This window comes from Falco cherrug, chromosome 3 (assembly GCF_023634085.1).
Source record: "Falco cherrug isolate bFalChe1 chromosome 3, bFalChe1.pri, whole genome shotgun sequence".
In the NCBI taxonomy this organism is placed as follows: domain Eukaryota; kingdom Metazoa; phylum Chordata; class Aves; order Falconiformes; family Falconidae; genus Falco; species Falco cherrug.
The window spans coordinates 28286475-28790092 of record NC_073699.1 but is presented as its reverse complement, the minus strand read 5'-3'; the positions used below and the strand labels follow the sequence as shown (position 1 = coordinate 28790092).

General features: G+C 44.4%; 7 protein-coding genes and 1 long non-coding RNA gene across 34 annotated transcripts; 2 read left to right on the top strand and 6 right to left on the bottom strand.

Annotated features, from left to right (window-relative positions):
- Window positions 1–3897: 3897 nt before the first annotated feature.
- On the bottom strand, window positions 3898–64651 carry NCALD (neurocalcin delta). Of its 6 annotated transcripts, none has more exons than XM_055704780.1 (5): window positions 64469–64651; window positions 31977–32095; window positions 21425–21821; window positions 14474–14579; window positions 3898–14179 (listed from the first exon to the last, which is right to left on the bottom strand). In XM_055704780.1, exons 3-5 carry the CDS (start codon window positions 21800–21802, stop codon window positions 14082–14084), a joined length of 582 nt encoding a protein of 193 aa, XP_055560755.1. In that variant the 5' UTR covers window positions 21803–21821; window positions 31977–32095; window positions 64469–64651; the 3' UTR covers window positions 3898–14081. The 6 variants fall into 6 exon arrangements, with proteins under 6 accessions (XP_055560755.1, XP_055560756.1, XP_027659693.1 ...); XM_055704781.1 differs by having other exon boundaries at window positions 31977–32092; XM_027803892.2 differs by having other exon boundaries at window positions 64497–64651.
- Window positions 64652–127093: 62442 nt separating this feature from the next.
- On the bottom strand, window positions 127094–181823 carry LOC129735746 (uncharacterized). Of its 2 annotated transcripts, XR_008731590.1 has the most exons (4): window positions 181688–181823; window positions 181508–181568; window positions 144089–144161; window positions 127094–127631 (listed from the first exon to the last, which is right to left on the bottom strand). It is a non-coding gene; the product is annotated as an uncharacterized LOC129735746 (long non-coding RNA). The 2 variants fall into 2 exon arrangements; XR_008731589.1 differs by lacking the exons at window positions 127094–127631; window positions 144089–144161 and adding an exon at window positions 158281–158503.
- Window positions 181824–225718: 43895 nt separating this feature from the next.
- Window positions 225719–244278, bottom strand: RRM2B (ribonucleotide reductase regulatory TP53 inducible subunit M2B). The gene is made up of 9 exons (XM_055706343.1): window positions 244146–244278; window positions 239440–239595; window positions 237747–237863; window positions 236651–236784; window positions 235508–235602; window positions 233000–233133; window positions 229721–229825; window positions 228499–228612; window positions 225719–228018 (listed from the first exon to the last, which is right to left on the bottom strand). The coding sequence occupies exons 1-9, from the start codon at window positions 244197–244199 to the stop codon at window positions 227866–227868; spliced, it is 1062 nt and encodes a 353-aa protein (XP_055562318.1). The 5' UTR covers window positions 244200–244278; the 3' UTR covers window positions 225719–227865.
- Window positions 244279–251170: 6892 nt separating this feature from the next.
- Window positions 251171–340525, bottom strand: UBR5 (ubiquitin protein ligase E3 component n-recognin 5). Of its 13 annotated transcripts, none has more exons than XM_055706323.1 (60): window positions 340185–340525; window positions 320859–320903; window positions 320277–320358; window positions 320018–320094; window positions 319098–319217; window positions 315816–316005; window positions 313519–313678; window positions 306652–306801; window positions 304460–304671; window positions 299796–299912; window positions 299606–299716; window positions 298653–298807; window positions 296617–296734; window positions 295574–295758; window positions 294672–294781; window positions 293003–293115; window positions 287769–287912; window positions 287563–287674; window positions 287203–287357; window positions 286107–286304; window positions 284767–284977; window positions 284092–284136; window positions 280680–280806; window positions 279034–279185; window positions 278558–278653; window positions 277998–278121; window positions 277570–277667; window positions 276556–276704; window positions 276047–276138; window positions 274951–275097; window positions 274737–274855; window positions 274530–274656; window positions 274300–274429; window positions 273911–274071; window positions 273127–273366; window positions 272778–272901; window positions 271935–272046; window positions 270690–270821; window positions 269545–269806; window positions 268926–269190; window positions 266522–266733; window positions 265871–266101; window positions 263955–264028; window positions 263197–263369; window positions 262984–263097; window positions 262206–262426; window positions 261486–261606; window positions 261267–261374; window positions 260765–261008; window positions 260097–260208; window positions 259414–259558; window positions 258953–259083; window positions 258620–258680; window positions 258128–258303; window positions 257636–257720; window positions 256175–256330; window positions 255670–255783; window positions 254149–254293; window positions 253498–253583; window positions 251171–252360 (listed from the first exon to the last, which is right to left on the bottom strand). In XM_055706323.1, the coding sequence occupies exons 1-60, from the start codon at window positions 340244–340246 to the stop codon at window positions 252148–252150; spliced, it is 8451 nt and encodes a 2816-aa protein (XP_055562298.1). In that variant the 5' UTR covers window positions 340247–340525; the 3' UTR covers window positions 251171–252147. The 13 variants fall into 13 exon arrangements, with proteins under 13 accessions (XP_055562298.1, XP_055562301.1, XP_055562300.1 ...); XM_055706326.1 differs by having other exon boundaries at window positions 259414–259549; XM_055706325.1 differs by having other exon boundaries at window positions 261276–261374.
- Window positions 340526–340550: 25 nt separating this feature from the next.
- On the top strand, window positions 340551–503350 carry ATP6V1C1 (ATPase H+ transporting V1 subunit C1). Of its 4 annotated transcripts, none has more exons than XM_055706341.1 (14): window positions 340551–340566; window positions 480042–480074; window positions 485391–485573; window positions 488000–488067; window positions 489240–489325; window positions 490303–490397; window positions 495085–495176; window positions 496272–496370; window positions 497869–497937; window positions 499319–499411; window positions 499500–499593; window positions 500095–500192; window positions 501396–501522; window positions 502736–503350. In XM_055706341.1, the coding sequence occupies exons 3-14, from the start codon at window positions 485442–485444 to the stop codon at window positions 502829–502831; spliced, it is 1149 nt and encodes a 382-aa protein (XP_055562316.1). In that variant the 5' UTR covers window positions 340551–340566; window positions 480042–480074; window positions 485391–485441; the 3' UTR covers window positions 502832–503350. The 4 variants fall into 4 exon arrangements, with proteins under 4 accessions (XP_055562316.1, XP_055562315.1, XP_055562317.1 ...); XM_055706342.1 differs by lacking the exon at window positions 340551–340566 and adding an exon at window positions 481258–481403 and having other exon boundaries at window positions 480056–480074; XM_055706340.1 differs by lacking the exon at window positions 340551–340566 and having other exon boundaries at window positions 479965–480074.
- ODF1 (outer dense fiber of sperm tails 1) lies at window positions 365614–368382 on the top strand. Its single transcript, XM_005431835.3, has 2 exons — window positions 365614–365855; window positions 368070–368382. Exons 1-2 carry the CDS (start codon window positions 365614–365616, stop codon window positions 368380–368382), a joined length of 555 nt encoding a protein of 184 aa, XP_005431892.2.
- On the bottom strand, window positions 394738–419076 carry KLF10 (KLF transcription factor 10). Of its 3 annotated transcripts, none has more exons than XM_005431821.4 (4): window positions 418638–419076; window positions 398123–398362; window positions 397143–398019; window positions 394738–396226 (listed from the first exon to the last, which is right to left on the bottom strand). In XM_005431821.4, exons 2-4 carry the CDS (start codon window positions 398351–398353, stop codon window positions 395967–395969), a joined length of 1368 nt encoding a protein of 455 aa, XP_005431878.1. In that variant the 5' UTR covers window positions 398354–398362; window positions 418638–419076; the 3' UTR covers window positions 394738–395966. The 3 variants fall into 3 exon arrangements, with proteins under 3 accessions (XP_005431878.1, XP_055562312.1, XP_055562313.1); XM_055706337.1 differs by lacking the exon at window positions 418638–419076 and adding an exon at window positions 400320–400597; XM_055706338.1 differs by lacking the exon at window positions 418638–419076 and adding an exon at window positions 400155–400272.
- AZIN1 (antizyme inhibitor 1) lies at window positions 421901–447883 on the bottom strand. Of its 4 annotated transcripts, none has more exons than XM_055703430.1 (12): window positions 447571–447883; window positions 441595–441732; window positions 434928–435125; window positions 432692–432865; window positions 432233–432405; window positions 428577–428711; window positions 426586–426667; window positions 425502–425576; window positions 424248–424413; window positions 423558–423676; window positions 423175–423389; window positions 421901–422573 (listed from the first exon to the last, which is right to left on the bottom strand). In XM_055703430.1, the coding sequence occupies exons 3-12, from the start codon at window positions 435027–435029 to the stop codon at window positions 422462–422464; spliced, it is 1353 nt and encodes a 450-aa protein (XP_055559405.1). In that variant the 5' UTR covers window positions 435030–435125; window positions 441595–441732; window positions 447571–447883; the 3' UTR covers window positions 421901–422461. The 4 variants fall into 4 exon arrangements, with proteins under 4 accessions (XP_055559405.1, XP_055559406.1, NP_001278586.1 ...); XM_055703431.1 differs by lacking the exon at window positions 447571–447883 and adding an exon at window positions 443268–443497; NM_001291657.1 differs by lacking the exon at window positions 447571–447883 and having other exon boundaries at window positions 441595–441745.
- Window positions 503351–503618: the final 268 nt, after the last annotated feature.

Below are 503618 nucleotides of genomic sequence, written 5' to 3'. Positions count from 1 at the left end.
AGATAATACCAGTGTGTACAGATACCCGAAGGCAGGGTGCAAAAAGGACAGAGCCAGGCCCTTTTCAGTGGTGCCCAGTGACAGGACCAGAGGCAATGGGCACACACTGAAATGCAGGAGGTTCCCTCTGAACATCAGGAAACACTTTTTTACGTGAGGTGACCAAGCACTGGCACAGGTTGCCCAGGGAGGTTGTCAAGTCACCATTCTTGGAGATATTTAAAAGCTGCTGGACACAGTCCTGGGCAACCAGTTCGAGGTGGCCCTGCTTGAGCAAGGGGTTGGACCAGATGACCTCCAGAGGGCTTTTCCAAGCTCAACACTTCTGTGATTGTGTGACATGGGGTGTCCTGGGAACCCAGCTGGAAGCACTGGCACTAACATCTTTGTGAGTCCAGGGCACCTGGGGTGAGATCCTTTCCGCACCTGCTCCAGCTGTGCCTTGCATGCACCAGAGCACTGAAGCATACCTGGCCATGCATCTTGCAGTAAAACATTTTCACCAACCATTTTATTCTCCACCATTTGACTTATCCTTTCAAACAAGAATCCAGGAGATGAGAACATCTAAGTAAGTGGGAAATCGCTTGGGAACACATTTGCCTCAGTGAAAGGAGGCTGCCCAAGGAGCGGTGGGGCAGCCTTGTCTTACTACAGCATGGAGAAGTTCAGCGCTCCTGCCGAGGGCAAGTCCTGAGTGGGACAAGCTGCCATGCAAGAGCCAGCCCCTGAGACCTCTCTTGTGTCAAGCAGAGACCACGCCTGGGCAATGAGGAAGGAAGTGAATTCACCTGAAATGTCTTGGCTAGCAGAATGTAGACTTCGAGAGCCCAGCTTCCTCCAGCCCTTCCCCATCCCCTTCCTCGCAAAACTCCTCCAGTTGTGTCTAGCTCTAAGAGTCTTTTCACAGCCATCAAAGGGTTTAAAAAAAGGCTTTCCCCGCGTGCTTGGCATTTTCTAATAATTTTGAAAAGTATTTGTCACCTGTTTGTTATACAGCAGGAGAGCCAGGTGCTGAGCACTCCATAGCTTGGTGACTATGAGTGACTAACCAAGAGCAGAAGAGGTCTTCCCAGATCCACTGAAAACCACAGAGACCTGTACCCCTACCACCACATGCTGTTTGCCCTGATGATGGTCTTCAGTGCAGCCTGTGTTCCACCACCAGCCTGTCTGCAGTCAGCACCATACAGCAGAAACCAAAAGTTGTATGTATAAAATAATGCTCCGTGTGTGTGTGTGTAGATATATATTTAATGGCAATTGTGGGACTGGCTGCAGCTTGCTGGTGCTGGTGAGCTCGCAGCCCAAGGTGCTGCCCCTGCCACTGTGGCTCCCCAGTCCAGCAGGTTTTGAGGAGTTTCTTGGGGGCTTTTCCAGGCCCCAGGAATGCTATCTGGATGAGGAGTGTGGGGTCAGCCAGGACTAGCTCCCGTGGGGGTCTTTAAAGTAATCACTTTTCCTGGGCACTGCCTGTGATGGATGTTTAACTGTGTTTTGTAGGAAGCCATTTTACTGAGTGGCTTTTAAAATGTGCATGCTTCAACAGCCGAGGGGGTGGAAGCGCCCTGTCTGCGAGGCCGTGGAGGAACAAGGAAAAGCATGTCAGCTAATGGGAACTGCTGCACCCACAGCGTGCTCAAAGGCTGGGCTGTTTCTGGTGTGGCCGAGAGCTTACAGAATCACAAATCACAGAGTGGCTGGGGTCGAAGGGACCTCTGGAGATCAGCTGGTCCAACCCCCTGCTCAGGCAGGCTCACTCAGAGCAGGTTGCACAGGATCACATCCAGGCGGGTTTGAATGTCTCCAGAGAAGGAGACCCCACACCCTCTCTGGGCAGCCTGTCCCAGTGCTGTCACCCTCAGAGCAAAGAGGTTTTTCCTCCTGTTCAGGTGGAACCTCCTGTGTTGCAGTTTGTGCCCGTTGCCCCTTATCCTGTCACTGGGCACCACTGAAAAGAGCCTGCCCTGTCCTCCTGACACTCGTCCTTCAGGTGTTTGTATGCATTGATAAGATCCCTTCTCAGTCTTCCCTTCCCCAGGCTGAACAGGCCCAGCTCCCTCAGCCTTTCCTCATCAGGGAGATGATCCAGTCCCCTCACCATCTTCATAGCCCCCCGCTGGGCCCTCTCCAGTAGTTCCCTGGCTCTCCTGAACTGGGGAGCCCAGAACTGGACGCAGCACTCAGATGTGGCCTCACCAGGGCAGAGCAGAGGGGGAGGATCACCTCCCTCAACCTGCTGGTCACTCTTCTAATGCACCGCAGGATCCCTTTGGCCTTCTTGGCCATGAGGACACACTGCTGGCCCATGGGCAACTTGCTGTCCTCCAGAACTCCCAGGTCTTTCTCCACGGAGCTGCCTCCCAGAAGGTCAGCTCCAGCCTGTGCTGGTGCGTGGAGTTTTTCCTCCTCAGGTGCAGGACTTTACACTTGCCTTTGTGGAACTTCAATAGCAGGGTGATTCACGAAGGTCTTTTAAGAAAAACTGAGCAGCTTCTAGGAGAGGGAAGCAAAACAGCCCTCCTCTAGCTCTTGACTGCATCTTTAGGTGACTCAATAGGACAGCAAAGCTGTGCTTTTCAACACCTTCCCAAGCTCTCGGCTCAATTTGCGCTGCTGAAACCAGTGCTAGGATCCAGAGCGTGCTCTTTCCCAGACAGGGCCATATCCAGGGCTCACAAGTCAATCAGCCTCAGGGTCACAGCTCCCCTCCTCCCCGAGGTGGTGGGAGGGACAGTCCCTGGCTGCTGGGGTGCCACAGGTGCCGGAGTGCCTGGCGGTGGCCATCACCTGAAGCCAGGCTCTGCCTGGAGTCAGTACACATCCCTGCCTGGGCACAGAAGCCCTGGCCTCTGCACAGTGAGATATGGGCCAGCAAAGGTGGCAAGTGGAGGGTTTTAGCATCCCTATGCAAATAAGCAGCTCATTACAGCCCTGCCTTTTTTACACCTTAATGCTAAATCATATTATGGCCCTAATGGAGTGGTGAGGAGAATGTATATCACAGAGTCTGGCACGCTGGAAGCTGGTGTCACAGAGCTGGTTTGGAGGTGCTCTGAGCACACAGGGTACTTGGATGATAGAACTGATGCTCTACCCAGGCTCCAGCCTGCTTCAAGCCTGTATTAATGTGCAGCTCCACAAGTAGGCTGGGTGTTTTTTTTCACTCTCGAGGAAATAGGCACTGGTTTCAGTTACCTTCCAGCAGGATTTAAACTACTTTTATCACCCTGGTGCTAATCCCAGCTCCACATTTAACCTAGGTAAAAGTTTGAGGAGCTTAAGAAGCATGCACAGGGGTACGAGCCAGCCACCGCCAGAGCCCAGCAGAGGCTGGCAGGAGCCCCTGCTGCTCCATGAGCCATGCCTTGGAGCCACTAACCACAGCTACCACACTCTGCGGTCCCTCCCCACATCCTGACAGCACTGACGATGTGCTAGTCGTTCGGGGATAAAAAAAAAATGCCCTAAACCTGGAGAGGGATTTATCTATGGCAGGGAAAGCTCCCATCAGCCAGCTAAGCTGGCCTTTGCCACTCTGGAGCAGCAGGGCACTCAGCCTTGTGATGCCCTCCCTTTGCTTTGATAAACCGCTCGGTGTTATCTCGCCCCATAAAGTCACTGCTGACTTTAGTGGCTGGAGGAAAAACTGTATTAGCAGTGGAGAGCCCAGCTGTCTGCAATGTGCCAGCGCAGTGCCCACACACGGCTTAAGCCCTTGCTAAGCCCTCCAAAGTGGCTTGCCTGGCTGCTGCCTCTTTGCCTTTGGTGGTGAGCAGGCTGGGGCTGAGGACAGCAGGCAAAGGCTTCTCCAAGGTCTGCCCTCCACACCGTGGGGCTACCTGAGGCTTTAAGGCTCCGCTGTGAAGGGAGTAACAGCACGCGGCACATCACAGCTAGCTGCAGCAGAATGTTTATTAGTAGGAAAGAACATTCAGGGGATTTCAGTAGGAGAATTTGTTTGAACCATTGGTATCCACCATACATTGGTTTTCATCAAGATTGATCAAGGTTACATATTTATATAAGAAAACAAAATAATTCATATTTAGGTGCGATCAGTAATTCCAGTATGAAAAAGCACCATGTCACAAAACAGTTTACAATACAAAAGTCTTCAAAATCTAACATTTAAAAACAATATTTGTTCAACGGTAATAACAATACAGTAAAAAAATTCTTATTTCCCTTCAAACAATACTGCTTATATATTTTGGCACTGAAAAAGAAACTATCACAAATGCGCCTTTTTAACCACACAATGCTGTTTTGTGAGTGTCTATATAACAAGGGAAACCATGCTTTTAAAGTCAGTCATTTTTCCAGGTGCAGTTTATACTGCTTTCTCCGTTAAAAAGAAAAAAAAACCTAAAAGACAAAAAACTCCTAAGCTGCAGCATGTCTTGTATTTTGGCCCAGGACACAATCTGGAGAAGCATCTCTCTCAGACTCAATTTGTTGAGTAAGTCAGCACTGCCTGAAAGGCCGGATCCAAGCCCCTCTTCACTCTCCAAACCCAACAAGAAACGTAGACCTAAGCCCCCCCAAACGGTCCTGTCTTTTAGGGACTGACCCCAAGTTCTTGCTGTATTAAGCAGCCCAATAAGATTTTGACCCCAAACTTGCCGCTCAGGGTCTCCTTTTCCTTAATTGCTTCATTCCTCCAAGTTTTAGTTAATTAATTTTGAAGTCATTTGCACAAATGGTCTTAAAATATGAACCCATCGGTTTTGTCATGGTATAGCCAGCAGTCCCAAGGAACGCTGAGTGTGCATGCAGTGAGCTCAGGGGTAAGGAAGCCTGACCAGGGGCCAGCCGTGTGCCCCGCGTTAGGGGACCCTGCTCCCAAGTCTCCTCCTGGGGCTGGGACTGACACACAGCGGGAGTGGGAAGCTTGAGTCTGAGAGAGGGAAAGACAGAAAACTAGACTTTTCAGGAAGAATTACTTTCCACTCACAACTGACCCCTATTAAAACAAGAATGCAGGTATTGTGCTCCGGGTGAAACGCCGGTGCCTATGTGCAGCTATGACGGCCCTTGAAAAAGACTGATTCTAGTGAACATGCAGTCCTTGGTGCTATCTCTAAAAGCTGAACAATAACCAAAAGAAAAAAAATCATTTTAAATAGTTTTTACATCTTACATCAAAGATGTCACTACAAAAACACAATAGTATCACACACTAATTAGAACAGTCTTAAAAATGCAAACCAATGCTGGTAAGACTCCCGTACATTCTGCATATCATATATACAGAAGAGAACAGCTTCTCAAGAAGAGAGGACAGCTGCAGAGAGATAATCTTCTGGGTTTTTTCTGAGTACATTGCATAATACAAATACATCATCAGCATAAGAAAACTTTACTCTGACACTAAGAGCTCGAAAAAGGTCCTAACTGGAAGTTAATAGCAGGGGGAATGGTGCACGTGCTGGGGGGCGCAAAACACAGACACAACCCTCCGCCAAATTCTCTGTTTCCTCTGATGGCCCGATCGATCGTCTACTTCCATGCTACTGGGTAGGTTTAACACGTCGCTCTGCAAAGCTCCCAAAGCCTGCAACAGCACAGGGCCAAATCCCCAGGGCAGCAGCGCACCTCCCGGCAGCCTTTCCATGGGGCTTTGCCTGGCTGAGAACTGTCTGGAGACTCAGAATATCACCAGATGAGCTTACAATAGAACTGGGGAGAAAAATCAGCACACCACGATAGCTACAGGCAACTACACACAAGACACTAGCAATTCTAGACAGTCATAAGAAAAATATGTGGACCAAATTCATTTAATTCATAGTCATCCCTCTCCTTTCTGACTTGTAAAAATCTTCCTCAGGATATGCAAATTTGCTTACAAAGCATTCATCTAGAGAGGTACCTAATTTTGCCAAGACACAGGATATGCTGAACTCCGTGCTGCTGCAGTTAGTCTGCCTGCGCTAACTTGTTTAAGGTTAGATTTGGTATCCCTACTGTATGCTGCAATGTAGAACCAGTCTGATTCAGAGATGAGAAAGTTCTCCCTGTGGAATGGTCGTGGACTTAAACGGGAACTGGACACTTGGATCCGTTCAGCTTTTGGCCATGGTTTAGCTCAATTTCTTAGTGTCTACATCAAAAATATCTGCCCAAATTTACACAAAAAAATTGTCACGGTTTGACCCCAGCTGGCCACTAAGCCCCACACAGCTGCTCCCTCACTCCCCCACCAGTGGGATGGGGAAGAAAATCAGAAGAGTAAAAGTGAGAAAGGTCTTTTCCAACCTAAAAGGTTCTATCATTCTATGAAAACTTGTGGATTAAGATAAAGACCATTTAATAAGTAAAGCAAAAGCCGCAAGCAAAGCAAAACAAGGAATGCATTCACCCCTCCCCAGGGGCAGGCAGGTGTTCGGCCACCCCCAGGAGAGCAGGGCTCCATCACACATGGCGGTTACAGGGGAAGACAAACACCATCACACCGAACGTCCCCCCCTTCCTCCTTCTTCCCCCAGCTCTATATGCTGAGCACGGTGTCATGGTACGGGATATCCCTTTGGTCAGTTGGGGTCAGCTGTCCCGGCTGTGTCCCCTCCCAGCTCCTTGTGCCCCCAGCCCACTCGCTGGTGGGGTGGGGTGAGGAGCAGAAAAGCCCTTGGCTCTGGGTAAGCCCTGCTTAGCAGCAACGAAACCATCCCTGTGTTATCAGCACTGTTCCCAGCACAAATCCAAAACAGCCCATACACGCTGCTGTGAAGAAAATTAAACTGCGTCCCAGCCTAAACCAGCACAAAAATGTATAATTATTTACTTTTGCATCCATCACATCATTCACTTAGCAATACTTAAAAATCCAAAGCATCAAGTACCTGTGTCAGAAGAGGCTGATATTGGTCACCTTGGGTTCAAGAGAGAAACAGAACTGAATATACAAATGTTAACTACAAGACTGCTCAGACAGAATTGAAGTGAGCAAGTGGAAGAGACAAGCATATTGAAATGCAGTTCGATCTGTGTCCTTGCAGCAAACGTGCAGACAAAAAGAATCCCTCACATATAACGAAGCACTTCAGTTTTACTAGGCACGGTGAGCCCACCTCGGCAGCAATTGCTCAGGCAGCTCTGCTCTTGTGATCATCAGGACTTTTACTAGCATGAGTTAAACGACTGGCAGGGCTGAATCTAAGAGGATCCAAAAAAAAAAAAAATCAATCACAAATGCAACTAAAACACAAATAAGGAAATTAAACACAAAATACCAAAGAAACTTGATCTTGTAGAGCAGTCATGACTAACATGGAGCACAACATCCTTAGTAAGCTTCCTTAGATCCTTATCAGATTCAAACTCTGTTTTTGTTTTTTCTTTTTCTCACAGATACTAATAAAAACTATTTGGTTGCCCTGGAGATGGGAATAAACTAATAACAGGACATAAAAAGGTGGTGGTGGTGGCAAGGAACTGCAAGTTCTCCCCTGAACAACTGCCTAGGACCCATTAATCTTCCCTCTGAGTGCAGCCAATTAACAGCACAAACGAAGCTTAGAATTTAAGAGGATTTTCTCAGGTGGGTTTACTAATTACCATCATCCCATTCAGTGGGGGAACATGAGGCCATCCCTGAATACCACTGAAACCCCTGTCCCCAGGGAGGAGAAAACCAGAGGTCACACCCTTGACACGTGCTTTTGACAGATGGCAGGAAGAATCTCTGCCTGACATTGCTGCGCCAAGATTATCTTTTGGTCCTCAGCATCTGGGTGCTCCAGGCGGCATCGGGCACCGCACACTGAATGGTGACGCACAGGAAGATGCTGCTTCTGCCTGGAAGAAATTAGCTCTCTGTGGAACCGACCATGGGAGCGGAGGGTGAGCACTGGTCAGGTTCAGTCTGTGGTGCAGTCAACAAAGACATACATGATAATGAAAACCACATTGTTCCAGAGGTTCGCTGTGTTCTTGAAATGTTTAATACTGCCATTACTTAATAATAGGAAATAAATAGTGCAGCTGGCAAGGTACACACAGGAGGGCCGAAGGCTGGGAACCAGATCAGAAGCTGTTCCATTTAAGTGCATTGAGCCTGGCTCCTCCAGATCTCAAGGGCTGGCGTTTGTTATTCCTTCACACAGCGGCTAAGGAGGGCAACCAGGAGGTGGGCGCAAAGCCTCAGAGAGCCAGACACCCTGACTGCCTCTTTGGGAAGGTGAGAACACCCTTGCTATAAGGTCAGGGCAAGAGGGGAAGATCTGAGACATTTTTCAGCTGCACAGTAAGGGAACACTACAGAGAGGGTGGCCGTTGTGTGCTCTGAGATCTGGGAAGCACTCAGCAGGCTGAGTAAGCTCAGATGCCATCTCTGTGGTGGGACACAGCATCCCCAGCCCCAGCACACAGTGACACGGGGATGAAGCGAAGCAGCCCAGGAGGTCCTATGGGCTGGGCTGGTGCAGAGGAAATATTCTGTGCTGACTATTGATTGCTAAGGGGCGTTTACCTTGTGAATTCAGACCCTGATCTAAAGGCAGTGATGCCTCTTACAGTTTTTCATTTCTCTAGTCTTTTCACATTTTTCACTACAGCCCAAGCTCTTTTTTGCCTTGTTTATTGTGCATTACTCATCAATTTACACACAATAGCTTAGTCCCAACTATACATACTACAATAACACGACCTGTGGGAGCAATGAGGAAATCAAATCTGTACATTGCAAAAAGCCCCTTACATCTGGCCTTTCCAGCTGTTACTTCTTAAGATATGGAGAGTGTATCTGAAAAGCTTTATATGTTATCCTGTGAAAATCCCCACCCCTGAAACAGTATGGATGATCTGGAAGCAACAGCAGCAAAAGCTGGGCTGGAATAAGGGATGCTGCCAAGACATCCATGGTAGCCAGGGATGGTTTCTGCAAGGGGTGAAGAGATTGACTTTGCATCTGAACAATCATTCTACTGCTCGGAATGCCAGAGGCACCTAACGGCTTCTGCAGCCCCTTAATGATAGTCCCGATTTCCCATGTCACTGCTTTCCATCTGCATCCCAGTTTACCAACCCTGCTGCTTCTTCCCTCCATCTGCTTAAAACACAACTGTTCTTCTCACTTTCCTCAGCCTGCAAAATGGCACCTGGGCCACAGTCAGACGGAGCTTTCCCTTCTTGTCTGCCATGACCAGGAAGAGAGCTCCTGCGGGTAACGTTTTGCCCTCAGTTACACTTAGGAAATGCCTGATGCTCCTCCAGGGAGCTGTTTGTTTGACGTCTAGCTGGGGCATGGCAAACAGCTCTGTTGCTTACAGGCAAGAAAGAGCAGAGTTATTCTACCTCTGCAGCTGCATGTTCATGCTGAAGGTATTTAAAAGTGCGTTTCGTCAGTGCCTCTGACTGAATATGCAGCAGACAGAGCTGCTCAGCTAGGAGGTGCCATTTCTGGTCTAGCCCTATCTCAGAGCACATCACACCATGAGCCTGACATATCACTGCTTTGTATCTTATCTGCCTACTGCACAGGCAATGGAAAACTCCGCATGCAGCTCTACGTGTTGCTCGGCTGTCTGGCGCTTGCCAAGTCCCTCTGCATTTCTAAGCACAAGTTCTGCCTGTGATACCAAGGAAACTGACTTCCCCCACTTTAAGACTCCTACGTGAGACACCGCCTGGTAAGACAGAGAGCAAAGAATGCATCCAAATGCTTGTGCAAAGGGCAGGTGAAAAATTTTTCTCCACCAGTCTTGCACCAGTTACCTGACACCTAACTCCTGAGCCCCTGGACCGCCTCACCAGGAAACGGAGGGAGCACCACAAGAAAGAAAAAAGGAGGTGCTGGCAGTGGTGGGTGTTCAGGAGGTCTTGTCCAGCTCTCCCCTTTGCTCGTTTCACTTGGTGCTTGCACACTAGGCTTCAAAAGGGAATGCTTTTGAAGGATGACTCCTTTATCCTGACTGTGCTATATTGCTATCATGTTGCATCTTCACCGGTGCTGCTAAAAAAAACAAACAAAAAAAGAGTGCTTTAAAAGAAGGGAGACAGCTGAGCTTAGGGCATGTTCTGAGTCTGGAGATTCCCTCCCCACTGCCATGTGTCCCCAGGGACTTGCCAGTTGTCACCGTGTTCCCCGGTTCACATGTACTGAGACATGTACAGCCACAGCCAAGTTATCATCTTGGCTTAGTCTGCGGATTAGGGCTCAACATTGAGTTACCACAGTTCACCTAGTTTCCATGAGTCAGCCGAACCGAGGTTTCTGCCCATGCGTGTGCTTCCAGCCCACAGCAAATGCAAGGTAATGTGTCTTAGCTTGGTCTGCAGTGAAAGAAAATTAAGCTAAGCCACATTATTGCACCGGTTTGCCACCAGTGAAGAAAGCACACGCTGAAAAGCCCTGGGGCTCAGCCTCCGGGAGCAGTTATTAAACCATGGGGACTCGGTCACATGTGACCACTTAGTGTACTAGACTGCGATACTTCTGCACATAGACCTCATGCAGCTACAGAAGTTACAGAATTCTGGCTAACTGTTTTTAGCAGTAGTGTCTAGAAAAAGTGGAGGACATGCTTTATAACAGAGCATAACAAAGGACAAAATGCCCCGACAATAAGCCAAAAATCCTGCAAACTCCTAAGAACAGCAAGAGAAGAAGCACAGTTTTGTGTACCTCAGGAGTACTCACTGCTGTGAACTCACAGGGCTTCAAATAACGCTGAAACATAGATAGTCCCTCTCAAACCTTTGCTCACAAAACCACATGCATGCTGGTTTTATAAGCATTATGTCCCTTTTCCCTTCCCAAAGCACCCTAAAACAAAGACAGGCTGCTGCAGACTGCGCAAGCCATAGTACTCACTTCCCATCTTCTGGTCTGGCAAGCTGACTGGGAATGCCAGATAAACGGGACTGGCATTTTCCATGGATTCAGTCTACATGTGGGATGTACTCATTAATTCACTTGGACAACATGCGAGTGAATGTTACCTCTTTCACATGCATCTAAGACTGGAGAATGCATCTACGAAATTGAGGTGATGTGACACAGTATGTGCTGTCTGCCATCCTTCATGTAGGGAAATACTGCTAACTGATGGCTTGAAAGTGTCTGACTTGATGTGCTATTTTTTACAGGATAGGTCATTTTGTCTTCAAAAGGTTTACGAAGGAGTTACGATCGCAAATGTGAACGGCAGCAAAGCAGAAAATTCCAATCCGAGGCGCAGCACACCACTGCTGTCCTGCTGCACTGCGCTTTGCGGCTGTTCCTATCACAGCTCCAGCTACGGATCACTTTTAAAATACAAGGAGAGGCAGAGAAAGAAAGGGATAGTTAGTAATTTAAAACAATACCAATCATCAGCGGTAGTCAGGTAAAGGAATAACCTTAGTTCAGTCTGTAAATGTTTATACAATAATCTTATCTCCAGCTATGTCCTCTGGAGCATAGGCTAATTCTTATTCTTTCCAGATTTTGTGAACTGTTGGAAGAATTGCATCTCCGCTGGCCAGGGGTCATATCACGGGCTATGTTTTCAAACATGCGTTGTACAGTATTAACACGTGAAGCAAGTCTGGCCCCAAAGCCCCAAAACTACTGAGCGAAAACAGCGAGATTAGGTTCTGGGCCAGAAATACCTTAGAAAACTAAAAAGAGATGGAATGCAGTCACTTAAATAAAAGGCAATGTTTTAAAAGTTGCAGTCACATGCAGAACATGGAACTGCAGAAGGTATCCAAGTTCACTTTCAGTAGATGCCAGCTTCTGTAGGGCTGGGCTGCTCTGGGTCTAGGTGCCTGCACTGAGCTGGTAGGTTACAAGTTTGGCCGGGTTTTTCGAGCATCGCTGAGCCCTGCCTGTGCAGTGGTGGTGACGGAGCACCCAGGAGCAGCTGGGGCAGTGGGACTGGACTGGTGCTCAAGAGGGAACATGGCTTTCAATATACATGAGGTGACAGATATGGGAGAGAGGGCCAGCAGCTCCCCAGGTAAAGGAAAAAATGACCTTGGAGAAGGTAGACACAGGCTCTCCTTCAAAGAGATGCCCAGGATGTCTATGAAGATCAGGGAGAAAGAGATAGGGAACATTTCCATCAACTGGAGGAACTGGTGCAAGATTTGCCAGCGATGCTTGTAACAGCTGAAAGTGCTGGGTATCGAAATCTGTTTGTGCCTCTGGTTGGGCCTCTTTTGCTTTCTTATTTTCCCACACACATCTCTGCTCAGTATTTTGATTAATATAATGGGAATATATCATCAACTGGATTTCTTGATCATTTGAGACAAAGGCGTGTGCCTGAAGACATTTATTGAGTGCAATTAGCCACTCATAATAATTATAGTACAACTGATTAGCAATGTTAATTTCAATTTATTTTTATTTTATTTTAATATGCTCTGCACTTCACACCTGGCAAAGCAAATGGCATGGAAAAATTAAGTCTAGGATTTTTTTCTCTCAGTTATTGTACATGCTAGCTAGTACTCATAAAAAAAATATTCATACTCGGCTACTTATTCATGACTTCTAATTAGTACTTAGCTAATCATCATCTGCAAAACAGACTTATTTTACTTAGTTTATTTTAAATTAAGGCTACTGGGGATTAGCATCTACAAGGTCACTTGACAAAATGCCAACCTTGCCTGTCAGACAAAGGTTACTCTAATGAGCTCATGAATTCCCAATGCCATGCACTGCCTACATGGGTACCTCTCCAACAGGATCACAGAGCAGACTTTAGCTAATGACAGATTAATGCCAATTTAGTCAGCATAATGCCTCCTGTGGCTAAAGCTTTTCCATTGCAGCAGCACTTGTAAAGTCCCTAAGAAATCCCACGTATGTGTACTAGCTTTGCATACAGCAACTCTGACCAAAGGATAAAGTTTTGCAGCAGCAAATTTCAGAATTCCTGCATCTAGGTGAAAAGATAAACATTCAACATTTCTCTCAAGAACTGATCTTTTTTTTGTTTTAATTTTTATATATATAAATATACCATAAAGCGTACCATTTCCTCATTTCAGTACAGATTTTTCGAACTTTACTAAAATAAATGAAATATAAATGCTACAATTCTATGTCTAAAACAAGTTTTGATGACAGCCTTCCCCTTAGAGCAGGCCCAGAAACTCTGTTAGCTATGTGGAGAGAGACAAAACACCCCCAAAACTTCATATTATGCAAGAGCATTCAGAACAGCAGATGAGCCTCAGCTGCAGCTGCTTGCAGGTGTCCGTGAGTTCCTCACGTGAATGCCCACTCTCCTTAGTAGAAACTGCTTTATTACTACTAACCTGAAAATTTCACATTCAACATGTATCTCCCTTAAATTCATTGTCAAGACCCAGTTTTCCATATCTGTGTCTGCCTTTGCTGAGCCCAAACAGTAAGAGGTATTGTCAGTTGTGGATCTGGGGATCAGGATTGCAAACTGCTGAATTTTCAGATAAAGCCATGTGAAATCAACTACTGTAAACCTAGTAAAAAATGTCGAACTTTGTTTTTTCCCTTCTGCTTCACAACCTGGAAATTGTTCACAGCATTGAAACAATGAGGCATAGGAGCAGAGGTGCAGCGACACAGCCCGCACACGTTTTGCTCTTCTGTACTTTTTCCCGATCCTGTCTTTGACCTTAATTGGTGTCTCCTGGACAGGGGAGGAGGTTCCAGGTGAATCCTACCCCACCCATCACGACCCCTTTGGTTCAACCTCTACTGCACCTTCAGGTCCTGTGGGTGAATACTTAACTACTAAAGCAGCAATCTAAAATCTGTCAGTGTGTCATGCTGCCAAGGGTTTTGTTGTTGGTTTACTCCTTCTCAACACGTACTTTCCAAAACAGACATGTTAAAAAAAAAACAACAAAAAACCCAACCCCAAAACAAAATCTTTTAAACAGTGATAACACCACAATATCTGTTTAAAACAGTATTGCCTGCGCTCTGGACAAATTGTTAAGAGCAATTCAGCATTCTTATAATTAATCCACAACAAAAGAAGCTATAAGATGCCACAAATGAAGGCATAATTGGCCATACAGAGGCAACACTACCATGAATGTTGTTTGGCAAGGAAAAAAAAAAAAAAGCAGATACATAATTCATCCAAAGAACAGATTCAGAACTGCCCAGCGCTGCTGGGATCACACTGCAGGAGACGGACTATGGACGGATCACTCTTGGCGCCTCGGATGAACTCTTCCAGAGAGAGCTTTCCTAGAAAAGAAACATGTTTGCTTAGTGCACATGGTGGTCACAGCACACCTGCCAAGCCTCTGGACAAGCATGGAGGAAGGAAGCGGAGGGACCCCAAGGAAAATCCCTGGGAAAGCAACCCTGCAAGGCAAAGCCCTGCCTGCCTGCACCCCGCGGGCTGTGGGTGGTGGTGGCTTTGCCTGGGTGGCTGAAGGAGGAGTGGTGGGTTTGAGGGGTTGCCCTGTGTGGGCAGGACACCCCAAGCACCCAACATGAGGGCAGAGGAGGCTGCTCCAGTGTCTGGAGGATGCCTACCATCACGGTTGGTGTCCATCTGGCGGAAGATCTTCTCTGTCCTCTTCTCTGGTGTCGACTCATCTTCCGGCATCTTCATTACAGAAGAAACCATCTTATAGATTGCCTGTGTGATACGACAAGAGCAAAGAGCTGGTAAGAAACACATTAGCTTAATGCAGGGGTATGACAGAAATAGGCAGAAAATATCCTAGAACATCGGCTCTGGATGCTGAAGGTGGATGGGTGGCACCAGTACATGCAGCTGTCCTCTTCAGAGGGATGCTCTTTTGAAATACTGTGCTGCCTTATTTAGTCATGGCCAAACACAATCTGGGTTTGGACCGAGGTCGTATTTTTCCTTATCACAACAGTCTTCAGATGAATTTATCGCTTGTACAGCATGTTAGGCACTGGAGGCTTCCAGTGCCTGGGGGAACAATAAGACCACTGAGGTCTTGTCCTGCACTGTGGTGTGTCTCCATGCTTCAGCCACCCAGGCTCCATCCTCATCACCCCTGTCCCCTCACCCTGCCTTTGCTTTCCCCCACCTCCTTTCTTGCTTTTCTCCTTGCCTTGGTCAGCATCCTGCCTGCAGGGTGGGCAGTGACTCGCTCCCTGCATTTGACGTGTCTCACAGATAATGAAGACTTGACCGGCAAGGAGGTGGCCTTTTCCTTGAGGGTTGGTGTGTGTACACTGCTGAAAACCTCATTCACAATTCGTTCCACAGAGAACAGATGTTCTGGTCCCACACGGCACTGGTGCCACCCATAGCTATTCCCTACACTGACAAATCCATTAGTCACATATGGTACTAGCCACCCCTAAAAGAAGGGTGATGTTAATTTTAAAACAAGGATGAGTAGTTGTCTCTGAACTGGTTATCTGAACATTGCCTGCAAATGTGAGCATGCCGTACCAGTAAACAAGTGGTTTTTGTGTTAGATATCTTTACAGCGCCACACAGCTGGGAGAACAGCAGCAGGCAGAGAGCTACAGGGTGGTGGCCTCCAGGGACCCTCCCGGAGACCTCCAGGAGAGGCAGCACATCCCAGCCCACGGCAGCGCTGCCCTGGTCCGACCAACTCCTTCTGCTTCCCACTGCAGTTCATTGGCCTCTGGCTGATGGGTGCTGCACTGGGCAGTCACTTTGCCCCCCAGTCCTGGCCTGTAGATGTGAATTGCTTTCTTCCACAGATTGGAATTCTTGTTTCCCAACCAACACAGTGTCTGCAGTGGTCAGTTGTTAACTTAGTACAGGCATGATGGCTTTAGCTATTTGTTCTCTACTTTCTCCTGCTCTGGGAAGGGAGGTCCTTGGCGCAAAGCCAGGATTGCTCGCTGGATCTCCCCTCTCCCCTTTTCCCATTCATGAAGGCACTCCGCCGAGCACGCTCCCATCATCCGGCCCAGGGTCCCCAAGGGCTGGCTGCAGGAATGTAACAGCAGAGATTCACCAGCTGGAGGATGCCACTAAGCAGCACAGACATTTTACACTCACACAAGGAAGCAACCACCCACTTGGCCATTTTGCTGGCTTCTCCTCCACCAGCAGCTCACCTTTCACATCTCCTGGCCTTTAAATAACTTTAAACAAGTTACATCCTGAGAAAGGCATTTGTCTGTTTAATTAATTGTTCATCGATTATGCTCAGTGCAGTCAGACATCTGCTCCCTCAGTTATATCGCCAGCACTGTGGCCGTGGATTTTCTGCTCTGCCCTCCCATAAGCCTGTAATGCTGGCTATGGATCCAAGCAGCGGAACAGAGGAGACTGTTTCAGGATGAACAGCTGCTGGCTGAATGGAAAAGTGGTGGGCTTTAATCATTGACTTCATCGTCATCATCATTTGCACTGCGGGAACACCCAAAGGCTCCCAAGAGAATTAGGGTGCCAGGGTATTGGGCAGAGCCTCTGTATAGCCAGGGATGCTGTCCACACAATGATGATCATCTGATAACCAGGAGAACAGAAGAATGGATGAACATCCAAGCACGTGAGCATAGGGGGAAGGAGGCAATAGGGGAAGGAAAAAAAGGAGAGGGTGGGCAGTAGGAATTTACACCTTCCTCATCCTCATCAGCATGCAAGTCTTGCAGGGGTCAAAGCAGAGATGAAGCTTATAAATCTGCCAGTGTTTAAGCATCTTAAGCTGTCTGGCTTTTGTCAGGGGTAGGAAGAGAGGCTGAGGGGTCATTCACTCCGGGTGAGAGGACGGCAAAGCAGAGAATCTGTATTGAAAGTGTGGGAGGAATGCCCCAGACCGGGACTGCAGGCATGTTTACCCTGATCAAAGTAACCATAGTAAGAATATGCAGATTTTAGGACAAAAAAAAAAAAAAAAAGCAAGCACTTCAGGATGACTTCATCCTACAGGGTCCTTTTCACAGAGGCATGCGAAGGGAATAACAGATGAGATATTCTAGGAAAGCCAGATGGGAATAACATAGTAAGCATTCCTTTCATGCTGAAAATGGTTACTCTGGACAAATTCTTATGGCCTTACTCAGAAGTTCAGTGGGAAGTTTTCCTAAAGTAAAAGCCAGCTAAAGCTGATTAAGAGTCTTGAGGCTTGCCCCATATTAATGCAATGCAGCTACACAGAGCTCTTTATTGCATGTTTGAAAGAGCAAGCTTTGAAAGGAAGCTGGTTTCGTGCGCTAATTACATGGAGCTGGGCTGTACTAACCCCGGGCTCCAACCTGGGACCAAAAGGCTGCAGGAGCTCCACTCCACGTGGAGTATGGCTCCTTGGCCTCGCAACACTTGGCCTGAAAGCCATTGGTGGCATTCAGCAGGAGAAGGTTTGGAGGTTGTTATCTATCAGCAGCTGCCTGAGTCAGGGCAGCTTTTGCAGGTGGACTTCTGATAGAAGGGCTCCTTACAGCTCCATGGTGTCCCTGAATGCCACCAAAAAGTTGTGCCTCCAGAGCCCTGTGTGCATCACTGGAGCAAGCTCAGGCTCCAGCTTCATCTGAACCGGCTGGTTCCCTGCTGAGCTCTCCTCTTTGATTTTCCACCTGGATGTGGATGAGCAGCAATGGGTGATTTAGGGCAGATCTCACCCCTTTGCCCATTTGCATAGGTTTTGCCCCCAGTCGCTGGCTGCCACTGCTGCACTGGGATCAGAAACCCTGGGGGGGGCTGCACTTCCCTGCTATACTTGGCAAAGTGTCAAAGAGCTCCTTACGGTGATGGCAGCAATGACAGCACAAATTTTCAGTCAATGCTTTTTACTCTGTTGAAATAAATTTTGACAGCTAAATGTCTCATGAAGTGAATAATTGGCCTGAAAAAATTGCTTTCCTCTCAGTCTCATGGGGATTTTTGACACTGTCTTCACTGAGAGCCCTATCAGCTTCTGCTTCTTCCCATATCAGCTTGTGTTTCTTTCTGGCTTACAAATAAACTAGCCCAGCAAGCGAAACGTGTGTCCCTTGTTCGTATTAAACTGAAAGTGTTATTCTTGTTTCTCAGCTCACTATTCTTAATATGCCTTATGACTCCATATGGTGAAAAATGTATCCTTAGAACAAGGTTTCCATCTCTTATTTGAACTCTTATTTTAAGAGACTCTCACCAAATATGTCCCATTCCAGCAAGGGGAACAAACAAGGCTCTTCTAGCTGGTCTGCAGCTATTTTTGGGTGGTCTGGGCTATTTAGATTATAGGTAAACATATGGGAGACATGAAAAGCATTTCTAGGGGAGAAGAATCTGAGAGGATCTGTGGTGAGGTCTGTTAAGAGGAAAGACTATGAAACATCTTCCCACAGTACTCTGCAGATGTGCTGTGCCCGGTAGGTGTAGCAGCATCCCATGGACCTCCTTGCATTAGGTTCTGCAATCGTCAGCCCACCACTAAAGTCCTTCAAGTTATGTGATCCTCCAAACTGTGCAGCCAGCTCCATGTGGATGGCTCATGTGTGTCTCTAAGCGAGGCTTTTGGGGTGCTTGTCTAGGGGAGGGTCATGGGCAGGCATGGTGAGTCTGTGTTAGGCTGTGTGCACATGGTTAACAGAGCTTAAGGGAGTGCAAGGGCTTTGCCCTCTAGTCTACTGCTTTGCAGAGAGAACTGGCTTCAAAAAGCTGTTGTGGGCCATTCACATGCGTCTCCTTGGCAGCTAGCCAGTGACTAGGTGCTCCTGTGGGCCATGAGCCATCTTAGCCAGTGGGTCCGCTGTTTCAGTGCTGCTGCTGCTGTCACCGTTACTGCAAACACCTTGTTGCCACTGTCGAGCAAGAGTGCGATACCTGCATCGCCTGCGGTGGTGATGGGTTAGGCCAGAGCATGAGAAAGGAAATGCAAGTAACCACCAGCACAGCAGTGAAAAACACTACAGAGGGAGGACTTTCAAAGCACAAAGAACAGGCTGAAAAGGAAGAAAAGCGTGCCTTGCCCCTATATTATTTAAGATACAGTAATCCCACAGTAACACAGACAGTATTTTTCTGTAAGACTAAGACTTGTAGATTGATGGTGTTTCTTTTAGCATTCACTTTGATGTATTGTCTCATGCAAAAATCCCAATGAAAACATAATAAATCCTGCTATATCAATATGCTAATGTATGCTAGATACGAGACTTGTAATAGGTTCCTCTGAGACATGTATCAGAGATATAACAGAGTTCTGTTTTTCACTATCAGAAAGATTGTGATGGCTGAGGGCCCCCAGGAAGACATTTGATACAGAATCCTGTCTTTCCATATTAAAAAATAATCATCTTTTATAAATGAAAGTGATAGTTGTTAGCTGTTTTTTTTTGTAAGTCTAATCACTCTACATCAAAGGAACCCCTCAATAAAGCAAGAAAATGTGCTCTCCTACTTCAGTTTCACATACCATCCGAACATGCTTCCAGAGACTATGCAACAAATCCTACCCTTGTGATACAGGGAGATCACTGTGATCATAAAAAACTGGAAGAAGAGAACAGGGTGAGATCTACAAGCATGTTGCGTTATGGGAAGCTCCATCACAGAAAGGGCAGCTTTCCTGATTGGAAAACCTGCTGGTGATTCATGGCATAGAAGGGACTGTTGCTCAGGCTTACTGGGCTGTTTAAGGTCTTAATTGCTTTTTATGTGGCCCCTAAAAATGTGAGGTGAGAGTAAATGAGACAAAGCATTGCTCAGTTGAGTTCCAGGTGCAATCTGAAAGGAAGATAGAGCCAAACCTCCCAAGCAGGGCAGTAGGAGGGCTGGAGTGCCAGGCTGAGGGCTTTGTGCAGTCAAAGTGTTGGTCTGGGTTGGATGTACAAACTGACAAAATGTCACCCTACACTGATCCCTAAGCTGTTGTTTCACTTGATGATGGCATCATGGTTGTAAAGGACAATGCTCGATTTGGTACCAATATGAATATGAGGAGGAGGTGGAGCCTTTCAGCCTCTAAACATGCTGGTGAGTGGATCTGGGATAACAGGAAAAAGCTGCCAGCTTTGCTGATCCTCGCTTGGCTTGCTACGGAGAATCCAGCCACCGACATTTTCATTAAATTTGATACGAACGCATCTGTGGCCTTGTTCTCCCTGTTTGTAAATCTTCTGGTCTGGGGAGTTTGTGCTGCTGTTCAGTGCTGAGGCTTTCCAGGGCTACAGGAGAGCAGCAAGGGGTCCTGCGGTCCCTGGGGCCTCTCCTCCTCCTGGAGAGCAGGCATCCACTCAGGTTTGCTTTGTACTTTGTTAGTTCTTTTGGGATTCTCTGTGTTTTCTCATAAGGAGAAATGGTGCTAGAAAAACAATAATTGACAGCCTGTTTACCCTACCCAGTGGAGAGGAAGATGTGTAAGGAACAGAGTATGTTCTAATGCAGATATTCCATGGGGTTTGTCATGGCACAGAAACGAATGCAACCCTGCTCTTTAGTGCAGATACAGAACCCCAGGGTAGGGGGATGCCACAACAACCCTACATTTACAGCTGAGCTTTGTATCTGGTCATGCTGAAGCAGGGCCAGGGCTGGTGTTAGCTGCTGCTCCGAGGACACGGGAAGAGCCCCGGTCAAAAGGCAAAGGCACCACGTGTCAGGCTGACTCCATACACACAGTTTGCCATTACAGCCTGTAGTTTGTGTGTTGTCCCTTTCCCTTGATTTCCAGCACAAATATGTCTGAATAATACAGTACATAGCCAGCACTTCAAGATTTCCAGCGAAAGAAAGGATCTTGATAACAGACTTTTTTTTTTCTCTTTTTTTTCTTTTAAACAGCTCTGCGTTATACAGTTTCAAGCTGTGTAAATATACTACTATGTCAAGAAATGTTTTAAAGCTTTCAGTAGAGTGATGTGCCTTAAGGGTAAAAACATGTTAGAGGAAGCCAAAGTGAGGTGGGACTCCTACTAACACCACAAGAAAACACATCCAAAGAAGCCATGTATGGAATCATTGTCTACCCAGATAAGGTTTGTCTGTACTAGCAACTTAATATGACAACAGCTAGTATGATAGTAAGTATGCAGACCTGACTGGAATTAGGCAGGCAGACCCCTTTTAAAATATGTGAGCTGGTTCTTCATAACAGCACAATTTCAAAGTAAATGTGTTTCTTATTGTGGAGGAAGCCTGCCTTCCTTTAAAGTACACTACCTGGTTTATATAAGATGCCTATTTGGTCCAACTGTAATTAATTGTAATTAATTGACTGTGATTTCCCAGAGGACAGAATCACATTTATCTGCAGGTTAGTTGCTATGCTCCAGCCCAACAGAACTTCCAAGGGAGAACTTCCCATGAGACATGTTGCTCAGGAAAAACTCGCAATGGCTATCAAATACTGTAGTTCGAATTGTGACACAATCTTTGCCAAATGAAACAACATTTTATATTCAAGCAGTTATACAGAGAACCAAGATCATAAACACCCAAACGCTGCCAGATTTTTTCATTCGTTGTCTCATTGCAATATTGCTTCACAATTTGCTTGGAAGGAGGGAGGCTGAGGGGTGCCTCTGAGCAGCACATACCTGCACGATTTCCAGCATCTCTGACTTACTGATGTAGCCGTTCCCATCGAGGTCGTACATGCTGAATGCCCACTTCAGCTTTTGCTCCAGTTTACCTCTCGACGTTACACTCAAGGCTATGATGAATTCTCTGAAATCTATTGTTCCATCTCCATTGGCGTCAAAAGTGCGGAATACATGTTCCGCAAACTTAGAAGCGTCCCCATAAGGGAAAAAGTTCCCATATATTTTTTTAAACTCCTCCATAGATAAATGTCCACTTGGACAGTCTCTCAAGAAGCCTTTGTACCACTCCTGGATCTCGTGTTCTGTAAAGTCTGTACTTTCTAGCAAATCTTGCATGACTTCAGGGCGTAGTTTGCTGTTTTGCTTTCCCATATTGGCGTCAAAATGTTACCTGCAGGGGAAAACCAAACACATATGAATTATTATTATTTATTATTATTATCTGTTAGCTTAGAGGCTGTAGAAAAACAGTATGCTTGACTCTGAGTTTACTAATGAGAGTTCACTCTCGGGAATCAATTGAAACTGGACAGTGCCCACCACTAGGAGTATACTCTGAAAAAACTAACAAGGCCTAATCTACATGTTGATTATATTGTCTTTTTGCAGCCTGGAGAACTGTAATTACATTGAATTTATTGCCGTTTGCCTTTGAAATCATGAGGTAAGCAATGGATGTTGCAAGGTGTAGCTGACAGCAGCTGTGTGTTGCAGCACACTCTCCATCCCGGTCAACCAGTTGTCTCAAGGACCTGACCTGAATGAGATGGATTTCTTTTTTTTTTTTTACCTCTGGTGGAAACCAGGTTGCTACAATGGTCTAGGTTCACTTGGTCTTGCTCCAAAATGGGATCAAGGTGCATCTGCAGTGTACACTGAAAACAGGAACTCCAAAGCCCTTCTAGATACATCTTTATAGCCAGAATCAAACAAAGCAACCCAGAAGCTGCCTCTCTTGTTTGGCATGGACCAATTCCTATATTAGTTCAAAATGCAGATGAAATCTGAAAAGATTTTATGAAAGGTGGATTCCCCTACCCCAAACTATCGCCGTGTTTTTTAATTCTCCCTGCAGCCAGAAATCAGATCTATTGCTAAGTAATAGTAATGTGGGTGGTCACAGCTCTTTGAAAAAAATCTCTTTAAATAAAAAGAGGAGAAAACAAAAGTACCCAGACAACAAAATTGGAAATTCGTTTCCCTTAAATTAACCATTAAGAAATGTTATTGGACACAGCTGCTGTTATAACACCTTAATTATATTTTATTTAAGGCAAGTTGCTACAGATTACACTGTGCAGCAGATCTACTAATGATTGATGCCCTTTGGGGTTTAAGATTTGGAGCCTGAGTGTGTTGGCTGCAAAAGGCAGCAGCATCAGCTTTACTGGAAGCTTTAGCATTATACCTGAACTGTGGGAAGCTGTTCTGTATCGACAAAAACCTGCCTGAGAATGTATCTTGCGAATGACAGTCACAACTAAAATCTGATGTATGGATAGCTTAAGTAGAATTGCAAAACAATCTATACAAGACTTCCACACTCTTGTCAGAATGGAGTCTCTGGGCCACAGAGATGGATTTATGAGTAGTGCCTGGAGTGGCTAATGAGCATTCAATAAAATGCTTTTTCTAGACCAAAGTAATACTTTTTAAAAATGAAGAATAATACAATATTGTATAAAAATGAAGAATAATACATGTCAGAAGCAGCTAGTGAGAAATGTACCACCATTTGAAGCTAATCTACTGTCTCTTTGGCATTGGGAGGAAGAAACTGAGGTCCCTCCAGGTGATGCCAATTGTTTCCTGTAGTAAGAAGCTCCCCTTCTCCCCAAGGTGAATTTGAACTCCCCAAGGCAGCTAGAGGAGCCACTCCTTAATCTCCTGTGTTCTTGGATGGAATAACCAAAAAGATTTACTTTTCAAGGGTCAAATGGTGAGATCCATCCTAGATCTATCTGTGTCTCCGCAGGATCCACTGATGGATGTCTAGTAACTAGATGTCTGGTCTAAACCCACCGCCCACACAGCTGATGGAGAATAGGCTCCCCTGTTCACAGAGGGGAGGTTGGAAGGGGTGAGGAGTCCTGCCCAGTGCGACCCCCTCCACCTCCTGACCATTGCAGGGGTCTGGGTGACTAGCTTCATCCAAACAATGTCTTTTCCTCCAAAGTGTCTCCAAAACACTTGGAAAGTGGAAGATGCCACCTCAAGCTAATTTTTTCTATTGCCTTTCCTCCTTTCCTCCCAATCCAAACATACTGTACAGTTTTCAAGTAAACCAAGCTCCAAATACCCTGAAATTAGCCAAAAAGTCCCTGTTTTATAGGCCTGGTCTGACAGCTGCTGAGGCAGCTGAAGGTTGCGTTGCCTTCAGTGGGTGTTGGATGGGGTCCATTATAAACAACCTGGGAATTAGTCGAGTGAACAGATTACGTCAGGGCAGCCAGACAGATTTGTGTCAGGCAAAACAACATGAGCAGGGTCGGCCAGCGGGATGGAAAAGCAACTGGACAAGTGAAGTGGCCAGGCTTAGTTTAAGAGTGGCACCAGTTTAATACAAAACAAACCAGTAAAACCCCCAGAGCAGGCAGCAGCCACCCACACCCATGGTCAGCAGCTATTCCACAGCCCAAGGGCTGCACACTTTTCAGAGCATTAGTGTAGAAAGGGAAGATATGTGACTGATGTGCAAAGCGGCTGCGGTAGGAGCGAGCTGGCATTAGCGATATAAGCGCTTGCTGCTTTTTAGTATCTCAAACACTCGAGAGCGCAAAACTTGGCTTGCATGCTGCTGGTCCAGAATCTTGTGAAAAATCAAGTAGTGAGATAACACACAGGCAGTGGCCTTCAAGAGGCAGCCAAAAAGAATGTGTTTCAGCCCCCAAAATGATGCCTTTATAGTTGCACATGGCTGCAGGTGCAACATTTTTTACCGAATAATAAAAAATTCAGAATAGCTGGAGGTAGGTAGGAGCAAAACATCACAACCAGAAAAACCTGTGTTCTCCAGGCAGAAAGGGAGAGCTAACCATATGTGACTTGCAGCAAGGGGCTGGAAGTCACAGCTGCTGTGACGCCAGGCAACACAGTCAAAACCAGTCAGATTATTTCTGAGTCCACTTGTGATGAATTTGTATCATGTTCCTTGCCCTCCAGATTGTTCCTTATTAATAGGTGGTGTTCTAGGAGCCATAACAATGGGATTTATTGTGCCCATTCTATCAACAGCAGATCAAAATGCTTTTGCAGCCCAAGTACAGAAAATCCTTGAAGACACTTGAAGATCCTTATAATCATTTTATACACTGCTGCCTGCCTCTTCAGGATAGATTAGATTATGGGCAAAGTACAGTCTGCTAAGGGAATGTCAGCTAACAATGACAGCAATACATGCACAGAATAAAACAAAATTGGATCTGATTTTAGGCATTTTTTCACACTTTATCACCTCTGTAGATTTCAAATTTTTAATAAATGATTGAATGTTGAAATTCAGCAAGTAAATAGTTAACGGCAATCGCAGTGGCAAAGTAAAATATTGACAATACTGAGAAATGGATGTTGTAGGTATACAAAACAAAGACAAATTAAGCTTTTAATGATTATGCTTAGTTGCATTTCTACAATTTCTTCCTCTGATACAATGGCGTTAGGCATAATATGTATGAATGACTTTCTATCTGACGTACAAAAATATTAAGGTCTTAATCTGAAGGCAATATTGTTTGGTAAAAGAATATGATGTGTTTATGGCTTGAAGGACTGATACCATTTCAGCCAACAACCACAGAAGACCTGAAAGGAAAGCATTGCTGCGGTGTGGTTGCTATGGAAAGAATATCTGTTCACTGATTATTGTATGAAATGCACAAGCCCTGCTCCATAAAGTAAACACTTGAACTTGCTCTAATCAGGTCTAGGTGCTAAGTTTTTAAGACCAGACTGCAGACAGCTGTTTGACAGACAACGGGCTGTGACAATTCAGCATCTAAGAGAATAAATAAATGAAACAGCAACTGACACCACACTGGCTGACTTTCCCTGCAGTGCAATATATTGTTTGCAGACAGGACATCAATGCTGTTACAGCCTTCTCCTCAAACAGGGAGAACTGACCCAACAGAAAGGCAATGAACACTTATTCTGTCATGTGTCTCTTGTTAGCGGTTTGCTGCTGCTCATTTGCTCGATCTGAAACTTTGGGATAAGGCGAACATAACTGCCTGTTTAAGCAACAGCCTTGCAGGAGCTGGGATGCTGCAGCAGCTAAGAGGGTGCAGCTGACCCATTGCTGTGTGAATGCAATGCAAGCATCAAAACATATTTCCTTAAAAGAAATCAAATTCATTTTTTCTGTTGGGGGTTCGCTATAATAAGCAAGTGCTAGCAACACATTTCTAAGAACGCTCTCACTCTTCAAACTTTACACCCATCATAAAAAGACAACCCTTTTTTTCTTTTCTTTCTTCTTTATTTTTTTTGTGATTGAGCTCAATCTGCCAAAGACAACAAGACATCTTAATTTTAATTCTGATTTAGGTTTTATTCTGAAAGAAAGTCCACTGCTGAGAAAAAGTATAATGAGAAAGGGGCACTTGTTCAGAGAACTGTTGTTCTAAAAATGGAGAATTTAGAATATTGGGTATTTCATAGCTAACAGGGTACAAAGCACCTGAAAGGTGTAAATAACCAGTCTGAAGAGAAGTCCTGCCTGATATATTTCCAGTGGGGATAGCAAGACAAATCACACCATAGGTTTGGCTACAGAGACCAACTGTGTAAAAATAAAGGCAGAAAACTTTTCAGAAAGAAACAATGAAAGCTCTATTTTGTGATTTCAGTGCTATTCCACAATTTCAAATTACAAAGCACTAGATTAAAAAGACCTTGAGCTTTAGGGAGCAATCTGTCAGTGGTAAAGAGGTAACACTGGACAATGCAAGAAGCCTTTTACGTGGCTGGTTTATACGGTCCTAAAGCCACAGGGTGTGCACAGAGGTAATTCTGGGGCACAGGTGGAGAAAGTTTCAGCAACACAGCACTGAAGTGAGCAGGACACTTCTCCAGCGCAGCTGAGAGGCAGCTGGATGACGGACATACCAGTACCAGCTTATTTGACTAGCATTATGGCTGTGTAATATTACAGAAACCAGGGATGAACCACCTCATTATTGTTTGTCTTCAGAAACTGCTGTTTCTTGGTTTCTTACACACGCGGTCTGACCTGTTTCCAAGAAATAATCCACTTATGGGGGCAATGCTGTCTTTAACATTTCTAACACATAATTTGAGAATTTCCCTGAGACTAGCAACCATGGGATTTCAATCTCTGCCAAGCAGCTGAAGTTCCTGATGACCGCTGGAAAGAACCAAAGGCTGAGCAGGACAACAGCATCACTCTAAACCAGCGCTGCTACCTGACAGCTGGGAGAAAGCAGCGCTCCAGCATGAGTCAGCCCCCCCGTGGCAATGCCTAATGACTTGCCTGCAGGACAAGTACTTTCTGCAGACCCGGTGGTTCTTCATCGTGTTACCGCTGTCATTTTTCCTCCAGAGTAACTATTGATTGTTACTAAAAACCTGGACATGTGACAAGTGGACTCATACACACCATCTATCTCTCAAGATTTCCACACATCTGGATATGGCAGGGATCTCACTTTCTTTCCTGTCCTACCCACCAGCAGTCATCCTCTGTCACTCATACCAGCCCCCGCAGTGCAGCATGTTGGGCTCCGGCAAGCTGAATTCTCCTGCCGTCACTTTCTGCCACTCCTTCCAGTTGCTTCTCTGCCTGTCCTTGTGCAACTCTGCCCTGCCACAGGCTCAAAGAAGGGGTGCTGCTCTGTCCTGGTTGACCAAACCTCTGGTTGACCAAACCTTGTGGCGTGGCATCTCCTGACCCTGTGGTAAGGGGGAGATGTCAGGGGCAGACTGCAGTGCATCTCAGAGCATGGGACTTCAGCTGGGGATGTGTCCCCAGGGCTTCCAGGCCAAAACTATGCCCTGTTCTCAGCACTTCAAAGAGTTAGAACTATTCTCTCCCTCCTCTGCCAGCTGCTCTCATTGTTTGGTAGAGCTTCAGATCCCAGATGCCGGTTCACCAATTACAGCATGTGGCAGTCTCTGCAAGTTCTGCTGTAATTTGCGATCCAATGCATGCACATTTCCAGACGCACCTCTGGTTCCACCTTGTCCACGCCCTTACAGAATGGGGGAAGGTATGTGCATTTACAAAATTCAAGGCCTTCTGGTATAAAAGTCAAGTTTCCTTCATAAGGTCGGTCATTCCGTCAGGCTGTAATACTGCTAACTGCTGTAACTAACTATGTAATGAGATGGTTCAAAGCAGCAGCTATCTCAAATGACACATTCTCTTCCCATCTGGGTAGGCTGTTTCCCTGTGGCTGGAACACCGGTGTTGACATGGCCCAATCATGAATCATGAATCAAAACCCAACAGTAAATGTGGGCAATGCACTGTCTGTCATCTTGTAGCTCTCCAGTGCGACTCAGGTGAGCAAGGCAGGAAAGTCTGTTTGGTGATCTCTGATGTGCCCCAACCCTGTAATCGTTCACTGAGCTGCCGATGTGCAGGTCAGGCAGAGTGCTCTTCTTTCACATCGCTCTCATTTCTCATGTTCACAACCTCAGAGACACCTCCAGTGCTGCTCTCCACGTTCCCATTGGAAATTTCAGTGCCAGTGCAGGATCCCACTTGTGGGACACAGTGCTTTTGGTTAGAGCAGCAGCAGCACTGGGCAGAATAACTTCTTGGATTTTAGCCTCACGTCATGAAGCACAAGTGCTACCTAGTCAAGGGAGTTTTTCTTTTCGGTCTCAGAGAAAAACTACCCTGCTGGCTCTTGGAAGCAACCACTTTGTTTCCTTCTGGCCATTTCTAGTTTGTTTTCACATGTTCATTTGAGTAACCGGTGTGGCAATGCTTGCCAAGAAAGGCTTTTGTTTAATTTTTTTAAAAGCAGTGTCTTGAAACATATTTTTGAAAGAAAACCAAACTTATTAAAAATCACAGAGGGACTTAGCAAAAAAAATAAACATATGCAGAATAAAATTTTGAGCTTTGCCATCCTCAGTTTATCTGCTTATATTGGCAAACAGCAAAAAATGGATAGAATTCATGAGCAAAATTCATTAAAAAAATCTGACATTCTCTTATCCATATTCACAAGGAACACAAGATTTGCAGTGCAGTATAACAAGTACCCAATGCCTGAAACACATACTATGGAGTAAAATTTCTGGCTAAAACTATAGCTGACATTAAAGAAGAAAAAGTGAAGAAACGAAGGGGGGAAAAACAGAGGAAAGGCTGTGGATGGGATCATCATTCAGTGTTTATGATTTATTTGTCAATAGAAGTAACAGGGGACACATGTATCATCCAGCTACCCATTGGTACTTCATTACCTGTTCATCACAATAAATTTCACTCATTTTGTGTGGGTCTCTTGGTTTGATTCCAGGTTCCTGACGTTTTCACCGCTGCAAGTCACTGTTTTGTTTTGTGTCACCTTCCTGCTCCTCCAGCCCCATTACTGGGGACCCTTCCCCTACAAATGGTGCTCCTAATCGCTCCTTTGACAGCATTTGTTCTGTCAAAGCCCCCCAGGAGAAACTCAAGACAAGAAATAAAAGTAAAGCCTTTATAGCTCTGTGTTTTAGTTGAGGTGGGCAGTCCAAGCAGGAGCAGCTGCAGAGAGTTCACGTGTTTCAAACTTGGAGGCGCTTACAGATATTGAACATCAAAAGCCCAGGCTCTTATACCTTCAGGTCTGCCCTGGCAGAGAAATGCTACAGCTGCTCCACATCATCTCCTGTTTCTCTTTACCGTGATCCCTTTGTGCATTCTAGCAATGAGGGCTGGTGTGGGGGTGGAGGGGGGAGAAGGAGCAGAAAGGTAGTGCCCCTGTCAATAAATGCTGGTACCTTATTATCAGGGTCTTCAGCATCAGTGGGTTAGCTAGATAGCACCTAGTGCTTATCGCGTTACTCTCAGCAATGCCCACAGTCTTGGCTGGAATTTTGAGACCAGTAAGCAGTGTTTTGGCCCTAAGCAGGGACAGCGGTGACGCCCTCACACCCCCTCACTTCTGCATTGCCTCCAGCATCACTGCGGCTTCCAGAGAAGGTCCCTGTTTCCACAACTTTTCCTGTAAGGCTGAGTGTGTGGTACAAGAAAAATGACCAGATGTGAGTATTTCTAGTATTGAGAGCTGGGGCAAAAAAGCACACTGTGTGGATTTGCACAGCATGGCGTGTTGTGCAGCAATTCCTCTCGCATTCACAGCTGGTCACTCTCTCCATCTTAAAGCCTTGCTTTTAGGACTCAGAGCTGGCCTGTGAAACTGCTCCTAGCTGAAACTCGGCATACATCTACCCAGAGGAGCGGCTGTGCATTTGCTCATGTAATGGATCCATTTGCTCCACCTCCACCCATCAGATTTTGATTGAGCCAGGACATTAACCAGGTCTGTTCTTAATCTACTGGTGATCAGCGACCTGCTGCTGCTGCTGCTGCTGCTGCTGCATGGGGAGCCTGGCTGTTACACAGGGGAGGTAACACAAAATCTCTGCTGCTTCAGAGTGTACCTAAGCACCTTCAGGAAGGTTTTCTGCTCAGTTAAGGTGTAACCTCTATCCTCATTCAGGGGTAGACAGGCACTGAGGACAGCCAGCAAAGGGACTACTGGAGCTCCGTATAAAGCAATCAGCGTTCCCAGATCCTACAGTGACCAACCAAGGTGTAAGTGGGTGTCATGGGGGGCCCTGTGCTCCCCTGTGCGCATGAGGGGTGTCTGGCCCTCTAGCCTTTCTCTGTGCCCTGGGCTTTGCCTGGAGTGTTTTGGGCAGCAGTGCGGAGGACCACCACCCTATGAGCAGTGTGAAAAATGATGCAGTAAGTGTTGGTCAGTCATCCCCCAGGGCTGACCAGCAAAGGCTTCACCCACCCAGAACAACTTGAAAGTAACAAGCTTGTTTTCCCTGCTTAATGAGACATAAGGAAATGAAAAAGACAACAGAAACCAGACAAAAGGGGGGAAAATCACACAGATTTGGTTAAGCCCTCTTCCCACACTCCCAAGGGCTCTCACTAATTTCATTTCTTTCTCATTCTTTAAGTACTCACTACAATAAAAATCATACTGGTAGTCATGTGCTTTTTTTGGTTCATAGTCACTAATTTGTGAAGAGCTGAGAAACAACAGTTTACCACAGGCTCGGTAAGAAAAAATTGTTTATTAATCCTGGGTAGAATCATCTAAGGTCTTTAAAATAACTAACTCTGTCTTGGCAGACTTCAGATGACTCTTTTGGGAATTGGATATGTATTTATATATTTGATTTCTTCAAACTCTATGGAAATAGTATTTTTGTAGAAGTATGTTTGCCTTTGCCTAATTTTATATGATAAAGGGCAAGAGAGACTTTGCTAGCAGAGTGCATTAGGACATCTGCCCTCAGGAGGCTGCTTTTCCAGATTTTACTGCGTGCAACTGTTTCACTAAGCACAGGACATTCGCAGTATTTATAAACATGGGTGTTAAGCTAACAGCAGGGGAGTTGGCAAAATCTCCCAGCCCATTCCAGCTGGAGGTGACTTTATCTAGCAGCATACTTTCAAAAGGAGACTGTATACCAAAATCCAAATGATGGACACGTTTTCTGCAGTTATTGTGTCTCCTATAATGAAAGCAACTTTTGAACCTAAAACATCTTTAACAATCTCTTTCTGGACCATATATCCTAAAATGTACAAGGTCACATTTTTCAGGTGTTCAGCACCCACAATTAAATGCGGGCTTCTCGAAGAAACACATCTTCCATTTGGGCACCTGTATAATAGGCAGCTTCTCAAAAAGCATCTGTATCCAGTAAACTGAGACCTCCCAGAAAATAAGACCACTTTTTTTTTTGGTACCTAACGGGGGCCTAAGTGCTTTAGAAAAGCCAGCCTTCCTACACACCTGTGTCACTGCAATTTGTCTTTATCCTGATACATCTCCAGCCATGTCAAACCTGGTTTATTCCCTTTTCTTCTGAAGTGCTTCTCTCTTTTGTGTAAGGCACTCACCGGTAGAAACATAATCTTCCCCAATGCACCCAAGCGCACCAGTCATGGAACTCATCTAGCAGCAACTTTATCAGGTTTCTAATCTGTCCTACATCTTGTTCGGTCCTTTTGTGTAACCATATATGCAACACCTTGGTGGAGGGTAGTGGAAACTGATGCAGAAAGCTACTGTTGCACAAAGTAACACAAGAAGCTGATGTGAATTCATGATCTTGATTTTTTTTAATCTTTGTAGATAAATAGCATGTGACTTCCAAAGAGTGACATTACTCTACCCTTAAAAAAATTGTTAACAGATGGTCTCCTATCCCACAGCAGAGACTTGGTGTTGACAGATAAAATGAAAGCATGATATTGGAAAAAAACAGAGTCATTAACTGGCAAACTAGATATTTTTAAAGATGTTCTTGTGATGGGGAAAGGAACGATGGTGAAGGTTCCTACCTGGAGAGTAACTGTGAGTCTTTGTTCCGTACTGGTGAAATTTAATGGAACTTTCTCTGGGAAAGTAGGCAACAGGAGGGTGGGAGTGGGAGGTTCTGGCAGCCAGGACCAGAATTCTGCTGGGAAGATGGAAACAAGATGCACTAAGATAATGTCAGAGTTTACAAATTCATAAATATGATGGCCCATGCCAGGGATGACTTGTCCAGCACCTAGCATTGTCAAGTGAGCCTGAACATGCGGGGCCTAACATAAAAGGTGACATGGATGACTACAGGAATTTTGCAGGGCTTGTAGGAATCTTTTACAGCAGCTTTCAAAGAAGCTTCTAAACTGCAGATCAAGCACTGATTTTCTCTTTGTGCATGTCTTACTTCTCAGATTTTTTACATCCTTGAACTTGCAAGAAGAGTCTGTGAATGACTACCCCTGGAAGAACAGCACTGGGTGAATATTTTTTAGTAGAACCCATTTCCATCAGCTAATGCAGCTTAGCTGATACCAAAATGTTTTGTGGAAATGTGCCACATTCAGGAAAACAGATTCTGGGAAAACGTCAGAATTTATCATTTCAACTTTATCTTTTCCTTTTAACAAAGCAAGACGTTTCAGTGTGACTTTATCTTTTTAATAATTTTGTTTTGGCATTTATGTGAGTTGTTAATTTTAGCACTACAATGGTTTTGACATTATTGAGAAAACAATTCATTGCCAATCAAGTGAAATAACTCATTGTTTCCAGATCATTTTTAATATCCCACCAGGAAATTTTGATGTTTTGTTCCAATTTGCAGTGAAAATAAATATAAATGCCAAAATTTCCTTTGGAAAGGGAATTTCAGATTCTAACCAGCTCTAATCAACAACAAAGCCATCTGTTTTGTATTAATGACTTAGGGCAGAATGTAACGCTGAGAACAGGGTGATATTCTACTGTTCAGCATTGCTCATGGAAGTCAATGACATACAGCAAGTTTCTAGCTCCTAGTTGTCTAGGGAAGTTTGAGGCTAGCCACTTCTATTTTATTCTCCATGCTGTCTTGCCAAATTCATGCAATTTGTCATTCAAACCCAAGATTTTCCTGTGAAAGTATAAGAAAACATGCTCCCAGTGACATATGGCACAGCCTACAGCCTCTACAACTGAAGGGAACTTGTAATTCCCAAATTACAGTGCAGTAAACTACTTTCATTTTACAAAGGTTTTAGACTGAAAATTTAAATAAAATATTTGTTTCATGATAAATGTCTGATTTTGAACATTAGTAAGAAGATTAATCTATTTTTTTTTCAAAAGATAACTTCATCCAGATGTATCATGATTTGAATTCTATTTGAGAAGTCCTATTGACATGAAGCACTTCAGCACCAATGAAATAAAACAACATTTTAATTCTAGTTCAAGGCAATGTCTCTGTTATCTTTTTTATAAATTTCTTTATAAAGTTTTTTAAGCTCTATCTTCACAGATATATTCTTCATGCTGCAGATGAGGTACAGGAACACCATATAATTGCCTCCAAGCTGCTCCAGCAATCCAGTCTGCTTGCTGGGCTCAGCCACGGACTGCAGTTCAGGCACTTTGCTTTGCCCCTTTAAAAGTTTCCCGTGGGCAAGAATGTGGTTACCTTTGGTGACGATGGCATCTCCTTTTTTTCCTAACAATCTGGTGACTACCCAAGCCACCTCAGGATACCTGCTTCCCCCCACTCTACCTGGGCAGCTGACCTAGAAGGGCTGGATCTTGGGGTGTGCAACCGGCCCTCAATGAGCAGATGCTGCTTTCTGTTCCCTCCGAGCATCATTTGTGTACTAACCTGATGGGAAAATTAGCTTGGATATGATCTATGAGGTTACTGAAAGAAGATTTTGATTTGTATTCATTTCAAAAGTCAGAATGACATCCAGTCCGGACAGCCCACTGTGAAAAACAGACCCGTGTTTTACCCAGCTGCTGTTTCATACACATATCAGTGTGCTGCCTGATTTTAGAAATTACTCAACAGGAATGAATTTGGGAGTTTGAGCAACATGGTAAAGGTCGCTAAGAAAACTCCCTTAAGAGGCATAGAAAAACATTTTACAAATTAAGTGCAAAAATAATTTGCTGTGCTTCTCTGTCCGTCTCTCACACACACATATAAACAAATACTTGCATGATCTTTATGTTCTTACTATTATTTGTTATCAATAAGCAAAACCCTAGCAGTTCTCAATATTAAGTGTAGGTAGTAGCCACTCATAAACAATACTGTTTTACAAAGGAACCTTTGTGATGGCATCCATCATATGGTCATAATACAGATTGTAGTAAAAAAAAATAAAAATTGTTTGCAAGAATTCAACAAAATGTTCAAAGCATTACACAAACTGCAGTGAGAAATACTGTATAAAATCTAGGACTGAATCTAGACTGAAAAATCTGAATTACGGGTTTGAAAACTTTTCTGCCATTACTGAAGATTTTCTGTAAATTCAACTAAGATTAACTCCTCCACAAATGAATGGGTTAACAGCACTTCTGGCTCCACTATTAACATCCTCTGAGGAAGTAAACAAAGTTCATCAGATAACTGTTTTCAGATGAACTATTTTTTTCTCATGTGAAGAACAAACAATTTGTATTATTGTAGAAAAGTAGAAGTGGCAGAACCAGAAAATTTCTTTCCAAAGTTTGACTTTAGGAAAATCAGATTTTGTCCAACATGGAATAAAATACCACTTTTCACCACTTCCTAGTGACTGTAAATAAATAGAAATGCTGATACTATTACAATTTTAGGCCGGTTTACTTTTGCCTCTTTGGTGTTCTCAAGATGTCAGCTTCTCTGAGATTTCTTGTATGCAACGTTTAGTGCCTCTCCCCATTTTTCACTTTCTATGAAATTTATTTTTTCTGTTACTGTATAAAACTTTGTTCTTTCTTTGACATGTTATTTATTTTTCCCTTATCTCTTACTTTTCACTACTATTTCTTAGCTCCCTAGAACAAACCCCATTTTTCATACTTTTTCTATTATATTTGAAGAAGCCCATTCATATAATTTCTCTTAATTTTTTCTCTGTTTCCTCCATATTTCTGTTCCTACTATGAGTGCTTCCAAGGATTGGCATTTCCTGCACTGTACAATGTGCTGAAGCAGTATCCTGACAATGAGATCTATTATGACTGAAGTAGCAGGGTTTGGAAACCTTGGAAGGAGATCCATCTAAGGGCTTAATTTCTCTGTCTCTCTAATTAAATCATCCAAAAGAAATAGATGGGGAAGACTTATTCTGTATCTAATTCCTAGCAAATTATTACCATTTCATCCACCATACTTTTGCCTTGCTGCTTTTGCCTTAATGGTAGAGTACCGGCGCTGCCATTATTAAGGGCAGTTTCTGAAAGAGCAGCAGCGTCACCAGCATTTGATTAGAAATTCAGATTTTGATGATCTGATTCTTTTTCCTGGGAAACAATACTTTTCAGAAATGGAAAGGAGTGGAAACGTACGTGAATGGTTGAGATGCTGACTCTAATCAGAATTTTATGCCTGTGGCTAATGGAGGATTCACCAGTTACATGATGGCAAACATTTCAGATCCATTCAGCAATGGTATGCTTTTATGTAATCATAATCGCACGGATAGAAATCTCTATCTGTGGCATTATTTGTTCCAGTTTCTTTTCTTGCACAGTATGCTCCATATACCCCATTCTTTCTACAGTAACCTTAACCCCTTACATTCTCAGTATTGTGCCTTATAAAAATAAAAGCCTTGTACTTGAAATGTCTCCCTCTCACTGCTTGTTACATATAGCTTTTAAGATGTCCTTAACTTCGGCTGACAATTCTTTCTTCCACATCATCTTCACCAATAACTTCTGTCCTAGCGCAGTCCCTGGACACTCCACGCTTTCTCTCACTTTATGCATCAAATATTTCTTAATTCTTGCCTCTGTTACCAATGTGATGAAAACCAGTGAAGCTCCACTGCTTAGAAACAGGATGAACACTGAAGAATCAGCCCACTGTTTATAAAGTGCCATATAAAATCACCACACAAATCATTTATTCAATAATAAAAGCACATCCTGTTCCACCAAACATGTCTCACATCTTAATGTTCTAATAAATTCACTGTACAGTCACTTAAATCAGAGAACTGCCAAAGGAATTCACTCCTGTGAATAACCAAAGGAATCCTCCAAGAAGGATTAAGAAATTGATAACTATGCAAATATATATATATATAATATATATATATATATAAAAAACTTCTAAATTTTCTGCTTGCTTTCTCTTTATTAAAAGGATGTTCCCTACGAGGAACTTAGTACTTTTTCACGAATGTTCTAGAAAAGGGACCCATTCATGAAGAAACATTACGTATTTCATTGCAAAGTGCTCTAAAAAGTATCACTCGGCTAAATTAAAATAAGGATGTTTTCACATTAGTCTCCGCAGGATGATAAAACAGTCACTTATTAACAGTTTACCACCCAGCACTTAGTAAGATCCATTTGATCTCAACCTAATTGAAAGATGTTGCTATTATCATATCATGAACACAGTTCAAACCCACACATCATTCATTCAGCTGTAATCAGATGGGAGCTGGTTTCAGTGATCTCATACTAATCTGTGAAACTTCCTATCACCGTATTTTGTAATTCCTCTGATTTTTAAAAGGCTGGCAGTAAAGTTGGTTTTGGAGTTGGTTTTGAGGCACTCAAATAAAAATAATAATAAAAAAGAGAATAAAAAAGAAAAACACCACACAGCAACTTTGGGAGAAGGCCAGAATTTTCTTGGAAGTTTCCTTGATGAAGGAGTGGGATAGAGCAATATCCTTGATTTTGGCAGCAAACCTTTCTTCTGGTAACTTCATTAAAAAGCCATTCCATTTATGAGTTATCAGCAAAGAGCTGGCATTTCTGAGTGTGACTGATGGTCCTCCCTGTGCTGACAAAATTAGAAACATCAATAATTCTTAGATTAATTGCTTAGAAAATTTCCAAGAGGCAAACATTTCCTTATTTTTAGACCCTTGTTTTCTGCTGTAGTCAAAGCAGTAGAGGCCAAAGTTCAACTACATGTACTTCACTTAAATGATGGGATCCCTGTACTCTGAATTTTATATGTGCGCAGAAATAAGTGTGCATCAGTGCTACGTGGGCGGGAGCATCCTCTGGTAAGCCCCCAACCCCTAGTCCCTGAACAAGTCCTGATTTCTCTCACAGAGACCCGAGAGCAATCTTCTTGCCCATATATCTATCCATCCTTCCAAAGGAACTTGGGCCATGGACATACTAGGGCCTCTAACAGGGACTACTGGGTACCAGGAACATGAGCACAAGGAGGACAGTCCCCATGTTGCTGGGTCAGCCAAAATGACATTTCGCATGAGGGTACTGAGCGGTAAAAAACCTGTATTGCCCAAGAGGTGAGGAGCCACACTGGCAGTGACATAGTCTGCTGGAGTCCTGCCACAACAGTCATTGCAGCCACCTCAAGCACAAAGCTGGAAGCTGGTGAGCTGCTATCAAATAACAGAAGTCTCATCACTTAGATTTTCCCTGTTGCTTATGCAGGGGAAAAAAAGGCCTTTCCATACAAGTTTTGTGTACCCTTCTTCACCCACTGCTTAGATACGCACCTGGAAATCCAATGATGGGTTTCCTTTCTGGCTGGAGGTCTATGTTAGTGCTCCTACCACCTTACCTACCACCCCTTACCTCAACAGCACAAAGCATGTCCTCACCCTCTTTTGCACATGATATGGACAGTAAATACTGCAGAACTGCATGAGAACAGTTAAAAACCACTGCTAAGAAGGTGTATTTGTGAATAAATGTCTTCACGAATCTTACATTTGACCACATAATGAGGTAAACATAAATGGAGTTTCACAGGTACCTTAGCAGGTCCAACAAAGCAGTGAGCCCCAAGCTAAGCTCAGGAGAGAAACAGATTGCCTGTAAATTAATTGTTGTTAATGAACTGCAAGCATGACAGAAAAGGGTAATTAGCACGTTTGGAGCGGAGCGAAGGGATATTAGTGGAGGGGAGGTGGTCATTAACCTCCATGGGGCAGGACAGGCAGTTAGCACCTGAAAAGCAGCAGGTTAGTAGAAGTGTGGTGAGAGGCATACTGTGGTGGGCCATGAACTGTGCCAGACCTGAGACCCTGGTCAGTATTAGACACCTCAGGCTTTTTTTAAAGTTTCTATATGGGCCTTCTTTTCAGGATCAGGGCTGTGCAGCCAGTATTAGAGTGGCCATTATACAAGGAACATTTTCCTAATCATGATTATACATCTCTATACTTCTGAGTTGTCCCTGTGAGCTCATTCTGACTTGCAGACCTTATGCAGTCTCATCTTCCTCATTTTAAAGGAGGCAGAAGATGCATTAGAAGATCTGTATCGTATGTGGTGACAAACAGGTCTGGAACCCAGTGATTTTGAAGACCCTGGGTGGCTTTGGCAAAGCCTGATTTCACCTGATGGTTCTTGGGACAACTGACTTCTGCTGATAAACTGGGTGAGGTTGCAGGCTACTTGAAACCAAGTGGGAGACCTCAGAAAAAAACTTACTTCCAGGTGTGACATCATTCCAGCCCAGACTGTAATCTATTTTTTCCATGTAGATGCCAGCCTGTAACACTCACCAGTATACGCCAAAGGTACATTTTGTTTTTTCACAGTATATATACATAATACATATGTATGTGTGTGTGTATATATATATATATATATAAACAGATCTAATAAAAATATTATCTCCCTTACAAATCTCTTATATTCTTAAACCATCATGGTGCCACCTGTTTTACGCTATATGGGCAGGTAATCCATGCACATGTGTTCACTTAGCTAATTCTTGATTGATGACAATGAAGTATAGCATGAAGAAATGAGAAGGCAACTCCTGAATGCTGTAACAGATCTAAACACCTCACAGCCAAGCAGATGCTCAGTTTTGTCAGCATCTTATCTGCTACGGGGTTCGAGTTGTTCATTGATGCAGACATGCAGGGAATTTTGTTCCTCCTGCCCCAGGGCAGCAGGCAGAACTAGACTGGCGAGTCAAAACACGTAGCAACAACTTGAGGACGTACCTCCAAATGCCCTCTGCACCAGGTGGCACGTGGGGCCTTACACTGAGCAGAGTATGTGCTGCCCAGCTCCCCTTGGAATCACAAACATGGACATCCTAGTATTTTACATATTTCACCTAGAATCTAATTTTACTCTTTATGAAATAAATACCAGTCCTTTTAGGCAAGGCTTTAAAGTGGGCCCAAAGTAAGTAAGGATGCTCAGGAACGATTGGGCAGCTCAGCTTTGTCATTAAATTGTTTGTTCTTCAGATATTTAAGGTGCTGAAACAAATCAACCTTTGTATGCAGTAGCTGGACTGGAGAAATGATGACAGGAGCTACGTTTTGGAGAACAAAAAACCCCTGCTTTTGACAGAGGTTTGATACAATGCTGGGATGGTTCCGCCTCTCATTTCTGAGAGTCATTCTATGGATATCTGCTGAATTACCAACATACTAATGGTCACAGAGATGAAAGAACAGTTTGTTTAAATTTATAGTATCGCACTGCATTACATGTACACACATTATACACAAAGCACAGACTGTTTTTTCCAATACCATTGCCAGATCTAACGCCCAAATGAATGGATGCAATAATGGACAAAAATATCATCACTGCTTTCAACAGTATGTTGCTCCCTAAAAAATGGAACACATGAACTTTGAAAGTAGGCTCAAACGAAAAAGCATTACTTTCTTGATTTTTTTTCTGCAGAAGTCTACCTCAGCAGATTACTACTCTTGTCTCCATTGAATGGCTGCTTGGGAAATCATATTTTTCATCTGGGAGTTCTGCAGCTCTTATATGTTCCAAACCCACTTATTTACAAAGCTAGCTGATAACAAAAACATATTTAATTAAAATGTGACTGAAAAATATGTAGACTATCTCATTCACTGAGGAAACTATGGCTCCTCAATGAGATCTTCTAGAAACACACTGACACCCTACTGAAACGTGCATTGTACTCACCACGGAACAAGGATGTCCGGGTGCATCTTATTGTTTCTGAGAAAGACACATAGATTGGATTGTTCAAAATAGAAAGCTCTCCAGATATTTCTTGAGATATTCACAGAGCCATACTCAAGTAAATGGGCAAAGTTGCACTTGACAGGACAGTAATGTGGGTCCCCTTGTATGGCTCACACACAGAAACACCCAGACTATTTGGGGGGGGTGGGGGTGGGGGGTGGGGGGGGTGGTGGTGCAGGGGAGGTTCCACCAGTCTGCAAGTAAAGACTCTCTCTAGGTTTGAGAAGCACTGAATAAAAGGTTCAGGGGTGCACAGCTTTTGAATTACAAGTAAATGCCACCTCTCCAGAGTGATCTTGCTCATTCATAAAGGGATCTCCTCTTGAATTTCTGCAACTAGTTTCCAAGGCGTGTCACAAAAATGAAGCATAAAGGAAAGGCACATCTCACTGCATTAATATATATGCTCTGATTACATGAAAATAGGTGCGAGATAGAGGAGTTGAGAGGTGAAATCACAGATCACCTAAATTTCAGCTTTTCCAACTACTTGACTTTGAAAATCAACTTTTGTCTTTTCATGTAATATATGTATATGTACATGTATGAATGATATATATACACACACAATATATGTGTATATATTTGTGTGCATATGTGTATATATATATATAACATTAGCTTAAATAATATAGAAAGATGGTCACACTTTCAAGAAGATAAAACAAGAGACCCCTGATTAGATTACCAGATAGGTTAGTATGAACCAGTGTGGGGAGCAGGTTGCAGGGTTGGGATGCTGGACTGAACTGTGAATGCCTTGAGGAGACAACTAAATGGGTCCTTCGGATCTGCTAGATGGGACAGATTTGAGGTCAGCCATCAGAGCTGCTTTACACGGAACTGACTGCACGTTCGTGTGACCTTGGCGCTGCAAGTCTGTTGAGCTCCTGCAGTGAGAGATGTGCTCAGTCGTGCATGGAGCGTGAAGCAGATGTTGGAAGTTGGGCACTTGCTTCTCTTCTGTGACTGCAAACTAAAAATGTGCCTTAAGTAAGAGATTGCCTAAAAATTCAGCTGCCCACCGCAGGGACCCTCCCCTGCTTTCTCTCCTGCTCCAGGGAGATTGTGTTTCTGCTCTGTGGAGGTAATTATTTCTGTCCTACACTAACTCAGCCAGGCTAGGTAGCTCGGTATTAAGTTTTCACGGTGTTCTGTAAGATAAGTCCGTAGAATTGTACTACTGCTGCAGAAGAACCAGTTCCTAAAGCCCAAAGCTCAAGCCGTCTATCAGCTGGACTCATTGCCATAAGGGAAATGACACTGCCTCTGAGAAACAGGTGAATGGGAAAAAGTGTAGGAAAATGAGAGTTTTGGGTAGTAGTGTACTGTAGGCATGTAATAATGAGAGGGGACATGTAATTTCATAGACCACATAGACAAAAGCAGCTTTTGCAGCAACAAAACGGATTGCAACTTAGTGAAATAATGGCATAACCAAAAATAAAGGCAAAAATGTGACAGCTAAGCTTCACATGGTCAAAGAAGAGACTGCTGGGCAGCTAGCCTGCTCCCCACCACTGCTGAGAGGGACATCTGTTGTCGGTCAGTTATTCCCCTGCCCGCCCAGAGACAGCTGTGCGGTGGAGATGCTGTAAGCACTACGTGGTAGCAAGGATGGTGAGAAGCTGCTATACACTGACCACATCTCTCACTGTGGGACTTTCTGCAGTCATTGACCCTGACCTAAAATCCTTCTTTTGGCATTTCTGTTTCCATTTGGGGTTTCAGTGAGAATCCCATGCTGGGTCTCCTTCCATAGCCTGCGCTCTGCTGTTGAGGGAAAGGCAGCAGTGTCCTTTGCCCTGGTTTGCAAAATCTCTAAATCAGTGTTCATTAGCATAATTGCTGCTGAGATTATGGTCAGCTTAGTACATGAATAGCTTCAAGTTAGCAGCAATACTAGCTAGAGCAAACTCCAACACCAAGAGGAGCGAGGCAACAACAGTAAAACAATGAAATCTCATAACTCATCAAAAAGGTGATACCTAGCACCTCCAAGTCAAGAAAACACTAAAGAGGGAGTTAAACAGCATTGGATTAGAGCAACTGTCTTTAGCAGAGAATGGGAGAGCAGCCTGAATATGCAGATCTAAATTCACATCTTGGGAGCCACTCCTCTAGGGCATTCACCTTCCCAACACTTCAGTCCATCAGGGAAGGATTTTGTGAAGAGTTCAGGCACAATGCAGCAAGACACAGACCCAAATAAGTTTAGACACTGCAAGTCCGAGCGAGATGAGAAGTAGGGTACCTCCATCCAAACAAGCTCAAGCCAAACAGCCAGAAGTCCCCACTCAGCAGCCATTTGTCCCTGGAAGCATGCAGAAACCAGAGGCTGCCTTCTTATCACATTTCTCAGCATAACCCAAGTTACCTACCAGTCTCAGTAGGACTCAGCACCTACCTCATATGTGCGCTTTCTTATGATTCAGAAACTAGTTGCTCCTTGGACCTGAGAGAGTCTAGTGGGGAGGCACACACAGGGACATGCCAAGGCTCTCAGGACATGCTGGGGTCATCACCATTTAGAGACAGAATGCTGAACTTAGGCAACCCTATATTTGGTTTTCTCTGTCCAGAAAGCTTTAATGAACGGATCTATACTGTGACACATGTGGTAACACTGCCTAAGACGAACAGACCAAGAACAGTCCATGAGTCCACTGCAGTCCTGTTGACTGAGCAATCTCCTAGGAATTACTGTCTCTTCACAAACCAGAAGTGCCACGATGTGGTGGAGAAGAAGCTTCTTGTGAGGTCTCATGTTTTAATAAATCCTAGAGGCTTGCCTGCACAGTGGGGATGCTGAGAGCGTACCTGCAGTCACAGCAGCTGGGCAGCTACCAGGGGCTCCTGCAGGGCCTGTGCAGGGATCTGCTGGTGATGTACAAGTATACGGAGAGAAGGGCCCTGGCTCAACACTGTTTTGGGTGGAAAACAGAGGTTTCGAAGGACGTGCTCAGTCCTTTGGGGCTGTTGGTGACCAGGACAAAACCTGGAAGCTCCTGGTCTAATTTCTACAGCATGATTTTCATCTAACTCTGACTGCTGCTAATACCAGTCTAATATTCAGCCTTTAAGCTGTCAAAAAAAAAATGGTTTCCTCACCTCTATTTAGAAGTTGTAGACAAAGTGCACGCTGGCATATATTAATTAACTTCTGCTGTTTTTCTCTAGGAAAATGATAAACAATAAAAATTCATTTTTTTTACTGAAGATTTATAAAATGTCAGCTGTAACTCATTGAACGGAATAAGAAGAATGTAATTAAACATCTTCTTTCTAACTCCTATTAATGACTCTAGAAAAGCCAGAAAATTCTGAAGGTTGTGGCCATGGTAACAGACACTAGCTTAGGAAAAAGGAAATATCTACAGTTATAATTCAACATAAAGATTTCTCATCTCTTTCCCAGAGCTGGAAGTTTACAATCAAAACCGTGACGTGTGTGCTGGTCCCTCTATTATGATTCCTTCCTGTGCATGTGAGACATTTATTATGAGAAACTGCCATGTATAAGAACATGGTGTGGCTCAAGTGCTACATTCACTCTTATCTGAAGGAAGAAAAACTGCTCTTTTTTTGGCAAGGGGCTGGAGCAATTGCTGGTAAATGCTTTTGTGGAAAATGACAATGTAGCATGATGGAAGCGGGCCAGATCTTCCCCTATGATGCAGCTGTCTCTCTCCCTTAGGTCAGTGAAGCAGTAGCTGTTTACACCAGAGCAAAGCCCAGCAGCTGCAAGCAGCATTTCTGGAGGATCCCAAAGAACTGAGCCTGGACACCTCCAGCTTAGCTGAGAGAGAACTGATGAGACTTCTCAAAAACACCTGCCCTCATCAAACCCTGCTCACTGCCCTACTGCCTCAGGTGTATCCTCAAACACTGCCCTGCCCAGGGGCTGTGGCTTGGATAATCCACTCCACCTTGCATCCTACCAGTCACTGCAGCTCCTTAGGCACATGCAAATGGAGAAAAAGGTCATTAGTCAAATGAAGCACAACAAAATAAAAATCACAGCAGAACAGGCAGGACAAGCTGAGGCAGAGGTGGTGGAGGTTAGCATGGATGTGCTGTGCACAGAGTTGATGACCACCTCCAGGAGTTGTGCAGGATGACTGAAACCGCTTGCTCCAAGAGCCAGGAGTGAAGGAAAGGGCTTCTCTAAGTGCAGTGGTTTACGTACTTGCGTGACAACTCGTTCAAACAGGAGCTTGTAAGCAATGTGCATATTGGCCAAAGAGCCCAGGCAAAAAGCATTTTTCCACGCAACTGCCTAATATCAATCTTGGTTCATAAAAAAATTGCAAACACTCCTCTTTGAAATTGCACATGGTGAAATGCCTAGGAGGTCTGAGAATAAGCAGGTGAAGGAGAGCCTGGGGAGCAGGTCCTGGTGAACCCCACTGAAATCACCAACCAGTATTTTTGAAGGCTTCCTGAAAACTTTGTGTGAGGTTCACATCTAGAACTGGGGTGGACCCCAGCTGCTGGCTGGAGGCCGGTTGTGAAGCTGGTGCAATTACATAGGGTACAGTAGCTTTCTGTACAGGCAACAATTATGGACAGGGCAGGAGTGCCTGAAAACATTACATTTTTGATGTGATTTTCCTTTGAACTGCAGTGCACTGGAAGCACTGAGACAGCACAAACAGCACTAATTTATTTGGATTTTGGTAATAAAGGAGCAGTGTGTATTTTTTCCCAGGGTGTTCTAACAAGATGCCACCATCACCTTACTGCAGATGTTTTTAGCACACCATTTGCAGCATCATACATTTAGACCTTCATAAAGGAAAACAACATAACCCACACAAGGATGTCTTTTTGTGCTGATTATGTCCTTAATGATGTTAAACTAGCACATACTGAGCACACTGCTAGAGCCTGCAATGTAAATACTGCCTTTTCAGACACAAAGACAACCAAATGTTAGGGAAAGTTTGGTGTCGCTTGCAGACTCATCTGGCATGGCCAAGAGAAATAAAGCTACTGCCACCAACATTACATGGGCTTCATGCCTGTGGTTTCTAACAATGCCATACTTGCAGCCTGGCCAGAAAAATTTAATACAGTTAAGTTGCAAAAGAAACTCTGGTCCCACTAGCAACGCAAGGCAGCTCAATCATGAGTGAAAATCAATGACCTGTTAAGACCTGTGATGCCTTGGAGGGCAGGGGGCACAAAACACCGGACTGCCTCCTTGCCCAGCTGCCCCATGCACATGCAGCCACCTCTCTCCCTAGGCACTGGCAACACCATGGTAGAGCCATTTTAATTTCTGAGGCTGCAGAGATGGGTAAGTTCACCAGTTCCTCTGCTGAGGTCCAAGCTGCCACCCAGCTTGAAATGTCAAGCTCTTGGGGTTTCCTTACTGGCTGCAATACTTGTCCCTATATTGCTGCCACAGGAGGCCTGCAGGTATTGAGCAATGCCCAGACACCATCCAATCTTGTGTGATGCCCAGTGCATTCAGCCATCCCTCACACTGAAAAACACACAAAGCCCTGAGATGTCTGCCCAGCACTGCTGTGCCACAGGCTTCTTTCTCCCTCCTCCTTCTGGTGCCTCTTTTGGCTCCTGAGCTGCAATAGCCTGCAGGAATCAGCATCTCCTGTGCCACCAGTACTCAGAGGGTGTCCCTGTTTCCAGACCAGTAAGGTCTGGGGGCTGTGCTGTGCTGGCTGTGCTCGCTGCTATCTAAAACTCATGGGGAGAGAAGGGCAGCGAGGAACCACTGCAGAAGTGGGGAGAGGGGGCAAGGGGAGGCAGGTCTCCTGGTTCAGGACAGCACTCCTTATTTTGCTCAAAGGGCTTCTCCAAGCCCTGCTCCATATGACCTTTCACGTGAGCTGTGAAGAGTGACAGCAGATGCTGGTACCCAGAGGGAGGGAAGTTTTAGTGCTGCTCTATTTCCTTCCCTGGAAGATTTGCTTGAGAAGGAGGAGGCTGGAGGCACGGAGCAGCTACCTGAGGGAGGGCTTTCTTGCTGGCTCCTCCGAAGCGTTGGAAATCAAACGGAGTGGAGCCTCACTTCACTGGAGCTTTTATCTTTTAAAATTAGGTTAGCAAATTTATTGCTACAGTAGCTTAATCTCAGAGTGCGTTATCTGTACACATGATGGACTGGAATATGAACTAATTCTGTCAATAAAGTGACTGCCTGCATCTTGATTGCCAGATACAAAGAATTCACTCTTCCCTTTGACATGCTAAGCAGCTGCAGGCTGGTACAGTCCCCTCCCTATGTTTTTGGCTTGGATGCTTCCTACATGCAACTTTTCTCAGCAACAGACGATTCTCCAGGAGGGGAGGAGGGCAGAGGAGAGGGGGAGAAATCTGGCTCCGGGCACCTGGCTGCACACTGTGACTCTGCACTAGCCTGTGTAGTGGCTTGGGGTCTGCAGCTCCCAGGGATGTCTCTGACTGATATCATGAACTCCGTATGTGTTGGGGACCCATCTGTCTGGCCCTGCTCATCTTCAGCCTGTGCCCTGTACTGACAGGAAAGGCAGAGAACAGCAAAAGTGTTCCCTCTGCTGGGTTCAGATCAGCAGGGAGCTTCCTTGGTGGAAGGCATCCTCCACTGGAAATTCACAGCCAGAGCCCCCAGTGCTGCCTAAATAGAGCAAGGAGGCTGGACTGGGTCAGAGCACATGTGCAGGTCGGTACACACTAAATACTTTGAATCTAGAAACAACCTTTTCCAAGTTATATCCTTTAACAGAAGCTCAGGAGGTTACTAGTTTAATATCAAACTCCCCCCATTACTTACCAACAGAAAGCAGGGGGCATCTAACTCCAGATTCAGAAACCTAAATTTAGCTGTGTCCATACAAACTGTGGAAATCTAGTCAATACCATATCTGAAGCCTAGACAGTGACTAAGGAAACTCCAAATTCATGGGCTGATTTCAGGCAGAAATAGAAATATTAGAGGCTAGTTTCACAAAATTGCTTGAGGAGAACACGGTCTCCATTTGTTCAACATCCAGTGTCAAATTCAATTATATCATTTGTTGTGGTTGCGGAGTCCCTTCATTTTAGCAAAAAGAGCTGGAAAATGCAACCTCATGCCAAATTAAAGCCTTTTCTGCCTGATTGCTCAGCAGACAAATCCTCAAATCAATTATTCTTGGAGCTGCAGCTGAATAACTGTCAACCAAGTGGATAAGATGAAGTCCGGAGCATCATGGGGGTAGCTGGTCCTTGGCTTTACAACGTTTCAGATGCAGGCACAAGGTGAAGGCTTGTCAGCCAGCCCTCAGTATGCAAAGGTGAAAGCTTATTCTTCAGATCAGAGAATACTCTAATGTTAATAAAAAAGCTAAATTATGATGCAGAGAACAGGCTTAACTAGACTGATTTGATATTTCTGATGGCTTTTTCCTCATCTTTTTAAAGGGAAGATCATTCACTTCTCATTTATGCAACACACTCAGAAGAACTAGCTGATAACATTGAGAGATCTCCAAAGTCTGAATGGGTTCAGGGGAGGGAGGGCAAGGACTGCTTTTCCTGTCACCAAAAGGCCAGCCAAATATTCAGTAACTTCTCCTCTCTTGCTTTTTTTGAGCCTAAAAGAGAAGTAGCTCTGTTCTTTGGTTTGTGGGATGTCACCACCAACTCCTCCAAAAGTCTCTAAACTCTTTGGCATAAAGAAGAACAGAAGACAGTCAGATCTTTGTGAGGAATGGCAGGGAGATGTTGAGGGAGAAGTCTTGCAGTCTTAATTGAAGAACTAGCAGGAATGTTGTTTTAGGACTACAAGATGTTTATAGTCTCACCCATTTTGAATGTAGAGGTTACAAATATCATTTTTGCTATTCCTCTGCAGGCCAAAATCTGAGGAACACAGGCCAGAGCACAAAAGAATTTTCACCCCATTCCAAATTCCCATAAAAAAGTGTACTGAGCCTGAATAATGAGTTTAGTCATTTGAATCATGAATTTGGCTTCATAACCCGCTGGGAGACTGAAGCAGAGCAAAACACGTCTGCTAACACCCCGTCTTGAGCACCACAATTGGCAAGTCCTGCTGAAGAGAGATCTCAGGCTGAAGTTGTAGAAATGTTAGAGGTTAGAACTGAACTTTCTTGGCAGAACTGGCCTTATATGGAAGCTCCATAGAAAGCCTGCCTGCCCTGGCTTTCAAACCAGCGCATAAGCTTCCATTTCTAACGATATATAGATGCAGGTAGAAAGGTTAATGCAAAACCACTTAGGTAAAATAGAAGTAAATCATTCCTGCTGGGGGATGTGCCGGACAGGGTCAGACAGATGTTTCCTCTGTAAGTATCACAGGTTGAAATGAAAGCGGAGGTCTCGGGTGTAAGGTGGTTGCAATAGGTCTCTTTGAAGATGAGTCTCGGGATGGATCTTTTTTAACATTTCCATTAATAGTCATGATGTGTAATCTCAAAGCACTGCAGCTGCTGATGGCGCCAAGGTGAGGGGCGCTGTTGGCTGGATAGCTAGGCTACTGCACAAGCGGAATGGAATGGGTTTAGTACCAGAACAGTGCAATGGGATGGAACTCCTTATTACAAAGTGCCATTTCTGAGGGACCAGTAGGAAGAATTGATGCTTTTAACTAGAAATGATGGAGCGGGAGGGTTTTATATAACCGTAAGGTAACTGGAAAACACCAGTGTGATACGACCTGCAGGAGACAAATGACGCTTCCTAATGAACCCGCTGAGACTGATCTGGTGAGCCCAGGGAGGGAGAGGTATCGTTGCTGTCAGTGACAACACAGCAGGTTGTACAAGGCTTTGGAGATATGAGGGCTCACCTGGATTACTGTAGTACGTGGCCAGGAAAGCGTGCTCAGGAGAAGGGATTTTGGCCCGCAGTGGCTGCAGAGCAGGGTTCTTAAGCCAAATAAGGGAATGGAAAGCCTGTGCTCTCAGAGGAGACCAGAGGCACTCAGCTGTTTAGCCTAGCTAAAGAAAGGCCAAGAGGGGATATGGTTGTAGTCTATAAATACATCAGAGTGGGTAAACACTAGGGAAGGAGAAACACTATTTAAACTGAAGGACAATGCTGGCACAGGAACAAATGGGTGTAAACTAGCCATGAATAAATTTTGACTGGGAATGAGAAGCAAATCTCTAACCACTGGAGCAGAGAAGCCTGTGGAACAGCCTTCTCTGAGGATCGCAAGATAAATGGCCTTAGCGCATGGAGTTTGAAAAATCCATGCATAGGGTCTATGTGATGTAGACACCTGCAGTGGACTGGGTGAGTCAGGAGGTTCTCTGGAAGAGAAATGGCATCCTAGAAACCAAGCTTGCTTCTTATAGTGGGCAGAGTGTCTTTCTGACACAAAGGATCACCAAGAGGAGAGCCAAAGGCAGTAACATGAAATAAACGTGTTTACAATATCTCTGCCTTCCTCTGCAGTGTGTAACCTCCCACCACCACACATCAGTAATGCAGAGCAGCAGAAATGTGCACGGAGGGTTATACAAGCAGACAAGTGAATGCCAGGATGCAGCAGACAGGTCAGGAGAGCAGCAGACAAGTCAGGAGAGCTGGCCAGCTCTGTCAATTCAAGTATCAGAGATACACTGGGAGCAGCAATATGATTATTGCAAAAAAAAAAAAATAAATTGAAAATTAAAGAGCTTCTTAAATTAAGATTTACAAGTAACCTCAATAAAATTCACAGCTGGTTAGGCTTAACCTTGGAGTCAAGAGGATTAGCAGAATATGAATATGAAGTAGTAAGTTTTCTATTTTCTTTGAAAATTAATCGTGTGCCCAGTTTCTTTTCAGTATTGATAGAACAATTCATGTTTTCCACAAAGTTTTTCCTCCTTAATGCAATCCCTTTGTCTCCTATAGGGAACACAATAACTGATTAATACCATATAGCTTTTCCACCTGAAGACCTCTGACCACTTTACAGAGATTACTGGGTGACAGCTGCATTTCAGTGTTGACTGAACCGATGCACAGTAAGAGGGAGGAAAGGATTTCTGTATGGCCTTTCATATCAGCTGGTCCTGTGCTCCTGGGCCAAGCGGGGCCATTTTTTAAGGTTTCTGGGTTGGCAGGGACTCATGGGGAGACCAGCACAGGACGGTCTCTCATCAGGCACTGCCCGACCCTACCAGGGCACAGCAGCTGTTGGCGCTTACATCTCTCATTGTCCATCCTTCTTGTTCAGCAGCATGCCCAAGACTGTCTTGGTTGTGACAGGGGGTGGGGGCACCTTGCCCCGTGCTCCCCTCCTGGCCACACCATAAGAGACATGGAGGAACCCCTCCACTTATTACCTTCACGCAGCACTGCCCTAAGTGCACGGGGCTGCTCCCATGGCCACGGGTGCACAGGCACTGCTTCATTGCTCAGGCTCTGCATCCCCGCATCCCTGCGCTCCCCATCCCACATCCCCATCATTGCAACTTGTATCACCCTGTTGCTGGGTCTCCTTTCCTCGCTAGCCTCAGCACACCCATTCCTCCACAGGGAGAAATAGGGCCTTTAGATATTCATGGCTGGAAAGCACTTCATGTAACAAAATAACATCATATTCGCCCTTTGATGTGTCTTCTCTATGTTTCAAATGCTATAAATGACAATTCTAAGGAGGGCTGCTCCTGCAGTAAGTAACACAGATCCTTTGAATGCTGCAGGGTGCGGGAGACATTTGATTCTGCTGTTTAACTATCATCAGGTGCTCACAGGCAAAATGTCAAGAAGTTAACCTGTATGAAAGTGGTCAACTGGCCACTTCACAGGGAAGAACGCAGGTGGAAGGGAGCTGTTGCTCTAAGATACCACCTTGAACCAAGTTTCCTGTTTTCCTGTGAAAATTGTCTACCCACGATTTGAAATAGCAGTAAAGTACAAAACAGTAGTGAATGACACCAAGGCACTTCACTTTGTAAAACAAAAACTAGCTACACATGGGTCTGCAAGTGGAGAGGAACACCACGGTCCTCTGCTATCTGGTGAGCTTCCAAAGGGCAGCACCAAGTGCAGTGAAACTGCTTTGAGGTGAGACAGAAAGATCAACAGCCCATCATCTGAAGTCTCTGCCCACATTTTGGCTATCTCATGAGCTTCCTAAAATAGCTGAAAACAAATGCCAGAACACCTAACAAATGCATCTGATGCCAATTTCTCTTGGGGGCTGTGCAATATAGTTAACCACTGCTCCCATTAAAAACACCAAACCTAATTAGTTTATGTAACTGCATTAGATGGAGAAGGTGCATGTTGCTGATAGTTGCTTAGTGGGAACACAGCGTAGATCTTCCTTTTGTCCGCTTATAATTAAAGCAATCTTTTTGTATATTAGATTCAGTGGCTTATAATGAAATGCAATAAAGATTGCTGGAGTAAATCACATTTTTCTTAATATGTTTAAATAATTTTATGGAGTCTTTTATTGATTGGAGGAGGAGCAGTTTCAGGAATAATGTGCTTAAACAGACGTGACAAACCACCCAATTACCCAGCACTTCTCAAGGCTAACGCCTGAAATAACAAGCACATCACACAACGGTACCACTTCCATTTGTGCCAGACGCCTGAGAGGCAGCGATCATAAACCTCTGCAATGGGTAGGGTGGGGGATTTCAGCAATAACTGGGAGAAAACCTGTCACTGTATTGTCTGCATGGACAAATTTAGCATGCTGTGAAATCTTCATCAAATTTACCCACCAGCAAAATTAGATAACCAACTTTAAGTAGTAAGGAATAGGGAGTTATGTCCAATTGAGCAGTGGCAATTTGGACAACACTGATTCTTCAGTGGGAAGATTGAAACAAAACGCAAAACATGATACAGAACAAGTAATGCAAACACTGATGAAACACACAGGTGGTTGAATAGGCTTTTATTACCAGAAGAAACAACTGTGCTTTAAAACAGGATCACATTTTGGTTGAAAAATGAACAAAATCAGGGAATTGTACATTAGAGCCAGGTGCTTAATGGAACTAGAAACTTAAGAGAGTTTTTGCTTTTATCTGATGGTGCTTGGAAGAAACACTTGTGTTCAGTTTTGTGAAAGAAATGTTTCCTATTGTTGAGCTTTCCTTTAGAAAGACGTATTTCTGTTTCACCGGATAGAGCAGTTGTGTAGCTATAAATGCATGGCAGGCTGTGCAGGACAGATCTTTAACTACACCTAGCCTTCCATGAGTTCACTGGCAGACAATTGGTCCAGGTTAATAAGGATTAAAACATATCAAATGATTCTGAAAAAATGCCTTAATGCTAGCCTTCCTAACCCCCCTGTTTTATCTGGAGCAATATGAGCACAGCAACTTTTGTTTGTAAGTGAAAGGGTAAACTTTACACTTCCATGCAGTCATGCCCATGTCCTGCTTTACTAAAAACTGGGGTCCTGCTTTACTAAACCCTGCTGTTCAGAAGATTCACACCAATATCCTTGTGCTCTGTAGGGCTGCGATGCAAAGCTGCAAATAATATCAGAGTGCCACACTATGGCTTACATGAAAGGGCCTGCCAAGGCATCATAGTCATGGTCATGTTTGTCTGACTGGGATGGCCACTAACACAAAATGATTTGCCTGGGGGTTACAAGTGAGTCTGTGGAGAAGTATAGATTAAGACCCCCACCCTGAAGAGTCCCAGAGTGACAGATTTTTGCCCTCTACCAAATGACGTAGCCTACCTCTGCTCGGTATCTGATAAATGAACTGCATTTCCAGCATGCAGCAAGGTGGAAGGCAAGTGCCATCCCGCTGGCTGCATGGCCAGCAACAGCCCCAGGGACAGAAGGCTACTGCACCAGAACAGAGGCACAGGCAGCTGGATCTGAGCGAGAAATCCAGGGAAAGTGGAAAACACTCCATGTCTAACAGAGGAAGTAATAAAAACAATCAGTCAAACCTGCCTGCAAAGCTGCAGGCAAGGAGATAGGCAAATGCTCCCCTGGCTCTCTTGAACTCCACTGACATGTTCCGAGGCCAAAACCGTGAAGGTTGAATTCAACAAACACAGAAGCACTGGGAGAAACTGCATTCAGAAATCTCCTTTGCTTTTTTACCTCTTTCAACCCTGGAATTTTACGAAGAGAGCACCTGGATATCGCTTCCCTCTTGCAGAGCGGAACATGAAATACGTGACAGCGCCGCACGGCAGGCACAGGCTGGGGGGCTGTGGCAGCCAGGGAGCTGCCGTGCCATTACGCAGCGTGCAGTGCTCACTTCAGGCAAGGGAGGGTTTAGAAAATGGGTATTAGGCACAACAAAGCATTAGAAAAGTGGATCATGCTGGTTTCTCATTGAGAAGGTTAATACAGGTGATAACAATTTACTAATTCTGGAGAAACTGAGGAGCAGAGAGGTGCGGTATTGGACATCCACCTCTGCAATGTTCACGTCTTTAAAATAAAAGGATTAGAAGCTAGAAAAGGATTAAAACTGAACCAGGCAGGGTGAAGTGTGTCTGCCAAGGATCGATTAAAAATCAGCGTCAAACCCACACATGGGGGAAAGAAACCCCTGTATAGAGTCAGGTCAGCAATGTATGTGATAATGTCCCTCTATACAGACAGCTGAGTAAAGAGCCTGTTTCTCTATAGACCAAAGGTTTTTCTTTATCCTTGCTTCTAGCCACGTTCCTCACTTCCTTTGCTTCGGTCCTATTAAAAACCCACCGCTTTGTTTGACAGACTGGAGCTGCCAGCCTTTTCGTCATGCTCCAGCAGGCTGGCTTCCTGCTGGTGGCCATGGTGAGAGCTTGCAGCTCACCAGCTCTCCCCAGCCTCGGGCTTCAGAAAAAAACACGTTTCTACTATCAAGGTTCTTTTTTCCAAGGATTCCCACCCAGTTATGCACAATGACATTTACCACATCACCTGTGACTGAAGCAAATGCATCTGGGTGCATTCCCCAGCATGGGGGCTGACTGGCATAGCCATTCCCTCATCCATGAGACCGGAATTTGTATCCTCCTGAAGAGTAGTCGTGTGCCACCTGCCTCATGGGACGCCCCAGTGGCACATGCTAAGTCCTAGACTGGGCTTGGGCACCAGCTGGGAGGATATGAATTGTCTGGGAGCAAAACTGGGATAGGGACTGCTCCAGGCAGAAAGATTTCGATCTCTGAGCTCTGCTGCTGGGGATGCTCCCTGCTTCTTGTAATACAGACACAGCCAGTGTCCATAGCACAGCCACAGGCATTACCTCAGGAAACTGAATAGTTTCTCACCTACTTGTATGTTAATGCTAAAATAAGAAATATCAAGGTTTGGGGGAAGTAAGCTGTTACATACTGGAAAGGGGTATTGAGAGAGGGTGATGAATTAGACTCAAGGCCTAAATCATTGGGACACATCCTGCAAGTGGCTGCAGGCTCTGTGAAGCAGGAAGGGCCAGGGGAGGTGGGAATGGTGGGGTGCTGGGGGATGATGCCTGCCAGGTGCTGGTGCTGTCCAGTGACACAAGCAAGCAAGGGCCAGGGCATCTCCATCGCAGCTCTGCACGAAGGCTTCTGCCTGATTTTGGCAGCCCTCTGCTCACAGCAACGCAGAGCCCAGAGCCTTGCTCCCGTGCTGCGGGTACGTGGGTCCTGCTCTCCACTGCAACAGACGCTGCTCTTCACATATGTGTCAGTGGCACCCCTGAATGTCAGCCCCAGTGGGGCTCAGCCCTTGTACCCTTAAATACCAACCTCGGTAGTCTTGACCCTTGCACGCCAAATGTCAGCCCCGTGGGCTCAGCCTCTGCCTGCACACAGCAAGCCCATTGTTGGGGATATTCCAGACCCCAGAGCGGAGAGAGGGCTCTGGTGCGGCTGGTCCAGCTCCCCAGCACCCCATGTTTAGCAGCAGCATCTGTCCAAGCAGCATGAGAAGCACCTGGGTCCGGCCACCACCTCACACAATGCTTTTCACTATGACTCTGGGGATTTCCACCCGGAGGTGTAGGCACTGCTGACTCCCATGGGGCAGAGCTGGGGGGTCCTGTGTGCTGAAACTCCCCCATGCAGAGTGGGGCAGCTCCTCTTCATCTCCCCACGAGGGCCGTGGAAGGGATAGCTGGTCTCCAGCCAGGGCAGTGAGGATGGCATGCTCCTCCCATTCAGCATGTCAGTGTCGGTCAGCCACACCAGAGGTGAACTGCTGGGATGTGGTGACAGCAAGTTGCTGCTCTAAGCATTTAATTTTTAATTCTTCTCAGGGCTTCTTTTCCACTGCCCCTGGTCCCGTGTTCCACACCACCCCACCCCCCCCCCCCCCCTTCAAGGGAAGGCTGCTGGCACCCATTTCTGGAGCTCACCGTGTTTGGCTGCATGCCTGACCATCAGGGACAAGAGAGGAGCGTCCCTGGCCAGCCCAGCTGGGTGCTTCCAGGAGCAACTTGGGAGCAGCCGCTTTCCCAGGTCATCATTTAAGGACAGGACACCTGAGTCAGCCTGAGGGCTGGGTCTGCATCCCCAAGCAGTGGGATCTGCCTGCACCACCAGGCCTGGGGCCAAGCTGTCTTGGGCTTATTTTCCCCTCCTTCTCCTTCAAAGGAGTATCCACCAGCAAGACAAACTTTTGGTCAAGTTGGGCTACAAAGACCTTGGATGGCAGGAGCACACTGCCTGCTAGGGCACCTTCCCACCGTGCTGGCCATAAGCACATCCCCCGTGTAGCTGGAAGCCTTTCAGGTATGTTCAGGCTTCCCCTTTGAAAGAAGAACAATAAACATTTCTCTGCAAGAGCAGCAGCAAGCTGCACAAACCCAAAGCTTGTCCCCAAGAAGCACCACTGAGGGCTGTCAGGAAGGAATCATCACGTTCATAGAAAGGAGGCAAAATTGCCTGGAATACTGGGAATTGCCACTTGCCTAGTAGTCTGGCATTAGGGGCAGCTTGGAGCCCCCTCGGTGCAGACACAAGACCGTGTGCAGCTGTCCGGCTCCAGCTGCAGATCCCTTCCTCTCCTCGCTCAAGCCATTCCTCTGCTTAAAAACGTTATTTTGGGAAAGAAATGAATAGTAGGAGCAGCACTGGAAAAGCACGGGGAATTCAGCAAACAAAAGAAAAGCTGCTATTTTCAAAAATGCCTCAAACTGGTAACTGTGGCTTGTTTTAACCCCTTCTCTCCCAGCTGCCTCTCCACTGCCCTGCCTGGAGTGCCATCTGCAAGTGTGGTGGGAGCCACGCGTAGGGAAGGTGTGTTTTACTACAGGCTCTCAGTACGGTAGCAACACCTCAGTGAACTAATAACTGAACAGATGGTAAACTAATAGTGAAATACACTTCAATTTTTAATCAGATACTTTGAATTAAGTGAGGTGGGGGTTTCTGCAAGGGTCCCTGTGTCTAATAAAAACAGCAAAAGTCAGGCAAGCAGTCACCCTACTTAGGGCTTCTGTCACATTTTCTCATAGAATCAGAATCATTTCGGTTGGAAAAGACCTTTAAGATCACCCAGTCCAACTTTCACCTAGCATCTCTGAGATAATTGCGGTTTTCTAATTAGGGCAGCACAAACATGATGTGGATGTGGTGAGTGGGGGGGGGTCTAACCCTGCACAGCAGCTCACTGCCTGTGGTTCGCAGAGAAAAGGCCATCACTGCTGCAAGAAAAGAAACTGAATCTGCCAAGACTGCAGATCCAGGTAAACATTATAAACTGATCTTACCAAAATCACCAAGACCCCCATGGAGGTGATGTGGAGTATGTTATACTGTTGTTTCATCAGCTCTCATTTATCCTTGCCACCAGTGTGACCAGGTCTGCAAGGTGTCTTTGCAGCTCAGGTCAGCACTGTCACGGCTCTCTTGGCTGTGGCATCCTGCACCAAAGGAAGGAACAGGTAACATCTAGGCCACCATTGCAGGCAGCTCTGCAGGTCCTCCTGACAAAAGCAACAAGCCACCTTCCCTCATGGGCTAAAACCTAGCAGAAGAGAGGCAAAATAAGAAAATTGGTGGAGCCACTGCCTTGATGATGCTGGAAGAAGAATGATTAAAGTCTGAGCTTGTGTTTCCAGTTCCTAAAGCGACACTGCTCTGCTTGAGTGCTGCTGTGTGTGTTGGCTGGGAATCTCACGGATGCCATGGAGCCAGCGGTAGGGACGGGGGCTGCTCTCTCACGGGCAATCTTGATTTCTGAATTGTCATAAAAGAGTTCATTTTGTTTCTGGAAGATGACTCCAAACACTGTTCCCTGGATTTTCCCTTCCAAGAGAAGTATGAGAAAATAAAAATCTATTTTTTGTTCAGAAAGAGAAGCGTTCCTCTTTTCACTGCCCCTGACCTTCCCAAACCCCAGCACTTCTGCCTTTCACTGAGCTTTGCTTCTCAGCTTTTACCTTAGCAGGGACAAGGGAGACTTCCTTGGCAGGAGTCACTCAGCTCCTTCATCAGACTCTGATGCTAGAGGTAAAGCAAAATGTAGACAGTCTTTGTGCAGAAGTGTCCGCTACCCAGCAGCTCTTCAATAACTCAGAGACCAAACAGTCCCCTACAGACCTCAGAGCTGTAAGTGGTTTAACATGATGTGCTGTCAAACATTACATGCCTTGCAACTCACGCTGGGGATTTTGATTAAGGAAATGCTCCAAAGAAGCAAGGAAGAACTGCAAATTCTGATAATGTTCTCAGTTTTTAGTAGTAATGTAATTGAAAGTGAATGGTGAAGTGAAATAATTGAAAGCGAAATCTGTGTGCTGTGTCAAATCAAGCAAGAGGAGACCCTGGTTAGGCTGAAAGAGTGTCCTTAGCCAGCCATAATTTTGCATTCTTCTTGTTCTCATCAGCTGTGAAATAAGTCTACAAAAATGCAGGCTACCCTTCAGATGAGACTGTTTTAGTAGGGTCAGAACGACTTTATGTGAAAAACCTCGCGCAAGATAAACAGCTCTGAATAGGATGCTTGACAGACAGGTCCAAAGGAAAACAGACAGTGTTTCTGCGGACATATAATTGCTCTAATTGGACCTGGGCTTGCTAAAATGGTGAAGTTAAAGAGGACTCTGCAATCATGCTGCCATTCTGCGCAAAAGAATACTGTTGTGATAGGAAGCATATAGCAGTTGTGGAAATAATAAACGGCTTTGTGCTTGCTTCCCCCTGGTATCTTGGATTTGCCATTAGGAACACACACACAATATAAGCAGAATATTTTCTTTAGAGTTAAAGGTTCTCAGAGCTGAATTCCTTCATGGCTGAAGTCTCTTTGAGTATTATTCAGTTGAAGTTAGACACTTCAAATGACCTGGATCCATTGTGTTTTTGCAGTCCTGGAGGAGACACAGAAAGTCTGTGTGAGGCATAATCAGGGAATCTGCCTGCTCTAGGTGTGAGGGAATTTAGCGAGGAAAGAAGCTGACTTTGACCTTCTTCAGCTTTAACTTGTCTTCTCTGGAGTGAAAGCCTGTAAACTACCTGATCTGCTCATCTTCATAAAACCTTCATACACCTAATCTTGGGTCTCTCCAAAACCTGATCTCTTCTATAATATGAGAAAAACCACGAAGCTCTTAAAGGCAGAATCTATGTCCTCCAGTAGCACGTACTGTGCAAGGGTTGACTGCGCAGTGTTTCTGCATCCCTATTTTGAACCCAGCATCCAGCAGAGGAAGCAGCCCTTTTAGCCACCCATACATCAGACGGCAGCAGAACGACAAAGCATCACTGTTAATGTAGGAAGCATTTAGCTTTCCTGACCCCTTCAGGCAGCTCTGTTTGACAGGAGTGTTGGCTGGCCCGTACGGCAGATGCCCAGGGACACTGGGCAGTGCTGCCAGAGGTCCCTGATGGGGCAAACCCAGCAGTGCAGGAACAGTGAAAGCAGAACGGCCAAGCAGCAGCAAGCCTGCCCCAGCCTCATCCTGCTATCCCCTGGTCACTTTGTCCTGTCCAGGGCTCTCCTTTGCCCACTTGCCCCATCCCACCCGGTCCATCGTGCCCCTGCAGCAGGCCAGCCCAGCTCTGACCCACTTCCAAGGCCCCGTTCTCTCAGTGGTGAAACTCAGTACACTAAGAGGCTTTGTGACAAATGTGGCAGGCATAAACCTGTCTCAAAGCTTTGCAGCCCCAGTGTGCACCTGCTTCCATGCACAAAGCCAGCTGAAACACTGCTGCTCCTCTGGAGTTCCTAAGTAAATGTGCAAAAATATGGGTGTGATGCTCAGGAGCTGCCCACCTGCAAACGGCACTCACAGAGGACTCCCCAAACAAGGCCACTTATCCAGAAAGAGCCAACCTGGCTTATTGCACCCTCCCTGACAAAAATACCTTCTTGGGTCATCTGCAGCAGCACCCTGCAGCTCCTGCCCTTTGCTCACATTGCAAATACCAGACCTAGGTTGCAAGACATGCATCACCTGAAATGTGAGCAATGGGGCAGACATCCTTCCCTGCACCCAGAGAAAGTGCCAGGGTGTGGGTGGGTGCAGGAAGGTGGCCCTGGGCAGGTACAAAAATGGTCTTGCTTCTCAGAGCACACTGCGGGTGACAGTGTCCCCAAGTCACTAAGAACCATGTCACCAGCCAGCCTCTTTATCCATGCAGTCTTGGGTTCAAAGTCAACACTTCTCCTGCCCTGCCCTGACTGGAGGAGTGCTGTGACTGTCTCTCAGCAGGAATGTGAGAGATGTATGGGGACATCAAAGCATCAAACATGGCCCACACTCAGCTTCTGCCCCCTCCCGATGCCAGCTTTGCTTTGTGCATCAGAGGCTTTGCTCCATGTACGGGCCTATCCAACATCCCAACAAGATGGTGGGAAAAACTGGCCACGGATGAAGCTCTTCAAAATAGCGTCTCACACAAAAATAGACAGGGTTTATCAACACAAACCCAACTAAAAAGAGAGGATGTCTTAATTTCCAGCTAATGTGTCTATGATAAGCCAAAGATTGTAACAAAAATAGTAAAAAGAGTAAGGATGGACATTGGTGAGATTTATGCAGCTAAAACTCTGCACAACACTGTGAACATGTCCAGCAAAAAGTCTTGAATTACAATACAAGAGAAATGGAGCTAAATGGAGACCTCATCCTCTGCTCTCTCCTGTGAGAGGAGGTATTGCTGGGAATTCCGGGCACTGAGCAAATTAAAACCAGCATTTCAGCCCAAACTACAAGCTTCTCGGCTTTTTTGTGTATAAATCAGATCCTTACATTATGTCAGTGTCATTTTGTGGCTGAAAGCAATTCAGCAACTATCAGCACAGCCAGACTGAAATTCAGCAGAACAGGATCTGAGCACTTCAGCTCTTAATGATTAGATGTTTCTGTGGAAATGAATCTTACAAAAAAATGAAGTTCAGCAGAAAGCTGACAGCGTGTAGAGACCGCAGAAGGGAGAGGAACTCTACAACTCGGCCTTTACATTTTCCACCTATAGGATTTCAACATTTGTTGAAGTTGTAGTGAGGGCAGCTTCTTCACAGTGCTCCCTCTGGGAAATATCACATTCAGCAATTCCTGAATTACAGTTTCTAATTATATTTTCATACTGTAATGCTGTCTGAAATGCAAATTTGATGACAGAATAATTCAATACATGTAAAATAATTACAAAATTACTGTTTCTGAAACCTCAGCTCATACTCCCTGCTATTTAAGAAGATAAATTTAACAGCAGCAAAAGTACAGCCAAAACATAGTCTATTTTTTTAACTGTTATCTGACTATAAGTCTTCACAGATTCTGGCTCACCATGGAAGATTATTTCTAAAATATGACTACCAAAAACATTCCAGAGTTAGGATTTTTGTTACTTTAGCTTGGAACCAACAATCAGGTCAACTTTTTTTTTTTTTTTTTTTTTTTTTTACATTCAGAGTACCATATGCATGGCATCTGCATTTAATTGGAAAAGCAACTGTTGATTAAAATGTCAAATCTCTACTGCAGCTCAGCTATCGTTTAAACCAGTTGTTGCTAATGTTGATGATGCAGGACATTAACACAACGTAATGATTTTTAGCAGGGTAGAAATGAACTTCTGCAATATGTAATTTAAGAGCCTGAAACTCCATACTGCTATGTCAGTTCCCAATGTCTGATGATTCCTGCCCCCATACAAGGGATTTTATTACCCCCTGAATTATTATCTTTAGTGCAACTAGGACCTTTAAAAAGATGTCAGAAACCTCATTCTGTTTGAAAAATGCAGGAAGGAGTCAGTGCTCTGCGTTGCAAGGTTTTTTTTAGGTTGTATTATGCTGATAGCCTAAATTTAGACTGTCATTGCCCATCAACTCAACCAGATCAAGGTAGAGTGTGTTATTATTACTAGGCTAGAGGCACCCACAGCTCGCGTCTGGTTTTAATTTCCTTGGCTGTATCCAGCTGTGTGAAAAGTGACTCAAGGAGATCGCAGTCCTGGTTTTAGCCAAGGTCTCTCCTAAGGTGATGTGCTCTGGTTCCTCAGGACCTGCTGGTCTGCTCGCCCTTCTCCATGGACAAGGAGGTTGTTGGAAGAGATCATCTCCTCCTCACGTGCATGCAAGGGGGTGTCTTTGCAAATGATATGAAGGCTGATGGGAAGTATGAGGGTCAATCTGGCCTTCCCAGAAGAAGGTGGAGTGTCACCAAGCCTGTGTACATGTCATTTTTTTCTCTCTTTTAAGTCAGAGGATTTCAAGTCCAAGTAAGCTGGCAGTCTCATGGCTGTGGCATTGGGCAGAAGATGAGGGATGGGCTGCAGCCACCTTCCCCCTCTCTCAGCAATAGGAAGAAACCTACAGGCTGTTTGTTCTTTTGTCATGGTGGCTGAAACCATGGTGGGGCAGAGGTGGTGGGATGCTTAGCATTACATTGCCTGGCAACTTCGCACACTCCCAAGGTAAAATCCAAGTGTTTGTTGAAAGGGTTTGCTGCAGAGCTGACCAGCAAAATTGAGAGCATGAAATCACTAAGCAAAGGCATGCAGCCCCGAGACAACCCTCACACACTGTCCCCTGCCCTTCCCTTGAGGAAGAACCTCTGCTTTTTCCTCCAGTCGCAGACTCTGGCATTGCCCGTGACCTGCCTGCCTGCCTGCATCTTGGCCATCCCCACCTCCAGGGCTCCAAGTAGCCCGGGCCAATGGGAAGCTCAAATCCCCCAAAGACTCGGCTGGAGGAGACAGAGCTGGTCACTCTGCCAAGCAGGACACATCCTTGTGCAACCTCAGTGGCACTCACCAACTTCCCCAGTAATACTGCCCCTCAGACCTCTTGCCACAATATGTCCAGGACCCTTCTGGTAAAACATGAAGCAGTTTATTGTTCTCCTCTCTCACGTCAAGTTAGTGCTTTTTGAAGACTTGCTCAGTATCACTAAAGCGAGATATATCCATCCTAGCTAGACATGATGAACCTATTTTTAAAATACTGCTAATTAATAGCTCTTGAGCAGAAGTGGCATCAATTATTTTTCCCCTTGCAGGTGTTTTCAAGGCATCGAACTCACCAGGACACTGTATTCAAGCCTAAATAAATGAGATGAAGCCCCAGCCCTCACCAGGCATCACTGCCACACTGACGACTCAAGTCAAACCTGGCAAGTGACTGCAGTTAGACATGGAGCCAAACCCTCCAGACGTGAAGGTGAATGACTGTTCTTGACTGGCAGATGCTGCTTAGTGCAAATCTGTCCCCTTACTCCATGCCCCCATAGAGTAAGCTGGTGAACCAGCAGATCTTGGAGGACAGTGAGTCGCATTGACTGCTTCCCCCTGCCCTCCTCTCCTACCCCACTGCTCAGACACTAGGGAGACTCACATGCAGGTGGGGGACCACAGCCGAAACACGTCTCCCCATGCCATCCAAGAAGCAGCTGTGCCCAGCTCAGCCTGAGACGCCAAGAGCCCACTCCCCACAGAAAGACTGCACTTGGGGTGCTAACACCTCCGCACCGAAGCCGAGAGGCTCCTGTAAACCTTGATGAGGAGCCAGCCAAGTTTCTCATGCACTGATGCATTGGCATCAGGTGAAGGATTTAACAAAGAAAATCTAAAATATTTCAGCCCCGCCCCCCCAATTGATATTTTAGGTACAAGAGTTAAATTGGAAAGAACAGATGAGATAACACCAAATGAAATGGTTTAGAGGGTTCAAATGCATTTATCCTTGTTGCTCTGTTAAGAATGCCAATTAAGCCACAACTTTCCTTACAGAAGTGCTTTCAGTTTTAATCTCTGCCTTGGCTCCCTTTCTGAAACAATTACTTCTGCTGCATTTGGTAACATTAGAATAATTTTTATAGATTTTTTTAAACTTTTATTGCTCCATGTTTCAAATTGTTTTGTAGCCTCATGATTGTTTCAGAGTGGCAGCTGCTTTAGAAAACCATTACCATTATCAATAAACCTTTTGAACTTTGGGAGGAAGGGAATCGGAGTATTTAATTAGAGAAGATAAGAATGATCTAGCATACTTTTCCAGGAAACAACAGACACGATGCTTCAGCTGTAATTTGTTCTTAAAACAAATCTATATGTTCCCACACAAACAAACTCAGTCTGTAGCACTAAACTTCTTGAGCCCTGCGATCTTCTTCCCCACAACAGCCCCCTTGGAGTAAGTGCAATACAGAAACAGACCCCAATCCCCTCTTGTTTTTACAAAAGACCCAAATAGCATTTCATTTTTCATTTACTGTGGTGCTGTTCATGCTGCAGTTCTTTTTTTAGCTATTCTGACTGCTCTCAACCTACAACAGAAAAAAAAAAAAGGCAAAAACCAAGCCATGTGTGTGCATGTGAGAAAAAGGGTAAAAGCCTGTGTTACAGCGATGTTGCTCTCTTGGCATATTTCAGATAATTTTTCAGGAAGCTCTTGATCCTTTCCTCTGTAAACACTATACAGTCAAGAGTGCTGTGTGCCCCAGGAGAGGGACCAAAAGCCTGTGGAGTGTGCAGGCTACAGGGACTCCGTGTGAACAAAGATGATTTAAAGATTCAAACTTTGGGAGTTGGATTTCAAGCTGTTCCTAGCTGCATCAGCTTCTGGCTTCTCCCTCACTGCACATGTTGGGCAAAAAAACGCCTGAATTGGGCAGCATTAAAAAACTCCAAGTCCCAACAGAAGTATAAAGCTGTAGAGATGCCCAAATCAACACAATACCTAAACATAATTTCTTTTAACTCCCGAATGCATTAGCCTAAGATTGCTCATGTTCATTTATATTCCTAAAGTGTCAGATGAGAACAATATCATTTTATTCTCTTTTCATGGATCATTAATCCAAATTTAACTCTGCTTTGCAGTCTGCACACAGAATTAGTAACTGGAAGCTGCTTTGCATTTATCTGATAGTGCCGGGCTTGTTCATCAAGGCAAACTTCCAGCCAAAACAAACAAGTGAAAAAAATATCAGTCGCGATAAGCCGCTTTCTATTCTATTTCTTTTAAAGGATGAAAAAAAAAAAAAAATAATACCTGACGAGAACATAAAGCAAACGGTTACCTCACACTGCAGAAATGCAAGTTTTTAATAGTCCATGCTCTGGCAGCCCCTGAGAAACAGCAGCGGCGGTGGCGGCGGGGATAAATCCAGCATCCACTGGGTTCTCACAAGGCTTTGACTGCGCGGCCGAAACCGCAGGCTCTGCCTCCAGCTGACGTCAAGGCGGCTGTCACATGGCCAGGCGCAAGCCCAGGGAGCACTGGTTGTCCTGGCAACCCCAGCACTGCTCTGAAATTATTTCAATAGGTCATCTGTCATACTGCGCGCACATTGGAACCATCACGGGCGCCCGGACAACCCAAACACCAAGGGCTGGCTAGAGCTGGCTGTGCCGAGGGGTTGGTCCCATCGCCGACGCTCTTTTAACCCTGTCCCCATAAGAAAAAGCACCTCCCTCTTCCTCTTCCTCCTGCATCCTCAGCTTCCAGCAGAAAAAAATCCCCTTACACACCTGGCTTGCTCAAGCAAAAGGGCAAAGGCACTGCCTTCTGCATGTACTGGGGCACCTCGGCGATGCGTAGCCAGGCGCTGCACCGCCTCGCTAAAATTAGGGTCTTTCAAAATGACACACAGCCGAGATTTTATTCATAGCCACCGAGATTCACATTTGGTTGCCAGCATCAGCAGTCCTCGCCAAGGCAAGGAGGGGCGGCAGCCACGCGGGGCTGCAGGCTGGACCCCAGAGGTGTCCGGCCAGCTCAGCCTTGCGTCCCTGAGCCTCGGCCACCGGCCCTGCTCGCCTGCCTGCGATACTTCTCCTGCTGCTCCCAGCAGAATGTCCTGGGAATGGGGACGAAGCAGTGCCTGCCTCCGCCAGGCTCCAGCTCTCACTTCTGCAGCCTTATCCTGCAGGCAGAGACACAACACCAGTGTCTCAGGTTTCCTTGTAACTCTAGCTAAAATCCACTCCTTCCCCCAAATTTCCTTTTTTTTCCTCTCTGCACAGCATCTTACCAGAGCCCACAGCACCTGCATGCACCAGGGGCAGGACACGGGAGAGGCCGGGAGCAGGGAGAGACTTTCACCTGCAAGAAGCAGGGAGGAAAGGCAAAGTGTTAGCAACCAGAAAAATACTCCTGTGCTCATCTGAGTCAGTGCTGGTGACTGGTGCACTAACTGGCACCCAGGATATGAAATATCAGGAGCCAACACCAATAGATGGTGAAAGTGGAAGCAGATGTAAAGCCGTATGGGATCTGCAAATGCAAACACCAGGGCATCCTCAGCTGAAGCCTTTGCAACAGACAAAAGAGAAAATATTAAAAATGAAAAGACAACCTGGGATGGGGCATAAAGTGGTGCTGGGGAGGGCTTCCCCCCATCCAGGGCAGAGGGAGGATGGTGGGGATGCGGGAGTGGCTGGCAGTGGGGGGACCACTGAGCCCCATCACCCTTCCCTACATCCTTCTCCCAAGTGCAAGAGCACCAGGAGCTTGGGATTTTTAGCTCAACATTAACAACAGCCAACGTTGGTTTATGAAGCATTTAGTGAGACATGCATCTCTCTCTCCAGCACAGCTTATAACCCACCTTTCCAGCACTGCTGCCATGCTGGAGATTCTCGGGCAGTTCATACTAGGGGCAAAACCCTCTGGGATGGTGAGCTGCCCCCCAGGCCTCAGTGCAAGGCAGTGAAGAGGGCTCAATGAGTTATTACAATAGAACAAGGCAGCCCCCGCTGTCTAAAATTCTTGCCTTAAAAAGAAAATATTTACAAGTAGCCAAGAAACCTGTGACCATTTAACAGAGCAAGAATAATGATGAATTCTAAAAACCCCACTGATTACTACATGTGTTACATATAATCACACATATTAATCCAGTATAGAAGGCTGAAACTTCATGTCAACACCCACCAACAGACTCTCACTGTCATATACAGAAGTATTTTTTCACTTAATGGCAACGTCTGCACAATACAATGGGAAGTTTGGGATTGCAGTTTAAAACGACACCCCTCAACACTGCGCAGTGCGTTGCTTTCTGTCAGTCTGTCAAAGCTGTGTGCACCTGGGGGAGATTTTAAGGGGTTCAATTCTTTGAAAGTCCCTTTCACAAAAGCAGACAATAAAACATGTGTGTTTTAATGCTCACAAAACATTTCAATAGCGGTTTTGCTGATGCCCTAAAGGGCTGGCGGAGGCGGCCGGGCAGGGTCCCCTGGAGCTCCCCACAGCAGCCACCCGGGGACCTGCGCCTGCTCTGCTCCCACCGAAGCCTGGTTCTCCACACCTACAGACACACGGGTGTGCAGAGCACCTCTGTCCTCCAGCATAAAAATAACCCTTTCACTCGCCTTTACGGGTTATTTCTGCTGCAGGGTGAGAGCCCAGGGGAGTTACTAAAACATGCACGGTGTTTATAAGGATGTATTAATTATATGTTTTGAAGGTTATAATTTTCAGCCAGTTGAAAGATGCTAAGCAAAGAAAAAATCTAAGACCAATGCTCTCAAAAACATATGATAATAGCAGCCTAAAGCCTGCTGTTCCCAGGGCTCAGCAGAGGTCTTGCTGCATCTCCCTGCTGGAGATGACACCTTCACAGGGAGATTTTCTGAATTTCTGACTGAAATCTCTACTTCTGCCCAGCACTTGCTGTAACCCCCAAAGCCTTCCAGCACTTGGGGTAAGGGAGACCTTATGCCACACAGACACAGAAATGCAAGCAACAGCACCCGTCCCTCAGAGAGCCAAAGAATCCTGCCAAAAGTGGCAGAAAAGCCTATATTCCCTGTATTAGTTTAACCTTTCTACAATAAAACACAAAACGTCAAAGCAGTCTCTTCTGTAGTGTCAATCAACCAAGTGAGCACAAAGCAATGAGACATGGGCACTGACTGGAAAAATACATAAAAGATACTTAAAGGCTGAAGCCTGCTGAAAAACAAATGCACTGCTTCCACCTGGGACCATGGTACAAAGGCTCAGACTCCTTCTCCTGCTACATGGACACAGTGCTTCATGGGGAAAGGTCTCTGTCCTGCATTTGGGACCTCCTCCTTCCCTTCCACTCCTCCAGCCCGGGGCAGGCACTGCCAGGGGACATGAGCTGGCTCCCTCACCCTTAGCGTGATGGACAGCCTGCCAAAGCTTCACCGACTGCAGTAACATGTGTTCTATATATCGTAGTGTACACCTAGATACCTCTAATACCTAAAGCCACCTATAACACACGCGTGTTGGGACCTGTGTAATAACTTACACATAAAGATAGTGCTGCAAGGTGGGACACAATCCAGTTTTCCCTTCCGTACTTCTTTTGGCTCTGTGGAGCTAACAATAGATAACATTTGTTTGCCCATAAAATGGAAGACATGCAGGGAGCAGAAACCCTATATGGGTTGATCTTTGAACCCACAAAAGACTAGATCTTGCCTGGTGTCAATCCCCGCTCTCGGAAAGGAGCCACATCCATGTAAGCAGCTGAGAATCCACTCTTGGATTTCCTCTTACCAAAACCACACTTAGCAAAGTGTTTCAGCTTGAAGTTTTCCCTCAAACATCCATGAATTTTTACTGTTTTTAAAAATAAAAGGAAAAAGAAAAAAGCAAGTAGGCATGATTTTACTGTTTCATATATATATATAAAAACCAAACCACATGGGTTTTACTGGCCTCTGCAGCTTGCTCTTTCAAAAGGTGGCTAATGTTTCCACTGGCATCAGTTACACAGATAAAAAAGAGACAGAAACAAAGCTCAGCAAAATGTTGTCATGTTGACTTTTGCTCTTGTAGAAAAACAGGTGGAAAAAACCCACAGGAAAAGATATTTGAATTTTGATACAGCTGACATGGCACTACCAGCACAGGGGGGGTTGAAATAAAAACAAGAAGAGAAAGTAGTTCAGCCCACCACGTTCACTGACAGCGGCCCAGTGAAAGAATTATTGTTCAAGTCAAATCAGGTGGAAGATGGTTTCCTAGGAATGCAGCACTGTAAGAAAATCCTACGCTCTCCATATATCTGTCACAGCTCTTTAATGCCACTAATTCCTACTCCCAGGGAGGCTGAATGATTCCCCTTTCAGAAGCAAAAACTCGGGGTTCCTGTAGAGCACCAGTGGCTTTGTGGATTTCCCCAGCACCCTTCCTAGCAGTGAGAAGAGCCACTGGACTGGAACACTGGGAGGGTGTGAGCGTCGGCAGTGAGGACCCATTCCTAAACGCAGATTTCTGATGGGTGCTGCTGAGGGGTGGTGGCAGACTCCTGCACCATGAGTTGCCTTTTTGGTGATATATTCTATAGAAAGGATCATTTGGTCTCTAACAATTTTTCTGGCATTTGAGCCTACATAATGCCATCACCTATCCTTAGGCAGTATTGCACTGATTTTTCTTCCTCCTGAGATATGCAATAGCTTCTCACATGGTCTCTTAAAACTTTTGCTTGCACCTGCCTCCCCATGGGCGCTGATCAATTTTGGGGTGGGTGTATCCCTCCTGCATCTCCTCCCCTATGCTGATGTAATGGAATCACAAATCACAGAGTGGCTGGGGTCGAAGGGACCTCTGGAGATCAGCTGGTCCAACCCCCTGCTCAGGCAGGCTCACTCAGAGCAGGTTGCACAGGATCACATCCAGGCGGGTTTGAATGTCTCCAGAGAAGGAGACCCCACACCCTCTCTGGGCAGCCTGTCCCAGTGCTGTCACCCTCAGAGCAAAGAGGTTTTTCCTCCTGTTCAGGTGGAACCTCCTGTGTTGCAGTTTGTGCCCGTTGCCCCTTATCCTGTCACTGGGCACCACTGAAAAGAGCCTGCCCTGTCCTCCTGACACTCGTCCTTCAGGTATTTGTATGCATTGATAAGATCCCTTCTCAGTCTTCCCTTCCCCAGGCTAAACAGGCCAAGCTCTCTCAGTCCTCTGATCATCTTTGCAGCCCTCCGCTGGACCCTCTCCAGTAGTTCCCTCTCTCTCCTGAACTGGGGAGCCCAGAACTGGAAGTCATACTCCAGATGTGGCCTCACCAGGGCAGAGTAGAGGGGGAGGATAACCTTGACCTGCTGGCCCTGATGTCCCCCCATCCTCTCTTTTCTGTGCCTGTTCTCTTGGATTTCCCTTTCAATGCCCTTGTTCTTGCTCTGCACTGCTTGCTGGTTAGACAGGAAAAGCACCCAGAACCATGAGTAAGATCAAACTTGCTTTCTGTCACCTTGCCCATCTTCCAGGACTACATCTACTCCAGTAGCTAAAAGGAGACAGGGCCCATTCCTGGCCCAGAGACTTGGTGTCAAAGCACTTCTGGAGCCTGCAGTACTGAGCCTTTCCCCCAGGAGGGTTGCCTCATCTCTTCCCACCCCTCTGGAAGGACCTCAAACCTGTGCTGTCCCCCAGCCCACAGCCAGGAAAGCAAAAGGAGCTGAGGTTAGCTACCACGTCAAACAGCCTCTGAGCAGTAGCAAGGGTCCTGGATGGGAACCCTCCTTGCAGGGATCCCACCTCACTGGCACTGATGCAGCAGGAGACCAGTTCAAAAACTTAAGGGAGCAGATGAAAACTGAGATACACTTAGCTGGAAAAAAATCCCAGCACTGAGCAATCACGATCAGTACCTCCTAAGGGACCAGCCAGAAGACTGAATTTGCTGCTGAATGTGGATGCTTTCCACTAATTGATGCACTTGAGTTGTGTGCACTTATCTGGGGGCCAAACTGAAAGAAAACAGAGAAAAGTCATTTGGATCAAACAAGAATTGATTACTTGGCAACATGCAGAGGAAAAAAAAATGCACTTTGGATCAAAGAAAGTGTTCAGGGCACTTTTCAAACAAGCCAAGGATATCTGGAAACAAAGGTCTTCATCTGCAGTGGGACTTCAGCAAAGACCAGTGTGGGCAGGAGAGGTCACTGTCACTTGTCCTGCTGGCAGTCACCCTCCCTCCTCCTTCGGGACTACTCAGCCAGGAAGAACAGCCCACTCCCCTCCTTTCAAACTCTGCTATTTGTACGTTTTAACCTACCCTGGCTCATTGGGACCGAATATGCTGATTGCTTCTGATGCCTAAGAGCAGCACTTTCTGGAGAATAATTGATTTACCAATTTCCCCCCCAGACTGAAATATTTCAGGTAGCAAATTACCCCCTGAGCCCTCTTGCTAGGATCTCTGTGGTCTCACAATAACATTTTCTAATTGTCTGGCTCTTTTGTGTCTCCTCCTTGCTGTGTGGAAGTCACATCTGAGCTGCAGAGATATTAAGATCCTGACCCAAAGTCATCTAAGCACATGGATAACCTTACGCTGGCTGGGATGTTACACATGTGCTTAAGTATTTGCTGGATGAAAGCCCAAGCGCCTGACAGCATCGTGGAAACCAACCGTGCACACAGTGATAGCGAGTGCAGGAAAACAAAGAAACAAGATAGAAATACCCTTTTGCTCCCAAAGAAGTCTTTCTCCAATAAGGAGAAAGGAACAGAAATCAGTAACAGGAATTCAGTCATCTGTGTTTTAGTCCCACCTATATTAAAAAGGAACATTTCCAGTTTTTCAAAATCTCTTTGCAGGGTTTATCATACTTGGCAAATTTCAAATGTTTTTTCTTTTTTCTTTTTTTTTTTCTTTTCCTGTGCTTCTACTCCCTCTTTTTCTTCCCCCTATGCTTGAGCTGCTGCTATCCACTTCTGTGTAGCTTATCTTATCTGAGTAGCTGCTAGTATTTAATTTGTAATAACAAATCACCAGCCTGCAACCTCACATGGAAATACTATATCACACTCCTGTTAAATATATCAGTGTGTGAATAGCCTGATTTATTAAAAAATGAATTTCAGCACACCTTTGACATTGTGTTTCACTGCCCACACTCAGGAATGAAAGCATGATGTTATCCTTCTTTCATGAAGACACTGCGGTCCCAGCACTTCCCAAGGCTCCGAGGTGCTCGGAGGCAGGTCAGCTCTTGGCACTGGGACCTTTTTCCTCTGCAGAGGACTGTGGTGTTTGGCATCCCACTCCCGGGAGCCTGGCTGGTGCTTGTGTGTACACCCCTGCAAAGGCGGCTGCTTCCTGCACCCTGTCCCCAAAAGAAACTGGTGGAGGGGTGGTCTTCAGGCTGTGCTGGTCACTGTCTGCCCCCTCCTTGTCCAGCCCCAGCGTGCCACCCAGATGTTATCTGGCCACCGGGAAGATCTCACCTAGGTTGAATTTGGACACAGTAAACTGACTGTTTCAATTCCTTGTCAGTCCTGATCAGGACATCTCTGTGTCCCTCTCAGTCACCCAGTGCCTCCCCAGCAGCTAATCTCCGCTCCTCAGCGTTAGATGGGTAAAGTCTGAATCGCGAGGCTTTGCCTGGCTTTTTGTCAGTGTGCAGGCAGGGTTTGGAGCAGACCAAAAAAGTTGGCTCGGAAGCAAGCCCTGGAGTTTTGCTCTTGGGAGGGGAACTCACTGTCCTTGCACACATCGTTATATGGCATATCTGGCAGACACTTCCTTAACTTCTTCCTCCACAGATAATAAAGAAAGGTTTCCTAGTGTCAGTAGCTGCTGAAAAGATAGGAATGAAAGCATTTTTGGCATCCGTTTTCTGGCTTAACACCAGGCATCTTTGCCCTTTCCTTGACAACACGCACTTTCCCCCTTTCTCCGTTTGATACCCAAGAGGTAAATGGTGATAAATTTGTCATACATTTCCTAAACACAGAAGTAGGATAGGAGCAGGAGAGGGTATCATGCTGGGATGCAGAGGTCCCCTGCTACTTCAGCACCATCTCTGCCCAAGGACCCAGCCGTGCCTGAGCATTGATTCCAGCAGCAGCAGCCAACTGCATCCCTTTGACATCCCACTTCTCACTTTCACCTTTTCCAGCACCAGCAGAGTCTCTCTGGCCCTTGAGCCAGCAGTGCCAGTGCCTGCTTGTGTCCCTGACCTTACTCTGAGAAGGACAGACACGTGGATGCTGGTTAGTCACATACCTCCAGTGCAAGTTCACAGCACTTGCGCAAAGCCAAGCACATGAGTTTTCCCACCACAGGCTGTGCAGCCCTGGCATTGCCTGGCAGGGCAACCAGAGGTGTGCATGAAGCAGCAGGAGCTGTTACTGCGCTGACAGGCATCTGTAGCAGCAACAAAACCAAAAGTCGTCAATCTCCAGGGAAAGAAGACCAAAACAGACCCTCTCCAGTTGTGTTCCACTTCTCCCCCACAGATGAGAAACATGGAGTCTTTTAGGATCCTGGACACTAAGCCAAATGCTTTAGACCTTTCCAGGCTCCAGCTGGTGCTTTGTGTCTCTCCTGAGTGCTCTTCCCTGAAACTAGACCTGGCCTTACAGCTTGCTCTCCCAGCACGCTGGTTTGCAAAAGGGATGGCTGCACGTAAGGCAATGGCGTGGCTGAATCCCACCCACCAAACAAGCAGGCACGCGCTGGCTGTGCTCTGACCCTAGCAGTGGTTTATGTAAACCTGAATGTAAAGGTGGACTCCCACAGATCAACCCAATCTATCAGTCTTTCTGCTGACTTATTTGACTCTGTGGGTATGCACACATAATGTTTTGCATGCAAGTACGAGCTCACTCTGCCCCTGGTTTCAACTGGCTGGAAGCCGCATGACTATGGTTTACATGGAAAAAAACCCCACCAAAACCAGGCAAGGAAGGTAACCACACTTAACCACTTAATGCAATGTTTGGTTGCTGTAGAGGACGTGTAAGATAAAGCCATCAACTGCCTGGCAAAACCATGTAGAAATACCCTAAGAATAAATGAAAGCAAGCTAGGAACAACCAGATTCTGTAAGATCCAGGTACCAGTATCTGCTGCATTTACTGCTCTCATCTGTCTTTAATAGGATCCAAGAACTACGTCATCCATCCTTCGAGTGAAGGGCCTCGTTGCATGAAGTACCTTGCTATCCTTTGTACAGTGATGACCCTATCCAGCCACAACAGATGTCCCTGGACTCCTTGTAGCAAGTGAAAACTAAGGCTGTTTTCCCACATGGGATAATGCAAGTCACCCATCTCTGCTAAATCCCAGCAACAAAACCTGGCAAACCAAACCAAACCGGAGCAAACATGAAGCTGTCACCATAATAAGAGGGACACAGCTTCAGTGAGCGGGATGACCAGCCAGGGCCAGGTGCTGTGGATCCAGCCCTTGCCTCCGTTGCCTCATCAGCGTGGGAAAGAGCAGCATTTTCCAGTTCACATACCCTGAGTTTTTTTCTTCGGGGGGTGAATGCCACCCAGCTGTTTGAGGATGGCTCCTAGGCTATAAATGCATTAACTTTGTAAGAAGATACAAAGAGAAGGTGAATACGGACAGATGCAAGACCCCATGCTCCTGACCCACTGAGTCTGAGCTTTGCTGCCACCCAGTCCTCCTCAGCCACCCCCTCTCAGGTGGTCACAGATCCTCTATGGGACTGAGTGACACCTGCTTGCGACAGCCTGCACCTCCCTTGCCCTGCTCCTTCCCTGCCCTGCTCCCTGGAGCCTTACCATGTGGCCAGAGAGCAAGAGCCCTGCACTCTCCTCTTGTGTAAGGTGTTACAGCTGTGTATTTTATCTGCTTCAGGAAGATTCAAGTAGGAGAGTGATATTTTCTTAATACTGAATTCGATGAACTGTTAACCGAAAAGTGGTGACAAAGAGACTGAAAAGTTTGAAATGTGTCGAGTAAAGGCTGCCCCAAAACAGTGTTAGCTTTGTAAACAAAACTCACCCAAGTAGTTAAGTGCTGTGAGCCAGCCCAGTAAGACAAGAAAAGAAGACAGAGGAGTTCTTACGGAGAGAGGGTAACATCCAAATTAATGATGATCTAGAATGGTCCCAAAACAAATTTAATCCTTCATCTCAGTTTGTGGTAAGAGACGACAATGAGCAGAAGGGCAAAGACAAGGCATGTAATTAGACTAAGAATATGGGGATGAAAATTACCAAGCCTGAAATGGAATGAAATTTGAAGAGTTTCAATGTGCTTGAATCGAAAGACCAGGTGATCTGTATCTAAGAATCACAGAACAATGAAAGAGCTGGCAAATGAAATTATAAGTCTGGCAGCAGGTATTTCTAACAAATATTTCTAATTTGTGGCAATTCAGGCTGTCTCTAATAAAAGGACTGTAAGTAATACAATTACATGCCCCTTTATCCGGTCTATGTAGCATGTAAAGCATAAAGCAAAAAATGGAGGGAAGAACAAACACAGAAGACGACAATACAGGCCCATACCTTTATCAAACAGTTATGTCCAGCTTAGCTATTTTTCATAAAAGGATTTTACTGGTCAAAGGAAATGAGATTTGCTCAGACTGAGCTAAACCACCCAACATGGCACAATACGATAAATTATTATGGAAATGGTGCAAGATAGCACAAGAATCATAAGGTGAGGAGGAACTGGCTAGTGGGTAACACCTTGTGGAGCCTGGAGGTGTCTGGCAAGTGGACACTGGCAGAGGTCCTCAAGGACCAGGCTTGGGAGTGCTCTAATTTAATGTAGCGCAAAAAGCAATATTTTGCTGGTGATATCTAGTGATGAAAACATGGCCAACGTGGGAGAAGGTCACACTTCCAGAGAAGAGCTAAATGGACAGAAAAACTTGAATTAGGAAGGGATGGAGATGCCTGGGGTATGGGAAGCTTATTGGGCTGGAGGCAACAAAGCCAGTTCTTAGCACCATTCCCTTCAGCTTTGGTCAGAGTGGCTGAGGTAAAAAAATTTTTCCAGAAAGGCATGAGGGTCTGGAGCAGTGGCTGTCATTGGTCCCAAATGCATCCTGCTTGTCCCACAGGCACTGCCCTGAAGATGCAAGGAAGGTGATGACACATCTCCCCCTTCACCCTACTGCTGAATTGGTTAGACTGGGACTCAAAACTTTCCTTTCCAAGATAAGCTAAGTGTTTGGCAAAGAGCGTTGATTCCTTAAAACTACAGTCCATGATAAAGGGGAGAAACAGTTCAAGCATTTGACTTCTCTTAACTGTCTGCATATTTGTCTCTTCTGAACTGTTTTACCAAAAGACACTTCTGTCCTGGAAAAAGGCAGAAGTCATTCCTAAAAGGCAAAAGCAGCAAGTTCCACTATGCTGGTAATTAGTCACCGTTTTAAACTGTTGTCATGCAACATTTCATAACTAGGCAATGCAAAAACAAAAACAATATAAAATGAGCTGGATTTATCTCCTGGAAATTCTGCGTTGGAAAATGTGTTGGATGAGGGTGATTTCCATGTTGCCAAGGGGCGAATTTTATTGGATTTTAAGGTCTTTGGTAGATTAGCAACAATAAACACGGAGAACCTAAAGCAATGAAGTGAGGGGTACACAGTAAATGGCACCTATGTGACAGAGAAAGTCAGGGCCACCCTGACACTGACAGGTAGGGTCTAGATCAAGGTAGCTGGTCAAAAGAAGGGGGGTAGTTCAAAATGAAGGGGAAAAAGTCATTGCCTTGCCTTACCATGATTATTGCCTTACCATGATCTTTGATATTTAAAACAGCCAGTAAAGCAGATAAGCCATTAGAAATGCATCTCAAAAATGAAAATAATGCTAGTCGAGGCAACAGTGAAAGCTTCTAGGATAAGTAGGAACGGATTCCCACTACTGCTTGAAATAAATCCATTTTGCTACAAAAGGAGGCAAAGCAAATGGGAGGGGGGGAAAGATATCTATTTTTTTCTCCCTACGGTGCCAAAGCACACTCACTATTACCTGATCACTGAAAATGTCTTATCTCCAGGAGCCAAGAGTGAACCCCGGTTTTATCTAGAATCACATCTTATGCCCCTATGCTCCCCACCACAGTGACTGCAGACCTGCTCCGTGTCCTGTATGACTCTTCAATACAAGGGTCCTGAGTCTCCCCCACATCTGCAAAATCAGCTCCAAAACCCTTCCAGTTCTTCCCTGCTGTTTCTGAGCTGCCTCCATGGGGCACCCAGCTTGTCCCTAGGACCCACAGGCCAGCCATGCTCTGTCTTTGCTCCCTTGCTACTCCACGTTGACAGTTTTGGACATGTTAGCTGAACCAGAAATGATGCTGGTAGCAATGTGGACTTCATCACACACTGCATGGCTGGTTGAACAGTATGTCTTAACTGATTAAACTCCATAAAGAGGGCCTGAAGTCTTTCTCTGTGTCCTTGGGTGGGAGATTGTTGATTTTGGTTTGCTTTGATAAGCTACAGGTTTTCACAAAATAGGGAGAAACTTGTTCTCCTTGAAATTTCTACCCTTCTGCCAGTCTGACTGGATTTGGGCAATGGTTTCAAAAGCTACTTGGGGGAGACAGTAAGATGATGGGGAGACAAGAGATGAATACATCCTCAGAGAGAAAGCATGTTGAAAGAAATCTCATTTGAACTGGCAAATAGGGCAAAAGGAGCAATCTTCCATTCCTGCTAATATACAGTACAGCAGATCCTGGACGTGGTTCCCAGCCTGGTGTATTACCATCGCAGAAGGTAACTAAGCAAGCCATGCTCCTTTCCTGCAGCCTTACTCGTGCTAGGAGTCCTGCTAGAGCTCACATAATCCAAAGGTTCTGTGAAACAAGTCAGAAGGTGTCAAAATTATTGAAACTTGCAAGCTGGCAAGAAAAAAATGAATCTTCCAGTGAGCTACAGCATTTTCAGCACCAGGGTAACACAAGAAAGGCAGAGGCTTTTAGAAGAGTCCTCTACATCCTGGAGGATTTTGCATGTTGGGAAAGCTATTGGCCTAATTTTCTCCCCTGTCTGTGCACAGCAACTTCAGAGCCTGTTAATAACTGTTGTGGTGGATTGACCTAAAGAAGTTAACACCACCCCAGTCAGACCCAGTACAACCACACTGGAAATGCAACCAGCACCGCTGGGGCACACAGCCTGCTGCATGTCCCTGGGCTGTCCTCTGGCACAAATCATACTCCCAGGGAGTAGAGTACCTCAAACCCCTATCAAGCATGGAGAAATATTTCCCATGTTGTCTGGAGCACTCTTCAAGGTGAAGCCCCGAAGTTTCAGGTGGTTTTGCTGCAATCAAGAAGAGCTACAGGACCTTGGCATCCTGCACAAGCTGGTTGTCCAACCTTCTTTCTCCAAAAGAGGCAATGTAAATGGAAAGGTTGGTTGTCGTTTTTACAGCTTTCCATGTAAATGATCGTTCTCAGTCTGGTATCTACTTCCATGTCCAGCTCAAGTCTCTCTTCTCAGGGGGTTTTGCTGTGCAAAGATCTCCTGGGCAACATGTGTGTGGAGCTTGTGCTGAGGTGCCAGATCCTGCTCCATCCTTTTAGTCTTGAAGTTAAAGCTTAGCGCTTCCTGCTACTTTCTCTCCAAATAATGTACAACCCAATGTAATTGGGTCAGAATACAGGTAACAGATCTGCAAACCTGCTGAGATGGACCTCATGGCTCTCTGCTCCCTGTTCATCCTCTACCCTGGCACTGCAAGCCAGCGTTCCTGGACAGGAGCCCAGCTGAATCCACACCAGCACTAGGACTGGGGTTGGAGGGCATTCCTGCTCGTCATGTGTGCACTGGGGTTGGTTCATGCTGCATGCTACTGAGCAGGAGGACTAGTGACACTCCAGAAATCAGGGCTTACAGAATAAAACTGTGTCAGAAGTCTGGAAAAATCTAGTATTTCACTATAACGAAAGCTGTCTCTGTTTCTGGCTCTGTTACTCAGCCAGAAAAAAAAAAAAAAAAAGAAAAAAAAAAAAAGAGTAAATACATCATCTGCAGTTCTTTCCTACTTACGTGGGTGTAAGCAAAGAGTAACCCTGCTCAGATCACTGGAGGTTCCCTGAACTACTGAAGAGCAGCCAGATCCAGGACAGGCTCAAGTTGCATCACACAGAGCCAGGGCTGAACGGGACTAAAAACAGTGGAGTTTGGGCAGCCTGAAGGTCCCTCCTCCCTCCACATCGTTATGATACAAATGACTTTTACCACGGAGCAGGGGAGAATGCACCGAAGCATTAAATAGAGTAGTATTTTCATAAGTGGTACCACCAGAGACCCTGTTACAGAAATGCAAGGTAGTTTTAGTATGGCTCCTACCTTCTGCCAGAGCCTTCAATGTGCAGAGTTAATTCCTTCTCTTACTGGGCTTTCCTGTCCAGTGATGTTTGTCCAGACATAATCAATAGCAGGATGAAAGGCTGGGGGACAGGAACACAGCTGTTGTGGAGGTGACACTGCACACATTGCATATCTGAAGAGATTCATGCCAGTACAACCCTGAGAAAGCATCTCAAGAAACCAGAGAAAAATGTTGCTCCATCTAAATACTCTTTACATCTGCAGTAGTTCAGGGTACAGAGTTACAGCTGCAAGTCAGATCCTGATTTCAGTAAATGAATCCTATCAGAGGCTAGTAGTAAAATCTCAGGGATATTTACGAGACAGTGTTTAAGAACAACCCTGAAACATTTGGAAATGATGTCTTTTCAGACACATGCTACTTAGTTCACCATAGCTAGAGACAGATCTTGGACCAAGAAGGGTGGAAATGTATCCAGAGTGGGACTGTTAAAGGTGTTTCAGCCCAGCTCCACTGTGCTGACGTACTTCACCAGTTCAGGAGACCAGGGTTTATTTTCAGCATATGTGAGTCCAGCACCGCAGACATGATGGATGTGCCAGGACAGGCAAGTTTGGCATCCCCCTCCCAGTGGCCTCGCTCCCTGCTGAAAGTTTACTTATGCTTCAAAGCATTGGGTGTCTATACATTTCTGTCTCTAACCCTCCCACCCTGCCTTTTAAAACCCTGCCTAGACAGAGCATTACTATTCTTTTGAGAGCTGATCAATGAGAATCCACCCTTGAGCAGTACTTGCCAGGAGGAAAACGTGCCAGCAGCTGTCATAGGAGCAAGAGGGCAGGGAGTATGAGAAATAATAACCCACACACTTGTAGCCTGGGCAGCCCGGGGGCACGTGGGGCACAAGTGCTCAGCACCCACCATCATTGCAAACAGTGATGGGAAATGATGGTCTTTGTGGGTCCCCCTGCCCAGGTATCTGAAGAAGCCTGTTCCTTCAGAGGCTGGTACCCAAATATGATGGACAGCTTACTGCACCCCAGGGAGGTCTGACAGCCCAGACCAACCTCTGTGTAAAAGGCCTCCTGCGCAGCCTTTTAGCTGCTTTGCAGAACAGCAAGTCCTCTTTAAATGCAAAATGTCAAGATTTCAGCTAAATTCTAAGAACATTTTCTAAATTAGTATTGACTCAATAACTATCAGAAGCAGGGATGCACTGCCAGTATCACCTGTCTTTGGAGATAGGGAACCATGCTGTGGCTTGAGTGCTGGGAGGTGGGATGCCCTGGATGGGCAGCCAGGAGGAGAAGGATGAAAAAGAGGATGATGATGGTGCACATTTGCCAAGGAAAGCCCTGCTTCAGCAGGGATGGTGGCATCAAAGAGAGTGCCTGGCTCAGGGTGATTTCCAAAAGCTGGCTCAAGACCTGGCTGTAGTTTTCTTCTCACCCAGCCTGCGTTGGCACTAAAAAGCACCTCTGGTATGTTCAGGCACTGACATGATGATTTGAGAGCCTAGTTTCACACATTTGCAACCTTTCAGGAGACACATGCTACTGCCTGTGCCTGTTCACAGGTCTGTCCGTGCTGCCAGCAGCGGCTCAGGAGAGCTGTCCCCAGCCACCTCCCCTAATCTGCTGCCTGAGCACTTAATCGCTGATTTACAGGAGTGTTTGGGAGGTGAGTGGCAGGAGCCTTTACAAAGGTTTTCCAGCCCCTGTCAGCTGCCCTGCAAGGTTGCCTGGCCTCATGTCTGCTTATTTTATATTGTTTTGCTGGTTGGGAACAGTCTCTGCTGAAGCAGTGAGGACCAAACATCTTAATTACTCTGAAGTGAGAAGCTGGGGAACTGGATGGCAGTGAAGAACGTGGTGCCAGGGGTCTGCCCTGAGCTGCTCCCCTTTTATACAAGGAGCCAGGGACACAACCAGCCCCACACCTCAGGATAATGAGAGTCAGAGCAGCTTAAAAAATCTTGCAAGTGTCAGTGCTATTGCACTGTAATTCCTATCCAACAGTCCCTGCAGCCAGCGTCAGCCTTTCCACTGACATTAAAAGTTGTTGGATAAGGGCCTGAGTGACTAATAAGTACAATATTTGAAATAGAGGCGTGGGGCATATTTGTAAGAATATGAAAAAAACCCTATTCAATCTCTTTTCAGTAATTAACTTTAAAATATGTCTCTTGTCACTAAGTGTTTTGCAAACGTGCTGAGTCTGGAAGCAGAGAACCAAAACTGTCCCATTTCTGAGCCAGAAAAGCTTATCTGAACACAGGTGGGGTGTGCAGAGAAAGAAGAGCAAGTGTTTCTGCAAATAAATTCACATAAAAAGGAATCAATTGACGTGAATGCAGCAGAGGCTGTACAAAGAGAACTTGTAATGAGAAATCCTATTAAAAAATCCTGAATTTGGCATCCCTTCAGTCTGGAACCAGCATAACTCAGGTGGGATTTTTTTTCATGATCTTCAAGTGTCAGGCTCACCAGTAATGGTCTGAAATTATTTTTAACTATGTGAGTGTATGGGTATATAACTATATATAAGATATGCTTAATCATGACCCCTAAGGCCCAGATCCTGTGCAACATGCCTCAGCCCCTGCTACAGTCACAGAGGGGAGACAGGCACCTGCAGAGAGCCATTTGTCCCTTCCGAGTGCAGTTAAAGGCATTTTGACTTCACCTGTGTCCCATATATGTCACAAAACTTAAAGAAACCAGTATAAGGTCACCAGGGTCTTCAGAGTGACAGCCTGTCCCCTTGCAATAAGTGTGAGCATCCGTTTACTGCTGAGGAGCAAATGGAGGGATCTGGTGACTGTGGGGGAGATGAAGGCTGGGACGAAGGAGGCATCATCTCTGAATTGCTGGGGCCCAGCAGGATGCCTGAGACTGGGGATGTCCCAGGAGATAGGGTGTCCTCCCAAATGGCACTTGCACAGAGTAGCAAGGAGGTCAGCAGGGGAAAAGCTGAGGGGTCCTGCAGGCTTGGCAGAAGGACACTCACTCGAGCAGGATGCCACAGCACCCAGTGAAGGAACCATAGGCTGCCAGTCATTGGCTTGCCTTTGCACTGGACTTCATGCTTCACAAGGAAATTGTGATTTCACTAATCAGTGTGTTTTCATAAAAGATCATAGAATACAACTGCATTTTCACCAGGTCTTTATGACTGAGCCGGCACCACATCTTTTGTATTCAAGAACCCTCCCCATGTTGTTTCTGCACTGATGCTACAGTCTGAAAAGCAGCTGGGGACCATTTTTAGGACCCTGACTTACACCATGAGCACTCCTGCAGCCTCAGGCTACCAGCAGTATCTTCACCAGCCAGTGGAGACCTATGAACCTGTCACAAAAATATGAGATTACTATAACACAGTGTGAAGCTGCCTTAGCACATCGGGAATGAAAGCTCTAGCTCTCACTTCCAAACCCTCATATATAGTTTTCAATTCTGGAACTTGCTGCTCTTGCATTTCCTAGATGTTGTACTTGTACTTCATTCGTCTGAGCAGGCAAAGGAAGGAGGGAGATGAATGCAAATTTGCTCCTGGTTTTTTCATGAGCTTGGTGGTGAGATTAAACTAAGAGTTTTAATGTGCTGGTCAACAAGCAGGCAGACTTCTGCAAATAGACAATTTGAAGTATTTGCATGATCTGCGAGTAGTTAAAGATCAACTGGGCATAAAATATATAAATTATTGTAATGTTTAGTTAATATATATTTTATATAGTTCCTGGTCTCGGTGCTGAGGGTTCATTAAGTCCCAGGCACCAGTTCTCCCAGGTCCTTGAGCTGCTCCTGCACCAGCAGAGCTGTGCAAGAGCTGGGCAAAGTAGAGCAGGCCCAGGGGAGGAAAGCAGTTGTCCCCATGTGGTGGGAGAGCTCCTGAGCCAAGAGGTTTCAGCATCTGTATCCTCTCAGACAGAAAGGGACTGAACTGGACAGGCACAAAGGAAAGTGCCAGGACCTCCACTTTCTGCAAGAACTCAACCTCTGCCCACTTTTGTGGAGTGGCTCTGTGCAAAAGTGCAGGGCTGATATCTTTCACGGAGAAGGGCCCATTGTCTCTGGGCACAGGAGAGCTGTTTGGTGGGGGTCCACAGAGGTTCACAAGGCCTCTGGCAATGCAAGTTCACCTGAGACACTAGGCAATGCAAATGCAAAAAAACTCAGGTGCTGGTGGACCTCAAACATCTTACAGACTTAGGTCCTCAAAATAGCTCTTAGGCTGCCTAAGTTGTGGATTTGTGTGCCCACTTTCCAGCTAGGGACTACCTGAAGTGCCTAATTCCTTCCATAGGTTCAGACCTTGGCTTTAATAACTGAAAACCAGCCCTAGAGACAGTAAGGAAGCAAGTGCTAGCAAGGCAAGGACCGAGGCTGCTTGCTACATGGTCCAGGGCTCTCCCTGTATCCAGGGAGAATCCACCAATCCTCAGTTCGTCACTCCTACATGTCCCTAAAGCACACAAACCCAGACCATGGCATCATGCTATAGGTACTTCCCTACCCAGAAAGTCAGCCTTCTTCCTTCACCCAGATTCATCCTTGTCTCTTGGAGGAGCTACTTCACAGTGGTTCCTCACTTCTTGCCTTTCTGGGAGATTCCTGGTTGTAGGCACCCAACAGATGCTAAAAGAGATGAGGAAACATACCTGTGAGTTGCAATTTGAGTTAAGATAGACAACAAATATTGTAACACACCCACATCTATTAGGTGTCAACAGCTCACCTCTCATGGTGTCTGTTATGGGTTGAAGGTTCTCCTGCTTGTCTCAGCTACACTGGGCACCAGTTGTTGTAGTCAGACTTCAACCCAGTTGGCCTCACATGGGACACCAATTGCTGCAGCACAAACTAGTAGGCTACAACAAGGCTTTTACCATCAGAGTCTATTGCCCATGTTGTTTCTCCTTCCTCCAGAGACCAGACCAGACCAGACCAGACCAGACCAGACCAGACCAGACCAGACCAGACCAGACCAGACCAGACCAGACCAGACCAGACCAGACCAGACCAGACCAGACCAGACCTCCACCATCCAACCCCCTTCTCCTGCCACCCTCAGTGCTATTTAACTACTTAGTGGAACAAGCTACAGCTGCACAACATCCATGTCAATCAACCCACTGCCTCTGAGGCAAGGCCACAGCTGCATGTTATCAATGCTAACCAACCCACTGCCTTCATTCCTCTACATCTGTGGAAGAGCTAAAGCAGATCAGACCCGTGTTATCCTTCCAAGAGACTTTTCAGAGGACAGAGAAGAGTGTTTATATCTGTCCCTTAGTCTTACTCTGTGGTGGAACAAAATTCCTCTTCCCAGAGCTATTTCTCTTGCACCTGAAGGGTAGGAGGTCACTCTTAGGAGGCAGCTGATGTCCTCTTCTATCATCAGTGTGAAGAGCTATGGGCTCTATGCAAACCTGAGGTCTGGCACACTGTCCTGTCTGGCTAGAGGACATTGTCAGAAGAGAGGTTTCCCATTGTATTTTCATTTTTTGCTAATCAGCAGTGTTATAGAGAAAAAGACTCAAATGAGATTGATACTTCACTAGTTTGAGTGGCATTAAATACAAGTGCACACTATTCATAGGAGAGATGCATGGTCAGCTGAACGACTTTTTGAGTGCATGTGACCCAATGTCATGGTTTAAGCCCAGACAGCAACTAAGCCACACAGAGTGGCTCTGTCATTCTGCCCCGGTGGGATGGGGAAGAGAATCAGAAAGGTACAAGTGAGAAAACTCCTGGGTTCAGATAAAGACAGTTTCATAGTTAAAGCAAAAGTTGCACACACAAGCAAAACAAAACAAGGGATTCATTCACCACTCTGCACCAGCAGACAGGTGTTCAGCCCAGGAGAGCAGGGCTCCATCACACGTAACGGTTACTTGGGAAGACAAACACTGTCACTATGAACATCCCCTCTTCCTTCTTCTTCCCCCAGCTCTATATGCTGAGCACGGTGTCATGGTACGGGATATCCCTTTGGTCAGTTGGGGTCAGCTGTCCCGGCTGTGTCCCCTCCCAGCTCCTTGTGCCCCCAGCCCACTCACTGGTGGGGTGGGGTGAGGAGCAGAAAAGCCCTTGGCTCTGGGTAAGCCCTGCTTAGCAGCAACGAAACCATCCCTGTGTTATCAGCACTGTTTTCAACACAAATCTGAAACACAGCCCATACACGCTGTTGTGAAGTATATTAACTCAATCCCAGCCCAAACCAGCACACCCATACACAGCTCTTACTAATGGACTACATAAAACCACAAAAATAGGCAAAAGTATCTAGTTTTTAATTGTCACACCTCAACATCCACCTGTAAGTGTCATAAAAGTGTCTTGGATTTTCTTCAGGAGGAGTCACTGTGCATTCACCTGTTGTGCTGCAAACTTCACAAAGATTTCCCTCAGCATCACGCCAAGGGTTTGCTCTGAAGAGGTCTGCAATGCCCTCAAGTGACCGGCTGGATTTCCCATCATTAGAGCTCTAGTGATCCTGATAGAGACTGCTGGAAGAAGGCAAGGGATGGTGGCATGCTGTCAGAGGGGGGCTGCAGAACAAAGCCCACACGTTGGGCAAGAGGTCAAGAACCCAAAATGTCCGACAACAGAAATGCAAAGCAGCCACCAGCCAAACAGTAGTATTGCTGACAGGAGCCTGCTGCAAAAAGAAGTTGGAGAAAAGAAGAAATGAGCTCATCCAGAAGTGAACCCTGAGTGAATGTTGTTCCCCAGAAACTTCAGCTGTGGGTTTTGGTGGGAGAGACGATATAAAGAAGTGCATGGCTGCCATAGTGCATCCTCATTCTGCTTTTTTAGCTGGCATGCAAGGAGGAAACCTCATATGCAAGGTCTCCAGTGGGTTTCTTCCCTTTGCCGAAATAGTTAAGCTTCACCTGCCTAACTTCATGGGCTGGACGTGGGAGACTGGATATATCTGCTTTTCCACCACCTCAACACAAACCAGGGGAAAAAACGCCACCAGCTTTGTGCGGGCACAAACCAGGGGTGAAGCAGAGCTCCCTGATGAGCCCAGGTCACTGTGCCAGGAGGGACAGAAAAGGGAGAAAGGCCTTTTGCAGTGACACAGGCCACATGCTTTACATGTGAAGAATGTCACATCTGTCTTCCCCTGGCGTACCAGGAGGTGGAGGGGGGGCGGGGGGGGGGGGGGGGGGGGCGGGGAGTGCCAACATCAGCCGTGCTTTGAAAGACTCTGTAGCATGAAAGCACTTTGTCTGAGCAGCCTGAGTGAGGGGGCTGAGGGCTGGTGGGTGGGAGCCCGGGCTGAAAGCAAAAGGAACCTTTCACTTGCCAGCCGTAACCAGCAGCTCAGCCGGAGCGAGGGCTGGGTGGAAGGGGAGGAGGAGGAATGCTAAGTCCTGACAAAGCAAATATCACCATATGTGCCTTCCATGTAAAAACAGAAATGTAAACAGAGCCCTTTCCAAAATAAACACCTGCAAAATAAACACAGAAGGGTAATATATTAAACAAAAATAAGCACTGAGGTACAGGGGAATGTCTCAGCAGCCAGCCACCAGCCCAAGGCCACCAGAAACACCCATCTTCCCCCTTCCTGCATCTTCTCCTCTAAATAAAGCTGCTCTCAAAAACACTTATGGACTGAAGGGGCACGATGTCCCTGCGCAGCCATGGGGGCATGGACCCCATCCTGGCTGGGAGCGCAGCCGCTGCTGGGGCTGGGGCACAGAGAGAAATACACCCTGCAATGAGAACAGGGGTCTCACAACAGAAAGGACAAGTCAGACACGCTCCATCACCACCCCTGCAGAAGTTAATTAAACCAGAAGCTCTCTGCCCTGGGTGCCTCTTTGCCCCCACGGCCCTGCTTGCCCTGCCAGGGCTGCCGTGTGCCTTGGGGCATATTGGCATGTCCAGGGAAAGTGCTCGTCCTCTCTGGGATGATCTGGGTATGAATGCAGGCCACCGCAGGGGCACGCCAGACCTGGGCAGCAGGCCAGCTCCCATTGCCTCTCTGTGCTCTGCAGAGGCCGACAAACAAGGCTTTATTAGTTTTTGTCCTCCAGCACAATGTTGGTCCTATTCTGCAGACTTTGTCACAGCAATGATCCAAACCAGACCCTCTTCTTTCCACTCTTTCATGACTTTTTCAGCATGTGCTTCATGCTGCAGTGGAGTTTGCCCTCTCTGAGGACAGAGAGCAGTGTGCCGCCTGCTCCCCCTGCCTCTTACAACACTGCATCCCAGTCCCAATCCAGAGATGCAGCTCAGCCTCTGCATTGCCCTCCATCCCCTTGTGCTCCCTCAGGGTCACAGCATGGGGTGAGAAATTCTCTCCATGGTCCCTAACTGTATGAAGTTTGCATGGGAAGGTTTTGGTAGCTGGGGGGCTACAAGTCTGGCTTCTGTGAGAAGATTCCAGAAGCTTCCTCTGTGTCTGACAGAGCCAAAGCCAGCCGGCTCCGAGACAGACCCACTGCTGGCCAAAACCAAGCCCATCAGTGACGGTGGTAGCAGCTCTGGGATAACATAGTTAAGAAGGAGAAAAAAATTGTGCAACAGCAGTTTCAGTGGGAGAGAGGAGTGAGAAAGTCCTGCAGCCCCTCAAGCCAGTGCAGGAGGGGCAGGAGGGGCTTCAGGTACAGCAGAGCTTCCCCCCAGCCCGTGGTGCAGCCCCCGGTGCGGCAGGCTGGTGACACAGGGAGGTCCATGCTGGAGCAGATCCCCACGTGCAGCCCGTGCAGGACCCCACGCCGGAGCAGGTGGGTGCCCGAAGGCGGCTGTGAGCCCATGGGCAGCCCACGCTGGAGCAGCTCCTGGCAGGACCTGTGGCCCCATGGCGAGGAGCCCGGGCTGGGGCAGGGCTGCTGGCCGGGCTGTGACCCCGCGGGGACCCACGCTGGAGCCGGCTGTGCCTGAGGGGCTGCGCCCGTGGGGGGACCCAGCTGGGGCAGTTCGTGAAGAACTGCGGCCCAAGGGAAGGACTCGCATTGGGGAAGGCCATGGAGAGATGTGTCCGTGGGAGGGACCCAGGCGGGAGCAGGGCAGGGTGTGAGGAGCCTCCCCCTGAGGAGGAAGGAGCAGCAGAGGCAGCTGTGATGAACTGACCACAGCCCCATTCCCCGTCCCTCTCTGCTGCTGGGGTAGAGAGTTCAGGAGTAAGTTAAGCCCAGAAAGAAGGAAGGCGTGGGGGAAGGTGTTTTTTTAAGATTTGTTTTTATTTCTCATTATCCTACTCTGATTTGATCGGTAATAAATTATTTTTTCCCCAAGTCAAGTCTGTTTTGCCCATGATGGTAATTGCTGAGTGATCTCCCTGCCCTTATCTCCACCCACAAGCTTTGTATTGTATTTTCTCTCCCCTGTTCAGCTTAGGAGGGAAATGATAGAGCAGCTTTGCCAGGCACCTAGCATCCAGGCAGGGTCAATGTACCATACTGACCTACAAGCCAGCATCCAGAACACATGCCTAAAGGATGTTCTGGGACCGTGCCTCTGGTCGGTACAGTGGTGGGGCTTGCATCGTCTTCACCTCTCAGCTCAAACATCAGCTGGTGAATGGATGCTCCAGACTCATTAATCTGCCAGCCTAGGAATCCTCACAGAACCCACGAAGGTGGGAGTACCAGGTAATCGAGTCTGCAAGTTTAATTTACTGAGCTGTCATTAGCACTAATTATTTTTCCACCACTTCCCTCCATAGTGGCATCTCCTTCAGGGATCCAGTTTTGCAGTGAAGCTGAGCCCTAGCCCAGCGCCGGCCACGCAATGTACACATCTCTCTGTTTACTGTTTCCTAGCAGTCACCTATTATTTTTCACTCCCCGGGTCTGTCAAGCTCCTTGGAACAGACCAGTCCAGTCCTGAGCACATCTGAACAGCACCTCGCACAGGGAGAGCCTGGTTGCCAGAGGGGATTTTTCTGCCTTGCAGCTATGTCCCATAAATGACAGGCAATTCAGCTCTTGCTTCTCATGCATTGAGGGTCTCTAATGAAGGAGTAGGAGCTCCATGGTGAAGTATGCTAGATTTCACCAAATCAGCTGAGAACAAAGCACCGTAACCGTTCTTCTTTCTTTGGGTAAACCTGAGACTGCAGCAGATGGCGGATAAAGAGGCTGTTTTGTGTTACTGTTTATATTACAGAATTTATATCTTGGGCAGAGTCTGTGTGAATACTTGTGAGATTAGCCACAGACACCAGGACTAGGGACAACATCTCCAGTGGCTTTTGGAAAGCCGAGCTCTCCGTATCCTGTATCTGCCGTATATCTAGTGGACTGACCTCTTTAAAAAGAAGCTTTAGAGAAGATGCTATTAAAAAAGGAAGAATTTACTTTATCATCACAGAAATACATACTAAATCTCAGTGTTTCCTAACCCTTAAAGTATTTATGGTTTATGCTTAAACACTCCCACTGTAAATCACTATGCAAGAAGTTTCCTTTTCATGGCAACCTCTTCAATTCCATACTCATTTGGCACACGAACCACAAAGGCCTGCCAACCTGCTTCTTCTTTTCATATCTCCTGGCTATTTAACAACAGTAACTCATGTTAATGAGGTTTACATTTGCTCATTCCCTTAAAAAGTAACACATAGCTCATTCAGATAGGGCCCTCATCGCTGTGCAGATGCTTCAAAGTTCAGATGCAGAATGAATAAGCTCGTACTGATGGCTTTGTCACCTCTGCAAATGTGCTTGTCTTTGGATGGCTTGTCTTCCTCTGTGCACCAGGAAAGAAGAAAACTTCTCCTCTTAACAAAAAATAAATGAATATAGACCAAGAGACACAAGAGTAACAGTAGAAGGCACAAGAATAACAGTAGAAGGGGTCTGGGTTTGCTCACCATGGACATACAGGGAGTGTCACTCACTTGCTAATGTGTATTGTGGCAGATCCTCTACTAAAATCATTTGACATGGAGTATTTTAAAATGAAATGTACAAACACCAAATACAGCCTGTTAAGAGAGGTTATTCCCCGTTACATAATGGCACATACTGTGCCTCATCATGGCTGAGCTCAAAGCTGGTCTTTGAAGAGGATTCTTGAGCAGCTAGTCTGTATTATGAAAAAATATGACTTTAATATTCAAACAAATTTAATACTTGAAATTCCCTCATTTGTTTAACTTTGATGCATGGATTACTGAATTAAAGCCATTACCAAAACTGGTTCCATGTTAAGCTAATTTATATGCAGGAAATGTCCCCCTCTTGCTCTGAGACAGGTGAAGTTGATACAGCTTTATTTGCTATTATCGTGTTCTAAAAGCTTAAGATTAATTCTCTAAATCAAACATTGCAATCAACTTCCCTTCGATGGCTCATCTTCTCTCATTTTGCAGAAACCAAAGCTTTGTATACCTGGAAACAAATGTCAAATGGTGCTTGCTGCTCTAGCCAGATGGAGCTATTGGCATTAGCATGGTTGAATAAACTTAGTGTGATTAAAATGAATATTTTTCCCAATCTACATTGCGTACTGCAGGTGCACTGCTCAATTTATTATGTAAAATTATTCAATTTAATTAAGGACAGGAGAGTGCAATACAAAAGTAACAATAGCTTTCCTGCAATTAAGCAAGAGGGATTTTCCCTTTCTGGGGCAAAAGCCACATACCATGGGTCTGTCCCAGCCAGGACGTGTTTGCTTTCTCAGTCACTGGCTCCTATGAAGCTGCTTTCACCAGCGTTATCCCGTGCAGTTCCTGGACTCCCCTGCGGCACCCACAGCCCGTCCATCCCCGGGAAGGGCTGGGGCTACTGCCCAAACCCCACAGCCATGCAGGGACTTTGTGGTGAAAACCAGGAGGCAGGACAGATTTGGAAACACCTGCTTATTTAATGGATTGTCCTCCTTGCTTTTAAACTGCAGACAAAATGCCCTCTAAGGAAGAGGTTTTGTCTCAGGCTGCTATGAAAGGGCTTTACTGTCCAGAGGGCGGACAGGTCATCTGCCAGCTCATGTGCCATGGCATCACCAGGACTGTAGGTTTGTCTGTCAACGGAGATAAACAAAAATTTTGCAAAAAAGGTATGAAGTAAAATGAAAGGCACTGCTGGTACTGTACTCTAGTAAAAGAAGAAAAATCTCAAGCCCATTCATTGAAAGGCACTCACCTGGGCAACTCAATGCCCCAGGATGCTGGAGTATGCCAGAGCCATGTGGGATTCAAAGAGAGCCAGGCACTGATGTACAGACAAGGACATTTTCTCATTCTCCACTCAACTGAGTTCCAAAAATGCAGAGTATATTCCTCACGCTCCTTGTCACAAGTCAAGTTGCTTCAGTAAAGAAGAATTTGATTTAGGAGCTGGCTTTCCTATTATCATCCCTTACAGAAATCTTTTTTTTTTCATCTGGAAATTGTCATTGTTGGAGATAGGTTCTGAGTTAAAAATACTGAGAGTCTGAATCCATCATGCAATGCCTATCTGCCAACAGTGCTTGTGCCTGCTCTAAATACAGATGAGCTGCATGTTGTCTATTAATAATGGACACTGTAAAAAGGCATCGGTAGGAACCTAAATTCAGCATCTTTTGCATTGGTGTGTTTCTGCTGCAGAGTTTCTGGTTTTCATTTCCTCAGGGTTTTTGAACAGTAGTATCAGATAATATGTCATCTGTTTACTGGAATGGGAACTGAGTGTAAATATTAAGAAATCTGATAAACAATACTGTAAATTCAGAGCTCAGCAAGTAGGCATCTGAAAGCACACCCCAGCTCTTCAGGAAAGGTTGACACTCACCCACGGAAATTAGGACATTTGTACTCAGGCTTCATCTGTCCATGCAGCTTAAAGAGAGGAGAGGGGTGAAACAGCTTTTGTGTCTGAAGTTATGACTTAAATATTCTTTGAGGACACTGAGATACACCATGGCTGAGCAGTTGCAGAAGAGACTGAAACTGTTTGAATTCTTGTGGTGCCCTTTGGCCTTGTGTTTGGGTGTTCGAGTGTGTGTATGACTGCAACAGGATAAAAATGTCAGTGTGAGCTTCTGGATAAACCTTTGCTTGGCCTTCTTTCCTGTTCACTGCCATCCAAACTTAAAGGGGCAGTAGGGAGGGTCTGAGGTTTGGCTCTACCAGGCGACTTGCAGCCCAGCAAGAGGTGTTTGATAGCAACACCGTGATGGCACCGGTGTGAACCTGAGCAGCCATACTGGGCGTACAACCAGCAGAACTGCAGTGCTACAGCAGCCTTCTGACACCTCCCGAGCAGAGGAGCTTGGTGCCTATTTATTCAGTGCATGCATTGAGCTTAGCGGGAGCTCTGGCTTTTGAGAAGGAGTTTCTTCCTCTTCCTCAAAGTCAAACGTACTTTTCCCTTTCTGCTCCATGTCCCAAAGCAACATCATCTCCTGCTGCTTCATAAGCCCCAGACCACCTCAGCTTTCTGTTATGTTCATCCTTTCCCACTGCTCCCACAGCCCACAATGACCTGCAAGAATGACCTACCTCTGCTCTCCAGCTCCTTGCTTCCCTGTTCTGAGAGTGCTGCTGGCCACAGTGTCCCAGTTCTTCCCAAATTATAGGGTTTAATTTGCAATGCTTGCTGTTTGTAAGTTCTTCTTCAATGCTAAAGATTTGCTGGGTTGTCCAGTGTTCCTTCAGGCTTGGTGCTGGGGAGTGCAGTGTGAGACCCTTGCTCTCCAATTTAGCTTCACATTGATGCCTCACAGCCCTGTATCACTGATCTCTAGGACAAGCCTTACAGCAAGGAAGGTTGGTTTTACCAATTACGTAAGTCTGCCTTTCCTTGAAAACAAGGAAATTATTGCTAAGACTTCCTTCATCCATAGTAATCTTCACATACCTATCTGGGAAAACAGGGAGGTTTGTCACTGTCACAAGTGGTGGGAGGCTGCAGCTGGAGCATCTGTCTCAGGCTGCAACACATGGGAAAAGCAGAAGACGCCTCAGCTCCCTCATGAGTCCTGCACCGACAAGGTCTGGAAGAGACCTGGTGGCCAGCACACGGGGGCAGAGGGACTGCACAGACCCCTGGAGCAGCAGCATTTAAACCAATACTGAAACGCCAACTACAGCATCCCAAAGCACAAGGTCATCCTTCAACATTCACAGACAAGCAACCATCTGAACAGCTGGGGCTCTGCACCCATTACTGTTTAGAGGGAAGCATCTGCCATCGGGCAGAAAAACATGCAATGCTTCCCTGGTTCCTCCCAAGCAGGTAAAGGCTTAGTGGCATGCCTGGGTGAAAGGGCTACTTGTTACAAGAACAAAAGTTTCATATGGAAATGTGACTTTAAATCAAGGTCGTTTAAATACAACTTCCCAAATGAAGAAAATATCCCTTCTTCTGGGGATTTATTGGTGGGTACCAGAACAACAAAGAACAATGTCTGTGTCATGGGATGGAAGGAGCAGCATTCATGAACTAGAAGCTAGGGTAAATAAAAGAGGCCACTTCTGCTAGCCAAGGAGTTTGAATTAGAGGGCAGAAAGTGGGTCTTCCTTTTCCCTAATTAATTTGCCTGTGCTTTTGTTTCTATCCTGCTTAGCTGACAAGAAGTGACTGGCAGATGCCCATACTCCAGAGCATCCCATGAGAGCCTGCAGAGAGTGTGAGCTTCACCTTGGAGCCCTTGCACCATAATGTTGTGATGTTTCTATTATGGGAGCTGAAAGCTTCTGTTTTGGATAAACAGGCTTAAACCTGTGAGCACTGAATGTGCCAGCAATAGGCCTAGGACTGAATGCCCCCACCCATGGCGGGAACCATAAATATAATTTCACAGGCTGAAACATGTGGTCCTTAGGACAGAGAGCAACATGCAGGGTCAGAAAAAATTACACATAGGGCTCAGGATTTTTTATTTTTATCAGAAAAGCTGGAATTCATACAAACGAGATGTCATCATCATTCTGACACTATTCTATTGAGCTGGCATTAATGACAAAACTGGCAATGCATTGTATGTTCTTGAGCAATGACAAATGCCCTGTGGAAATTAACTGAAGTACTGAAAGCAAAATAATAGCTGAAAAAAATCTTCCCTTTTGGCTTTTGGTAGCAGAAAGCATGAACTAAACTGCTTATGCAAATCTGAAGTCAGTTGCAGGCTAAAAGAATTAATTAGAATGCAAAGTAGTGTAATTCTGTCCTAATTCTGGGAGAAAGTATCAAACACATGTTTAAACGTCATTCTCCAGCCATTAATTACCTCCACTTAACAAACCCCTCACAATAAGCTGTACGATGAGGTGTCGCTTGCCTGCCTGCCGAGATGCTGTGTGTCATGGACTGCAGTCGCAGGCAGGTACTGCTTGCAGTGCTGGGGAGCTCTTTAGTTACACAGGAGCTGTTTGGCAGCCCTGTCTGCTGAAGCATCTATTTAAGGTCTTTCTTGGATGTGTGAATAACTGTAAAGGAAAGATAATTGAATGATGAAGTCTGCTCTAAGGTGTGGAGGGAAAGACTTTAGCCTCTTCTCTAGCCCATTTCTTCAGTGCTGGTGGTGGCAGCTCCTGACCTGAGAGTAATTGCAGTTTATCTCCATTTCTCCCACCATGGTTGAGTGCAGGAAAGATGGGACAAACGGCAGCTTGGACCCAGCTGGGGAACTGAGCTTGCTTTTTGCTTGCAAAACCTGTCAGTATAACAGTGCTGGGGAACAGGCTAGGTTGGGTGGATCTTCTCCAGGATTTGCAGATTCACAGGGTGCCGCTGGTGTCCTGCATGTGGCAAGTGGAAGGAACTAGTGGGAGAGAAGCAGCCCCAGCCCCAGCCAGCTCCAGGGGGTTGCCCACTCTTCAACCTGTTTGAACAGTCCTTGGGAGGAGACTGACTTGCTGGCTGGGGCTTGAGAGGACTGAGAGTCTGTTGCAGAGCCAGCAGGGATGGTGGGGAGTCCATAAACACCTCTCTCTGCTTATTTGAAAGTAAATTACCCTACAAAAGGGAGATTGCCCAGAGTCACTTTCACGCTCTCCCGGCTGATTTGCTATGCTTTAGGAGTGAAACGCTCTCCAGTCTTGAAACTGAGCTTTTGATAACTACCAAATATCTGTGAAGCATTTGTTCAAGATCAGGTTAGCCTACTGAGCAGTGCCGGGCGTGAAAGTATTTGAAGAAGAATGGAAAGGATCAGATCACGCCTCGCCTCAGAAGTTATTTTTAAATGGTTATTTCAGCACAGTAAAGGGTTAGGGAACATGTGTTCTCCACTGTCAGAAGGCATTGAATTTGCCAGTATATGGGAGATAAAATTACTGGTGTTTGCTCTGGAATAGTAAACGCCATCCTTAATGGTCATAGAAGTAATTTTTCTGCTTCCTAGTTAGCTGGGATTGATGTTATTAAATTACATCACATTTAAAGCATTTATAGATTCTCAAAATTACATTACATTTTTTACTCAGCTGAATTACAGCCTTGTGTCGTATAAAAGAGAACTGACCCATATTGATTACAAAAAAGGAGGAAAGGTTTTATTAAAGAGCTGAATGGGCTTTTTGTTAGTTTGCTTCACTCTGGCAAACAGAGAAATTAAATAATTCCATTCCGACAGCACTTACCCAGCTCAGCAGGTGGATCTGTACTCCCCTATCAGTATGCTGAGAGGTTTTTTGGCAGTTTAGCAGAGATACAAACACTATAGCTCAGATCTCTAAGTGGACGTGAACTGTCACTGTTGGGCTGAAATCTGTTTTCTCCTTGACAGACAAGTAGCTGCAGGGTTCATCCTTTGCAGTGCATTAACTGGACATCATTCAAGCTTTCTTTTGGTACTTTTGAGGCAGTTTCAGGAATCTTCTTAGGAGTCATGTGGAGATGGTGGGGGCAGTTCATAGCTCCACGTTTCTGCTTAATGGGATTGTGCAGGAAGGAGTGAAGACCATTTCCCTCCCTCCACAAAATCCCAGTAGGTAAGATGGGGCTGTCACTCACTGCAGTTCTTGACACTGAAGATGGCTATGGCTTTACAAAACACAGTGGCCGTACTCCCCAGGGAAGATCCCACCCATAAGGATGTGATTTTTATGACCTGCCTGGTGAGGGATGAAATTACCCTTTAAGCACAAGGCACTGTAGCGGTGAAGAATCTCACACTTAAATTGACCCAACTCATCCCCCTGGCCACCTAGATGTGGAGAATCAGCCTCGAGGAGTAAGTGGTGGAAGGAGTCTGGCATGCCTGGGCCAGTTTCAAGGCTAGGCTTACATATTTTCATTAAGTTACTCATTCTTTGGATGCAATAAGTACAGAGTCCTGGAAACAGGTCATGACACCACTGGGTGCCAATGGAAGAGCTTTTCATCAGGTGCTTTATCTGAGGCTTCTGGGATCACTGTGTATCTGGGGCAGTGCCCAGCAAAGACCAGAGAGTCACTGTCGCTGGTCCCAGTGAGCACCACCCCAAGCTTCCTGGCACACACATGGACCTCAGTCTCTTTCCAGCACAGGTTTCTCACTGGGTTTGGGCTTTCCTTGTTACTAGGTAGGGAGAAGGGTGAAAAAGATAAGATGCACTGGGGATAATGGAGGAATGGGCTAGGGGAGAGAGGACACAAACAGCTTTCGGTGACCCTGCCCATAACCTGGCACCTTGCGTCAGCAGACCGTTGGGTGTGTTTCTTGTTTTTGCCTAGCTCATTTGGCATTACCTCTGCTCCCTAAATTGTAGTTTCTGTTGGACAACTGAGATTCCTAAATGAATTAGAGCTTGAGTCATGACACAAGGCTTTACAACCCCATCTGCATGTGCCAAAAAACTTGCCCCAAAAGTCATCCATGGTATAACTCCACTCTGGAGCTTTTCTACTCCCATTTGAAGCAGGTACTATGTAAATAAAGGTGGAGGTAAAAATACTTTTGGCATCCAAAGATCTGAGCCTAACTTGGCCTTCTGTAGCCATCCATAAGAGGGAGCTCAATCACGTTGTGTCAGGACAGCTCGGAGCGTGGCTCCCCGGTCCCCCTTCCCACGCCAGGGCCAGAGGCAGCTTCATACCTGCCATCACAGCTGCAGCGAGGCTGGAGACGCAGATAAGCAACCATCGGTCTGACACATCCCGAGTAGAAACCGACAAATTAAACTGACTCTGCTAGGCAGTGTATTGAACAGAACAATTACACAAGAGAAAGTCACTGGTTCCTCCAGGAAGTCTTCAACATGCACATGGAAGTCCAAAGGAAAGGTGGTGTCTCTCTTTGTACTCAAGAAAAGGAAGAAAACACAGGCATCTACAACTTGCAGCAACACCCTGGCTCTGGGGTAGGAGCAGAGTCCCAGCACTGGCCCCCCACCACCTCCCTCGGCTCCCCGTGCAGGACAGCAGGCATCCCCGTGCCCCCTTCTGCTGGGGGGTGCTGCCCATGGGGCTCTTCCCACCCAGGTCTATCAACACACCCCAGTGCAGCCTGTTCAAAGACAAGCTGGCCTTGTGCCGGGTATTGCCAGGGGCTCTTCCAACACCTGCAATTTTTTGCCTGTGCAAATAAAAAAGAAAGACAGAGAAAGACAGCAAGACAGAAAGAAAAAGAAAGAAAGAAAGAGAGAAGGAAAGAAAGAAAGAAAGAAAGAAAGAAAGAAAGAAAGAAAGAAAGAAAGAAAGAAAGAAAGAAAGAAAGAAAGAAAGAAAGAAAGAAAGAGAAAGAAAGAAAGAAAGAAAGAAAGAAAGAAAGAAAGAAAGAAAGAAAGAAAGAAAGAAAAAGAGAGAAAGAGAGAAAGAGAGAAAGAAAGAAAGAAAGAAAGGAAGGAAGAAAGAAAGAAAGAAAAAGAGAAAGAAAGAAAGGAAGGAAGAAAGAAAGAAAGAAAAAGAGAAAGAAAGAAAGAGAGGAGCATCTGTAATGCTTGGTTTGCAGAGATGCCTGATGCTGCTCTGTGAGGACTGCTGGAAAAATTCTCTTAGGGCGAAGCTCCATGGATGACATGCCAGGGTTTTAAAACATCCTCCTGAGCCTGCAGCCCTTAGCACCAGTGTGGGTGTAGGAAGGATGGGACTGTCAGTCTGAGGTAGGGGTAACAGAAAAGGCTCGGCAGAGAGAGAAGCCACAAGGCTCAAGAGAAGGCTTAAGTTAATGAAGATGTTGCTATTTAAAGTCAGCAGTGAAGACAATCCCTGGCAGAGGATTTATTTGTATCGGGTCAAGCTAAGATTGGGATGAGGCACACCAGGCACTTTGCTTTTTCTTCTACCGTCGTCAGCCTGCCTCAGGGCGACCTGTCCTTGGCCCCAGCCACCAGTGTGCTGCCTGCTCCCACCCACCTACTGCCACCTTTGCCTTGTTTTTTTGAAGTCACACCTTGCACCGAATAGCTCCTGCAACCAGGAATTCATGCAGTTAAAATAAAAAGGTTGTCCTCTGGCTTGGCACAGCCTCATATATTAAGGAGGAAAATGCCTCTGCTGCCTTGAGGCCCCCCAGGAGAGGTATTGAGCACCCGCACTGTGCCAGGCACAGGCAACCCACAACACAGGCAGCACAAACAGCAGAGCCCCTCCATCCCCCACCCCACACAGGGCTCCTGCAGCAAGGGATGCCTGTCCTGCCCTCCACCCAGGGCCAGCAGCACTGCCCTGGGTGCAGACTTAGAGCTAGCCATGACACTTTAGGATAGGATAGGATAGGATAGGATAGGATAGGATAGGATAGGATAGGATAGGATAGGATAGGGTAGGATAGGATAGGGTAGGATAGGATAGGATAGGATAGGATAGGATAGGATAGGGTAGGGTAGGATAGGGTAGGATAGGATAGCGTAGGATAGGGTAGGGTAGGGTAGGGTAGGATAGGGTAGGATAGGATAGGGTAGGGTAGGGTAGGATAGGGTAGGATAGGATAGGGTAGGATAGGGTAGGGTAGGATAGGGTAGGGTAGGATAGGGTAGGGTAGGGTAGGATAGGATAGGATAGGATAGGATAGGATAGGATAGGATAGGATAGGATAGGATAGGATAGGATAGGATAGGATAGGATAGGGTAGGATAGGATAGGATAGGGTAGGATAGGATAGGGTAGGATAGGATAGGATAGGATAGGATAGGATAGGGTAGGATAGGGTAGGATAGGATAGGGTAGGGTAGGATAGGGTAGGATAGGGTAGGATAGGATAGGATAGGGTAGGGTAGGATAGGATAGGGTAGGGTAGGATAGGATAGGATAGGATAGGATAGGGTAGGGTAGGATAGGATAGGGTAGGGTAGGGTAGGATAGGGTAGGATAGGATAGGGTAGGATAGGATAGGATAGGATAGGATAGGATAGGATAGGATAGGATAGGATAGGATAGGATAGGATAGGATAGGATAGGATAGGGTAGGATAGGATAGGGTAGGATAGGATAGGATAGGGTAGGATAGGATAGGATAGGGTAGGATAGGATAGGATAGGATAGGATAGGATAGGATAGGATAGGATAGGATAGGATAGGATAGGATAGGATAGGGTAGGATAGGATAGGATAGGGTAGGATAGGGTAGGATAGGATAGGGTAGGATAGGGTAAGATAGGGTAGGATAGGGTAGGATAGGATAGGGTAGGATAGGATAGGGTAGGATAGGGTAAGATAGGGTAGGATAGGGTAGGATAGGATAGGGTAGGATAGGATAGGGTAGGATAGGATAGGGTAGGATAGGGTAGGATAGGATAGGGTAGGATAGGGTAGGATAGGGTAGGATAGGGTAGGATAGGGTAGGATAGGATAGGATAGAGCAGAATTACACAGTAATGGAACTTTAAAAAATTACAAAAATTACAAAAATTACAAAAATTACAGCGCTACAGGGGTCAGGTCAAGATCCAGGCTACACACAGAAGTCTGAACCCACAGTTAGGCTTTCCATGCCAAGTGAAAAACTGTTAATAGTAATTAGGAAAACTTATATCCTGCTCAGATGAGGCAGCCAGTCAGTGACAGGGATCATTTTAAAATCTCTTAAGTCTTTGCTGTAACTCACCAATAGCTAAGTAAGCCTCTCTCTCCGTGGGTGGATCACCTTGGAGAGAGGTTTAAGGAGAGGGCTGTCGAGATGCTGGGGGCAGGGAGAGCTCTCCCCTGCCCACCCCTCAGCAGCAGCTTAACCAGAGGCTGATGCTAACTGAGTGTCCTTCCCTCTGCTCTGAAGAGCTGAACCAACACCACCTCCCACCTGCAAACAAAACCCCAGGGCAGCATGGGCTTGGGTGGTAGAGCTCTTTTTTCTTGCCCAGGCTTACCTTACAAAACTAAAATACTGTAAAATCCATAAAATACTTAATAGGTTATAAAAGTTCACTCACTAAGTCCAGGTGGGATTGCTAAACGCTTCTCAGGGATGAAAACTCTATTTGGCCTGAAAGCCAAGAGAGCAGCAGAACCACTGCAAGGAGAACAGCTGCAAACCACACATAGACCTTTGTGGGGGGAGATCCCCAGGACCGCCCTGCTTGTGGGTGAGAGATGGAGCATAACAACAAGCAAGCAGCAAGAAACTTATTAGGATTTAAACAGGCTGCCGAGCAGGTTTAACAGGAGGGACAGGAGAATGGAGGAAGGGACTTCTGCTGCCCCCATGTCCTCATGATGCATAGCAGCGTGGGTGCAGATCATGTGCCCAAGTCCTGGGGTGTTATTTGACTGCTCAGGGTGGGATCAGACCCCTTTCCTCCATAGATCAGGGCTGGAAATGCCTGTATTATCCCATGCCCCTAGATTGCCTTCGTCTGTGCCCCAGAGATTTCCAGGAGACAACTGGGATGCCAAGGAATAGAGCCAGGTGACAAGGCACACAGGGCTGTGTTTTTAAGAGATACACGTTCCCATAGAGATACTGGCCTGCAGCATCAGGGACACCAACACCATTACAAGAGGAGCTCAAGGAAAGCTTAATTATGTGGGTTTTTTTCTCTTTTAGATCTGTGTTACTAGGCCACTGAGGAATCCCCACTAGACTTGATAGCTGTGACGATCCCCCAGGCTTTCTGTGTGGAGAGTTCCTGAAATATCTCCAATTTCTCATCTATTTCTAATTCCCCTGGCAGAACCCATGTATGATTTAACGTTGCCAGGTAATGCACAGCACCTATGCTAAGAACCCGAGAGGTGACTAAATCAATTTGCAAACAAAAAGAGCTATCCTGGATCTCAGCCCAAATGCTGAGGAATTCCTAGAGATAAGTGCAAGGTTGAACAGAAGCTTAAACGTAGGAGAGTCAGAAAAGCAAAGAAAAATGAGCTGAAATCAGAGGCGGGGGGGGAAGAGACAAGGACTTAGCAATGACTTTGCTGTGATGGATGTCCAGCAAAGCCACTGCTCCACTGACTTCCCCGGAGCCCATCGGTCCTTTCCATGGGGACCCCTTTCTCCCCAACATCCCACTAAGACAGGGCACCACCCATGCCTTCCTCCTTGCTCCAGTGGCCAGGTGGTTTGATTTTACTCTGAGGAGTGAGATATGGACTATGAGCTTCTGGCTGAGCATTTCCATACCCAGCCAAGCTGAGCAGCTGGTTCAAGGGAGTAGGAAGCAGTGTGGGTGGATGCCTGAGGTGCGGCTGTCATCGAGTGACATGGCTGGTAATAACAAGAGTCCTCCCTTCTGATTCCCCCAACAGCTTTTAGTTCTCCTGGGCCTCCCACCCGCATCTGATGCAGCCATTGCTTGGCATGCCACACAGCACACCAGGCAGTGCTGCCTGACTCCCCCTCGCCAGGACCAGGGGCTGCAGCTTACTTGATGCTGCTTTTTTGGCGAGTTGGTTCATGGTTCATGAGCCTGCACAGCACTCCCAGCATGAAGAGGAGACAAAAACAAGTGAGAGAAGCAGGCTATGATATTGCATGGCCAAATAGTTATGAGGCTTAAGGAAACTCAATTACAAGTCCCTGTGGTACCCATACCAAAGCAAGTATTGAAGACCAGGGTTGAGGTGAGGCTTGTGTTGCCCGTCCAGCACAGCATCTCTGTGCACCAGCAGCAGGGACACAGGCAGAGGTCTGCCACCTCCCCAGGCAGAGCCTTTATCCCTGACATAAAAAAAGCCAGCTGGATGGAAAAACTGAAAGCTTATTTCCAAAAAAGGTGACCAGCATCAGTTTATGGACAAGCAAGGGAGGAGAAATGCTCTCCAGTGCTCTTGTTGAGGCTGTGCCTTCTGGTGAAGAAACCCACATGAGGTTTTCTCTCCCTCAGGGTAGTGCCTTCATCATGGCACTGCTGAAGCGTCTTCCTCCTTGGGTCTTGTACACCTCCCATCCCTTCCTGCTGAGGAGCAGGTCCTGCTGCAGCCTGCAGACAGGCGATGTGCTCCCCTCCGCCAGGCTGCAGTTAGGGGTGCAGAGGAGCTCCTGTCCCAAGCAGTGCACCCAGGTGTCCCACCGACAGAGCTGTGGGTGTGAGGGTGATGCATGGCAGTGGCTGTGGCTGCAGGGCCAGGGGATGAGACAAGCTACTGTGGAGGCAAGGCATGAGAAAGCAGAACATGCAAATGGCTGGTCTGTCCCAAGGAAGAGTGAAGGTTGCTATGACTGGAGCCAAAGTCCAAGTCTGTTGTTGCCTATGAAGCCATTCAGGGTGACCCTGTCCTCCCCCAGGCCCCGCGGGAAGCAGGGTGGGACTCGCCAGTACCTGGGCAGGAGGAGCATTGCATCTTGCTCTGTCTCTGACTCACCAGCTTCTGTGCCAAAATATCATCACACACTCCTCCTCCCGCCCCCTCCGACATCTGCACCGCATTGGAACCTCATGCATGTGGTTGTAGGATGGGAGAGCTGGGCCCAGTGCAGGGCAGGTGTAAAATGCAGGGCCAAGGTCTACTCCCTGTTTCTGAGAAGGAGAGAGAACATGGGAGCGGCTAGGCGGTGACCAGAGGGGCAGCAGGACGGGCACCCAGCTCCCAGCATCACCACCACATCACAGGGACAGGAAAGCCACACGTGTGTGCTTGTTCCTCTCTCCCCTATTTGCATTTAGCTGCAGTCTATATTTGGAGATAACTGATGCGATGTTAAAAATAAAACTATGCTTCAAAAGACAGCTTTAAGCTATATAAAGGAATTTTTACATTGGTATTAGACTGTGTTCTCTTGCATTTGTGTGTCAATTGCCAAGAAATACAATACGAGACTGTAATTTATATAGCAATATATTCAAAGTTCATGTAGCTGTTAGCACTGAGGGATGCCCAAAAATTCAGGACCAACTTCTGTTGGCTTCAGATTAGAAGAGTGATTCATTCTAGAAACAAATCTCCAATACAAGACGAAACCTGTCAAAACCTGTCATGTGTCTGATTTCCTGGAGCCATAGAATGTGTGTGGGCCAGCACAGCAACCGGGGGGGTTTGGGGTGGGGGTACAAAGTAATAACCAAATCTCTCTGTATGTGCATCAAAAACATCCTGATATTCCAACACAAACCATACACACTGTCGTGTCTTATCAAGCTCCATCATCTTCAGAAATATCCCCTCAAATGAGATTTTACGTACATTTCTGGGTTATATTTTTAGAATATCAAAGGAGAAATCCCTCCTAATTTACTCAGTCTTACCTGGAAGATGAAAATGGGATGGTGAGTTTAAGGCAAGCAAACCCATCCCAAACCCAAACCCAGCATCTAAATGATATTTGATACATTTTGTTGTTTTAACGTTACCTAAGCAGGAGTTGTTCTAAACTTTCCTGAATAAAGCAGAAATACACAAAATATTTCAAAAATTAAAGCTTTTTGTTACTGCTTGCTTTTTATGCTCTCATACCCCCTTTTTTCCCTCCTGGATTTTGAAGAAGCTGTAGGAGACAGGTATGGTCCCAAAGGTAACGAGATTTCACTAACATGAGTTTTTAAGCCAAATGCGACTTTGCCAGTACATAAGAACCCTATACTGGGGCAGAGCAGAGATGCCTCCAACTCACTATCCCATCTCCACAGTAACCAGAAGGAGATGCTGAGGGTAAAATTAAAAGGTTCAGATAATCAGCGAGCCCTGAATCCTGTGGGACAGCTCTCCAGCTTCCAGCAACCAGCAGGACAGTTTTTCTGACCTATGGATTACATCTGGCCCATTTTGTCAAATGACTATCTATGCACCTTTCCTGCATGTATTTCTCTGAACATCTGCTAAATGTAGTATCAGACGGTCTCTGGAAGACCCTGTGGCACTGGGATCTTTGGCTTAAATGAGGGTATGAAAGAAAAATATTTTTGTTTTTTTGCTTTTAATTTGCTGCCCATGAAAATTTGACTTGAGTTTTAGGGGAGAGTGATCCCTTCCCATCCATTTCCTTCATGTAGTTCACCAGAGGATCATGTAGCATCGTATGGCCCCCTGTCACCCCATTTCCAAGCTGATGAGCCTGGATCATCTCAGTCCCTCCTCACATAGATGTCATTTCATGCCCGCAACACAATTACCTCTGACTCCACATAAGCCTGAAACAAACTCCCTCACGGAGCAGAGGGCTCGATGCGTACTCACTGTGAAGGTAAGCCCTTACACCCTATACCCTGCCATCTGATCCAGACCTGCCTAGTTGCGCTATAAGGTACTGCAGGATAAGCTGGGTTATGCTTGCAGTTGGGACTGATCAAGATAATTAAGCCATTTACGTGATTAGCGTGCCTGTTGCTGATGTGATTTCTTCTCTTTCGTGTGGAGCATTTAAGGAGCACTGCAGGATGCCATGGGGAGATAATGGCTGAGCTGGGATGCTCAGGCCAGTACTAAAATCTCAGAAGTGCAGTTCAGGAGAGCTAGGGTTTTGGTCATTGCTCAGCCATGGGGCCCATGATCATGGTGGCTCAGAGGAGATGGGCTTGCTACTTTGGTCCAAGGGTGTCACCTTCCCTGGCAGCACTGGAAGCAGGGGCTGCTCAGACCTGGGGGAGACAGGTATTTTAGAACAGTTACTGTGAAAAATGGAGCAGACTGCTCTGCACAGCTCTGTCTGGGGGTGCATGTGGACCTTCAGAGTGGTAGCACAGTGTGACAGTGGCTGGTGCTTTGAGTGGGTTTGTGATGACTGAGAAATTACCCAGATGTAATAACATACTATTGAGCTATGCAGATGTGAACAAATAAAATATTTTTAAAAGTTTTTGAAATAAAGTTTTACAGTACCATATTCTTAAAGACACCTTTTTCAAGCATTCAATGCTTGGCCATTTATTAACACATACTGTTAGTATTAACAAATATTATGGTTTAGAACAGTGAATTTTTAAAAGGAGACTATTGTCTCCATCAATTCATGCTTTTTTTCCCCTTTTTTTTGTTTTCCCCACAGCTAAAGTACTTTCTAAAGTGTTTGGTTCATAAAAGGCAAAGCTCCTTTAAACAATTGTGAAAGCCCTAAGATCTACACTTTTAAGAAGTCCCGGCACTGTTACGGCCCCCTTCATGCACGGCTGTGGGAAGCCATTGATGAACAAGGGAGGTGGAAGAGGGCCAACTGCAGAGCCCATCTGGTTTGGGGGTTGCAGTCCCACTGCCCCACCGTGTGACACGGGAGGACATGTTATGGTCGATGCTAACAGAGGAGGAGAGGTGCAGCTGCCTTGTAGCTTGCACACACATGCCTCTCCTTCCCACTGCCCTCTACATCTATGCTGAGCTAATACATCTGGAACGGTAAGCAGCCAAAATCTTAACTGAAGGCTTTGTGAGCCAGATGCTGCTGCCTTGCAGAGCAGGCGTCTGTGGGCAAGGGGCCAGCCTGCTGCTGAGGGCTGGCAGGAAGCGATGGGCAGTTCTCAAAATGTATCATGGGAGGGGTGCATCTGGATGACCCCTTGCTATCTCTGTTGGTATCAACACTGCGCTTAGGAGAACTAACCACTGCTCTAAGTAATCTACTGGCACAAAAGCCCAGTTCATATGCTTTAATGTTTGACCTTAAATATAAAAAAAAGATAGATAGAAACAGGGAATCAACCCAAAAGTGTTGGTTGACCGAACAGGGAGTGCTGTCTCCTCTCCACATCCCAGCCACTTTCCTGTCCTAAGCTGGTTGCAGGTGTCAGAGTGAAAAAGGTTGCTCAGAAAGGCTTCAGGGATAAGAAAGAAGTATTCTGGACACCTGTGAGGAGCTTCTTCCAGCACAAGCAACATATAAGTGCTTGCAGCAAAACTGAAAATGTGAATGATGGTGGGAGAGAGGGTGGGAGGTGATCCTGCTGGGGCAGGCACTGATGTTTTGACAGTAAATGAGAGATGATGCCTGGGAAAGGAATGGAATATCAATGTAAGAGAGGAGGGAAACGGATGGTGTGGTGGATAGAGAGAGCTGGCATGTTCAAAACAGCGAGCTAGAAAAACAAGCTTCATAGCAGGATCTGGGTGGATATTGGTAGGGCAATAACCTTGCAATAATTGAGACATTTGAAAATCCAGATAACAGTTTTAGGAGGGAGAATAGACAGACAGAAATGTGGAGTAGTTGCACCAAAAGAATCTGAAAGATGTGGGCATCACCTGGATGTGAGGACCTGCAGAGACGTCCAACCTGAAGACGATGCCCAGACTACAAGTGCAAGGATGAAGATGTTTGCCCAGTACTGGAGGAAGATGCTGCTTAAGGGGAAGACAAAGATCTCTGCTTTAGGCATCCTGTATTTGTGTTAATGGCTAGAGGAGAGATACTCTTAAAATTAGAACCAGCAGATTTGAAGCAGAAATGCAGATTTATGTATGTATCAGCCAAGGAAAAAAAATCCCAGGGCCACATTCATACAAGAGATGTCACTCAGCACTAGTCCCTGGAGTCGCTGTATCTCCAGAAACCACACAGGGGCAAGGCCACCTTCCAAACAAGCGTCACCCTGGCAGACAGCAACCAGGTGCACCAGAACCCGAGTATCCAAATGCACCATGCTGAGGGAGGCAGTCTACATCGGTCACACATCAGGAGCAAGAATATGACCATGCCCGTTGTTTCCAGAACCCCTCCTCTAAACAGCACAGACAGAGCTTGTGAATCTGGGGACAGAAAAGCTCAAGGAGCCAGATTTTGGGATTACATAACCATCAGCATGAAGAAAGTTCCTTTTCCAAGGCTCTGTTCCACCTCCATAGAGAACAAAGGGGAATGGGAGATGTATTAGATGGTACAGCCAACTCAGAAGATGCTGATGTGGGGAAAACCCTACAGCAGAATCACAGAGTCAAACTGCTAAGAGCCTGCAGGAAAATATTTCCTTTCTGGACTTCACTTCCCATTGAGATGAAAGATGCACTTCTTTCTAGACTAGGCTCTAGCCACTTTTTTGATTCACAAACTGTGATACAGATTGTGCATGCATTATTTCTTGGGGATGCAGGAATGTAATTGTCTGCATGTAAAACAAATAAGAAAATGAAGCATTTTTAGGCACCTTCCAAGCACAACCCCACTACCTAATGAAGCTAACCTTGGTAACACACTCTGATTTACCGGTAACTGACTTAACTGGCTTACTGGCCTGGCTTCATGCTAACCATGCATGATTAGTTGTTTTCCAGTAGTACCCGCAAGGCAAGAGAACACCCTGCCCTCCTCAGTCTATAGGTAAGCTTCACACAGGCATGCTCTTGTCTCCCAGGGCAGGTAAGGAAGCACAGGAAGTTCAACGAAAGAACCTCACCAAATTCATTCAGATAGTTGCACAGGGAGAGGGTTTGGGGAGGGGGCTAGAAGAAGGGTAAAATGATCCAGAGCAAGGCAGAAATCCCTTTACAAGTGAGACTTTCTCCCCTTCTGTCTTCCAAATTCAGATGGTGCAAGACACAGCCAGCCGAACCCAACAGATGTAAGTCTGTTTGCAAAGGCAAAGTGGTGGTGCAGCCCTGGACTGATGGCTGGGTTTTACACAGAAACACTCAGTGGCACATCTGGTACTCGTAACGGGAACCACCTGCTTTCAAGCCTCCTGAATAATGATTGCTTTGCTCTGTATTAGCTGGTCTCATATATACAAACATTTGAGTGGTTTCCTAGAAGATGAACAAGCCTTCTTCCCTCCTGTTATAGCTTCAGAACTATTCTTGTTTCAAAGGAGCCAGATAAAATATGATAAAACCAAGGAGCATAAGTATATTTGGAGCACAAACATCTCTTGTCATGACTTCAGTGGCTTATTTGTGTACTAACGTATGTGGCCCCCAGCCCCTTGGATTGTCAATTCCACCCCAGCCACAGACTCATGGGCAGACCCTGGAGAGCTGTGGCACCTCCTCTTCCCAGAGTCATTAAGCTGAAAAACCTTGAATATCTTCTGTGGCAGGCACCAATCACTCAGAGCAACAACCTAAACACTTCAGTCCCACTAGTGAAAAGCCAAATGCAGTCTACCCTATTCCCACAAAAGCTTCTCAGAAAAGTGGAGTAGCATACGATCCAAAATAATTAACCTAGTAAGCAGAAATTCTTGAACCTCCCCCCAAAACCTGGGTTGCAACAGTTATCCTTCAAAACCAGGCAAACTGCAATGTGTTCTCCTAGCTGTGCCTGTCATCCTGATATATTACAAATTCTATTTACTGTAAGGTTTGCATGATTGTTCCATAAAAATATCGATTTATAGCACAACATGCAAGGAATGATAAAAAATATTTCATTACGAAGGGTCATTCAGCAGAGCTCAAGCTGATAGAAATTTTGGCTGATGCATTTCAGCTGAGAATATTTTAGTAATTTGACCTTCCCATAGCATCGTTCATCAACATTTTTATCTATTCGTCCCTCACTTCTGCATTTTGGTAACTTAACAGGATATACAAGAAGGTCTTTAAGATATATATCAATACCAAATAGTGACAAACATCTTCAGAAGAATTTAGTACTGCAGGACTGTCGCAGCATATCTTTGGAGCAGTGCTGACTGTGATTGTTTCCTGAACACACACTACCTTGCAAAAGAATTCTGCACTTCCAAGACTATTCTAGTCAAGCAGACCTGGACACCGACTGGGAAGGGCACACTGATAAGGGGTTCTCCTCTGCCCTTGCATGGGGACCACATACAGGTTGCAGAAATGCAACTGATTTTTAATTGAACCTTTTTCAAACCTCTTTGTGACTGTTCCCCCAGTCACATCCATCACCCCTGCCACACCCATACACACACCTCGCCAGCTACCTCCATCCTATCCAGTGTTGAATGGTAAAGGAAGTACTTGTCTTTACTGTAGTGTTTTGTTTCTGGTCTTGTGCAGATATTTTTAAAGTGTTCCTACACACAGTCCAATATTTTATCAGCAATGTTTTATCTGGCACAGAAAATTCAGAGAAGTGTCTTGGAGGCATCATGGAGCCACCGTAACTGAAGCTGGAAGAAGAATGTTATTGAGCAGAAAATCCTCTTGTATCATTTCATGTGCCTAATTCCTCTTGAATATTCACAAGTGACTTCCCTTTTCTACGTAATCGTACATTTTATCAGTCTTCACCATGACTGCACAGTTATCTACATCTTGAAGAATTAACTGGGTGCCACAGCATATTTTCAAGTATTTATACATATTCACAACATATTTTCCAAGTATTTATACATATTCATGAGGCTCCTCCTGAAGGCTCACAGTTAGGCTGCATTTGTATTTTGCTCTACAGCTGACATCCAATCTCTCTCACAGGTTGCCCAAGTACATTTGATATTGTTAACACTACCCAAAATTCTCATTACGAGGTGCCACAGTGAGATGTTCAGAAGAATGGCATCTCTTGTCTGTTCAGGATGCAGATTCCTGTTCTGGATGTTACAGGCTGAATACTTTTTTTTTCTGGAGGGAAAATAAACCAAGCTGCTCCTGCTATTTTGACAAAAACAAGACTATGCAAAACCTGGTTTTCAGCCTTAAAATTTCTAGTAATTTTTCCTGTAAGACTCCTGCCTCTCCTGCCCTTCTGGCTGGATGTGTGACCCACCTGGAGGTGCCAATCCCAACCCCATCGGCTCTGGGCTGCCTCCCCATGCAAAGCTAAAAACCCAGGCTGCCTGAAAAACCACACTGGCATGTCCTGAGGAAAAGCTGCAAGGTCTCAACAGCTAAAGCTTTCCTGGGAGCCTGGGAGTGAAATGTAATTACCCATTTTCATCAGGCAAGCTGCTGTCCTGCACCTGAGTTTATTAACAGGCCAGAATATCTGATCTAGGGATGGAAACGAAATGCTACCAAACATCAAAGGGGAGAAAGAGAAAATGTGCCCAGCTGGCCCACCGCTTCCCAAGACCCTTCATTGTCCCTGATGAGCCTTTTGCAACCAATTTTACACATGCTGTCCCAAAGGGCAGTCTGAGATGCAGGCTGCTTGTGCAGCAAGGCAAATATTTTGTACAAATTTTTAAAAACTTTCCTGGCCACAGAAGTTTTGGGCGATTCAGTGGAGTCACCAGGCACGGCTGAGGCCCCTGGTGCAGGCGGGGCAGAGCCCAGGAGCCTGGCGGGTGGTACCACTGGGAGCTCTGGAAACCGCCCCTGCAGCCCTGCCTGTAGCATCCTCCCTGTCCCTTGTGGCTTGGCAGTTAAAAAGAAACATGAGGCAAAAAAGTCAGAGTAAAAAACTGGCCATTTAGGTCAGTATTTAACCTCAGGTAGGTGGTTAGCCCTTCCCACCTCCCCACCCTTCTCTTTTTTTAAAGAGTTAAATCTGGACCCTGATAAATATTCATATTTTCTTCACTACCAGAAATGCTCCTGAGGCTCAGGCTGTGCATTTTATTACCTGAACCTGTTAGCCTTAGTGTGGTTTATAACTGTAACAAGGCTAATGGACCATGTAGCTAAAATAGTTATTGCTCCCCCCTGGAGCCGAAAAGACCATTTTGGAAGTGTGAATGGCTTTGGATTTATCAGGAAAGGCTTCTTAGAGCTTTTTTCCTTGCCAGGACAGTGGCAGGAGCTGGCTGCCTAAGGGGGCCTTAGATCAGCTGCACAAAGGTATCTTGATGTCAGAATCCAGACCAGTGAAAGAGAACAAACACAAAAATTGACTAGTAAATACCTTTAAGATGGCTGGCACACTTTTATAAACTTAGGGGGAAAACCCCAGAATATTTAAAATCATCAGCCAGAACTCCAAGACTCCTTAGCAAAACGGAGGCACTCTTGGAGGCTCAGATATTCAGTCACCCAGCCGCTACATCATCTGAACAACTGTGAGGGTATTTGGATTTCTTTATTTTATTTTGTTAGTGCTATTATGATTTAATGACCTAGTGAAATTCACTTAACAGAGGCCTTTGGTTATCACAGATTCACAGAGTGATTTTCTTCATCAGAAATGGAAACTTCCAAGCAGTCAAACAATACCAGAGATAAAGAGCATATACAACCAAAAAATTAGGCACGGAAAAAACTCAGTAGCAAAAGCCTTCCTACCTGACATTATCCAAAACCCTGGGTGCTAAGATTTTGGTTAGTAGCACAGTGGACTAATTACATATAGCTTTGGTAGCGCATACATTATTCACATTATCAGGCACAGAATGAGCATTAAAAAAGCACTGCTAAATGAATTTCCTTCCCAAGACGAAATAAGCAGTTGGCTCAGGGGACCAGGTGATACAGAGAATTATCAGAGTTTTGAAAAAAGGAGAAAACAGTGCTGTAGCAGGGAAGCAGAAAAATCAAACAGATCAAAGTATTTACCAGCTACCTTAATTTAAGTATGAAACAAAAGAGCCACAGCAGCAGCCATGCAAAGCATTGCACAGGCCTCATGGATGTCTATTTAACACTGGGAGAGCAGTGCCTGGTAGGGAAGGGTTCCTCTGGGCAGAGCCTGGCTTGGTCCATCACACACATCTCGCCAGGGCTGGTGCTGGTGTTTAAGAGAGGGGACGGAGATACGAGCAGACAGTAGCTGGGGGAACTTGTGTTTGTGTTAAGCTGCACACTCCCCTGTAGCCTCTAGTAATACCACTCATGGCAAGCCAAGCAGAGGGGATCACCTCCATCCCTCAGGACATGTCCCATCCCACCAGGCTGATGTCCATCCCGCAGGGTGCTCCTGGAGTGGATGAACCTCACTGCTGGAAGATCAGCCTTATGAGTCAGAGACAATGTCTCTTACCAGACCCATAAGAGTCATTTGACTCTTGTTTTTTAATGCATTGGTTTTTCAGCCCATGGTGGCAAGGCAAGAAAAGTTCTTCTTTCCCACCTTGTATTCAGTCAAAGGGTTTGCACCAGGAAAATGTAAAAACCTCCTTGTGGTTATGGGATGTCTCAAGGGAGCTGTCTTTTCTTTGGATGGGAGAAGCCATTCACATCAGATTCAAAATGAGGAGCAAACTTCAGCTTTGACCATGCAGAGCAGCCCTTCATCAACACACCTCCTTGAAGTGAGAATACACCTGAGAACAAAGCCATGGTACCTTCCAGGCACAAGCATGTCCTTAACCCATGTGCTCCTCCAGGAGTCTCTGTGTCACCTCTTGCTCTCTTTTTTTGACTGTAAACAGACAAGAGACATCATTTAATCTTATGCCCAAGTGGTTTCTGGTGGTATTGAGTACAACCACAGAGAGGCTGGGGAACCTCTACCCCCAAGCCAGGGAGCCCATGATTTCCTTTCACACACCCTATGGCTATGTTGTCTATATTCTGTATTTTGCGTTATTCCTGGATGTTGCTGGGTAGGTAGCACACATGCCCTCAGGGGAATTTGAAAGCCTGTTTGACCCTCAGCAGAGGACAGGTTCCCCGCCACTGCGTGTGCTCTCTTGGGTACCCTAGATGGGAATCCCATTTCCTGAGCACTCCTGCTCAGCACCCACTCAGAGGCAAAGCCCATGAGAAGCTGGTTTGGCAGGAGCGCTGGTGCTTTCTGGGGGAGGAGGACCTGCTCTTTTGTCTGTCAAGCAAACAGAGAACAAAGGATGTGAAGGATGAGGCCAACGTTTGCAATTACAAAATGGGAGGAAGGAAAGGATCAGATTTCCCATCATATTGATTTCCCAAGGGCATCACAAGCTGGCCTATCTTTCTCCTAGATTTTTGGCTTCTCTGTCCCACACTGCTGCATTCAGTCTGCAGCTCTATGCTTCACATCAATAGGAGGAAACAAGCCACAAGCAAGGGAGCAGAGGGAATGGTATTCAAAAATTGCACGTTCCCTTGCCATAAAGGCACTCCAAAGCATTTCTACATGTGCATCCACACCTGAACATTTTTCTGTCCCCTGCCTCCCACCTTCTCTCGTGGGCATTTATTTCTGCAGAGAAGGCTGACAGCTTTTAAAGGAACAGCTAATGGGCTCAGACACAAGTGGATGCTGTATGAGGAAGGGCACTCATCTCTGCTGTATCAGATCAAAACACTTCTGCTAGCTGTTGCATAATACATAAAATTGGTCATAAAAGAAACACAAGATCACAATGAACTCAGGAGCTTGAGTTGTTGACTCTACTTGAATTGACTAAACATCTAATTGATTTGCTGCTTATGCAAGAGGTGAGCACAACCCCCAGCCCCACCACCTGAGAAGCAATACACCGAGCTCTGCTGCTGGCACCAGGTAACAAATGGCACGGAGACCCGCCTGGCTGCCACCCATGGCTCGGGCTCACCCAGCCTCCACCCCAGCCTGGAAGCAAATGAGGGATCTACTTTTACAAGGAAAAATTCAAGAGGCTTTAAAGGTTACTGAAACATGTTTTTGACCCCCACCCACATAGCCTGGATTTTTTGGTTACTCTTAAAGTAAAGGCCACACCAAACAAAAGTTTCACAAACCAAGTTTAAATTTTCTGAAGCCTCTTCCCCCGTGCTCTGCAGCCTTGTGGCCATTTTACTGAGGTGTATTTGCTTCAAAATGTGCTTCAGTTATTCCTTAAGGGAGTAAGAGTCATCCCCCAAATGTACCTCTGAACTCCACAAAAAAACCCCTGTGGTCTCCCATTAAAAAATGCCCTCAGCTGCCATAGCTGGTGAGTTTGGGTGAGAAAAACCAGGTTTGGTCACAGCTGGCCCTTGGCTCAAGCCTGCAGCCCTGCGCCTCGCTCTCCGTGGCTCGGCAGGCACAAGGGGCTCCATTCCCTGCCTGCGTAATGCTGCTGAAGTCAGATAAACCAGCTCAGCTTCTCATAAAAAAGAGCATAACACCATTTCCTGAGTTTGTAGTTCTAAGAGAAAGGAAAGAAAAAATGTATCGGGCCCCAGACAACACACACAGCGGAGTTCCACTTTGTCTGGAAACGATACAAAATTCACATGCAAAGCGTAAGGGGGACACAAAAGGCCTGGTCAGCCCCTGCGCACTTGCAACAAAGAGCTCCCCTCCGAGCCTATATAAACACCATATGCACCGCTGGGTTGGAGAAATCCTAGGGACAGTTATGGCTGGATAAGAAGTGCTGGGCCAGAAGATAATCCAAGAGAGAGCGAGACAAGCCGGCACGTTAGACAAAGGCCAGCACAGTCCTTGTAACAATCTGCCACGCGGCATGGCACAGCGCACCCTGCGAGGAGCTTTGCTCAGTTGCTAAAGGCAAAACGTGAACAAAAGATTAATTGAGCCTTAAATAACAGCTCTTGGTGGAGAGTCGAATCTCTGTGCCTTGAAGAGCGGTGCACTCGAGTCTGTCAGTTCCCCTGACAAACACCAGAGACACCCAAAGATGCAGGAGGTGAGCAGGATCTGTTAACCTTTTGGAGAAAAAATAAGTATTGGAACAGCATGGTTTAAAAGGTAAATACTCAAAAAAGAGAGGGTATCTGAGGTGTGCACAGAGTACCCAAGTATGCACTCTACTCATCTGACAACAGCAGGGCCAAAAACCAAACAAAGCTACACCGAGCCTCTGATGTGGTCCCTGTCAGGTTCAGCTTTGCCAAGACGCTATGAGAGACCTGGAGAAGGCTGCGAAGAGCCTGTCCCCACCGAGAGCATGCCCTGCGCTTAACCTTCTGTAATTCATGGACTGCAAGGTTAGAAATAATGTTTTTTTACGGCTGCCAAGGTATTATTTCAGAGCTCTCCATGGGTCTGGCACTTTGTCTTGAAGAGCTACACAACACAGACTCCAAGGTTGTGATTTAATTTCTTACTGTATTAAAAGCAGGATGAGACTGTGGCATGGGCTAACAGGAGGGCAGCCTCTGGGGAAAGGCTGGATTAAGACCCTGCTGCTGTTCAGAAGCAAACAAGTTGTTGCTAATGGCTTGTACTCCATGAGTCCAGGGCTACTCGGGGGCATGTCACACACAGGGCAGAGCAGCCGTGGTCCGATTTGGTTGCTGACTGCTCTTTGTCATCCTGAGTTACAGGGAAAGTATGACGTGTTATAAATGGAGGCCTCAACAGCACAGATATTTCTCAAGTGCCTCAACTTTCCAGATGAGATACATATGTATTGTCTCTCAGCTTGTCTCTACACGGCTTCTCACCTTGTCTGCTCCACACAACTTAGTTTTCATGGACAAGCTATTGGAAGCCTGATACACGGGGGCCGATGGTTGCACTACCTCCTGCATCTTGGACTGCATCCTACATGGTGTAGCCATGCTCTTGCTCTCCAGGCTACCAGAAGAGATAGAAATCCTAGTGACAGTGGGGACTACTGCTCAGAGACTAGCCATGGGCTGACTGTGATGTGCAGGGCACTGGTCCTGAGAGACTAGAGGTAGACTGCTGGAAAATAGGAGCTCTGTAAATAAGATACCACTAGAGGAGTAGAAAATCCTTTGGATGAAAAACTCTGCTGTCCTTGAGACCTACAGCAAACCAAACCTAGAACTGTAGAGCCCAGCATGTAGATCTGGAGTGGGCAGTTGCAACAGTTTGGGAGCTTTGCAGGTAGTGGGGGCCAGGTTGGAGACAGGCTTAGATGCCGCTGCCTCCCAAGAGCTATGCTTGTTATTACAAAAAACGCTCTAAATCCCTGGGACTCTGGAGGGTGGTGATGGCTTCAAGTGAGTAGGTTTTCCCCAGCCACCTGAAGATGATGCACATTCTCACTCCTTGTCTTCCACATGGTTACCTAATTTTCTGAGGACAGAGGTCAACCAGACGACTTCAGGGATCACAGGACCACAAGAAACTCATACACATCAATGCAGACTCATCTAGGAAGTTACAAGACCCTTGAAAACTATTCCTACTTTCACTTATAGCTTAGCAAGGTCTGAGTAAGATTTTCCTGCAGCAAGAAGATTCCCAAAGTTTCTTCTAAACCAGTTGAAGGATCACAGCTGAAAGTATCTTTGGACAGTTGAAGGGAAAATTGCTTATAGTTGTGGCCTTCAGATTTCAGAAGGTGGCTTTAAAATGGTAAAAGATATGGAAAATATGGAAAAGGGATGAAAACAGGTCTCTCCAAGATCAAAACTACTAGTAATTCTTGCACTACCGGCAGGAGACTGGCTCTCCAGCTCTTCAAAGATAAGCCATGCTCAAAGCTGCAGAAAGGAGAAGCACACAATGAGTTTTTGCAACTGAGGCCCTGGATGATGAAGTGTCTGGTCATGGTGAATCAGAAGGCATCAAAACTGCTGGATGCATCTACGGTGTTTACCTGCCATGGGACAAAAGCAAGGTTAAGCCAGGAGGTCCTGGGTTATGTGGCTCCAGTTCCCCACAAGCCAGTAACACAACAAAACAGTTACTGTCCTATTACTGGTTGCAGCATTGAAGTTTTAACCTACTTTAAACTCAGTCCTGGGATGCACTAGACACATAAACTTTCACCAACTCCGTGTGAGACATTGCTCTGTGTGCTACACTTGGAATAACTTTCTGTAGCATCTCCTACCCAAATCCTACATCTGTGTTGTGGGACACACAGAGTGAGTATGGAGGTAATCTTCAAAACTAACTCATGCTTATCCTGCTTTTCCAGACATATTGCCATTTACTTCACATGAATTTGCAAGCTTTGACAACAGCACTTCCCAGCCTGGGTGGTCAGTGGAGCTGCAGTGCTACGGCTGCGGGTCAAGCCCTTCACTCCCTCAGACCCTTTTACTCCAGCTAGCGCTGTCAGAGGCACAAGATTTACATTTTGCTAGGGACCTGCTGTGTTTACGCTTTCCAAGTGGCTTATGGGTTTACGGCAGGTTACCAAGTAACTCAAGTGCGGGACAAATTTCAGAGCTGAAGGTCACTGGCAGTGCAGAGCACTTCAAAGTCAATCCGTGCTGACCAGCGCCTTCACTCTGAACAGGGTACACTTACTTTTGATGTGGGTTTAATGTGAAGTACTGGACTGCTAACCTTATAAACTTGGAATTTTGAAATTCCTAAACTACTTCTGTGAACATAATTTGCTTTTTAACTCAGACTGAGATCAACAAGGTAAAAAGTTTGAATCTTGCATCACCAGTTTTATTGCTAGAAAAAATAATCTCCAAAAATGCATAGTTTTTTTCAGCTGTAGAGTTCTCAGGCGATTTTGGTGAAATTCACTAAGTCATTCATCATGAGCTTAACACAGAAAAAAAAACCCAAAAATCGAATAAAAGGTATGTATTTCCAGCATATAACCTTGATCTTTTGAAAAATTTCTGCTGTGACCAGAGAATGAAAATCCATAATCTTAAGAGGTTTTTCAGTCAAAGTATCTGGATATTGTAGTGGCAGAATTCCCTGAATCTGAAGATGTTTTTTCTGAGATTATACTGAGAGAACACAAGACTGAGAGTAGACCTACAAATGAGGAGGATAGGGCCATGCTAAAATGAGAGCCCAGAGACTTTGCAGTGCCTTTTCCTTAAATCTGAGTCACAATGAGCAAGCCTCTGACAGTGCTCGCTATGAAGTACAGTTTTACTAAAACAAAAAATGAAAATATATGTGCCTCTTCCTATGATGAATTATTCAGCTCCTCCAGAAAAAAGGAGAAAAAGAAAAAAGAAGAAAATAACCAGGAAACACATAGATGTTGTCCATAAAATGCAAGAATAAATCTAATAACTTCTGGAATTTCTATGGAAATATTTTTTAAAATATGAATCAACACAGGAAGTGTGGCCTCCGTTCACATGAAATGAATGTACCCAAAAAGGACACCAAAGGTGCCCGTGCAGCTGCAGTGCAGTGAGCTGCAGCCATCCATTGTGCAGTTGCTGGCCAGAGGGAACTTCCCATTTATCTAATTGTGTGCAGTGCTGTTCAGTCATCACATGCGACCCTAATAGTCATTTGTGTAGTTATGAGCATATTTTGTATATGTACTTCTGTAAGTGGACCTCTGGTCTTCATTTATCTGACCTGCTCTCTCTGAACAAAGTATAGTGTGTCTGCAAGAGGGGAACCGTGATCTCAAAACACAAACAGGCCCAGTTCATCTTGTGCACTATCAGAGAGAAAAATATTCTAAACTGATAATAAATTCCCTGACTTTAAACACCTTTCATTTTCAGTAGCTTATAAACAAGACAGAGACATCTACATTTTACTGTGTTAATGCGGACGGCTTGGATGCTTTTATCCTCAACTGGAATGTCCCAGATAGTTATTTCTGATGATCATCACTTTAAAGTACAGGATTATACATCCCTCCCTTGGTACAAATGTATTTTATATAGAGGTTGATGCTTTCTCCACTATTATGACAACATTTAATTCAAATGTAGTTGGAACACAGCAGGAAAATATACTACTTCAAAATTCAACTCCTACTACAGAAGAACCAGATAAGAAATTCAGCTTATCTTTCGATTAAAGCAGATCAGAAAGAACAGTCAGTATATGAGCATTAATATGTATGAACCTCAGCAGCATTTCTGTAGATGAAAGCTGTATTCTGCTCACGAGGCACTGCTGGATGGGAGTGTTTTTGAAGTGGTGTAAGCAAACCCCCTGTGGCTGGGTGGTGGCTGGGACACACTCAGTCCTGCCTCTTCCACCAGTAATGCTCTGGGGCAGCCACCCTGACAAGAGGAATGGGTTTGGTGGTGGGCTAAGGTCATGCCTACCCCAGCTGCTGCCCTGCCCCTTCCTCCTGTGTGCCCTGCAGAGGCAGTGTCTCTCTGCTCACATCCATCAGCTTGTGAGCTCCCAAGGGCAGAAAGCTTCTGCCCTGCTGGGCTGTACAGAGCTGAGCACCATCACGTGCCTGCCACCTTCAACCCATCCCTTAACTTCCAGCTTAAAGTGTTAAATTTCCTCAGACCTGACATTCACCTTTTAAAGGCTTCAGAAACTATTTTTTCCAGTTTGTCAGAATTGCTTGGCCATGAGTAAAAAACACAAAAACACCCCACAATGGATGATCTTGAGGTGATGCCTCAGGAGTGAAGGTGGAGAGGAGTTTCCCAGGTCTTGCCAAAAGCTGGCCTGGCCTCTGACACTCTGGACTGAAAACACAGAAAGAGGCCAAATGATATTTTGTGAAAATATGCAAGTCCTCAGGAGATGAGACAAATAATCTTTTATAATAGATTCAGAAACACAGCTTCTCTGAAGAAATGGTGAAGAGAGTCCTCATTCTGAAGAGTGAGGCATAAAAGATAGCTTCTTGGAGGTCCATTTCAGTCACATCAATGAAAGCAAGTTAAATATAGCTTCAGAGATGGCTGCTGTACTCCAGCCCATCAGATCAGCTGTGGAAACCCTGTGTGGCCTCCCTTCCATCCTCTCAGAGCTGATGTTTACAATGAATAAAATACATAATTAGGCAAGCAGTTGGCAAAAGCCATGATTTATCATATTAAGCAATTAAGCAGCACTGGACTGATTTGGCTGCAGCTCTGAAAAATCTGCGTAATGAAACAGTGCCACTTGACATTAAAGATGAATTTCCCTCAGGTCTAATTTCAGCTGCCATTCATGGAGAGACAAGATTTCTTGGAGCAGCCGAGCTGGGAACCTGGGCTGCACAGGCGCACACCATTGCTGCCCATCCCCGCCAGCTGCTGTGGCCGCTGCAGGGCTGTGCCAGCCCGGAGCCAGCGCCTGGGCACTGCCCGCAGGGGCAAAGCAGCTCGTTCCTGTGCTGTGTTTGGAGAACTGGGCCACCAGCCCGGCTCAATGATTTTGGGGAACTTAGGGAGGTCCCTGCGCACTCACCACTTCTCTGCGATGGGTGATGTCCCTTACCAGGATCACTGCCTGCTGGTGTGCCTTCTCACCGTACCCCTCAGCACCCAAGGCGCTGGGGCAGGTGCTTGCATGGGTTTGGGGCAGTCAGGGAAGAGGGGAGGGTGGACAGGGCCATGGGCTCTGCTGGCCCAGCAGATCTGGCCTGGTGGATTAGCTTGGGCTCAGCAACAGCCACCTCAAACCTGCACAGCCGTTCTCTGTCTCTGCATCTTGGTACACAGGCATCATGTTTTTAGCTACCAGAGGTGAGACTGATCCCACCTTAAACTGGGTCTGAAATCATCTTCTCCAGTTTAGAAAAACAAAAGGACACTAGCTAAGATGATGAAGCACACAAACCATCATAGTAATGCATTTGTTGTTTGCTTTTTCTCTTTGTTCCATTAGTGAACACCAGCATTTAACTCTAATGGAGTCATTTTGCCTCTCTCCATGTCCCTTCATGATTTCAGAGCAGAGAGAAAGAAATCAAAGCAAAACCGCAAAGCTGCATGCCCATCATGCACACACTTATGAGTGCTGCCAACAATTTCTCTTTTAAAAGATCCCAGCTTTGATGTCTAACATCCTCTAGTTAAAAAATGATACACTAAATGTAACTTTCTTCTCATTTATGCTGTTTAATTCCAGCCAGTTTGGATAACTGAGGTATTTCGGTTAGTTCTGTTCTCTGCCTCCCCACACTAACACAACAGTGCTTTGTTTGCGGTCTTCAGTGTTGCAAGCAAAATGTTCAGATAAACTTTTCATGCCTGGAATTGTTAAATGGTTGAGATGCCCTCTGTGCACAAGAGAGCTTGAAAAACATGATAAAACCAAAGTGTATCATTATTTTAATCAATAACTAACTGGTAATAGCAGGAATTTTTAAAAGTTACTGTTTATTTCGAAGGTCTGACTTGAGGTGCTGTAATGAGCGTTGAATTACAGGAACCGTATCATCATTTTGGCAAGGGGGTTTCATGTGACAGCTTTGGGTTCATGTGACAGTACTGGGTTCAGCTCCACAATCACTCTTCACATTCCCTGGTCATTACTCCTCAGATGACATGCTGAGGAGACGGAGGATCCCCTGTGTTTTGCCTGCAGCAGGTACACACTGTCAATACTGCTATTATCCCTACCTACACAGCCAGAAAGGATTTTTTGTGCTGTCAGCAATCTGCACATCAAAACATGCTCAGTGCAGAACAAGAATTAATGAGCTACCTCCTTTGTGCAATTTTATCAAAGATCAACAGACCTGGGTGTATGAAAGGACTCTGTGTAACTAAAGGCAGCAATGGAAAATTTCAGATTATGTGAAATATCATGAAAGGAATTGTTTTTTTAAACAACGCTTCTGCTGTATGGGTTTTTCTCTTCCAAGCCTTTCAGGGTTCTGAGGCAACGCAACAAGCGTCTTGCTGCCTAGCCAACATAAAATCTCCATTTTAATCTCCATTTTTACTGGTTTTCCCCTTAAAAAAAGAATAAGATGAAGGCCACCCCAGAAAAACACACCCAGAAGCTATCATATTTGCCTTCAAACTCCTTCTCAAACTTCAGCTTTCTTCCATGTTTCCAAATCATGCCATGCCTAGTCACTGATACACCCAAAGTAAACATGCTATTTGTCCTTCCTCTTCTTTTCCCCTGTCATTACCACTATTTCCATGTTAGAAATAGGTCTGCTGCCCAACGTGCTGGGTGTCTGATCAACAGGTTTTTTGGGCAGAGGTGCCACTGGATATGGACATGTAGGGTGGGTTAACCACCGTGGGACTGCCTGACCCATGTCTTAAAACTACATCTTACACTGTTTTGCTTCTCTGTTCACCCGGGTGTGCTTCCCACATGTTCCTTTCCTTGGGTGCTCAAGGATAAGGAGAAGAGGGATGAACAGTTCTCGTTCACCCAGTGATGCTGCATGCTTGGCAGCCTTCATGGGAGCAAGCAGACACCCAGGTTGTGTTCATGCTCCCCCGACACCTACCAAGCTATGAGGGAAAGGTGGAGAAAGCCATGACAGGGAGAAACATGTTCCAGTGGAGTCTCAATCTTTGAACTGATTTTGTTGCAGCAAAGGTTAGAAAGTGCCTTTTTTTAAATAAGAAAAAAGACATAATGATTCTGCAGTATTTGTATAGCTCTAAGACAGGTCAAAGGCTCTTCTCAAGACAAAACCAATGCTGTGCTGATGAAAATGCTGATTTATAGCCTAAAAAGGAATGTCAGCAAATTCAGAGCCCTCAGACCTCCTTGAACTTATTCCAAGAAACAGGAGCCAAGGCTCAACCTAAGAAGAAATAGTCACATCTCTGTACTACTTGATCATACAAGATTCAAAAATAATTTCTTCTTTGGAAGGATATGATCTTATCTTGTTACTTCCGCTTTACAGATTGAGTCCTCCTTAGAGCAGGTCTGGAAGCTGGCTGATGAACACCATTTCCCTGTAGCTACAAGAAACCCTTTCCTCCATGTGTCTCATCACAGTAGGCAAATCTTCTGCCTGGGATGGGAGACTAAATAAAAGCTTGAGGCTGGTGCCTCTGGAAGGATGTTCAGTTTACGGCACTGATGTTTTGCTGCCATGGCTTTCCAAGCCAGCTTGTGGGGTGTAAGGTGCACCCACAGGAGGAGTGGTGCATCTCTGGCAGAGTTGCCCAAAGGGCAGGCACAAAGCCTTCAGACATCCTGACACCTTGCCTGCATCTAGTCAATATAGCAATATATATACCGATGATGGAACACAACTTTCATTCCCTGAGCAGATGTAACTCTGTTGGCAAAACTGCAGCACGAGTATGGCCAAAGGATGAAGTTGTTATCTGCAGACCCACGCTCACAAGCACACTACAAGAGCTTTTGTCTCTCTGAGACATGCAGGCAAATGCCTACTGCTTGCAAGTTATTTTCCTTGTGACCATCCCTGCAATCTCACCCCTGAAATATAAAACTTCTCCTCTTACAACAAATGCTTCCAAGGCCCTAACAGATCTTTTACACACAGTGGTGTGACTCCATGGATTTACGTAGGGTAAACCAGAGTTCTAAATAAACTCCCCCCCCCTCTCAGCAAGCTCTCACTCCTGTTAGGAGTAAACTACCTTCCATGGCACACACAGCTGATGTTTCTGCTCCTCTGTGGTGCTAGGTCTACACTTACTGGAATTTACCATGGTCCTAAGATTACAAACCCCTGCAGCTCCATGGTGCTGTACCAGGACTCCCTCTGGCCTGGCATCCATGATCTCCCTCTTTCTGCACACTGGTTCCAGCCCCTTTTTCTGCCTTGGCATAACCCTTGCTCCTAGCTCATGAGGGATCATAATCCTTTCCATTGAAGCCAAACAGGTTTTCTGCCCTAAGCAACCCAGATATCATTGCTTCCTTCCCTCCCATCCCAGGGCGTGCTGGGGATGCATTTTAGGAAACTTCTATGGGAAAATACTCACCTGAATCTGTGCATTAAACCCACAGTCATAGCAGTTCGCTTTCATCCTCATGCATCGTCATCATGAAGAGCTAATTATGATCACTGTGTATCTAAAAGGAGGAAACCTCAGAGTACTGTCTTTTTCTTGCAGAATAATAAAGTGTGTGTGTGTGTCTCCTTTATTTCAGTTACCTGCCATGCTCCTGGTCCATTTGCAGTTTTCTGGTTCTGTTTCCCATATGTTAGCGATCAGCTTTGCTGTTACATCCAAGCTAACAGTTTTGCTGTTAAGCCTTGAGATCTTGTAGGTTCAAGTGGTGAACCAGGACACGCTGGTAAAGGTATTTGTTAAACAAGCCTTCTCAGCAATTTGTTTGAAAACAGAAGATCAGACGTGTAATGAAGTAGCAAATTATCATTTTAAACATATTGTTACCTCCATCTGGCCTGAGGATTAGCCAATACGTAGGGTCTTGCTAGGTTGTTTCCACTACAATGGATCATAAGAGTAAAGCATCTCCTTGGTGCAGCAATGTTTATTTATCACACAAAACATACACAGAGTCTTGTTTCCCTGAACACAGAGAGCAAACAGGAGCAGGTCCTTGCTCAGCAGCCCAAGCCTGCCTTTCCAGTAAGCACTGTGCCCAGAAGAAGCTCTGTCTCTTGGCTTGCTCCCAGTTGCTTGCTCCTAGGTCTCTTACTATAGCCTTTCAGTGACTCCATAACAAATACATTCCTCTGGAAAGTTGGAGAGTTATTTTTAACCCCCCTCACACACAGCTGTAATCAATCCATTGCCCAACCCCACATTCGCCAGGGCCTCTGGGGAAACCCTCCGCCCACACGACTTGGCTTCTGCTCAAGCCTCATAGGCATGGCCAGGTGCTGTGCTTTAATTACACAGAGGTACGTTAATTGTGGCTGCCACTTAGCCAACATGAATGCTACCATTTGCCTGGGCTTCTAGCAGAGAAAGAGATGCAGCGTGTGCATTACAGCAATGATGAACACCTTGCAGTACGAGGTGCAGACCGGCCACCTGCTGTGACTACTTCAAGTGGACCTGTCCTTCCGCAAGGAGTGTGTAAGGAGAGCTCAGGCTTTCTCAGCTATCTCCTCCCAAAGTATATATCCATATTCAGCTCAGTTGCAGCCGGGCCATCCTACTGGTGGCCCAGCAGCGGCAGCCAGCCTTGTAGGGGTTTCTGTCACCTCCTGATGTACTTATGCCTGCCTCTGTCCTTAGCCCTACGCTTGCACACCTGTGCCACTCTGCAGACCCATTGCATCAACCTGCAGGGCTATGAAAGCTGGACAGCCTGGGTCACAGCTCAATAGATCCAGATGAGCCCTTATGTAGTTCTATTCCTGCAAGTCACACTTAGGAAATGCAATGGTGAGAGACTCTGCTGGAGCCTTTTCTTGGCTATTTTCACTGTGCAACACTCCGAGCAAATTAAAACTTTGAAACAAATTCGTAATTGAGAGTCTTGAAAGTCCCCGAGAAGACAGGGTGTTCAAGAAGATACGGAAGACACTGGTGCCAGGAAAAATCAGTAAGGAAACACTAAGAGACTTTTGTAGCCCTGCATGGGAAAGCTGTGGGTCTCTCTCACAGTGGGAGCAGAAGGTGTGCAGGGGCTGAAACACTTCTTCAGCAGCATCCCAGAGGAAAGCATCAAAGGTACTGACCTTTTCACTCACTACAACTTTAATATCTGACTGTAAACATTTATGGAAAGAAACCAGTTGGCAAGAAAGAAGGAGCTGTGGTCATTTGGACCCTGGTCAGGGCTGCAAAAGGCATTTCAGCCCGGAGCAGACAACACCAAAGCTGCTGAATGTGCTTGTCCACAGTCCAATAAACGAGGAGTCCAAATCTCCAATTTTTAACTTCTTCAGAAGGAAATCCTTGTGCCTTCAGCAGAGAGGCTCAAAAAAAATGGGCACCGTCCCTTCTACAGGGCAGATCCTTAGCAGGCATTTCCCCCCTCCTTCTCCACTGCCCTGGTCTCTGCCCTGCCACGGCAGCAGACCAGCAGGCAGCTTGCCTGTGCAGGGCTGGCCCTATGCACAGCCCAGTCTAGAGCCAACCTGAGCACGCTTGCGGGGCTGCAGCAGTGTGGGAGAGAGGAAACCTAGCTGGGAATGGGGAGCAAAGCCACCAGCCCCTGGCTGAGCAGCTTTAGTAAGCAGTTTGTGGCTGTCCAGATATAGTACAGGCAGCACTGGCAACACCAGAGGCTCAGCTACAGCCAAATAAAAATAAACTCCCAAATTCTGTTCTTTAAACCCCAGAAGGACTGAAATTATACTGTCTCTCCACCAGCCTCCCCAGGGCAGCCCTGCTGGTCCCCCATACCTGCAGTGGAAGTGACGGAGGGGCTGCCAGAAGAAAGGGAGCTTGTTTCCAGTCCTGAAGATACTCTACCTCCCTTTCCAAGCAGAGATCCCACTGATAGGCAGAGGATTAGCTGCTGGCTGGGTTACTCATCAAGTGAGCATTTCCAGCCCCAAAATGCATGCTGTGCCTTTAGAGCATGGGAGGAGGGCGGTGGGCTCCCCACTGCCCCGTGATGGGGCAGGCTGCACTTCCTCTACTCTCCGAAGCACCAGATGCATTCGGGTAGGTTATTAATGCATTTTATAGGCCTTTAAAATTTGTTATGGAGCAGAAAATGGTTTTCAGGGAAAAGTAAACACACCCTGTGCTTTCTCACCAATTAAAGCTGATGAGCCACAGCAGCTCAGCCAAGATATAACAATACAATGAAAACAAGGCAAAACATTTCAAAGTGCAAGTGGTCAGATCAACAAAAATGTGTTTTCCCACATAACAGAAGAAAAATAAATAAAATGCTGGTCATCGGAGCTATAGAAGGAAACAAATCTCTAAAGACAGAGGGGAAGTGGCAGTAGTAAAATACAAATCCATAAGCAGCTGCTTTGCAACAGAACATCCAGGTCTAAGAGAGGGGCACATCGCCTACAAAGGCAGCAGTCAGAGAACTGATCCCTTCTCTGCAGCAGACCGTTGCAAGGCACGTGCCAAAAATAGCCAAGCTCTATATTTTAATACTAAACAGGTATGCTCAGAGCCAATGGGAATTTCTCCGCTGTGGCAAGCAGCTTTCATACAAACAAGAATTGCTGCCTGCAGTAGCAGATAGCTTCACAAAAGATTTTATAAGTAAAACTGTGCAAAACTAAAGCCAGAGGAAAACATCAGTGAAAAGATCCCAGTGCAAGAGACCCCAGACTATGCAAGTCCATGACAAATGCAAGAGAAGAGTCAAATTATATATCCAAGTGATTCAAAGTAAAAAATACACCTAAAGGCCGGTCTCAGGGGTATATGTGACGTGTGATGATCTTGCTGGGTCTCAGACAGGAACCAAAATATCAAGACAGATAAGGCTGGGCTGTGCAATGCCCAGCACTGGAACAACCCAGGATTTCCATCCAAAGCCACTGAAGTCCCAGAGAGGAAGGCATTTCCATTCTGTGTGCTAGGGTGTTTCACAGTCCTCTCTCTGATTTTGCACAGATGGAAGCTCTAGTGAAGCCAAGAGAGAAGCAGCAGCGGGAGAGGAGACAGCATCTCCCCCACCTCCACCAACAGGAATCACTGCTCTTACCAATGTTCAATTTCTTCCAGTGCAAAATGAAAAGAAAATCCTTTCTAATTCTGGATTCAGCAAGGCATAATGAGCATAGGCAGTCAGAGCTGAGGATTGAAATCAACCCCTAAAAGTGCAAACATTCAAACAATCCTGTTTTGGGCAACCACTGGGGAAAGAAAAATCAAGAGTCTGCTGCAGAGCAGCCCTGGTACACTTTGAGACCCAAACACCCCAAAGGCACAGGAGGGAAGGGAGCAATGCTTCCGAGATGGCGTCTGTTGGGTGCTGTGAGCCTGCACTGGCAGTGCCACCTCCAGCCGCGCACAGCAGGGAGCACCAGGCTCGGCACAGCAGCTCACAACCAGCACAGTGTCTTATACAGCCACAGAAAGAAGAGGATTGCAAGCCTGCTTTTGAAAAGAAGGAATAAGTGCTGTATAAAGATGGGGTTTCATGGCAACATAAGATTTCTCGGTGCTGGTACCTTGCCTCGCCAGCCTTGGGCTGGTGCTTTGGAAGTGCAGAGCAAGCAGAAGCTGCAGCTCTCTGTGAGGAACATCTAGCAATTAAAGGCTAACCACAAGGAAAAGCAATCCCAAACAGACTCTCTGTAGAGAAAATTTAAGAATACTAATTTTAATATTGATTTTTTATAATGTGGTGTTCCTAGAGATGTGACTCCAATCCTGGCCCAGCAATTTAAAGAGATTATTGTCAGGTGATTCAGCCGCCAAACCTATGTAGTCTCTAATTAAACATTCTTTTAAACTCTTTTTTTAAAGCTCTTTTAAACATTCAGTCTTTGGTTTCTCACCAGGATTTACACCAATAATAGAATAAGGAAAACACACAGTGTTATTTCTCCATACCTCCTGTGTCTTCCTCTGCCAAAGCAGGCAAACAAGCCCTGTTCCTCCAGCCACACAGGGGATGAGGGGAAGGCAGGTGAGGATGAGCAGCAGCCAGATGCCACGTTGAGTGTCAGCGGTGCAAGTCCCAGCAGGACCACATGGGGTTGGAAGAGGCTGATCCAGCTCAGCTGCCTTCGGACACAGCTTCAGGTGCAGGCAGGGCAGCAGGACCAAGCTCCTGCTGCTGTGCCTGCGAGGATGCCGGCAGGGATGGGTCTCAAGTACCTGCTAGGCAAAACCCCATGTGACTGATTTGCAAGTGACTGTATGTGAATAGTCTCAGAGAGTCAACAGGCCATCTCTGCAGCTCCAGCCCATAACAGTGCCAAAGAGAAAGTCCATTTTTTAAATTAATACACCACCCCTATCCCTCCAAATATTAATCACGGCATGGATGCCCCTAAATCTCCATTAATCACTGCTAATGCTTAGAAAATAATGAGTAAAATCCAAGAGGCTGTTTATCCTCTTCCATTTTAGGAGGTCACTCCTCCTTTCTATTCCCCACCAACTTTTTAAAATGTGTACTGAATTGCTTTACAGTTCCGAAGTCATTTCAGTACAGATACTCTTCCTCCTACCGCTGTGAACCCATCACACTGCTCTGTGACCACAGCTGCCGCGAGGAAATAAACCTTGACAACATCTCAGCAAAGGAGCATTTGGAAGCTTTTAAGGAGCAGCAGTGCCTGCGGCAGAGCAGCCTTTCCCACTGCCATTGACAGATGGAGGTGGAATAGGCTTTCTTAGTCTCTTTTTAGAGAACAGATGCAACGGCAGCAACAATCCACAGACAAAATCCCAAATGTCTTGCCTAGTTTCTACCCCAGCTCCCACCAGGCAAACTCCTCGTAAAGGAAGATCCCAGCTCAGCCCCAGCCACCGTCACGCCAGTGCCCTACCGAGACCTGTTTGCTGCCCTCCTTAACATCTGGCTTACTTGCTGTGCTGGTCTGGTCACTCCTTCATGTCGTCTTATCCAGCAACAGCCCTGGCCAGCCCGTTTCCCAGAAGAGCTTTATGGCAGTTGTGGGGACAGCACTTCACCCCTGCCAACACCCTCCCATGGGATGTCAGCTCTTACCCCATCTGCAAGGCTTCTTGCTCTTCTGTTGTGTGGAAGCCTTGAAAACAAAGACCGGAGAGGGAACTGTGCCAATGTGGCACAGGCAAGGCCACATACAAAGAAAAGTTACTTTTTTCTTCTCCTTTTCAATCAAAGTCAGAGTTATTGTCAACAGTAACAGAAGACATTTCAGGCAGAAATGGGATTTGTTAAAATTTACTAACATCTCCATGTGTGTCCTTTCATACACATTAACGGCTCACCCTTCTTGCACCCTTTCTGTACTCTTGACGTTTGCTGTACCTGCAGGCTAATTCTCTGCTGGCTGACTAAAACATCTTTGTTAGCTGCAAATCTACAAACTTTCAGTATCCTGGAATATATTCTTGTATTCTGATACAAGGTTAACAGAAGGTTTTTTACATATATATATTGTATACATATATTATTAGTTGTATATGTTTATTACTTTTTATTTGATATATATAAATATATCAAATCTGGTTTATAATTTTCTTTCTTACCACTCCCCTTCATAAAAGAAAAGCTTAGCAGTCCCTTTGGGCTCATTGTTACCCATCACTTATTTGCATCCTTTCCAAGCAGGGCTGAGCAGACTTGAGCACTGCCAGGTTGCTGTAGCACACTTCCAGGTGAGTGCCCACATTCCTCCTCCGCTTTTCCTTCTGCAAACGTGCTGGTTGCCTTTTGGATTGTGCAGCAGCAGCAGCAGCAAAGCCAAACCTGTCCTGAGCCACGCAGTGGGATGGCCAGAGATCTCTCCTCCCCAGCACCCTTCTCCCCAGCAGCACCTATAATTTAGCTTCTAGAAATGGATGTAAGTATTTCACATTTATTCCCTAAATAGGGCAAACAGGGATTGACCATCCCGTCTTCAACTCAGCAGTAAGCCACTTTAGTGCATTTACTGACAGCTAAAAATAGACCGCCCATACTCAGCTTCCTCCACTGAGTCACCAGCAGTTCTCGGACCAATCCACAGTTGTACAGCAGATGGTTGGGCTCCAGTTCAGAAGGTACGGGGAGTTTAACTCCAACCGTTGGCACGCTCGCAGAGCTCATCCTTTGCCTTACAAGGCTGCACTCCTGGGGAAATGATGGGCAGCAGCCTGTCTTACTAACGGGGACGTCAAGCATCAGGGGGACACCTCCGTGGGCTTTGCATTACCTGCAAGGCAGATAAAAGCAACTCTTCAGGCCCTTGGGGTCTTTTCACTGAAACAGAGCCTACAGTGAAAAAAAGTCTGCACAGTCCCAAGGAAGAGGGGGGGATATCCCAGACAGAAGAGAGGGCATTTCCCAGGCTCAGCTTGGGGACTCCCACTGGAGCGCAGCCAGCTTTCATACAAGGCATCTATAAGGAAAGACAGCCACTGCTCTCTAAAGAGCTAAACAGAGAGACCTCCAGTGCTGCTGAGAAGACAAGAGGAGGCAGAACCGTGGCTTCAACCCCTACCTGAGCGGCTGGCTCTCCAGCAGCCAGCAGCCCTACTGATGGGGAGGGTGCCTGTGGGGATGGGTGCTGCAGAAATCATGCTGTGCCTCAGCCAGACTTCTAACCTGGCACCCGTCAGCTGCCCTTAGCTGGGGTGACTTGGTGATGTGGCCAGGTTTGGCAAAACGAGGTGCCAGTGTGGCTCTGCGACCAAGCGGCAGCTCTTGCTGCGTCGCACAGCCCTGCACCAGCACCAGGGATCTCCACAGCATGTGTAAAGCCCAGGACAGGCCCAAAGCAGCACTCTGCTTTCTTTCAAACAGCTGATAAACCAAAATGATGTCCCCTCCCTGCCAGACGCTGTGCCACTGGCTGTCTTCCCGGCACCTCCTCTGGCAAGCAGAGGCTGAGACCCAACCTGGGGGGCCAGGGGGTCCTGGACAGCAGCAGACTGCCCTGGTGCCATGCTCACATAACACATCTACAACCCCTTCTTAAAATAAAAGCTAATTAAATTTCTCTGATGAGACAGCAAGTTTTACTGGCTGGAACAAGAGACAGGACTTCTGGCTTCCTTTTCAGGATCACCCAAAATGAGTCATTTTCCCAGCTTTCTTTCAGCTTAAGAATGATTCTTTATGTATTTGTTTGTCTAAAGTCTGTTTTGATTTTTTTTTTTTAATTAAAAGAGCATAAGCATAATTTCACTGAAAAAAATTCTCATTTTAAATATTCCAGGCTGGTTTCAGCTTGAAAGCAAGAAGGTGGGTGTGGGGATGTCTAAAAAATTATTTATATTGGGTAACTGTTGCTAGCTGTTTCTGCTAGGCTGTTCAATAAATCAGTTAGCCATAGGCTGCTATTTCCAGATGGCATTACCCTATTTTAAAAAGGTCTGGGTTCAGAAAATTGAAACCTGGGCTGGGATGTGCGGCGGCTCGGTTGGGTTTGAAGCAGGTGTCTTCAGACCCAGCACTCGCGGACCAACATCTCCGTCCATCAGCAGGCATTACAGGAGAGAGGTACCTGGCATGGGGATGCTTTTACACCAGGCATTGGGACAGTGGTCAGGATAAGCAGACAGGGTTAAAAGTCATGTAGGACCCTTTCTTTCTTAACAGGGTGTTTAAGCAGCCAAAGCCCTGTTGAAATCCTAATGAAGTGACCTGGAAAGCTAGCACCCTGACAGACAACCCCAGCTTGGTTTTCAGCCGGGACCACCATGAGCACAAGGAGAGGAGACACCCTTGGGGCTTCATCCTGGGTCTGTAGGTCTGATGGAGCGAAGCTTCGTGGCCAGCATCACAAAGCATAACCCTCACAGCAGGCAGCTGTAGGAAAGCAGTCACGTAGCAATCACCCTGCAAGGCAAAGCTTTCGATGGTGCACCAAAGTGTAGGAAAGTAATGTGCTGCAAAAACTGATGGCTGACCTGGCGGGGGTGGCAGGGGGGCCCTGTGCTGCACCAGGCTTCAGGAGAGCTCCCAGGAGCCCTCCTCCCACCCCAACCCTTCCACTCGCTGGAAACCTTGACTGCTCCACGGCACCCAGGGGCTAAAACACCCCTCAGGGTCACTGGGGTGGAAGAAGGGAGGAAACGCAGGGAGTCCAACATGTTACTGCAGGATGGAGCAGGGATGCTGCACCCAAGTGACTAAGCTATGTCCCAGGACATGATGGGGGATGCTGGCCCCACCCCTAGCTCCCCCAGGAAGCTCCCCACTTTCACTGTAGTACAAACTGGTCATTCGTCAGGGCCACGGCATGAGTGGACTATGGGGAAAGTCCTGTCCTCAGGGCAGAAAGCATGTGAGGTAATTGCTTGTCTCACATGCTGCTGTAAAATCTGGGATAAGGTGGTGCCCAGAAGACTTTTCCAGAGACTGGAACAGGGTGGTCAGACCCACAGCCCTGCTCCAGGCTGTGGAATAGATCTAACCCCCCATCCACTTGTTTTGATTTTTCCACAACCCGCAGCCTGGCAGAGAGGAGCAGATCTTGAGAAATCTTGAGAATAGGCAGGATTTCAGAAGGAAATCTGATTTCCCTCGAGTTTACTGCTTCTCCCACCTGGCTGGGCTTGTCTTCTCAGCAGCCAGCAGCAGTTACCGTATGCACCGTACACTCCTCTCATTTCCTAGCTATACCGGGAGCAGCTGTAGTAGGAGGTTCAAATAATTGTTTTTACAAGAGCCACTTTCCGCGGAGCCTTTCGAAGGTCGTGCTGATTAATTCCTCTTGAGCAAGCAAAGCACCATGTAATTATTGCAAATGTCACCTAGTGAAAAATCACTTCTAGTCAATCGTCTCAGCCTGGAGATAACTGCTGCAGCTTTTTGCTAATGCAACAAGTCAAACAGAAGTGATGAGGGGTCTCGTATGTCTCCCATCAAGACTCCTATATCCCTCCAAACACAGTAAATGAGTTAAATAACATTCATGAGAAGGCAGTCTATAGATGCCCTGCTCAGCAGGACCTGCATGCTGGTGGATCATGCAGAAGCCTGCTCCCGCTATGGGTGTTCACATAAGGCAAAGCAGGTTGTTAATATTTTAATTCAAAGTGCAAACAGATCCTATAGACCTCAGCTGCTGTGGACCGGATGACTCAGCGACAGCACAGATTCGGCTCTGCCAGGAGAGTCGGGCACAGGAACGTGACTGGCCCAGGCCAGGCAGCCCCAGCAGCACACGGCTTCTCTGTGTTATTAGAATCCTTAGCCAAAAGCAGGTGGTATATGGCATTAATGGTATTTATGGTGCTTAACAGTTTTTGATGTAGAACTCTGATTCTATTGAATCCTAATTTGTGATGCTCGCAAATCTTTGGGGCAAAATGTTTCACATTTAATTAATGCTTGAAGACAATGTGTTTGCTCTTTTTAAAAGATAAACAAAGCTTAAGAGCAAAGATGATTCAATAATAACAGCAATTAATATATTTAATAAACTGAGGGAACACAAAGATATCACACAAAAAAAAAAATAATCTGGTTATCTGTTCCAAGCATTGTATCCTAAAAAATAGAAGTTATGATATGAAAATAAATTTTGTTGAAAATGAGCACTTAGCATACCATAATGATGAGCACCATATAAACATCTCAACTGGAGAACATCCTGGTTCCAAGAGCAACTGTTTGGATGTGAGTGAGACATGGTGCCAGGCTCATATTTAGGACAGAGCCAGGGAGACCATACTGCCGTACATATACAACTGTCAGGCATCTAGCAGGGCTGAAATGCATAGCAGAAACACACGAAGCAAATTTACCTGCTTGCATGTGTGTCTTGTCAGAAATATTGCCAGAATTAATAAGAACACTTGACTAGAGAAAAAGGTATTAGTGGCATCTGCAGTTAAAACCTTTGAGGGCTTCACAGGGAGGAAAGAGAGGAAAGGGCACTGGTGGTGTACTGTGCCATTCAACCAAGGGCATGCACCCCAAAACAGGTTGCTGCCATAACATATATACCAATTTAACAAATAGAACAGGAATTTATCCCTTTTGTTTGTTTGTTTGTTTGTTTGTTTGTTTAATTTCAGCATTAGCAGCTGCCGTCTAAGGAACACTAAGGAAGTGTTCTCTTGTCTGTGCTTTGAGTGAAGTGGACACAAGTAGGAAGGATCCTTCTGCAGCAGTGCTGGAGGGAAATTACTTCGTACAGATTTCCTCTTCCTAAGTCTACACAATGATCTGGTCCACTTATTGAAGATGTCAAGGGAAACGTTCACAGATGTTGGAAAATACAGGCCCAAGCACCAGTCTCTCACAGTAGGATAGCATCAGAAATAAATGCCCTGGCACCCACATGCTGACTCACAGCTAGACTGGTGTCCTTTGCAAATTGCTTTAATGCAAAGTTCCATCATCATCAACAATTTTATGTGATCTGAGAACAAAATGAGATATGTTAAAAAAAAGCCATCCACAGGATGACTTGATGGCCATAGAAATCTCCTTGTCAGAACCTAACTTATAATGGAAATAAATTCAAGATTTTTACCTACAGCAAAAAAAATGCAGGGCTTGTGGACCAGCCCCTGTGAGGTTACAGGATCTGTGACCTGGTTTGTTACTGGGACCAACAGATCTGTCTCAAGACATGTAGAAACCAAAAAAATCATTAAGAAAGTTCTCTGATATTTTCTAGCTTGCAAAGATAAATCAATGGAGCAAGGTTTCAGCATCATGTCCAATCCAGCCTAGTCTAGAAGCTATCTTCCTCACAAATCAATATGTACATCACTTGGCAAATGCTACAGGTTGCACATGCTGGGTTCCTAATGGCACGGAGCTGAAATACAGTAGGAGACCTTGGTTTGACTCCAGGCATCCATGAAAAGTATTTCTCACGTCCTGTGTTACCTTCTGCTTGTTCCTGTTCTCCATGGCCCAGAAGAAGACAGAGTGATGTCTGTCGGACATGCTGCTGGTGGTTGCACAGCCTGGCTGGGACCTGGGCACTCCCATGGGGGATGTTCAGGGAGCCTCCTGGTGAGAAAGATCATGCTCAGCCCTATCCTCATCAGAAAACCATTTCAGAAAACTTTCTCTATTTCTCTTCCAACCTTAGGTCTCAGAAATGACTGTTCACAGTGCACAGCTGGGATCTTGCAATACCACAAAAAGCACATTCTGACACCAACCACTGACGTGACCTAAATCTGGTGCTGGATTTCCCCGTGGAGAGGAGAAGGGCTGAGCTGGAAGTTGCTGCTGTCCGCTTGCTGGGCAGGAAGAGGGGTCCTCTCTCCCCCAGCACGGCTGCGCATCTTCCCCCTGCCAGCACAAGTTGCTGTGGGGAGATACAGCAGTACTGTAAAGGGTGCTGGGGGCCCCAGCCAGGCTATTTTTAGATCAAAGAAAGCCAGAAATCTGGTATTTATCAGATTGAAAGCACCTTCAACTCTGCAATATGCAACTTTAGTGTTTGAAATTATAAGAGTTTAACAGGGCCCTTGAGGATTTCAACATTTGTCTGGAAAGTATTTGGCAAGTCTTGGACCAGCAACATAATTCTCTCAACATATCCCAAAGCTCTGACAAGATACACCTTTATCCCAAATTCATTATGTTTAGAGCAGCGTCCAGTACTTGGTCACATTAACCTCTACTATATTTGCAATTTCTGCTTAAAAATGAAGACCACTGTTTCACCTGTTCTATTTTCCAAAATGAGATCCTGATACCGATTTTCCTGCTGAATCAGGACCCACACTGTGCATGCTAAATTGTCCAAATCAAAAGAGTCCCCTAACTGATAAATTACATGTTTTCAAATAAATCTTTCAACAATAGCTGAGCTGGTTTAAAATGTTTGCTTTTGACTGGGTAGCATTTTGTCTCTATTAACAATTTGATGACCGTGTAACTGAAGAAATATTCCACTGAAGGCTACAAACATGTAAAGCCTCAGCAGAGGATTCATTGTACATTACTCTGGGAGAGGTAATAAATCTCATTTAAGAGCATCAGAGCTTGACAATAATTTAAAATGGCCAGGAGAGAACTACCAGTTGCTATTGCACTCATTAGTCTCTTCTCCCCTGGAAAAGATAGAAGTCTAAAGATGTCATCAAACATGAAATCTGATTTTCATCCCAGCCTTCATCCAACCTCCTTATACACATCCTTGCTTCAGATTACATTTTTTGCAAGTATCTTTTTTGGTCTGCGGGATTTCATTCCTACAGCTGCAAATTCTCACTGTCACCCACGAATCAGATCATCTTCTACATTATTTCTAAATCCATGTTATTAAAAAAATTCTTCCTAAAACAATATATGTTTTTTTAAGCATATCATTTGCCCCAGAGCATTGCAGGTTTAGTTTTTTAAGCTGAGTTATTGCTTCTGAGTTGACAGGCATAAAGACTTCACCTAGCTAGCAACCAGCTCTTCAATTATAGGCTTTCAATTTCTTTTGAGATAGGGGTGAGCAGTCCGTAAGATGGAAATGAAAGGTACTGACTGCAGGCAGCTGGAAGAACGGAAACAAAAGGGCATCTTCCCCTTTGCCTGCTCATTTACATCACACCACAGGTTACACTTCCTCTGTACTGCAAACAAGCAAATGCTCCATCTCCCCATGCTGTCCCTCGGTCACCCCAAGGATGCTCCCTCTGCAGACACAAGCACTGGGGTATGCCAAGTAAGAGATCTTACAAAGGTTCCCTGGAAAATCCCACCAGGACTTGTGTCTTACATCTTTTTAAGATCTGGACATCTCACCTAGCCAGCCCTTGTCTGTAACATGTTTCCAGAAAGGCTTTCAGTCCTACTGGTGGCAGAAATCACAGAGGACCTATTCCTGCTCCCCAGCCATAACTCCCCAATCTATAAGACTTGTAAAACGTCTTTGGGGTCAAAAGAGAGCAGTGTAAAAAACCTGTGACCTGAGCTGGGAAGCCAGCAGAGCCCTGGATGTGTTACTTAGGTCTTCCAGTCATCGGCTACTAACAGAAAAGGTCCCAGCCCTGAGGAAAGTGCACGAGAGGAGTTGGATTTTGCCAATCCATTAAGGCGCTGCTGCGGTGGGCATTGGGGGAGCAGTGCACAGCTTCACAGAAGCTTTGGTCACACCTCAGCCCCGAGCTGCAGCCTCTGTGGTGGCCCAGCAGCACACCGGGGACACTAGGTTAGGTCCTCAGAGGGCACCAGGGGAGGAACAGGGGCATCTCAGCTGCAGGGCTTGGTCACCACAAGGGCGGTGGCGGAGAAGAGCAAGGCAGAAGCAGGACAGGAGAAAGCCTTAGGAAGGAGCAGCACCCTCTGGGTTTCTTACTTTGCACCCCCTCAGGTTTCTTTTGTCATTATGTGAACGTGGTGGGGATTGAAACCTCCTGCAGTCCCAGGCAGGCACTGCTCATAGCACAGCTGGGCTGACAGCTGGGCTCTGAGACCCAAAAGGGAAACATTTCAGAAACCGATTATAAGCAAAGGTTGCTATGATAGCTTCAGTTCCAGTGTCAATGCTGCATGACACTCCAGCAGTCCGCCAACAGCACAGCCAGTACACAGCAGCTACGTTGTGTTTGGGAAGTAAGCTCAGTTCTGGTGATGGGTACTGCTATTAAAGTGCCATTAAGGAACTGAAGATCTTTATTTTTTACCGTCCCCTAACAGCTTTTTGACCCAAAGCCGAGGATGATGACAATGCAAAGAGCAAGTGAGCGCTGAGGCAGGTGGATGTTGCAGTGGGACATGGGGGGCAATGCCTCAGCTCTAAAGTCTGGTCAGCACAAGAAGAAATGGCAGGGTTGTACCAGGAAATCTCCAGGATCCCTCTGAAAATAAGGACTTGATTGAGTAGAAACAGCTTAGAAAGTGTAAGCAACTCAGCCAAAAAGAAAAAAGAAAACAAAACAAAACATTACGAACACGCTTTAATTAATACAACTTATTTCCCCTAAACATAGTCTTTCCAGCAGGAACCTCTTCCTGCTCTTACCCTACACAGCCTATTCTGTAATTTACCATACAGCTTTAGAGAATGTTGCAAACAACCTACATTAACTATGCAACAGCACTTGTCCATTTTGTTTCCTTTTGCTAGCCACAGGTACTCTTGCTCTCTCTCCTCTGGCATTCGCTCTTAGAAGCAGGTACAAAAGAGACTATTGCCCTTCCTCACTGCCTCTAATACAATAATTGGATAAATTAGGAATGCGTGGATGAGCAAGGCTGGACTGAGCATGCAGCCTAGGAAGCTGACAAGTGATCAAAAAGAAACAAAGGTGAGAACATGCACAGCCCTGAGAACAAGCCCTCAAGCACTCTAATGATCCCTCCTTCTTGGGAAAAAAGGCCTGTTTTTTCCCTTGCTGGGTTTAATGCGCTATTCAGCACCCTTAGGGACAGTAGAAGGAATCAGTAGTGCATTCAGAGCTCTTGTGTCTACGCAGAGAAAGAAGACATCTGTCTTCAGTGCTGCATCTTCCCAGTATCCTCTGACACAATCTGCATCTTTGCCACTTTCTGGTGGTGGGCATTTGGGTAGATGCCTTGATGACAACCCGTAACTGCCACAGCCATATCTACATTTGTTTCTGGTTGGATGCAGTACCGAAGTTTTCCAAACCCCACCACACAAAACTGCAGTGGGATATAGTCATAGGGAAACAGGGGAGAAAAAAAGAAACAATAAAAAAAAACCCTCTCTCTCTCTCTCTCTCTTCTGGCATTCACTCTTAGAAGCAGGTACAAAAGAGGCTATTGCCCTTCCTCACTGCCTCTAATACAATAATTGGATAAAGTAGAAATGCGTGGATGAGCAAGGCTGGACCTTGCAGCGTTTCTCAGATGGACATCTCACCTGAATGCTCCTCTTACCTCATCCCGGCAAATGAACACATCCTTTTGGCTGAAATTTTCCAAATCGCTAAACTGCTATCTGTGCTGGCAGACTTTCCAGTCTGATTTGATAATGACATTTTTAATCTACATTAGGAAATACATCTCTCCTACTCACCCTCACACCCTGGCACTGCTGTGGGTAATTGCCCACATCAAGCAGAGTAACTGCAGATCCAGTGCACTGGTGATGGCCTGTTCACAACGCGGGTGGGCAAAAGGAGGTGTCAAAGTGGCTGGGTGCTCCCTGGTACCTGAAGACTCAAAGCTGACACCTTCCTGTCACCTGGATGCAATTACTTCCCTCCCCCAGCACACAAGGAAGCGGGAAGGGAGAGGTGAGTGAGGAGTGAAACAGGACGTGGGTCTGCTGCTGCTGCTGGGGCAGAACCAGGGAGTAACAACTCGGCTCAGTATCTGTACCTTCTGTTCTCTCCTTTGGAGGGTACAGCGCACACTGGCTTGGGTGTGAAGGACAGGATGAGGAGCAGTAGTGTTTTTTCTGGACGTCCTAGAAGAAAAATCAGTGTGCTGGTCTGACCCCCTGCTTGCCATCTCCTGCACCTCCTCCAGGATTAGCGCCTTCCTCTGGCACTGCATCGTGGCTAGGAAGGGAAGGGAAAAGCAGCTTCTCCTCCTTCATTTCAGGGCACTGGGGTGCCCAAGGCAGCACATACTTGATCACTGCCCAGCCTCAGAGTTAGGCAAGTGTCCAACACACTTGGGAAATCCCAGCTGCTTCAGCTGCTGGAATGGGAGTGTGTACCCAGACTTGCCTTCATGTGAGTCCTTGTCCTGGGACAGGCAGAAAGCTGCTCCCTGACACATGGTGGGATGGCAGAGATGGAAACCCTGCTCCCAGGCCGAAGACCTAGGAACCACTCAGAGAAAGACCTTCCAGCGTTTCTCAGATGGACATCTCACCTGAATGCTCCTCTTACCTCATCCTTGCAAATGAACACATCCTTTTGTCTGAAATTTTCCAGATTTCCTCAGCCTGAGGAAGACACCTGGTATGCAAAATGCTGGCCACAACAGTTGAATATGGGCAAAGTCAAAAGAAAGAGAAACTATGATGCTTTAATGGAAAATGTTAGACAACTTTAACAACCACACAGTAGTCCCAGCTATGCTGCTCTCTGGTTCAGGTTGTGAACCCGCAGGTCAAGCCAGCGTATAGGTGTGTTTCTAAACAGCCGCAGAGATTACTGATATGAATTTGTCAGTTTTGCCCTAGGACTGCAGCAGGTTACTCTTGTGCAGTATACGTGTGGCTGGATCTACAAGGAGGAATGCAATTACAGAGATTTTATCCCACTTACCTACTGGCAAGGCTTTGTGCCTTATTAAGACTCCTGAATGTAAAACCCAGGCTTTCTGTTCCCTGGGCTGTTGCTCTACCCATTGAATCCACTGGCAAATGACAGATGTGTTTAACTTCATCCGGTTCTCCCCAGCGGGCTTAACCAGCACTCAGCTGCCACCTACCCAACAGGTACAAACACCTACCCAAACAGGAACAAAACCTCAGGTGGGAGAGGTGCCCATCTCCCCAGCATGGGAACTCCTGGGTCAGCACGGACATCTTCAGGTGTGCACCCTGGGGACCCAAGGATGCCTCAGGGAAGGGTTTGTGGAGGGAGCAGACTGTGAGAGCAGGAGGTGAGATCACTCTCCGCAGCTGGCATGCCAAGTCTCAGCTATGCTAGGATTTAAGCCATCTGTATCCTACCCACAAGCAACCAAAGTGCCAAGTCCTTGGGCTTCTCAGCTGATCTTGGAGCTCTCCGGTGGATGCGGCAGTGCAAGCCCTCATTTGGTGCAAGCGGGGTACCAGTTCCGCAGCAGTCACACAGATGTAGGTCAGATACAAGGCCTGACTGATTTTATTGACACGCACTGGAGACTGAAGTGAATGCTGCTAAGCCAGCTTAAGAAATCAGACCTAAGCCTCTGTTAGTCATCCCCGCAGCCTGCAGCAAGCTCCCAGCAGTGCAAACTTTGCTGGGCTCTGCTAACCCCGCTACACAGCAGGCAGGGGCAAGCTGCGGCCCCCAGCACCTGGCACAGAACCCAGCCTTTAGCACATATTGTACAACAGCGATCCACCGTGAAACAGTCCGGCGAAGAAACCTGCTCTGGGCTTTCAGAGCCCACTGCTGGGTACTGAGCACAGAGACAGCAAGAAGTGAGGGCATTTGGCACGGTGAGAGAAGAGTCCCAAAGCAAGGCTCATTTGAAAAATAAAATTAAAATTGAAAAATAAATTCAAATTGGTCCCAAAATATGCACCCAAGAAGGAATGCTCCTACCCATGGGGTGTCCTTCATCAGGGACCTCTTCCCATAGTAAAGCTCCTCAGAAGCAACGTGCCTTGTGCTCACTCACTGCCGCTGGATGTTTCACAGGGTCCAGGAGGGGAAAGTCCAGCTACTTCAAATGCGCATTACAAAGAAGAAAAATACATTGCTAGATCGCAGTGGGGCTTATAAGCCTGAGTTTGCATTCCTAGAGTACTTCAGCTTTAGTAACCCTTTGGAGTACAATTGAATTTAACTCCCTGTAGTAAAGACATGCCATCCATCACCTTGGGGTTTCATATTTGTGAAGCCCCCATCCATTTGGATTAGATTACTACCAGAAAAAGATCAAGAATCCACTTAGCAGATGGTTTCACAAGAGAAAATGTAAACAAATTCTGCAATCCAATATGAAGTAGTACTAGTGTCCAGGCACTGCCAATATTTCACTCCCTATGTAAAAAGTAGTGGGCTGATATTATCTATAAAGGAAGTCAAATGAGCTGATACAAATTAAAGCTTTTTAAAGAAACAGGAAGCCTATCACATCTATACTTACAGTCTAGACTAAGCCCAATCTTTTAACCATTTAGGATACCAGGAAAATTGTAAGTTGGTATATAAGCACTTAATCGAATGACAGCAGTTCTAATATAGTGAAATAATGCTCTCATGACCAAAACCACAGATATTATATAAAAAAAACAATTTATCCACTGACTTCTCATTGCAGATCGGGCTAGAGATTTTCTTTTCATCATATGCGTGTTCCAGACCCCAGATAAGGACATGGACTGTGCTCAACTGTCAGAAAGTTTGACTCGGGGAAGAGAACACTAGGTTTGGACACATAAGAGGGACATATCATTCCCAAAACATTTGTGTGACCTTGAATAAAACACACTTATTTTCTCCTCTTTTTGGCCAGGCTGCCTTTAGCCTGCATGGAATGGCCTGGCTCATACCAGGGCAGTTGTACAACAGCCAGCATGGTTCAGTTCTGATGCAATCAGTCATTCAATATTAAATCAAATAGTTACCAGGTAATTATTAAATCAATTATTCAGATTAAAAAAAAAGTATCCTGCAATATTCCGAGCGTCTTAAGCTCACTTTCAGAGGAAATGGTTGCTCAGCATCCTGCACTTGCATCATGGAAGAAGGAAACCCCCTCACAACAATGTCCTGTGTCACACAAGTGCCACCGAACACTGATTGTCACTTTCACTTGCCATCTGGCACACACGACACAGGTGACTTGGCAGAGATATGTAAGAGCAAGGCAAAGCACTCAAAGCCTGTGGCCAGCCTGCAGCAATAGCCAGTTGCGGCACGGTGTGATGTAGGACGCTCCCAGTCTTCAGAAATCATGCAGGGCACCGAGCTCCGTGGCAGAGGTATTCATTAGCCACATACAGGAACCCCCAGATCTGCCGTGCTGGGCTGTATCTAGTTTTTCTATCTTATGCCAAACACACACAATAAAAACTGCTTAGAGCATGAGGTTAGGAAAGTATTTGAACGATGGGCCCTGAACCCCAGATCTGACACTTGCCCAGATGTTACTGGCATGTGGAGGTGCTGCTTTGCTGCAGGGCTGAAAGGGCTGCAGGCGCTTTGCTAGCTTGGCTCAGGGTGGTACACCGCCTGCTCGCCAGTGTGCAGTGTGGCAGCATCCCCACCAGCGGGGCGCTTCACCTTCATATTATGGCTGTGTTTGGCTCTCGCACGTTAAGAGTCCCGATACACCTGCTGCTGATGAAAGAGACAGCACTGCCAAAACATCCTCTGTCCATGGACTGCTCTCAAAATGGTCAGAAGGGGAGCACAGGCTTTCCTAACTTGGGGTAAACCTATCCCTGCAATGCAGAGCCTCCATCCAAAATGCAGTCCTCAGCTGCACTTTTTGTAGTTGTCCCAGCCAGCCCCAGCACCCAGGGCTCCGGGCACCATTGGCTTGGCCACGTGAAAGGGAAAGAAGGCACACTGCTATGGCATGTCAAACACTCGTGTGAACAGGATTACAGAGTAGCATTGCCCAAAACACCAGGACATTGGCGGTATGGGACCTCCAGGAGTTCCCAGGGGATCCCCCCACCATGAGGGTGCTGCTGAGTGCAGGGTTCCTCACACAGCACCTTGCAGCACCACTGCCCTTCACTCTCCTGTATCCCTCATCCCCAGCAGCTCTGAGCCAGTGGGAGACAACTGGAGTGAGAGCTGCTGAGCTGGGCACCACGGAAAGGGTGAGGGCACTCGTGTGGGGTCCCCAGGGGAGTCTCAGGGGCAGCTTGTGCAAATCCCAGATAGGGGGTGGTAGGAGATATCATGTCCTTTGAGCCACCCACCCTGGATCAAGAACAAGTGGTTCCTGAGCCAGATTAGAGCTGCTGGAAAGGTCAGCGCTGGCAGCAAGGGCAGGTGGCTCCCCTGGCCCCTGGCAGCAGCCACAAGCAGGTTTTTCTCAAGGAAATGTGGCATTTGGAGGGAGCAGCTAGAGGCTAGACTTGCAAAACTTAAAATCATTGCCCCAGGGGACACCTTCTGGAAAGTGTAACAGCTGGATTTCAGAGGGTAGATGGTGCTTAGCTAGGGCATGCCATTTTTTCAAATTATAAACCTGGAGTTCACCAAAACATCTCCTTCTGCAACCTCACTCCTTAACATTGCCCTTAAAGTAAGTAGGTCAGCCATGGCAGGTTTTCAAGGAAGGCTCAGATGGAGCCATTTGGTTGCGTTATAAACACCGGCACGCACTAGCCTTCCTCTGGTGCATTAGTCATTCAGAGATGCCAGCGGCCACCCACTTCACACACTCCAATAGGAGAATTCAGATTACTACTGGCACAAGTGCTGGCACATCTCTCTCTGGAAATGGGGCTGCCTGGCCAGCAGCACGTCATCCCTCCCAGAGGTGATGCCCTGGCCTCACAGACGGGGCTGCCCCTTGGCAATGGGCAGGAGCAGAAGGTTTTGTGTGTGGCTGTGGGCTGCACAGGGCGGTTGGGTTTGGGCTCCTTGCTTGCACTCAGCTGTCCTCCCCATCCCTGGGTGCACAGGAGGGAGCAAGTACACAGGCAGATACATGGGCATCGGGGCTCCCCAGCCTGTGGCAGCCGCAGTGCTGTGGTGTGGCACTGCCTGGGCAGCAGGCACAGACTCCACATGGCAGACTGGCCTCTGGATGGGACACATGAGTGCTCGAGTGCCAATGTGACAGGCTGCCAGGTGAGGGGTCCCACCAACCATTTGTCCAGTGAGAAGGCCCAGCACCTCTTTCCCTGCAGCATCCTCCACCCCTGGAAAACATAGGAAACAGGCCAACAACCTCATACTGATGGTTTTCTGGGCAAAGACTTGCTGGGTGATGTACAGATTTTTCTCGCCAAGGAATGTTTCAGCAGTTCAGGCTGTAGCTGTGACTGCAATGTTGTCTAAAAATTCGTTTTTGTACCTCTTCTAATCACTCAACAAATCAAATATCGGTATTTAATACTGCTTACCTCAAGGTCTGCTGCCACAAGCACCTGCACAGGTAATCGTCGTGTTTGTGGTCCAAAATGATCTGGAGAACTTCTGTGAGAAAGACAAGGGAGGAGTGGATAGGTAAGTCATTGTTTCAGCAACAGATATCTATAGCCTCTTAATGTTCAGCCAGTGTGCTTTATTTCAGTAAACAAAACATACCTTGCCCACCAAACAAACAAAACTAGACCACAGAGATGCTCCTCCAGCAGCCTGAGCTTTCTGCACATTCCTCTCACTCAGTTTTGTCACCAGAAATACATCTAAATCACAGCTCTGGCTCTGACAGCCCACAGACATTTCCTTCCTTCCTTATTTATTGAGGTGAGAGTAGGGAGCTTGACATCTGCAGCCACACTGGAGTTTTGCGTCTAGCCTCGTCACCACTGGCTACTATGTCAGACCACCGCAACTGCTCATGGACCCTCCGCTCCAGCAGCAGCAGGTTTTATTGCCACTAGCTCATAATTTCAGGGAGCAGTTTCAAAGCTGGCACCCAAGACACCTGACAAGGAGTGCTGAGACTCATACCAATAACTGAATATTTTAAATGAGCTTTTGGAACACAGTTGACCATATGTAGTCTCAGGCCGTGTAGAAGGAACTGAAAACACTTTTCACCTGGGAAGCTACAGGTTTGTTTTCTCCATTGCTCTCATTCCTCCTTTCCCCTCACTTCCCATTTTAGTGAGGCCAGTGCACCTCTGTGCAACTGCATCTTTCATAAGCAAAGTCAAAATGTGTGTCAGAACATTCAAACACCGTTGCATAGACATAATAATGTTATTCTGTCACCATACTTTTGTCAAACCGGAGGAATCTGTGCATTAGACAAACAATTGATTTCAAATGTTATTTGAAGGATGAGCAAGAAAAGCTTTTCTTGAACCATAAAGACTTATATTAACTTATACCAGTCCTATAAATGTATTAGAATTCAGTGCACATCACCAAGCTAAGAAAATAATATTGCATCTCTATGGCAACCTGCAACGAACAGCATATTGACCACCTCTGAAGACACAGGGAGTTGCATTATTCTTGCATTACGATGGTTTCTACTTAGAGCATGCCTTGTGCTTACATCTCTTTAGGATTTAAAAAAAAAACCAACAACCCAAAGGTAATTGTGAATCACCAACCTTCCAGCCAAATGCTTGATGCAGGAAGCATTAATTTTATCTCCTGTAGCTCCTGCTTTGCACAGGAACTGTAACTTCATTCATGCCGTCAACATTTCTCAGCGTAATTTCCAAGGAAAACACAAAGTCAAAGATGCTATATACAGTCATGATGAAAGGACGAAAATAAGGCCAACTGCTTCTCTTCCCCTTTCATCTTTGATCATTTACACTGTTCACGTCTCCTCAGCTGTTACAACACTGCACCATCACATTAGATGTTCCTTTATTCCTCAGCGTTTAGCTTAAGGAAAGGGAGAAAGTGTGCATTTCAAAAAGGAGATGGGTCTGGTACAAACTAGAAAAAACACAGAGGACACTGTAAAGAAAAAAGGTTGCGGAGCATGAGTGAGGCACAAGGAGAAGGTGTGGAGAAATGTGCCTGCTCTGCCTAGTGAAAGGCAGCAAGCAGAAAGGAGAGCAGGCAGAGAGCAACACGCTGGGAAAGGCAGATAGCCATCACACAGCAGTGGAAATCCATCTCCTATGGATTTCCATCTCCTAATTTCAGAAGCTTCGCAGCAGGCTGACAGTGAAGTGCTCAGTGATTCACTAATAATAACGCCTTTCAATATTATTGGGACTCTTTGGCCAGACACGATGACAGTGCTCACTCTGCCTGGTTGTGAAAATGAAGCTCCGTTTTCTCCAGCTCTTTGCACATGCACCTCAACAAAGCTTCGAGCTTTAGGGCATAAGCCCCCGCCAAGTAATGGCAGCTAGAAAGACTCATTCTTGAACAGATTATTACATTTCTGACTATTTCATGGTTTTCCTTCATTTCTCAGAGGAGTTTCAGCCCAGGAGAGATGGTGCTGGAAGAGAAGGACTGTAATTTGTGCGTATGGCATAGTGCCTCCCCTTTCCTGTCCCAGTTTCTCCATAGGAAATTTCAGTGGCTTCTGACCACATTTAAAATAAGTTATGCTACAGAATGCTTCCCAGCAAAATTAAGAGGCAAAGAGCAGGAAAAGGGATTTTTAAAAAAACATCTGGCAATGCTGAAGAAGGATTACATGCAGTATAACTATGTGCCTTCAAATCCAGAGGAGTGATGCAGTCCTTGCTGCTGTGTGCAGCCAAGCAGATCCCAGCCGAGGCCGCTGGAGCTGCCTGCAGCAGGCAGGCTGGCCGTGCTCACAGCCGTGCTGCGAGGCAAGAGAAGAGAAAAGCGTTCTGCACTAAAATTCAGGGAAACTTCTGCTCTATATCAGTTTGATTTGATAGTTGATTTAGCTTTCTCATTTGTGCTCATCCAGCACTGAGTGGCTGGATTTTGTATTTCATGTTCTCAGACAGCAGATGACCTACTTTCCTTGCCTTATTATTTCTGGTTTAGGCAGCTTGCCTCCCCGGGGGCAGAGGAGGAGCGCTGGTGGTGTGTTCGTGGAGGATATACAGCTGGGACTCAGTTGGTGACTGATTGGGAGAGGAAAGGGGTAGAGCTTTCAGTACAGTTTCATGAGAGGTGAAGATGTATTCAGCCTGTGATGCTGCACCCTGCAGTGGGAAAGTCTGTTTACAGAGGGGTTTAAAACAGAGACGAGTAAATACTGGAGAAGAGTAAATAAACTGCCTGGCAGAGATGGGGTGGAGGAGAAGGTGTGAAGGGTGGGAGGAGCTGGGAGATGGTGGTTCGAGAGTGGGTGGCCAGGAGGAAGGTGCACCGGCTGGGCAGGCACTCCGAGAGCCCCTCGTTGCTTATGAGGAGTGGGTGCACAGTGAGAGGCTGTCTTTGGAGAAAGGATGGAAGGAAGGATGTCAGCAAATGTATGAAATGCACGGGGAAGAGGAGGGAATAAGAAAAAAAAAAAAAAGGGTCAATATGCCTGAAAAACTGTATTTTTGCAGGTGGGTAGCTCAAGGTGTTGGCAGGTGGGTAGCTGAAGTGCCCCTCCCACGCAAATGAGCAATCCCTGTGCTTGAAGGCCTGTTTTAGCTGAGACCCTGTTGCATGAGAGCAAGCCTTCATCCTGGCTGAATGTGAGATGCAGTCAAAATCATCTTGTGGGGTCCAATCACCAAACCACGGAACCCCCATGAAAAGACAGGTCACACACAGGCAGGTGAGAAATGTCGTAGGCACAGGGAGGGTTTCCATGGTCAAAAAGCAGTATCAGGAGGTGAGGCAGATGCAGGAGAGGACTTGGGAACATACCTCAGAGAAAAAACAAAGTAAAGAAGCTTTCTGGCTGAAGAGATACCCTTGGGCAGGAGCAGGACCTGGAAGCAATAAAGCTGATCTCTGTTTCAGCCTCTGTTCCTACTCCATTTAGAAAAAAAACCAGTCCATGTGTACATTCTTTGTAAGTAACAGAGTTTACATCAAATGCTTATATCCATCATTTTAATTGCCTGATAGAGCAGAGCACAAATAGCAGCTAACTTCACTGGCCAAAGCGAACAATAAGTTATTCTTCTCTTTCTTAATGCATCTGCACAACCTCCCTCTGCAGCCCTTTGGGCAGTCTGGGGAAAGGCTCTGGCTGCTGGTGTAACTGCAGCAAGAAGCTTGCAGCCAGCCCCAGGGCCAGGCAGGTATGTGGGGGAGGGAAGGGATGGTCTTGCCTTGCGGCTGCAAAAGCCCACAACCTGCGGGAACCTGCATGTCCCCTGATGGCTGCCAGCTCCTTTCCTGCGTTTTTCATATTTGCACATCGAAATGTGTCATCATTAACAAGATTTGATGAAAACCATTCCATTTAACACAGCATCTGGAAGTAATGAAACATCTCCCTGCAAAGGTCTGGTTTGAAACTCCAGCTTTACCTTTTCCAATACAGCTAGAGGAAGGGACTGAAAAATTACATGAGTAATAATAATTAAAAGCGCCTGAGCCTAATCCCTCCTTCCACAGGCAGGTTGGTAGGCCCTGACACAAGACAGTGCTTAAATATGTTATATATTATCTCACACCTTTTCTGTACAACTTCTTGTGCAGTATGAGAGCTGATCACAGCTGTTAGGAAAATACACAATAATGATGTACCTAGTAATGGCAAAACCACAACTGAACATTTTCCCTCCACTTGGAAGTGGCTTCTCTAGTTCTCAAAGCAAGAAATCCAATTACATTATTGCTGGAGAGCAGGGAGAGGGAGGACACCTATGGCAAGAGAAAGGGTAAATGGCTCTTTCCATGTCATCTGCTGAGCAGATGGAAAACACAAAATTTCCCACCACTGAAGTGGAAAGGCAAGAGGTGTGGTGGGTTTCTACGTTATAACTTATATTATTTCACACTAATCAGCCCTATATGACCAACAGTGAAGATATTTCATGAGTGAATTGATCATTTATGACCCTTCAACACCAGGGAGGCACTGGCGCAGCTCATTGGAAAGCTCATCACAAGCTGCAGTCTCCGGAGACCAATAAACACTTTGGCAAAATTCAAGATCAGAAGACATTTCACAGAATTGACAGGCAGAGAAAATGTCAGCAGCTTCTCACCTACCCAGAAACGTGTCACAAATAGTCAGTTTCATGTCTTAATTACTGATGAGGGGTCCAAAATGTATTAAGGGATTCTGTATTTCTGCCCACTAGAGGAAAACTACCCCATAAGAAACCAGAGGATGCATCTTTAGGCTAAGCACAATTGCAAAGAAGCCATTTAACTTAGAATTCACACAGGAGTGAGTGTGGCTGCTTGCTGTTTATCATCCTGCAAGGAACTGCTGTCTGTTACCCTGAGCTACAAGAATAGACCGATGCGTATTAAATTAACATCAAACGAAGAGCCAAGCCATACAAGCCTTCATCAAAGGAATAAAGCAGACGTGTAATTGTGTACTCAAAATGCGGTAGGTTTCTGCTCGCTCACCGCCACCCTACAGTGGCTCGATCAGATGCTCTCTGCTCACGTATCCAGCCCAGAAGACACCAGCACAGGGGGGATCCTACCCAGCCTCCTTCTCACGTCCAGATTTCTCCCTCAAAAAGAATCAATACAACCCTTGTGGCATCTGCACTGTCATTTGCCGCTTGCATTCCTCGTGATGCTTTATCAGTAGGAATAATTAGCTTGAACACTGAAAGCTCCTCAGCGGGACTAAAGGGACAACCCCATGCCTCTTAGCACAGAGCAGCAGCTCATTACCTTGCATGAATTCCCCATAAAATGTGGACACATATACAGCATATGGCCTTGTTATGTTTTCCTCTGCAAAGAGATAGTAAAAAAAGTCTATTTTTGTTGATTGTTTTCTCATATAAATTGGATTGGAAGTAGGAATATTTTTTTAAATGGACTGTGTATTCTGCATCTGTGCTTCATGTGTTAAAGAGAAAATCCAATAATTTCAGTGTAATTGTTTTATTTACACCACTTTAACCAGAAAATAAGTGGCTACAATAATCTTCTGAGTAAGAAATTATGCAGTTCACACCAGGAGGGTAATCAGCAGTGAAAAAAGTAATATTTTCCTGACAAAGCTGGAAATTCATGAAAGATGGGCAAGAAGTCAAATATTGAAATTACCTCAAAGCACTTCACATGACAAATTAACAATGTTTTATTCATCCTCCCCTTCATCTTTTCCCTTCAAACAAGTGCAGGTCAGGTGATTAACTTGCACTCAAAAGCCTGGCCCCAGAAACAGAAGGTCCTTCCCTCTGACCCAGCCCAGCACTTGGAGATCTCAGGGGTGCATATCGGTTCTCTCATAGGGTTTGAAGGAGCAAAATCACTGAAGGAGCTCAATGAGAGGGGAACCTGAATGACAGCTGTATCTCCTAATGGAATTTGATAAAAGAAGGGTTCGATTGGACACCGTATAATGACATTTCATCTAATTAACATGCTCTGGAGGAAGCAAGCATGGCCAGAGCAGCACTGTCAGATACCCATAACAGCAGTGGCAAGCTCTCAACCCAGCCCTTCATTTCCGTACTGCCTGCAGAGCCAGTGCAGAGGATGGCTACATCACTTTTCAAATTACCTTTTGAAAAAGCCGCTAAGTAGGTGCTGACATGCAAGGGCAATGCTACAGACCCTTCTGGCAATTTCAGAATGGCACCTGAGCATTTCCTGGGATGCACCAAAGGGAATTCAATCTGGGCAAATCCCAGGAACCAGGCTACCTGAGAATAACACCATGACCATGTCACTCCCCTAACCAGCCACTAGCTGGGATGGGCCAAAACCTGGCAGGGAGGATGCTCACAGTCAAGTAGCACAGACGACTGCATCTCAGGTGCAACCAGAAGAGCATTCTGCCACCAAAACAGTTGTCAGCACTGAGGAACCAGGGGGCTTCACATGCTGGATCCAGCCTCAGGAGAACACCACTGAGTCCCCAGGCACAGTATCTGCTCAGAAACAACTGGTCCAGGCACACAAGACTGGTACCTTGTGGTACCTTTACACAAGGTGAGTGAGCGTGTGTTGCTCCCACTTACTTGGGGGTGGCAGGGCAGCTCCACACCTACACTGCATAGATGCTGCATAAAGCTAGAGCTTCTCCTAGTGGATCTGCAGGCATCCAGGGCAGTACTTACTCAGCCAGGTTGAAGCTGAGTGTCCCTCTGAAAGCCCAGGCCACACCACAGCTCTGAAGCCAGCCTTTCATCAGCACATCTGCCTCATAAACAAATATTTGACTTAATACAGAGGGATAAGGAGTATTCTTTTCTGGGTCTTTTTTGCTAGAAATGTTAGCTACCTGGGAAAGACCTGTGCAATGAGACAGAGATTAACTAAAATAACCCATATTTAATCATGTCCACACAGCAAGAGGCCTTCTGTTAAGAAGGTCAGAAACCCACAGCTGCCCATAGGGCTGGAGGAAAGGGCAAAAAAGGGACACTGTGACCTCCTGTGGTACCTGTGCCAAATGTCCTCCACTGCAAGAGGGCAATTCTTCAAAAGCAACAGTCGTCTGAGTGCCACTGCTAAGTCTCTGGCATGAGGTGAGCATCACCCCACGGGTGGGAAGATGCAACGGCCAGGCCAACACAGAGGCACCAGCACAAGGTGGTACATGATTCTTGGGCGCTGGTGTTTTCCACTGCCTTTCTCGAGGAAGTCTGATGGCTTTGCTTTATTTTCAGCTTTCAGATAACAGCTCCTGATGAGAAGCAAGAGAAATCAATACAAGTTGTTCAATGGCACCTCTGGAGTAGCTGTAAAACTAATTCAGCAATATTATGACCCTGATAATCCACCTTCTCTGAAGTGGAATGGGTTATATCCAACACTTTAGTGACTTCAGGCATTTCCTTAGTACAACAAAGAACGGTACTGAAGAACAGAGCTAGCTGAGGGATGTATATACTGCCAGTGCCTCAACAGCTATAAAAAGGTTTCCATCTGCTTTGTTAAAATAAGGTTGTTTACTCAAAACGCCTTTGAAAGAGAGACAAGGAGTAGCACAAATTGCACTAGAAAAGGAGGACTGCTATTTATAATAAATCTGGACCGAATAAGGTGATGATAAATGGTGATGTTTACACTGGAACCACGCAGACAGGTGGGACTGTAGTGGTTTGGATGTCCCTGCAAAGAGCAGCCTTCAGGCCAGAATTTGCTTTTGCCCACAGTGCCAGCACAGACTTCAGTGTTCATCCCACCCAGCAGAGCCTTGCTTATTTGAAGATAAATTTTGTGACTTGTGGGGAGTGGAGATACTTACTGTAAGTAAAAATAGCAAACTGGCCAGCTGCCAAAGATCACAAAGACCACAGCCAAAGCTGGCTGTGATGCAGCTCGAGCGCTTTTCAAAAGCCCATCCTCAGCAGAGAGCATGCTCCTGAGAGTGTGGCAGATCAGGCACAGAATACACTGGCCTATCACATAGGAATGTTATTTAGGCAGCTATGGGAGAGCAACAAGTTTTGCTTTTTGCAGGGACATGCATTTTAAAGATGAGATGCTGTGTTCAAGTGTATCGCAGGCAAAGCATGCAGCTTCAGTTTCACAAAGGCTTCCCACAGGACTCTGCTGAGAGCTTCACTCCCTCAGCAATATCTGCATCATTGACATCACACCTGGCCTCAGGGTGTGCCTAGCACAACCCCAGCACAGCCCAGCACACTGCTGTTGTGCACCAGCTGCACAACATCTGAATGAGGCTCAGAGATGTTATGGCTGCCCAGAGCAGTTCAAAGGAAAGATGTATGTGTAAGCAAGGCCCAGTAAGGCAACCACAGACCCTAGAAAAACCTAAACTTTTTTTTGTTCGTTTGTTTTATTATTCAATGATAGGATATCGAAATTATGCCCTAGACAAGACCTGGAAGGAGGGCAGACAGTGACTGTGGGAACTAAGGCTGTACATGGATAATTTGTGGGGACAGCCTAAGGAAAGCTGCAGTGCTGAGAGGTTGCACAGACACAGGTTGCCACCCCTAATCAACCAGTCTGCATTTTCAAGGCTACCTTTGCAATGAAAGTGGGTTAACATTGATTTTTTTCAGATGACAGGTCTTCCCAAATCAGGGAAACCCTGCAAGGCTTGAAACCAGTCCCCTGCTGAAGTCCTTGGCTGAAGACTAGGTTGGGTCAGCCAGTGCAGGGTCACTTAGATGGTCAAAACACACAGTACCAAAGAGAACGAGCTCTGCTGTGCAGCAGCCTTGTTCCCCACCACCCCGGGGCTGAGCATGGAAAACAAGGTGTTAACAGCTAAAGATTCCAGTGGGTACTCAGTGAACCTGTCAAAAATACCTCCGCACCCTAGTCTCCACCTGTGTGAGGTGTGTAGAAACTTACGGGGGTTTCATATTCATACGTCTAGACACCACAATGTGTTTTTAAAACTGGCTCATGGCCATGCTGCAATTAATATCCCTATTAGTGCAATGGCAAAGCAATGCATACCAACAGAGCCCCAACAGCTCTGCACAGCTCTCAGACAGGAGGTAGCACTGCAGCATGTATTCTAAGGTGGAAGATCACCAAATCTGCAAAGCCAGCAACCCTGTCCTTGGGAATGCTCAACAAAGGGCTCTTGAGTAGAACCCAGGAAAGTATCTGAGATAAAAAAGCTTGAAAAATGTTCTGAAGTGTCTTTGCTGATTCACTCCTACATTTGCCATTCTGCATATTCAACTTGTTTTATGCTTAGGCAAAATAAATTAATCAGTAGGGCTGCAAAGAAAACATTGCTAATTGAAAGATAAATACACTCCAGAGAAACCTCCTCCAGGAAAGAGCTGACAAAATAGGAAATAGCAGGATAGGAGTAATACATCACTCAAAGAATAAAAATAACAGAAACATCAACAGTGCTGTAATAAAAACAAATGTATCCAAACATTAAGTGAACCACACAACCAACCAGTCAGAAATCATTTTTTCATCTTTTTAGGGGAAAAAATGTGTAAGTACTCAATATCTACCTGCAGGGAAGCAAATTCAATTCTGACCTAATTTTAGCAGACAAGCATGATACATATCACATTTCAGATCTGCAAGAGTTAAATCCATGAAAAACTGAGTTAGTGGCAATTACAAAAAGTGAGAGATTCACTGCAAGGTGATTTCTTTCATCTCCTCTCTCCCCTGTTCTCCTCCAAACAGGAACCTACCAGCTTAGGTTTATTTTTTCCAGAGACTGATACTTTCATTTCTAGGCTTTAAATCATGTCAGTGGGTTTTTGCACATGGCTCACCAGCTAATAGACCTATTCACACAGATGAAAGATATTGTTAAATATTTTGCTGACTTGCGATTATTATGTGGGGTCAATGGGGCAAAGCACCCAGTTTCACCTCCCTCCACACTTTCCAGGGCAGCAGACATGAACGTAATGGCTTTTTTAGGAAAATAATTGCTCTGACACAGCCAGGACACCTTCAGACCTGTGGTGCTTTCTTTGCACAGTTCTGATGCTGTACAGGAGGAGCTGTGATCCCCTATGAGGCTCTCAGCAGCACGCCCATGGGCAAGGGTCCTTGATAAGACAGTAATTGGAGAGGGGGGTTCAGCACCTATTCAAGAAGTGTTGTTTTAAACCGTATCTGAAATAACATATGACAAACATTGAACACACTGCATTTTTCACCAGTCAGCTACAATGGAGATGAGCTGGAATAGGGTTCTTTGCCAATTTTTGAGTTTCCACCACCTGCTACAGAAACAGAAAGTTTGTTCATAAAACATCTGTGAGAGAAAACTCAGCTTGGAGTCAGAGGAGTCTTCTTTCCTTACCAGCACTGCTGTAACTATGGCTATGGGATGTATTCACACTTCAGAAAGAGCATCCACTCCTGCAATAGGAGTAAATGTGCAAATAAACCAAAATGTAATTTAAAAAAAGTTTGGATGAGGAAATGAGAGTGACCCATTAGACTAATGACTGATTACAGCATCTAAAGCTCACAGAGGCTGGCAGATGTAAAACCACAGTACTCAGCAGCGCTTGCCAGTGTGCACTGTTTAAAAGTCATGCAGGATGTGGTCACCTTTCCGTGTGCTCAGCTACAGAGTGTTACAAACCCCAAGAATTTATTTCTGTTGAAAGAAAGACACTCAATGAAGCAGACACAGAGTTAAAATTGTGTGCTGTTAATCATAAACATGTAAACATTTTCAGTTACAATACCCTTCATTTCTCCTCCTCTCTTCACAGACAGACGCATGTATCCGTACACACATTTACATGTAGGAGAGAGCAAGTATGTGATGCAATCACATAGTGTATGGTACCACATGGGAAAATATATGCATAGTTAGTGTGTAGCTATATGAATTACTTGAAATTTAGAAACAAAGTGTATGACTGAAAGGGACCAAGTCAGCAAGTCTACTTCTTGCACTGCAGCTAAGATAATTACAGGATGCTTGCCAAAACCCTTCTTACATCTTATAACGGCTCAGGGCTGCTTGCTCTAATAGTTACCCGTGTCTCTTTAAGTGATACCCTATTTTATTTACAGCAGCTCATACACAGATGTTCTTGGGCCAGCCTTGTCCTTTCCCAAGTAACTGTTGTTCACTGTCCTCCCTGACCTCACTCTCCTTCCAGTTCTTACTTGAGCTATGGGACCGAAACAGCCCCTGGTATTTCAGACCAGCTCTCAAAGGGCTCAGTGCACCAGCATTAATATGTCCTTATTTCTACTGAAGAGATCAGAGAGGCTCACTTTTGCTGTCTAGCGATTACTTCACCCTGTTGCTCACCTCGGTCTGGGGCCAGCCAGAATATTCGAGTCTTCGTCATCTGGATGCTCATCCATCTGCTCTAGATGTGCATGCCCTGCATGCACATATCTATCTCCCATGCAGTACAGAAGCATTTTGCACTGGGTCTGTGCAAGATCACTGTGTATCTGAGCCAACTTTTCCATTTGACACAACAGTTTAAGAATGGGGGGCATGCATAGGCTCTGTCCACCTCAATTGTATCCCACACATGGGTTTCCTCTGGCTGCATGCAGTTGGTGAAAAAGGCATCCTCGCACCCCTGCATACATCGAGCACCTCCATGGTGAGTCGGCAGCAGCTCATCTCCCACTTAACTTGTTTCAGACTGGAACTCAATGCTTCTGGGGACACAAAGCCCCCAGCAAGGTGTGGGTAGGTTATATCCCCAAACCAAAGCACTCAGTCTCATTTCAAATTAAATTTTAAACTAACAAGACAGGCAAGGTATCGCAATACTGAATGCAACAAATTTAGCATGGAGATCAGTAACCAATTAACCAAAATGGGATCTTTCCCTCTGCATCCCCTAAGACCTTGCACAGCTCAGCACCCATGAACAAGGATCGCTCCTGTGCAAGGCTCACCACCACCTCGTGTGTCCACCGTGAGAGAAATTGCGACATTTGTTTGTGTGTTTTCTCCCTCTCTCAACTTCAGAAAAGCAGCTGGACGTTTTAAAATTCTCACAGATGACATGAATCCAAAATGATCATTTAGTTGCTTGGTTTTCTTGTTCCTGAGGTGGAAAATCATTTCCTTTGCAGACAATTCACGATTAAGGGTGAACTTTGTTACTACCACCAAGCAGTGCCCGTGGCCTCATACCCTCGTGCTGCCCTGCAGGCTGGCACCTCTGGCCACTTCACATCTCCCACCCACCTGAGCAGGACCATGCAAGTGTCAAAGGATATCCCCCCCAAAAAATGAGAACAGAAATAGCATTTATTTTTCATAATTATAATAAAGATGGTCCTAACTAGAGAGATCTTCAATCTAACTTTGCAAATAGAAATATTGTTTTAAATACCATTAACGGCATAGTAATAGCCATATTGCAGAGCTACTTCTACATTGGGGATGCAGACAGCAGTTTTGGTTAACATTTATGCTGAAACATTAACTTACAGTAAAATGATCCTCCTTCTGCCTGTTTGTATATTGGCTAACTAATAAATATCCTCTTTGTTTCCTTCTGTCTGTTATATGCTGATAGTTTTGTTAGCTTCCTTCATCTCTTTGTTTATAAAATGAATAAAAAGCAATTAGCCAATTCAGGAGTGACTGAAAGTCCTGCTTTGAGAAAGTAATTTCTTGAACTTGACTTTGTGGAAAACAACTCAGCTGAAGAGGAGATGTTGTGAGGAAGCTGGATGGGGTTCTACCAAAGGCTACTTTGATGCTTCTGAAAATTACTGCAAACAAAGAAAAATTAGTTTCTCGGGTTTTGTAAGCGCTTTCAGATCTCAGTTTTTGATAACAAGAATACTTCTAAAAACTGAAGCGGATGCTGTCAGTTCCTTGGCAGCACAGGGCTGGAAAAGCAGCCACCCACAGCACCAATGCCGGCCGCTGGGCTGCGACCCACCTCCCCTGGCCCCACTGGCAGCCTCGCTCCCTCGCCTCGGCTGCTGTGGATGGGTGGGCTGGTGGGCCGGGAAGCACCTGTTTCTCTGCCAAGTGTTGTCTGAGGTAGACAGCCAGCCTGGAGGTACCCAAGGTGGGGTGGGAGTGAGCCTACCCTGGAGCCTGCATCACCCCCAAACGCACACCGCGAGGCTGGTCTCACCGCCAGCCAAGCGAGAAGGAGCTCCGTAACCTGACAGAAGATGCACTCACTGCGGTCAGTGAAATTCTTCTGAGGCTTTGTTCCCCTGCTGGGAAGAGGCACCATTTTTACCTAATAGATCTACTTTATCCTGCTGTTTTCTCCCTGAGCTCAGCCCAGATTCCAGTGAAAACAGCAGTAAGATATGCTCTTATCCCTACGAGCAGGATGCTCTACACTGTCGTACAAACCATCTGGCTTCACTGACACTGTGCTGCTCAGCAGCTATTTTCAGAGACAAAAAAAGTAAGACAAATTTACAGAGGCCTACAAACATAGGTCTAGTTTACAAAAAAATATGAACCCCAAACTGCTGTTCTTTTCTGATAGGTGCTGCTTGCTATAAGAAATAGATGCCATTTCTTCAGGCATGAGTAAAAAAGTGAAAATTCAGGCTTGCAGCTCTTTTCATCAGCAGGTTTCCAACACACCCATAGGGCTGACCACACACTGTCACTTGCTTTTAAAACACTACATGTTAGAGCTTCTCTTTTCCCCATCATGAGCTCCTGGCATGAGATTTCCCCCTGCTTTTCATCTTCTGATTTACAGTATGGTCTCAGAGAAATATGCTTTTACTGGCCTGTTTTGACAAGACAAATTAGTCATTCCTGCAGTCATTCTGCATTTCTGCAAATCAGTTGGCAAACCTTGGGATAGATGACACCCAGGGTAAGCACCTGGGCAGCACATGGTGGGGCCATGGGCACTTGTGCTGAAACACTGCAGTCTTCATAACCCTCCTGCAGCTGCACTAGCTGAACTGCAAACACCAGAGCCAGAGTGCTTGTGCTTTGTGCTCTGCCCCTCTCTCTGATTTGTGTGCATTCATCTCCAGTTGCCCTCCTCTTCAGAAACAAGGTCAAAATCAACACAACTGGAGAACTACCAGCAGAACCAAATGCAGTTTTTCTCTACCCTCATCCCTCATCCCTTATCCACTTTATGCCCCTACTCAAATGACACTTGATGTTGTATTATTATTAATTATCAGGCTGGTTTATTTAGAAAAGGTTGTCTATAAATAAAAAGTAAAGATAGGGAAAAAGAATTACATCTTTGGGTTGTTAAAGCAAATTTTATTGTCTCAGCTTTAAACCTTCCAGGTATCTTCTTTCTGGCTTTGTTCACTCAATAGGTACAAAACAGGTTTCTGTTTGACTTTGGAACTTATTTTCACTTGTAGAACAGAAGCCCAATTCCAAACTGGTACTGGTACTGAGGTAGTGAGTAGGCCTTAAAAAAAAAAGAGTGAAAAGGATTATGAAACTCTACAAATCTTACAAATCTTTCCCAGTTTTCTGTAACACATACGAGGAGCAATTTAAAGCCTGCCTAAACTGAACAGTTGGTCCATTCCACTAATTTAAGGAAAGCAAGGCAGCAATCTGAAAAAGGGCATCATAGAATTTAACAGTCACAGGGACTGGTAAAAATGGTATTCTACTGAAGCCATTATCAACTGCTCTTTCTACAATTACATTTCAACCTTCGTGCATAAAATGTGTTGTAAAATGCAGAAGAGGGAAGAGCATATACTTCTGATATATACATAAGTATATAGCATTTTGTCTATAAGCAGAGAAATCTTTTCCTAGCAGAATAAATTACAAGATTGTTTAATTGCTATAAAAATCAAATAATATATAGCAATAATTGTGTACAGCCACCCAGGAAGCACAGATACAGAGCAAAGTAAAACTGCCTAAAAACATTCAGGAGCTGTTGGTGTCACAGCCTACAAAATGCCATTTCACTTAATGCACTACAGTCTACAGCATTAATTACCGAGCTCTGCTTGGGAAAAGTCTTGCAAGAATATAAATTGCTTTTTCTTTTTGCCTACCACAAGAAACAAATAACCCTTATCAAAGATCATTCATTCCCTGTCACACGGCTACAATGACTGCTAATAAAAAGTAGCAACCGAAATCAAACAATGGAAACTAAGAAAGAATAAATTAGAAGATGTCATGAGGCTTTCCAAAGGAGCTTTTAGCCAAGTCTGGGATCACTCCTATTATGTGTGCTAGGTCAAGAGAGTCTAAGCTTGATGATATTTCAGCAAAGGCATCTGCGGAGCTTCTCTGTTGTGGGCACGCTGGGGTCCCTGTTCAGCCCCCATCCTGCAGCAGAGCTACGGGTGGGCTAGGCAGGTGGTGTGAGGGCAGCAGGCAGCCAGCACCGGGGCTGCCCACGTAGGCAGGGGGTCAGGGCAGGGGTGAGAAAAGCCCTTTCGGGGGACTTGAAGCACCACAACTGTATTTCTGAAATGCTCCAAGCCTCACACTGCATTTTAATAAAAATTACTTGCTTCTTTAAACAAAAACAAGCACAGAAATCTGCTACACCAACACTTTCCTCCTAACTTCAGAAGATGTATGCTGGCATAAGCTCAGACTTCTTTCTATTAAACTGCAGATATTTCATCTCAAAATAAAAGAGTTACGCAACCACATTTTGTACCCCTGTTCAGGACCAACTGCTAGACCGACTCCTGTATTACACAGGAACAAGATGTTCTGTCAAAACTATTAATACCAAGTCTTTCAGGAAAAGGTGGACTATTTTGGCAGCAAATTCTCATTTCCAGTGGAGAACAGTCCAAAAGGAAGTAAAAAACCCGGCCTCCGAACACAAAACAAGGAGCACTTGTAAACAGTCGAGACATATTTCCATGCTATGGAGTATGAACCTGGGGCATTTTTAAAGTTTTTCCTTCCTTCCTTCATGTATAATCTTATAAATAGTAGTCAATTAAAAGCTTAAAACAAACAACGTATGTCTTTTTGAAAAATGTTCTGTACTTAACAATAGCCAAGATCTGGGTGTTTTATAAGCGAAGCAAGCTTCATTACAGCAATCGGCAGGCACCAAGGTTGCTCCTGCGTCTCCCAGGGAGCCGGGACCCCCCTGGCCCCTCCCCGGCCAGTGCCCAGGTACCTGGCCCTGCTGCACCAGCAAACCCACACTTGTGGTACATCCGTACCAACTGCCAGCACCAGCCTCTGGGCTCCAAATCAGTGATTTCTCAGGAGCTGAGCTCGAGCTGGATGTGGGGGATAAGGTGGTATATTGGAAAAAGGGACACTGTCTGAGGTAACACCACCAGAAACATTTTTCTGAGCAGTTTAAGGCTCCACCATGCTTTAGCCATCTAGGCTATGGATTGAATTGAATGAGCTTTTTCAATGAACAGAAGCTTTTATGAACTAAACTGAGCAGGATGCACGTGAAGCAACCAGAAGTGTTCAGCAGAGTATAAATACAGGTGACTATGTCCACATCCTACTGTTGGATTTGCAGCTCAGCATATTCTATCCCAGCAGCCCCATGCAAAGACCCAATCTAAATGCTTGTGAATGCCAGCAAAAACTCCAAGGAAGCCATCACTAAGGCAACATGAACAACCTCACTACCCCAAAACCATCAAAACAGCCGAGCACCCTCACCCCCACAACATATTTTCCTTCGTTTCCGCTGTGTAGCTGCCCACCAGAAGCACAGTTAACTCAGCAGCTCTGAAGAGCCCAAGGTCACAAAGTAGCTCATTGAAGTCACTTTACATTTTATGTTGTCTTATTTCAAATTTGCACTACTGCCTTTAAAAACAGGAAATCTTCTACTGGTTAAAAATATCTCTATCTCATCTAATTTTGAAGAGGCTTTGACCTTCCTTGCTGAGAAACTGAAGGAGGGGTCTTTTTTGCTTTTTCTTTTAATTTAATAAAAACCACCCAACTGGAACAAATGCTTTTTATTGGAACGTTAGGACCCTAGAAACATAGCATTATGTCATGTTGCCCATTACACCTTTCAATTTCCCCATCAAATTACCAATATTATATGATCATCCAGAGTCTATGAAACATGTAGATGTGTGAATTCACATGCACGCCGCAGCCCTGCTGAGCAGTATGTGCTGATGGTACCACTCCGGTTTTATTTTATTTCTGGACAGTACAACGGAGCTGTGTTTTCATCAGGTCCTGGCTGCTCCAGTAATGTCAGTAGTACTAATTTTCAGAAGTCCCAGTGATACAAAAGGGAAAAGGGGAAAGAAGGGATGCAAAAAGGCAACTTATGAATCTTAAGGAAGTTCACCCATGAAGGCACAACATTACGGGGAAACGCGGTCACAACCCTCCTGCTGCTACTATGCCTTATGGAGCCCATTTCATCGAGCAGAATGTTCTTACAGACAACAAACAAACATAAAAAGTTATGAAACAAACCTGATGAAGTATAAAAACAGTCTTTCACATCATTTCTTACTTGCGGAGCAGCACACAGCCTCCTCCTGTACCTCTGAGGATTCACCACCTCCCACAGGCCTCCCATAAGTGGCAGGCACAGCACAGCCCTCTCCAGTGCAGATTGTGGCAAACAGCTGGGGACAGAGGCTCAGGAGAAGAGAAATTCAGAGAGGAGAACTTCATTAATTCTCCTTTCCAAGAAAGAAAGTCACAAACCAGACCCACAGATTGCCAGGGCTGCTGGATTTGCTATTCAGATCAGAAACAGTCTGGCTTTTCTTGGCAAAGCAAGTCCCGTTAGCCACTTTTCAGTGGGGCAGGTAAATTGGAAATGCATGACAAGCAGATCTGCATGTCAAAAGAGAAGTTAGGACCACCTACGGTTATCTTCTACCTGATGGTGTTCTTATATCATACACTATACATACCATAGTGCATACTACAGGTATAAATTTAGTTCTGGCTTTACAACCAATGAAAAGACCCTGCTTGCTAGCGCTGATTTGACAACATCAATTTTTAGTGCTCCCATTTCCAGCTGATACCTTGCGTAGCGCTTTTCCACGGTGCCATGCTTAGCGCGTTGCCAGGACACCACAGGGAAATTGGCTGCAAATGTACATGCTCCTCCAGCACCACATCTCAGCATCCTTCCACCAGCGGGAAACCTTACATATTCATTAGACCCGAAAACCATTAATTCCAGCACATGAGTACCACAGGCTTTGAAAAAAATGAATCTTCTAAAGTCTCAGTATTTAGCAAATGCTTCTCACTAGTTGATTATCTCTTCATCAAACAAAAGCTCTACTCATGCTGTTGACAATCATAATATTTAGTGAAACAGAAGAGAGTTGTAACTGATCAAGTCTTGTTCCATGGGTGGGTGTAAAAGCAATTGGTTTAATTCATTTTGGAGGTCACAGAACCATAGCATTAAAGCTCATTTTGCAACATTTATATAATTGTGTTGTTTGAAAACCACCTTCTCCTTTTAATCTTTCAAGATTTGCTTTAGCTGTTTACAATCCCAACCAGCATGCTGCTGTGGCAGCATGGCAGCAGTGCCTGCACAGCATCAGCACACCAGGGCTGGGGCAGAGCAGCGCACTGCCTAGCACCTTCCAGCACCTCTGAGGGGGCTGCCCAGGGGTGCACAAAAGGACCTGCTCCCTGAACCCCACCAGGGATGCTGAGGAGGGTCTCTCAGCACAGGACAAGGGAAAACACATGCCAAGGAGCTTGCCAGGACAGTGTTTGTCTACATCTGCTCTTTCTCCCAGCAGTGGCCAAGATGGGACCTCTCCAGGATCAGGGCACGACCTGTCAAACATCACTTTGGCTCTTAAGAAGCTCTACTATTTCATCCCCACAGCATTAAACCGCCCGTTCCCATCTCCCAGCATTGGTGACCAGCAGTCAAAGCCTGTACCAGCTCTCTTCTCCTATCTTGCTGGCTTTCTGGCTTAGATGTACCCATCCTTCCCTCCCTTTCCCTGTCCCACTCTCATTCCTGCTCCTCATCCTCTCCTTCTTCTTTACCTCCTCTAACCCATCCCAGCTCCTCATCTCCTTTGCCAGTGTCATTTTCCAGCCCCCTAAGCATCCCTGCAATGTCTGTCTTAACACTTTCATGGTCTGGCCTCTCCACTGTGTGGGTGCAGGAGAGAAATCAGAGGCACCAAGGCTGATATTCATGGCTGGGGACAGGAGAGCAGGAGAGTGGGAGAGAAGAGGGCAGGGATGAGGTTTGAAAATAAAATATCTGGAATCAGCAGCAGCCACAGAAGCTGCTGTTGAAGAGGAGGCTGCCGACCTCCTACACTTACCCCTTGTGCTGCTTTGTCAAGGCAAACCCTAAGGGACCACAGCCAGCTCGCACACCCACCAATGAAACTGCACTGCAAGGCAGGTGCAAGGCATGCAAGTGGTGACACCAATGTGCCTGGTACACATTCTGAAGTGGGAAATGCCTTCTCTTCCATCACCTGCTGTCCCTCCCTCCTTTGCCAACAGCAGTCAGCACCTGAAACCTCCTTGCAGGGGCTGGATATGTACTGGCACTTCACCTCATGCCCTACGCTGCTGCATGGATGGTGTTTGCACATGGCTGTAGATCTCCATCCACTGCAATGACAAGTAAAGCTAGGGATGGATTTCACACTGGGGAGGGGAAGAAAAAGAGGGGGATAATATGTGCATGAAGCATATGCTGCAGTGCCATGTCAAGTGACAAGCCAGGTACTGGATGTCTAGAGAAAATGCAGGCACTGAAATCACGAAGCAGCGTGGCTCAGCGAACAAGCTTCCACCCACTTCCAGCAGCCAGCGTTAGGAATGAGCATTTGGATTTCTGCCACCTTTATCCTTTACTTTCCATTTTAAATTTTGCCCTTTTACAAGTCATCCTTCAAATAAATTCATTCAGAATGGTGCAATAGGATGTCACGGTTTACTTGTGGCTAGGGACGTGCAGTCTGGATGGCAGACAACATGCCAGGGAACGCCGGCTCACCCACTGAGCAGTGTAACTCTGCTGCAGCCCTCATTCATGTAGCACACGGGTTTCCCTGCTCCAGCCCAAGCTGTCTTCTCCTTGGCTGGGGAAAGCCAGCCAGCTAAAGGACGTTGGTGTCACAGCCTTCAGCTTCCATACAACACACTCATCAAATATGAAGCAGCACTGCGTTATCACTTACCACACTTTGTCAGTGTGCTTGGTACATATCACAACAGAAAATCAGGAGGGGTGCTGATGCGCTAGAATGCAGCCTATGACCATGCAGGGTTTTAAAACCATATGTACATGGGCTTATACACACACGGAGTTTCTCATTCAACACACCATCTTCTATAGTCTTTGTGCCTCCTATGTTGTGCCTCTGGCACCATGAGTTTGCACAGAGCTCACACTCATGCCTGGCCCATCTTCACCGTTGGTGCTTTGGGGTGGGAAAGGCAGGGAAATACAGCACAGCAAGTGACCTGTTGCAGTTTGTTTCTTTGGTGGCTGGCAGGAGAGGAAACACGCACCAGGCACTCCCTCCCTCTCTAGCCAAGGAACTGGGACTAACTCCAGCCCCTGAAGATGCAGCTAAAGCCAGTGATCAGAGAAGCTCTTAGTCTTTTTACAGAAACCAGCCCTTTTGCAGCCACTCCTGACTCCCAGAATCACTGATGCTGGTGGGCATTTCTGGAGGTCTCTACTCCATCCCCCTGAGCCATCAAGCAGATTCAGCCAGAGCATGTTGCCTTGGACAATGTCCAGCTGGGTTTGGGGTTTGCCAAGGATGGAGACCCCACAACCTCCCTGGACAGTTGGTGCCAGTGCTTGACCACCCTCACAGCAAATCCCCCACGAGCTTGTCTGCACCTCCCAAGTATGAGGTACCCAGAACCAAATGGTGATCACTCTGGGAGCCCACTGATGCGGTGTTTTATCCAATTCATAAAATGTCAACTTTTAACCGGAGGTAAAAATGTCCACCTTTCCTTCAAATCAGGAATTCTGAGAAAGCCCTCACAAGCTACCTGGGAGCCAGCCAGCACTGTGAGCGGCTGTGCTGTGACAGCCTGAGCAAAGCAGCTGCCTGCCACACACAGGTGTTGGAAGCACACCATAACATGCTCAGTCTCAAAGCCAAACCCCCTGGAAGCCCTGCAAGATAGGCTCAGCAGTTCTGAGGGGTTTAGGAGACCATCTTCAGAACACTTCAGAACACCAGCCGTATCCTGGGCTGCGTCAAAAGCAGCGTGGCCAGCAGGGCAAGGGAGGCGATTCTGCCCCTCCACTCCACTCTGGTGAGACCCCCCTGCAGCGCTGTGTCCAGCTCTGGAGCCTTCAGCACAGGGAAGACATGGGCCTGTTGGTGGACCTGTTTGAGCTGGTCCAGAGGAGGGACACAGAAACGATCAGAGGGGTGGAACACCTCTTCTATGAGGACAGGCTGAGAGCATCAGGGTTGTTCAGCCTGGAGAAGAGAAGGTTCCAGGGGTCCTTACTGCAGCCTTTCAGTACTTAAAGAGGGCTTACAAGAAAGATGGGGGCAGAGTTTTTAGCAAGACCTATTGTGACAGGACAAGGGGTAATGGTTTGAAACAGAAGGAGGGTAGATTCAGACTAGATATAAGGAATATTTTTTTTTTTAATCATGAGGGTGATGAAGCACTGGACCAGATTGCCCAGAGAGGTGGTAGGTGTCCCATCCCCAGAAACATTCAAGATGAGGCTGGACAGGGCTCTAAGCAACCTGATCTAGTTGATCTAGTCTCTGCCCATGACAGGGGGGTTGGACTGGATGACCTCTAAAGGTCCCTTCCAACCCAAACTATTGTATGACTCTATGATCGGAAAGAGCCAGAGGCCATGCCTAGCTAGAGGCGGTACTCCAGGCTTTCTCTCCTGCAGCTGCAGGCCACGGAAGAAACAAGGTTTCTTGCCTCTGGGCAGGCTACACATACTAGTGCCTCAGGAACCTGCTTGAGCCCTGCCACATCTCACTGCAGGGAACACAGGAGGAGTGTTTAGGGATGAGTGCATGCCCACCATTCTGGTCCTACGCATGGAACCCGGACACACAGCAACTGCCAGGGGAGGCGGACCAGGAAAGATGCAGTGGCCTCCCAAGCAAATTATCCTGATTTAGGCAAAGCTCTCTCAGAACTTGTCTTAATTTTATCTGATGTTTATCAAACCAAAAGTACTGAGTGAAATAATTCATATTCAGCTAGCTGGCAGTGTCCAAGGAAGGTCTGATACCCAAGGTAGGGTCCGTTCACCCACACATGCACAAAAGGCATCTCACAGCCCTGCAGAGAAAGTGTACTTGTTCCCATATGATGGATGTGTGTGTATACATATATACACGTGTATATATATAAAGCAAAAAATCATGTTGGATTTTTGTCAGCATTAGTTTGCAGACTCTTGATGCCCCTGCAAGGAGGTGTTTGGTGAATTACTCATTTCTAAGTTTCCTCCCTCTCCCAGAATAAGCATTTCAAACTGCCAGATGCCAGTTTACTGTTTTCAGACATGAATCCTGTTCAATTTTTGGCCCACCTTTTAATCTTTTTATTATTCTGTTAGTAAGAGAATGCAATACCTACTGATTATCATGTGAAAGTTTGACTTCATAATATTTGAAATGTTTGGGTTTCGTTACAATTAAAGATGCAGAGGAAGAAGAAACCCCAGTCCCTTTGGCCATTCTTTGTGGCTTGATTCACTGCTGTTAATCACTACGCATTGTTTACAATTTCTCAGCCAATTTCCAATCAACAAGAAACTGCAAACTGCTCATACAAAAGCCAGTCTGAATTACTTCTGCAAGCGAGATTTCCCCAGATGGCCAGTCAAGCTCTGTTCTTATATAACCTGGCTGGTGGATTTGTCCTGAAGATGAATTTGAACAAGTGAATCAAACTCCAGAGACTGACGAATGCCCACAGTCCGGCATCGCTGGGCACAGGGTGGGCTGCCAAGGCCTTGATAGAACACACACGTGCGGGCAGCTGCCTGTGCTGTCTGTGCCTGGTTAGTGGGGCCACTGCTGCTGCTCGCTGCACCAAAGGTGGCACCTTGTCTTCTTTTGGTCACTCTCTGTCCGAGCAGGCAGCTGCAGTGGCCCTCACAGAGCCCATGAACAGTTGTGCTGCTGACAGCTCAGGAGAGGAGGGCAACAGGTGCTTCCCTGTGTGCCCAGGGTGCTGGCTGTCTTCCCCACTGCCAAAAATCCACAACCCCAAACCCAGATGCTCGCCTGTGCTAGAATCTGCTCTGAATAAAACTGGTCTGGACTCTGCTGCTGCTCACATTTCTCCCTACTGTGCCTGTTGCCTATCACAACATTTGACTTGCAACGGAGAGTAGAGCCAGCATATCAGCATGACTTTTCAAGATCATTCTTCCTCTTAGAAGATGAAGATCCATGAAATCATGGAAGATCCAGCATTGCTCATGAGGCTGTAGTTCATAACACTGTTGTTCCCATGGGTTGGATGCTACCAGACACGTTTTCAGAGCTGTCTTTTCCAGGACTCTTTTATTTTTCTGGCTAATTTTTCAGAGTCTTTGTTCTGCCCTAATCTCCTACCCCCTCCCAGACAAAGGCACACCAGCTCCACGTCCATATTACAGACCTGCCCATGAAGGGGCCAACTGTACCACCCTTCCCATTCTGAAGCAGCCTTCAAGCAAGGTATATTGTTGGTCCCTCTCATCCTTCTCCATCACCATTTATGGCTCACCTTTACCTGAACATGTTTGGGAAAGCCTCAGTAGCATGATGGTTTACAGCTGGAAGGTATTTAAATGTTCCTTTGCCTATGCCACACCTGCTATGCCCACTGCAGCATATTTACTAGTGTTTTGTATTGATTCCAGATTTGCCTGTTGTAGACGTGATAAGTTTACCAATATTAATTCATGCCACTTCTGGTCACCATTAACCTAGCTCATATCTTCAGGAACTTTCTAAAGTTAATTTACAGGCAGGAAGCAGGTAACAACTTCATAATGCATATAACAATATTTAGGAGCCACTCATGAATTAAGACCAAGTGCACAGCTTAATCCAACTAGATTGAAACCAGCTTCCTCAAAAATGAAGCCTTGAGATCTCTTAAAGTCAGCAGTGAGTTTGGCAGAGCTGGTCATAACACATCTTCCTCAATAGCCTCAAATCTATTTACAAAATGGTTAATTCAGTTCTAGAGCATTTCCTCAAAGGTAAATATTATCTCTATCATAGAGATTATAAAGTTTTAATGAAGCCTCTCAGTCACAAAGGGAATATATGGGACACAGATTAAGTAATTAACCTGAGATCACGAAACTCATGGCACTTTATTCAACTATAAAACCATTCTTTCCTGTTAATAAATGATCAAGTCTACTTTGGATGCATTACTAATTGTTAGTGAAAAATATCTCCTAGCAAGCCCTAGAATCTTTCATCATCTCTCTTTCTATCTTGGAGTGTTTTATTTCTTTTTTCCTGTTTTTTGTATACAGTGCCAAAGTACTACGGCACTGTTCTACTGTTAAATTCCCTTTTCCCTTACTTGGAAAATAATTTATATGTTTCTCCACCACTCCTTGATGGACTTTGGCATTAATAGCATCACCTTCAGCTGATTTATTTTTTTTTTCCCTCCTTCTCTGTTAAAGGCAGGGACCACAGCAATTTCAAAAGCTTGCATTTCAGTACCATTTAAGCAAACAATGTAAATACAGAGTAACTACACAGTACGGTCATAAGCAAGAGCCAAATTTGCCCAGTTTTAGGAACTCCAGCAACAAATGAGAAACAAAAATACCTTTGTCATACAGTATCAGTAATACTCCGCTATTTGGGCACTCAAGAGACCAATGTGTTACAGTCCAGTTAGAGCGTATAGAAAGACTTCAATAAAAACAACTATAAAGGGAATTAAGGGTAGGAGAGAAAAAAACAGAAGCATCACTCACCCCAAAAGGCTGAGTGTCAGAACATTTCATTTCAGCATTTCTAGAATCTAATGACCAATTTTATTAATTACAAAGCCGACTTGACTTGATTCAAAATGGTAATTTCTGCTTAAAATTTTACTTCTAAATTATGGAAAGGGAATAAGTTATTTAAAATGGAAACAAATACTTTAATTTAGATTGAGCGATGTAGTTCATATCAGTCCAAAGTGATCTCTTTCAGGTTTTTCTTCTGCTGAAAAGTAATAAAAAGAAAAAATAATTCTCTCTACATTGGAAAGGAATTACATTTTCCGGATTGCAGCATTTTGGTTTTCATTGGGGTGAGGTGGAAGGCAGCAGCTCCAAAACCATAAATCCATTACTGACTAAAATGCTCAGGTCCCCAGACACCTTGCACCTCTTTCTTTTGTTTCAGGGAGGCCCTTCATGTTGCCTCAAGACAGATTATTTATTTCTTTCTTACCCTTTTGCAAAGGTTGATCCTCTCAGCCCAGCTGCAGCAACAACCCCAGAGGTAGCAGCAATACCTCCAGGCAGCACAACCACCCAACAGGCAGCCCAGCACACCTAGCAAATTTATGATTCTTCTCCAGAGCCTGTGGGATCAGGCTGTCACACAAGTCTTGCATCCAGCCGCAAGTCACTCACTGCTTCAGTTTGAAGAAAACACAGGTGAGGAGGGACATTGTAGTCAAGTCCAACCCAGTTAGCTTCACATAAAACACCAGTTGCTGCAGCACAAACAAACTAGTAGGCTGCAACAAGACTTTTACCATCAGCCAGATTCTACTACCTATGCTATTTCTCCTTCCTCCAGAGACAAGACCACACCACTCCTCCACCATCCAACCCCCACCCTCAGTGCTATTTACTTAGTGGAACGAGCTACAGCTGCACATCATCCATGTCAATCAACCCACTGCCTTTGAGGCAAGGCCACAGCTGCATGTTATCAATGCTAACCAACCCACTGCCTTCAGTCCTCTACAGAGGGAGGAGAGCCCCCTGGATCTCCTCCTGCTGAGCACCACCCCTCACCACCTCAGTGGTCTGGGGGTCTGGGAGCTTCAGGCAAATCCTCCACAGAGTCACTGCTTTCTTCCTTGGCAAACAGTTTATTTCCACTTTTCTGCCCATGGTTTTTCCTTTCCTTCTCCCTCTCAGCCCAGATTTTTCTCTCCTATAAAATCCAGCTACCTCCAGACCTATCCCTGATCCCATCCTTCCACCAGTTGACTTTCCCCAAAGCTCGGGTTTTTAGTTTTGCTTTTCAAGTTTGCCTATGGCAATAGACATTTCTTTTCCCAGAGGGCAGAGGGACAGAGGCTTGTGCTCCAGTGGAGTGTAAGAGGGTAAAACCTACAGGTGCAAGAGTGTCTGCTAACACCCTGTGTGGGTTTCAGTTCTTGCATAAGCAAAACCAGAGACACAGCAGGACTCTGCAGCTGTGTCCACTCCCCGAAACGGGGTCTGGCTGCCTGTGCCCACAGGCAGCTCTGGTGTGTGGTGCAGCTGTAACCTGGGATCAGCCGTGGGGAAGGAGATGCATGAGAAGGGGCTGCAATGAGCCCTCTCGGGGCCTCCACCCCTCACCTGGGAGATGCTTTTCAGCTCAGGCTCTCAACCTTGGTCCCTGCCTGAGCCATGCCACTGCCTCTCCAGGTCCTTCTCTGACCTGAGTCCATAGGCTCAGCTCTCCATCTGCCTTGACCCCAGCCAAACCCTCAGCCCTGCCTCCGCCCAGGCAAGCCTCTATAAAATCTAAAATTCCTACACCAGTCGTGCCAAATTAAGACCTATAGACAAGTCTCCATGGTAACTGTATGTAAAACAATTATTAGAGATACCTCTAGCCATGCTTCTATACCTAGAAGCAGCAGTTTGCTTCTCTCACATTTAATCCAATCACTAGCAGATTAATAATATGCAAAAGAAAGAAAAAAATCATTGGAAAGGCTGTAAATGCAAACATCCTTCCAGAAAAAATAGCATGGAGGGAGAAATCACACCACCGGTGTGTGTATTTTTATGAAAATATGCAAGCTTGGAGCAACTCTTAGCCCCATGTATTTTTTTAAAAGATGCACTCGTTACTTATCATTACATAACTCACAATTAGAGGAAAAGTGCTTCCAAAGTCTAATTCCTTCCTTGCATAAGTGACCTATTTCAATCAGTTTATTTACTTGTTGAAAGAGTACCTGTCATCTTAGCACATTTCCTATTGCCCTTTTCTTACAGGAAGCTAAGGATCATGCATGTTTTTCTAAATTAACATGCTGTAATCTGCTAGCTTTTCAAAAAATCATATACTACATTAGGCCTTATTAGATAAGAAATTTGTTTTCCTCCCACCGCATTCATCCTGCCAACGAACATCAAGGGACTGCAGCATCCCTGACACTCAGTGATAAATCAGGGTTAGACATAAGGAAAGTGATATTCCACTGAAACTGCACAAGGAAGTTTAACCCAGGAGCATCTCATTACTCAGAGCAGACATAGCCCAGGATACTGGGATATAATGTCCTGATTAAAGACAATTTGGGACCTCGGTACCAATTTCCATTTAATGCTACCCAATAACAAGATCCATGAGGTATGTAGCAAGAGACAAATAATCTTCCTGTAGGGTACAGCAACTGGTTTAGCTTGGTAATTAAATTATTTCCTATGTATTGTTTGGCGGAATGTTTTGGGATACTTGAAGGGCAAATAGCTCTACTTGAAGTGCGCTCTCATTGTTTACAAGGCACTTTCCTAAGTATTGGAAAGCAGTGAACAAACATTGACAAATAAAACCCCAATAGAAACCCAAAGAAGGTTGTTATGCTGGGGAGGCATCTGAAATGCAGAAAAAAGTTAAGATTATTTCTGATGGGTTTGGGGGTTTGGGGTGTTTGGTTGTGTTTCTTTTTTTAATTAAATGGCTGTAATTCTGGGAATCAATCTTAAAAAAATTACATTAACCTCCAAGGCTGTGAAACCCACCCACAACCACTGGCTTCAACTGGATTTTTGTTCAATGGTAGCTCCAGATTTCATGGCTGTTCTTGACACTATGAATCATAGGCACAGAGGATCTGCATTTCTGAAAACCATATCATGTCATCTGACATCCAACAGCTGGAATTCAGGGGTAATTTTGAAAAGCCAACCCTAGACAACCTGCAGAAGGTCACGCAGGAGCGCAGTGGCAGGAACTGGGGGCCCTGGGTGGCAGGCAATGCTCACAGGTCATTCTCGACAGCCCAGGGCATGAAAACACAGGCACACAAGGACATGATGGAAATATGACTGCATAGGAGCTCCCACACAAATGCAAAGTGTGTGCTTCCACTGACCCACAAATAACTTCTTGAAGTCACTCTTCTAACCAAGGTAAAGAAATGGGAAAATGCACTGATGTTGTTACTAACCTCTGCTGGTACACTTGCAAACATACATTTTCACTTGCAAAATACATTGTTTACGTCATAAAAAGCACTCCTTTAATGAAGCACTTTCTTAATATATCTCCTTGTACTGACATGTTACTTTAAGCTCTCTTGTTTCCTCACTTTAATTACTTCCGCTTAAGGAGCTTTGCTTGCAGAAATTCTGTTGGACCCCTTGACTACAATATTAGTGAACTCAAAGTCTGTGGTTCATAGCTGCACTGTCTTTGGGTATTGAAGCAGCGTGTTAGTGTCACTGCTGTTTGCAGCAACAAACACACGACATCATCTCTACAGCACTAGAAGTATTTCTCTATCCCTGCTTATATCAGCTCCTCTCTTCCATCCACTTGCCCTCTGCCCTCCCCTTCACATCATTGCTCTACAGCTCAGCTCCTCTTCTGCTAAAGCATCTCTCTACAGATCTCTTCCTCTCATGAGAACAGTTATCCCTGGCAGCACCTTAAAGGTCTGGCTCTAAGTCAGGCACCTCCATGGAGTGTGGTGTAAGATGTAGTGACAAAAAGCAGCAAGATAAATAATTGGAAGCATTTCTTTGATTGCTTCACTGCTAGCACAGCTACGATTTTTCTGCTGCAGTATTACACACTTGCATTTCTGAAAACTCATCTGTGTATGTGCCTGCAAAACCTAACCTGTGCCCATACTCCTTCACACCCCTCGGTGTGGGAACTAATGGCAGAGTGTATGAGAGGAACCATGGCAAAACTGAGAGTCTGGGCATGTGGTACCAGACTGCACCAAAACTGAGAGGCACCGCTGCTCCTGCAGTGTCAGTGCCTTCAGCCCAATTCCCACCCGTCTGCAGCACCCCCTCTCTTCCCACATTTTTTTATTCTGCCCCAATGAGCACAGATTCATTTGTGGGGGCAGTGGGGAAGAAGACCCAGAGAGGACCTTCTGCTCTGTCCTCCCCAGAAGTGCACCAGGGCAAAGCAGAGCTGCTGGGCAGGAAGGACCAGTAGGTTTGAAGGTCTCAAGAGGACAGTGGATGAGGTACACTGCTGCCATGGTCCTGCAGCCTTTGAGTAAGGGTTGACGGAGGGAGGTAGTCCCAGCATCTCCAAAACCATCTTGCATTGCATCCTCCGTTCCAGAAGTAGGCAGAAGCACAGAACAGCAAGAAGCAGTTTGGAAGTGGGGAGAGAAGGGAGGACAGAAAAGATCCCTGTCACTTTTCCACCGTTGAGGTTTAACCCCAGCTGGCAACTAAGTACCACACAGCTGCTTCCTCACTCCCCGCAGATACCCTAGTGGGATGGGGAGGAGAATCGGAAAAAAGGCAAAACTTGTGAGCTAAGAAAATTTAATAATTAAAATAAAATATAATAATAATAACAACAGTAATAATTATAATAACAGCAACAATAATAATAATAATGAAAAGAAGAGAGGAAAAGAGAGGAATAAAATCCAATGGGGAAAAAAAACCCCAAGTGATGCCAAATACAGTTGCTTACCACCCCCTGACCGATGCCCAGCTGGCCCCCCAGCAGCCACCAGCAGCTTCCAGTCAACTCCCGCCAGATTATACACTGAGAATGATGTTCTGTGGTATGGAACATCCCTGTGGCTAGTTTGGGTCAGCTGTCCTGGCTCTGCTCCCTCCTGGCTTCTGGTGCACCCGCTCACTGGCAGAGCATGGGGAACGGAAAAGTCCTTGATGCAGAGCAAGCACTACTCAGCAACAACTGAAACACCAGGGTGTTATCAACATTGTTCTCATACTAAATCCAAAACACAGCACTGCACCAGCTACTAGGAAGAAAATTAACTCTGTCCCAGCCAAGGGCAGGACATCCAACACATACCTGTAACCCTATTGAACTTCCTAATCCAAATGCTTTCACCAAACGGAGGAACTTGTTGGTGTAACAGTACCTTTCTCTTTTTCTCCTGTTTCTTTTTTTTCCCTTTCTCCTCACATCACTATCCTTAACGACCTGAAGGCTTTCTAACACTCGTGAATGCAAATCCCACCACTTGGCCCAACCAGTGGACTACCCCCAGCTGAGGAACTCCAGCTGCTGCATCTTTTCACAGAGGTGTCCTTCCTAGGATGCATTTCAAGTACATGGCATCTCATTGTTCTGTAAATACTGCAATGGCCATTTTAAATGAAAAAGAAGAGGGAAAAGGCTGCAGTATAATTAGAGAGAGATACCACCAACCAAGGAGCACTGATAATAGGGAAGGGTGCCATGTATCAGATTCAGATTATGACCCTCACTACACTGGAGAGCTGATATTTTTCTGTTTGCCCTAGTTCTGCATGTTAAACTGTTTCAATGCGGAGCAAACTGTTCTCCTAAATTATATGATCCTCTGCAAAATTCAAAAACCTAAGAAAATCAGGAAAAAAGACCCTCATCAAAGAGTTCAATGATGTGTCAAAAGCATTTTTAAAAAATAAATAAAACTGGCAGTTCTGTGGAGAATTATTTATTATTTCTAACATTCACCCTTCTGCTGGTTCTATCACCAAGTGCAGATACAGGTAGATATTTAAGAGGAAATTGGCTCCCATTTTATGACGGAACAGCAGCCATTAAAATTTTTCAGTTATGTTTTAATCCACAAAATGCACAGGCTTCTGTTTCACCAGTTATAATGCCACAAAGCTGTAATTAATATATGCCAACTGTATATTTGCAAAGGTATAGCCAATGCAGAGAAATGTATGTAAGTCACAAAATCTGGACAGAGCATTTTCATTCTTATCAGTAGTTAATTAAACATAAATCAAGCCATTAAAAGAACTGCCAGCCCATTCTACCCTGGCCATGTTCTGTTTCTTTTTAAATATTTGAAAGGCAACATTCTCCTTAAAAGACTTATTTTAGAAATAAAAGCCAAACTAATTTCTTAGCTGTCTTGACATGTTGATGACAGCTCCATAAACCTGTGTAATTATAGAAAATTGAGTTCTGATGTTTGATCCTGAACATACCACTGCAAAGAAGTATTATGGAACAGTTTTTGAAAGCTCAGTTGCAGTGGCTGGTGGACACGTATTCATCATGCTTTTGCTTCACAAGCCACCACAAATCAAACCTGAGGATATTCCCTGGGGGCATCATTCAGAGGAGCAGTCCAGACCACCCCCTTGTGGAATGACCCTTCAAGGTGCACACACACGTGTGCCATTGCACGCGGGCAGATCTGAGTTTATAGCCTGTGCACTTCCATGGCTGCCAGCAACAGGTTGGTGCCACAACACACGGTAAGAGCTGGAGAAGTACTGCTCTCATTGGGTATATAACACAGCCCAGTGCATCCCAGTAAACACAGGCAAGTGCATAAAATGTGAGTTGATCTCCAATTTGGGCAAACCTCTGTTTTGATGAAAATGAAATTGATATGAATAGTTTACTGTTCTGGAGATGTATAAAATGATAGCCTTTTTTCCCATAGCGTTTAGGAAAATCTAATCTCTTTCAATACAAGAAATCAGGGAGTTAATTGAACCCATCCTTCACTCCACAGTGAAAGTTATAACAGACCTTAATGTTAAATAAATGTACTGAGAATAGCCAATCTTTGACTTTGGACAGCATTCCTCCTGTAATTTAATTGTGTCCTAACGTAATCAGGTTACTTTCTGTCTCTTACTGAGACTTTAAGGACAACAAGCACCCCTTCAGTAGCAGGGTTGCAGTGCTGGATCTATTTCACTCACAGAAATAGGCAAAATCCCATTTTGGCTGACAGTGATGGGGTGTCTAACCTTTCTCCTCCTCCTCCGCATGCCGAGAGCACTGCCAGGGCTGTGCCAGTGCTGCCTGCAGCTGCCTGGGGCCGGTGGACAGCACTGCTGAGGTCAGTGTTATTTCTGGGGTCCGCCCTCAGACGCTGGAGAAAGTCAATTCCACCCAACTCTCCTTCAGAAGCATCTTCTGGAGAGCAAGTTCACAGCATGCAGCATTGAAAAGATGGTGTACAGGAGAGCCACTGCAGTGCCAAAATGTTACAGACTGACTTGCTAAGTAGATGTGAAAGATCTCTGCCAGGAGATTTAGATCTTCAGAGACTGTCCTAAAATGAACTTGAGAGAATCTTCTACAGTACTTTAATACTAACAGGATTTATACGTTTATTTAAAAAAACCCTTCCGCATGAAAAATCCCCAGTGCTTTAGTGACTGCATGTCAAGAAACCATCCTCCAGCTCCTAGGTCTCAGCCTCATCGCTGAGAAAAGAGTTTTGCAGGGATCCAGATAATAATCCCAGCACAAAATGGGGTTGTTTTACTTTTTTCCATGGGAACAATAAGGGGAGAAAGAAAAAGTATTTGAGAAGGAGAGGACGAGTACTGGAAAGCAACAATAGATGCCATTTTAAGCAGAATTCAAAGGAATAAATAACATAAACACTAAGCAGATTACCTATGTTGGTAGAGATAGATGAGGTATGTTTATAGGAACACAGAAAATGGAATATGCCATCGTAAGAATGTTTTTTCCTTGGGTGTTAAAAATAGTGACTGTAAGTACAGCCTCTTCGTGGCAACAGGAACTGTATATGCTCAGCATTCCTGACAATCCAACAGACACGCAGAACCCTCAACAGCACAGATCTTTTCCATCATACTTTTCTACTCCATCTGCCCTTCCTTCCCCCACCACGGATATTTGGTGACGTATTTTATGGCACAGAAGAGCCCAAACATCCCCCTAGCAGAGACCAGGCTTTCCTTTGGCCCCATCTCACAGTTCCCATCCCCAGCACTGCCAGCTCCTGCAGGGCTACCCCAGTTTGCAAACAGAGGCAGGGGCTCCCAGGCAGCTATAAGCCACCACAGCCATTTTATATTGTCCTGTAGATGCCTGCAGAGCATCTCTCAAGCCTTACAAATATAATCACGCTCCTACAGAATGCAATGGCTTCTAAAATGTTCAGTGGGCTCCCAGTGTAAATACCTTCACCTTGGGTTGCACACGCACTGCCGTGCACCACGCTGTATTTATAGCAGTACAGGGGTGAGAGAGCCCTGACACACACCATTTCTCCAAAACACCATTGATCAAGGAAGGATAGAGATTTTTTTTTTACTTCCCCCCCCCCCCCCCCCCCGCCCCCCCTAAAAGATAAGTGAATCCTTTGCTCCACCGGTTATGGCTATTCCTATTTCTCAAGTAGCCATCATACCTTCACCGTGAACTTCACCACATCCAGCTTCCTTGTGTCTGCCACTGCTCAGGTCATCCTCGTGTCAGTCGTGGCCAGTCCAGGTTTGGGACTGAACATACCACTTCTCTACAGACACAGTCCACATGAATCCTATTTATAAAAGGCATCAGGGATTCCAAAGAAACCAACAACATCTCTGCTTCAACACAGATTTCCTCTTTTAATAGAGACTGAACAGAACCTCTCTTTCTCAGAGGCCAGTAGCGGACACAACGGTAAAAAAATCTACCTTTGTCAAGGAAAGAAAGGTCACCAGTCCAGACCTGCACCCCTGGAAGAAGTGCCAGGCACAAAGACCAACTGCCATATGATTATGATAAGCCCCAGCGTCTCCTTCAAAACTGTTTTACATGAACAAGTAAAAGAAATACAGTATAGTTGGGAAGGAAGGGATAGGGCAAAGAAAAACAAACAGGTAAAAAAAGGTTTTAAAGAAGAGAAGAAGGTGGCAGCTTCCATTGTCAGTTCAAAGCTTCCCTCTAAGACTATTTGCCTACCTTATGTAAAAGGCATCTGAAAAAGTTCAAGTTTCCACAATGATCCCTACAGGTATAATTCTTGCCTAGCTGCAGAAGCAGTTTAAAGCTTCTTTCAGTCTGTTCATTTCCCTGAACTAGATCCAGATTAAAAGCAATCCCTCTAAAGAAAAAGAAAACCCAAGTACCTGTTAAATCTATTCCCTCCAATAAATATCCATATCTGTATCAGGTGTCCTCAGCTTCTATAATCCCTGTACCTCTGCCTGCCATTCAATAATTTTTTTAAATAGTAACTTCCTAAGAGATTAAATGAAGATTAATCCTTTGGCCTGTACTCCTCTGTGCAGAAATGATACATTTCTGATGCTCTCTTGAGGGTGAACGGAGGTCGAACCAATTGTAACTGATCCTCTGCACGTTTAAATCATACAAAGACTCTTCTTTCATATTTGCTAATTGCACCTGCTGATACCCTGTGTAAGTCACCTGAAGAAAAGCTACCAAATGCTTTAAATCTATTGAACCAGGCAGCCTTGTCTCACTGCACAGGATGGTTTCCAGTGATGTGCAATGCAGCAGCTGCAGGTAAGCAGCAGCATATCACACTGCACCTGCCCAGGGACCATCCAGGCAGAGATGCTGCCTTTGCTCCTGCTTAGCACCTAGCAGTAATCTGTCTGGCTATAAAAATTCCTCAGCTTATTCTGCAGAGGCCTTTTTACCTAGTCTGTTGGCTAACCTTCTAAAAAAAAAGGCCATGGTGGAGCTGGTAATAACTTGGAACAGCTTTTTAACCGCAAAAAACATTGTAGAAATTAAACAATTTAGGCTCCTTTAAAAATTCCACGTTCTTCCATGGTAAGCATTCTTATATTTATTATTCTTGTATTTGAATGTGATACTTGATTATTTGAAATTGCCTGAACAAAACCGATGCCAGAATAGTTCAGCTCAGTGTTCTTTTCTCACAAATAAATAGTATTTAGATATTTGCTGCTTCATTCACCCAGTGGATCCAGGAGTCTGTAAACAACAAATTATTTTAGAACACTGCACAACTGCTATTATTTTGTCTCATTGGTCCGCATACCAGTTAAATTGTCCTTATCCCGAGCAGCAAGCTTTAAAAACTTGGGCTGCTGTGTACTCAAAAATATAGAGATTTTTTTTAATTAGCCGTGACATACCCAGCAGTGTCTGTCTGCTGGCATGGAGCAAGCTGCCTAGCAACAATGCAAAAAAATCCTCCAATAACCCCCACTGGATCACAAAGAGTCTGTTAAAAATGGTAATCTCTCTCATAGAAAAGTAGAGATGGTTTCAATTAAGGGCAGCAATTCTCAACTTGTTATTTATACGCAGTGAGCTAAAATAACATTCATAAAGTATAAATACAATGTGAAAAGGCCATGCATAATTACTTAAAACTTTAATTTGCAGTACGTAACTTGCTATTCCATCTGTAAGCCTTTTGTTTTGTTTAATGGCAAAAACATTCCAGCTAGGTCAGACCTACACTGGAGTTTATACAGCGTAGAAATCTCAGCAAATAGGGCTGGAACAGGCTCAAGGAGTCATTAGTCCATCCCTAAGCATCAAGTCAGAATAATTTATATCTAAACCATTCCAGATCAATAAGACTTTACTTGTTTCACAAAACCTCTAAGTCCAAACAGTAGACAATCTCCCTTGGCACTCCGCTCAGTTGCCTGGCTCTCCCAACAATTAGAAAACATTGGGAATTCTCTAACCTAAACCTCCCTTGCTCCAATCCTGCTTGTTGTAACGGAGCAGCCATAAAGAACAATAAACATTTTTTTAGCAATTTCTGACGTACTTGAAAATGGCTACCATGTGTCAGTCTTCTGTTGAGTAAACAACTCCAGCTTTTCTCAGGCTTTCCTTATATAGCTCATACATTGTTACTGAATTGCTTCCTATCTCTTCTGGATTATTTCTCCCACTCCTTACACTCCCTTTTGCCTTGCATATTGAGTAAACACATGCTCTCAGTCCAAGTCAGCAGTGATAGCTCTAGGTCTGCGGCCATCCCTTCCCCAGGCACTGCAGGACCCAGGTGACCTTTCTCTTTCTTTTCCTATCCTTTTCTGGCTTCACCTGGCTCTTGTGGATGATGCTGTTCATGTCACTGAGCAGTGACCACCACTGGCCTTGCTACAGAAAACTTGGAACTAGACAGAGGTGCACACGCGAAGTTGACCCTCCCCTTGTGCCAAGACCCCATTTCACCCCAGCAAAGGGCAAACGTGAGGCTGGAGGCAATAAGCCCCTGGGCGGGCTCTCGCCTCCAGCCCTGCAGCCCCACCTGGTCAGGCAACAAAATGTGCCCAAACCAACAGCATTGCGGCTGGCTTTACATGCACTCTGGCCAGCTTATCCTCTGGGTAACAGAGCATCGCTTCTTTGCAGGTGGAGCCCTGGGCTCCAGATAGGACATGACCCTCCCACCTCGGCCCAACACAAAGCACCAGGAGACCATGATGGCCCTTGGCTGCCCTTGGCAGTGACGGCTATGGGCAGGAGCACCCAAGAGCCTTACAGCTTATCCCACCTTGATCATAAGGGAAAATCCACCATCTCTCTTTCAAACTAATTTTGCTTTCCCCAAAGGAATAACTCATTAAAGAATCACAATTGAAAGCCTTTAGGGATTGCATCCTTGCAAAACAAAGTCCCTAGTCCTTTCTCAGGAACAATGAATTGTGCTTTTTTTGATGAAACAATAAAAGGACTCAGAGTCATCCAGTGGATTAGCACAAACATTTATCCTAACTTGGCAGAGATACAAGCAATGAGGAAAAGAGTCCAAGAAAGGAATAAATAATAGATAACCTCAGTACCTGGGGTCAAAACACTGGGAAAACATTCCCTACACAACACAAGCTGTGAAATCCCATCTTTTGAAATATATACTTCCAAATTCAGAATGAAATGCCAAAGGAGCAACTTTGCTTTTGACCAGATGTTTGCATTTTGTTGATATTTTTAACAATTACCTGACAACACTTAATCCAGTGCTTTGAAAAGGGGTATCACTATGTGAAGTTTTTCTATTGGTATAATTATGAGTAGACTTCACTGCAGAGTTTGGTAAATTAGGGTCCTCCTAGCTCATACACAGCATGTGCATAGCTACTCTGCAGCTGTAAAGTCTGCATTATCACATGAGAAGTTAACTTTTTTATATATATCCTGATTTATCAGGGGTTCTTCTGAAACATGCAGGATACACATACATATATATTATTTTTTATAATTTTTTGTCACATTAAGTAGTCAGTTTTCACCCCCAAAAAATTCTACTAGAATTTTCACTTTTCAGCAGTTTTCCTTTTTGGTTATTAAAGTGACTGATTTCTTACCTTATTAGTTTTTATTCCTCTGTTCTTCTTGCTGGGAGTGGAGTTTTGACTGTGGCTGGCTCTAGAAGCAATGAAAAAATGTGATCATCCTCAAAGGTCTCAGTCAATTGCTCTGCGACTCACACTAATCAATCAAGTCCAAACCTTTAAATTTGACTACAAAAGGCAAATCTTTCCTACCTGTCCCTCTCACTTCTCCTCTTCAGACAACTACATCTTGGTGTGTTAACTTTCAGCCTGTTCCTGCTAGTTTCTCTGTATTAACCAAAGTGGGTATTTTGGTTTTTTAAGACAGCTTAAGCAATGGGTTGCAGACACAGTTCTTGTGTCTGCATATTTATTACGGCAAGGGGAAGCTGTATACTCAGGGGCATTCCTTTTGTTGCTGGCAACATAATAACATTTGCTTAATTGTGTTTTATTAATGTTAATATACCCAGAGGCTCAGACTCTGCCTGCACATTTTTGTAAATTGAATTAAAGGAAAAATGAATCAGAGTTAAAAGACAGCTGATTAATTTTATTCACTTGCTTAAGGGGGTTTAAGCCAAATGGTCTCCACATCTATTTTTCTTTAGAGAACAGACTTCATAGCCACAGGGCTAAGAGAAACTTGTCAGTAAGCCATTTTCATTGTCATGTGTCAAGGAGAGCTATTTAAAGCATTAAAAGGAGTGGACATTAGAGAGAGGTGCTCACCCCCTGCTCTGTACAAATGGCAAGGTTGTACAGACACGGTCTCTCCTGCCTGCTGCCGAGATCAGAGGGTTTTCATAAAGCATTTTCTAATGAAGCTTTCAGAACAGCCCCCAGAGCCTGCTGCTTGAGACAGGCAAGGACACCGGCACAGCACAAACCTGCTAAAAAGGGACATTTCGATCCACAGAAAATCCAACTTATTAGCAGGTCTACCTCAACACATACTGTAATTTAAAGGCCATTATTGCACTATTTAATAGGCTTTCAGCTAGTCACAGTAGAAATCAGTTCTTGAGACAGATTTCTCATTTGGAAATAAACATAATTCGTTAGAGAAGCCTCCTCTGGATATGTATTTGTACAAAGCCTGGGCTGAAATGTCAGTGTGAATGCAGCGCTGTTCAGTAGGAAACTCTATTTACCAGTTATTCAGAAGAGTTTGGTCTGAAGAGACTGTATATACAAATGTGTTAGGCATTTCTGACAACCCTCCTTTGAGTGATTTCTTCATGACTTCTTATTCTAAACTGGAAATTTGTAAAAGATAGCAAGGCAAAAGTCTCAAAGGATGTTTAAAATGTATGCAGAAGTGGATGGCTCAAGCCCCTCCACGTTAGCAGAAGGCACAGCAGACGTCCCTCATCATGACTGGCACATCATGTCAGGATCAGGATCTGAACATTGTCCATCTGTTTTGTCAGCCAGGGACCTGGGAAGGAAAAAGCCTAGTCTGTAAGGAAAGGATTTCCACTCTTCCAGATCCCATCACCGTGGGATGGGCTGTAGAAGACTCCCAGTCAGCATAGACCATCTCCAGCCACATGGCCACGGCCAATTCTCTCTGCAAGTACCACTCAGGTGACCTTGCACAGCTAATGACATATGGATAAAGAAAATGACCCAGGAGGAGGAAATGTAGAATTTCTGAGAGTAAAGGAAATTATTATTTGGCTCACCAAATAACCGTTGACCCTTTTTGCAGGCTTTTTCACATCCTGTGTTCCAGACAAACAAGACGTATGTACCACCAGATCTTACACATGCATGCACTTGGCAAATCCCATGTTGCATCCCAGCCTGCAAGGTACCTTCATGTGCCACAGGCATGAGCAAAGCTGTCCACCAAGTCAACAGCCACATCAGAATGTGAGAAATTTGTGGCATGGCCCTATAGCTAAGGGTGGCAAGATCCTCCCTTTTGGTCTCCTTTGTGCATATGTCACCAAGACACCATCCTGCTGGAGTTTTTCACACCACTTGGAGATTCTTGGTGCCTATCAAGCCCTCAAATAAAATCTGTGGCCACTCGTGTGACATGGGCTTTCACACCATCCTGGCCATCTGCACCGTACCATGGGCATCTCACACATCCAGAAGTATGTGATGTCAGCCAAACTGCAGCCCAGGGCACTTCATTTCAGGCCCCTGCAAGCTTTGCCTCCTATCTTTCACTGTTGTATCTCTATTGCAAAGGCAATGTTTGACTTTATGAGAGTGATCTCCACCAGCACAAGCATGGGTCAGGGTTGTTCGACAAAACTGTTTGGTTTTCAGGGGTACTCTGACATTTCACCAAGGCTTTGTTTTCCTTTTGTTGTGAATGGAAACTAAAATGCAGGAATAACAGGCTCTGAATGAAAGAAAAATACATCTGTCACTCATGTTCCTCTCCTTGCAGGATGGAAAACCCTCAGAGCCCGTCGCTGCTGGGTGGGGAGCAGTCCTTCTCCCATCTGCCTCCCAGGTTGCTGCACCCAGCTGTGTGGAGACCTCCTGGGGCCACCCTGCACTTACAGGGCGTGCAGGGCTCTGAACACCCACAGAAATGTGTGGGATTTTGGGGTGGCTTGTGCATCCACATGCTTCTCTGAGGAGGCACAAATGGGTTTTAATATTCTTCCACGCTGCAGGCTGGAGGAGGCAGGTATGGAAGGGGAGAAGGAGCACTCTGCAGAGGTCCCCTCCTTTCAGCAGTTTACTTTATGCCCATTGTCGCTAATGCAGTTGTTTTCCTCCAGAATCTAGGATGCAGAATAAAGACTTACGAGGATAAAAATCCCATTTTCAAAGCTATGGCAGAGGCAGTCACTTTTCAGAGAACTCTCTGCACTGCAGAGACAGTTCTGGGCAAGCCAGCTACCCTCTGGGGCTTCTAGCTGGTGGGCCACGTGGAGCTAGGCTGTAAGGAGACACTGCTCCTTTGATCCCAGTGAGGGATGCTCTCCCTTGCACTCCAGCTGAGCTTGGTCCACAGTGCCCCAAGCCCCGCAGCAGCCCACCAGCAGTATGAGAGAACTTCCCAGGCCCTGCTGGAGACCCCTGAGGATGCATTCATGGGGGGGCCTCACTTCTGATCTTGCCCTGTCAGAAGGAGAGAAATAGCTGTCATTTAAAAATAGAAATAAAGTTTCTACAAGGCCAGGGCACACATCTCCCATTTGCTTGTTTAAATTACTTCCAGCTGAAGAGGCAGTCCCCCCCGACAGCTCTTGAGTGATAGGAACTTCATGCTGAGAAGGCCATGTGAGCTTTGGCAGTGTTCAAAAAGATGCTTTAAAACTAACACAGATCTACTGTCTCATAGGAACAGCCTGAGGCGCTCCCTTTGCAAAGGGAAAAATGTGTCGTGACAGGGCTACCGTACACGTTTACAATACTAATGCTGCTCAAAGAGAGCGCAAAGCATATGCATGCGTATGAGGAATCCGATTCATCTGCCAAGTACTGCCATAATCTTCATCGGATCACATGTTGATCAGCCAGTTGCGGTCTTCAGAAGGGACTATCCCATACGTTAGAGATGCTGCGTACAGCAAAGGCTGGCAAAATCAAAACAATCAGTGAAACAACTGCCTTCCTAAATTTACATTAACTGAACTGCAGTCTTAACAGTAATTTTTCCAGCTTCACCAGACCACACTGTTTGCAGTCGAATGCTGCCGAGCTCTGATCCAGAGACACCTTGCTCATCCAGTACCTTCAGTCCAATGCATTGTTGCATCATTAGAAGAATCTGAGAAATAGGGGAGATCCAGCTTTAGAAGCGCACATCTGTGTAGCACACTAGCAGCACCTCTATCCTTAATAAAATTTCAAGAATGTGTCCTTGAGGCCCGCAAGAACTACAAAAGGAGTTCAAGTTTCCTTCAGCTAATGTACCAAGGTGTACATATGATCTGGGAGATTATTGATACAGTAACTTTCATCTGCACATCACGTTAATAACCCACCATAACATGTGATCTCAGAAATCCCCTGAGAAAAAAAATTCAGTCTGCTCTGGGTAGCACCTCATCCACTTTCGATATTGTACGACAATAATAGTCTGAAAACACATTTTACACAGTTATTTTTAAGACTAAGTCTCAACAATTAGGTTTTACTTTTATCAGCAAGCCCTAGGCTTTAGTAAAATATTATCATCCTTAGTAAGTAGCTGTGTACGCACTTATTTTACCAGTTCAATTATGCCAGTTACTAAGATAAAATGAATATAGTTACTGAGAAAACATATTTAGATTTTCAATTTTTTGCAGGGTCAAGAAACCTTCTCAATGTTCTTATGAATAAGCCATTGATTTTATTGACTACAACATATTTTGATAGCTTTCATCCACAAACTGGTAAGAAAGATTTTTAGACATCAGGAACAGTTCTCCTAAACTAACAGTTTTGCTAAATGTCAGAGAGAGCATAATTGTCACTGGAAAACAGCTCTTCAAAAGCGACACCACATTATTAGCTCTCACACTGACCTGTACTGGTTGTTGGATGAAAATTCCTCTCACACTGAAATACCCTTGACCCTGTGCAAGGGTGGTAGGCAACATGAAACTAGACTAGTTCTTCTACCTATGTTTCACCATTTGCTTGGATACAAAATCCTCTGTTATCAGTTTCCCTGAAAATCACTCTTAGCAGTAGATTAATGTTGTGGGAAAGTAAAGAATTAATTTACTTACTTCAGTTTGAAGACTGACAAAACATTTTCTAGGGTTGGAAACACATGTATTCATCTGCAGGACTTCCTCATTTTCCCCCAGGCCTACGCACCTTTCACTCTTTAGGCAAGACCCTCATCTTAGAGTGGTCACAGCTTCAGGAGACACCCTGATGTACCAGTTTTCCCCCTGGGTTTCTGGCTAGGTTCAAGCCTTTCCCACTCCCCTGAGAATTTCTTGTGATGCAATAACAACTCAATGCACCATCAGCATTACCTACTTTAAATTATTCTTTCCAGTGTTCAGTGTTACTGGCAGCCTCCTCCTGTCTTCAACTATTGCTCTCTGTTCAGCATGCAAAGATGGAGCCACCACTTGGCCAGAAAATAAAAATTTCTAATAACTGTTCCAACACATCACTTTACACAAGTTATCCATCCATTGTGAGGAAACACTCCTTGCCCTTTGTCACAGTTGGGTCCAAAATTGTGGGCGCCCTGTTGCATTTCATTCAGCCGTAAGCACTGGCAATCGCAGCTCACACAAAAAACATGCAGAAGAATGATGCCAATGATTCATTACCAGTAAGAAAAAGAGCCCAAGCAGGCTGCTGGCCAAAGAGCAGGGAGCAGGGAGCACAGATTGGAGAGGCAGCCCCTACTCCTGCTGCTGAGGGCTGTACAAGTGAACCTCATCATCTGTGGTGCACATCATCAGACACAAAGTAAGATCACTGCTCAGCATCGCACAGCTAAGGTGGGGTGCAGCTGGGAACAGAGGCTAGACCTCTCAGCATGCCATATCTGTGCTACCAACCTGGTTTACGTCACAGATTAGCCAAACGCTTACTGCTCTCTGTACGTTACCGGCCCACTGTACGGTTTGGCATTCAAAAAAAGAACAGCGTATCAATGGTGTGAGGACAAAACCACATTATATATATCTGCCAGTTATAAAGATCCATCTTGTGAAATGTTGGATGTCCGTAATTTGCACAATATTCAACTGGATCCATGGAAGTTCAGCATCTCCCTTTAAGGAAGTAATAAACCATGAAATAAATATGTAAGTAGACAAACACAATGTGTTAGCTGGTGTCCCAGCTGCTGGTGTCCCACTTAATGCCAGATGATGTTCTGAATCTATTCCCCAGTTCTAGTACAGTAACATGCATGTGCTGCAGAATGCTGCATGTCAAAGTGGGAATTCGGGCCTTTTACCAAACCAGGGTGCTTTTTCCAAACATTGTCTGAAAAAATCAGATTCCATTATAAGGACAGGAACTGCAGGAAGAAAGCATTTTCATTGATGGCTTGTTTACATATAGGATTTTCTCCATGAGATGTGCTCAGGTAAAAAAAAATAATTGTGCTTCTGTAGTAACTATTGTGTAAGAAATAGTTTCTTGAACGGATTCTTAAAGAGAGGTGTAAAAGCACAAATGGAGATAACTAACACCACAGCTCTGAGACATGAAGCCGTTAACCCCAGCGGGGCACTGAGTGCTGCCCAAAGTCATCATCGTTAACTATTTCATTGTCAGCCACTGGATGAAACACAAAGGGAGTGAAATATCATTTTGGTGTCAAAAATAGATGATGTTTGAGAAAGTGAACCACAGTGTGTTACCAGATGCTTGGAGCTGAAACTCAGTTGAGAGGGGAGCACAGACCCTGAGAAGTCCAGCAGTATGCACGTTCTGCTGTCTTGAACTGCAAGAAGCATGCTGAGTTCAGGGAATCTGAGAAGGTGCTTCTGCTCGTTTTCACAGCTCAAATTACCTCTGTGATTTAACACATACTGCACGGTACAGGTGTGTCACCAAGTGCCACTTCAGCCAGAGTTAAAACTTGGACCATGAAAGAGTTTATTTCTCACTACATACTAAATTTCTCCAGTTAAAAGCTTATAAGAAAATTTATAGGTCTTTGGCTCCAAGAAAAGCTACAGATATGATACATACAAACCCTTCCTGACTGCAGCACTCTGATTCCTGTGAACTCCTGTCCATCATTAAGGAATAAAAAGCCCCCAGACTACAGTTTTCACAATTCTTTATTGATTTAATAGGAGAAATAAATGGTTTTGGTAGGTGCCTTAGGAAGAAGAGCTGAATGATGATGGAGTGACAGCTCTGTGGATTAACAAGAAAGTCACCCAAAGGAGAATTGAAATAAGTTATTGAATGCATTGCCCTTTGCTCCTTCCTATCATCTTTCAGTTCTGATCAAGTGTTGCACAGAAGAGCATCCCTAACGTTCATAATCTAAATTTGATTGTTGAGTACATGCATCAAATTGATTCTGCTGTACAGAAAAGAAAGCAACGGCCTCCAGGCAGGCTTCCCGCTGGGGTATAAATGGAGCTCAGCTGCATCCTGGTTTGTCTCGGTGTCACAGGGCAAGTGGAGAGGTGGCACATCACCACCACCCCCACGCACAGACTCCTGCCATCCCTGCTCTGAGGGAGCGACCCTGACAGTCAGGCAAGATGCTCTGTTCTTCCCAGAAACACTTTTCACGTTTCCTGCCAGCTGGACACCGTGCCATATGAACGGGCTGTAGAGGTTGAACTAGTCACCACCTGTAGAGTCTTCTGTCGCTTAAAAATAACACATGCTCAGGCAGAAATTGCTCTTCAGCTTCCTGGGGTGTAATTTTCTTCTGCTTGAACTATGTATTCAGACAGGTATAATTCTGATCAGAGTCTCAATTTTAGGTAAGCTATTCATCAGGTTCCTTCTCTAATTCCTTTTCTTACACTTCAGTGAGGAACAGTGATTTGATTTTTTTTCCCATGTTATGTCTATTAATAATATTTTCCTCTCAACCTCTCTACGCCATGATCACATACACATGCTTTGCAAAAGCCTGGTAACAGGACATCTATTCTCTGCCATGGGGACACACTACCAAACAGAAAAGGAAGCTTTCCCTTGCATTTCCAGTTTTGCACTAAAAACCTTCAAAAAACATTCAGAAATAATCATTTTCCTTTTCTCTTTTGTGTTCAGCAGTGTCAAAACAACAACTATATGTGTGGGGCAGTGGAGCTTTGTGACAGCAAACAGGCAGAAAATAGTATTGGGGGCCCTTTAAACTGAAAAGCCCCATCCCCATCAGGACTGTTTTGAGAGTCTCTTGGCAGGTACTGTAGCTTAAAATACTCCGTATAGGAAGATGTCAATTAACTTTTCAAAAAAGATACAGCCTTGCAGGCACTCTTTGTCATTGCCAGCCAAGGATGGCTCCCTGCATGGCCTGGGGGACTGCAGGCAAGGAAGCAAGCTGCCTGCAAGTGCTCAGGAGTGCCAGAGCAAAGGCAGGGAGCCAGGCGGTTGGCATTCCCCACAGCCAGAGCACATCTCTCCTGGCTGCTCCACCCTGCTGTGTGACACTGGGAGGCACCAGAGCAGAGATCAAACCAGTGGATGCTTCTCAATCCACTGGTCTTGAGATGTGGGAAAAGCATGAGGGAGTGGGAGGTAGGAGAAAGATGGGAAAGAAGAGAGGGACTGATGACTTCATTTCTTCTTTCTCCAGATACGTTCTTTACAAACAGGAGTGGGGAAGCAGAAGTGCAACAGCAGCAAACACCTTAGAGACCTCGGTGCTGAGTGAAGTTAAATTGTCAAGAAAACAGGGAAATGAGGAAAACTAGGTGGCTGGGAAGGTATAGCTGGGAAGCAGAAGAAAAGAGATGTTTGGTGTGAAGACAGAGGGGTTTGTGACACTGAGCACTGCCTGTCCCACAGCTGCCTGGGCTCTGGCTTCTGTTACACCCAGGGATGTAGTTGTGCATGGTACCAGACTGGAGGCCGTGAGAGACAGACCTTGTTGGTTTATTTCACATTTAATGGGGAGGTGGGGGGTGGGGGTGGTGGTGATGGTGTGATCCTTTTTTTTTTTAGAAATATGTTCCTCCAGCACAGGAAAACAAAGAATTTGTCAGAGCTCTGGGCCAGCGAGTAGCTGAGCTTTGCTGTTAGCTCTGCTTTCTGCGTTCCTGCCTACAGCTGTTAGTGCTACGCTGCTGTTACGTTACTCATACACTGGCAGGTGCAGAGGCTGAACATGGAAATAGAGAAGCTAGGAAAGAAAATTATTTTCAAGGTGGCTTCAAAAATATTTTTATCATTCTCATATAGAAACTTCCTCATCATTGGAAAGAAAGAATCACATTTTAGAAAACAGTAAGGTACAGTTCAGAGGTCCATACACAGATACTTAGATAATATGCAGCATAACTTATTTTAGAATCCAGCCAGTATCTACTCTAGGAAATAACAGCTGAATACAAAAGTTATGTGTGACTGGATACAATCACTACCTATAGGCAGCCATTGATATTTTTAGTAGTAACTAATGAAAGTCTACCCTTGATGCTATCACATTGAACAGTGTTCTTACCTAGCCTCAGAGGCACGAGGACCGCAGCTGTCAGGATGCTGCCAAGGCAATTTGCTTGATGCAGAGTGAATGTTACACGCCTGCGTGCACAAGCACACATGCACCCAGAAGAGCTCGCTGGGAACCCAGGCTTAGATGCAATTAGGAACAGGAGCGAGTTTGCTTGAAATATATTTATTTTGATTAAAGGCTTTCAGTTTTAACATATCTCCATTTCTTTTTTTATCATATGATCTCACAGATCACGCTACTGGTCCATCTAGTCCATTAGCCTTTCTCCAGTAAGAGGTCAACATCAGACATGATCTCTCAAAGGGCCGGTTAGGGATACCCTGTCAAAAGGGGCACTGCCAGAGCTGCAGCAGCCACTACAAGGACAAGAAATGCAAGAGCCTAGAATGAATTACATGCAGGTACCTTCATGCACACGTGTCAAAACAGGGCAGCATTTACTATGATTTCATAACAGCTATTCAAGGAAATAGTCCAAGCTTCATCTAAGAAGAAAACAAGAGAGCAAAGGGATACACTGGGACTTTTCTCCTCCTTTCCACTTCCCTCCTGCTCTATTCTGAACACTGTACATAAACCTGCATAAACAAACTACACTTTTCATCAGCAATGCAATGCTACAAACACACAACCATATTGGGACCTGCGTGTCTCATCATTTTTTTGCATTGCTCCATTCCTGTTCATGAAGGTTGGGTGCAGTTTGCCTCTCCTCGTGACCTGTTTTTCCATGCACTCTGACTATGCCCTTCTAGCACAACTCACAGTTGAAAAGTTCCATTTGTTCCCACAGAAATTTCTCCAGCCTTTTAAATCATTTTCACCATCTCCATTGCCAACACTTGAAAGTTTTTGGTGTATTTTTTCACAAGGATTACCAGAACTGAAAGAAGTATTCCAGATCAAGGTTTTCCATTAATTTATGGGTTGGTATGGTAATCTGGAGATTTTTGTTCACTCTTCAGCCCAGCATTTTGCTTACTTTTTAATATATCTTTTTTTCTTTCTTCATTAAGAGCTAGATCAGATCCAGTCCTATTAGTGGGACTATTTATAAACTACAGAAGTGACTTGGTAATTCCTACTGATTTGTAGTCCTACCTATGTGCCTGCCCCCTCTCATGGTCTGTAACTTCTGGGACAGTAGTATTTCACCTATCCAAAGCCTAAGCTAGCACACCATTGCCTACCCCTTCATGACTGTTATTGTTGAGATGGAGTGGAGGTAAGAAGCCACAATAATCTTTTTTGGGACAGTCAAACTGTCAGATTGTCCTTCCTCCCAGGAGAAGTCCTACATCTATTTGCCCTACCTTCTCCTTTCAGCAGAATACCACAGTCAGCCATGAACACCCAAACCCTGAACACAAAAATGACAAACTCAGCAGTGTAAGTGATTTATAGCTAGTTTCTGTTACCTTCAGAAGACAGGACAGGTCGCATTTGGAGTGCAGCCTCTTTCACTGCCTCCTGCAGCTGCTTCTGCTTAAGAAATTTTGTGAGGAAACACTCCTTGTATGGACTTTGTCATCCCATGCTGATTTTGTGGTGTTAAGGTATTACAGTGATGGGCACCTCAGAAATAAATCAAAAATTATTATTTCAGAGTAAGAAATTATAGAAAGACTATTAAACCAACTGCTGAAAGTACCGCACGACAAAAGCATTTCTACTAACAGCTCTTTTCTGCACTGCAGTTCACGCGCTATGGTGACTGCACTTCTCCCCCTTCTCCAGGCTGTCCTACGGACTCGGGAGTTGCTGGCTACGCCTCAGCACCTTAAGTAATGAGTTGGGCAGCTGAACACCCCTTGACTGTACCGGTAACTCCTACTCAGTTGAGGCAGAGGGTGGCACTGCCTGTGCTGGAACTCCTGTTGACTGGTCAAAGGAGGGAAGAAGAATGGAAATAATCAGTTATTCCCTGACAGCCCTGGAATGTTCCTCCTACCAGATCATTGTCCGAGTGGTAACCGAGTGGAACAATATGTTGTTCCTGGAATTTTTGGGAAAATTAATATCTCAGGTTGCAGTTGGGATAAAAATTTACTGATGACTAAGGCCTTCATCTCACAGTCTTATAAGCAGAGGTCCTTAAGTGAGACCCTTTTGAGCTCTTCTTGGACCACAGTGGGCTGCGACCAGCATCTCCCTCTGAGTGGGATATCACTCAGGGCTCGCAGACCACCAAGCCTTGGATACTAGGGGGACCATCAAGGAAAGCTGATGATGGGTCCTGGGCTGATTCCTCTGCTCCTCAAGGCTCAACCCTTCACCCACTGAGGAATGCAAAAGCATAAGATGCATTTCACTGAACTCAAGAGCAAACTTTTAGCAGGTATACCTTTGCTGCAATATATACTGCAGGCTCGAAGTAGTTAGGTTAGTTATATAATTTTGTGATTTAAAGCAAATGGATTTGCTGCTAAAATCTTACAAAATGTGAATAAACTTTCTTTTTTTCTCTCTGTCTCTCTCTACCCTTCAGATCTAATCTGTTGTCCAAGTCTGAGACTGGGAACAGATCCAGCTGCATCTAAACTGTGTGAGAGTTTAGAAAACAAGGGGGTCTATTCTGAACCTCATGACTCAGCAGAAGGGTCTCCCTTATTCTTTACTCCACTTTTTATATCACCCCCTTTATAAACTGTTGACCAAGACTGAGACTAAGATTGGATCCAGCCACACCTAAACCCTGTGAGAGTTTAGAAAGCAAGGGGGTCTACTCTAAACCTCATGACTCAACGGGAGGATCTCTTTTACCCTTTCATACCCTTTGATCTTATTAAACTGTTTCTACCTCTATTCTAATTTGATTTCAACTTGATTTATCTCTGTGCATTTACTCCATGTGATAAGTAATAGAGTGAAACTTGCCATCAAATCTTGTGTAGTCACATTCCCACATATTCCTATTAAATCTGCTTCACTTCAAGTCTTTGGTGGTAATTCTTTAGGAGACTGGACCCAACCACTCTTTTTGTGACACTTGCACACTGGAGGGAGAAGTTTCATGTTGAAAGACATGGCAAATTGATCAAGATAAGAGCACTGAAATGAAATTGCCTTCAAAGTTACAATTTTTTGAAAACCTACCTATACTAACAAAGACTTCTGAGCAATAGGAAAGACACATAAAAAGTGCATTATAAACATTTAGAAAGTATATTACTTTTCTTCTGTTAAAATGTTGCTAGAAACTGAAAAATAAAATAACCTTTAATAATTCAGCTTTCAATTTGCCAGATTTTAGAACACAAAATATCATAAACATGGTGATCTTTGCAGATACAGGCAAGTTAACACTAAACCATCAAAATTAGTAGATATTTCTCTTTAATAACATTTTTGCTTAACTGATGTTTTGGTGGGATTTGCAGGTAATGTTTTGTGCTATAAGATGCCCACTAATTACTAAGGGCCTAAGCCTTCTCCAAAATAATCAGCAAGATCCAGAGACCAGCAAGAAGACTTGGAGTGCCATTTTCATATGTCAGAAAATAATCCCATGTGTCTGGGAGTTCAGTAACCTGCAGCTACCTCTGGGAGGGAGGATTTGATATATAAAGATATTGAGATATAAAACTTGTAGAAATCCTGAAGTGCTTCACCTTCCTTTAGAGACTATACTGGGAAGATCTGAGCTGTCAAGGTAAAATTTGAAACTTTTCCTACATTTAAATTGGAGCAGACAGGACTTGCAACATCAGGAATATTGAGATGCTGGGATTCCAGCACAAATGAAGAAACTCCAGGTGTTTTTGCTAGGAAATCACTAGAAGGAATTATTGCAGCTTTATGAAATTTTATAGTAAAGCTGAAAATATTTCTTATGTTATTGAGCAACTTTGGTAAAGTGATAAATGCCTTGAAAACTTATTAAAGTGATGGCACTTTTGACTTCTTAGTATGTCTCAGGATCACTTCATACTTTAGCCTAAAAATACAAAGTAGCTTTCGCAAAAAACAGCTGGAGCAATACCAAAGACAGTTCCTATAGCAAGAGTTCAGTCAAAGATTTGATGGAAAACAGTGGGAACAGGTGAAATCTCATATTCAAATCTACCATTATTTCCTCGGAACAAACAGATCTAAAAGCTCTGTATCAAGTAGCAGATAGTAGCAGTTATAATCAGGAAAAAAAATTATCTCAAAACCACCTGCTTCTACTAAGATGTTAAAAAATCAAATGCATACACCAGTCTGGATTAGCCACACACCACTAGGGACTGGGTTGAAATACTAACGAAGACAGCATCCCCTGGCTTTGATTTAGGTAGCCCTTTCAAGTTTAAAGCCAGTCTATCCACAGGTTTTAGTAAGAACTACTGCCGCATGCCAAAATTACCAGTTTCCTTGTCTTCACCGTTACCAGCCACCTTCACTGCGGTGCAGAAACAAGAAACCCTGTTTCAGTGGCAGGCCGAATTCATGAGCAGATTGAAATATTCTTGTAGATCCTGCTTCTAGATTTGCCCAGAAGCCAATGAACATTTTCTGGTGAGCTCTGCAGTTTCCTATCAGCAGTTGAGTTCTACTGAAATTCCCACCAAGGCTTCCTGTGCACTCCATCTGAAACTGTGACCAGAAGGGAAAAGACCACAAGGCACTGACACAGGTTTATATGAAACAACTTTTCATCTTTAACAGTCAGGATAAGGTATAAGAAAGATCTTCAAAGTGTAGAGGTCAAGACAGGTAGGGAAAAAGTCAAGAAAACCAGGAATAGGAGGAAGAAGCTACCCTGCACAGCAGGCAGACCAGTTTGCAGGTGTCTTCCTCAGAGGAACACACATCTCCAAGACATCTTCATGGGCCTCAAACTGTGCTGCTGAATATTTCTGCATGTCTCCAGTAGAAATATCTTGCTGCTTGACTTCTCTCTCCAAATGCATCCAACATGCTGTCCAGTAAAACTGTGACTTACTGGCTTTTTTATATAAACAACATCAGAGTTATGCTTTCATTTTTCTGTTTGTCTGAAGAGCCCAGAGCAGCCTATTCTCTCCTGCAGGTGGGACCCCTCCCAAGCCATCCTCCACCATTCTTCCTCCCTGCATCCTCCATCCGCCTCCCACAGCCTCTTCTCCCCCCTCAGTCTGTCTCTTGGCAGTAAATCATTCACCATGTCGACCCATGAAACCACCTTGTAAAGGGTGAGCAGAGCTGGCAGTACTGCCATACTGGAAGAAGTGCTGATTAGTGCCATCACCTCCTGCGGACAGCAGTGGAGACGCTGGAAGAAGTGGTGCTGCCGTGCACTGGTGTGGGGCATCGGGCGCTTTGTTTCCCGATTTTTGAACTTTCTGATGTGGTGCCCTGAGCAGCCCCTGCAGCGGGGAAAGTGGCTGACGGTCCACAAGCTACCACACGCACACAGAGAGACAGAGCTTTCATTATGTTGCAGTAGGATGTTTCTATAAAACCAATGGTCAACGACCGGTTCCCTAAAATGCACCAGAGGAGATGCACATGGGAACTGGTTGAGCAAGCGTGGCAGGGGCAGCCAGTAACAGATCACCCAACGTGTGAAAACCAGGACAACAGCAACCAAAAAACCCCAAAGAACAAGCAGATGAAGGAAAGAGGAGACCAAAAACCCCAAAGAACAAGCAGATGAAGGAAAGAGGAGAACACCAAGAAACTGAGTGAAATGAAAGACACCAAGGCAAAAAAACCAAATGTTAATCTACTAGAGGAAGGTTAGGAGAAAAAGAGGAGACAATACATGACTAGAAGAGGTTGACAACAAATTGCCAGGGACAAACAGAAAAGAGTAGAAAGACTGAGGGATAGGGAGCAAGGAAGAACGTAGGAGAAAGTAATGAGTGGGCGAGTGTGTGGTGCAAAGAGAAAACAGCCTGAATATAGTAACCAAGGACCAAAACAATGTGAGAATTGGTGCTCCAGCTGGGATAATCTCAGCTCTGCCAGAGACTGGATGAACTGCTGGGGGGGGAGGGAGAGTAGGGGGAAAAAAAAAAAAAAGTAATATAGACAAGTTGGTCTTATTCTGTCTCAGGGCATTGTAGCCTTGAGAAACATTTCCAAGCAAAAATTATGTGGAGTGTAGGAGAGGAATATCTTACATTTACAAAATCATGACACATGCTGTGAGCCAGGCAGTACAATAAGCAGCTTATCTGAGTAGACATCAGCCTGTTTAACATCTGTGCTTCGCTGGTACTTTAGATCCCAATGAAAATGGGAACTGAGTCTGTACTGGCCAATGCAGTGCAAAACACTCTGATTTCATTAACTGCTGCTTTTTCAGTTGCCCAACAGCATTGAGCCTCCAGCAAGTATAATCTTCCTCACAGAGAGATTCAAGGAAATGCACCAACTCAACAGAAATTACAGTCCAGGTGCCCTGAATCTGGGGGCTGCTCCAGCAGTTAAATTGCAGTGTTTGGCAGCTCCTCAAAACAGCTAGAGTTTAGTATGTCTTCCATGGCATGAAAATCTCTCACAGTAGAAAAGTTTTGTGGACACAGGAGAACCTTGAAAAATGTTAGCACCTAATATTAGACACAGCACAACTGCATCCCAAGACAACGAGTGAGGATCAGGAAGCCAGCCAGGAGGTTGGCCTGTTCCAAGAGCAATATGTAGGCAAGGGTCTTTTCCATCAATCTCCACCCTGGTCCATATCACACTTGTTCCTCAATATCAAACACGTCTTCCATGCAGTGGATGGAAGGGGTCCATAGCTGCATGACCAAGTGGTGGGTGCGAAGCTGAGGTTTGGTGACAAGGCCAGGTAGCCAGGCAAGTAGCAGGACTGGGCAGCAGGGAGGGGGATGTCAGGGCATGGGCTGTGGGGCAGTGGCAAGAATCTGGCCATGATGCTGCACCTTCAGAGCCCAGCATGTCACATGCTAGTAGTGATTTCCAAAAAACGTGTCTGTGGCAGAGGATGGTTTGGTCTTGCTTGATCTTTGCAGCTCTCCCTTTGGACCAGGGCACAGTGGGCCACTGCATGAGGGCAGAGCCTGATAATGCCAACAGGAGTTCTGGCATTTGCAGTGGTGCCAGTGGGAAACAAGTCTGGATATTGGTCTGTTACAGACCTCTGCTACACCAGTTCTTGGCCTAGGAAGGCTACCTGTTTCTGCTGACCCCCACGGAGGATATGCTGGAGTTGCCCTGTGTTAGGAGCTGTATTTTCAGAGCTCTGGGTCTTCCAGGCAGATGAGACAGGCCTGCACATCTTGTTTGCTTATCAAATGCATTACCCAAGAGTTACTCATCAGGGTGTGGATTTCAGATAATTTTTTTGCAAGATCTGATGGCTCCAAGTTATTTATGTGAAGTTCTGTCTGTGTCAGCTGTACTGTGTCTTTTTCTTTTTTCTTCTTTTCCCTATCCAATCCCCGAGATGGATGTATCTGCCTCAGAGCAGTGAGCAGGGCTGTTTTTTCCCACAGCACTCTTGTTGTTACATGCACAACAGAGTCCGAAGAGAATAGACATCTCTAGAAGACATATCCTAAGTCAAGCTCTCCTCAATCTACAGCAGCTCAGATAGTAAGCTGCTGATGATCAGTCCAATCAGCCATGGCCAATAGGAAGACTTCAAACGGGAAAAGGTGCAAGAAAAAGGCTACCAGAATTGTCAGAGGAGATTAAGAGAGGTGTCCTTGCTCAGCCTAACTGAGTAAAAGCTTGAGAGTTGACAGGATAGCTTTTTATAAATATCCCCGGAGGAAGGGGAATACCAGAGAATGAAAAAAACTACTGAAACTGGAAGACAGCTTTGGCAGAAGAAAAAATGGTTATAAATTGGCCACAAATACATCTAGGTTGGAAACTGTGTTATTAACCAGTGGAGAGTTGAGGATCTGGGACCAGCAAGACTGTGAGCAGCGGCCTGAGGCAAAGCACCTAATCTCACGGCCCGCATGGTTAGGAATACCCCTTCTGTCCTTAATCCATCCCAACAATTTAAATGCAAGGAAATCAGGAGGGGGAAGATGAAGCTCTCCCTCTAAGTCAGCTGGGGAAAAAAGCAACAATCTTCAAACAATATAAATTAATCTCTGATAAATGGCATGCACTGACAGCTCCTCTGTCACAAGGCAGAACTGAAGGAGGCTGTGACCATCTGCTCTTCATGCCCATGGGAGCATGAAAAGGCATGAGATGCAGACGTTTCCCCAGTGGGCACTGCTGTACAAAAAAAACCAGCCTGAGCCACATGAGATGGTCAGGCATCTTCCACGCACATTCAAAGCAAAACAGAAACAGCTCTGGAAAATCTGCATGTGAAGTGGAAGGCAGTTAACTCTCCTTTTATTCACAGTGCAAAGTCTCTGAAACAGAAAACAGCTGTGAGACACCCACAATAACCCTGGCAGACACGGCTGTCATTTGCCAAGTTGCACACAGGTTAGCACAGCGTGGCCACACCACTGCGATGAGCCCTTGAGTCGGCCAGAACCTCAGGACACACTGCCTCACCTGCGCTTTAAAACAGGCACACCAAAATGCCTCTGACATCTGGCAGGATGACTCAACATGAAACAAAATAATAAACTAGAACCAGGCAAACAGTTGCTGTCTGTAAACAAAAACCAACAACAAACAAACCCCCATAATCGCTGTAAGTAAGATGGTTGAGTAAGACCAGAATACAGATCTCCCCCAGCCCATTCTGGCCTCAATGAGGAAGTACCCTGTTTCCTGACCATCAGCTTTTTAGTCCACACGGTCCCCTAAGAAGGTCCCCTCCTATTCATCATCTCAGAGGCCAAACTGTGGGTCTGTTCTTCCCCCAAGTCCCCCAGTCCATCCACATGCTTTGGGTCCCCTGTTCACTGGCTCTCCCTCCTCCTCTCTACCCCATTGTAAACTCCCCATGCTACTCCCAGCTGAGCCACCACTTCCCATCCCCAGGCATGGAAACTTGACCTATTCAACCAGGTTGCGGTAAATAGACACTCCTCTCTGCTGCCCTGCCATGCCTTTTTTAATAAAACGTGTGGTACACGGTGTCCACAGGTAGGTATGAACATTCCTAACCTGTTTGTCACTCATTTACTAACACAAGAACTTCTCCCTCAGGCACATACTCTTCCTAAATCAAAGCAACTGAAAGGATAATGTCAAATAATATGACTGCAGATCCATAACTTGTTTGGCATCTGTAGTGCTTAAATATTTTTTTCACATTTACATTCATAATTTAAGAATTGACTATTCTTGCAAAGTCTTTTTTTCACCCAAGAATAATAATCTTACATGAAGATACTCATTACTGCTTCCAATCCTTCTGCCAACTGCTCTTGAACTTGCCTTCATCCTTTGTAAATATTTGAAGGGCAGCTATCTCTTTGTAAACAAAACACTAGGCTTTCCCTGTTTGCCTTGGCTAGGGTAACTGTGTTTATGAATGTAGCTAAATTTTGCTTTATGATTATAAAACACCCTCAATATTCATCTTGCTGCTAATAAAACACTTTTTTTTTTTTACTGGGAAGCACAACAGAAAGACAATGACAAAAGCTCCAAAGTAGCATCCTTTCATGGAATCAGAGAATCATAGAACCATGTAGGCTGGAAAAGACATTTAAGATCATCAGGTCCAACCATTAACCTGGCACTGCCAAGTCCTCCACTAAATCACATCCCTGAGTGCCACATCTACACATTTTTTAAATACCTCCCTCCAGGGATGGTGACTCAACCACCTCCATGGGAAGCCTGTTCCAGTGTTTCACCACACTACCAGTGAAGAAATTTTTCATAATATCCAGTCCAATCCCTGGTGCAACTGGAAGCCATTTCCTCTTCTCCTACCACTTGTTTCTTGGGAGAAGAGACCAACACCCACCTTGCTACAATCTGCTTTCAGGTAGTTGTACAGAGCAATAAGATGCCCCCCCTGAGCCTCCTCCTCTCCAGACTAAACCACCCCAGGTCCCTCAGCTGCTCCTCACAAGACCTGTGCTCCAGACCCTTCACCAGCCCCGTTGCCCTTCTCTGGACACGCTCCAGCACCTCAACGTCCCTCTTGTAGTGACGGGCCCAAAACTGAAGGCAGGATTCAAGGTGTGGCCTCACCAGTGTTGAGTACAAGGGGACAATCACTGCCCTGGTCCTGCTGGCCACACTCTTTCTGATACAAGCCAGGATGCCATTGACCAAATTCTTGGCCACTGCTGGCTCATGTTCAGCCAGCTGTCAACCAGCACCCCCAGGTCCTTTTCCCCCAGGTAGCTTCCCAACCACTCTCCCCCAGCCTGCAGCGCTGCCTGGGGCTGCTGTGACCCAAGTGCAGGATGTTGAACCTCATACAATTGGCCTCAGCCCATCGGTAGATGTTTGTGATGTGACTGTCTCTGCAACTCTGTCTGATAATATTGAACTGTTGTCATTTCATCTATTTTAGTATTTTTTACAACTAATAGGGCACTGAATTTTGCTTTCCAAGGTTGTAGAAACATCCAGAATTAATACAAACAAGCTTTTAACATTTAGTATCTTCACTACAAAGAGCAGTAGAGACGGGTCCCACCAGTTCTCTATAGAGAAGAGACATGGCAGCCTGATGGAATGTTTTTTCTGAAGGACTTTGCAATGTGGTAAATGTGGAGGCTGAGCAGATGAAACAGCTGCATTGTGTAGCTCACAGCAGACATCCTACAGTATTCAAGGATGTTTCATGGAACTTCTGATCCTTTTCAGACACCAGCTTGTCTACACAGCCTGAGTGACCACAGCTGGAGGAGCACAGGATGGTCACATGGGCTGGGAGCTGTGGGGGTTTGCATGGGGCTCCACAGTTTGGGATGCACCAGCCTGAACCCACGAACTTTCCTGCCCTGAAAAACCCAAACGTGGGCACACTATTTGGGTCCCTCATGTTCCTTCCCCCCACAGGGAAAGGCTGTGTTTCTCCCAGAAAGCAGAGCAAAACCATCAGCCTGGTCCACATGGAGACAGCAGATACAGTGCATACAGTCCATGATACTCAGCCCTTCGTGCCATATGGCAAGGTAAATGGGGAAATGCCATGGGTTCCACTCAGGGTTGGATTTAGAATGCTTTGACAAAGCAGATCAAGCCTGACGTAGGTTTCTTGATTTCATCAGTTGTCTGCAGACAGCAGTCACTGCATAGCGATGTTGTAAATAGCATGAAAATGTCTGATCGACCACAATAGCTGTTGGAGCAGCCAGGGGAATGAAGGAAGAACACATGTAAGCTTTCAAACCCTGCTTTTAAGACAGATTCCCCCTTTGTGCAAGGCTCTCTGGAATGTGGATGGGGGGTTATAAATCAAGAGTCACCATCTCAGTTTGGCAAGATATATTGTGACCTTTCAGTTGGCATAATCTCCGCCAACTTCAGGATTACATGGACCTTGGGATGCTGGTTGACAGCCAGCTGAACATGGGCCAGTAGTGGCCAAGAAGTTGGCCAAGAAGGCCAACAGCATCCTGACTTGTATCAGAAAGTGTGGCCAGCAGGACCAGAGCAGTGATTGTCCCCCCCATACTTGGCACTGGTGAGGCCACACCTCAAATCCTGTCTTCAGTTTTGGGCCTGTCACTACAAAAGGGACATTGAGGTGCTGGAGCGTATCCAGAGAAGGGCAACGAAGCTGGTTAAGAGTCTGGAGTGCAAATCTTGTGAGGAGCAGCTGAGGGAACTGGGGTGGTTTAGTCTGGAGAGGAGGAGGTTCAGGAGGAACCTCATTGCTCTCTGCAGCTGCCTGAGAGGAGGCTGTAGGCAGGTGGGGGTTGGTCTCCTCTCCCAGGTAACGAGCAACAGGATAAGAGGAAACAGCCTCAAGTTACACCAGAGGAGGCTTAGACTGGATATTATGAAAAATTTCTTCACTGAGAGGGTGGTCAAGCATTGGAACAGGCTATTCAGTAAGGGGGTGTGTAGAGTAATGAAGCTGAGTTATTTAACAATACACAGCTATGGGCTGGCTTCAGGGGCGGTGGGTTGGCTGATGTGGATAAGGTGCAGCTGTGGCTGGTTCCTGCTAAGTAGTTAAATAGCTCTAAGGGGTATGGAAGAGGAGTAGTTAATGAAGAGAGACTTAGGAGAAGCAGAGGGAGGAGAGAAGAGAGTGCCCTGGATGGAGGAGTGACAAGGAGAAGGATGCAGCAGAGGCAAGAAGCAGGATGGACTGGCCTGAAGAGTATGAAGAAACAGCACGAACAGTAGATGAAGGGTTGAAGCCTTGTGGGGGATTGGTGGCCGTGCTGGGGCAAGGTGTGCTAACTATTTATTGAGGTTAACCTGGTGTGGGATGGTAAAAGCCTTGTTGCAGCCAGCTAGTTTTAAGAGTGCTGCAGCAGGGTGTAGTCACCATCCCTGGAGGTGTTTAAAAAGTACATAGATGTGGTGCTTAGTGACATGGTTTAGTGATGGACTTGACAGGCCTGGGTTGGACTTGATGATATTAAAGGTCTTTTCCAACCTAAATGATCCTGATTTCTTGAAAGATGCCTCTCTGAGTATCTATGTATCTGTGGACAAGATCATAACAAGAGTGTCAGTGATAGATCCAAGTTTGTTCACATGAGCTCCTGCCAGCCTTTGAAGTATAACTACTGCAACTACATAGAGGTTCCTCCTAAAACATCATCAAAACCTGGCTGACTTTTATGATTATCAACATATCTACAGAAAGAGGAACCCAATTTATCTCCAGATGCGTACTCAGTAAGATGTAGTGCATCTGCATATTATTTACAGCTGAATATTCCAGGGCTGCTGTGTGGATATGTGATAACCTTATGAAAAGCCTCAAGCTGACTAACCAAAATACGGAGAGGCGTGATTCAAATGTGGAATTTAGCATCTGTGCTTCTCTTGGTAGAAGCTTACCTCTGGGAGCAATCCTTTCCCTGCAGAGCCCCTGTGCCAGGGCCATCACTTCTGAACTTCTCCCCATGGCAGAACACCTCTGTTTCATTTCTGAACCGAGTTGTGATTCTATGATGCTTTTTTTTTGATAGCGTATTGTATGGAGTGAGACAGAAAAGGCTTCCTTGGAAACCAACATCAGATTATTAACACAGTCAGCTGGATAACTTTTTAGGGCCTTTCTGTGTCCTTTAACAGTGTTCTGCTGCTGTGGATTTGGCTTGTTTGATCAGAGGCTACAAAACACTAGTGTTTCAAATGGACCTGCTATTTTCAGCTGTTAGTGCACCTATCAGTCTTTGCATTTACCCTGCCTTCCACCCTCACCAAATTCAGTAACATCTGCAGCTGACACCCACTGAGCTCTGCAGCCACTTCTTGGGCAGCATTCCACTGAAAATGCTGAATGGAAAATGTCCTTGTAAATATTTTAAAAGGGGGGGAAAAAAGTAGAGTCTGTGAAAACAGGTGTGGAATGATAAAGCATTTTTTTTTTTCTGAAACACTACAGTTATAATTAATTTGTAAGTGCATGGAACAGTCAACATTAGGAGCTACTTTTGCCTGGAATCAACAGTTCTGGAATTACTTTTCTTAGTTCCACTCAATCTTTTCTAGAAACTGAATGCATATGAGCTAAAGAAAAAAAAAAAACTCATACACAGTACAGCAGCCATTAAATTTTATTATAGTAGCTTTGAGTCATTACCATCTAGGGAAGGGGAGATGCTTAATCTAAGAACTGAAATTAATTTGTTTTATATTGTCCTTCAAACTGGAAAACTACTTTGGAGTACCAAGATTATTATCACATTCCCAGAGCGCATATAAATGTCACTTTCTGAAAGTCAAAGTTGGAACTGTAAACCACAAAAATCCAATATTGCTACCACAACTTTTATTACAGCCACATATCTTTATATTTTAGCTATTACTGTTACACTATTAGTTTGTTACTTCCTAAATATCTGCGGTGTGTTCAGGATACAAAAGAAGATGAGGTGTCTGTCTTGGGGGGGGGGGGTGTATATGTTTAGACAGATAATAAATCACACTGGGAATAGAAAGGAAGTATATTTAAATCTTGTGACGAGGGGAAAGACTGCCCTGATGTATTTTAGCTGTTCTATTATAAGCCACATGGTATAAACACTATTTTGGGATAAAAGCTAACAGGGAGAATTATTCCAGAATGCCTTTGAGAAATGGTTATTCATACACAAGCAGCATGTCAGCTCACTTCTGCAAGCTGCCTGTCAGTGTCTGTGTGTATCTGTGTATAAGAAAGGAGAATGAGACTTCTTTATTGGCCTGGGACATCCAGAGAGAATAGAAACTGAGACTGGGAGCCAACACCTGAACTCAAAAGGCCATTAATGTTCTGCATGTTCTTTGGCTGAAAGCTGATACATAAATATTTTTAATTCTGATTCCAAATATCAAGGCTCATATGTGATGACAGGAGAATTAAAATAAGACTTTGAGCTTAAAGCATAGAAATGTCACAAGGGCTTTAAAAGCGCTGTTCCTTGTTGCGAGACAGGTAACAGTTAAATGTTTTTTTCGTGTAGTGATTAAGACTTCTCTCTGTCACCCGTCTTTATGTAATCCTACTGCTACACAGTGGTGGGCTGATAGCACAGAAGCATGTGTAATCATTGCTACAATGCTGGGAAAGTGAATCTGAAGTGTGTGGGAAGAAGTGCTATGGAAAGCGTATCACACAGACAAACCAAAGAAGGCAGTGTGGGGAGGTAGAGATGGGCTAATGCCACCAGTGCCCCAAGAATTCCAAAATGTGCTGGAGAAATCCTATCCCAGCTTCTGCAGCACGGGAAGGATGATATGATGCTGCAAAGGGCACATCTTCATGGTTAGTAACTGCTTCTGCTTTTAATAACAGCTACTATGTTAAGCAAAAGGAAAGTAAATTGCAAGTAATTTGCGTTAGGCTGGAGTTAGGAGAAAACTTTCAGCTACCCAGACAGAGTTATATAAGGCTTCGGGAGTTTTTTTCAGATCACTTGCCAGCTCTAGAAAACAAGTATTATTTGGAAAGGCCTTACTAGCCCTCACTATTAAGTTGATGGCTTCAGATCCCAGGACGACGGTGCATCTCCTAAGGGTGCTGCCCAAGCACTCATCCCCCAAATTAGTGGAAGGGGATGTGAATGGATGATTGTTCCACCCACTTCAGGTGGCACAGGCTTTAGTTGTACGACAGCCCCACACAGGTCCCCTACCAGTTTCATTGCTCTCATGCAGCAAAGCTCTCCTCCTGTGTGTCACCTGCCATTTTCAACCCCCAGGAGCACACCAAGGGGCATCCTCATAAAGCTTTGATACATCCATCAGGGAGGTTTGCAGGATCACATTTGCTGTGTGGACAGAGGTCCTCCTGCCCATGCCCATCCCCATCCGCATGTCCATATCCTTCCTCCATTCTCCCAGCCCTGCTGCACAGCTGTTTCAGGCTCCAGCAGGGAAAGGCTTCACCTGCAAGGATGATGTTGTCATAGCACTGGAACATTTTTGAGCTGGCAAGGCAGCTATATGGTTGTCCTCACTTCCCACTCTTCTAAACCTTCTCTCTGACTTTTTTTTTTCTACCTTAGAGCCAAAGTGCAGCTGATTTCTCAATGAGACCCTGTGAGGAGGGAAGCCACGGCCAAGGCAAGCAGGTCTGGCCCATTCCCAGCCTGAGTTCTGGTGAGGTGGACATGACCCACAGCCCTTGTGTCCATCCCAACACCCCATGCACAGAGACTTCCCCTCCATGTTCAGCTACAAGAACTGCCTCTCTGCTTCTTCTGCTCCTGCATGTAGCCTGGGTGAGGCAGCTTTCCAGTGGGGCTGGGGAGACCTGCCAGCAGCGCTGCAGAGAGCAACGTGACCAAGCAACACTTTACATTTGGAGCTAGAGCTGACTTCTAAAGGCTTTTGTTGCTGCGTATGGTGTATTCAGCAGACTTCAAACCACCATGGAAACGTCTGTGGCTGCTTTTCGTGCCTCCTTCTCATGCCAGCTTGTTGAAGGCCAAATAATATCATAAATTCAAGGAAGGTAATAAGCTTCTGAAAATGCTATGGCATAAAATGTAAATACTACTAACATTTCCCCTATTAAACTATAGTTTTTGCTGTGTATATCTAAGCATTTGGAGATCTGGTTCTGACCAATGTCATGAAGTTCTTACTATGGAAATTGCTGGGCTGGGGAGTGCCTGTCCGTAGGTTGTGCAGGATGTCTCCACCAGGAACAACATCAGGTCTTTGAGCTCAGCCGCTGCTTACTGAAGGTAGATCACCTTGGGAAAATCAAGCTGGAAGAAGGCAGGGGACAGCAGGAAAGCACAAAAATAAACCTCAAAATAAAAGAGATTCAAGAACAGGGTGAGAGTAGGAGAGGAAAGTAGGGAGGCTGAGGAAGAGGCTTGCGGCACAGAAAAGAGAAAGCAAATCATGATCTGCTTGGGTACCTACCCAGAGACAGAGGGACTTCCAAGGCAAGGGCAAGGCGTACGTGTGGGCCACTGTACTGGGGAGGGTGTCTTGCTCTGGGTGCTCAACATGCTCTGTCTCCCCAGAAAATCAGCCTCCAGGGGTTCAGAAACTCTGCATGAAACCGCTTCATCTGCTTACACTTAGCCTGACTGCAAAATCCGTTTGAGTGGGGATTTGTCTTTCTTCGTTACCCTTTTACCTCCTTTTAGGACTGAGCTTCCAGGAGGGGAGGACACCAGGCTAACAATGAAGGGGTGTTAATCTTGATGAAATCCTATTAAAGGGAGAGAGAGAATGTGGTCATAGAGTGGCCTGGCTGTGGGCCCTACACAGGTAGAAACTGCATGTATTGCCATCAGCCTAGAGTGGATTTATGTTCCCGCATCTGAGGTTTGCAATTTTTTTCCCTGTTCACTGCAACACCCTCAAAAAAAAAAAAAAAAAAAAAAGAAAAAAAGAGAGAGAGAGAATGAGTGTTTATGCTCTTTGATGTGAACAATTCTCTCTGGCTAAAGGTCAGTGCTGCGAGCAATGGTAACTCCAGAGAGGTGCTGAGCACCGTATGCAGGACTAGTCTGTGAGCAAGCATGCTATGTTAGCTGTCAGGCTCCAACAGCAGCACCCTGGTCCTCCAGGCCAAGTCTAAGCCTTCTTCATTAGCCTTAGCTTTAGCTTTTTTTGAAAATATAAAAGTATGTCTTGATCCAGAGGCTTGCAATATTTCTGAGGGTGTTTTCATCCGTAGACCCTTAGAGCAAGAGTTCAGGCGTTAGTATGACTTCATGGGAAAACTCTCCCTTGGGTCTGTTCCCTTGGTGTTAATTATAACTGGAACTCATTTCTCTGCTAAGCTTGAAGTTATACTTTAAGCAAGAAAGGTTTGTAGGTAAGTAGAGAAAACCATTAACAGATCCAGGAGCTACAGAACATGCAGCCTTTTTTTACATATGGAGTGGGCCATGTGGGGGCAAGTCACTGTTGCAGCATAAGCACCCAAACCATGCATGAAAATTAAATGGAAAAACTACAGGTTTATTGAGAAAAAGAGAGACAAGAAGAGGCCTACAGTTTTGGGGTGGAGCCCTATCTTCTCCCCACTCCTCTCATGCTGGGTGTGCTCTGGGTGGAAAGATGGAGGAGTCGGTGGCACTGCACAACCTGTGTTGCCCTTCAGCCCCTGTCCCACTGCACTTCCACCAGTCCCTGAAGAAGTCACAGGAGGAGGGTGCTGGAAAGAAAAGAATGAGTCTGAGGATACAGAGAACTAATAGTACAGGAAAATCCTGGAAAGCACGAGGTAAATACTTACCGCAAAGCACGGAGTTGCCTCCCACTCTCAGCGACTGCATCTCACATTGTATTGTCTTTAATCATTACTCAGGAGCTGTGACATGCAGTAATCCACTTCTTCAGCTTCATTTAGGGCTTACATGACACAGTCTTATCAAAATAGAACTATCGGGACTGCAAAACAAACACTTAATTAAAGCTGAGTGTTTCTAATTAAATCCAGCAGGATGAACACATTACAATGAATGTCATTTCCAATAGTGTCCCTAGAAATGACAAAACAAAGTGGCTGTGAGGAGCACACCCCACGGAGCACCACCACACATGTTCACGTGGTGGTTTCCCTGAAAGACATCTCCAGAAGCTGCTGGCAAACCACATGCAGCCTGGCCTCCTGGAGCAGCATCCCCGAGCCACCGCCACAGCGGGGTGGCACTTGTCACAGCCAGCACTCTTTTGCAAGAGAAACCGGATGAAGCAAAAGAGGAAGCAAGGGGAAACGATCTGGGGATGCTTTTCAGCTCCAGCTGAATTCAATGAGAGTATTTGCATGTCGGTGGGACTCCAGTCCAGCTCGTAATCAGAGGCATTTTGGTAGAAGTGGCAAGGGACTGCAGTTAAGGTTACCTGAGTGTTCTTGTGTGAGCACCTAATTACCAGTCACACTTTGCTTTCTGAAAGGTTTGACCTTCTAGGCTGTACTTTAGGGCCACACCAGGCACAAAAGTTTATCTTGCATGAAAACTTGGGTCAAGGACAGGGAAATTATTTGCCCTTACAGAAATTCCATGAACTTTTCTGAGCTGTTTCATGACTCATTTGAGTGTCTCTAACACACTGATTTCTTTAGGATTTAAGAGTCAGTAAGGTTTTAAAATCAAAGAGCAAGGTACTAGGAATGCAGTTAAAAAAACTGTTGCTGAAAAACAAACAAAAATATAACAGGGTGGTCCCAAAACCTGCTTTCAAGTGATGATTCTTGCTGCTAAACCTAACCATACCTGGCTGTGGCAGCCTTGCACACCAGAAGTGCATTGCACTCTCCACAGCCACCACTTTCCATGTTTGGTAAATTAAATGTCTACAGCCTGTACTAGGGAAGAATGCAAAAACATGAGTTAAACAAGCCTAAACAAGCACTGAGCTGAACCATACATAGCTTGTTCTCAGGAAATAGGAGTGTGTCCATAGGCTAGAATAGCTGATGCTGAAGAGATGGGAACAAAGGCAGGCCTTTGGGGGAATTCCTTCAGAAATCCTTTCAGGAAAATACCTGAAATCATGTTTTTTTTAAAAAAAAAAATAATACTAAAATCTGGTTCTGTTTGTCAGGAACCAAAGGCTGAGCCAGCTTTAGGAGGAATGAGTTAATGGTGAGTAGCAGCTGGTAGCAGCAGGGTGGTAATTTTTGTGTGAAACAGCCTAAATGCCCTCACACCCCCAACAGCATCTCAATAGAAGGCACTGGAAGCTGCCTCCCCAGCAAATCACGGATTTTGGAGAAAACCAGCCCAAGGTGCCAGGTGCTCCCCTGGTCTTAAGACATTTGTAACTATAGAGAAACTTGTTCTGGGCAGTTTGAATTCCAGATGCTTTTTGCCCTCTCTCCCTGTTGAATTTTTGTCTTTTTCACTGTTTCAGGGGGAAATGCCTCATCTTTTTCCCCTGTGCCAAGGCTTCTTCTGGTAGTGACCAACAGAAATTAGGTCTCAGCTACCATGGCTGGAGCAGGCGACGCAGAGCACTGCTGATGCTAATAGGAGGAGCCAGTGTCTTGAGCAATGCCATCTTTGACATTTATCGCTACAACTTGTGGCTTGTGATGTACCGCATACTGACGGGCACAGCTGGAGGACTGGGAAGGACTGCTGAGGCAGTGGGGTTTTCCACCACAACCCGTGGGGAAAGGCAAGAGCACCAAGGCTGGTCAGCTTAATCAGAATACTCTTCAAAGATAAAAAATCACAGTGGCAAAAAGTTAACTTCTTAACATGATTTCTGCATTCCTGGCAAGGAAAGAAAAGGGTTTTAGAATGGTATGAAGGAAGGTTTGTACTAGACCAGCTAACAGTGAGGCACTGGACTTCACTGTCTGGAGTGATGGTGAGATCCAGCACTGGAAGGTGGGTTATCCTGCCAGGAACAGGCTTGACTATCATGTCAGGATAGATAGAAGTATGATTCAACCTGCCTTGGCCAACAGGAATAACTGGGGTGATCTCTTGAGGTCCCTAGCAATCCTATTCTTCCATGCCTAGCAATTGTTATCTCCTTCTGCCCTTTTTGCCTAAATAATGACAACCCTACTCAGCACTGTTCATCGGCCCATCACTCCAGCCTGTCCAGATCCCTCTGCAGAGCCTCCTGCCCTCCAGCAGATCAACACTCCCCCCAGCTTGGTGTCACCTGCAAACTTACTGAGGGTGCCCTCGATCCCCTTGTCCAGATCATCGATAAAGGTATTAAACAGAACTGGCCCCAGCACTGAGCCCTGGGGAAGGGCACTTGTGACCAGCCACTGGCTGCATGTAACTCCATTCACCACCACTCTTTGGGCTCAGCCGTCCAGCTTGTAACCCAGCACAGAGTGCACCCACAGAAGCCATGACCAGCCAGTTTCTCCAGGAGAATGCTGTGGGAGAGTGTCAAAGGCTTCAGTAAAGTCCAGGTAGTAAACATTCACAGCCTTTCCCTCATCCACTAAGTGCATGACCTTGTCACAGAAGACCTTACATGACCTTGTCATCAGGTCAGTCCAGCAGGACCTGCCTTTCATAACCCCATGCTGGCTGGGCCTGATCCCCTGGTTGTCCTGCACATGCCATGTGATGGCGCACAGGATGACCTGCTCCATAACCTTCCCCGGCACTGAGGTCAGGCTGACAGGCCTGCAGCTTCCTGAATCCTCCTTCCGGCCCTTCTTGTAAATGGGTGCCATATTGCTTGACCTCCAGCCAACCTCTCTGGTTAGCCAGGACTGTCGATAAATGATGGAGAGCGTCTCAGTCAGCACTTCCACCAGCTTCCTCAGCACCCTTGGGTGGATCCCACCCGGACCCCATAGACTTGTGTGTGTCCAAGTGGTGCAGCAGGCCACTGACCATTTCCCCTTGGGTTATGGTGGCTTCATTTGGCTCCTTGTCCCTGTCTTCCAGCCCAGGGGGCTGGGTACCCAGAGAACAACTGGTCTTGCTATTGAAGACTGAGACAAAGAAATCATTAAGCACCTCTGCCTTTTCCTCATTCTCCCTCGCATCCAATAAAAGTTACAGATAATCCTTGGCCCTCCTTTTGTTTCTAATGTATTTGTAAAAACTTTTTTTGTTATCTTTTATGGCAGTGGCCAGCCTGAGTTCTAGCTGGGCTTTCGCTTACCTAATCTTCACCCTGCATCGATGCTGTATTTGTACTGCAGAAAAGGCTTGCAGCAAGATATTTATAGGAAGTCCCTATGCAGAAGAATACTCTTATGCACTGGAAACAGATTGCAATGCAGAGTAAAACCAAACATGGAGAAATAGTCTTTATTCATATATCCTATAGCACAAACACCCACAAAGCTGTCAAATGAGGCCAAACCATTTTTTGTTTTTGATAATCAGTGGGCAGCGATGCTATGAATCCCTACCAGGAAGACAGGGTTTGACCCACAGTGGGGCCTGGGGTCAGCATGGGATGAGCCTGGTGGGAACAGGGCTACTTTCAACAGTTCCCATGATCCTCTCCCCAAAACATGTTGATCCATGATCCTTAACAGCCATGGCAAGCCTGGGGAAGCAGTAATGCATTTTGGCATCCCCCTGACATGCCCTCACAGACTCACAGAGTGGTTGAGGTGGGAAGGGACCACTGGAGGTCACCTGGTCCAAGCCCCCCTCCTCAGCCAGGGCCACCCAGACCAGGCTGCCCTGCACCTTGTCCAGTTGAGCTCTTGTTTCTCATGTCTTTATTAATAAAACGTAATTTTTGGTTAAGTCTGAGTAAGGTGCTAAACCAACAAAAACATCTAGGGAAGATGTGTGGTGATGAAGATTTAACAAGATTAAAAAGAAAATGCCATAAATATTTTTTCTTAGCCTGGTCATATGGGACACACCAGAAAACATCTGATAGGCTGTAAATTAAACAAAAAAGGCATAAACACATTTGCAAATATATAAAATATGAGGAAGGGGGTGGGAAGGAATGCCTTAAATAACATTCAAACCTGACTTTCATTAAGCAGCAACTGAAAACACCATTTTTCCAACACTGCAAGAGTTTGGCCTCAGTTTTCCTCAAATGGGTTTGGGCATTGTTTGCCCTTTACCTTGCTCCAGACTGCTCTCTTGCAGACCAACAGGCTACAGCTTTATTTGGAAATCAAAAGAGTGTCGAGACATTTTCCTGAGGGATGGCTTGTGCTCACTGCCTGGGATGTTATATTGTTTTAAGAGTCCCGGGCAGAGTCTCAGCCCAAACCAAGTGATGCTTTCCCAGACAAGCCCCACAAGCTGGGAGGTAGCGCTGCTCTGGCAGGTGCTGCAGATGCAGCCCCACTCTGGGGGTGAGACGCTGACAGTGCAGGTCCGGGCTGCCCCATGCCACTTGATCTTAAAGCAGTTAACGGCCATGGGCATGTTTAATTTACTAGCATAGATGTGGCCTGAAGGTCTAAGCTGGGGTGGGTGAGCTTCACAAAGACAACAGGAATCACACAGCAACACAGTGAAAAACATTAATCATGGGGATGAGAAAGGTGGGAATTTCTGTGCTTATTTATCCTGAGTAGTTAATCACAGCACGTTACTAGAAAATCAAATGTGTCTTTCAAGACAAAAGGGTTCATGTAATAAGCAGGGTTTGTGGGACATCATGGGAAGCAAACCTTAAAGGCTTCAAAACACATGTTCTTTGTGCCACAAAGACTTGGTGTGCAAATTATTTGCTTTGTGCTGGTGTATTTGAAGAGCTTCCCAACAGCTGTGGGGAAGGGCTGTTAGCAGACCCCATGTGGTAGCCATGTACCTTGGCTCCCAGCAAAAGAGCTCCAGCTTCACACCGCCACCCTGCAGCATCAACAGCTGGCCTGTGCTCTATGAGTGCAAGCCAGCAATGTAGCCAAAACCAAAATTTGACTCACTGTATAATTTCCTTTAGGAGGTACAAACCTGCTTTTAATGAAAATTTAATGTTCTGTGACTCATAACTCCATTGATGTTTATAGAAATCTTCATGGCGGTGACATTTATTACCAAAGTAACAGGTACAACCTTGGTTATTTAGAGCCAGCTAGAATTATCTTAATGAGTCCTCTTGGTTATTTAAAGCCAGTTAGAATTATCTTAATGAGTCCTCTTGTTAGGAGTTCTTGAATAATCTTATCTTCTCTATACAACAAGAGCAGTTCACACTTAGAGATGAAAATAGGTCTCAATCAACCCACAAATTCCAATTACAGACTTTATGGGTTTGGACATTGCCTTGAGACTAAGCTATTGAATATTTTATTAGCAAATTGCAGTGATAACCCTACAACTGTGTTCAAAATTATTTCCTTTTATGTATTTATTTCCCACCATGTTATTTCCTTCAAAATACAAGGTGTAATTTTCTCTTCTCTTTCACAGTGTGTTATTTTAGTCCAAAACTGTTTATCTTTCTTTATGTCTATTTGCACCTCAAAAGATTACTGAAAACAATCCCCCCTTCTTTTCTTTTTCTTTTTTTTTCTTTCCTTTTTTTTTTTTTTTTTTCAAATAGTAATTGACAAAGAATAGCTTTAGTTTAATACAATCGTAGAATTACTAGTTTTGGGCAAGACAGCATTAGCAATGTTCTTATCCAGTAGAGTTGTTACCGACCCAGTGGAAATGTGACAAAACCAGGGAAGCTCAGATTTAATCCTATGAACTGCGTCTAAAACCCTCCTTACTGAACCTCTCCACATTTCCTGTGGGGAACTCACAGTCAGACCAACACTGAACTGTTGAATCATATTTCTCGACACTTCTAAAGAACCTGGATCTCTTTGCCCTGTTTTACCCAATATGTCAACTAACACAGTTTTACTTAAAAATACCCTTTTTTATTCTGTTGGTAAGATATTTCAGAAACAACTTAGGTGAAAGTAGTAATAAAAATCAACATTTTTGCTCAGGTTAACTAAAGGATTTTCCTTTTGGCATAAGTTCTTTTAAAAATAAGCAAAAATTCTGTGGCTTTTCAAGAAAGATGCTGAAGGGAATTATTTCATACTTTGCTTGTCCCATGGTTTGCATAATATGTTTTTACAATAACTCAAAAAAGGGAACTCATGGAAGATGAACCACAACAACTTTGATATTTGTTTCACATGAGTAGAAAATTTATTTGAAGTCTGATGGGAAATTAAATTATGGATGTTAATGCAATTCTATCTTGTTATCTAGTACACATGGTTCTTCGAAGCTTAATCAAATACAAGTATTGAATTTTTAAAAATGGATGCTATTTATTAACAAATAAATAGAGATTTTGCTTTAAGTTGCAGTGGCTTTGCTATTTTAAAACCTGCCATGAAAAGAACTATAGCTCTTTAATGCACTTATTTTGTTTTACCATCAGGTATTTTCAGATGGCTTGGTCTAGGTAAATAGCAATGAGGATGACCCTAAAAGCAGAACTAAACTGTCATATCCCCAGCCTAAAGGCAGTAATGACATGACCAGCTGAGACAGCCAATCCCTCACTTTTAGACTCCTCTTTTAGACAAGAACTTTCACTTATCTGAGACCCTTTTCAATTTACCAAAGTAAATACACTCCTGCAAACATCCCAACAACATCAGAACTTCTGTGCATGCCCATGCTGTCCTCCTAGAGCTTGCTTTACCAGTTAGCAATATTAGGAGGAGGGAGTGGGACTGGGAAGGAAAAGGGACATGCAGCAATAGGAAAGACATTGTTTGGAAAGAGGATATTTTGGAGGAAAAGGTGGTACGCTGAGACTGTAATAAGAACCCTCCAAGAATTCAAATACATAACTATAACACTACAGTTTTGTAAAATGACCCTGTAGTAATGCATGTGATCTTTTAAAAAAGCCTTGGATTGAATTTTGTTAATTGAATGGAAGCTCTGCATGGAAGAAATAAAACCCTTCCAGTAACAGCCCCAGCATCCATGGCCTTCTCCCGCAGCTTACACTGGTGTAACAAGAGGTAGTCAGGTATAGCTGATGTCATTTAGATGCATTTTTTTTTCTCCTTCTACAGCATACTAACATCTCTACCTTTCAGGGTGCGAGGACTTGCAGATTTTCCCAAAGATGTGACTGACTGAAATAGGGATCACTAACCCATCGCCTGCAAAGGATGTCCCAGCTCCCCTCCCAGTCCCAAAGGAGGAATCCAAAACACAGGAGCCCCTGAAGCCACTGTGCAAAAATGTAGGGAAGAAGATCAAGAGCCATTCCTAATACCAGAGTGTGATACACACTCAGCAAGAGAAAGATCAGGTACATAGTGGGCTTCCTGGTGCTGAAGTCCATGCGAACTAAAAGTAAGTTCCCTGAGCACTTCTCACTGTGCAGAGGCAGATCTTTCCCAAGTGGTGGGTCAAACAGACCAGGTAAGGCAGTTATGACAGAGCTAATGAACTGAGACATGCAGCAGGTAACAGGAGAGAGAGGCATAGCCTTGAATGACCCAGGTTAGGTTTGTACTTCAAAAAGAGATTTCAGGTTGCCTCTTTTTTTTTTTTTTTTACCCTTTCTTTCTTTCTTGAGAAGCATCCTTTGCTTTGCATGGCAGAGAGGACAAACCATCTCCTGAACTATTACCTACCTCCCAAGCAAAGCCATGAGACATGGAATAGAAAGACTTCCTCCAGGAACAGCTCCCTAAGAGTCATGAGACTGTATTCAAGATCTGGTGTTCCTCAGAAGCGACCTGCAGCTGGGGATCTGTCAAGTGGTTGCTGAAAGCTCAGCTGTGACAGCCTTGGAATTGTCATCATAAACCATTTCTGTTTCTGGAGGTTCTTCATTATGAACTGGTACATTTTAACGCCAGATGTTCATCATCTGCTCTGTTTTCCAGTATGACTTTGGACCAAAACTGCACCCAGGAGGTCTCAAATCGAGTCCAATACCTTGCGGTTGAACCCAAGTTGTTCTTCAGGAAGCCACCTCCACAGGTTTAAAGACAAGATTTGGTGCTGAGCCAACGTCAGACATGTAGGATGTAGATCCCTATGCATATAGGGGATGAAACAACTTCCAGCACTGTCCTGCAGCCACCTGCAGTGTTTAACCATCAGCATCCTCCCCGGCACGCATACGGCCCCTGCTAGCCACATCAGCCCCTTCCCTGCTGGTGCTCTGGTACAGCCCAGGGACCAGTCTGGAGTAGAGCCTGCTGCTGGGGGAGACTGGCAAACCCTACCGCCACAGTTTGTGGGGGTGGAGGAGAGAAGATTGCAGCCATACGGGCACAAGCTGTGCTGTCTCATGCCCACAGAAGAACAGGAGGAGAACGAGCATGCTAGACAAATGATGGCAACGCAGTGGCTACAGAGCAACCACCACCGCAGTTACCTGTTACACCCAACACCTGCAGCTCCTACCCAGCAGTGCTCAGGGACCTTTCATGATTCATTTCTGGAGCTTTTGGCACAAAAAGTGAATGACTGAACTGCTCCCTCGTGCCACTTTCAGGGATGGCAAAAGTTCACCCAGGGGACCCCAAGGACTCTAGAAGACCCCAAAACACAACAGCTGCTTCTTTCTTCTGGCTTCAGTGCTGAACATCACGGGTCTTTCAGCAAACCCAGGGGATTTATAGGTTCAAACCTGCTGTGCATCCACAAATGTCCCACTCTCCATCACCTTTTTGGAGGACTCCTTACCCTGGGGCTACAGTCCTGTACACCACACATTGTGCAAGGTTGCAGTCTGGATGTCACCCAGAAGTTCAGGAGAAGAATATCATGTATCCCAAGGGAACAATGTTGCTAATGAAGTGCAACTTTCCCCTGATTTCCTGGCATTACAAGTTCCATGAATTTTTTTCATCAGTGGGCTTGATTTACAGCAAGAGTCTAAACTCGTGTGGCTGACACTCTACGGGTTTGGAAGAGAGCTGTGCAGATGTGAGGAAGGTGTAAATTAAAGTAGATCACATCAAGATTATTCTAATTTACCTCTTCTGGTGCTTGCAGAGTTGGCTTCCGCTGCAGCTTCTGCCTCAAGCACCCCAGCCCATAAAGTACACTAATTAGGCTCCTAATGCCAGTTTCATGTTAATAAGGAGGTAGAAACACAAACGCAGTTTGGGTGCGTTACTGTACAACTCTGCTCATCGGAGAGGGTCAGCACTACCTGACAGCCCACTGCCCCTGCAAAGCAAAAAGGTGTGTGTGAAATGCCCCAGTGCAATGGCACTGGCACCCACCTGCTTCCTCAGCAGACTGCCTCTGGACAGAAAGCGAGTGCTTTTCTTCTAGGGAGAGTGCTTTTCTTCTAGGGAATAATTCAGTGGCCCCAAAACAAGAAAGGAGTGGACAGCACCCATGCCAGGGGCCATCAGATGGAGGGGCTGGTTTCCATCCAGGGCAGCAGCAGGGAGCACTGCTCAAAGGGGTGAAGGGAGGGAAGGAGATGTCAGGTTTCTTGGTGCCGTTTCCCTCCTGTGGACACAACTCTTCACTGGCTGTGCCAGCCCTTGAGCAGGAGGAGCTGCCAGCACCCCGGAGCAGCTGGTGGCCACCTCCGCATGGGAGGGTGCTGCATTGGGCAGGCCAGCGTCCCTGGGGAAAAATAACCTGTCAATCACTAAGGGAGAGTCACTGGAGATGCTCCTGCTATGTAGGAGTAGATGCCAGAGAACAGCTGAGCAGGGGGCTGGGGTTTATTTTTAATTTTGCAAAGTAAATTTGCCTTCCGCATGATCCTCTCATTCTTCCTCTCACGGCACACGTAAATAGAAAGACAGTCAATGGCACGCACAGGTCCCAGCAGACTGAGCCACAGCGCAGAGCTGCTGCAGAGCTCAGTGCTTGCTGTGGCTGTCTCACAGGCACGCCTGCGCTTCCCACAGACATCTCCTTCTCCTTACACCCCTCTAGAAACACGGCAGGGTAAGCGCCCGTAATGGAGCCCACTGGGTAAACCCACAGGCACTTTCCAGCCTGGGCTGCTCACCTCTCCGTGCGGGTCAGTGCTGGCACCCGGGCTCGCTTAGCAGTGCCCCGTTAATCGAACACACAGTCCTGGACCACCGCATGTTTGTCCATGGAGGAAAACCCCGGGCTGCAAAAACCCTTCTCAGGTGGAATCATGTTTTACTCCTGGAAAGTTTATTGGCAAATGTACAAGAATTCTCAAATGCACTTTATGAAGCTGTAAACGCTCCCTGCCATGCGATGGCCCCGGGAGATGACGTGGGTGAGGTTTACTGCAAGCCTTTTAACCGAAGGAGCCCTGGGCTATGGCGCAGGCTGCTCCAAGGGGGGCTGTAGGGGAGGGTAGCTGCAAGCACAGGGTGGCTGAGCTCCTTCCTACAAACATCACCAGCTGCCTCCAGCCCAAGCCTGAGGAGCTGGCAGCCGGCCTGCCCTGCAGAGATGGACAGATCCCAGGAGACACTTGCTGCCTCTGAACCAAAATCTCTCATCTTCTTGTGGTCTTCTGTTCCCACCTTTCATTGCAAGAATCTGAGAGTTGTCATAAAACCACAACAGCTGGTGCTGACAATTAATTCACTTTAGAGAAGGTCTTCAAGGTGGCTGCTGGGGAAGAAATTAATGCTGTTTAAGCCAGTCTTTGTCAGCTCCCAACCTGCTAGCAGGCACCAGGCTGTAAAGATGTACTGCTGCCAGGTTCTGCTTGCAGGGCTGGATCCCACCAGCACAGCACTGCTCGGGGGCCAGCATGCTGTGCTGGTGGCTTGCAACTGCATGGATTTCTGGGTGGGTTTTTTTGTTGTTTGTTTTTTTTTTAATGGGTGTTTGTTTTGGTGTAGTCTGAAACACTGCTGGCCCTCAGGAAATGTAAATACTTGCCCAGGATGGTACAAACCCCACCTCCATCCTAACTTATTCTCCACTTCACCTGTGTATAGGTATTATTTTATGCAGAAAGAGCAAAGAATGGGACTTTATAGCTGCATATCGCACCAAAGCCACAGTTCCTTCCTCTTACCCATTGGGTATTGACTGGGTCAAATGTTTCCAGTGGCTCTGCATGATGCTCACCAGCATCCTGGGTGAGGGTCTGCCTTCCCATCTTTGAGGTCTACTGGAAGTGCTTCCCACCCCAGCCACGGCCATCCTGCACAAGCAGCATTCACATTGAACATCACTGATGCACATGCAACTGTCATAAACTTCCGTTTTTCAGCCCCACAAGCCAGAGTAAATGGAGAAAAAATAATAATAATAAAAAATCCCTCTCCTACTCCTGGGCAAAAATTGGCCTTTTTGTGAGGCTGAAGTGAGAATAACCAGAGTCTGTTAATTGGGACCTACAGTCAGCTGTAACAGGGAAATAAATTAGCAGCCATGACACAAAGGAAACAGAAATGGTAGCAATTGCTCTCAGTTTTATGGGGTTTGGGTAAGACCATTTGAGATTAAAATACAATCAGCATGTGCTACCACTGCCCCTTACATCTAATGGATGTGGGAGAGAAAGATTTGCTTATTCAGGTATCATACCACAAAGTACAGCAGCTCCAAGAGTACATGTAGATTAATATTAAGTGGCAGAAGAGATTTAACACACCTGTTCGGAACCTCATGTTTTTAAAGCATGTAAATCTAATGGGCCCAAGGTGAATAAAACCAGACAGCAGAAAAAAATGGAAAAAATCAAGACAGAATTAAAAGTACAATTATTTTTTAGTTAGAATTCCTATCCAGTGATTTTCTGTTGCAAACAGACATTGCAATAGGCCCCATCCTACTGTGAAAACATCTGCATTTATCTCAGCAGCTGCACACAGCGTTTCCCCATGAGTTTTGTCTAGCCTCAGCAGCCTATCGAAGCCATAAAACATCCTGCCTGTGCCAGATGTAGGATGCGCATCCCAGCGATGTGACCGCTGCCTTATAGCTCAGGAGGACCGGGGGGGGGGGGGGGGGGCAAGGAGGAAGGCTCAACACCTCTGCCTAGCCACAGGGCTTGTGGCATCAGCTGGCTGTTATCCTTTCAAAAGTGGCTCCAAAGGCAGGAGACATCTTTGCTTCACCCTCAAACTCTGCTCAACATGGGAGAAGCTGGGAAAACGTTTTTGGACCTTACACCTTGCGCATCTAACAAGGGAAGTCAAGCAGACTGGTCCAGCTGCACGGAAGGGGTTTTTAATAACAGGAATCTTGGAGAAACAAACAAAGAAATGCTTTTTCCAAGGTGTTCCTCCAAAAATGTGGCACATACAGTAGTGGTTGCAGGACAGAGTACTGCAGGCCCCCCTCCACATGTGGTGCCATTAGCCTGCGGAGGGATGAATAAACAGGAGACGGAGGGTACTGCAAGGAGTGAGGCAGCTCTACCGGGGCTTGTCGTAACACCCATCTCCGAAGCAGGCAATTACACACGCTATGAAGTCATTCAATAAACACATTCAGTTCTGCAGTCAGCCTAATAGGCTGTAATTTAACTCTATTTCACTTCAATTGAAAGAAAAAATAAATCAATAACTGATAGACAAGCCTCTTCTCAAGTGGCAGAAATGCTTGTTATTGTAGCTCTAAACCAGTACTCCCTTGCACCGTGGCTTTTATCATGCTGTGCTGCCCCGGGATCCCACAGCCAAGATCTGAACAGCCTTTACTCACTAACCTGGCTTAAATTCGTTAACAGAAACTCTTCTCCATAGGCAGAAGGAACTCGCCAGCTGAGATATATTCCAAAGAACCCCCCTTGCTTTCCTGGAGCCTCATTTAAAGTCCATTCTAGCCTACAGCTGCAGCAGCCCAGATTTCCTCCTACCTGCGGAGCTGCGATGTCCGAGAGAAAGGCAAGTGTGGGGGGAGCTTCCGTGCATCAGAAGGTGGCTGAGATGTCCCTGGACCCAGCTCTGGTCTGGAGTAGCTGCTGTACAGCTGCCTCTCCCGTCCTGCTCTATGCCACGAGGAACAGGACACTTCAAAGCAAGTCTGTGCTTGGAAGAAGTTATCTCAGTAGCAAATAAACCAGGAACGTCCCACAGAAATGCTTTTAAATGTTAGCAACCTAGTAATGAAACACTCAGTTTGGTACAGAATCTTATTTTTTCCAAAGCTGTAAATGATCTCTTTCGGAATCCTGCGTCCACACGGAGTTGCCCACATGCACTGGCCCTGCTTCAGGGAACAAGGGTCTCGCCACCAAGTGGGAGCTCAAGGCAGGGAGCCGTGGCCCTTTGCTATCGTCACTGCCAAGTCCAGAGTGGCAACAGCCATTGGGGGGCTGAGACTCTTGGGGCTCAGGCTCCCCCCAGGTCTGCTCTGGGCTCCTTGGATTTAGCACTGGCAGTAACTTTTCTCAGTGCTAGTGATTTTCCACGCCCTCAAAGGTGCTTCTGCCATAACTTCCAACTGAGCAGATGGTACCACTAGTATTATTATTCAGTACTGTTAGTGAATATTTATTCATCAATATTTGTGCTGTTCACCATTGGGTTCAGTTCCCCAGAGTCGGGGTGATGGAGCCATCAGGAAAGCAACTGCAGAACATGAGTGACCACACAAGTCCGTGTATGATGATGGGTTTTGTCGCACAATTGCTGGCACCTAAGCAATGAGGAGTGAACCAGCTGTCACTCCCATTGTCATCAGCACATCTTTTGCCTGTCATACTTTTTCTACCTGAGGCACATCACTGGCCTCAGAAGCCCCCAGCCCTTCCCTGGGTGGTCCCAGTCTCTTAGCAGGTGGCAGATGTGCCACCTCAGTCTGCCTTCAACTTCCCATTCCAAACCGCCTGTGCAAGCAGCAGCACAGCCCACCCTGCTCTGCGGGTGCCCCACGGCGGGGGCCAGCATGGGTGACCACCACCAGCCAGCCCTGGGCGGGCCCTTTGGTAACAGACCTGCAGACATGGCACAGGCGGAGAGCCCGAACAACCCCCTGCATCGCAAGGTCACCGGCTGCGGAAAGGGTTCTTGCATTTCCTTATAAAACAACCCGAGTATCATCGCTTCTGAACCACATCCGTGAGCTAAGGAACGACGATGGGCAGCCAAAGTTTCCCTGCAGCTCAGGTTCAGGTTAGGATGCGGTGCCAGAGGCTTTCCCCAGATGAGTGAAAACTATTTGCACATTGAGACTTGTTCTTAACGCTTCTGCTGGATCTGCCAACTGACGAGAAAAAAAATAACCCACCAACTACCTTGCCATTCACCCAGAGCCTGCAGTGTGAATTTGGGAGCCTCCTTGTTAAAAGGAATAATTTATGGATGACCTGAAACAGGACCTTGCTTGGGGGGCTTGAAATAAAGCCCCCCAAAACCACACCAGCCACATGAACGTGCAGCCTACTCCAAGCCCAGGCTAGGGCGAGCAAGCGTGCTTCTTGTCAGCATCTGCCCCGGTTTCTCAGCCCCTGCTTCACCACAGACCTTTCATCTGGTGCTGGTGCTGCACACAGGGCTCAGCAAGAGCCGAGCCCAAGCCAGGCAGGGCTTCAGCCTGAGCTGCAGCTGAAAGGTCACGGCATCACCACGCCAGCCATCACGCAGAGTGGGCAGAGAAGCAACCGTGCAGAGCTGCTTACAGCGTCCCAGCAGCTTCATTTCTCTGTGTAGCCACTGAGTGGGAGTTGTGGGATGACATTTAGGAGGGGCTTGTAGTGACAGGCTTTGAGCAGAACATAGCAAGCCATCCAGCAGTCACTGTGCCTGGCACAGATTTTTTCTGACATTCATTGGGCACCAGAGGAACAGGAGCCAAAGTTGGTCCCTGCTGGTGAGGTCATGGAAGCATCCAAAAAACCATCTTTTCATTAATCTCTCGGTCCCTTTTCATCATCTGTTGTGAGGATCTCCTCCTGCCTCTGCAGCGAGAGGCACTCGCTAAAAGAACAGGCACCACCGAGGCCCAAAGGTGACCTGTCCCCAATAGCAGGAGTCAACACCTCACCCCGATGCCAGGCTGGTCCATGCAGCTTGCTGTGGCAGCTCACCTCCTTGTACTGCAAGCTTACTAGAGACGCTGCAGCAGTTACCTGGGGACATTCCCAGAGTAACACTACCCAAACTGCGTACTATAACAAAAAAAAAAAAGGGATTGATGATATGGATTTGTGCCTACAAACCCACCAGCAGCCACACTACAGCCAGCACTGTGCTAAATGGTGCAGGCAAAGCAGCAGCAGTGCCAGGGGAAGGACATTTCCCAGGTAAGCCCTTCAAGTAGATTTGGGAAGAAGACTGCAGTGCAGCAGACCCCAGTCAGCACAGCTCCAACAAGGAGCTGCGATATTGGCAGCAACCGCTGCCTGTCATAGAAATCCCATGTCTGTCACTTTTATTTCATTAGAAGGGTCAAAATGCAACAGGGAATTCCCAAACCCATCCACACGGCTACACTGAACCATCTACAATTCTTCAAAGCAGGTGTGTGCGCTCCACACTGGCTGAACACGGCCATTCCTGAGATTTACCTGTATTTTAAGCCGATAAAACCCGCGCTTAAGATTTTGGTTAGAGGGCTTGGGGGCAGCCTTGGTTCCTAGAGCCAGATTACGTACGATGGGATGGGAGAAGAAGCCTCTGGCTGTGCCACTGCTGTCACCCGTGCCCAGGCAGCGAGGAGCAGGGCAGGCAGCAGCCAGCAAACCAGGAATAGCAGCAACAGCAGTGTCCACCTTCACCTTCTGCTCCAGGGAGAGGGTTTGCTGAAACATGACATTTAAAGGCTTCCCCCTCAACTCTGCTTTTGCGTACGTGTATGCGTACGTCTACGTGTACCAGACGCGTACATCGGGATGCACGTACACGAAGTTTATAGATGCACGTGTGTATTTCTGCAGAGCACAGCGCGCAGAGCGGTCCCCCGTCGCACAAGCCTCCTCCTGGCAAACACATCCAGGGCCACACGTAATATTAACACACCAGCATCTCCGGTGACCGTTTCTCTCCCAGAAGGAGCTCTAGAGAATGTAGCGACAGAAACTTTGGTATTAGCTGACTCAAGGGCTCCACCAGGAGGTAAACCAGCCCGGATCACCCCTTCGGAAGGGCTGGAAGGAAGGTGCTGCTGGGGCAAGCTGGGCAGGGAGGCCAGACTTGCTGTGGAGCCACGTTCAAAGGCTAGGGCAAGGAACTGACGTGGTGCAGAGCCAGCCCGCCAGGGCTCCGGCTGCGCTGCCACGCACACCATGTCCTCATCTGCTGCAAAAATCTTACCAGTCCAGCAACACGGTCTCCAGGCTGTCAAAAAACAGCAAGAGCTTGCTAATTGTCCTGCCTTCGCCCCCTTTGCTTTCCCAGCAAGGGCTGGGAGTAGTCACAGACACGCTGCACTGCGCAGTGGGCTCACGACGGGCAGGCAGGGCTGGGAGCATGCTGTCGCTTGCGGCTGCTGCTCATCAAGCCCTGGGCTTTGCTACAATCCATGTGTCCGCTGAAATGAGAACCCCGGGAGCTACGGCAGCCGTTTTGGATGTGAAAAGGTGGGATTCTACCCGTGAGCCTCAGCTTCCCTTGCAGCCCCCAGAGACATGTATCTGCTCACTTGACCATTGAAGACATGTCCGCCTCCATGAGACAAACCACCCAGAAGCACCTTCTCTGTCCTGCTGGCTATAATGCGAGTCGTGCACCAGCCTCGCACTCCAACCCAGAACACACAGACTATACATTGACAGGATGCACCGCACCTTCTCTCCCACGCAGCCCCATCAAGCCTTTTTAAGCGTGATGAACCACATCATGAGACACGCAGAGCCAGACCCAGCTTGCCCACCAGAGCGCTCGGAGGCACATGGGTTCTGCCCAAGACCCAGCACTGATGGAAGAGGAAGCAACCTTCTGCCCTTCCTGCCTGTCACCAGGAGGCACAAAGGGGAGCAGGGACCAGACTTTTGACCTGACACCCCTGAGCGCACAGGTGCCATCAGGTGTGAACCTCTGCCAGCTTGGACCCAGCTGGCCAGCGCTTGGCTGCTATGTCCAGGCACAGTCAGGGTGCCTGACCCAAGGGCACAATGCCCTTGATATATCAGATACCATCCCATCAAAATCGCGTTTCTGGAGTGTCTCTTCTTTGAATCGAAGGGTCTCCCAAGAGATACACCCTTGAGCCAGAAAATTCCAGAAGGAAAATACATTTGCTTGCTCCCTAGACGGCAAATCCCATTCCCAGGAACAAGAAACAGCAAGTCGAGCGCTCACAAAGTGCAAGACAGCGTATGGAGTACTCGTAACTTTCTCCCACAACCCAAAAGCTGTGAACAGCAACTTACTCCAGCACGGCCCAATTTTATCATTTCAGATTTCCCAAGAAAGCATGTCACTAGCAAAGGCATGCTCCTCTCCACTTTCAAGTTTTATTGAAACTACATATTTTACACACAAATGGAGTGGGAGCTGTTGTACCAGACTTTGGTATCTCATATACATTTACAGAACCTGAGCACATAGTAGTTTCATATTTGGATATTCTCTATACTCTCATCTTAATTCACAACACTCAAACAAAATGCATTTTTAGTACTTCTAGTGACATAAAAATAGGTTCCATTCTTCCAACAACAGACCCATTTACAACATTTTCTCCTTCTCCCCCATCAACAAAGTATTTCCAAAAGGCGTTGGATTTTTCTGAGTCCATAGTTCTCTTGCAGTTGCAGGATGTTAGTGAGGGACACCAGCTTCAGCTTTTCTCTGTATTCTCCAGGCTCCCTCTACCCCTCCCAAGTACCATGTGTCAAATGATGCAGGCTCTTCTCTAGGAAACAAAAAACCAGCTGTCCTGCTTCCATGCTCATTACATACAACCTTTCACTGAGACCAAACAAAAAGAGTCCATTTTGCTGCTTATTTTTTACACCAGAACAATTGTTCACTAGGAACTATGCGAAGGCAGCGGACCTATTTGATGGAACAAGGGTACTGAGGGCTATGCCTGATCTGGGCTAGCAGGGAAATATCACTTATACCACCCCATCACTGATAACCCTGGGCTGTCGGTTCCATCTCATGCCAAGCATACTGAAAGCAGCACAAGATGTCTGCAACAATAAAGAAAGACTGATACAAATCGCTAAACATTATGAAAAAATGCTTGGGTTTAACAAAGCAGAACTCTTTGTCTAGCTGATGTACACTCACTTTGCCTTTGAAAAAATTGAGCACATCTATTTGCAAATAAAATTCACCTACAAGTGAATAGTATCCCTTCCATCGCAAGTACCACTGCAGTACGTCAGCCATTTTCCAATCGCTCCATTCTCTGCATTGACAACAAAAAAAGGTTTTTTTAAAAAAAAAGCTTTCTGGCACACATTGGAACACACCAAAATCCAAACAGCAGTCCCTTTGTAAGATGCTGCTAATCCATACTACTTTGTTTTTGAAAGGTACAATACCTTCCTCCAGAAGCTCTTCTGTGACAATGGTTTCAATGGCTCACATGAAACACACAACCTGAAGCACCTCCATACGTTACCAGTGCTTCCTTACAGCCCAAGTAGTACGTTTGTAGCACCTCAAGGGATAACCCCTTGGAATGATAGGCCTGCTCACCCTATCAACACACAAGTGAAACTGAGAATGAGAGAATCACCCAGCACAACAGAGGGAAGAGAGGAAACACCCAGAGCTGGCTGTTCCAGTGTCCGATGCTGATCGCAACTCAGCGCAACTACAGACTACTTAATAAGGCACTTGTTCAGAGAAGCAGGGACAAACAGGCAGCACAAGCCAAAGAACTACAGGATGTCTTTCTTCTCCAGTACTAACAGGCTTGCCTTTTCAAGGACCATTCAAAGCCACTAACCTGCTCAACAGCAGCTGTAAGACAAAAATTGTATTTGCTTTAAACCCCTACCAACAGCCATCAGTTTTGCAACTAGAGTAAAAACGTTTTCAGACAGAACCCAGGTTCATGGGCAGATCAAACTGTATCCCTGGGTTTAATAAGATATTGAAGTTCAAACCTTATTAATGTCTTCCCACACTCACTTATTACCCTATCTGCAGCAGGACGAAAGAGAACAGCTTTTACTCTAGACCAAATCTATAGCCATGAAAATAGACTGTGAAGATAATTTATAGCAACATATATACATAGAGTGTTACCTCATCTGGTTTTTAGATTAAAATACTCTAACATGAGGTAAATATGTAGCTTGCTTTCTTAAAACAAAATCTTGAAAAAGTAGTAGTATCCAGGTCATTTTTAAAGACAGCAATCACAGCAACTGAGTCAAGGGAATCTTAAAAAGGCCATAATTTTAAAAAGAAGTCATATAAATTTTTTAAAAAGGACACACACCCCCCCTTTTTTTTTTTTTTTTAAATGACATGGAGAGAAACATATTTACTCCTCAAACAACATGAAAACCCAGGAAACAAATTCCAGCAGACTCCCATTCCAGGACAGGAAATGAAGACAACTTCACAGCAGAAAGTGAGATGAGAAGAGGGAAACAGTCACCATTTTTTGCCAAGTTATCAAAAATCTGCATCCAGAGTGAAGACATTGTCCATTGTTTCTGCCATAACAGCAAAACGCTGATATTCTGAAACCCGCTTCTCAAAGAAATTTGTTTTTCCTTCCAGAGAAATATTCTCCATGAAATCAAAAGGGTTTTCTGCATGAAAGACCTAAGGAAGGGAAACACTATTAGACCGGTGTTCTGATAGGGGAACACTGCTTTAAAAAACCCCAACAAACAGAACAGTCAAACCCTTTCAAACTAGATCATCCCTTGCTGTAACGTGCTGTAGAATCTATGGACAACTATCCAAGCAAATTCAGTCCTGTCACTCCCCAGGAGTTCGGTCCATGGTGAAGTTCACCCACGCAAGGTGCTTATTATCCTTCGAGCACCTCAGCACTTGAGCACAGCATTAAGTTTCCCATTACAAACTTGCAGAGCAACTGAAGGGAAACAATGGCCTAAATTGTTCTTGCTCTTTCAAATAGTGAAGCGTATGTATTAATACTGTGGTTTCGGCTGTCACTCAAAGAAAGTGCAAGCGCTAAATAAGACCTGCTCCCAGGCACATTAAGCACTGCTCTGTGCTGACAGCTTTCCTGGGCTGTCCTGGCAGGCCAGCATTTTGGACGATTGCACCTCTTACCTTTGAGAACCCAAGCTCCATAAGTAACCGGTCCGCAACAAATTCAATATATTGTTTCATCAAAGTGCAGTTCATTCCAATCAGACCTACAGGTAATGCCTCTGTTAGAAACTCCTAGAAGTTAAAATACAGACGACATTTAGAGAAATGAAATTTAAGAAGGGAAAAGGAGAGAAGATGCCTGTGCTTCACAGTAACACGTTTATGATATTCCAGGCTCCCCAGGCAGTTGTCTGAATAAATAACTTGCATCACTAAAATCAACAAGTGTCTTCTGTTTTCAGTAGTTGTTTCTATCTTCCTTTATTTTTAGCATGTTTTTCTGGAAAAGGCACGAGAATTTTTATTACTGTCCCTCTCACCTGCCTTTCCCTACACCCCTGGAACATCCCAAGTTTCAATGTAAGCCTGAGCTTCAACTTCAATAAAACCGACAGACCATACTAGTGGGAGCAGGAACAGATCCAGAAACCTCCAGTTTTCCTCGGGTTCCAGCCATTATAGAATGACAGACCAGAGAGGACAGTGATATATATATGAGTGCTGAACCCAGCCATGTGTATGTTTAGGCACCGATGCAATACCAGACAGCATTGTAAGGCAAAGCTGGGGCATTCATCATCATCACAGTAGCTAGATGACAGCAGAAAAGAAAGAGTAAACTGCAATCCTGCCAAACACTCAGCAGTGCAGAAACTTGTATTTGCAGATGGGTGGTAGCACTTCACGTGAAAGAACCTGACAGGAGCCTCAGAAAAAGTCAGAGCCCAGCATGGTACACGTGGCCAGAACAGACCCTGTCTTCTCCAGAGGACAAGCAGGGATGTGTACACAGCAGGGAGATACAACAATCCTGAAAGGACAGAGGTAAACAAACTCTTCCGTAAGAGACAGCTGTGGTTGGACTAGGCAATTGCCGCAGGTCCCTTCCAACTGGAACTATTCCATTCTGTACTAAAGATGGTCTTTCGTCTTTTCCATTATTAAGGACGAAATCAGCTGCCAGCTTCAGCTTCTCCCAGTTGCTCAACATCTGAATCAGAAAGTCCCTCACTCTTATTGTAACCATTATAGAAGAGGGCCAGGATGGTATAATGCATCAGGGATCCAGGCCTGAGTCAAGTATCAAATATGGAATCTCAAAAGTTAGAAATTAATTTGTTGATTTCTGCACATAAGACTGGTCCTGTGCTGCCCATGGTGCTGTCACAGCTGGGCTTACCTGCTCAATTTCAACCGCATTAACAATGATCTCACGGACCCGTTCTTCTGATGGTCTGTTCACTAAATAATGGAACATTAGGCAAGCAAAATCACAGTGCAGACCCTGAAACAACAAAGAACAACGGAAAAAAAAGTAATTTTTTTCCCTCCTCCACATAGTTTGCACTTACGCTGGGGCAGCCTCATTCAGGTTGAAGCTTCCTAGCCTCCTGCTTCTTTGACAGTCTTAATGTTACCACGTGTAGCAGGCATTTAATTTACAGCCCAATTAGTAAGATCTGAAATCCAACACATGCCACCTACGCCAAAATAATGCTCAGCATACATATTTCTTCAGGTACATATTTTTGAGAGCTGCTTTACTGTGAGGGATCCCACAAAGAACCCTGCTGGGTCCCTGCCTCTCAGAGATGGATTTGCAGAAAGAGTCCTATGTCAAGACCTGCAAAACTACCTGCTAGTTAACAGACTGTTTACCTGCTCTCTGCTTTGAGATTTCTGTACAGAAATACTTGTTTCAAGTTCTTTTAGTAGCATTTCTTCCCTTGCTTCTCCTCACAGAATTTTCAGAAAGGAAGATTCAGATTAGAGTCACAAAATCCAAGACCAACAAGTTCTTTCTCCACACAACGTGCAGTTACCGCAAGGAATGTGCCGCCACAACATTCATAGGGTTTTGACGCTTCAGGCTACGGTGCCCCAACTCAACCCACCTTTACATTTCACCTAGCTATCCTGTACAGAGCCCAGAAAATTGTGTTCTTTCCCAAGATTTCCAGAAAAACCTCCAGTCTGGATAACTGGATAACATCGCATCAGATGAGCGATCCCTCACAGTCCAAGGGGGGGTACCACACAGCTGCTCCAAGAGGTGCCTCAGTCGCTACTTGAGCTTGCCTGGCTACAGCTTGAGCCTCTGGTTTCAGCCATAGCCAGCGCTGCTAGACTAAAGGAACACGGTGCTACCATCTCTCCTCTCAACAGCAAGGTGGTAATTACAGTCTACAAGCACCATGAGGGCACACCCAGAGTGGAAACCCATCAGAAGGATTTGGCAGACTATGGGCTACGAGTGCTATTGTTAACGAGGGTCAAAACAAAAACCAAGCAGCAAAATCTTTTTCAGAAAGGCTACAAAGTGTTTGTAGTGATTCAGGTCATGAAACAGCCCTGAAATAAAACATAACCGGGGGAATACTCCCCCTCTAGGGACAGCATTAGCTGCCTGCTGCAGGGCTTCCTGCGGTCCTGTCCAGGGCACCAGCACCAGCACAATGCAGGACATGCCTGGCTTCTCACCCAAACCAGTATGCTCCGTTGACTGGTGCTCCCAGCGGCTTTGCACCTTTAAGAATCAGAGATGCACCAGCTCAAAGAACAGCCTGGGAACAGAGCCTGCAGCTCAAAAAACATATTGAGCATTAACCACTTATCTGATCAGATGCATCAGAAAACAGTTCATGTAGTTTTCCACTGTGGATTCTTTTTACTGCCACTGCTTTTGTAACAGCATTTCCTGGTTTGCAATGCAGGTGCTGTGTGCACCAAGCCTTACCCCTCATAACAGCTCTGCAGTTGGAATTACGCCAGCGGAGCTCAAGAAAAATTCAGTCTTTTGGTGCTCAGCTCTGCAGAGAAGTACAGTCACAGTGCTGTATAGAGGAACTATATAGAAATGATCCTTCTAACAAACAAATACCTCCTCACTCAAATGGATCAGTTCATGATGACTCAGAAACAGGAGACACAAAGAAGGTCAAGGCTGAAGAGCTGTTTGGTTTTGCTTACTGATCATATCACTTTCTTCAAAAGTGTCTTTTAAATTAAAGGCATCTTGTAAGATGTCTCCTTTCAAAACAGTTTATCAAATCCATGGAAATTACTTCCATTATGATAAAGCTCTTGATTCTTTTAGACCAACCCTGTTAAGTTCAAACCACTGGCATGTTTATACTGTACACAAAACTGGTCTTTCCACTTTTTCAGCGCTGACAGCACCATAAGTTGTGCGATGCCTTAAAGACAGGCCCCAACTGTAAGCAACCGCTGCCAGCTGGCAGGCAGCAGCACAGGAAGCAGTGAGAAGAAAAGGGCACTTGTCAGCACGTGGCCTGCCACATTCAGTGTGCTGACACACAGCCCCTTAGACACATCACATCTTCAGCTAAGAAGCACTCCCCTCCAAGGCAGCTCTGCAGCTGCCCCTCCCAGGAGATTCTATCGCTGCACAGGAACACCAGAACATGGAGGGGAGCGCTACCTGCTGCTACTGCAGCAGCCCACCACAGCTGGCTAGACGGCAGATGCAGAAGGCCGTCTGCAAGCTCTGGGACCCACAACTAGGGGCAGATGGGGAGAGGTACAGGAGGCCACTTGAACTCGACTGCAGCAGCTAAGGCAGAGAGCAAGGCCGAGTCACGTCCTAGCTAGGTCCTTGCCCAAGCCAGCCCCCACTGCAGCAGGAGACTATGCAATCCCACACCAGTCCTTAAGACAGCCAGGCCTTTGCCTCCCTTCACAGCACAGGAAAAGAAACATCCCCTTCAATCCAAAAAGTCCACCCTTTTGATCATACTATGCATTGAGGTACTGCTAACAGTTCTGTTTACTCCCTTTAAAAACAGGGGGACACAGCAGCACCTAAGACTGTAAGTTCATTAGTAACATTTAACTAGAGGTCTGCTTCTTTCCCCTTTTCACAAATATTCTGGGAATAGCCTGCTCCCTCGCAGGACTCCAATCTTCATACATGTCAGAAGTTACAGCTCCTCCGTCAGGCTGCAGGAACAGGGTCAGGCACTGCTCTGGAGAAAGTACCTCTCTTCTCTGTGCTGTCTGGCAGGTGATGTTAAAGCAGTCACAGAAGGATTACTGCAGGAGAAGCTCTAGAGAGCATGGCCTGCAGTTACCTGGCAGGTAACCAGGACCTCTGTCCTACCAGGACAGTGGACCTTCCCTGGAAAACCCTACTGCTGACGCTGGCTAGCAGAGAACCTACTCAGACTACTACAGCCTCCTTGGCCTCCACCACTGTCAACATTAAAAAGGCTCCATTGTACCCAGATACACATCCATCCCCTGCTCACTGCTGGATTCTCTTTTTCACTGGTTCCTACCCAAATACTGCCTTCGGCTCTCTTTGCCCTTGCTTCAACCCTCCCTGCCACCAGAGGTGGGCCACTCTGGCAAGACTATGGGATCTTCGTGAATATAATTCTGCCCTTCCCCTGGAAACTCACTTTCCTTCCCAGACAGTATGTAGAACATGACAAATTACCTCATCTCTGCTAATAAGTTCATTGGAGAAAGTCAGTCCAGGCATCAGGCCCCTTTTCTTCAGCCAAAATATAGCAGCAAAGGAACCCGAAAAGAAGATGCCTTCAACTGCAGCAAAGGCAACCACTCTCTCACCTGTTTAACATAACACATTTTCAGTTAGACACAAAATAGCGTATTGCTCATCAGGAAGATGCACTGTTTGCAGCAGACAGACCAATGCTGGAGAGGAGTAAACCCCTTTGCAGCACCAGGTGCCGTATCTGACCGCATCTTTTGGCACATCCTGAGGCATACAGGGTATACACATGTAACAGCACTTAACCACAGGCAACCCCAGCAGAACTGAAGAACCAGGGCACCCACTGAAACTGTCACAGGTCGGAAGGGAAAGAATGTAACTGTCCAAAGTGGCCATGACATTGGTAGTCCTTCATCGCCTTCTCCTAAAAGGCAGGAAAATGGCTGTATGACTAATAGACAAAACTGAGAGAAGAGTCAGCCTTCTATAAATTAAACAGAAAATCCTACACCTGAATTTCTGCTTGTTGAGAATCTACACAAAACCATATTCTTGCAAGAGTGGAAGACCACAGACCATAATTCATCAAGAAGAAAACAACAATTTGTGATATCCCACCTTTCATCAAGGGAAAACACAGCATTATTGGTCCCAGTTCTCCTTACTCTCGACAGGAATGTATTTCTTCAGACTGCAAGACCATCTGACTGCTTGGTAAAGACACATCATTAGATGTGCTCTATTTTAAACAGCTTCAAAAAATCCATGAGTATATTCTAACACAAAAACCTTTTGCATTAAGTGCTGGTGCCTTCTTCCAGTGAGAACTGCATAGAATTTTGTTTAAAAAAGAAAATAACCCCAAAAAAGCCAAATGTCCCACATCCTCTATGGGATGCAAATGCCATCTGCTGGTTCATCTGAAGAAATTCAAGTTAGAAAAAAAAGCGTGAAGAGTGACACGATCTTAGTAACTTCTATGACGCTTCTAGGGGAATAATTTGTCTGGCAACACTAAAGATCTCTTATGTTACTTCTAGAGAGGACTGGAGGAAGGCTGCTCGTACAAGATAGATTTAATGAAGCACAAGACTGAATATTGACACAGTTTTTACTATATTCCACCTGACTAGCTATAATACAAATGAATGCTGAAACAAAAATTACCCACCAGCAGCACCACATAACGTGAGCACACGCTGGGAGGCTGAGACTCCACAGAACAGATACAGCAATATGGCAATTGAACTTTCAGCATGAGAGACCACCCAAAGCTGTGGAGACCCACTTGCAGGCCAGGTCCCCAAGCTGGAAGGAAACACCAAGCAAACAAGCCAGCCAGCCACTTTCATATATCGTATCTCATAATCTGGAAGACCTGGCCCCCTCAAATGTTTTAGACTTCAGAAGTTTTCTCAATAAGATGAAAATCCAGAAGAGCAGAAATATACTTTACAAAAATGTGGATAGGATGCATGAAGTTGGGGACCAGGGGGTGGAGGGGATATTGTTTTTTGGGTTTGGGAACCTTCTGATTCTTGGCATATCCCACACTGCTGGAAGCCAAATGAAAGAGATGAAGATGAGGCTCCACACACAAGAAGCAAAGGCAGACTGGGAGAAAGTGGGATGTTCCAGGACAGGAGAATCTACAGCTACAAAAAGAACCTCGCTCAAACAAGAGCTGTGAACAACAAATACTGCAAAATAATGATATTCAGGTTTATTTTGTTCATCTCGCTGAGTCTTTCCATCTCCTATGCTTTCTCTAAGTATGGAGGATATTTGGTTTAGAAAATTCACCAGAGTCTGACCATTATTCATTTCAGCTACAACACACCCTTCAGAGTCAACATCGTAAGCTGCATGCAAAACCCTGGAAAGGACACCCTGCACCACACCGATAGAAGCTGAGCCAGTGTCACAGCTCTGAAATGAGGTACAAAAGCTAGAAACCTGGTCCCAAGAGCAAATCAGAAACACCAGAGACAAACGATTCTCGAACCCTTTTTTGCTCAGGCTCAGTCATGCTGTTACCAAAAAAGGGCTAACATCACACAGGAATTTGTCTGTGTGAACATGAACACAGGAAAAGCCTGAACTTGCAAGATTCCAGCTGCCCAGTTCTGAGCACCAGAGTACAAAATAGGAGACAACTGGGTGAAAAAAACCTGTAACTCCTAGAAAACAAGGTCTACAAGCAAAAACTGAAGAAACTAGGCTTATTTGGTATAAAGAAAAAAAAAGACAGAGAAACCCAAAGCATTTTTCATAACATGATTCTAGTGAGCACTGTCATTACTACATCACTTTAGCTGAAGATAAAAACACGCATGCTCACCAGAAGTTACTTCCAGTTCTTTAGTTAAACCAGAGACCCACACGCCACATCTGTGGAGAATTTCATTTCATGTCCCAGGGATGCAGCTCACTCCCAGAGGGTTAGCTTGTGACATGTGCAACACAAGTTTTTAAGAAGCTACGCACCAAAAGTGGATTCTCTGTCTTCAATCCACTTCAGAGCCCAGTCTGCTTTCTTCTTGACACAAGGCATTGTTTCAATAGCATTAAATAAGAAATCCCTATAGAAGAAAACAAAGAGAAAACATCAAAATAATAAGAATGGATTTATGTATATATCTGCTCTGGTTGTCCCCACTGGCTCCACCAGGCAGAGGCACCCATTACACTAGACTCTGAACTAACCCAAGTAAGAAACCATTCCCACCCAAAAGGGGTGATGGTCTCCAATAACAAGGACACAGGGAGGCAGATGGGCAGTAAGCAACAAACCCAAGGTCTCAGTGGAGGTGAGCTGCAGATAGGAAGTGAACTGAAATGTCCCACCCCAGGAGTGCCCACCCATCAGACCATGCTGCCTCTCAAGACTCCAAGCCAGATGGCAGCCACTTCCTAGACACCGAGCTAAACCTCATCCTGCCCAGCTCCACAAAAAGGAACCAGATAATTCCCACGGGCACAGGCTCTGTTCCTGTGCTAAACACCTGAAAGGAAATCTTGCATTCCTCCTACTGTCACCACGCAGGATGCCACCATGGGCAACCAAGCTCTGCCTGACCATCGCCATGGTGGACCCTCTAAGGGAAAGTGCTTCTTTTCAAACGTACTACTATTGAAACCAGGAAGTTCTCCAGACAACAAAAGTGATGGGGCTTTCCAGAGAACCCAGTATTTCAAAAAAAAGCAGTTCAAGTTGTATGAAAAAGCACCGACAACAAAAAAGCTGAAAGGATGCAATATATTGATTACATAAGTTAGAAACACCTGTTGGATCATGAGCACTCAGTTCCCCAAGGCAAACCCTTTGCTGATGTCAGAACAAGCACCTCAGGAGCAAAATAACCATAAGGAGCTTGTCCCAACCTTTAAGAGCATTTCACATTGCCTGCACTTCCTGTACTCAAAGATCCACACAAACATTAATGACACTCCCACGCATGTCTGTTGGTCAGTAATAGTCCTCTCCATTCTGGGGGTCAGGCAGGCAGGCCTTGAAAGCTTTAAGGAACTACCCCCAACTCCCCCAGTAAGTCAGGATGAAAGAGAAGACAGCTGCTGCTGCCCAACAGTGGTGCCACTGGACTAGGTGACAGATTTCTAGAGGTTTACCTTTTCTCAGGGTCTTTGATGTAGGTGTCTATCAGCAGGCTGTACATCTCTGAGTGAACGTTCTCAATGAGAATCTGAAAGCCATAGAAACAACGTGCTTCTGGGATCTGCACCTCCTGACTGAAACGTGCCACCTATCAAAACCAGAAAGCACAGCAATGAGTACAGTAAAACCAGTCCTGCGTGACAGTACTCTAAGCTTAGCAGGAGAGACAATCAACCTCTACCACAGAGAAAGGATGGGAGCAGTTCAGCCCTGCTTTACTCACAGGTCTGTCAACAGGACAGGTGTGGTGCAGAAGAAAATAAAGCAAGCTAGCTATAATAAGTAAACACACCTGCTGTGCATATTGGATAGAGAGCTGCAGTGAAACATGAGGGCACACATACACAGGACAACAGCAAAATATTGCAATAGTAAACACTTCATACTGAACAAAGCCTCAGACTTTTTGTTCATTGTTAAAAAAAATAAAACACTATGACATAAGATGTGTTTCTGCAATATATGCACATGAACTACGACATATTCTGCATGTTACAGACATTCAAGATCTAAACGGGGCATTTGCAGTCAGATACCACTGATAAGCTGTGATGAGACATTCTGCAGCCCAGAACTGATTTCAGCAGAAAGATTTCCCCACCTTTTTAGCAGCACCCACTTGCAGCCCTAAAAGATTCTAGGACGCTGTTCAGTGAGAGTAAGATAGATTTTACCAAAACGAAGATGACAGAGCATGGCACAGCACAACCCTTCCCTACTTCTCATCTAACACAAGTATGGGAAGAAGTGTAAGGTTCTATTAAGTCACTGAGAAATGCAGATCAACACAGCCAGGCAGAAGGGTGAACTTAAAAACTGTGTCCAAGAGTGATGTGATTTGGAGTCTCACTGACCACAGTAAACCAAATTTAACTCAGGCACTGGTCCCAGAACAACTTGCTTACTCCCCTGAGCAAAGGTGAAATGATGGGAAGAAAAAAAAAAGTACACAATTAATAAACTTATGCATTAATGTGAGAAGACCCAAAAGAAAAGCCAGTAAGCCAATAAAATGAGTAAGTATTCAAGCCCTCTGTAAAGCCTTCTCACCAGGTTTTCATTTACAATTCCATCACTGGCTGCAAAAAATGCCAGAACATGAGAGATAAAGTATTTTTCATCTGCTTTCAGCTTGTTCCAGTGAGGAAGGTCCTTTGACAAATCAACCTAATGAAAAGAAAAAAGAACGTTATTGGCCTTTTGAGTTTGTCATTCTGTAAGAACAGAAGCAGCCCAGTCAAATAACTAAGGCAGAGTTCTGGCATTTGCTCTCAGATCTTTATATGTAGAGGATTTAAATACGCGTGACTGTAAAAGACAGCAGACACACCACAGTACTGACGTCTCCCTCTACAACAGTAACATCAACGTGCTTGCTTTGCAGTTTACACTATTGTAATTTGGAATAAAAATCAGTGTCTATTGAATTATGAGAAAATGAGATTTTGAGAAGCGTTTGTATCTTCCTGTCATGAGCACAAACACACACCAGCAAGCAGAGCTCACTCTGAGACACTTAAACTCTACTTGAAATAAATGCTGGTACTCCAAGGAACTTGTACCCAGGTGTGCCAAAAGAAGGACCGAGGGGACATTTGCCTTTGGCAGATGTTTGCCCTCCATCCTGCCAAAGAACGTGCCAGGGTGAACACTGCAACTGCTCTCGTCTGCCAGACTGAACTCTAGCCACAGTAGAAAACCACAACCTCCCTCTCATAGGTCTTTTTTGTTTCTTTGGAGGGATTTCTGAACTGCAGCAGCAGTTAAGTAGGGCCAGATGTGAAAAATACAAAGGCAATACATAATTACATATGCATATATGCGTGTGTGTATATAAACACACAAACCAGTTCTACAGTTAACTTTCCAGTTCATTTGGAAATGCACTGACAGATGGCAGGACAGTGTAAGAAGGAACCAGTAACATGGTAAAAGGGCGATGCTGGTAAGGCAGGATTTAAATGCCGTTTCTTAACAGTTTAAACCAATCTCTACTGCAACAGGGCACAAGTCTCCCAGGCAGGCAATGGAATAGCATTTTCACGGAGAGTTGCGCCTCACCATTCCAGGATGCTTTCTGGTCTATTTAGACCCTGCCAGCGCTTGCAGCTCACTCCTCTGCAATGGCAGGTCACTGCTCACAAATGAGCAAAGACTGCAGAAGCTTCAAGTTGGAACGAGCTCCGCTGGCAGGTAACCTCTCCAGATCACTGCAGCACTCAGAAGCCTCTGCTGCTGCAAACGTAGTGACCTGAGGACTGCTGAGGTCTGGCTAACCAGCAGCCTCGGGGCAAACCTTACAGCCTGCGTTATAACACAGGGCAAGCTTCTAACCAGGGAAATCAGGAGTCACTTAGAAGCATTTTTAGAAAATACCCGATTACCACCAACTTTCTGGAAATTAAGTGCCTAACATTAAAGAACAGCATTCACGTGAAACTTCCCAGGGCATCTTACACAGTCGAGGAGTTAGTTGCAGATACAGAGCAGGGTACGAGCTATCTGTCCACAAATCAGAGCTATCTAACTTAGGCTCCCTCTATAGCCAGAGAAGCGCCCCAGGATGCAATTCCATCTTGCCCTAAACCAGCTCCGCCGAATTGCCCTATGGAAGCAGCTTTCCTCATGTTTGATGCAACTAACTCCAACCCTTACAACACAGAAGCCACCAGCAGAGCTAGGAAGGAAGCCCCAGGACCCCGGTCTGAGTGCCTTGTGCCAACCCACCGGCCCCAGGGCTCACCTCTTCTGCTGTCCAAAAGGAGGCCTGCGCCTGTTTATACATTTTCCAGATGTCTGGGTACTGGATGGGGAAGATGACGAACCGGCGGGGATTTTTTCTGAGGAGAGGCTCCTCATCAGGGTCCAAGCCATTTTCAGGCACGCTTGGAGAGGAGCTCTGAAGATAAAGCACAGTTCTGGTTAACGTTGCCATTACTTACTCCTCCTCTTCCCCATATCCCAAAGATGTGGTCCAAAAGCCACCCATGTCACTCAGGCACTCACCTGCCCACCCCAGGTGGATGCTCTACTCATCCCTGGGATACCTGTGCCCTCACCCTCCATCTGTGCTCCCACTGCTGGGGTGGCAGCACTACCCGTCTGCCCAGCTTCACCCAGTGCTGCTAACACCAGCCGCCCCTCCCAGCTGTGCCAGCACCAGGAAGCGCCCGACACCTGCACGCTGCAGAGAAAGCCCTTCCCACCGCAAGGAGAAAATCTGCCCCGGGAGACGACATCAGTCACCGCAGCACTGCACCCGGGGAGATAGGTGAGAGGTCACCGCACACTGCTGCCAGCCAGCATCCAGCACAGCTCTGCGAGGCTCACCACCCAGGTTACCTCCAAATCCAGCCACCTGGGCCTGGATGGACTTTCTTAAAAATGCCAAGAGATCACAGCAACTAATCCTGTTGGGTGGAAGAATAGCCCTGTGCCTCAGTGAGCCTCTGTGTGGATGTTCATGTGTGCAATCCTGTGGTGGGCAGAAGGCAGCCTGCACATCAGCACAGCTCCAGAGGCTGCTCTGGAGACTGTCCCTTGAGCGCCGATATGAAGCTCTGTGCCTCTCTTTCCAACAACAGGCAGCAGAAAAATCCCTGCCTGGTGTCACCCATCCCCACGCTGCTTCCTCTGTCAGGGCTTCCAGAGAATGCCTGTGTACAGCTCTTCCTCAAGAGAGTTATCAGCCCACCCGAGGTGGGGATGGCTGGTGTTTAGGACAAAGTCAGTGAACAGCAGCATGGAGAGGGCATTCTGTGAGTAGGGCCTTCATGTCACCTCCAGCCGGGGACATCTGCTCCTAGGATCAACACCAGACAGCAATCCTGCCAGGCACATCACCAAGCACCTACTGAAGAGAACCATTGTGAAGAGCTGTCAGGACAGCACATAACAACCTCTCCAGAAGGCCTGGTGACTCACACTGATCAAAAGTTTAGCCAGCAGGACACCTTTCTGGGTCAGTTCTGAGATCCTGCTGACAGTGCCGTAGAGGATAACTAACCACAGGCAGTGTATGAGGTACTATATATAATGCAGCAGGGAAGGGGAGCAAAAGGTTTTAAATACCGTTGCTACCGCGCTCCTAGGAGGTGCCAAAGTCCCTTCCCTACCCAGTCTGCTTGTAGCCACTCACACAGTAAAAAGTAATCTTTTACTTCAGTTTGGGAAATACCCTCAAACAAATAATTCTGCTCACGTTTAACAAACGCACACACATGTACACTGGATAGCTGGCCTATGTACCACAGATACACAAAGCAAACACACCAGGAAGCACCTTCTGGGTTACAATTTTACCACTTTATTATATTTTTAAGTATTATGCAAGTACATCAGATTTCCCAGCATCATCTTACGGAGTCTCTGCTGAAGGCCACGAGAGCGCAAAACCTTTTGCATTTGCCAGGATGCAGAGATGGTTGCAGTAAACCATTGGAAGTGCCGCAGAGAGTCTGGGCCCGGTGTGTATGGCACCCTGCCTTAACACGCACCTTCTCCAGGCCTGCCATGCAGCTAGCCCCTCCGTCTGCTTCTGCACCAGCCATCATCCTTGGAAAAGGAACCACTGCCAAAGTCTTCCTCGTTAGCCCAGCATTTTCTTCCTATGCTACCTGAGGACTATCCCCAAGTGTTTATATCAGCAGTTACTAACTTCAGCCTTGCTGTTCCCAAGTCGTTGAAAAGCCAGCAGGCAGGGCCCATAACACCAGGAGATAACTTGAAAAGTACTTCTGGCGTACCAAAGTGAAGTGGAGCACAGGAAAACCCAAGTTCCAGTATGGCAGGAAAACCAGAGACCAGCACAGAGACAAGGAGCATTTATCATTTTTCCAATGGCCTTTAACAGCTGCCACGCTGCAGACCACAGAGAGAGGGATCATCACACCAGAAATACTGTCTGCACACAGCGAGACAGAAAGGCAAGAGAAGAAAAGGTCTGTGACACAGTGTGTACACTCTGGGAAGCCCTGATGGCAGGACAGCAGAAGGATAGCTTCCTGGAGCTAAACACTCCGAGTGATGGCATGACCTCGAAGAGGACTACCACACAGTTCTGGAAAATGGTACAAGTTTTTTTAAAAAATAGGTGGCTTTTTTAAATGTTAATAAAGGAAGGGTCGGCCCACAGAAACTACACCATACTGGAATCTTCTCCTCAACCTATCTCCCACCTCCCCTAAGCCCTTCTGGGGTAGAGAGGAGTTTCACAAGCAGGCTTGATTTCTTAGTTGACAACCAGACAGCTGCTGGCCCCAAGACAGTCCAGTCTCTCCATTTTGGCTTCCATCCCTCTTAGCAAAAGTTTTATCAAAAGCAATACTCGTTACCTTTCCTGTTTGTTAACGCAGTACATGTCTTGGTACAACTCAGCTGAAAATTCATGGAAGATACTACTCCAATTCAATTTGGGATGTACAGCACATTCGGAGTGCTGCCAGGGCTTCAGAACAGCCACCACCTTGTGCTGAAGGACACAATGCATTCCCAGCCCTGCCTTCCTGGCCCCGGGGGGCACTGGCAGAGGTACGGGAAGCTGGAGAAGGTAACAGTCACTAGGGCAATACACCTCCCGCTTTCAGTCTGCACCCTGGATCTTTTCCCTGATCCTATGATGGTTCACAGAACGGTCAACACTCATCATCATAACGAATAGTGTCCAGTTTGTAATGCAAATGTGCTACTTGCCGTTCAGACAAGCACGGAAGAGCTGAAGCTAGCAGGCACAGCCCAACCTCTGCTCTAGCAGAGTCGGCCAGAGCAGACTGCCCAGGACCATGTCCCGCTGAGGTTTCAATATCTCCAAGGATGGAGATCATGCAACCTCTATGAGCAACCTGTGCCAGCATTTCACCACCTCGACGAAAACCAGAGTGTTTTCTTACATGCAAATGGAACCTTCTGTGTTTCAATGTATGCCTATTTCCTCTGGTGCCATTATGGAGCACTACTGAGAAAACCCTGGCTGCATCTCCTTTATTCCTTCCATCAGGTGTTTACACACACTGATGAGATCTTCCAGAGCCTTCTGTTCTCCAGGTTGAGCAGTCTCGGCACTCGTGGCTTCTCTTCATGTGACAGATGCTCCAGTCTCCTAATCATCAGCCCTTTGCAAGATGCACTCCAGTATATCATACCCCAGTTATTCTGCAACTGTTAAACTCTTCTGGTGGTGACAATTAATTCAACGCACAACAAAGACTGCCTGGTGGTACTGAAGCTCTTTCCATTAATTTTAAATTCAGCAAACTAGGAAACAATTAACATATATACACAGGTACAACCACCATCGCACAGCAACAGCTGTTGGCCTATGCGTGCAAGTATCTCAGTTATATGCCCTTTATCAGTTGTTGCCAGAGAAAAAGCTCAAGGCCCATCACGATATGTATCCATAAGCCCTCTCACACCCAGGCAAGAGGTGGCTCTGAGGCAGCCCAGGGCGGTGCAGACCATGCCAGCAGCGAGGCTGGTTAGATCGCCGGCACCCCGGGAAGAGGCAGCACCCATCGCACAGCACGACGCTGCTGGTTCCTTACGCTCAGGATGCACAGGATGGCCGTTTGCCTCCGGCAGGCCAGAACGAGCTTCACAGTGGGTACAGCATTCTGCTGTTCACAGGGGGGAACGTTTTCTGGGATTTTTTAGGTTTGTATCTAACACAGCACAGCCCAGTTTCTGGAAACTTGAGTACTGCTGAGACACAAAGGTTCGGGAAGACCACGTGGGGCTCTGTGCCATGAAGATCCGCCACCCTCCCACACCCCTGCCTGCCTTGGCAGGGTCGCGCCGGGGAGAAGCCCCAGGAGGGAGCTCAGGCACCCCCCGGGGCCGGGCTCCCCTGGTCGCGGCTGGGCAGCCAGCCCCCGCAGCACCCAGGCCTGCCCCGCGGGGGGCTGCGGGCACCGGCCCCGGGCAGGCAAAGCCCGGCGCTGCCCAGGCCCCCCCCCCGGCGCCGGGGCCCGAAGCCCGGCCGGCCGCTTTTACTCGCCACACGCACGTTCCAGTGGCCTCCGCGGCGCCGGTGCCCGAGGGCTGCGACCCGCCCAAGCCCTTGCGGGGCAAGGACGTGAGGGCGACCCTGCGCCCTTCCCAGGGCCGTCACGGGCGCCACACGGAGCCGCACCAGCAGGTCCTCAGGGCGGGCGGGGGTGAAGCCAGCGCGGCCGGGTCCCCCCGGTGGCAGCCCCGCACTCCTCGGGGAGGCCTGGCCCGGCGGGGAGGCGGCAGCCGCTGCCGACAGCCGGGCGGCACAGGAGGCCGCGGCGCCGGCGGCCCGGACAGGGCCCCGGACAGGCAGGTGGCGCAAGGCCTGGGACGCGGCGCGCAGGGCTGGGCTGCCGCCGCCCCGCTGCCCCCCAGAGCCGCCCGCACGCCCACACCTCCCCCGGGCGGCGGCGGCTGCGCGCCCGGGACACCCGCCGCAGGGCCCGGCCCCGGCCTTACCCGCCCCGGCCCGGCCGCCTCCTGCAGGACCGCTGGCCCCCGCCGCTCGCCCATGGCCGGCGGCGACTGGGCCGCGGGAGGGCGGCGGCGGGCGAAGGGGAACGGCCGCGGCCGCTCCTCCCCCCGGGCGGGCGGGCGGGGCGGGGACCCCGCGCCGGTGGGCCCAGGGCGGGGAGGGGCCCGGCGGCACCGGGCGTGCGGCGGCACCGGCGCCAGAAGCAGGTGCCCGGGGCCGCCCGCCGGGCCGGGGGCAAGCGGCGTACGCAGGTCTGTGCCCGCTTGCCCTGGGCTCGGCCCCCGCCGCTGCCGGGGCGGAGGCAGACAGAAGGTTGAGGGAGGTGGAGCACTGGGTGCAACCGGTGGGCTTACTGTGTAAGGAAAACAAAAAAACCCAAACCCAAAGAATGAAAGAAAGAAGCAACGACCCCAAAGTAAGGAGAAAATCCTGGACAAGCCTCTGAGAGGCGATACCGGAGGATGCGTGGGTGGGGGTAACTGTTTGGCCGCAGACACCTGCTGAGGCAGCAGCTGTCACAGAGAGGTAACCTGAAGTTGGCATGGCCGCGTACACATGGGCACTCAAAGTGTACAAAAAAGAGCAACCTATGTAAGGAAAAAAAAGTTTTTTAATCCACCCTGAGCTAACAGAATACCCTTCGGTAATTGCCTGGCACACATACCCAGCTGCTGTGACCGGAGGTGCTTGCGTGGGTCTGCAAGCACTATAATTGTGTGTGGCAGTACCATGGACCTTGGTTTCTGTCCCTTCTTGCAAGTGGGCAGATTTCATCCAGAGCTGGAAAACGCCAGAGTTCAGTGGTTTCCTTTTCCTTCCTGGTCCCAAAGCTGCCCAGGCCCTTGGGCCCCTTTCCTGCAGGCGTGCGGATCATTTACCAAAACAAACAGTCCACAGGAAGAAAAGATAGTAAAATCCCACCCCATGGGTGCAGCCCGGTTTGTCATGAAGACCCGCAATCAAAGACACAAACCTAGAAGCAAACACCAGTGAGCAAGAACTAGAAGTTTATGAGTACCAAGACAGTCAGACAGGACTGAGCTATGCTTTAGAGGCCAAGACAAATGCCCAGAGCCCAGCATGGTCCCATCAGGAGGAGGATGACAAGCTGGAGTCCTGGTGTTCCTCAGCAGAGACGAGTCCAGGGACACCGTGCACCGTCCCTGCAACTGCTGCCCAGTGCTCCCCTCTCCAAGTACCGGCCAAACATCTCCAACCACCCTGCAGCCAGAGAAGGTACGTGGTACACAGGTAGCAGCTTCAAGGGATCCTGGTATCCTTTTACAGAACGGGAAGCTTCATTTTTGTTAGTTCTCTATCATTTTCAGGTGTTTTTTTTTCTTAAAGGCACCTGGTTGCCACAGTGTGACTGAGACCTCCCCTCTCCCCATTTCCCAAGCGTGGGAAGTGGGAGCCGGGCCAGCTGGGCTCCTCCAGACTGTATCTGCATCCTGTGGCCTCTTTACACCAGTGAGAGGAGCTCACGCCTCACTGGGGCAGGGGGTAAGTAAAGTTCAGGGGCGAGATCTGTGCAGCACAGGTGACCGTGTTGGTGCCAAGCATGAGAACAGCTTTGGTTTTCTTACAGCGAGTTTTCTAAGGAGCAGAAACACACGCCTAAGCAGCACGTTACTAAACAGCACACCAGAAACACACAAACAGTAAACGAGAAAAGGCGGTTTTACGCTAACATCTGCTGTTACCTGACCTCTGCTGAGTCAGCCTTTAAGTTTTATTACCCAGAGATACCCATACAAGTTTCTTAATAATCACATCCAACAACAGGTCCACTTGTTGGCATACCGAGTACCAGGGATTCCAGTTTTTTGCCCATAACATAGGATTATAGGAACACAGATTGATGTAGAGCAAACCCAACTGAACCATTAGCACTGACAAATTTTATTGGTGTGTGCAGTGCAGAGCATGCTGATGGTTTAAGAGGGAGATGCATGACTTTCTGTGCCAAAAACAAGCAGCAAAACTTAAGCATACTAGTCGTATTAAATACCATTGACCTGCCTATCAGTTGTCTTAGCTGCCTAACCTGGTATTTCTGGCTGCTGTTTCAAAATTCCCCAAATAAGGGATTGGTCTGCTGAGTATTTGACAAGTTTTAAGAACTACCACAGATTAATATAATTAGCAATAGAAAAGAGTTCCAGTATTTGGGGATAACTTCTTGAAGTCACACCTGCGCTTTTACAGATGCACAGTGAACATCTACTTACATGATGCCTAAAGATTAATATACAAAGGAAAAATACTGCAAAGGACACATACCACAAGGATTAAGAAAACACCAGTTGGCTCTTCTTACGGCTCCGCAAAAATCTGCCAACTTCTTTGTTTTATATAAACTAATTACATCATGTACATAACATAATACAGATGAAATACAGAAAAGCACTTGTGGAACTGTAAAATAGGTTACAAGCAGAATAAACATACATGTGAAATACAACATTATGCACAGTTTTGCAAGATTTCGGATTACTCAGCTGTACCTGTGATGCTCTATTTAGAACAAGCTCCCCGATGGGTGGTGGACGCTATATTCATTCCTTAGCGCCTAACTGCCTGGTGGCGTGGCAGCCCTCCTGCCCTGGTCCCCACAGCCCCTCACCTGCATTCACTCACAACAAACCTATGCGCTAGGAGCTGGGGAGGTGTTTCTGCGTGGGGGCGGACTCTGATCTGCAGGATCACGTCACATCCACTGTCATGTCCCAAAAGCGTGGTGGCACTGCCTGGAGGTGCAGGGCACTCCACAGCGGGGAGACCCGTGGCAAGGCAGCACGCCAGAACGGGCGTTCCTGCATGATGGCCTATGGCTTCACAACAGCGCTCTCGCTCTGCTAACTGCAATTAACGGAGATGCAGCAAGCACCACGCACCTTTAGCACACTGTTGGACAGACCCAGACCTTACAGGCTTACTACTAGCACAGTTTAGCATTCCCGAAACTTGCTCTGTCCAATGGAATAATCCACTCAAAAAAACCCTATTAAAAATAAGAAAAGCCAGTCCACATTCTCCTTTGGAAAGACATGAATGAGAACAATCTGGAAGTTCATGCTGTATTTAGTAGTTCTAAAAATAATAAAAGCAATCAACGCCCCTGTAATCTATGCTAGCAACAATTAGAATTTTTTGGGTAAAGTACTCTTTCATGACAAGGCCGAGTAAGTTCAAAGTATGCCCCAAAATTTTATCTACTAAGGCATCCAATATGCAGTTAACACAGCTTGAACAAGAATGCCTCTTCCCTCCCTCCCCCAGAAGACATTGCTTACTTTGGGAATACTTAGCTACCTTTTAAAAATGCTTTATAAATACTGTATTTTAGATGAGAAATGCCATTTCAGGTAAATTGCAAGATTTTCATTTTTACAGTGAAATCTGCTTTTTCAGCTTAAAACTGTTCACTGTATGAAAATCAATTTGTGAACAATTTCATTATGTCCAAAACAACTACCTTCTTAAAAAGCGTCTCCTTGCAGGGAAACCTTATCACAGGTTGTGGCAGCTACCTATTTTCCAAAAGGTTCACACGACGATAGTATTTAAACCTACGCATCAGTGTTACCTGCCATCGTTACTGGACAAGGGATACTGACAAGTTTCACCATTACTGAAAAAAGTCCTGAAACGCTTGGGACTGCTTCTTGCTATACTAAATGGTGTATTGCTATTATATTTAATGACAAAAAATACCTTTATATTAAGAAAGCCACCGACAAAGAGGGGGAAAAAAGTCTCACTTACAGGGTTGTGTTTCAAGCAGGACATGAAGTTATCCTCTTAAAGACAACTCCACAGAAATCCTTACAAGATACAATGAAAACCCCTCTGTGCTTCTTGGTCCAGCAAATCTGCTCAATGACAAGATACTCAAACAGCTGCAAATAAAACCCACAGAACCAATTTCCAAGGAGGAAAGGACCCATTGGTGCTCCTGATGATGCTAGGAAGTCCTGCTGGGCAATGACTACGCTTTGATGGAGGCCAGATTCCAGCTGTGAAGTCTGCTTGCATCCTCCCCACACAGACCACATGGGAACTTGCAGCGCTGCGAATTCAAGATAGTTGCTGAAGCTTTTGCATGACCAATTCACCTACACATTTCTATCTATGTGTGGACATTCAGACCTCGGGATAAGCAAATGCCACACCCACTGAAATCCAATTAATCCAGACTTGTGGAATTTTCTATTTGATTTTGGCAGACCCGTTACTAAAAAGGCAAACTGAAGAGTTTAGAAAAAAGGTCAAATCATATGAAGCTTGAAAAGAGAACGGGAATCAAAGCTACTAAGCTAGGTGTCTGTAGTTAGCCCTAGAGAGAAGAAGCCAGAAAAATGGAAGTGTCAATGAAACAGAGTACAAAGAAAAAGCTCAGAATGGCTTTTACAGATTCGCACACAAAGACATGTTCCACAGGTTGTAAGGGCAGTATAAAAGGGAGTTAAGGAGAACAGCAGTAAGCTTCCTCTGATGAGGTTACTACTGAACAACCTGTCACGTGGTGTTAAGAATGATGAAGAGATGTACTGGATTAGGGCTCCCTGTGAGAAGCAGAACCGCAAACGAGGTGGCTGGCAGTGACCAGGGTACACGTCCCACCTGCAGGCCAGCTACTGAGGAAAGGCTCACAACCTGCTCTCTACACACTGCTCTCACCCGTGGAAGTAAACTTCCGAAAAAGAGCAGGACTGTATACAGTTGTGCAAATTATATGAAGATATGCGTAGGTTAAGAGATTAGGAAGATTTCCTTTCCTCTGCCTCCCTGAGTAACTGCTGCTGTACAAGAAGGGTGTTGCCTCGGAGTCACAGATTTGCCAGTTTGCAGCTTCTCCACTGCATGTTATCTCACGACCAAATGACTAACTTGCAGGAAAGAGGAGTCACTCCCAAACCAAAGAGATGGGAAAGGCCACTTGATGACAAGTCCATACAATTTTTCAGTTCTGGAAAACTAACAAAGCTGGTGCAAGCGATGTCCCTTCTGTGTTGGACACAGTTAGCGAAGGAACAGGAACTGGTGCCGAGAATTAGCCATAGCAGTTAGCACTAAGGTGTTGGTTTTCCCTAGATTCAGGATAGGAACTAGTCTAGTAGTTGGTGATAACGTTTTATTAGTAGCTACCTTTATCTCCTATTTCAGCAGTTACGAACAGCTAAGAGTTTAGACTATTAAAAAATGTAAACAGTACAGAATTTTCCTTTAACTAGTTTCTCTACCACATCTTGAAAGTGAACTAACAGAAGGGCTTAAGTCAAAGGGAGATGAGGTGTATGATTTTAATAAACATTTTTCTTATTAAAATCTTGATATAGTTTAAATATACCATACAGAGGAAAAAAGCTATTTATAAAGCTACATACACATTTCAAGTCAATGACGACAGCATAAATCATTCTAGATTCCCTCTCCACTTACCAGAATGCCTTGTGTGTGTATATATGGTGAGCTACTGTGAGTTATCTGCATATTTTTGTCTAGCTATACATTACAGGACTTAAAAAAATGTTTAAGCTATATACAGAAATATATATACATATAACATATATTTATATGTTATACATACACATACACTTATATACATATACACACAATACATATATATATATATATACACACAGTACTTTACATTTATATATGGCCTTTCATCCAAGGGCCTTGGATACTTTTTAATACATCAAGTCTCACAAAGCTTTGTGAGGCTGGGAGCTTTATTTTACAGACTGTAGATTTGATGCCTATTCTTAACAGTTTCTTTTGTTGCTTTCTACTAACTTCACACATTTCAGTTAGAGGCATTTTTGGTAATGGAAATAATAACACCAGTTAGAAATCCAGGCATAAGGTATATGTTGTTTTGTACCTTTATAACTATCCTCCTCAGTATGTAAGAACAGCCGTAACAGTATAAATTTTCTCTATACCAATACACCTATTACTAGACTTGTGTAGCCGTACTGCTTTTCGTTTTCATTGATACTAGCATAGAAAATCTGTTACAGTTTTGAATTTAAGCTACACTGGAGGTCACAGCAGGAAATCCTGAATAGGCTCCAATCCTTGTACATTGAAACTATCCTTTTCTAGGATGATTGATTTAGGAAGTGTTAGTACATGCGTAAGTACATCTGTTTACTTGATTCATTTGCAGTTTAACTACACAAGCCTGAAACAGTCAGCCTTACTTAGAAAACATGATTTTCAGCAACAATTTGGCAGCTGGTGATCAGAATTTCCTATCTCAACTGCCCTCCATAACTCTAGCAACTAAATAAATGATGAAGACAGAGGCTTTTTTGAAAATCACCTGTAGGTAACTTCCAGACATCCTCAGCTAGCTGACAGAAAGGAAAACCCAGTAGAGCTCTGGCAAAGGTGAACTCCACTCTGATTTGACGGAACATTACTTTAGCTCTTCCCAACAAAAGGAAGGGAAAAAATAAATAAAATCACTAACATGGGTTGGAGAAGCAAGAAAGCGGGAGAACATCACCACCACAAAAGCTCTTAACCTTCACTACTTCAGTCTGCTAAGCTTTCAGAAATTTCTTTTGACAGAGAAAAAGTAGCTCCTTCCTTTATTCATCACTTTCTAACCCTAAAAAAATCTCTTGAGCATTCGGGAAAACAAGTCCTAAGTTATGGTCAAAGACTGCCCTCCCCAAAATCAACCAACCACTTCAAAAGTGAACATACAGTAGAACCCACTACAATGCAGTTTGAGAATTTTATTCTAACCTAATTACCTTGAGGTTTTTCAGAACAAGCCACTTTCCCTTCAAACCAATTCTGTGAAAAGAAGGGGTTGCCTGGCCTGTTTCATTCAGGATTCTCTGCTAACTGTAAAATGTGGGCTGAATGTCTTCTACAGGTCAATTTTTCAGTTACAAAATTCAGATTTTTTATGAAGAACTATATTTAGTGTATGCTGTTAGCTGAAGTATAAATGGCTAAATAAATAAAAACTATCGTTTCTTCAGTATGACTTGGTATTTCGTCTGTAATTTCTTTATTAAAAAACTGTAACAAGATACTTAAAAAAAGGCTAGATACAAAAGAAGTTAAGCTGCTCACGAACATTAAAGTTTTCCAAAATGTATCTTCAATAATCATGATCTTATAAACATTTTACAGTTACCAGAAAGTGCCCAGGCTGAGTTTACATAGTTAGATAACGTAGTACAAGTGTCAGGTTAGAACTGGTAGTGGAACAATCTCCTGACTGTCTGTTCACTGAAACAGGGATACAAAAATGTTGATTGTGAACTATGAAATACTGTGCATTGGCCTCATCATATGTACAAAAAAACCCCAAAAAACCACCAAACAAAAAAAAACCCCCTAAAGGTACAGATTACATGCAAAATATTAGTGATGGTATCTGATGTGCCAGAGTTCAATGCAATCAGAACAAAAATCGCAATGAAAGTGGTTTCATAAGTGAACGATCCCAACTCTGGGATCTGAGCTGTCAGGAACTTTTTACAAGTTCAATATACATGACACACAACTGCAGCCAACCACAAATTAAACACCATAAAAAAAAGTTAAAATAAAACACAGAACATACTTAATTCTTTATTTTGAAATTCCCTACTCCCTCTATACAAGAACCTTTGCTGAAACACTTTCCACAAAGGCAGCAGTGAATTTTCAGAACATTTTACATATTTTCCCTCAGCAAAAAGATAAATCACAGTGTAAATTATATTGTTCTGCTGTCATCTTTGGCTGGGGTTAGGCAAAGGAGTTAATGACTAGCAAACTGTTGCAATCAGATATTGCCAGTGCTCCTTAGGCCTTTACATTACAAATTTAGTACAGGAATGTTTGCATTTAAATCTTTAAAGTACCACCAGGGGTATGACAGCATTAACTTTCATAAACTTTTATAGACAAATGGAAAAATCTACAAAACTTAGCTAGTAATATTACACAGCAATACACACTTTTTATACTCTACACAAAACCAAAATTCTTGGTCTTAATGGCGAGTAACAATTTCTGTTTCAAAATCTGCTTAGAGGAATAGAGTGGGACATAAAGGCGAGAAATGCAAGTGTTTGCTGTAGGAAGATGTTGGTCATCTGGTGGTCTTATTGTGATTGATGGCATAGGCTGGAATCCCTCCTCACTGGCAGGCAATGATGGACTTGAGGTCCAAAAGTAAACCTGAAAAAAGAAGACCGCATTTAAAATTTTGCTGTACAAGGCTAAAATTAATACTGCCTACATGTTGTGCAAGGACAGCTTACAGAAGAACTGCACAGTTGCAGCAAGTTTAATAACAGCATCTTCTGTTCAATATGCCAACTAAATTCAGTAGTCACACTACGTGCTTTTGTAGCGGCTTCCTCCTCTTTCCTCAACTGCTCATTATATTATATACTTCCATTAAAGCTGATGAAAGCATCACTCAAAATAACCCTGTATTGACAAATCCTCAGTAAATGAAGCATCCCCAAATCCATCTGGGAAGACGGTGACTGCTATCAATACGAAATGCATCAGAAATCTCTCAAAAACCAGTTAGTGACTACAGAATATAGTACTTGTACAGACAAAAGGCAGCAACAGAGAATATTTTGGTTTATTGTCTCAAATGTGCAATACTGACTTGCAGAGCAGTCACTACCAAAGTGTAACCACAGACATTCCTCAACAAATGTGCTCTAGATTTTCCGCTTTTCAGATTAGTCCTTGTTTCCTTTTAACAAACTGCAAAGGAAAGATAGTACCTTAAGTAGCAGGAAGTCAGAAGCACATAGTTTTCAGAAGCGTACAACCAATACAATTTACAGGCAAGTCTTCCAAAAATGAATCCCCCTGAACAGTATCTTTTTCTTTCATGCTTCTCATCAGCTATTCGTAAAGGCCTTTGAGGAGGAGATAGTATCACTACTGACACCTTACAGAGAGGACACAGGTGTTGCCCTCAGGATACAAAGAAGTCAGAGAGAGTAGGTGATCCACAGGAGGAAAACTAAACCTCAAATCCCTACTAGCCCACACCACAGGTGACCAGTTACTCAGCTGAAGAATAACTGTGCAGAGGCTGTAACGGTGCTTCCATAAGAAACCTGTGAATACGGGTAATGACACAGCATGCTTACTTTCCATTGCAAGAAGGTCTAGGATTCACGTGTGACGTTTCCAGAACTAGAAGCCTAATCAAACCCTACTACCCTGCTCTGCTACCATAACTCTTCGCAAACAAAAGTCTCTACAGATAGATACAGTTAAAAACAGTAATGATGCCAAAGTTATTTCAGTTCTTCTGCACATTTCCACTGGGAATGGACAACTTACTAGATCTTGTCTTTCTGTCATACTCATCTTCTCAACTATGGACCAAAACCAACGCTTGAACTGCAAAAGCTTCTCAGCATTTTCTCCTGTGTGAAATGAAAAAGACACATCATTTCACTGGTACACTGGAAGAGAGAGATCTGGTTTAGATGTACTAAGTTGGATCTCTGCTACAATCTCATTCATAAACTCCTGATATTGGAGACACAAGTAATTTCAAAACTAATACACGTATTTTTGAATGTAAAGGCCAACTCTGACATACCTCAGTACAACTCCCACCCCCTCTGTCCCAAAAATCCTAACAGCAGCTAAATATAGTTTAAAAAATATTTAAAGAAATATTAGACTGCATCCATCACATGTATAGTTCTAAATTTAGGTCAGAACCTTCAGAAGAAAAGATATGCTATTAACAATACCATCCTTTCATTTAACATCAAGTAACAGGGAAGTTGGAAAATGTGCTCCCCCCACCAAACTGAAGGCAAAGATTTTTAGAAGTATGTAAAAAACATAGTACTAGTTTTATTAGGACTTTCAGCCAAATTTTAAGAGGTAGTTTAAGTTTAATGGTGGTAACTACTCCATACACAACAAACAGTGTTAAACTATCCCTGCAACTCTGTTTATGAATAAGTTATTTCATACCTGACTCATCATTGAAAGAGGTAAAGCTGATGAGCATCTGCACATTTACTTCACCACAGCCATTCACCAAAAGTCTGAAATCTTCTGCTGTCAAATCTTCTAATGAATTCTTTGGAAGTACATCCAGGAGACCTTTCCTCATTGCCTTAAGTTAAAACCACAAGATTCACATTATAGCCACATCACTTCCAGTCTGATTTTAAATGCATTACTGAAAAGTTCCATGTGAAATCCCCTATTAACTCAAAATTCATTATTCTCCTAGCTGTTCTTTTCTTTCAAAGTTTTACCACCTGAGATGCAAATTCTCCCCAAAAAATGCACCAATCTGTTAAACCCTACCTACTATTGCAAAAGAAAGCAGTAACAGTTTGAACTAGTATTTCACCAGGAGCAGAAGCAAATTAATTCTCTAATGCTAAAAAGATCAGGTATTTTGCTGAGTTACGCTGAATTATGAAAAACACATCTTGCATATTACTTTTACTTTTCTTCCTCAGACACTCACATGCCAACTCTGCTTTAAAAATGTTATACACACACACCCCCTTTATACAAATAATTAATATCCTGAAAAGCTTGGAAATGCCATATTCAAATGGACATATATGAATACATTTGTTTTAGTAAATGCCGAAATGAATTACAAATGTCATGGTTTTCAACTCTTAAAGTAAAAAAGAGACAAACTATTAATGTAGGCAGACACTGAGATCAAATCACTGAATTCCAGGAACACGTTTCTGTGGGACCGTTGGACCTAAACTGCACAGTCCGCTAGCTATCTCAGAAGTGCAGCAGGAAACAGTCAGCAGAAATGACCAAATTTGAATGTAGTATCATATGACAGAGTGTAAGTGGTTCCAAGTACTGGACCTTCATTAACTGTTTACAAAAATATATTATTCCATAACTTTTAAAATAAAAAAGTGCTTCAAAAATCACATTTTTAAAAATGTATTTTTATAGTCAATTGTTAGGTTTCTTGCCAGGCTAGTAAAACAACACCACCACTGCATGTTTTGTAACTGATTTTTCCTTTTGAAACAAGGAGAGAAGCCAGAAGTCCAAGGTGATTTATGTAAATAATTTGAAATTTCTTTTCAGTCTTTATTTAGAAGGCTAAACAAATCTATAACAAATTATTAGAATGAAGTAGCTGCTAAACACAAACAAAAATTCCCAGGAGCATATGTACCACTTGAGCAAGAAATTAACATACATATTTAACCAGTGAGCTCAAGTTTAGAAGAAATGATCTTTCATTCTATAAAAAAAAAAGAGAAATTGCTCGAAGTATTCAGTCTTCACAGTACTGCACTAACAGCTACACAATTAAACACTTTAGAAAAATGCAATATATTAATCTAGCTGTCAAGATTTCAGAACAAATCTCATTAGCAATACCATAATGAGGAAAAGAATTAACTGACTGAAATCTTACAGATTTTTTATGCTTTTGTTTTTGGTTTGTTTGGTTTTGTTTTGTTTTTTTTACAAACTCTCCACCAAAAGACTTACATGTAGAGGCTGTTCTGCTACTACCAACATTCGGTGTTCTGCATATTTCCGGACATACTCATATACATTCTGAGGAGTGACGGGTATATTTACACCGTTGGAAATAAGTTCAACCTACAGCAAAGTAACAAGGACAATTTAAGGGGTTGAGGGGGGAGGGAAGGGAAGGAAAAAAGAAAATGAGATTTTTACAACAGCCACAGTATGCTGCACAGTCATTTATTGCTTAACATATCTCTAAAACCAAGCAAAACTTACTACTACAGGTTAGCTTTAAGGACTCCCTAGGACTGACTACGCTACCCAGAAGTTATGGTAGGACTGACATCACCTTCAAGAAAAAAACCCCACACTTCACTGTCTAAGGAAAACACTGTATTTGAATCTAGGAAGGGTAAAACATCATAATCCACGCTCTTCTCAGATGACAGGAGATGCGTGCACTACAACATACATAAACTGTCGAATTCTGAAACTACAGAGCCACAGGTGTAGCTGTGCTTACCTGTCCTCCACCCTCCTCCTTACACAAGTCTATTGCGAAGGCCAAGTCCATGGCTGCGAACACTGCATCGGCATCTGTACTCTGGGAAGCGAGGATAAGTTGCCGAAGGCTTTCATACATAACCGGATCAAAAAAAGCAAAGTCATGCCAGTTCACCTATTAAAAAAAGATAAATGTTTGAAACTAGATGTTGGAAACATACCAGTTGTTTAAGAATATATTAAAAATTACACGATCCTTGCCTAACCTATGCGCTGGCATGCAGCAGTGCATAACCCATGTAACAAAGCATACAAACACCTGGAAATGCAGGCAGTCCAACTCCTGTTTGACAAAAGCCTGCTTTTGAAGGTACTTTAAAATACCCAACTGAAGCGCATTAGCAGAATTTAAAGACGGACCTGTAAAGCCTTTCCTGCTATTAAGGGCACAGAGGTTATAAAGAAAATGTATAGTGGTTTTCTTTAAATTCTTCCACATATCACCTGGATCAGAGATTTGATGGAGGTTGGCTGAAGTTGGAAACAATTTGCATTAGTGCTCCAAAATGTTCCCCTCCACTAAGTCCATTTAAATGCCTGATGCCCCGATAGCCGCACACCAGTATCCGACAATTCAAATACCAATGTTTACTTGCTGCTTTCTACAGTTCCTTGATTCTTTGTTCTTTATCAGCCTGGAGAGAAATCTACTAACTGAACTAAACCTAATATTCTTTGATGTATCCAACATTTAACTGGAAAGAATACTTATGCAAGAAGAAAAATATGAAGAAAAGAACTAGAAGGGAATCTCTCTTGGAAGACATCAGGGGATATCTGGAGGCGTGTCTTTCTGCCATTAACCCTTTTTCATTAAATATCCTATGTACGCTGGATAAGTGATTATGTGATCAACTTTGTTTTTAAGGAAATTTGGTTTAAGCTTGCTGCATCAGACAGAACTTTACAATGCTACTGACAAATGTGTGAAATGTGCAGTACATAATTAATGTTTACTGGGGCGGGGAAATATTTTTGCTAAAGTAGGTGATCATCAACCTGAATTAAATTATACCTGAGAAAACAATTTAATTACAGTTAAATTCAGTGAGTTCTCTCAGGTATCCAGGAAAATGCTGTTTGGTAAGCCGAGATGCTATAGCCTAGTACTATCCAACACCATGTCTTTGAGTCTTCAGGAAGACAAAAAGAGGAGACAACAAGCTGTTCTGAAGAGTCAAAGGCTAACCTATTACAAACCATTCCATCTTAGTCAAATACTTGACTTCTAGTGCATATACTCAGCTCAAATTCTAGGTACTGAAAAAATGAATACTTCTCAAATTCAATTTAAAGGCATCCTTACAATTCTAATATCAACTCTGCTAGTCAGTACATGCACCTTGGGGGAAAAACAGCAGTTTTTAAAGATAAGATTTCATGTAATTGAAGGAGATTAAAATTTCTGTGTTCAACTTACCTTTCTGCCAAGCAGAACTTTGATTACGTGTCTATTTAATGTGATGGGACATAGTTCATTCTGCAACAAGCACAATCCTAGGATTCTGAAAATAAATGTTCGGGGTTTGTTTTGGTATGACAGAAATTACATTGGAGATCCTTCAGCAAACTCACATTTAAAAAGTCAAAATATTCTAAGCATCAAGCTGCAGCTAGCTTTGCAGTCCTATAAATCCCCAAAAGAAAAACATGGACATACAGAATTTTAAAAAATACTTCCTGCAGTATAGAACTTCCAGATTGTGAAAAAATGATAAAAATAAAAATGTAAGGGGAAAATAAATCTCCAGTTGACATGTGCAAATCCCCCACTATTTAGCTCCAGGTGAGAAATACTGATCAGAAAAGTAGTAAGGGAAGTTTTTGAAGTTTGGATCATTGGTACTTTCCCTGGTATTTTGTATATTTGTTTTTAACATTTTTTCAGACTAGAAAGTTAACAGCAGCATACCTGCCAATGTTCCTGAAACAATTCAGCCTTGCTTCTGTGTTTTTACCAGGTCTTGGTGTATAAAACCCTCGTTTTCCAGGTTGGTAGAAGAGTGGTGCATTATCATCCCCATCATCTGTATCATCTAATTCCATATCTACTACACTGCGGCTGGAACCATGTCGCTTTCTATTTTCCTGTTTTGGAAGCAAGAACAGCAATTAACAAACTTACTTCTAGTAGCTAACACATATCAACAAGCTATTTGCTGATAGACCCAAAGATTCAGGTTCCATTGGTTAAGAATGACCATGATATTGCATAATGGGAACATCTTAAACTTTTGAGTAATTACTGCTAAATCTTTTCAAAAGAAAAAAAAGGTAGCTTCACAAGATAATTAAATGGAACTTTGTCTTGCATGATAAAGGAAGGCTCCAGTTGCTTAGGCTTTTAAAATTAACCAATACAGCTGGATCTTAAGTAAATTTGATTTGTGCAACAGTTCGTTACCTGCACTTTATCTGAAGAGTCTAGCAATCCAAGATCCAATATACTGTCAGCACCATTCTCCCTTGACAAGGGGGGGGGGGATGGGGTGTGAAAAAAAAAGAGAAAAAAAAAAAAGAAAAAAAGGACAGATTTAATTTCACACAAAGAAACTGTCATATTCTGAAACTAGAAAGATTAGATTAAACCAAAGTCAACAAGTCTCTTACCCAAAGAAAAATATCTAGAATAAAGCAAGGAATAAGTTGCATGTATCAGAGTTAGATGTAGCACATTACAAGTGCTTTGGCCACAAAAATAAGTTTTCATTTCTTATCTGAATCCTTGATACTTTACCTGCCATGTGCAATAATGAGTTCCATTGCTTCATCAACTCTTGCTCTAAGGGAATCTTCACTAGCTAGTAACAGAAGCAGCTGAGCAGGGGACAATTCCAACAACATTCCTGTGATTTTACTTGCAAATGCCTGGGGATAAAGAATGGTATGTCTTACTATTCTCCGCCAGTTCTCTCATTTTCAAATATGGTTTTATGAAAGTTTTAGTATTTCAAATACAGAATGGTTTTATGAAAGTTTTAGTATTTCAAATACAGAATGCATTACAAGATATCTCCTAAACTAAATGACAAATCACACAAATAAAATCTTAAGAAAATGCCAAAGAATATAAAAACAGACATACATCTTCAAATATTTTCAGTTATGTAAAACAATGATGGACAAGGAAGTTAATTGTTAAATTAAAAGATTACAAGAACAGCGTATCATTAAGTGTATAACATAGATAAGTCTTACTGGTTGCATTGCTTGCACTCGAGGGTAGAGCCTTTCTCCAAGGGCTTGTCTGTGTGCTGGAAGAGGGTCAGGGTCATCGCTAGGATTTCCTTCTGATGCCGGTCTAAAAGGCCGTGTGTCAATGGAAAGCTGTCTTCTAAAGTCCCTTAAGAAAATTAAAGCAGTGTGTACTCATTTCAGAGGAAATATGCAAATATCTCCCGGAACAGTATAATTTGCACACAGATTCAGAATAGCATTAGCTTTTATGCTGGAATAGTAGTGTTGCTCATAGCTGCTTGGAGAGAATGATTTAGAAACAGAGAATCAAAATGATCCAGAGATTTTAATACTACTAGTATTTTGGATACAGCAGTAGCCAAAGACATGCCACCAAAGGCAACGTTGTTTCTAAAATACCTCACAATTTTATTCCAGTACACAAGTTTTTATTATTCTTTTAGGAGGAGAGATTGATGGCATATGGTTGAGACATAATCTATCAATGCTAAAGTAAGCATAATTATTCTTTACAGAATTAAAATATATTTTGAATTTCAAGAAATTACCCTATAAATTTCTCCTGAAAGTGAAAAAGACAGACACCTTTAATTTGAGGAAGTAAAAATACCTTTCCTGAAGATAACCAAGGCAATTGTTCTATTTGATGAAGTATCTCTACAAATTAAAAATACATCACTTACCTATCCCTATCTCTCCGAGAACCAGCTCGTAAGCCACTACTTCTCCGCATTTCTCTCTCTCGCTCCCTTTCCCGATCTCTCTCTCCCCTATTTCGCAATCTCTGCATCAGACCTGAAGGAGGAAAAACCTCATAAGCTTAAACATCTTTCTATTTCTCTCTCCTACCTAAGTTTCAGTGCAAGGAAGACAGTTTTGGAAGATAGCTTGAAAGGCATTGATGAGACAGAACCACTCCACTTAAAAGTAGTGACTTGGCACTCGCCCAAACTTAAGAAAGGAACCTGAAGTGTTTGTACCAACTTATAAATGCCATAATACCTCAAGAGCTTATATATACTTTCAAAAACATTAAAATGTATTTGTGATAAGCCAGATGGAACAGTCGTATTAAAATGTGTAAGCTCTTGCTAGTTAAAATCATGACAATTATTACCTACTAGAGAGAAAGATGCTCAAAAAAGCTAAGAGCATCTACAGCATACCCATTTCGCAAAAAACAAGAGCTTCGCGTTTCTGCTATTTCCTTGCCTCAGAGAAGTAACATGCACCATTTTCACTGCTCTCGTGCTGCGCTAATGAGAAATCTCTGAGACAATACCAAGTATTTCAATGTAAAAAAGCATCCCAAGCTTTTATGAACGTTGATTAACTGCTGTGCATCACTTACTTGTATGGGTACCCTTGTTGGCATTCTGAATACAATCTAGATTTGGCAGTTTCTCATTTGACAGAAAAGCCTGTGCAATAGCAGTATAAAAGCTCCGTGCTACACCGCTGCCTTCTCCTGGCTCATCCTTAAAAGTAACTTTTACTCTGTGTACAGCCATCGGAGTGGTAGCACACCTGCGACCAAAATGATTGTTGAGCTGCCTCATGGTCTGCTGAATCAGAAGATCTCTGTCTCGGTCCACCTAGTGAAAACACCAAAAAGTTTTCTTTACCAATCATCATACAGAGACTTTCTGCTTCATGAGAAGTTTATGGACACTTCCACATAGACTCAGAAAATACCAATAAGACTGTGAAAAACTACAAAATAACTGCAACACAGTTCACAAAGCAAGGTTTAAGACATCTGCTTGCAGACTCTGAAATACAACTTCTACCAAGCTACCGCAACGTGTGATAACTCAACTATTAATGAAAACAAATTCAGAAGATAAACTAACATTTTTTACCTCCAACGTTAAATCCCTGGATTGCTGGTTTCTTAGTTTTTCCATCTCCCTGCGGAATTTTGATTCCTTTACTTCAAAGCCACCTAATTCAGTCAAGATCTTAAAAAAAGCAAAACAAAACAAAACACAAAAAACCCCAAAATCAGAATAATGAGGGAGGTTCACAATTTAGTTGTAAGAGGAACTGTCCTTACACTGGGAAATACATACCGATCCAGGCTCTGCCCCAACATCTTCCATGAATACTCTACCAAACAACTCTAAAGAAAGGCGCCAACGTCCCAGTAACATGTCATGAGATATAACCATGCCCATGAAGCTACACTGTGGCCTGACAGAAGGGAAAAAATGACAGACAAGCAAAATTAAGTTAGATTTCAGACACATTTTGTGTACTTCTGCTTTTTCTTACCCTGTGCCTTCAAGTAAGTTCTTTATTTCTGATAAACAAAACAGTATAGTAAGTTTGTGGACAAAAGCACACAAAGGTGCTTAGTTTCAGCTGAAGCAAGTCTTGCTTCTGAAGAGAAACTACTCTCAAAGCATGTAATTCACTGCCACGTGGAATTCACTGTTATTGATCTCCCTTCAATTAAGACCTTAATTTTTTTTAAAAAAAAGCTGTAATTCAAAGTGAGGGCAGTTAAATCCCTAACCACATAAAGCATGGTCAGCATCACCTGACACAGATGGCAAGCTGTCACTTCCAATTTTTAAACTTAGCTACCCAGGACATCATAGTAGGTCTGTAGCAAGACATCAGGACTTGCTGTGCATTCAGCTGTTCATTTTAAAAACTATCAAAACACAAACCAAAAATTCAAACTGAAGTAAGCTACCCATTTTAATTTCAGAAGACTTTTTCAGAGTCCCAAGTATCCTTTTATCAACTCAGTAATACTTCATAGGGTCATTTTTAACTCAAACTACCTGAAAGATGTGAGAGGTGGCCCTTCACTTTCTGTCAATCCTATTTCTGCCAACAAGCTGCTTTTCAGTTGTGCTGCAAGATCATGAGCTGAAGGCCCTGGCTTTGAACTCTCAGATTCTTCCGTAGGCACGTTTTGTTCCTCCCCTTCCTTCTTCTGCCGATTTTGCATGCTCATAACATTTTTTAAGTTGGCTGCGTAAGACATTTTAGTTGGAAGAACCTAAACAAGGAGAAGTAAAATTTAAATGCACTTTCAAAGCAGTCCAGAAGGCTTTTTCAGGAGATTATATAAATATACGTAATTTTTAAACCACACAAAAGTGAGCACTGTAATTGACCTGTTAAACACAGTAACTTCAATCATTTCAACAACTATGAAACACCATTTTCCCACTTTATGTTTGCATTTCATATGCTTGACATTTAATGCTTAGTTGGTAGGCAAGTCAAATCTACTGGGCTACAAGGAGATTTAATTCTTTTTATCACAATTACATAATTGGCATTTCAAAATTAACTGGGGATTGTACTGCAGCCTTTAAAAATATTGCCTAAAATCTGCTATAACCAGTAATCATAAAAGATCCTATGTTTAAAAAAACTTATTAAGTATATTTTTCATTAAAAAGTCCCAAGTTTTCACTTACTAGGCTTTTCAGTTGTTATACTGAAAGCTACTCAAAATTCTCTGTGAAAACATTAGAGTACCTTTTTAAAGAATGAAGGTACTAGCTTAAGTTACCCTGTAATTTAAAATAATAAAACCTTTAAACCTACCTCAAGGCAGTTTCTATCCACTGTAACTTCCATTAAGCATTTCCCACTGTTGGCAGAAGATGAATACAGACCCTGACTTGGTCGGCCAAACAGATCTTCTTTGCGAGCATTTGGCTGAAAATTAACAAAAGCATTCTGGGTAAATAATATACTTCAGTTAGAAACAAAAAAGCAAACTGCAATTTTCTTCCAGAACACCATCTCTGATGTCACCTGTAATAGATGGGGCTGGTCTGCCAGGGGGATGGCCTCTGCCAGAGGAACCTCAAAAGGATTGGGTGGAATGCAGCCAAGGAACGTCATAGAGTCTGACCGTCTGAAAAATGGATGGTTTTGGCCAGTCTCTGCTGGTAGGGAGTCATCGTCTTTGTCGTTGAGTGTAGCACCTAAATATCAGAAAATATTTCGATTCAATTTTCACAGTTATAAAAGCAAAGGATTTAAAATACCGAAAATTAATATGCTTCCCTCTTAGCTATCTGACTGGAGGAGTATCTCTGCAAATGTAATACTTCTACAGGGTACTTCCACAAATCTCATCTTTTTATTGCGTTTTTAGTCATCGCTTTTATTCTTTTTACTGTAACTAACTTTACTGAACATGCAATCCTACACTATATGTACTTAGCATAGAATATAGATTCTACCATTTTCAGGAGCAGTTTAACCAATAAAAAAACCAGTTTAATTCCAATTAAAATTTTAAATACTGTCATTGTGTTGAATAGTAAGTAAAGGCACAAATGCTACAGTTTAGAGAGAGTGACACAAAAAGAGCTCCAAAATGAGAACAGGCAATGGCAGAAGACATTTGGTAAATTAACAATGCTAAGAAAATCTTACTAAACCCCAATTTTAATGCAACATATACAAGTAGCAAAATTTATTCAAAGTCTCAGCTAGCTGAAGGGGAAAAAACAGTAAGAAAGTGTCGTATTTTGGAATACTATAAAGTGTTTCTGTGTACTAACTTTGATTGGTGTCATCATCATTTTCATGTTCTGAATCTTCATTGTCAAGACCCAGTTCCAAAAGTTCTCGAGTTCTTTGGGGGGGAAGAGAGGCATAATAAAAAAAAGAGTCAATCCTTTTGAAGAAAACATTAGGCAAAGCATTTACATCTGTAGCAATTGATAAAAGCAAGAGTATCATCAGTAAGTGTACTTGAGAGCTATACATAGAACTCATTCACTCTAAAATATAAGTACTGTAGAGGAGTACTCTACATACTCACTCACTACATTACTCACAGTTACCCTTACAGCCATTTGGCCATCTACCAAGTTTGATCTAAAAAGCCACAGCTTCAGACAGTGATGGGTATGCTTGTTTTTAAAGACTGTCAATATAAAAACCCGAGGAACCCTGCATTAGTGGAAGAAACACGTAAATGAATGCTATTCTAGAATTTACTGGTGTAGAATATGCTTAGTCCTATAAAAATTATGTCACTGATCACACATCAGAAGGTAAATTATTTTCTTAATATGTAGCTTGCAGACCTCACTGTATTATAAAAAGGATCGAGAACTTTGACTAGTATTCTTTTCTGGCTGTTTGTGCATGTTCTGAAACTAGACGAAGACTGGTAAAATTTCATTTCATACAGGCTACTGAAATACCATTTAACAGAAGCAAGTGACTGTTTGAATTTGAACCACTCATGTTTAATGGAAAAGGTCTAGGCCTTCTAGGTTTATAAGCATTTAATGGGAATTTTGCAATTCTTTGATGAAGAGTCATTTGACAGATTTCAGTATGTGAATTCAGATGTGATCAGTATGTGAATATGAATGACAGATTCCAGAAGTATGTTACTGCCTGGAAGAGGCTTAAAGTCACAGCAATAACTACTCAAGTCAGCTGGCACAAAAGCTCCATCAGTTACTGTACTAAATCATCCCTACTTGTGAGAAAACTACTGTTGACGACAACATCCTCTGGTATACATTTTGAGGTCATAACAAGCCTTACATTACACCAAGATATATTGAACATAACATTCAAACTAGAGCAGCAGTCCAGCATATATCTAAAATATCAATACCTTGTATTTTCCAGTTACTACATTTGTAGAGAAAAGGATGTAAAAAAGTTGAGCTCAGCCTGCAACATCGAAAATTAGGAGCAGGAAGGGGCAAAGATTTACATTCATTTAACTGTTGACTAGGCCTGTTCAGGCACATTACCTCAAAACTTAGTAAGAAATGGGAACAGATGGTGTAGACTACCAAATGTGGATATTTCTACGATCATCAATGGCCATTTCAAATCAAAGAACATTTCTAAAAAAAAAAATCTTAGAACATTTTAAAAAGTAATAAATGCATCTTGTAAAATGCTATACTATAAGTAGCAGGGATTTTCAATTTAGGGACATTTTCAGGTATTGATTTCCCTATGTGCTTTAAATCATCAGGTAAGTCTCAAATACCCACAACCAAATGGAAAATAGAACTATTAAGCCCATCATACCACCCTGACATTTTCTCCCATGTCATTCTAAGGAAGATCCCACAGAATTCTAAACAAGTTGTTATCATGTTAAACGTGAGGAGCAGACTGCATTTTTCAACTGAGAAATTGTCCCGAGTACATCTTTTAGAGGCACGGCCATGGAGTTAAAAATCAAACTTAACTTTCAGTGGTAAGAAAACCTTTTACAGCAATCAGCATGAAATGATTTGAACCGCAACAGGCTTATCAATCAAACATACATACGTTATATACCATTATCTGTATTATTTTTATAATATGAATCTTACTACACAGATATACAGATACATGCATATATTTATATGAGTTTCTGAGTAACAATGCCAATGACAAACAAAAGGGCATACACCACTTCTGCAAAGTTTTTGTTTCTATGAGTCAGCCTCAATACCTTTTGCGTTCCAGCTGAGGAGTATCCAATGTTGTCTGTTGATTCATTGCTTTAATCCAATAAATAAGGGCTTGAAAAACATATGCTACGTGCTTTAGTGAACAGACATCTAGAACAGGAAGGACATCTGAGTGCTCATCATTGTGAGAACGCATCAGCGACAGTGCGTAGTTCAGGAAATCACCACGTGCTGACATCATTCCCTGACGGGCACTGAGTAAAGTGGCACGTCTAGTGAAAGGATTGAGTAGAGAGATTAGGCACCACAGCAGAATGCATCCTTTACACATTAGTCTCTGTGTTTGAAACATGGATGTAAAAATAAAAAAGACCCAAACAAACAACAAAAACACCAAAAAACCACCACCACCCAGAAAAAACACCAGTGTGATGGTAACAGTAACAATCAGTTTTATGCTTTCCTGTAAGTAGCTCAGGTGCAGTATATTATAGAGACTTAATGCTCAAGGATGAATCTAGTACATCAGAATAAACCAAACAGCGGCAGCAACACATAAAGCCAACTTAAACCAAACTAGTAACTACACTGCTGCATTATAAAATTAGATTCCTAAAATGTCAACGAACGAGAAGAGGTGACTGTAAAACTGGTAATTCATATTGCATGTAGCAATCAAATGATTTTCATACCTTCTTCCTTCAAGGGTTCTTAAGCTGGCTTCCTCACGGGCTGTCATCCTTTCCCTTCTGGCTGAGTTCTGAGAAGCATGGAGAGGATGATTTGGATGTCCAGGATCACCAGCAGATGCTAACGCAGAACCGTAACGCAGTTGTGCTTCTGTAGAGTCCATGATACTAACCATCCAATTCCAAGTAGGAATAAGCTTTTCCTCTACATAATTCTTTAGAAAACAAGATTTAATGAGTTTTGCAATCAGTAGAACTAGAGGATAAGAATGCAACCTCAACATAAGCCTCCACCATGGATTTTACAGTTACACCTGCTTCCCTACAAAGAGCCTGTAAAACCACATTCAAGAATGACCAACAGTCAGTTTCCAAAAGCTCTACTGACACTGCTGATTTACTGTAGGGGTATGCAGCTCTCGTCACTTAATACCTTGGCGTCTGTAAAGCATTCTTACCATCCCTCTCTCCCTTTTGGGCACCTCTTCCACTCCTCACCTTATGACCACCCCACACCACCCAGGTGTGCACATCTTGGAGATTTTGGTCCAACTCTTGACTTTCTAGTAGTTTTAACAGCCCTCAACCTGCTGTGGCATTCACCAGCCAGATCTTTCACCATTCTTCACCCCTTGCAACTTACTCAGTGAAGATGACAAAGGTAAGACCTGCACAGAGAACTATGCCTGCATACAAACATCTCCTCCTGGTCCAGTCTTCTCTTCACCTGTTCCCAATGCTGGCTCTGGAGCCTGCTTTTCTTGCCATGTGCTAACTCCGCTGATCTGTTGTTGTGGGGTTTTTTTATCCAACACCCGTCTGTTTTCTTCATTCGTTTACATTCGGGTCTTCAAAAACATCCCTCACTCTTCAAATGTTCTTGTACCCACTAAACTAACAAAATGCTGTCTCAACCCCATGTCTTTATCCAAACAAAATCTCTACTGCCAAGCTTTCGCATACCAATACAAATCTCTTGCTGCCTCAGCTGGACAGCTCTCCTGTGCACTCACCTGGCAAAAACGTGAGCTTTGCAAAACTTCTCTACTCAGCAAAGAGAGTATTTTCCCACTAAGAATCTCCTGAACAGAACTTAATTTCAGCCTCCTTCATAATAAAACTACGTTCTCTTATTTCTTTCCCTGCATATTTCCCCCAGCGTTCAATCCCATAATACTCTTTGTAATGTTCCTCTCCCAAATCAGAAGCCTTTCTCTTCCACTACACTGTGAAAATACAGTCATACAAATACTTTGTAGCTCAATTACAAATAAATACATTGCCATCCATTTTTCACATCCCAGGACGCAGTACTAACAGAAAACAGCATCGCTTGATTTCTTGAGCTCCCCAAAGCAGTGGTATTATTCTGACAGTTGATTTTTGTACAAAATACAGTACAGATCATTTCACTCTATATACTATGCCCACATACATGCAAGTTGATACATACTTTCTGAACACACTGAAGTTCCTCCTGTGTTGTTAAATCTCTGAAACTTCTTTCTATACATGCCAGATACCAGTCTTCCCTTTCACATATTTTCCTCTAAAAATGCATTTTACATATACTTTCAAAACCCAACAGTCAAGAGCACTGTACCCAAAAATACACACATAAGAGGGAAAGGATGATCACGTCCTTGAAAGAAGGGACAGTGAACAGTACATTTACCTGTACAAGTCTTTTATCTCATTTAATTATTTGGCCCTTAATGATTTTCTTCTTTTATAGACTCAACAGCTCATGTCAGAAAGAATAGAGCAAAAGATTTCTAGTAGAGATCACTAGTATCTCCAAACCAGTCAATCCTGACTCAACTACTCATTAGACACCAATCAAACTTGGATGAAAAAAAAAAAAAATCAACAGAAATTCCTTTTTTGAAATAATACATATATATGAAATATGAACAATTTAATGGAATTAATAACCATAGCTACATCAGCCTATTACTATCTCTCATATGAGGAGAGGCTGAGAGAGCTGGGACAGTCTGGACTCAAGAAAAACTCAGGAGGATCTTAACAGTGTGTACAAATACCTGATAAAAAGGTATAAAGTATATAGAACCAGATTCTTCTCAGTGACACCCAGTACATGCACAAGAGGCAACAGGCACAAACTGTAATACTTGGAAAGTCCATTTAAATTCAAGAAAAAACTTTTTTACTATGAGAGTATTCAAACAATTAACAGGTTTCCCAGAGCAGTTGTGGAGTATCCTTGAGGATACTCAAAACCTAAGTAGACACAGTCCCGAGCAGCCTCCTGATGACCCTTGCAGGGAACGTGGACTAGATAATCTTCAAAGGTCACTGTCAACCTCAACAATTCTATGATTTCACTTAAAGAAACCAATTTTATTGAAATTATCTTTCTCCACAGAGATTTGGATGTTCTTACCTGCAAGTTAACTGCATCTTGGTAAGTCAGTTTCACTGCAGCTGGGATCTGGGAGTATACTAAATGATTGTACTTCGGAATTAGGCCCATCAGATCAGATATCTGCCGTATCACAATACTGTATGCTCTTGCCAAACTGCTTGCAGATGTTAAATAGCTGCTTGCATTGCTGGCTTCAAGTGCCGCAGCAGCTGCTGCAGCACTTGTACTGATGGTACCGCTCCGACGTAGGTTTGATGGATCAATGTAAATCAAGCCCGCTGAACTTGCTAAACATGAAAGAAAGTATGACGTTAATGAATGTATTTAACCTTTGCTATATATTTTCTGTATTGACCAATATGAACATTTCCAGAAATAAGCTTGTAAATATTACGGACATCACAACTGTAACTAGCAACAAATTACTACCTACAGTAAGCATACTCATGTCTTCTTAAGAACTACAACAGATCCTTCCTTTTTTTAAATTCAAAACCAGAACTGGAACAGTCAAGATAGGTCAGCACTGTCCTTCTAAGACAAACAGATAAGACTTCATCCTTATGAGAACAAATAAAAACAGAGGAAGGAACAAAAGCAGAGTTAACTGACATTCATGCATGTAGTTTACTCAGACTTGCCTGCTGGGGCTGATGTACTAGAAGGAGCAGTGCTAGCAGTCCTCTGGTTTTGGGTATTACGTACAGCCCATTGCATGGAACGGGGAGCCTGGGCAGCACCATTGGCATGTGAGCTATTGGTGGTTCGTTCCAGAGGCTCATCAAGCATGAAGGTCTCCTGCTCTATGTCATCACTCTGACTGCTGCTGCTATCAGAGTCACTGGAATCATTTGACTGAGAATCATCTTCAGAAAAAAATGCTGGAACACTGCTAGCTCCTGTTGAGGAAAATAAGCAATACAAGTAACTGAAAACTGCATGTCTATGCACGTTCCCATGTATCACATCAGCATTGTGAACTTCTTCCATGAGAAGAAACCACATGCACTAAAAAGGTTCAAGGACCCCTACCAAAAATATTCAGTTGTCCTTATAAGATACTGCTAATTTTCCATAGGTATCATGAAAAGGCAGTAAGATTACTTAAACTTCAAAAGATAAACAAAGAAATAAATTTATTTTAAAATTCTTCACTGATTCTGCCCCCAGGCAATACATTCTAAAAAGTATGCTTCCAAACTGGACAGTAGAGCAGTCACTTTCAAAAAGCCTTAAAATGATTGGCCAGATTTTGTATTTTGTTTTAAACCATATTTAACTTCTACACTAAAAAAATGAATGAAAACATTTCATTTCATTTCACTTCCCAATCTCTGGCTAACACATACAGAAGCTCCATAAGAGCAAAAAAGACAGGCCACATCTCAGCGCACCTCCTTGTCCAAAAAGTCTGCACCAGACCTTACAACTACAGGCAAATTAAAAGCAAAGGAAAAACAGGAAACGTGTGGAAGGCAGAGGTGGGAGGGGAAAAAGCTGGGTGAAGAGAATATAAAACAAAGAAAGTGAAAATAAGATTACAAGGGAAAGGTACTTGTTAAAAATGTCATAACTAGGTAATTGTCACTCTGTCCAATCTAGTTGTGAAGTAAGTAATTTCTCCAATATATTTCTGGAGTGCTGGATGCAGTCCAGATCCAAAACCACTTCTGCCGCTGTTAAAGCCATATATAATCACTAACACATTTCTTTTTCAAGTACAACTTAATCCTAATATCTAAATTTAAACAGCTAGATTAAACACAAGATGATGTGGTGTACCTGCTTCTGACCCAGCAGTAGCTGCAGTGACAACACTTCTGCGCCCACTAGCATTGTCCTGATTACTGTGGTTACTCTCACTGTCGCTTTCTGTTTCAGCAGCAGCTAGCAAATCCAACTCCATATCACTGCCTATAAAACCAATATACAAAACACCTCATGTTTAGAAAGAAAAATAGAATGACTGTAGTGACTCATGTAAGACACATTCAACAAAACCCAGAGCCTCTTACTATAGCAGAAGTTAATGGATATGCAGGGAGAGGTCACAAAAGCAGTGCAAACGTGCAGCAATACTTGGAGCATATTTTCTTATTTTCCAGCAATTAGCAGCCTCTGGGCCTCTCACTCTGTACTGCACATATACATTCAAAAAACACACTGAAAATTAAGACTTTAAGGATTCAGAATTAGTCAGTCAAGCCAAAAGACTCCACAACTCCTCATACACATGTATCAGGACAATTAACCATATGCTGTTTCAAACAAACATCTAAGGAATACCTGAAACCTGAAAAAAATCTAATTAAAAAATACAGACTTTGTTTTACGTTTTGGTAATTAAATGTTCTGAATACACAGCAAGTGAATAAAGAGATTTCCTGTACTGTAAATGAGTTGACTAGAAACACAAGGCACAGTCGGAAAGAGAAGATAATTTTTTCTCATCATAGCTTTGGGCCACCTAATCCCAAACTAACTAATAAAAGTCATATTAATGGCAAGAATTTTCATACATAATAGATTGATTTTGTCTACAAAGTATTGAATCATAGTTAACATTTTGTGATTGGTTTAAAACCTAGCTCATCATGATTCAGATCCCTTTTGAGGATGACCACTATTCTGTCATTAGCCATACACAAGCTAGGCTATTTTCTTAGTCCTTCGAGTAGTTTATGTCAGCAACATTTTACAGCGGCAAATACAAAAGGCAAAAAACCCAAGCATGTAATAACATTTGGATTGTTTGGGTTCTTTTTATCCTTTGGTACCTTAGTATTTTCTCTTCATTCAGAAAGAGAAAAATAATTTTAAAAAAGGATCATGTACTTGCCTACTATGAGTTACCTATAATTTTACTCATCTCCTTTTGTAAGATGCATAGTCCAAAACCCTTGGATTTCTCTCTACTCACACAAGTCTCCCAAATCATTATCACTGGTGACTCCAAAGATGCCTTTTGTTTTTGATGCACGGTTTGCTCATCCAAGCAGTAATGCGCATAATGTGCATTATACTTACCATCTTCATCATGCTCATCATGCTGTCCTTCTGCTTCAGCATTTTCTTCACCATGTTCTTCCTGTTCATCATGATGGTCTTCTTCACCAGCTACCCCCTCAACCACCTCAACCTGGAAAAAGCACTGTAATTTTATGCTAGAGTATCTTCCATATCAGAAATAATCTACATATTTTCAAAAACACAGTGCAAAATTTAAATAAAAAACTTAGAAACAAAAAACCCCACATCTAAGGAAGATGACCTCACAATTGACGTGAACAGAAAATGAACTTACAGCCACAGTAGTTGTATGTGGTTGTACAGTCCACAGTGCTTGGGGGGGTGGGGATCAGGCCCACAAATAAACCACAGCTTTGGACATTAGATTTCAATGCTGAAAGGGTAAACTTGACTATAAACCCTAGAATTAGTATCCAAATATTGAAGAGCTCCCATGTTGGTAAAAGACCCTCTAGTTCTCTAATAGAACCTACATAATAGCAACCATATGCTGAAAGACTTAAAAACTTTTTTAAAAGGCAATTATAATGCAGTGTATGCTTATATATAAAGGAAATGACAGATGTATTTATTAATATTCTAAACCATACTTTAATTTAGTCTATTTTTATTAATTAATTTTATTAATTTTAAACAACTAAATAATGCTGAATACAAAACAACTACAAAGCTCTTAAAAACAAAATACTTATGGCTTGGTAGGACTTTGTAACTACTCAGTATTTTTTGCAAATCAGAGGTCTTGATGCATAGCTTTTTGGTTCAGACGTTAAAGCACACGCTAATTCATTAGGTGCCGTACTGAGAAGAAAAAAAAAATACAAAGAAAGAACCCCTGACCTCTTCCACATCTGCTGAAACAATATCATCTTGTTCTTCATCCCTGCCACGAACTGGTTGTGACTGGCTGATTCGTCTTTGCTGGGGATTCCTTATGATGTAGGATGACTGAGATTGACTAGAACTTAACAGGAAAAAAAACAAACAACAAAACATTTGGATCTTTGGACATCACTATAAACCTGAATTACTGAAGAAATTTGTCAGTAGGAAAGTACTTCCAAAATGCTTGGCCAGAATAAGAAGCCTCACCACACTTCCGTTAATGAAAAGCTAACAAAAACCCAAAACAAAACCACCTTTAACAAGTCTTTGAAAATAACGAATGGTGAGCTTTAGGATATTTTACCTGCTAGACTGGTCTGATGATGGTCTGGGTGGTAGAGGCTCCACAGAAAATAGTTCCTCGCTTCCCTGCATAGCATCTATACTAGTGCTAGCAAGAGTAAAGGGTGCTGTAGGACGTGCAATTCCCATCCTGACTGGAATAATTAGAGATTCTGCTACATTGCACAACTCTTCAACAGCATAGGGCAATAATGCCTGGAACACACGTTTACATTTTCCAATTGGCTGTGGAATAAAATTGCTAGGAAAAAAAATATGGAAAAACATAGGTCAAGTATGGCTTTTTTCCCCTGAAAAAAAAAATTATGGTGATACCTTTTTTTTTCCTCCAAAGAGTCAAGACAATTATCTTTAACGGATACATATATTCACGTGTACCACTACAATATGCACAGCTACTCAAGTAATTTAAAAACACTTGTCATTCAATAATTTGAGACTAAGGCTGGATATCTAAATTTATTACTGACACACAACCACAGATTCTAATTTTAACATGTTAAAAACACCTCTACTTACAAAATTCTTAACATTTTAAACAAAGATTCAGCATGAACATTTAAGTTTAACAAGCACTGTATTAAAAAGCCACATGACATAACAGCAGCTATGGTGCAATCTTGAGGTTTGCACCTTTCCACACAATGCTGCCTACAGACTGCAAATTAATTCAGATGTTTCTGCCTATTGTTGATCTGTATCAACTCATTTAACAAGAGAATACATTTTTAAATTAAAAAACCCAAACCACCACAACCACCACATGCACACCCCCCACCACTTACTTTTTCTTTTTGGAGGAAGCCATTTCCACACTAAGAATGACAAACACTCTTGCCACAGAACGCAGGAACCTCATTGTAACAGCAATAGCTTCTTCTCTGCGTCCTGATGTATACTTGTTTTGTAATTCCTTCACCAGAGTACCCAGCAAAGTATCCAAGAGCTGTAGAAACAGGTCATTAACAACCCAATAGTGTTGTGTAATTTCCAGGAATGAAACAAGACAGATTAAGATTCAAAGGGAGACCAGAGCCATAACAGTATAAATTCACAAAACCGCAAGTAACTTGAAGATACGTGCAAATTAGTCTCCAAGCGTTATCACCCGAGATACGCTATAGCATCACATTATTCAGAAAAATCTATACAGAACACAGCTAAGAGGGCTTACCAGAATGTCTGCCGTACACTTGACAATAAGGCAGTGTGTAAAACAGTCCAAGCGAATAGTACCACTTTGCTGATTAAGGTAAACTTGCTCTTCAGGCAGAAGATGGCCTATCCTACTGCTTGCACTAAGACTTGGAAAAAACAAAAAGGAAGGAAATAAATTTTATATAAGTCAGCAGGTCTCAAATACCAGATCAAATTTTATATTGACAACTGTGGGTAAATACACACGGGTCTTTATTTTCCTGGGAGCCAAACATAATCATGGACTTCAGGGCATTCCAGTCTTGCAAAACACGTTCCAAAGCAAGCTGGGCAAAACGAGGAGGTTCTAGATCATGATCAGGCATATCAGAATCTAAAGAGACAAAAAAACAATATAAGAAAGAGGCACTGAAATATGGAATCTGCCATCTATTTCACTGAAACAGCTCTTACCCTCAGGATTTGCAGTTTTACGATTACGATCTTCCCTAATTCTAGGTGGTCTGTACTGGCAGTGTTCCACAGTTTGCCTGGCAACTGTCTGTACTAAAAACAGTAGCAGATGTTCTCCCCTGTAATGAAAAATTGATTAGTGGAGACATGACATACCACATATTTAAAAATAATAAAAATTATTCTCCCCTAGTCATTACAACTGTGTGCTTGCCTGCTATTTGGCATGGTAACGAGATTTGTGGTAGTAAGCAGGCGGTAAAGGAGATCAAGGCGAGCAGACTTTTGTCCAGCAATTAATGTTTTACACTTGCACTTTTCCCAGCAATCACAGTATGCTGTTGGAGATGTTCGTTTGAGCCTACAAGAAATAGAAAAAGTGAGCTGCAACACTGTTCAGTAATATACTAAATATCTTCTATGCAGGCTGAGGGCATTAGTGTACACATTAAGATTCCTGCTAGAGTTTTTTGTTTATTATAGTAGCAAGATGCCAAAACCCAGTGTCAAAGAGAAATGCAGAGTTTATTTATGTGGCAACACTTTACATTTGCTGTTCTTATCTCCTACACTCATTTTAAAACAGCAGTTTCACTACAGAGCTTTTCATAATGCCTTAGTAAAACTCATCCAATACCATTTACTCTTTCCCAAAATAGCCTCCAGCCAAGAAAGTTAAGTTGGAAATCCTCACAACATGCAGTAAAATCTCAGTAATTTTTACAATGCTGGAGAATATCTTTGTATCTGTTAGCTTATTATAGCTAGGATATTAATGCTGCAACTTTTATGCCCTGTAACAGCAGCACAAAACATCTGCAACTTCAAAGCTTTGCCCAAGCTGATCATAGACTTCTTGACTATTCATTTGACTGCTTGCCCACTTTTCCCTTTATTACAGTTGACCTTAGAGATTAATATGCTACACTTCTTTCTGGAAGTTTATGAGAATGATCTGTCATCAGGATTCACTGGCTTCAGAAAACCCCTGGAGGTACCCAAAATGAAAACATGGTATTGTTTAGATCTATTATTCTTAGAATATTAACTTCTTTGAGGGTGTCAGAATTACTAATTTACTCTGAATTCCACAAAATGAGAAGTACAAGGCCGCTTCAGGTTACTCTTGCAATTCTGACCCTTAAACGCTACAGAGCAGCAGAGGAAGATTTTAAAGTACTTTATTAAATCTTCTGTTCTCTAATAACTGAACGCTTCAACCAAGGAAAAAAAAAACCTATTAACTGTCAGTAAACAAATGAGACCACAAAATACTGATTTAATTCTAAGAAACAGGACACAATACTTACTTGCAGTCATGTCCTTTGTGACAGACCCTTGCACATTCTGTGCAACAACAAAGAGATTCCAACAGGCCACATGTTCGGCATTCAAATATATCCTAAAAAAATTACCAAAAATATTACGCATAGTTTTCTCTCTATGGCACTTGCAATCTCACAGCACTTCAGGTTACAATAAAACCTTGTTCAAAACGATGCCTTCACTTAGAAGTAATTAAATTCTAGAAAGCGAAACTTTGTTTTAGTTAGAATATTCAGTGTTTTCAGAGAGCTGTTTCCATCAGTATTTTTGCCAAAGCTAGCCAGAGGGGAAAAGGCACACCCATAAACAGCCACATTCTGACCAACACAGCCAGCTTTGACAGTACAAAGCAAACAGGGGAGCAGTAACCATACCAGACTTAAAATTTACAGTCATTAAAACAATGCAACTTTAATAATTAGATTAGTATACTAACAATACAAGGTTGAAACACATTCCTATTTACTTAAAGAAAAAAAAAAGCGCGCCTTACTTGGTTAATATGTTCTGCGCCAGTCCACGTAAAACTGCATGTATCATTACAACACAAAACATACAAAGGAGAGTCATCTGGATTTGTACCAGAAGGACAAACCATTCCCATAAACACATCATCTTCTTTTTCACTGGAAGTTGCTTCAGCTAAAAGAACAATAGAATGTCAGTGTTAAAAACAACCCCTCAAGAAACAACAAAACCCCACCAACACAATCCATACTTAACAGATGTTTTTCATTACAAAATTCCATACAGAGTCAGAAGTTTGAATGAAGTCTCTGTCACAGTTTTTCAAAAAAGCTTTCCACTTGTCACATTACACGTAAAAGAAGCTGCTGCAAATTCCTGACTGAAAAATACAACCACCAACTCCTTCCCAGTTTTAAATTCACAGATATTCTAATCAATTCAGTGGACCACCATTTTGAAAAAATAAAAAAAATAATTTATGGGCAATATTCTTACAAGGAATACACAGCCCTATAGACCTTGTTACACCACACATCTCATCTGCTTAAGTTTCTAGTTAAGTTCAACTTCACATATTTCTAAAATAGTTAAATACCACCATCGAAAGAGTCATAAAACGTGTATAGGAGTCTCTTCAGAAACAGGATCTAGACTGGTATACTGCTTTATCACATAGGGTTTTTTTCTAATTCAAAGAAGTTCCAGGTGATACCACTGTGCTACTGAAAAATAGTACCTCAACGCACTGATGTTTATAAAGCAATGAAATACTGAAAAGGCCATAAAGAACACAAAACCAATAAAACTCACAGAAACCTATCATAATATATACACCACAAAAGAGGAAGATACTCCATAAAAGCAAGACTTCCAAAACATGCAGTAATAAACAGTATTTTGGAAAAAGGTGTTTACCATCATCACCAGTTGCTAAAGCACATGTAATTTCACACACACAAAAAAGCACTGTTAATAATGAATCTGCACACATGCCAAACTTCAGAAAGAAATCACATGATAATTACTGAAACTGGTGTACCTTTAGCAATTTTCTGTGCAGTTTCTAGAATTGTAATTGCAGCAGGATATGCCCGGCCACTAACTGCTGACATAAATGGTGTCATGCCTCTTGCATCCCTAGGGAAAAAAACAACAGAAAAGTTAAAATACACTAAAATTTTTTGTTGTAACAGCAGGGGTAGGAAACAAATATATGAAAACTTAGCACTGCTAACCTTGTGCAATCAGAAAAACCACAGAACAAACAAGGACTCTTCTATTTGTTTTACTTCTGTGAAATAGACCTAATTTTAAGGGACGTCAGGACACAAATACAGCCAATATTCTAACATTCTCCATTTTAACTAATGCATCTTTATATAATCTTTACGAAAAGGCTTCTATGTAGTCAATTTCAGGTGATACAATATTACAAAGGATAGTGAGAATTCATACAAAAATCCTTACTTAGCTGACAGCAATTCTCGAAGGTAAGGTTGTAAAACAACACTATCACATAGCAATTTCAGTATGAAATGAGCATTTGCCTTCCGATCCTTTGATTCCACTACAGATGGTTCAGTAGAAGGACCTGTAATAAAGAAAAAAAATTGCAGAGAAACAGTTTTTCCTCAAAAAATGACTAGTTATTAAAGCAAGTAATTCAGTATTTCACTGGGGTGATTAATCAGTAGCTTGACTATTCAGTGGTTTGCTCATTTCAACAATGTTTTACTGAAGTATTGTAAATTTCAGTTCCAAATTACATTCTGAAATACAGGAAGGAATCCCAATTTCATACCGATTACCGTATTTTTACATATTTGTCATTCCCCAGGTAAAAATATTTTTTACATAAAAGACAGCATGGCGCTTCATTTACTTTCTGCACACTTCTGAAATTCTGCTTCAATCCAATCTTCATCTGATCGGAGGCATTTTCATATGCAGAAAGTCTGTGCAAGCAGAGGCAGCTTTTGAGATCATTTTCCTTCTAAAGCATAATCAGATAAGCAATATGTCCTCACCTGGTATTGTGGAGGTGCTAGGTCCTTGGCTGGTGCCAGTCGCTGCTGTGGTAAGAGATCCCACAGCGGGGGCCAGGATAAAATCAATGTCACCATCTTTCAGTAAACAGAACAGCAGGATGTATATCAATACATAAAAACATCCCTAACAACATGCTCTTTCTGCAATGTCTAACACACTGCAGGTTTTCTGTACTTAGCTGGTACTCTTTCCTACAAATGGGCACATTCCTAGATTAGTAATGTAACTCAACGTTACAAAACACACACTTCACAGAAGTTTGACACCAGCATTAGGAAGACACATACTGGATTTAGAAACAGCTGTTAAGCCTTCAGTAAACTCTTAAAGCTACCTCAATGACATTAGGTATTTCAGTCTCATGCCGAAATCTAAATGGTTCACATGAAAAGTTGTTGGTTCCTTCATTAAATCTCTAATTCTACAGTCTAATATGACACATGAACAGACTTACCCGGATCCATTGCAGGAGGATCTGGAACCCAGCTGGGAGGAGCTATTGGTGGAGAAACTGGGTCCTGGTGATCACTTGATGAAGCACCAGCTTCATGTCTGCCCAGTCCAGCAGCTCTCAAGGATCTTCTCATCATTTCCCTTAATCTCAAACTGAATACAAAACGAAGGTAAAAATACTATCTCATTTTCATTTAAGTAGAACATTTTAGAGCAGAATTTCACACTGAAAAAGGAAACCAAACTCTTTATCATCTCCATTTTTCTTCAGCATAAAGAATGAGCAAAGAGGTGGTTTCCATTCCTGTATCCCATTTTGCTGCAACAGAATATAACAGCCTTGGAAGAAAAGTCAGCCAGCAATGTATAAAGACAGGTTTGAGCCCAGAATGTAACCCTAGTCATCACAGTACTGCCTCTTGCAGGAAGCAGCAGCTAATGGACATTACCGCCACTATCTGACATTCCTTCTACCCCAAACTCATTGCCAGGGGTGTTAAGCTTGTGCAAGGATTTGCTCTTGTTGCAGCTGTTTTCTGTTTTTTAAAATCTAACTGCAAGAAGAAATCAATGGAAAAATAAAAATAGGGCTTAAAAAAACCTTTTTTTTGAAAATAGTTATTTCTTTGAAGTTATTTAATGTGAAAGTAAATGTGAGAGTACTACTTTACAGGGTGCAGTCAGTAAAAAATTTCAAGAAATTCTGTATCATCTTACGAGAGAAAGGTGGTAGACCCAGTGTGATTCAAACAAAAGAGGTGCAAATGTAAAGGTAGTTTTGGGTTTTTTTAAATGCACAAGTTCCTCTTGTAAGTAACGTCTCCTGCAAAATATGGGAGGGAATCTTCAACCCCTACCCTTATCTCCCACGTCAAAAAGATCACAGTGATGAGGACTGTAGCTTGGGAAGGATGAAGACATGATTTCACGTCAGTTGCTTTGACTACAGAGCTGAGTAATAAAATTGTACTATGCTCTCATCCATAGTGCTGTGAACTGACTAGAAGTCAGTACAGATACTGTCAAATTCCCTTGACATGAGCACCACTCAATTACCATCATGGAAAGAGGAAAAACATAAATGTCATCAGAAATCAGGATTCTGTCACCATCACGAACCTATCCTTTACAGCCACCGTGATAAAAAGGACTCCCACTGTAACAATGATTGCTTAGGATAGGAAGAATCAATTTGAGTTCCTCCTCACTGGTGTTACGTTGATCTCAGTATTCTTGATCTGTGCAAGTGATAATTTCCCTCAGAAATGCTGTTAAAACAGCAAGCCTGACCACTATTACAGTATGTCTGCAATACTTAATTCTCCTTGGTAAAGACTGTTAAAGCTTATCCTCAAATCCCCTTTCCCCACAAGGAGGAGCATTTCTACTTTACAACCCATGAGACAATGTCCCAACCCCAGAAAGCAGAATTAGTTTAGAAATATCCCAACATTAGTTCTTATACCAGAAAAGGCTTCAAAAAGACCACCAGAGCTCTAGTATGGTGTTTGAAGAAGTCAAATCTGGCTTTAAACTAGCAATAGAGCCCATTGTTAAACTAGACTGAAGGAACAAATTAGTAAGAGATTGGTAATTAATATGTAAATCGGCATACAGAAAAGAGGAGGAAAGCATTAGTAAATCTACCTTCTGCTGCTTGATGATCCTGCCCGATTTCCGGGACCGTTACTCGACACAACAGAGATTGCGTTTGCAATAGCTTCAACAGCCGAGAGCCTTTCAGCGAATGTATTCCTTTCAGAGCGCTCTGCTTCTGAAAAATTAAGAAAAGTGTTACTGCCCAAATTTCACTTGGGAAAATTATAAGGAAGAAGTATGAAGTATGAAATGTCACTAATCATAAAATGTTCCCTGCACTTTTTTTAGTAAGATTTAGAGGGACACAGTAGGTTCATACAGAAATTTTTATTTTGGATGAGCTTAACCATGATTCTGACTGGGTTTGGTTTCTAAAAGGCCATCAAGGAAGGAAGTCCAAGGCACCCAAATTGCAGAACAAGCTTTCACAGATTTCAGTATAATCAAAAGACAAGGATCTGTCACGTAGCTCATTCCAGACGTTTGCTGAGTCAAGGCTTCAAAAGTAATGACAATGAAAAAAACCCCAGCACACTTCAAAATGAGCAGCTATGAACAATGCAAAATTCTGGGTTTGTAAGATACATGCTCTCCTTACGAGCATGCTCAGGAAAACTGCATTATAATAAGATAGCACAAGTAGTTTACATCAGAAAGAATAAGCATTTGTTCTAACATCTAAAACCCTAAGCACCATAACACCTAAAGGTCCTAGTCATAACGAGGACTGAACTGTGCCAAGTGCTATACAGAATATAAAAAAATTGCCTAGTTGCACAGTTACAGTACAACTTGAGGCAACCATCTGAATCAAAGACTTAGTGTAGATTTATCTATCCACAAGACAATAAACAGATAAAGCAGTGAAGTCAGCTGTACAAGGTTTGCACAGAGCAACAGTCATGGCTTCTTTAGGAGCTACTGAAAATTAAAGATTGCATAGACACTACACAGCAAATTAGGAATCACTACAGTCATGGATCCAGAAAGAACTGAAAGAGAAGCCACTTTCAGCATGATACAGGCCAGGCCAGAGGCAATTTTCCTTTTAACACAGTGAAAGACAAATTTTAGCACAAATTAGAAGGAAAAGGTGTATTTCTGGAAAAAGAAAAAAAATAATCCATAAAGTGAGTCTGATCATTCTTACAGGACATGTCTAAAAGCTGCTATGGCTAGTGCTCACTTTCCATTTAAAGGCTTTTCAAACTGACAGCCACCACTCTTTGCATGCATAGTTTCTCCACTGACAATACTAACACTCGGATAATTCCTTCTGGGTTTTTTTTCTCCCCAAACAAGAACGTACTATTAATACCTTTAACTTTTGAGTTCATAGAATAAGGTAATTCAGTGGTCTCCGTCAGCTTCTATAGTATGCTACTTTTTAGATCTTTCCACTTATCACTACCTGAAGTGGCAAAGATCTTAGATTTTGCTTGTTCTCAAGCATGTGCAGGTTTCTCAGACAAAAGTCACCTAGTGCCTACAGCAGAGAACTACCAAATACTTAACAGAATATTACTTTTGTGCCCCTAGTTCTATACTAGTTGACCTGCAGTTGTAAACAAATTGCCATTGTATTGGGCTGTACTCGTTTCTAAGGTCCACTAGTTCTCTTAACTCATGATCCATCTCATAGTACTTCTGGACCCCTCACACAGGGGGTCACAGATCTTGAAAGCAATCAACTGTTCTCTGCAACAGAGAAGTTTCACCTATCCCTCGTCCCACTGTAAACTGTAACTGAATTTTCACTGCTCCACTTAAGAAGTCAGTATTATTTTTTGGAGATCCATCAACTGTAAATGTGCTGGTTCCAAGGGTAATTTGTGGTTCTGTTGTCTAATGAAACTTGCCCTTATTCTCTAGAAAAAAAAACTCAGTTTGCATGTGTTCAATAAAGTTATCTGAAATTGAGTATCGTAACTCTTTAATGATTTTACACGCCTTAGACATTTCTTTTGGACCTGTCTTGGAATTCCAAGATCCGTTCCACTGGCAAGGCTGAGGAGATATCAAATCACAGAGACACAGAGCAGCCTTCTCCCAGCCCTGCAGGTCTCGAGCCACTTTTCCTGCAGCTCATTTATCCAACACGAGGCACAGGATCTGACAACAAAAAAAGCTTATCCCTGCCCTCAATATTCCCTTTGCAGCAGGAGGAAACCATACATAGAAGGGCAAAGAAACTCAGACAGGTACTAGCTGGGAAAGGGCACTATGTTCTGTAATTGTTAAAGAACATTGTATCTGGAGTCTTGAATTGAAACCTTTACTCCTAAATCAAACTTCTTTTACAGTTCAACAGAACACTGTATAACTTACAGACAATAACATCAGTCACCACTGCCCTCCAGATGATGCACAGAAAACAAGCTTGTCCTAATATCCATCGCTAACAGTAACAGTGGAAGGTGAATGTGATTTGAATCTAAAGATACGAATTCCCTTCTAAAACAATTGTTGCGAAGGGAAAGAGAGAGGCAGAGGGGTGTTAAAAGTGTATCAGGTTCACGTTTTTCATTTTTCAGAAAGGTAAATTACATCCAAATGAAGTTACTGAAAAAATGTCAAGGTTGCAAAGACAAGCACTCAAATTAGGAAAAGTCAGATTAAGTTTGCCCATGCATCCTTATTTCAGCCTCCTTGTGTGCTTATAGTAAAACAGTCTTCAGTTACGCAACTGGGTTTTGTTTATTTGTTTTGGGGTTTTTTGTCCCCCACCCCACCCCGCAACAAGACCCCTGCCTCAATCAGTGCACAGGATGGACGACACACTGAAGATGAAGGGTTGCACAATGAGCAAGCTGTTTATGCCTTGTTTGCTGCAACATTTGGAAGGCGTGTAATAGGGCAGCAACAGCTTGGCAAGGAATGGGGGGAGCATTGTCTTGTGTTTAATGTCACTGAACATCACTTTGGAGAAATGGAATCTATTTCTGCCACATCTAACAGCACACAGAACTTTGTGAAGCAAGTTTTTACAGATGATCATGATACATTCTAATAGTTTCTGGACACCTAAAAGGTGCCTGACTCACAGAAATAATTAACATTCACAGAACAACTGAAACTACTATTAATCCAGCTGTAGACTAAAGTGTTTTGAGATAACACCTAATCCAAAAACTGAGATCAGACCCTAGACTTCTCAAACAGAACCCTCAAAATTAGTTAATAGCTTTGAATACAGAAAAACTTCAAGCTGTAATACTTTAAGCTATAGTAAAACTTCAAGCAAGAGATGAGAAAGCTGCAGCGTTACCCCCATTTTATAAATAGGGATACAATGAACAATTAAGGTCTATATATGACTAAAATTCAATGACAGCACCATACAAAAACCCCACGAGGAAGTTCATTCATTATTCAGTGCAGGGTTTGTATGGTGTGCAATAAGTAAGGAATGGGGCCACACACTGGATGATGAGGATAAAAAGAAATATTGCATAGCTACCCATTCGGTGAGCACCGTCCATCTTGTGCACTGAATGAGGTAGTCCTGTGGAAAAAATAGTATGACGGTGTAATTAAAGACCATTTAACAACGCATACCCATGTATAGCACACGGGCAAACTTAATTCTGGCATTTCCTAATTTTTGAGTGCTTGACTTAGCAACCTTGTTCTGTTAACATACTTTTTACATAACAGTATTTAATAGACATTTTTAAATGGTGTCAGTAACTGGCGTTAACAGAAGGTCATTCTTTCACGTTTCTTAATACACGTCAACTGCAACTAGCATTTCTTACTGCAGGCATTAACATATACTGCAACACTTGAAAAATACTAAGTACCATTTCTTTTGTAAGTTTATAGTGATATAATCGGGATACTAGTGACAAAAAGCTGGAAAATACTTGTTTTCATCTAAAATTAGCATGTGGATGGGAAAACTTTGTCTTTTATAATCAATAAAAACAGGTTAGTATTCTAATTATTGCATTCTTATAAATCCTTATAAGATTAACAAAAACGTTGTCTCAGCACCTTTGAAAGGCTAGGACACATTTTAGGTGCTAAATTTTAAGATACCCATATATGAACAATGCAGCCTTTATTTCAAATGCTCTTCAAAATACATAAAAAGTTTACTTTCAAAGTATTTTCATTATACTGTTGAGCTCACCCTCTTCCTCTTTTGTTTCTTTGTTGCTGGTTGGAAAGCACACAGACACACAAGCATGCAGAATATTGCGGTTTCCATCGCATCTATGGCCAAGGAACGTCTGCAGCATTTGTGGATTCTGATCCAAGACAACTGCTTGTTCAAGATTCATCAGGTATTGTCTGCAAGCCTCATAGTCACATCGAAGTATGTGCTGCATTAAAGTTTGTTTCTGTACTCAAAAGAATACAATATTTTAACAGTTTAAAACACAAAAGGCAAGACATACAAGTTTCCCAAGTACTTATAGTTTTCCATTTCTGAAATTAATAGGTCTAAATCTAGGATGTTGGCTGGAAGTCAGTGCAGGAACTATTGAGAATATACATTACCTCAATTATAGCACTGTTAAAAACAGAAAACAGCATGCATTCAGGCACAGACAAGGTAAAGGAAAGGCTTAAATAGCAGAAGCTATCAGGCTCACAGAAGTATGCCTCTGACTTCATAGCTGGGTTCTTAAGAGATTATTTCATGGCTGCACGTAACACGGGAAAAGTGGTACAACTGAAAAAAACTAAGGGGTCTACATTAACTAGCTCTTACATATTTGTTTTAAACAAACTATATACATACTGCAAAGTGAAAGAACAGAAGCTGTTGAAAGTCTGGGAGGCTCATCTCTGATATAACAAGGTTTTCCAGAGTGATGGAATAGTCCACTGTGAAATCAACCTCAGTCTAACAGGTACACAATACCTCCTGGTGGCAGCACAGCACACAGCAGATCTAACTAAACTGCACCAAACCGCTGATAGGTCTATACAAGTATGATACATAAATTCACACCAGAACTATTCATACAGCACCACAGATGAGTACAGAACTCTACAGGCAATTCAAGTGGGAGAAAAAAAAAAAAAACCAACCCAAAACCCCAAAGCCTTTGCTTGACTTGATTTCCTAACTTATGGTCCAAATATTTTTTTAAAAAAATGTAAGACAATAAACTATTGCATTCACAAGAAAACAAGTTGCTGGATCCCTCAGAAAAACTGTGCAACCAAAAAAAAAAAAAGTACACTGGTAGTAGACATCAAATAATAAGTTTTAACAGTAATGCCAAAAAATATTAGTTAAAAGCCTGATTACAGAAGCCATGCACCCCCAAAATGGATCTTAATTTTACTACGTAAATTTGTTTGTGCTTTCATGTTTCTACAAGAATTTTCTGTTGAAATTAGTTTCTTTGAAATAGTTAAAATACAAAATGGTATTTAAACACAAAGCTGCTTTAAGCATTACTTTATGAAAGCAAGAGAAAAAAAGCACGTAACTCTGTAGTAAAGAAAATATCTTACCTCAACAGCCATAATAATAATAGCAGCTTTCTTTTTGATGGTCGAGTTAGCAGGAAGATTTGTTAAGGAATGAACACCCATTCCAAGACTACTAATAGGTGGAAGATCAAGCCAGTCAGGGTCTCGTATCCCACCCATACAATCTTTTGCCATTGGATAGATTGTACCATTTCCATCTCTAAGAATAATAGGAGATTCCTACAATTGGGGGGAAAAAGTTTTATCATTAAGCCTCCACAATTTATCCTTCCCAAAAGGTCTAGTTCTGCTTGACTGCCAACAACACTTTACCTAAAATTCCCATTTATGCCATTGTCCCCTATCATTACAAGTGGCACAGCACAACAGATTCCCTTTCTCAGATGCCTGAAATGTACTTAACATAGTAAATACTAATAAAAGCATCTTCTTTATGGTATACATGCATCACAAAAGATTATCAAGGAAACAGAGAACCTGTACTTTAAGCTTACTTAAATGCTCCAAGTATGCTTGGATATATGGAAACAAAACATTCAAATTCAGGTCTTTTGCCAAAAGACCTTCAACTATCCTAAGTGAAGTAAAACAGTTACTAAAATGGCTTAGGTAGTTTTTCTCAGCCCTCCTCATGGATGCCTGCACAATGTAATCAAGCTGTATAATCACATAAAATAAAATAAGATACTTAACGTTGGATAGTAGAAAGAGTTGTGTAAAACCTTAATGTATCATTTTCAGTATCCAATACAGATTTATTTTTTTTGTTAACATATCCATTCTCACGAGCGGATTTTCATCTGATCTAATTCCAAAATATAGCTGGATAACAAGTTTACACTAACAGGAACTACTCTGCCAAGTTTTTTTTCATCTTTTTTTACTTTTCGTTCAAGGTAGAATTTGAGTAAGATTATAAAAAGTGCTTAAGCAAGTTAAGATTGCTATTCCTCTTGCACCTTCAAAATACTAATGGTAGCAACAAGTCTTTCACAACCTACTGGAAGAACTATTTCTTTGCCAGTCTTTGGAAAAGCCTTACAAAAGGCTGTACAATCCCATTCAAAGATGCTGGAAGTGCAGTGAAGTTAGATGATTGAGATACAAAACCACAAACCTGTCCAGCTGTAAAAATAGCAACACTTCTCTCATTCTGACCCAGGAATGCAATGCTGCTAGTAGGGAAATTATTCTCTTGTTCAGCCTTTCCTGTGGCAAGGTCAAATATGCAGTACCGAACCCAGTTGCCAGTTTTCAGAACAGCATGCACCCCTTCAAAGATACAGAAGAAAAAGGTTAATGTCTTTTACTGATGGCATCCAGTAAAAAGAACCTCTGACTATAGCACTTTTAAGGAATTACTAATATCAGCTGAAAGAACTGTACATATTAGTTTGACAGTAGTTGCTTTCCACTAGGAAGAGAGTGAGGTAATAAAGGATCCAACAGAGCATCTTGCAGCGTACGCCCTACTTACCTTTTGAATCTACATTTACTGCTAGGATCTCTGTTTTTTCAGGAATACACAGCTTTTTAGGTGTCCTTTGAAAACAGTCAGGAACTTTTGGAGTGCCACCAGTTTTTACAACCTGAAACGTATGTAAAAGTTTAAGATGCAATTAAGCATACAGTGCTGACATTTCAAAACACTGATAGTTCTCTCGATGTTTCACAAAGACATACCTGCAATTCATCTATTCTGAGCAGCCTACAGTCTTGGAGAAGAGAAGAAGGATCAGGATCTGAATTAGAAGCGCTCTGACAGTTTGCATTACTGGAGGTGCCTGGAAATTTCACAGCAACATAAGCACCGTCCACTTTTAGCACCTACAAGCAAAACACATTAAAATCTTACCAAAAGCTTTGAACAGAAACTGTTTAGGTTGATTTGCTTCAAAATAAACCAGATCTTTATCAGGAAAAGAAAAAAGTTCAAAATAATTGGCAATTAAATTCTACAGCCCTTGGTCATCAGCCTTGCTCTTTTGCTAAAATTACTGAAATCTTAAAAACCTAGATTTCTTAACGGTGCCATAGGCATCCTGAATTAGATCAAAGGTCCCTCCATTTCAGCATCCTATGTCCAAGACAAACCAACGCCGACTAGAGTAGCTCCTACTGATATTTCCCTGGTACCCTTCCAGCTTCCACCCACTACAAACAGCAGGACAACCTCACATTTAATAGCCTAGATAGACTCTTGTCTTACTCATTTGTCCAATCACTTTTGGAAATAAACACTATTCCTGTGGCAATGAGTTCTAAACATTAGCTAACAACTCAACACAAAAAAACCCCAACAAACCAAAATAAACCAAAACAAAAACAAAAAAAAACCACAAAAACCCAACTACACTGAGCCTCTTACTTCTTTAAGTGCCCGTCAGCTCTTGTACTTTTTTTTCTTCGGCCCCATCTAAGTTTTTAAAGCCTCTGTTGCAAAGTCTTAAGTGGTCACTCCTCAAGATGACTGTGCACAATGCAAAAATGAAGCGTTGGTTTAACGGGTCTACTACCTGTTCCTCACACTCGATAAAGTTCTCTGCTCAGTCCCTTAGGACCGAAGGATACAAACAAGGCTATCCAGACATATGCCATGACTTCATGGATCTGTGTCCCTCTCTGCCCCTCAAGGAAATGGAAGTTACTGAACCCCACACTGACAGAGGCATTTCCGAGACTGTAAGCCTCTCTCCAGATGCTGCTATTAGAACCATCAAAACAGGTTTCCTTGATACAGAAACATCCTATGCCACCACCGAACAGCAAGGCCCTTTGACTTTCCAAAAAGAAAACAAAGCTAAGAGGGAAGGGAGCAGAGGAAAGGATGGACAATGTTTTGATTTTGAGTAAAAATAAGATCTAGATCGCTGTATGCTCTCAGTCTTGATCAAAACCAGACACAAGCAACCACCAATCTTGATTAGGCCCTAACTTCTCAATAGTTTCTACACAGAAAGCACTTACAAAGCAGTATTAAAGATCTAGATGTAATCAACTTAATAAAAAAATCTCTCAAATTTTCAAGATATTGTAGGTAATAAAAATCCAGCCATTTCTATGTTTCCCAGTTGCTCTAGGGCTAGATGCAGCCTATCAACAATGCTAGAGAAAACAACAAATATGAAAGTCTTAGCTTTTTTTTTTTTTTGTAACAAAGATTACTGTGGATAGTCAGAGCACTTGCTCCCCATATGCTCACACTTCACTTTAACAGCAGAATTCCTAGTTCTAATAGTAGAGCATCACTGATGGCTGTAATACTACCACCCAAAAATTTCAAAATTCAGACCTAGTCAAAATATTCATGAATATTAACTTTGATTTAGACTATACAAATACAGATTTCTATTGAGACTTGCAAGACAACACTAGAAAAAATTGTGATTTGGTCAAAAAAAAATTAATCAAGGTACATTTAGATGTTTTTCAGGTAATCAGACTAACTTGTACGCCTGAAATCACATGCTGATGTTTCAACCACAGCTTTTAGTCTGACTACATGTAGAGTTTTATTTTTTTAATGACTGAATGTTGCTACAAAAACTGCAAATTTGGGCTGCTTGTGAAAACAGAAGATTCTAAATGGTCGGCGTCTAGGAGGGTGTATAAAATTTTGTTTATGAACTTTCAGATTTATAATCTAGCCAACAGGGGAAAGAAACACACCTTAAGAAAAGGTGAAATCCCCAAATATTTAACATATCCTGTCTCCATAACTGAAAGTTTTCTTCCACATGCTTTCTGTCTGCTCTTAGTGTTATCACCTACATCACTTTTTACTTTTATCACTTTTTTTTTGTGTTCAAAGAAATGCTGATAGTTTTTAAGGTGCTGGAACTCTGGTGACTCTTTCAGAGTCCGCACGCCAAATACTATTTTATTTCCCATTCTGTGGTTGGAGAAGAAAATCATGTATCTTAAAAACTGGAAAATATTTTTATTAAGATGTGGTTGAGAAGAAATTCAGCTCTTCAAAGGGTAACTAAAATGCAGGTCTTCAGTTAAAGAGTTACTACTATAGTTATTGGCTATAGTAGTTACACAGAAAAAAAATAAAACTATCCATTGATGTAACAAGCAACTAGGAGCTTGACTGAAACATTTGATTGCAATTGTACACGGAAAGCTCCAAAGCACAGATGTGGTATAATGGCCTGGCACTCAACAAGATAAATAAACATCAACATCAAGCTTAAGTGACTGAATGAAATAATACAATGCAAAGTACAAGTTAAGGAACAAACTACTCAATCCAAATTTATGTTTCACAAAACCACTAGTACTTGATAAGCTTTCTGGGCACACAAACTGAAAAAGTGGCAACACACAGAAGTCTCACCCCAATTGAGGATAACCTTGATGAACAGTTTGGGGAGGCCTTGGACATTGCTAACGGAAAGCCTCAGACCAAAACAAACCATGGCTGCCAGAGAAAAAAGCACCTTCAACCCAGGTTCCCTACCCTTTTGTTCTAACAGTGGTTCCAGATACCATCTAAGCCACTCCAGAAGAGGAGATCCCGAAGCTAATGTGGGTAAGCAGAGTATCCCAAGTTGCACGGGGTGGGCAAAACCAGCTTCTAACCATCTGATGTGAGTGAGCAGTAACAAAGGGTTATTTCAGCCTGTATCTCTTCTAAACTACACTGAAAGAAGACTGTGAGATTTCTCACCAATGCAGACAACAGAAGAGACAAGTGCCAGGCTTACTCATTCCATCAGGTAGATAATCTTACAGTCATTACCTCTCCTTCATCTAATGATGGACTTAAATTGAAATAAGGTTGGAAGATAACATATTCCAAGGAGAAAGACTACAAAGTCCAAGGGTGCAAGTAGATTTACGCTTTCTTAATTTCTTCCAAGACTGCCCACCCAAAGTAAGAACTTTCCCACTCTTGCCACACCCCCTGGTCATTTGTTGCTGCGGCACCATATGCAATCCACATTTACAAAGTAGCATGGTAAAAGGCTGGTTGTATGATCTACTGCTATCAGAATAATTACAGTCATCTTAGATCTCAGCACTCAGGGGTGGACTGCTAGTCTATCAAGATCAGTAAGAGCCTGGAGAGAAACAGGCATGTTAGAACTTGACACCATCTACCTGCCCACCGTTCCAAGGACAGAACGTAACAGTGGTCTTTGAAGGATTTTAACCAAGCAGTTTTTGGAGACGTCAAAGTTGTTGTGTACATCCAAAAGTACAGGAACACATCTTTTGAAAAACAAAATTATTTCAGGAACACAGGCTGAGCATCAGTAAATCTGGGCCCCTATGCCATTTCTAAATTGCACCCCCTGAAGCCCAAGTGAACAATTATTTTTTTGTGTGTAAAACAAAGAATTATCTATTTAAAAGGTGGCAAACATTTTGATAGAAACTCATGGCTATCACTTTATTAATCTCATTCTAAAGAATGTAAATGTTCAAAACTTCAGATAGAAACCAGGTTTTTGTTCCTCTTACTACAGAAATAAATCATTATGTAAGGCAAGATTTTTGTCTTCACAGATCAACTCTAAAGATAAAGTGTTACAAAACTGTAAGAGGAAAAAAGTGAACAACCATAAACATCACTGCAAAAGGACAGCATGCTTTACGAAGAAGAGAAAAAAGCATCTTTGCCATAAATGACTGATACAGAATAGACTCAGCACCAATAACTCTATTCAGAAGACAGCCCACTGACTGGTTTTAGCACCTCAGTGAAAATACCAAATACAAAAATTAAGGCTTTTCTCTATTTATTATAGCAGTTCTTCTTGATGCAGTGTGAAAAGACAGACACCTTCACAACTGTATATATACACAGTAAAACAGTCTCTGTCCTGAACATCTTTGGATCTAAAACAGGAAGGACAGAGAAGGACAATAGGGGCTTTCCCAAAGCTCATATGACATGCAAACAATGGTTTCAGCAACTTCAACTAGATCTTGAAACCTCATTTATAGAAACTGAAGTGTTTCCATGAATTAAGTTGCTCCATACTCCCTTTTGCAAAAATGACCTGAACTTGATAATCAAAACTCATTGTGGGTCTCCTTCTTTCCAAGATACCATTCAAGGCAAATCTTCCACTCCTGCACAAGTAAACCCACTAGGTTGTAACCATTAGGTTAGAAGGAAAACAACTCTGACTAATTCCAACTGCCCTCTGTTGGACTGTTCCTCTTCTGGTAACTGGTTTGGGTTTTTTTTCTATGAATCAAGTAGAAAGCAATTCAACCTTTTCATTTTGTGGAAAACCTTTACCTGTTGCTCTTATTTTTGAAAAGCATAGAGACAGAGAACTGTCTAGATGACCTAATCCCTCCTAACATCACACAACAATGTGAAAGAAGAAATGCACCATTTTCTTCTACAGCACTCTTAGTCAGAGCAAACATTTACTAGAGAGAAAATGAACAACTTACAAGGACCAAACAGATTTTTTGCAGTAATAAATCAAACAACTTTGGAGTTGTATTAATGAAGCATGTCATTTCTAATCAAAACATTTCTGTTCTCTGGTTGCCACAACATTAGATTCACCCGAACATTCAGCTGATGTGTATGTAGAAGTCAGTCAACACATGTAACTCTTCCGAATCCCATTGGACATGTGGGAGCTATTGCTCAACTCACCAAAAATAATCTCCCAGATAAAACCACATCTGCTTTTCTTAATACTGTGGTTCAACCTTAAGTACCAGAATGTTATTTTTTAAGATTCATCACGTTGTATTCGCAACACATTCAGTCTGTTACTACCACTGTGTTAAGGACAAATAAAAACGCAACAGAAGTCATACTAGTCAGAAACATTCTCAAGCATCCCCAAAACCATGACTCTTAATAGTCAGCTTATCTAAAAGAAAAACTTTTTTTCTTCCCTCCCCAAAGTTGGTGGGACAGTGTACTTCAGACAAACCTTGCCAACAGGAACATTCTTAACATCTTCCACGAACACAACTTCCCTCAGAGACCACTGCTCTTCATTCACTTTCTCCTCCTCTTTTGGGGCAGGAGTAGATCGTCGTCGCTCTGTGACAAAAAAGTTATCATCAAAAAAAAGGACCTGAAATATTTAATCAAAGCATCAAAATGCAATGTCCAGTAAACACCAAACCTTTCCCACCAGAAAGATTATCAACAATCAACAAGAGGTTAACAAGAATCTGACTTTAAAAAAGTCAGAGCTACCCAACAGCATACCATACCACCTTCATGTTTTTTCTATGAAATTAGCACTCATAAAGCCTATCTGATCAACAAAGCAATTTTTAGGGACATTTGAGCAAAATAATTACAATACAAGAAATTGTTTTGGCAGGGCTCAGATAGCCATGCTGTAAGTACAAAGGCTGACATTGTATGACCCCTCATTCAGCCCTGCTACAAGTACTTTTTATCACCCTTATGAAAAGTCTGCTTGCCCACTACATACAGATTTTTTGGTAAACATCTAGAAGAGTAGCAAATGAGACAGAAAATAGCTATATGGGCTAATAGTAATTGCAATACAGTTAGATTCGCTGCAAAGACGTTATCTGAATCGTTACTATAGTACATTCAGGATCAAATCTAAATACATAATATGGCTAAATTAACACTGACAAGAACCTTTAATGTCCTGAACTGAGTATATAGTATAAATAATAATACCAACATATTTAAAGAAAGAAGCAGAGAACTGCTAAGCTAACTGTGAAGTTAACTTCAAGCAGTTAAAAATCTCAAGAAAAATTACAGTCAGTAAGAAATTACAGTTGAAAAAACTGCAAAAGAGAAGAAATAAGTAGCAAAAGATTCTACTAGTAAAAGTAGACAGTAGTGCAGACTGGAGCATACAGGATTCTCGCTCACTGAATGAGGCCATCTAATTCTCTAGACACTTCTTAAAACTGCAGTATGTGAACAATTAGAAGAAACAGGAGTGGAGAAGAGATTTCTTCAAATGATGGCATTGTAATTAACCCTTTATGAATGCATGGGGTTTAAACACAGAAAAAAATGCTTAAGAGGTCAGTTACATGAATTTTCATGCAGCCTTTTAGGTTTGTAAGTACAACTTGTACTACAAAGCTTCTCTCACTGCTTTTGTATGTTAATATTAAGAACGTCTAGTTTTAGACATTTAATATAATAGATCATGAACTACTGCTTTATGCTCTGAAGTTCAACTGCAAGGAAGCTGTGCGACAACAGCTTAATCTTAAAAGGAATTTTCCAAAACAACTTCAACTTCTGGTCTGTAATGAAACTCGCTGTCACGCTGCAATTAAACATAAACAACTTTATCTTCAGACTCCCTCTTGTTCACCTCCTGAAAGATACTTTTAATTCTGAGAACTGTGATATGCTTGCACAGATTTACCTTACAGCAAGTAGTCACTGCTTATACTAATACATTTTAAATGTAACACTGACAATTCACTGCTTATCTGAAGACTATTACAAAAGCCTTTACATATATTGAAGTTCAGACTGAAAGACGGAAACAGATTCTGAAGTTAGTAGAGAATCTTTCTAAGAACTGCCTTCTACAAAAACTTAATTACACAAATATTTCAGCTTACTATGAGCTACACATTACTTACTATATGGCATTGATGCACTGCTTGCTATTGAAGATGCATCACTACAAGTGGAAGCTGGGGATGGTGGAGGACCCATCTCAGTTTTCACTGGTTCCTGTTTGCTTTCAGGTCTAGAACAAAAGGTATTACTTAGAATGAATAAAGAAAAAGGCAAAATCTTTCTGTGACAATGGACAAAGTGTCAGTGTGTCCCAGTCATGTTCCTTTAATAATACTTTAATGAAGTAACTCCATACTTGCATACAACCATCCTAACTGACAAGGCTATACAACTGATGTTGGGAATGGTGCTATGCTGCTTAATCAGGGATTAGCTTTACAATATTAATTGAGCATAGATACAATATTACAGTAAACAAACATCCTTAGATGTACTTAATTTGGAAGGAAGAATTATTAGCTTTATACAGTAACCTGAAACTCTAAAACTGCTAAGCTGTCTCAAGTTTTTCTTGAAACTGCAAATACGTTTTAAAACATTTAAATGGCTATTGTCAACCCAACGCTATTTTTTTTCCCAAAAACTCTGGAGGGGCTGAAACAGCTGTCTCAGTGCCATGAAGAAGGGCCTGAAAACAGTTCCATAACAAAACCATTTTCAGTTATTCAAATATAACATCTTGGAAGCTTTATGAAACACTACAAGATGGTCTTCATTTAATATTCCTTCTGCATTTCACATTTCCATAGTGGTTTCATGGCACTGAGATGCCTTTCCAGCCGCGAGCTTTTCTGCACATTTAGCAAAGTTTACAAGCAAGCTAGAATCTTATAAAGATGGCAAAAATTTCAAACTGATAAAAACCTGACCTTCCTCCTTTTCAATTTTTAATCAATCACCAACTCAAGAGATCAGCAAATAAATGTTTTGTGTGTATTTCATGCATGTTCTCAACACTTACTTTGCCTCAGTAGTTTTGCTAGCTTTCTCCATGTTTTTCAAGCTCTCAGGTGACCGAAGCTGAAACCGACAGCTGTCATTCATGTTCCAAACAGATTCCATTAACACACCCACTTTAGGAATTCCAGCACTGATTGAAAAAGCAACTGCTCCAGCATGATAGAGGGGGTTATTTCTTAAACACACCTACAGACAGAAATATTTATTTCTATGAGAACAATGGATTATACCAATGGAAATCATATATGCATGCATTTTCTTGGTGACACATGCAATAGTCAAAAAAACAAGAAAACGTATGGAACTAGATGAAGAGGAAAGTCAGCATGATGTACTATACACACTTTGCTAGGAAAAAAAGGGGCTGTTGTGGAATTCACAGCTGAAAGCAACAGCTTTAGCAGTGAAACTGTTTAATATATAGTATTTAGCTGCTCAACCACAAAAGTACAAAGCACAAATTCAGTACAAAGATTTATTCCTGAACCGATCAGAATGGATTGGGAACCAAAAGAAACATGCTCCCTGGGAAGGAGCTGTTTTGTCTCATACTAGTTCTAATACTAATTCACAAAAAGAATCTTACACCTCTGTATCAGCTATTAACCTTTTCCGTAAAGAGGCTTCAAACCAAAAGGCCTATCCCACTGCATAAATAAATCAAACCCAGACTTTAATATTGCAGGCACTTAAATGCCAAATCATTTACAAAGCTATGTACCCTATTCAGAATCGCATTTCTATACTTACTTTCTCTCAAATACAGAATCGGTAGGTAAGTTAAAACAGAAATACTTTGTATGAGTACAGCTTGTTCCTCCATGTTTGCAGCAATAACCACACTTGTGAAACATCACCACTGCTAACAGGGCACATCAATTTACAGTCATAAAATTAAAATACGGTATTTTAATTCCATATTATTGATACAACTTTTGTGCATGACAATAACAGAACCTAATTTATTTTGTTTTTTTTTTAAGTGCAGACTGTAAGCTCATCACATAGCACTGTAAAAATGACACTTGTGACAGTTGCACTTGCCTGGGTTCCAACGGTTATGTTTGGCATAGAGGAGATACCAGCACTAGACTTCGGCTTTTTATTTTTTGCTCTAGCCTTTTCTAGCATTTTTTTCCTTTGGCTGAAAGGAACTACACCCCTGTGGAAAAAAAAGGCATCTTGTTTTAAAAACAGGCTATGAAAGAAATGCTTTTTTTATAACTTTGAACAGTTTATTCCTTCTGCTTAATGTAGTCATGATCAAACATGCAAGTCTGTGCCACCTTCTCCAAAATCTCAAACCACTGTAGAAATGACATTTTTTCTATATTCAGTCCCACTTCCCAAATCTCAAATGGTCAGTTTATTAGGAGGAGGAGGAAGAGGGAGAGCATCTAAAATATGTCATGCCAAATGGCATTCCTCCTTGTCCAACATGCTGCTGGCTCTGTATTGCTCCAGTCACAGCTTTCAGGTTGCAGATTATCCCCTCTGAACTCGAGAATATTTTTCCCATGAGTGGTGATAATTTCCAGAACTTTCAGTCATTAAGGAACAGGATAAACTTTTTTTTTATTTTTAAATTCCAAAAGCTTCACTTTCTCTCTGGGGACATGGTTGAAGGAGTCTAGGACTCTTACAACAGACTTAAGCTGCAAAAAGGTGAAAAAAGAACATTTCTTTTGTAATTGGATCCATTCAGTTTAGCTGAAAATAACACCTACGTACACAGTTAAGCATGCTTATTATTTTGACACTTCATGTTTTAGTCAGTGGCCTATACAGTTAGATGCTTTTATTTGAAAGTCTCCTTCATATTAAGTAAACCATGAAAAGCATTGGTCCTGTGCAACACTGGAAACTGAAATCCTGTCTAGTGTACTGTACTACAGACCACTGTACCTAAGGATTATCAATAGTAACAGGAACGTCTGTCTACACCAAACTGTGCTGCTGACATTTAACCTCTCTCAGAAAGGACATGTTGGTTAATAAATACATTACTTTCAAAGATTACATATAAATGCTAATAAGCCTTTTTATATATTGCACCAATTCTAAAATTAGTAAAGATGGCAGGTTCTAGTAGCCAGGTATCTCCAATGTTATGGCTTATTAGTTTCCATACTAAGACTAATCACTCTATGTGTCACGGTATGTCACCTGTGACATAACAAAACGGCCAAGAATCTGAGCGCTGTAATTTTGAGATTTGGGACTAAAATAAAATATATCTGTGTAAGTTTACAAGCCTAGTTACAATTGTACTTAAATATTTTTCAGAGTTATTAGAATTTAATGAGAAAGCTGTTTCACAGAACCAATTTTCAATGCTCCAATTTCCAACTCATCATCAAGTATTTAACTTGAGTTTTGGGCCTGATGTATAATGCAGTGACTACTGACACACTAACAAAAATAATGCATACTGACAAAGCATTAGTAATATTCAATGAATTCACTCAAATCAGAAATTAATTTCAGAGCTCTTTTGGGAGTGTTACTTTTGAGGGTTTGGTGAGGGGGTCTGTGTTTTTTAAACATAGGCTTCTTAATTATCAGATTGTTAGCTAAAATATTTTAATTAACATTTCATATTTTACAATGTTTAGAAGTGTTATATTTTAACAAGCTCCAGAGGGAGCATCTGATGTTATTTCTCTTCTTTAAGATCTGGACCACAAACTAATAGACCAAATTTTCTAACAGAGCCTAACAGAGTAATATGGACATCATACATGGGCAAGTTTGTTCTGTATTTATAATCTGAAAAAGGCCTGAAAGGCATAAAAAAAGTTATTCTCTGATACTGTGTAGTACTGATATACCTGAATGCTAAAGCATTTATACAGACCTCCTAAAAGAATAACCTTACTCTCTTAAAGATGTTATAATTGGATCCAAAAGCTTTAGGCATTAAAGAGAATAAATATACTTTTAAAAGGGAACCTAAGCTCAAGTGCAGAGTTACAGAACTCAGAACAACTGTGGATCGGTAGTTTTGCAATGTTTCTCGGAGCCAAGCATGTGAAGATAGTGGATCTGCACTGATGTACATAAACACACTATTTACTTACCACCAATATAAGTTGTTCTCTAGTTGAGCACACGTATACAGAGCACAGCAATGTAAAGAAACAATTCTTTCTCCCTGAAGCTCTGAGTATGTCTGTGCAGTGTGTTCTAATTTAGAAGCTACGGAGCTCAAAGTTTCATCTACCCATGTAGCAACCTAAGGGAGAAGAAATCAACAGAGAAGGTATGGGGGGAAAAAAGGAAAGAAAAGTTGCACCTTAGTTGCACCCTTTAATGTAATATTTACTGGTTTTGAAAGAAAAAACACCACCACCAAAAACAAACAAAAAAAACCAACCACAGAACAAAAAACCAATGATTCCCTTTGGGATTTTATCTCCTACCACCTTTTCTTTCCCCAGAGAAGAGCTTTTCAGGATTTTTTTTCCCCCATCTATTTTCAGTCCCCAACAAAACAAAAGAAGTTAAAAAAAAAAAAAAAAAACAACAGAAGTGTCATTAACAGTACTTCAAAAAGTGCACATACTTTACCAAATCAGTTTCAAGTTTACTCTTAACTGGACAGAAAAGTGTATTTAGATAGCTTGCTTTACAGCACTGGAAGCTTCACAGCCCTTTAGTTCTTCTAGTAAATATATACAGAACATTAAGGATCTTCTCTATGCTTAAACCAGTGTCAGTTTCTACTGTTACAGCAAAAAGCCAAGTATTTCAGATAATCAGGTAAAACATAGATCTTTTCACTGTTTCAGCTGTAAATCAGCCAGATTGCAAAAAGGTTAAAAATAAAATAAAATAAAATAAATTTTTTACAAAACACCAGTTGGGTTTCTGTTCTTTTTTTACATCTGTATAGAGGAAAAGTAGAATGAACAAATGAGTTAAGTACTTTCTACTACTGATGAAGCTGAAGAATCAACTTGTCTGTAATATACTACAATTAACTGAGCAAATCCATCTTTGCCAAACTCAGCAACCAGCACACATCTCATACCTTGTTATTTTCAGTGGCAACAGTTGCTCTAATACTATTTGCAGAAAGGAGCACTATCTTTTCATTGGTTAATCCCAAGAACATGGCTCGTGGATGATGTAGCGAAGGATTCTTTGGAAACAAAAAAATATTTCAGATATTCAAAGCATATAAATCATAGCGAAGGCAAGCATTTAAAGATGTAGAGTACCTGTGCATTTCTGTAAGGCTCTGATTCACTCCACTTCCATTGATAGAGTTCTCCTTTACTGCTAACAGCCACGAGCTCAGAATACAGAGCTCCAATAGAAATAAACTTTGTTCCATCCTACAAATACAGAAATATGAAGTCTAAGAAAGCAATATTATAAATACATATGTATCAATACATAAATGCAAAAAAAAAAAAAATCAAGTTTTTTTCAGCACTGCCATGAACGTTGAACTTGAAAATACAGATATAACCAGCTTGTCTCAAGCTCAGCATGCTCACACACACACACACACAAAGAGTGCATTATTGCTTCTGACAGAGTGAGGTAAGAAATAAATAAATATTATTTTCCTGAAGTGTAGCAATAATATATACACGGCATTTAACTTGGACAGTTTATTAACAGCTCCCACAATATTTTAAGAACACAACACTACTCATAGAATTAAAACCAGGAAGGTCTCTTGACATCTGACAAAGTTTCCCTCCAAAATTCTGGTGTTTTGAAATGAACAAAAACCAAACATAATTCCATTATTCCATTCCTACATATACTCATAAAGGTATCTTCCAACTACCCAAGAAATCAATTATCAAATTCACTGCCTCAGCAATGAAGCAATTCTTATCTTTCACTTCTGAAGGCAAACAACTACAAGATTAATTTTAAAAAAAAACTCCAACAAAACCTCATCATGCTACATGACATATTAATGCAGCTGTATGACCTGATAACGCTGGAAAAGCTTCTAATTATGGGTTATTCTTCCCGCCTCCCCCTGCCCCTTCTCCTTTTTAACATTTTACCAAAACTCATATGGCATCTCTCTGCTACTCTGATCCTACAACTTTTCTCAATTGCTTCACCCTGGCCCTCACAGGCCTGTTTTCCCCCCTCTTAGATTTGGTTGTGTATCAATGTTGCAGCAACTACAGAACAGTTACACTCTCACTTTTCCCAATCTCATATACCATCTGACCACTTCCCCCTTGCATTGTAATCCATCTCAAACTACAGACCTTTTTTTTCAGTGACTTCACAAAACATTTGCTTCTGTTTACTGCAAAACATTTGTAAGGCCCATTCATCCACTGCTCCTCACCAAGTGCAGCTATAGGACACCCATGCTCTTTCTAAACTTGTTACTGGTAACAACTAAAAGTTCACTTAAGTGAGAACACAGCTTTTAAAGAACTAAAAAACAAATACTACAAAATCAAATGCTGTCTTCTATAGCTACAAATCTGAAAGACAGGTAGGTACATGACAACTGGTCTCTGTAGCAGACATCTCCCAGACCAGTATCTCCAGCTTCCTCTCAGAATAGAATATGCCACATTTGACCAATTCAACCATTGGAGGGGAAACTGAATTCTCTCTCAGACCATTAAAGCCCACCAGCCAGTACATATACCTGTTCCTAAAATTAGGAGCTTTTTTTTTCAGCTACAGAAGCTTAGAAGGGGCAACATTTTAGTTTCATATATCTGGATCCACGCTATTTTTTTACTATTTTCATGCCCAGAAGTGCACACTTCAAAAGGTGTGAGTGTGTCCTTGAGTAACACAGGATTCAGTACATCTCTTACCAATAGCTCAAAATGTTTTAACAGTATTTTGGGAAAGAAGAGAACGAAGGCAGCAGGAAGGGACAGAAGCAATCACAAGTAATTCTCTTTTATACACTGATAATGGAATGTAGGATTACTTAAATCGTAACAGAATTATTTTGCTCTGGAGGGCATCTACCAACACAGCGCAGAAGTAGCACGAATGCTAATCTGTGTCATGATTAATACTTGTCGTTGTGTAAATATTGCATATTTTGAGAAAGAACTGCCATCAGAACCTACTGTGGTCTAATGAGATGCATGCCTACTTCATCAGCATAAATGAATCTCCAGAAGTTATCTGGCCTAATGCCTTGAAGTTAAGTATGGAAAGCAATTAATTTTTGCTCCAAGACAGTATCATGATTTTTAATCTTGCTAATATGTTTTACAACTTTTTGTAAACAGTTTCATACCACAAGCTCGACACTAGAGACCTGCCATTCAAAATTTTTCTCTTCCTTCCATCAAAATACTAGCAATTGCGATCTAAATGATACAGGACCAACACTAGACACACCTCCATGAGGCCATTCAAAAGGCTAACGGCACAAAGATGCACAAATGACATGACAGCTCTGGTTCTGCAACCAGCATGTAATGTGTTCAGCTATAAATTCCGACTTCAGATCAGAGAAATTACACACTCAAAGACTATGCAGATTACTGACAAAATCTTATTATCTCAATAGCTAAACAGAACACACCTATTTGAACAAAGTAAAGACTCAGTTTGCGCCTAACTACAGTCTAGCAGGAAAAAAACGAGCCGTACTTGACATACTACAGAGTGGCTCTGACACACATGGCAGAGTAGATTGATAGTACTACAGTCCAACAAGATTTGAACTATCAGAAGAATTCGTTCATTGACTTGAATTCTTGAGCAGTTGATTTGACTTATTTGGAGAAAACTCAGTATCTATGCAACATGCCTCAACATCATTAGTCTCAAATTACAGGTGAAACCGATGCATTTGGAAACACTATCAGCTTCCCAAAGTTCCATCCTTTCCTCTCAGATTGGTACTTTACCTCCCATAAATGCAAGTTTATCCTCATTGGGGACTACTATAGCTCTGTCTCAAATGCTGAATGTCAAAATCATGAAAAATGAAGGAAAAATACTTGCAAACAAGATTGGTTATTCTGTAGCGATTCCTCGTGTTCTTTAATCTCCTCCCTAGCTTACTGTCTTTTCCATTAACATTTCAAGATCTCCTCTCCAATTTTCAAAATAGAAACAACATCCGAACTGGCCTCTCAGCTAAATCATCTCCCTCAGGATTCACCCTGAAGAATTTCTGTTGGAAAATACCACCAACAAAACTTCAGAGTGGGGCTACAGCAAGAAAGATGCAGAACAATTTTCTGATGAATGTTCAGCTGAAGGACAGGATGAAAAGTTTAATTGCTTTTGGATAAAGATAAAAGGCCTTTCCAGTAAGACACCTTCATTTAACTAGAAGCAAGGGTTTATATGAGTGCATATGCAAGCAGGTATCTTGGAAGAAGTTCAATATATTTAAACTGGACAAGCATTGAATTACGTATCACAACAAGTTAATGCCATCCAAAAGATGCCCAATAAAAGACTGCAATAATTGTTCTAGGGTAGGGTCTGATGAGTTTGTAAATAACAAAAAAAAAAAATCCAGAAAAGAAAAAACCCACCTAATTTAGTAATTAAGTTTCAGGGCCTGAGAGAAGAAGGGGATTAACAGGAAAAACATTCCTGAAGTAGTAAAAAAAACAGAACAAAACAAAAACCACAAATGTAATGGCCATAACAATGTTACAGAAACACAGCTGTGGAAATATAAAAGATAAGACAGCATTACATATCTAAACTACATTTATTCTTTGATGCTAAAACCCCTGAAATCTCACCCAAGCTAAATGACTCTCTCATTCTACCATTATGACAAAGGAAAGCGGACATAAGCCACTAATTTTCACTGACACAGGAGTTCAATGTTACTGGCTGAAAAAATTCACATCACACTTTAGACATAAAAGTTCTAGTTGGGAGAGCAACTATTAGACAAACATTGTTTTTAGAAATCTTCATTTCTCAGTTTGAATGCCTGAATGAAGATGATAGCAGCTAAAGGCAAGCTGCTGTAAGCAGAAATAAGTCTCTAAATTTGCATCCCTCTTCAAGCTCCCTATCTATATTTAGCCTGAAAGGAAAAAACAAAAACATACAGAAATAAAGCATGACATATCAAAATAACTACCGCACAGATACTGCAGACAGACAGAAATGGAAACACTAGAAAGACACCCCCAAGTCCATGAAATTTACCAATTCCATTCCTGGGAAGTTTTTTTAGTTGGTTAGGGTTTGGTTTGGTTTGGTTTTTTAAAGTCATTTCCCAAAGCATCTAGGTAATTAATAAAGAAAACGACTATAGATACCCAGTTAGCAACATATAGCCGGTGTCCCTGCTATTCTTATATCTCATGTGGGAATTCCTTCTTGTCTTGAAAATGGAATTAGGGTTACAAAGAAAACCAGCTAATCAAAGCCAAAAGGGATTCTGAAGGAGCAACCAATACTCATTTAAATTATTGGTCAACTCAAAATGTAACGGCAAATACATGTCAACTTTCACTGTTGCTGCTTAAAAGCCCAATCTACTCAAACTGAAAGTATCTCTGGGAATAATAATGTTAATCAGAAAAAGGTCTCCTTGATGAAGGATAGTTTAAATTGTTTCATGACTTCCCTATTGCCTATTAAATGCTTTGAGCACCTAAGTAAAAGAAGAAGAAAAACAAAAACCCCCATGATGGTATGATCTAGAGCAGTGCCTTCAAAACACATGGAGAAGAAAATTAAAACAGTAATAACTGAAGCACAGCTATAAGGGTGTAACTAGTTATTTGTAATTTTCTTCAGTGCATAATAAAGAATATGCTTTGTTATATTATCTCACATACACTGAAATGTGATATTCAAAAAGCAAACACAAAGTATTTATTTCGAGAAAATAAACACACCTATTACACAGCATGCAAATAAAATAGTAAAAAAACTTCCATACCTTATCTGGCCACCACTGCAAATCTTCTCCTAAAGAAACAGGACTTTGAACAGGTGTATTCTTCTTGTCCAGGTTTGGTTCCCCTTCCTTACTTGTAGAGCCTCTTTCATTATCAAATGAGGCTCCATCAAGCCACCTTCGTTCACGCAAACGTAAAACGGACTCACGTTCACGCAACAGCTCAGAGTCTCTCTCTAAGGGAAGAAGGAGAACTGGTATGCAATTGGGTCACACCAGTGGGATAAAAGTAAGCCACTCTCTAGTAAAGACCCTTCAGGATGCAACTAACAGCAGTTAAAAAAATCTACTCACACAGATAAAAAATAAAGTCCTGACATGCAACATTCAACATATTAACCCTTTCAAGCATACATACTTTAGAATTACTAAACATAAAAATAAGCCAGAAATAAAGAAGTCTTACAGTTTTGTGCACTACAAAAAAGTGCTAAAGCATTTTCACTTACATCGTAAGAGGCCAAATACATTTAACATTGCAATTTAAAATTTTATAGTACAATATTCAGAGTTTTGCAGTATCGTTTTATCAAAGTAGTAACAACAACAACAACAAAAAGAACATAAAGATTTAAGTCTATAGAGTCTGTTAGATATCTTTATGCAAGCCAAAAAAGAGTATTTATTAGAGAGTTTCATAACAACTTTCCCAAAAACCCCAGTAACTGGAAAAGGTTAAAGAAAGCAAGCATTAAAAAAAGGCCTTGTATATGTTTGATAATCCAACCCCTTTTGTTTAAAGCAATATTCCATAGGACTGGATTTATTAAATTAAAGTGTATCTGTTTTGAGTAGATCAAATGAAAACTTTTTCAAGAGTCAGACAAGTTTTAAAAAGGATCCTTGTAGGAAAATGTTCCTTACCAAAATGCTTCCCCTCCAATTGGCCTACAAACTGTCTAAAGCCAGTACTCTGCAGTTCGCTCATGCAGATAAATTTTTTAAATCAGGTAATCAAACTAACTTTCCAAGAGTCAACTATGCATGGAAAATAAGGAATATAAAATTCGTGGTAACGTCTTATATAGAATAACCTTAGAAAAGGAAAAAAAAGGAGTAATTTAGAAGGAGTTACGTCAGATGCTGAATATTCGTACATGCACATAATGCATTTAACCTATTAAGTACTTCACTTATGCTCACAAAAATCAACTGGAATTGTATGTATGAGATGACCACAATATAGAATAGTTTCAAGAAATTATGCCAAGTCTTGGGTCTTTTGCTGTATTAGACAAATGGGAACCTTTTTACATAAGCCAAACAAGACAGCTTGTCCTACTGATGTATTTCGTAAAGTACTGCACTTACTTCCTATCAAACATCACACTGACCCTTGACTAACAGTTTTGTAACAGGAACTTATGTGTTCAGCAATTAATATACTAAAACATGTTCATGAAAGGCAACAAAACTGTACTGAACAAACAATCACAGCAGAGGTTGGATTAACAGTTTGGAAATACTCTAGGCATTTGCGCAACAGCTTCAAAAAGATAGGAAATTGCTGCGTGGTCTGTTACAAATCTTTTAAGTGTAATACACTGCGGGGGGGGAGGGGAGGGGGAAGTAAAATGCCTTAACACTGCTCAAGGAAGTTTTTTTATCAGCTGCCAATAGTTCTCCTTATCCAACTACAAAAATGCTTCCAAAAAGGTAAAATTTACATTTCTTGTCCCTCCTTAGTATTTTAAGTTCCCCATACCATAAAGGTAACTTCTGTCGTGGAACAATTAAGGAAATGTGAAGAAGAGTGAACAAAGAGCAACCCAAAAGAAAGGAGGAAAAAAAAATTAAGAATGCTGCATGTCATCAATTGTTACTCATTTTTGAGCCAAATTAAATATTTGTAATGCAATTTATGTATTAGTAGGTACTTACACTACAGTTTAAAACAAACTTAACATGCAAAAATTTTATAACACCTTGAAACACCAATGATCAACAATGAGATTTAAAATACATGACTATCAAGGCTCTTGCAGAACTTACCTGCTAATATTCAGAATTCATTAATAATTTTGATGAGTAACAGTCTATTTGTCTACTCTACATTTGAAAACATATCACAGTCTACTTTCACATTAAATCAGAATCTCAAGCACCAGTATGTACTACCACTAACTTTTTCCACAGCAAACTACTTATTACAAAGAAAAAATGTGCAAAATTACCTCTGGATGAGCCTAGCCTGGAAAGTGATGAGCGCCGAAAGGATGGATAACCAAAGTAACTAATATCTTCTGAAAACATAGCATCAGCATCAATAATGACACTTGGGTGAGCAGAATGTATGTCAGCATCCAGAAGAGACATAAGATCCTCTATAAGAGGAGACAAGGGTCTTAAGTGAATAATCAGCTACTTAAAACATCAGCTAGAGAGACCATCAACTAAACAAATATCAAAGCAAAAAAATCCTATCTATTAATTGAATTTCTGCTCTTCAGATTCACCAGTGCAAACTCATGTGCCTCCTATGCAACCACATTTACAATCAAGCTTGGTAGACTAATGAACAAAACCAGTTTCCCTACAAGAACTGCTGCTCTGTCACTTACCTAACTACATTTCCCAAACAAGACTTGCCCAAAACACGTTTTTCTGTAACCCAGAAATTCAAACTTTAGCCTGTAACTTGAAAGAACTAAGTGCTAGCATAAGATAGATACATATACATACATGTGCACACACGGTCATGCACGTAATGCAGAACTCCAAAGATGACTTTGAATTAAGGGAGGGCTGATGGTGAAAGCTACCCTTCACAAACCCACATCTTTGATGTCAAAGAATGTACATTTCTCCACGGAACATTTCTTTCACAGAATGACATACTGGTTTAATTCACAGGCTAGTAGCTTGCAGCTCTCAGTACAAAGCTTTAAATGACAGCTACATTAAGAACAACATTTATCTGGAAAAAGCATCATTTTTAAAGCCATGCAGTTTAAAAAAAAACAACCAAACACCAAAACAATGACACTTAAATACCGTGACTGCACTAGCTTCTCTGTTAGAAAACTTGAGTTTCTCTGAAGTACTGATCATTGTTGAAGTATAAAACAATCTCCTTCTATTTACTAAACTATAGCTACTACCCAAACACACAAGAGGCTACTGAAAATTCACCTAATTTATTGAAGTCCAGCAACATGGACTGACAAGATGACTAAACTTGACTAGCATCTTGCTGCTACAGAGACAGTCCTACTTTTCTCCTTGGTCCCTGTGGCAGGCACCTCCTTCAGGCAAAGTGGGATTTCTGAATCTACAAAGTAGCGCATTCATCTGGCTTGAAACGGTACTTCATAGGGTACAGAAGTAAGGTGGGAAGCAATCTTCAGACTGACTTTACTGGGTAGTCGAACAGAGCCCCAAAGGTGGTGCCTCACCATCTGCAACAAAACAGACTGAACCCTACTGCTGCCAAAAGAGACAGTTCTGCCCCATCCCAAATTTGCAAGCAAATGTGACTAAAAAAATCAGGCTCCCCAAATGAGGTTTCAGCTAACCCATGCAGGCACACAAACCTCACCACCATGCAAGGGAATGTGAAGATAGCTCTTTCTGGCAGCAGGACCACCTCATCCTGCTTAAACCACTTGTGAAGCTAACGCAAGGCTATACACAAGAATCCCTTCAGGAAACACAAGAGTAGCACATACAATTACACCACATCCAATTCTCAGCCTCTATGTCATCGTAGGCATAAAACAAAATGGTGGCTAGAAATCAAGGTTTGAAGTTAAATTAAAGCATTCTTAACAGTAGGAACTGATTATTGTGGGTCTTTTTCTCAGTGTCTGGAATGAAAGGCAGAGGGGATGGCGGGACAGACTGACACACAAAGGAGAGGATATACAAAAACTGAAAAGAAACCAGAAGTCCACACTTAAGCCAGTATCAATTCACTTAACAGTTGCATTTATTCAAACTGTTACTCAGATACATGCACATCAGAATATTCATCATTAAACTTCTAAACTCTCACCTCCAGGAAATGTAATACACACCAGTTACTACCAGCTGTCCCCAGAAAAACAGCACTGTAACTAGTGAGTGCTGTGGCTTTCAAAGCAAGCAAAGACCTGCACAAACACTTTCTACATTAAGTAAGTAATCCATTCAAGTGTATTCTGAAAGCTTCTGAAAGCACAGCATTTGGGACTCAGTGGTTCACGCAGTACGTTTTAGGAAGTCATACTTTACAGACTGCTTGGAAATCCTAGTGGAAAAAAAAATAATCTGACTTTTAGTAAGACAGAGCCTGTTTGCCAAACTTCAGATCAGAGTTGCTTTATCCTGCCTGCTACTTCATCTGTTTTCCGCTGGCTTTCTGCAATGGTAAAGCAGCAGTACACCTCACCTTAAGAGTGTCAACTTCCAAGTATCAGACTTCCAGAGCTGGAAACACAGCTCAGACTCTGTTCTATCTCCCAATATTCACATGCTGCTGCTCTTCTTCCCTCCTCCCGCACCCACGACAACCATCTCTTCCTAGGTAAATGCCAACCTCTCTACAGTCTAGCAACTCGTTCTCATTTTTTGGGGTCACTATCCAGCCGAAAACTGCAAAAAAAATTGATCTCTTTTTAGGAACAGGACGGGCCAGTACAGAAAAGAACTCTCCAGCCTCATTCAAAACAGACAGTATGTTTTTTTCAAGGTAAACTAAGCCAGAAATTCTCTTGACAGAAAATATATACTAACTTGTCACACACACACCACCTTGCACCATGCTAGGCGTGCTGAGTTTAGTTGTGTTTCCAAAAAGGAAAGTAAAAATTCAAGCCATCAGACTTAAAAACCAAAACTATGTTGTTTTGGCTAAACGTGCATTAAGGTGAGTGAGGAAATTAAGCCTTTTCTTACTTTCTTATTTCAGCTTCAAATCAGATTTTAATTTTATTCCAATATTTCTGCAAGAGACCCCCCTTCTTTCATTTCCCATACCAGCAAACAAAGGTGCTAAAACCAGTAAGGATAGAAGCCAAATCCTCTCCCCTTCAAACATCACTGTAATTTTTTTTTAGTGCTGTGAAAACACAGATACCACAAGGCTACATCCAGTTTAAAAATCCAGGGGAAAAAAAAAAACATTCTCTATGACTTTATTTTCCTGTTCTTCAGAAAAATCCCATGGGATGGTATCGTTAATCTCTTGTGCTGTGTTAGACCAGAATCAGACCACACCCTTCGTATTTAGATGTGATAATTCTCATCAACCTATTTAGGTAAGAAAATACCTACGATTCGCTTGTAAATACCCTTGAAAATATCCCAGCACGGGGCAGACAGGGGGAGACACCAACAAACACACACACATACACACACACACTAAAAAAACCCAACTATTTTCAGTATGCACATAAGCACCAATTCAAGTACTGAGAAAATTTTTATTTTCAATAGCTCTATGCATGGCATAATCACTGGATTCATTAACTGAAGGTGTTGCCTAGATCACTTCCCATCTCTAGCTGAGCACACATTAAGCCTTTTCCCTTAAGAGAGCAATCGTAAGTTCTCTCCCTCTTCTCAGCTGCATATTTTTATTAAATAATCAAGAATTCAATGTCTTCAGTATCTCCACCTCTTTCAAGTTCAGATTAAATGGGCAAAACTCTGACAGTGAAGGGAGAGAAACATGTATGTTGGTTTCCTAGGGAACCAAACTGAAACAGAACTCCAGAATTCATTTCTTGAATTGATTCAGGTTTTTGTGCAAAATATTACCCAACCTGAAGTTCATCTTAAAAAAAAAAAAAAAGCAGCGCACCAACAAAAGCACAGAAAAACCATACGCCTAATTGCTTTCCCTAAAAAGCAAGCCACTGAACTATCCTACACCATGCTCCGGTTCACATCTCCTCTCACTTCAAGCCAATACAATTAAGTACTGCTGCAACCAGCTTGTCTCTCTTCTCTACTTAAAAAAAAAAAAAAATATTTTTAAACAAGCTTATCTCAATTCCAGCATCTAAGGCAATCTGGATGTTTGCAAACCCACATTTCGCAAATCCCACTAGCAAGAGCCCACTGTATCATGCAGAACTTAACTGAGCAAACATGCACACGTCTCAACTATACAAACAACAATTTTAAGTTATACAGAATCTCTATACAGAAGATTAACACAACATAAAATCCAGAAGAAGCCTCTAATACTAGTTGATATGAGCTGGAAAATTAATCCACAGACATTCAAGTCTTTTCTATGCTCAATGATCTTGTTCTGTGTAGTTTTTACCTTGATTATTTTCCTTATGTACTTGTTATACATCAAATGAAACCACATTCCTGCCTGCTAATTATCATAAAACAAAAGAAACGGGACTAGATTAGAGAAGTCAAAATCAAAATACGTAAGGGTCCAAAAATAAATTTCTCAGAGAGACTTACTGAAGGCAATCTGCACAGAAAAGTAAAGTTCTGCTCTTCACGTGACATTTTGCAAAATTTAGGAAAAACAGAGACGTGGGTTTTGTTTCCTTAAAAAAATTCAGATGCATAACCTTTACAATACTAACTGGAATTATCACAACTGATACATTCATGAAACTATGATGTATTGAACAAGAATTTATTAATTTCACAGTGGTTGGAAAGTACCTTAACTTTTTAAATTTTATTTTTACTTTTAAAATCACATGTACTTTACTCTCAGTGATTCTAAAAAAGCTTCTCTGTCTTGGAAGGCTTAGAGGAGTAACCCCTAAATTTAAGGGCCACAAAGCACTACTCATGCAGAAAGGAGAAAGTAAAACTTAGCATATGCTTATAATCAAAATGTTCTGAGGCAAAAGCATTCTTATCATTTACTTTTTTTGTGCTTGGAAGGAACAAAATCAAAAAGGTTTGAAGTATAATTTGACATAATTAAAAAAAAAAAGAAGGAAAAAAAAAGGTAGAAGTTCTTTATCTTTCAGAATAATTCATAAAAACCTGACGAAGAATTGAATACATATAGCATTTATCAGTTATCTAGTGTTCTCTTTTATGAATTCTGATGCTACAGTTCCAAAAGAGCATCCAGAGGCAAGATGATAGGTGAAAGAAGAGTGGTGCAAAGCTTCTAGAGCAAAAGACTTTTAAAAAAAAGGTTCTACATAGTTCTGAAGGACAGAATGTTGGTATTTTTCCAGAGATCTATAGGCAATTTCTCTGGCCATCAGGTTTTCCTGAAAACTAGCCTGCATGGTTATAGGACACAAGCAAGGACTGGCAATTTTTTACTATTTAATGTACCAATAGTAGAATCATGACAGCACTGACTAGTGCTCAGCTAGACTTTTCCTACTGCTTTGATCACATTCAGATATCAAATTAATTATTTTCTATGCAACAAACTTATTTTTGCCCATAAAACTGAAATGAGACAGAGACGGCTTAGCATGTTCCACAAATTGTGAACTACATCTTTAACGACTGGAGTTAAAACATATCAAGTTCATTTCAGTTGTCATTTCCACATCTTTTTCAACAAGAACTGGGGAAGAGTTATACAGTTTCTCTGGGGAAAAAAATACTGGTATTAGGAGGTTGCAATCCCTTATATCTATAATTAGTCTAAACAGGGGAAAAGCTTTACAAATTAAGCCAATGACAAAACTGTTTGCTGGACAGCTAGTGAAGACAGCAAAACTACATTCTACTTTAACCTATCTAAAATACAAAAGACTCACAGACTGCAGCACTGGCACCTTCAAATAAAAGTTACCAGTCATGGGTTGTCAGGCAACCCCCATTAACTGATCCTTACGATCTCAGGAGCTATTAGGAGAATAGTTAATACTGTAGAAAGCTGGTTAGTATGGTTAAAAAGAACTGCTGTAAATCATTACTAACAGCGATTTATCTTCTGAAGGCCAGTTCTGGAGGAATGCATTTAGGTATGCTTAAAGTAAGAACTCCTGCTTTGAATACTTGGAAAAAGCTAGGAGAATTTACTTTCTCCAATGCATCTGTCTAATGCTATTGAGCTGATCATTAAAAAACGAGACTCAGATTAAGGATTTTTCACCCCTTTCACCAGAGGATTCTCGATTCTACAGCAAAATAAAGAAGCTTGACAGATGCAACTAAAACTACAAGAGGCAAAATGAAACACAAAGTCTTTGCTGCAGAACAAAAAAAACCACTTTTGTCTAATCACATGATTGACAAGATAAAGATGGAGGAAGCCCATGAACCTTCCTGGTGAACCAGATGAGCAGAAAAAAAACCCCATTTATTAGAAAAATATCAAAATGTCATTTTGACACACAGAAAGAAAAGCTAATATGTAGTCAGAGTTTAGATGTGTTCTTTTCATGCAGTGCACCTAACACAGACATCAGATTTGGCTGCTGTGTTTTCAAATATGTTTGCTCAGCAAGAAAAGACTACCTAAATTATTTAGCCAATGCAAAAGATGACTTAAAGTCTTTTATAAAAAGCAATTGTGTGGGACAGACAATATTTCAGAATTAACTGGACTTCCATTACAGCATTTTACCAGTGCAGCCAGAATACTACAGCATCTGAAGGGAACTTGAGATGAAGAATAAATTCTCAATCTAACTGTAACAACTGTAAGCTGTTTTGCCTTTATTTGAGGCATTTTGATTAAAAAAGCTTTACAACTTTTGGTCTAAAAACTCCTGAAACTTAAAAGAGTATATGCTAGTAGTAAAAACCATGCAAGCCCCTAGAAGGTTTTAGAATTAGCTTTTATAAGCAAGCCATACAGCAGTCTCAGCATCTCACTGAGCAGCAAATACAGACATTAAGTAATGCTGATGTTACAAACCCTGGGATCCTAAAAAAATAACTTTCATGCCACCCATGAACAGGGTCAACAGTTATTCTTCAATGCCTAACCTAATCCCTCAAGGCGTCCCAGTGAACCTTTGTTTGTATGTGTTTAGACTTTGCTCCTATAAGCAAGATCTGTCTTCACTGCCTACCTTGCACAGCACAGAGCACACTGTCAGTGCTTAAATACAAAAAAATAAGCACATATTGGCAATTTCTTATCAAAAGCTGCAGATACAGACCTCCAGGAAGATACGATTCACTTGCTGTGTCATCCCCATCATCTCCATCTTCATCATCACGACTCAACAAATTATTTACAGCAAGGTTTACATCAAGATTTGTTCGCTGAAGTTCCCGAATAATAATACTTCTGGACTTTCCTTGTAAAACGACTTGTGCCTGTAAGAGCAGAGTGTATTTGGTTATTCTCAGCTCACCAACCACCATTCATAAGAATGTTTAATTCTAAAATAAGTAATAAAATAGAAAAGTCAATCACAGTACATACAGACAAAGGTTCACATAGATTTTCCACAGTATCTTGTACTAGACAGTCAGCCTTCTCTCAGTTCACATTAGGCCACTAAATTCCAACTTGGGTGCTGAATTTCCTAATGGAATCTTAGAATCTAATTCCTGAAATGCTTAATACTGTCATTAAAAGATAAGAAAATCTGGTTTTGAGCACGTTCCACATGTTTCTATAAAAGTGTTTAAACTTACTGTGTCAATCAACAGTTTTGCAACCAACTGTTGTTCCAAAACTACACCTCAATCCCTGTCTTTCTGACACTGGTTTCTCTTTCCACTACCCTGCAACATGTAACCACCTTACTTCCTTGTCTTCCTCATCATTTTGTTTCTACAGGTTTATCTTCAGCAGTTTCTGCAACAAAACATTCTGCATTTGCAGAAAAAACCTTTCCAAATGTTAAACAGATGCAATGAATTTACAAAAACCAGAAGTATTCTGTCTATTCCATTAAGCCTACAACTTGGAGCATTTTGTTCTTCCAGACAGACCACCCTCTACTGAATGCCAGAGAAGGTCGAGAGTTCTGGAAGATGACAAACTGTGTGAAGAAGGTAAGAAACCAGTACTGAATGTTTTCATAACACAGTAAAAATGAGACACCAATTAATGTTGTCCGTTGACACGCAAAAGAAAGGGACATTTTAACAGCACACAAAGGTAAACTTTTTGTCATAATATTCTATGCCAGAAGTTTACAGATTGTCAAGACACAATAGAATCTATACTACACAGACCATCTGTGAAGCTCTGTTCTATCGGTCTGCTTTAGAGTTACCCCAAAAACATTACCCTAAAATGGTACCTTCTGTTTTAAAGTATGCTATTAAAAAAACAACAACAAAACAAAAAAACATGCAAAAGAACTTTGCTTCCCTTGCTGTGGTAAGTCATCACCAACAAACCATACACTAAGAGTACAGAACTGAACTCTCTGAACCAAGGGATATTAGTCTGGTTTTCTATTTCATGTAAAATATCAAGGACATCAGTAAACACAAAAAATCCTGGAGGTGAACAACCCCACCACTCCACAGTCGGAAGAGACAAGAGGTCATCTAACCAAACCACCTTCTGAAAGCAAAGCTAACTTCAGAGTAACCAACATCTCCAGTATCTTACCTCTGTGATGGCAGAAGCTCCCAGCTTTTACTGCGTTTTGAATTCAAAAAGGAACTAGAAACCAGCCTGTTACTCGTGTGTCTGTAGATACCTTGCCTGCTAGCTCCTATCTTGTGCCAGTCATGCTACAGGCCATTCAAAGTATGCAGGCAGATTATCTTTGGCCTAGCAACTGACAGCTGTATTCCAAATGTAGACCAGCAACTTGTTTTGAACTAATAATTAAAATGCATTAACTATTCACATAATTTGAATGTATTCCTTTCTTCAATCATGGAGAAAAAGTCCTAACAAACTCCACTTAAATCACACAATGCAAAGTCCATCAGTTTATTCAGGCTTTAGTGCATTAAGAGGCAAAAGCAGAGCAATTTATACCCAACATTCATCAGTTACAAATTAAGTAGAGGTGTCTGTGAAGAAAAAATTAGTGTTTTGAAGTATATTTAATGTCTTCCATTTAAATCTAAAATGGATCGCTTCTTATCAAAGAAAAAAAAAAGTCAACCTGCCCCTCTTCCTTATACTCCTTCAAGAAACTTAACTTTATTAGCTACGTGCTTAATATGATTCTAAAGTACCTTTTTTCTCTCACCAAATCTTCCATCTGCAAATGAACAATGCATGACATTCCTCATCTAGATTAAACACATACCTCATCTTAGTAGAAGTTTGGGAAACAAAACTTCTAGAATCCAAAAAAGTCTATCATGCACACTACGCATTTAAGAATAAAAGCAATTCAACTAGAGAAAGTCAATCTTTTCAATTATATGCCATTACTCCTTGAAGAAAATGAACTACTATTACAACACATTCCTGTTCACATGCTATGAGAAGCTCTCCAGGTTTTTGGCAACAAGCGGTTTCCAGCTCACATACCTGTGAAATGAGTTCCTCTGGAATGACTGATGCTGGAATCACTGGTTGTGGTTGACTCCCCAGCAGCCCAGATCCTCTATCACGTCCTGTGCGTATAACTCTGGTCTGCCTTCGAGAATCTCGAGCTCCAGCAGATGATCTACCAGAAGATCCTCCTCCACTTCCACCAACCCCTGAACTCCAGCGACTTCTAAAAAATTTAGATTTTTTTTTATATATATTACAGCATACTTCAAGAGCTAAGTCTTTAGTTTTATTAATAACAACTTGTAGACAGTTCCTGAAAAATACTGCAGATTGACTTCATAGACAAACAGTATGAAAGTATCTCTCAAAACCAGTAAGAACAAGAGCAGCAGGCAATTGCTAAAGTTCTGAATTACACAAAAGGATTACAAAACAGGACTCCAAGTGGACATTGCACACTTTCCTACTCATATAGTTGTGTGGGTGTATACATACATAAATACATGCACGCACCAATTCCCAGAGTTTCTAAAAGCAACAGTATCAGAAGCATAACATCTAACACTCAACTGTTAACTTCCTACTATAAAAGCACATATGCAGCAGCTTCACGGTCAGTGATCTCTGTTTGACAGAGGGTCTTCTAAACTTTCAGAGACTTGATTTACATTAAGAAATTTCTTAAGATTACACTGGAAAAATCAAGTAATCTACTGCAAAATAAATCTTACACTAGATAATTCTCTGATCCTCATAGATGGTCTTCAAGAGATACTCTACTCTGGACCTACTCCTATCGGAGCAATCAACATCAACTGTATACATTGCAAAAACATGCCTAGAACAGTTTCTTCATTTCTATGGTCAGTACCAAAACAAGGGACTAAAAAGGCAGTGATATGTAGAAACAGACAACTCACCACCTTTACAGCCTTCCACTAATGTTAACACAACAGAACTGTGTCAACTGAATCTATTTGCACGTAAGACTAGATACTGCAGTTGTCATGAAAGGCTAAAAGACTCTAGTTTGTTCTTCAAGGTTAACTACACTTCCTTGTACAAATCTACCTTAAATGACACTGGACGTGGTATTATTGCTATCAGTATTAGCAGAACTTTCCTGCTCTCAACCACCCTAAACCTCAATTTCCCTTCAAGAAGAAAAACACTTCAAGTAAAAAGAAAACAGAGCATGTTCTCTGAAACAGTATCTAATAAATTCATGGCAAAAGTATACCACATGTAGTTATAAAATCTAATTGAGTAACAATATTTACCTAACATTTTATGGTTTAAGATGATGACTAAGATACTTTTTCTGTTGTTGCTGGTTGGTTGGGTTTGTTTTTTCTCCTGACAAGACCATGCATTCACAGAATAACTCAAGTTTCTGCCTAAGATGAGGCCTTATCACAGAGGCCATCTACATTTTCAGGATTCTAGCCAGCAACCACACAGACAATGACAAGATAAAATACAATTCAAGAATGGCTTTGAGAAAAGTCTTGTCTCATGAGTTAGAAAAAGAGCCCTAAAAAAAAAATAATACTGAAAAGGGAGGGGGGGAACAAACCCGAACGAAAGAATGTGACATTTTAAATAAGACAGTTAATCTCTTTCTAAAGGTGGGAAGGGGGCTGAGGGGAAGTCAAATTCTTCCTACACAACAATTCTCAATTCAACTCTCAGCAGGGAAGATGTGGGTTTAAAGAAAAGGTTACATATTAGACTTCAATACTTATTACAGAAGCGTTTTCCACTTCAAGTTATGAACTATCAACCACAGACTTAAGACATTAACAGTTAAAACCATTTCTATTCATATAATAATTTAAATAGTCCAAGTGTGTCCTAACTTGGTCCTGTTATAGAGAAAAAAAAAATCATAAGGGCACAGGGCACAGCTATTCCTTAATAGCAGTCTAAACCTAGAGTAAGTATTAATACAGAACGGAACTCTTTCTGCTCGCCTACTTGTTTTCCAGATCTCTCCACTGCCCACCAGCATGCTAGAAATTTTCTAAATCCAGTGATATAATCCAAGGGCTTCAACAGTTTGAATGTTTTTTAGACTCAAGTTTATTAAGTATTCCCTTAATTTAACAGAACAGTTACAATGTCTACTGCTGCCCTACTAGTTCAGTTGACCTTCAACCACCTAGTTCTGAAACATGCTAGGGAAGAAATTAGGAATTCTTCAGGGTTGATCTCCTAAGCACATTGGTTCAACCAATTTTAATTGGTTATGCTCATGTAAAAATTACAAGGGGGGGCAGGGGAGAAGTCTTACACTTGTCTTACACTTTCCATAGTAACTTTTTAAACGTGACAATACCAGTTTGCCTTTAAAGTTTATCACGTGGATTTTAGGTTCAGATGCACAAAGTTTTCACAGAAAGCTGGGGCGGGGGGGGGGGTGGGGGGTGGGGGGGGGGTGGGGGGGGGTGGGTAAGGGGGTGGATTATCTTTCATGCAACTAAGCCCCAGCTGAAATTGGTTTGTTTGGTAACAAACTACAAAAATACTTTTGTGCAAAAGCTGTAGCTCCTCCCTCTTAACAAATCGTTCAGATGCAGAAACCACAGTTTGTAAATGCAATTCTCCTTATTACATTTAGTAACCTTAGGAAGCAGCACCGTTCAACAAGTCTTACAAAAGCATATAATGAAGAGGTCGCTGTAATTAGGTAATAAAGATTAGTTTACATTGCTATATAAAGGGACACCATCAACTTCAAAGCTAATGATAAAAAACCTGAATCTGTTTAGTACATTTAGCACACAGTACTATTTTAAAGGTTCTGAGTGACAACCTCTTCCAAATGTTCCCTTCCTATTACTATGTATAAGATCCCAACTAACAAAACAACTCTCATTACTTGGGGCAGAGGAGAGGAAGGCACAATAAAACTGAGCACACAAAGGTCTGCAAACATAAATAATGAAGACTTTTCCTGCATAAATGCACTCACTTTATGCTGCTAGCCTATCATGGTTTAAATTGATAGTGTCCCTCTAAAAAATTGCTTTTCAAAATCAAGGAACTAAAAAATGTTCAAAAAAAAGACAACACGGCCAAAACCAAGTTATTCTTCTCATACATACGAAGAACGCTCCACATCCTAGGTACTGAAGGGTCACTTGAATATCTGTTACTTTAACCAAATCAAAGGTTTTTTTAGTATACCCTGCCTACACAACTGCTGTAATTATACGTTCCCTTATACATACTGCATACAATTTATATATGTGTATACACATATACTCAAATATGGAACAAACAGATTGCAGCCTCAATCCTATCAAAACTTACCCAAGGGTGTTGCCTGCCAGTCTGCCCAGAGTTTCAGAACCAGACAGAAACCATGGGGAGTCACTAGTCCTGCCTGGCCTGGATGTCCTTCCTGCCCCTGAGCCACTGCTCAACTTTGAACTGAAAGTAAAAGATGGTAAATCAGTCACAAAACAATCCCAAATGGGTTACGAACAAAACCTGGAATCCCAGGTCTAAATTCTCAGGGACTTAGTCTGGTAACATACCAGCTTAAGCAACACCCTTGGGGAATATTCCAAACTAATCTAACTGTATATTAAGAGGTACACTGGAAAAAGAAAGTGGAAAGCATGCCTAGTAGATCTTACGTGTGTCAGCAATCCATAACAACACAGTTGCAAATACATATTAAGCTAATTAGCAAAGTGAGTTAGCCACTGCGCTACATTTTCAGTTAGTGTATAGGCACAAATTGTATCACCAGGTGTTCTATCTGAAAACCTGAGCCTGAGTATGCTACTTTGATATTAAGAGCAGTTTACATTCAAATATGAACCATTAAATAGTCCTATTAAGGGGGACTTACCTGGACTGAAGACAACAGGTCTAGAAAGTGGGCCTCTCCAGATGGGACTACTTTTAGAATGGATTCTACATGAAGCTTAACAATTTAACACAGTTTCTTTCACAAGGATTATTTTTGGTGGGGTTTGTTTCTTGACATTAAAGAGATCCTGTCTCACTTCTTTTGGAATCACATCTATGATTTAATCCTACACCAGTTTGTCAAGCTAGGCTGTTTGGCTGCATCACCATGACCATTATGTATCTACTCAAAGTACCCATTCCAAAGACAATCTAGTTTAAAAACAAACAAAAAAAACCAAAACCAAAAAAAGCAGCAAAGCCGCTTATCCAGTTCAAAAGAATGATTTAATATGAAGGAAAGCATTTCTTACCCATCATTATTATCAGGTTTACCCAATTCCAATCTGTCTGGTTGAACTGAAAACCCAATCCTGCAGACTCTACCATCCTATATTTAAAACAAGAAAACCAAGTGTCCCAAATTGAAATGTAAGACAAGGCACAGAAAAAATAATATAAACAAAAACAAGTCTTCAGTTACTGAAGAATGCTCATCAACTTGTTGTTAGAAGAACTAGTATTAACTGTATGGTTTCAAGTTTGTTATCTGAGCAGATTTAAGTAATTTACCTCAAGAAGAAATGCAGCATGATTTGGTCCCACCACACACTGTTTAATAGTGGCCTGTTCCAATACATTCAAAGGGGGGTGGCTAAAAACAAAAAGTAAGCATGTATAACATCATTAAACTTTCAAAGCCTGAAAAAAAATAAAGAACAAGTGGTATATGGGAGGAACAATGCGCAGTGACAGTTACCGATATAAAAACATACAAGAATGACTAACCATGTGCATTAGTTGAAGCAACTATGATGTATTTCTGGTCATTAAACACAGGAAATGTAGAACAAAACCTTAAATGGTAGTAAGAGTTTTCATTTAATTTGATCAGCAATAAACAACAGGGGTTATAATTCAAATGAAGAAGTCATTTCATAAGAAGGAGAGTATTTAATAATATATTTATCACAATTGAAAACCTAACATTTTCTTCCTAATCTAAGAAATGTGTTACCTGAAGCATTTCTGAACTTCAGTATTAGTACTGTTGAGGCTTCCTAAGGCTGTATCTACAGTGCAATCATTTGCTTCTTGTTATTAGAAATACTGTACTTTCCTAAATAATTTACAGCAGCATGCAATATGCCTTACCTGTTTAAATTATATTTGTTCAGCTTTTCCGAAACTTCTCTTAATCTGAAACAGTAAGAAATGAAGCTGTTGTTTGAAAGACAACATCCACAATACACAACATCCACTTAAGGAGAATATTTATGACTTTATGGGAACAACTTACCACCGCATTTAATAAAGCTCGATATAAATACTACTTGGTGTTGGGAGTCATGTAAGAAGTGAATGGTGTTCAGCTTCAGATCAGGTTTTTGGGTTGGAGGTTTGGCTTTAGAGGTTTTTTACTTTAGGGTTTTACCCTTCCATCTACTATCTTGCCACAAAACCCATGTTTTCTTGCATTTCTATGCATTTTGCCAGTGACTACCAAGAAGCACTACTCCTGCTTTGTTACCACCATTGACAACTTTATACACAAAATAGGCAGATGAAGCAATGAGCCTTAACTGCAGATACACTTGTGTTTCCTCATATAAGCTTGAATACAGTATCCCAGAGCAGACAGGAGTATCATTTTCTAGGAAATCCAAGTATGTGGCACATCAGAGCCAAAGATATAATAGTAAGTTGCCCAAAACAGAAAAGACAGGGGAAACAGATGCACAAAAGCCAGGGTGAAAAGGGATGTACAATTAAACTTTGACTAGTAGAAGAAACAGTTCTGAGAAAATTCACTATATATAGGGTTATGCAAAGCATCACCTTTACTAAAAGGGAAAGAACTTTTCCAAAAGTACTTCCATCTCACTTTTGCAGCCACACCAAATGGTACATAAGAATCCAAAAAAGGGCCAACCCACAGACCACTCCTGCTTAAAGCATATGGTGCCAAAAGTGGAAACCAACACAGTAATTTCTAAGGTAATTCCTAATCCATTTAGAAAAGATCCTCTCCAGCCAGTAAAGATACTCCCATAGTATAAGGTAGGCATTTCAGTTAAAACTTGAGCTCCTTTCTTCCCACAGATGACAAGAAAGCCAAAAAAGCCCCTAAAAAGCTTCAAATGTTACTTGGAATATTCGCATTATATCAAGATATAAAATCAAGATGAAACCTGTAAAAATAATGCAAGGTCTTCCTAATTAAGAAAAAAAAATCCCAACTTTTGTAGAGTGTTAGGATGAACATGGTACCAATCTCCTCCATACACAGCAACACTTTTCTAAACCTATCAAAAAGACATGCACTCCAGCACTGTTCTCTGTCTGAATCCACGTCTCCAAATCCTTTCTTTTTACTCGCTTCACTTCAGTTTCTACACACAGACTGCTATGGACAACAGACTTCAGTTACTTGCAAACCCTGAGCATGAGAAAGAATACAGATCAGAGGTCCAAACAGCTAAGTCTTAACGTTATCAACAGAGTTTCACTCTAAAGCACTTGTCTTGAGGGAAAAAGGGAAAGAAAGAAAGATATATGTCTGTTTGAGAAACAAGGTAATCTACACTGATAGAAGTAACTTTCAAACACAAGAAGAAAGGACCACAGCGAAAGGAAAGCTGGAAGAAAGTGAACATGCTTAGAATTGCCTTTTGCTATCCAAGCCAGGCTGCTGGTTTGTAAGTAGACAATTTCACACTCCCGATTTCCAGCCACAGCTACTTCACACAGTCCAAGAGTACATACATAGATAAGGTTTCTGTGAAGACAACCCACAAAAGGGAAAAAGAACACAAACTTCACATGCAATCTGCATGAAAGGTACCCCACAAGAGTGAACTACAGTGGGAGAATGTGGAATGAACCCTGAAGATTAATGGCATACACTCCACAGCTTACCAGATGGTTTTATAAAGCAAGTGGGGATCTGCTGCATAATATATGACAAGTTACACATCTCTGAAGTTTCATGTCTTAAGTATATCACCTAACAGTTTCCCACAGGAATCCTGAGCAGTTTCCCATTAACATTTCTGCTCCTGGCAAGCATGAGTAATAATTACAGAATAGGAAAGTTCTACCTTTAAGTTCATTGCACCGCCTATATGAAAACCTGACAACAAGTGAAGTAGCACTTCATTGGAAACAGTTACTAGACTAGTCTACGAGCAACATTTAAAGCTTCCTTATCTGAGCTTTGTGTCGCAAAAGCTGAGTGCTACCAAAGAAATAGACATTTTTCAATTTAAAAAAAAATCTTTGTTATTTGTAAGAAAAAAAAAGTAGTGATAGGGAAAAAACATGCACAGAAAAATAAGACTTGCATACTCAGTGAATCTATTAGCAATATCAATCTCAAAACAGTACGTCTGTCTGCAGCAAGCATACATCAAAAGAGCTCTAACATTATTGAAAAGAGGCTGCTGTCATTTAAGGGGAGAGAGCAAAGAAGGATATAAGTGATGATGCTGAAAGTAAAACACTCTCCTACAGAAATAATTTTTTTTAAAAAAAGTAAAAACTATCTCACTCCCTGAGAGTTGCATCTCATATGTAACTGCTATAATAGTAAAATTACCATGTACTGCCTAATAAGCTTAGAGATCCGTGAGGACTTAAATTTGATGCAGACCACCACTCAGTGAAAAAGGAGTAGTTCCCAAGTGCCACATCCCTGCTGGGTTGCTGGCTTCATCCCCACTCCTCACCATCCCGTGTGCTGCCACCAGCATTTGTGCAAATGCCAGCCACAAAACTAAACCAGGAGGAAAACAAGAGTAAAGCAGAAAGATGTGTTTGTACATTCTATATGGAGAGTAAGTCTGTGCAAATAAAACTCTAAGTAATTACCTGCAGCAAAAACATTTCTTGCAGCAATCTAAGCCTTTCTACTTGCACACTTGCATGGTATTGTACTACCAACTCTCTAAAGGAAAAATAGAAAAGGCGTATTTAAGATCAGGTTAATTTTCAATATGATTCAATAATGTCAACTGATGGTACACTGGAGGAAGAAGTACAGGCAGAGACTATTTAATCAGTTCTAAGGAAGGTCAATACTTCTACTGAGGCCTTTCTGTGGTAAAACAAACTTCTGATATGAATGCCTGGACAGGCTGAGCTTTGAAAAAATTCTCATTAAAGGCAATTTCAAAGGATGAAGGTAGAAGCAACATGTATTTTGCTGGAGAAACACACTAGCTTGCCACACTCAGACAAAAAGTTTAGCAGTGATGGCTCGCGTGTTAAGACACACATTCTTTAAATATCCCCATCAAAATTCATCCAAAAACAGCTGTGAGGAAAACAAAAAATCAGTTTGTCCAAGCCATGTACAGATTGCTTTGATTTTAAGTTTTGCAGCTACAGTTTCTAGCCTCTCCAAACTGATCAGAATAGAAAGGAATTACGCTCACACTAAGCAACTGAAGAGGCTCCAGGTCAAGACTGCAGGAGCTCAGACTTCAAAAGCGACGCTTTTATTCATCACAAGATACTACCTCTCTCAAAGTACATTTCTATTTCCAGAGCACTTTATCAGAGGACCTAACCTTCCAGCACATCTTGTTTTATAAAACCAAATTAGGCTCAAAAATGCAAGAAAGCTACAAAAAAAAATCCATTTCAAAATACTAAGTATTTAATAGAAAAACTGGGCTTTGGTACATTTTAAAGTAACTTTACCCTACTTAAATAAATGCTTAAATCCACATAAGCAGAATTTTGTTTTACAATCTGGGCTTTTACCCAATTTGCAAGAATAAAAATTTTCTGGTTTTAAGTAGGCAGGCTGTTCTGAGAAATTTTTTTTTTTTTTTTTTTTGTTACACACTATAGACTTCTGTAATACATATTCACCATGCTCAGTTCCCTGCAGCAGTCCTACCTTGCTAGTAATCCTGCAGGAATATTCATCCTTCCAAGTATTTCCATCATGCCAGCAACAGATCACAGAGCAACAAACAAACCATGAGACAAAGAGAACTTTCTTACTGCTATAAGATTTCAGAATAATTCAATGAATGTATGCGCATCCTTCTCCTCATGTGTTTAAAAACTAACAATTACAAAAATAAAGAAAAAAAAAAAAACACACCTACATCATCTACACTCAGAGAACACCAGGAAGACTTTTCCAAGCAGGCGAGTGACATGAAAAGCATAGCACACTGTAAATTGAAATCTCATGTATCAAAACTTACATTTTCCCCTCAAAAACTTACTTGCTGTTGAGCAGAAACTGTATTTACAGGTGCTAATATCTAAGATGACATTTGGCAGCTTTGATCAAATAACAGTACATCTAGCACATTTATTTCTAAGTATTAAACCAATTTCTGCCATCTCAGAGATAAATTTCTGTAACAACATGAAGAAAGCTACTTTTCATTTTTCTCTGCAACTGTAGATTTTAAAATGTCAGCTAGGTGTTTAAAGAACACACAGTAAAAATCACTGAAATTAAGCAATCCAAACAAAGGATTTAACCACAGAGATGTAAAACAAAATGTTCGTGTGTTGCATGTCTCCAAAAGAAAGGAAGTCTTTCTGTACTCAGCAAGAAACACTACAAAGTCACAGACACAACAGTCAGAAGATTCTCTTGGATTTTTTCTGAGTTTGTTCCTTTATAGCCTTAAAAAGTTATTTGTACACTTTGAAAGTAAAACACAAGACAGAGGCCCCACCACAAGAGCTTTCCTCACATCAGCACCACATGGTGATTTTACAAGTTGCAGAAGATGAAAAGGAAAGGTACATTTTCCAAAAAAACAGCTTGCTATGATAAGCAACTTGGAGTAGGGAAATTAAAAATTAAGCTAATTTAGCCTTGGCAGATTCTTCTAATTATCAGGCCCCTTTAAGACAACTTAGTATGTCAACGAAGTCTATAAGCCAACAAAACTATGAGACCTTCACACCAGAGCAGAAAGAAGTGTACAGGAACCAATACAATGCTTTTCTAAGGGAAGACTAGCAATAAGCAGATATCCAACAGGGGGAAAAAAACTCACCAACTCAAGCCCTAGAAAACAGTATTGACGCACCTATCAACACTTTAAAAGTAAATACAACCCTCATCTCCCTCCCTCAGCTGAGACCCTGAAGTGCTCTGAGCACAGCCAGCCAGCCCCAAGGAGGCAGCTACGTGACCAACCAACAGGTTTTAGCCCAGCAGAGCTGCACAGCCTCCAGATCAAAGCCCTCTCACACTGGCCTATCTTGAATCACGTGGAAACAAACTCCTGTGCCTGTCTATCAGCATCATGAAAACAGTCTCAGAAGTGCATAAGACAGACACCAATGAGAAGCTTGAGCAAATATGTTATCTTCATGTTCTGATCCCAGGATGTCTTCGACACCATTATTGACATGAAGTCACATCCAGCTATCTTCCATGCCATAATACAGCATACAAAAGGATCCTGTCCCAAACACCTTTCTCCTAATGGAATAAATGAAGAAATAGAGGTGAAAAACCACCTTCCCACCAATGAGTTGGAGAAAAGGGGTGTGGGCATGAGGGAGTAGGTGGAAAAGAGGAGATTAGAGTGTGCTTTAAGTCAATCTGGGTAGTAAGAAGGGAGTATTCATTAAAAAAAAAAATGCTACAGTACCACACAAAAAAAGCAAGTAGTAAGATTATCTGCATAAAATACAAAGTAATGCACATAAGAAAAAAAAAAATCCCAAGTGCAAGTACAAAATGACAGCCTGCAAGGTAACTAACAGTTCTCAGCAGTGGCGTGGAACTATGTTTAGACTGGAATACACAGATCACTGAAACAAGATGACAAAGTCATTGCTCCACTCAGTCAGTTATCAGGTGTACCGTGGCTTACACGGTGTCCTCTCCCCATTCTAAGAAATACAAATTAGGACTATTCGGCTATTACACACTAACCAATACCTACTGCTCAGGAAATCCCCGAGCTGCAAATTCTTTGATGCTAGAAAAGCATCACTGTATGTTTGCTCTATCCTAACATTCTTCTGCTGTCATCTAGCACTAGTCACTGCCACAAACAGGACGAAAACAAGATAGACCTCTTGCCTGACTGTAACAGCTACTCTTATGTTTCATGGTATCAACCAACACGGGTTTATAGAATATGGCTCCCAAACTTTATTTTCCATTTTGTAAAGATTGTCAGTTTGGTTGATAAAGGTAGTTCTGACTGTTTAATAGTCCTCTGTGGAACAATGGTAACACTGTGCTGAATTAGTAAGCACTAGTAGAAAGCTAATATGGCATGCGTCAAACAAACTATAATCTCTTGAAGATAGTTCTCTGCAGTGTTCTGCACTGAAAAGTCCTCAGGTAATACAATGGTTGCAGAAAGTAAATTCCTTTAAAGCAGACCGTTATTATCTCATGATCTAACAACACTGGTATAGATAATGACCTATATCTAAAGTTAGGTACAAGCTAGACCACAACAAGGTTGAAGCAGGAGAAGAAAAACTAACAAAGATAGGATAGTGGCAATGACATCAGGTTAAAGATAGATACCCACCAACATCTAATATTCAGGATTAAAACACATTTAAATACAATTAAAGCATATACTGCAGAAGCAGGCAAAATGACTTGACCACCTTCTTCACCCTGCATAAAGGGTAAGCACGTATTTCAGTTCTAGTTTTAAGAAAGCAAGGCAGATTTCATATCACTGTATAGGAGAACGAGGAGAAAGCAGTGGACACTGTCTACCTAGACTTCAGCAAGGCTTTTGACACTGTCTCCCAAAGATCCTCACAGAAAGCTCAAGAAGTATATATGCGTGAGCAGACAGTGAGGTGAACTGAAAACTGGCTGAACAGCTGGGCCCAGAGAGTGGTGATCAGTGGCATAAAGTCTAGCTGGAGGCCAGTGACCAGCAGTGTACCCCAGGGGTCAATACCAGGTCCAGTCCTGTGCAACACCTTCATTAATGTTCTGCATGATGGGGCAGAGTGTACCCCCAGCAAGCTCGCTGATGACACCAATCTGGGAGGAGCAGCAGGTATGCCAGAGGTTCACGCCGCCATCCAGAGAACAGCAACTTCACGACACTCAACAAGGGGAACAGCAAAGTCCTGTACCTGGAGAGGAACGATCCCATGCATCAGTACATGCTGGGGATGGCCCAGCTGGAAAGCAGCTCTGCAGAAAAGGACCTGGGAGTCCTGTCGGACGCCAAGCTGAACACGAGCCACCACGCCTTGCAGTGAAGAAGGCAAATAGTATCCCAGGCTGCATTAGACAAAACTTTCCCAGCAGGCTGAGAGAGGCAATCCCTCTTTTTTCAGCACTGGTGAGGCCACCCCTGGAGTTCTGTGCCCTGTTCTGGGCTCCCCAGTACAAGAGAAACATGGACACACTGGCCATAAAGATGATTAAGGAACTGGAGCATCTCTCGTATGAGGAGAGACTGAGACAGCTGGGACTGTTCAGTCTGGGGAAGAGAAGGCTCCACAAGGATCTTATCAACATATATAGACACCTAAAGGGAGAGCGCAAAGAGGACACAGTCATGCTGTACCCAGTAGTGCCCAGGGACCAGGCTAGAGGCATGGGCACACACCGCAACGCAGGAAACTTTTTTTTACTGTGAGGGTGACGGAGCACTGGCACAGGTTGCCCAGGGAGGCTGTGGAGTTCCCGTCCTTGGGAGTTATTTAAAAGCCATCTGAATACAGTCATGGGCAACCAGCTATAAATGGCCCAGCTGAGCATGAGAGTTGGACCAGATGACATCCAGAGATGCCTTCCAACCTCAGCCATCCTGTGATTCTGAGGGCTTTTTGCCTTCAGGATGTGATCTCCACACATTTCACTTGGAAGCACATCAACAAAAAAAAACCATTTTTTGCCATTGAAAACATAGGAGCTCATGTTTTGCTATAGAATCCCTGTAAGGGCAGTGGCTTTAGAAAAGAAGTTACGCCAAGGAGTCAGGGAAGTGTCTGAGAAGTAGTATTTAGACCTTGAGCAAAAATATTTGCAGGTACTAAATTATCCAGATGGAAGTACTCTCCTTTTCTAGCAGGAACAGCAAGACCAGGGGACAGCCACCTGTAGGGCTTGTGAAACACAGCATTAGGTTTGCCAGAACCAGATGCCTCTGATTAATGATGAATTTCTAGGCAGGCTGGCTGACTGGTTCCTCTAGTTCAAAATCTACTTAAATGATAAATCTGAAGAAAGGGTGTAAGTGACACTGAAAACATCACCTTCTGAATAATACTTAAAAAAACCTCCAAAACCAAAAAACAAAACCCACAGTGCAAAGCACAAGCATAAGCCAGCTCAAGAGGAATACAAGGTCAATCACACTTTTTAAACAAGCAAACACCCAACCCCTGTCCTAAAATAGTTATGACGCAGCATGGCACCCCTTTTCTGAAAAAAAAAAAATTGTAATGAAAAGTCTGAATACAAACAGAAAGAAACCACAAATGGTATGATCCTGACAGGACCAGCACACAGCAGTTACAGCACACCTATATATGTCATTTTGCACAATATCCAGAAGATTTGTTAGTACAGTAGACCTACAGCCACAGGTTGCATAAACGCCTAGTGGCATTTCTGCAGAAAAAAAGAAAAATATACTACAGGAGAACAAGTCAGCCTCAACCTGATGTTATTCTATGACAGCAGACTTCCAAAAATATGGGTCACAGATTCAGGCAATACAGGACAGGAATCTGTTCTCTGGTGTAGAATGCATCAAGCCATCATTCTGTGTTCCCAGATTCTGTTCAACTGCACAAAGTCCTTGTAGCTGCAAAAAAAAAATATCTGTTTAACATTTAGCAGAAGGCTATTCCTTCAGCCAAAAGACCACTAAAAGCTAAACAATTGGATCAACCAACTCAGTTGGGTGTGAGTTATGAATCTTAAAATCTTTAAGCTATTTAGCCACCTATCATTATATTCTACTGTGATAGCAAATGCAGATAATGGGAATTTAGAACCCCATGGTTGTCTTCAAGGATACTTCAAAAACACTCACATAAAATAATATGAGCCAGTATTACTGTGTTGATCAACATATGAATGCTAGCTACCAAAATGCAGCTAGCAAGCTGTACACTTGTTTGGCTAGAAGAAGTGGCACTTAAAAGGCCACATTTAGACAAATGGAAAAAAAAATCCTATTTTTTACCATCAGAGCATTGCTGTAGTGATTCCACACAAAAATAAAATAAAAAAACCACACACACAAAAAACCAACCCTGCTATCAAAATAAAAATCCAGTCATTGTAAAATCTTAAAGCCTTTTTGTGTTCCACAATGATAGATTGTTAAAGCTCCTTCAAGAGTTTATTACAAGCCACCATGGAGGCTGTCTTATTTACCAGCACACCAGCTTAAAGCCAGGAGAGTCAGATTCTGGTCTCAGCTGAGGCTACTGTGGGAACTCAAAGCATAATCTCTCCATCATTTTCCCTTTCGTTCTTGCTATAAGCTTTTGGAAGCCACAACCACTATGTGCAATGCTGGAAAATGGCCTTTGATCAGAGCATTCAAATGCTACAAAAATATTTTTAAGAGTAAGGACCGTCACATTATTAAGTAATTTTTGTCTTGGGTGGAGAAAAGCAACAGTGTATTTTGTACAAGTGCACAAACAAGACAATTCTAATTGCTTTGCATTAAACTCCATCATGCTTATTCACATGCTGAATTAGTTTTAGCAATAGGGAAAGATCATACAGCATGTCCAGTCCTTTCTTTGCCAATTCCTTCAATTTCAAGGCTTGAAGTCTTAAACAAAAACTCGGTATCACAGTATCACCTGCATTTCACTTTTTCAAACTTCTTAAAAACTGCCTTTTAAATACCATGGACTCCTCTCCTCACACTGCACTGTATACTACTAAACATACATCTTCAAAACCTTCCTCTCAGACACTGCATCTCTGATTTAGATAGGAACGGAACGAGGCCTGGCATAGAGAGTAGTAGAGAGCAAGCACCATGGCAGAAAAAAAGCAGCCAAAACACTTTGTCAGATGTGCACTGCAGGCAAAATAACTCAAAAGAAAACCCAGCTTTTGAGGTGCACAGCTCATCACAATACTTTTTTCCATTGCCTAGAAACAGATTCTCTCTTTTCCATCTGTCTGTACCACAGCAACGAAACTCCAGGTGCCTCCTCCTCAGCATAACTGGTATTTTGGTTCCTCTACAAGAATTTATGAAGCAGCACCTTGCATACCTCCTGCTTCACATTTTGGCTACAGTCATACTACTTCAGGTAACAAACTTGCCAGATATTCTGCACCATGAGAAAGAAACAAAGCTTTGGCTATTAGAGCCTGTTATCCCCCGACTCCGTCCCATTAAGAGCACTGCATACATTCTGCCTACCCAATCTGCTCCACAATGACAAGATGGTATGATGGTATGATTTGTATCATTGGAATGTTTTATTAAGTACCTTCCTTGCTCTAGAGACAGATACATTTTGCCAGAACATTGTCTAAATAATGCCTTTAAAAGGGGGGTGGGGGGGGTGGGGTGGCGCGGGGAAGAGAAAGAAGGAAAACTGCTGTTACTAAAGCATTAAGTATGGTCAAACAAAGAAAAAGAAAAGGAGTTTCACCAACCTAAGAGATTTTCATTAAAGGTCAGGCAACAATAACTCAGTTATATTAAAAGGAAAAACAATATAAAATGGATTAAAAGCCATAAATTCTCTGCAGAAGAAGACAACTTCCTATTTACTAGAAAGGGGGAAAAAAAGCAGCTCTGGTCATTTTCAGGCTGGATAGAGAACAGCAAAACTTCATACCATAAATGAAAGAATAAACACTGAGAGACACATTTAAGAAAATCAATTTTGCAAGATGAATGAGAAATTAAAATGATACAACACTTATTGAAGGAAGTGATAAAGCCAAATTACTTCAAATGACAACAGAGTAAGGCCTACAGCTCTCATTCAACTGCATTCACATGGGTAAATACGTATTTTCAAGCTAAGTTTTTGGTAAAAACTCTATAGCAGAAACATTTATCCATATTAAAGTAAATGCCAGATTCCATGCTGGAAACTATATAGTGAAATAATTTTTAGTAGAATCAAGAGATCCCAATCAAGATCAACCTCATTTTATTGGAACTACCTATGTATATAAAGAGAGAATCTATCCCAAAGGTGAAAAAGGTGAGAGTCTGAGGAAACTTAATGGAAAAGAGAATGAAGCATACTGAAAGACTGTAAGAGATTTTTAAAATGCTGTTTTAACACAGGCTTGGCTTAAACTAGTCAACTACTACTTCTTACTCTACAACTTACTTAGAAACTTTTTTTACTTTGTATAAGTAAGGTAGTAGTTGTTAAAAATTGCATCCAGCTTAACTAGAGATGATGGCAAACACACTGCAGAAAGTCAGAAACTGTGCTCTGTGCACAGAGCTTGGTGGTATTTCTGGGCTATTTTCTAATGACCAGGAAAACTACAGCTGCATGGGCTCAGTCACCCTGGAATACTCAAGATATTCCCACTGTGCACAATACTGATTACTTAAGAGTAAAAAGCAAAAATCCAACCTAACAAAAACACACCCTCTTGAGTGTGTGTGTGTGTGGAGGGAGCGTGCTGAAGACAAATTCGTAGGATTGCTGAAGTCTCCAGCAGCCTTCGTGCTTTCATCTGTTGAGGTTACACTGTTGTCACAAATTAAATTGGCAGACCTCACAGCTGGCAATAAAAACAACAACAGTGAGAAGTTCCAACACAGTTAATGTACAAAATAGTACCAATCATGTGAATGTTTTCAAAATTTCTTATTCTGCATTCTTTAATGAACACCATGTAAAATGAAATCAGAAACATAAGAGACCCCAAGCTATTATGGGGCATCCTTTCTGATAAAAGGTAGTAACCAGTTAAATCAAGAAAAGCTGTCCAAAACAAAACTGAAGAAAAGACACATTTAATCTCCATTGTGGATGTAAACAGTTGGAGAAGTCTCTAAGAAACATCTTACAGAGTAACACCACCAGACTCGGGATTACAAAAGTCTAGCCAGTGAAACAAACCACACAATGCTATGTTAAAAAATCATTTTTAGAACTGCCACAAAATAATCATGCTGGGGTGTTACAAAAGGGTGGCAAGCAAATATTCAAAACTTTTCTGTACCCACACGGATCAGTACTGTAGAACACATTGCACTTTAAAGCACAGTAGCTAAGATTTCCTGAAAGACAAGGTGAAGCACATTTACCATAAGAAATTCCCCTGACAAGCGCTGGCAGTAGCAGTGAGACTTGTGAGATGAAGACGAAATTTTCAAAGACAGCAAATTCTATAGTTACATCACTCCTCAACTGGAACCTAACTGGCAGTTTTACATAAATGAAGATGACCTCTGTGCTCACCTTACGCCCTTCTACTCAGTTTTACAGTATTTTTGGAGTGTTTAGAATAGGCAAACTTCATACTTTTGCATCAGAGAGGTGGTACGTGTTCTCTCTCAAATGTAACCAAAAGCTCTTTAAATTAAAACGGTATAGTTAATTTGCTTTGGAGGGGAAGGGTAAGAGAAAAAGGAAGCAGTGTGGGTTGACTGCTTTTTTTAAGCACAGAAAGGCTTCAAAAAGTAGAGCACAGAGTTTATTGTCAAAACAGTTTTATGTCAGAAAAAGAGAAGAATTAAGGATACTGAAACCTGGATAATTATTGCTGTAGAGGACTAACCATCCTTATTTAAACTGACAAGCTTACAGATTTGGACAAAATACACGTACACCTTGAAAATTACATTTGCACACTTATTTCAGTATTCTTTCTCCTAATTGTTCCTCCCAATTTAAAATCCTCTAGCTTCTACAACTAGGACCTGTCCCCATGTTTTCCCTGGGGCATATACAGGTGCCAACTACTGCAGTCTTCTATGTGAAATTATTACTAACAGCCAAATGCTTACTGGACCTCATTGAATTAGAGCTTAAAAAAAAAAGTTTGTGCAACTGAAAATCACAAGTAGTTTTTGTTATCAGTGTATACAGTTTTCTTCTGCATAAGTGGCTGTTGAGCTGATGCAGGGAAAGACAAAAACCAGCTGGGAGCTATAGGGAGCATCTTGCAAACTTAACGACCTAGACTGCTGTTAGTGTAATCACTACACTAAAAGCTACCTTGAAATCCCTTCTCCTTCTTTATGGAATTTTCAAATACATACTATTGTCTAATTCATTTAAGTCACAGTTAACCATGCCATAACTGTAAAAAGGCAGCCACAACACACTGCAAAGCTTGCCATGCTTAGGTAGATCCTTGGGTTTTTTTCCTCAGTGTTAAGTAATTTTTCACATTGATGTAATTGTGTAGGAACAGTTATCTACTTAAACTTTAGAGAGCTTAAGAAAAAAGCATCATACCCTTTACATCTATTTTATGGTTTAATTACATATGTTTAACAAACATCTTTTTATAAAAGTCTCCTCTAAATGGCAACTAGAACATTTAATAAATATGTACTATATAAAAATCACCTTAAAAGTATACTATTGATCATAGATTTTGCCTTTTACCAGAATTAGCACATAATGTTGCTGACTGATACCTTACTGTTCTTAAAATCAGAAAAAGCTGGTTTCTGACAGCTCTGACTTGCATTGCCAACCTTAAAATACAGCTAATAGTATCTTCCTCCATTAATCTTACTTTTATCATTGGTCTAACAACAGATATGCTCAAACCTCATAGATAATTTGAGAAGGAAAAAAGGCAGCATTTGTGCCCCAATTACCATTTTACTAAATTCCTTGTGACAGGTCGCAACTACTCTCAGCCCAGATCGCATTCACAGTACAGTTTCACATTACAGTAGCCAAAATAAACTTGCTGCTCTCAAAATGGAAGGAACTCAACCCTGCTTCCTCTTCCCTGTTCTTCACTCCCAACTCACCCTCCTGCAGCACTTTTTAAACCCCCTCCCTTTTTTATCCATCTACTCAGATGCTCACCCAACCAGGAGATAAACCATTTCAGTTTCCTAATCCATAAAACTCCATTTATTTCACTTTGCCAGGGTTAATTTGCTAAAATTATATAGAGCTAAGTCAGTTTACTGTGTAATCAGGCACTTAATAGTGCAAAAGTCAGTGCAAGGTAAGAAGTAAGAATAACAAACCTCCCCTTCCAGACGAGAGCAACCAGTTACAACATCTCAGTAAAGTTTCAGCATGAACATTCATGGACAATTACATATGTAATCTCTAAAAAGCAGTGTCTGGGGTGTAGCAAAAAATTATAACCAGAAAAGGACCCTGGCAGAGCAAAGTCCAAAAAGACCTAAACTGTTGGCCTGTGTATAAGTAACCTTTCACATTCAACCAGATACGAAATTACGCTTATGTGTATGCTTAGCTTCCCAAATTATCATCCTTAAACAATACTGAAATAAAGATAAAAACCTTAATGCACTGCTGCTCAATGTACAAATCCTATAATGGCCCGCCTGTATAACCACAGTGGTGGTGCAAACCTTCTGATACAGCTAAAACTTTTTATTTTTAAAAAGTGTTTCAAACTAGGAGTCTGACAATAATAATAATGCCATGATAGTCATCCCATTCCCTCACTCTCTTCTAAAAGAAGTCAATTTAAATTTTGTTATGGTTTCAGGAAATGAATCCTAAGAAGTCAACACTTCTCCCATTACTAAAGTCCCATCAAGCAACTGTAACTCAGGCAATTAAAATACTACATCAGCAATGGTTTCTCTGTAACTAAACCATCTATTCCTGTTTGAGGCAGGCTAACTTCACTTTTGCTAAAGTAGATTAGGCAATTGTTTAAAGTGCACCAAAATAAATCACTTGAGCTAAAAGAAGTACTGTACTATCTGCACACAATTTGCAGGTTTTCTATCTAAGAACAAGTTCATCAATCCCTTCTTTCCCCCAGCTTTGAGCAGCAATGCAGATTACATGTAACAGCAGGGAAGTTCATGCTCAGGCTGCCCTCCTCTCCGCAAGAGGACAGGTACTCTCCCAGCATGCCTGCGGACTCGGAGAGGGAGTTCAGGGCTAAACACTTGCATTAGCAGGAGCCAGCTCTCCCTCTCCTTGCATGGCTCCCACAGACATGTGGGGCCGGGACACCAGTTCCACATCCCTGCTGACTCCTTTCACAGAATAACACCACACCCTGCGCCAGCTCCTTCCAGCAACATCTGCTTGGGATTTTTACCAGATTTGTTCATCAGTAAATGCAACAGGGAGGGTAAGAAAATCTGCCAGAGTAGCAGCCCACATATCCACTGATCACTTGCCTATTACCTTGAAATGATGTTTTCATGTACATAAGCCACGAGATAGCAAGAACATACACTTTTAGTCTGTGTCTAGGTACTTTTTCCAAATAAATTGATTACCAGAAGGTGTAAACAATGCAGGAAATTTAAAGTACACTAGCTAATTTCTCAGTTCAGGCATGGCCTAAAGTAAGAAATATTTGAGTAACAGAGAGAAGTATTTAATATATCATTAAGGCAACCAAACTCACGTAAAATTGAGATAATCCTTTCCTCCCTCGAAGCTGACTGTACGTAAATACGTGCTGAAGCTTCGAACGAACTTTTCTCAGTCACAATACTTGTTTCAAAAAGCTTACTGTGGGAAAACTTACTACATACCATGTCTTAACACTCATCCTAAATTCAGAACACCCTTCATTTAACCAAGTTCATTATGTCTCATCTTCAAGAAAAGAGAAAAACAGCATATTAACATTGTGTCGATGACCACTTCAGAAACGACATCTTACCCTATGCTAGGACTTAAATGGCTTAGCTGACAAGAAATTTCTTAGTATACGGTAAAAACAAAGGCAAAGCCTTGAGATGAACCCTGTCCCTGCAGGTTAGTTCACGTACGGAAAGCCATTCCTGTAAGGTGAAAGACTCCCCTTCTTGTTCTACTGAGCAGCAAGTTAAACTGCTCCTGTGAGGTTTCATAATAGCCAAGAAATGGTTATTTGTCATGGTTACACCCACTTCCTAACACAAAGTAAAAAATATATTAAGAAGAATTTACTAAGACTAACTTATCTATGAAATTGTGTGTCAAACTTCCTTCAGAAAGCACAAAGTCTCCAACCCTGAAACATGCATGAAACAGGTGGATAATCAACGAAATACATCTAATACCCACTGCAAGAGAAGCTGGGCATCTCTTTTTCAAAGATTAAAGCCATTGATTATTTACATCCCAAATAGTTTATGGAACTGTTTCTCAAACTGCAAGCCATACCTAATTTTTCTCCCATTAAAACTTACCATATTCAGTTCACAGAGAACAAATTGCTTAGAAGAAAAATTCCAAGTTACCTATCTTCCTAATTACCAGAAAAAGCTTACCTACCATCAATTTCAAAAAATGAATCCTAATACAACTGCAAAACTAAACATAACCTTGTCCTCTACAAGCTTTGAGTGCAGCTAGCTTCCAGACATCTCAGTGAATACCATGAACAAGCCAACACTGCTTCAAATTATTTGAGAGAGGTCTAATAACTACCATCAAGGTACAGTATGAACTAGTGGTTTAGAAAACACTAGTTAAGATGTACTTTCAGATGATGAGTAGGCATGCTCAGGAACCAACTATTTGCGGTTCTACAGTTACTTTTTCCTTTTTTTCTTTAAAGCTTTTTACCATTCTCCAAGTTGCTGCATGAATAAGAGGTATAACAAATTCCACAGAAAATCAAACTGTAAAACAGAATGACACAAACTGCACCAACCAAACCAAAAAAAACCTACTTCCTTGAATTCCCGAGACTGCTTAGGAACAGAGCAATACTTCAGAAGTATGCTTTCCAAACACATTTCACCCTCTTCACACATCTATGCTGATTATTAAAGCATAACTTATCAACTTATCACAAAAATATGAAACTGTCCTGTATTCTGAACACACAACGATTGCACCAAGACATCCCTCATGTTTAAAGATGCGATTATTCCTTACAGAACATGGATCCATTACTGAAAGAAATACTATCGATCACGTTCTACGTACGCTACATATGAAAGCATACAATGCAGAATTAGGGTCCCAAAATCGGAATTTGAGAAGGAATTGTCATTCAGAAGGCTGACAGAAAAAAAACCTAACTTGGGCTACTGAGCACTGTCTGCAGCACAAATTCCAAAAAGCCTGTAAAGTGTGAGAAGGGAAAGAAACACCACAGAGAAATGAGATGTTCCAAGTTCCTAACTTCTATAAGCATGTATATGAGAATTTATTAACCTATCTAGATCATGATCTACATTGACAAAACAGTAATAAGCAGCAATGCTGCTGATAAAATTGAACTGGCGTTTCCAGCATATATGTGTGTGCTTCAACCCTATTTATGAATCATTCTGATTTCACTGCATTACAAGTTCTGATACACAGCTACCGCGTTTCTAGTAAAATTATATTTATGAAATAGAAATTTATGACTTGCAGCTCTGATCAAGGAGCCACTTGTTTTTTCAGAATAAGTCACAACTTAATAGCACTTGTGCAGCTCTCTCCATATATTAATTACACGTTATGAAGCTTCCTGTATCAAACAGAAGTTGTAAGAACTGCTTCTGTGGTAAGAAGGGAGAAAGGAAAAAAAAAACCCCCAACCTTAAAAAAAATTAGGAAGCGTTATGAAGACTGAAGGGACATTATATTTAACATCAGTAAGTCAACAAAACAGGTGATGATAAAGAAAAAATCAGATGAGCTCTCTCACTCCAAACAAAGTGTGATAATTACATGCTAAATGTTTTCTAAGGACCTATCAACATAAAAAAAAAAAAAAAAAGAAAACCAAAAACCACTGGGGTCCTTTCAAGTTCAAAGTGCTAGATCTTACCCTAAATCAAAACAGTGCAATGAAGAAGCAGAACTCCTAGTACAGCATCACCTCTCAGTTTGACACTCTAAAGAGAGATGATGTATGCCAAACTTGAACGTATTACTGTGGAGAAAGCCACTCAATCCCTTAGGAACTGGTAGGCCTCCTAGGAAACAGGAACCTGTTGTAAAATGTATTATCAGCTTAAGGGGGGGGGGGGGGGACGGACGGACGGACACTCCACACTAACACAGTTCAGGTTTCAGACCTATTTTATCATTAGGAGTTTCTTTTCCCTGTTTAAGGGCACAGATGATGTAGTTTGGCAGAAATGTTATCTTTACAATGACCTATTTTCCTCATCATAAGTCCTGAAACCTCAGCTGTGTTTTAACAGAGGCATCTCAGCAAAGACTGGTCTAGGAAAAGTGATGGAACTACAAGTAGTGAAGCGAGCTGGACCCTCACCTATTCTGAAACCTGGTAAGATCAAAACCAGAACAATCTAACTAAGCACCCATACTTTTGAAGGTTTATAAATACTATTTATAAAAATCAAGTAGTATTTTGTCTGTAGTGTAAAAGATAATAATGTAGGTTTCTATCCAGTGACGATTAAAGATCTTGATTTATTCACACATAAATCTCTAAGAAATTAAAAACAAGGAGGTACACATTTCTTAAAAATTTCCATATAAAAGAGCGCGAGTGAAATTGACAAGCTGTAAGGCGTACCATTATTAATTGCTACAGAAGACACAGGTGACAGCCACAGAGAGCGCCGTCACGCACGCGTCAAGCAGCGAAGAAAATTCGGGTCGGGGGTTGATTTTCCCCCAAGCATTCCACTTTCTCCCCAGCCCGCAGTGCCTCCCCCCCAGCCCAACACAAACTTGGCCGCCAGGTCACCAAGCAGGCGGCACAGCTGCCCCGGCTGTCACTCCCGCCCCGGCCCAGCCGCGCGGAACCGGCGGCCCGGAGACGGGCCCCGCCGGGGTCCGGCAGCAGGCGGGCGCGGCGGGGCGCACCGGCGGTACGTGCGCCGGTAACACCCCGCGCAGCGCTCCTTTATCCTCGCTCCCGTCATTCCCTCACACGCACCGCGATCCCCCATCCGCATTGTCTGCCTCGCTCCATCTCTGATTAATATGGACACGTTTCTCGCTCCTCCTCGTCCCCGGCCGGGGATCCTCGGGAGCCCACTTCCTCCGCCAGGCGCCGGGACTCCCCCGGCAGGCCGCAGTCCCCGCGGGGCCGCGCAGGGGCGGCGGGCCCGCGGCGAAGGTCACGGTCCCCCACCCCCGCGCCCTCGGGGGCCAAAGTTTACGGCGGCGGCTGCCCGGAGGGGCCGGCTGCGTGCGGCGCGGCCCGCACCGCTCCTCGACGCCGGCCTCTGCCGGGGGAAAGCGCCGGGGCCCTGCGGCGCGGCGGCCGGGGTGCTGGCGGCGGGGGGGGGGGGGTGCCGGAACGTCCCCGGCGGCCGGTACTGCCCGCTCCCCCGGGGCGCCCCCGCCGCGCCGCGCTCCGGCCGCTCCCCTCACCCACAGGGGGCCGAGCCCCGGCGGGCCGGCCCCTCCCCTCCGCCCCCCGCCGCACGGCCTGCCCCTCACCGGTCATTGAGCTGGTCCTCGGTGCCCGGCAGCGGGTGCACCACGAAGTGGATCGAGGTCATGTTCCACGCCGCCGCTCAGCCCCCCCCGGCGAAGGGAGGCGGGCGGGCGGGGGCCGGGCACACAATGGGGGCGGGGGGGCGGCGGGGGAGGGGGCGCGCGGCCTCCGTCCCTCCCCCGGGGCCGCTCAGGGCCACCGGCGGAGCTCTCGGCTGGCCCGCCGCGGCGCGCGGCGCGAGGAAGCAGGAACCCGCCGCAACGGCGCCGGCAGGAGGCTCAGCCCGCGCCGCACTCACGCACGCGCCGCCATCTTAACTTCCAGCGGGCCCTTCTCCCTCCCTCCGTGCGCCGCGCCGGGGAGGGCGGGGCGGCGGCGCGCGGCCGCGGTGTAAGCTTTGCGCTGACTGGCGCGCGCGCCGCCGCGCGGCGCCTCTTCACTAAGCGCGCCGCCGATTGGTCAGGGAGGCCTGGCGGAACGCGGTGACGTCATGCGCGAGCGGCGTAAAAGGCCACGTGCCCGGAGAGTGACGCCTTGTCGGGCGGGGGCGGGGCGGTTCGGGCGCGGGGCTCCCTGAGGCAGCGGACGGAGCCGTTCCCTTCCCTGGCGGCCGAGCTCGGCGGAAGCGTGGCGGCACCGTTTCCCCTCCCGTCAGCCGGGCTCTGAGGGGGCTGGCCCGGCACGGCACGGCCCAGCGCCGCTTTCCTGGGCACAGGCCGCAGCGCCGCGGCCTTGCTGAGCGCCTCCCCGGCACCCGCGGGGGCTGCGCGCGCCGGGCCGTGCCCCGTGAGCGGCGCGTGGCTCGGCTCGCTGCCCGGCGCCCTGTGGGGGGGGCACGGCCGGTGGGGGGAGGGGGGGTGTGTGGCCGCCCCTGCCCGCGGGGCTGTTCCGCGGCGGGGGGGGGGGGGTGCGACAGGGCTCTCCCCGCCGCCGCACGGTACTGCAAAGCTGCTGCCCTGTACCGACTCGCTAAAGCCGGCTGCTCGCTTTGTGGTTCCTACTTACGAGTAGCGCCGCTTCCCCCCCCAACAGCCGGAGTTTCCCACCCTTTCCCTGCGAGGCGGGTGGTGGATCGCGGTAAAAACTTCGTTCCCGAGCCAGTGAAGTACTCGATGGCGCTCTGGCTGCGCACCCTCCCTCTGGACAGGGTTCAACTCGAGCGTTCCAGGAGAGTGCACCTTGCAAATGGAGTTGTTTTTAACAAATCAACATCTCGATTTGCTGAAAGTTGTGTAACAAAGTCAACAAAACAGCTATTAGTTTCTCTAGAAACTAACACCTTAGCCGGGATTCTACCAAGCTTTGATTTTTTATTTTTTTTTTACTAGGGTTTGCAGCCTGCTCTTGCTTGTTTTCAGGAAATCAGAAATTTAGAAAACGGTCTTGTAATTTTTCAGTATGTGAGGAACACTAGCAATCACATCATAATGGTATAAAAAAAATTCTAGAACCTATTTCTGTAAGTTAAATTTATTTTCTGAGATTTAATTTATAGAAGTCATAGTTTGTTCCTCCACTACCAAATCTAAGGAATTTTGCAACTTGCTCATCTTCTATTCCTCTTTCTTCCCTGGCTCCTTCTCCACTACAGCTGAAAGGAGCTAATTCAAGAATTAGCTGATGTAGCTTCTTGCAGCCAAAAGATCTGGGGGTGTGTATTTTTTTAAGTGCAACTATCATTAACAGGAAATGCAATAAAGAGAAGAAATACTCAGTTGATGTGTTCTAGATTTCTCATTCTCACTGTTTCCCCAAATGTTCTGTTATCAAGTGACAGTGATATTCAAGTGGATTCAAAAGCACAAATAAGTAATTTAGCTTATCCTAGAAGGAAAATCCCAATAGTTTTCTGGAAATACACAAGACATGGAGAAGGACTGGTTCTGTTTGATAGTGAGTCAGTGCAGTAGCTGTGCTTTTAACAATGTGTAGATCCATGATGGACCCTTTTTTTTCCTCTTAGGACAGAGCTAAGTCTTTGGAGTATTTAGGTCTGCATTTGATTGTCCCGAAATTTGTTAGTTTTCTCCTGCTTTGTCTGTGGGTTTTGTTGTTTTGCTTTTTTTTTTTTTTTTAATATCAGTCTTCATGCTTTTCCTGAAAACATTTGTGGTGTTTATTGCAATAAGAGATTTTTCTAAGCTGTCTTGACCTCAGTCATCTTAACAGAATCACTAGTGTGTTTTGATAATCACCTGAAAAACCATGCACCTCAATTTTACTGTTGTTTCCCAGACAAAAAATTAGTGTTTGCCTTTGACAGTCATTCCTCTTTTCCATTGAACTGTAGGAGGATGGGCCACATGAACTCCTGCAGTAGGTCTTGTTGCATCCCTGGGAATGCTTTCAAGAATTTTTGGTAGGGTTTGGGAAGCTCCAGATATTTGTTTGCTCTTGGGATCAAGATCTAGTCCTCCAAAGTGTTTACATTTCCAAATAACAGACTTGTTCAGTGGAGTTCTCTTAGGGGCCAGGCATAAGGAAGGGTTTTCTATTACTCTCTTCCTTCTGCCCTTCACGTGCAAGCTTTAGAGGTTAATGGGTTATGGAAACCTGTTGGATAAAAGACAGGAAAAGAGCTGGAAAAGCCCAAAGAGGGCTCATGTCTGTTAGGGCTCAGCATTCTGCTGCTGGCATTTCCAAGTAATCCTTTTCTGTAGCTTTATTTACATTATGACTGAACCCCAGTTTTAGCCATTGCCTATGGCTGTGTCAATGCAAACACTCAGCATAAGCAAAAAAGAAAAAAAAAATGGATTCCACTGGAACTTGCACTTGCAGCCAGAATAAACTTAAGTAGTGCGAATGTCAGCTTTTGTTCGCACAAAGAGTTTATGCTGCTGTCTAGAATGGCAGGTAATCCTAAGTGTAGATGAGAGGGCAAAAACCCAAGCTGACGATATTGTTAATCTGACAGGTGTTTGTAGCACGGTGGAAGTTCCAGCATGCTGTCGGAAGCACCCACACTTCTCGAACAAGAATGCAAGGCTGCATCTTACCGGTTGACTTTTGGAGTACCAGTAAGTGGTAACGCATCGAATGCCTGCGTTGTCCGCTCATGAAGGTAACAGAGTTTGATGGTCCTTTCATTACCTGAACTGACTCCAAATAGAATTGCTTGCTCATAGTAGAACCTCTCGTTCTTACACCCCCTGTTTTTTAAGAACTTAAAAATAAAACTTTTCCTAAGTTTTGTAGATTGACTAAGCCTGTTGGATGACAACATCCAATACCGAAATGGTATTTAAAAATCCATATTTACCAAGTCATGAAAAAAAATCAAGAACTGAACTAGATTTTTGTTCTTTACAAAATATATCTTAAAGACAGGACTTCTGTCTTGGCCTAAGAAATTTACTTCCCTGTGTTGCACAGCTCCTCGGTGTATAGATGGTGCTATTTTCAGGCCTAGTGATAAAGCAGCAGCTTCCTTATGAAGGTGCAGCTATAAATACACCAACACCCAACTAGCCAAACAAGTTCCTTGCTGGTATACTTGTCTGTGCGAGAGTTTTTGCCAGCTTGGAAATACCATATAAAATAACTGCTGTGGGATCATTGCTGTTGTGTCTGAAATTAAGTTGTGATGAGAGTCAGCATTTCCTGAAGTTTTCAGACTGGTAGAAGCGCATGGGTTGGAAGGAACCTCTGGAGGGCATCTCCTCCAGCCTCCTGCTCCACAAATGGCCAGTTCAGTAGACCAGGTACTTTCCCATCAGAAACAGCTTCTGAATCACATGCACCAGGACAGACTTACTCCTGACTGCTCGCTAAACTCCCTGGGCAGCTGCAGGCCTGGTGCTTTGCACAGAAGACTTAGTCCCCAAAGGGATGGGAGGGTTAAAGTAGGTGGACTATAAGGGACTTTGCTCTGTAAACAGTGCAAGCAGATGCTGGCAGGTGCAGCGGGGCCTGTGGCTGATGGGGCATGCTGAAGTCAGGGAGGAGGCCCTGAGCAGGAGTAAAGGCTTCAGGCAGCTAAGAAGAGCCCCAGTATGTGCTTTCCAGGCTGTTAACTCCAGATGTCGACAGAGATGACATAAAGCTGGCAGCAGAAGATTGTATTTTGCTGTGGAAGAAATGAGGCCAGCATTCCTGGAAATGTCAACAAGAATGTTGTGCACAAAACTGCAGCTTCTAGATTATTCCCAAGGCTGCACAGAAGTTCCTATAGCAAGCAACAAAGTACGTTGCAAAGGAAGAAATTTTGTTTCCAGCACCTTGTGCCACAAACTCAAGCCAAGTTCCTTGGCTGCCTCTTGCTCTCCCTCTGTCTAGGTGCAGCGTAAGAGCAGTTTGGGGCTGGGAACGTCAGGTTTCTAAACCACAGTGGTGTGTTTTGCAACTCAAGTACCTGCATAGTTTGCAAGTTAATACTAGAAATCAGTTCCAGCTGAGGAGGGCTGTGCTGCCAGCCATTTGCTTTCTGCTGTCCTGGGCTATGTTTTGTCATGCTCATCTCCCACATTGTCATAGCCTGATTTTTTTTTTAATGCATTGCTTATTTATGACAGCTGAAACTTCATCTTGATAACAGGTATTAAGTGTTTATAATCCTTTATTTTCTAACTTGCACCTGGCTGTCAAGTGAAGAGGTTGCTGTAATAGAAAAATAATTTGTCTTGTGTGTGAAATGATTATGGTCTTTAAGAAGTATAGTTTAAGGACACAAAAGAGCAGGGAGCTTAATAAGGTTCAGAACTGATGAAAACTTGTTTCCCATGGATTTTTTTCTTGCAGTGGGTTCTTTGGTGTCTAGTGGTGCACCATTTCTGTCTGCCCTATGGATTCTCCAGCAACTAAAAAAGGTTGAGCTCTGCTGCAGTCTTTCCCTTAGGTGCAGTACTAATCAGTTCTCCTGCCTCCTTTCTGATGCTCAGGTCAATTAAGCTAACAGATCTCTGAGACCAGAACCTTGTGTCAAAATGTGGCCCAAAGAGACTCAAATGTTCAGAAGTTAATATGGTAAGCTAGACACTGACACACAGCCTGCTGATACAACACTCGCTACCGCACACGGACTGAAATACACCTGTTTAAAATAAGGCAGTACTGCAGGTGAAGGACTCCTGGGCTAGAAATGAGGATTCTGCGTCTGTTTCTCCTTTCTTTAGTGTGAAGTCAGGGTACTTGCTTCTCTTTAGGGGACTTGGCACAGTTATGTCTGGGACCAAGGTGAGATCTCTGCCAAGTACTCAGTGGAGTTTGTACATCTACCAGTATCTGGCAGACTGAGGTTTTGTTTTGATAGATCCCTCACTTGACATTGCTCCTCACCTTACTTGCATCCTTCTCCAGCTCCCACAGAGACACTTCTGAACACCTCTTCCTTCTGACTAGGCATTCAGGACATCTCTTCTTGTCCAGGCCCAACCACAAAGTTTACGCAATGGCTTTTGTATGTGTAGACCAGACCTGTCTGCTGACAAATGCAGCTGGGTGCCACAGGAGGAGCTCAGCAGGCATCCTGGGCATGGTGCAGGAGCTGAACATCTTGGGAACAGAGGCTGTGGACAGCCGCTTTGTGCGACTGTCCCTGGAAGGCAGCACGGGCAGAGCTCATATGGACAGTGTACGTCATGGGTCTATCTCTGAGGCTTTGTGTTGGCTGTGTCACCTGGGCAGGTGCCCCTGTGCAGGCAGCTGAAAGGCAGCGTGGTGCTCATTTACATCAGAGTGGCTTCTGTAAGCTTATGGTAGGGAAAGACAGAATTTGTTTGAACTTCAGCAACCTAAAAGGTGGGCATGTGACCCTAGCAGGTCATCTGGGTTCCCTGTGGATTGCCTTCTCCTGCTCATGTGACTGCAGGCTGCCAAGGGAGTCTGGATGATTAACTGGGACAGAAAAGGGGTTTTATTTCCCTGTTAGTTCCATTTGATTGGTTTAGTTACTCTTGCCTTAACCGTATTTACCTTCAAAGGTGGCAGTTTCAAAAAAAAATCACCTGTATAAATTGTGAGGGTGAACTGCATTCCCAGCAATACTTCTGTATGGCCTTGATTCATGTACTGCTTCTGAAATCGTTGCAGAGTAAATTTGTTTCTGACAGGGAAAGAAGTGGAGACCTTCCAGGGCAAAAGCAAATGAATTGTTCCATGGACTCCGATGGGACCAAGATTTACCTTTCGGTGTAGTAGCCTACTTTATAGCTGCTATTCCTCTGCCATTAAATAGCCACCTGTCGTGGACGGATATTTATAATATAGAAAGAAATAGTAGGTAGTTGTTGCATTTGTGTTTAATTCCGCTCGAAAAATTGTTGAAATTTTAAAAGTTGAAGAGGAGCCAACTGTAACATAAAGCAATGGGTGCTGAGTGCCCAAGAATCTGCAGTGCTGCAATTTGAGGGGATTTGTGTTGGCCAGCTCTAGGTGTGCCTCACAGACTGAACATCCACAGCTTCCCGCTCTTTGGGAGCACAGGTTTCCATTTGGTTTCACCAAAAGGAGGCGAGGTTGTGTGGTCTCAGGCTGCTCTGCAACATGACCTGGAGGGTGGTGAGAGGGAGACGAGTTTTGAGCCCAAACTGCCGATTTAAATGACAACCTAGGCACACAGAGAGAAAACTGAGCTGCCCATGAGACAGCTCTGAAGCAGCTTCCATTTACAGCTGGCATTTTAAGCAAACCAGAGGCTGTGTCATTTGAGAAGTGCTGTTCAGGAGAAATTTGGCCTGTGCAGAATGAGTGTACGCAGAGGCTGCAAATTCACCATCTCTTCTAAAACAGCTATTCCACATTTCAGCAGCCAGAGGCTCCTGCCATGGGCAAGCAGGCATGGTTTCAAACACAGCTCCCTGCGAGTGAAAGCATTCTCATCTCTTGGACCACCCCATTCCCTTTAAATAATGGACTTTGCTTTCAGGAAAGATCTCACCATTCTGCTAAAAAACTTACGAGATTTTTTTTCTTCTTTTTTTTTCCCTCCTTAAATCACTGAGGACATTTACATACAACAGAACAGCCGTTCTTTAACTGTTCCTCCATGTCATTGTAGTGTATTCCCAAGCTGAGAACATAATTGCAGCAGGTCATCACAGCCAGTCACAGAAGAGATACAATGTCAAAAAAAATAGATGTTGACTTCATGCAAGAAGAGGCAGCTCTAACAGATGGGAGTCCCATGAAAGAAAGTTTTAGGAATTTTATGCTGCTGGAGATTCAGTGCTGAAAAGGAAAAAAGTAAAAAGAAAAGTGCAGTGGGGGCAGTGGTCAGTAGGAGATGCAGTACACAGAGACCTGTGTTGGGAACTGTTTTGCCAGTTCACATTTAGCTTCAGTGAAACTAATGGAGGAAAGAAAATATGAATAAATAGTTTGGAATGTTTTTTTTTCCAGTGCTTTGTAAGAGGAAAGGGACTTTGATGGATGAACATTTTATTGTGAGTAACAGCAGTTACAGCACTTGTCTGTTGTATGTGTTGGTGCATGTATTTATATAGATAGGTAGGTAGTTTACGTGCAACTGCAGGCAGATTTGCAAATACAGAATTACTGGCTACTAACTGAACTTACAGGTAGTTCCACTTGCAATGAATGTTGCCTACTGCTACAAACCGAGGTGAACTGCGGTGTTTGTAAATTTATCAGCCTTTAATTATTCGGGCTGAATGTTTAATGCGGCGTATCTGCCTTTGTCTAATTTTTAACAGAAGTATCAAGCAAAAGGTTTAGCTATTACAAAAGGTGATGATAGAAAAAGATGGCCTTTGATCATATTTGAAACATTTTATTGAAAACTGTCATGCCACTAGAGTCTGAAGGAGGGCAGTCAGTGTATTATCACTTGCAGGAAACGCCAACGTTCACCTGAATTTGGGTTATGAGCACTGGGCAAAATTAAAACTGAATTAAACATGCCAGGTAGAAACTTGTTAGCATTTGACAGGTCTGTTCGCTCAAGATTACATACCTACACTTGTTCTTTTCCCCATACAGCTTGTACAAGCTACCTAGACCCAGCTAGATTTGCCTGAAGGTTTCCCTTATGCGGTGCCTTCCAGCTGACAGAGGAGGGGGCAATGAGCCCTTCTTCTGCCCCTTGGCTACTCCTCTGCACAGAGCGCCTGCTGGGCACAAGTGGGAGATGTCTCCTCTGTCACCTAGCTTTTGGGACTGCAAAGTCAAGAGCAAAAGTGCATTGTTTTGGGATGCCCCATCTAGAAATGCTGTAAATTTTTGATGCAGAAATTACAGGTCTCTGCCTGAGGAATGTACTGAAGTTTACAGTATGTAAGGCACTGGGGTGGGAGTTCAGATAGGCTTCAGTCATAACGACAGGTGAGTTTACTGTTAAATGCGTATCTTATCTGTTTGGCTTCCTATTTCCTATGATTTATTCTGCTGCTCTGATAAACTATGATTTAAAACACGCTGACATGCCAGTTCAAGCTAATAGCCCCTTCTCCTACACTGAAACACATCACAGCAAGTGGAAGATGCTGTGCTTTATATCTGTCTCCCAGGATGAGGGAGAGAAGAGCTGAGGGCTGTGGGGCTCAGCCCGCAAAGACCGACACGACACACTGTCAGCTGAACTTGCGGTGGGAATCAGGTCCAGACAAGAGATCCCTGAATTTAGGTGTCTTATCGCCCACTTCAGTCAGTGGAGGCTTAGTTATGGTAATCAGTGGAGATGGGGCGTGATTCAGCTGATGAAATGTAGGTGTCTGTCCTCTGGTGAGCTGAATCCCTCATTGCAGTGGGAGGTGGGACACTGAGCTCATGCTGGCGTGTCGACACCCCTGGGTACAGTCTCCAGCTGCTGGCATTGTGTCTCCAGTTTAACGAGAGGGGCTGGCTGGACCCCCCTCGCAAAGGCTGGAGCTGCTGAGCCCACCGGCTGCTCTCAGCCTGTGTAGGGCATGCTTCAGCCCTGCTGTGCGGGGTGGCTGGGCACATCAGACCTTATTTAGGGTAGTCAAAATGGCACCGGGAAAGAACACCCAAGGCTCTGCAATAAAGAAACAACATCAATCTGTTAAAATTATTTTTACAACCTCAATTGACGAGTTCAGACAAATAGACTTAACCGAGCCTTCTCAGTATATGAAATGTTAATATCTACCACTTATTTTTTCAAGCTATGTTTTAGATTTTGTTTTCGACACAAAAGAGTCATTTAAAATTATGCAAATGAGCTGCCAAACGCAAGGCATTATGCAGATTTGTGGAGGCAGGCAGCAGAGTGTTAACCCTTGGTGCTGCAGCTTGCTGCGGAGGGAGCGCTGCCACAGCAGCTCCGTGGGAATTCCTTTCAGCCCTTGCACTCTTTAATTGCAATGCTCCTACGGCAGGGCCCGAGGTGTGAGGCTAACCCTCCTGCACACACCCCATTACCAAATGGGTTTAAGTTGACAGTGGAGGTGTATTTGCTGCGGTGTTCACCTCACTGTCCTGCCCGGCATCTCAGAAAAGACAAGCATCGTGGCTGTCATCCGCTGTTTCATACAGGTTGTTTGCAGATTACTTGAAGTAACTGTCATGGGAGAAATATCGAATTGCTTTTCAAATGTCAGCAGTGTGGTAACACTTTAAAAACAATTGAGATTGTCAGCTAGAAGTCCTCCTAGCTTGCTGGGCTGGCTGGTGAACACAAGGTACGGTAGCAGCCTTGACTTTCTGGAGAGAAAGGCTATTAAAAGAGCTCCATGTTGTGCTGATTTGTGGGTTCAATAGCTCATTATCCCATCCAGCTATAAAGGTGGTGGGAATAACTCTCATCCAGGAACAGATGGGTTTTGATAGAAATCCAAGGCCTGATCTGCTCTGGAAGTTTGCCCTGATCTCTGCAGCCGATGCCAACAGCTGACATAGCCACATCAGTGCAAGCACTAGTGCTGAGCAAGAAATCCCATGGGTTATGGCAGGGCAGTATGGCAAATGGCAGGAGCTGGCAAATCCCCAGCTCACACAAGGGTGTAAGAGCAGCTAATCTCTGATGGAGGTGCCTGATGCTGAGTTAAAATAGTCTTGGTGGCAGCCAAGCCTGGAGAGGGAGAGAGTTCATGTAGGGTGGTTTTGGAAGGGCTGGGTTTGTGCCTCAGGTGGGATGCCAAGCCCCGTGAATACGGGGTTTGTTCAGCATCAGCAGGGACAGATCCTGCTGAGGGCAGGAAGGAGTCTGGCTGCAGCACAGGGGGACTCGGTTCCACATTTCCTCCTGCACTTCAGTTGCTCATGGTTCTCTCTAAGAGAGCTCGCAGAACATCACAGGTGCCAAGGAAAACACCAAGGCACTTGGCATTCACATTCCAGTTGCTAAATGAGGGGAGGGGAGTCATTTTTTCCCCTCTGCTATCTTTGAAGATATGTGTGTTTGTGTAGCGGATGACTTCAGTAACAAATAATGCTCTAGGAGATTGGGATAATCTGGGTTTCTCTCCTGCATCCCCTTATACCCAAACTCTTTTGAGTTTGCTCCGCTTACCAAATTGCTCCCTCGCTTCCTTTCTAGTTAAGGGTGTCATTTCAAGCTGACTGAGCCAGTACAAAATACTGAATAAACACTGCAGTGTGTTCAAACCTGGATGCTATCAGTGAATTTACAGACTTAAAACCTATGGCCAATTTTAAACTGGATACACATGCATGCGCACGAAGGTTAGCACAGTTTAGCTACTTTGGTTTTGCTTGTTTTTAAGAGCATTTTTGGCTCAAAAATGTGATGTCTGTCATGTATTTGGAAAGAGTTGTCCAAAGCACATGATCAACATCTGTTGGTTTCGGATACGCCAGAGGAGCTTAGCAAGCCTAATAGATGCAGAGATCAGAGAAGCCATTGCTCCTGTGTATTCGTTTTTTAAAGATGGAATTGGAGTTTTCTTATTGCTCAGCAATTTGAGCAATGAGCTGGTGATTTGATTAGTGAAAAAAAAGCAAGAAACCCACCTACATTTGTTCAGGTCTCTGTTAGTTTTGGAGGGAGTAGCTAAAAAGGATATAAATCAGACACTGCTGCTGTACTGCACTTGCCTTGCCAGCTTAAAAGAACTAAACTAGTTTAAATAGGCAGAAGTACTGTTTTATAATGGCCCACATCCCAAAACAAATCTAAGCACAAAGACCATGGAAGGAAGTTGCTAGGAAACCTCTGCAGTGTGCTGGAGAAGTTTTGCAGCGCAGGCACCTGTAAGAGAGTCATCACCACCTGCCAGCCTGAGCATTTCCCAAAAACTGTGGTACAAAATGGTAGTTCACATTCATTTCCATAAATGAAGTATCAGGAAATGCCTCACAGCTCATTTGAAATCAGTGCAGCTTCAGGGGACTGTAAGTCATTCCCAGAACCATTCCTGAAGATGCGACACCAAGGTCCTGTCCGCACTAGCCATGAAGCCCTGACTTCTGTGTTATGCAAGGTCTGGCCAGGCTGCTTTGCTAGCACGTGCCTGCGGTCACCTTAATTAGGTTCTTAGCAAAGATCTTTGCTTCCGTGGGCTCTAACCTTGCCCATGCTGAGATTTCAGTAAGGTAACTAGATTTCAATAAGGTAACTTTAAGTAAGATTAACCCTCTGGAGGCAGGGTCACCGAGTCTCATCTCTTTTGCACTTAGAGGGTGGGTTTTGCCAGCAGATTTTGTGCGGGCATGCTGCCACGCAGGTAGTTTTTCTGCATGGGGATGTTCCAGAAAGTGAATCAAACGAAAATGTTAAAGCTGCAGGTCCACAATGTCAACATGCACACATTAAAGCCCCCATTTCTGTACCAAGTAGTCATAATTATGACATTTGAATTCTCTTAACACTCATTTCTTTCCTATGGCTACTTCATAGCTGAACGCATCCATTTAAACCTGTTTCTATGAGGAAACTGGTAGCTGAAAGGTTGGGGAATTGTCAAGGACACATTTTTCATTCATCGCGAAGTCATCTGTCAGTGCAGCTCGTGACTGGGATAAGAGAGATGAAGGCATCAGGTATTGCTGGGATTACTTGTCTGTACACTGCCTCAGTAGCTTTTCCCAAAAATGGGTGATGTGGTGGCTGCCGTGGGCACGATGAGCAGAGCAAGCTGGCCATGGTTTAAGAGTCTTCATGAAATTCCCTATGTGTGGCAAGCCCCTGATGGTGCAGCACTGGCACATTCCTGCCTGCCACCACCACTCCTTGCTATGTCATAAAAGCCTGCCCAGCACGTGCCCCACTCCCCCCTGCCCACCAGTCAAGATGACCCGTCATGGCTAAAAGCCATTAGCACTCAGAAGGTGGACCCTGGGATCTCCACCCCTCCAAAGATAAGCCATAAGGAGAAACCAGGAATGCATATTAAGCCTGAGGATGCTCCTTTGAAGAAAGATTTGTTTTAAAACAGAGGGGTTTGTTACATGGTAAAGGAGGCATTCAGGAGATGCAACGCTGATATGCGATGCTGATGTGTGAAATGTGGCTGTTACAGGATTTTCCATTCTGGTTTATCTAGTCCCTTGACACATAAAAAAAGGAAAGATCCAGATCTTCAGTTTAACTTGAAAAAAAGCTCTTAGGAAATCCTTTTTTACACAGCATATAATTAATGTATGGTATCAACCCTGGACATTCCTGACAGGTTTGAACTAGCTCTGCGCTCGATGGTCTAGCAGTGTTCGTTAGCTGTGTCCCGTGTCATGCTGTGGGAGGAGGGGCTCCAAAACATTCTGTAGTGGCAGAAACTCAGTTGTTAATTTAAAGAAAAGCCTTTTCTTCCGATATAGTTTCTGGAACAAGAAAACTGTGCCAGAGCTATAACAACATCTGGAGCTTTCCTGGTTCAGAGCAGGTTTTCTGCGTTTCAGAGGTATACGTACATGCACAGAAGGCATTCCCAGTGCTGTTACTGGCGTAAGGTTACATCCAAAGACTCACAGTTCCCATGCTTTGGGGCTCAGAAAGCAGCACCCGCCTCACCTGCTCTTACCACGGTGATGCCCACACCTGAGCTATTTCCCTGCACCTTCCTTGGGGCCAGTGGGGAGAAACAGGGACCCAACAGACTCAGCTGTACAGCTGCTGGTGGGATTAACCATGCCCTAGGTGAACCTCTCTTCTCCATAGGCAGAGGAAATTTGGAGGGGCGTGGGTGTGTTTGCTGTAGGGGTCTGAAATGAAGTGAGCGAAGCCCACCAAGGTGCGTGCTGACGGCAGCCATCGGCCATCTGGCTGTGCCCCCTCCCAAGGCAGCGCTGCCCTGGCCGCTCGGTGCTGAAGCAGTCGCCTCTGGCAGCCGTTCATCCTGCCCCTCTGACAGGCACAGCTTCCCTGAAGTGAGGATGTGCGTCTCCCATGAATCATCTCCTCAGCTGCTGACTGAGGTCCTTTGGACCTCTCACATCAGGACATGCTGTGGCAGCACCGTATCTCCAGCTGGAAATGAGCAAGGGTCTTCTCCAAAGCCTCCAACACAGGCAGGGCTGTTGCAGGCAGGGTGCCAGAGCAAACATTTGCTCATCGCAGCAACATCCATGTGCATAGGTAATTGCCTCTTCCAAAGCAGCAACCCTCACAGACCTGAGCCTGGGAGGTGCAGAGCATCTCCCACTCTGCCTGACACGTGTGGGCCGTCTCAGAGATCAGTGCTTCTAAAATACGGTGTGATCGTGATCGTTCATCAAAGCACAGGCTGAATTTTAAACTCTTCAGTAATACGAGAAGTTACTGTCTGACCTGTCTCACACCCTAACGGTGCTGCCAAAGGAGGAAGGAAAGAACTGAAATTTGACGCAGTGGCATACGGAGGGACTCGGAATTCATCTGAAATGAAGATGATGAGAACAACGGTTTTGTCTGGTCTTTGATCCCTTTCACAAATAACATCTCTGGATGTGGTTAGAGAGGGCTCATGCTGTGAGCTGGGCTTTTTGTAGTCACCTCTGACTGGGAAGTTCTTGTCAGTTGGATTTGTGCGTTTTTCCAGTTTATTTTGTAATACAATCAAATTACCGCTTCCACATCATGAGAGATACTTAACGGGTTTCTTGGGAGAGGACACCAAGTTCAAGGCTAATTTTTTTCCTCTCAAAGAATTTTTCCAGTTTTCATTCCTAAACAATTTAATTTGATAATTACTCACAGAGGATGAAATTCATTTCAACAAATCTTGGGCAACAACTTCACAGAGACATCTTGTGCTCTTCCTCCTCCGCATGCAGCTGCGGTTCAGTGACATGTTTACCTGTGCTACCATCCCTGCTCTGAAGCTCCAGCCCCCTTTGGTAAGAGCCATTGCGGCTTCATGTAGCCTGGAGAAGTTTAGTTGTAGCTTCAGAACTGGCTTCTTTTGAGGTTGATTCCATTCTTGTGCCCAGGTGTTCCCCAAACTGGAAGCCAACCATGGAAAAGAGAAAAAAATACACTGAAAGGAAAATCCCTAAGCTGAGGAGCTTCATGTTTCATAATACCTAAATGGTGGAAGCATCTCTTTTAGAGTGACATGTCAGGATGTACCTGATGTCCAGGTGGAGGTTCAGATCCCTGTGACTGGCCCTAAGCTAGTCTTTCCTCACGCACACCACTGTTGCTAGAACTGCAGAAACAAACTACCAGACACTCTTCAGTTTTAACCACCAGGTTATTTACATCTGCTTTGAGGATACACTAGATAAAACTTTGAGGCCCTGGGATAGACTCACTGGAGTGACACAGGCTGACACAGCTCCCATTTCACCACTGCAAAAGGTGGCCCATGCTTGGTGTCATGAGGTAGGACCTGTGCAGCTGCATGGCTCATCCTTCTGGGCCACAGTCATTGCTGCACCTTGCTGGGAGATCTTTGTTGCAAACAAGAACTGCTCATCCTTCTTTAAACAGGGAACAAAAACTGGAGAAAAAAGGCAAAATTAGGGTTGGAGTTTTCTTGTCATCACCAGAGCCCATGCCTTTTTCCATTCGTGCAGAGACAAGCTGTCACAGAAATGATGGGAGGCTGGTGGTGAGAACTGACTGCCAGAGAAGGACATCGTTTGTAATCCAGAGTGTCCAGATGATGTTGGTGAGTGGTACAGATTTATTTGGTAACTCATCTCTCATTAAAACTGACAGATTTTTTTCTTCCTAGCAGGATGGATGAGAGTGGAAATATTTCACATAGTCACTGATTTCACTGACATATGACAATTAAGAAGCACTTTAAATCTTTTTCAATTTGATATGAATCCCGTAAAATAATAAAACGCCAGCATCTAAACAAAGATCTTCAATAAACTTGGTTTTGAGATTTCTATTATGTTCCAGTTTGGAATGAAAGGAAACTGAAATAACCAGCTTTCCCAGGGAAGCGTGACTTCTGAGATTTGCACAGCTCTAAGCATCCTTGCATAAGCCTTCAGGAGCCCAGTGATCCCTGCTGACAGGCAAGGCTCCTCCTGTGCTCAGGGATGCTGCAGCTGGTCCAGCACACCTGCCACAGAGGGAATTCTCATTCATATCCTATCAGATGCTCAGGGTCGTCTCCCAGGTGGCAGCACCAATTGCCAACACCACATTTTGGGGAGGTACTTTCTTAAGTATGTGGATGGAAATGGAGAGGTCTTCACCAGTTTTCAGGTAACCTGGGCACATCCCTGATGAGTGGGTAGGCCTTGCCTTCATCCTGCAGAGGAGCAAACAAAAGGTGGCCTTGGCACATACAAACTATTTTCTGTTGAAGTGAGCACGGGTGTTGGAGAAATAAAAGTCCCCGTTAAGAAGAGTTCTCTCTTACATGGCATTAGCACATTGATTTCTACTCCTGCAGCAAAGCTGAGTTTCATTTACAGAGGACTGTCCTGAACAGAAGCAGATGCCAGACTATTAACTAACAACATAAAGTGCCCTTTTTTATAGCAAATAACATTTTGTTCTTTATTTACATTTAGGTAGACAAGATACCTAAAATGGAAGGACGAGACCCAGCAAATACACTTCGTGCTGAACTGTGCAGGCACAGACGGCTCTTAGCACTTGTTTTTAGATGGGAGTTTATACCCCCGAGGTGAGTTGTGCGCTCCTGGGCAATACCCACCTCTCTCAGTCGTTCACCTGAGAGCTGGAAAGCACGGACAGCAACCATCTTCAGCTGCTCCACAATTTACATCTCTTCTGGGTGCCAGACTCACCCATTTGCTGAGCTGTTTGAACTAAATGGGAGTAGTAGGAATGCAGTAATGTTGGCTGAAAACAAAAGCTGAAGCAAGGGCATTTTCAGAGCAGCTTTAGGGCCTGAAGACTACTGCAGTCCTCCTGTTTGGGCTATGGAAGGGTGATGTGGGTACCTGGAAATGACTCTGTGACAGAGAGAAGACATTCCAATTTATCAGCAGGCTGCTCTCTTTAAGCATTGCAGCAGCTTTCAGATATTACCTTTGGGAAGAGTAGACTGGCTTGATGGTGGGAGAGAGGAGCTCTTCCATAGCGTCACCCCCTCGGAATCTGCGTGATGGCAAGCAGCTGTGGCAAGCGTGTCTTCCGAGCGCTCTGCACCGCCCCATCAGTGCAGAAGCACGGGCAGGGGCGGCACTGCCAGGCTATTGCAGATGTCGTCGCACGAGAGGAGCAGCGAGCAGGCAGAAAGCCAGAGCTGGTGGGGAGACGCTGGGACATTTTGGGGTCAGAAGAGGCTCTAGAAAGCACAAGCTTAGTGAGTGAGCATGACTGACATGCCGTGACAAGTACACCATGGGCTATTGCTCTCCAAGGTGTAGTGCTGCGGGGTGTTTCAGTCAAGATCCTGTGTACACATGGGATAAAGCATCTTTAGCAACTATGCTGGATACCGTGGTGCCTTGAAACATGCTGGGGAAAGATCTGTCACTGCTTTAATTGTATTAAAACACGCAGAGCTGGAGTGAATAATACCATGAGCAGGCCAGTAATTAATTAACTGGTTTGCTGTACAAGGGAAGGGTAACACTAATTTTCTTCCATCTGGCCTGTGTAGACCAGACCTTGTTAGGAAGAAGAACATTTATTCATTTTTGTGTAAGACAGCATGGCCCTGCTCTCAGGTCCTTGCTGCTATGTGCCAGTGGGAGAGCAGAAGTGGAAGAGAGCCTGGGATGTTGTGGGAAGCATTATCTGAAAGGAAGACAACTTAGGACAGCACTAGGAAAACAAGGAAAAGAAAACTCTTTTAAAGTTGACGAAGCATCAGTGTGTCTGAGCAGCAGAGTGAGAAGCGAGTCAGTGTAGAATATTCAACGAATCATTTAAAATTGAATTGAGGGAACTCAGCTGCTCCATTATGAGTTTCAAGCGGAGAAAGAATTCCTTGAGGAAAGACGTAAAAAGCAGGTTTTGATGTAACATGAATATTTTTCCCATGAGGGTTAAAGAGAGTTAAATAAGTTGGTGAAACCGAGAAGATATCAAAGGATTGTCTCATTTACATAAACAGGGTGCTGAGAATCCAGAAATACCATCCCAAGGAGTTAATTCTACAGGTTGGTGTGGGAAGTCAGTGCCACTCCAGAGAGCAGGAGGCTGAGCTGGAGCCTGACACCCTGGGTCTGCTCCAAACCTTTCGGCAATACTTGGCTGGACACATAGGTGCGTAGTTGCATGGCTAATTAATTCTGTTCCATATGGAAATTAGGAGAGGGGAAAATGATCGTTATTATCCATTTGAGAACATGGTTACCTGATTTCAGTGTGTGCCTGCAGTGCTCTGTATGAAATTGCACTCTCAGTCAAACGTCTGTCTTTCTGTACCAGAGTTAGTCCAGACTGCGCTTAAAGTGATATCCTTACACCACACTTAATGACGTGGTGGGGGCGTTAAAAGATTCTAGCTGATAACTGTAAATCAGTATGTCAGACACTGACAAAACCTGCTAGGTCTGAAAATATATTGGCCAAACTCTGAACGGATCAATACTTGCTGTACTCAGTCTGTTCTTGCTCAAAAGCAACCAAAAGAGGCTTTGAAAGAACAAGCTAATTCCAGGCATTCTGTTTGGAAGGGCAGGGAAGGCAGCAAGGCTTCCAGCCCTTAGGGTTAGATTTTGGGGGTTGGGGTTTTAGGTTTGTGGGTTTTTTGCAGGTTTCGTTTGGAGTATCTTAAAGTCCCCCTCCATAATCTCCCCTGACAAGGTAGACTCTGAGTGGAGGTGTCCCTGGCTCTGTGCTGAGGACAGGGAGGGGCAGTGACCCCTGGCAGTAAGCGGTGGCCTGAAGGACATCTTCCAGTTGCCATCCCTCCACTCTGGTTTTCAATTTAAAAGAAATTCAATTTAAAATTCAATTTAAAATAAAAGTTCTCAGCTTCACGGGTGTCAGGAAGCTCTTCCACAGCTAGGAATGCTCAAGGGCTCAGAAGCAACAAGCCAAAGAACTTAGGCTGGTTTTGACTTCACCGTGTTGGAATGTTGTTGCCTTTAAGGTCACTGTGGGAGTGAGTTCAGGACAATGTGTGAGACTGACAAGGGCCAGATCAGAGATGGATGCTGTGGTATATGCACTCCTTCCTCCTCCTCCTCCCATCGGGTTAGATCTGACTGTGCAAGGTCCCTAGGAGTGCAGCAAACTCGAAGCCGGAGGATGTCCTGTTCCACTGATAAGAAAAGACAACTTCATAACAGCATTTGCAAGTGAAGTTTGATCGTGGACTCACTTCCTTGACAGCCCCAAATATGTTTGATTGCCTGATCTTAGAAGAAGTCAAAATTCACCTTGACTTCCCTGGGCAGGGACCTGATTAAGCTGAAGCTTGCATCACACCACAGCGGTTTTACCCTGGTAAATCCTCATGTCCCAGTAACACGCAGCATCCACGTATCAGCGTGTTGGCAGCAACTCACACACTGCATTTACAGCACCGGGTGACTTGCAGTGAAGGAGCAATGCTAAACCCCCTCTTTGCTAGGTGGGTTACTGAGACTACCCCACCAGCAGCCGGAGGAACACACCGAGGGGCAGAAGTCCTTCCTTCCCCTCGGGAAATGGAGCTGAGCTGGTTCTTGAGATGACAGACAGCACACCTTCAAGGTAGAGTTGACCTGTGCTCAAAGCAATTCCCATCCATCCACCTACCTTCTCGGCCATTTTTGGTGCCCCTTTCAAGTGGAGCCAGCCAGGCAGACCCACATAAACCTGGGTGCCACTTCCCCGTGCCTGAGAAGTCACTAGCTCCGCAACGGTGATGTCAGCCAAGTCAGCTGCACGTGGTTACTCCTCCAAGGCCTGCCTGTAATTACCCCCCCATGCCCAGAAGGGCAGGCAAGTTCTCCCACAGCTTGAAGGAAATAATTACAGAGCAGCTCACCTTCCTGCAGCACAGAGCTCTTCCTGATACATCCCAGAGGCACCAGCAGCATTACTCATGGTGGGTGACGTTTCCCAGCGTGATTCTCACACCCTAGCTCCACCATCCCGCCTGCTCCCCTCTGGAGCTGGTCAAGCCCAGGACAGCACGTCAGTGCTGGGGAGGAAGGGGAGGAGTGGACCTGGCTCTGGCTGTGGGAAGCAGCCCATCAAGAAATGCCTGTTTAGCACAAGGCAGACTAGCTTGCCTCAGGAGTGAGCTGCTTCTGTAGATTAAATGGCTCCTTGTGAGTCAGGAGCCCAACCCTTTATTGCAGAGTTGCATATTTTCAGAAATGGCTGAAAAAGTAGCAGGCATTTTGGAGAAGCTGTTTCACGCTGGTGTGGCCCCACTTCCCATTTACTCGGCTGGTTCCTGTGCCACCTCCACAGCTCACTAGCTCCGTACACGGAGCAGCTGGAGGTGGCCCAGCGTGGTGCTGACCTGGATGAAGTGATCTCCCACCCTGATCCTCCCCTGATAAGGGAGTGAAAGGCTAAGGCTGGTGATCTCTCGTGCCAGCTTTGCTGAAGAGATGCCTTCTTAGCAGCTCCACCCAAAATACTCTTCATTCTCCTAACCTGGAGATGCCTTGAGTCGCCCTCGTTGCCCTGCAGGAACAGATGCAGGTCTCTGGTGGAGACCCAGCAGCCTCAGAAAGTCTCTTTACCTGTTTATGTTGATACCTTAAGGCACAGTACCTGCCTCCAGGGGGTCGACCTCACATCCACGCCAGTTGTCCTTGTCTGGTGATATGTGGTGGTAGCACACAGCTGAGGCACTGCCCTCACTCCAGCCCATGGGTAGGCAGGAAGAAACTGGGGAGAGAGACCTTCATCCCTCACCTGCCTCTAATCCTGCTCTGTGGAAAGAGGTGAACCCCCTCCCCGTGATGGAGTCTGTGGCTACCACCTCTCTCAAAAGGCACCATGCAGGTGCTTCTTGTTTGAGCAGTCAAGCACAACAAACACTGTGGTGAGTGGAGTAGCCTCTAGCCTGCTGTCACCCCAGAGGCTCATGGAAGAGCCTGTGGCCCTGCGAGCTCATGCCCGCTCAATGACAAGCCCAGCACATGGGCTTGGCAGGCTTTTTGGGGCTGGGGGTGTTGGAGTTTGACTGACTGATGAGTTGTTTAAGGTACCCTTAGGTGTCACACCGGTCGCCTACTCATGGTGACGCTGCAGAATATGCCAGGTACAGTGTGATCTTTTCAGAGAGAAGCAAGACCATGAGAGAAGGCTGGGAGAAAAGGCAGAGAGAAGGTAGAGGGAGGCAAGACCCACATTCTGGATGGTTTGGAGTGTTTAGCAAAAAACGACAGGTAGTTTACGGGTCACCTACACACTTCTCTCCAGCCTATTGAGGTACGTCAAGCCAGGGCTCAGAAGGACTCGCTAGTATCTCCATTTATCACAGGGTCCCAGACTGCTGATTTGGCATCTCTAAGGAAAAAACTTGCTCCATCCAGTCTGCTGCTGTTGTGGTATCAATATCAAGTCACACATTTCCCCCCCAAAAGAGTGGTTGGTGATAAACCTTATCTTTATGGTTTACCCACCTGGGCAGGTTGCTCACATCCCAATCTGTCCCCCCTTTCTCTTACTGTACTAGGAGCAGGTGACATCAGTAATTCAGGGATTTTTTACTGCTAACATTTGCTGGTTTGTATGTACCAGGTTGAGGTGGGACCTGACTCCTTTGAACCAATGAGGCTGTGGGGTTTTCTGTAACACCAGCACTCAAGGGGAGTGAAAGACTGGAAAGGGATACCAGGCAACCCATCCGCTGCCATCATTTGCCAGGAAAGTTCAGTCTTTCTCCTCTGAATGCTTTTGAGGTCCCTTTCCTGAAAATGACAGCCACAGACAGTAAACTCTATGGGGACAGTACTGGAAACGATCATGTAGGACTGAGAATGCTGAAACTACATTTATAATACTTGGCTGCTGTCATCTGCGGGCAGTGGTAAATGCTAGAAAGAGGTAGCAGCTGCCTTCCAAAAGTGTTTTCAAGCACGTATGATCAAGGGAGACGCTTGTCACAGGCAAAGCAAGTGCACACTTCTGCTCAACCCCTAGGAAGTCACAGTAAGGATTATCACCATGTAGATCTTTATAGCAAGACCATAAAGTGAAAAATAACTATTGTTTTCTAGTCTAGCTGCCATCCATCCCTTACAAGTGCAAAGTGAATGATTTGCCTGGGGAAGACCGAAGACTTAAAGTGTGGGGGTTTTACCTAAAAACAGCATTAGAAGCATGAAAAAAGCACAATGCCAGCATAAAATTCTTGCTTAGCTGCGGCAGTAAAGGGAAACAAGGCTACAAATTGCTTTTAAAGCCATGTATTTCCTTTTGGTTTAAAAACTACAGCCTGGTTTTCAGAGCATTAAAAAAATGCCCTGCCTGCACGTAGGTTTTTATTATTTTTAAACACTGATTGCAAATATAAGTGCAGATATGCAGCTGGTGTGACAGTGCCCTTGGGAATGAGCAGCTCCACATGCAAGTGTTATGGGAAGTCTCTGTAAACCCAGTGTTGCTACCCCTGGGTTGATTCCACAGAGGGCACTCGCTGGCACGGTGCTTTATCCTACCGCAGGATTCCCTGGCAGGTTTCAGGACACAGTAAGACAAGGAAAAGCACACGCTGTTCCCAAAGCAGGGTCACCACGTGCCAGGAGTGGTGCCGCACGCTGCGCATCAGCCTGTGCTGGTGGGATGGGACAGGGGGCAGAGGGGCAGAGCAGCAGAGCAGCGAATCGCTGCTTGGCTGATTAATATCCACAGGCACCTACTTATCCGAGCGGAATGTGGGGTGATGCCTTCTGATTTTATTTTGGATGCAGGTCCCTCTGGTCGGTGCTCAGGGTAGTAGGCCATGCTGTTGCTCTCCAGGTCTGGGAACAAACTCCCTGTGTGATCATGCCTGGGGGAAAAGCTCACATCCCCTGGCGTAAAGATGCATCCCAAAGGATGAAGCATCCTGTGAGCACCCCTGCCTGCAAAGCCTCCCCGCTCTCCAGTGAGGTGCATGGTGAATCCCCAAACCCCCTGATTTCATGCACCAGGGAGGTTTAACTTCAAATTGTTTTCAACCCGTTACTTTTCCTGTGGAAATTTTATTTTGACACACGTCCTAGTGTTCAGCATCTTTGCTGCATAACGGCTCCTGGGGTCCATACGCCCAGGGCTCTGACATGGAGATTTAGCTTGATGCTCTGTTCGAGCGGTCTGCTCCAGATCTTGTCTCTTCGGATGGGACTTGGCAAACAAAACTTCCTCTGTGAAATAAAGGATTCAGACTCTCACCATGCAAGAGAGACCTCCTGAAAGACTCTTTCATGTGGAACCAAAGAGACTAGAAAGTGTCAGAGTTTTAAAGACAAAATACTGCTGTCAGAAAGGTATACAGACTTCATACAGGAGGGACCCTTCACGTGTTGACAGCCTTTGAATTCAGCTTTTAAATAAAAAATTTGTCTTCATACTGAAAAAGTGATGCCTTTTATGAGTAAGAAAGCAGCCTTTTTTTTTTTTTTTTGGTCATGAAACTACCATTCAATAAAAAATAAGCTGGCTGCTTTGATTTATTTGAAAAGCTAAACTCATATTTCACCTTGGGAAAACAACACATCACCCAGCTCACCAGTTTGCAGATGCCTGAGAGACCAGGGTGTTGGTGCTGCCGAGGCTGGGATCAGCTTTTGTGTCACAGGCCAGTCTGCAGGAATACGGTTTGTGTCTTGGGCTACAGCACTTAGCAGAGATGATGGGACAGAAGCTGATGGTGGGTATTGTTGCTGGGAATTGGGGTATTTGTAAGTATGTATTAGGCATTTGACTTTTAACAAAGGTTTTTCATTGCTAGTATGTGTAAATGTAATTTGTTATGTAAAGTTATCTGCATGTGTTAATTTATTCTTGCATGTAACATACCAATGTTTGAGTGTAAGCGGTATCCAACAGGAAGCCTCACGTGGTCTTGTGCAACCTGGGATGTCACCTGTTTCCCTTTGTGGTCCTTGGGGTCCCCTTTTGCACTCCCTGCTTAGCTGCCGGCAGGTCCGGCTCCCTTCAGGCAGGCATCCCTGCGGGAACAGCCCCTGGCGCCAGCTTGGCTTTACCTCCCTTGATGCTTCAGGGGATATTTTCTTGTCTTGGACTACTTGGGCTTTTGGATACGGAGAATAATTGTGGAAGGCATTTCCTCCATGGGAAGGTGCCAGCAGGGTGGAGCAGCTCCCGGGTTCCCAAGGGGTCTTCTCCTGCTCTCTTAAATGCACAGGGACTACTCATTCTCACTGGTACTTGATCCACTGCAAGCCTTAAAGACCAGATTTCCCCCAAATACAAAGCACTCCCCACTCCTGTAGTCTTCTCTTAGTTTTTCTGGCAGTACTAAACCCAGGAGATTTTGGTGCCAACTCTGCCTGCGATTAAAGTACACCACAAGCACCTTTCAGGGAGCCAGGCAAATCCCTCCATGCCATGAGCATCACTAACACTGAAACCTATGCATGTCATCCTCAAGAAAAACTGATACAACAGCCTGACAGGACACGATGGCGTCAGGAGTCCTCAAAACAGGAGCTGATGACTCGAGCACCCCTGCCCAAGCTCACTGAGCAAGCAAGCAACAGATCCCAGCAGACAAAGGATCTGCAAAGGTAAAGCTGTCAGCTCAGATAAGTGCTTGCAGCGGTGCCCTGTGTACGGCACGTGCCCTGTGTCCTCTGTAAAATAATTGCAGGATGCAGCATCCTTTTTGCTGTCTTCCATCATCTGAAATCCTCATGTTGTCTATTCCTGCCAAGGCAGCACCTTGTTCTGATGCATGAGCAAGAGAAAGCTGTGGAGTAACATCTGTAAGGTGGGGAGCAAAGACCTGGGTCTGCTTTTCTTAGTGTCTTGTTTGCTTAACATGGTGTGAGAGCAGGGACATAAATATTTTTGAATTTGCATGTTCTGAAAATGTTCCCAGAAGTACCTTAACTGCAGCTGACCGTAAGGGATGCAAAGAGAACTTTCCATTTCTGGACATCTTTAACCATTTGCTGTGTCTTTCCCATAAAAAAATAAAAAAAAAAAGTAACAAGCACAGGGAGAAGTTCCTGATGGGGACAGCAGGTTTGCATTCACATCTGAAACTTGTTGCCACTGGAGAAAACCCTGTGAGAAGAGAGCCAGCAGGATGGGGAGGCAGGGTGCTCTGCCAGGGAGAAGTTGTGCGGGAGCTGTGGTGAGCACCTTGCCTTTCCCTGGCACTCACTGGGGGAACTGGGGGTGCTCCCTGGGGTGCCAGCACCCCGCAGACCATCCTGATGTGTATTCGGGCCAAGGCTTCTGGTCACCTTTGCCTAACACCATGGCAGTCCGTGCTGGGCATCAGCCAACAGCGTGTGTAGGCATCGCGCATCCAACACCTCATGCAAAGCACTTGCAGGAAGAGGGAAAATGTAAAGAGCAACTGTAGGTCTCCTTGATTTACATCTTTTCTTCGAGGCTGTGGTGAACAGCAGCAAAGGCAGTGAGGAGGGGGAAGGCTGCAGAGGGCTGTGGTTTGCAGCAGGTTGCCAGCAGCCCCCTGCTGGGTCTATGTTTCCCTTCTCCCAAGGCAGTGGTGGTCAGGCCCTGGGAATGGGAATCCCCACGAGTTTCAAGAGGAGACCAAGCTTGAAAACCTGAGTGGAGACGTGGGCTTTATTGATGGGGATTTCTGCCTGGGAGCGGGGAGGGGTGGCTTGCATTCCCTCTGTGCTGGTGTGCCGGGGCAGGAGAGCAGGGGACGGTGTGAGCAGCCGTGCTGAAGGAGTGTTGTGCTTGAAACTGCACCCAGGTCATGCTCCTGATGGCCCATGGCTCCACCGCCCGGCCATTGCACACATACCCCCCATGCCCCAAGCCCCCCGGCGTGTGCCCCTGCCACAGGCTGCCCTGGTCCCTGGGTGGGAGCTGCAGCTGTGCACGGACCTGGGCTGCGCTTCCCATGGCGACTGGAGCTGTGACGTGTCAGCAGACCCATGATGTCACAAGGTGCCAGCTGGAAGGCTGCAAGGGCACCTGCGGCTCTGCTCACACACTCGTCTCCAGACAAAACTCTCAAGGCAGTTTCCCCCTCCCCCCCCGCCACAAGCACAGGCTGCCACGGACGCTTCTGCCCTGATGCGCTTTGCTATATGAAGATGTCGCACAATTGCCTTTTGGAAAAGGTCAAGCAGGATTTGAGGCATGTGGAGAGAGAGATAAAGAGGCAGATGGAGCTGCTGGGGCAGTACCTGCAGCAGCTCCACAAGTTGCTCCCTGTGCCCTCCCCATGCAGCCCGGCGCTGTGCTCCTGCTGCTCGCGCCAGCGCGATCCTCGCCCCTGGGAGAGAGGGTCCCTCACAGCAAGGCTGGACATGGAGCAAGAACTGAGCAGGTAACAGATATTTGCCTGCTTTCTACGGGCATCGGCACCCTTTAAGGCAGGATGGAGGGAGGGTTAGCATCGGCATCAGGAACAAAAGTGGAAGCGGAGAAGCAGGAAAGGAGACAAATAGCCGTTTCTGGAGAAATGAGTTGAAAGGGGAATGGGAAGGCACGGCTTGTGCAGCCAGGCAGCCCGAGAGGAGCCATGCAGGCAGCTCCTGTGCCAGAAAGGGTTTGGGCCATGGCATTGTGATACTAACCATCTCACAAATTGTGTCTACAGTAAAGTACACAACTAGATCCAAAGCTGTTCAGCTGTGGAACAAAGTCCATCTTCAACATCAATTCAGTTTAAGTCTGGTAAACATGTACTTGCCTTCATCAGTAGCCAAAATGTTCCTGTATGCAGCTGGGTGCAGCACTGATGCACCACAGACATGTGTCCATACTTTCATACCTTATACAGTAGGAGGAATAGGTGTCAGGATTCCTACATCTCTATTTTGACCACTGGTGTGATGATTTTATTTTGTTCATGGAGTTCAGGTTGGACTCTAGTTGACACAAACCCCAAAGGTAGCCCCTACAGGAAGGGAGCTGTCGAATGATAAAATCTTAACATTAAGGCACAGCCAAATGCTGACAGACCCCAAGGGCTAAGAAGTCCCTTGGCCATCAGCAGCGGTGGGAGTCTTTTGCTGCATTTGAGGCATTGGTATTTTCACCCCAAACTCAAGATTCTGTTTGAGTTCTCTTGTGTTGCGCCTGGAGATGATGAGGTCTTCACCCTGGCAACTGTGACGCTTTCATTACCCACAGAGCAGCAAGTACCATCACACAGCTTGCCATGTCTGTGTCACCTGCTGCGTGCAGCAGCATTAGAGGGAAAAGGAAAACAAGCTTGACCCCCGAGTTAATTTTACACTGACTTCAACAAAACCGAAAGTTGCTGTGAGGTTACTTTAAACTTACCCAGCAGCTGCAGCTCATGCAGGGCTGTTGAGCAGTGAATTTCAGATCCCAGGTGTTACAGGACTGGTGTCTGTGTCCAGATTTTCACCAGCACATTGGGATCCAGAGCTGGGCAGGCACAGCATCCACTTGCAGAATCATTGCACAACAAAATCCCAGTGAAGAAATGGAAATTCGGTCTCAGTGGAAGCTGGGGGTCTCAGGATGGGCCATGGGATGCCAAGGCATGCTCTCTCTGAGTGCCAGGCTCCCCAGCACTGCCACACTCGGGACAACTTACTGGTTGGAACACAAGTCCATGTCACTGCCATCTGAAACCACAGCAGGATTTCAGCCCATCACAGGGGGAAATTCAGGCACCCCCTTCCCACAGAAAACACTGGGAAGGATCAGCTTTCATAAGAACATTTATTCTCCTCCAACCAGCAATATGAAAAAAGGCTAAAGGGGCAGGTAGAAGAGCCAGCTCACACAGACAACGCACTCCAAAACCACCACACCAGGTTGAATCATTGCGAGCTTTAAGTAGAATTGCCGGGATGGGTGTACCTTGCTAACGAACCACTCACCACTCATTAGGGATTTCTCCCCTTTGTGGTCATGCCCGTTCCCTCATTGTTGCCCTATTTCCTTTCCCATCATTCCCATCATCTCTTTGATTTGGTGCCTTGTGCCCAGTTTAACTGTTTTAACTGAGGTGACCCTTCCATTGCCTGCTTTACAAATCGTCTGAATAAAGGCCAACCTCCTGGGTGAGTAGAGTCACTGTTTGACAGAATCAGAAACCATTTTAATGGCTCAGGGAGGCTCCAGTCCACCTCTGCAGGAACTTTTTAGATTTTTTTGCCAGATGTGTCTCCTATCCACCGATTGCTTTAAACAAAACTCCTAACTGGAAAATGTGATGTATTGTAACTATCCATTTAGAATGTAGGGCAAGGTGTAAGATGGACACACACGGCTTTGTGGGCATATGTACATGTGGAAGAGGAGTGCTGGCTTCTCTGTATTTAGGTGAAAGAACTTTTCAGCTCCACGATTAGCCCATCTCAAGAGGGGACACTGAAATAGTCCTGGCTACTGTGGTGTGCAGGTGGGAGCTCCTTCTGATGGCGCAGACACCACCTCAAGTGCTGTGCATCAGCATGAGGATGGATCCAATAGTTTCCTATATACTTCTCTTGTCCTTAAGATGGTCCACCCATTCATCTGTGAGTTGGACTGAAAGACTGTCATCTGATTTTTATTCCAGAATGCGAAGAAGTCTTAACGGGATGTCAAACTCTTCCCATGATCACAAGTTTTTGGCTTTGATGGATGTGAAGGATTTTGACTCCAAGGAAGTCACTGTAACAGTAAGAGATGGGAAGGTGAAGGTGTTAGCGGAGCACAAGGAGGAACGCACCACTGCAAGAGCAAAGGAGTATAACTACAGAAGCATCACAAAGGAAATCAGCCTGCCGCCAGGGGTGAGGGAGGACGAGGTAACCTACTCACTGGGACCCAATGGCACTGTGAAGATCGCAGCGGCACACAAGCGCTGCCCTTATCTCCTGAGCTGCTGAGCCACAGCCAGGAGCAGCAGCCAGGCACAGTCATTCCTCTGCTGCATCCCTCCTACCCGTCCGCTTTAGGTCTAACGGTGTGCCAGCAGGTCTTCAGGCCTCTTCCAGAATGAAAGACAGCACTCTGAGCAGATGTGTGTGAGCCTCATTTCGAAGGGGTTCGGTGGGCAAAAAGGGGGATGCCAGCAGGAAAATGCAAAGCTGGTTTGGGGCATGCTTGGCTTGGTCGCTTGCCTGGGTACCAAAGGCACAGCTGGAGGCCACGTGGTTCAGGGTGGCTGTCACTGTGGTGTACGGTATCATGGATTTTTGAGCCTGGAAGGTACCACTTAAAATCAGGCACATTTCTGTAAAGGAACTTCCCTCAGTCCCGCCACTTCTATTTGAGCTGTAGGATATTTCTGGGAAGAAAACCTTGATAATAAACACCTCCAGGGGAGGAGCCTCCTCCCAAAAAAACCCAAGCTGTGCCATTTGTCCCTTTGGTTTGGCTCTTGCAGAGGCTGCCCAGCTGAGGTCAAAGGACAGAGATGTTTGGACTAATGCAGCGGGCTTACCAGCTGAGGAGAGAATGACTAAAACATTTCCTGCTATAGGAATCAATAGCTCCAAATGAATAAGAAAACTTTTCTCAGTTGGAAGAGGAGAATTGTCAATATAATTTCTTCCAAGTAATAATATAGAAAAATTTAAGGTCCAGAGTGGGACCTCACATAGCCACAGCCCTCGCTCTCCCTGAGCACAGGTATCAGCAGGATGGGGGTGGCACCAAGGGACAAGGAACAGCCTTGCAGGGGGGTTGCATTTGCTGCCCTGGCCTCAGCGCTTGGGCATGCACTCCTGCAGGAAGCAGCATTCGCTTTGACTGCAGAAAGGCACATAAAAAGACAATATGCCCGATGCCTGCTTTTGCAAGCTGCCTGTGCCAGCCATCTCTCCAGCAAGCACTGCATGGTTGAGGCTTCGTGAGCCCCTGGGGCTGGAGGGAGGAAGGTTGCCCCCTCTTTTTTGCAGTGCACTCCCCCACAGCAGATTTTTCTGGTGGGGAACCTCATGCTTTAGGTTGAGCTGGCACAGAAACAAACCTCCAACATTAATCTGTCAGGGGAGAGGGTGGATGGCCTGCGGGCTGGTGTCGCGCAGGTGTGCTGCCCACTTGAAGCCCCTCAGAGTGGGGTGTCGTCCCCTGCCATTAGCCTGGCTGAGAAACACAGTTGTTTACTGTCAAACGGGGGGACGTGGCTCCCATGGGACCCCCACACTGCTGGGGCAACACACCTCCAGCAGCCAAGGGGTCCCCGGTGCCAAGGGCTCCCACCCTCTACTGCAGCAGGGATATTACCCTGGAAACACACCTGAAGGAAACAAAGCCTGTCCTTTATTTTGAGCCTGCAAACAGCCAGCCTTACTTTTGTGTGAAGGTGGTGAATCAGGGGGGATGGGTTACAAAGCATTGAGTCAATGGCTGGGAGCGCCATGACTGGGGAGACCCCCAGCTCTGCTGCCCCCTGCTCCTCCCGGCTGGAGACATACTCCAGCAAGGAGCAAAGCCATCCCTGCTCATGCATTCAAAAGGCTCAGAGCAGTCTTCTGCATCGATTTGATGCCATTTAGACCAGGCTGGCAAAGTCAGCAGCACCTCGGCCTCCTGTTGAGCGAACACAGCCCCCTGGGGCAGCCCACTGCAAGCATCTCCCCAAAACCAGCACCACTGTAAAACCACTCCTGCAGTAAAACGTCCCAGCAAGATGTTGAGGATCAGTTTGACTTGACCGTAACCAGCTCGGTAATTCAACTTTGGTGCAAGAAATGAGCTGCTTCTGGCATGTTTTCAGCATCCAGCTAACGCTTAAAAAATAGCTGATAATAAATTTTAAGCTTTATGGACTTGACGTGTAGCTGGGTCAGTATAGAACCATACAACCATGGGGTGATTTGGGTTGGAAGGAACTTCTAAAGGTCATCTAGTCCAACCCCTTGCCAGGTGCAGGGACATCTTTCACTAGACCAGGTTGCTCAGAGCCTCATCCAGCCTGGCCTGGAACACTGCCAGGGATGGGGCATCCACAGCTTCTCTGGGCAACCTGTGCCAGTGCCTCACCAACCTTGTCGTAAAAATTTTCTTCCTTATGTCCATTCTAAATCTACCCTCTCACAGTTTAAAACCCCTTGTCCTGTCCGTACAGGCCTTGGTAAAAAGTCTCTCTCCATCTTTCTTATAGTCTCTTTTATATACGGAAAGGCTGCCCATGCACAGGTAGCCTGATTCTGCTGATGTTGGTCGAGGATGTGTAGAAATAAACCACACCTCAACTAGGAGGCTGCAAGGGAGCCTCCCATGAGAGCAAGCACTGGCATGGGGACTGGGGATGCCATGGACCCCTGGGGAACACCATCTTCTTACAAAACAGCCCACAGAGTAGTAAAACCGGAGCCCCTTTGGGATGTAGTCTTGGCACTTTGTAACTATTTCTACAGAAGCTGTCTAAGCGTGCAGAAAAGAAAACACATTTCAACACCTCCCATCTACCCGTGACTTCAGACTTGCAGAATATACCGAGTGCCGCAGCGATCTCAGGGCTGGCGATGGCTGCTCTTATCCTTATTGCTCATCCTTAACACATGCTCTTCACACTTTGTTCCTAAGTTAGGCTCCTAACACCAAATTACACTCCCGAGTAACAAGGCTATTGATGGGTATGACTTCATTCCCAGATTTCAAGACCAGAAGGCACTGCCAGATCATCTGGCCTAATCTCACGTTGTCTTATACCACAAACAAACTGCCCGAAGCCCGACTTCCAGGAAGGTGCCTAGTCTTTATTTGAAGACTTCAGCAGACTCTCTGTATTTTGCTCCAGTTGGTTATTTTCTTATAATTAAATGTCATGCCTTGTTACTAACACAAGATTGTCTGGCATCATCAGTTCTCTTTTTATTTTTTCTCTCTGCCAGATGACAAAAGCCCTCAGAGGCGGACTTGGTAGTGATTCAGTAGCAGCTATGAACTGTTCCTACATTGTCAGCAAGTCCCTTTTCAATCTTGGAATTCTGAAGTTTCTCACTCTAAGACCCAATGTACAACTCTTTACTATTTTTAGCTTGTTCTTGCCCTCTTTTTCAAGTTTTCGGTGCCCTTGGAGAAGGTGGCCATTGGGACTGGCTGCAGTAATTCCCTCTCCCCCCCTCAACATGGTACTGAGGTAGAAACACAGCATTGGGTCTTTTGTCATCTTCCCAAGATGAGGTTCTGCTGGCTGGCCACGCCACGCTCAGCCCCCCAGCTTGCTGCAGGGTCCCCCTGTGGCCTCTCCTCCTTCTCCTCACGCTGCAGACACGGGGAGGTTGGCATGGCAGTCCAGGGGACATGAACAAACATTCACGGTGAAGTATGCTTCGGTTATTAAAGTACAATTTAGGAAAAACTGGGGTTTTTTTTCCTTATGTTTGTATTTTTCCTTACAGGAATGAGCTACAAAGAGCCATTTTTTGCTAATGATTAGGACTCCTAGTGTTTACATTCAAAGAGGATTTGAAGGCTGAGGGGGCACATCTTAGGGGGAATTCTGGAGAAAATTCCTAATTAATTTTATATCCTGTCAAATGCTAGTCTGGGCTGGTAGGAGCAACTTTAGGACCTTTTCTGTAATAGAAGCAAATCACTCAGATAGTCACTTAGCTTTGTGACTACCTCCATGCTGCAAATACCTTGGGACATACCTGAACACGTTCTCAAAATCTGTACCTGCCACATAGTGCTTAACTGAGAGTTTGCTAAGTGAAAATACCTTTGGAAAACCACCATTAATGCAACACACCACACCCACACATCAGCATCTCCCATAAAATAAATTCCTTTGCCACTAGGTGGCAGATATTTTATTTATTTATTTATTTATTTATTTTAAAATTTACCACTGTAACTTTTCTTAAAAGCAAACCCGATGAAGATGGCGTTACAAGGCTGGTATGAGGCTGGCACGCACTGCAGCTAGTATTTTTGTTTGCAATGCTAACAGCAAATGAGACGGGCAAGAGAGCGCTGTGGCTTGTGATGTTGGGCATGCAGGAGACCTCGTGACAGACCACCACCATGTTAGGTCTCTGCACTGGATTACGTTGACCTTTGATCCTGCAGCTCTTCCCCCTGGAACACAGCTCCTGGATAAGGCAAGTTTCATTTGCTTCCTACCGCAGCTATTACCCCAATAGGGGCTTCCAGGGGTTAATGTATACTGCAGCACATTGTTGCAATCAATCATTTTGGGGGCTGATTTGGAGCATCCTCGTGTAGCAGATACCCTCTCTGAATTTCCTGACATGAGGAAGGTGCCCCAGAGGGTGACTTGGCTCTGTAGTTAAAACTGTTAGCGCGTTCTTGAACTCTAGCCTTACTGGGCATTTATAAATAGCCAGAGCCCTAGGAATTTGTAACAGGAGGTCATATGAGGATGCTAGCTCCAGACCTCTCTTCAGTTACAGATTTCTATGGGTTTTCCCACAGCCAGGCAGTGCTCTTCAGGCTTAGTTTGTGTAGAAATGTAGTTTCTCTCCTCGTTATTGCAAAACTGGGGAGAGCAGTACCTTAGTGGGAAGGTGCAAAGCAGTTGGTCCCAGCTGTCACCTCGCGGCACCCCGGTGTGCTGCTGCTCCCAAGCAACGGTCCTGCCCTGGCAGAGGGTGGTAGCCAGCATGGCAGAGCTGCTCCTGCAAAGGAGCAAATTATTGCCCGTTGCAGGGGCCAGCCCCATGCCTAAGCCTCGGTTCCTCGTCCTCCGAGCAGCGGCACGGCAAGGCTTTGGGACTGGTGCAGCTGCCTTCCACACGGGGTGAGAAACTTCATCCATCCGTTTTATTTGTGCTTAAAGTTATATTTAACCATTGTCCCTACTAAGCTGTTGGCACTCCAGACTCTTAGATAAACTTTCCAAGCCTGTTTTCTGTCATCTCCCCTGGAGAAAGCACTAAGAGTTTAGAAGACAGAGCAGGACCCCTGGCTTCAAGCCTGCCTCTCTACCAAAGACTTGGTGGATTTCTTGTCATTCTGCACCCTGCACTTGTCACCTCATTAATAATCCTGCACTGAATTTAGGTTAGGAGTAAGCTGATCCTTCCAGCGTGACCATCAAGGAGCTGCCACCTCCACGTGCGAGCGTGGGCGCTGGCCCTTGCTCTTCCTCTTTCCCCCTGCAGGTCCCTTCCCTAGTCCCTTGAATAAAAGGTTATTTTTCCATCTCTGCCTGCCTTCTAACTCTCCCTATCATCCCGTTTGTCCTCCTCCACTTCAGCTACCATAGGTTGGGCCTTTCTTTTGGCGAGTGATGTGTGAGGTTTTCTTCTCTTGAAAAATGGAGCCAAAATCCCAGTCTAGGTGAAAAACGCTTGGCTGCCCCTGAGGTTATCTTCCTGCTTGCTCTATTATATGTAGGTGGTGTGAAATCATACCCATGTAATTGTCCTTCTCAGTTTCAACATTAATTACAAATAATACGTGGTCTCTCAGCTCTTTGGCCCCTTGTGCTGGTCCCTAACTTGGGGCGTTGCATGTAGTCTTGAAAGGCCTACAAGCAAGAATAATGCTATAATTAAAAAAACTGTAAACCATTAATTGAATTGCAGGGAAAATCATCATTCCCCACACCTCACTAGAACAGATTTTAACTTGCCGGTAAAATAAAATGCAAACTCTTTTTATGTTTGTTTGTGGGTTGTTTTGGGTTTTTTTGCATAGCTTTGTGCATCCATGCCTGCATGTGCAGAAAAGCCTGCAAAAGGGAGAACAGCCAGGGCTCTGCCTCACGGTCACACGAGTGGATGTGGCACTTTAAAACATACGAAAAGAGAAAACAAAATCTGCCCCCCACTGAGGTCTGAGCCCCCAAGCCTAGGTGGGTCCTGGGTCTGGGCTGAGCTCAAGGGCTCGCAGCAGCTGGCACACATGGCCAGTGGTGATGGTGCTCACTCCATCCCTTCGCACCTCCCCCTGCCCCAGGCTTGTCATCGGGGGGGTCACCAGCTGCCCCGTGCCCCATGTTTGTGGGGCATAGGGTTGTCTGCCTGCAGACACAGAGCTAGGAACACCACCCAGAGCATGCAGACTGTGGCCTGATAAGCAGTTTGAGGAGAATTTGAGCCAAAAGTTATGTCAATGGGGAGGCAGAGAGAGCAGGAGAGCTTGCCAGCATGCTCACAGCCCAGCGACGAGCAGCCTCACAGCAGGCAAAGTGCTGCAGCCCTGCGGGAGCCGGTGGTTTGGGCTGCCACTGGGACAGACCCCTGCCAGAGCCCAGCACTCGCCAGCAACGAGGGAAGGCTCTGTGCTCAGTGGGGGAACACAAGAGGGATGGAGAAGAGGGGGGACTGGGGCCAAGCAGGTGCACTGAAGATGCGAAAGCCTGAGCAGAGTCCTTGTCAAAGCATCTCCAAGGTGCTGCAGAGGCTGTTGCCTCCTGCTCCGGCCAGCAGCCATGTCCCATGCTGAGCAGCAATTCCCACTGCTGTGTGTGTGCCTTGGCTTCTTCCTCTCTTTGGTTACCTGCAAAAGTGTTTAAATATAAGGAGAACATACAGGATGCAGTAGAGGTGACAAGTGTAACAGATGTGAAGTTTGAGAGCAAGTTGGGAGTAAGGAGCACATGCAGATAAATCATTAAAATCAAAGAGCATCCTTTGGTGGAGAGGCAGCAGAAGAGAACAATTGAAAACAGCATGTTAAGTAGCAGGCAATAAAACCCGAACATAGTGCCAGTCGTGCAGCCTTGCTGAGGTTTTACTGACTGCAGAAAACAGTAAGGCTGCAGGACAATAGAAACGAGAGGGAATCAATAACAATGCCAGCACTCGGGGCCTACTCGTGGCAAGCCCTGATCACTTTATGTTCCCGGGACATCACCTGTGCACAGCAGAACTGCACCATTACTGTGAACACCTGCAAAGTTAATCCCCTTGGAGTAACGGAGAGATACTTATACCCCCAGGAGTGAGTGCCACTGCTCAGAGCCAGGCGCACGCTGAGTACAGAGAAGCCCGTGGTGACAGGGCTGTGAGCATCCACGTCGGCAGGGCCAGGCAGGGTGTTTTGGCCACAGCATGCTCAGAACCATGCTCACACCACCTGTGGTCCATCACAGCTCGTGATGGAAACTCCTTCACTGTGCTTTCAGGTGCTCCACTGAATAGCAAAGCATGTGGAAAACTCTGTCATCTTGGGGAAAGTGTGAACAACTCACCAGCCCCAATGAGGTCCCCATCCCTCCTTGGCTACTCTGCTCGGTGTGCCTAGAGAGCCGGGCACTTAGGTCCAAATCCAGGGCTATCACCCGTAGAGATTTATGGATATTAATGCAGCAGCGTAATGTGATCCTCACCCCAATATTTAAAAATAGCCCAAGGGACTGGCCCACACAACCTCCAAGCCTTCCAGACTAGATCGGGTGCCCGATTAGCACAATGATATTTTCAGCATGGTGCAGCTGACTTCCTGGTAATATGGTGGCCGCCTTCTAGGACGGGTATGCAAAGTGTGCACCAAGAATGACGCTCCACATTAGATTAAAGCACCAAAATAAAACAGAGGAAGCCCTCACTGTTTACTCCCTAGAGTAGTTGCTAAAGGACTAGGAGCAATGCCTGTACTGTAGTAGTAGTCAACCATTTACATGTACTTTCCCTGGAAAACAGAGGTAAAGCCAGTCACGACGTGGCAAAGGCTTGCTGCACACACAAAGGGAGAGGCGGTAAATAGGTCGGTAAACACTGTCCAGGGAGGGGTCCCTGGGGCTGGGCATCGCACCGGTTCTGAACAGAGCTTTGTGCAGGCTGCCCATGGTCCCTGGGGGCAGCGGTCCCACTGCTGGCAGTTTGCACCCTGCCTTCATGGGAGCTCCTAGAAACTGATACTCATCCTCCTGGCTCCCAGGCACAGACAGTGCAGGGATGCTCATCCAGCACTTTCCAGGCTTTGCAACTCAGTGTTGCCGAGCTTCTTCAGTGCTGGCCCACGCAAGGACGTTAGTGATGAGAAGAGCAAGTTTCCTGCTCCCGGGTACCCACTTTGTGTGGCTGCAGGTCGGGTACCACACTGGGAGCCCACTTAGCCTCTCCTCCCGGGGTGCCTGCTGCCTGCTGCAAAGTGGAATAAACTACCTCAATCCCACCACACACACGCAGAGCCCTTGCACAGAGGAGCTAGTGAGTGCAAACATGCCCCTGTGTTCAGGGGGCATTTTCCAAACCCCAGATGAATTCTTAAAGAGATGCTCCATCACCCTGGCAGCAAACAGAGAGGACTGAGCCAGAAACTGATGCAGTCCTCGATGTAAGCATGTGCTTGTGGGAACCACAGCCCACGGTGTGTGACCGTGTGTGGGATGCAGCTAGATGTTTTGTCGCTCTTACTTTATTTTGCTTAAACCCTGGAATTGTATGGGAGGTCTGGGAGAAAACATATAGCCATGGCTTGCCAGGGCTTGGGTGCCATGCGCTGTTGGGAAGCAGGAAAGCCAGTGCAACAGAGCCTGGCTTCAGCCAGAGGCTCACTCTGGTAAGTTTTACATATGAGATAAATTCTGGTTTGAAAGAGACTTAAAAATTAATTCATGGAGGTCTGTGTCGCCAGGGAGCAGAAGGATGCGTTGCCTCTTGGTGTGTCAGTTAGCAGCAGGCAGCTCTGCAGGCAGCACAACCAAAACTTGCCCTCTGACAGCCTACATGAAAGGAATTTATTGGTCACAGCCTGTCCCCAGGGTGTTGGTGACCCTGGAACAAAAGCTGCACCTTGTCTGCAGACAGATTACTGTGGCTCCTGCTGCATGCCAGGCAGCACCCCGGACCTGCTCCGTGCCACGTCCAGCAGCTGGAGGCAGGAGTCACCCAGGAGGAGGAGTGGTGACACCCAGGCTATGCACAGACATGGGACAGTGCTGGGACCTTTCTGTTTTTCTGACCTTCGGGGATGTTTTAATGCTAGGACAAGGGTAAGGTTAACCAACTCTGTCAGAAAAAACCAACAGTTTCAGATCAGAATTCCCATAGAAAAGCCAAGCATGGGCTTGAGGACATTAGAGTCCTTGTGTCAGGAGGTGCTGCATCCTCAGACTGCCTGAGGACCATGTTAAGTACCTTATTTTTTCAACAGAAGGCTTATTTGTCTGAGACTCAGCATGGTGTGGTACAGAGAGTGCTCAAATCTATATTTCACCTGAGGAAGAAAGGCCATGAATGAAATATTAAAGGAGCAAAAAGCAGAGGTTCCAAACAACTTCAGAAGGAATCAGGGTGAGGGACAAATTTAAAGCAAGAACATTAAATTACATGTTAGGAGGAGAGCTGGCTTTGGAGCAATACAAACAGGGAACGAGTGTGCAGGGAGATCCCAGCAAGGACGGCACCAACAGCCTGCCCCCGGCACAGGAGAGGCATGGGCGGTGGGACACATCTGCAAGCAAACCCAGGCTGCACCAAAAATACTTCACTCCTTTGGCAATCTCTCCTCACTAGAGCATGGCAAGACCCCACATTTTTGGCCAGCCACCCATTTCCAGGGGTGAGAACATGTTCCAGGGGCCTCTTCAGTCCCTGGTGGAAAAGGCAGTGGCCTGCGGGCAGACCACAGAGCCATGCGAAGGCAGGCGGCGAGTGCCCAGAACATGCCACCAACAGCTTCGGTGGGATGTCCCCCTGCTGCTGCTGTGTCACAGCAGTAGTGGACTCCTCCCACCAAATACCGGAGTTGAGCACAAGATTTAGCTCGGTTCAAGGATAACCAGCTGAGATGCGATGGTCTGAAATGCAGCGTAACCAATTAGGTGACCTGATGGTTCCTGCTAGTCTGAAAGGCTCGTTAGCTTCTCCTGAACGTACATTCACCTTGGGCAGTCCCGCTGCAGGGCGTAGGAAGGAGCTTGTATCCATCCCCTGCCAACAACAGTAGCTCAAGTCCCAGCATGGTTCATTTACTGTAAGGGAATTCAGTCTTTCTGTCTGTCTTTCAAATCAGATATAAGCGAAATTACTAGTTAAACACTTATCTTCTTGCGCAACAGATATCTCCACACAAGAAAGCTCAATCAGCTCTCAACTCCTAAATCACCTCAGCGCATCTTGTAGCCCCCTGTGAAAGCCTCTGGTTTCTCTAGGGCTTGCATTCCAGTCCCTGAGCTCTTTTCTTCCAGCGATATTGGGTCATTGTGGGGAACCGGTGTTTTGGAGACATGTAAATCTGAGGCTTGGGATCTGTGCAGGAGCGTCTCCTGATGACACCCCGGAGATCTGGCTTCACCCTGGGGCCAGCTTGGAAGAGAAACGCTCTGCGGCACCTTTCCTTCTCGTCTGCTTTTTTTCCCCTCAGGGAGACCCAGGCTTTCCACTTAAATTCAGGTGGCTCTCTAGACCTCAGCTTATTTTTTCTGATCTATTAACAGCTTTTGTACCCATCGACCTCTTGCACTTCCAATTTACAGATGAAGAGCAGTTCGCTTCCAACACTTCATGTGGGTAGACCCATGAGATCTGGCAGAAACGGCAGCTCATCTCTTATATTCATTACGCTGGAGCAGAGTATCACAAATAACAAATAGGGAGATGAGCTTACCTCTAATAATCTAACGTTTTTAGAATATTCCTTTGATTATTACAGAGGGAAGGATAACTAAATGTGTTTGAACAGACAGAGGCCCTCTCCCTTGCCTAGCATTAGCATCAATCTCTCTGACATTATTTGTGTTAGTTTTCTCCTGGGTATAGAGGTTTAACTGGATTTCAAACATTATCAGGAAGACTCAAAAGGTAAAGGCCAGATATTTTTGTGCTTGCTGGCTGGAATGGTTTTTATTCCATCTCCTTGACTGTGATTACAAAGACACTCCTTGCTCCTTGAAAAGTGTTAAATTCACAACTGCCCACAAAACCATAAAAAAGTAATTTATTGCACATCGCTGAACACCCTCAAGAGGCCTGAAGTAACATTAGCATTTTTATAGGAAGTGCTGGTATACCCTTTTGCACATACCCTACTTGTTCTTTTGTTGCTACGTAATGTTTATGAAAGGCACATCAAAGAAAGAAAAGCACCCCATAAAAGAGCCAAAGCCAGCTAGCAGTCTCCAGCAGGATGCAGTGGGCCACACCGACTTTCACATCAGCTGCCGTGAGACATTTTAGCTCTGTTAAGTGCTGAGTACTAAAGGCACGTGATTACATCCATGCTGGCTGCATGGGGCTGGTTACACCTGACCAGAGAAGCCTTGACGCACGTCACATCTTGCTGGAGTAGTGACACCAGGTAGTGGCAACAGGAGAAGCGACTCAGCCCGTCAGCAGGCTCTCCAGTAGGTTTTAAGACACATGTGTTTCAGCTGAAATAAAGGTGGCCATCACCAGTGTCACTGACTGGGCAAATAATCTTAAAATATCCAAATAAAGGGAAATAAAGGACAAAAGCAAGCTGCATAGGTTTGTGCTTTCTGCCAGCCATACCCGTAAATCCCACAGTATTTCAAATTTAAAACACCAAGATAGCTGGGCTTTTAAATTCTTCCATCCCCAAAGAGGTAGTAAGAGAGTTTCGTATGAGCTAATATAGATGGTGCAGACTGAAAGTCACTTGGCATTGGAGCAAAGCAAGAGGATTGCTTAATTTTTGGCTGAGGTTCTCAGGAGTTGTAAAAGTTACATTAGCAAATGGATTTGTTACTTTATCAGCTGACGTTCCCTCTGATCAAGCTTCTTCTTTTACTCTTCCCCTATTTTTCACTTGTTTATTTTAGGGCATCCACTCCTGCTACAGAAAGGCAGCAGGTGCCGTGTGTGAACTACTCTTGGCACAGAGAAGCCAGCTTAGAACTTGGATATGGGTATATTTGCAGAGAAGGAACATACATTTGCAGCAGCACAAGATGATATTCTGCTTAGTCTATGGGCCTAAAAGGAAAAAATAGTTGTCCTTTGCCTGGACCACCTGGCTCCCATTTTTTGCATTGAAGAATTGAAGAGAGCCAGCTTTTGCAGCAGGCTGAATGTGGCCGTCCGCAGTGCAGGGAAGTGCTCGTTCAGCAAGCTGCAGGCATCCGTGTATCACGGAGCACCAAGTTCACCTTGAGCTTCATCACCAACTCCAGTGTTTGCTAAGAAGCACTGCGGTTTGTGGTGCTCCGCTCCCAGCTCTGCTGTCCCAGGTTTTCAAGATGGCTGGGACAGAGCTGAAATTCCCAGAGAGGCTGCTTCGGCCAGACTCTGCCAAGTGCTGACCGTCATCAGCTAAAGTAATTTTCTCTCCAAAGCTCTGCTGTAGGTGCTGGCAGGGCCTTTTCTGCAGCAACACCTCAGTTAACACACAGAGAGGAGACTGCAGATTTGGTCCCAGGCCACCTTCTGCGCTAAAAGGACCAGCCTTGTAGCCCATGTCTTTCGGGGAAGCCCACCAGGCAACAGCTGGCAGCGGGCAAGCCCAGAGCACTTCTTCTCCCTGGCAGGAAGGGCAGAGCTGGGCAAGTAAAGCCCCGCAGCAGGGAATGGACAAAGTACTCCCGACTGCAGCCTTTGGGCAAGGATCCCACCTGTGTTTGCCATTTAGGAGCACCTACACCAGATGCAGAGCTTTCGTCGGGAGGGCTCACTGCCATCCTCCAGAGCTGGCCTTCCCAGGTATGCGGTGACCAATGCAAACAGGAGAGTGCAAGCATGTCTTCTTCACTGCCACTCCAGCAGCTCTGGCGTTTACCCAGGCAGTGCGATCCATGGGCTGGGGTCCAGGTGTGCACAGAGGAACATCCCAGGCTCTGTCCCCAGGCACGCTGCAGCTGTCCCCCATGCTCTGCTCAGCGCTGACCCAGCCCAGACATCTCAAATTCCAGCTGCTCAACACTGGGGCCAATTGTCTCCCCGCACCAGTTCCTGCTGAAGGCATCATAGGATAGAATGATATGGAATGGTATCATATGGAATGATATCATATGGAACGATAGAATGGTTTGGACTGAAAGGGTTGGAACGGACCTTAAAGATCTCCTAGTTCCAACCCCCCTGCCATGGGCAGGGACACCTTCCACTACACCAGGTTGCTCAAAGCCCCATCCAGCCTGGCCTGGAGCACTGCCAGGGATGGGGCATCCACAGCTGCTCTGGGCAATCTGTGCCAGGGGCTCACCACCCTCAGGCTCAGCATCAGGAGCTGCAGACAGCAAGTGGGGTGACCTGGGTTGTACATTAAGAGAGGTACAGCCCTCGCTGTGGGGCTCTGGATTGCCCTGGAGGTACCCACCTCCCCCATGGGCTGCTTCAGTCACTGAACTACCCTCCTGCTGCTTATGTGCTGGCTTAAATTTGTTCCATCAGTGCAACAGCAGGGAAATCAGTGTCATCGGGGGGTGTGAAGGTCTGCCTTTTCATCTTTTACTAGCACAGACTTTACTAGAGAATTAACTCTGTGAACTCAGGCATCCATATAATTATCAGTGCTCTTCATGCCTTTGGGAGTCAACCATAGCTCAAAAACTTCCTCTATAACAAACTTTCTTAAAGGCTCTGGTTGTATTTATGATCCCCCAAATGCCCTTGGAAACTCCACAAGAATGATAAGAATCAGGCCGGAGGCTTTTTGTCAGCTTTAACTAATGAAAAACCCACTTCATGAAATAGAGTGACCTTCTTTCCAAAGTACCATGGCCGTGTCCCAGGCACCAAGGTCTAAGTATGGGTGAGTTCACAGTTTATGGCTCCATTTTCAAATTAGTATATTCATATTCAGAAAAGTGGTGTGGGTTTTTTTTTTTTTAAAGAAAGAAGAAATTCTCAGACCAGCTACAGGGACTGAAAAATAAACCTCCCAGGCTTCTCAGTAGAGCAATATTATTTTTTTTTTTAGCTTGCCACTGAGTTGCCTCAAGTACTGCCATCAGCACAGGAGCCACTCAGAATTTAATCAGATCAGTCCAATCTGCTAAGAATTGCTATTTGCCTTTCTAATGTCAGAATAAAAATTAATACAAGGAGTTTTTCTCTTGATTTTCTTCTGAATTGCAAAACAGGCCATCACATGGCAAACCGAAGGGGAGGAGGGAGGCTGCCTCACTTCAGGCATCCTGCTCTGAGCTGCAGGAGGGCTGAGCACTGCAGGGAGCCCCTTTCTCAGCAAGACATGACAAATGCTGTTTTGTCTCACCACAGTGGCTCATGGGGACTAATGTGCAGGCAGAGGCAGTTGCAGCAAAGATGGGGAGTGAAGCCTTGGCAGCACAGCCTGTTACCTGCCTTGCACAGATGCTGTGTGTTACAAAAGCCCCTCTCAGCCCCAGCCACTTTTTGCTTAATTTTAGGATTACTGGGGGTGTGTGATATAAATTGGATTACCTGGAGGGGGTGGGGGAAGAAAAGAAAGAGAAATTGAAGACATTGCCAAGATGCAACTACTCCCAGCTGTGGGTTCTGCAGGACCTGCCTCAAAGCTGGGAGGCAGGAGGTGGTAGGTGATGTTAGAGGAGCCCCAGGCAATGGCTTTCCCAGCTCAGCAACAGCAGAAGTGAAGCTGCTTCGCCTGCCTTTGCTGTTCTCTGCTTCCTGCTTGACAGGCATCTTCAGCCCTTCTTCCCCATCGCTCCCTATGCCGAGGATCTCCCTATGCAGATGTTCCTGTCAAAAGGTCTTAGATCCCCGCTGGAAGAGTTCATGCCCCTGGTTTCATAACTTTGAAAGGGGAAAAAGGAAGAGCAGCTACAAGAAAAACAACCTCTGCACAATGATTCTTCCCTACGTTCCTTTCCAGAGCGCGTGATGGACAGGAGCGGGGATGGCACTGACCTGCAGCCCGGCATTGCGGCGCCAGTCCTTGCCCCCTCCGAACACAGCCAGCATGACAACTGAGGCTGCAGGGCTGCCAAGCTGGAGAGGGTGCAGCTCTTGCCCTGGCCCGTCTCTCTCTCGGGCTCTTTCCCAGGGGTCTGAGTCAACTAGAGGAATGTGTGGGAGATGCCAACATGCTGAAGTAGAGCAGAGTAAGAAAACAGCAAAAGGAAAACAATATTTGGCTCTATTTTTTTTCAGGAAGCTCATTAAAAATGCTGTAATTAGAGAAGGAAGCAGAGTTACAGCTGAATTCATGATTTCTACAGTTTTTAAGCTTTGCATAGCCCTAGCGAACCGTATTTTCAAACCCCGTGAACCACCGCTCCAAAATATCAGCATGCCTGGAGACATCCCCTCCTCTACCCTATACCTTGCACTCCTCGGGGTTGTTGGAATCCCTGTGCCCCTGCCTCACACTCTTGTCTTCCTCCATCCCCCCCTTCGGGGCAGCAAGCCTCCTGCACCGCAGTTAGTACCCTAGCACCCGCGCAGCCTCCCCATCCCCAGCAGCTCCCTGTGGACCTTTTCCTCCTGTAACTCCATTTGCCCCACCACCACGGTGGCTGGAGCAGCTGCTGAGCTGGGGCTGGGAGCTGCTGCACCCGGCCACCACCACGCACCACCCACCACACACCACCCAGTGCCCACCACACGCCACAGGCGTTGCCCAGCAGGACACTGTTGAAGTGGTCCTTCTGCACACCCTTTCCCTGGCTGCTGCCTCCTTCCAGGAGGCCTCCCACATGGCACAACCCTGGGCAGTCCCGGTGGCACAACCCTCAGTGGTCCCCGTGGCATGCTGTGTGACCCAAAGCATGGGGGCTACGTTGGGGACAAAGCCCACAAGGTAGTGAGGGGACCTGAGAGCTGCTGCCCCATGTTACTGCCGCTGGCAAGGAGCCACAGCTGCAGCCATGAACTCATCGCCATCTCCCAGGGCAAAGAGTTCAGGCTCCAATCACCACATTCATAGCCGTGGTTAACACAAGCATGGTCTCTTTTAACCCTGCATTAAAAATAGCAAATTGCCTGAAGCCCTGCCCGCAAAGGCAGATTTTTGAAGCCTTAGAAGATACTTCATGTGTCCTACATTGTCATGTAGAAAAGCTGTCCCTTTCAGGAGCCTCTCAGCAAGCAGCTGTGGAAGTGCTTGCTCAGAATAAAATAACAGAAATAAACTATTTTGGACATTCTTAAAAAAAAAAAAAAAGGTGGGGGAACAGACTGGTGTATGTTTTTCTCCGAAACACTGAAATACAAGCTGGCTCAGTCAATCCTGGCTCTGGTGTGCTGGTATTACAAGAAGGTAGAGCTGAAGGGAACACCACCTTTAGTCTAAGTGGTGAGTGGGAAGAATAAAATGGATTTCATTTTCTTCCTGTGGATTTAGGGTTTTCTGAGATTCCCTTAGAAATTTGATGTAATGAAAATGGCATGGCGTGGTTGAATTTCTGACCCTTGGCCAGCCAGGAGGCAAACCAAGGCCAGAGAGCCGGGTGAGCCCAGCCAGCTCCCAGGTGGCACATCCTGGGCTGCTTTGGAAATCCCTCCTTCAGACGACTGCTCATTTTAATGCACCAATGTCTCAGGTAGCAAATGCCCAGATCTGAAACCCGCTGGCATGAGTTCTGGGCGAGAGGGGTGCCTGCTGCCTGGTGGGAGCCAGAAGGGTGCCAGAGCAAGGGGGACTTTCTGGAGGAGGTTTTTGCACCAACTACGGTCCTAGCAAAAGCCACAAATTCTTTTTGCAGTTTCAGGTCACGTCCAGTAAATTCAGGCTGTTCATTTTGCTGCATCCAACATATCCCTGGGGCTCCCCCAGGGCCCAGGACCCCATTTCATATCTCCTCTGCAATTAAACATCTGCTTAGAAAGCAAGTGACACTGCAGAGCTACATTTGTGTCTGCAAGAGTGAGGTTTATGCTGGGTGCAGTATCGTAAGGGGGATGTTGCCCTGGGAAATATCAGTGTTTGTCAAAACTTTAGAATCCAACCCAGCGTATCGAAGCATCCCGCTTCCTCTTGCACAGCGCACCTGCAACGCTGGAGTCGAATTAAAGCGGTGGCTCGCGGACTGAGAAGGGGACAAGGAATGAAATTTGCTAGATCAACACTGAAGAGACAGAGAAATAGGCAGCAGAGAGGAAAACAGGGAGTATTAATGTGTAAGCAAAAAGTACCAGGAAAAAATGGGCCAAAAAGCAAAAGAGTTAATTAATAGCAATATTTTATTCGACTTCGGTGACGCTAAGAGAGAGTCCTGTGGCTTCAAACCCAGCACTGAAATTACATGGCAATCGGTGCTCAGGGCTGTAAAGAGTTCCTGTTACATGGGTGTTAATTATGCTAATCAGCAGCAGGGCACTGCCTTGGTCTTAGTGACCAGTGCAGGTGGGTGAGAGGGTGTCCCCATTCCTCCGCTCTCCCTGTGTGGCTTTCTCCCCCTCCCCAAGCTCCCCTGTGAGGTGCTTTAGTGCAGAGGGTCCATGTGGGGAGGGCAAAGCGCAGCTCCCTCCTCCCCATCCCCACACCCAGGAGAGGAAGAACCAGGGAAGTGAGAACTGCCCTGCGCCCTTGAGCTCCGGTGATGCTCGGTCCTCCTGGCTCTCCTCCAAAACGGCAGTGATCAGCCCTGCCAAGCAGGTCTAGCTTGGCTGTCAGTGAGAACTTATACACCAAAGGCTCAGAGCTCAAGGCAGGTGAGACTCCAGGAGAAAGAAACCCCAAATCATTGCCAGTCAGACACCGACACTGACGCCTGGCTCCAAAGTGCAGACTTACCCACCACAGGCTGTCCTGCCCGGCACCGAAGTGAAGCAGTGGGTAGCAAGACTTCTGAAACCTCGTCTGAAGATGCCAGACCCAGCAAGCCCTGCTAAGCCTCGATGGGACAAGGCAGTGCCTTCCCAGGAGCTCCCAGCCGCCACAGCCTGCATACCTCAATGGCGCTACCTCAGCAAAAGCAGTGGTTTATTTTATAGACTACTTAAGCCAACCAATGACATTAGCAGCGCGCAGAAATAAAGCAGATCGATTCCTTATTGCAGGGAGGATTTTTATTTGATGGAGGAAAACAACACCTTTCAGGACAATTAGAAGTTTGCTTTAGTGTTGGAATGGCTTTTAACTGTAGGCTTCAGTGCTTTCAGGGAGCAGGGCCTGGATTTCCTAGATACATGTGATGGAGCCAAGACAGCACCCTGTTATGCTGCTGAGGAATTCTCCTCCCCAGCAGCAGTGTTGCAAAACTAAATCCATTAACACTTCATTGCAAAGTTTCTGTTGATGGTGGTGGTAAAAGCCACTGAAATACCCCGGCAGGAATGCCTTTTTTTTTCTTTTCTTCTTACTTATTGCCATGGTTTAACTCCAGCCAGCAAGTAAGTACCACACAGCCACTTGCTCACTGCCCCCCGGGACCCCCAGCAGAATATATAATAATAACATAATTCCAGTGGCAATAATAATAACAACAATAATAATAATGATAATGGTAATAATAATGATGAAAAGGAGAGAGAAAGAGAGAGGAATAAAACCCAAAAGGAAAAAGCCCCAAGTGATGCCCAATACAGTTGCTCATCACCCGCTGACCGATGCCCAGCCAGTCCCCCAGCAGCGATCGGCAGCCCCCGGCCAAGGCCCCCCAGTTCATATACTGAGCATGAGTTCTATGGTACAGAACATCCCTGTGGCTAGTTTGGGTCAGCTGTCCTGGCTCTGCTCCCTCCTGGCTTCTGGTGCACCCACTCACTGGCAGAGCATGGGAAACGGAAAAGTCCTTGATGCAGAGCAAGCACTACTCAGCAACAACTGAAACACCAGTGTGTTCTCATACTAAATCCAAAACACAGCACTGCACCAGCTACTAGGAAGAAAATTAACTCTATTCCAGACAAAACCAAGATACCTGCTAAAACCAACAATAATTTAAGCACATACAAATTGGGTGCCCCCCCCTTTTTTTTTCTCTTAAAGGCCAAGGGTAACAAAGGCAGCCAGCTATCTTAACTTTAGGAAACAATACTAACTGATTTAGTTTCCTCAAGTGAGGAATCACTTTGATTTCCCTCCTGAAACACACTGATTTGGGTGATTTCTTAAAAAAAGTAGTAGCTGAGGAGCTGTCACCCAGCTCACACTATTTACTCACCAAACCGCTGTCCATTCAAAGCCTGAAACAGCGTGCAAATAGTAGTGAGCATTTTTTCATATGGTGTCTACTTATTCAAGAGGCATTATCACTTAAACGTTTGAGATCCATTCTCCCTCTTCCCCAGATCCAGTGCTTTATGAAACTAGAGACTAATAAATTCCTAAACACATCAAATTTCATTAGGTGTACAGGTATCCTGCAAACTGGGACATGTGCCAAACATCAGCACCATCTCTTCTCATCATCTCATCTCTACGATGAGAGCTGTGAGCACTGAATCAAGGCACCAGCACATAGTCTGTGTCTAAAGTGCTAAAAAAGCTCATCACCTTCCAATCCATGTGCCCTGTCTAAGCACCTGTGTAACCATGCCGTGACATGGTTTTGTGACAAGCTTTTGGGTTTTGACCCAGCGTCAGAAGCAGGGACAGTGTGAGCACAGGGCAGGGGTGTGAGGGCAGAGCTGTGCTGGCCACCCGAAGGACTCCAGCCACAGACCCCCCCGCACCGAAAGCAACAGGCACTGGTGCAGTCTGACCCCATCCAACAGACATCGACCATGTTCTGCAGGTGGGACATTCAAGACCTCAGGTACTCTTTGCCTTCTTGGCAAGGAGCCCTTTGCTCCATGCCTGCCCAACTGCATCCCAGAGCAGTTACAATTATCCAGAATTTAACTGTCAAAAGCCAGGGAGATGCACGAATACCTGCTGTGTGAGCAGGCCACGCCACATTGCTCATGTGTCCTCTTGGAGACAGCTCTGGCAGTGTTCAGTGGAAGTGAAGCTTTTGTTGCTTTCCGCTGCCCAAGCCCAGCCTCAGGCAGTGGTATCTCCAGCCTGTGGGACCACTAGGCCAGTCTGCACGCTCAGCAGTGCCCTTGCCAGCCATGCCCAGGCCTCACCATTATTGCCAAATAGCTTTTCTCGTTTGCTTGTTTCCCTGCGGCACCGCCACCTCCCTCGTTGCGGTACGGTGGTGTGAGAGCCGAGAGCCGGAGGGGCTGAGCGGTGGAGAGGTTTCCTGCTGGCAGCCCAGGACCTCCCGACAGAGGAGCCGGTGGGGAGCGCGGTGGAGGAAGCCCGGCAGCCCCACGCCTGCGCCGCCGGCAGTGGCTCACACGGCGGAACCTGACCGTACCGGCGATGAGCCGCCTTGGTGCAGGCAGCCAACCCTCGTGCCGTGCCAGCGAAGAGCTGGGGCTGGCTTACCTCCCCTCCTGGCACCCAGAGCCAGTGCCAAGGCAATAAATGACGGGGCCGTGCCCCCCGGGGGGAGCTGCAAAGGCCAGGCCAGGGGCGAGTGGCTGGCAGGCTCCATGGTGCATGCTGCTCTCTGCAATGTCAATGAATCCTTTCTGAAAAAGCGTGCACACCCCTCTGGCGCTTCCCTGCTCCCTCCTGGGAGGTTTGCTGCCTGGTGCCTGGGAATACACAACCCCCCAAGAGAAGCTGGAGTCACCTTCCAGATCTATCTGCATCTAAAATATATTTCCTTTCTTTCTTTTACATTTTATAAATAGTCCAGCCTTCCTGCAGCTTTTTTCCTGGTCTGGTGACTCATCCACGACTCATCATACTTGTTGCTTCACTTAAATAGGGTATTGAAATGTCTTTTGCATAAATGAAAAAAAAAAAAAAAAAGAAAGATCCCCCCAGCTGCAGATTAGCAACTAACCACTCCAGATGTTCTCCTATGGAAAGACCTGAAATCATTCCTGCTGTGACATGGCTGGGAGGGTTATTAAGACACAAGCGACGCTATCTAGGCTAGATATCTGTAAGGGCTCACCCTTTCCACCCGCTCCGTTCCCCTCTGGGTACTTTCAGACAGTAAAAATTTCTTTTTCCTTCTTTGTTCAATGACGAGTATTTTTGACCCATGTGCTGGGCTGAGAATTTCACAGGGATGCCACAGTTTCCCCTTTATTTCAGAAAACAGCAAGACTCTTTTACCAGTATGGTTTCCAGCGGAAGGGGATGGAGGTGACCACACTGCCTTCCTGAGCAGCCGCAAGTTTGCTGGCAGTGTGGGAAGCTCACAGGTCACCTCAGCCACCGCCGAGCAAGGAGGTGAGGTCCCAGAGACACTGACATCTCCCAGGCTTCATGAGAAGAAGAGACCCAAACTTCAGCTGAGCAGGGCTGGGGGCTCGGCGAGTGCCGATGCTGGTGGGGAAGGCAAGCCCTTGGGTCAGGGTTGGTAAGGGACGTGGCTGGGCAGGGGGACAGCTCCAATGCAGGGTTCAAGCTGCTCCAGTGCCCCCGCCGAAGGCTCCCTCATAGCGGGGCTGCTTCGGGTTCCCCATTTCCCAAGCTCTGTTCCGGAAGGCCAGTGTGGAGCCAGGAGCAGCGGGATGCAGGGCAATGGGGGGATGGGGTGCCAGGGTGACCACTACCTGCCAGGTCAAGGTCTGTGATGCCAGTGGGAAGCACATGGCCTAATTCCCAGTGGTGGGAGCTCCCTAAACCTGTTTCCCTAATTCCCAGGGGCAAGAGCAGCTCTGATGTCCTTGCCCACCACGCTCCTCGGGCCAGCGCTCCGTGCCGCTGCTGCACTGAAGGGAATCCCTTTGGCTAAGCTTGCCCTCACTTCTGCCTTGGCACTCCCTCCCCCCTGAGTCAGGATTACCCGAGGAATACTGATTACAGCTGATCAAGAGTCATGTCTTCGTTAAGCTGATTGCACAGTTTGTTCGAAGGTGGCTACTCTGTCCTTTAGCCGTGCTGCAGCTTCTGACCGCCTTTCTATTTAGTGACTGTTCCTGCGATGTGCTGCGGCTGGCGGCGTGACATCCTGGCTGACAGGCGGTCGGGGGAGCTGCTTTATTTGCTTCATGAGGGTTTCATTAACTTTTTGACCACCCTGTGTTGTAGGCCATTAATGTGCTCTCTGTACTCTATATTTTCTTTGATACCACTCAAGTTGCACGCGATACTCTCTTTCTCTTCTCATTCTGGGGAGGTGGAGGTTGAACTTCCCAGCTGCCTGCCAGGCAATTAAACATTAAAATCTGTTTCCCAAGTAGAAGCGTTCAAACTGCCTGAGGTTGCTGTTCACCGTAAGTTCCCCATGCGAGTCCCCTAGCGATCGCTGCAAAAATCCCAGCCCTCACAATTAAACAATGACAACTGTATGGAATTCAGCCCGGATGGCATTAATGAAATGAGATGATTGCGAAGGTTTTAAAAAAATAAAAATAGACTTGACAAATGTCAGTTCCTCCTGCATGTGTTGGAAGCAGTCAGGAGATGAGCTGGGCAGAGAGGAGACACTATGTGACTCAACTCTTCAGAGCCATTTAGGTTTTGCTGAGGCCCTGGGGAATATTTAGCTGAGGCAAAGTGTGCTTGTGCCACGCCGCAGCTATCAGTGCATGGGCAGTCTGCGCGACTGCTGCATCGGTTTCTTCGGGAAGTTGTTGCCATGCGAGTATCTTGACATCTACCAAGACCTTCCGAGTAGTTGAAGCAACAGTAACAGCAGAATTATTCTCACCAGACAATTACTTTGACTTTCAGCGTAGAATACACAAGCAGTTACGAAGTTTCATCAAAACTGTGGTATCCTAGCAAAGATTCTTAATTATTTAATGCATTTTTTATGATTATTACCTGATTTTTATTACAGCACAGCAAGTGCATGAGCAAGTTTAGCCCCTGTCTTGTCGTGAATATAACAAGATGGCCAAAGATGTGTTTTGCTCTAGTTTTCTATCGTGGTTTAACCCCAGCCGGCAACTAAGCAGCACACAGCTGCTCACTCACTGCCCCCCAGCCCCACCGTGGGATGAGGAGGAGAATCAGAAAAAAGGTAAAACCCTTGGGTCAAGATAAGAACAATGTAATAATTGAAATATTATACTACTAGTAATAATAATGATGATGAAAAAGGAGACAACATATAGAGAGAAATACAACTCAAGAAAGGCAAGTGTTGCCCAATACAGTTGCTCAGCACCCGCTGACCGACGCCCAGCCAGTCCCCCAGCAGCGATCGGCAGCCCCCGGCCAACTACCCCCAGTTTATATACTGAACATGAGTTCTATGGTATGGAACATCCCTGTGGCTAGTTTGGGTCAGCTGTCCTGGCTCTGCTCCCTCCTGGCTTCTGGTGCACCCACTCACTGGCAGAGCATGGGAAACGGAAAAGTTTTTGACTTAGGGTAAGCTTTACTTAGCAACAACTGAAACACCAGTGTGTTATCAACATTGTTCTCATACTAAATCCAAAACACAGCACTGCACCAGCTACTAGGAAGAAAATTAACTCTGTCTCAGCCAAAACCAGGTCATTTTCTTATTGCCAAACTATCACATTTCCTTTTGGTAACAACAGAAGGCGTTCCAGATCCCCATATCCCTAGAAAAGGCATGGAAGCTCCATGTGACATGCTCGATTACATTACAAGACATATTCCAAAACCATCTGTTCTAGCTGAATATCACCCCCATGACTACATGCTCCAGGAGGAGCAAAGATTTTTGCAGAAAATCTCTGACACAGAACAGGGAGTCCAAGCCCATAATGCACATATTCATTCATTCATCGTTTCTCTTGACCTAATTTTGTGCTCTAACTTTTCTGACAGCTTGCGAGTGTTTCCTTGGTGATCTAAGTTTGTTGCCAAAGCAGACAAATGATTCATCTATTTACAGTAAAAGCGGGGAGCTGCCAGGGGAATACCTGATGCCTCTGTGCAGTATGCAAGCCAGGCCCGCTGATGACAAAGCCCTTCCTCTCGGCTCTTCGGGCATGTGCCACGTCTCCGTTGTGGCACCTACCCTGGCACCAAGGCTGTATGGACCCTCTGCCAGGATCAGGGACCGGTTGGTTAAGGGTGTCTTGAAATAGCACCACTGGATGGTAAAGCTCAGGAGGAAAACCTCAGCAAGCCAAGCTCTCCAGGCAGGACAGGTAGACAGGCTGCCCTAGTTCTTGTCTCAGCTGCATCTGTGGCTCCAGACAAGCTGCCCCAGATCAGGACCCCTCTTCTTTTAAAATACATATTAGTTCATTCATAGAGCATCTAAGCCTCCCACAAATACTCCAGCTGTAATGGAAATTATTATTCCCCAAACCACAAGGGAAAATGCTTGCTTTTTCCAGCCTTCTCTCTGTCCTCTCCAAAGAGATTAAAAATCCCCGAGCACTGGCAAAGGCACACTTAGGGCATGAGCAAGGTGCCCTGGCACCGCAGTGTCCCCCCCCACATAGCTGATCTGGCCTGGTTTAGGAAGGGGGTGGGATAACCAGACCCTGAGCGCCTCAAGACATGCTGCTCAGACCTACCCAGGGCAGGCAGGCACCCTCTGCCCCCCAGACGGTCCCCCACCTCCCCCAGCATCCACTGACTGAGCAGGCGTACCAAGCCTGGGATTACATCTGGATGCCATGGCTCACTCCCTCCTTTCCCAGCGTAACTTGTTGGGAGATCCCAGTCGCTCTCCCTTGCCTGCTGGGATGGGGAATGTCTTTTGCTCCAACTCACGTAATTGATGTCACCACTGCAGCGTCCTTTTTTTTGTGTGCGCATCACTTTGGAGATCAGCGCTAAGCAGCAAGATGAAGGGTTTATAGATACTTCTGAAATCTGCTTCCAAGAAATCTATGCTGATCTCATGGATTCCTTTGGATCGGCTCCCTGGAGCGGGGTTCTGCACAGGAAAGGAGGGCAGTGGCTGCCCTGGCAAGCCCCACCGCAGCCATCACCCACCAGTGTTGGCATCCAAGTACTAACCATGGGGGTTTGCTCAGAGTATTTTGGTTTGCAACCCCCGAACAGCTGGTTTAATTTCCAGTTGGCTTCTGTGGTTAAGCTTTAAAAAATGGCACACGAGGTAAATTCACAATTACGGCTCTGCCTTCGGCTGGAACCAGTCAGACATGCACTTCTTACTGTTAAATTCTGTATTTAGAGTGAGAAGCCGTATTTTATTTAGCTCCCAGCAATGCCAGAAACAGGCTTTCCTCTGCAGCCTCCCCAGTGGTGCCGGCAGCGGGTGCTCTCAAGGCATGCCCCACGCACACCTCTAGAGCTGGAGCTCACACAAAAAGCACTAACAGCTGCATTTTCTTCAGAAAGCACCGGCAGCGGAGGTGGTGGCGGTGCAGAAACTCCCTTTCTTCCCCTTGTGTTGCACAGCAGCCTGAGACCGCTTGCCTGGGAAATCTGATTTAAGTTCAGCTCCCTGCTGAGCTAGCGGGGGTTCAGAGCCCATCCATGCACTGCAGAGGAGAGCCATGGCCAGCTTGGTGTGGGCACGGTAATGATGCGGCGTGGCACTTTCTTTATGCCCCACATCACAGAACTGGATTTAAGGTTCAGTATGCCAGGCAGAGCTGGTGAGGGGACCTGGCTTCCTAGCCCAATGGCTAGTTGCAGACGTGGAAGGTTTTCAGACCCAGAGCTGTCGCAATGTTTTACCTTATGCCCATGAAACGTAAAATACCTTGAAGCAAGATGGCGGGGCAGGACTCACACTGCTGGGGAAGCATCTCTTTTGCGTTGGGCTGCAATGGCATATTCCCCCCAGGAACAAGCAGAAAGGGCAGTGACTCAGGTTTTCCCTGCACAGGGCACTGTGTCAAACAGGATAAGGTAAGGGAGTGCCCCTGCCTAGAACGCCCCGCAGGGAAGGGCAGTGGGGGGCAGTGAGTCAACAGCCCCACGACTGTGAAATGTGGGGATCCCTGCAGGCAGGGGAGTCAGAGCAGGAGGCCGAAGAGCCCCACGGGAGCGGTACTAAGTGGCCATCCCCTGCACGCAGGCAGGCAGCAGAAAGCAGAGAAACTGTGCTGGGAAGGTAAACCCTCACCTCCCTGCCCTCTTTCCTGGGGGGGGCTCCCACAGGAGACAGCTCTAATGGGGCGGGCAAGCCTGGAGAAGAGTGACAGTAAGCGCACATCTCTGCCAGTGCTGCTGCGGTCTGGCTGGCCCTGGGCAATGCCACGCTGCGGGGCGGCAGCTACCACCTCCACCTGATGGAAAGCGGGGCAGGGTTCCATCCTGGGGGAGACAGCACAGTTCCATCACCAACAGAAAGGAGTATTTTTCACCAGTGTTATAACGTCCCACATAAGCACATTTAGTTTTGGGTGCCTGAAGAAAAGGAAGGGAATGAAGAGCAAGGAGAAAAAAAGAAAACCAAAACAAAAAGCACAACGAAACAGACCTTTAGGGTAGTAATTGCAGGCTTGAAATTCTGCTCCTGTGGGCCTTACAGAGCTTAAATATCAAAAGTTAAGAGATAGCTTTTCATTGGTCAGGACCCGTTAATGACTATATTCTGTTTTGAGGTTATTTTCCTTGAAAAAGGGGTAAGTTCTGTTACGAATTTAAAAAAAAAGAGGTCTGCATTAAAGAAAATTGATTTTATTGTAAACAAAGTATAAAGTACAACATAACAAGTGTGCAAATCTTTAAAGTAGTCACAAAAAGCATATCTAAAACACTATTTAAAAACTGTTCACTTTCTGGTATGTGTCCTCAACATAATATGGTAAAATAGAAATAGTGAAAGTTGATGCATGATTTGTCACAAAAGCTACAGTTTAAATTCTAGGCTGGTGTCTTTACTGCCTCATTTTACTCTTTGAGTCACAACTTTCTAATTTAATACAATACATAATATATCCATTTCATTTTTAGTATAAACCATCTTTAGTATAAACATGATCAAGAAGCCCAAGACTCCTGGGTTTCTTCCTTAATCAACCCGAATAGTTTACAGTTACAATGTTTCTCTTAAAAGTGCACTGTATCAGTTCATGAAAAATGCAGTGGTACATACTTTGTGTGAAGGTATAAAGGAAACCATAAGCAACACAAAAGCAGAAGCATCATGATGCCCAATTGTAATAATCACAAAGCTTGCCAAAGAAGCTGGAAAAATATTACAAAGCTGATGAGGATTCAGAAAAGTGCCTACCCTCCAGCTGCCCATGCGGTGCCCCTGAATGCCCACCCCAAGCCCCCCTGGACAGCAGTATAAAGCTGGGTGTGTTACACACCCCCAAGCAGGAGGACAGGTCTAAGATCTCCAGGAGCCTGGCACCACATCATTGCTTATGACAGGGCCAGAGAACGGACAGGAGGAAAAGATTCCTACCAAGAAAAGGTGGCAGAAGTAAGAAAACCCATTTAGATTATCTTATGCGAGTGCGTCCTGGGCTGTCAAGGCTGTGCCCGTACATTGCTGTCTTCCTGGTCTGTGCTGTACTGAAGACTGACAACTGAAAGTTAAAAACGGAGTTGGTCTCTAGTGTCAGCAGCGAACCTTCAGTAACACTTACATGTGACTGATCTAGAGTATATAGGAATAATTTTCAAAACTCAAAACTGGCACCATATGCGCTGCTCTAGACCCTTCTCTCTTCTTACCAGTGCAAAAAACACTCGCTATTCCAGTCAGCCACCAGTTCTCCCTGCAACATTTTCTGTGACGGAGCACAGACTGCCTTTGCTTCCCTGCTGCATGCCATCAGCAGCCGGCGTGGGGGAACCGCAGACCAGGAGCAAAAGCCTTTTTTCAGCTGGCATATCCCAGCAACAACAGTTAATCCCACTGTCTTCAGAGTAAGTTCTTTCACTGTGCGATTGCAGATGTTGGCGGCACGGCAATATCGTTTAACTTGCTCACTTCCATTTGCCAGTTTGGTAACTTCTTAGCCGATAAGTGGCGACGTGCGTGCTTCGTTAAGTGGTCGCTCCTCATGAACCGCCGCTCACACATTGGGCAGGCAAATTTCTTCTCCCCAGTATGCGTTCTGCGATGGCGAGACAGTTCATCAGACCGTGCAAACCTTCTCTCACAGCCTTTCCAACTACAACTAAATGGCTTCTCTCCTAAGAGAAAAAAAATGACAAAGAAAAATACCCCATGAGTACTAAATGAGCAACAAACACCACTGCCTTGACTGGCAGGATCTGACTTCTTTAAAGAAAAGTTTCTGTTACGATGGTTGAGCCAAAAGTCTACACAACTATTGTTTTTGTATGTATGAAATGTGAAAAATCGTTCATATGCCGCTATGTTAACATGTGGATTTGCTACCCTCAAGGCTAAGTAGTACAAATGGTTAAAAATTCTCTGGAACCAAATAGTTTGAGATGTTCTTTACCTCTCCAGACAGTCGATTTTAACTCTCAGCTCCCCATGAACTCCAGATTACAACAACTTAGCATGCCCAAAACTACCCTCTGAAATGCAACCTGCAATAATGTTTTATGTAACAGTACTCTGGTAGCGCACTGTGAACCTGCGTGGAAACAGATGTGGCTCTTCCTGCTACTGCGATTAAAAGCTGAGGCACAGACAAGTTACTCACTAAAATAACTGAGGTAGGAATAGTTCGGAGTGGATCCTTGTATTCTTTCATAAAAGAATCTCATAAGTTTTACCCACTTCTAACGAAGGCATCCTTGAGGCAAAGCCTAATAAGGCGTCTTTAACTCTGGAAAAGCATACTCTAAATTGGGCAAGGCCTTGCTTCCACACTAGTTAAGGAGTATTACTGAATGCCTTCTGACATGAAGCAAGTCCAGCACAAACAAACTGCTGAGTCAACTTCCCCTCCGGGAGATTTCCTGTCAGCAATCGGGCAGTATTATAATGCATGCTGAAAAAAACCCACCCAGTATTTCATTGCTGCCCCACAATTTGTTCCATGAACAAATCCATTAATCGCTAGAACCTTAACAAGTTGTGTATACAGTTGCAATTTTCTACATTAATTTTTAACATCCAGCTACAGTGACCAACCTGTGTGTGTTCTGACATGAGCCTTCAAATGGGAGCTCTTGAAGTAAGTTTTCCCACATCCTGGGTAGCTGCAAATGTGACTTCTTATTCTTGAAGAATCAGCTGGAGGAGTGGTTTTTGCTGCAGAAGGGACAAAGCCAGGAGCAGGGGCAATGGGAGAGAGTCTCGTGCCATTTGGACTAATCATGGGAGCCTTTGTGCTCTGCACAACTGGCTGGGGCACAACAAACATGACAGCACCTTTAGGAACTTGGGTGCCCATGAAGACCATGGGCTGACAGAGAGCCGGCTGCTGGCTTGGCGTGGCGTTGGGCACTACAGCCGTCACAACATTGTTGTTTGCAGGTAATGGGACCATCTGACAAATCACTGGCACGGGGGGGGCTCCGCTGCCTGGGGCAGGGCACGGCGGTGCCACTGCCACTGCCTGCTGTGCTGATCCAGGGACAGGCTGATGCCTGCTGACTGAGGGCTTTCTCAAGGGCAGTGGACCAACAGCTGGTTCTGCAGATTTTCCTTCTGCCACCGGCAGTTCACCGCTCTCATCGTTGGCTCTGCTCGGCACCACAGCAGAACACACCAAATGTTCTGCTTCAGCGTTTTGTTTATCATTTGTTTCCGTTGAAACACTGTCCTGGTATTTCAGCACGCTGGCTGTTCTCACTGGGCAGGTTTTGTGATTACAAAGCTGGGCATCAGCTGTGTGGCGAATAACACTTGTCGCTTGAGCTTTCAGAGGCCCGGCTGCTGGAGGCCTCTCCACCTCTCTCCGAGGTGCAGCAAGAGAAGGCCTGGCAGCCTCGACCAGGGACTTGCCGACTGGATGGACCACCTGTGACATCTCAAAGTCGGAAGGGCTGTAGGGGGGGGTCAGGCACTGTATGAGGACAGAGACACAGTTAAGGGGGAGCGTGTTAACAACACATTGCCACACTAATGGTTAAAAACAAGCATGCACATGTACAAATTCAAAAACTTACAAATGCTGGTATCACATTAAAGTCTGCTGCTCCAGGAAGCAAAGTCTCATCACTCTCTTCTGACATATCAGATGCTGGAGTTACAGGTCTCATTTCTGCATGTTTTTTGAAGTCTGATTTCCAGTTGCAACTCATAGAAATAAGGGCTTCTACAGCTTCGTAATCGCTTTTTTCAGGAGTATTGTTCCAGAAATACCTAGTATCTCTCTGTTTCTCAGTCATCATCTCCATTTCACACTCCTGTTTTGGTTAGAAGGAAAAAAGGAAACTTTAAACCTGATGCCAAGTATGAATACTTTGCAGTTAATTATAAGAAGGCATTGTAAGAACCAAAGTGCAAGATAAATACAGTTGGTCGCGTTGGGGTATGCCTGTATTTTCCTGCCCTCTTTCTTATTTATATAATCTTTTAGTGAAATTGTTAGTGGGGAAATATGGACATCTGGTGCAGGTTATGTATTTTCTTGAGACAACAGAACTCCCCAGATCCTAAGCAACAGTTTAAGTTATTCCATATTGCAAGTGTTGCGTCCGAAAGCTTAACAAAAATCCTCACACACACACCCCGGCCACAAAAAAGGGAAGAACACAAGACTTCCTCCTCCATTCCAGCCTCCTTCCAGTTTTGGTTTAAACACTGCCCTCAGTATTGTGCTTATTTTGACACGAGAAAGGACTGTATTGGGACTGATGCACATCTTCGAAAGGTGTTAGCTACCAAAAATGTTCCAGAAAATACTCAAAAGGTGTCTCTCACACAGGTGTGCACGCAAGGGAAATCACCCACTTGGACGACTGGAATGTGTATTGGCTATCAGACGGATGCCCACGCGGAACCGGCCCCCGCAGAGAGCCGCCTAAGCCGCGCGCTCCACCGTCACCTGCCACAGCCCTGGGATTCTGAGGGACGGCGCCCGCCGCCGCGGGCCACTTCCCCCGCCCCGCCCCACCGGGATGGTGCGGGTGGAGAAGCCGCGTCCCCCAGCAGCTGCATTCACGGGTAAGACGAATCTTTTTACTGAGACCAGGCCACCCCCGGGCGCCGGGCCGGCAGAGCAGCCCCGGCCGTCACCAGCAGCCCGGCGGCGGCGGCGGCGGCCTGAGGGGGTGAGGGGGTGGGCGGGGCGCGGGGCGTAGGGGCGGGGCCTGCCCCCGGCAGTTGGGCGCGCGCCACCTTCACCTCAGCGCAACCCGCCGGCGCTCCCCGCCGCCCGCCCCCCCGCGCCCCGCCCCCGCCCTCCTCTATTGGCTCCCCGCGCCGCGCCAGCGCCCATTGGCCGGCGCCGATCGGGGCGCGGCCGGGGGCGGGGGCATGTGAACAAAGCGTGATCGGCGCCCGCTCGGCGGCGGTGTGGGTATTGCCGCGCGCCGACCTTTCACCCAGTTCCCCGCCAGCCCGCCCCGCCCGCAGGAAGGCAGCCCCTCCCCGGCAGAGCCGCGCCCCGCCTCCCCAGGGCCGGGCGGGGGAAAGCCCGACCGGGGCCGCCTCGCCTCGCCTCGCCTCGCAGCGGGCGGGGGCCGGGCGAGGGTCAGCGGCGCCACACCCGGCGCCTCCCTCCTCGCCGCGGGGGAAGGGAAACGGCGTCCCCGCGGGGAGCGGGTCCGCGGCTCGGCTCCGCCAGCGCCCGCGGTGTGCGTGGGGGACGGCTGGCTCTCCCCCGCTTCCCGGCCCCCGCACCGCCCACCCCGTCCTGGCGGCGGGCCTTGCCTGACCCCGCCGCGCCGGGATCCCCCGGCTGCTTCCTTCCCCCTCCTGCCGCCACCGCCCGGCACATGCGGCCGCGGAGCCGGCCGCTCCCCTGCGCGGGGCGCGCCCGGGCACGCACACACAGAGGCTGGCCGGCGGTGCCAACGGGTTGCCGGCAGCTCCTCTCCCTCCCCTCCCGCGGCTCTCCGCGCCCGCCTGCCCCCCGGGTGCTGTCCCCCGGCTCCCTTTCCCTCGCCCGGCAGCCCCGCTGCCCCCGCCGCGACTCCCCCCTCCTCCAGCCACCGCCTCGGTCCGATGCCCTGCCCGTGCCGCTGTCCGCTGTACCTCCTCTCGCCCGCACCGCCGGCCGCCCCCCGGCGTCCCTCGGGATCCCCCTGTCGCGCCGTTCCCACCGCTCCGCACACCCCAGGGGTGCTACAGTCGCCTTCGCCGCACCCTCCCCCCCCACCGCGGGGTCCGCAGGCCCGCCGGGAGGGGCCGGACACTCACCGGTGGCGGGAGCCGAGGCTGACCAGAGCCCGCGCCGCCGCCGCTCTCCGCCCGCTGTCTTTATTTTCCTCTTTTTGTTCGCCGCTCCCCATTCAGGTGGCAGCTCCCCCGGCCCCGCGCGAGGAGGGGGGCAAGGGGGTGGGCGGGGCTCCTGGCCGCTCGCCGCCAATCACCGGCAAAGGTGTGTGAGGCGCCCACCAATGGACGCCCGGCGCCCGCGCGTGATCGGCGGCTGCCCCGCGGCGTGGCCAGTGTGTCAGCGCGGCGTGTGCGCGGCCCGCGGTAAGTCCCCGCCGCCGCCGGCTGAGTCAGGGCCGCCCCCTCCCCCCCCTCCATGTTCCCCCCGCGGGTGGGAGCGGCGGGGGCGGCCCGGCGCTTCCTCGCGCATGAGGTCACGCGGCGCGGGGGGAGCAGCCTCCCCGGCGCGGCCCCCGCCCATCCGCCCGCTCCCCGCCGCGCCGAGGTGAAGCGGGGCCGTGGGCGTGTGGCGAGGGGGACGGCCCGGCCCGGCCGCTCCTGGGGCCCTTCAGGGCGGAGGGAGCTCGGTGGCTGGGCGCGCACGGGTGCCCGCGGCCGTGTCCCGGAGTCACCCCTGGCCCCCGCCGGGTGGAGGCCGCGCGTGTGGGGGGTTGCTGCCACGCGTCGGGATCCGCCCGGGTGTGCAGGCCGCAGCCGGCCGGGGCGGCCCTTGAAGGCCCGGCAGGGCCCTGGCCCGCTCCCGAGCGCTGCCGGCGTCAGGGGGAGAGCTCCGAGGGAAGCCCCGGCCCCGCGGGGCCTGCAGGCGGGTCGGCGCCGCAGGCCCGGGCGCGTCGCGGCTGGGCGGTGTGCCGCTGGAGAGCAGCCAGGCCCCTGGGCTCCTTCGCCCGGCTTCCCGGCAGCCGCCGCCCGGCTGGCCTGGGCAACCGCCGCCGGTTAGCGGGGTCGCAGCCGGGTACGTTACGCTGCAGTCTGCGGCGCTCCAGAGGGGCCAGAGCTGTTTGGTACGTTCTGCTCGGTGCAGAGCGTAAGGCGGATTCTTTTTCCTGTCAGAAAGCTGTAATAAAAGCAGAAAAGGTGGCTGCGACTGTCAGAAGTGGGATCCCGAGCCAGGCTGCAGAAGTTGAGCGCTGCTTGTGCCAGAGTGCTGTTCTGCTCTAGAAATACTGTTGATACTTTGTTAGGGTTTGGTCCCATTTCTCCTATTTATTCAGCTTCACTTTAGAGATCTCTCCTCTTCCTCCTGTGCAGTGCAGCCTCATTTGCTCAGAGCATTTTTCTTTATGTTTTCCTTCTTCTAAGATACAGCTGTCCCCTTTTCAATGGTGTCAAGGTCTAGTCTTTTGTTCTGCTTAATTATTCTTCCCCTTGTCAGGCGATCCCAACTGATAGAAGGGGTCTGACAGCAGGCTATGCCCTCCTGTAACTTGCCTGGAAGTCTCCCAGAACGCTCAATTATGTCTGAAAGTGGAAAAAAATGCTGCAAGAATAGAAATCGAGCAGTTTCTTCAGTCTGAAGAAAGAATGAGAATATAACAATTGCAAAACACGAGCACAGAGTAAAATATAATTTAAAACAATCCTTAGTTCAAAGACTTGTGTATTGATAGGAGAGTGGTAATTCTATTCTCAGGAAGTCACTTTTTTTCTGATATCACTTTAATTCTGGCATTTCCACCAATGCATTGTACAGCTGGAATTGCTGTTAATTGGCTTCACACTGGTACCCCTTACAAATCTGGTGGTGGGGTGCGCTCTCCTGCTGTGCCCCCCTGCACCAGGCTGCCTCTTTCCTCACTGCTGCAGCTTCCGCAGTTGTCACGTCTGAGAAAATGTGCCGATTGATGGCGGGAAATCTGCATCTCCCATCTTCTGTTTCTGTTATGTAACCTGAGTATGCCTGCCTTTTGGCCAGATTTTATAAGATCCCTGCAGGGAAACTGATTGGCTTGACTGCCTTATTTAGAGGAAATTCCCAAAAGAGAATGCACTTCAGGATGAAATCCAGATCCTTTTCACTAGTAGCAGCAAACAGTTGTTTACAGATTAATCCACTGAATCCCACACCTCTGGGTGTCTTACCAGGAGAAAATGTGTTTACTGCGTGTTTCCCACTGAAATCAACAGGAAAAAATGTTGATTAAATGGTTGCTTGACTCCCGGAACATGCTCTCCTTTGCCAAAAGGTGCTACCGTCACGCGAAGCACGGCTGGGGAGAGACTTCTTGGCTCGTAAGTGCATCTGTCTGCATCCGCTTGGGCTGAAAGAAAGCTTGCGGAACTCATACACAATAGCTCTTGGTGAAGTTCTGTGTTTTCCGTTCATGGCAGGTTCTGTCATGTTTTTTTGTGCTTGTAATTGTTTTTATTTAAAATGTTTTGAAATACCTTTTGAAGTGTATTATTGCCCTAAAAATACATTTGCAAAACTTGCACCAGCATTGCAGTTTAGCCCTACATGATAAATTCACCTGCAAAACTTACAGCTTCTTTCTGTCTGTACATCGGCAGAAAATGAGGCAGATTTTTGTCACTTTTTTTCACCCTTACATGTGTGTAATGCATATACACAAAAGTTCTACTGATACAGTGAGAGCTTTAGTGTTAAAAATCCAGTTGCCAATGTGAACTAAAGGTCTGTAACGTGAAATAGTGTTACTGGTTTTAGTTTGCTTGCCATGGGAGGATGTTGGAGGTATGTGCTGGACTACTTGTGGAAGATAAGGTGATTCTGCAGTAATTTTCTAGGAAGTAGTAAACCGCTTTTTGGGGAAAACACAATATAAAATGGGAAGATGAAGAAATTAGTATAGCGACGTTTGAGCTGGATCACATGCCTTTTAGGTTTGTCGTAAGGGTAGTTTTTAGGGGACGCTGAGTGAGACTGTTGTAAATACTTTGGAGTTTTGGCTGTATCTCTCTCAGTTTATACAACATGAAGTAGGATGCAGCCCAACAGAGACAGGTACTTCTGGACTCAACTGTGAGAAAATAATGAAGGGCTGACTTGCAATATCAGCTCCCGCTTCAGGTGGCCTGTTCTGTTTTGTTCTTTTCCTGCTCTTACTTCTCCCTCCTCCTGTCCTTGCTTTACCTCCTTGTCCACACTCACTTTGGCTTCTCAGTAACACCTCTTGGCTCTTTGCCTTTGTTGCTGTGGGTCCTGCAGGATCACCCTTGCGGCACCCCTTCCAGTGGTCGTTCCCCACTAGCCCTCACGGCTCGCCTTTCCCAGTTGTCAATCTCATGTGCCCTTAGCACACACACCACTGATTAATATTTAATACTTCTTAATCCACCTTCCTTCCCATGACATCCATACTGCTTTCGCTACATGAAAACCTTTCCCCGTGGCTATTCCCAGTGCGCCTGCCAGAGCCTGCTCCGCACCACCTACGGCCATTCATACCCGGCCACCCCCTCACCATTTCTGGATCCTTCCTATTGGTTTCTCCCATCCAACACCTCCAGCCACTCCAACCCAGGTGCTCCCAGCTCTGCCTCCCCAGCTGCCATCTTTCTTTCCTGCATTTAACCAGCTCCTTTCAACTGTAATTTTCAGAGCAACCTTCTGCAGCTGCTCTTCTCTTCAGTCTGCTCTCCTGGTCACCCAGGAAGCCTTCTGCTCGTTCTCCCTCCACCTGTTAGAGTCCCTTGTCACCCCTGGGGTTTGTCCCCACTGTGCTAGTGCTTGTCTGCTGCTGCCACTGTCCAGGTGCACAGGACCTTCTGGCCCGGCACATTTTGCCTTACACGCTGACCAGCTGCCATCAAAGTGCACGGAATGGCTGGGACCGGACTGGGAGGTCAAAGTTCTTCCTACATTTCACCTTTTCAGGGCCTTTGAGCCACATCTTCAGATGAGGTCTGGTGCTGATTGTGGTATTTGACAGGGAGTATGGGCTCTAGAAGAGACTGCCTGGTGGCCTGCGAATGACAGGCATGCGGCTGCGATGAGGACTTTGTGTGAGAGGGGCTTTGCTGTGCCTGTCCTCCACAGGCAGGCTTGACTCATCTCAGCGGTGTGTCCTGTAGCAGCATTGCTAGCAGCTGGCCTTGGCCTGGGAAGGAAGCAGTCCTTGGAAGTGGGGAGACTTAACTGCTCCTTGACTCCCATACCCCACAGGAGCCTGGTGTCCTCTCACAGACCTTCAGCCCCTTCTGCGTGCACAGCCAGGAGCCGTGCATCTGTGCTAAACTGCTGTACCCTCCCTTCTCTTCTCCCCCAGCACTGACATAGCCTGCCCTGTGCTCTGCCTGTGAACTGCAGGGCAGAACTGTCAAAACCACCCCTCCCAAAAATAATCTCTGCTTCAGAGGCTGGAAAATGTGACGGCTCATTTTCATATGCAGAGCAATGCAGTGGGTGTTTGAAAGCAGCTGAGGCTGAGGGGGTGGCCAGGGAAAGGCAGCTCTGCAATGGCAGGAAAGTGGCAGCTGGGGAACATGAGAGGAAGGACAGAAGGAGGGGAGCAAACCGAGAATGAGGAGGGGGTGGAAGGAGGGCCGGAGGCAGCAGACGGTGAATTCAGGGCAAGAGAGGATTGTGCAGTGTGGAGTTGTTCTCTTTTCCTTGGCACACCTACTACTGCTCGCCTTCATTTATTAATAATTGGAAAAGTGTCTCTGCTGTTACAGACAGCAGTTGCAGAGCTTTATATATCAGATAACTGGGGTGGTGGAGCATGTAATTGGCAACAAGGCAGCTTGTCTCCTTTTTTGTCTCCTCTTAAGTTCTTTTCCCTTCTTCTTCATATTCCATTTTCCTTACACCTCCCAACCTTAGGAAAAAGCTGCTTTGTCCTGGTTCTGCAATTGCTTATTAGAATACCAGGTGAAAATAAGAACTTTCTTGTCATTAAGACTTCAGTGTATGGATTTTAGTTTGCTTTAGCAGTCTGATTGCCAGACAGAGCAAGCCCTGTTTGGCTGGAAGCACCATGTTCCTCCCCAGCCCTACATGATACTAACCCCAGTTTCTGCGTATGTGCATTTTACACAGTATTGCTCACAGCCCTTTTTCTCTGGAGCATTTGTGGCTGTTCCTGAGTCACCACAGTTCCAGTCCTGCCGTGCCTGCTCAGCACCGTTCAATGGAAAGCTTCAGAGGCTGTTAGCCGCGCTGATGTTTGCACTGCTGCTATAGGGGACAGCCTGGCAAGGGGAAAAAACCCCTCAAACACCCCTAATGAAGCCTAGGACAAGGAAGAGAAACTTCTTTTTGGCAAGTGATCAGTTCTCAGTGAAACTGATTTTCTCTGGCAATCACTGAAAGCAGCTAAAGCATCACTGTCAGTTCACATGTATTTTCCATTCAATTTCCCAGAGAAGCTGGGGATGTGGTTTTCTGCTGCCCAGGAGAAAATGGACATGTCTGGGTTTTTCGTTGGGAAAATGTTTAGGATTTTGACTTTTAAGCACTTGTGGGTTATTTACGTATGCCTATTACACTGTATCTTAAGTTTAAATTTCCCAGAAAACCACTTATCCAGCCTGCAGGTCATATTCTTCTGATGTGGAAAGCTAAATTGTCATGGGATTGAGAAGATAAATTAGGGAAGAGAATTGGCAACATGGCTGTTAAGTCACTGGCCAGCTGTGCGACTGCAGTCCTGTCCAGCAGTCTTAAGGATGAGGCTAAGTCAGGGGAAACTCCAGTCTCCTGAATTTCACCCTGCTCTTAAGAAACAGCTCTGTTATCTGTGGCTTATCACAGCTTTGGCATGCAGAATTAGAAGGCGTTTTAAGTTGCTCCTTTATCCTAAACTCTTGGCTTCTCCATATTAATAAGCAAGAGCCGTTTTCCACTTCTTGTAATGGGACCTCAAGGGGTACTTTTAACCTCAGGTGTTAGGTGTATACCTGTTTCACAGAAAATGGTGGGATAGATTTTAGAGCAGAAAGAACCTAGGTGAATAAATGATTGCCTCGGTTTCCACCGAAGATTGTGAGAGTGTTTCTGTTCAGTTCTTTCCGTGCAGGATCAGGTTATATGCCAACCAGAACTTTCCTGGGGTCCTATGGCTGCTACAGGAACTCAGTTCACTGGACAGGATGATGGTACCAGCTACAGTCCTGCTTCCCATCTGTCATTTTGGAAGGTCAGCCAGAACAAGTGTCTGGTCAGTGCAAACCAGCCAAGTCACATACTCACTGCATGTCTTAGTCCAAGCAATCCTGGGAATCTTCTATAGTGGAAATGAAGAGTTAATATCGGAATGATTTGTTGATTCTTTCCACGTGGATCACGGATCATGCTTCCTATTCCACTTCCCGTGGTGTGACCATGTGTTTATTTTTGTTTAGTATCTTGAGTGGTCTTTCTCCACTTCTGCGATGCTGGTGATTTTGTTGATACCTCTAGTAAAAGGCAACATTGTTGGGTCCTACGTGTGATGTGGAGATAAGCCATTTCACAAGAACATGGATACCTCTGGAGAGCTGTGGAAGAGTATGGCAAAGTGGCATTGTTTATTTGCAGACAGAGCTTGGAAAATACCAGAAAACGCTTTCAGCTTGTGAGGGTGACATATGGGTCTGTATGTTCCGTCACTTTGAATGGTGCATTTAATATATTCAGCATTTTCCCAGTGTCATGATTTATTTAACTATTTAGTATAAAACCAAACTGATCAATTTGAATTTCTGCTAACAAAATGAGATACTGAGAAGCTGAACTGTCATCCAGTAAGATGAGAAGGAGACAGCCTCTAAGCATTGTAGAATGAGCTTGTATAGCTTACAAAGCCATCTGTGTGTGCTATGGTCAGATAAATGTTTTTCCCAGCAGAAGCATTAGAAACACATTTTTGTGCTTTTTCATGCCAAAACAGAATTTACTTACTACACAATGACTTAGTGGCTGCTGCATTTCAAGGGTTCTTCTGATGGGCTAACCTTGGAGGTGCTAAGGAGATGAGATGGTGGTGTGGCCAGGGCATCTCTTGTGACATACCAATATGGACGGTATAGAAGTCAGCAGGGACAGCTTTGCCTTTCCTCCTTACACAGGTAATGGTATTTCTACACCTGCCATTATAGGTATTTTGATAGAAGTCACGTGAATGAAGGTCCTTCTTTTCTTTAAACCTATCTACCTTTAATAATTTTTGAACTATTGGCTAGTTTCAGCCATGAGATGGAGATGTTAGTAACTTCTGCAGTCCTAATTAGTTGATGCTAATACTTGATCCCAACCCTACTGCATATTTCTCTTAGTTCATATTCAAGCAAGCAAATAGTCTCTGCACAGGAAAATGCAGGTGCAAAAATGCGTGTAGCATGTCCCGCATGCACCACAGACTAAACTGCATCCTGTTCGGTTCCCTGCACCCAATATGCTCCGCCCATATGTGTTGGCTGGTCTTCAGCTCTCCCATATCCCGCTGCCGTCTCTTGCCAGATGCCTGGCTCACATACCATGCCCGTGGCATCATGGTATGAAACACCACTGGCATGTCGTTAAGCAATCTACTTGCTATTAGTAATTGATTTCATTTTTTTCCCCCTTAAGATGTCACAGGAAGGGCAGAGGGCACACTTGAAGAATATGTGGAGGTCAAGGCCTTGTGTTTCATTTAAAGAGACATCGTAAGATTTGCAGCTTTGCTGCTCAGATAGTCCCTTGGCAGCAATATAATGATTGAGCAATACTACTTTAAATTTTTAAAACAAGAGTCTATGTGAAAGCCAGCTTTGGTGCTGGTCAATGCGAGTATCTCCACTGTGATCTCAGATCTTTGTGAGGGGCTACAGAGGAGATCCCTGTTCACTCTTCAAATGCACAATGTGCAGAGATGGTGTTGGCTTTGTCAGAGACCACAGGGGGGGCACCCCCATCAGTGGGGTTGCCTTCGTGAACAGAAAAACTTGCCTGAAGATTTCCATCAGGTGTGCCAAAGCCCTGGGCTTTGCAGATCCCTGTGCGGTGGTTTAGCTGGAGATCGTGCAGGTTATGCAATGTGCAGCCCATCCCAACCACCTGCATGGCAGCAGGGTGCTGGCATCTCACCGCTCCCTGAATTCTCTGTGTGGCTCACTTTGCTCTTGCAGCTCAGTTTTGGGGACATGCACCTCATTCCCACAGGTCCCCATGGGAGATACATACTCTGATCTTGCAGCTCACTGTTGGAGAGAGTAATTTCTGTCCCGCAGCTCGTCCTTGGAGACACGCTGCACGTTGGTCACACAGTCATTCACTCTACAGGAGCTGCAGTAACAAGGAGAGGGATACTGTGGGCCCTCTTTGAGGTGACATGCAGAGCGGCACCTGGACCTCAAGGAAGCTCCTCTAGAAGAGGGCACTGGCTTGTCCATAGTAGACAGGGCATGCTTTACTGATAGAATCTGCGGTGCAGACTGAGCCTGTGTAGCTGGTTATGGTACCCACGACTCTGCAAGTGATTGCCAGCCTCCAAAGGGTGGTGGTGATTCTCTGGCTGGTTGAGATGGTGACCCAGTGAGTGATGTGCCAGAGTTAAAGAGCTGGCAGGCAGGCAAGCAACTTTGTAAAGACCTCCTCGAGCTGAATCTTCCTGTGACTTCTGTCTCCCTGGTCCAAGATCTCCCCTCCATGAGGGGAAGAAGGGATGGTGGTTCAGGTCAGTGCCTGGAAGGGTCGATCTATAGGCACATTTCTCTTGCAAAACAGCCATGGAGGGCTGTGGAGGGTGGCCTGTGCGAGTGAGTGCGCTGGCGTGGGAGACTGAGGAGGCCTGGGGGGTGGGAAATGTACTGGCATGCTCCCGCTTAACCGCTCCAAAGGACCCTTGTTGTGAGCAGCTGGGAAGCGAGCCGGTTTGCACTGTTTGACCCTGGGCCCAAGGTTGTTCACGGGTTCAAATAGCAAAGTGAATATAAATGTACCCAGAGTCACTATGGGTGGAGTTCATCTAAGATTAGGTGCTTATAACACAAGCATCTGTTTTTATAGTTCTTTTTATAGACAGTGGAGCGCTAGTAAATATAAACCACAGGGTTCAGGCATGTTTCATTTTTCCCTGATGTGGGATGAATTGCACTCTGAGTTCTGTTGACTCCATCCCCTGTGCCGATAACGGGAGCCTGGGCAGCTGCCACAGGTGGGTGAATCTACAAAGTAGGTGAAGTGAGGCGAGGTGGATCCCACCGTGAGTGTCTACAAGGCCAGCGAGAGCCATCAGCTGGGCAGAAGAGAGTTTCATGGAGGGGCAGACCGAGCGAGCTCAGGCCTGCCTGTTTGCTGGTGGCTTGGCATGCAGGCATTCACGTGCATGGCTGCAGCTCAGACACAGCACAGACAGCCCTTTGCTGCCAGAAGGCTTGGGTAAAAACTGGGAAGAGAGGAGATACTGTGACGGGAACTTAAATGCAGGAGAAGTTGAGGAAGCTTGAGGGTCTTGCAAGGGCACAAAGGAAGTGGAGAAGAAGGGATACTTTAGATTTTGAGATGAGGACGGTTTCAGGCCCTGTAGGGAGCCAGGCTCTCCCAGAGCAGCTGCCCCAGGGGACAGTCTGGTTGCCTCTGTCCTATGTCAGAAGCTTCCATTCTCCCCCATTCCCCCTAGATGTGTTACACAGCGTGGCAGCTGACTGTCACCATCTCTCAGAGGTTTTCTCTGCTGAGGGGCAGTGGCTGCTTTTTAGAAATGTACTTGTCCACCATGAATCTCTCCTTAGGCCCCTGGTGTGTCTTTTTGGGTGTAGCCATAAGACTGGGGTCAAAAGCTTTGTGATCCCTGTGGATTTCAGAGCTGATTCAGAAGTGTAGCTTGTATTTAAAAATAATTTTTAAAAGTCAGGAGAAGGCTTGCATATAACTAGCTCCATTCCCCCAGGAGAGAATCTACAGTCATTTCTTACTACTTCCAGAAATGTAAGGTTTTGTGAAATGTTTTTTTCCTGTTGCTGGGTTAACTTGAGGTGGGTTTTGCAGGTAAGCTTTGTTTCTACACTGAGGAATGGCTGAAGTTTGGCTGTCGCGTTCATTTTCAGCACTTCAGAACTTCCATGAAGCCTTTTCACAGATGCTGTTGAAAAGTAACCATCTGTTCTGCACTAGTGGCAGGATAAAATGATTCTTGCAAAATACTGTTTTGTCTCTCTTGGTTTAGGGACCAAAAATGCAGATATTGGTCAAAAAAGAAAGAGAGTGTGATTCTGCAGTTGTCAATCCCAGTGCAGGGAACTGTTCTGAGCAAGGACTGAGAGGCAGAATGTGAAAAAGAGATCCCTACCAGAAGAAAGCTTGCATCCAGTTGTTGGTTTCGAAAAGCACTCCTGAAGACCTTCTTCATTTATTTGATGGCACTGGTTGTAAAAGAAACACTGGTTGATGTTGTAACATCTGTGTTTGTTTTGCAGCTGAAACAGTTTTAACTATCAGAAAACAGCTACATCCTGCTCTGCACAGTCAAGATCATGCGCTTACCAGGAACCATCTTCAGAGCCCTTCTGAAAAAGGACATTTCCAGCATCCATGTGAGTGTGGGTGGAGGAGAAAGCAGTGAGTGAGGGTTCGTGGGTTCTTGTGCCCACAAAAGGCTTTATCAGCTAAGATGGGTCACATTTTCCACACTTCTATTCTGTCTGTGTATTCAGCCTTCTGCTGCAGGAACCTGGATGCACAGGTGGTAGATGCCATCCTCATGGGTCCTGTCCACGATCAGTGAGCACTGGCTGGGACCAGTGCTGGAACATGAGTACAGACAAAAGGAGGAAGGTGGAAGCCCTTTGGCTTCCTTTGTTCTCAGGAAACTTTGATGTTAACCAGAAATCCATGTCAACCTCATGAGACCGTCTACATTATAAGCTGTAATGTATAGTTCTCTGGAGCAGCTAACATCCGTAAGAATTCTCCAGAAAGCTTTGCCTGCCCCTTGGTTGGGCAAAGGACTTTAGGTCCCTAGAAGTGGGAAGTGCTAGGAACTCCTAAAGCTGGTGTGACACCCCCTTCTTCTCCACCCCAGTGTTTTCTTCCCTGTGTGAGCTGTGCTGTCACATATCGTCAGTCTGTCACAGTTTAGGTCTGTTTCCTTACATGCAGTGAATTAAAGGCTCAGATTTCATTTAAGAGCAACTAGATGTGTTGTGAATGCTTGCAGTCATAGTGAAATCAGTGATGTACCATCCTGGGCAGCATACCTATGGAAGACAAAGCTGAGGCACATGCGTGCGTGTATGTGAAATAAGACTCTGTCTGGAAAGCATCTGTTAAACTAAAGAAAGACAGTGTAGCAACCCATGCTGAAGGAAGCTTTATGCAATTACAATGGCACAGATGATACAGCAAAGCCATGGTTTTTAGGAGCAGACCTATGAGTGCCCCTGCATGCGCAGGCCTGTCTCCCCTCTTTGGGATGACTATTAATAGCACGGGGCCCAGCCAGCCCAAACTCAAATGGTGTGTGGGTCTGTTTGGTTACTTCAGGGCTGTTTGGCAACTCTGGGTAAATGCCCTTAAATAATCTTGCTGACACTGTGTGTCAGAGAGCTTGAGGGTTTAGAAACTTTTGGGTCAGATCTGCGCTCGTTAAATAAACAATGAGTATTGATTAGATCATATGACAGACCAACCAAGCAGTATTTCAAATATTGCAGCTCATTGGAGTTCGTTTTTATGTATTTCTATACTGAGGATCCTTTGAAATAATTCCTTTGGTGAAAGAAATACAAAGTCTTTTACTCATGCAACTCTGTATACTTTTATATGCCTGGCCCTGTGCACGCGGATAGGAGGATTTTCAAGGCTGCTTAAAGGATTTGGATGCTCACTTTGTTTGGTTTAGTTGGAGACTTGAATCCCTTAGGCAGATTTGAAAATCTCAGCCATAATTCTGTGCTTATTTTAGTACATCAGGGCAAGACCTTTTCCCTGTGAAAATAATTTCTAAGTACTCCTTTCTTGCTGCCATAAAATAAAAATAAGTGGAATTAAGTGGAATTTTAAGAAGTGTTTGTTTCTCTAGACATGTCCATTTATCTTACTCGTTTGCTCTTTGTTTACTGAGGAGGTTCTTAAGTCACAGTCTGTCTAGATTTCACAGTGAGTAGAGTAGCAAAGAGCTTGTCAGATTTAAACATACAGATTTATAAAGGCCTTTTATTATTGTTGATGATACAGCTTAAATGTCCTGGAAAGGTTTTCTTATCTTAAATTTCTCAGCAGTACAGCTATGTATCTGGCCTCAAATGTATGTCAGGAAAACACCATATGGCCCTGCCAAATGCAATACCTGCGTGCGTTCACACACATGTATTGGTTTGCAGCAGTGGGAAAAAAGCAAGGAGTGAAATATGTAAACAGAGTTTAGTAGGTGAAAGGCTGCAGGGGCCGCGTGTGCTCGGTTTACGTGGGTCCCAGGCGGGAAGCTCTCATGTTGCACAGACAGTTTTGTTCCGGCAGGAAGAGGAGAGCACAGCCTGTCTCCGTGTTGCTTCACAAGGCAGCTTGTTACGCGAATCCCCGTGTCTGGCAAGGTGCTGTATATCATCCTGGTGCCCTCCCAGCTGCTCTGCTGCAAGTAAACCCTTGGCCCCCACCTCAGAGGAGGCCAGTGCAAGCAAGGGGCTTCTCTTCACATCTCCCAGTTGTTACCCATGTGGAAGCAGCTGTGGTCAGGTGGACGCCAGCCTCCTTGCCTGGTTAGCAGGGTCACACAGCATGGTTTTGGGCTGCGCAGTGTCAGCGTTGCCTTTCTGAGCTGCTTGGGTGATGGAGGGGGTGAGCAGATGGACTGCAGTATGCTGGAGCAGGCCCAAATGTGAGGAGAACAAACCCATCCTCAGACCTGACTTGGATTTTCTTGCCTCTTTTAATATTGGGTTTAACTTCTGGTTTAGGGTGACATTTTCCAGTTTTACTCCCACCAAGGAGGGGGTTTCCTTGGGAGTAACACACTGAAATAAAGAACTCTTTGGAATTTGGTTTTACTCAAGAGTGAGCAAGGGACTGGCTATGCTCTAGGGTCGCATGAAGGAAGATGCGAATGAAAGGGTTTAGACAGGTTTTTAAACGTTACTTTGCCTTCCCTGCGAGTGTTGAAATGCCATGGACCCCGGATTTTATTTTGCTTGCAAGTGCTGGAAGTGGTGCAGGTGTTTGGAAATGCTTACAGATCATTGGTCCCCAGCAGTTAATCAAAGGCACTTTTTCCCCCCCCATTTCCTCTCTGGCTTCAAGAAGAGCTGACAGGTCAGACTTCAAGCCCTAGAAGGACCGGGCACCCCACAGCTCTCTCTGCGACGCAAAATGCTGAGTACCAGCATGGAGTGAGTATCTGCCACGTGCCTGAAGCACCAGCACCTTCTCCTATGCTTGTATCCTATAACCTTGGGGTTTTTTAATTATAGCCTGGCACGTGGCCCTGGTGACCGAAGCAGAGCCTGTGGCTGTCCCAGATGTCTGTGGTACCTGCGTGGGTGTAAGCCCCTCCAGGACTTGGCGGCCAGGCTGAGGATGTGCTCCTTTTGCATGCTCCCAAACACCCTCTGGTTCGACTCTGGTTGATCAGGAGCAGCCACAGAGTGTGCTGGAGGCGTCAGCCCCTTCCCAGGGCCCTGCTCCCTCGGTGCCCGCCGCAGGAGCACCCCCACTGTCTGCCGGGGGCATGGGGAGTGGCGGGCAGCTCCTCTCCACTCCGAGTGGGAAGGTCTCTGCTGTGGGCTGGAAGCAGTGAGAGCAGACGCAGGGAGTGACAACGTGGTGGCTGCATCCATCATCCTTCAGGAGCGCCTGCAGAGACGGTTGCTCATCCACAACTCGTGCCAGCTCCAGAGAGGCCCGAGATGGGAGAACCACCATGTCACCCTCTGCTTTTGCTCTTTCTCTGTGGGTACAGGATAGCCTGTGAACCACAGCAAAAGGGCCTTTAGGAAATCTACTGTGAAACCCCATGATCACTGATTTTTAAAAAAACCACAAAAGCTAGAATCATTTAATAGGCCTGTTTGTGCTCATCCACAAACAATATACAGACAGTGTAAAAACTTTACATTAATTGTGAACTAGGTACCAAGCCAAACACTATGCTTTCAGCTGGAGCATCACAGTTCTGCTTTTATCAGTTTGCTCAACTGGGCAAGAAAGCTTAGTACAGAAGGTGAATTTCTTTGAAAAAAATAACAATCATCTACTTAATGCTGAAATGTCTTCTGACTTGCTGTCAGGACCTTCAGCTAGTTTGAGCTTGGCTTTTTCCAGACCAGGCTGCTTTATATGTCGTGGCACATGTCCTCAACTTCACCCTTCCATTGTATGCCTTATCTGAAACCCTGCTCCTGGGACTTGCAGTTGTTCGTTCAACATTCAAAATTAAACGATCTCATTTGAGTGCATAATCAGTGGGATGCTGGGAGCTGTACTGGGTAAAGAAATGACTGGTTTATCAAAAGTCTGTCTTGGGGACATGCTGCAGCAGTGTCCCAAAGCCCAGCGTTATGTGTGTGTGTAAAATATAGGTACAGAGAGCTTGCAAGACGAAGTGTTTTAAGGTGAAGTTGCTACGGTATGAGACAAACCCCAGAAGCTCGAAGGGACACTGTCAGTCTGAGTTTGGGGGATCTTAAGTAGACAATGGAAAGGTAAAAAAAGTTCACACATAGAAAGAAAATGTCACGTCATATGGGAACGAGCAGCTGAAGCTCAGCCCGCAGCACGGGAAGCCTGCCCCAGCTCCTGGGAAATCCTGGCACTGCCAGGGGAAGGTGCCAGAACGGACTGCTAGAGGCTGCGGCGTGGTGGTGAGCACCAGTGGCCCTGTCCGCTGTCCCCACCCTTCTCCTCTCCCCTGCCACCCGTGGCACATGCAGAGCGGTGTCCTGCAGAGCTGAGCCCTGCCCTGGCAAGCGCACGGCTCCGGCCAGCGCGGAGTGTGCCTGTGCCTCGGCGGCTCTGCGTGCTGCTGGGCCGCGGCCAAGGTGCAGGGCTCCAGCGTGCAGGCCGTCTGCGTTCTTCACGAGGTGGCTTGTGGGCACCATCTCTTCACGGGTGCTTTAGCCTTGTGTGAGCACGTGTTAGGACGCTTGGCAGGTGAGACAGAGTTCCCTCCTCTGAAACTTCCCCAACTCCAGCATCCTCCAGGGTTTTACATCGGGGCAGTTGTTTTTTCCTGCCAGAGCTGCATCTGACATAACTGGTCTGCAGGTGTAACAGAGGTTGGACGCTCTGAGCTGGGGGGGCGGGGGGGAGGGGGGGGCGGTGTTGCCTCATGGTTGCCAGTGACTGCTTGGGTCAGGAGCAGCTTTGCGTGGCTGTGCAGGGCTGGTACCCAGAGCCACAGCCCTGCGTGCTTGCAGCCAGGTGAGTGGCACCAGCGGATCCAGTCCTGAGCACTGGGGTCTGGAGCCAGACCTGTGCGTGGACGGTGGGCAGCGAGGGCACTGTTGGACTTTACGTGCCTGCCCTTCCGTAGCCGGGCTGTGGATGACTCCTCTCAGCCCGTTAGCAGCCTTGTTTGAGGTTTGAGATGGTCGAACCCCACAGAAATGCCCAAGCATTCAGGGCCCCGGGCTCAGGGGACAGGAGCTGCACCCCAGCCGTGCAGGTGGAGCAGCAGCAGCTCACGGAGGCGGGTGCAGATGGCGCCGCCGTGGGTGCAGCGGGGCCAGGGCCGCGGGCTGCCCACCGCCGCTGGGGCAAGGGTCCAGCCCTCCGGCAGCACTGGCAATGGGAGAGCCCCTGCTCCAGGGAGATTGCAAAATGGATTTGGCAGGAACAGAGGAACAGCATGCCAAAATGCGCTAAGCTAAACCAGCTTTGCTCTGCGGATATTTTTCTTTTTTTCCTCACAAGCCACCAAATGAAACGCTGCTTTGGGAGCTGAGCTGTAGCTGGGAATCCCGTTCTGTTCCTGCCTTTCCCCCTGCCCGTGGCAGCCCAGACCTTCCTCACTCTCGCAGGATCCCACCAGGCCCGGCAGCTGCTGCAGCAGCACCACAGAAAAACGGCTCTGTGGCTCCACAGCACTCGGCTCGCTGGCCCCAAGGGATGAACGGCTGGGACTGCCCTGGGAGAGTGGCTGGGCCTGTGCCCCAAGCCTGGCACGCTCCAGCCCAAGGGGCCTCTCCCCCGTGGGGCTGCCGGGTTAGCGGGGACCCCCTAAGGCCGCCTGAAGGGTGTTTTAAAAGCAAACATTGCAAAGAATTCTCTGGCCTTCCTCTAGCTAGCAGGGGGAAAAAAACACCCATACACTGGAAATCTATTCTGGTCTCGCATGCGTCTCAAGTGGAAAATTTCAGCTGAAGTGCTGTAGGTTGGCGGGGTTAGGGGAGGTGAGCGAGGCCGGCGGCGCAGCAGGGAGGGATGGCTCGGCTCAGTGGCGCGGGCGCCCGTGCCTGCCACGCGGGCAGGGCTGGCTTGGGCAGCAGCTGCCGGCAACGCCAGCCAGTGTCTCTGGTGGGGAGCGAAAGGCAACATGAACCCGGGGGGAGCACGGGGGACACGGCAGCCTTCAAATGGCGTGGCAGCCACCGCCTCCGCCGTACCTCCCAGCCCAGAAAAACCTGTCCCTGGTTATCCGGGTGCTGAGGGATGTCTTTCCTCCTTGTCCTCGCCGTCCCCCAGCTGCAGCCACTCATGGCAGTGCAGCGGGCAGAGGGCATGTGGCAGGAGGCTCATCGGTGCAGTGGCCCGCGGGGCCAAGTCCCCGGCCCGCAGGAATGACATGGAGCGTGTTGCCGCCAGCATTGCGCCCACGCGGGCAGCCTGGCCCTGCCGGCAGCACCGGCCTTGGAACGGCACCAGTGCAGCCGGGCTCGGGTGGGCAGCCTGCGGGATGGCCACTGCCAAGGGGACATGGGCCACCACCAAGGGGAAATGGCCACCAGCGAGGGGGCACGGGCCACCGCCGAGGGGATGAGGGTGGCTGCGGGCACCTCGGGGTCAAGGACAGCTGGGGAAGGAGGGGGCTTTGCTTCCTCGGCCTTCCCCATCATGCTGGTGTCCCAGGGCCATGCGCCTCGGCTGGGAACTCGCTGTCGAGGTGTTTGTGGTTAGAAAGTTGTAGTCATTTGTGGAAATGTTCATGTGGGCGTGCGAGACTTTGTGTCCCCCAGCCCCGTGCTCCAGAGGCCGTGTCCCACGGCCGCCCTCCGGCTGGTGCCATCGCGGGCCGGCCAGGCCCCCTGCCCCGCGGACAGGACGGGTTTGGAGCCTCGGGCACCTCGGGACTCAGAAGCCGGCCCTGCCCACCCCCGGGCCGGCGCGGCCCCAGCCGGTCAAAGCAGGTGCCGGGCGGTGGCCAGCGGCACGGCCCCAGCCGCGGAGGGTGCGGGCGGCGCGTGGCGGGATCCAGGACCGCGGGGCGAGGCCCGGGAGGTGCCTGGTCCGGCCGCCGGCCCCGCGCAAGGCCAGCCATCAGGCCCCGCCGGGCTGCCCACGGCTTCATCCCGCTGGGGCTGGGAAAGCCTCGGGGCGGCGGCGGGCGGCCGGGTCGTGTCCCCGCGCTCCGGGGCCCAGGGAGCGGGTCGGAACGGTACGTGGCGGCTGCCGCGGCGGGGCCCGGAGCGGGGGGCGGGGCCCGGAGCGGGGGGCGGGGCCCGGAGCGGGGGCGGGGCCCGGAGCGGGGGCGGGGCCCGGAGCTGGGGGCGGGGCCGCGCGGCTCCTCCATGGCTGCCGGGCACCGCGCCCGCCCGCAGCGCCGCCGCCGGGGCCGCGACTCGCACCGGGGCGCCGGGCTGGCGCGGGGAGGCCCGGGGCGCGGCCGGTGTGCGGGGGGTGCGGGCACACACCCTCGGCCCCGCCGCCGACCCCCCACCGGGCCGAGATCCCCCAGCTCGGCCCTGATGCCCCCTCCCCCGTGCCGCGGTTTCAGATGCGGCAACGCCTACGGGAGGGCTCGCCGGGTAATTCGGGGTTTTTTTTAAAGGGGGTTCACGATGGGGGGAGCGCGTCGGCCCACGGCGCTGTGGCCCCCGCCCCTGCTGAGCACGCACCGCTGCTGCCCGGCGCACCCGCCCGGCCCCGCCGCCGCTTCGCCTCACTGCGGGGGTTCCCGTTTCAGAAGCGTGATAAACTTGTGACACAAATACCGGAGCATTTTTCTTAACGGTACAGAGAAGGGTCATGCTCAGAGCTTGTGTAGTTGAGCAAAACGTGCAAGCCCGCCCTAAAATCATGCAGGTACTCACCAAACCACGCTATACATTCTTGAGCCTGAGAGAGTTTTCCCTTCCATTTTTGACCAACTATCTCCCCTTACAGTGAAGGAGGGCAGTAGCACACGTGCCATTACATGATGTGCGTTTGACAGAGGTTGTGGTCTGCACTGCTGCCTACTGCAGCGCTTCAGTCAGAGAACATTAAAATAAAGTATTATATCCCACAGAATTTACAGGGGGAACGGCAACATTTAGCAAATGACCTACCTGTAACCGGCGGCTGCTGGCGCTCAGAGCAGGGACGATGAGAAGCCGCTGGTGGGACTGAGGGCAGGGGAACCAGCTCCTGCTGCTGCCTCCCCAAAAGCTGCTCTTTTCTGACTCAGGCTGACAAACGCAATTAGCTTTGTCCTGCGTAGCTGACAGGTTAATCCTACTAATGCCTCTAATTCAGATTAAAGACTGTGCAGTTGCAAAGAGATTTAAACATAAAAATATAAAATGAGAAAAAGCTCATTATTCCAAGGATAGGGACTGTAACAAGGAGGGGGTCCACAGCACTGTTACTGCTCCCCTGCCTTTCCCAGGTAACACAGAGCACAGAGGTGCCTGTGTTCATCAGGTTTTTGGGAATAGCCCCGCAATCCTGGATTAAAAAGACCTTCACCCGCCTTCCCTCGGTAGCTGCAGCACTCTCAGCAGCGGGAAGCGGTGCCTGTCGGGCACGGGCCGCAGGCAGCATCGGAACATGCCGCTCCCTAACCAGCAAGTACTTGAAACGCACAGCTCTCATCAGGTCCTACAGCAATAAACAGTAGCAGATTGCTGTAGGGAATTAGATGCTGCTCCTTACTTGAAATTTAGAATTTTAATAAAAGGAGAAAATAAAGAGTTCAGAGAGCGAGCAAGAAGCCTGCAGTTCAGCATAGTGCTTCAATCGTAAGGAAAAATTAAATGTGTGTCATCTAACACTTTCCCGCAGCACATGAACTTTCAGCTACAGTCAGACCAGTTAAGACAAACCATCCCTTGTCCACACCCACTTTTTTCTCCCAGTTCCTTGTAGTGTGAGGCAGGCAGCCGGCAGGGCAGCAGGGCACCTGCCCTCAGGGGACAGGGCAGAGCACGGCTGTGCCCCTCCCTTGAGCAGCAGAGCCAGGGCCCTGCTGCCGTTGAGGCTTCTCTCCAGGGCTGGTGGCTTTCAGCTGCTGCCCAGTGCCTGGGCAAAGCCCCGAGCCCACCCCCCACCCCTCGCGCACAAGGAGGCCAAAGGCATCGTGCCCCGTGGTCTCTGTGGGAGTCAGAGCGCAAAGAAAGCCCCTCTGCAAGACTGAGCTAGACCAGAGCACGGCAGTTACCCACCATCAGGGACTAGAAGCAGGTGGGTTTTTTATCCAAGAGGCAAGTTAGAGCTACAAACCCGATTTTTTCACTGCACGCTTTTAAAAGCATGTGCTTCTGTTTAGTTTTGAAATTTTTAATTATTTTAAAATAAGACCGGAGTTCAAACTTACATAAGCTTACTCTGAAACGCATTAACAGGCTGCTCCTCCGCCTCCCAAAAGCAGCAATGAAGAGTATACATGAAGTGGCAACACGTCCGGTGGCGGATCCAGGGCACCCACGTTTATTCTGAGCCAGGGTCAGGTTAGCCAGTTGTGCAGCTGCTTAGACACACAATGAGAAGGTAGAATCATCTGCACCTGTTCCCAAGGAATAACTGGCAGCACCAGTAACAGCATCGGCTCGGGCTGCGGCCCCAGCTCTTCCCTGGGAAGCGGTATGCAGCCTGCAGGGCTGGAGCAGGGAAGCACTGCAGGCCAGAGCAGGTGGGATGTGTTCGGCGTGCACCATGAGTAATTGCATTACACACTGAAACACAGCACGTATCAGTATCAAAGAAATCCCAGCTACGGCAGCTAGCCGTGCCAGCAGGGCTACAAGAGCAGTGGTCTCAATCAACAGAAGAGTTGCAGATCCACACTGAGCATGACAGAGCTACTTTAGTTTCTATATAGTACTTGGAATCATTCAGCTTCTACATAAGAGTAAAATTCTGAACTGCAATTACAATATAAATAGTAACACTCAGCAAATCAAATTGAAACATATACTGTGTTCAAACTCCAGGTTGTTTTTAATGGCAAACTCTCTTCAAGTACAATGAATATTTCTGCTCTGACCACTGTACCGTTTATAGAGGACTTTTTTTCAACTGATCTGTAAGTTAACATAAAACTCTCCCTAAGGCTGCATAACCGATTTCTGTTAAATTACCTTACGCAACTGTAATTTCTATTTAATCAAAAAAACATGCAGCAATCTATGTTTTGTCTAGAGAAAGACCTCAACTGGTAGACTCAGGTGTGTATCACTTCTTGAAACATGGGGATGGCTAGTAACTTTAGGTTTAAAAAAAATTAATCTTTACTCCCTTTCCTACTTCCACATTTAATTCCAGTAATAAATATTCCTTAGACTGTCTTCAAAACATAAGCCATTTTATACTTCCTTTAGGGGCCTGTAAAACTGTTCTCATAAGTCAAATAGAGACTTTTCCTTACTTTCAAGTAGAAGCTGATCAAGTTTTATAAAATTTGTTTTACAGAGCCAGAAGTTATGATTTCCTACCAGGCAGCACTCATGTAAAACACACTAACAAACCAAAGGGTAGAAATTTTACCTCCAACTAAAAGGTTAAAGTGTCCCCTTTGACTGCAGGATCCAGAACTTAATGCACCATTTCGAAGCCCTGACACCCCTCTCCTCCTTCCCCCGGTTTTGAAGCAGAGGAAGTTAGAATGAGAAAGTAAGAACAGGACCAAGAAACCAAAAGGTTCCAGTAACATAATAAAGAAATCCTCTGAACAATTTCAGCAGTTCCAGTTACTCAATATAGATGGCATATGTACTTCTAGGAGTGTGCTTTACCTTTAGGTTGTGGATATATTTAAATATAAGTCCAGCATGAGAAAGCATTGAGGTTTCTGAAGACTTGTGTAGCCCTTCTCTTCAGTCAGCACTATACAGAACTAGTTCAAGTCAAAAGTTAAACTCTTCAATAAATGCCATTAAAAAAAAAAAAAACACAAAACACACAACCCAAAAAAACAACCCCAAAAGCTAAAGGTTCTGTGGCAACTTGCAGAGCTGGACTAACCCATGCTGCCTCAGGGGCACTACATGCACACTAGCCAAAGGACTATCTCTTCCATGCACATCCCTATCTATTGCAGTTTGCTGTTTGGTGTCAAGAGCTGAATCTAAGGTCATACCCCCCCCCCCCCCCCAAAAAAAAAAACCACAAACCAAACCAAAACCACACTCACACCACACCACAAATTGCCTTTTAGCCTTTCAGAAACTTCTATGACTTGCACTTCATATAGGTTTATCAACCTTTTTATGGGTTAACACAAAGCTGAAATAACGGGCTAGAGAAAAGGCAGCTTCTTGAAACACCCATGTATACATCTATTTTATAGCTACCTCTTCTGCCTAGCCCCTCCCAAAGTTAGCCTGAAAAACAGTAAAATCTACACAAAGTTTTATTGCAATCATACAAGGGATACATCAAGGGTCAAATACAACAAATACTATGATGCAATTTTACATTTATTAAACTACAGTTCAAAGCACAAATTTACACATTCTAAATACACTAAACATCTAATGAAGTCACACTGGTCTCCCACTGACATTTGATATATCTGGGCGAAAGACAATAACTTTACAAGACTTTTCTAACAGGAATCCTTAGTATAAAAACTGTGTACTTGTATGTAAACTGTTGAAGAACCCAAGTGATGGGTTTCCATCTCCACTAAGTCATCCATTTTGTTGCATATTTAAACGCTCAGGGGTTGAATGAACTTGATTTTAAATTTGGACACCATTATCTAACCCTCCCACCCCCCGGTGAATTGTAGCTGTAGCTTGTTTTGCCTGGTCCCCATTAGCTATTACTATTTTTTCAAGTTTTGAAGAGAATGAATTGAATTCAAGATTGTTCCATTTCTTCCACACTGGAATGTTGACCAGACAAACTACAGACTTGCAACTGCAGGTCTAAATGAAGCGTTAATGCCTGTTTAAGCTGCAGTGGAAAAGCGGTCTTCTGGGCTCAGCTGAATGCAAGAAGGCACAAAGAAGAAGTTCTTCATCAATGTGTCTGAAGCAATTCCAGCATCTTGCATCTCATCCCTGCGGCACAGAAGGATGAGAGTTGTAAGAAGGTGCTTTTATGTACCAGTTCACATCAGAAACCAGCCTGGAATACAGCATTTGAAGCCTACTGCTCCTGGACAGGCCAGCCCCAGCCTCAGCGGAGGGGAGGATGATCAGCTATGCAAGCACTTGGCAGACACAGAAAGGCCGTGACTCCGCTGGCAGAACTGCAGGGCCCTGGCTACCTCACTATTGGAACAGGCTACCCAGCTCTCAGCACCACAACAGCACTGCCACCATTGCAGTGAGCTGCAGTTACTCCTATTGGGAAAGCTCAAAGGTTGACGGTCAAACAGCAAAAGGCCTTGCAACTACCGCTGAACTCTGTCAACGCGAGGTATTTTGCTTTCCTTTGTCAGCCTTAAAGCATAGGAGGCATTTTGTCACAGCTCTCACTTTAGTCTTAGCAAAGTCAGACAACAGTAACAAAACCAAACCCACAAACTAAAAAGGCACATTCTTGCCCTCAGTTGCATCTTCCTGTATTTGCCATCAAATGCAATTTCTATTTGGCTGTAAGTGTATGCTCTTGAGGGAAGCGAAAACAATCTTGCCACTATCAAGAGAATTTTCTTACCAGTCACTGAAAGACATCATGTAGTAAATCAGTGGCCTCTGATAGTCGTTAAAGGTAGACTGTTCACCTAAGGTACCAGAACCCATATTATCAAAGATCAGCCAATCTCCAACGCTCAACTCGGGAAGAAGACAGTTTTCCACAATTTGATCAAGCTCATCACAGGATGGACCCCAAAGGCTGCTTGCGAACAGAGGCTCATCTTCCTTGTATTTCTATATGGAAATGATCCAGGTAATTCAGGCTTCAGTTTATTGAATAAGAAACTTTTCAAATATACATAAGGATAATTTTATAGGTAATACAGTTATATGAAGTGTTAAATATATATAAAAAATATAAGGATAATTAAGGACTATCCCTGAAGATTTAGAAGTACTCACCTTGTGAACCTCTGGGATAGTATTCAGTTTCTCAGACAATTTAGTTGCAAAAGAACCATAAACACCATCGTTTATGTAATATGTAAATACTGGTTCGTCATTATTCCTGGTTTGCTCCACTGGAATAAAAATAAAAAAAAAAGTTGTCTGGCATGCATATTTTTTTGGTCATAAGTAGTCCTTTTGCAACCTAACTCATCAACTGCGTTCTCCTGACAAGGGTGTTCCACATATACCAGAATTGGAGAATTACGCGCAGAGTAATACGTATGAGACCAGATTACAAATTCAGTTGTAACATTAAGTGTGAGGCTTAGCAAAATTAATACTTCCAGTACTAATCACTGTTAAGAATATAAATCCAATTTCTACTTCAACAGAAAAGCAGCTCGCTCTGTGAGTTTTTTTATGTTCTTCTAATACAGAACCATCCAAAACACCTTCCATAAAGCACCCTATATAGGTTTCACCATTGAGAAGTCAAACCTAGTAAGGAAACAAGAAGTGCCACATAAATGTAACAAAAAAGGGAGGTACACAGGTAACATCTGGTCAGAACCCAAACGGTGGATTACAATGCTAGCGTAACAGAATGCATTAAATATATGTGAGACAAACTAGCTCATCGTGATTAAGGGAGCAGTTATCAGTACAGATTCATAACATGTAAAAGATAAATACGACTCTTACCTCCAGAAGGAAGTAGTTTATCATACTCAACAGTCTTCTTCGCAATGATGTTAACTGCTAGTGTAAATGCAGATGAAACATAGTAACATCCAGGCTCTGCAATCACATTAACACCAGATTCCTTAGGGAAGTAGACATCCAGCAATGGCCTGATGACATGATTAACCTACGAAGTTGAAGCCAGAGGCAAGACCAATGAAACGCAGCTTATGTACGTATCAGATGCACACACACACTTTCAGTCAGCAACAGTTCTAGTAAGCACACCAAAAACTACTGTTCATCTATTGTCTGACAAGTGCTCTTACCAAATGTCCAAAATTCACAAAAGTGTTTAAGAAAATAGGTCATTCTGCTAAGCACTGAAGACAGAGTACCATGAGTCCAAGCACGACACAGTCCCTCCTCCCAAAGTTCAAGTTGTGGTACCACTCAAGACTGCACAAGTAGTTTCAAACTTGCACAACAGATAACAAAGCTAGGTATGAATCCAGAAGAACAAGGAAAGGACCTTTTTGTGATCAGTTCCAAATACTGTTGTATTAGAAACAATGAATTATTCAATACTGATGCTCAAATTTTAAGCCAAATACTTAAGATTAACAAGTATTTTATTTTGAAGAAGTAGCAGAACAGTTAGAACTAAGAAAAGCCCTGATTGCTGTTAGAAACTTTTCACTGAATCACTTTCAACGTCCTACATTCAAGGAGTTTGTCTTTATGACAACATACAGTGTAAACAGGTTATTCTGTTTTATGTGCCACTGCATACTGAAGAGCCCATTTAGGCCAAAACAAAGACTTGCCAAAGCAAAGATAAAAGCAAGACTTCTAGTCTTCAGTTCTAAAACAAAGTGCTGGAAACTTTCATACAGTAGCAACATGGCTTATGATCAAAAGTATGCTAAGCAATCCTGGCCCAAACCATGCAACAGAATAACCAGTTGGACAACAACAGGCAACTGCCAAAAACATTTAACTAGTGGTGTTAAAGCGGATTAGGATAGTAATTTAATCTGTGACGTCCCGAAGTCAGTATTCACCCAATATGAGCAGTATTAAAGAAAAATAATTATCACCTCAAGGACTGATTACAGTACCCATGATACAGAAAACAAACCCAACTCTTTGGATGTTATGAATTAGCCTAACATGAAATTTAGAATAGGTTTCAGCTATCAGTATTAGTTGCAGTTTGAAGGTTACACTTCAACTTAAGTCATAATTAGTTTCAACTTCCCATGTATTGCATACCTCTTCCAGCTGAAGTTCTGAACCTGTGAAGCCCCCACCAATATCCAACATGTTCATCTTAAAGCCAAATTCTTCCTAAAATGCACAGGCAGAATGTAAGTACACAGACAAGTGTAACTAAAAGCATCTTTTGTTCCTCCTTACTGCGGTTCTTTTCTATGTACTTCATACTTTTGAGCATATTTAGCAGCAGACATCTAGTGAGGGAGTAACAGCATTGTAAAAGTTAGTATAGCTCCATTAAACCTGGTAGTAATAGCATTGTGATGTCAACAGAAGCTGGTTACACAATTCTTAAGTCCCACAGCAACATCAACTCCTATCTCGTGGGATACATTACATTCAGTGGTTCCTGAACAGGGCAGCGCATTCTCTCAAAACGAAGTTTTAGGAATTCACGGATATATATATAATGCAAGTCTTTCAGATAGTGCTTATGTGACAAGACTGCTACAATGAATTTGCACAATGGTCAGTGAGAATTTCAGTTCTGTTGTCCTCAGGCGGTACCAGTGACAGTCAGTGCTCTAACTGCAGTAATCAGAGTAAAAAGCCCCACAGTCTTTATTTAGTTTGTGAGCTTCTCGTTTACAGGAAGACAGTTAGAGAAAGGAATTTTGCAATTATGAGAGATACACATAGAACATGTGAGATTCACAACAGTCATCTGAGGCATCCAACAAATCCATTCCTCTTCATCCAGATTTGGATATCCCCCACCACAACAGGACACTTATTTCTTACAATGCTTAGTTAATCGCAGAGATCACATCATCAAATTAGTGGTTGCATCACCATAAATGCCAGCATACAAATGCTTAGTATTTTAATATGAAAAAGTGTCAACTGGGTATTTGCAGGACTGAGCAGTGGGACAGTATTCACCAACCTTTGTCCACAATTAGTATTATAAAGTTTGTTTTACCTCTACCACGCATCTCACAATGGAGTGTTTAGACCCTTACTGGAAGTTCCATTTCCTGCCATGCTATGTTTTGGAAATTATCTCACTGGCTTGTTAGTGTAATCAGAATAGAATGGATTCTCTACTGTAGCAACTGCATGTGTGTATACATCTACTTACAGCCATGTCAAACACACACCGAGCATCAGATATAGCATGAATGTACGTTTGCAGTTCCTTGCAAGAGCCTGAAACATGAAATCTGAAAGAAATAAAAATACAGTTAATACGCTGGACTGTGTGGCTTTCAGACCAAGCAAACTGTTCCACCACCTAGAACGGCAATGGAAGCAATTCATTCCCAAGTGGCTCAAGACAAGCTTGCACGATAATACAGTAACTACGCAGAGAATAAGCTCGGTTGATGATTGCCTTCTATTCCACTGGTTTTTCACTTGAGGCTGTCTTGCCTTTAACACCAAGAATGTCCTACAATATTCTCATCTTTAAGAAATGACAGATTACTGAACCTTTCAGTCTTCACTATCGAAGTGGTTAAAATTTGTTCTTCAGTGGGTGCCAATGCTACACATTACATATACAGTACACCCTCCTGTATACTGTCTCCCCTCTCAACCTTCTTTGTATTGCCTTGCCCGTATACCCTCTTCTCCTGGGCCATCCAATTTTCTCCTCAAAACTAGGGCTGTACTATGCACACCATCTCCTCTCTCCAACATTTGGGAGAGGATGAGGAGAGGTGTGTCCCACTGCTACCCTGTTCTGAGGCCTGTTCACCCCCAGGCCAGGTCTTAAGTTTCACAGCAAAGCCAAACAGGCTGGTGAGCAGGCCATCAGAAGCAGAGAAGTACTGATGCCTCCTGCAAGGTCCTGAATCCCCTCTGGTTCCTCATCCAAAAGTACTGCCATAATACTGGTAGTAACTGAGGTGCCAAAACAGGCACAAACATCCCCATGGACTTCCTAAAGACTAGTATGGTCTGTTGGTTCTGGACAGACCATACACACACCCCCCTGAGCCATGATGCTCTCTACACCAAATCTACTCTAAGGAATGCCATCTTGAGGCAAAAGTCATTTTTTAAACTTACTCGCATGAATCCACATGTGGATTTTTTTAAATTCTTTTTGGTTTTATAAAGAAAAAGCATAAAAGCTGTGTGATTTTTGTAAGTCAGTTTAGACATCATATAAAAGAGGTACATTTTCTCAGTAGTAGTAGTATCATATAAATTTTAAATATGTTTGTCATTTATAATGATTATAGTACATTTATGCTTTAATTTGACATCAATTTCAAACAGATTTACATCAAAGCAATTGTGGTTTAAATCCCCACAATCTGGCTTCCATTTAAAATATTTTACTGTCTTGGCACACCCTCTTACTTGTTTGGTTGCTTTCTTAAAACATTCATGAGTGAGTATGTGGTACATTAGTAGCTGAAGGTAGACAGAACAAAGACATGTGCATGCATTTTTCCTCTATATAGTAAAAATCTTTGTTAAATTTCAAATTAAAATACCACAGCTCATTTGGCAGCTCTCAGAACACTGGGATTCATTCCTACCTCCTACAAGCAAAAAAACTTACCCCAGTATTTTGTCTTGATGTGATCAGAGTGACATAGGACCCAACTCTTAGAAAATCCAACCCAATGTTCATCTTGCTCAAAGTCTGCCCAAGCTATTCCATGCTATACTAGCACTTATCTGTTACGCCATTTATTGCTGGACAAATACAAATGAAGTTACCATGGAAGTTCAAGAGTACAGTTAGAAAATAGAAAAGGCTTTTAAACTTTGCTTTCATGCTTACAGAAGGATTTCTGATACTCTATTTCAAATTGCTCCGTCTGTAATAGTTAATTTGTCTCAATAGTTTTTGCTTTTATATTAGTACTTTGCTTGCAAGCAAAAACTCACAATCCAGAAGTTGGGGTTTGGTGTTTGTTGGGGGTTTTTTTGGGTTTTTTGTTGGTTTTTTGTGGGGTTTGTTTGTTTTTGTGTGTGGGTTTTTTTTGGTGTGTTTTTATTTTTTAGAAAACCTCTAAAATAGTACCGAAGGGGGAAAAATTCTTCTCTATTCTACATCTTGAATACATCATGCAGACATCTACTCAGCCAGCAGAGAACAATAAAGTTACTCACTTGACACCAACTATTTGGACTCCCAACTCCTTAGCACATTCCATGAGATGCCTACAGTTCTTCATGGTGGTGCCAAACTTCATATTCATCTCCTCATCAGCAGTAATGTCTTCTGTGGCAATGTGCAGTAAGAGCCTAAGAGAAGGGGAAGATGATTGGGGCAGTTGGTTTACATCATCAGCACATGTGAAGCCTGAAGACTGTCAGAAGTGTGTTGATTATGTTGTCAGTACTCCTGCTCCATCGATGGATGAGTCAAGTGAACCTAATAAAAACAATCCTGTACAGAGAAAAAACTAGCAATTAGGGGCTAAAACATGGAGCCAACAAGGACAAGGGATTTCGAAATGCAGCAACTAAGACTCTTTTGTAGCAGCAAGAGTCTGCTGAGTGCTGTAATGAAAGAGAATGTTACCTTCTAATAAAGTATACTTCCTCATAAATCCATTAAGACTGTAATATGCTTTTCCCACCTCTGTTCTCCTTTCTAGCTAAAAGGAGAGCATGGAGATTCCCCTTCAGTCAGTCATGTACCAGACTTCATTCAACTCAGCATCTGGAGAACACCAGGCTGACACATTAAAAGCACACCCTGGCCACATCCCTCCACCTCCCCTCCTGGCTAAGCATGGGGACTGGTGATGGAGTAGGGTGTCAGCCCGCTCCCTGTCCCTTCCAGGACACCTGTGGGGCAGGGAGGCAATGAGTACCATCTCTTACAGTCTTACGCAGCGAGACGGCTTCCTCTCTCTGATCAAAGCCTCATTCTGGACAGGTCTGGCAAACTGCCATGCCAGTGTTGACAGTTTTTTTACATTAAAGTAACACTTGAGTGGCAAAGATATGTTCACACCAAAAAACCTCACTCCTTCCCCACACCACAATAAGATTTAATTAATTAGCCATGTGGCAAACTACAGAGAAATTGTGTCATGACATACAGGCAGCCTGCACAGAGCACGTTACATTTAAACTCTCTATCTTGGTTAACTAAGCGGAATGAAGTAGTTCTTCTTTAAGACAAGCAATAAGCAAAACTTAGCCTAGCCACTACAAAAATACATGCTGGCCTAACAGCTACTTTAAGTTCTAAAAGCCCTTTCCAGATGTCTCATGATTCTTTTTTTTTTTTTAAATGTATTTTGTAAAGAGAAAAAAATTCTGAAATTCTCACTCAGGTTGCCTAGCAATCCATGTTAATTTCAATTTACACCACTCCACCTTGAGAAACTGACTAGCCTCTCATTTCCTGCTTCTCCACTAGCTCTGTTCAAGGAATCTGTAGCCAAACAGTATTTTGTAAAGTATTTGGAAAAAGTGCTAGATAAAACAAAAAAAATTTCAAAACTTAAACTATTTAAAATGTAAAGAAGTTTCAAATCCATAATACTGTGGTTTGTAACCTCACATTAAGGTTAGACAAAAGCATGTCTTAAAGACATCCAACATTAAATTTTATTAATTGTTATAGCAGCATTTTAAGTGAGTCAAGGTATTTTTCTAGTGCAAGCCACTGAAAAAGCATCATCCTGATTTCTAGAAATCTAGTAGGACTCTTCTTCCTATGTTTCAGCCAGTTAGAGCACAGCTAGATGATTATGTATTTGGGTTTGGGGTTTTTATTATTTTATTATTTTTAAGGAAGCACTGATACTTATGACCATGCCTCTGCTGGAGCTCCTAGGACACCAGCAACCTTAGCAGTTAAAACTTTGCCTGGAAAAATCCAAAGGTATAAAGAAAAAGACTATGTGCTCCTTTCTAACATTTCTCTTCTTTATTAAAAAAAAAAATTGCAATCATTCAAGTTAGTAAGATTTCCAAAGGCAGAAACATAGTAATAGGTGGAGGTCTTTAATATGAGTTTAGTGCAGAAAGTTGTAAGAATTTTCAGAAAATGCAGAGAATTACAGCTTTTCTAGCAGGATTTCCTCAGGCAAAGCGTAGTTAGCTTCATCTACAAATAGAAACCTAGCTGTAACAACCACACACAAGAACAAGGCAATATAAAGGGTCTGACTTTTTGAATCTATGTCAAGGAAGAGAAAGAAGAAACTAAAGGCTGTCACTTCAGCAAAATTTTAATGATCTGAGGAAGAATTTTAATAAAACAAGCAAACAAATCTCTACCCGGTAGGAGAGCTAGGGATCAGGTTGCTAAGAAGATTTAGACAGCAAATTGCAGTTTTCGTAGAAATTAAGTTTCTTGTCCTTGGTAAACAGGAACTTTTTCAAATGTTATGCAATGGCATCCTTGAAAATAAGTAGAGTTTATGTTGTTTATCTCTAGCTCATGAAACTCCTTTGTTCTGTCTCCCCACTTCATAATTTCTCTGGCCCAAGAAAAACCTGCATCCTAACTTCTCTTGCTGTGGATATTACCATAGACAACACCTTCTAGAAGAGACTGTTAGACTCAAGGAAAGAAATAAACAGAAAAACTAACAGAACAGTAAAAATACCAGTGATAACTGGTAAAACACTAACTATGGAAGAGACAGCTTTAGCACTGCTAAGGCTTTCAAATGCATGGGGTATGTCAAGGCCAGAATTTTAACACACAAAATTATCTGTCATACATAGCATCCTTTGCACAGGAAGTACTCTCCAGTATGCAATGCACTGATAGGCTTCCGTGAGGATAAAGTGTAATCACTAGCAACAGCAATTGTAACCTTCAAGGCAGTCTTAAAAAGAAAAAAAAGAATAACTAGGTGGGATGAGCAGAGTGTCTTCTTTCTACTGAACTTGGTAGAAACTCCCTAATTCTACAGTTACGGCCACAGAAGACATGGCAGTTTAAGGACTGTGTAGAACCAAGGCCTTTGTAAAGGATGTCAGGAATTCCGTTTCTTAGTGCACTCTGACGACATCTGAGGGAAGCTATGCTTCTTCAATCACTGGAAAGCACTGACATTCACATAGGCTCTTCACTCCAAAATTTCTTACAGGTATGGCCCATAGCCAAAATATTAACGAGGCACACAATGCTTCATGACATGAATGCGTATCAGTCCAAGAGAGACCACAATACATTGGCAGCAATAAAATTCTCCTATTTAACAACCAGAACATCAGTTTTGACCACTTCTCTACAGAAAGCATCTGGGCCACTACCAAAGTGACTAATAGAACTGGAGTCAAATTTCTCACCATTTTAATAGGGGGGAAATACCTGTAGGTGTATTTAATAGGCTTACATCTAGGGTTTGGGCGTGTTCTGTAACCCAACACACCATGCTCATTTGCCAATAGTCTCAGCCCTGACTTCAGCTGGAGCCACTAATATCCAGACAGAGCACCCTGAAAGAAAACACTGAAGCCGCAATAGAGCAGGAGGAAGATGTACTTGCAGATGACGAAGTGCCAGACTTCTGAACTTTAATCACTGAAACTTTTACATGAAGATTGCCCTATGAAACTTACGCAAGATTTCTCCCAAAACAAGGGCCTTACTATCATAGTAAGAAGCCAAGACCCAGTAGGGGAAAAAGTTGAAAGAAAAGCTACCTTTGAATCAGACAACGGGAAGAGAAAAATAGATACAAGTGAGTTGTATTAAAGAGGCCACGGGTCTTGCTCGCAACTCGTTCCAGCATACAGGCAAAATTAAGTTTCCCCCACATAAAAAGCAAAACCGTAACTCTGACACTTACTTAGCATTTGGATGATTACGTGCAATTTTCTTCAGCTCAATATCATTGTCACAAGTCATGATGTTTATCCCAGCTTTTGCTGCATACTTTATCTGAGATGCTTGCTTGCAAGGATTTGTATATATAATGTTTTCAGGAGAAATGCCCAGATCTTGTACCAATGCCATTTCAGACTGAAAGAGAGGAGCATATCAGAGTTCGGCACAGCCCAGTGCACTATATTCACTGAATTTTTTACATGTGCTCTAGTACTGTATTAAATAGTCAAATACACTAAAAAGAAAATTATCCACTGCTTCTAGGGTAGAAATACAGATTTTTCAACAGCTACTTACACAGCAGTTCACAATTTAAATTGTATTATTTATAACCATGACACCTAATACCAAAAAGCTGATTTTAAAACAGAAGACATAGGGAAGAAAATAAAGCACACTGATACAAAGAGAAAAAGCTTACTTTACTGGAACATGCGAATCCAACACCAAGGGTTCCCAAAATTTCGAGTACACCTGGAGTAGCATTGCATCTTACAGGATAAAATGGTTTTATTGGTGCCATCACGTTCTGCCATTGTATGTTATTCTTTACAAGCTTTCCAAGATCACCAACATAAAATGCTCTTTTTCCAGTCTAAAAAAAAAAAAAAGCAAGAATAGGCAAATAAAATTTCTGAAGTTGTGTGTTGCTGTCAAAACATAAAACAACCCATGATACAAAGTCTTCAAGAATTATGTACTTTTTTTTCACCCTGCTACTAACTGTTAGGTTTGGCCTTGAACAATGCTTTTGTTTTTACTTTCACCTAGCAACCTGAACTAGTTTAAAAAAAATATCACAGGGAATACCTACCACTTCAGAGATATTATGAATGCTATTTAGACAATACTCTGAGATTCCTGAACAAAAGATACTACTAAAATGCCAAACGCTGATTTTATCTAAAAATACAGATTAGGTTACAATCTCTTCCCACTCTGCGTTTTCAGACATCTGCAACTTTTTGGAGGAAGAAAATCCACTGGGATGAGAGCTTCCACAGTCTCAACAATTTATAACTTATTATACATGGAATTAAATAATGGTAGTACATTAGATTTTATGTCTATCTAATAGCTCATGTTACGGAACATTTGTTGATAGTATTTTAATTCAGGCAGTCAAATTTGAGACTGTTCTCCACATCTTGTGAAGCACAAATTTCAAACAATTTTAAGAACCAAACTCAGTGTGTTAAGGTTACAGAGTCAACTACATCCTCTTTAAGAAAATGCACAGACACTTTTCTGGAAACCGTTACAGCCTCCCTTATGCATCTGTTACTATAGCCTTTCTCAATATCAAGTCATGATGTGGATGCAGTGGATCGAAATCCGAACAGATCATTCTGTATTTGTTTATAATGTGCACTCGGTAAATTCCTGTAAATGAATGGCCTACTGTTTACCAATTAAAGATCATCACAAAATATATGATCTATCTGAATTAAGACTGTACATCAAATGTTAACTCTAGCACTTGACTTTTGCAGATATGAAACTATGTTGTGGCTTATTGTATACAATGTCTTTATTTCTTTTTAAAAAACACAAATAGAAATTCCATCGGGTGGAAGCATACTGACCCCCTGTACGGGTCACCAGCAGGAATGGGATCTGGAGCTTTAGATCCATGGCACAGGCCTCTACCCCTTGAGCTAAAGGAGTAAATGAAAGCAGCAGGAGGCAGCTATCCTCTGTGAGCCAGCCAGTGGTTGGAGACATGACATGTTGCCAGTAGTTTACCTATTTATTTGCTAGACAGAAAAAGAATATTAGGAATCAGGATTTGGGAATCCTACACCTGAGCTCAGAAGGCCATGGGATTTAGCTATTTGCTGTACTATAGTTGAGCACTTGCATTTGAACATCAGTTCTGATAAACCAAGGAAAAGTCAACAGCTCATAGGTATGGTGTATTATAGATACGGGATTCACTTAATGAAACTTCATTCCTTTTTTTAAAGCTCGCTCTTTCTACAGCCTTGTCTATAAAACAAAGGCTACATCTTCCTGCCTCTTAAGGAGTGAGTGAAGCCTTATTCAATAAAACTACTATTGTATGTACAAAAGTATTTGTTTCTTTCCAGTAGATTGCTAAACCTTAACAGCTTTTAGACCAGTTTATTTTCTTGAAAGAAAAAAGGTAGCACACCTGACAATACGCTCGTACCCACATTTCCAACAGGGAGAAGGGTAACGGGACGATACATAATCATACAACCATGATGGGCCACAGAAATTTTAAACATGGCTTTAAACTGGCTCAGCATACAGGTTTGTCTAAAATTCAGCACATTTTTAGGAAAAGAGCAGAAAAAGAAAATGTTTCTAACTCCGCGATATCCACTTGCCCAATTTCAGGTTTCTTGTCTAAACCCCGTTTATAGTAAAATCTTGATACAAGATGAGAACCTGTATTTAATTACACTAGCAAGACTACTTTTCTGCTAGCCACACTCAGGGAGGTAACAACTGTTGCCCAAATTTCCCCAACAGAATTCAGCCAGAGGCAAACAACCATCAAAGAATTAGAAAACTACTTTATAAGGTGAGTTTTAGCTGACTGTTCCTCTCTTGCTGTCAGCTCAGTGCTAAATACCTTGACCTAGTTTGAAGACTTAAGAGAACTAAACCAGAAGATTTGGAAAACTTACATGAGTGTGTTCATAAATACAGTTGTCGATAACATCTGCAAGAGTTGCTCCTTCATCCAACAGACCAATGGAGTAATTTGCATCCTCAAGAAATCCTTTCATCTCAGCCGTATTCCACAAAGCCGACAGTCATAAACCAAGAAACACAAGGGATGGGCTTCCAAGCCTTATATCCGGGTCCTTAAATTATGCAACAAACTGTACAAAGAAAACACAACTCAATAGGAAGAGAGGCACAATGCATACTATGACACTGTTTAAAAACTGGAAAGAACTTTCTAAATACGATGTACTACAAACAGTAACACACACACACTCTCCACAAAAATCAAAGAGACTTTTACTCTGTTCACCCTCCATTTGCCAGGGATAAGGATAGAGCAATTCTACTGAAGCCAAGAATAAAACAGAAGCTATGTACCTTACATCTGATACCAATTTAAAGATGAGTAAGAAACCACTGATGAAAAGCTGTTCTTGAGAAGAATCCCAGACCGTACGCACAGTGATCTGTGTTGAGCTTACACAAACTATGAAAATACTGCAAGTGTAGCATACCTGTACAAACACCTCCTGTGTTCTTAAGTATAGTATTAGTATTCAAGTATGCATCTAGAAGACTGCCTGTGTAACAACATTTCTGAATTTGTTAAAAACCTATAGTGCATTGGAGAAATGTTAGCATTGATATTTGTCATATTCATGTACTTGTTAACATTCCGGTTTTTGGTTAGATACCAATTTATAACCATCGCTTTCACACACTGTATTTACTAGGCATTTGTTTTGTTGTTCCGTTCATAAGATTACCTACAACACTTAAAACTCTTCACTTCAATAGCAGTTAATAGAAAGAAGCCACTAGCTAGAAGTAGTTTTCAGAGTGACAGTCAACCTCAGGAAGTGGAATTGGTATTAAAAGAAAAGTAACAGTTATAGCCTAGGTTTATTTGCATCTTTTTTATCCTCAGACTTTCACTGCAAATAAGCAGCGTTTTCCAAAAGACAACCTGAATCAATTAAATCCACAGACAAAACACTGTTAAATATAGTCTTAAACTATGGATTAAATAGTCTCAAGTAAAAATCAGTAGACAGCAGAAAAATGTCAACCAGTGATTATATACTTTCAGCCGCCTTACTTGATGAATACAACAATCTGCCATTTACATTCTATTAGAGCAGGAGGTCTTGTTTAGAGGTCTCCTTTATTAAGTTTATAGCTACTGACTGACCAGACTGGTTTTTGTCATTTCAACTGTCATCTTTGACTAACACAAGACTGATCAAAACCAGGCAGCTAACTAGATTCCTTCTTTACATGAACACCCAAGCCTTTTTTTTTAATCTCAACAGAAGTTGCATAGTCTTTGGAAAAAAGAGTTGTTTTCTAAGGCCAGCTGTACTTGGCAATTAAAAATGTTGTGAGAAACCAGAAACATTACAACTGAAGGTAAAAACAAAAAGCTTCACTAAGACTCTAAAAGCCAAGATGATAATTTTGGCTTCAAATGGTCACAAGGCCATGGTATTAACACTGTTATCATATTTCTTCCACCACCTCTCTCCAGTAAAAAATCCACAACTTGCAACATAAGTTTAGTTAACATTGTTAATAATACTAACAAAGTTACTTTGCTCAAGCTGATACTAAGACAACTAAGCAGCAGTTGCTCTCGCTTGTCATTGCAGCAATAATGGGAAAAGAGCCAGAAGAGTTTCGTATGCTTTCTCTGTAACTCAAGTATGCCACCTATGTTTCTTAAGAGAAGTATTTACTCCCAGGTGAATTTATGTGGCAGCAAGAATTTTCAGCTATATTCAGAAGCTTAATAATAAAAACATGAATGCTAGGTAAGAATACGCTTGTCTCACACATACAGTGAGTCTCATGCTTATTTACGTGAATCCTTAAGATCTAAAACAATCATGAAGGAGCAAGATAATTATCACATCGATGTAAGGATTTAAGTAAATTACAATTATAAAACAATGACTAGGCGGTAGACACTATAATACCTAGGAAAACATATTTAGTCAGTCACACCTCGGTTTAAGTTTGTGAGTAACAAGCTAAAATTCCTTTAAAAAAACGCACCACCAAAAAAAAAAGACAAGCTTGTGAACCAAGTTTGACTTCGAATCAGTGAAACAAACATGAACACCACAGTCACGTTTACAAAGCTACTGTCACCCTCTGAACAGGTACTTGAGCAGTATCCTTGATTTGCCAGCTGATGAGCACAAACTCCTCAACACATTCACCTTCATAAAATATCCAAGATTTCCAGGCACAGAGTACCAAAGAGGGTTGGTTTGGGTTAAGTTTTTACCACTTAACTCCCCAAAAGCAACAACAAAAAGAACACTTATCTGGTGAGTCAGCTTCAATGAAGGTAATTTCCTAAATCAGTTGCCTTGTAGTTCATTCACCCAAAATCACTTATGGTCAAGAGGCAGGGAGGAGAAGGAATGCAAGCTAGTACTGACTTAATAAAATAGCTTGCAACAAGCCATGACCAACCTAGTACAACCTCTCCTAGGCTGTTAAACAGTAATTGCTTTTTCCAAACATGCCCATGACATCTAGGCTTCTTCATTTAGCAAAATTCACCTAGTCAAAAAAAGCTAGTGCTAGCCTACTGACTTCTGCCCTCAGTCACAGCCTATTATCCCTCTGCAGTCTCTCCTGCTCTTTTCAGTCTTGTTGAGAGCAAGATAGGAAGAGTATTCTACAGAGAGAAAATTGATATTCCTACCAGCCCTGCTACAGCACCAGCACAAAACAGTGCATACTTAGGAAACATTTCTTTAAGGAATTAATACCTGCAGTAGGACTTGGGATTGTGCTATAATCTTGCTCTGCCCAGCCTGGCTCTCCTCCTCAGGAAGGAGGAGGATCAATGATAAAATTCTTGAAAGATTAGATGAATATACGCAGAAGGAAACCGAGAGGATGGTTTAAGACTTTTTCTACATCTGTAAGACAAGTCAGAAATCATTACAGTATAGAGTTCAGTCCTTGCTGACTTGCTGGAAGTCATGATTTGACAGACTTAATGTGGTAACACCACCCATTTTACCACCTGAAATGTTAGCCTGCACAATGCTCCAGGACACTTATTTTTGGGCAAACAAAAGCTGTCAAGTGGTATGAAACTTCTACATAGACATGCAATTGCTTTCTTTGAAGTAAGCTTTACATCCTCAGGCTCTTTAGGGCTTAACACAATGACGTCCCAGATGAAGAACTTTTATCTTAAAGTTTACGTATTTAAATACTGCAATTAGACATCTGGAATAGAAGAAGATGAAAATGCTCTTAAAAGTGACTAACTAAACACACACTTGTCATATGCAAGCAACCACAACAAACTCAATTGCGTAGTTCTGACAATGTAAAGAAAAAAAAATAATTGGCCTGAAAAAAAAAGCCAAAACACAAACCCCTTGAGGTTTGGTTTTTTCATTAAAAACTTCCTCTGCAAAGAGCAAAGTCTCTGCAAGCAGAACGGGCTCCCAATAATGCTCTCCAGCTGTCTTCGTAAGCAAAATAAATTTATGAGATTAACAATTATGCTGATGCAAAAATCATAAAGAGGTGAAATATATTCATCTCTCATGTCTTATAATACTGTGGGGTTTTTTTAGGGGTAACATCAAAAAAGTATAAGTATTTTGTCACTAACATTGGGAATTAAGTACAGAATAGGTATACTGGAAAATTGGAAACAGGTCCCCCAATTTCAGTGCAGGAAATGCCTATTTCTACTGGGAGTATCTTTTAACAAGATATTCCAAGATGCCATTTCACTGACTTACATCGTTATCATTCAGTTAGCTGAATGCAGGCACTAAGCAACTGATGGGAAATGCTAAAGCAAGTCTCTTTCTTTACAATGGCAGTGGACACTTTTCATTACCCAAGTTGCCTCTCAGTACAAATTCCACTCAGGGTCACAGCAGAGTACCTGTACAGCTTAGGTTAGTTGCATCCTACCATTCTCTCAGGAGTATTCCACACAGTTAAACAAGCAATAAAAACTCGAGCATCTCCGCTGAAGCAAACAAGCAAAGGGGGTAGATACTAAAAATAATTTCCCATCTGACACCTACAGGAACCATGCTTTCAAGAACCTCCTTCTGTTTTCTTGAAATTTGAATAAATTATTCAAAGCCAATAAGCTAGCAAAGCTTACAAAAATGAGCACTCTTGTTAAGCGCATGTATTCTTCTGTGATACCATACCAGCACTTCTCTTTCACAACAGCGCAAGCAGTTACTTCCCTATCCTATCCTCTTGCTTAGCCAATGTTAGTATTTGGCCTCCCCATTGCTCCCCCAACCCCGCAAACTCCCAGCCCTCCTGTTCCCAGATTGCCATCCAGCCCCATGCAGACAAAGTCAAGACAGCACTGAAGGCTAGCCCGTCCAAATAGCTACTGCTTCCACTTGGCATAGACAGGGATCGTTAATGGATCAGATTTCCATTGCTAATTCCCTCCATTTCCCATCAACCAGATGGGGCAATAAATAGAACAGATTTTAAAAGGAGCAAGACTTCAGGCCACAGTTGCCAGACTGCTCAAGAAGTCAGAGCTTCAAGAGCAAGACAGAACTAAACCCAAAGTTCTTCCTTGGCCAGTGTAATGCAAGGACAAAAGTGGGAGGGAAAGAATTACAAGAAGGAAGCAAGTTTAATGAGAATGTAAGTACACCTTCAGACAAGATTTTTATTTGAGTTCCATTGGAACATAATATTAATAATTATATTTAAAAGCTCAATTGACCTTTTTCCTATTAAATTACTTCGCAAGTTGAACAGAACTCAAACTACTAATTAGCTGGCTAACACATCTTAGCTGTGTTTGAGGCAATTACTTGTGCTTCAGAGCACCAAAACAGGTGCAGATTCTCACAGACTACTACTACCTACATCACCACTACATTCAATACTGAACTACTTATTTTTGCATACAGTATATTATTACTGAATACAGAATAGATCCAAGCCCAAAATAAACACACAGATCATCTAAACATTCAGCTACAAATACAGGAAACCTGGAGGCATTTCCATTCTAGGACAAGCTATACCTTGCACTATTTGCCATGCAGAGAAAGAATAACCTCAATGGAAGTACCAGAACATCCTTCTCCTCAAAGAAAAAAATTTCAGTAAAAGCCAGAATTCCTTCAGAACAGTTTTAGACATTAAAACGCACTTATAGTACCTTCTCTAGGTACTTCCTTCTAATAATTCTTCTACCTTTCCTATCTTTTTACTACTGTACTTTAATCCTGTTCAAGTGCAACATGTCATGCAAGAGTTCTACCCAAGTAAGACCAAGCCAAAAGTCAGAAACTGAACACGAGAACAGTTTTTTCAGAACTTTTGCTTATAGAAATCATGTGACACCTACAAAATAACAGTGGTATTCAGGGATTTTTTCATTTCATTCAAGTGAATACAATCCATTGTATTCACTTGAACAGACCAGTCATCTACATAGAACCAGATGTATGTGGTTAATTCAGTAAGTTTCACACAAAACAAAGAACATAACCTCTGGAAATAAAGCCAGAAATCATGATAAACTAAGCTCACCCTGTGCCTCCCTTACTGCAGTATTTTCAAAGAACAGGGTCATCTACATCAAGTGTCTTATTAAAAGACGCATTAATACAACTGCCATTTGGACTCTGTGGTCTTTGAAGAGTACCTGGCTTAGTCAGATGCACTTAACCATTCTCATTTTCAAGTTTTACATTAAAAAGTGTTATATAATTTATAGGTACTAAACCAAATAAAAAATGCCTTCAGCTAGACAGCAAAAAAAGTAAGCTGGTTTTATGCAGTATTAACTCAGGTATTACAAATGCATTTAAGGCTATTGTTAAAGCCACATAAAGCTATTGTTTTATGTTAACAGAACATGATAACTACAGACATTCCAGAGTTTTCTGTGCTCCTTAAGATCCACTATGCATATTTATTTGTTTTCAGTTATCACGGGTCTTGTTTTTCTTTAATAGATATTTGCCTCTTAAAAATGCAAAGGCATTTATAATTGGTAAATGTTTTCCATCCAACACAGAATTCCACATTCTACTGTAGCTCACTCAACTACAACTATTTGTGGAAGTGGAGAGTAATTAGCAAATAATGGAGACAGGTATTTGTGAAGGCACACCCTTCATGATCAATGTTACCATTTAGAATAGCAAATGTTAACTATTTCAGTATAAAAAACCCTAAGAGATCACACAGTACCCAGCAAATCATGATTTGATGTTAACAGTCATGCAGTGCCAGTTCATGACTTCAGAATTACGCTGAGACACTGAAGTTACAGCATTTTATTTTAGGATTTATGCAGCCAACAGCCCTAATTCAGAAAAGTAACTAATTACAAAGTTTACTCACACATGTTTAAGTCTCAGAAATTCATCAGATAACTATTGAGAAAAGTTTAAGGTAAGTAAAAAATTATAGCCCCTCCCTTGAACAAAAGCTCCATATAATATGCAAAACACTATTTTCAATATTGATAATCTACATGAAGACAGTTATCTTGCTTTTCAAAAAGCCAGTACATGCTGGTTTTATTTTTGGAAGGACTTCTCCTCCTACATAGATATGAAAAGAGAAGGAAAAGAGACTTACATGGACAAGTTAGGAGATGGAACCCTACTATCATCAGCTAGGTTCCCAAGGTGGCTCAGCGTTGAAGTCGAACTGTTCTCTATAAAGCACTTCTCCTAAGCCCTCTGGATAGTTGTAAACTTGATCAGAGATTTTGCCCTGTGGGAGAAAGCATACAAAAAAAGTTTCATAGCCAGAACAAAATAAAAGCTTTATCTTAAAGCACATAATAAATGTCTTTTCAGTAATGCTTCTAAGGAGGTTTGTAGCACCCCACCATGAAAGTTTATAATCACCTAACGTGCCCAGTTTTCACGAACGTATGCAAACTCTGAGCCAGATCAAGTCAGATGTATGAAGAACTACTAAAACACATGAACTGGGTACATGAAACTGCTTGTTTGTACTTGTCTTTCACAGTCTGAACTGGAAGGTTTTCAACACTAAAGGCAAAAAGCTCTACATGATCCTGCTTTAGGGTAGTACGCCTTAATACTGGACTACCCTTGCAGAAGTGGGTAGTTTTAACCCCATAACCACTGTGATTCCTTCCCCCCCCCCACACTTTGTTTCAATTTCAGAATTCCCTTGCCATGTTCTTTCTTTGTCTGCTGTAAATGAACACAACATGTGGGTGAAAAAGCTATGTGGGTGAAAAATAGTGCTTTATATAGTGAAACTGAACACCATTCAGACAAATGCAGAGATGAGCAAGACAGTAAAAAGAAAGAAACTTATGGTTGCCTTCAGGAATGAGGAAACATTTCAGCTGGCCGTTAAAGGCTATCAAAATATGCTGCTTTGGTGTTCTGTGTAAAGTACAAGGCTAGCTTACTCAAATGAAGGTAAAAAAACATTCACACAAAACAGGACAGTGAACATAAAGCAGTCAAGTACACATTAACCAATCCCGCTGATAAGTTATTCCTTCTAAAAGGAACTGTCATTTTCATGGAATTAAATACAGTACAGAACTGGTGATGTGTAAACCCAACATACAACAGAACTTCTACAAGTTCACTGTGGTCTATGGCATGAAACATGGAATGTACCAACCTACTGTAAAAATAAATCTTTGCTACTCTCATTATTTAGATGAGACTACAAGTGCCAACTATAAAAACCTGGCTCCTGGGAACCACCTAACCTAAATGATAATCTTTTCAACCACATTACAGTTAAGCAAACTGCTAAAGTGTATTTTCCAACTTATTCTTGCTATTAGAAAACTAAACTTGTATACTCTATAACTGAATTACAGAGTGAATGCAACTTGAGGGTAACTGTTCCACAGCAACTCCACAGAGCAATCTCTTCAGCGTTACCATATAAATTAGCATATAACATTAAAAATAAACCTCAGCACTTCAAAATTAATTGAGATATTAAGGAATTTTGTCAGCTACAATGAATGTATATGCAGTATATTTAATCTTACCCCTCCCTTCCACTAAAGCAGTAAGTCAGTAATAACATTTAGTTCTCAGAGTAGGCATACAACAGTTTCAAAAGCTGGCAACACTTTCCTTCTGTAAAATTAACTAGTAGCTCCACTATTTTCTAGTGCTGTTCTGATTATACTCAAGAACTAGTACAAATTTTCCACTGATTATGAATTTGGTTTACCTTCCCAGTAAAAAAAGTCATTAAAACCAGGGTGCTTCCAGGGAGACTGCATGACATTTAACACAAACCTTAAAAAGACATGCTTCAGACAAGTATCACCTGCAGTACTATTCCAATCAATATCTTCACATGTCCCAAGAAGGAAGCATGCAGCGGAAGTTCCTGTGGAGCTGGAATGAAAACCAATCATTCTTTGCGGCAGCAGTCAACTATGAGCTGCACTGAGTTCCAATTGCCCTTCAGAATTTCTTCTAAGTGATAATTATTTATCTGAAGGATCTACACAGACATACAGAAAGTAGTCTGACCACCCTCTTTTGTGCAGGTTTGCCAATATTAAATATTCAGAGAGGAAAATGGTATGATTTGAGCTTTTCAAATCATAGTAATTTTGCTCTGCTTTAACCAGCACAAAGTTTTAATTTACTGGACTGTGGCAGAGCAGGGCTAACATTCTAAGCAGAAGTGTATTACATGTCCGTAACCCATATGGACAAACGCAGTTTTGGAGAAGCGGCACATGGGCACATGTGATCGGCCACAATGAAGCATTCATCATTCAATGGTCTTAAAGTGGGTATAAAAGCGTTCTGTGTTCAACAGCAAGCTTTGAGTTGTGGTAAGAATAACAAGGCAGCTTTGCCTTTTAATACTCAAGCGACACCTATATGCATGTATTTATATATATATACACACTCTACTAGCAGGTGCCTCAAGTTTGACTGCAGCTCAACCAGCCATGCCGTACTTTGTACTTCAATAGTAACATACCCTCAAGGAACAAAATAACCCCACAGTCATCGACAGCGTATGGCTTTGCCGGAACAACCCATCACCGCAGCAAGCCCTATGAGGGCCAGCAGGCCAGTCAGGGCTAGGCTTTTTCCACCTCGTGAGCCCCCTCAGCATGCCATGTCTGAGGCAGGCAGACCTACAAAACCAGGCACCATTTTTTTTTCTTTAAAAAAATATTAAAAAATTCACTGTGTCCATTTCTGAATAGAGACCTTTTAGTGACCCGAGCTAAAATATCCATGAACCAAGCCCTAAAATTCTACATGATGACAACCTTGCACATTTACACCAGCTGCCAGACTTGGAGGCATCAAAGTCACTCCGGCCCACAAAAAACTCAGCTATTCTTCTGTTACAATAGGCCTTTTCCAGACCAGGGCCAGGGCGTTGTGGCAAGGCGGTCCCTGGGGGAGAGCAGGCCCTGAAGGAAGCGCAGGTCCGTGAGGAATTCTCCATCAACCACACTCTTGCTCCTGCACTACATCAACAGTATTTTTGGTCTGAAGTTTGCCATTATATCCAAATTAGTCCATTACACAATTAAGCCTCCCTTTCAGGAAGGGATGGTCTTAATTCCCTCCCAGAGCACACTGTCTCTCCTTTAATTGGAGATGGAATAATTTCCAGACCATACAGCCCAGCATTGCTGCAAACACACACCTGCACCAGCCTTCCAGCACAGGGAGCAGGCAGAGGCACAAGCTGCTTGCCTGGGGGCAGGCTGCAGTGCTGAAAGGCGGTAGAAGCCTGCCTCTTGCCTACAGTAAAACTGTCCCCACAGGAGAAACATTCCCATTGCTGCTCCCCACCAAATGACATTCTCCCCTTCCCAAAGTCTTGCAAAGACCCCTCTTTTTCTGGGGTTTAACAACCCTCCCCCAGAGCTCAAGGCCCAACGGGAAGGATGGGGGGCAGCACGCTGGCTGGCTGTGGGGGACAGGCAGGGAAGGGAGCTCACCACAGCCTGAAGCACACGGGGAGGGGGCTGCCGTGTCGCAAGCATCAGCAGCATTGTTCACACGGTGACAGGAAGGAAAGAACTAGACTGGACCAGTCCAGACTGGAACAAGCCCCTCCCACCATCACCACTATTCACAACCCCCACCTCCACCCCAGCACTACTGCCTCCCGCATTTATCGAGGAAAGAATAGCGGGCAAGTGCAGTATCCTCAGAGCCAGAAATCCAGCAGCCCGGGTGAGGGCAGAAAAAGTGGGGCAGCACCCCACCACCCCACTCCCCTGCAACCCACTGTCACACAGGAGACCCAGCCACGCATCTGGCTGGGAAGGTTTGCAGGTCTAACTTTGCTTTATTGGACACCACACGGTGTTTTCATACAGAGTGGCTGTATTCAACTGGGACTACACAATCAAATCCTGCTCGGTCACCGGAGACTGCTGCAGAGGTACAGTGAAACGCAGCACTTCAGCCTCCTGGCACATATCAGCTGTGCAGCCTTTCGCACTGCAGGAGATTCACTCAAGAGAAGATTTAAGCTCACTTTCTTCCCCCTTCACCACAACTGGGGTCCCCCCAGCACAGACACGTATCCTCCTGGGCTCTAAACCAGCCTAGACTGCCGACTGGAAAAGACCTACAGTACTGCCTAGGTAATGAGCCATTAAAGGCATCCTCGGCCACACATTTGCGCCACCCCCCTTGCACACACATGAGCCCCCCGCTCCCACACTGTACTTCCAGCTCCCCTACAACCAGTACCAGGCACCTCTGCCAATCTCTCACCAAACAAGGAACGGCAGAACAGCAAGCACACACTCACTCAGGACACCCTGACATCCAGATGCACACATGCTCTTTATACACACACCCCCGGCTGGCAGCCGAGCAGTGGCCAGACCCTCTTCTCTGTACTTTCCAAAAGCCACCAGTACAGCAGTGGCTGACTGGACAAGTACCAGCCGAGGCTGCCAAGCCAAGGAGGTTGAAGCTCAGCCAAGACACTTCCAGAACTGGTGGCACACCAAACCTGCTACTGCTACACTAACAGTCTGACCAAGAGGAGGGGGAAAACAGTTGTCCTAGAGATGTCCAGCAAACACCACCAGCAAAGCAAGGAGACTGCTAACAGGAGGGAAGGGCTTTACTCTTCACACACGGGAGGACTCCCGTGGCCCCTCCGTATAGAGGCAATTTGCCCTGTCATCCCCGCACGTGTCCGGGAAAGTGTCACTTGTGCAACGCCCTTACAACTCGTGCAGTGCCCTGACAGCTCACGGGGCTGCTGCCCTGCTCCCTGGCGTACCCCCTGCCCCAACCACCATGCTGAGGGGGCCGGGGCAAAGCCCCGCGCAGGTGCAGCTCAGGTGAGGGGGAACAAGGAGCATGACAGCGGGAGCCCGGGTGGATAGTCACGGTTACAGACGCACAACATGGCCTCTGAGAAGCAGGCGAGGAGACGTTGCGGCCATGCCACCAGCACTTCTCCAGCCTCTCTGCCCCCATCAGCCAGGCCGGTGCCCAGGCATGCCACGCAGCTGCTGCTCCCGGGCCTGAGGGAGCCTTCTGCGTGCGAGGGCACCCGAGGGCTGGGCTCCGCCGAGACCTGCATGGCAGTCGGTGCCACCGAGCCCGGGCAGCCGCCACCGGGAGACGGGGTGACAGGCCGGGCTCCGGGGCGGCCCCCGTCCCCTGGAGGGGTCCGGGCGAGGCCACTCCTCGCCCCCTCGTCAGGATGGGGCGAAGTGCGAGCGGCAGCAACGCCCGGCAGAAGCAGGTCTCCCGCCGCGGGGCACTGCCCCGGCTGCAAAGGGGGAAGACACCACGCAGCCCCCCTCCGCTGCAATCCGCCATGTTAGGGCGGCCGCCGAGCCCCCGCTCCCGCTCCTCACGGAGCCGGCGGGCCCGCCGCCCTCCCGCGCCCGGCGGGGTTGGGTGAGAAGGGGGAACGGCGGCCCCGGCGCAGCCCTCGCCTCAGTCCCCGGCCTCCCTCTCCCGCCTCGCCGCCTCTCAGACGCAGGGCTGTCCGCCATGTTAGCGTGGCGGCCGCTGACCCCCTCCGCCAGCCGCCACCGCCGCCCTCGGGCGCGGGGGGCCCCGCTGCCCGCCCGCCGGCCCCCCGGGCGGCGGCCCCGCATTGCCCGGCGCCTCGCTGCGTGCCGGGGAAGAGGGGGAGCCTCGGCTCTGACTCATCCCGCCGCTCTCCATCTGCCGCCGCCGGTGGCAGCCGGTCTCGCCCCACGCCGCCGGGCGGAGAATGGGCAGCGGCAAGAACCGGCCCCATCCCCATCCCCCTCCCCGCCCGGCACCGCCACGGCGCTGCCTGCCGGGCGCCCCTCCGCCCTTCCCGGGTGCCACGGCCACCGCTCCCCTTCCCCTCCTCGCACTAGGGTGTGAGGGGAAACCAGGGCCTGTCCCTCCCCAAGCCCCAGGCCCCGGGAGGGGAGAGCGCCTTCCACTCCCCCGCCGCCGCCGGTGCCAAGGGACGCCCCGGCCCGCTCCGCGGCTCAAGGTGGGCGTCGCCGCCTCCCGCCTCCCTCCCTCCCTCCCGCCACTTCCCCCGCGGGGAGAGCCCCGGCCCGGCGGGGAGACCGGGACCCCCGGCACCGGTACTCACGTGAGATAACGGCCCGAAAGATTTGGTAAATCGTCTTCTCTTTTTAGGCGGAATTTTTAAAGAGGGATGTGGGAACCTACAGCAGAAATACAGGCGGCGGCAGCGGCGCCTTCCAGGGCCATAGGCTGCGGGGGCGACCGGCGGGGGAAGCGCAGCGCTGCGCTGGGACGAGAGGGCACAGGCAGAGAGAGACAGAGCCGGACCGGGCCGGGGGCGCGGGGCTGCGGCAGCGGGGGGCGGAGGCGGGAGCGCGGCCACCGGGTGGCGAGGCGAGCGGCGAGAAGAGCGGCGAGGCGAGAAGAAGGGGCTGCCGCCGGCAGCGCTCTTATAGGGCGGGCGGGGAAGGAGGGACCCGGCCCCACGCGTCACCGCACCGCGGGGCGGGAGGCGCCGCCGAAGCCGCCACCCCGCAGCCCCCCCCTTCCCGCGGCGGGCCGGGGCGCGAGAGGCGCCGGGCGGGCATGCGCCGAGCGCCGCCGCCGGGCAGGAGGGCGCCGCCGCCCCGGGCCCCGCCGCCCAAAATGGAGGCGGCGCAGCGCCCCCCGCGCCGCTGCCGGGGCCGGGGCCGGGCCGGGCCGGGCGCAGGTGCGGGAGGGGCGGGGCTGGGCCGGGGCCCCGGGGGAGGCGACGCGACCCGCCCGGCGGGGCTGGTACCCTCGGTGGCTGGCGCCGTGGGTGCTGCGGGGGCGGCGGGTCCCGCGGTGGTGCCTGACAGGAGGCAGGGCAGGGGCCGCGTAGGGCGCGAAGGCGCCCGTCAGGGCCCGGGCAGGCCGTTACCCGTGCGTGCCTCTGTCTGGCAGCTCGAACCTGTGCCGCAGTGATGGCTTCCGCGAAACCAGGGCCCGTCCTGTGCCACTGAGCAGTGAGCAGCGGGGAGGAGAAGCCGGGTGCCCGCCGCCGGCTGGAAGCCTCCGTCCTGGGCTGACAGCAGCCCGGTAACTCGCGCTGGCTCACTGAGCGTGGGCAAGCTGACCTGGCAGCCTCCTCTTTCACCAGTTTTGGGATTTCAGGGGTCCTGTAAGTAGAATCACGAACTGTCGGATCTAGCTGGCCCATGTCTCTCACAGAGTTCCACTGAAGCACTGGGACGTCTTCAGCACATCCCAACGCCTTCAGTCCTTCCGTGATGCCCTTGTGAGGAAGCGCGGCTCAGCTGCAAGGGGAGAAGCAGCCGCTCGGAGATCAGATGCCTCAGTTAAAGGTCACAAAGCTCTTCCATGGCGGAGCTGGGAAGGATCCCTGATCTGCCAGCCCCAGTCCACCCTGTCAATTTCACCAAACCACACAGGGCTGGTTTTTCGAAAAAGACCTCATTGCAGTAGTCACAATTCTTTCCGGACACTAAAATACATAGTTATGTAGTTCACCAAGAAATAACTTGTTCTGGAAAGTAATTGTTAATCTCTGGGCACGTTCATTTTATTTTTTAAAGGGTATGCTAGTACAGTTGGCTATTTTTTTCCCCAAAACAAAGCTGGGTTTAGCTTTATAGCAGAAAGAACTTAGAAAAGCAGTGAATAGATGCACACCTGTCATCTCTTCAGAAATAAAATGAGGCTGAGGTTCCACAGCATGCAGGGATGGAGTTTGTTTACTCTTTTCATCTGTTGTCACCTTCTCTTTTGCAAGCGATTTTAAATGAGGAGGAAGTGAACTGACAAATACATGCAGTTTCATTACAGTGTCTCATCTTTCCTGATAACAGCCCTAGCAGGTTATGAAGTCAGTAAAAGCAGGCACATCGATTAGAAAGTAAGAAGACCTCTCACGTACATTTGCAGCCAATCCCTGCATTAAGGACTAAAAATGGAGTGGTTTACACTGCTGTTTTCTCAGGTATATTCTGTATCGTACCCTTCATCAGTGACTGACTTGTTCGTTTGGGTTCCTATTCCAGCATGCAAGTGTGGGAGGAAGAATCAGAATATATTTAAAAAAAAAGAAACAAAACCAACCCAAACCAAAAAAGCTATAGAGAGATAGGAAGAGAGATCTGGGCAGAGGTTGGACATGGCACAATAAATGTGAATCATTAACAGGCAAACAAAAGAGGAAGGGTTAGAAGGGAGGGCAAAGGTTACAGTGATATGCACAGAGAAGCAATCCAGAAAGCTGTATTCTTTGGGAAGGCAGAGTTTTCAAAACACGTTTTTGGAAGGAATTTAAACTAGAAAAGGGACTTGACTAGTTTGGAGATGTTTAGGTGCAGCCAAAAAGTCATCCAGCATGGAAAAGGCAAAGAATAAGTCAATACTAGTTCCATGTAGAATTATGTATTTTATCTGTGTTCTTAGATGTCTTCTGATGGTAATATCCAAAGATATCCCAGTGATATATGAATGATGTAACTGGCACATCAGTTACTGCCATTTCATCTACATTCATCTTCCCAGAAGAGTTTTTGTTTTGGCAAGTAGGGGATGTTTTTAATGTTCGCACTGGGATTAAAAAAAACAGATGGACTATTTAAGAGGGGAGGACAGTCACGTAGGACAGGAAGAACTTCAGTTTGATATGCAATTAATTGGGGGCACTGTCAGCTATTTTTTAAATGTATGGAGGGAGGGAGGATTTCCTGCTCATACAAAGGAAGCAACACTTGAAAACAGAAACATAAACTTCATCCTTTCAACTCTACTAAAAAAAAAACAAAACAGTGGCACACAGTTTGGGAGAGCACAAGACTGAACTGTGTAGTCATTATATACACAATGAGAAAAAAATGATGGATGAATTCTTTATACAGTGTTTCCATACCACTGGTGATATTAACACAGAACTAGAAAACTGATGCCACAGCTCAATGTTTCTATATTTTTTGTACAGTGCTAAACAAAACAGCAGTCCTCTTTTTGTCTGGAGAGACTAATATAAAATTTCCTTCTACGTCATTAACACTTCTCTACACTCAGTTATAATACTTGGATTCCTAACATTTGATGGCTCCATATGCAGGTTTCATAGATTACCAGAGTAACAATTCACATTTTGTTCTCCAAAGGTAAAAAGGCAGCAGTGCACAAAATACATGTCCAGCCCTGAGTTCCCCTTACTTCCAGCTGTGAGGCACTTCTACCACATTTCCTTCTTTTTTTTGCCTCTAGGCTTTCCTTTCAGCACAGTTCACAGTTGGATGTAGACAAAGTGAGGTGTTACCCTTTGACGCAGATTAACTGGAGCAGGAAAGACACCCTTCCCCACCTCATCTTCTGGAGTGCAAAAAATACTCACTGGTGAGGGAGCCCAGCGGTCAGGAGCTTCAAATTGCTTTGGACAGGTGTCTGAAGGCTGCATAGCCCCATGACCTTCCCTGCTAATCCCAAGTATTTCCTTCTCTTTATGTCTTCCTATGGGCTACTTCTTCTCCCCTCTGGTTCTCCCATTTCCTTTCCCTCTCTGATGCACCCTCTATCACCAGACATCAGCAGTGGGGTCAGATTCCGCTCCTGCAGTGAGAGAATGAGATTATTTCCTCCTCCATCTCCTCTTCCTCTTCCCCTACTGCTGCCAACTCCTGCAGCAGTCAGTGTTTTTTCTTAAAAGCCTCAGGTGCAGGAATTATGTGATTACACAGGAATTTCATCTTCCATTAAGAAGAAAATGTCCCTAGCTTCTGAAAACTCAGCGTGGCAGAAGACAAATGCAAACAACAGTCCATCTTCAGATGGAGGGAAAAGGTTACTTTGATTTCTGAATGCTTGAATGTGACAGTATGATCCCTGCCCTGGATACTCTCACACACAGTGGCACTCAGTTCCACATATAGTTGACAATCTGTAGTCAACCAGCCGGAGCATGAGGCCGTTGTGGTGGGAGGAAAGAATCAGTACAAATTGCATTTTTGTCAGAGCTGCTCGGGGCAGGAACGCCCATGCACAGGGCAGAGGCATGAGAAAAGAAAAATGAAGGCTGGAGATCCCTCATATCCACAGTACTGTAGAAATGCTAGTGCCCCAATAGTCCCTCTTTTTAGTAAAACGACCTGTATAAATCGGACCTTGTGGAAGTAATATCAATTGGTACCCTGATCTTTAGACCTTTTTCATTGCTGCATACTTTGGAGCTATCATTGTTCCTGTCCAGTTGACAGAAATACTGAAAACCAGCTGGAGGAGTGATTCATAATTATTAAAAGCGCAGAGGTGATGAGAGGAAAGACATCTCTGCCTTGACTCACACAGAGCAGTCGCCTCTCACCTATATTTACTGAATGGTTTGCTGGATCAAAACAGCATTATGGGATGGAAATAAGGTCCCAACTTTCTAGTGTAGATTGGTTTCAGAAGAGTGAGTTTAAGTGTAATTTCTACGGAGAATAGTTACAAAATAGATCTCATACTCGTGCTAAGTTGTTTACACAAAGTTAATGGAAACAGTGGCTCAAAGCACTATATAAAGATTCACAAATAAGTTAAAGTAAATTGAGGTTGTTTTACAAAAATCAAAGGTAGAAGGAAAGGACAAAAGAAAATTCAGTCATGGTTTAGGAGTATCCAGCAATATACTATAAACTCTTTCCAGTCCAGTGCTAGAATGTCTTCACCTCCAAAAAATGCAGACTGGATGGGCAGAGACTAAATGAAAGTGACTGTGAACTAAACATCTGAGCTATTAAATAAGGACTATTGAAGAAAATATTCAAATATGAGCATTACTTGGGAGTCTAGCCACCTGCATGCCTACTCCACCTTAACTAGTAAAGAAAACTCAGAAGTTTTAAGTATCTGCAACAGGTTATAGACATTTTGCTGTTAGGAAATGTGCCCAAGTCCAGCCCAGATTAGAAATGACTCGTGTTCATTGCATGATAGATACGGAGTTGGTATTAATCACACCCATTCAAGTTCCTGCTATCCACTTGTCATGGATCATCACTAAAACCTGAAGGGATCAGCTGGAGGTCGAAGGTTAGGCCTCCGTGGAATGGATCATTTCTCATTACAAGTATCTCTGGACTGGAGAAGAGGCATGGCGTTTCCCTCTGCAGATAAACAGGAGGTGGTGGTTCCCAGAAGAGTGACCTAGTCAGCAGCGGTAAGACTATATCAGCTTATCTTATTTGATATATAACATGTCAAATCTTACATATTTGGATGCCCAAACACTAAAGCAGGATAAAGTGGTCTGTGGACCATGCAAGGAGGTTAAAAATATGCATATCATGTGCATACTGGTGGCTACTGAACAGGGAGTTCTTTTTTATTAACTTTCAGAATGAATACTCTGTGGTTGGTTGTTGCATTTCCAAGGAAGTTTTGTTCCCAGATATTTATTCTCAGCCCTGCAGTTCCTGTGTAAGTAGCCCTCCCCAAATGTGGTCCTAGCTCTATGCAGAGTCTTTTCAGACTGCTTGGCTTGCTAGTTGTTCTTGTCAGTCACCTTCCAGCTTTCTGAACACGCACGTGTTCTTCCTGTGGTTTCTAGGCATAGTGTCCCCCAGCAGCCCCCAGTTTTTCTGAGCTTCCCCTGGCTGGTAGGGCATTCTGTCAAGAGTGAAGACCCACAGCCTTCAAGAGGAAGATTTCCAGCTAACCCCTGCAGAAGCACTTTCCACTTGTCAATGTCTTTCATCACCCTCCCAGCTCTGAGAGGTGGCGGTGATCTCCCCCTTGTCACCCAAAAGCAGTGAAAAGGAAGTAGTCTCTTGAGATTGCACTTCAGCACTGTCTGAGATGCCTCCAAACATGTGCCTGCATTTTCTGTTTTATTGACAATGTTGTCTCACACATTTTGGGGATGAGAGAACCACAAGCCAAGGCAGAGGCCTTTCCTACCAGGGTGAAAGGGGCAGGACTCTTAGACAAAACCCCAGCAAATTCTTTCCACTGCTTTCAAAGCAAGTGACAACAAATTTGAGAAAAAATACTTGACCCATTTAAGATAAATCCTGTTTACTTTGCTTGCATGAATAGAGTTGCTAATGTTAGCAGAAGAAAAAGGAACAGAATTCCCTCTGCATTTGAATTTTCTGTAACACATGCATTTTTCCTCTTAGAACTTGACAGACCTTTTCACAAAGAATTTTCATTTTTGCCCCCATAAAGACCAGAAAACCCGTAGATAATAGGCTAGCAATAGAGACCAGCATGGACTAATACCCCTATAACCCAGTTAAGAACATACAGAAGGATCTGCAGGATCCATGTCAGGTACATACAGGAATGAGCAGGTTCAGGACCCTTTTTTAGCCTTTTATTCTGTAAGGCATTTACATTCCTCAGCTGGATTAGGTCCACATGAAGAAGGCATACACTGAAGGCAAGGAGTGATAATGGAAATTCAGAGCGCAGGGCAGCTGAGTAAGCTCCGTGGCAAGCAAAAAATGAAAAAAACTCATACCCATTTGGTTATCAGACCACTGCAGTAGTGATGCTATTGGTAGTTGGGGGCCTTCAAACAGGTCGTCTGTCAACATGCTGCTTTGTTGTTGTTGTCCCTAATTGTATGCAACCAAGTTTGATCTCTACCTCTAGGAAACCATGTTTCTGTACCTGCCTTTCTCTCTCTCGGGGCTGGCCCTTAACTCTAAGATTTGTAGCTTGCACGTTTTTTTCCTAGGCTCAGCCTTTCTGTGGTCCTCAAAAATGGGGAAAGAAATACCTTTTTAATTTTGTTGCCATTAAGATCCCTGATCTTGTTTAGGACTTTACCCACCATTGGCTCAAGAATGTGGGGATATGTCCTGGACCAGACATAACATTGCTGGAAGCGAAACAGTAGCTATGGATATCATCTGCTCAGGATACTGCATCAGTGCTATCCCCTGGCTTTGCTATTGCCAGCCAGATTTGCAGAAGCAATAGGAAAGTTAGCAAAGCAAAGCAACCAGGGCTGGGTTATCTTTATTATACTCTTTTCCTTGCAGCTGATCAAAATAGTCAGTTCATTCCAAATCTGACCAGCTTGAAAGCTGAACATGAAGCGAGCACCAGGCAAAGCCGGAGGAGTGTCTTCTGATTGGTACCCAATCCTCTTGTCATGCACTGTTTTAGCAGCAAGTATGTACGGCTCAGTGTACACACTCAAAGCAGAAGACATTAAGTGCTAAGCCAGAAAATCTCAACTAGTTTTAACATCTCCAAAACCCCAAGACAAGACCCCAAGGAAGACATTGTGCGGGGCAGTGGGGTCATGCACATCCAGGAAGCCCGCAGGACAGCGGGGCTGCAACCGAGGCCCCACTGGCTTGCTGTGGAGCTGATGAGAGCTGAGCTGAGCTCAGCCTTCAGCCCCAGGCAGCCCTCAGGGGTTCCAGCCCTCTCCCAGCCACAGTGTCCTGCCAGGGCCATGCCTTTGATGCTTACCTCCCTTGCAGAGAGCTCCTAGGTCAGGGGACAACAAAACACCCAGCCTCTGCAGGAGAGAGATGGTCTTATTCGAGGAGCTATTACTGGTAACTGTAAGCATACTGTGGTGGCTGCTCCCTGCCTACTTACCCTGCACCTGCTCATGAAAAACACCACTGGAACTAGTCTTGGGCTTTGCCTGGTGCTCCAGGACTGGGATTTGGGTTTTTTTATTAAAGGTGGTTTTCCAAAGGAGCAGATAATGGCTGTTCATTATTGGGGGGGGGGAAAAAAATCTTTCTTTCTTATATATAATTTTCTTGCATACTTTAGAATTTGTTTCATCTCTTCTCTACTGCCTAGAACTGTGGGGCAGGGACCCAGCACAGCATCTAGGAAGCTGCTTCTATCCCACAGCTGAGCTGGATGTCCACATCAGCTCAGGAGCTGGAGGGAGAGATGGCTGCCCAAATGTCATCCATCATGGGAAAAAAATGCCTAAAACAGTGTGTACTTAAGGTTACCACCTCCCAGACAGTCCTTTGCTCAGAACATCCCCATATTTTTCTAGTTATGGAGCAGGGCTTTGGGCTTAGGTTTACTCTGAGAAGCCAAATAAATGTTTACCATTTTCTGTAATAGAAGCGGAGTTTAAATGAATGATTATAATAATATCTAGGGACTGTGTTTCTGAGATTTTACCACATGTAAATACAATCATAAGCATAATCAATGTCAATGACTTGCGTTTAATTCTCAGACAAAGTTTGCTTTTAAATACCACACCAGATTTGACATGGCCAATGATAAATGGAATGCAATTAGTTCTACTATTTGCTTTGATGATATGCTAAATTATTTCTTACAAGAGACCATTTATTATCCAAAGCTAATGGTTATACTCTTGCATTTAACAAGTCTAATATATCTTAAACCATGGCAAACTGATAAGTTTCAACTTGAGATATTAAAGTCTAGAAAAAAAGTCATTCCATGAATGAGTTTCATTAATAAATCCTTGTCAATGTGCAAGTCATCATTTTTACAAAGAAATCTTAAACGGTAAGAATTTTGTATGTAATTCTCCTCATTGCATAAAGACAAAAACCTTAATTATTCTCCCTCTTAGTGATTTACAGTCACTTAATGAATACATATACTCATAAGGAAAATGTCTGAATTTGAATGTTCTTATGGCATTTTAAACATAACTCTTCTAATTGTTGACAAGTCAATTATTAATTCTTTTTCCCTGAAATTTATCATGAGATTATCATGGCAACTGCAAGTTAATGAAGAGAGCGTAGTCTCTGAGAATACAAACATTTGACCTTTCAAATTGTTAGCTCTTATTCTGCAACATTGCTTGCCACGGAGCTTACTCAGCTGCCATGCGCTCTGAATTTCCATTATCACTCCTTGCCTTCAGTGTATGCCTTCTTCATGTGGACCTAATCCAGCTGAGGAACGTAAATGCCTTACAAAATAAAAGGCTAAAAAGAGGTAGCAGCAGAGCACCTGATCGCAGAAATCACATTCGGACTAAAAATGTAACTGCTTGGAATTAAGGAAAAATTACTTGCCCGAATTTTACCATTTCTGCAAGGTATTAAAGCTACCTTGTGAATGTCAGGCTTTGATATTTTGATGCCCGTTGAAATTCCATGCTGGCAAAAGCAGGGCACAAATGAAATACCAGATCTCCAAGACTCTGGAAAGTCTTCCTGTAGAGTTAACTGCTACAGTGGAAAGAGTATTGAGTTTTTTCATATCCCACACTACACTAACAGCCTCCAGTCTTTACAAAAAAATAAAAGGAGCAACAGAAAATTACCACAGGGACTTTAAAAATTCAACTGTAAATTTTATAAAATAATAACATCATATTTTTCACTCATATTCAGATTTCTTCCTATTTGTTAAAGGACAGGTCTATCCCACCTTGGGTTTTTTTTTTATTCCCAGTTTCAAAATAATGCTGGCACAGAAAATTCTGGTTGTTATTTAGGGAAAATTCTTTCCTTTCTTAACACGAGGGGTTACAGAAGGAGGCATTTAGTTCCCCTTTCTGTGGCTACCTTGAAAATGACAAGGTAGGCCATGGGCCACCTACACTGGGGCGCCCTGCCCCAGTCACACACACACACTTGCTTACCCCCTTCCAAACCCCCTTTGCTCTCCCAGTCCTTTCTCCCTTTCCATCCACCCACACCTGGCTGCAGCCCCACCAGGCACATCTCTAAGTCTCACACTCTTCTACAGTTTCCATAATGTTTCTTCTTTCTTCTATTTATCTAATTCCTTGGGCATTTTTTTTCATCCTAGTACTTTCCCTTATTTTCTGAGCTCCATGTTTTCTTGCTTCTTGTTGTGCAAGAGACTCCTCAACAGTTTAAAACAGTTTAATCCCTCTGAAGATGATAGGAAGAGGTGATCACTGGGGATAAAGGCAAACTCAGAAAATGTACTGGTGTTTCATGATGAACATTCAAAACCACCCGAAATAACCATATTGTTCTCAGTACAGTCTTAAAATTAGCAACCACGGGTTATCCTTTCTGCCAAGGACTACGCAGAAATGCGGATAAGAGCATCTTAGCATTCTTCCTGAGGGGAAATAGGCTAGACATTCAAATCATCCTTCTTACTCTGCTGTATATACAATGTGTTCCTAAATCTGTTCACCTTGAATAAAACTAGCGATGACAACAGGGAGATTTGACATGGGTAATCCCACCACAGCTAAGACACCGCTGTGTTTGGTACTTTCTAAAGCTCTGTCTCCAACTCTAGAAAGTTAACTCTGCTCTGACTCTAAAGCTCTGTCTTGTTACTGTCTTCGTAAGCTGCCTGATTTCTAAATTCTGATCAGAAGAATATTCTCATCATCCTGTCTCCTGCCAACCTTTTCACCAGGATAACATTTCCTTGAGGTTCTCCGTCTAGATAAAAGAGCCCTCAACCAACTCTGCGTGACTGAGCTAGGGCTGCCTGAAACAGCAAACGCTGCATCTCCGCTGCAAAACTCTGTAGTACGTATTTATCACTCTTGCATTTATCACAGCAAGATTCATAAAGATTTTTGACAGATGATACATGACTTGAAAACTTCAGTTTTCCAACAGAAATACCAGAAAGTGGCAAACAGCTGCTTCTTTTGCAGTTTGAGGGAAGGCTACAGATATCGGTAGTAGCAGTCTATCCTTGCAGCAAAGGCAATCCATCATACTCACTATACCTTCCCCCAGGCTCCAGTCAGATACAGCCCTGTGATTTTAGCACTCCAAAGTCTCTGTATTTCTCCAGGGTAGCACCTGTCTTATTCTAGGGAGTCCTGTTAAAAGTCCCACCTGCAGCAGGTCTTGTCTTCAGCATTTTCTTCAAAGTGAACAGGATTTATTTAGCAAATAGAGTCCTCTTATTTGGTGGGAGGGCACTGGGTAAAACTCACATTCTACTCATCATTTTTTTTCTGCAGCAGAGTGGCTGCTTGCACTGAGATGAGGTGTCAGCAGAAGCTCAGCGATCATCTGCTCCATTTAGCCAGACAGCAATGGCTTGGACCAGCCACAGCACACACTGCCTCCTCCCTGGCTGGCCCTTGGCAGGCTGCCATGGGCAAGGGGTGTTAGGGGATATGGAGACAACCTGGGACTGTGGAGAAGGAGGGAGATGAGGATGTGGTATGGTGAGCTGAGATTTCTGCAGTGCAAAAAATAAGGCACAGATTGTGGGAAGCAGACGTAGTTACTGCTGCTGTCCGTGGAGCAAATTGTCTCTTCCTACCACACCTCAGATGAGCTTCCACGGGCTGGCGACACCTCAGAGCTGTGGGGCCCACGTACTGTTTCCATTTTCCAGAGTCCCATATGGGAGATTTAAATCACACATTCACATGGCATCCTTAATGACCCAATGAGTGAAGTATAAAATAAAGGTAATAATAAAGTGCTGCAGTGAAATCCCTTAGGACGTTGATGAGAAAGCATGCAGCTCTGCTTCCCGCAAGATGGGTGCTGATTTCTCCCAGTGGCGCTACCAAGCTGTCACTGTGGCTGCTTGCTTTAGCATGAGATGCCAGCTGCACAATACTGTTAGCATTCCTCATCAGCCGCAGCTTATGTCTTTCCCTGTGCACGATGTTAGAAAACCAGGTCATGCTCTTGGCTCATCCTCCTCTGATAACTCCTCTTTTCTTCCTTTGCTGGGAAGCTGAGCACGGTGTAATTAGTTTTCACTAATGTTCAGCTCTATGTGCAACTGCTTTTGGCTCAAGCCAAAAATGAAGTTTTCACATAGTTTGCATGCCCTAATAGGAGGGAAACTTGAGGCAAAATTGAGAGGTACCCATTTTCCTCATGTTATAATGATTCAGCTGATATTTTTCAAAAGACCACAAAGAATACTAATGACATGTTAATCTTCCAGTACTTACAGAACAGAGGATAAATAAGTGAGATTCCAATGAAAATAGAAAGTTACATACCTACCCATGCCAGATAACAAATGACACTGCAAGGCTGTCATAACAAGCAATGTGAAACCATGCCCTTAAGCAGAAAAACTGCCCGAAGTTTTATTTAACTGCTCGGGGTTTGCAGGCAGATCAGAATCCTGATATTCCAAAGAAGCTGCAAGGGGAAATAAAAAGGGAAAAGTCAACCCAAACCCCAGATCAGAAGTTCAAGTTTTCATATCAAGGCAGTGGAAATGATGGCTTTTAAACCTGTGAGGAATAAATTTTGAGAGGACTGTATGGAGCGTGCTACAGAGAGATAAAGCAACAAACTTTACTAAAGGTCAAGTGATTCTGTGCTTTGGGTAAATACATAAACATAAATGCCCTTGAAGAATTATCTGGATGGTACAGTGGAGCTTGTATATTGGCAGAGTAAACATATCAGTAATTAAAGCTGCATTAATGTGCTTGAATGATGCTCTGAAAGTGTCGCTGTAATGGCAGTCACAGCATCAACTTGAAGCAACTAAGCTGTGAGAGGAGGAGCTATGAGCTACAGAGGCTCCTTGCCAGGAATGTGCTTAGACTCTGATGTGCGGGAACACTAGTAAAAATAACATGATTTAAATAATAATAATAAAACCTCTGCAATATTAGCATTTACCACAATAATTGCAAAATCAGCCAAATTACATGCAGTATTTCAGGAGAAAAAAATATGAAGCAGAGAATGCATTAACAGTCATTCACACCCCCCCTTCAGCTGGTGAGCTCTTTGGAAAGAAGCACACCAAGTTTCAAGAAACTGTACTGCGTTTTGTATACCTTGGGAGGCTGGGAAAGATCAGAGGGACCCTGAAGTTGGAACTGATGACACTGCAAAAACTGAAATTCCTCTTTTGCAGTGATTTAGGTTAAGAAGTCCTAAACATGGGGTGTAAGCTGTCCAAACCTCAGCAAACAAATATGGATCCATTCATTCAATTAGGTGAAAGTTACAGCTTGCTGGAGGAAGAATATAAACCAGAAAAGTTTGCAGGTGGAGTCAGTGGAAATACTTGTGCTTCTAAGGAGAAACATTTTCCTGAAGTTCCTCAAGCATAGGCAATCCTAGCTGCCCAAATACAGAAGCTTCAGATACATTAATTTTACTATCACAATTACGGGAATAGGATTTGACCCAAAAGGCCACACAACAGTTAAACTGGTCATAGCAGCTACAGATACAATAAATGCCGAAGTTCAAAGTATGCTTCAGCTGTGTGGTGCTAATTGCAGATACAATTGTCTTATTTTTCAGTTTCATCTCTTGCGAGCCATTAGGTTACAAATAGATCCTGAAGAAATAACTCATTTTGCTAAGTCCAATGACATATTACCTCTTTCCTGTGGTGGTTAAGTTAATAAAAGCTATTCTGGTGGTATCCACAATCAGTACCGATGTGATAATGAGTGTCATCTCAACCCTCTACATTGTATGAAAACATTGCTTTGATTTCGTAATGGGGCAATCACAATTTCATACCTACATGAGACAAATACTGAGGACTTAATGGCTACAGATGATGCACAAAGAATTAATTCAAAGAACTGCAGCACAGAAATCCTTCTTTGAATCTTTTCGAGATTTGAACCTTGAATGTTAATTGTGCTTAAAATGTAATTTGCAGCAAAGAGCATTTTACCACAACTGGGCTTTTCTTACGCATTGCAAAAAGTGAGATAAAGAAACTTCTCGGACACTTTTAGGCCCAGATTCTTGCAGCCTATGTTCTTTGGTGATATTTAGACTATGTAAATATGGGCAGTATAAGTGGTGGTCTTATTTGTAATGCAGCTACTGAGATGTTAGGAAGAAACCTAAACCTTGCAGATGCCTCCTCCCATAAAACAAATGGTGTCTCCTTTATCAGCAGAGATGCACAGTTTAGTACCCTCTAGTTAGATATTATACTGAAGAGGATCGTATTTAAAAAGCTGTGCTCTAGGAATAAACTCTGCAAATGAAAAAAGACAAGCCACTATTTTTTATATGTTTTAATACAAATTGGGGGAGGGGGATGAGAAAAAGATTTCCATACTCACAACATATTACAATAAAGGCACTTTTAAAAACGTTGCATAAGATATTGTAATAGCTCTGGTTTGATTCACTTTTCATGCCTTATGATTTTCTTTACAGATGGAGGGACACCGCTTTCCTATGCTGGCCCTCGGCCAGGTGCTGCTGGCACTTTGGAGGTCATCCTGCAAACAGTTCACATCCAGGCTCTAGCAGACCATTGATCAGTTACTAACACAATTGAGTAGACACTTCCAAGGCAGAATAAAGTGACAAGAGCAGAGGAGGCAGACTGTAAAAATCCAACCAGCCATTGTAACACACACTGGAGGACAGCTTGAGCTTGCATATTAGCTTGTTTCTTTGTCTTTCTCTGACAGATGACACTTCTATTGCATAGTAAATGAACAACATTATTTGGTATTTTGTGTATGATTAAAAGCTAAGAAAAAAAGCCTAAGTCCTCTTCTGTTCTTATTTCTTGCACCTAGTGATCTAAAGTTTTCACCAAACTGTTGCACTAATATTCTTGTAGTCATGTACCATGAAGTGGGAAAAGTAGAAAACAGAAGAAACATAGAATCACACTATATCCTGAGTTGGGAGGGACCCACGAGGATCATTGAATCCAACCCACGAGGATCATTAAATCCAACTCCTGACTTCACACTGGGCAACCTAAAAGTTAAACCATATATCTAAAAGCATTATCCAAATGCTTCTTGATCACTGACAGGCTTGGGGCTGTGACCACTTCCCTGGGGACCTTGTTCCAGTACAGATCTCTGAGATTATGACCCAAAAGTCATGCAAAGATACCTTTTGTTGACAGCAATGTTGTGGAGAGCACAAACCTTTGCTGTGGTTGTGCAATTGTCTTGCGAGGGCATGAGGGGATAATAACTAGTTGTGTAGCAAAAGCAGGTCTGTGGGACTGACTTGAGGCCCCAGGCTCTGAACACAAGCCGGCATGTTGGAGCTGCTCAAGTAGAAGACTTTGCTTCAAAGCTGGTGGAGGCACTACCATGGTAACACCTGCAGTCGCTGGATCTGGCCCAGAAGGTTTGGCTCCGGCACCCATGGCCCATTAATGTTTACACAGCTTAATATATTACAAAGAAAAAGCAGTTCTGCATGGGTCCTTTGTCCTGCCGGTGAGGAGGAGATTCTTTCCACAGTTCCATCCATGCTGGCATCTTTTGTAGGAAGAATGGTTTCTAGAGCATTCACGTGTCACAAAAAATGTTGTGGAAAGAGCCTGTGATCTTTAGGGTCCTGAAAAATGTAGTTGTAACAGAGCAAGATCTGCCTTCCTTCATCTGCTTTTTCATATAGAGAATATTTTGTACACAGATCAGCTTTATTTGCCTCTGGCTTATCACAGTTCTACAACTAAAGCATCACTGCCTTGAACGTTATCCATGCATTGAAGTCCCTCTACCCACTCCCACGGGCATACACGGCACTCACCTCATAGGCATAGCCAAATTGAGAAGAAAAATCCATGGCCTGTCTTTTTAACAAAATAAAATGATGTGGCCACTTCCCTCTCCCTGAAGATATATTTTAAACAAGAAAATAACCTGATGAAAATATCCTGAAAAAGGTCAGGACAACAAATGACCCAGTAAAGTGCCTGGCTGTTTGGGCAGTAATACCACTGAGCAAAGAACCGCCTTCTCACTCTGTGTGTTGTAAATCCTGTCCTCAGTTCTTAAAGTGTTTACAAATAACCTTTCAAAGTAGAACATAAACCCAGTTTCTGCATATCCATGTTACAGGCTACAAAGAAGGGCTTCCTCCAGGAGCAAGCCTCGCTTCTCCATCATCATCATAAATTACCATAAGTGCCTACACTTCATAGACTGTGCCTGATGGTGAAAAGAAAATGTTATTACTGAGAAGAATTTTCTGAATGTTACTGACATTATTTTTAAATGCCATCCCAAAATACTTATACAGCATGGTCCTAAAACACATAGGGCTAGTACAAGTTGTATTTGCAAGCAGAGGACAATTTTTGCATTTGTGTACTTCTAGAAGTGAAAAAGAATTTGGACTTGGACCATCACTTGTAAGTTCATAGCTGATCCTTTAAGGACAGCGTAGTCTTTACAGAGCAATTGATCACAAATGGCTATGCACTTCTCCTCTGAAATTCAGGTCCTTTTAATGTTCCTCAAAGTGTCTTTAATGTTCAGGTGATATGGAAATCATCAGTAGGCAGACATGGAAACGTTACTGATGCTGCTTGTCTCGCAGAAACCTTGTGATGCCTTCGACTAGGGCGTGTTATAACACAGACGGTTTCAGTCTTTCCTTTTATCTCTCCGACTAATACACCAGCATGACAGAGCAAACACTTCCAGGGCATCATAGGATGTGACGTATGAAGCAGGACTGATGCTGTGTGGGCTTTTGCAAGCTCCAAATGGCCAGAGAGCTGCAGCTCAGCCTCCTCCGGCCTCGTGCACCACACTGAAGCTTGCTACATCTTTCCATCCTAACTGGGTTCAAAGAAAGGCCAAACCAAACCCCAAACCAGGCCAACAAGGCCTATGTGCCCCTACAAGCTTATCAGCACAGCTGAAGCTTTTCTTTAATATCTTGTTTGCTTGTTTATGCAAAGAAATCTGCAGTCGCTTAACAGGCTTGGCATTGTGTGTGACTCCCTGCATCAACAACTAGGTCAACCAGCAGGGTAAAGCACTGTACGCGTGAGAGGCTCCTTCAGCTCAGCTGGTGCCTGCTGATTATATTTTGGGAATTAGCTAGGTAGAAGAGAATGTCCTCCGGGCATGTGCTACCCTGAAACTTCAGTCCATTTGCACGAGTCATTTGAAACCACTTCTTGTCCCCAGCTGAAAAGGGTGCTAAATCCACAGCAGTAAAGAGAGACTTAAACAGTGGAAAGTTCAGGGGGTTGCTCTTCTCCTTCCCTTTTTTCAGTACTTGTAACTACCCAGTAATCAGTGGCAGCACCCAACACTACACAGGGCTTGTGCTGTGTTCAGCGAGTATCAGCTTTCCAAAGTGATGTGGATAACTCTTCGGTAAGATAAAAGTGAGAGGATAAAAACCTAGGATATTTTTACTAGGACTATTTTTATTTGCTGTGTGAACATAATTCCTATCACTGCCTTAGGTGAAGACAAATAAAACTGCAAAGATGACAGCTACCCTTACGTCTAGGCAGGCAGAACTCTCTATCCTGCCAAAGCGTGGGTTTGCCTGTTCCATCTCTGGCGGAGCTGCCTCTGTTGTAGTGCCATCAATGTGGAAACACTGCTTCAAGAACATATTTTTGGCCGTCACTCAGAAACTGCTGCCAGCCCTCTGCAGAGCCTGGGAGACCTTTTACGCTGTGAGCTTGCCTTTAAGGGGAAAGTCCTTACAGCATAAAACAATTTCCACATCACTCTTGCAGCTCAAATGTTTGGACAAGCTGTAAGTGAAAAAAACACACCAAACCCCAACAAATCAAACTGACAGCTCTGCAGAGTCCCACCTGGGACATACCATTGCTCTAAAAGCTAAGGAATTACACCCAGCTTCATTTCAAACTTACCCATATGATAAATTTTTCCTTGAACCAGGATGCCAAAGAATTTGTGGCTGCCCAGCAAATGCAGAGATCACAAATGGAGGGAGACTTCTGTCCTACCTTCTCCTTTTTTTTGATTGCGTAAAACCTCATCTTCCATATTACCCAGAATTTGTAAAACTGCAGCCAAGTAATCTCTCTACAACCCCTCTCTGCCCCTCCTTTTGCACTGTGCCCAGCCACCCATACACACCTGCTGACAGCACCTAGCCCTGTCCCAGGAACTATAGAGTCAGAGGGGCTTAAAGGAGGCTTTTGAGAGGTCATGAACAACCTCCTGGAGCTGCTGTTTGCACAAGGATAGCGGTGGAGGTTGCCAGGGGACATGGTTGTCCTGCCCAGACAATATTGCTGTGCAGTTGCACCTCAGCACATCTGCCCTGCTCGTTGAGGCACGCTGGGAAAAGATCTGAGCTATGGGGAGTAAGCTGGGACTTCTGCAATGTGCTCACAGCGTGCAGTAGAAGTAAGCTGGAACATGTTTTTAAAAAGCCCTCCAAGTGCGGAGCAGGGGTGGCCACACAAGAAACATGTGCAAAATGGTATTGCACTTTGAATTCACACTCTCACTTACTTGACAAGGGCTTATTTCCAGGGTGGATAAGCCTGAAGATGGGAAAGTCTGCTTAAGCACAGAAACATGAATAACAGAAATGCATCAGACAAAGGCAATATAGAAAAGGTGTAGTGTAGGTTTCTATTCTCTCATGATGCAAGGAGAAACAGGCAGGTGAAGAAATTTAAATGTGACACATTCAGAAGTGACGTGGCGTTAGTTTGTTTCTCATGATGGATAGTTCAGCTGTGGGACTCCCAGCTACTAGATCTTATTAATGGCAAAAACTCTGCAGGAGTCAGTCAGGCATGAACACTGACATAAGTGTTCAGACTTGGGACAGTTTGCGATTCTGAAAGCAGTCAGGGTTTACCCCAATCCTCAGCTAATCAAGATTAGAACATTTCTTGCCCCTTCCTCTGCTGACTGCTGTCAGGAGGAGGATAGAGAAGTGAAGCCATGCGGCTAATCCAGCAAAACTGCTGCTGTTATATACACATGGATGTCATATTAAGAAATGGTGTGGCTTTGTGATACTTACAGCCTTGGTCACAGTGGCATTCCTTTTAAACAGTTTCTTACACATTTGTGTACTTTACTTCTTGCATAAATTCATTAATAACTTGAAAGTGTGTGCTGGTTTTGGCTGGGATGGAGTTAATTTTCTTCACAGCAGCGTGTATGGGCTGTTTTGGATTTGTGCTGGGAACAGCGCTGATAACACAGGGATGGTTTCATTGCTGCTGAGCAGGGCTTACCCAGAGCCAAGGGCTTTTCTGCTCCTCACCCCACCAGTGGGCTGGGGGCACAAGGAGCTGGGAGGGGACACAGCTGGGACAGCTGACCCCAACTGACCAAAGGGATATCCCGTACCATGACACCGTGCTCAGCATAGAGAGCTGGGGGAAGGAGAAGGAAGATGAGGACATTTGGAGTGACGGCATTTGTCTTCCCGAGTAACCGTTACACGTGACGGAGCCCTGCTCTCCTGGGGGTGGCTGAACACCTGCCTGCCAGCGGGGAGCAGTGAATGCATTCCTTGTTTTGCTTTACTTGCATGTGCGGCTTTTGCTGTATCTATTAAACTGCCTTTATCTCAACCCATGAGTTTTCTCACTTTTGCTCTTGTGATTCTCTTCCCCATCCCACCAGGGGAGTGAGTGAGCGGCTGTGTGGGGCTTAGTTACCAGCTGGAGTTAAACCACAACAAAATCAAAATCCAAAAAATGTCAAATCCAGTGAACGAACTACCCAGTGACAGGATGGGAGGTGGAGGCTTCCAAGAGTGTTTGTTCACTGCCCTTTAAAAACAGACAAATGTCTTAGAGTACAGGTATGTTGTGGCCTTAGGTGTATGGTAATTCTCAATCATTATTAGCCTTGCATGCTTCCTTTCCACAAAAGGACACTTCTAAGAAAATTATTCTTATATATATGAATTCTCTGTAAAAATAGCCTACTCTGAGTATTAAGAAGTCAAATTTTAAAAATAATCCCACAAGCAGAAATATCCAGCAGTCTGCGCATATCGCCAACTCGGCAAAGGACATATCAAGTATTAGATCTCATTCCAATTCCCCAGTTTCCCTGCAAGCAGCACCTCTTATCAGATCACAAGGGCTGGATTAATCCATCGGGCTCGCAGCGAGACATTAAGACCAATGGGATGTGTGAGCTACCAAGGCAAAAGGTTTCTCTGCAAATGCAGTGAGCCAGCCGCAGTGTCGCAACACTTGCTAAGGGATTTCAGGAGCCTGTGATTTTACATGGTTTTTCTGCCCAGCTGCTGCAGTGAAGGGATCTCCATATTCATTACAGAAAAAAAATCATGGGCTGTGTAGAAAAACTCAAAGATGGGGGTCATTAGTGGCATCAGAAAGGAGTAAATATCTCTCAAATGCAATCATTAGATTTTTTAAGAAAAATTATTTACTTTGAGGTTTTTGGAGCTGACAACACAGCAGTTTGCACATTACTATCAGTATTTTGGTTCAGAGCGGTGAAGCACAGAAACACGCCCTACTCTTTCCGCCTGGCCAGCCCTTGCTCAGCCATGATGCTCAGCATCATCTTCACACAGACATGAGATTCACTTCACTATGGAGATGTAAATAGAATCATAGAATCATAGTATCTTAGAATCACAGAATGGTTTGGTTGGAAGGGACCTTAAAGATCATTTAGTTCCAACCCCCCTGCCATGGGCAGGTACACCTTCCGCCAGACCAGGCTGCTCAAAGCTCCTTCCAAGCTGGCCTGGAACACTGCCAGGGATGGGGCATCCACAGCTTCCCTGGGCAACCTGTGCCAGGGCTTCACCAGCCTCATAGTGAAGAATTTCTTCCTAATATCTAATCTAAATCTACCCTCTTTCAGTTTAAAGCCATTACCCCTTGTCCTATCACTACACGCTCTTGTAAAAAGAGCGTTCTATTAAACAGGCTTAATTGTGTGTGAAGCCCCTGGATGAAAGGCACTGAGCCCGAAGAGTTCTTGCACTGTTTGTTATGGTGGCACTCTCCAGCTGATCCATGCTGTTTGCAGAGAGCTGAAGTTCCCTCCCTTGGGTGGCAGACCTCCAGCCCCAGTCCGCAGGCCCCCACTTCTGTTTCACCTCACCCCACACTGTCTTTGGGCAAGGACTCAGCCCGGGGACCCACAGAGGTCCCTTCCAAACTAAGTTATTCAGTGTTTCTCTCTGGATATCTGAGTGGGCTTTGGCTTGTGCTTCTCTGAATGCTGTAGAAACAAGGAGTGGAACAGGTCCATGCTGAGCAATTTGCAGTGTGAGGTTAAGGAGGTCTTGCAGCAAGGCTGCCCTGTTTCTGCCAGGGGTTTCAGTGTAGGTCTGGCTGTCCCCCTCAGCACTGCATGACTGCTGCATCTCATACGGGCACTACAGGCACATCCAGCCTTTCCCAACACACTTTGGCCTCATGGCTGTAGCATACAGTAGCTCCCACCAAGCTGCTGTATAAATATAATTCCAGATATTTGCAACTCATTCAAACCCAGTGATGCAACTAGAGGATCAGATCACGGTAAGCTGAACTCTTGCTCCTGGTACCCTGGAAACCTGTGAGCCTCTGGGCCAAAGGCTCACAGGAGCTGTTGTTCCTTAAGAAGAGTGGTGAAAGGAACTCAAGGGCCATCTCCAAATCAGGGCTACCACAGCACAGCAACCAGAGTGGTCCCTCAGTCATAAGGAAGCATTACTTGGGGTAGCTTGTGGAGGAGAGAAGCAGATCAATGTGCAACATGTGAAGAAGAATCTGCAAATAGGAAAAGCATACCGAGAAGGAAAAAAGCAGATGAGAGGGAAGAATTCAAGAGCAATTAACATGCTCAAAGAATAAATAAACCACACAAAACAGCATTAAAGAAAGGGAAAAGTAGTTACTTTCCTAATAATAGTTTGTTTTATAAACAGTTGCTGCAGTTAGCATAGGGACCTTGTTCATTTGCAAAGGAAGGGCAGTGATACACCAAGCACTTCTGTAGCAATACTTGCTCTGCATTGCCAGAAGCACTGTCTGCCAAAAAAGTATCTTTTTTTAAAACATGTGAAGAACCAAAGCTTTCCATAGAGTTATTGTCCAGCTAGATGACCTTCCCCTCCATCCTGGCCAAAGAGAAGGCCATTTCTTCCCCATTGGCATTTATGCCCTTCCTGAGCACATTTTTACCTGAAACACAGGTAGTAAGACAGCATTTAGACAGTTGGTTTCAAATATAATGATTCCAGCTTGAACTGTACCCTTTCGGTCCTTTTTGAAGCTCTTCTGTGCTCATTTTCTTCCTTTTCTTTACTGGGAAGGGCATCCTTTCAGCCAGCCTTTGCATGGTAGGAACCAGCAGTCCTACTAGTAGAGTTGCATTTCAAATGCAAATCTAGATTTCTGCTGTTCATGAGAAAAGACAGCCTGGAGAAGGCAGCCATTCCCACAGTGGGGCCATTCTCACCCCTGGGCTAGGGGCTGAAAGCCTGGGTTTAGTCTTGGCTCTAGCACTGCTTTAGCGGAAGTAAGTCAGGTCCCTTTCCAATGCTTCATTTGCCTCACCCATAAAACAAAGATATTATGAGTGAAAGTGGTATTAAAGTGATACTACTGCTGCTGTTACCGTTATTCACACTTCTACATCTCCTTTCTCACCTGCAATGTGTTAGGCATTACCTCACATGAAACTCGTAACTGCATCTACCAAATTTGGTTGTTTGCCATCCAAGTTGTGCTTTAGGCAAGAAAAGGTGCCTCCTTATCTTACAGCTGCCTCAAATTCATGTAACAAGTGTCAACGGTTCTAGCTATCTCTCTTGTTCTCAGTGCATGCCTTATCTTAAGAAGATTGTGTTTCATATTGTGCTTTCCAAATTCAGGGAATTCAGAGCAAGTTCATATCTATCTTCATTGTTTAATTGAAACACAGCCGATCCAGTTACCAATTCACCCAAGCAGAACAAATGGGATTCAATGAATTTGACATGGGAGAATCTAGTACGTTATTTAACCCAAATCCAGAAGAGCCTAGTAAAAAGAAAGACCTTAAATATTTTCAGCTGCACAATAAACAAAGGGGAAAATGGTGCAAAGGATGGTGATGGCATTAACTGAAAGGTGCTTATTGTGTTTCTGTGTTCCCAAGTGTGAGCAAGAATAAACCTGTACTCTTTGTCTGAACATTGGAATACACGTGTAGAATAGACTTAAAGATAAAATCACCAGAGTGCCACTACTGGATGATCACTTATCCTCGTAAGTAAGGAGTAAGTGCTACAGCAAACTCTGGTGCTTCCTGTGAGGTCATTTCATTCTGGTAAAGAAATGAGCATCTTTCCATCAAGCAGTATTTTACTGGGAACAAATGGCCTGTCTGGACTCCCAAACTCTGCTATGAACACACAGTAACTCACCTTTAAACCAGTGTTTTTTACCTCACTTTGTCTAATACACAATGCTAAACCACTAGCCTGGCTGTGTTTCGGGTCTTCTTTTCACAGGAAAAATCAATATACTGCTACAGAGCAGTAAAAAATCAGGTCTGAGATGACATGGCTTGTGACTATTAGCAGGTTGGATGGTATGAATGTTTGTTTATCTGGCCCTTGCTGTTAAAATTCACCTCCTGCACACAGACTGCAATTTTGACATACTTAAATTGTATCCCCAGGGTGTAATCTTATTCTATACATTCAATGGAAGCTTTGCAGCTGAGTTAGTTTGGCAAGATTTAACTTTTTATTTCTTCAAACACAGCAAAGCCAACAGCCTTCTCTTAGACTCAACCACCATTTTCAAAACCAGGCTTTGTTTCCATATCTAAGACTTAACTACTGCCCATTTCAGAATACAATCATCACCTTAACCTTAACCCTAAGTTAGAGGAACCTCAACAGTCATAAGAAAACTCCCAGAATTTGAATGTTATGCTGATACATGTACTGATACAAGTACTTAAGCAAAGACGTAAGACAAAGCAGCATTTTCATATGAACATCAGCTTAATTCTGAGGCTTTTTCACAGAACCATAAAATTCTTTAGGTTGGAAAAGACCCTTGAGATCATTGAGTCCAACCATTAACCTAGTACTGCCAAGTCCACCACTAAACCATATCCCTAAGTGCCACATCTACAGGTCTTTTAAATACCTCCCTCCAGGGATGGTGACTCAACCACTTCCCTGGGCAGCCTGTTCCAATGCTTCACCACCCTCTCAGTGAAGAATATTCCTAATATCCAATATAAACTTGCCCTGGCACAACTTGGGGCTATTTCCTCTTGTCCTGTCACTCATTACCTGGGAGAGGAGACCTGCCCCACCTGCCTACAGCCTCCTCTCAGGCAGCTGCAGAGAGCAATGAGGTCCCCCCTGAGCCTCCTCCCCTCCAGACTAAACCACCCCAGGTCCCTCAGCTGCTCCTCACAAGACCTGTGCTCCAGACCCTTCACCAGCCCCATTGCCCTTCTCTGGACACGCTCCAGCACCTCAACGTCCCTCCTGAAGTGAGTGGTACAAAACTGAACACAGTATTCAAGGTGCGGCCTCACCAGTGCCGAGTACAGGGGGACGATCACTGCCCTGGTCCTGCTGGCCACACTGTTTTGGATATAAGCTTGGATGCTGTTGGCCTTCTTGGCCACTGCTGGGCACACTGCTGGCTCATGTTCAGTCAGCTGTTGACCAAAGCTTGCCACCTTTTTGGGGGGAGAAAACCTAATTATTATGTGATTGTTCTCAGGCATTTCTGTGGTTTCTAACACATCAACAATCCTTGTGTCTTTGCTGCTGCATGGACCTCCATGCCCTACCTCCACTGAGACAGCAGACTGAAGGATCTTGCTAGCACACCGTCCCTCAAACACTGCTGTGCCACCCCCAGGCTCATCTCCAGTGAGCCTGGTCTTATCCCTTTCCCCCTTCAAGGAGACCTGCTAACTCCAGTGCAAAGATCCTTTTCCCCCTTTGAGACAGGTGTACCCCATCTACTGCTGCCAGCAGACATGGTGTCGTGTAAACTGATCCATGATCAAAACCCCCAAAATTCTGCTGGTGACACCAGGCTGGGAGCCAGGGATGGATCTACATGTTTCTTCCCTCAGCGCTCCCTGCAACTGGAAGGGCAGAGGAGAACACTGTCTGTGCTCCTGATCCCTTAATTGGTCGTCCCAAGGCCCTGACGTCTCTCTTGCTTGCCCTTGGACTTCTTCTTACAACTTCATCGCTGCCTACCGAAAAACCAACAGTGGATGATAATAACCTGTGGGCTGTACCAGGGTGGGCAGCTTTCTCTTCACACTTTTAACATGGGCCCCAGGGAGGCAGCAGACTAAGAAGTGGGTCCGGTCTGCGCACGGGACCTTCTGTTCCCTTCAGGAGACAGTCTCCTACAACAATGTCCTGTCTTTTTTTTTCTTTATGGAAATGGGTTTGATGCAGGGCATAGCGCAATTTAACCTTGGTGACTCCTCCAACCCAGATGAACCACTGTCCTCACCACCGTTCGGTTCCACTTGCAGAGCCTCGTACCCATAGTGCAAGGGCACTTTCACTGATAGGCAACATAACAACTGATGTGTTCACCTGCAGCTTATGTAAGATTGGGAAAATGGAGCCTTGTGTTTCTGTTTTTGTGAGTAAACCTCCTGAACCTTCCTTCCCAGTGACAGCCAAGCCAGAAAAAACATCCCATGAGAAAGCGAGTCTAAGATGGAGGACTTAGCCGAATCTTTGGAGACCATAACAATGCTACAAAACTCTTCAAAGTTTTGATGCTTTCTGCTTCGTCCAGGGCTGGAAATATCAGTTCCAAGCTCAAGAAACACTAGACAATGGAGGGTTTTGTTAATTTTTCACCAAGGATCCTACTTGCACCTGCACATCACCCTGAGGCCAGTCTTTCCTGAGTTTTTCCTGCAGGTTGCTTCTTTAACTGAACAGGATCAAAAAACCCTGAATAACACAAAGATGAACAAAAGAAGCCACAGGTCTTCAACTCTAATGAAGATTTAGTTGTACTTTGGACAGAGTCTTGGCTGGTTTTAACTGACTTTGCTCATTCTTGCTGTACTGTCCATATTGAGCATTCCCAGTATTCTGCCGGGATTTTAGCATTCCTTTACTCCATCTGTCCATTGGTAAAAAAATCCACTGTGAGAGGAGAGGGAAGAATTTCCACTGTCACTTGGGGCATATACCCAATATACTTGGGGATCTAAATTTACCAGCAGGTAAATCATTGCCCTTTTGGCAAATTAAAAATAAACAGAGTATGCAAATGTCACACAGTCCAAGCAGTTGCCTTGGAGGTATGCAGGGCAAAATGAGACTTCAGCTCCTGGGAACCTTGAGTGAAATGTTAGCTTTGCTGCATGTCTGTGATGAGCCAGACATGCTATCATTCAGACTGTGAGAAATGTGGGCAGAACTAGGAAGCACACGGTGAGCCGTACTAACATTGCCCTCTATCAGAAATTTTAAGTAAAAATAAAATTTACATGATTTATGAGTTTTGTATTTGGCAGATATTTCTGTTGTAGTTAGCATAAGAAACATATAACGCCATATAAACCATAACCATATACATAATTTTATTTATGTAAGGACATGATTCCATGGAAGTGCTGCACAAATCAGCTATACAGCTCAGTGCTCCTGGACCTGAGCCTCTCGCTCTCCCACTAGCTCTCTCCTTGCAAGTGCTGGCACATTTGCAGCTGCTGAGTAGATCAGGTTAAAGAACTGATTCAACAGAAAAATATTGAGGAGGTGGAAAAAAGGTTGGTTTTCAGCCACATGACTCCACTGTGTGGCCGCAGACTGCTTGTGCTGGTGCAGCATGGGGCAGAAGGGGAGGGAATGTGGGGCAGGACCAGCAGGCAAGGACGCGGAAGGGAGATGATGACTTTGTAAGCTGGCTCTGATGTCCAACAGTTTCTTACCAAATTATGCCCAAAAAATTTTTCTAATATAATGCCGTGAGGGGGAAAATATTTGACCAGGATCATTTGCGTGAAAGGGAACTGAGAATTTAAGATAATAAACTAAATTATTCAAACTGGTTTTTTTAAAATATTTTTTTTTAAGGAAAAAATCTCTAGGATGGTTATATAGGAGTTGAGACGGCTTTTGTTTCTCCTGTCCAAACCACTGTGGTTGTAGCCTGTATTATCTCTACTCTAGCCAGCAACTTCTGTGTTCAAAGGTACCACTACAAAGGCACAAGGGACATCCTGCTTAGTTAAAGGAGCGCTTGCAAAGCTGGGTGCCAAGTTATAATAGTTAGGACTTGTCGTGGTTTAACCTCGGCTGGCAACCAAGCACCACGCAGCCACTTGCTCACTACCCACCCCCCACCACCCCCCCCGCCCCAGAGGGATGGGGAGGAGAATGGAAAGAAATGTAAAACTCAGGGGTTGGGAGAAGAACAATTTAATAGGTAAAGCAAAAGCTGTGCAGGCAAGCAAAGCAAAGCAAGAAATTCATTCACTGCTTCCCACGGGCAGGCAGGTGTTCGGCCATCCCCAGGAGAGCAGGGCTCCGTCACGTGTAACAGTTACTCGGAAAGACAAATGCCATAATGCCAAATGTCCCCCCCTTCCTTCTTCTTCCCCCAGTTTATATACTCAGCATGACGTCATATGGTATGGAATATCCCTCTGGCTAGTTCAGGTCACCTGTCCTGGCCGTGTCCCCTCCCAATGTCCCGTGCCCCTCCAGCCCTCTCGCTGGCAGGGCCCAAGGAACTGAAAAGTCCTTGACTTAGTGTAAACATCACCCAGCAACAACTACAAACACCAGTGCGCGGTCAGCATTGTTCTCCCACCAAATCCCAAACACAGCACTGCACCAGCTACTGAGAAGAAAATTAAGAGAAGAAAACTAACGCTGTCCCAGCTGAAACCAGAACAGGACTGCATTGTCATTCATATCTTCACAGTCTTTCATAAAATGCAGCTTGCCAATCTATTACTGCTGTGGTTATATATTGCTTCCATTTTTCAGAATATACAGACATATAATTCTTTTAAATTCTACTCCATGATACTGAAATTACCTAAACAGAATTTTAATTCAGTGAAGATTCACAGTGGGGTTCAGGCATTTAACTCCTCCAAAGTGACATCTGGCATCACTGGTGTCCACAAAGCTTATTTGTGGCTGCTCCCACAGCTCCCAAAGCATCCAACCATTCTGACAGACCGCCCTGGCCTCCAAGACTTCTTCTGCTGGACAAATTCATAACTGTCTGAAATACCGTGCACCCTGTGAAGCTCTGCTGGCATAGCCAGGCCAGCTGAGCTCTGCCACAGGCACAGGTGTCCTGGCCAGAGAGGATGCTGCCTGAGTTCATGTTATTTGAGAGTGGGACTAACACAAAGCCTGATGAAGCAGCATATGGATGGAAGTGCTGCACAGCTACAGGGCTGAATGTGTCCGCAGGCATTGCTGATTGTACAGGGCTACAGCCTTCCCAGCCCCTTCTGACCCATCCAAGCCTGGAACTAGAACTCAACAAGAAGCCTCCATCAGCTTATCTGTACAACAGAGCTCTAAACCAGAGGCTCTGAAACACAGATGCATGAAAGCACTGAGCTTCCTGGTGCCCTCTTCCATAAATCAGGTGCTCTTGCAAATATCTTGGCTCCAAGTCCTGCATCAGTAGGGTACTCAGGGACTCTCTGCCCTGCACTGAACAGGCAAGGCAGCCCGTCCGGGTGGAGTGCGTGCATGGGATCGCAAATGCTCTTCCATAATGGTTTGGTTTGGAATAGGGCTTTGGATGTGGATTTCAAGTCCGTCAGAGTATCGCCTGCCCCAGAACTTTTTAGACATGCTGGTTTAAGACTTCAACGTCAGTTGAGGTAATTGAGAAATTTAAAAAAACCTGTAAAAATCAAATTTATTATCCTCCTCAAGTCCTTGATCTGAAGCTGATAGCCAGGGAGGCAGTTTTAAAACAGAGAAGCAGCTAGGGAAGAGACATTTTGGCTCCTTTTCAAAGCTTGGCTGAAGAAAATATACAATTTCTGCTCCAGTTTGCAAACATCTTTTTCAAAAGACTTAAATTTCAATCTTAAGGCTTGTATCTCCCAGGCAACATCAAGAAAGATTAAAATGCAATGTGCTTAGATAGGTATCTTTTATTAAAATGCTTTCAAAAAGCGACCTCCAGGAAAAATAAAAGTAAATAACAAAGTAATACAGGTCTATTTTCTCTCCACCTTCTTTGAATAACTTTGGGAAAACAACAGTATTTTTCCTCTCATTATCCTATCAGCCAAGCTGATGGAGGCTGGAGGACAGGGTCTTATACTGCAGTTTTCCTGTGTTACACAGAACATCACAATCTGACCCCATTGTATTTCTTGTTTTTCAGATGTTTCAATCCTGTGCAACTTGATACTGGCATATGTGTATGTATATGTATAGCAATATTTTTCTTTTCTGTCTTTTCATCTACAGATATTCTCAAGCTTTAGAAAATATAGCTTTCCATTTTTAGAGCTTCACCCCTGCAAATTGCATATAAATATCTTTATATTAGCACCTTTATCATCAGAATAAAAAAAAAATCCCACTGACACATTAATAAAACGGTAAGTAAAATTCTGATAATGATAAAACTGATGATAACATTCACATTATTTTCAGAAATCAGTTTGTTGGCTTTTGTTTGTATAGTATCTGAGGAATGTGGGCTCAGAGAATGCCAGAAGGTAAGGGAAATCTATACCATCTCTGCCAATCTCTTTTGTATATGTCATCTACATACCAAAGAAGAACACATAGCTCTGCAGAGATCACTGCAGAAAATTTGGCTACAAATCAAAACAAATAAATAGACTGGGTGAATAACCAGGATTCAAATAAAATCTGTATTTCCCTCAAAAATGCTCCGAGCTATCAAGAGCCACTCCGCTAGAATGAAAAGCTAAAATTCTTTCACCATGTTCATTTTGGAAACATTTGTCGCTGTGAGGGAACGTGGAATGGCAACCTTGAGTCACAGATGAGAGGGCTTTCACGGGACAGAGTCCTTGGATGGCTTCTGACAGCAGCCTGCAATGGGCTTTTTGGCCGAGGCTCCCGTGCAGCAGGCATGGATTCCCCAGCTAGGGACTCCCCATCGCTGCCTGGGTCATATAAACCCTGTGGGGCTCTTCTAGCCCTGGATAGTGTTACTTTCATCACCAGGATTTTCAAATGGCAGCAGCTACTTCCACAACCCATCTCGTGTTCTTATTTTCACTCTCCACATCTAAAAGAGAAAACACTTCACGCAGCTGGTAAAAGATCAGGTCTGAGGGCAATCCTGCTCCCTGCCACCCCTTGCCTAACTCCAGGGTAAGCTTTCTCAGTCCTAAGTGGTTTATCTGCAAATGTCCCTGTGCACCCTGCTGCACACTCATGTCAGTCTTTTGCCTGTGCCTAAGTTTTCCTTATGAGTCATTCAGATATTCAAAGCTGAATACAGGCCTATACAGAGAGCTGATCCAAACTCACCTTTGACATACATTTGGGTTGTAGAATGAGATTTCTGTGCAATGATTTGAGAGAATTCTTTTTAAAAAAATACAACAGAAAAAATTGAGGTCAAAAAGACACATTACAGTTCCCCCCTCCCTAAATTAAATTTCATTCTCAAGCCAGTACTATTTCTTTCAGGCTTCCAAGTCTCCATAAAAATATCCCTGTCAGGCCAGATGGAGCAATGTTACAGGCAAGTACGTTTATAAAAATATTAGTGAACATATCTGTTTAATCTGCCATATACCCACTCATATTGTAGCAGCTCTGGTTTTAAATGTTACTCTTTACAGTATTCTCCATACCATTTATAATTACTGCACACCTGGCTTGGATTTCTCACTGACAGTTCGCTTCAAAACCATGTTGCAGTCTACTATTACTGTGCGTTTGTTCTGAGGGTGCTAATATCCCGATTATCTAATTTGTGTTAATTCTTTTTTTCTCTTTTTGTTTTCTAGTGAAGAGTTGCAGATTGCCTGCAGACCTGCTTTGTACTTCATTCATCTCAGTTAACCAAATAGCAAATATTTCTGTAAAACTAACCACATCCAGGCAGTGGACTTTAAGTGGCAGATCTCAGGTCCTTGTTCTCAGAATCCTGCCCTGTGGTTTTACAAGTATGTTGTCATTGTGCAGATTAGAAAAGCTTGCTATTCTTCTGTTAAGTAGTGATTTTATAGTATAATTTACTAAATACTCTGTTTATTTATAGAGGTTAATGCCAAGTTTCCATCTGATAGCTTGGAGCTATGGATCACTCAAAAAAATCTTATCTTGTTCCAAAAATAACATAGATAATGTCTTGCATTTGCTAGTGTTGGCATATGGCGTATATTGCCACATTTTGAGGAAATGGCTTGCAATAATAAGAAAATGTGTCTATTGTGAAGTTCTACAAGAATTTCCACTGAAAACTGACAATGTTAATAATTCAGCCATTAAGAAACGATCTTTGCTAGAAGTTGTAATATGGGCATCTAAAACCAAGTTTGCCCACTTTTAAATTCAACAAGTTTCTGGTTTACTAAGTTATTTTAGAGCACGTGTTTTTATACTGGTATGAGAAATATCTAATGAAATTGTACCAGCATGACCATGTCAAGAGTATTATAAATGACTGCAGGCACTTCAGTAACGGGAACATTTTCAGAAGCCTCTGGGATTGAAGAACAACCTAAGTGGCCAAAGGAAGATTGACCTCCCACATTAGGCATTGTTTAAGAACATTCACACTTTGAACTTGACCAAGCAGAGTTCGCAGCTGCCAGATCCATAAATACTTAAGGGGGAGAAGACCACTGGACTAGAGGCCAAGAGACATGAAGCCCCATCCTTTGCTGGGCTGGGCTGGGCACGATGCAGTCACCTTTTTTGTATCTGTGATCGCATTTGTGCGATCCTGCTCTGTGCCTCCCCCACTAGCCACCCATAGCTATAAGGATGGCCCCAACTCTCACCTACTTGAAAAAAAGGAGAAAAATAGGAATAAATTGTTTGGTTCACCAAAACCAGCAAATCGAAATAGTTTGCTTTCTCTATATGGTTCCTGCTGTCTCCAGACAATACTGTGAATTAAGATGATAAGCAGTTTCACACAATAAAAGGAATTGACTTCGCTAGTAATACAGCAGTTTACAACCTGCTATTTTTCACTTAGCAATTACTGTGTGAGGCAAGAAAAAAGGGTGTCAAAAGAAAACTGCAACAATTTCTTTTTAAGTCCATCATTTCCCACTCTTCAGCTGCATGCATATTGTCTTCTTTCCTAAGTCCTTCACTGCAGACCTGTAGTGGTAAAGCATTTAAGTCCACATATACTGGTATACTAGTTTTGATTACTGAACTACCACTGCATTTTCCAAGACCATGTGTTTTCCAAAAGCCTGTCCAAGGAAAATGAGCCGACCACAGCAAGAACATGTACATGCTTCCAACCCTGCCTATCCTTCTCTGCCCTAAGGGCAAAAATCCTCCACAATATCTGCTTCCTCGTGGTGAATGAGGCCACTCTGCTCCATATGTGGTTTTCCCACAAATCTCCTAATGAGCCCGAGATTTATCAGAGGTGGCTGGAGCCCACCAGGCCCTCAGGCGGCCGGTGCAGGCTAGGCCCTGAGGTGGCTGATGCCTCGTCGGTGCCCACCGGCCTGAGGGGGCCGTGGAGGCCGCGGGACGTTGGCTCGGAGCCCCGAGGAGGCTATCGGTGCCCGTGACAGCGGCGGCGCCCCGGGCGAGCCCTGGCTGTGTGGCGGGGAGGGCCGAAGTGATAATCGCGCTGGGCCCAGCCAGCCCGGGTCTCGAACCCGCGGTCCCGCAGCGGCGAGCGCCCCCAGAGGGCCTGTGGGTCCGCGCGCCGCTGCGTCAGCACCTCGCGCTGCCCCGCCCCGCTCCACCGTCTCGTGACCGGCGCTGCGGCGGCGTCAGCTGACCCGCTGCCTCACGTGACCCGCCGGCGGGTGTGCGGGCGGCGCGCGGCGGCTGCCGGCGGGGGATGGAGCTGTGAGGGGTAAACGCCGTCGGGAGCCGCCGCTGCCGGCGTGGCCGGGCCCGGGGCGCGGAGCGGGGGGAGGAGGAGGAGGGCCTGGGCTGGGCCGGGCCGGGCCGCGGCGCGCCCCAAGGGGCTGGGGCAGCGCTCTGGCCTCCCCTGGCGCTGGGCCTGGCGCGAAGGGCCGCGCTGGCCGGGCCCGGCGGCACTGCAGGGGCCCGCCAGCCGCCGCGCCTCAGGGGGGGGCTCTGGCAGGCCTCGGCACCGCCTCGGGGGCTGCCCTGCCGCCTCTCTGCCGGCCTCCCGCGCCGGGGGTGAGGTAGCCGCCGTGCGGTTTTTATCGTGTGGAGGACAAAGTGAAAGCGCGGCCCTGGGAGCCTGCGCCGGGGGCTGCCGGGGCAGCTGCTGCCCGCCCGGGTTAGGTGAGCTGCCGTCTAATCCCCGTGATCCAGATCAGCGGCTCGGGGAGGAGTGCGGGTCCCGGCTCTCCTCACCCGTGTGCCAGCCCCAGCTGCCACCGCACCAGGCGTGTGAGCTCTCCGTTGTGAAATCTTCCCGGGTGTAGCCCTGGCTTCCTCGTTGTGGCCGCTTCTCGTTATGAAATGTGGAAGCGGCGAAGGCCAATCATCAGGAGAGATTTCTGCGGGCGAGTTTGAAGAAATAACATCTTGGGGACTTAGTGCTGGATATTGGGCGACTTCTAAGTTGCGTTAGTGAACTAAGCTTTCCTGTTGAGCTAAATAGGAAAAAAGAAACAGTTGTCCCCTCCCCCAGCTGCATTGGTTTTGAAAAATGCAATGCAGGGTGTCGTAGCTGAGATTCTGTTTTGACATCACTGTATGTCTTTTCAAGTATGGCCCTGAAACAGCTGTTTAGTGGGTTCTTTACTTATAGTATACTGCTTGAGTGTCTTCTGTTTGGAAATCCATTTTTCCTAATAACATAGAAATTAAACAGTATAAATTATGAGTAGTAATGCAAAATACATGCTGAAATAATATACCGAACTACTTTTGGGCATTAGAGTAGTTGGTTCAAAAAAAGGTACTCTAAAGGAAAGCTTCAAGGGTTGATATATTTTAAGCATTTTATAGATGAGTTGTGCTTATCTGACTAGCAAAACGTCTTGGCAATGTGTTTATGTTACTTACATCTCTTTGTAACAGCACATGGAAGATTATTACACCTCAAAGTTATGTTGCAGGTGTGCTTAGGAGCAAGTGTCAAGGGAAACTCTTATGGGATGCTACCCAGCTGTTGAATCTGAAATGAGAAAAGTGTGTTCTAATGAATTTCTGGCATTACACACTTATAAATGAAAACTTGCATTCATCGTGAGTACTGAACAAGGTAAAAATGAGTCAAAGCACTGCTGGTCTTGCAAGGTTAAATACTTATTTTTTTGAGATATGGATGGTTTGGTCATTTGGTATTAAAATAGTAATGTTATTAATCGTGGAATCATAAGTAGCAAGGTAGCTAGCTCAGTGCTGTATATAAAGTTGGAATTCCAGAACCTGTTCTTGGAAGTCCTGAACTTTGGTTCAGCATGGTCTATAGAGAGATTCTTGTATAAACTTTTATTTTTTATTTTGCTGTCTTATTTTTTTTTCTTTCTCCACACACACCACAGCCCCCCCGCCCCAGTTGTATAGCAAACACTTTTTGCTGTGGTTGGCCAGAAAATGCTTACAATGGCATCTTCAAAAGCCGTTTTAATCCTTAACAGGGGCTCTACCCACGTTCAGCAGAACTAGAGCCATAGTTTCTACTCACTTACTATCCTAGTTTGGTAGGGAGTGTCCTGAATGGACAATGCTTAGGAAAAAACCACCACCTTGACAGCGTTAGCTTGATTAACTGTACTTGTGCTGTAGTATTGAATGTTTGTAAATTGATAGATTTATGTGTTGTAGACAATTCCATTTATGTATACTCGTCATAAATATAATAAATACTTACGAATATTTCTTAAGCGTGTATATCAGAAGCAATTGAAATAACAAAAATAGCTGATAATGGTAGGTGAGACCATACTATGACAAACTACTCACCCATACGTTACAAAAAGGTGCTGGTCATAGAGGTACATGGTGTAAACAGCAGGTCATTTGTCCATTCTTACTGCTTATTCTAGGTTCTATTTGAACACTTGGTATTTCTTGCTTTATTCTGTGGTCCTTGTCTTTAAACTTCATGGCTTTCATTTAACAGTAGGTCAGTATGTATTTTTTTGGCTAGCTAGCATTTGTTTCTGTTTTTCTTACCATTCTGTAGCATTTCGGTCTTTACTTCTTATTTGTTATTCCCCATAGTTCTGATTTCAAACTCTGTCTCCCCCTCAGATAAAACAAACATACAAACAAACATTTAAAACTCTTCTACTGAGCTTTTTTCCTTGTATGTATTTGACACTACCTCCACTGAGTAGGTACCTGAAATGGGAAATTGTCTTACTTCCCATGGCTATTAGAAGTTCAGGAAAACCAACCACAGACAAAAATGGTGGGGGAGAAGTCCACTAGCTTAATGATTCCTGGGGGCTACAACTGTTCCGCCTGTGCCCCTTCACTCTGAGCAGTAGAAAAAGACCCTCGTTATTCAGTTGAACAATCCATTTTTGCCTCTGATATTAAGGAATCATGAAGTGCTCTAGATCATTGGATTTTAAGCATGTTAAAAAGGTCTGTCAGGTGTTTGTAACTTCAGGCTTGTTTAATGGTAGACTTGTCATGTGAAGTCTGAACTGTTGGTCTTCAAAAACTAACTTTAAAAGGTTGGAAAACTGTATTTATTGAAAGCAGTTATTCTTTGCAATGAGTCTATTACAGATTTTTTTCTTTTTTTTTTTTCCCTCCTTGGAAAAGATGTTTAGACTTCAATGGTGAGCTGCTTTTCCCAACCTGTAATGCAGGGAATGAGACTGTGTCATCGTAAACATGTAACTGTTTCCTTAGCTGATAAAATCTCTGGAAACTTTAGGTGTATTTGTAGAGGCTATTTATGTTTTAGTGGAAAACATGTGAACGTTATGCACCATCTGTCTTACTGAATAGGATTATGGATTTCTATGTTACAGCTCTTCTGTCTTTCACTTGCATATTTGCATGCTGCTGCTGGCACCATCTAAAACAGTTTATTTATCCAACATTAATTCCAAAGCCTTTTCTAGTCCTAGTCTAGTAAAATCCAAACAAAAACCAATTTAAAGCTTAAACACTTAAGAGTGTGTGTCAGCTGTAGTGGTGTCTCCCTGTGTGGGTGAAGTTTACTGTAAACTTGGACATGTCTTTTATAGGGCCAGAGTTTAGTGAAGTGTAGGAAGAAATGTGCAGTGGATTCACTGAGTTTGGCATCTATTAAGGAAGATAATGCATCACAGTAGTCTGAATAAGAGGAAATTTAGTCTAATTTCAAGCTGTTGATAATTAGTAGACCTCCCATGGAGAGCCATTATGTGAGATGATCCAGCTGGCACTAAACAAAGAACCCTTGTAACATGGTGATGACTGATGTTGCTTTTATTTTTCATGATACCTTCTGATATCAAAATCATCAGTACAGTATGACTAAGGATTGTTACAGTATGCACTTGGAGTATGAGGGACCTGAGGGGCTGTTTGCATGGGTTTCACCCCCCTCTCTGATCCTGCTGTTGTGAACTTTTCCCCCACAGTCAAGGCCACAGCATGAGGGAGGAAGTATATGCAGTCCTTTCACCCATCCTTCTCAGAGATAGGATTTCTTTTCTCATCCATACTATTTCCAGAAGCAAAGAACTCCTTATCCCTTCTCCTTCCAGCCTGTTTTGGCAACCTGCTAGGGGAGAAGAGAGGGTAGTGCCAGTGAGGAGAGCACAGATAACTTCCGAGACCTTGACTTTCTGCTGTTGAATAGAATCAGCTGTGCAGGTGTGTGGCCACAGCTCAGGAGAGTGCCCAGAACCATGCTGGGTCAGGCTGGAGAAGCTTTTGTGGAATGGGACATGTGTCTGATCTTGTAAATATTCTGATCTCTGTTATCTGTACCTGCCTTGGCATTATCTGTGTGATAATTCAGTGCCAGACATCATGGAGTGTATGGTATCGAGAACCTTGATAACTGGATGTCATCATCTCTTGTTATAAACAAGGCTCCTTAATTGAAGGAGGATGACTGTTATGCCAGTGACTAGATGTGCTTCATGGTATTAATTTAATGGTTGGTTAACTTTCTTCAGCTTTAGGCTTTCTGAGTAGCTGAACAAAAGAATCGGCTAACAAGCCTTTCTTTAGCTGATCTCTAACTTCAACAGCCTTGATAACTTGTTGACCTTAGAAAGATTACAGAAATTAAGGACCTATGTGTGTTGTTTTGGGCAAACTTTGCTACTGTGTATTAATTCTTACAGATACAATATTTGATTCTCTCTCTAAAAAAAAGAGTGCTGTATTCTGTGCTCATTGTGAAATTTAGGTTAGTCTCCACTCTTTCGATACTGCAAATACAAAATACGACATTTACATTCTGTCAAGGTATGCTTTTGTTTTGTCCTTCACTCCCTTACTAAAAAAATCCAGTAACTCTCCACCAGATTGTTCTGTTTCTTAGTGACAGAATGTATATACACTTCTTGAGCTCATTTGCAAAGCAGCTCAACATAATTTGTATTTAGTACCTCTGTCTTGACTAATGCCGGTATGTGTGATGTTATTGAAAGTCTGTAATGTCAACAGGGATACCAAGACTAGAAAGTATCTTCCTTTTTGTTGAAGTGTTTAGCTTCCAGGAGAATCTTCTTTGCTTGAAAGAATTAACTAAAGTTTATCACATTTAAATGGCATTTAGTCACTTACTACTACTTAAAACACTGTCCTAATCTGAAAAATGATTGGAAAAGCTGCAATGTCGGAGTTGAATTTTTTTTTCTCCTCTTAGATGTTCAGAAAACATTGTCTGTTGTATAGGTGCTGGAAAATATATATACAGCTGTGGAAATACGTTTCGGGCCTGTTTTATTGGATTTATTTGCAGTTAGATTGTTTGCTTATAATCTTTTTGTGGAATTGCAGTCGAAAGATGCTGGTGCTGCACACTCAGCCCACTTTGACTTTCAGGATGGGTGGTTTAAAAAGACTTTGCAACTGTGCAAATGTGATTTGAAAGACAGGAAAAAAAATAATTTGGAACCATGTGATATTCTTGGTAAAATCTGTTACAGTGGCTGGAACGGCACGTTAATGACATGGAATGAGATGTTTTTCTTCAGGCAAAGCTTTGAATCCTGAACTAATGGCAGATGTTCTTTCTTCCCCCCCCCCCCCCCCCCCCCCCCCCCCCCGCCTTCCCTTCTACTAGCATCTTCCCTCTATCTTCAGAAGCAGAAAGCGTCAAGATAAAGACAGAAAAATGACTGAGTTTTGGCTGATTTCTGCTCCTGGGGAAAAAACCTGTCAACAGACATGGGAGAAACTACATGCAGCAACTACAAAAAATAACAATCTTTCTACTAATTCAAAGTTCAATATTCCGGACTTGAAGGTACATAGGCCCCATATCATGTCCTAAGAAGTGTGTTTCACTTTGTTTCTTTAGATGAAAACTGTAGATGGGGAATACTTGCAGATGTTTTAGAGAGAACAGCTGATTTCTTTTGATGGTTGTATGGATAAAAAAATAATTTAGACAACAGTTATCTTTTTTCTGAAATTCTGTGTTAAAAAATTATTCACTCTGTAAGTTTTAAATGTTCAGTGAGCTAATACAGCAGATTTTTTCCCAAGGATTATAGCAGTTAGCTGAGTAAGAAAATTAGAACAAAATGGAGACTTGTGATCCCAGTATTCAGATTATATGGTTTCCTTTGTTTTTTTGTTTTGTTTGGTTTTACTTCTGAATTGTCTGCTCCTTTTCTGGCTGAGACGCAGTGAAAAAGCTCAATTTAAAATACAGGGGTTGATCAAACAGCTGCTGCCTTTCCCTGTCCAGGAGTAACATTCTTTTGTTAGAATAGTGGATGTGTCTAGCTGAGCGTTCCGGTTTGACCTGCTAATACGTGTTACAGAAAATGGAAAGAAAACGGTTTGAACTGTTACTGTGAGAAGCAAACACATATAAAATCTGAAAGCAGATTAATACAATTATCAGGTTATAGAAAAGTTATGAGTCAGTGTATTCATTAAGAAAAGGTCTATCCTGTCATTGAAATGTTTCTTGAACAAGAATTGTGAGCTCAGTTTAACTGGGTGAAAGCTCATCGAAGCTTATCAAAATGAAGAGGAAAAAAATGCTACCAGTCTGTCTACAGGACGGATCAAGTTCACATGGCGTGATGCCTTGTTCCTGTCTCTGCTAAGGAACGAGCCCAGGGCAAAAAGTGCTTCAGTGTGTCTTTTAAGAGGGTCTTCCAACTGCCATAACTTACGTTCACTTTTAGGCTGTCCTGACTTATTTCAGGAGATGTACTAGAAGAGACAAGAAGAAAGATCACAAGAAATGTCTGTCTTCTCCCAGGACATCCTTAAACATGAGTCAGGATGGCTTTCAAACTGTAGGGTGCCTACAGCATTTAGAAGAGTTATCACTGAAAACTGATGCGGCTGGTTAGGGTTATAAACGATTGGTTTTGTTTCTATTCTACTTCCTAAGACGGGCAGAAGCTGAGTATACTTTAAATACGATGGAAAATAGTCTGGCTTCTGTGGACCTGGTAAAACTGGTTTAAGGAGTGAGATCCTTTAGCTAAAACTCATTGAAACTCAGTGATTTAGTCTCTGTTGAACAGCAACCTTATTGCTTAAGACTTACTTGCCCTGTGGCTTGTGACTAGTCAAAACATTAGCTTCCTTGTTCTGCGTATAGCTCCGAAGAAGGTGGGGCATGGAAGGTGATTTGGTTGTGACGATACTTAATGTGCTCCTTTCTGCTTCAAGGCTAGAGAACAGGAATCACGTAAAGTTGAGTGGTCAAATACATAGAACAAAAATGCTACACTAAAAATAATGTTAATGGCATCTTGTCTAGATAGAAGATTCACTTATGCCTAATAATAGATCAGCAAGAAATACAAACTAGTAGCTAAAATATTAAAGGTAAGAAGAGTTGTCTTTTTGGAGGTATCTCCAACTTCCATTGCACAGAATGAACAAAACATTGAAGTACTTGGAGAGAACCAAAACCACTTACTATGTGACCTGCTTAAAAATAATCACCCTTTGGCTGTTTAACTTGAGGATAGCTATACTGTTTTCGCTTTTTTTTATGTCTTAGACCTATTTGAGACTTGTTTATGAAAGAGCTAAACAGAGTATTTTACTGTGCTGTAATTTTCATGTTTGAATTTGTGTAATTTAAAAATGTCTAAAATGGTAAGTGTCATCCCTGGCCCCAGAAAGTTATATGTGTTGCTCTAGATTATTACATGAAATTAGGGAAGAAAATGTTTTCTGGAGGGGAAGGAATAAAGAGTGAAAGCTTGTAGGCACACCAGATACTCCATTACTCCAGATGCAAAAAGTCCAGACTTTTGTTAGTCTGACTGCTGCAGTACTCTTTTTATCTTCAAAGTTTTTAATGTTCTGGTTGCCTCCAGCACTAAGATACCTGATTACAGAAACTACAGATTTGATCTAAAGTAGTAAATCAAATGCTGAAGTGCTGAAGCAAGTGACTTCTGGGAAGTGCAGCCAATTCGGAATGTAAAAGTTGTTTTAACATGTTTTGGATGGCTGGAATGCAGGACTGAAACTGCACCGGAGTGAGTTAGATCTGATACAGTGCTGCTTTAGGGGTATCTTTAGCAAACGAAACAGTCTGACTTTGTTAAATCATCAAGTCTGAAATCTTAGAGTACAACATTTTATGTAGTTCTGCAAAGCTACCTGTTCAAAAGAGTTAGCTTTTATTGTCATTTGGTTAATCTTTCTAGGTTTATATGCGATTTCCGATGCATTTTTCTTTCCTTCTAGGTTGGCACACTGGATGTTTTGGTTGGTTTGTCAGATGAGCTGGCTAAATTGGATGCTTTTGTGGAAGGGTAATAATTTATTTTCACTAGCATACAAAATATTAAAATAATGATGTGATGGTTTGCTGAGTCCTAATAATACACAGGGTATTTCCAGCTTCCAGCTTTTTTGTGTTTTGTAGTGATCCTCTGCAGACAGTCAGCAAGCTAAGATTTCAGAAAGCTAAGCAGCTCTTTTTCCTATATCTGTACTTGAAAAAAAATCAAATCTGAATTTCATGTGGAATAGTGGAACATTATGCATTGATGAAGGGTGGTTCTCCCTGTAGTAGTGCTCTGTGCTGCTGGGTCTTGGAGAGCTGTTACGAATTGGGCCTGACAGCTGCAGGAATTGATGATGAAATGGAGTAAAAACTGTTCTTTTAGCAAGTTGTAGTGCTATTTACAGACTTTGAGAAGGTAACCACATTGTTTCCTAATCTACAGAGATGATTAAACAGTATTTATATTGAAAGGCAAAACCTATTAATTATGAAGAAACTGATGGTCCTTTGAAAGTGATTTTGAGCAAGTTTAAAAAAATTTCACATAACCAGAACTTGTGGAGCCATCTTCTGTTTCAAGGAGAGAAGTGTTAAGTAGCTGGGTTTAGATAGAAAAGGAGACTATTTGGCATGGCACATGTGAGTAGTATTAAACATATCTTTTCTAGTGAGGAAGGCAGGTCTTGAGTGTCAGATCTTAGATCTCTCCTTAAGAGGGCTTAAGGCTAGGGTTTCTCCGTAGCTCTTCCGTTATCTCTGGTGTTTCATTGTCATGGTTGCTTTGTGTTTAATCTGGATTCTTGGTGATTTCTACCTTGCTATCTATTTTTTGGAAAGGAGTTAAGATTTTGAAAGTACTGCAGACTTCAAAAAAGGGTTGCAATATAGTGAGATTACACCTGGGGTCAACCACTGTTACCTGGAGGCAAGGGAAGTAGCCTCACCTTGTTGAGAACTGATGAGTAGCAACACTAGAGAAGGATTTAAATAAAGTTCTGGCATGTGTTTGAGAAGTTGCTCTCCGTCAGATACTGAGCCAGGTTTGTGCTCTTGGAAAGCTTGCATGTAATGCAATCAACTCTTCCTTTTTTGATCCAATCTCAGGCAATTTCAGATCAGTTTCATAAATGGTATTTCTCAAAATGGCAGGGTTTTTTCCATTTCTTTTTTTCATATCTTCTATCTTTCATTTTTCAGTGTTGTAAAGAAAGTGGCCCAGTATATGGCTGATGTTCTAGAAGACAGTAAAGATAAAGTGCAGGAGAATCTTCTGGCTAATGGAGGTAAAGTGTTAACCATGATATGTGTATCCCAAAAGTGCAGGAGGAAAGGCAGTGATCCTGAAATATACTGAGTGCTGCTTCTCTGTATGATGTTCTGAAAGCCTAGTTTAGACATGGAAGTACTTTTTGTTTCAGGGCAAGTGACTCATGAAAAATTGTAGAATTCAGAATGGCAGGAAATTAGATCTACATGTTAAATACTCACAGAAACATTTTGATACTTTCGGGCTGTATTTTGTCATCACTGGCCTCTGTTGGAACATAAAAATTACTGTTACTGATCACTGTAAGCATTCTTTGTATTTGTCTGTCATCTGAATAGGTATGATTTTATGTAAGCTTTGTTGGAATACTCAGTTCTCAAATTGTGATAAAATGTCTTCATAAAACTAGTTGTTTCATGGAAATACTTGTTCATTTGTTATAGTAGAGTTGCACTGGTCTCTAAATCAATATTTTGTTTTCAAAGTCATTTCATAAAATTTAACACAACTTGTGTTGGTGCAAGAGGGGCTTAAATGAGTGGATTAACATGAAAACAAGTGCAGTGGTCCTAATTAACACGGTTATTCTTAAAGAGGAGCTTGGAGTAGTCTTTCTCATAGACGGCTTTACAAAACTGTTGCTTCAGATGACCCACATAATCTTTGCAGCCTTTTTTCCCCTGTTGTAACACTTCCTTCTCCCACCCTTTTTTCAAACACAGCAAAAAATAGTTGGTCTTGTCTGTACTTACCCAGCCATCATTGACATAATAGTAAATATCGTTTAGGGTTTACAGACATGGAGAAACCAATATCTGAAGGCAGAGGTCACAGATAACTTGATTGTTAATTTTCAAATTTCTTAAGCAACAGGGTCCATACATGTGAAGGTCCACAATCTGTTACAGTTCTCTTCTGTTACAGCAATCCTACATGGAAAATAATACATCAGTCTATAGTCTATCTTAACAAAATTGTTCTTTAAAATTTTAGTTGACTTGGTCACCTATATAACAAGGTTCCAGTGGGATATGGCCAAATACCCAATCAAGCAATCCTTGAAGAATATTTCAGAAATTATTGCAAAGGTAAGGTAGTTTGGTTTTTGTAAAACTTTTATGCTTGAACTTGAGATATTTATGCACAAAACTTGGTACTCAAAGCTATTTGTCTATTTTTTGTTAAGTTCATGTGGCTTTGGTAACAATAGTAGTGAACCTGGTGGCAGTGTCTGTGTTTTAGTAACCAAAGGGTGTATTAGGATGGGGATAGGATTTGGAGAGTGTTCCCTGAAGGCCATCATGCTGTCTTTGCCCATTTTTGTTTCCTGAGATCGCTGAGTTAACAAATACATAACTACCAGATAATGTCACTTACATTTAAGTCTTGCTGTACTGACATGCCATTTGTCTGATGTTTTCAAACTTTGTGGGCTACTAGCAGTGAACCAGGGAACAAACCTACCGTCTGAAAGCTATGGTGCTCAGTTGTGAGGGGGGAAAAATAAGCCTTCAGTGTTAGGTGAAGGAAGGCTCATTTGAGTGTTGTCATGGATTTTCCCCTTGTCTTTACCTTGGTAAAGTTTTTTTCACTTCAGGGGTTTAATTTGTTTTGTACTTGCTGTGAGCATAGATAGGGTCCTCAGCAGTGACTTGCTGTATTCAAACAGTGAAAGAGTTCTCTGTAAGCTACCCTTGCTTTAACGTCTTCCAAACTTTTTCAGTTGTTTGGGTGGTTTTTTTTCTTTTCTGTAATCTGCAAACTGGCTTTTGGAATTATCTGTGTCAATAAAATACAAAACCCAGGAAAAAAAACCAGCTGCTTCGGGTACCTATAGAGATAGTTTTTGGTGCTGGGTATGTGGGAACTATAATCAGGGTGGGAATGGGGGTAAGTGCTGGCAGACTCATGCTTTGCTGTAACTGTAGATTCTCTAGATATTAGTTTCTTTCCTGAAACTATTAGTTTAATTTTTTTGCAGAGATTACAAAATCTTAATACATGACTGAATTAAAAGGGGGGTGGTGGGGGGAACATCTTCAGCTGTGTTTTGCCTCATTTTTGGAGCTTACCTGTTGCCATAGTATAGAACTTGGTTTTGTAGCAATTAAGTTTGTTGAAAAAAGCAACAAACAACATGAAGGAATATGTCCTTTATTGAAATACTGTCAAGGATTCAATGCATGCTATCTTGTGTTCTGGAGTTTGCTGCATAAACCGTCTGCTCACAGCAAAGTTGTACTCCAGAACCAGAATTTTAAGTTAAATAATTGGCTTACATTCTTCATCTGCTTTAGGGACCTTTTTGTGTTATTAGACTGGATACTAAATGCAGAGGAACAGGTGTGCCTGAATCATCTTGTTTGAGGGTTTCCATTTCTCTGCATGTTTAGCTGTACCTGTCTTCTATACAGACAGCTTCAGGGATACCTATGTAATTAATCTAATTTCAGATAGTTTGAAAAATGTTTTCAATTATGAGCCACAGATGTGTGTCCATAAAGTGGAGAAGAGAAGGGAGATGACTGAAATTGCCTTATACGCTTGTAAGAGTGACCCCTAAGAGATAATGTCGCAGGACTTGAACGAGTTTTGTCTCAAAGCAGAGTCCTGACATAGTTAACATCTGCACTTTGGCATGTGGTTAAACATGAAGATACAGGAAAATTTATAAGCCACATTAATTAAAATCCGTGAAGCTTCTTGAAACATTGATGTTAAAATAACTTGAAAAGCTTGTCATATCACAAGATACTACTTTTCCTGTATGGTTTTACATTCTCCTCACTCACTACAGCAGCAGATTCTGATGTCTGCCAAAATGAGAGTAATGGCAACTGCAATAGGGAAGTCTGTCAGTTAAGGAAAATTATAGCAGTGTTGGAAACACTTAATATAAAAGGAAATCTACTGAAACTATCCATCAAGTGGTTTTAGCTTTTAACTTTCAGAAGTGTTGTGAAACCCAGTGTCAATACTGAAGACCTCGAAAATGGTGTCTGTGCCATGTGAGAGCTGTCACTTAATCTAGTCATTCTTTGTGTTTGAAATTATAGTCGTAAGACTGTTACGCAAGGAGACAACCTCAATACCCTTAATGGCCTAGTCCAACATTTCCAGGAACCCAGCTGTCTGCTAAAGTGCAACAGCTCAGTTGTATAGTTACAAGAAGATGCTTGTATATTGCTGATGACTCTGTAAGTCGTTTAAATTTCTGCGTTTTGGGATGTGTGGAAATAGGCCCATTAAGTTAGAGTGATACTTTCTTTAGCAATGTCATGAGTCTGCCTCATTTTGCAGTGATGTTTATGAGTTATCCACCAATTCTGCTACTAAAAGGAAGTTTGTATTGCCGCTTCATTTGGCAGTATTTCCAAGAGCCCTGCTGTGACACTGGGGTTTGCAGCTCTGCGTTCTCTAACATTTTAATAGGACGCAAAGCTCATTCTTGTTTATGGTAGACTCCAGTCAGTGCAGCAGGAACTGGCTTTTGTCTAAGCAGTTGTCTTTTAAAAGGCTACTGACTTTACAAATGAGAGCAATTAGAGTATTGACAATTAGGAAATGATGAATGGAACTAGTTTGTAAAAGCAGTGTTTGGTATCAGTGGATTTTGCTTTTTGTCATTAAGCAATGCATAGTTAGGCTGTTGTTGAAAGTTTGGATCCTTGGAAAAGGCAGAAGGGAGAGTTGTTGGTCTGGGAAAAAGTCCAAATGCAAAAAGTTACTGTCTTAATAGCTTCTGATTAATTTTTCCCTTAATGCTTTGAGCTGTAAAAACAAAAAAAAAAGTGCCACTTCTCGTAGTGTACAAAAATTTTAATGAGTGTGTGCTTTGTGATGCCTGCTGAAGTGCCACATGCTTTGCTAAAGGTTATATCAGTCAAAGTTATTAAACAACCTTAAATACTCATCTGTTTAAAAATAAATTGTCTTATTTTCAGGGCATTTTGTCTAAAACATTGCTGTATCTGTAAAGGGTGCAAGCCATTAACGTGTTGCCAAATGAAACTTCATGTTCAGGCTTTTAAAGACTCAGAATTTCTTACTACAGACAAGTAAACTTTTGTGTTACTATAAACAAGTTCACTATATAACTAAGTGATATTGCTTTTGAGAGACTTAATTTGTTGAAATAAAATCATATCTGGATCCCCAGTTGAAGTGTTCTATGCAAACAAATTGTTTTGTCAATGGCCTATGCCCAAATAAAGGGTGAGTCCCTTGATTGTGTTCGTATACTTGTCCCAGGGAATTTTTATATGCTTGTGCCTACATACCATAGTGAGGAGGCAGTGAGGGAGGGAGTAGCAGGATTACGATGCCAGACCAATGCTGTAGCACATTCTTTTAGTTATCCAACTGTTACTGAATGTATTGATTTTCAAAATGCTTCCTTGTATGAGGTGCACCTTAAAAACAGTATGATCGGATGTTTAAGACCTGTTAGTTGCTTTATTTGGTTTTTTGTTCTTACACTTGCTTCCAAGTTTACCTAGCTGGGAATGAATCATTTGTGATAATCATGCTAATTAATCCAGGGCGATGATGAATTTGGGAGGGAATGGCTTACTTAAACAGCAATGGCAAGCTGAATGTCAGAATCTGAGTCTAAACAGTAAAGTAGTTGGGACTTTGATATGAAAGTTTGAAAGATGATTGAAGGCTGCTGTGACAGTAAATGTAGAATGCTGCCTCTACTTGATTAGACAGATGTTTTTATTGTTTGAAATTGTATTCAAGTCTGAAATGTTGTTTATCTGTCTACCCTGGAACTGGCCCAATGGAACTTCACACATTCCAAAATACATAAATTTTTACTAAATGAAGAAAGTCTCTATAAAACAGATTTTTCCTTTATAGTTGTGAGCCGCTGCCAATGTAAAACAGCAGCATAAAAGATGACTTTGTGAAGGGAGATGGTGATATAATTTATTGTATTTTCCTTTGCAAACATATGAAATGGGAAGTAGCTCTGGGGAAAAAAAAAAAAAAGACATAATTGTGGTAATATTTAGAACTGTAAATAGTAACAGCTACTTGGAATGAAGAGATGATGCATTTAGTTGATAATCTGTCTTTGACCAAGGCTGTTCATCTCAAGAAAAGGTGCAAACTGCAACAGGCAAAGACAGTGCAACGGTTTCTTTTGAAGTTGTAGATCAGGGGTCCTCAAACTATGGCCCGCAGGCCAGATACAGCTCCCCAGGGTCCTCAATTCGGCCCCTGGTATTTACAGACCCCCCTGCCCACCCCCCCCCACCCCCACCCCCCGCCGGGGGTTGCGGGGGGGAAACCAAGCAGCCTGCCACTTCATCCGCGCGCCGGCCCCCTGGTTAAAAAGTTTGAGGACCCCTGTTGTAGATGATGCAAAGCAATAATGCTTGGGTTACTTAATTCTTGATTTGCTGCTCAAAACTGTACCATCATTCTTGTCACTGAAACTCTGAGAGGAAAAGTATAATGAGAAGTGAGGTAACAGCTGGAGGAAATGGTACCCAGTGTTCACAAGTGTACAGCTGGGTGCAGTAGTGTGTCCAGCTGATGCCAGAAGAGGTTGTGTAATTTCTATTGCTGGCTGATTTTCCCTTAAAGGAATTCTACATATTAGAGTTTTCTGAGTTTTGAGTGAAGTTTGTCAAACACTAGAGAAATAAGCATTTTAACTTGTGTATTTTTTATTAAGTTCTTCTTGGCAGATCTAAGCTTTGAAATTAAGAAATCATTTTAAAACTATTCTAGTTCTTGAGATACTGTTACTTTTCTGTCTTCAAGGGAGTAAACCAGATTGACAATGATCTAAAAGCAAGAGCCTCAGCATACAATAATCTGAAAGGGAACCTTCAGAATCTGGAAAGAAAGAATGCGTAAGTCATGTTGGTTTTTGCTAATGTAGCATAGGAAAGTTATCTACCCATGAAAACTTAGTAATGCGTGAAGAGGGACAAGCTCTAAGCTTGATGTATTTTTAAGGTGTTTATCAATCTTGAATAGCAGCTGTCATAAAAGCACGTTTATTACCAGCTGTCTTGTTGGTAATAGCTCACTTGTGATTGATAAGCAAATATGAAATACACAAAAGCATGTACAAATAGTACAAATTGCTGGAGCTTTTGAGAGAAGCTTGCTGTTAAAATCGTGCGTAACACTACTACTTCAGTGTCTGTCTAAACAAGGTAATCTTTCCCTTTTCTGCAATTTATGTTTCAAGCATGTCAATATTACTGGATTTCTTCCCTCAGAATTAACCAGCAGAGACAGCTGTTGCATACATGCAGATAATAAATTAAACAAGGACTGCATGCTGTCTTGTCACGTACCTGTGATGATTATCTGAAATCCAGTGGACGTACAGTAGTTTGCGCAAATATGGTTGATTAATTTGACCCAACCCTACCATTACGGTTAATGGTACGAGCCTGCTGGCCGATTCAGAGCCATGGGTCATACTGATGATACCCGTTTTATGAGTGAGCCATAAGTTACGTGTTAAGCCGTGGTAATTTGTCAGCTAAGCCCTATTAAATCTGTGTATTTTCTTAGTCTTTTGTGAATATGAGGTAACAAGCTGCTTTGGATTTTTATTGAGGTTCTGTATGTAGGTCTGTAGTAGGTTAGTTGTAAGTTGGGTTCCATATACTAGTCTTCACAATTAATGATTTTAATGGTTGTTGTGTTTTTAAAGCGCTTTTTAAGAGAGTTTAAAAGGCTTCTTAAATGAGTGAGGTATTGGGAATATGGAAATGGCGCACAGCAGTGGAGCTACTGATAAAAACTTTCAGTGACTTTAGACAGTAAGATTTGAAATACGTATGAGGATGTTTTGTTTGCTCTGCTAATAGCAAATGCTTAGGTAAAATACATTTTAGAAAATATTGTACTGTCAAGCACTGGAAACTGTTGTCCAGATTAATTCAGTTCTTAAATATGTATTTACTCTGGTTATCTTTGTTTTTCTGCAGGGGAAGCTTGCTAACCAGAAGTCTTGCTGATATTGTAAAGAAAGAGGACTTTGTACTCGATTCAGAATATTTGGTCACGTTATTAGTGATTGTTCCGAAGTAAGTTTATTGTCTGTCCTAAGAGCAGAATAAAACCAGAAATTTGAATCAAATGAGAGATCCCACAACCTTGTAAAATTTAAGAAAGGGCATCAAAATTTATTTGGAGTTTTCTTGGATGAACAAACACAAACGTTTGAATGGTTAGTAGAGGCAAATGAGCCTGGGTGCCTGTATTCCATTGTTCATGGGAACTCATCATAAGAAATGCTGAGTGCTCGTGAATTTCTTTAAGTAACTGGAGATTAGATTTATATCTCTAATATTAGTTGGTGACTAGTCATGTTGCAGAAGTTACTTACAAAAATAGTAAGTACTGAGCAAAAACATGACTTGTTTTACATTAGAAGGCTTAATGATTTAATTATCCTGGTTAGGACTATGCTGGTTTTCAGCCCTTAGTGAGCAAAGTGAACTCTTTACTGCTTTGCTCTGTGCTTTTTCAGATTACTAGAACACTGGTTTTTTTACTTAGGTGAGTCTCTACCAGTGGAACACTGCTTATGTCATGTCAGAGGTTTTTTGGGGTACAGGTTGTTCCTGTCTGAAATGTTTAAACAAAAAAACCCCACCTTTTCCCTTGGCCAAGGGAAATGGTGATGCAGATGTCCTGAAGACTATTGTAAAATGAGAAAATGGCACTAGACTGTCTTTTTGGAGCTGTGAACAAAGAAAGCTTCTAACTTGTGAAGATGGCCGGTAGGCTGTTTGTCACATGAAGGCAAAACAGTTTTGCAGTGGCTTTAGCACAGGAGTCCTCAAACTACGGCCTGCGGGCTGCATACAGCCCCCCAGCATCCTCAATCCAGCCCCGGTATTTACAGACCCCCCCGCCGGGGGTTGGGGGGGAAACCAAGCAGCCGCAGATGACTGCCTGCCACTTCACCCGCGTGCCGGCCCCCTGGTTAAAAAGTTTGAGGAACCCTGGTTTAGCAGAAAACAGGTGGTTAGTGTATCTCAACTGTTATTTTACCTTTGACTTTGTTTTGGTGTTGAAAGGGTGGAACCTCTTCGCCACCAGCTACAGAAAGGCAGGGCTTTCAACATTCTCAGTCCTTCAGACAAATGCAGGACTTTGGGGAACCCATCTTTAATTGTGGGAAAAGTTTTCCTGTTAGTAACTCAGAAGAGCAGAGTTATACAAGGAGTTTCTGATAAACCTAGACAGTTAAGTCCACTTGGTCCCCTGCACTTAATGATGACTAATATAATTTCACAGTTCTTCGAGTTCAAAAATTTCATGCTTGTAAACTTATATGAAGACTGAAGATAAAGTATGTTACTTTTGCTATCATTAAGATTATTGCTAAATAGACTATAAAACCAGCACGAGGACTGTCCCTGATGTCTTGTGTAATTCTGACAACCTACACCTGTTTGGTGTAGGTGATGATTAAATGTTTTTAGTCATTCAGTGTTATTGGAAAAACTTGATCCATTAATCTAAGATTTCTTACTGCAGTACTGAAAGTCTAACCATAACCCGTGTGTTCTGTAGGTTAAATTATAACGACTGGGTTAAGCAATATGAAACTCTAGCAGAGATGGTTGTACCACGTTCCAGCAAGTAAGTTGTTAAATGCTACATCTCATATTTGTATGTGCTGTATTTTGGAAGTGTTCTTTATCTGTAGTGACTTTGAATTTTAGTGATTGGTCAAACACTTGTCAGAATGTCTAGCTTTATGGTTTTATCTGATCAAATAATTTTGTTGTGGTTGAGGAAGGATTCAAAGGAACTTATACTCTAGGGTTAACAGAATTATCAAACTAACTTAGGTGGGGAAAGTAAAAGAATTGAAAAGTTAATCTAGTTCAGGCCAGGCACACTCAGCTTCAAGCTAGTGCATGGTAGCGCTCAGCAACAAATACTAGCTGCTAGCCTGTAAGCTTTATGCCTGTCTTCAGAAGACTTGAAGCAAGTTACATATACTTTTTTGGGGCTGTTCAAAAATGAAGACCTGAAAGTGTAGATGGCTTTCTTGTGTGCAAAGAAAAGTAACTTGCCTCTTCTGGGCTAACAAAGCCCCTTGGTACCAAGCTGGTGCTTCGTGTCTGTGATGGGCAAGACTGAGGCCTGGATTTGATAGTACTGTTAAGCCACTTCAGCCGTTTTGTAACCGCGTTGAAAGTAAAGTCAATGTGTAGCACAGAGAATTGATGTATTATTAATTTTAACTGAGGGTTTTGATCAGGTAGATCAAAATTACCAGCTTTATGCCAGTTAAAAAATCTGAACTTCTTCTGGTTAACTTCACATTTGAGTTGCATCAACTTAAGCCTAGTGGGAGATCTGCTAATAGTTCTTAATTATGGGGAAACCATGACCTAGGGGTACCTTAAGAGGCATCTTGTTAAACTGTTGGATAATGCTTGTATTGAAGACAGTCTGACACTGAGGAACAGTCTAAATCTCTTCATACTTTTTTCCTAAGGGGAAGTCTCAAAATAAGCAGTATTGTCTTAAACTATAAAATAGTAAATCTAGGCGTTGACTTTACAGCATAAGAAACTCTTTCTTACCAGCCTATGTCTTTAATTTGTGTCCTTTTCTCTTTTAAATCCCTTTCCTTTTTCTTTAAAACACACATTTCTAAGAATTCTGTAGTCCAAACTTTTCAGTATTAAACCAGCTTTAGTTCCTTTTTCTGTAAAATAATTATAACTTGAACAAATACACAGACATGTATGAAGTGTTTCTGAGTGGTGAGGTCTCTCAATATGAAATGGAAACTGCCAGCCTTTACAAAGGGAGTAATTAAGAGCAGTTGCTGAAGTTCCAATTACTTTCTGTACGAGGCGTTTAGTTTGGGAACTAATCACATCCGATTATCTACGTTTTTGTTCTTGCCTAGTAATGATAAAGTACAGCTTAAGCTACTGTACATCAGATCTGTGGTGACTTGAACCTTATTAATTCTGACACCTGCTGTTTTTTTTCTGTGTAGTGTACTCTTTGAGGATCAAGACAGTTACCTTTGTAATGTCACCTTGTTCAGGAAGGCGGTGGATGATTTCAAGCATAAAGCCAGAGAATATAAGTAAGGCTTGTTTTGTGTGTGTTCTGTCTCTCATGCTTTGAAGGATCTCTAGATAGCCACTTTTGATTTTATTCAATTTCACCTGCAGATTTATGGTCCGTGATTTCCAGTATAATGAAGAAGAGATGAAAGCAGATAAAGAAGAAATGAATAGACTGTCAACTGACAAGAAGAAACAGTTTGTAAGTTGGTATAAACTAGTCATTATAGAAACATGAGACATCTAAGACTTGTTATTGCTACTTTACCATTTCATGAACTTGTGATTCTGAGAAAGCATTGCAAGGATGACGTGAGGTAGTCAGCCTGCTATGCAGCTAATCTGCTCAGAGATAATTGAGTTCCTGGTAGCGCAAATGCTTCCTACTGTGTTGAACCAAGTGCTAACGTTGCAGCTGATAATATATTAAAGTTTGAAAATAGACAAGCATTTGAATGAAATAATCATACTGAAGAGACAACGGAATTCTCATTAAATTTCTCTTTACTTAGTATTGAAACACCCTTGAGCCATTATGTCCATAGTGAACTCTGCCTTCTAAGTCGTCTGTATTATAGTACAGATATTGAATATCTGTATATCAGATATTGAATATCTGAATATCTGCTCAAACATGCTTAATGTGCTGATCTTTTTCTGAAGTTTGAATAACATAATTTTTTTCCCCTCTTCCCTTTCACAGGGCCCTCTGGTTCGGTGGCTGAAAGTTAATTTCAGTGAAGCTTTCATTGCATGGATTCATGTGAAAGCACTACGAGTTTTTGTTGAATCTGTTTTAAGGTAATGAGGTAGACCTGAATTGTGCTTTTCTTCTTAGACTTTGTAAGAATTTGTCTACCTTGGGTTTACTGAACCGAGGTGTGTGGATGCCACTTCTCTAGGAAGGGGGAAACAAGGAAGTAGGCAGTAAGAATAGCTGATGGCAGTAACTCTTGTTGCCAGCTGTGGAATATTTGAGATAGATAACTGTGTATCTTTCTCCTTGAATAGTCTTTCCACCAGTGCTTTAGGAATTATGGGTACTCTGTAAGTTGCAGCAAGGCATTTCTGCTGATTCTTAGCTTGCTTTGAGGTGCTTGTAAGAAGACCTTACTGTATCTTCTATTTAAGTGGGAAATATGAATAGTTCAGAATAAAAAGTATTCAGGCTTTGAGTAGTATAGCTTGACATCTTAAAATATATGCATTTTCTTTAAAATGTGGCTTTCTAAGAATTTTGCCATCTAAACTTTTCAGTATTAAACCATTGAATATTCTAACTGTAAAACTTTGCTGCTCTTTTCTTCATATGTATCCGGAAGTGTAGTTTTTAAGTTGACTTAAGAACAGCTGTAGTTGTTCTGCAGAAGGAAGGACCTGGATTTTTTTAGAGTTGGAAGGACTTCTGTCTTAGAAAATGGAAAGGGGTTTTTTTTAGTCTTTTTGATAACTAATATCAAATATTGTTTATAAAGGAGACAACCAGAGGTGAAAAAGAAAAAAAAAACCCAACCACATTAACTTGTAATCTAGCCTGTTTCTTAGCTGCTGTGGGATTATTTTGATGAAAAAATTGAGTAAGGAAGAAAGCTGAACTTGATTTGAATATTAGCAACTGTTTCCGCACACCTAGAAAGGAGGATTGAGTAGAGACTAGATTATCCGCCTAGTGGCAAAAGCAAAGTCTTGCAAGTAAAATAATTGTAATGTTCGAAACAGTCCAAGACTTCAGGTAACTTTGAGAATTGTGCTAAGTACTCAAGGATTTAAAATAATTTTAAAAGCATTTACACTTATGTTTTGTTATTTAAAACCTGAAGAAACAAGTTGTCCTTTATTTGATACCTTATGAATTACAATCTTTACAAAACAGAATGGTCTTGCCAAAATAAAAATGAGCAGAACTCCCTCTTCAGCAATAGGATTCTTTCTCAAAATAAAATTCTGAATAATAAAAGAAATCTTATTTCAGCATTTTCATAGTTTTCTGCTTGACTTCCTCAGGTATGGTTTGCCAGTTAACTTCCAGGCAATGCTGCTTCAGCCTAATAAGAAAACAATGAAGAAATTGAGGGAGGTTTTGTATGACTTATACAAACACCTTGACAGCAGTGCAGCAGCTATCATTGATGTAAGTATTTTTGTAACTGCTACTCCCCTTCAATATTAGGTTCAGTTTGTTTAAACAAAAAAGCAGTCTATTGGCATTATTAAAAAGCTACACTTCTCCATATTGTCCATAGTTCTCTTACAGTACAGAAAATTGTCTCCTTATAAAAATGCCTATTTTTATAAAAATTGTATTTTACATTTTTGCAAAGTAGATGGTTTTTGAAGTTGCAACCAATGCATTTGGTGAGCTGTCTGGTATAAGTGTCTCATGTAATTTCTTCTTACTGCATTCTTTCTTGCTACTGATGGGAGGATATCTTATAGACTGCATACATAACTCATATCCTCAAAGAATTCAAACAAAGTCAACTTTGATCTGAAATTAGACTTAAGGAACTTGACCATGTGTCTTTTTCTGAGTCTGGAAGGAATACACAAGTTGTCCACAGTCTGCAGTAACAGTGGCCTTAATACTGAAACAACTTTTTTTTTTTTGGTTGCATTGCTATCATTGTTTTTAAGTTAACATAGTTGTCCTTCTCTGCTGAAGGAGGCTGAATTGATGTCAAGATGGAGTCACCCTTTCCATCTGTAGAAGTCGTTATTTTCATGTTTAAAACTGGTTTGCTGGGAGGCTTATTTTACTAATTTGTTTTGTATTGAAAAGTAGTGCTTTTCCTGGTTAAAGATTAACTAAAGATAGACCATACAGTGAGTTTATCTGAATTTAAAAAGGCTAAAAATAATCTTTCTTAATGTTGTATTCAATGTGATGTTTTTCCGAAGTATTTCCAGGCCTTTTTTGGGAAAGGGGGATGTGAGGCAATTAAGGTGAAAATTAAACATGCTGAACTTCATGTAACTTCCTGGATCATTCAGCACCCTGTAACATTCTTTTCATAAACTGTCTGTTTAGAAGTAGTAAACCATAATTGCAGTACTTAGCCTTCCATTTAGTGGCAGTGTGTTTACTACAGCAACAGATGAGGATTTACTGATACAAAACTACTTGGATTTTGAAAAAGCACTTGTATTTCATTTTGAAAACTACTGCTATTAATTTGTCAAAGTTCTATCTTTGTGTGTTGCTTGAACGGTTACTTGAACATGAAAATTTAAGCCCTGAAGTCTTGCCTAGACTGTTTGCTTCTAAAACATATGAATGTTTCATCTACTTCTGAACAGGAGTCTGAATTGTAAGGGCGTAACTGGTTTCAAAACTTTATTTACAGGCAACTATGGATATTCCAGGCTTAAACCTCAGTCAGCAGGAGTACTACCCGTATGTGTACTACAAGATTGATTGTAACTTGCTGGAATTCAAGTAAAAGTTCCCTAACGTGACAATCTTTTCAGTGTTGGTGTAAACAAACAGAATTGAGGTTGAAGTACAGTAATACTTCTAACACTCTACTAATCCTATGCTTGCTTCTTATGTTAGGTGAATTTAACACACAGTGGTCCATCTCTAGACGTTTTCTTTAAAAAGAACAGTGTAGGTAATCTGCTTTTAACCAATTATGTCTGTAAATGTATATTGAGAGAACTGAAATATTTATAAACAGAGTGATTTATTTAAGGAAAAGCTCATTCCTCTTTCGTATGGTGGTCTGTGTTAATTACATTTACCATTGTTTATTAAAAAAACTTGTTTACAGAAGAATAGTGTAAATGTTCATGGCCATTTTGTTTATTTGATTTAGTAGATACAATTGTGTTAACGTTGTTGAACTGTGATGTAAAGTATGTAAAATTGGTATGAAATTGTGCTTTCTGAATGGTTTAAAATTACAGTTGAAGCACTGTAAACACAGGAAAAAAATAAACATACCTGTGCAAATGTGTCACTTTCTTGTAGCACGTATAACTGTAAATACTTGTGTTTAAACTGAGGCGATGTATTAAGTCGTAAAGCCGATGCTGCATCCTGCATGCAGTGGTACAGAAATACAGTTGACTTCAGCACAAATACTTTTAAGAGTTGCAGGTATTTCTTTTGCTTTGTGCAGAAATGCTCGAGTATGTTGTTTGGCCACCAAACCTGTGTATAGATGTTTTTCATGTTTGTATCTTTGACTCTAAAGAAAACAAAAGACAGTTATTGGCAAGATGGGA

What these genes read in the sequence shown, in the direction of transcription:
- AZIN1 (XM_055703430.1), bottom strand. Translation starts at nt 435,029, where the DNA reads ATGAAAGGATTTCTTGAGGATGCAAATTACTCCATTGGTCTGTTGGAT. An exon ending in CGTAATCATCCAAATGCTAA is followed by an intron (nt 428,712 to 432,232) that starts GTAAGTGTCAGA and finishes CCCTTCTCTTAG; the next exon opens with GCTCTTACTGCACATTGCCA. An exon ending in GGTGTGTGTTTGACATGGCT is followed by an intron (nt 425,577 to 426,585) that starts GTAAGTAGATGT and finishes TGTGCATTTTAG; the next exon opens with GAAGAATTTGGCTTTAAGAT.
- RRM2B (XM_055706343.1), bottom strand. Translation starts at nt 244,199, where the DNA reads ATGGGCGAGCGGCGGGGGCCAGCGGTCCTGCAGGAGGCGGCCGGGCCG. An exon ending in CCTTTTGGACAGCAGAAGAG is followed by an intron (nt 237,864 to 239,439) that starts GTGAGCCCTGGG and finishes TCTTTTCATTAG; the next exon opens with GTTGATTTGTCAAAGGACCT. An exon ending in ATGCGGTTGAAATTGAGCAG is followed by an intron (nt 228,613 to 229,720) that starts GTAAGCCCAGCT and finishes TTTAACTTCTAG; the next exon opens with GAGTTTCTAACAGAGGCATT.
- KLF10 (XM_005431821.4), bottom strand. Translation starts at nt 398,353, where the DNA reads ATGGAGATGATGACTGAGAAACAGAGAGATACTAGGTATTTCTGGAAC. An exon ending in TTAATGTGATACCAGCATTT is followed by an intron (nt 398,020 to 398,122) that starts GTAAGTTTTTGA and finishes GTCCTCATACAG; the next exon opens with TGCCTGACCCCCCCCTACAG. An exon ending in TCATGTCAGAACACACACAG is followed by an intron (nt 396,227 to 397,142) that starts GTTGGTCACTGT and finishes TTTTTCTCTTAG; the next exon opens with GAGAGAAGCCATTTAGTTGT.
- UBR5 (XM_055706323.1), bottom strand. Translation starts at nt 340,246, where the DNA reads ATGACCTCGATCCACTTCGTGGTGCACCCGCTGCCGGGCACCGAGGAC. An exon ending in TTATTATTATGGCTGTTGAG is followed by an intron (nt 284,978 to 286,106) that starts GTAAGATATTTT and finishes TTTTGAGTACAG; the next exon opens with AAACAAACTTTAATGCAGCA. An exon ending in ACTCTTCAGATAAAGTGCAG is followed by an intron (nt 258,304 to 258,619) that starts GTAACGAACTGT and finishes CTTCCAAAACAG; the next exon opens with GAAAATAGAAAGCGACATGG.
- ATP6V1C1 (XM_055706341.1), top strand. Translation starts at nt 485,442, where the DNA reads ATGACTGAGTTTTGGCTGATTTCTGCTCCTGGGGAAAAAACCTGTCAA. An exon ending in TTTCAGAAATTATTGCAAAG is followed by an intron (nt 490,398 to 495,084) that starts GTAAGGTAGTTT and finishes TCTGTCTTCAAG; the next exon opens with GGAGTAAACCAGATTGACAA. An exon ending in GTGCAGCAGCTATCATTGAT is followed by an intron (nt 501,523 to 502,735) that starts GTAAGTATTTTT and finishes CTTTATTTACAG; the next exon opens with GCAACTATGGATATTCCAGG.
- ODF1 (XM_005431835.3), top strand. Translation starts at nt 365,614, where the DNA reads ATGAAGATGTCGCACAATTGCCTTTTGGAAAAGGTCAAGCAGGATTTG. An exon ending in ATGGAGCAAGAACTGAGCAG is followed by an intron (nt 365,856 to 368,069) that starts GTAACAGATATT and finishes TTTTTATTCCAG; the next exon opens with AATGCGAAGAAGTCTTAACG.
- NCALD (XM_055704780.1), bottom strand. Translation starts at nt 21,802, where the DNA reads ATGGGAAAGCAAAACAGCAAACTACGCCCTGAAGTCATGCAAGATTTG. An exon ending in AGATGCTGGAAATCGTGCAG is followed by an intron (nt 14,580 to 21,424) that starts GTATGTGCTGCT and finishes CGTATCACACAG; the next exon opens with GCAATCTATAAGATGGTTTC. An exon ending in GATGGACACCAACCGTGATG is followed by an intron (nt 14,180 to 14,473) that starts GTAGGCATCCTC and finishes TTTCTTTTCTAG; the next exon opens with GAAAGCTCTCTCTGGAAGAG.